Genomic DNA, 576,716 nt, shown 5'->3' on the forward strand with positions numbered 1-576,716 from the left:
GGAGGTTTTTTTAATCTTATATTCTTTTTTAATGTCTACAAAATCAACGCTAAATGTAAGGCTTTAGGCTCACCTATTTGATAGTATCAACAGTGTTTGTAAAGAAATGCCTCTCCGAAAAATAAAAGCCTTTTAATATTCTCTTTTATATTCATACCTCATTAAAGTTAATAAGCAATAAAGAAATACAAGTTTAAAGCCATTTGAATGAAATGCAATACAAAAGAGAGGAAAAACGTGTATAGTTAAATACTCTATTTTCAGATGAAATCATGAGATGTCAGTTCACAGAAGACACATATTGTACCAGCCCAATTGAAAATGGCGCAGCCAAACAACTGCTATTGTGCCTACCCTAGAAAAATTAAAACCTCGTAATAACATAGGCATGGAAGTTGCCTATAATTTCACATTTAGGCCTTTGTTTAGAAATTACTTGGGCTCTACTTAAGAGCAAAGTTCATGTAACTGGCAAGGCAAGATTGCATTATCATCCAACTACGACAAATCCTGTGCACAAAAACGGGATTCATCCCAAAGGGTTATTTGGCATGGCCAAGGCAGCTCCAGAGCACCAGGCCTCTCTGGCAAGTCCCTGCATAAATAGAAGAAAACAAGGAGGCTTCATGAACAGAAGACTTTGTTTCAGAAGAAGAGGCGAGGTCAATTCTTTTAGGCTACTCATTTTTTCTGACTTTCCTGTCCGGCATTCACAAGGCAAATGCTTCAGCTTTGCTGAAGTCAGACTTTACTGACACTGAAGCTTCAACTTCTCTGATAGCCCCAAGAGGTTCATCTCACTTTAGCATGGACAGACCCATCCTCCCCATTATTTCCCCGACTGGGGTTACGAAGAGACCCCACACGCTCTGGGGTGACTGAGGAAGGGCTTTCCAGCCTGCAGCTGAAGTGCATCGGTGGCGTTGATGGCCCACCTGCTGGGGTGAGAAGAAGAGGTCCTCCTCAACAATTTGTATTTTTTTCTAGTCTACATCTGGGACAAGAATGAATGGGATGGGATGGCATGGCGTGGCACGGGTTGAGACACTGGCCTTGTGTACCTCACTCTGGTTGTGTACTGTGGTTTCAGCATGAGGATTTGCTGAATACGTTGCATTCCCCACCTCCAGATGACCAGCTGCTGTGCTGTAGAACTCATCCCTTATGCCTCAGGATGAAAAGAGTATGCCTGAGCTACAGTGCCTGCTGGGCCCAGGGGTACCACTGCCACCAGTCATGTGGCAATGTTTCTTTGAGGGTGAAGTGATCATAGGTAACTTGTCCCTTCTATCAGCTGCAAAGGTTTTTTCTTCTGCACATCTGTCACATGATTCTCCTCTAGCCATCAGTATGTCTGTCTTTAGCAAAACCTTCCAAGCAGCAAAAAAGCAGGTCTGCTTTAGGTGTCTGTCTGGTGCTCAAGGGGAAACACATACAGAGAAAACACTGTGTGCTTGCATGGATGAGTAGGAAATAAACACACTTGGTGGAAAGATCTCACTTTAGAAAGTCCACTTTATAGTCTTTATTAGCGTAAGAAAGTCAAAAGTACTTCAGCTTGTCCTGTTTTCAGATGTTACATGCACTACCACGATGAATAAATAGTACTTGCAACCTGGTGCTCCATTGCTCTCTTATTTGCAGCGGATTGTGTAGAAAGGCAGGCAGTTTCCTTATTTTTTGTCATAGAAAGGTGTTGAAATCTGGGGACAAGACATGCATCAGGATTCTCCACATGGTGACAGTGACAAGAGTGTTTTTCTACATTCTTCCGTGAAAGCCTTTTCCCAGACCTAAGGAGCTCAAACAAAGCTCCTAATAAGCAATAGCTTGGTGTTACTTAATAGTTCCCCAGCCTACCATGACCCTTGCAAAATGATCTGCTGTGGCCACGTTAATAAAGCAGCCACTTGCCTGTTAATGTGCTATTCAACTCCGCTTTTGGGGTGCGAGATCTCTCCCTGAATGAAGTGAGCAGCTCCACTGCCTGAATAATCACTTCCATAAATTAATATGGACTGCAGCCACGTCCATCTGTGCTGTGATTCCCCCCACTGCCCATGCTTGGAAGGGGCCTCTACCTTCTAAGTAATTATTTACATTCCACCTATTGCATTCTCCATTGCAGACAACAGTCTTCACTCATTTCTCATCTTGATTCACTCCCTGTTGTCTTCTGTGTTAAAAAAATACTGCACGAGGGGTGAAAGCCAGTGGAAACCTCTGTCCTGCAGCTTTAGGTGCTTTCTGCCTTTAGCAGAGTAGAGTCATAACTTACATGAAGAATCTTGGATCAGAGGAGTGTGAAAATAGAGATTATTATGATTTGTACAAGCCTTTTATTTTTAGTACAGGCAGGTTCATCTTAGTCACTTTTCTTAAATTAACCGTTTTATTGTTATTAATAATAATAATACTTTAGCCTTGCTGTCAATGGGAGAAGGATGAATGAGGAATTCTGGCCGAAGACATTGCATAAACCTCTCATCTTCAAAACCCATGTACTGTATGTACCCACAGCGGCGAGGGGACATGGAGCCAAGGCAAGCTGGTGGGGACAGCCTGGTGGGAGGCTTCCCCCTTGCCCGGCCACGCTGGAGCCTGCCTGAAGGCAGGGGCAGGGGGTGAGAGGGGCGTGCTGGTGCTCCTGGTCATAACAAAATCTTTCAGACCAGGTGAGGTTTGGGGTGAGTTATGGGTATATCATGCTCATATGAGTGAGATCACACCGGAGCTGGATCCAGGAAGAATTTTTCCTTTAGACAAAGACCAGCAGGGTCTGGAAGCTTCTTTTTCTTCCTTCCTTCTGATGCACGGGGTTTGGTCACAGCCTTGGCTCCTTGCAAACATGCTCAGCAAATATCTCCTTGCTATTGTAGGGACACGTAAAATTGCGGGGTTTGTGTTTTTTTGCAATACCCTGGGTCCCCCTGTTTTGCTGATCGGAGCATCACTCTTCTATGCAAAGATGAGCCTGAAATTGTCCAGGAGAGTTTTGGAGTGCTCATTTAGACCTAGATGGGTTGGGTCAGAGAAGGAAGGTAACTTGTCTGGACTAAAGGTCTATTACACTATTTCTGGTGAGTGCAGGAAAACAGGGTTTGAGGTCCCAAATGGTCCCTTTGAGTCCTGTGTCTTTGAGTATCAGCAGTCTGGGGCCTCTGCTGGATTCCTCACCAACAGGACCTGGACAAGATGGAAGGCCATGACGTGGGACTTCCCCGTCTTGCCCTATGAAGAACAGGTTAGAGGTCTTGTGAAACTGGAAGAAACAAAGGAGAAAGGGGAAAGGGAGAGAGAGGCATAAAGAAATGGAGGAAGGAGGTGACTAAGGAGAGGCACAAGGCTTCCAAGTGGAGCCATTACCATTTTCACCTTCTTTTACTGAATGTCCCCTCGTTGGTAGGTGACACACACAGATCATAGAAGAAAGAGGTGGGCTGGCTGCACTAACAGTCCTGGCTGCTCTGGGTACTAAGCAGCCGGAAAGAAAGAAAATTGCCTAAAATTCATCAGCATGGGTCTTATCCAGATCTCAGTGACTTCAGGGAGCACTAGTCCAGGCCCCAAAATCTGCTGGCAGATTAGCTACCCCCACGCTCCCAAGCTTATTTAGGGATTTATCTCGGAGAAAAAAAAAAAAAAGAAAAAGAAAAAAAAAAAAAGAAAAAGCATTACTGGCAACTGATGTGGCGGCACCCCAGCAGAGGCAGCCAGCATCCCCTCCTCCTGCAGCAGTGGGAGCCCATCACCCCCTTCCCCTGCCTCTTAATTTTACAAAATAAGAGAGTTGGCTACAGCTGGCAGCCCTCCGAAACCAGTTGGCTAACTTTCCACAGATGCTGGGCAGAGGGGGTGTGAGCTGAGGTGCACTTGCTCAGCCGAAGCCCCTCTGGCACGGCCTGGCCTCGCTGGCGAGCTCTCCGTGCAGGGAAGCGGGAGCGCACAAGGGAGGACATGCCCTGTTGGCAGCGGTTTTGCCAGCGAGCCCACATAGCCTTTTGCCTGTGTGAGGTTTTGGCATGAGGAAATTATATTATCAGTCCGTCACTTTTACAAGCATTGAAATTTCTGGAGGAGGCACAGATGTTAAAAAAACCCCAAACCCAAACAAATACCCCAAGCTGAAAAATAAATAACCCAGCTAAAGAGGAAGCCTTGGAGCCAGACTGACTCCTCCACAGCCGCTGCAGAGCTCAGTTTCCAGGGCAGTGGCCAGGGATGTCCGCCAGCCGGAGCGGCGGTGGGATCTGTCCCATTCCCTACGCTGTGCACCACCAGTCCCTTTCGTCTTTACAGCAGGATCATGTCGCGGTGTGTTTCTCCACCCAAGCCGACGAGGGACATGGCTTTGCTCCATCCTTAGTGAGGCACAACCCAGTGAGATGGGAAACTGCAGCAAAGTTTTGCTGGTGGCACTGGGCTCGGTGCAGAGCCAGCGGAGAAGGCAGGTGGGGCAGATGGTGAGGATGTCCCCGGGGTCACCATGCGCGGGCTCTCTGTCAGCTGGGTGGGAGGTGGGCCAGCGGAGCAGCCTGCATGGACGTAGGGCAGCTGCATGGTGCCGTCCATGTGGCTCGCGCCTCCGCGGAGGGAACCTTTCCCTTTGGCACTGAAACCAATCCAGGAGGGAGCCCCTGGACAATGCCAGTTTTGCACTTCAAAAATGCTGGCAGGTAGGCTCTCCTTTCCGATTACATCATGTCACTATCGCTCACCCGGGCTGTCTCTGGGCATTGGTCGGGATCCAGCAGCAGTGTGGTGGATGCTTTAGACCCTGGTAGATTTGCTCCTGTCTCGTGATGCTGTGGTCCCTCTGCCAGCCTTGCTTTGTTAAAAATGTATGGTTTTATGAATTATTCTACCTGCCAATGTTTTGTGTTCAGTTGCTCATTCCCGTTGTGGTCCCTGCTGGGTTTGCTCCTTTTCTGGAGATGAAGGGCCTGGGCACACACTCTTAGGGGGCTGAAGCCCCATCCCAGGGACCTGCCTTCCCCAGAGATTCAAGCAGTGACCTTGCTGAGCCGCAGGGCCCGCCTCTGGGGTGTGTGTGCAGGGGTATCGTTTTGAAGATGGTGATGGAGAAGGTTTAAGTAAAAAATGTCACTTTTCCCCAGAAGCGGGGGCGGGAACAGCAGAGGCAGGGCTGGGGCCGGGGCAGGGACAGGGGCTAACAGACAGGGGCTGGGGCAGGTGCACAGGGGCTGGGACAGAGGGACGAGGACAGATGGACAGGGCGAAAGGACAGGGGCTGGAGCAGAGGGACAGAGGGATGGGGCAAAAGGATGGGTAGAGGGACAGAAGCAGAGGGACAAGGGTAGGGGCCGAGGGACAGGGACATGGGAACAAGGAGGCAGCAGGGGTTCAGGTGTCGGGGCAGGGGCAGGAGCTGGGACGTGGGGCAGGGGCAGGGACCCGGAGGCAGACAAAGGGCGGGCAGCAGAGCCCCGCTCGCAGCCCGCGTCCCCGCAGCGGCAGCACCGCACACCGGCGCGCAGAGCGAGGAGCAGGAGGAGCGGGCGGCGGCGGCGGAGGAGGCGGAGGAGGCGGAGGAGGGGAGGGACCTTCCCCTCCCTCCCACCCCGACACCGGGGGAAATAAATTATTCCCAGCCCTCGCACTCCCAGCTCCGTGCCCCGCACCCCGGCAGCGGCAGGCGGGGACGGCGCAGCCTTCGGCGGGCGCGGAGGGGCCGCCCCTGCCCGCGCCGCGCTCCGCTCCGCTCCGCGCCCGCCTCCCCGCAACTCCCGCGGGCCGCGGCGGGGGGCAGCGCCCGCCCCGTCCCGGCCCGCCCCGTCCCGGCCCGCGCCCAGCGCAGCGGAGCGGCGCGGCGGCCCCGCCGTGCCCTGGATGCCCCAGCGGCGCCGGCGGCAGCAGCATGGAGCGGCGGCGGGGCGTCCCCGGGGGCTGGCCCTGCCTGCTGGCCGCCCTGGGTGCCCTGCTGGCGGCGGGCCGGGCGGCCGCCCCCCGCGCCCGCTTCTCGCCCTTCTTCTTCCTCTGCACCCACCACGGTGAGCTGGAGGGCGACGGCGAGCAGGGCGAGGTGCTCATCGCCCTGCACATCGCGGGCAGCCCCGCCGCCTACGTGCCCGGCCAGGAGTACCACGGTAGGTGCAGGCGCCCGGCGCTGCGCGGCCCCCGGCGGGCGGCCCCGGGGGTCCCGCACGGCGGAGCGGCCCCGCGGCCGCGCAGGGCGGGAGGGCGGGTGCCCTGGGACGGGGGAGGGCGCAGCCGTGTGCCCGGCCTCCGGGCATCCCCGGCGGGGCGCTCCGCGGGGGTCCCCGGCCGTGCGGGACCGCCTTCACCTGCCCCGGGCGCAGCCCTGCCCCGGCGCGGCTGCTGCGAGGCCGGAGCGGGGGGCGATCCCCAGAGCCCCCTCCTCAGCCCGCCCGTGGCCGGGGCCAGAGCCCGCCGAGCCGCTCGCAGCCCGCCCCTTCCCCACCTCGGTGGCTGCCGGAGCCAGCGTCACCCTTCCCCCGGCGGCCGTGCGGTGCGACGTGCCCGGCCGGGGCCGCAGCCTGTTGCTGCCCGTGCAGGGGGTGCAGCAGCCACGGGCGGGAGCGGCGGGTCAGGCGCTCACAGGTGGCTCTGGAGATGGAAGGTCGTGCCGGGAGTTAAGGAATAAACCTGCTTTTAGCGAACGCCCGGGCCGAGGGGAATGAACTAGGGCGGGCAGAGCCGGTCACCAAGGGGGTCGCTGCCTGGGCGGTGTGCGGGGTGGGGGGCGCAGCCCGGGGCTGCCGCCGGCCCCGCAGGCAGGTGACGCTGCCGCAGAGTGGCCCTGCGAGCCCGCAGCTGCTCCCGGCAGCAGCCTCGGCACCGGCTCCCTGTACAGAAAACTTCGAAGGGTGAAACGTTGCCCAATTCCTAACCGCGGCAAACCGCTTACGGGGGCACCCACTGAGCCCCCTCCTCTCTGGTGCCTGCTCGAGGTTGCGCAGCGCTGCGTGAGAACGGCGAGTTCCGCAGTAAACCATCAACAGTCAGAAAAAGTAGCAATAGATATTTATTTCAAACATCTTGCTCAGAAACAGACACTGTGTAAGGTCCTCGGCTAAAGGCGGAGTTAAACTCCTGACTTTGGTGTGTTCCAGCTCCGTTTTTTTTAGGTAAATCATTGAATCGTTATGTGAAAGATTCTGACTGATTTTTATTTTTTACTGTGAAGACAGCAAACCCCAAACACATCAAATATTCATTTTTCACACGATCTAAGGGGTCCTGAAGTTTTTGTCTCTGTATAACCTTTAGCAATATAGTTTTACCTAATTCACAGGAAACTTTTGTTTTTAAAATATCGGTGTCCTTTTTAACAAACCACGTATGTAAATGATACGACTTCATGTTTTTCCCTTAGAGCCCCGTATCTCCCAGCCCGCGACCCACACTCAGATCAGGCGGATCGCGGCCAACGTGCCGAGCCACAGATGTGCAGAGGGGAAAAAAAGCTGGAATTTCCACCTTGCACAATTTAAAACGCCGGCTTTTAAAAATACGGTTCAGACACGTAAATAACAAAATCTTTTCTCGCTGCTGCCGTGTTTTGCGGTGTGCAGCCAAAAAGCTGGAAGCTTTAAGCCCCCTGGCTGGGCTGCGGGCAGGACTGTGGGCAGGGCTGCCCGGCTGCCTCCTCCCCGCAAGGGTGAGGAGCAGGGACGGGTGTGTGCTTCTCCGGGGATGCTCTGCTGCCTCTCGCCTTTTTGAAAGGGTTTTCGAATTTTTAAAGTACCGACTCGCGGAGAAACGCCCCATCTGCGCGCCAGATCTTTCAGGTAGCCAAGGGTGGATTTTCCGTCGCCTTTTTCCATCTGACAGAGCCAAACGCGGAGGCTTTGAATATACCTCTGCTTCGTTCTTTTTACCTACCCGCTCCCGCGGGGCCCCGGGGATTTCGCGGAGCCGCCGCTGCGCACCGGCTGCGCGCCTCTCGCCGGCCCCTGCGCCCCCGCGCAGCCGCTGCGCGCTGCCCCCGCCGCCAGCCCCGCTCCGGGTGCGCGGCGGCGGCTGCCGGCCCCTACGCCTCCCCCCGTGGCCCCGTTCATCCCGCCGCCCCTCCGGGACCGGGCTGGAGTCTGCGGGGGTGCCCTGGGCCAGCATCTGCCCCGGGGGCTGCCGCCCAGCTGGGAAAGCCACCGGGTGAAGAAAGGCTGAGCAAACCGGGTGCGTTCAAAGGATGCGCACCGAGGAAAGTCCTCAGGCTCGAACTGCCAAACTGCTTTGTTTACCCAGTGCGGGGTGTGTAGGTACACTCGGGTGTAAGCCAGCCTTGTACCTTATTTCTCACTCGCAATGGCAATTGTTTTCAGTTCCGTGCATTGCTGAAACGCTTACCTGGGCCAGTGCAAGGCAGGCAGCGCTATGCACAGCACAGCAGGCTTATCCATGAGCTCAGCACACTTACTCGGCTAGATATTTTGAAATAGCTCATTTGAATATTTTTAAATATAACAATTATCAATGTTAAATATAGCACAAGGAAGAAAAAAACCCACCCGAATTATACAATCTGAAGAAATCATTTGAGCAATCTGGGCTTTTATATAGCGTAGTTTAATGTTACTGAAAAATGCCAGTCCGCACTGGTTGAGCATTTATCATTTAAAAATCAAACTTTAGAGGCAGTTTTGTGGGGACACGGAGGCGCAGTTTTGAGATGCAGTACAGAAGCACAAAACAAAGGGAGATTTTACATGTGTACAATGTAAATTCACCTGCTCAGCGTATTAAAATACACTCCCCCGACTCCTCACAAGTTGCAGTGAGGCCCCGTTGTACACATACTACCCCTTCATTCAACGGGGAGAGGTGATAGTAGCATCCAAGAGCTGAGAGAAATTCCACGAGAAAAAAAAAATCCAATTAAAAAAAAATCAGCCAACAACTTTTTGTTAATTTGTTTAGACATTTCTTTGGGCTTTCAGAGCAGGAGTCAAACCGCGGTGCAGCCGAGGGAGCTGTGACACTGGCTCTCGTCCATTTGCCCAACTGTCCCTTGCGCTGCCCTGCACCTTGGGAGTGGAACGGTGTCTGGACGCAAAAGACACTTGTGGGGGAACCAGGCGAGCACAGGAGATTCTGCAAGGGGCTTCTCTGACACATTGGATCTGGCACTTTATTTCCCTATGCCCCTGAATTTCATAAGTAAAATGAAGGCAATAATATTCCCTGCTTTGCATAGTTGAATTAGATACTTTGGGATTTAGCACTTCTCCCCTAACCCTTAAAAATACTCCAGATTTGGACCCATTCCTGCAATCAGTAAATATTTTAAAACGCATTCACTGATTGAATAGGACCAGACCTACACTGCATATAAATATGCTCTTTTATATACGGGACTGACTTGATAAATCGGTAAACAATTTTATTACCTTTGGCAGACTTTTATTCCTTGAATTAGGTTATTTCAAATTTAATTAAGTCCTTGAGCTGGCAAAGCACTTAAGCACTTGCTCAAATGCAAACTGACAAAGTGTGCGCTGGTTTAATGTAGGCACCTGCTCAGCTGCCTTCCAGCCAAGCGGTGGTTGCGTGTTTGGAGAGCTGCGTCAGGGCCCACTTGGCTTGCTCATAGCTTTGCTGGTAGGTAGCAATGATCCTGTTTTGGTTTTCTCTTGGGCTTTCCACTGCAATCTGCAGAGCAGAATATAATTTCTTCAGGAAAAAAACCCCACAAACCAAACAAAAGCAGTAGAAACTGAAAATTTTTGTGCAAGTTCTTTTGGGTTTGTTGCCAATCTGCAGTCAATTTTGATTATCCGTGTCAATGTGCCTTCAGTGCTGCGAGCGTGTACCATGATTTACAGGCAGATAAGGACATTGGAAACGCATAAAGAAAAAAGGATAAACTCAACTGAACATCGACTCTTCACTGCCCTTAATCACAGAAACCTAAAAATGAATAGTCAGATTTATAGTGCTTAAAAAATACAAATGGATTACCTTTATACCGTGTTTTTTCTCACCCCTTAAAAAACCTTTGCTCGCACTGTGAACAGTGCTTTTTCCCAAGGTTTTAAATTTAGATCTTTTACGAACAACTTCAAACTGTTTTCCCATGATTGATGTTAAAACTCATCGTTCTGCCCTTAAAATAGTTTTCTTTAATGAGACTTGAGTTTCTATTTCACTCTCCATTGTTCCTTTTTTTTTTTTTTTCCAGAACAGATTAACCTTCAGTCCCCAAATGTTATCAGTTTCCATCAATGACTGTTACTATTCTTAGATATACTGTATATTGTCTGGAACCATTGCTTTGATAGGTTGTAAAAATAAGTTTTCAACTATTTGAAGGGGTAGTTATGCACTCTTTCAGCACTGATAAAAAGTCGTGTAAAGTCTGCCCAATTCCACCTTTGTTATAATCCCAGATTGGGATTTAGTATCTGTTTTCGTTAGGGTTACTTACAGTTCTGGTACCCGCTTGATCTGGTGGGTATTTCCATTGTAAATTCTTATTGTTCAGATTATTAAAAAACAGAAAGGTGTTGGAGATCAAAGTGAGGGAGGAAAAGAGAGAAAATAACTAGAGAGTAAGTAGTGCTGCTACTTGAGGTGTAAACAGGATTATAACCGAGTTGTAGAAACTCAGTTGTGGGCACTTTCTCTGCCAGTTACACTGAAGTGTAGAAGTGCAGAAAGCTTTCTGTGAGCCAAGCAGAAGCAAAGTGCACAGGAGGTGATGTTAGCGATGGTGCATTGGTAACAGAAAAGCAGATTTTGGTCCATGTTTTCCAGTATCAGCCTGAGAAGCAGGACGGCTTCTTGAGTCTTTTGCAGGGTGTTCCCTCAAAAACATTCATCTCGTCCACTTACGCACTCTCCTGATCTCTGCAAGAATGGAGACTTGCATCATTTTTTGTTTTAAAGAGGTGTGTAGAAAGTTTTGCTCATGTGACTCCAGTTAGCTTCAGGGATTGTCCTATAACTCTTAACGGACACTTAAATTAAAAATGGGAGGCTGGCAATAGGTAGCAATGGAGAGGAAGTTACTAAGAATGGGGAAGATCCTTTGTCTCTTCTTTCCTCCGAGGTCTCTTCTTTCCTCCGAGGTCCCTAGCAATATCTTGCAGCTGCAGAAGGGTTTTGTAGCACACAAAAATTTCATCTGGGGTCAGCATCTACTAAAAACGTCCTCATCCGCCAAAGCCCCCAGAGTGCACCCTGACTGTGCTCTGCTACGTTTAGGATTTTTTTGCATAAACTGAAGTTTGCAAAAGCAAGGCTGATTTCTGGATGCTGCAACCTGTTCTTTAGATGGTCTGTTTGAATTTTTCAGACCTGAGCCTTACTTAGTCTGTTTTTGAGTGAATGTACCTTTCTAGGTCTTAATGTTGGCTGATGGATTGTCTATATTTCTGAAGCTCTTATCTAGCCCCAGAGTTCATGTAGTGTGCCTTTGCAAATTTTAAAAAGTTGTGCTTTTAAGATCTCTTGACCAGAAACTGATGAAGCATTCCAACCCTAAAAGAAAAAGGTAGGCAAGTTCACGGCTGACAGCCTCTTATGAACCACGTTTTGCTAGGGAAGATGTTAAATTTTAATGGGTTCAGCTGTTGTCACTCTAATTTGTGGGCCAAATAAGCAGCCAGCAGATGGTGATGGCTCAGCCAAAGATGTGGTCAGGCACGGGACTGATGAAAGGAAGTTGAAGGTCCACAAAGGCCTCAATGAGCCTTCCTTGCAAATTTGCAGAAGAGATGTAATCTCTGGTTAAATCCTTTCTCGGCCCCCCATCTGAGAGCTGCTCCCCCCCTGCAAAGGAGACTTGATTGCCCCAAATAACAGAAATCAAAGTCAGCACGGCATGCTGGCGTGACCCACATTTGTCAGGTGACATCTGACTGTAGGACAGAAACGGTATTGTTGGCGTTATGGGTCTGTGTAGGACAGATTATGCTGGGCTTGTCTGTATACATTAAAAAAATGATCTCTGCCTCAGTGAGTTCACCGTCCAAGCCCCAGAGCTTGGCGTGGGGGCTGGCGTGCGCGCATGGACCTTTCCCATGGCATATCACCCAGCATTGAAGTCAAGGAAGAAAAGAAGCCTATAAACGGTGAAAGGGTGCAAAAATATCTTTTCAGTGGGGATATCGCGCATATTTTCTGCTTTCTGAGTTTGAAGGAGGTATTTTAAAAGACATATAACCTATCTGTAGAATTCATTGCTAAAATATTCCCATACTAACTGCTTTTTAGTAGAAATAAAAAAAAATCTTTTTCTTCCAAATAATTAATAATTGTAATTAGATATAAACAAACAAACAAATAAATAAATAGATATAAACCAAGATATAAACCTTGTAATTCAAGACCGAAGGTGACCAGTAAACAATTCATAACTAGGTTACTGTGCTGTGGTGGTATGCCATACGTTTCGTCAATGTTTCCTGCATTGATTATTCCACCAAACCCGTGTTGGTTCATTAGGTAGAACAGGGTGAGACTGTCAGATTGGTGGCATTTCTCATTTTCCTTATTGTTCCCTTGATCTGGATTCTTGAAGGCCGCTGCTTTTGAAATACTGTAACATTTTATTATGGTACGATGCCTCAGTATTTGCATATTGACTGGCTGAAGTATGATTTTCAATCTGATAATAGCCGTGATGATACAGCCGAGATGGATTCAGATGCAAGCTTTATTTGCTTTGTGTGTCTCGTGCCCTACAGCTGTGGTTTAGATTTGTCATGACTGTTTGCGGCATGGCAAGGGAAGGAAACGGCACTGTCTTACCTCTGAGAATAAGCAACCTTTCATAGCGCCCCTTGTTATGAGAATTTCAATAGTCTCCGATGAAAGGTTCAGTCTTTTTAACATGCTTCCTTTCTTTGTGTTAACGTTTCCTGCCTTTTCATCGGGCATGAAAGGTGCACAGAGTGCAAATGTGTGTCTGGAATATTTGTGTAATTCCCACTTTCCCCCCCCCTCCCAAGCTGTGGCTAGTCTCTGGGATAAACATAGGACAAACTCTGACAGTGCAACTTTTAACATCTGTCAAAGCCTAAGCTTGTGCAAGAGACCTTCCCAGTTTGTCAGGCGATGCCTTCTCGTTAGGCAGGCAGTCTTCCACCATTCCCCCTTCCCTCAGGTCAGTCCTGGAAAATGGAAGTCACAGCGTGTGTCACACAGTTTGCGTGGTTCAGGCTGGGTTGTGCCAGTGAACACTGGCGTCACGGAGGCAGAGATCCCCCTGGTCCATTCCCATGGGACTCTTTCCCAGGTCCCCCCACGTCCTCAGATGCCTCCCACAGGCAACACATTTTTTACTCTTTTCCTAAAGGGAAGAGCAGGGTCATGGAGGTGGATTGGGTTTTTTTAGGACTTTGTTTTGTTTCAATATATCTCTCACTAAGCATTTGCCTTAAATAGGGCAATGTCAGAGGTACACGTCCTGCTTGGAGCGGGAGAACCAGAGTTTGCGAGGGGCATTAGGGCTTGTACCTGTTTATTCCACAGTACAGGAACAGGACCTGGCATTAGTCTGTCCTTCTGCAGCTGGAGACATTCTGTCTGAGTCTGGAGATGGCACCCAGCAGCCGGGCACGGGGCCACGGGCTCCCTGCCATCGTCTCCCACAACTATCTGGAGCAGCTGCTGCCTCCCAGGCACCACAGCATTTCCTGGGCAGCTGGGCTCACTTAGCTTCAGGCAGAGGCACCTGAGGGCTCGTTCTTTGTCTCACCAGCCACAGCATCACCTGTGTCACTCCAGACTCCCTTCGGTGTAGTTACTGGCTATGCACCCTCATCTTGCTGCTGCCAGCACGGATTTCTGTTTGGGGAGGCTGGCTGGTGCATGTGGGTTTTGCATACCAGGTGCGATCTCCGCAAGGCTTCTCTCCCTCCACCCCAGTGGGATTCTTGGTCTTCCCAGGGTATCAGGACATCCCTGACTGCTGCCTTTTAGTGTTTCCTAGCGGCCTGTTGTAGGCAATGCCCTTTATGTGAACATGTCGGTCTAGAAAGCAAGAGGTGTCTGGTGGGACTGGACACACGTGGCCTGTGAAAGTTGCAGGGCAGTGGGTGAGCAGTTCAGATGCTTTCCCAAAGGCTTTCGTTGCGAAGCAGAGGCTGGTTTTCACAGTCTTCGCAAGGTCCCTCTTGCCATATTTTTTCATCCTGGGAGCAAAACAGAGGTGGCTGTTCCCTGCTCCTCTCCAGGCACTTTGACATTAATATTGGTTGTGAGCGTTTCACAGGTGTCCCCTTGGGGGGTTGAAATCTGTGGTGCTTTTCCAGCCTGTGTCTGGTGAAGTCCAGCCTGCAAGCTGCAGGTTTCTCTTCAAACTGTGCAAGTGCTTCAGTGCCGTGTCCAAGTGCTGCCCCAGTTTCCCGTCATGGGGTGCCAGATGCCATGGGGTGTATCCAGCCCTGCAGCAGGGCTGCTGCTCCCCACAGACCCTCCTGGGGGGGGATGCCTTGCTCCCTGAGAGGGTGATGGCATGCCCACTCCAGGGGACAGCCTGTCCCCACCTCCTTGCTGAAGGGCCAGGTGCCAATAGAGGAGGACATCAGGTGGATGGTGGCCCCCCTGCCCCGTGCCTCCAGACCCATCCCCTCCTCCTCTCTGCCTACTCAGAGGAGGGAACAGCTCCAGGGGACGGTTCAGAGTATTTGATTGAGGTGCCTGGAGTAAAATTTGGTTTAGGTTTGTTGGATGGGAAGTCTTAAGTCCAGCCTTCTGGGTGTAGCGGTTCACTAGGTATTGAAAATATTTGTGAAGCTGCGTGTAGAGCTATGGCTGTGTCTCCTCCCGAGGCAGAAGCCCTCGGGCATTGCAGACAGTGCAGGGTGGTCTCTGGTTTCCCTCTTTGATTTTGCAAGATACAGCATAGGGGAAACCGGCAGTGTCCTTGCTTTTCTTCAGCAGGTGAGCAGATGAATCATCGGAGATGGGGCTGAAGATCTGTGTCTGTTTCCCTGAACGGTGTCTGCTCACACCTACACGTGTCCGTCGCTGCTTGTTTCCCATGGGAGGCAGGGTCATACACACTGGGCTGAGGGCATTGAGTTATAAACCAGATGGAGACAAAATGCTGAGAGCTCTTGTACCACACTTAGCAAAATTATGATTGCCTCAGATTAGCCAGAGTTATTTATTCTTCCCCCTGTCTGCTTGAAGGACAGTTTTGTAAATAAACGGGTTGTGACCTGACAGAGCTGAAAGACAAGAAGAGGGTCTGCTCGCCAGCCCCAGCTCTGGCTGTGGCTGTGTCTCCTACTGTCCAGCTCAAAGGTCGTTGCTGCCATGGGTGGCTGGATGCTGGCACCCCATCCTTTGTCCCCTTCCAGTGCCTGGCTGTCATGTGGCTGTACACAGAGCAGCCCAGCTGGTGAAAAACACACAGTGGAAGGGGCCTCGCCGTTTCGTTCTCTCCATCCCCACCACGTCATTTCTGAGAGGGCAGTTAGATGATCAGAAGTGGGCAAGGAAGAAAAACCCCAGTTCGTACAGGGAAATTCATCAAGCAAGCCCCTTCCATGCACAGGTGTGCACCTGGGAGCAAATTCTGTTTTCCTCTCCTCGTCCTGCTGCACTGTATCTGCAGGCGGTTCCTGCCTTCCCCCAGCTTGAGTTTGCAAGGATTTGTGTGTTGAGTGTCCATGGGTAGCATATGTAGGGTGCTCCCTGGGAACACAGCGGGAGACCGTGAAAGCTGACAGTCTGTCCATGTGCTGCGCACATCACAGTGGAGAGGAGGGAAGGAAAAGGGAAGCACACAAACCTTGCTGGCCAGAAGACTTAGAGAAATCTGGGAATATTCTTCTGTCTGTTGCTGAGAGGTACACGGTGGTCACAGCATTCGACACATCTGGTAGAATATTCATAAAAAAATTAGCAAGGACATGGAAAATCAGATTTCTTGTGTAGGTTGCTCGTGCTTTTGCAGAGGAATACTTCGTGGCAGAGCTGGGTCTGCCCGTGCAGGTCCTGCATGGGGGAGCAATTCCTGCACTAAAAATGAAAGCAATGAGTAGGTGATTGGCCTCTTTAACATCTGAAAACAGCAGCACAACCCTCTGTGGCCTCTCTTGGTGTCAGGCCCTGGGATGTGAGAAGTCATTTATCACGTCACAGGGCTTGGCAAGGTCTTTGCCGTTTGCCTTCCACTTTTCCCTCTGCTCCCCAGGACAATACAATAGATAGGAAAGAACAAGAAATATAGATAATATTTATCTTTCTGGCTAAACAAGCCATGGTTTCCAGGCCACAATAACCTTTCAGTGCTCCTGTCTCACAGGGGAAATGCGCTGTTAGAAAAAAAACAACCCTCCTTCCAGAATTAGACACATTCATCTGGACACGGGATGAAATGATTACCAAGAACTGCAGAGAGAAACAAAACAGCACAACTGGCCAAGGCAAAGATCCTGGTTTAACAAAGTGCTGCCCAGACTTGCAGTGGCAGCAGTTTGTGGGGATGCCAGGTAGCAAAAGTAAAGAGTCAGTACTATAAAGTCCTGTAAAAAAAAGTTCCTAGTATGTTTGGAAAAAAGGATCTCTAGCTAAACTCCAGCCTTAAACATTTTTGTAGAGCAATTCTGCCTCTGGGCCAAAAAGACTGTATCCTTCAGAACCTCATTCTAGTTAGTACAAAGATTGAAAACCTCTGGCAAATATTTTTATGCTTTCTAATTATTCTAGTTGATTTTCTGATGACTGATATCCAGTCAGATAGGTTGTCGAGTTGATAGTATTCTTGCATGAGACTCAAGACTTTAGATTTGATTCAAAGGGAATCGCCGTGTTCATAGTGAATTCATTTACAATCTGGTTTTGTGAAGCGTAAAACCTGATAATGTATTAGAGTAGAATTTGGTAAATATCTTAATGGAAAATGGGGGGAAGTGAAGCATTTGAAATACATTGCTGATATTTTAAAAATATAATTTTGATTTTTGTTTTGGAAAAGTGGCTTGATTGTGAAACTGACTGTGAAAAAAAAGCTGCATAATCAAAAAATGAAATGAGACTCTTCTGCTTGAACAAAACTCTATCTAATTTTTTGGGGTTCATTGAAGATTTTCATATTGACCTAACTGATATTTTAATTTATTTTTTTGTGTTAAACTCCTCAGTACTTCTCCTTTTATGTTAGCCCAAGCTGATCTCTTTTTCTTTCTTTTTCTTTTCATTTTGGTCACTGAACCAAAAATTGAACAGTTCTACTTCTGACAAGTTGACCATTTAATTTCCGGCCACTGAACAGATCTGATTCAGACAAGTAACCCTCACCACTCTCTTTGCATTTGTTCCCAAAATAAATTACAGAATAATCACTCACTCTTTATAGCACTGAAGTGCAGTTGGTAGCGATGCTGACATTTCCAAGGTAACAAACTCATGTTTTTAATAATGATACTTACGGTTGCTGTGTGGCTTCTGATGTATATGTTGACCACATTTCCCTTTACATCTAGTCACTGTTCAGTTTTCTTTTTCAGCAGAAATCTTTTCCTTGGTTCCGTGTTCAGTAAAAAAAGCTTAGAGGAGATCTGTCACTTGGCTCCTTCTGGATGTCTACAGTTAAAGGATTTTCCTGCTTCCAAACTTGAAAACCTGTTGCAGCGTATCTATAGAATTGACATTCATTGAACTAGACAAAGAGGCCTTCATGTCTCTAAAAATATCTTTTTTTTCCAAGGAACAATGTTTACAGGGCTGTCCACCTCAAACAGAAATGAACTGTTCAGAGCAGACGTGGACATAAGCTTTGAGAGATGCAGGTTTATTTTGTTCAGAGAAATGATCCGCTATGTTCTTCGTTGCCCTGCTTTTCCTTCAGCCTATAGTTAATGCAGTTCTGGAGTACAATGGAGTTACAGCCGAGCTGTGACATTTGCAGGATTTGCTTCAAGCAGCAGAGATGAAAAGGTGCGGGTTGGGCTGGGGCTGGCAGCACCAGTCCCTCCCCAGCCTCAGGCAGCCCGGATTACTCCAGTGAGCATCTGTGGACCTTTTCACTCAAAGAGATGTAAGTTTTGTTTCATCAAGTGGTAGCAGATGTTAGGGAGCTTTCATGCCATTCATCACTGAGGGAAAGCCAATGTGATGGCATCTGGCTGTTTTCTGAGTACAAATTGTTGTTTTAAACTCTAAACTGTCTTTGAGCTGTGGTGGTGGTGTATTACACACTGGCTACTCTTCTTCTGGGACCTTGCCCAAAACCCCTATGTCCAACTTGCCCCAAGCGCCTTTTGCCCAATTAGTGAGATTACAGTAGAGAGCAAATTCTCCTGCTATTTGCAACATTTTCCGTTTGAGAAACCACATTGTACAATTAATTACAGTAAATATTTCTTCCAATTGCACATTGCTAACTGCTAAGAAACACTACTGAGTGACTTGCACTGTAACTGTTAACCTTTCATTCCAGATTTACAAAGCCTGCACTTGTTGCATTTATCAAGTATTCTTCTGCCTGCAAACAGTCAGAAACAGGGAACCTTTTTTTCCCAATTGACTTATTTTGTCTTAAGCATGTAGGTATTTTATGAGGTGCAGAACTCATACAGATGCTGGTAAGCATAGTACCTCAAAACTCTGACAAACAAAAATTGCATGTCCTGTCTGACACCTTGGAGCTCTCCAGCTTTCAGTGCTCCAGGGAGGAGGAGGACTGTGGTCCCTCCCCATGGAAGAGGATCAGTGCCAGCAAAGCCCACAGCTCCTTCATGCATTGTGTGATGTGAGTGATGAGACAAGAGCTTTGGACAGCAGGACAAACATTAACTCTGCTCTCTTCTTGAAAATGTCATGGATTGACTCTTCAAGCCAAACATCTGGGTGGCAGTTTCCACCCCTCTCGGGGCAGTGCTGCGTCAGGACAAGCCTGACCCCAGCATCCAGGTGCAGAAGCTGAGGCAGGAGAGGTGACCACGCGTGAGGGAGCAGTCATATCCAGCTTACCCAGTTATTCCCCTCTTTCCTCCTCTGTTGAGGACCTGGGCTCATTGCTCAGAGAATGTGGCTGGGTCAACAGCTTCCATCTAGTAACTTCCCCCCAAAATTCTAGGCAGATGCATCAGTAGAGAACAAATACCCTGGTCAAACAATCTGGATGACGTTCCAGCTGTGTGCCAGTTCAGTTATCTCTTCTGCTGAATTTAACATGTGTTTATTATGTTTAGCATGCAGAGTGGTTGTAATGAATTTGAATTAGAGGGGAATCATATTCTTTGTGCTTTTTTTTAGCCTCAGAAACACTGTGCTGTGGTATAAAGAGAGATGGATGCCTTTGTAATTAGCTAGACCAGAATCAGATGACCTTTTTAGTCTTGGGTTTTACTTTCTGGTGCCTTGTGCGGGTATTTACTGTTGAGGCAAACCAGGAATGAATAATAGCACATCACATTTCCTCCACTCCTCTTGAATAATTTGGAAATGTTTAGGTATAATAAAAGTATAATAATGTATTTTCTTATACACTTAAGAGCATATTCCATTATATACTTTGTTACATACCTCGCTGTTTTGTTGCTTCTTGAGCTTTTCTGTTGCAGGCAATCAGATCGCTGCTGGGATAAATAGTCATACATGTTGGGTGGCTAATCATTTAATGTGCTCTTCAGAATCAGAAGAGCTGCCACAAGGAAATATATGCAAGTGGGGTGGCAGAGATCTTAATATATCTTTCAGGCTCCTGGGTATTTAGTAGCTATTTATTATGCTTAGTGCCTGTGTCATGGCAGGCCTAACGTAATTCCTATCATATGCCAAAAGATAGCCCAACTGTCTGGTGTCTTGAAAATCCCTCTTTAATATCTCCCAGGAAGACCACATTTCTGTGGCTTACATCTGGCCTAGGTTTTGGTATTGGCAGGGACACCTTTTATGTGGTACAAAGCTGGTAATATATTGGGCAGGAATTAAGAATTACTGGGAGATATCCCAGTTCTGCTTAAAGGAGGGGGGGGGGGGGGGGAAAGTCCTGTGATGTGCTTAACTATAAACTTACTTAAATGTACCCAAGGGTTCAGAGTCATTTTTACTTTCTAAGAACACAAAGCTGTGGAAGGATGCAAACACAATTCAAGTTTTTGTGACTCGTTCACTGTAGGAATACCTTTTGTTGAATTTGTAGCCTGTAAAATCCTGTGTTATTTCAAAAGCTATAAACTGGAACATTTCCCTGTGAGAAATGAAGGAAGAAAGAAACGTTTCTCAAACTTAAAGCAGGATTTTTGCATATTAACTATAAATATCTTGAAACCATATGATTTGCTTTTAAATAAAATAAAGCCGCTTGCTGTCTCTGCAGAAATGAATTGGGGAAAGGGATTTATCCAGGGTAATTCAGTCAGATGAATGGAGAGATATGTCCATCACCACTAACATGACGGTTATTCCTTCTAAATATAAACTGATAATATTATATATTAGAGGCTGATTATACCATTAAGAAGATTAGTACATTTAAACAGAAAATAAAGGCTTATGTGCCCTAAATGTGAAACTAAAAGGAGAGGGGTTTATATATGGCAGTATCACAACATTCAGTTCTTTTGAACAAGGTATTTTCCCCATGAAAATACCTGTAAGGGATAATGACTGCATGCCTCTGGGAATAGGTGGGATGCCTTAAATCTAGTGTCTTTCAAAGTGGCAATTTAAACATATTAAGGTATTAATCTTGCCATATTTGGGTGTGTTTATTGGAGTAGGCATAGTGATTGCATGCAATCATGTCCACAAGGGTAGTGTTCTGGCTCATCTGTTTTCTGTAAATGTTTAGATTTACAAATGTTTAGAAACTGGGTGCATTACAAAAAAATGTGACAGAAGGGAAAAAATGGTTGATGATGCCTCTGTGATATTTCTGTGAATCAGATCTGTGAATTTTAAATATTTAACACATATTAAAGATTTCAGCATCTTTTAATATTGTGCTTGACTTACACAGTACCATCTCTAAGGACATACTAGCTGAATCTTTTGATGGTATTGAATTTATGACATTGAATTTAAGACTTTTGTGCTCATGTCACGAAGCTTGTTAGGTAGTGTTTAACATGTCTCCTTTTTCTTTTTTTTTTTTTTCTTTCTTTTTTTTTTAATTTCTTGTTCTTTATAACCCAGTAGTTCTTCTCAGTGGAAGATTTATAGTAAGGATAGGGGAAGACTTGATCCTTTTACAGTTATCTTCCTGATAGATAGCACTCCTTGATTTCCTTTTATGCACCTCTCAAATTAGATATTCTGCACTTTAATCACAACACCATCTTACTTTATCTTTTAAGAGTAAAAGCATTATGATTATAAATTAACTTAGAAATACTCTAAGTTCTTCTACCTCGGGGCTTGTGTTTGTTTCTGCCTCAAGCAGTGCTCCCGGGTCACATTCTGTCCAGAGGAAAAAGCCCCTTAACTGAATCCATCTGGGCTGCAGTTTGGAGCGGCTGGTCTGTCCCAAGGTAAGGCTGGAGCTGGTGTTGACCCACAGCCCTGCTCCGCCGTGGGCTGGACACGGCCCCGTGACTGCCTGTGGCCATGACAGGGGTGCTGTGCAGGTCAGAATTAAATGCACTTTGGAGGGCAAATCGAGGAGATGTGCCACACCTAGGTGTGTTGAGTGCTGGTTTCTCTACCCTTTGGTTTCTCAGGGCACCATGTGGAGGGGTGCCAGCCCCCCGAGCCCGTCTGACTGCAGGTAGCATGCCTGCCTGCCCTGCACTGACAGCTTACTCTGGAAGGGGAGCTCGGGTCTGGCCTGGGCATAGATGCTCTGCATTTGTTGCCCTACTCCAGTGAGCCACAGGGAAGGGCTGTCCGGTGCCTCCTGTCCTGGGGACAGGCTGTGGACACAGCCTCCCTTGTCCCCTCTTCACAGCTGGAAGCTCAATGTCCAACCTGGCCCTTCCTGGGGCTGTATGTGCTTTTTGCAGAACCCATTTAAACTCTTCAAGCCCGTGTTCTCTGAAATATTAAAAAAAAAATGAACTCTGCTAGCTTATACATACCTACAAAAGCTGGCATCCTTTAGGCAGCTAAACTTTCCTTTACTCATCTTATTAGGACCACTGCAGAGTAACATACATAATATTGAAGTGTCCCTGTATGTATTTATTGCTTCTATTGCTTTGGTGCTATTTTCATTGGCATAGCAAGACGTTGTAGACCAATACACTAAATAATTTTTCTTCACACTGCTGTGGTGTGGTTGCCTTTTCTGAATGTTTATGCTTGCAAATAAACGTATTAGCCCCTGAAGCAAACTTACGTGAACGGGCTCTTTTCTAAGGCGCTCTCAGTACGCCGTCTGTCCTCCTCCCCTTTGAATGTGTTTGTTAACTTCAATCAAAGGTAAAATAGGGATAAAGGTTTCAAAAATGCTAGATACCTGAAAGCTTGATGGAAATCGGTAGCCAGCAGAGGGAAAAGATCCAAGGTAATGCCTTCACTGAAACTGAAGACAGTGAGGTGAGCTCAGGTATTTATTAACCCCAGGAGAACTCATGCAGAGAGGGGCCCTCCACATGCCCCAGGCACAGAAATGCCTTGGTAAAACTCTGCTATACCCTACAGATGCTGGGGGATTTAGCAAGAAGGCATTGATCTCCGCTGAAAACAGTTTTTATGAACTATTTCACTGCAGCACCTTCCAGCCACGGGGTGTTGGCCATCAGGGCCTGGCTGTCCTGGGGGCTGGCTCATGTTCAAGGTGATCTGCTGAGCCATGTGGCCTTGTCCCAGCCAAGCAGAAGTTGGCAGTGATGTGTAGAGAGGCCCCCTCCATTGGGATGGGCAGGGATGATGGGCAGGGATGAGGGACAGTGAGGGGACTGGGGTCCCCCAGCACGGGGCAGCCTCTGCTCCCACCCTTGCAGCAGAGCCCTTAGGAGCAGCAGTGGGTTTTAGGTCTCTAGTCATATCTGGGAGATAATTTGTTGTCCTGGACACATAACAAGTTCTGGTGACCACTAGAAATTGGTGTCTTTGAAGCCAAAGGTTTATCTAGTCCCTGATTTTTTTCTTCAGCACTTGATTAAAGGGGAGCTGTCTGTAAAGGGCACCCTCTGTGGCTGTGAAGAATGGGCATAGTGATCCCTGTGGGAACACAATCTCAGAAGAAACAGGGTGAAGGCAATAACACAGACCGTCCCAAGACCTACAGGGCCAAACTGCAGCAGTATGAGACGGGTGGAAGGTGACTGAAGGCACTTATTTGTTCCCTTGCCTGAAGCCAGCCCTGGGGCAAAGCCCTTGCTGGGCACCAGCCCAGCGGAGATGAGCCCAGGGCCAGGTACAGTGAGACGTGGGAGAATCTCAGCCATAAACAGGTTATTTCTTTGCCTTCAAAGAGATTTTTATTGGAATTAGGAAAATTCTTCCTATTAGGTCCTAACTTAATTTAAATATTAGGTGATTTATTTCTGTGTTTTCATTTGTCCTCCATGGGAATGACAAGGATTTTAATGTAGTATAGAAAATCCTTTGAGCTCTTCAAATTAGAAAAGCTCTACTGAAGTAGAGAGTCTTTTTTTTTCCTTAAACATAAAATGATTTGTTTGTGACTATAATTGATGATAGGCTTATGAATCCCTTGAATAAAGTGAATCAGGTAAACAAAGTACTTTGTCATGCTTATATGCATTCTTGCGAAGACATATATGTAAAGTAATTCATTTGAATTAATTTTACCAAAAAGAAACACTCTTAGAGGAATGGTAATACTTAGATTTTGTGTATCATCCTGGGATCGCTTTAAATTTAATTTAATTTTTGTATGAAATTTGTATTTGGGTCAACTGCTGGTTGAAATGGGATCATGACCCCAATGGATGAAACGTTATCAAAGTGTTCCTGGTGAGTGGAGAATCTGGCATTGAATTGAGTTGTTATGACATCAAGCAATGTCTAATGCAATTACAACACAGTATTTTTGGGCAAAAGCAGTGATACCATAGAAGCACGCTGGCTTAGGTAGTATTTAATACTAGAGATCCAACGCTGATCAAGACACTGCTTTCCAATTTCTCTTCCTGCAATCTGCCTGCCCTCTGCCAACCACTGGTGTGTGATTAATTGACTGACACGAAGTCTGTTATTTACATTGCAGATATATTGTAAGTAGACTCCAGGTGAAGCTCACAGCATGCTGCATATTTACCACCATATGTTCAGGAGGTTGTGAACAGAAAAAAGTAAGTCTAAAGCCAGAGGAGGTATTAGAGGACACAATAGAAAAGCTAATTATAAAAGCCTTCAAGAGCAGTCCCTGCTTCACTGTTTGATGTCCCAATATGTAATTACAGAGAACTAGGAAATAAGGGAAGATAATAAAAGGAAGGTAATAAAGGGAAGATATAAAAAACAGAGCATGCTAGTTTGTGAGAGAAGAGGAAAACAGAGCTCCCAACCCATTTCTCCTTTAGCGGTTGGAAATGAGGGAGGGCTGTGAAAGGGGGATGGAGGAGGCAGGTGTTCTGGACAGTATAGGCAGGGGAGGTGTGAGCTCGGGGAGAATGGGCAAACTTTGTCAGTGCTTTTTTTTCTGGTGCAAACTGGCATTTCACCCTCCTGAGGGGGCTTTGCACCAGGTGGGATGGCTAGAAAAGGGAGCACCGAAGCTGGCAGCTGTATTGTCCCTATTGGCAAGCAATAATTTTTCCCTTTAAGTAAGGACAGCATGGGATGAAATCACCCCACAGGATGCCACCCTTATTTTAAAGCCCATTATGGACTGCCTGTGCAAGTAGAAAATTTTGCTCTGCATCCATTACTCTAGCTGATACTAATGTATATATTTTCCTTGCTATTTATATCACTTCTGAGTTAGGCTTCTTTTATGAGGATCACAGTGTGTCTCCTGTTGTTTTGTAGAGTGGCTGGTAAGAGTAGTTTAATGAGGGTTATCATTTTTGATAAAATAGAAGAAAAATATGTATCTAAATCTTAGCTTCGAATCTACATGTATACTAAATCAATATTTCTTAGAAAAATAAAGGTGCCCTGTGATTCTGTTTGCTATACATGCAGTAGAGAGTAGGGGATCAGGATACGCTTGGCCAAATGAAGCAGCTTCTGGCTAGCTGTCGCAGGAAGGTGCAGGCAGCGTGGGGGGCTAGAAATGATAGCTTCAGTTTTGCTCTGGGGCTGAAGGGAGAATGTCTTCACTCGTGCCTCAAAGGGCCTTCCCCAACACACAGCTCAATTATTTGGACGGTAAGCTGATTAGAGGATTTGAAAGCAATCATCCAAAAATGGTTGATGCCAGCCTCCGACTGACACCTCAACTTATTCTCAATGAGTGCAAAGACGAGATACATTTCAAATTACAATTTTGTAGAAATGTTTAAAATATTTAAAAATGCCATCAGAAGGTGTTTAATAGTGAACAGGGTGAGCAGTCAGCAAATGGCTCTTTAATATAGCTTTGTGTCCGTTCTAGCTGACGCTGGAGGCTCACATGGTGCCAAGTGGTGCTTGTGTGCTGCACCTGCCCATGCTGTGTCCTGGTGTGCAGCTGGGCTCAAGGGGCTCAGGGCTCCCCCACGCTCCCTCTTCTTGGGAGGCAAGAAGGATGTTCACTCAGGAAGAGAAAGCAGGAGAAAAGAATTACGTTGGCTCAACAAGAGGACAAGTTGGAAAAGGTGCCAAGATCAGACACTGAGAGTATCTACTTGTCTACTCCTTGCTTTCCTTTAAAGAAAACCCCAAAATTTCCAGGTAAATGCTCCCCCCAAATTCGTTGTTCAAAATTTGATTCTTCGCAAAATTTCAGTTTCTTAGCAGACTTCCAGCCTGACTTTGCAACAATGCTTTACACAAGTAACCCTGTGCATTTTACTGAAGCAACCGGAGTCAATAACGTTTACATGTGAATAGAAATCCACCAAACCTAAAAAATAAAAATTCTGGAAATTCTTTTTTTACAGTATTTTGCTATAAATTGTTACTGGACAATAATGCATGTATTTGTCCATGGTATGCAGATGGTTTGATGTTTAAGACACAAAAGTACATTTCCTTACATATAATTACATTCTGAATGGCAAATTTGCATTGATAAGTCTTGCTTTAAATGTATCCACTCTTGCTGAAGTTAGTAGACACATGAGTATCTTTATTGCCTGTTAAACTTCAAAGGCATTTTTCAATTGTTAACAAAAATATGTTAGAGAAAGCACATAAAATGGCAAAGGTGACAAAGAGACTAACCATGAGCAGAAGGGCTCAAGCCGGCAGCCCTGCACCGCTCAGCCCAGCTGTGGAGGTGGTTGGTTTGCAGACAGCTCCTTTGCTTAGTGCTTGAGTAGTGCAGGACACCTACATATGCAGTTACCCGCTTCTGCTTTAACCTTGCATGAAGCTGAGATTCAGGTTCATTCTCTGTTCTTGCAGGAACTGCTCTCAGTTTCCAAGATGCCAGTCTTGGAAGTACATGGTGAAGTGCACTGCCTCAGATTTTAAATGCCCATTGCATGTGCTGATGTTATATTCAAAGGTTTCCAGCACACAAAGTGCAGATGAAGTTAATGGGAATCCTAGTGCTCAAAAATTTTTGCAGAATTCAGATTTTAGATATTTCTAGATGGACGCTCAAAAACTTAGGGCCCTGAATTTAGCAGTTTACAAAATGTGGTCCCTGATTTCTCCTGCCTTTGCATACAGTATGCACTGAGAAGGTGTTTGTAACAGACCTCTGCTTTTGTATAAAAAGCACTTTCAACCGCCATTGTATTTTGGTCTGACAAGGATTATTGACTGCATCCTTAACTCAGCTTCCATAGGACATAGTGTTTTCTGTAAAAACAATAATTCTCCATTCATCTCAATGAGATTTTCCAATGTCTCATTCGTTTCATATCATTACAAGTCTGTGGAGTCTATTTTGTGCTGTCAAGTTTAGCACAGAAAAAGGTAGGGCATGCATGTTTACATTCAGGTGCCTTAGAAACATTACAAAGTCAAATGGAAGAACAGCTTAAGTCTGTAGAAACTTTGTTACAAATACAAAATGAGCATGGTGCATGATATACCACCATTTAAAGGTTGAAGAAACTAAGCCAAAAGCCATGGACACTGAGACAGACCCAACATATAGCAAGACATGCTCGCTCCTGCACCTGTACCTTCTGAAGCAGAACGTGAATTTAAAGAGTAATTAAAGTATATTCATAATAACTTTATCTCATGATGTAGGTCTCCATGCTTTTCTTCCAATTACAATCTGTGAGGCATCTCCTAACGTGCCTGGGTAGGATGGATGTTTTATATGGATTTGATGTGACCTAGCACCTAGTGAATAAGGAAACAACAAAGAATCTCAAGATGCAAAAAAAGGGGCCATAAGTCTCCTGCTGTCGTGCTGGGGACTTCCTCTTCTTCCTTGGATCGTGCATTGAGGAAAAGAGATTTAATTCATACAGAAGACTTCTAGGGGATCCTGGCACCCTGCTGGTGGGTGAAGTACCAGCAATATCTGATGCAGCACGAGCTGTAAATTTGGGAGTCCCCCAGGAGATTTGTTTTCTTTCCACATACGGTCAGGAACCTTCTATTTACAAGAAAAAAAACACCTCGTTTTCTGAGTTATCTTCTCAGAAGTCTCCCTTGCTGCTCGCACTTTTCCTCTCATCTAAGGGAGGAGAAAAGCAGATTAATACTATGTGAATTTCTCATAGAATTTCCTTAAATTCTACTGTCCTACAATGGGACAAAAGTCAGAAGATTACTTACTTTTACATTAGAATAAAACCTCTGGTCTAGAGAAGCCTGAATGTACAGCTGAGACTTGCGTGGGCCTAACCTACTCCAGGAGCCCTTTTGCAGTCTTCTTGATGATGGAGTGTTTTATTACATAACAGCACCTTCATAATTGGATATTTTATCCTTTTGGGGAGGGCAAATTATCTGCAAGACACAGCATAAATTAGTGATTTCCCCCCAGAAATCAGAATACAATTTTATTTGTGAAAAACAACAAAAAAAGAGTTTTATGTGTTCTAATCACAGTATTATTACTTTTAAAGGATAGTCCATTTTTGCCTGGATACTTTCACATATGATCGTTCATAACCGCATAGGATAGTGAGTTCTTATGTGCTTATGTTTTATAAGCTCTAAGCTGTGCTTATAAGCTCTTAAGTGCTTATGTCAAGAAGCTACTGATTAAAGCAGAGTTGTCCATTACCAACAGAAAGAAAAATTGGTAACAACTGCACAAGCAGCTCCCTTCTCCCAGTAGCTCACTGAGGGGAACTTAAGAGCTTGGTTTCCCGTGGCATTGTGTCTTGAGTTGGGATTAGTCCTCCTCCGATGAGGCACAAGCTTGGAACGGGGCTTTCCTGCAGCTGGAGCACACATGATGTCGTGCGCCCCGTGGCTTCCCTGGCATTCACTAACGTGGCTGCGGCTGCCTTCGCCTCCGTGGGGAACGAAGGGGACCGTGCACCTTTCTGCGGCGGTGTCCGTGCCCCCCAGGCGGGCAGGGGAGCCACCCCCAGCCAGGCCCGCGGGGGTCCGGGCAGGGAGATCGCTCTGGGGGCCGGGGCCGGGGCTGCGGCCGGTCCCTCCCCCGCCGCCTCCGCCGCCCCGGCCCCCTCCGGGGGAGGCTCCTCACACGCCGCCCGGCTCCAGCCCGGGCCCTCCCGCGGGAGACGCTCCTCCAGGCCCTTCTCCAGCGGGAGCCCTTCCCGCGGGGGGGCTGCAGCTCTGCCCGGGCCGCTCCTGCGCGGGGCCCTCCCGCGGGGCGCAGCCCCTCAGGCACAGGCTGCTCCAGCCCGGGCCCCCCGCCCCCGGGGGCACCGGCCCTGCCCGCAGCCCGGCCCCGGCCGGGGCTCCGCTCCCCGCTGCCGGGAGCTGCTCCGGCGCGGCGCGGCGCGGCGCGGGCTGCCCGCCCCCGGGGGCACGGCCCCCTCCGGGCACCCCCTGCCCCGGCCCGGGGTCCCCCCCGCTGCGATCTGTCCCCCCGGGGGCGCCGCCGCCGTGGCTGAGGGCTCGGCCTTGCCCAGCGGCGGGGCCGCCTTGGAGCCGGCTGGCACGGGCTGGCGGGCAGGGGGGGCTGCGGGCACCTGCGCACAGCGGCCGCCCCGCCGCCGCCGCACACGCCTGGCGCACCAACCTGATAGACTTTCTCACATCACTGATTTTTCAGAGGATTTACAGAAGCATAATATTTTCAGCTGTTTACCTTTTTGTTTTGTTTAGTTGAAATCAGCTAGTGGAATGAACAGAAGTGTTGGGGGAACGCGCCTGCAGTTCTGCTGTGCTGTTTTCTTTATGGAAATGAGACTTACCCAAGCTGAAATGTTCCTTGCTTGACTGACTTCTCTTAAATGAAAGGAAGCAGGAGTGGAAGAAACTCGTGTTTAGATTTAAAAGGAAGCTGCAAGGGTAGATAAACAGCAGATTTCAAATGTGACTGTGTTCTGGGGGGACATACAGAAGGGTAGGGTGGGACAAGGAAAGGGGAAGAAAAACGTGTGATCTACAAATTAACTTGAAGCCAATAATATATAAAGAGAGACTTTCAGGACCTTAATGAGACTCTGTGCCCCAAAGTGCCTTTTATACGATTTTTACTTGTGCATTTCATAGGAGGACACTGACGTGATTTGCCTATATTGCTAAACATTTTTTTGCCTGGCAAGATTAAGCAAAAGAGAAAGGTCACTATCAAAATAGCCATGAAAATTTGATGGCGCAGATAGAAAATCTGCTGTCCTCATCCTTTACCATGATGTTAATGAAAAAAACAACAGTATTTTACTCAGTTGTCAAATGGCTCTGGGCAAGGGGCTGAGCAGTTTTACAGGCCCAGGTGAAGAATACTGAAGAGGAATGTCTTTTTCATATATGAAGCAAGACTATGATCATCATGAGGCATGGGGGTGCAGAAGAAAGACAGAGATCTGGGGAAGAAAGAGAGGATGAGAACTTGGCCATACAGAATGGCTGTATGTTCTAAACATGTTCTCTAAGGTGCCTGTGGTGTGACTGGTATCTTTAGTTATAAAAATGTGGCTACAATAATAGTCCTTCATAGTATACTGACTGAGCTACCTACTATTTAAAAATTTATTGAGGCCATTTTTAGGACACTTTTTCACATTTTGGAAAACACTTTCTAAGCACTTGCACTGAAGTGAAAATAATTCCATTTGAAACATCATTTCAGTATGAAACCTTTAAAGTGCATTTTAGTTTTAGCATTAACTTGCCTGATTTTTAAAGACATTTAATTCTTAGAAGTAGCTAGACTGATAAACCAGTTAACTGCAGGTGGTTACATTTGCTAATCAGATGGATAGTGATTATACATTGGTAAAAGAAAGACAGCTGCAATTGCCATAGAAGATTGTCAGGAGTTTTTTAGCATAACAATGAACTGCAGCACCTGCCTTTCCAATATGATTTACAATTATGCTACTGGCATTATTTCCTTGACCCCCCATAGCACAGAAGGATCTACACAGTGCTCTAACTGTAGCTAGAAGACAGTTTCATTGCATATGCCTCTTTCGAGTTTGCTTATAACTTTCCAACAACCTTACTTTTTGATCAGTGTTTATTGAAAGTTTGCTCTCATTAAAACGGTGCACAGATGTTTGGCAGGCTTATGTGTGGCTACTTTATAATTACTAGTTGATTCGAAAAAAATTTCACTTACTGAAAGAAAATCAGGTTTCAAATCAGTATTTTAAACTCGTGCAGTGTTCAATGCAGTTCTGCATGTGTGTAGCTCATAGACTGCCTGTTGGGACCTGCAGTTTTCCTCCCTTTTATGATTCAAACTGTGTTTGAAGTTTGAAGGACTTTTGTTTGCAAGTAAGACGCTTAGTTATGTAGAAATCACTAGAATGACATAGGTATCTCTTTGTTGTGATATGTACGTGGAATTTATTTCCGTATTTGACATATATGTGCACATCAGTCACTTGCCATTCTCTCAATTTAATTTCTGCCAATCCTTGCCTTAGGATATTCTCTAGATACAGCAATCTGGCCAAGAAAGGCTGGTTGTGTCACCCTTAACACATGGCAGGTGTAAAGCAACATTCCTCAATGCAAATTGGTGAGGATTTGTGAAAGCTGGGCTTTCCTTGCTGGTTGGATTTACTGCCACTGGCTGCTTACCATTCTTCAGGTCAATTTGGGGAAAGCACGCTGAAGCTGCTGTAATGCCCAGGGTGTCTACCCATGCTTAAATGGTAAGAAGCCTTTCAAATATCTTCTTTTAGCAATCTGTGATTCACAGAAAGCTGATTCTCCATAATTCTCTACGGCTTACTAGTACAGTGTGATCTGTTGCAATATAACTTCTTATTTATGGTTGTTGGTTTGGAGAGCGAATCCTGATGCTCACAAAGAACTATTTGCTGCTCTTTGCTTAAATGTAAAAGCACTGGGCTGGGACAAGTGCATGAGAGGGTCTGAGGCCCTCATTTGTCCTTACAGCTTTCCCACACTAGCATTTCCTACATCTGCTGTTTTACCTTTACAACACAGTTCCCATCTTTATTATCTGTAGCTTTTCAGTAACAGTTTGCAAATGGATAGGCTGTTGTCTTAAATGAACTGAAATTTTAGCAGCTAAAATTCCCCTGAGATCCTGGGTTCCTGAAGAGGGTTTAGCTGCTCTTTGCCCTTTCTTGCTGCCTTTGTGTTTCTGCCTGGGGAGGCACGAAACCACTGCTTGCAACAGCCAGTTGCTGAGGAATCTTGAGCTACATCTTGGTGCACTTTGTTTTTAATACATTTGCCTTTTGTTGTCTTGTAAGAGTTTGGTGGGTTTTTTTGTCATCCTTAAGTCTGAACAGGGTATTAGATTGTGTGTTTTCTTAATTGTCTGAATTTTTTTCTCAAATTCCTACCAATTCCAGTCAAATCCTATTTTCCCACATTTCAAGGGGATAAATTATCTCCCCACCATTGTCAGCAACATACACAGCTAATTAGGGGTTCACTTTCTAGTTTTTTTCCTGTGTCTATTGAAACAATAGCGATGTCCAAGCCAGTATCCACTCTTCTTTCGTTTGTAGTTGGTATTACGTACTGGAAAACTTCCTTTCTCTGATAGCAGTCTGCAAGTCCAAGTTCACCTGCGTAGCTACAAGTGTTTTCCATAATAATTTGGGTTTTGACTATGTATTTGTGCTCCGATACACCGGGATCAGAAGTTTCTTCAGGCCCTCTGTAATGCAGAGTCACTCACTTGTTTTCCTCTGCTCCTACTGCTGGATTGTGTCTGACCAACTCAGTCTTGTGGCCTTCTCCACTACTTGTGTGTGGGCTTTGTACCACATACAGATGTGTGTCATTGTCCAGAGAAAGATTCACCTAAGAAACACAATGAAATTCATATCCAGGGTTCTTTTCCTTAACACAACTACTTTGGGGGGGTCTGGAAAATTTGTTTAACTTCTCACACATGTTAGGGTATGATTTTGTACTGATCCATGTTGGTCTGAGCTCACGGGGTTGCCTCTAAAGATTGTCCCAACATTTATATGGGATACCAAGAACTTTCCATTCTGGGACAGCTAGATGTGCAGTCAGGGGAGAAAGATGTGGTGGATGTTTGCTGTTAGAAAAATCTTTTGGTTGATCCAGCTCAGCATCCAGGTGGCTGGTGTCTTTATGGTTTGTAATCCTTTAATCTTTTTCTCAAAGTTATTGCTCATCTCTTCAGATCTGTGTTAGAGTTCCTCTTTCCTAGCATATTCCAAGTTAGTCCAAGTTCTTGTACTGTCTGGTTTTTGGGAAAAACTTGTTCTGTGCAGTCTGGTCAGGCTGCTAATTGGTTAATTAATTCACCATTCTGACCTGAAAATGAGTTTCCTCTGGTCTGCCATGGCTGTTTCAATAAGAATCCTAAACTATCTGCAAGGCATTCCCTGACTTTTCTGGAAAAAAATTCAGAAGTTTCTAGAAATTAATTTATGACAGCTTTGGCTCATTGGTTTGGTTTGGTTTTAAACTCTGAACTCTTGGTCGAAGGTCACTTTGATGTCATGTATCCCTCTGTGAGCATTGACTCATCTATTACTTGCACCTGTTTCATGCAATTATTGTTAACACCTGTCTGTTGATAGTAGATCCCACTTAGATTACCTCTTTTCAGAATCATATGAATCACCTGCAGCAGAAAAAGGAAGTGGTAACTCCCATTTTTTCTCTAATAAACTCCTTATTCTCATGAAGTCTTCTTTCTTTGAGTGCATAGAGACATGAGACGATCTCTGAACGAATTCCCTTGAGCAACATGAGGTAGTCTCTTTGGTCATTGTGCGGCCTTTCCATTAGCCAGGTAAGCGTGTTGGTCTCGTGGCTGTACTCAGCACAGTTATTCCGACTGTGTCTTTGCATTTTATTTCATGCCTTTTCTCTTCTCCATACTTTTCTCTCTTGTCTTTCCAGAAATACAGCCCACCACAAAGCAACTGCTAGCAATATTTGTCTATTTTTGGACAACGATGTTTAGCACCGGGATTGAAGGACCTGCTTTTGTTTTAACTGGTTCTGTAAAGGATCCTGGCTGCTGCTTACAAGCATGTCATTAGAGGACAGAATTATCACTGATTTCTTTTAGTTCATTTTATCAGTGACATTGTGAAATCAGCAAAGGGCGATCCCTGGGGATGGTGGTTTTGTGTGTGGAAGCTTTGGTTGTCTGAGTGTGGGTTGGGAGGAGCACAGAGTGATGAGGGGACTGAAGTGGAGCTTCTCTTTAATCTGCCATGTGTTTGTGGCAGATTTGGTTACTAAAAGGGAAAGACATTAAAGGATGATGCTTATTTTTCCTCAAAAATAAATGAAGAATAAAGGTTTGAAATCTCTTCCTGATTCTGGCTTTTTTTGTTGTTGTTTTTGAGGGAGGTGTTACTGAGTTTGTTGTTTTTCAGAATAGCTGATATGGGGGGCAGACTGTGCCTTGGCTAATGACTTTACATATACTGATTTTTATTTGCTATAGCTTCAGTGATAGGGTATTTCTGGTAGCTGTGGCTCTCTTTGAACCTACCAATAGCATTTGGTTTATAGTATGGTAATTTCAGCTTTGTTGTCTGTTACAAAAGCACGGGCAAAACCATGTAGAATGATAGCTATATACTGAATTTATGCTGACAGACAAGGGGCAAAGAGATGGGCAGGAGTTCAGGTGTTGCAGAATCTCTACTGTCGTTTTCAAGCAATTTGAAAATGAGCATGTGTTCATAGTGTTGGTTTTACACTGTTTGCTATCCTCTTACAATTTCTTAGAATTGTATAGGTTTCAGGTAGTTGCAATGAGGTCTCCCTGAGCTTCCTTTTCTCCAGACTAAACAACCCAGTTCCCTCAGCTGCTCCTCACCAGACTTGTGCTCCAGACCCTTCACCAGTTTCATTGCCCCTCTCTGGACACGCTCCAGCACCCCAATGTCTGTCTTGTAGTGAGGGGCCCAAAGCTGAACCCGGTGTTCGAGGTGTGGCCTCACCAGTGCCCAGTGCAGGGGGGCAAATTTCCACCAGACTTCAGCAGTTTTGTAGTGTTGTGTTTCTGTAGTCTTATATGGAGGAATTTTCCAAGGAATTTTTACTTTATTCAGGAGTAATAAAGCATGTAATCTCAGAAATATGTTTATAATCAAAGTGAGCATTTTAATAGCTGAATTGGCATCATATATGACTCAGTCCCTTCTAAATAAGGTCTTCATATCTTCATTTTCAACTTTAATATGTTTTCAAACAGTATGTTTTAAACCTACTTATAAATGACTGTAACAGTTCTTATGTTTAAAATTACCATTATTGGCAGCAGTGATAACAAATTTCAGGGCATTTGCTTTTTACAGTGAGAGAATTTGGACAGATAAATATCTATATCTATTTTTGCTTACCACAGCTGGTGTTTTGGAGAAGATTTACTATACTAACACACTAACACTAATACGCTACAATATTTAAAATGCCTTTAGCATGCCATTTACACTCATCTGAGATATTTCATGGAAGTATGATATTAGTAAGCCTTCATGAGTAATCCATCATGCCTAGGAGACTTAATCAGATTGCACGTGTACTTACCTCTGGCTTAGTGATAATGAAAATAACAATTGTCCTTATTCCTGTTTCATCTGTGGTGAAAATGTTGAGAATTTTAGTTGTAGTTCAGTACATCATAATCGTGGTTCTCCACAAAACACAGCCCAGCAGAAAACCTACAGCCACAATTCAGATGTTCTGTGTAGTAAAATCTCTTGCTATTCCTTCTAAAGGACTGTACAAAAGTTTAATATTTCTGCAGGACTGTTGAAGTAGCAGCATTAAATATTAAAACTTCTAAATGTGCAGAACTGATTAATTCAGAATATCAGAGCTGCTCATAAATGTTTAATATCTGTATTTTGCCTGATTGGATATAATTTAAGCTATGTGCTTCTTTCTGCAGTGTAAGACCAGGTACTCATCTTTTATTTCTAGGAATGTTTTAAACATCATTCCTTTTATTACAGGTTAATATTAATGTCTGGACCTTTTGCTGTTATTGTTCATTCTTTCATAAAGCCTACTTCAGAATTAATCGCCTAAAGTCTAACTGAGAGCAACTGTTGACATTCTTTTTAAGTGTGCCTTTCACAAAAATATGGTGCAAATTTTAACTGAACAAACTCAGTAGGCTGAAAGCTGAAATTTTGTCTTTGCAACACTTAATGCATTTCCTTAGAAATGCAGAAATATTTGGGGGGAGGGTTGGACTGAGTGAGTCCTGAACTTAGGCTGAGGTTAAACTTGGATCAGCTTATAGCTGTGTTATTTCACAATGAACAAATTACAATAGAAAGCTGAACAATGAGCCTTAGTGTCTCCAGAGAAGGTGGGATAGATCTGGCAGATATGTGGCTGCTGAACCCCAAGTGGATTAAAAAAAACCCCACAGGGATGTAATGGTGAGCAAGGCGAATGAACGATGATGGAGAAAGAGCTTCTTTAAGATTTTGGAGAAGTTAAAAACTTGGTAAAAAGATGGTCTTTAAGTCTGGTTGTGCCTACGGGTTTTGGCAGATGAGAAAAGCTCCCCTTCTGCATTCCACAAAATTTGCATGAGACCCTAAGTAAAAAGCTTTACCACATTCAGAGACCTGGGAAATGCACCCTAAGTGCAACACTGCCAGCTGGTAGGCCTGAAAGTGGCATCAGTTCGGTTGGGTTTAGCTTTGTAAAGCTGTAAATTGTTTACTGTTGAAGCTTACATTGAAGTGTCCGCCTTGCTGGTTTGATCTTTGGCGAATGAACCGCAGCAGGGGAATGTGGAGAAGATACTCCCCCTCATTGGTCCTGGGCTTGGGGATCCTTGTCCTTCCTGGTCCAAAAGGGTCCGGAGTTGCTGACTGCTTCAGAGTGCTTTGTCCCGCGTTGGCAGCGCCCTGCGCTGTCCACCTACACATGCCTCTCTTGAGACCTCTCTTCTGTAGCGCAGCAGCTCAGACAGCCTCATGTGTTTGTGTGGTGTATGGGAGGTAAAGACCTATATGGAAGGCTATAGATCTTTTTGAAACTTGGATCCAAGTCTGGTCTGACCCCCAAATGCCTATATAATTTATCTTGCATTCTATTACATCAGTGCTGTTAAAACTCATAGCAAACAAATCGGCAAATCCTATACAGGCAAACCCTTGACCATGTGTTTTCCTTCCCCCAAAAGCTGTTTTCTGCAACAATGCTCTGCCTGGGAATGTTTCCTTCACTGAGACTGGTATGAGGAAGGAGGGATGGACCTCATCTCCTAGCTGTCCATTCTGCTGTAGCATTGCAAGGTCCCTACTGGGCTGGAAGAAAACCAAAACCCCGTAGGAGCATCTGTCTTAAGGCATATATGGTCTTCCAGCACTCAACAGGAACATGCTTAGCATACAGCATTAGCAATGCTCTATACCATCTCATTTTCTTCTTCAACATGCTTTAAATTATCTCCATTGCATTTAGTGCTTCATCCTGATCTCTCTGAAGTTAATGGCTAAAGCTCTGTTGCCTGTAATGAGGTCCAGCTGCCTGAGAATGCCTCAAGTATAATAACAGGCAACCAAGCAATTTGCTGTGGTCCAAGGTAGAAATCTTGCTTTGATGGCAGTGTTTTTCCCTTTTGAAGAGTGCTTATCTACAGCATGGTGTATAATTCTTGTTGCTGCAAAAAGCAAACTTGAAGATTAACAGAAAAGAGAATGAGCACAATGCTTTGAGTTAATACCCTGGTGTGTGTCCATAAATAGTAGGTCCAGGACTGTTTGCTCGAATTAAATCTGTCTCAGTTTTTTTTGCTGTCTAACTTTCCCAGGTAGTTAGATGTAATCTGTCTCTGTAGCATATATTTCTCCTTGCCCTTGGAGAACTGTGGGAATGTGAAGGAAAGGAGGTTGCACAGTCTCCATTTCATTACAAGGATGAGGGACATGGTTCAAGCCCTTGGAAATTGTCCTTGGGTGAGAAAATGGAAGTCTAAAACCAGTGTAAATAATCTAAGATGTCCTTTTGCAGGGGTTTTGGAGGGAGATTGTGTCTTAAACTCTGAGACAAGTCCTCCAGCTTTATACTAGTCTGCTCAGTGACATTGCCTAATGACAGCTTGGTTTCATTCTGACTTTGTTCTTTGGGACTTGACAAAGTGCCAAGTTCTCTCTGTTTTCAACAGGATAATATAAACAGCAAAGTGAATACATTGCCCAAGCTACTTTTGTATGTGAACCTACAGGAAAACTGTGTTTAATAATGTTTATTTCAGTGTTGGCAATAAGGAAAAATGTCAGATATAAAAAAGAACCAAAAAAATCATAAGGAGGTGTTACAATACATTCAGTAGAGGCAAAGTGTACATTTGCCCTCTGGGAAATGGAATAAAATCAGTTCCAACAGGAATGATTTATGATAGAAAATGCAGTTTTTGCAGAGTGAGAATGTTTCTTGAAAAAAATCCTCTATTTTTCTTGAAACTTCTTTTTTTAATTTGGAAAACAAAATTTTTGAAAGGGGGAGTTTGACTCAAAATATTTTTGGGTTTTTTTTTTTTTTTTTTTCCCAATTCATTTAGTACATTTTTTTTTCTTTGTCACCTCAAGATTAAATTGCATTTTCTTGTTTTGGTATGTAGTGTCACAAAGTCTGTGGTTAGGATGTTGCTGACTTTGTCAGTAGGTTGGATGTATTAACTGGACTGTAAAACTTGCAGGACAGTGAAGTGTCCCTCCTTGGTGAAGGGAGCATCCAGCATGAAGTGTTTGGATAGGACATTTAAATGTTAATGTAAATAAAAATTAAACTTTTTTATTTCCGTTCAACAAAATGAACTTAAATATTCAGTTCATTAAAAAAGACATAGTAAGAACGTTTTATCACTTAGGAATTTTTAAGCATTTCAATCTTCTAAAATTCCATCGTTATTCCACCTTTTCGTATTTGAGATAATGAAAAATGTTCAAGTTATATTGGCACTGCACTAATTATCGCTAATATTTATGGAAGTCTTATTTATCGAAAGTGCAAAGTCCGAGTTTCTTAAGATTTTGCGTAGGAGAATCTGCATTTACCTCTGAGCAAATGTGGTGGAAGACGCACAGAACTGGATTTCTAGACCACCTTTTGTATTGCTTTGCTTTTAATGTATTTCAGTGCACTCTTCTTGACTTCTGTCTAGTACATATCTTGCAAGTATAGTGTACAGCGCATCCCAACTGATGCATAGGCTCACTTGTTGGTACAGAAAGTTATCTGATTCTACTTATTCATTGTTCCATGTGCAACTCTGAGAGGATTAGACAGATGTCAGAGTCATCTTCTGAATCAACTGCAGAATTTCAAAGACAGAAGTGGAAGAAAGTATTGAATATATAGTTTCCCGGATGCATGCTACTTATATTTATTGATACCCGGTTCCTTTACAGATAGATCTTTATGATGTATGAAGTGGCATGATTACATTTAATGGTGTCTGGCCATTCCTTTGTGCTTTAATTATAGAATTAGAGGGAGACACTGAAGATGAACAAGGCACTTTTGCCATTTTTTCTTGAAACATGTGACTTCTCAAAGAGTCCAACTATAAACATCTGTAGTAAAACCAAAGTAGAGCCTTCACCCAAGTAGATTTCTGTGATTTTACTCAAGATAGTACAGATTCACAGTGACTTTGCTTGGTGAGTCAGGACTGGGCAGAATGGTAGATGTTCCTCTTCCACATTCAGGCACATGTTTCTTCTCATCAGTTGCTCAGAATTTGCTTCCAAGTATGGATATCTGCTGGTGATAACACAGTGGAGTATCTTCTCCTCCTAATTGTTCTGTGGGAAGGGATGTTGGGGTTTAGACCCATCACAACCTATTGGTGTCACTTCTACCTTGACCTTGGTAATCCTGGAGGAGAAGCTGGTTGAAGTGCCTTTATTTTTGCACTGTAACAGGGGGTTAGAACTTCAACATTTAGGTTAGATGTGGACCGGCTAGTACACTTGCACTAATGGGCTATTTGATTGTAGGTGGCTAGTGTCCCTGGGAGCTTATTTGATAACCTGATTTATTCAGTGGTGTAAAGACATATGGTACAGAACAGGAGACAGAATGACCAATTAGGGTCTATGGATTTAACTGCATTCCAAATGTTACATTGCCTTTGTCCAGTCGGTGATGTTTGCAGCACATACACTTGACTAACTATGCCACTTTTTTTGGGGGGTGGGGTGAGGTGAGGAGGTCTTGCTTTCTTGGTTTCACTCTTAAATTTTTCATTGACAAACTGAAGAAAAGCTAGGAAGGTAAAAACCTCTTCATGTTTTTTCTGGCACAGATGTGCCGGTTATCATGACTTTTGGGTAGCTTGGCTTCTTGTTGAGGATACCAGTACAAATTATTCTGGCAATTAATGTAGTTTTTCACGTTCCTAACCACCTCTTCTCTAGCAGCGTGACTGTGGTCGTCCTACATCTCAGTTTGCCAGGTAGCTGACTTTCCCATGGTGTAACTGTGCTTTTTGAGCCTTTTGAAATTGTTGTGAAAGAATGGAAACTTTTAATTTCAAGGAAACATTTGTCAACATAGTAACAGAGGATGCCACATGATATCCCACCCATTTGCCACATGTGTTTTAGTTGTCTTCAAATCCTCTACTGCCAAAAATTAGGAGTTTCATGCTCCCAAAAGCAAAGCCCTTAAATATGAGGTGTGCTGTAGCTGTGTTCCACCCAGCTGACACGTCTCTGTCTAAAGCATGTCTATTCTGAGCACTATTGCAGTGACATGAAGTTGCTTTGCTGTTTCCTTGCGTAAAAACTGTCAGGGTGGCATTGAAACGTTAGGGTTGGTACATTTACCATTTTAGTTCTTGCCACTCTCCTATAATAAGGTGCAGAACATCACTTATTCTGGAGGTACTTCTTAGTAATTGTCTCCTGTGGGATGCGAAGACCTCTGTGACACAACAGCACACAACCTGGGGAGCTGTAGGCTTGCAGCAAACGAAGGCAGGTGGCTGTGGTGCTTTTTCCAGAGAGCTGAGTGCCTGTTTCTCTTCTAACAAGATATGAGTCACAGCAGGGACATGGCTGTGAATACTTATCTCTTTCACTGGGATGTGCAGAACAGAAAGAATTTCAGCATGGGAAGAGAACATGAACTGATTTGTTAAAAATCTGTTATTTGCTTGGGGAGTTTGTACTAGTAATATCTGGGACAGTTGTGCACACCAGGGACAAGAACTATCTTGTTCCCTGCTTTTTGTTTTGTTTTAAGAACAGAAAGTGACCATTTAGGAATTAGCTGTGTATATAAAGTATTTAACAAGCAACAATAACAGCAGGTTAGTCCAAGAAAAGTCATTGTGCTGTAGTTACTTTTCCACTGTGTGCATGGCTTGGCTGGTTGCTTTATCAGAATGTTGGACTTGGATTTTTTTGTGTTCAAAAGTGGCAGAGCATCTGGCAGAAAGTGTCTAGAAACAGGAGTCTGGAAGGGACCTTTTTTATCTTCAGATCCAAACCTTTACCCAAGCAAAAGAGAAAAGGCACTTTGTGGAATTTCTCCCAGAGCTGTGCCAAATGTTTCCTAATCACAACCTGCCACGATCTTGCTGTTCCAGCCCTTCCTTCATCTTTCTTGCTCAGTAGTTGACCGTTGTAACAAACCTAACACAAAGAACAAACCACTCACCATAAAATGATATACCTACAGTCATGCCCTTAGTGAGGTAGCCATCAATTACTTGGCATGCTTAGCCTTTACAAACCACACTGTGAAGAATTACACTGTAAAGGATAAGCATATGTGAATACATGTTTCTGTGACCATCTCTGTCTCTGACCCACTTAGCCACACATCCATAAAGATAAGACAAACAGATGCCACTGAGCTTTAATATTGCTGTTATTTAGGAATTTTATTTCATAAGCATGTTATTTTCATTGCTTTGACTCAATTTTCATAAGGTGTATTTTTAAATGTCGAGGGAATAGTAAATGTTTGTTCTTATTTTTTTCAGATTCTTATCTATGTTCTGATTTGAACCTTTGGAAATAAGTACTTTTCATTAATTAGACCTTGCAATAGTAATAGACCATGTGTGGTCAAAGGATTGTATTAACATTTGTTACAGTCCAGTCATCATTCATATGCCAGAATTCAGTATATATACTACTTTATATTTAGTATAAAACCTACTGTATTTTTCCTGTATGAAATCTCATTTGGTTCATCCTGTTTGCTTTAACTTAAAATGTCAGTCTCTAGGCTATTTTGTAGTCTTGTTCCAGTTTCTACGTGGGGGTTGTCTAGCTATTTTTTTATATAGCATTCTGCACCAACTAAATGAGGGACAGTGCTTAAGCAGAATTATTTTGTTGCATGAATCATACATACAAAACTAAGTCACATGTTTAAACTCTCGTGCCCTGTTCCTGTAATACCCAGCGTCGTGTATTTTGGCCCCCCTCCTTCTGCTCATGGTTCTTGGCAACTCTCAGTGGGTTTCAGTCTTTACTTTTCTGTACTCATTTTCTTTACTTTTGCCTTTCTAATCATGACTCTTACCCACTTACACCCCCTTGCTCCCCAGGGGGCTATAGGCAACTCTTCCAGAACCTGACTTTGTATCTACTTTGTGGCTGGACAGGCTGCAACAGAGACACTGCTGACTTTGCCAGGTAGATTTGTTGCATAGAAAGGACTCTGAGATGAGCAGTTTGGGTGAGGAGGATGACGTTCTGCACACTCATGTGCAGGCAGATGAATCCCCAGTCTGGTATTAAAAAAAAAAACCAAACCTGCATGTCCAATGTGCAGCTGCTATATTGGATGCCCAACATATTTAGACTGCAAAGCACCGGGTTATTTAAGGTCTCTTATTACTGCAGTCCGTTAAGCAATCTTGTTAAACTCTGATTTAAGGAAGATAAGCATAAATATATTAAAGATAACTGGAGTCAGAAACTTCATTGCTGACTCTGGTTTGTGATCTAAACCATAAGAGTATGCCAGCTTTCACCTGAATTATCATGTAAGGATTTCTCTGTGAGGAAGGAGGACTTAGGCTGATGAGGAAGAAGTGTCATTGTCATGGCTTGATGCCTGAAGTTAAGAGTGATTGAAGTGATCATGGGGGCTTAATAGTAAGGTAACAGCATTATGTATCATGCTGCTCAAGATAGTAAAATTTAAGGCTAACTGCATTACTGTTAAAATGAAAGGGGAGAACACAGGGAAAAATAATGAGGATACTGGGATTGAATCTCAAAATATGACCTCGGTGCTAAGCATGAATAAAAAAAAATATTGAACCTTAGGAATTATGAGGAAAGGAACAAAGAGTAAAATGGCCAGTATTATTTTGCCACTGGGTGTGCATTACAATGATGTACCCAGATTTTGGTGTTATGGGCAGATCTGGTTGCCTCTGCCTGGAAAAATCGTAGTAAAACTAGATGATGAGAGAGAGGGAACATATTTCTCTGTAATGGGTGGGAAGCTAAAGTAAGTTTCCTCAATTTAGGAAAAGGAATGGTTGAGGGTGATGTGAAAGATGCCTATAAGTATTGAATTGAATGTTGTTGATAAAGCAAAAATGTTATGCTGTTGCTGAAAATGCAAGAATTTAGAGAAAGGAGAACTTAATGTGTGAAAATGCTTTCCCTATATTTTTATGTAATTAAATCATGGAGCTCCTTGCCACCTGAAGCTGTAAAAATACAAATACAGTTATTTAAATGGACCCTTTAAAGGTTCATTGATGGCTATGTGTCACAACCCAGCGTACCTAGAGATGGAAGTTGTATGTGGAGGGAATGTGGGGCTGTTTCTCTGCACGCCCTGTTTCTTGTACTCAAAGCATCTGCAGGTGGCTAGGGTTGGGACAACTAGGCTGGCAGGGACCTTTGGCCAACTCAGTGGGACAATTCTGTTGCCTGAATCCATGTGTAGTGCTATTTATCACAACGTACAGCATCCCTGCCCTCTGCCTGCCAGTCCACGAGGGCAGGAGATTGCTGCTTGGCCTGTGCTGTACTTGTTGCCTTCTGTGTTCTCCTTAGAGTGCCTCAGAAGGCAGCAGTCTTTAAGCTGCTGAAGTGAATTTTAGCATCCCTTATCTTGTTACTTCACACCAGCTAAGTATGCTCTGCAATTCAGAACTTGTGCTCTCTAGGAGGTTTTAAAGCAATCCAATGCTGAAAGTATTTGAAACTAGTCAACAGAGCTTGTGTGCATCATTCTGATCACTGTCACATTTGCACTGGTACTAGAAAATATATATTACATTTTATAATGCACCAATATAATTTTGTGGTACTTTAGGACTTGAATCAACATTATTTAACGACTTTGAGAGTAAGAAGCAGGCCTTCAGTGGGCTGTATTTAAGGTTTCAGTATGTTTCTAGGGCAAATTAAAGAAGTTCTAAAGCAAGGAAGAAGCTGACTAGTTTTATTTTTTTTTAATCTATTAAAAAAATAATTGGAGGGTACAAGCTGTAGGGAATTTCTTTCAGGATGTTTAGGAAAAGATAGACCTATTGTCTTATGTTTATCCAGGGCTATATTTTATATTGCAAGATGAGTAGTTACAGAAGAACACTGCATATGTGTATTTTGATTTGAAGATACTTCCTTATTCTCCAGTATCACTCAAACTCATGCATTCATGATATTTGCTCATCATAATTCATGTGTCTGTAAGAGGATTTGTATTCTTTTAGCCCGAGGTAAACATGCTCAACCGCCTGGTTTTAGTTGGCATGCTTCTTTAGCTAAAATTAAGACAAAAGTTCTTGCAAATGCCTAGATATTACTGAGTTATAATAAATTCCCAGTAGATAATCATACTTGCTGTCTTCCAAGCCAGCCTTCATTTTGTTTTTTAATGCTATTGTAAGTTGTGTATTGAGTAGTTGTTTTCTTTTGAGGACAGCAGAATAAAAGGATTTACCAAACTCTCTGAAAATCTGAACACTGCGGTGATATTCAGACCCTCTAAATAATTTATTGAGAGCACAGCCAACAATATGAAATTTTCATGTATGGGTATCAAACAGGCAACCTCACATAAACTTGAAAAGGCATGAAAAATAAGATTAGGCTCCAAAACGGAGGTCAATATTCTCAGGCTTAGAGTAATAAAAAGGTAACAGTAACGTTTAATCTCTTTTTAAGAAAAACCTTATGCTGGCACATTTCATAGAAGCATGACAAAATCTGAATTTGAAACTTAATAAGGAAATTGATGGTTGCTGAATAAGGATACATTTCCAACATAGACCAGTGACCAGGCTTGCTTCATTGGTTTTGTAGCTGATGAGGTCTAGGAATGGCCATCATCTCTTCCTATCTGCTCCTGGGACTTCGGATAAGAGAAATAATACAGTATGGCTGGCAAAATAGGTTTCACAATTATTCATGTACATGCTGTCAAAGTATATGTTTCCAGCTGTTTTGTTATGCTACTAGCTCATATTGACAGTATTTTGTTGTGCAAGAGGTGCATTTTAACAAAGAATATGATTGGGTTTGTGTATCTTAAACTATAAATGGCCATTTTCATTAATCTTTATAGAAAATGTTATTTAGATGATCATTCTTGTTTTGGCTATAATACACAATATAATTCTGTGGTTGAATGTGGACTGTTGGTGGCTTCTGCTAGACAGCATTTTTAGAAACATAGCTGTTATACATTTTTGTGAAACAGACTTTGTTTCATATCCAGATTATTGGTTTGACTGATTAAACTTCATTAATGCTGTTCAGGGCTCGCTCTGTAAATTATCGAATGTAGTAACAGACATTTTCTGATACCCTTTGGAGCTTCTTGGTACTGCAGCAGTGCTTGCTAAGTTGCTAAGCGTTAACTATATGTTTGGCATAACGCAAGAAAGAAGATACAGTCAGTCATTATCTCTAATGTTCTCGGGTGAGCTCCGGGTACACTAGGATGTTTAATTCCTGCTCAGCTCCCTCTGATGCAGGCAATAGTTGGGCATCTAAACAGAAGTTGGGTAATTCGGTTACTCTGTGTGAGTGGCTTTTGGTGGGATTCATTGCAGTTTAGCCATCTTCAGCGTTGACAGCTACAGCTGAGCTTTACTGTCTAGGCTCCCTTTATTGCCAGTGGGGAGAATCGGGCATTTCTCCAGTGTGATTCATCTGGCCTGTTTTAGACATCAACATTAGGGTGAGATTTACAGGCTCAATGGTGTGACATAAATAGATATGATGTTCTCGGGAGCTTTATATAGCAGTAGCACATACTCATTGGGCCACTGACTGAAACCTCCATCTCCTCCTTCCAAGGAGGCTGCCCCAACCGTGGGAATAGAGAACAAGCCTCTCTGGGCCAGCTTTTCCGATACAAAATGCAATGCCTGCAGCTGAGGGACAGTGGCCAGGCCACACAGACAGTGGGGTTTAAAATATTTTAGGATATTTGCTGGGGAAATTCAGGTTTGAATCCTCTTACCTAGGTTGACAGCCTTAATTACCCATCTGTTGGTTAGGAAGCAGGCTGCTATGGCAGTAGCCAGCCTTATCCCTCTTCTGCCAGGTCTCTGGCCTGTGCCAACGTGTTTGGTGATGCCAGGTGGAACAAAGTACCTTGCTGTTCAATGTGGCCAAGTTTCTGGTGGCTTTAGGTATGGTCAGAAACATTTTTAAGTTGGGGATTTTGATGCATGAGAAGTCAGGCTCTTGGGTCCAATATTAGGACCATGCACTTGTTTTAGGTGCCGGTGTGTGTTCACAGGTCTAACCATTGGACTCCACTTCTAGTGAGGTGCAGGCTCTGAAGCATCTCGGACCCTATTAAAAATGTGACCAATCTTTTGTAGTTTAGGAATATAAGAATAAACACTACTTTATATTACTGCTGATGTCACTGTCACTATTTTGTTATGAACTTTCAAGAAGATATTATAAGTAGTGTCTCTGCAAATAGTTCTTTCCTGAGGCTGATAGGCTACTCTTTGCATCAATGACAAATGATGTCTCTGTATCGTGTTACTGACATCTTGCCACACATCTGCAATCTATTTTCAGTTCTCTGTTGCTCATTACCAATTTAGGAAAGGAATTGAAAAGCTATGGAGACAAAGAGATTTGATGGAGCATGGGGCAGAACCACTGAAACTAGTACTGTAATGCAAAGCGATACCAGATCTGAGTTTAAGCTGTCTCAAGCAAGATTCAAAACCTGTGTGTTTTTACTTCCCTCATCCCAAGAGCTGTAGGTAACTGGAGTTATTGGTGAAGGCCTCGCAGGTTGGTGAAGATGCTGTTCAACACTCCATCACTCCACTTTCCAGAAAAGCTCACTGGTGTGCTCTTGTGGATTTAGTACTTTGACATGCACTTTAGAAAACCATTACTTAAGTGAGAATGCTTTCAGAGTGCTGTCCCTCGCCCTTGTCTGTTTATTTGTGTGCTGAAATGCCTTTCTGTCTTGTTTTCTCCCACCTACCTGGGGAAAATCAAAACCAGTATGACTAAGAATCCCATAGGTTTTCTGCTTTTTTTTTTTTTTTTTTTTTTTTTTTTTCTTCCCTGGATGAGGTGTAGACCTGTGAGTCACACTGTTCTCTGGTATCTGTCTGGCATTCATATTTGAAATTTTTGTGTAATTATGAATTTCTGGATTTTGGTTTCTTTTGAAAGCAAAGTATTTCTGCAAGCAGTAAAAGTTAGTTTGATGCCAATATATGTCAGTAGTAGTTTGGTTGTTTTTTTTTTAATTCCTCCTTTTTTAACTAATAAGGTTTTTAGTGCAATTAAGTGTATACAGTTTCTGAATTCTTGTTGCAATGCATACTCCACCACTAATTTACAAGGACTTCTATCAGCACACTACTTTGAATTTATATGTCTAAAATTCTACCTGAGTATTTATAGATAGCTTATCACTGTGGTGCCTAAACAGCGTACCTTTAAATAAGGCATCGAAGCTTATTATGTCCTTACTAGCAATTTAATCTGTAGCTGACATTTCAAGGGTGGTCTGGTATTTTAAGGATTTGGGCTTAGTATTGTCTGTGCCCTGTAAGACAGCACTACATGCTGGGATGGGTTTACACTTGTGCTGCTTGTGTTTGGCATTGCATGATGGTAGCATAAAGGCACCATTGCCTAAAAGAGAGGACCAGCTTGGGAAGGGACAAAGAACATCTTCCCTGTGTTTAATTATGTCTTGCACAAAACCCTTCCCAACTTGCCGGGAATGCAGGTAATGAGCCCAGAAATCCACTCTGGGGGCACCACCTTGTTTCTACTTTTAAAGCCATTGCGAGCAAAGCCACAGAGGGAGAATTTGAACAAGGAACAGCCCAGTGTGGGCTTTTGATCAGGTCATGTTGGCTAAGAGATGCTGAGATGCAGATGGCCGTGGCACATGCTGCTGCTGGAGTGCCTCACACTTACAGGGCTGCTGTTCATTCCTCCGTCTCTGAACCAGCAAGGCTGGTGCCAGGGGCAGCATTACTGTGGGGAAACTTCTCACCAGTCCTGGTGGTGTGGTGGGAATGTGCTAATGGCAGAGCTGTCTCTGCTCTGCCTGGTGCAATGAGCTGGTCCCTCTCTCAGCTGCGGGGAGAACGTGCACCACCACATGACAATTCTGCATGAGGTGGTAGCACACTATATACCGGGTGGTTTTAAACAAGTGACAGTAGTTGTCAGATGCTGGTCAGAGAGATGATGTTTAGGAGCGGTGACTGGAGAGGGTGCATTAGCTTTGATGTGCCTGTTGTTATCCTCCTGACATGTTGTCTGCCAAGCGCCTACAGGATCAGCATGGGTATGGTTTAAACAAACCCAGTACTAGCTGATGAGGCAGCAGAAGATGAGATTCAGAGGATGGAGTGTCTCTGTGCTGGTCTCCTGGGTGAATCCTCCAGTTTGTTCAGGAGTCAGTTCTTCCTGATCTTTTGAACTGTGTAAGGGAAGTCATGGTTTGCATGCAAGCATGTGAGCTTGGGTGGTCCCAAAGACACTGCCTTCAGATTGCATTTCTGCTGTGGACTGTTTTAGGAAGTGTTGAGGTCTGCTTGGCTCTGAATGTAGCGTAATGATTACAGTCTTTGCTGTATTTGATGTTATCCTCCATTTCTTTCTGTAGTCTCCTGTGAAAGCCACGATGCTGTGAAACAGAGGTCTGTCTGAACAGTGCCATTTACACACCTGACTTGCATTACCTAGGGCCTGATACATTTTTTTGAGGAGTCAAGCAGGAAAAAAAATAATACTTTAGTATAAACAATTTATTTCCTAAGAGAAAGGTTTCCAGCCATGGCTCAGGTGTGCAATGATGCAGTATTACAGTATTATAAGGAACTGGCTTTGATCTTGAGAAAAACCTGGAAAAGTGCCTGTCCTTGCTTTGATGCAGGAAAGTCTCATTTGAGGAAGTCTGCTTTCTGTGGTGATCCCATTTCACATATCAAAAATACTTTTTCTTCATGGTATATGGTATACAAAAGCACAGTTTTACACTGCAACTGTGTGTCTTGACTCACATAAACAGTATACAGGGCTTCAAAGATTTTTGCCTTTATTAGTTTTTTCTTGAACTCTGTTATATCTCTGCTCATGCTGTTTCATGTGTCATATCTATATGTGTATGTCTAGTCCTTTTCCTTGCCTTAAAGTTTTTTAACTCTGTGACTGTCATCAACAGCAGCTGCAGATTTTGTGGAATTTCTGTATGTATCAGTCCTCTTAGTGACATTTAGCTAAAGTTGAAGAGCAGATGCATTTGGGTAAGACCTGCTACTGACAGGTATCTCCTGAGATGATTCTCTTCCTCCACCTAGCAGACTTTTTGCATTTACAGTTTAGAGGCATTGACTGTACTTTGAATATTTTGAGTATCAGTCAAAATCCAGCTGTTTCTTCAGAGAGTAAATCAGTCCCTCAAGAGAATGTAAGGCAAATTTTATGCAATTGCTTACATAGATGAATAGATTTCCCTAATACTGCACAGTATATAACACTGGAAACAGGGAAAATCATGTTCTTAAGAATAGTATGAATTTCTTAGAAATATCTGAATAGAACTGCAGTTCAAAACCCAGTTTGTCTTTCCTCTTATGCTGCTGCGTCCACCTGTGGTATGATTTCAGCAGCATCTTTGCCAGCCGCCTCCTTCCTGACCTGCTTCCTCCTTGAGGCATGTCAGCTCCTGGCATTACCAGAGGCACTGCTGTTCCTTTCCCCATGGGAGGCACCAACTTTCAGAAATCTGTTCATGGGAAGTGCAAGGCATCTCCGGTGAGAGGCTGCCACATGCTCTCTGTTAAGGAAATAACACCCCAAAGCTCCCCAGAGGTGCATGGCATTGGCAGGATGAGGCCAGCCTGTGTGCTCACTTGGCTGGTCCCTGTAGCAACTCCAGGCAAAGCAGCATGTGTGTGCTAAGTGTGCAGGGAGTTTGTCAGCCACCTTCCATGATTTTTTGCTGGAAAATTGAACAGGGGGGGTGGCATCATGATTCTCAGAAATACAGCTGTTTGTGACCACAACCACTGTACAGAAAGAAGAGTAGGGCAAAGTGGCACTAGAGGTTACTTCTGTGGTATTTCCTAGCCCTGATCAGTTTATTTTGTAAAATCATCCCATGAAAAAAAAAATTAAGTTACCCACCTATGTATTCTGATCTATGTGACTGGTGGACAAGAAGGTTTCATATCACTCATGCAAACACTGCTTGATTCAGGAGGTGGAGTAAGAGCTGTGTAGCAGGTTGCCATTGTGGCTGTTGACCAGCATGTGAGGCTGACCCACAACCTCACTGTTGGGTTTTACAGGTGCTCTTGCATCTGGTCTCTCCCCCTCAGTGTCTGAGTCCCTTGTACTGAACATTTCCAGTTTTCAGGCCACAGCTACAGATCCTGCCTCTGCATTTTCATCACCTCTCTGCTGCTTTGCCCAGCAATAGCCCCTCTCCCCCATCGCTCTCTTTTTTAATTTTTTTTTCTCCAAAAGGTGTCTCTTCCCCTATTTTCTGTACTGGTTCCAGTGTTACCACCTTCCCTGCCCTGGTAGACTCACTGTCCTCTTGCCCTCAGGCCTGCTTTTGTGTCTCCTAAGTTTAAGCTGCTGGGAATGGTGCTGACCAAACTTTAGGAGCAACTTCATTTTTGTGATATTTTGTACATTTCCCAGCTTTTTGAGAAGAGGGATTCTGCTGAATTGATGTTTTCTCATGAGGCTTCTTAGTTTTTTTTTATAAAGATCCTTCTCTTTTCCCCGTTCTTTCCAACCAACAGACATGACTTTCTGATTTAAAACACTGAGAAGCTTCTCAGATCAAAACATCTTTGGAAATGGTATCTTCACAAAGCACTTCTATCAAAGCAGTATAGCTGGACTCAAATGTATTGCATGGGATTTTTTTCAGTGAGCTCTATTAGTCAGCAAGTGTTCTAAGACTGCTAAATGAGGACAGAATCTCCAGAAATATTTAGATGCTAAAAATGAAAATGTCTCTGAGCCTGTGTAAGCTCTGGGTGTTTGTGTGTTTGTGTATATATGTATTATATATATGTAAAATATAATTTGTCCAGACTTGGAGAACAGCACTTTCATTTCAGAGTGGAAGAACTGCTGAAAGCAGAGGACACTGGAATTTTTTCAGTCAGGGCAACACAACGTTTTCCTCTAACCTCATCTCAGAAATGAATGAAGTGTTTTGACTGAAATTTCTTCCCCTATAAATAATTAAATCAGACTGAGGCATACGCTTCCATTAAAAAAAAAAAAAAAAAAAAAAAAAGACCCAAAAAGCCCAAGAGGGTAAAAACTGGCAAAGATATCAGGAACTGAAAGTGGAAGGAAACGTTGGGCATCTTTAAAGTAGCTGTTATCACCTTTGCCTCTAATATTTGCAGTATGCTGCTATTGCTTGGTCAGTAGGTTGTTCCCAGTGCAGCCCTGCTGTATTTCTTGGGAAGACATTCTCAGTCCCTCTCTCTGGGCTATTTCAAGGCAACAGAGGGCTTCCTGCCTACCTCCGTGCCACGGGCTGCCTGCTCCCATGGGCTCTCTTACAAGCTCCTTTCTTCTCCCTGGGGTGAGGGGCTCCCTGCTTGCCCTGGTGCAGCAGCCAGGAGGGCTGGCATGGGGTGCCGCTCTGGGGGGTGGCGAGGTCTGGCACCCTCCATGCCTGGCTGAGCAGTCCCCAGTGATAGGAAGGGCTCCTCGCTTCTTCACTCACCCACATTTTCCTCCTAAGAAAGGGAGTTGGGGAGGATGGAGCAGAGCTTGATTGGACTTGTCGATGAGACCCACTGCTCTGTTGCCCACTGGGTGCTATGGGGCAGGCAGTGGGGCTGTGCCAGAGCCCTCCTTGCCTGCCCAGCCCTGGGTGCTCCATGTCTCTGTGCCCCTCCAGGTGTTTTCCAAGGTCCAGGTGGGTCTTGGTGCTGGTCCTTGCTCCTGAAGCATCAGATACTTGGCATTGACTACATATGGCATGAACCAGTGTAAAGGCAGAAACAAAACCTGGTGGAGGGGACCTCGCAGAAATCTTGTTGCTCTTGGAAGAAGCTGAGAACCCTCAGTAACAAGCCCTAGTCCCTACGTAAAATCACAGCCCTGTTACTGGGCTGTACATTAGCACAGCTTTCCTGTTCTTGGTCATTAACACTTGGCATGGTGTGTGTTTTCTTTCATTTTATGGGAATTTGATGTATTTCACCACTGGGTAGAGGAAAAAAATAATCACTGAGAATGTCATGATTAATTTTTTTCCTCTTGAAGAACTATGAAATTATTCTGAAATGTATGACACGTGTATAATAAAAGCCTAGTGCTCTGTTTTTTAAAAATGTGCTAGAGGTGTTCTGCAGTTTCCCAGAGGCTTAATGAGGGAGCCATACTGTGTTGGAAATTTTTCAACAATAAAAATTGACCTATTACATGCTCATGTAAAATGAGGGTTGACAATCGCACAAATATGTCCAAAATCAAATACAGGCATTGTAAAATATCACTTCTTTCCCACAGAGAAACCGGTCACCTGTTCACAGTAGGATTTTGCATTATATCCTATTCGGTAAAGAATAAGATGCTTCCCCACAGGGAAACAAAATGGCAGCAAAGTACTGGCCCAGTGCCCTTCTATCAATGCTTTTCACTGGCTGTTTTGCCAAGTCTTCAAAAATAACACATAGGTGTATTTTTTCAACACATGTTTAGCCTCTTTGTCGGTTTAAAGGCACAAAAGGAAGAAAAGGTTCTGCATTATTCACCACTTCATCATGAAACACAGGAAAAATTAATTGTTTCCTTGTTTGATTTTCTTTTTCTCTCTGTAATACTGCTTTTATTTCTTAAAAATTCTGGTCTCTTTGGCTGTTCTTTTAACATATATATCAGAGGTGGCCTCTTAAAAATTGAGCATATGGCTCTGAACCTGCACCTGCGTTCAGGGAAACGTCTATTGCAAAACACTGAAATTAAGAACAGAAAAGTTGGATTCAGGAATTATTCAGCATACTGCTGAATAATCAAAGAAAGAAAGATAATTAAATATAAAGAGTTGAAGAATAAATTAAACATGGTAAATATTGCTCCTCTGTCCAGAACAAATTAAGCCACTGTCAACATTTGTATATTCTTTAGATATTTAACAGTAAGTTTAAGCCAATGGGTACCCCAGAGGAATCACTAAATTGTTTGGGATTTAAAAAGCCCAGCTGTTTCACTGCTGAATGTCTACCGCCAGTGAGTGTACTAGCAATCCCCTCACAGTACCTTACTTCATTTCCCCAGCCAGTCGCTGGCTCATGATGTTCCCAGCAAGACGGAGCAATGTGTGGAGGTGGAATGTGATGTAGCGAGAGATCAGAGTTTATCAGCAATCCCTGTCAAGCACCGAACTCAATGCATTAAGCAGGGGGGAAAGGATTAAAGTATGAAAGCAGAACCAGCGTGATAACTAAGGCCTTGATCCATCTTCAGTATACGAGGCTACAGGTCATGAGACTCTTCTTCAGCAGGGAGATATTTTTTTTTGTGTGGATCTCTTTGCAGGTTCTTTGCCCTTCATAATGGAGTCTAAAGGGAATCTTATATGGTAGGCCATAGATTTGCAATACAGTTTATCCGCATTTAAATAAATATCAGTAAAGATTGTAGAAAAACATGATGTTAGTGTAGAAAAGGATATTAGGCATTAGATGTAGAAAAGGGTGATATTATACAGGCAAAGGTGAGGAGAGAAAGAGAATCAAATTTACTTCATTGATAAGCTCATCATTTTTTCATAGTTTCCTAGTTCTGATTTTCAGTTCAGAGGTGTGCAACCTAATGTTAGAATATTAAATTTAAAAAAATGGACAGGAGATTATTATGAAGCAAAGAAAGTTGTGTGCTGCTGTAGGATTAGAGAGGTTTTTCTGGCCATAGAAGATAGTGCATTTATATAATAGAAAAACCTAAACCTGTTAGTTAATTTAAGTCTTTCCAAGACAGAACGATTGAAGCTGATATTAAGAATACAATGATATGATCCAAAAGGTACCAAAGTAAAAATGTGAGAATGAGTGCGTGCAAGTAAATAAATATTGGAAGATTTGTCAATTCTAACAAAGAATCTATAGATTTCAGCCATACTTTAGATGTTATTTGGATGATTACTGCTAATATCTAAGAATCTCTTAAGAATACATTCAGGAATTATTGAAATACACATAATCTGTAGTGATTCAGATGCTCATATAATTTAAGTGTATAATACTGTAATATGCATGATGACCATAATATAGCACTCTATTTAGGTCCAGAAAGAACAATACCATAATACTGGTTATTTCATTGCTTTTACTATATTCTAACGTCATGACAATTACTTACAAGCCACATATTCCAATGCTATGTTTTACTAACTCATTGTGCATTTAGTGTTAGTACAGCAAAGGCAACTACCCAAGCAGTGATGGCCATGGCCATCCTTTTGATGTTCATTTCGGATTCTGTTGTAATGCTCAGTTTGTGTCTGGTTCCTGCTGCAGATGATTATTGGTACAAGACTTCTGATTCATTTAGGAATAAAGCTGAGTCAAACACCAATAAATGCCAGTCATTTACTTCTAAAACAATACATTTTCTTCAGGTAAACCCTGAGGAAGTACAGGAGCATACTGAAAGTCAGCAGACACAACCTGAACACTGAACAAGTTGTTTGGGCAAATTACGTGGGCAAGCCAATTTACAGTCACTGTAGCATCATAAGTATTGGGGGTGTTCAGTGGAATTTGCTGTACTGAATGATGGGATTTCATTCAAGGGCAAGAGTCTGCTCACAGAATTTGCATAGGTTCTTAAGTACTGCTTATAGATAATGACACATATTTTATTTCTCTCATTTCAGTGACTATTTCAACAAGTACCTTCTTTGATGGCTTACTGGTAACTGGGCTTTACACCTCTACCAGCGTTCAGGCTTCCCAGAGTGTTGGTGGTTCCAGTGCTTTTGGATTTGGTAAGTCCAGTGTAATTTACATTCTGCAACCCAGGGTGATGAACACTTAGTTGTACAGAGGACATCAATAACGACACAATTACTGAAACGGGTTATTTTAGACTGAGTAATCTACAATACATGGAAGCCGATGGGAGTTAATGAGATAAGGCAGTGGTGGGTTTTAGGCAGTTTTATTTCTGCCTCCATTTTCATCGTCTTTGGTTAACCTTGGTACTGGTGTACTGAACTCTACAAATTTTGAGAGAAAAGCCTCAGCAACTAAACTGGTTAAAATAGGCATTTCTAAATGGTGCGACATTTTGTATAAACTAAAGCATTTAGCCCAAAGCATCTAACTATTCTTGGGCTGAAAAACTGATTCCTTTGAGCTTATGTCAACCTACTTTTTCCATTCACTTAACAATAGCATCTTCCTTAAAATCAGAATCTTGGTCAAGGTATTTTATATAACCAATTATTTTCCATGTACGAGAAACAGAACTGTAGTAAAAGGGGTAGGACAGGTTTTGCACAATTATTATATACTTCAAGTTCTGCTGTAGCATTCAGCAGTAGCAGTCAGGCCAGCTATGTTAAGGACAAGAGATTTTTTTTTCAAAAGCACTTCTAAATTTGTGCAAGTGATTTACAGCTGTGCTTTCTGCAGTTTATTATTTGGTAACATTTTTTATATCCTTACAAATAATTGTAACAATTGTGTTCCTCCAGTTGGAGGAACTCGGTGACCCCTAACAAGCAATCTGGGATGTAGGTACAAAAAAAGTTGCCAGTTGTAGGGGACACCAACTGCACTGCACTTGCAGTAGCATGTTTAAATGTTCATTTGTCTGTTAGGGTTAAACTTCAGTACATTCTTCTGATAATCTTTCATGGTAATTATCTGTAATGCATGTAAAACACAAACAGCCTGGGCATGTGAGTGTCATACAGTAGACATAACATTGGCTTGTAAATGAAAGAATGCAAAGTAAATAGCACATTATTTAAAACTGTATTGAGAAATAATTTGAGCAGGTCCTTGCCTCTGCAAATAATACCACTGATCGACCTCAAACCTTTTGTTCAGCCTTTCAAAGGGAACAGCACAGCTGCCACAGGTATTTCATGTGTTACACAAAATGCACTGAAAGATCCACTTTTCTGGAAGAAGCAGTACTATTGTTTCTCCTTTCCCACCACACTCTTTACAACCTGAGCAGGATCTGATGGAGTAAGCAAAATGGAAAGCACTTATCAATGTGAAATTTATGGGATGGTCAAGTTACTGGCAAGCTGTTATCTTGCCATAAAATAGGTCTTTCTTTGTGTTATGTCATTGGGGAGATCATGTCCCTGTATGACAGACTCGCTGGGCACAGTATACAGGTCATGTTTAATCACATCTAAATATTTAAGAATGAAAATCAAGTAAAATTTTAAGAACCTTAATAGCTTTGTGCATTTACAAAGTACGTCTGTATTTTTTCCTGAATTTGTATCTTCATCTGTAGAACAGGGCTCTTACAGTGGGTGTCTCACTAAGACAGATGTTAAAAGTAACATATGATTTGTGACAGGAAAAAAGACATGGCCTTTTTTTTTTTAACTTGCCAAAGGTCATTTTCTTACTCTTGATGTATTACTTTGACCATTCAGTCACTGGTAAGATAACCAGTGACTAAATTGGTGACACATGTGTTCTGCAGACCAAAAGAAGATCCAGTCCTACAGGCTAGGAAAATGCAAAAGCCAAAGAGATGTAAAAAGTCACATGTGGTTGGAGCTACCTCATTTTGCTTATCAATACATCTTGCCCAGGGGAGGTCTGCTGCCCTGTCTTGAGTGTGCCTTCATCAATGTCAGAGAAAAACTGCTGCCATCTCTGACCTTTCTTTTGAACTTTCTTCAGGCAAACTGTAGGGTTAGTTGTTACAGTTGTTAGTTATGCAGCATTTTAAATACCCCCCCTCATTTTGTTGTTTTTCTTTGCTAACTTGTAAGCTTCCATATATTGAAAGAAAACCAGTCTGAATGTTTCAAAAGGTCTGATGCTCTTGTACAGTGTATTTGCAGTCACAGTAAAAAGTCAAAAGTGAAGGAAAAATGGCAATGGCTTTTAAACTTAATGTCATACAAATGTTTGCTCCTTGATGTGTGGATGGCTCCCAGGACTGAAAACTACATAAGCTTTTCCTTTCTCTATGGTAAGAGATGTGAAGGCTGGCCTCTTCCAAAAAGCATTTAGCATGCAAATGATAGCTTTTTAAAATGATTTGGTATCTTTAAAGAATAACAGTATTTTAAAATCTAACATCTATAGTAGAAAAAGAGAGTGGTCTCTACAATATTTAGTAGCTTATTAAATAAAATAATAGGTGGGCATGGCATTGTTTCATCTTCCAAAGAAAACGTAAGCGCTTTCTGCAGAAACTCTGGATCCATCTGTTGTGTCTTTATTTCTAATTAGCAAAGAAGTTGCTCCTCCTTTCTAGTAAGTGATCGTGATGTTAATTTTAGATTTAGCTTCTGGAAATATTTTTTTTTTTTTAAATGTTGAGGACTATGTCAGATTTAGAGACCTCAAATCAAAGATTTAGGTGGTTTATCATGGATTAGATGGGAGGGCCAAAGCTGGCCCTTTAAAACCTGAAGATAGCAGTATTCTGCAATTGGGTTGATAATGGTTGCTTACAGAGCAGGGAAGAATATTTTTTCTCACTTGAATATTACCATTGAAATGCTCTTGTCTGTGTTACACAGGAGGTCACGCTAGATTATTATAATCTTCCAGCCTGCCCTGACAATATGAAGTCTTCCCAACATACATATATCTGTCTCTTGTGCCATAAGTTACTGTGGTGTGGCTACAATTATCTTTTAATTACCCAATTTATGAAGTGACTTGATGCAGACACAATCATTATCAGTTATCACAGTTAGTTAGCAGTGTGAAGAATCTTGAAGAAAAAAAGATAAAAAACATTAGTGCTAACAGAGTTAATTCTAAGGCTTATGTTTTCTTTCTTTTTCAGTATATATTGTATAGCCAGAGAAATAGTTCCTGGTTTCCTCTGTGGGATTACACTGACATGAAACTTGCTAAAATTTTTATTTTGGAAGCCTTCTAACAACTCTTTTTAGGGAGAAATGTGTGAGCTTTTGGGGATAAAACTTAACAGTGGTCATAAATATTACACTTGTCCTAAGCTGAACCATTGTCTGGGGTCAGGTTAAGGTAAAACTAAAACTGTAAAGCTGAAAACAGAACTGGGATAAAACATAAATTTGTAGTTGAAACTTCACTAACCAAGCTGTGAGGATCCTTTAGCAAAGAGATGATCCTTAAATCTAGCTTTTAAGAATAGTGTTTCTTTCTTCATTAGATCCCTTGATACAACAGATACCCTAAGCTACATCTCTCCAGTAAAATTTCCATTCTCCTCATCAATGTGGTGCATACCCCACAGTGTGGGTTCGTTTCCACATCCTTCAGCATTGCCTGCTGAATGCTGAAGAGCAGTCCCATTTTTCATCCCCCCCGCTTTCTCAAGCCATACTGATACCCCTCAGTGTCATTCACAGCCTGTCTCTCTCTGGAGACGCGTTTTGGACTCCTGTGGCATCTCTCCATCACTTAGTGTTCTTCCCTTCTGCTTTTGACTGTGACGGTCCTTGCTGGTGTTCGGCCTTTTTTTGACATCTTAGATCATCTACTGGCTATGGTTTGAGTTTTATCAGCCCACCAGGGCTAACCTCCCATATAGTCAGGATGCCCATACAGTCATTTAGGGGCTCTAACTGCTTGATTTATTCCAAATATGTAAGAGGAAAGTGGGAAACTAGAGTACTGAAATACATGTTAGAAAGCTGCACGTGCAGTGGTGGGTTTGATGGGAATGATTGCTAGCAAATGAGATTAAGGATAAATGGGTTTGGTGGGTGGTAGGGTTACCAGTCTGTAACTTGGGATAAGTGAGAAAACACAGCTCAGCTTCTCCAAAGCCATGTGCGCTGCAAAGCAAGGAACGCAGTAGCAGTTCTACAATTAAAGGAGAAGATTACAGCATAATCCCTCAGCAGTGATAAGGAGTGCTGTGTGCTGAGGACCTGAATCTGTCTCATTAGGCAGGATGGTCCCAGCTGACAGGCTGGTTGAGCAGACAGACGTACTGGGCTGCGCACATCAAAGCTTGCCTTTCACCTGCCAGTCACACTGCATCTCTGCGTATTTGGGTTCTTCCCAAAGCTTTCCAGCTCCCCAGTATATTTTCACGTCATGCATACATGACAAATTATTTAAAATTTCAGTTTGTTGTAATGAGTCTCTTATAAACTAGTGGAAAATGTAAGCTTTTAGAGTTAAGCCCCCCCCAACATAATTTTATGCAAAATCATGATTACTACACTACACTGATGTTTACCACTTAATAAATGTGGAATATACAAATATTATCATGAAATTACTTGTTTACGCAGTAACCTTTCAGCCTAAACTGAAAAGGTTCTTTTGAAAGTCCATGGGTTCTATTATGGTAGAGACAGTGGAGTCAAAGCTTTCATTACACTGGAAAGTCACCACAGGCCCAGTTGGCTAACAGAAGATTTTTGGTTTATTTTCTGTGTGTGTTTATAAAACTTGTAATTTGTTATCTTTTGAAACAGATGTCTCTTTTCTATTGCAAGGTCATTAACTGCTGGTGAATTCTAGGTTTTGTTTAACTCTGTGGGCTATATTGTAAGAGGTTATGAGAGCAATGTTACCTGGAAACATTTTACTGCCTGAACAGGGGAATTGCATCTGCTAGAAAGTAAACAAATAGAATATGAAAGGTCATCTTGCAATCTTTCCATCTTTCCTCTTTTGCAAATCTTTGTTTCTATACTGTGAAGGTGATCATACCTACTGTAAGTAATACATTGAGTCTCTGGGATTTAAAAAAACCCTGAATAGTTACAAATATTCCTTAAAATATGATGAATAATAAATTTCCTTGAGGAAATCCTGGATAGAGCAATCACCAGAAATAATTTACTTGGCATTACATTTGATCTTATACTCTTTTCTTTTTAAATTATCCTATTGCCTTTTGACAGGATTAAGGCAGCCTTTACATAATCCTCTGCTTGGTATTTTGGTTACATGCATGTTTGCATAGCAAACCGAACTGGAAACCCCTTTCCAGTTTATAGATGAAGGATCATTTTGATCCTGCTGTGTATAAGTTAGGAACTCGAGAAAAGGATAAAAATAGCTTCCTGGTCCTGTGTTCCCCTTTGGCTCACAGGTCATGAGCAGTCTTAGGGCAGGATGACTGCAGGCAGATGTCATGTGGTGATGCTGCTGGTTTCACCTCCAGAAGAAGGGTAAAGAGGCTGCCTGGGTGGCTGAAGGGCACCCACAGTGTCATCTCCAAGATGGTAACGCAGAAAATGCTTTGATTGTGCACCTAAGCTCTGCCGGTGCATTGATCTGGCCCCTGTGTTGGAGGCATCCGAGGCTCCCGCTGCTCCTGGATGGGGTGTGTCGTTTTGAGCCTTCAAAGACTTGGTTTTGGCATCAGTTTATGCTCAAACACTGATGGTTCTGGGGCAATGTTTTGCTTTCAGATTTTGACAGATAAAGGAAAACATCCCCAACTAACGCTGTGAGATGGAAAAAGGCCAACTGTTGGATTTTTCTTGTTAGGTGAGCCTATAAAATTGATCCACCCTGCTCAGTCTGCCTCTCTGGGCATGTTCGCAGCTTTAAAAAGTAAGGAATAATCAGTAAATGCCAACTCTTAAAAAAAAGTTTTCAGCTACATACATGCTTTTGAAGTGTGGTTTTGTAACTTACTGAAATTGCTGTAGATCCCTGGTTTACTTTGTGACAAGCCAAATGGGCTCCAGGACCCTCCCTTCACACCGGAGATACTTGCCAGAAACCAAACAGATGGTAAACTAGGAAGAAATGACCCTCGGCATTCTCATTAGAACAGTTGGGGAAATTTTAATAGGCCCCCATTTGTCTTGTGCTGTATCTAGTACCCTTTGAACTGCCACTTTTTTTTTTTTTTTGTTACAAGTCAACTACTGCCATGTATATTTTAATAGGGATTATCAAATACAATTTGCCCAGAAGATGTACCAGCCCTCTGCTGCTAATTAGCAAAGTTTAAATAATCACTGAGTTCTGGAATAATTGGAAAGATACACTGTTTTTCCTGCCAATGCATAATTACCAATTAACAGGAAGATAAAATATCTGTATAGCAGTCATATCTTAGAGAATTTTTAACAGTCAATTAAATAATGAGTTGGTGCCAAACTGACATTGGTCAAGAAAGTGTACGTTTGAGTTTAGTTTAAAGATACTCCCCCCCGCAAATGGTATGTAACAAAACCATAATGATGATAAAACTTTCAAAGTTTGTGTGATACTTACATTTCTTTATGGCCAGAAATTGCCTTTTCTGTAAGTGGTTGACTAACATATGTGCCTTATGGAAAGGGTTTCAGCTTTATTAATGCAACATATATTCATTATCGTGGCATAGGCAGTAATTGTCCATGCTTACATGGCAAGGAACTGTGTCCCCAAGTATTTTAACCATGGAGGGGGAAAATTCCCCACATGTAACTGGGTAAGGCAGGCAGCAGCGCTGCAGGGTTGGAGGAACAAGACAGCCAGAGAGGGAGCCTACATAGAAAATACTTAAACTGGCCTACTTTGAGCCTAGTTTGACCCAGTCCCATTCCCCCAAACACTTTCACCGATTTCTGCAAGTACCCTTGTGCTTGTCGGGTTTACCCTACCCCCCTGCCATGGCAGCAGCAGCTCTTGGACATCAAAATCCAATTTTGCCTAATCTGCTGAGAAGCCCTGAGTTACTCCGCAATTTAGCATTCATAAAAGTGAGTGATGGCGTCTGTTCCATAATTTATTTCAAATGTCTTTGGAGCATTATAAAGATGACAGTAACATAACTCAAACTTTTAGCCTTTCAAATCTACCTGTAGCTCCTGCTGTCTGTGGTGTCTGTGTACCTGTTTGGTCAAGGTCGAAAAGGAGAATGAACCTCTGCAGAAGTGTGGCACGTGTAATGCTGTTTGCATTTGTTAGCTTTACATTTCTATAACGTGTTCTTGTATTTGTTAGCTTTGAATAGCGGGTGCAGGTGAGTGTTAAGGCTAGAGGCAACACTTAATGCTTTGTAGATGAGATGAGATGTGGTAACTGCATAGGAGACTTAGAGGAATGTTTTGCAGTAGGGTAGTGCTTGTAGAGGGGCCCCTGGAGTTTTTAAATAAGAAAATGCGTTTAGAGACAGTTTTACATAGGCAAAACCAAAGTGATAATTGAAGTGTTGGGGCCAATTTTGGTCCAATTTAGCAAGTATGTTTATTCAGTAGTGATTTTTTTTCAGGTCCTATATACATCTGTTTTTCTCTGCTGGGTGGACAGAAAATGGTATGGGGAAAAGTTAGAGCATCACTGTATTAGAATGCAATTTAAAAAAAAGATCACATTAACATTTTTAATAAAATACATATAGTGAAAAACTGATCTAAAAGTTTGTGAAGTGATCAGATCAGGCTTTTTTGTCACCTCATACCTCTGAAAAGATCCTGATCCCAATCAGGTATAGATTTCATTAAAAATACATTAGGATATTAATTGTGACAGGTTGGTTATTTTTATCTATGCTAATACTTATTGGAAGTAAATAGTAGCACTTTTTGAAGTTTACAAATCATAGGTCCTTTTAATAATGGAAAATAATTTTTATGTGAACAGGTACACACAACCTTATACATATACTTATATGGTTTTGTTCCTCTCTCCTTTTTTCATCGTAATTTCAAATACCATGTTCAACTGGTGCACTTTGAACGCTGCTAACCAGCATATTCCAAAATTTTTATTTTTGTAAAAAAACCGTACGCAGTGGGGCTTGTGGCATTATCTCCATTTTACCAACAGTAAATTAAAAATGATGATGAAGATCAGAAGTATCCTGCAGGTTTGTTATCCACTTGAAGATGGTTATGAGCTGACTTTCAGAGATGCTGAGCACTGCATAGGTGTTTGTATGTTGAAAAGCTCCTATTCCAGTGTGGGCTGAGCATGCTCAGCCCTTCCACATATCAGCCCCTACATGTCCAACCTGGCACCTGGAAAATGAGGTGGACTTCAGTAGTGACCACGTAGGAAAATTTGGTGCAAGTGAACAGTTTTTAGAGCTTCTGAGCATGGGTCAAGGGTACAGCCCAGCTGCCCTGTGCACCTCCTGGTAGCCTGGGGCTTCCTGAGGCATTGCATCAACCTGCCTCCTCCCCATGGTTCCTCCCATCCTTGCACTGTGGCACAGCTCCATGCAGAGTACAGTACCCAGCTCGTTCATTAAGCACCCTGCACAGTTTTCCCAACACCTAAATCGCACCTAAAGCCCAGTGAAGATACACTTAAACCTCTGAATCTTGGAGATCAAATCAGCTTGCCTACTCTCAAGAGTAACACACAGATCTCTGGGCTAGGTTATAAGCTAGTAGGTGACCTGTTGTGGAGATCCTTGACATCTTCTACCTCAATTCTGCTGTGATCAAGAGACAGGTGAGGACCCCAGCATAACTGCTGGATTCACTCAAATTCTCTTCTAAGGCACTGAATTCAGTAAAAATCAAATAAAAGACAGTTGGAAGAGAAGGACTTGCAACCAGATACATGGAGTCGATCTGCCCATTTTCTTGCATCATGGATTAGCAGTTAAATTGCCTGTGGAGTCTGAGGCCTTGAGCTGCCCCCTCTTCTACCCCAGGAGGCCCTGAAGGGAGTAGCCGGGACGTGAGCCATGTACCTCTTCCACTGATTTTCCAGTGTCCTCTGTGCATGGGGAAATGTCTGGAAGTTTGTTGAGCTGCTTGTTCTTGCTGAAATCTTGCCTTAAAATCCATCTTCTCTGGTTTTTATGGGTAGATCACTCCTGTTTGGCATCAATTAGAGAAATGTCAATGGATGACTCAAATCTCTATTATTACTATTTTATTTTCTTAATAATGTTTGCCTTATTTGTTCACCAGTTAAAGCATGATCTCTAAAGCAAGGACTTTCTTCTTTATTATTCTGTACAGACATGCTGGCACAATAAAACCCGATCTCTAATTGTTCATGACTGTTACTATAATACAGATAATAGTGCATAAAAGTCAAGGGAAAATGAATTAAGACTTCATTGATTGTGGCAACAATAACAAAATACTTTCCCCTCTAAAAGACATTGTCATTATGCTTTGAGAGCTACATTCAGCTGGATTGACAGGCTGAAGTTGCATGGTAATTTGTAGTAATAGAGAGGTATCTTGATTAAAGTGGGAAAAAAAGCCATCGTTAGAAATTTAGAGCCATCTTAAAATTGCATTCTGTGTATGTATTCCTCAAGAATATATTAAGCAAATGTTCCCATGGCTGCATGAACTTCACGCTACCAATGTGCCTGCCTACATCACTTGTCCCGAGCCTGTTGTGCTATGACAGTCGGAACCCTTTCTCCCCAACTTTCCCCGTTGTGCCAGGCCTATTATTGTTTCTGCATTTTGTGTTTATCAGGATGTGATCGCATATTCAAGCTGAAATTACTGGGCTCTTGGACTTCATCAATTAAGATGCATTGAAGCCTCTTGCAAATGTGGAATGATATTGGGCAACGGTTATTATTGTAATTTCGAAGACAAGTTTGTAAACTAATTTCTGGCATATTATGACAAACAAATGTTGTGATCAGACTGCTTCCCCCATATCTGCCAATTTGTTATATTTCAAAGTGGAGTTGATTATATGTGGTGAAAAACCAGGCTTACAGAAAAATGCTCAAGAGCCCTCTGTTAAGATCCTGATCATCACCTGTCCTACCAGCTGATTTCACTGTTTGCTTGTCTGTTGTCAGTGTTGTGACTGATAATCATTTGCATGTTTTCAGAGATGGTTTACAAGAAAAATCTGTTCCAGGTCTTCTAAAAGGAATAATTCAATTTCCAAGAATATACCAATGAAAGTGAATTGCTGTTTGTAGGGAATGATTGATGTGGTTACATCTTTATCAGATGCTAAAATACATGAACTAGAGAAGAAGGCTACTAAGCCCATGCTGCTGTGTGGTGTGGTGGCAGCAGGGCTGACTTGCTGCTTTCTTGGTGCACGGTGGGAAGGGCAGAGACCTTCCGCACTGTTCCTGCTCAGCTGTTGCCGGCAGTGTTGGTAGGTGGAGAGAAGGGATTATGCCTTTGCATGGGCGCAGGGTCATGCTCACAGCTTGTGGCATGGCAAAAAGAGGTCTTTACCAATTACGGTACGTTGCTGAGATTAGAAAATTTGAGGTTAGATTGAAGTGAAAATTGTGAAGTTACTAAAAGGCATTTGTTCATTTGTGAGCATCACCTTGTGAGAGCCCAAGTCAGTCTTAAAGTGATTTAAGTCCAGCTGCCCTTGCTACAAAATCCCCAGGAAGAAAAAGTACAGTCCTTCACATGAAGTCCTTACTCCTTGAGGTAGGGTTGTTCCTCAGTAATGCACCATTGGATTTTATTACTGAATGAAATCCATTATTCTGGGATGATTATATCAGTCCAGGCAGAACTTATTTTGTAGAGTTATTGAAAGAGAAGGAGAAAGAATGATGATTTCTAATTTCTTTAACAAAATATGCGTTCATATTTTATCAGTTTATCTACTGCTTGAGTTTAATTATTTTTTGTGACCTACTGTCATATGAACACTGACTTTTGCTTCTAAAAAGAAAGAAGATATGCCTTTTAGTTCAAAACTATAACTTCAAGACATTAAAAACCTTAAACTAGGATTTTTTTTTTACATATATCAAATAAATCAATATACTGTAATTCTTGCCTCATTTTAACCCTTAGGAAAAATAATGCAATTACTAAAATTAGTGCAGCTTGTAACCAAAGCAATTGGCTTTTCATAAGGCTTAACTTGAGCTGGTTGAATGCTTGAAGAAAACAAACCTTCAGGGGAAATCCATGAGATACATGAGTACAATATCCAACCTCATTGCAGGAAAGTAAAGATGCTTTACAGCTGTGTGAGAGAGTTGTGTTTTTTTTTTTAATAACATCAAATTTTGTAGCTGGATATTGAAAGACCTTGTGGTGTTTTGGAAAGATTTGGCATTGGTCAAAGCACCCTCATGGAGTTCTAGTTTATTTAAATACAACTATTTAATTAATTACTTGACAATGCTTATTTTGGCAGTTATTACAGAAAATTATGAAACATTTTACATAGCAGATTATTAATAAAGTCAGTATTTTGCTCCTCTAACACTCTGACATTTGCTATATGTCTGCTTCTGGATAAACAACTGACACAAATATTCTGTGACGCTAGAGTCATGCTCCAGTCATATGGCATCACAGTCACCTTGACGTTCTCTGACATGCCGGAAAGATGATGTAATTATTAGAAGGCTGAATCAATAAATGCTGACAGCATTAGCTGTTAGGATGAAGAATATTAGCATTAATGAAGTCTACATTAAAAAACATATCTTTAAGAGCTGTTTTATCCTGCAAGTCTTAATTTTTAGGAAGATTAAGTTTAAATTTTTAATTTTGATGTGAATTTGTTGAAATATTCCATCTGCTTGCTCAGCACGTGTATATATTGAGCTGATTATTTTTTCCTTGTAAATGAAACTGTGATTTTTAGATTCCATAATAAAGGTCATGGTAGATATTTCTCCTTGTTAACTACCTACTTAAATTTATCACTGAATATGTAATAAGTAATATCTCGGGGACTAGTGACCACCCAGTAGTCATAATTCACCTAAAGAGGCAGCTTTGTGATAAACTTTACTTAAGGAGGGCAGAGATGTAAGAAACTCTTTAAAAAAATCTTCAGTCATAATCTGCCAAGAGTTCAACTAAACAAACCAAATGAATGTGCTTTTTAGCTGCAGTTTTCCCTGAGACTATCAAGGAGGTGTATGTGAGCTTCCAGCTGAAGTTTGGCTAAAGATTTAGCATGAATATGGAATTCAGATTTGCTCTTCAGAATTTATCAAATGTGATAATCTGAAGGACTTTTTGCTTAGCATGGAACAAATAAACGTTTATTTGTTCTTCACTGAAATATGCTGACTGGGATATGTAAAATTCAAAAACATTTTCTATCCTGAGAAATAATCCTGAGGAATTGAGTTACTGAATTTTTAACATTTTTTTTTTTTTTTTTTTTTTAAACCAGGAACATTTAGGGGTGGGTTCTGTGTTTTACTCCTAGATGGATCTCCTCAGTCTATTTCTGAGGATTCTTTCATTAGATACATCATTTTTACTGTGCATGATGTGGGCAACTTAGCTGGCTGGCTGAGGTATTCACACACAGATGGGCCTTCAGGTGCCCCATTTCCCAAGGACCGACACTGAAATGCAAAGTACTTCTGGAGATGTAATTTTCCGACACTAGCTGCTGTTCATCCAGAGGAATTTTAAAAGATGTCTGTCATATTCCGTGATGGCAGGGGGTTGTGGCTAGCAGCTGAGCTGGTGCCCCTGGGCTTCCTTCCTGCTCTGGGGAAAGACACGGGTCATCTTCCCCTGCAGTAGCCATCTGCACTAGTCTGATTACTTGTCTCTAAAACTACCCATTTCTTTATGCTGATTTTAGAAGGACCCAAGGTGAGTAGCTCAGCTCTGGACTCAACAAAAAAAGTTACAGATCACATTTTCTTCTTTATTTAATGGAACAATGTAAGACTGTAAAACATATGGAGCATTGGGAATGCAAATGCTGCAAGGACAACGATACACTATTACAATATGGTATCGGTCATGCCGTTAATTGTTAGACTGGCTGGGAGAGGGGGAATTTTGTGGGGAAAAAGTGAATGTGAAGGGCACTGTAGCTGCACCTTGTAGGGAGATGATGTGCAAGATACATACTGTTCTTCAGGGCAAACAGCGCAGTGTGTTGGTGAGCTGATTAACCACTGAAGCAATAGGATTAAACTGGACTGTTCCGAAGCTTTGTAAGTTTGCGGTTACATAAATATGCCCAAGGAATAAGTTGTATTCACTTCATATGAAAAAAGCTAGATTCAGTGAACTCATAGGGATGGGACAGTTTAGCTTATAGAGACTGAGGGACTTTGTAAAGTAGAACACCTTGTTTCATAGGTTTTGGACTTAATAGCATATGAAGCATTTTGAATTTGATTGGGATGTTCCTTAGAAAACTAGCTTTTAAAATCTTAACCGTTATCGTAAGAAATATATAAAGTTTATTAGAAGTGTGCAATAGTCCACGGAAAAAAAAGCTGTCTACTTCAAGTAGGTTATGAGAATATTAAGTTTAAAACAGAGAAGTCAGTGGCATAGTATCTCTGGCCCATAGCAGAGGACTTCAGTCTGGTAAGTTTAATTGCTATCCAAAGAACAAATTTACAAAGACAATGTAAGGTCAGCTTACAACTGGTTAATTTTCTTTGGCTTTTCTGTGACTGAGCTTTACAACATTGACGTAAGTAAAATATGGAGGTTTAAATTGTGTATTTATAAAGAATTACTCAGGAAGTTTTGGTATAGCTCCAACTTAGATTTGAGTGTAAAGCAATCATTGAAATACAGATTTTTACACTTAAGAAGGAAATAAAACTTTTTCTTCTGAAATAAGCTTTTTTTAAAAGCAAATGTTGGGGCTTGTATGAATTCCTGATCTCTTCCTTTCCATCCTTATCTTTAGGAAGGTGGATACTGCCTAATTACGGTCCCAAGTAAAAATCTCACTGTAAAGAGGTTTTAAAATGTTATCTGGTCCAGGGTGTACATTCATGCATCTCAGAATAGGGATATTCACTACAGCCCCGTTATACTGAGTCTAGGGTCAGATTCAACGATCCATACTCGGGTATCTGCAGAAAGTCGAGGGTTTCTATGCCATCACGCAGCCTCCAGCACCTGCCAGAGGAGAACATGGAACCCCCTCAGGTCTTGTATCTTCTGGATGCCTCAAGCATGTCAGGTGTTGTTAGACATCACTGTGCACTTGATACAGCTGATGACATGTAGGAAATTAGTGTCCTAAGGCGGACACGTGTCCCACACCCTGAGCTGATCAGACCTCACCATCTGTGAGAAGCCAAGACCTCTTGCTCACATGCAGGCACGTCTACATTGTCTCTGTCTGGAGCCAAGTCCCACCCTGGCTTTTCTCCTTCAGAGACTCAGGTTATTGTCTGGTTTTGGTAACAAACCACTTCATACTTCAGCCTTGGGAATAGCTGAAGTGCAGCTATGGCTTCCTTTAAGCATAGCTTAAAAATTACAGGAAGCATTTTTTTTTTATTTAATAAGTACGTTTATTTAAGGGAAATTCTATTTCATGCCACCTTGCTGGCACAGGGTAAAAAAAAAAAGGAAAGGTTACTGTTAAAAGAATCTGGTTTTACACTGGCTGTGGAATTTGTGCTATTGCAAACCCTCTGAAGTGCTTTCTCAAAAGCTGGTGTAGAAGAGTCTCGCCAGGACAAGTGGCTTTTCATATGTTGTTTTATTGACTCACATTTGATTGTTTCCCATGTGTATTTAAAGGCTGAATTCCAGTCTGTAGTGAATGACTCAGAAAGTGATTTTGAACTGAATTCATTTGCAGTTTCTAACAGAGGCATCTGCCGACCAGTTCTGAAAAGGTCCAGGTTCTTGAGTCCTACCTGTTGTAATCTTGTGGTATGCTTTAATTTGAGCCTTCTGTGCTTATCCAAGATATTTCCATATAAATGAATGAAATGAAATATAAATAGCTTTAAAAACCAATGCCAGTTATTTAAAAAAACCCACCCTTCTATGGTACCACGTTAAAACCTCACTGAACTAGTGCTTACTTTCGTGGATCATAGTCTAACACAAAGAACAAAAGATCCTGCTTTGTCTTCATTTTTATTGTCTGTCTTAATTGACAAAAATTTTCCTCCTTGTTTTACTAGTAAAAGAAAATATACAGTATTGCCTCTACTTTGTCATAAATCAAGACAGCTTGAAGGCAAGTAGTTGCACCAGTGAAAAAACATGAACTCTGGAACTGATGAAAATGGATACAGTCAAGTGGATATTTTCAGGGGAAATAATCATAGGTATGGTATTATGAGTTCCACAAGCCATATGAATAAAATACCCTGTTTCATGAAAATTTAGTAATAATTCTAAACACAGAGGAACTTGCACTTTAATATTAAATCTTCATCCATTTTATTTGCAGTTTTTTTCCTTGAGAATTTTTTTTTAAATATACTTCTACAGTTTTCAGAATAACAGTGAGAAACTATCAATCCAATTAGAGCAGCCATGGCACTCAAGAAAGTAAAAACTGATAGCATGGTAGGAAGCTATAAGTAGTTTAAAAATTATTCTAATCAAGGGAAAATAGCTTAGAGTCTTCATAAGCAGATTTTGTATTTTTTGTGCCCTGAGGACAAATAATAAATCTGTAGTGTTTCAGGAAGCCAGCATAATGAAATGACCTTTTTTAAAAAACTGGGATTTTGGGGAGGGAAATATATGATCATATTGCAGCTAGATTGCTATTAAAGTAATATACTGCTTCATATGCAACGAGAAAGGTACCTGCAGCAACACTTATTTGAGTCAGACAGCATTGAATCGAACTACTGTTAAATGCTAACCTGTCTTTTTCTGCTTGAGGCAGTGCTTTCTGCTCATGTGATGTAAGAGAGAAACGGTGAATATTCATTTGATATCCAGGTAATTCTTATTTTTGGCAGCTTGATCTAAGTACTGCCTGTTTGTATATGAACCTTGCTTGGTATGAGTCCATTTAACTGTGGCATTTTCAGAGTAATTTGAGCTTTGCTTTGAAAAAAAATAATGAATGATTAGTGCAAGTTTCTAAAAGTGAATTTCTGATATTGAGAGCCTGGAAACTATGCTGCTTCTAAGAAGATGTAATTTTATTTGAGAAAAGATAAGTTAGTAAAATATTAACATCAGGGCTTGATCACAATTTAAACTCGATGCTTATTCCAGCAGCCCCCACAGTTCGGGGGCGATTGGCCCGTTGCGGTGCCGGTGAATTGTTCCCAGGACCAGGCAGGGGTTCAGTCTGGCTCTGATCCCTGTGCTGCAGGAGCCATGGCAATGATGCAGCTTGAATGTCTGTGGATTTAAGCTCTGTCTTAAAGCTGGTTATAGTCGTTTATCTCCCAAATTCCTGTTGCAAAATTGTTTCAATGCTTCATTTGCCTAGTGATTAAAAGAAGGTCTAAATTACAGTAAATTTATTCAAGTCTAGTTTCCACCCTTTGTTCATATACCATGATTGTCCTTTGGCTTAAACAGCTCCTTTAAAACCCCGTGATAGTTAGCGATAGCAGTCAGCCTCTCTCTAAACAAGACAAGCTTTTTCTCTCTCCTTTTATGACATATTTTACATTCTTCTCATCATCCTAGTAGTCCTTCTCTGCAGCTGCTCCAGCCTAAGTTAATCTTTTTTGAACACAAGCGTTCATAATTACGCACAATAATTGAAGTGATGTCTTAGCAATGCTTTACCAGTACTGTACTAATACTCCCCCCATCGTTACTACAAATAATTGAGCTGATGTATTTTAGGGCAGTTTGCCTTTTTTCACATCGGTAGCTCATTGTCAGACTGCGATTAACTGATGTGGATTGAGCTTTCTCCTCCTCAGTCATTTCTAGTTTATAGCTGGAAGTATTCTTGTTATTGTCTAAAGTGTATGACCTTACACTTTCTACAAGAGGCAATGAATCCACTTGTACTTTTTTCCAGTTGTTAATTGTACTCTGTTTAAAAAGGTGCCTAACTTCTAATTTTAATATGCCTTGTTTCAGCTTCCAGGAGCTGGTTCTTGCTATGTCTTTTATGATGTATCAGAGTCCTTTATTAGGGGATATTTTCTTTATGTTAGGATACTTGTCTACTGAAATCAAATTAACTTCTCAGTTTCAAGAAATAAATTATAACCTATTGAACACTAAGTTTTTAGTGTAAGGAATCTTTTTTATATCTAAGCAGAAGGTATAAGGCAGATTGCTACAGTGTGAAGAAAAGCTAATTTTCAGCTTCCTTCCAAAAGTGTGAACCCCAGCATCATGACAGATACTCTTGTCACCTCAATTCATAGAATCGAGGAATGGTTTGGGTTGGAAGGGACCTTAAAGATCATCTAGTTCCAGCCCCCCTGCCATGGGCAGGGACACCTTCCACCAGACCAGGTTGCTCACAGCCCCATCCAGCCTAGCCTTGAGCACTGCCAGGGATGGGGCACCCACAGCTGCTCTGGGCAATTCAGTGCCTCCTGCCCTCACAGTAAAGAATTTTTTCCTAATCTCTAACATAAATTTATCTTCTTTCAGTTTAAAGCCATTCTTCCTTGTCCTATCACCACATGCCCTTGTAAAAAGTCCCTCTCCAGCTTTCTTGTAGGCCCCTTTAGGTACTGAAGGCTGCTCTAAGGTCTCCCAGAGCCTTCTCTTCTCCAGGCTGAACAACCCCAACTCTCTCAGGCTGTCTTCATAGGAGAGGTGCTCCAGCCCTCTGATGATTTTTTGTGGCCCTCCTCTGGACTTGGTCCAACAGGTCCATGTCCTTCTTACGTTGGGGGTCCCAGAGCTGAATGCAGTACTCTAGGAGGGCTCTCACGAGGGTGGAGTAGAGGGGTGGAATCGCCTCCCTCGACCTGCTGGCCATGCTTCTTTTGATGCAGCTCAGGACACGGTTGACTTTCTGGGCTGCAAGCACACATTGTCAGTTCATGTTGAGCTTCCAATCAACCAATGCCCCAAGTCCTTCTTCTCAGGGCTGCTCTCAACCCATTTTCTGCCCAGCCTGTATTTGTGCTTGGGATTGCCCCAACCCAGGTGCAGGACTTTGCATTTGGCCTCATTGAACTTCACGAGGTTTGCATGGGCCCACCTCTGGAGCCTGTCAGTGTCCCTCTGGATGGTGTCCCTTCCCTTCAGTGTGTTGACTGCCAGTCAGCTTGGCGTCATCAGCAAACTTGCTGAGGGTGCCCTTGATCCCAGTGTTCATGTCACTGACAAAGGTGTTAAACAGTGCTGATCCCAATACTGACACCTGAGGAACACTGCTTGTCAGTGGTTTCCGCTTGGACATTGAGCTGTTGACCACAACTCTTCAAGTGTGACTATCCAGCCAGTTCCTTATCCACTGAGTGATCCATCTGTCAAATCCATGTCTCTCTAATTTTGAGGCAAGGATGTCATGCAGGACACTGTCAGATGCTTTGCACAAGTCCAGGTAGATAATGTTAGTTGCTCCTCCTTTATCCACCAGTGCTGTAACCCTGTCGTAGAAGGCCATCAAATTTGTCAGGCACAATTTGTGCCTAGTGAAGCCATGTTGGCTGTCACCAATCATCTTGTTTTCCTCCTTTCTTGGACCTCTTCCCTCCAGGGCTTTATCCTGTGGTACTCTACCAAGCAGATCCCTGAAGAGGTCAGAGCCTGCTCTCCTGAAGTCCAGTGTAGCAAGCTTGCTGTGAGCCCTTCTTGGGGTTCTCAGGATCTTGATCTCCCTCATCTCATGGTCACTGCAGCCGAGGCTGCCCTTGAGCTTCATGTTCCTCCTCATTGGTGAGAACAAGGGCCAGCATAGCACCTCTCCTTGTTGGCTTCTCTGTTGCTTGGAGAAGGAGGTTATTGTCAGCACACTCCAGGAACCTCCTGGATTGCTTATGTCCTGCTGTATTGTCCCTTCAACAGGTATCAGGGTGGTTGAAGTCCACCATGAGGACCAGGGCTTGTGTACGTGAGGCTGTTCCTATCTTTCTCTAAAGGGCCTCATCCACTTGGTCTTGCTGGTCGGGTGGCCTGTAGCAGACTCCCATTATAATGTTACCTGTCCCTGTCCTCCCTTTAATGCTGACCCATCAGCTCCTCATCCATCCCGATAGAGGGGGGCACATAAGAGGGTGAAACCCCCTCCTCGTCTGCCCTTCTTATGGAGCCTGTTTATAGAAAAATATCTGTTTCAGTGCTCCAGTCACAGAAGCCATCCCACCATGTCTCTGTGACACCAATAGGTTCATAGCCCTAGAGGCCTGCACACATCTTTTAACTCCTCTCGTTTATTTCCCTGTGCTGTGTATTTGCATAGAGGCATTTAAGCTGAGCCCCTGGTGAAGCTGACATGCTGGCTGGAGCAGCTGAAAGTCCTTTGTACTGCTCTTCAGGTGCTCTCCTGCTGACTCACAATCCCTTTCCAGGCTCTGGGCATCCCTTTCTGACACTGGCATCAAACTGGTAGGAGCGGGATGGATTGAGGTTCCCTTCCCCTGGCAGCTTTAGGCTAAAGCCCGCTTCACTTTGCTCTGTTGTTCACTTTGATGCTCTTCCCCCTCTCTGACAGATGGACTCTGTCAGCCCCCAGTAAACCAGGTTTCTCAAAGTGAGTCCCATGGTCTAAGTAGCTGAACCCTTGGCTGCAGCACCAGTCCTGTAACCGTTTGTTGATTTGCCAGCTTTGGCTGGCCCTTTCAAACCCCTTCCATTTGACTGGGAGGATTGAAGAAAAAACTACCTGTGCTCCTGAGTCCCTTACTGCCGCTCCCAGGGCTCTGTAGTCATCCTTGACACTCCTCAGACTGCTCCTGGCTGTATCACTGGTGCCCGTGTGAGACAAAAGCAGCAGATAACGGCCAGTGGACTGTATGAGGCTTGGTAGTCTCTCAGTGACATGCCTGGTACGAGGCCCCGGTAAGCCTCATACCTTTCTAGAGTGCACATCGTGTCAGAAAGTGGGTACTCCAATTCCTCTCTGGAGAGAGTTGCCTACTACTGTCACCAGCTGCCTTTTCTGAGTTGCAGTGGTGGTTATACAGGGAGCAGGCTGGACTGCCTTACTCAGCTCCAGTGTCTGTCCTGATGTGATGGGTCTTTACTCTTCAGTCTGCAGAGCAGCTCTGCAAGAGCACCCCAGGCTCCGAGGAGAAGTCTCTTCCTCCTGCAGGTCCTTGCAGTTGCAAGCTTCCATGTCCCTACAGGTCTGTGTGGGTTCTGGTTGGTTTTGCTTTGTTCTTAAGGTGGACTCTGTTGACCAAATACTCTCTTTACCATATTCCATCTGTCTAACCTGATTCGGGATTTGTTCCCACTTGGCCAATGTTTTATCATTCAGAAAACGTCGCAGTTGGTGATTTCAGATCTGCTTCCACGATACTGATGAAAATGCTAACTAACAGCAGTACTCACAAAAGTGCCATTTAACGGTGATTTATAAGGGACAGCTGGCCGAAGTGACTCTTGTGCTTAATGCCATAAATGTATGGTTTGATATTGTTTGGGACTATTTTTGAATATAGAGATATTACATTTTTAAGTTAAGTACCTCAGAAAAGGCTAAAAATGGTACTCTCAAACTAAGTGAATTGGAGTTGATAAAAAAATTCAGAATATTCTGGATACAAATATATTATTTCAGTGAAAGCAGATTCTATCATTTTCCTGCTCTGCTAATTAACAATGGAGAAGAGTAGTTATTATGTGAAATTCAAGCCGTTCAACAATTCACTTGATTAAAACATGCAGAATAATACATGTTAGTCAAATACTGTTTTCCTCTGAGATCCCATTAAAAATTTGATCAAAGTTTAATTACAGCATAGGCCAGTTACGTTTAGATGACACTGAAAACATCAAGGCCTTTCAAATAATGGGAATGAAACAAAGGGAGTCGACAATTGTCATGAACCAAACTGGAAGTCTGCAGATTTCCTTTTCAACCAAATGGCTGCACAATACAGAGAATAGTGCTCTTTCGGTGATGGCACATCACAATGAAAAGATATTTTTCATTCTTTGAGGGTCACTTTAGTTCCAGAAGTCACTTGAGGGCTTGATAGGTATGTACAGGAGCTCTGGGATTTTGTGAGCATACCGTTCTGAGGAGATAGCTGACACAGAAACCAATATACGCTGGTTTCATGAACCCTGGTGGTTTGCTTTGGGATTAGCTGTTTGATATTTTCTTGAGTCCATTTCTTTTTAAGAAGGAAGGTGAAGATAGCTCTGTTTGACAGTTCTCTAGTGAAGATTGTAATTTGGGAGCTACTTGAGGAAACAGGTTGAGGAAATGGGTTGTAGTGCAAATCCAAACAGGGAAATCTGAAGTCTACAAAAAGCATGGAAGCTGGTAGAGTAGGAAGAACGGGATAGCGGAGAGGTTAAGGGGAAAGAGGTTTGCTGAAACAATGAAAGTGAGGGAGGCGTAGGCATGAGAACAGAGGAACTAACAGAGATGAAGCTGTTCAAATCAAAGTGTATCTGCTTCTTCCTTGTGAAAATTAATCCAAGAACTCAGATGTTGGGTTCAAGAGAATTAGGACTAACGGTTTGTACAAGATGCATGGAAGTTTGTAAATCAGCCTTCAATGCAGGGTCAACATTCCTGGGATGTGCTGCGATATGTAGCATAACTGCATTTTTAAATTTAATGTAGCACAGTCCATTGGTGGTCCTTCAGGAAGCAGTGAAGAACAGGATGTTCTTTCTTTGAGCAGTTATAGGGAAGAACCGCATGACCACATCATAGCTCTGTAAAGCTCCATGGGGAAAACACAAGCCTCAAAGCAGAAGTACTGCTATGCCTGCTTAGATCATCCCACCAAAGACAGACTTTCCTTCAGGAAATCTCATCTGGACAGAAGTCTCAGAGACTCTAAAATAAGTTTTCTATGATATGCTGGATTTTAAGACATACTACATGCACAAAAAATGTGTACTGATGTAACAAGAGGAGTTCCTAGGAAGGAAGCTGTGATCAAATGTATATTCTCTAGCAGAGATCCATTTCTAACAGGATAAAGAGATCCTATACTCTCCTAGCTTACTCATTTTCCCTGTAAGAAGACCTATAATGATATGAAGCACTTACATCTCTACACGTATAGTTGTAGATATAGTTATTTAACTATTACTTTCTTGTCCAGATGCTCTGAGGCGTTTCAGACTCAGCTTTAAATATAGCCATGCATTCATTTTTATGAGTAATACATCACATTAAAATTATCCGCTTCAGCAGCAAAGACTTGTTTGTTTCAAAGGTTCTTGAAGACTGTTTTCAACTTTGCTGCACTAGTATAGCATCTTTTCTTACCTTCATGATTTTAAAGCACCCCAGAGAGATCACCAAAACCAACCTGCCTCACCCCCCACTACTCAGAGATTTTAACCTCTCTTCACTTCAGCCTTTTTTTGCTCTCCTTAATGACGTTCTTTAAACAATCTTGAATTAACTCTTATTTTTTTCCTACTTCAAAAGTAAATTAAATTTACTGAGGTAGCCATCCCTAATGGCATAATTCTCCTAAAACAATCCACCCACATTACGTGTCCCTGAAGACTGCTATTTGCACTGAGTAGAATTAGTTATACAAAGATTTAAAATCTCTGAATGCCACATCTGTAGTGAATACTGGGAACTTGTTTTGGTTCATAGAACATGATAGTCAGTGTAAAAAAAAAAGTGCCTGCTAGCAAGAAAAAGATTTTTCCTTCATTTTCTTGGAAATAGCTGTATTGTAGGGCTAGCTAAGGGCAATCACAGTCTCTTTTTGTTGCATATATTGATTTTTTTGCTCTGTAATCCTTATTATCAAGCAATGCCTGAAACTTTTGTGCAACTGAATGGGACATAAGTTATAGGTAGCCTTCTGCAGAACCCATCACAGGCACCTGTCTCTCCATGTTGTTTATAAATGGAGTGTAATCATTTACTGTGTGAGGAATGGCTCATTAAGCATCTAAATTATAGGTTTAAGTGGTCTGGACTATACCCGTGGAAGTTATCAGAGGCTAACCACTGAAGTGTTTACTCAGTTTTTATAGAAGTTTTAAAACTTTATGTGTTCTTATCAATAACAGACTTAAGCAGCTGAAAGCTAATTTGGAGGTGACCACATGGGTCTAATTATTCAGGGAAGTGATTTCAGCATAGCCAAACTTAATGATAAGATAGTTCAAGTGGTATAAGTTGCTGATATGCATTGGACAGATCTGGGCTTAGGTCACACTGTGAGGGTCTGTGTATTTGCATGCGATAAAATGCTTAATATCCTTGATTTTCTATTTTAAAAATATCTCTTAAATACATAATCTAAGAAGGAACAAGGAAAAAAGAAACATTCAAAAGCTGGAAGAGAATATTGCACGTTTTGCATGGTTTTAGTCTTTCCATTATTATTATTTCCCTATGGCTTTCAAAGTAAGGCTATCTATTTTAAGCTTAGATGTAATTTCCAAAGAGCTGTATGTACTCTGTACTACACTGCATAGAGTTGTGTAAGTAATAACAACCTGCATGTATCTCCAGAAAAAAATATTCCCGTATACACCTATATGCAGAGTATCGGCAACCCTTGAGCTTTGACATATTGCAGGGACAACCTGCACTGCTGGATATTTCATAATTTTAAAATGAAAAATAGATGGAAAAAGAATTGTGGAAATTATTTCAAATTGAAATGTGGCAATTCGAGATAAACTGCAAAATAAAGACTAGGCAGTGTTCTTGAGCACGGAGTGTATAAAATTAATTACAGCCACAATTAGTGATCACAAATGCTCTTATCATGAATATTTTTTTTGTAGAAGTGGGACACGGGCATTCCCCACTGCATCATGTCTTTGCTTGCTTGCAGACATGCAGTAGCTTCCTCAGGAGGCCACAGTGACGCTGTCCTCAGTCTCACTCCAGAATGGCTCTGTCACCTTTTGGATTCACTCGTGTGAAAGTAGGCATCAGCTACCCAAGAAGCATATTTTAACCAATAGTCCCCTTCGTCAGTGATGATTTGGCCATGGCACTCCATAATAACTCCTGTCAGCCAGCTTTAAGCTCCCATGTTTTTCCAGATCAAACTATCTGGCATATTTGGTTCTATTTGTAGATCTACTCAGTTTTGGTAAGCATGTTATTTACCGGAAATATCCTTTTATATACTAGTTCCTCTATCAATGGGGAACAAGATCCAGAAGCACTAAGTCCATTCATAGATTAATAGATGCCTTCCCAGAAAAGCATCAGTATCAGAATAGAGAACACAGACATGTGGAGAAGGGTTGATATTTGTGAGAGCTGATGTTACAGCGTGAGACAGCAAAGTCACAACTGCAAAGTAGCTGAAAGTCCTAGCAGGAAACCATCTCAATTAGCATACGTGGCTGGGCTGAGATTAATGTAAATCAGGAAATCTGCTCATTTTCTGAATTGCTAATCTGTTTTGAACAAGCAGAAATGTAGGTAAGACCTAGAGATGGAAAGTCAAATTTCTCCTTTTCTGACACACACACTTTCCTATTGATTTCATCATATTGCAAAGCAATAATGAAGGGGGGAACTTTGCTGTAGGGCTGCAGCTCTTTGAGATATTTTTCTTGTTAAGTGCACATTAGCAGGTCAAAAGGGAGAGCCATGTTTTAATCTTCGTATTTTTAGCCTTCTCTTCACATGTTAATGGGACTACTGCTCTGTAGTTCAAGTCTCTTGGGCGTTACTTTGACTTATTGTATTTTTTAAAACTTTTTAAAAAAACTGCAGTAGAATCTTGGAACATACATCCCACTACAGTTGCAATGGGGGTTATTTACTCAGAGACAGGTTTTCAGCTAAGTGTTCATTCGTGGAACTGAATCAAGCAAGTTTTAAGATTAAATTCAAGCATCTAGTTGAAAGACCCACAGTAGGAGCACTGGAGGTGCTCTGCTCCCACTCACCCCCAGCATGTCACGGCCTGGAGCCCAAATATTTTTTTCTCACTTCCGTCCCAGATCTTGAAATGCAACTCAGACCACTTCCAGGTGATAGTTTGCTTGGTTTTCTCCTCATATTGCGATAGTTCTAGATGAAGCTTTCTTCCTTCCAGCAATGCCGTGGTTCATAGAGGTCACGTAGTGAAGGTCCCCTGCACCCTATTTCTGTAACATACTTGATTTTCACACACATTGTGGTATTAGCTGCTGTCACATGAACATTGACTAGGCTTCAGATGTGTGTATTGTTTATGTTTTAATTTTTTTCCCCCTATAAGTGGATAGGACACCAACCATAGAGGGGGCTGCATCTCACCCATGTCTGTGGAGCTGTGTGTGCTGGGCAGGGGGATACAGCTCAGCCCTGTCATTGGGCTGACCCAACAGCAACTGCATTACAGCACTCCCAGGGCAGCATTTTAAGATCCCATACTGGACATGAAAAGATGGCAGATGATCAGCCTTTCGTCATAAAGTGCTCTTTTGAGCATAAACACTTCAATAACAGCAGTCTTTTCCCCCAAAATTACTGTTTACATTGACTGATATTTTACAAGAGGGTTACTGGTTGGTTTGTTTTTTTTTCTTTGGGGTAGTTCGCTTTTATTTGCCTTTCTTGTATCTGATCTGGAAGTGCTCTTGCATATTTGGAATTGGTAATGTTTTGTCTAGAACAAGTAAGTTTCAGGCGATGGAATGAAATGCAGAATTACTTTCTCCTCTGATTTCTTGCAACTCTCAACTAAGAATATGTGTTGTCAGATAGAAATAAAAGGGCAGCGTTATGATTTTCTGGCTGTCCTATGTGTCTTAATATATACCATATGGCTGGGGGAAATTGCACCAGATTTTTTCTCATTACTTTTTTTTTTTCTCACTAGAGTTAAAAGTAGTAATATGGAAAGGAATGAGTAAAATAATTTGTTCTCCCTCTGGACTTGTTGGCTGTGATTATTCTGTCTTATTTTAAGTGTAAAGTTTTGTATTTAGGTTTTGTTTCCTGAAAGTTTTGCAGCTGTTCATTTTTGTCAGCTTGTAACGTTTTCTGAGGAGCTTTTTTTTTTCCACGGGTACCATTCTACTTTCGGGGGCAGAAATTCAGACTGCTGGGCATGCTGCTGTGCTCTTTAGTAACTTCTTAGTGAAATACTCTTAACAGTATAGTCCATTGCTGATTAGTGTGGGAGATGCAGCATGAAGTTGCAAAGAGTGGGATCATTGCAGTATTTAAGGTAGAACAAAAGCCAAGTAAACTGTTGCCCATTTCATAAGGGAAAGGGAACAACTGCCAGACTCTGCAGTGATCAAGTTCCAGTTTTCTGTTTTGTCCTGCAATAATCACAAAAAAAGAGGCATAAAGAATTAAAGCAACTGTTTTGAGTGTTTGTAGAAAAGGCATTTTTCTCTTTTGCCAAACATACTATGGAAGTCTGCAAATCATAGTTGATACTTCTACTTTGGTGATGAAAGTGTGAGAAGCATGTAACAGGGAAATACTTTGATTTTCAAACTGCAGCTTTACAGAGTACCTGAATACCAATGCTTCTGCCTCTGTTGCCCCTGCGCACCTCCCTGGTGACAGCAAGGTGACGCTGCATGGCCAGGGTATCACCCTGGTGGGGTCAGTTGGGCGTTGGTGGCTGGCGCTGCTTTCAGCCTGCTGGCACCTCCAAGCTCCCCCGCTCTTGCAGTCGGTACACAGCACCTGTCTGAGCACACACTCACCCACCGGGGATGATTTAGCTCAGGCTTAAAGCCTTGTCACCACTGCCAGCCAGAGCATCCTCAGTTTGGGTCTTCTGTGCTATAAAAGCTGTAAATGTGATAGCTTTATGGTTACAGAGGAGGTAAATCCAGCAGGTTTTCTCTTGATATGTCAGAACATCTGTGGAGCATACAGGTGGTGTACAGGGCTGTGCTTCCTTCCACCACTTGTGTTCTGGAAAGAGATACTGGTGGGTTTCAGCCAGCGGTGTTGAATCTCAGCATAGTTTCAAAAAACGAACAACTGGAGATTGACAATTTTAATTGAAATGTCTCCATTCAACCCACAAAACCATTTTTCCTTCCCTGTTTCTCCTTTACCTCTCCCACTAACTTGTTTGGTGGTTTCTCAGCTCCTTTCAATCCCTTTTTAGAGGCTGAGAATGACCATGGTGCCCATTAAGCAGCTTTACTTACAGTTCTAGTTTTTATATTTATGAATCCTGAGGAATTTGTAACTCTTTCCTCAACTCCCAAAGAGGCAAACCAGTGCTTCTGTGTCGCTAGTGTCAACTGCTGAAAAAAATGCAAATGTCTTCACTCCTGAACACAGTGTTAACAGACGCTGTAACTAGTGTTCATGAATTGCACGTTGTAGTGCTTGGCCATGTTTAAATGTATGAAGATAAAACCATATTCTGTGATTGCCACAGCCAGCTTTTCCCTCGCAGATGTGTAGCTCCTGCACACAACCTTTCCTGAGCAGATAGGAAAGGCTTTTACAGGATACCCCTGCCCCAAAAATCTCCCAGAGGCTCTGGGACTGGACGTACCCAGGTCACTTCAGTGTTCCAGCAAGGGACTGTGGGGCTGTAGAAGGCCTTACACAGCTCACCTGAATGTGGGCATTGCCGAGATGTGGGGAGGGGGTCAGGAGACCTGGAACATCTCCAGGAGTGCTCCTCTGGATAGAAACTACCTCCTGTCTCCAGTTTTGTGGAGTTGTTGCAGCCGGTGCTGACGAGGGACACACTGTGGCTTCTGTATGCAATACATGGTTTCAAGTTGACTTTCAGATTGTCTGAGATACGGAATTGGGGAATAGGACAGAATAACTTGCATAACAACATCACTCCAAAACAGGAAGAGATGCCTGTAAATGACAAATACTCCGACTGTAAAAAGATTTCCGTGGAAGTCCCTCTGGTTTCATTATATAGTTATCCTTATTGATTGGTTTGACTGATGTAATTTGCTTTGGAGGAAACTATTAATTTTTAAAACATCAGAGTTCACCAATGATGTTGATAACAGAGATGTAATTAGGGAGGGTGCAAGTGCAAAGAAGATACCAGACGCTGAATGTGTCCTTCAGGGACTGAGGCAGTGATGGCAGTGCTGGCAAATGCAAAATATGTCTGTGGGCGAAGGATCAAAATAGAGGAAACGCGTTACAAGCCAGACTGCTGCCAGAAACCATTAAGTTCATTTAAAACAAATTAGAGAGACTTATCCGTTTTGTAGGTAAAGCCTTGAAGCCATTATCCCATAGTCATACCAGACTATAGAGGAGCAAACAGGATATTGGGATGTGTCACCAGCACCAGTATAGCCAGAGAAGGGGTGTGGTGAGCTGCAAATGGCTCAGCCCAGTACAGCTAAAGTCTGGGGTGAAGATTAGTTAATTAATTTTTTTTTTTGGAAGCTAATGCTTAATAAAGGTTGCTTTATAGATCCAGCCAGGATGTATGTGTTACAGATGAGGGCTGGAACTTTTTACTGGGCCGTGTGGTTGTTTTCTAGTTGTGGCACAGCAATGTTTCATTTGATGTTACTTGCACTGGTAAGCAGGGAGGTTTGGTTGGTTCATGGCTCTAAGTGAGCAGGTCAGTATGGTTTTGTCAGTTAAGACTTCTGGTTTGTAGTTTCACCTCTACCAAAGCAAATTCAGGGCAATTCCAGGGGCTCTGGTGCTGCCTTGGTGAATTGTCACTGCTATAAGGAAAAAGATGTAGTTACTGCTGGCCCTGAGAATGAGTCTGGTGGGAGCAGATGCCTGGTGCGTTAACAAGGTGGTCCTTTGTCACATTTGTCACTGGTACAAAACCTATCGAGCAGTATGTCTGTTTGGCTCCTGGGACACATATAGGTTTGTGAAGTGGAAAGATTCAGAACAACCTGATACTTTAGGGAAGTTGTACAAGAGTTGCTCCTATGGATGGGGTACTCATCAGCCAAATATGGTCACAATGAAAAAACCAGACACAAAAGGTAAGTGAATGCAAACCAGGGACAGCTGCTTTTCTGCAAGAAAGTAAACTGGAATACGTTGCTAAAATAGACCTATGTAAAGCTGATACCTTCATTCCATATCAGCCTCACAGGTTTCTGTAAAGAAAAATATAGAAGTTGCTACTACAAAACATGCTGGGGATGTTAGGAAAACATTTAAAATAGATTTTGGCTCAAGCCTTTGAAAAGAGTTGTTTTTTCTTCTATATTTCAGCAACACAGTAGCTTATTAGCATTTTCTATTTATATTACTGCCGGTCCCTGTTTACTGTTACTAAATCTACTTGCCTTGGAGCACTTAGTACTGTGTTGCTCTCTATGGAGCACTTAGACTTTAGCTGTAAATTGTCCTCTCTTCTTCCTGACAACAGCTACCCTAAAACCACCAACACGCTGCAGAGCAGGGTCTCACCACCCCCGCCCCCTGACTCACGCTGCCATATTGCAAATTACACAAGGGGCTCATTCAGTGTCTTGGGGAATTATGCAAATTAAAGGAGATATTCTCCTCCCTGTGCACCACAATTTCCATATGTGTAACTCCTGTTAGGTTTAATGAGACCAGCACTCATAAATCCCTGAGATGAAATTATACCCCTAAGTGGGTTCTAACAAAAGGCTGCTCAAAAGTTTTGATTAACAATCCCTTAAAAGTAGAACATTAAAAGAGAGATTAAGCAAAAAAAAAATATTCTCTCTTTCAGAGAAAGTTTTCATAAATCTGTTCATTCTTGCAGACCTGCATTTCTAGTGAAGTGCTTGCTTCAGTATTCAAAAAACGTGAACATAAAACACTGCTCTTGTTAGCACCTAAATGCCCTTACTGAATCTGCTTCGTACCTAGATCACAAATTGTGAATGTAATTCAAATGTGAACTTCCAATAAATTGTTGTTTTCAGAACTATATAAAAAAACACGTAAATTTTGTATATGTATCAAAAGGTTATAAACCCCATACTTGTCCCAAGTCTGAGTCACTACAGCACAGCAGTACCCCCCCAGGAATCAGATTGCTATATTCAGGCTCAAGTTGGCTCCTGACCATAAAAGGAGTTATGGATTTTAGTGACAGACTTTAAGTTGTTATAAACTTACCCATTTTTTTCTACTGTTCTTAGCCTGTGGAGGGTATTTTGCCCAACATTGCACATGCTGAAAGGATTTGTTATTTAATAATGAAGTGGTGATAATCATAGTGAAACAAACACATGACTTCAAGAAAGATAAAGGTAATATATTGCTGGGTGGAAGAATGTATCTGATGGTTGCTGGTCTTTTGTTTCTTCATACTGTTTAATCATTTATCAAACCATCCTGACCCTTAATTGATCACAAGGGCCACCAAGTGCTTTAGCAGTCTGTTACATTCTATCAAACGAGATGTGTTTTTCCTGTGAAGCAGAATGAAATCATCCCCCAAAAATCAATCAACAAGAGCATATTTTAGCTAGGTGGGTGCAGTCCACTTAAGGCCAGATTCTGCAGCTTTGTTTACTTTGAAAGGAAGTTGCATGGCTAATTCAGTTGCCTTTAGCTGGCTGCTTGCTTGAGTAGAAACTGTATGAGCGCATAATTGTACTGTTCTGTTCACGTTTTAGAAATTATAGTTACCAGCTCCAGATATTTATTTACTCCAGCAGTCCTTTTTAACAGAGACTACTGATATTTTTCTTAAACATATATTTGTTTAGATTTTTTTATTAAAAAAAAAAACCCAACCAACCAACAACAACAACAACAAAAAAAACCACAAACAGAAAGAAACTTGTTTTCTTCCTACCACAAGTTCTCCACAGGATTTTAGGACTTACATTTCAGAGTACCTGTAAGGGGTTCATAATAGCTTAAGGATGGTGCTCAAGTATTCTTCCAGTAACTAAAAATAAACCATTATTTCACTATATCATTCAGGGAAATCACGTATTTCATTTTCACATGTATTTACAGGTAAGGATCAAAACAGGCCTTTAAACATCCAAAGTGACCTAGGACAAAGGGAGGTGCTAGCTCTGAAAATGTGGCCTGAGAGCTGCAGCTTCAGCAGCTGTAAAATGCACTTGGTGTCTATATACGTTCAGTGAATAGATTTTAGCCTGAAGATTTCCTTAGGGCCTGCACTTGGATTTCTGTGAATTTGCATCTTGCCAGCTATGTGCCCAACTGTGCCTCAGCCTCTGTGGCTCCTCAAACAATGTAGAGAGGCATGTGGCTTTCCCTTAACTTGCAGAAGAACCCTGGTTCTGTGGTGGTCCTGGAGACCTGTCCCACAGGGACTTTACTAAAAAGCCAGGCTCCTTGTCAGTAGCCACTAAGCTATGTCACTTATCCCAACACTCTTGCATCTGAGTAGTGTGGTCTTATATGCAACAGGAGAATGAGGGGACCTCTGGATACAATTGATCTTCAACTTCATAGAAAGGATGTGCTTCTGGGAAGAAGAGACTATGGGCATAAGCTTTCTGCCAAAGGGGTTGCTTTAAATGATAGTTTATTATAAAAAATATGGCTACAAGCATCTCTCCGTTGCGAAAAAAATGAATTGTCCTGCATCCCTTCTCAGAACAAGTCCCTGGTGCTGCATGGGAGAAGCAAGCTGCAGACTATAGTCTGGCCACTTTAGCGTGGGGTTCAGCATGGGAGGTGTATTCTGGCACATTCCCATTTGCATCACTCCCTGCTTCGTAGCACCAGGCAGAACCATGCTTATCTTGTGGGTTTATGGATTGCCCTTTGAGATGCTAGAGCCTGGGTGGAGAATGTAGGTCCCCAGCTCTATTTTCTAAGGGAAAAGACTGTTCCTAGGACTAGGTAATTCATTTTTACATAACAAAAAATCTAATTTGAAGGTGTTTATTTCTGACTGAAATTTATTATTTACTATCAGGAATTATTACTTTCCCAAAGATCCCAGAGGGATTTGGTTACTTACAGCTTTATTTTCTTGGTATTTCATCAATATTTTATGTTTGGCATTTTGCTGTCACTCATGCATAACTTTGAAAATGGAAGTATGTAGCAGAGAATCAGTTTAGAGGCAGCAAAAAACAAAACAAAACAACACAAGCAGTCATTTGTTTTACACCTGTATTTAACATTTAACATTAACTCTCTCCTTTAATATCATACTCAATTAATATAATAAGTAGGAAACAGTAGACTACTTACCATCTGGTTGAGTGCTGGAAAGTCTGTTGAGACTTAGCCTTGATGAAGGATTTACCAAGGACCTTGATGTGCAGATGAACTCCTTGCATAAAGTTTTGGTTTAGGAAACTGTTTTCTAATGAGGATGCAGAAGAAGGATACGTCGTGTTGTAATAAGGAACATTACATAGTTGCCATATGTAAGTCAGGACTATTACAAATCCACATTTCTTAGACCTAGAAAGCAGACAATGATGAAAATCTAGTGCATGTATCTGAACCGCTAGATGCTTCCCAAGCTCTGCCAGTAGAAAAAAACCCCATCTTTTGGCTTCTGGGGGGCCCAGCTGGGAGAAGAGTTCCTATCCTCTAGCTCTCCCTTTTGGAGAAGCTACACAAGATGAAAGTAATAAGAAGTTCAGGAACTGCATTTGTGCTTGGCTATTTATGGACCACCTAAAACAGCATCTTCACCTCTTGCTCACCTTCCTCTGGCCTTATAAAAGGGGCAAAACATTCCCCTGCTTTAGTTGCTACACTTCTACTAGTCATTCTGATTCTAAATAAAGTAATTTTCCATATATAAAGTTTGAAACTATGCATTTGTCATCTGACTTCACCTAAGATTTTTCCATTCAATAATTTTTCTCTATCCCTGGATGTCTTTTATTTAATCTATCTCTTGAAATCTACTTCTTTACATAGAAGTTGATTCACTGACTATAGATAGCGCATTGAATAGGGCTAACCACGTTTTTAAAAGTTTACACAATAAAAACAGCTGCTGAGTTAAATCTTAGAGGAACTGAACACATCTAGTTCTTCTAGCAGTGCTGTTGCCAGTTACAAAGCATGTCTGGGATTTGTAGTATTATGCTGAGACTTCTAAAGCCTCAGAAATTTTAGAGGCTGGAGAATCTAGAAGGTTCAGTTGTCTGAAACGTGTCAGTATGATGAGTGCACGCTGTAAAAACAAAGGGAGCAGAGAGCAGGAGTTCAAAGTGATGCTAACAGCATCTTTGCATGTAGGTTGTTTTAGAGCTGTGGATGTGTAGCTGTTGCAAACCTTTGAACGTTTCAGCGTCCAGTAAGTCACATGGAAACACTTGGTTATTTGTAAAAGTATTTATAGAGTTGTAAACAGGTGGATCTTAAAATTTTACCTTAAGATTTTTACTTTTTTAAACACTAGACTTGAATGTATATAGTTGTATTGGTCAACAGGACATGAGGGGGGATGCCTGTAGAACAATGTTGACCTGAGCCAAATGCCTTAAACAAGTGTCTTTGAAGCCATCTGAGGTACATATGGGATACAGTTTTGTTTCAAGAGCTGATAAATAATCAGGCTTGTCCTATATTAATTTCCTTTTTTTGTAGCAGCAGAATGCTGTTTCACATTTGTCCTCCGATTTGTTATGGGGCAAATGTTGAGTTTGGGAAGCAGCTTGTCAAATTGGAGAGGGGATGGAGGAGAAGGGAGGAGCTGTCTTCCATAGCAGGGGATTGCAAAAGGACTGGAAGCAAGGAGGAGAAATATTATTCTTTATCCTTAACTTAGTAAGTTCTTAGTATCCATTGCGTTACTCCATTCCTGGCATTTTGGTGATTTTTATGTTCACCTTTTCAGTAGGAAACTTTGGGGTTTAAACATGAAAAAGTTTTTTTTGATACCACTCTGTGGCTCACGGAAGTTTCACTATTTAGTTACTGTGAAATATTGTGAAGCCGCTGAACTCCAAAATGGAGTCGATGTACCCAGTAAAGGTTCAGCAGATGAGGTGTAATTTTTATTGTAAAAACTATCACAATAAATTATTAATAAAATATAAAGGTAAAATGGTGACACAATGATAAAATTTGAATATTCCCTGTGCAATTCATTGACTATTTTCCAGAAAAACATGAATGAGTTGTTGTTTTTCATTGGTTAGAATTTATTCTAGTCACTGTAAAGTTGTTCTTTTTTTAAACTGTAAATCAAAGGAAAAAGAAATTCTCCACAGATGTTGTATGTGTTTGATGTATTAGACACATTTTTGCAGTCTACTGTCTGAAACCTAGGGAATTCATTAACTCACAAGTCGCTGCCAAGGAGGGAAGCGGTCACATTCCCCAAGCTGGCCAAGCTGGCGTGCCTGTCCCCTGGGTGGGGAGTGGGGTAAGGGCAGGCTTTGTCCTCCCTTGTATTTGGCTGGCTCTGGAGAAAGGGGGATTCCTTCAAATTGAAGGGCTGTTCCTCTTTCTCCCCTGACAGCATCTGGTTTTCAATTAACCTGATAAAGTCTGTAGTTGTGTTTCCCATTGTGCAGCCAGAAATGATGATAGATGAGAGCTGGTGCACTGTGTCAGTCCCAGAGTGCCATCACTGAAGTCACTGGCTTTAGCACAAACTTCAAAGAGAGAGGGACTAGACTCACGACTTTGGGAAGGAAACAGAGTTACCACCTTTCACCCTCAGCAAAGCAAAGCAGTTGCCTAGATAGCACTCGCTCTGTGAGGGACCTCTCTGGGCATATTTTTTGACACGCCTGTCTCAGCAGGGCACCACTGGATATAGACTTCATTAGTGAGGCTGAAGACAGGACAGTGGGTCCCACCGGTCAAGTGGGTTTCTTTGAGGATGTTAATGCCACCCCTCCCAGTTAGCCAAGGCAGGCAAACAAAGATTTAAAACAGTGAGGCAAGAGATGGCCAAACCTCATCTCTATCTAGTGTCCTGCAATAAGCAACAGTTAGTGAAATAACATCTCCCTGTGTTTCCCTTCTACTGCTCTACAGAAAATAGGTTCATCCAGGGGAGCCTGAGCCTTCCCTGTGGCCATCGTGCCCCAACGGGCTTTAGCATTGCTTGAGGATTTGAGCTGAAAGGTGTAGCTGTGTGAATGATGGAAAACTTCATGTGTATTGCTTCAGTGGGGAACTAACAGAGAGACCCTGAGTGAGAAGACTCTGGTCCTTTGTGAAAGATACAGGCATCACTGCCATCACCCACTGTCTCCTGTCATTCCTGGGACACACTACTTAAACTCACTATGGCTTCATTTCTCCCCCCTCCCCAAGAAATTGAAGCTGGTTTAGAATTTGATAGCCCTTAGGATAAATGACATATGTAAAGCTGAGCTATAGTCTACAGTCCTCACGAGTACCTGAATGGGATTTCAGATGTTATTTTTGATTTATAAAATGCTAAACGGTTTGCTTGTGAGACAGTCGTCCTCCGTGCAACATGCTGCTGGCTGGGCAGTCCCTGCCGAGGCACCAGGTGGAGCAGACTGTTTGCATTAGGAAGGATTCGTCCCCCTCCTTCGTGGCAATTTCTCGCTCTGGAATTCCTTCCACCTCCGGATCTGTGAAGGGTGAAGAGAGATTGCTGGGTTCACATGACAGAAGAATTGTCATCAAGAACAGTTGTAGAGGATTCTCGGGAGCAGAGATGGGTTTTATTTCTCTGTTGTTTGAATTGCAGCAAGTAAATATAAGAAATACCAGCCACCATAAACTTTCTGAGATACAGTCACCCAACAGCTAACAGTGACCTGGTTGAACACAGAGGTACCTGCTATCATTTGCTTTTCCTTTTGATCCTACTAGCCATCTTTCAGCCCATGTCACTATTTTCTGGACTGAAGGTTCAGTATTTAAAGTGACTTGGAACAAGGCATTTCCTTCTGATAAGTGCATTCAAAAGAATAGTTTCAACATTTACTGTTTAATGTACTAGGATTAAAGGCATAGTACTCCACTCAAGTAAGACTGACATACTTTAAGCCAAAGGGTGTTAAACAAACAACCCAGTTTGCACTAACTTGTAGGAAACTACAGAAGGGCTCTGAGGGGGAGAAGGTTGCTGTCTGATACTGTTTTGTTGTTAAAAAATACAGTTCTTTTGTCTAACGATGAACTGCAGCGAATTCCAGAGGGAGTGATTAATAGATGACATTTACATTCATCCATGTATTAGAGGCTGATAAAAAATTTTTCAAAGGAATGTGTACTGGTAAACCTGCTGAAGGTTGCTGCTTTTATTTCAGATCAGAAGAGTTCGTGAATCCAAAGTTCATCTGCTTTTTTCCAAATAGATGTGCCTGTCTACTAAAAGATAACACCTTTCTCTTAACAGCTTCATTTTGATTATTAAAAGATAGCATTTTTTTCCTTCAGGTTTATATTTTCTTTTAGATCTGTAATGGGTGTAAATCAGGTAATAGAATAATACTGATTTACGGTAACTGTGATCCATATTTTCCTTTAAAAATGCAAATAATTCCTCTGGTATTGGTCTCATGAAGAATAACAGTAGTAAATACATGGAGCCTTGCAGTAAATACAGTTAGCCTTGGCTCAAGCAAAGGCCAGCTCCAATGTTTTCATTGGCACGAATTCTAATTACTCAGTGGCATAGTCTTGTTTTTTTCCCTGTGTTGTCATGATGAAACACATGGCAGATGTATTTCTCAGTTTGTTAGCACCTTGCAATGAGCCATTAACATGTGTTACTGTTTATCTCCCCTGTGTCTTTCTTGTAGGAATAATGTCTGACCACCAGTTTGGAAACCAGTTTATGTGCAGCGTGGTTGCATCACACGTGAGCCATCTCCCGACTACAAACCTCAGTTTTGTTTGGATTGCTCCACCTGCGGGGACAGGCTGCGTCAACTTCATGTAGGTATATGAATCACAATGCCTATGAGAAGATAATTACTTGGGAGATAATGAAGAGATCTAACCTGCTTGTACTAGAACCTTAAGTCTGGATCAAGGAGTCGGTCCTGAAAACTGTAGACTTTAGTGAAAAGTAAGAATATTGAGTTCTTCCTGGCTGAAGGGTTTCTGTGCATATTTAGACTTTATATTTCAAAGCTTCTAGGAAGGACATAGTTTTTGTCATGTAGCATGCTGTCAGTGAAATGATGTACAAGTGCATCAAGCCTAGCATTTCAATAGAAATTGATTCCTCTCAGTTATTAATCATATCATCGATCCTTTAAGTATACAGTACATTTGCATTGACCTAATTTTTTGCAGACCTAAATCTCTTGCATTTAATGAGAGCTAGAACTCCACACAGGTGCATTATTCAGATTGTAAGCTTCAACATAAAATACAAGTATTTGAAAGTATTCATACTTAGGTATTTACTGTTCCGAATAACAAAGACTTTTAACTTCTGCTTAGTCCAGCTAGTTTACAACCTGGAGAAAACCAAGAGGTTATTTTTACACGCTTTTTGGTAATTAGTTTTAAAGACTTAAGGTGTCATTTGATGATTTAGTACTATATAAAGTTCCAACAAAACACACAGACATGAATTATTAGAATATCTTTTGCTGTATTTTACATTAAAGTAATTTCTAACTATTTGTCCCAGAATTTTGGTGGATCAGATTTAAGAGAAATCTTATTTAAGAAAATACAACTGAAGTGGATTTGGGAGTAGGAAATATTTCAAGTTTGACCCGTTCATAGAAAAAACTCAGATTGCTTCCTAATTAGATAAGTGAACAGTTGCAACATTTCAGTGTTCCTGTGGCTGTCCTGTTTGTCAAAACAAATCTTCTGACTATTATTCCCTTTCTGCCTATACCAGGAAGCTGCAGGTAAGTGCCCCACATAAGCTGTTTAACATGTTATGAAAAGTAGAAAGTGAGTGAGTGACTTCTCTGAGAACATAAGTTGCTGATGGTGAACATGGTACCTGTTGACTGATTGATCTGTATCTTTGATAGTTCCCTTTTCCCACATAATGCTTTTTTTTTTTTTTTTTTTTTTTTGCCTATGCTGTTACAGTACATTATTTATGAGCTGCAATGACAATGTCAAGAGAATTTTATTTCTAGTTTTCTTTTTCTTCTGAACTTCTAAACGTAAATTGGGAAAAATATTAGTTTTGATGAGCGGTAACTCACTTCTGAGAATATATTTGTTTCTTAGTAATTTCTACAGTGTACCAGAGAAGCTGTAGCTGTTTACAGTAGTTAAGATTCCCATTCACTATTTGACAAAAGTCAAATTTGATGAAATATGGGAGGAAATACTGTCACTGTTTTACTTAAATTCTGTATTATAAAAGTTAGCCTCCTTGAGGAAATCTGTCAACTATGTTTTTTCTGTGGAAAATCTGTGAATTTTATACTTCCTTTAATTCTTCTCTAAAACTAGTTTCCTTTGTTGATCAAGTTGTAGCAGCTAAATTTTGTTCTTTGAGCTGCCTGAGAAAAGTGAGGTATGAGATGTGCATCTTCTCTGCATATTCTTGCTTACTCCCTTTCTTTCTCAGATTTTTGTTTTTCCTGGTATTCAAGAAATAACTGTTGGTCCTAGCTTGCACAGTGACTGAGAATGTATTTATTTCTGAGAGATGTGACCCTGCATTGCACATTTTGAGGTCAGTTTATAAACAGCTCTTTGTTTTCCTGTGACTGATTCCCCACCCTGCCCACCCCCATAGTTTTGTACTGAGTTTTTTTGTTCATGTTCAGCATTGTTGAAGAAGAGGTGACAAGTAGCTCTCTAGAAATAAAAATACTACTGTGATTGCTCATTCCCATTTAAGTGAAATTAAAGGGCTGTTCTCTAAGGCAATGGGTCCTTACCTTAGAGTCTTTAAATCAATGGAAGGTTCATCACTGGCTTCAGTGGAAACGGTTAGGTCAGCATCAAACAGTTTTGGAAATCCAACCTGTAATTCACAGTGTGTATAAGCCATAATGCACCTCTTCACCATTAGCACCTCTTCAGAAATGGTGGTGTTTGTACTATCTTAGCAAAGCCCTTAGCCATGCCGCAGTGTGCAGAGCATACATAGCAGAAATCTGAATTTATTCTCGACTATGCAATTTACAGCATGGATGTATACCTATGTGTGTCAGCAGCCTGGCGCAGACACCAAAACTGTCTTTCCTTGCTATCCGTGAAACCGTCGGGGCTGAGAGGTCTGATCCTGCCCAGCAGCACAGCTGCTCCCAGCGTCCTGACCCAGGTGTCTGTCAGTCTCAGTGGCTTTACAGACTGCCTCACCCCATGGTATAAGGATGCTCCACGGGTGATACTTGTTTGACTTTGAGGATGAGCAAACCAATGCAGTTAGATCAGTTTGATGTCCTGTAGGACAAATTCAGACAAGAGTGGAAAGGCTCAGCTGCTCTGAAGTCAGTGTTTACTCCAGGATCACATTTGGCTGCAGGACTTCTGGGTAAATGTGATCATCAGTTGAAGAAAATGAATAGAGGAGGGATATGTTTTACCTCCAGTCCTCCTCATTTTTTCTTCAGCTGCCCACACTTTCTTGCTTCAGCTGTTGTTTCCCCTGCCTACTAAATCACAAGTTACAGTAAACAAAGCTATTTTTTTGGTGTGGTGTTAGTCTGCCTGCCTTACCCGCTTCTCTGACTTCAGGATTTCCAGAGATTTGGCTCTACCTTGTTCATCTCCATTTGCTCCTCTATAGTAAACAACTAACGTAAACAAGATTTTTTTAACACTTGAGACTAACTACCAGTCTAGTTCAAATTTAATATAAATTAATTTTAATTAATTTAACTTAAGTTTCATTTAATATAAATTTTAAATATTTACAGAAGGTATGTGAATTTATAGACTGACAACAGTGCAACATAGGTAAAAGCTTCCTACACTCTTTGTTGCCAATATGTCTGTGAATTCACATTAACTCATTGGTCTTTGACCTCTTTGGGGATGGATAATAAGATTATTAATTATCACTAGCTTTGCTGTGCCATTTTTGCAGCGTTGATACCTCTCCCTGGACAATTTGCACAAAGGTCACCAGGCAAATCTCTAAACAGGCCAGTGCACGGCTAGCTTTTATTAACTGCACATACTATTGACCTGGTCTGTCTTCCACTGGGAGCATGAACATGACACAGGGAAGTCATGACCCTGCAGATGCCATGGGTAAAATTCCCTTTCGCTTCATCCATGCTTCTTCTAGAGCTCAGTCCTGAAAAAGACTGAATGCCTACGAAACAGGATTTGTGTGGTGATGCTGTCAGTCTGTCTTCCCCTTTAGCTCTTATACCCGTTGATAACAAAACAAATGTGACAAAGGGGTTTGAGATATCAAGGTGCTAAGTTTCATAAAAATCAGCAACCAGGTAGAGCATTATTTATACCAGTAAATTCGGACATTCCTAGCAACAGTCCTGCCTGCTACAACATGATTGTGTATGAGCTGCCAAAATTTTCCTGGCATTAATTTGGCAGTTTCCAGCTACCAGCCCATGCGTTTCCCAGGCATGGCTAAGAAGCATGGCTTCTGACCACATTTAGTTTACTAAAACAGCCAGTGATGGACACCCAAAGTATTGCTGCTGTTGCAGGAAAGAAGGGCTAGCAAAGCTTTCATCCTTTGGGATAAGGGGAACTGGGAATGCTGTGGGGAGAGGTGTGGGGTTCAGTGCCATAGGGAGCTCCTACAAGGAAGATGGGCTTGTTCTTGGGGGTGGGAGACGCAGGGATGCAGCAAGCTGGGATTCACACCTTGTACAGCAACTAGCAAACACAGCACTCTGTTTCTTTCCTTCCCTGCTGAAAGATTCCTCATGTCTACAATTTGATGTAGCCCAGTTATTTCCATTGCACACAGTGCTGAGCCACTGCCAGATGTTGCCTGACCTGATGGAGCCACATATCTTTCTTTGGCTCGCACTTCACTCAGCAAGCCTCCTCCCCGGTTTCACCAGGGCAAGGGACGGTGCAGAACCTTACGCTCTATGGGGCAAGGTGGCAGGAGCCAACCTGCTTCTATGCAAAATCAGGTAATAGCCTTTTTTTTTTTTTTTTCCCCCACTGATCATGTGCAAATTGTTGCTTATTCTCTATTCCCCCCCCCCCCCCCAAGTACATTATTATGGCAAATAAATATTTAGAAGTACATTTTTATAAAGCACACTTCTAAGAGAAACACAGGAAGCTGCTAGTGTCCCTGTAGTCCACCTCAGTGTAACCTTTTAGTATTTTTTCACCATAGATACTTTCAAATGAGCTACTGAACTGAAGGATAAAATGCATCATTTATTACAAAACAAAGTAGATTAGGACCATTTTAAACAGGTGTTGAGCACCAGGGGCTTCTGAGGAAATTGCCAGGATCTGTAAATGCTCTTTACCACCAAAAAATAGTAGATCGTCCTTTACACTACCACGTAATTTCTCTGATGGTGTGCAAATTTGTAAAACATTATCTTCCTAATCCTTCTGCTAGGTTTCACTGTTTGTAATTTCTGCTCTAAGCTCACGCTAACCTAGTTAAAGCTCAGCCTGTCATGGAGGGATAATGGTGGCTGTTAAGCAGGTTACATCTTCGGTTGTTAAGCCTGTTGTTTTATAGATGGCTTAACCTACTAGTTTGTAAAAGTGATAAAGCTGACCTAAATTTCAAAAGCATATTGTGTTTTGACCATCAGCATGGTTTATTTTAGAAGTTCCAGTTACTGTATTAAATAGAATAGGTTGCTATAGAAAGTACTTTGGAAAATAAGTATTTTTCTTACATAGCCATTTTTGCTAGTCATTGAACAAGTGTCTTATGATTGTGTCTATATATATATATATATTCACTATAACCTCTACCAATTGTTGACTGGACTTCTGTAATGCTGTCTGCCTGAGTCTGTAGGCAGTGCCTAATAACCCATGCAAGAAATGTGACCCATCACAAGTGATCTTAAAATTCTGTACATTGAGAAGTCTTTGAAAGTACTGAAAGGCCCAGTTGTACATTATTTGACGCCTAATTCATACAGCTTATGGCACAAATGGCTAAAAGGGAACAGGAATAGTTGTGGTGGTGTCCCCCGATGAAGACAGAGGTAAGAGAGCTGTGGTTGCTGAGGCAGGGCACTGGCACATTGCTTCTAAGGCAGGAGCAACTGGTTCTCAGCCCAGCTCCTGGAAAAAGTTTTAACTGAATGCTGAGGCAGAACTATTAAAAGAAACTTGGAAGGAACTTTCAAGAAAGGAGATGTGTTTTTCACTGAGAGTATGCCATTTCCCATAATCACCTAACGATACAACTCCATTCTGGGAAATCTGGAATGCCCTGTTCTAGAACTGGTCTTCTCATGCCCTTGTATTTAAGCCTGTTTCTAGGAACTGGCAATGGTGTTAATGTATGAACTGGAAATACCATGCTGTACAAACACTACAGAACATAAAGACTGTGATTGAGAGGCTTGGTTACCTATTTAAAGCATTTATAGAAAACCTATGATAATAATTATGCAAGTATTGAATAAACATCCAAGAAGATTACATGGTTTGCTATATTAGTCCTCTAGCCAGGATGGGAAAGGGCTATGTTGTCTGAAAGCACCACATTCCCCTGGTAAACCACTTAGCTAAGCTGTCATTTAAGACAGTGTTTACTGGTTTTTTCATTTGTTTGAAAGAAATACAGAGGATTATCTTCAAGATTAAGTACACAATTATGTTTACTCTATACACAATGATAATACACACAAATATTAAAACTGGAAAGTAAACAGGAAATAGCAAATATCAGAACTAAGGTTCCTTAAGTCCCTTGTATTTATATATAATCATTCAACTCTTAATTATATGGTCATGTAAGTTTTTATCTCTAATGTTCCTATGATGAAACAGAATTGTACAATTAAGTATATTGTTGTGCATAGCATCCTAGCTGTTGCTATGATTTACAATCATTGCAGCCCGTTGAAAAGTGTGTCTTAACGCACATGGAAACCTTAGTGTAGAGACAGCCTTGGCTTTGGGGTTCTGTGGAGCACCAGCACCCTGCTTCAGTTAAGTGCTGCCGTTCTCTTCCTACTCTTTATTGCAAGGTAAGGGTGAAAAAAAATAAATCATCAGTAATTGTTCCTTGTTGGTGTGCCAGCTTGGTGGAACTATGAAGAAAAATTACTCCTTTGCTTGGTTTTCCACTTCCCTGGGTAGAGGCATTGTTGTACTGTCAATCAATGTTATGTGTAACATTCTGAAAATCACAAGCCAATATTTGATTCAGATCTTGGCTCCACTCTCATATCCCGTTTTGATGTGGTGCCCAGAATACCACCTCCATCCTCTGTGTTTGTTAATTTTCCAGTGAAATGCAAACACCGTGCATGGAATCATTGTGGCTTCTCTAAGTATGACCCAAGCAGCACAGACTCAGCTGACTGTGCACAGTTAGATTTAGCTTGTCTATTAGTTTTGTCTGAGCTTTGTCTATTTTGTGTGGTGGTAAAGTAAACAGAGATGGCTAATGAGGAATTCTGGGTGTTTTCAGGAATTTTAGTCGTGGAAGGTGGTAACACAAAGTGTACCGTGATGGTAAGTATTCAAAAGCGTTCAGAGCAAAGCAAGAAAACCATAAGGGAGGGTGGAAGCTGGTTGCACCTCATTTTCCACTCCTTAAAGGGATTTTAAAGTTTTTTCAACTGGAGGTAGTATGTGCAGGTATCTCCAGGTAGGCAGTTATCTGTGAGCTGTGTGTCTAACTCCGTTGAGAGTTAATGGGAGTGCAGTCTGGTTCCATAAACGTCTAGGGCCTGACATTAAGTTCCACATTTAAAGAGAGGTACCTGTAGGTCTAGAACATCTCTGTAGCTATACTAGTTTCCTTAGGACATTTCAAATTGTTTTAGATGTATTTAGGCAGCTGAATCAAGCCCTAGGTCTCCACTGACCAAAATGGATCACTAGCTACCTAGCTCCAATGTAGACGTTTATATAGGTACCTCTTTTAAGCTTTTTTAAACGTGGATCTGAATCCCACCCAGACTCACTCAGCTGCCTAAACATAAACACTTTGTGCCAAATCATGAAGATGAATTTTTCATCCCCACCACCCTCATCAGTCAGTAGCTTTGTCAGTGTCAAGAATTTCCAATGAGCAGGCTGCTCAACAGTTGAAATCTGCTAAAGGGTATGAATAAAAAAGGCAACTTTGTAAAGTTCATAAAATCTTGCAATTTTTTTCCTTTTTCCTAAAGTCTGTTGTCTAATATTCTCTTCCATGCCTGATACTCCTACTAAACCCCCACTTTTATGAGAGGAATGTTCAGTTTTTAATGTTTTCTCCAAGTTTGCAAACAAATGGTCATTTGCTATTTTAGGCTTCTCATGCTGTGTAGGTGCAAGAAAAGCAGAACCAACAGAGCCTGAAAGAATGGCGATGTGAACCTTTATTAAAAATAAAAGCACATGAAAATTCTATTGATAAGTTAGTAGAATGTAATTCAAAAGATGACCAAAAAGCGTAAAATGCTACTTTCATCAACATTGTGTAATGCCAGAATAGAAACTGCAAGAAGATACAGTATTAGGATGGTTTCTGTTCTTCATATGATACAAATTTAGTATTCCACGTACTTGTAATGTCTGATAGCAGAAGGCAGCTCAATATAGCCTTTCGCTACTCTGTTACGATTTTGGCGTGGTTCCATATAGGATTCTGGCACCTCCTGCATGAAATAAAATGAAATTCAGTAATTTTTTACTGGTATTATTTAAATAATAAAACAATCATGGTGAGAATTGTTGCCTTCTTACAAATGTTCATTTGGCAATTCTAGAAGCAAAGATTAGATTTTACTTTCTTCCCTTTCCGAGCAACGTACCCATTATTTTTGTGCATGAGACCATCAATTCACAATACATAGTTCAATTATCAGTAGTTGTGTTTAAAATTCTCTCCTGAACTTTGCTTTTCTCTCTCTGAAATTTAACCTCAGGGTTATTTTTCAGAGATATTCTAGTTCATCAACAACATAAATCTTTGTTTTGTTCAAAGCAGTGCTTTGTCTTCCCCTTTCTCAAGATGGCTTAATTTTGAAAACATGACTAGACTATAAATGTATTACGCACACTCCGACAGTTCGCTTCCACCTAGAGATTTTCCTGTGTAATAGAGGAGTTGAATGAAATATCTTATGACTGCTAATAACTGATTGGTAACAAACTGTTCAAAATGACATCCTAGAAGAAATATGCTTAATGAAATAAATAGACATGCAACAGTTTTTGCAAATTCTTTTGGAAATGTTGGTTATATAAAGAGTGAGCAATAAAGATCCATGGAACCATGATGTAGCAGTAAACATATAGTGTGTAAAAACACAAGTACAGGCAAAGGCAGAGGACAATTGTAAGAGATGTTTTAAGCTAAATTTCAGTGCTGCGGACAAGCCCAAACAACTGGACACTGTGGCTGCATGGAAGCCCTTTATAGCTCTGGAATGTCCCCCTGGCTGACAGAGAGTCTGATCATTTCAATGACATCTCTCAAGTGGATAATACAACAAGTGTCCAGTGCGTGACTGAGCTTGAGATAAGTGTATTGTCTGTATACTTTGTAAAGTACTTGACTTCTTGCAAGGGATTATTACTAAATAACTTCATGAAGAGCTCTGTACTGCAGGATACTAAGCACTGGCCTTGGTCCAGCAGAGCAACCATACGTGTCTGTGCTGTCATCAAAGGCACAGGCAACACTTTTTGTATTTTTTAAAATTCATGCCTTCAAATTACTTGTTTGAAATTTGTCTCTGTTTGTGTATCCAGCCAAGGACATATAAGGATGCTCTGTCCATATTCTCAGTTCACACAAGTTAACATATTTTTCTGACCTTGGTTGTTTGGATGAACTTTAATAGAGTGATCGAAAAAGTATTTTGTAGGCATGGAGTAACATTCCACGAGACTTCATATATGTGTATAAAATGTGAAAATTTAGATATGATGAATGTGAAAATCCAGTAATACAAAAAACGCCACAACCTCCCTTTTTCTATACTATGATGGTTTCCTCACATCTAGTTCTAGCTAAAGTCTAAAAACCACAAAAGAAACCTTATACTTGAAGCTATAAAAAAATTAGATCAGCTTTTTCTGCCTGCTTTTAGGAAAATTTGGATTTGAGTATTCAGAATGACCGTGACCTCAAACTAGCTGACAGAGTGAACTCTGAAACACCTCTTGTAATAATTGTTTAAACTGCAGTTAACAATTGGGTGTATCCCTCCCTTCTCAGTTTGAGAAACTCAAATCTGTTTATTAATATTTAGATAATACTTATTTGTGGTTATAGAATAAAATATGGTTTGATCTGTTTATAAATCATAAAATACTATAATATTGTTGCATATAAAACATTTCAGAATATATAATAAAATATTCTAATCCTTCTATAACCTCAGTATATACATTATACAAATGTCATCAGAATAGAATTGTTAGGAATATATTTGATAGTATCTGTCTCTTTTTACAGTATCTGATTTTTTTTCAGTATTCACAAATGATGTTAATTCTTTTGATGTCATTCAGAATACAAACATTGCTGATATGCACTGGCCTGTATGTGATCATATTGTGGTCTATATATCTTTATGAACTCTGTCTTTCATAGCCAAAGACCCCTGTGGTCAAGATAGCTCCAAAGCTTGCAGAGGTTTCTAACACAGTTGTTATTTGGTAGGTAAAAGAGAAAATACATAGAGGTAAATAGAATCATTAACAATAATTCTTTTGCTTTGTTTTTCTTCTAGTCTGGTCATTAGGCAGGTTTAAACCAGAATCTTTTATTAGCTCTCTCCTTTCTTCTCCACTGTCTTTCACTGCTTGTTCTCTGGAAAAAAGGAAGTTAATTCCTGAATGACTCCTGAATGGGAGACTCGTTGCTGAATCCAGTGAGGCATGTCTTCTTGTCTCCTTTTCTCTTACTGCCTGGAATACACCCTTTTTGAAAATACCCTTGATAAGCAGCACCATCATCAGCATCATCCGATGCACACAACTACCCCAGGGTGAGTGCCGTCCCCCCTCTGCCATGGCACTGTGGCCCTTTCAGGCAGTAGCCCACAGCGGGTCCATCTGTGTGACGAGAGAGCCACCAGATTTTAACAGGTACCTAGTGCTAGCTGGTACAGCAGTGTATTGGAAACCTCTGTGGAGTGTGGAAGTAAAAAAAAAGGTAATCTGAAAAAGAGATGTACAGCATTAACTTTCAGAATTAATAAACAGTGTATCCATTTCCCAAGTCATCACATCTGCCTTAACAGCCCTGTTAGAAGGCCAGGGTAGCTGTACCGAAGTGTTACATTACTTGCATCTTGCCAAGTGTGATTACTTAGGCTGTGGCCGTGACATATTGGTGGGTCTGTGAGCTGTGTGGGGCAGAGACAACACATCAGCAGGACATTTTGGTCTAGCCAACTTTTGTGTATTGGCTGCTCAGCAGTTCCTGGTGGGCAGCGGCTCAGTCATGGGAGCAGAAGTCTCAGACAGGTATCAGGATGGCACCTGCTCTGATAATGATGGCATAGTGATGTTTTAACGGTGGTTGCCCTAAAGGCATCATAATGACAAGGTCATCATCGTAGCAGCTGTCAGTGAGAGTTCTGTTCCGTTCTGTGATACAGAAGAGTTACCACCTAAAGGAAGGCTTGGAGATCTTACACTAACTCAAATAATAATAAATTTTATTTTAAGTGCAAATTATTGAAGGATTTTTCCTGCCATTTTCTGGCTCTTGTTGCTGATTAATGGCTATTCTCACAACATATTTCATAGATGCAGTACCACTGTAACATTACAAAATCGGGTTTTCCTTACATGGCATTGTTTTCCTTATTGCTCTCAAGTGGCTTGGATCTTTTAGTTCTTACTAGAAATTTAACAAATATGCCATTTTCTTTTACAGCCTTCTAAATATCCCTCTTAGCTCAACATAAGCTGTTTAGCCCTAGTAGTAATGTACATTTACTTGAGACGTTTGCCATGGAAAATGCATTTTTGAAGTCTTAAAGTGTAAACAGCTCTCCAGCAATCTCTGTGATTTCCCACACAAGTAGGGAAGAGTTTAAAATAGCAACCTTGAAGAAATTGATAATGGAAGAAAGTCAATCTCTTTGCCTTTTTTTCAGTACTTTGCCAGCTTGAGGCCAGATTTTGCCCACATACAACACATCAGCTGCAGTCAGGAACCAAACACATGTTCCGTAAGCTCACCCAGCTCCTGTCAGCATTAGTGTTTATGCAAAGGATTATAACTGATATGAACAAATTACTTTGCAGAACCTATTTACACATTCAAAGAGCAATGTCCTAAAACAAAATACAAAAGCTAAACAGTAGTGCACTTCCAATCAGTATCACCGACTGTTTTGCAAAGCAGTGAAGATGTTAGGGACATAATTTGAACGATGGTTTTAACAAGCAAATAGAGAGAATATATATGGTGAGTTAAGCTGCAATAAAGCCTTTCTTCTAAATCCAGATGTAGGCATTAACTCGCATATTTGAGATGGCATGCTTATTTGCTAAGTGCAAAGATGGTTAGAAAAAGGCTTTCCTGACTGACGATAAAAGCTGGAGTACTCTTTAATTTTGGTTACTGCCAAGCTTATTTCAACAACCACAATAGTTATTTGGCTCCATACCAAAAAGTGGCAATACAGTACTTACATGTCTATGGATCAAAATTAGATGAAAAATTGCTGTTTCTCATCTCCAAAGCCATTTGCTACACATTTTATAGGCCTCAAGATGCCTTTTGTAATATGTGATAACAGAGCCAACTGAAGCATCTGCCTGGGAAGAGATTACTTTAATTATGGACTCAATGTCCTATTTTCTGCAAGTGCTCCCTAGAGAATTTCTTACTGCTGGATGAGAGGTGTTATGATACACATTAAAACCTACAAGTCAAACAAAAGAGGTTGTAAAAGTGAGACAAGGACACCCATAAAGTCTCCAGCCTTGTATTCAGTGGCTAAAAAAATAACCCTGAATTCTGTGGTGATAACTTTTTAATTAATCTGACACCTGTTAAAATAAATCTCCATTAATGTAGAGAAAAAAAAATATGTTGAAAAACTTATCCTATTTTCCTAATCCTATTATGTTTTCTAAAATAGATTGATCTATAAAAGTCTTTAAAATTCTCATGTTTTCCTTTTTAGTTTTTTCAACATAGTAGTTACTAATGATGTAATGTGAAAAATGCGGTAGAGATTTCTTCTTAGCTTCTATTTTTGTAACATGCAAAGTTTCTTGTCGTTAAGAATTCATTTGCCTTCTGCTATAGTATCATTGATCACAATTAACTCACTTGATATTAAAGTGAATGTGCTGTAGCTCCTATAGAAATTCTGTGTAAATCACCATTGATTTAGCACAGTTTAATGGCTACTTAAAATATTTGTCATTCTCTCTTTATCAATTAGAAGAAAGCCTAAAGATCTTCATTAGCAGCTGGTGCAGTGATGAACTAAAAGTTTTTCTTTACACAAAATATGATGGAAGAGCTGTAAAGATGGCTTGAAGATGCTGTGACAGCATGTGAGGTACTGGGAAACTTCCCTAGAATTTGTAAAATTGCCCAAATTAAAAGGGAAATATTATCTCCAGAAGATACTGAAGTTAAAAAACAAAACAAAAAACAAAAAACAACACAAAAAACCAAACCAAAACCCCAACAGCTATTTGAAGTGCATTTAAATCAGAGGGCCACATCTGATAACATTTGGGAGTACTGTCTCTTTGATCCTGTACAATTATTAGAAAGGTTTATTCTCTTGAAACAGTAGAGTGAAAGCAATGCTCATCCTCTGTAAATAACATCGGCTACCATTAGGGTTTTTTCAGTTTCCTAATTTTATAGTAACTGTCTTTACTGAAGCAAAACCAAGTCTGAGAAGGATGTTACATAGTCGGTACTTCCCTGCCTTAATGAAGGTAGTACAGAGATTTCACAGCTTAGCAAAATGGCAGAATTTAGCCAGCCATGCAGCTTCCAGCCCCAGGAGGAGCTTCTCTCCTGGGGAACTGAGAACATCACGTTGGGGTCATATGTGTCTCTTCTTCATGGTCTCCAACACCATTTCAGGTGCCTGGGGAATACCCACCCTCGGCTTGGTCTGCGCTGTCCCATCGCCTAAGCTTGTTAACCTGGTCACAGCACGATGTGCTGGTGGCTGTGGCTCAGAGATACCTGATCGGCATCTGCAGGATCGAATTTGGGTTTGGAGGTGATAGCACCTGTTCTGGCTGGGCTGTGGGTATGCTCCTTAACTCACATCACGTAACCTTTAGGTAGTAGATGAAGAAAGCTGAAATACCGAAGGTGGTTTTTCATGGGGCCATCCTGGGTAGAAGGAGCTGGAGCTCACCTTCTTGCTGCACATGACATGACATGGCATGACATCCTGCAGTCCACAGACACATGTGGACTCCAGCCTCATGGAAGAATTAAGGAGAAAAACTCGGATCCCTTGTCTATCTGTTGGGCTTTTCTTTGCTGATTTTTTTCTGACTCCTTCCTCTGTCTGTAAGAAGCTGTGCAGCGCCAGGGTTTAATGGAAGGTTTTCGTTTATAAGTGAGTCAGAAAAGCCCTGCTCTCCGAAGGCAGATCTTAGGACCAAGGTGGGAACTGAGTCAATATTGACTATTTCCAGGCTTGCTACTTTGCCTTTTTGTCTGTCACTGAAAAGATGGAGGAAACTAACTTCTGTGGTTTACGGAAGTGACTGAGGCCACTTTGCTTGGAGCTGGATTCAGGACGTTGTTGAGAGGTAGATGTGCAGGAGGATGGCTGGTCAGACACCAGTGTCCCTTCTGGGAGTTTGGGAGACCCTCTGCCTTCATCAGGCTGTGGAAATGACACGTGTCTGAGTCCATATGCCTAGAAAACTTTCGGTGAGGCACCCTGGTGCATCTGTAGCTGGGCTCTCTGGGCTGCTCTCCCAGGCTCATGTGCCCTACATACCACCAGATCCCCTTGCGGCACTCAAATCATGCTGAAAGTCATGCAAAATTTCAACAGTGATGTCTGCAAGGGCAAACATTTCAGCTGTGACACTTTACCTCGCCAGCAGCTATGAAATCTGTTCGAGTATTTTCCTGCTTGACAAAGAGAGTTGACCTTTGCTTTGGGTGAAGTGCCCAGCTTTGGAGCTACTGTCCAGAGCTGGCACTGTTTCATGTGTACCAATGTTCTTAGCCAGAGATTTATGTTTTAAATAGTATGGGAAATTAGTTCATTGTTCCAATTATCTATGTACAAATTATTGCCTTTTTTCTTTTAAGGAGTCTATTTTGAAGTGACCTCCATGCAAAAAAGGTTCCAAGAGGCTGGACCTCTGTTGTTACTTAACATGATGAAAACATAATTGCTTCACAGGATGGTGGTGTGTCTCCCACTAGCTTTGAGCAATGGGTTTCTTATTCTGTGGAGCCTTGAACTTGTTAGGGAACTTTTTTTTTTTTTTTTTTTTCCATTTTTCTGGTAGTTCTTCGCAAACAGGAGTCCCAGAGTCAAGTGAGTAAAGAGATGGAAAAAACAGCTCTGCTTCTGAGATGCTCTTTGCACTATCAGCTAATGTTGGTGGTAGATCACATCCCTCTCCTGCTAGCTTAGCCTGGCTGCGACAGTCACGACTGGGAGGTCTCTGCCCACCTGGACAGGAGGCAACAACTGCGCTGTGGTGGCTCCTGCCTCCTCCACCAGCAGACATCTGCAGCTTGGATTGCCAGGGGAAGGGATCCCGCCCTCCTCCCTCACAAAGCCATGTGAAGTGCTCTTGAGTGAGAACCACTAGTTTAATGCTGTAAGCAGTTGCCCATGCTGACAGATGAGGACCGTCAGCTTTATTTCCTATTTGGGGAGGGCAAATAGATCTGAAGTCAGTAATGACACTATCTGTGTTCTGAAGTACAATGAGGATACGTTTCATTTTTTCTAGCCCATGCAAGGATTTCAGGACCTTTTACTATGGAAACTAAAGTACGGTCTCACAGATATTTCTCTTTGTATGGTATTTTCTTTAACGTATCATTTCCTCTTTTTTTTTTTTTTTTTTAAAAACCACCCACTGCCCCCGCACCATGTTACACAGAACATCCATGTCAGCCTTTTCTCCTTCTTACAAGGCTCATTTGTAGCTCTCCTGTGGCAGCAACGTACCTGGCAGTAGTGAAAAATTTCACAATCCTGGCAGAGTACTGTGGTCCCTGCGAGTAAGTCATGCCTCTGAAAAGTGCTTATTGTTTAATCTTAAATTTGTGAAAAAGAATACATTGCTCATGTATCTATTAGCACATTTATTTCTGCCTTTAAAGAGATGACCGTTGTGATATTGAAGCCAAATTTAAATCTAAATTTGCAGTGCCATATGGCACAACCTGTAGACACTAAGACTCTGGGCGTTCACGTATTAGATTGCCAGACTAATATGGTGGATTAGTACATTGTCATAAAAGTCATTAGTTTCAGCGCATATAGATTGCACTTGGCCTTTTTTTTTTTTGTTAAGCTTTTAAGGGTTGATCTTTTAATGTGTTGTTGTGATGCAAAACTAAAGCATGTCAGGAGGACACTAAGGTTACAGATTGTTAGTATGTGTTAGCTGAATGAAATAAAAATAAGAACAAAGATCTCGCTCTTGCTAGTATTTAGGTTATGTCAGGAATGTTTACTTATATTTTTCAGTATATTTCCATGGTTGATTTGTAACCCACCAGGGATCTAACTAGTAGCTAGGTTTACTGTTTGTGACTATGTTCAGAGCTCTGGAATACTTTTGGCCACAAGCCCCCGTGGACTAGGAGAAGAAATAAAAAATAATAAAAAGATCAGAAACAAGTATTTCTGAATTGACATATGTTCTGTAGCAGGATATCGATGACTATTGGATGACTGTTACATTTATCAATAAAGGTAGTTTAGTTTGGTAAGGTATAGTTTAGCTTGGTAAATGTAGTGTATTTGCATCAGCAGCTCATAGCTCTTGATCTGTATCTGTCTCATAGTATGGTAGTTAAGCTGGATTTCAACTCTGGGATTTTGACCTGGTTTTGGCAGCAGGGCTTTTCTGGGGCAGACTGTGACTTGGCATGTGAATTCCTAGCTGGAGCTATCAGGGAGTGCCAAAGCCAGGAAAGAGTAGTTAACCTGTCCCAAGGATGCTCCCTTTTACCTGGGAGCCAGTCCTGGAGCTACGCATGCTCCAGAGCCCCAAGGGTTGTGTGCATGTGTCTTGGGGCTCTCTGCTCTATGGAGGTTTTGGGGTGTAGCTGGTAGACTGAGGAGCACTGAACACCCGGTGACATCCAGGGAAAGGGAGGGGTACAGACCGCCGCCGAAACATTAACATTAGGCCAAGTAGATGAAGTTTTCGTGAGTTTCAGTACATTTCCAGATAGTAACAAAATCACAGGGTAAGCTCAGTGTTTGCCAGTGCTGGAGTTTTGCATTGCTCTCTTTAACAGTGCTTTAATAATATATTTAAACTTTCAGATTATATTTTAAAAAATATTAAGTAGAATTTTAATAAACCTTGTTTCTTTTTTCGCTTTAAATTGGCAAAATAATGACAATAATATTATTAGGACTTATTCTTTGCATGAAAGTGTGAGCACAGGATATGTTTCATGGTTGATTTATGAGCCCCTTGAAAATAAGGTTTATAATGAAATCCTGACAGACCCTTAACAAAATTAGCATAACAAATAGCAATGTAATAATACTTTTCATGCCTGTGCATTCCTGTAGATTTACTTACTAAGCACTTGCCAAAGGCCCACAGCACTTCCAGCCGGGGCTGGGCAGCACAGCATGGCCCGTGCACCCACAGAAAGCTGACTGCCTGCTGCACGTGGTGCCAAGTTATGCATTCGGAGTCTGTACGGGCAAAGTTAAATCAGCAGGAGTGTTACCAAAATAGCGTCAGACTAAGAATAGCTGTCTTCAGCTACACTGATTGCTGGTCATCTAAGGCAAAACATGAAAAGTGTAACTTACGCTGCTGTCAATACTTAATTTCAGGGTTTTGTTAGAATTAGGAAATACAGCTGAGGCGGTAGCTAGAAAACCAGTCATGACTTGGGCTGTCATTGTTCATATAAGAAGTCTATATTTGTCTTTATATTTTAAAGCTCTATTTTGATGAATTTTACAGTTGAGTCTGGTCTCTAAAGGCTGAATTCCGGATGCTTAGCCTGTATCTAACGATTGCAATGTAGGAGTTCAGTTTCTGCTGCTGTGTCTCTTTGGGAACATTTGGGTTCTGTATCAAATAACCTGTGCCAAAGCTGGATAACTGGATCAGACTCAGAATTTTTTATGTGGAAAAGTCTGGGCTGTGGCCATCTCAGATTTAATAGACGTAACACCAGCAGTTTGCCACTAGGAATTTTGAGGGCATTATACTGACCTCAATCTGCTCACGCAACCACTGAAACAAATTAAAGAGCAAAAGTACTATGCAGCTGTTGGCTTGTAAAGGGCTGCTGGAGGTTGTTGAAATAAAAAGCAAGGGGAAGACCTATAGTGAGTAGCATAATCTTTGGTCTCCCAGCAACAGTTATGGATAGATGGAGTTAAATTTTAGCATTGAAGTTCGTATGTGTAGAGTATAATTACATTTTTATTCTGAAAACATAGTTAAAGCAATGTTAGACTCAGTGGTTTATTTTCAAAGGAAAAGTTAAAATGGGAGATATAATTCCAGATGGGATAGTTAGAAAGAACTGTTTACTGTCTTTCCCATTGGCAAATCGTTAGGATTATTCTGGGAAATACAGAAATGGGTGGGAACAGAAAAAAATGTCTGGGAAATAAAAAAAAGAGGAGTGAGCTTGTAGCTTGTGGTGAGACAGCGAAGCTCGTTGGATGTGCAGGTAAAGGGCAGGGCTGGGACAAGTCTGTGCGGAAAGTGAGTACCCTGCTTACAGAAATTTTGGGAAAATTAGAAACCATTGAGTGACGACTTTGTTATTTTTCCAGAGCTGTTTTGTTTAGTTTTGCTGGCGTGTCTATGCCTGTGGCAAGCCTCAAATCTCCACTATCAAAATGTCAGAGTAGGAGGTAACTCAGTACTGGAGATCACTGGTTTACTGGGGAGAGGAGCAGAGGTGGAAGGAACCAAGAGTTTGGGGGAAGGCTAAACCAAGGCTCGACACAGATTGTCTGTTGTAATAATTCAAGCAATTTTATTTCCTTTTTTTAAGCACTTTTTTTTTTTAAGATAAAAAGTGATCATGAAAAGGTTTTATCATAAAGTGTACGAAATGGGGACAGTGTTGTTCTCCTGCACTCAGCCCTCAGCTTTTTCACTGTGATTTTTAAGACCAGAATTTTTCCTTTGTGTTAATAGACTTACGAAGGAATGAAAAAGCCATCCTGAGTGCAACAGCATACAAATTGTCAGACTGCTATTTTTCCCTTTTTTGTTTGACTAGCCAGGCCAAGTACCCTGAAAGAGCGATATTTGGCCTTCAGCCAGCATGGCCGGGTGCATAGTCCATTAGCCAGATTTCTTAGGCTTACAGTCTTGCTCTTTTGAGCACAATTACTTTTCTCTGATCGTGTCCTCTGTAGCCACTAGCAGATCCAGCAAGGAGGGAGAGATGTTTGTGCACAACTTTATGTGAGGGGCTTCCCTGTTGGGATCATATGTCAGGACTGCTGCCGTTTCTGGGGAAGCAAACTTCTTTTACGGTTGTAACATCCATGACATCACTCATGACCTACACAACAGGGTCGTAATCCAGTTTTACGGTTGCTACCTCACAAATTGTACAGCATCTGAAATCTGATCTCTAAAGGGGTCAAAAACTTATAGCCAATAAGTATAATTGGCCATGGTTTTACTATTTCTCAGACAGAGAAAAAGATACATAACTCATGCTGAGTAATTGCAGAAAAACCAACACTTGAAATGAAATTCCCCAAAGTACTAGAAAGCAGGCCATAAGAAACAAATTAGCTGTTTTTCCTGCAAAAGGCTCTCAACCTTAACAACTCCTAACTATTTTTAGTGTCAGATGATTTGTAAATTTATCATTCATTGCTCTCTAATTTTAATTTTCTTAAGGAAAATGTTTCCTAATCTCTGTTGGACCAGATTCTGCTATTTTACATCACATTGCACAGGACAGTATAGTACGAGCAGTGAGCCTTACTAAGCATAGTGTGAGTATTGGTGTACACACACGGCATGAGATCTTCTCATGAGATAAGGTGCTGATAACTCGGAGTGAACTTTCAGGACATGGGTCTTCATATTTAATTGAAGAGCTGCAGCGGCACTGCTAGTTGTTGGGATAGTTGCCTATGTGGTCAAGTCAGTAACTCGTAGCAGCAGATGAATAATTCAGAAATACAGGTACTGGAAATGGTTTGGCACGCTGGGTTGTTGGACTATGTATAATGTTGAGGATGACACAGATGCAATATTTTCTTTGCAATTTGCTTCTTGTTTTAAAGAAAGAAGGTCTAATCCAAACCCAGTTAATCTGAAGTCTGGCATATATAATGTTATTTGATAAAATTTCTTGTTCAGAACTTTCACATTTTTACAAGAAATGGCAGGTATTTATAATTTGCTGCACAAGTAGTTTAAGTATTTTAGCATAATTTAGAGTGAATTAATGGCTTGTTATTTATTGCCTAATGCTCTATAGCAGTGATTTATAAAGCCACGCTCTGCACTGCTTGTTACTTTGTATTCTCTGTGTTAGATATATCATCAATATCATTAAATGAATTCGCAGTGACATTGCTCTGGAACTATGGGTTTTGATACAAGAGTAACAGAACATAAATCAAGAATTATGTTTAATTCATAAGAGGCACCAATCTCTCATTTAGGTGTAGGCTGGGCTACAAGGTGTCAAAAATATGCTTTACAATACCTCTTCTGATTGCATTTCAGACCTTCTCTATATGCCCTTATGTTCTGTATGAGAATAATATATAGCAATACAGTGCAGTTTGTCAAGTGAATAACATTTGTGTTTTTATTTATTTGGGTGCAAATGGTATCGTTATTTTTACCACAAGCCAAGAAGGAATATATTTACATGAATATACCTAAAATGATTCTTAAGGGAATCTATAAATTTAAAGACAAGTCTTACCTATTCTGTGCAATAAATACTATTGTTGATTATTTAAATTACATTTTAAAAACCTAACCCTTTCTACTATTTCTTATGATTATTTTTACTTTTATCCCTGCTGAAATATAAATAAACTTTCATTTTAGTCTTTACTTACATCTTTAAATCCCTCCTGAATTAGTGCATTGAAATCCAGAGCATCAAAAAGCCTATAACAAGATTTATCTTTTATCTATTTACTTTGTCTTAATTTTATGTACATATTTAGTTTATATACAAAAATTATTCTTACAAAGCCTAAATTTAGAATCAGCACTGACTTGAAAGTGTACTTTTACTTCAATATTATTCCAAGTGCATATGAACTCTTCACAGTATCATTCACTTACAATGGTAATTTTGAAGCAAGAAGATTTAACTCTTCATGCTGCTAATGCAATTTATTAGAGGTGTTAGTTATGCAAGATCTGTGGATGACTCCAGGGCTGCCATTTGATAGAAGTTTGTTCATTGCCTTGCTGCAAGAAGTGGAACACGTTCTGTTTGACATTTCTTGGAGTTACTAAAATAGTCATCACGTATTTTAAGTGTATGACTGAAAGGAGTTACATTCATGGGAGAATACTAATGTTTACGCCTAAATCAAAACTAGAAAAAACCGCTATCTTATGAAAAGGATGGAAGAATTTTTGTTCACTATTTTAAACTCTTCTTCTCACTTGAAACAAAGTACTGTAAAACCAATAGCATATCACTGGACAGGGAGAGAAATCAGACTTCAGGCTCCTTGTGTCACAGCTTTCATGCCCTGTCCTGTGTGAATATAAATCTGGAATAAGCACAGATCAATGCGGAAAAGAATTGTATTCCCCTTATTCCTCACTGCAGCTTGCTGCCACAGCTGCCTGTCCCTGGTCTGGAGCAGTGGAGGCAGGACATCCCATGGTCTCTCTGCTTCACTGATGCTGGGGCTGTGTTACCCACACAGTGGGGACCACAGTTCTCTTCCCTGCAGCCCTGTGGCAAATGGCAAGCAGAAGTGTGCTGGCAGGAGGAAGTCTGGGAAGATAGTTACAATTTTCCTTCTTAAATGACTTTTAAAAATGATCACAAAGTATATCCTACATTGTAATTAAATATGTGAAAAATTAAAGAAGATCTTTTTATCTGCTCTAAGTTATGCTTTTATTGTTTCATTTGATGAAAATTTCAGAATGTCTGGATTTCTTTCTGAGATGCTAGGGAAGCACGTTGCACAGTGCCGACATGCCTCCCAAAATGGAATTTCTGTTCTCTTTGCAGGCCTGACTAAAAGGCTAAGGTTACAAAGAATCAAAAGCTAAAAGCTTTATTAACAGACAATATTTTACTTTTCACTAAGATTAGAAGAACCTTTGTATTAGAATGAGGAAAAAATCGATTTAAACATGATAAAATTTTGTACACAAAGCTAGAAGATTTTTTTTTCTTTCATTTTCACTTAAAAATATGTTGGAAGGGAAGTTTTCGGCTTAATATTGCCTTTTTACCTTTTGCAGTTCAGAGTTCTGTCCTATTTCTAAACAAGACTTAGACGCTCTTCTAGAACAAAAAGCATCTGTATGTGAAAATCAGAATTTGCCATTAGTATTTTATTCGTCCCAATCTTCCAAAAATGCTTTATCCTCAGTGCTTCATTGGCTCCTCTTCCCCCCTGCAATGATGCCTTTCCTCCCGCTGTTGTGCTGGGTGATGTTAAGGGTGTGACCAGTGAGTTTAGGGATGGTGTGTGGACCCTGAGTGATCCCTTGGTCTCGTAGGAGGTTGTGGCCCACAGATTTCCAAGTCTTCCTTACAGGACCCCGGGCATCCCTCCCACCTCAGCAGGCAGCCAGCACCCAAACTGCAACATACTAGACACCTTCTTCTCAGTTTTGCAAAGAAAATGGATATCTTGTTAGTTTTGGCATCCTTAGGCAGGGCATAAGGGTGCTCAGTAAAGAGCTATCATGTACCTACTTAATGACATTAACGTGCCTAAGACCCCAGAGCTCCTTTAGGATCAGAGGTTAAGACTGCAATAAGTAACTGCAAGCTCATTTCATCTTCTAGTACTTCTGAAACAACAGTGACTAGGGTAATTTTTCTTCGTTATCTCATGTGTCCTTTGATTAGGAAGGTTATGTTTTAAAATGGGTAGCTGCTGTGCATGGTGACATAGTACAGATCCTTTTCCTGGGCAGCTGTCCAGTTTTCAGACAGTCATTAAGTAATGCTAAAATTTTCTGTCACCAGCATTAAGAGGTACCTGTGCCAGTTAAAAACAGGGAGAGAAAATATGCAGGGAAATCCAATTTAATTTAGTGTAAGATATATTTCTGCAATGGTAACGGTGTCTGTCATTCTCCCTAAACTAATTATTTTTGAACTTGTAGGTCCATTCCAATGAAAGCTGGCAGCAGTTTAAGTGTCTTAATATATTATCTTGGGTGTTTGAAGGACTGTGCTGAAGGAAACGCTGGGAGGGATTGTCATATCCAAGAGGATCACAGGGACAAAACTTTGGGGCAGCTCATGCTTGGCAAGGAGCTCTGGCTGGGCACATGTTTAACCAAATTTCTCCTCAGCCAGGAGGGGTTTGAGGTGGCTTGAGAGACTAAGAGAAAGATGATACCAACGTGGCTGCAAGCGATGAGCTTTCTGTGGCTTAGAAATCACTGCTCCTCACTTCAGGTGCAGAATGACTGTGTACACGCTCCCACTGTGTGGAGGTGCACAGGAAAATACATTAAGTTAAACTGGTACCTAATAAACTCATCTTAAAATCACAAAGCAGCATGGTTCAGCATACCTGGCATCAGGAATGCAGCCATGGGTTTCTGACTTCAGAAATGCAAGGCTTTAAACAGGATCTTTTTTTTTAAAGTGCATTTCCAAAAATTAAAATGGGATATTCTTATTTATTTTGATACAAATTTCAGAACTGTTAATTCATATAAACATTTTTTCAAAGCATTAATAGTTTTTAAAATAGACTATTAAGGAATATAAGTGCAGTTCCTATAAATACAATTCAGCAGGACCAATATTTATACTCTAGGGAATAAACCTTAGCATTTAAAAAACAAATACTTTCTGAAATGTAATGTCTTTTGTTCTGCATAATGAAGCATATGAAGTAGCCTGGGAAAAAAAGAGCAATTTCAATCATACTTTCTCAAACAAACAGATTAAAATTCTTTACAATGTTCTTACTAGTAAACTCTTCAGAAGGCCAAGTAGCAGCGTGGAAAATATTGAAAACACTTTTCCACCATGGCACTAACAGCTGCGAAAAAGTAAGCAAGACAGCTAGAAAATTTTTGTAGCAAGCGTAGTTTAAAGTATTTGTGAATGGAAACTTGGACAAGATTCATGTTCTAGTTGACTAAATGTATCTAAAAATATTTAGGATGTTTTCTATTTCTCTTAGTTTAAGAATTCTGATAATTTTTTATATAATTTTATACAGAATCAATAATAAAGCCACAGCAATGTTTAGGTGCAATATATACTGAGAAATAGAAATAGATAACGTCTTTGAAATTCTGAAGCTAAAAGGTACATGTGAATATGTGTCCACTGAGTATTATAAATATATAAACCCGGGTCTTCAATTTAAATGCAAGGGAGTGGCTTCAGGTCAATAAAATAAAAAAAGGAGATGGGCAGTAATGTCATGCAAGGAATCCAAACTTATGAGCTGTTTGGTTGACGGATTCTCAGAAATCGATGTATCTGGAAGCTAAAAGGCATAGATCACCAACTGTATTTTATTTGTTTGCAATATATTGTTTTTCACAGCCTTCCTAGTAGAATAACATAGCGGGGTTAATCTTTGCCAATGGATGAAGTCTGCCCGTGTCCTTAGCCTGTGCCAAACAAGTGATACTGCATAGATAGGGCTGCTACTTTTACAGCGTTGTTTTTAGATGCTGTTCTCGGGTATGTCTTGATTTCTTCTAAACTGATAATTGTATCTCTGTCATCCACACGCCTTTACCAGTCCACAGTTCACTGCTATTTCTTCCATCTGTCTGATGGGTCTTACTTCAAGTCCTGTGACTCACAGCCACATCCATCCCACCCAGAGGGACAAGGTACTTTCTAGCCTATGATATGTCGGGGTTTTTTGTTGTAGTTTTTCAAGATTTCAGCCATTCTCTGTGTAGACATGGGATTTTTTTGCAGAGATCAACAGGTGTTTGGTGACCATTCAAAATAGGAAATCGCCTTTCAAAATAGGAAATATTTGTGGTACCTTTATGTGATCAAATCTAGTATCTGTTGGGAATCCATCTGTAATGGCAATGCTCAGAAGTCTGGTTGGTTTTACTTAGACTACATGGGAAGATTTATCTCAAGGATGTGATGCAACTGCTTCCCATTGCCAAGGGACTCTGGCTGGAACCAATATTTCAGATGTTTTTGCCAAAGGGAGTGCTCAGATTAGCCAGGGTTTTAGAAAACCTGATTTACTCTGACACACTCCTGAATTTATCCTGAGCAGCTTATGAGAAGTGTCTCTTCCCTAATGGTACAGGGGTTTGTATTAAATGCGGTGGTGGACCTACTACCCAAAATTCCTTAGTTGAAGAGGAGAGATTTGCAAGAACAAACCCACAGTTTTTGCTGTTGTTTATTTAATGCAGTCTTTTAAAAAAATCTTAAAACCTGTGACACTCCGAAAACCCCATTAGAATATCAGTTTTGAGAAGTCCCCTTTTATCATTGTGTTACCTCAAGTTTGCTGCTTTATTAATCAACCATATATTTCATAGCTATACAAATTACAGATGAATTTTACTCATTTCCAGCACCACTCTGCTGTGTACAGCACCAGATGTGCAAGTCTCTGATGAGTGCCTTCATCTGGAATACTTGGTATTTGGGATTCCAGACATGGGAATTTGAGCTCCCAAGCAATATTTCATGTAACAGAGCAGTAATTATTTGTGTGTATTTGAAAAGTTCACCTTCCTAACAACATTACTGAACTGAATTCCCAATGTATTCCTTTTGATTGGAAACTGTCATTAGCAAATAAATGAAGAGTCGAAGTCTGGTTGCATTTCACCCAATATTGCCATTTTTTGTTCCTTTGGGATATAGGGAATCCAGTATTGGGAATGTGCTAAAGAGTCTCAGAACATCAACAGGATATTTTCCTACAAAGATTCATTCTAGTGTTGTGCTTATTCTGCCAAAGCTTTCTGAAAAAAATCTGTGCTCCGAGGAAAAATGAGTCATTAACAAAGAAGCGAGACCAACCATCTATCCTGGCAGTACTTATGTTATTGCTTAGATTCTCTGTTACTTTGATTTCTTTCAAGGCTGTAGTTATAAATCTCTTCATTAATACTTTAAGAGAAAGGTTTTTAGAGTTTGATGTCTTTTTTAATTATAGGCTTAAAGAATTATTATCAACTAGTATCAAAAAGAGATACTATGGCAATGTAGCTTAGTGGGTAATGTATTTCCAAGTAAGATAAATCACGGTTTGTTTCCTAATGAGAAACATGAATTCAAACTCATTATTGTTGGAACAGTATATTATATGGGAGGCTGCTGTCCAAATGAGTTGTAAATTGAGATTATTTATGCCTGTGTCAAGTGGCTGACCAGTTCAAGCTGAAGTTCACACAGCAGTTTCTGTTTAACATAATCTTGATAAACCTGGCAGTATTTTATTATGCAAAAACATTTGCAAATACCAGAACCACAACCCTGGACGTGCTGTTGGGCAATGTGGCAAAAGGCATAGCAGGGCTGTACGTGTTTGGATAGTGCAGCTGATCCTGCTTGGAGCAGGAGGTTGGTCTGGAGACCTCCTGAGGTCCCTCCCAACCTGGATTTTCTTATGATCCTGTGATCCTCTCTTGGAGGTGAAGATGAGTCTGTGTGGACAGGCCAAGGTCTCCTGGGTGGAGGAAGAAAAAATTCTGCCATGGCTCAGAAGCAGCTGAACTCACCCATTTTGGAGCTGGCAGCAGGTGGGGAAGTTGGGTCCTGACCACAGCTGCCAGCTCACAGGGACAGAGCTCCCATCCACAGCAGAAGTGGAGGCCAGCACCAAGGAATGCTGAGCCATTGCTAACACCCTGCAAGGGGAGCACAAGAGCTTTGCTCAGCTCAAACAGCTGCTGAAAGTTGCTGATTTCTAAAGCAGAGCTGGAGGACAGGACCTATTGTGGAGGGGCACAGAGAACAGATTGTTCTCTTTTACATCTGGGGTTTTTTTGATCTCTCTGGCTGAGGTGGTAGAGATTGGATATGGTTTAGATAGTTTGGGTCTCTGTCTTTTAATCCAAACCTTAAGATATTACTCAAATGGGCATTTCTGAAACAAACATCTTTGTTGAAGAAATGCCTAACTATGCCGTGAGCAGCAGGATCCATGAAGCCCTTTTTCCTACATCTATAGGCAATAAGGCCCTATAGCACCCACACTGGAATACTCCCAGGTGCCCTCAACACCACATCTCAGCCTCACCTGCAATACCCCCAGGGTCCCTGAATAGCCTCCTAACCTTCCCCAGAACCTCCAGCTCCTGATATCGATGGCAGGCCTCCTCACCATAGTCTCTCCAGTTTATGCTGTGTACCTGTTGCTATTCCCCCTGCTTATTTTGGCTGGAGTTCTGTGGTACTTAACAAATTTGACATTTTTTCAGTGGCTGATGGTATTGATTATTCTCCTAAGGTAGTATTTCACCTGCCTATTTCTATTTGTAAGCTGGTATGGTCTTCAGGGATATGTTTTCTTCCAATACATAAATCTGGCTGAAAATTAAAAACCATGCAGGAGAAGTAACTGTCCATTGTATGATTAGTGACCCTGCATTTTTTTCGAGACGCTCACTACATTCCCACCAAGCTGGAGGTGAGTGAGAACAAGGAGACATTAACAGTTTTTCAATAACAACTATAGCAGATTCTTCCTTAGTTTGATTTTTATCAGTCTGTGAAAGGTTAGCGTACTTCATTTGTTTTTCAGTCCTCTGAAAACATTTAGGACAGTGGGAAGAGTGCAAAGAAACGTTAGAGGAGTGTAATATTTCAGCGTTGGGTGAAGCCTTAGGAAGGGCAACCTGCCTGACCCGTGTGCTCTGCAGTGCAGCCTGTGGATAGTTTGATTTTTGATGAACACTTTCTAGCTTTCAACTAAAGAGGCAGGTTTTATCCTTCCCTTGTAAGCTGATTTTGACATTATGGATGCACCAGTTGCATCTCTGTAATTAATATTGAAATGAGTGGGTTTTAAGAAATGAGGTTAATTTGGCTATTTGGAGATTTCTCTGTGTGGGTTGTAAAGCATACAGGGGATGAGGTTTCAGATTCTTCTATGGTCCAGCTCATCCACAGATGCTGGCATCATCCTTCGGGAGAGTGGGCAGCTAAAGCAAGTTATGGCAGTCTGCTAAAACCTTAACTGGGAAATGAATAGCGATCCAGATGGCATGAAAGCAGTGAACTGAAAAGGTGGCCTTAAAATCATCCTTTTCCTGTTATTTAGGAGCTTTTAAAAGCAACATTGTTTTCATCATAGGATCTTATATGCTGTTTTAGATTTTAGTCTTTTAGGTTTTACATGTTTTTAAATTTTCACTGTATTAGCTGAACATGTTATTTCTTATCAGCTTTCATGTGAAAATGTATCACACCAGAAAACCTAGAGCATCACTACCTGCAAACTCTTCATTTTCTGGAATCATACAAAACCCTTGGCACTTCTGGTGGATATTCTGAGATACATAGCCATAAACTCACAGATAGGGAGAATCAATATCACAGGTATTTACACAAAGTGTTGGACATAATGAACTTATTAGTTCTTTTGTGCTATGAAAAGCAGTTCTCAAAATACATGTTGATTAATCTGATTAGATGCAAACCTTGCTTTCATTTCTTTGCTTTTACCTGACATGCACAACTTCAGAATCATGGGTCTGTGGGATAATGCAGACTGGAAGAGACCTCAGGAGGTCCCCAGTCTAAAATTCTGCTCAAAGCAGGGTCAGACCATGTTGCTTAGGGCTTTAATCCAGTTGGGTCTTACAATACAGCAGTGATGGAGGGGAACTGCACAACCTCCCTTGGCTAGCTGCTCTCAGGTCCCACTAGAGTCATCTCTTCTCCAGGCTGAATGAGCCCTGGTCCCTCAGCCCCTCCTTGCAGGGCAGGTGCTCCAGCCCTGACCATCTTGGTGGCCTCTGCTGAACTTATCCCAGTTGATCAACACTGTCAAACTTAATTAGTACATGTTGATAAGAAAAGGATCATACTCATTGTAGAAGCATATAGGAAATAAGTACGTGCTGCAAGTCCATTTACTTAATATCTCTATGTTCCTTTGGAGATGTCAGGTACTTTAAAATCCGCACTAACTGTAACATTTATTCTTGTGATACAGGAAAAGACAAAGACCATTTTGTTCTTGAAAGATAATTTAGGTGTTTGAATGCTATCTTGATTAAATATAGTCTTTAGAAGACTACACAAGCAAAAAATTGGGAAACACAGTATTTATTATACCAGAAAGATGTAACACATTCATTAGCTTAGGGTTAAATATAGATTTCAAATAGTTATAAATACTCAATGTGTTAAAAAGCTGAAATCCATACAATCGATATTTCACTAGATAATAAAGCATGATAGATTGCAAAACCTAAGAGAAGGACAGCATCCTCTCCCAAACACTGAAAGAGGTAGAAAACAGTTGTTGGCACTGTGTCAGTAGAGAGACAGTGGATGCTTGTACTATTATTTATATGAGCTGCCTACTTGGCAGATGCCTCTGCAATAACCCTTTATTTAAAATGTAGAAAAAATAGAATTTGCTTTCTTTTATAATCACACAATGAAAAATACTAATGAAAATGTTGGATTTCCTGTAGCTGAGAAGAAAATGTTGTCCTAATCTGCTTTCAGTCAGCAAGAAACTCTAATCATTCCCATCACATGAAACTAGATAGAAGCAAAACCCCCCATCTTTTTATTCTCTGAGATACAAGGGAAAGGAGAATGAAAATGTTTATATACAGCTTAAAACAGTAATTCTTGCTTTTTTCCTCTTTCATATACAAGGGAAAGGAGAATGAAAATGTTTATATACAGCTTAAAACAGTAATTCTTACTTTTTCCTTCTTTCATAATGCATATATACTGTGTTGTTGTATCCTTCTGTTGTACTTGTACCTTGCAACCAAAAAAAAGTTTTGTGTTTTTTAGGACTATAGAAGAAATTTCTTAGAAATTGTAAAGTGTAGTGGCCAGAGCTGCCTGTACACCCTTCTGCTTCCAGTGCTGTAACTTTAGATCCATTCTCTGTAATACAGGCTATGATTATATGCTCATCTCCTTTATTTTTCTACTTGAGAACATTCGTTTTATTCAAATCTTGGTTAAAGAAAACCCTTAAATTTGTACTTAATTCCTAATTAGACTAGCACAGCCTAAGTGTACACAGGCTAGCACAGGTCTCCACGTCAAACCACAAAAAAAGTAAATCCATTTCATTTTGGTTTGGTGTTACCATTTAACTGCTGTATTCCTGCTCTTATATGTAGTCCAAAACATCATGTTGCCTCTCAAGTATATAACTTTTTCTTTCTTTTTTTTTTTTAAATACCAGAGAGTAACAACAAAACCCACTTTATAACTGTCTTATAAGTGTGCACTGGACCATGTATACAGTTGGAAATGTACACATCAGGTGAACACACAGGAGTGTGCATGGACCACTGCACGCTTTATAAAGGCTGAAGTGTGATTGAAGATGTAGGTTTTAAAAATGCATGTTTTGCATGGGGTGCACTGAATGAGATAAAAGTTCTGCAAGACCAGCTGAATGCAGGTTGGGTCTAGCAACACTCAAGGAGTTATAATTAGCTTTTTGGAGTGCATAGATAGTGTGTGAGAGGGAGAAATAGCCTGTCTTTGCTCATAGTGTGTTTTATCCCAACTCAGTGATAGCTTCTGCCAGCCATATCAATGTTATGATGCACGTTTTATTAATGACAGTGTGGTATCAGGTAAAGGTAGTTGACACGGGTACACATGCACTTGCTTCTATAGGCAGACATGCATGTATGTGGTTTTAAATGTTGGTTTAATACCAAAAGCATTTGCAAAAGGAGACTGATTCCTTGTTGCTTATTGGTTCTGGCTGAGAAGGCTTTTGACATTCATTCTACATTTTCTGTCTCTTAGATTTTATTATTTTCAAATTTTTTTAAAACAAAATTGTAATTTTAAGAAAGATACTCGGCACACCCTTAGGTTGACTTTTCAGTTGCTTTCCTTACATGTGCAGTCCCCAGAAAGAAATTCAGAGACAAGGGAGAAGGTGAGGTGGCTCTTGTTTCTCTTGCATTTACTCTATGTGAAGGCAAAGGAGTCTTAACTCATCCATGAGGTCAATCACGAGCATAATTTATGAATGTGAATCACAGACTTCAGCTCAGGGCAGCTGCCCCAAATGAAGTGATTGCTCTTTGCCCTCTGACACATACCTTAGTTTTTGCTGGCCGTTTTAATCCTTTCCCTCTGAAGACATTTCGCTTCTGATCAAGGCTTTTAGAGCAAGTGTGCTAATTCCAGTTTCCTGAAGAAATGTCTACACCAGAGTAATTACATCTTACCTGCCAAATTTCTGTGGCAGTTTCAGTTGAATATGGTCAGGAAAGATGACTTTTTAAATAGCATCTCTGGGAAGATGCCACTGGGGACAGGGAAGAAAAGGCAGAGTCAAAAATGTGCCTTCCAGAGCACACAAATCTAATTCCTGCTACTTTAATTAGACTGTGCTTGCATGTGAAATGGAAACTGAAAAAAACAACTTAGAGGCATTTAAGCAGTAGCTGAAAGCTGCCCACCCAAGCATCTCCTGGATTAGCAGCCAGAAGTGCTCTGGGCATTTTACCTGTTGGCTCCAACACCAGCACCATCTTCCCTCTAGGTTTAATATGTTGGTCTTGGCTGCTCTTGAAGAAATGTCGCTGAAGGCTTCAGCCATGGTATAGGAGACATGGGCTAAAACACCTGTCAGCTTGGCCTCACCTCCTGCCGTACACAGTAAATGGTCATTAAATCACCTTTGCAAGGCCCTGCAAAAAAGTGTTTACACTCCCACCAAAAAAGGCTGGACACAACTACCCTATGTACTTAAGATACAGAAGACCTATTCTCTATCTAGTTTTTGTAGTTATTTTATTTTGGAATCTCCTAATAAGGTGACATTTGGGGAGCATTTTTTATTTTAAGAGACAAGAGCTAAAACAAGACAACCCAACAAGCAGAGATGGTCATCCAAATTTAACAATGCATTAAAAATCAACCGGTTTATTTGCATGAAAAGGGCATATATCTACCCTGGCTTCTGGGCAGTGCTTCCGTGCATCTTTTCCACACATGCACTTGGCAGAGCCAGGCAGCGCAAGCAGTGTCCATGCATGGCTCAGTCCCACATACTCTCCTGTTTGTGCTCTCCTGAGCTGAAACACTCTCTTTAAAATGCACCCTTGCTAACAAAAGCATGTTAGCAATGCATGTGAATCCAGTGTGAAATATGAGCTACTTCAATATAAAAATCATGACAGCAATTACTGGGTATGCATTGCTATTTTCCACACCAGCCCAGGCTCATCAGACGCTCAGCACCGACCACAGCAGCAGGGAGGGAGCACAGTCTGTGCTGTAAGCAGATCAGGTCTGACACGGGGGGAACAGCACTGTAAGGTTTGGGAATACCGATCTCAGCTTTGTGTAATCAATCACTGATTTCCCTGGAGCTGGCATTAGGGATGTCACTCTGAGGAAGCAGTCATGAACCACTGTGTACAGATACACAATGCAGCTGATAGCAGTGGGCACAGGGGGTGAAAAAATAATCTCATTCTCCTTGGTCCTGTTGAAAACCTTTTTTGGGGTCTCATGAGATGAGGTATTTTACTGTAGGAAATCTGAGTCTTTTCCCAGCTTCCTCACAAATGAATTTGTCCCATTGCCTTCCCTCGCCAGGGGAAGACATAGATGCCAAGCACCCCGTAAGGGCAGAGTGAGCTACAGGTGTGCAAACCCCAGAGCACGACCAAATGGTGACAGCTTCAGGGGAAGGCCTGGGACAGGTGCTTTGCTCCTGGATGCACAGCTCAGCATGCTGCATCTAGTCAACAGGAAGCTGGAGGGACGTCTCTCTATCTATAGGTTCATGAATGTATGCAAGTGTCTCCAGCTTGCTTTCTCCCAAATCACCTGGAATGATTTGTGTCATTGCACAGGGGCCAAACTGATATTACTTAGGCTATGTTCAGAGGAGCTGGCACTCAAATAAAGTGTTTTTAAGCTTGTTGGCACTAGAGCAGGGTGGTGCTTCAAGTGCTATTTCACAGGTGATGTGGGCTATATATAGTTCAAGTAGACAATCAGCAAGTCATATTTCTTTTTTTGCTTTTCAGTGACAGACAATCTAAAAATTCTTATTGGCACCTGATTTCATCTTGAATAGTTGCAGTTTAGGAAGGAAAATTCTTTACAGAACTGCTGTAATTGAAGCGTAGGGTTAGTGGTGCCTTGAAGTGACAGTGAGCCTTGACACCTGATACAGTCATCTTGTGTTCAGACCTCTTTCTTCCTCTGTCAGCAGTTTAACTCCTCTTGCTACTTTTAAAAACACATTTTCCTCTCCTCCATAGCCCCAGGCAAACAAATACATCTAGGCTAATGGAAGTGTGAAGTTAATATAAAGAGGAACCTTATTACCTCTAAGTTGTTTTTCTTTTGAAGCTCTCACTTACCATGTCATGATGTTCCTGTTCCCTCCCATTTTTCTTTAATTTCTCATCCCTTTGGAAAGATTCGTTCCTAGTGAGGAATTGCCTCTGGGGACATGCAGAGCATGCATCTTGCCTTTTGGCTGATTGACGGGTTAGATTTGATTAGTCACTTGCCCTTTAGCTGGAAGTAAGTAGCATACAATGACAGAGTGGGACTATAGACTGGAGTAGAGTAACACCAATTAATAGTAAGTACCCTTCATCTAAACAATATTTCACTACATTAAAGACAGTATAGAAACTTTTGAAAAACAGCACAAAAATCATTGAGTGGATATGTATGTCGAGGAAACAAACCCCCATAATTAATAGTTGAATAGTTTGCTTTCTCTGGTAGAGTCTTTTTCAGGTGTTGCCAGTATTATTTTTAATTAATAGAAATATTATGTAGGTTTTAGACTTGACTGTGAATATAGGTATGGATATGGTGTTGCAAATGTTACATAATTTTAAAGGTGCAAAATCCAACTTTGTGATCCTGGTCCATTAATCTCACCTGTCAGGTAGGAATATCACCAGCAAAGAAAGTTCAATACCAAAAGGGTATGTTTTGCACTTTTTCCTAGAAATAGCTTAGTTCATGCATAATTGCACTGCATTGTTGTCATTTGCTCCATGAATAAAGCATGAATATAGAGAAAAACAAGCAGATAATACTGGTAAACTGACAGTAACAATAACCTTAATAATTCTCTGAAGTTGCACCGGTGGTGCACAGCTCATGCATATGCCCATCGCAAAACTAATGCTAATGTGAGCATATGTGGTAGGAAGCGGTGCCCTTACTGCACGGCACTGTTGTCCCCAGGGTGCAGATTGCTCCTGCTATGGAGCAGCAATAATTGGCTCCTAGTCTGCATTATCAAACAAGGGATGATAGACACAAAAAGATGCAGATCATTCAACTGGCTGCTGGCGCTCTCCCCAAATCCCTTTTTTCTCACACGCATGCAGAGATCCAGTAAACAGTACAGAGTTTGGTATTATCGGTATTATTTGGTATTTGTTTGCATTCAGACACATACTTGAGCTCCCCTCTGCATGTGGTCCGTGTTTTGAGAGTTTGCTCCTATCTGCCTCATAAAGGAATTTTGTGGTTGCCATCATTGTTGCATACACCCTGAATTGTATCCTGGGCTATTGCATAAACAGCATCTCTGAAGCCCCAGTCCGATGCTAATGTAAGTTTTCTTTCTCACTGTCTGCAAAGAGTGCTCTCTTGTACCCTGCCAGCCCGGCGGAGGGGTAGAAATTGCAAAATAACTGCTGTGTCTTAGGTGTGGCGGTTTCTTGTATGTGCCCAGGAGCAGGGTGAGCCCGGGTTTTTGCTCAAAACATGGAATTCCCACAACAAAATGTATTTGCAAAACAAGCCTGTTGGTGCTGTGTTGGACCCGAAGCTGGCTGTGGGATCCCTGCCATCCCAGCTGCCAGAGGACGTCACCATATCTCATCCTTGTAAAGAAGCCTGGGCAAGTGTTTGATTTTGGAGGTTGGTTGGTCCCATTCTGACTTGTGAGTCTGCATACGCCTGTGAGGAAATTTGCAGAGATGTATGTAGTGATCATGGTTTCTTGCATATTCATCACAACAGAGCTTTAAGAAGTACTTTAGTTCATTCTTTTAAATGAGATAGAATGTCTCAGCTCTCGTACTTTTCTTTTTGCACTGGGGCAATGTATTTGTTCATACTTTACCCTGGTCACTAGTCATGACAGCAGATGAAGAAATGCTAATGAAGATGGCATGGTGTTTTGCTATATGTTACAGAAGTGATGAAAATCCTAAAATAGTTTCCTTGGTGCACATGGTAGGGACTACAACCAAAGCCTCACACGGGTAGCGTGTTCCCAGGACTGTGGCCAAAACACTATTGCCACCAGGTAAGGCAAGGTTCCAGCTTTACCTGTGCCCATGAAAATCCAAGCAAATGGAAAAAGTAACACAGCTTTTCCGCAAGCAGAGAAAGGGAGTACCCTAAACACCCTAGGATCATCAGGTGACCATAGTTTTGCATTTCTGGACACATGCATTGGCATAAACAGAGCTTTTCTAAATGAGCAGGAAGCAAATTAGATCCCAGCAAAGTTTCTTTTACTCCTGTTTGTACTCTGACAGTTTGTAGATCGGCTTTACCTTGAGGATCCACCATATATGAAAAATTTAATACTACATGTGTTACTTTTGTTGTTCTTCCTTGTCAGTGCAACTGGCCTAGTAGCCAAGAAAAAAAATAAATTATGTTTTGGCTTTCCTCTCAGGCTATTCCTTTATGGTTCTTCCTGACATTTTTATAAGCAAGTAAGGTGCGATTCATTAGAGAGGGCACACAGCTGGCTGATAAAACATAAAGTAGCCTTCAATGTCATACTGTTGAACCGAGAGGCTATCTCAAGGAGTTCATATGGATCTATCTTGAGCTTATTAATGTTAATTATTTTCATTACCGACTTGGAGAAAGGATAAAGAACATGTATGAAGAGTGTGTATAAGTCTAGACATATTGGAAGAAGTTTGGCTGCAAGAAATCAAAGGCAGCCAAATCAAACACTGGCAAATACTGGAAAGTTTTGAAATCTCTGAGATAAAACTGAAGTTGTGAAGTACTTCACTTAGAGAACAGGGATGAAATGAGCAATTGGAAATAAAGAATAACTAGCACTGTCAGCATTACAGCTCTGTAAGAGAAACACAAATAAAATTGCATCGTATTTCTGGCTGATTATGAGAAAATAAAATGACAAATCTTTCTCCATGGTACATTAGCCGGTCTGTTAACTGTGGGTCATTAGTGGGAAGTAATTATTCTTTAGACAAAACTGGTGAGATCTCAAGTATAGGAACTCTACATGCAGCTATAGGCGTATTGCTTTCTCAAAGATGGGGACAGACTGAGACCAGAGGAGACCAAGACAACAGTATGTTGTTCAGAAAGTGAATAGTTAGAGGACAGGCAGTGTGAAGGTACTGGGCTTCTCTCTTTGAGGGGGAAAAAAAAAAGAGAAAGAATGATGATGATTTAAAGAGGGAAAAAAAAAGGGGGGGGGGGGGGGGGGGAAGAAAGTAATCCACTTTAGCTTGCCTGGACAATGAAGGAAATAAAAAGAAAGAACAACTTAATTGGCAGCAAAATCCAAGGCAGCATACCAAAAAAAATATTGCAGGGTCTCCTTTTTTTTTGGAGTTGTTAGGCAGAAGCCTGGGGCCTAGAGCTTACTCGTCTCTCCCTTTGTTTCCAGAGAGGCTTTCTGGACATCCATTCACGCTCTACCTTTCTGTCAGTAGCATTTAACAGTACTGTCATTGCTATTGCCTGTTGGATCATATGACTATTAATTTCACAGGACAGCAGCTCTGCAACCATTTCTTCTGTTCTGCACTGAGACAGGTATGCTTTCTCAGGCATAGTGATGTGTTAGCTTTGCCATATGCTTGCTTTTACTCATGTCCTTCATTGAATTCCTGGGCCAGTGTTTTTTATTATCAACCTAGCCGTTTTGGTTTAGAAACTTTTGTTTTGCAATGCACAGAAACAATCCCTACAAATTATTCTATGAGTATGAAAGAATGCAGAAAGAAGAACACAGGAAGAAAGCAGAATGGGACTTCTGATTTGCTTAGTCATGCATATAGATATACATATGCATATATAAATAAGGATACTACATTATTTATTGTTGTCTTTTTTATGTTCACAGGGCTACAGCTACTCATAGGGGCCAAGTTATATTCAAGGATGCCTTAGCACAACAGTTGTGTGAACAGGGAGGTAAGAGCCATCATATTAAAAATATCTGGCAAATGTGGTTTTCCATTGTACTTGCCTGTCAGTGTTACTTATCGTGAAAGCTATTTTGTAGGAAACTTAGTATCGGGATCTGATTTATGTTCTTAAAACTGATACTTTCTTTGGCTTCATACTTCCCATTAGTTAATTTGGAACCACCTCTGTCCTCTCTCCTAAATGCTGGAGAATATACAAAAGTTAAAGTAACTCCTATTGCGTTATACACTTCCCTGAAATCAGCCTGCAACGACCAACATTTGTTTTTTGTCAAAACCACAAGCTATTTTAACCTTCACTGTATTAACTATAAGCAAAAAATGCAATATGCCTGCAGCAAAAGCTTTGTTTACCATCCAGCTCACACGTATCTTTGGAAGAACCTGCCTTCCCATTTTGTGAAAGTAGGCCATCTAATTTTTGGCCATCACCTACAACATCTGATCATTTTTATAGCTAAACAAAAATGTTTTACTTACATAAACTTTAAAAATCTAATTGTTTGCACAGCTTATCATATACATCCTTTTGATGAGTAACTTAAAAATAAATGTCCTATTGTCAGCTGTTGTCTACAAACAGTACACTGCTTTGAACCTGCTTCATTAAAAGTGGGAAGTAGAGAAGGTATCTGCCATTTTTGGTACAGGAGAGAAAGAAATTTCTGTGCTCATCCAGTTTTCTCCACAAAATTCCAACGATATTTCCATGTGAAAAGACACAGTGAAATACAGGCCATGTTTCTGAAACCGCTCTGACATAAACGCTTCAAAATTAGAGATGTGTTCTCATATTAACAGACAGAGAAAATCCCCCCAAATACATCTTTTGGGTGCATTAGAGCTATAGGTGTTTGTTTTATTCCTATGAATCTGGGAATATCTATGCAATGGCTTTTGCAATAACAACGTTGTGTTGGGAGCATATACTGAGTTATTCATACAAGGGACGAATAGTACCTCTGTGATACTGAAGGAAAATTATTTCAGTTTTCAATTTCAGTATTTGAGGTTTTAATATTTTAATATTTCAATGTGGAGTAGGAAGGGGGATTCAGAGACATGACTGAAGATGTTAGCTAACAAGCTCGGAAGTTGCTTGTGTTTTGAACGAATTAGAAAAAAACAACACAGGTGCTGGCAATCAGAAGGGGTTTATAATGAGCTGGATGGAAGGTGATTGTGCTAGGCATGTATTGGTATTTTTACTGTGTGGAAGGAAAAAACAGCTGGAGAAATTACCAAAATGGATTTGGTATTCAAAACAGGAGATAAATTGTAACCCCATCATGTGGGTGTGGAAGAGTAGTGTTTCAGTGACTAGTATAAGGGGATTTGGGAACAGAATTGTTGGCAGGACCACCATTTCAGATATGCTAAGGAGGATGGTTAGAATATCTCACACAGACTACTCGCTGGATGGACACAAGTCAAGAGCAGAAAAATTACTATTGCAGAGTCATCAACATAAAATGATGAAAAGCCTTAGAAGCAGATGAATTTCTCCAAAGCAGGGCTGTGAAGTGAGTGCATCACAGCCAGAGGCAGTCTGTGGTAGCCAGAGCAGGTAAGGGAAGGAGAAGGAAGTAAAAGACAGATTGGTGGCAGAGAGCCAGAGAGCTGGCAGTGACCAGCATGATGAAAGCTATGTGCAAGCAAGTTGAAAGGGAATATATGGCTGTCAGTGTCAGAACTGGCAGCATGGTCAAGGAGAATATGTGCAAAGCAACAAGATTTCTCCCTGCTACAGGAAAACACCTTGATAAGCAGAGACTGCTGAGTAGAAATCCATCCATGCAGGCTCTGACAGTCCTTTCTTCAGACATACTGTACCAGGAGATTTTAGTAGGAGAGCTGACAGCAGAAACTGTAATTCTTTCACCCTTCTATGCTTTTTACATTTCTCCAATTTTGGAGCACAACCTAACCTCAAATGAACATTTCAGCAATACTTCTGTTGGTTAGAACAATAAGTTGTGGTACTGTGTGCTGTCCCTGGGTTTGCAGGGACTCTGCAGAACAAAGAGAAAATGGGATTCCTGTATTGGTTGTGTGTGGAGAGTAAAAGATGCTGAGATGTGCCATCCCTGGGCCTTCCCTGGCTGCTCAGCTATGACAGTCCCTTTGCCACCTCCTCCCACCCAGCCACTGATAGCCACGTCCTGCATCGCTTCCCTGAAAGGGCCTTCAGCTTCCCCACTTGGTCGTAGTCTCCCACAGCCTCATGACTTTTGTATTTCCTGTGATTTTCCCAGCAATTATCTTTGCTTTATACACAGTCGCTTCAGAGACTTTCTGGATTTGTCTTCTCCAAAATATATATCACTGTGGTAACTGTAAACATCAGCTTTGACTTCATCAAGGGTCACCCAGAGGTACTGCTCTATGAGCAGCTGACAGTGTACGACAGCCATGAAACCAGTCTTCAGGTTTCCCTGCAACACTGATGTGCAAGCTTCTCAGAGGTTCTCTTGGTCTTTCTCCTGCATTTTTATCCTCACCAAGGCTTCTGTCCCCTTGGTTTTCTAGCTCGGCCACAGTTTTCTTGACTCAGATAGTCACCACCCTGTTGCCCATTGCCCTTCCTCCCATCCATTCCAGCACCAGGCTCTCCTCTGACCTTTTGTTCTTGTTCCTTTAGCAGACAATGCGCATTGCATTAGTCCCCCTAACTTGTGCATACTGTTACAACTCTTATACTATTAGGATTAATTTTCCTATTCAAATAAAAGAGAGTTTCTTTGAAGCAAACCTCAATACTATTAATGAAAACAAAGGATTATTTCAGAAATAATTAGTGAATTTATTTAGATGCAAATATCGTATTTTTTGCATCTAAAATCTTGCAAAAGAGCGAGGTAGGTTGACATTAATTAGGTTTTATGGTCTGTTTCTGGCCCTAAACATTACTATACTGAAATGCTGTGGTGAATGATGTGACATATTAAGTAAAGAAAATAAAACCACAGGGCAGCTTCATAGATTAAAGGATATCTTTTTAATAAGTGTGTTCACTGGAGATTACACCAGGCTTCATAATAACTAGTACAAAGGCTATGCGTGGTGATGTGAAAGTAGCAAGGAATCTCAGCAATCATGTTCACTCTGGCTGTCCACACATGGATGTGTATTAGAAAATCCTAATAGAGTTAATGGGATTTGTGCAGTGAAAGAAAACTGTAGTTCTTATTTTGAAGAGAGTTAGAGGATGATAAAGGGTAGTGTTAAGGGATGACAATGCCGAACAAGCAGTCCTATGTATAATATAAACAGAATAAGGAATGATGCCATAGGGAAAGACACCAAAGTAAGTAAAATAATTGCTTGAAAAGCTATGTGTTCAGCATATAATAAATATTTTTGGAAGCTAGGGAGATCTTTGAAAAGTGATGTAAGCTTTAAAGTTTAGAAGAATTGTATTGGATATTGAAGAGAAGAGACAAAAATTGTCAGACAAAAGAGTCAATCCAGCAGAAATTGGCCAGAAAACAAAAACTGTATAAACAAAGACAGAAAAGATAGATGTCCTATAAATACTTTTAAGGACAAATAAGATGTTAATGAGTAATGATACTCACACCATTAATATCTTTAATTAACTGTATCTCTAACTTGTTGACCTAATAGCAAAATAAATGGAAAATAAGTTAAACTTATCATTGTACAGATCAATTCATATTTATTCCTGACTTGAGGAGAACAAAAACAATACATTAATAAAAGTAGCATAATTAAAATGGGGTTGGCAAAACAGCAGACCTGGCTGCATTGTGCTGTGGTACTCAAAAGAGTTTAGGTTTGTATGAATACAGCGATGCTGCTGGAAATACCAGCTTGTGGTACAGGGATGGAGGCAGCCGGGACTCGCTTCACACAACCCCACCAGCCTTCACCCCACACCAAGTGGGGTGCTAAAGGGTTAAGGATGCCATTTCCACAGTATGCTAAGTAACTTTGGATCAGTAGTACCATTCTTTGAAATAAGGACCATACTGAGAGATCTGTGAGCGTGTAATTTAGTTCTGACTGACTAGGGGAGACTCTCAAAAAAATAAAACCTAAGAGATGGAAAAGATGAAGGATGTTCCCTCCTAGTGCAAAATCATTCCTTTCAGCATAGTTCCCAGAATTTTACACAATCTCATACTCAATGCCACAAATTATAGGATTGGGATTCCTTTCTTAAGAAACCACTCTACAGTTTGACAGATGTCTCCATATGAAAGTAAATCCTGAGAATTGGCCCAGACTCTCTTTTATTTGATAAATTTTGCCTGAGTGTTTGTAGAAGACCTTCTAGGTGAGTTTTGTACCTTGTAAAGTGGAAGAACACTCTGAAAAAAAACCACAAAATGAATTGCAGGCTCTCAGGCTTGACCAGAGCAGTATGTTACAGAGGAGCAGACTGGAGTTCAGAGCTGACGTATTTTTCCTTGGCTTAAGTGTCAGCGAGAATAATGCAGCCCTCAGGCAACACATTGACTCTGTCTCCGGGGATGTTCAGTCTGTATCATTCAATAGCAACTTTGTTTACCAGTAGAGACAAAGTATTGGCAGAAGTCTAAGTAAAAGCATTAATTTCCTTCAAGGAGGTTAGACTTTTCCATAATCTGCAAAACAGAATATATCTCTCTCCATATCTTGTTTGTGATGAGTTGATGAGCAACAGCTAATGGATGCTGGTTGTTGAACTCTAAGCACGGTGTTTCTCTGAGAGCATTTGTGTTTCCGTAATTCACTTTTCCTTTATATTTAAAATAAATGTTCCGGGTTCTCAGAAAAAAGGGAAAAAAAGTCAATTTTCCAGAGAGTTTTAAGAATATTCTCTTATCCTGTATTCCCCACCTATCCCTGTACACAGGCTTGACCCCACAGATCTATAGAATATGGGTGTCAATAGTACAAACTGACATTGCTGGAACGTGTGTTTAATTTGCATTACGGTAGCTCATTTTATCTGAATGGAGACTAGTTTTGCTTAACTGTTAACCATTGCCACCTTTAATGATTTTGGTACTTATTTTTCCACTGCCATTAGGACCATCACCCAGTCTTTTTTCCCTTCATATATTCCAGCTCCTCTATCTGAAGATGACATTCCTTTCCCACTTCTCTCATATTTCCCTCCCTTCCAGTTTAACCAAAACAGGGCATATTTTTCTATTGGCTTAACCTTTCAGTAGCCTTACTTCATCCACAGAAAATGTTAACCTTTTACTCTAAAAGATGCCTCATTCTCCCTCATCCCATTGACACAGAGCCCCACAATGACCCCATTGACTTTTGAATTCCCTATTGCTTTCCTCAAGATTCTCACGCTTCCAGTTTCACTGTGGCCTTTTTCTCCCTGAATCACTTTGTATTGTACACTTTCTTCTGTGCTTCTCCTTACCAAAGGGATTGCCTTGTCTTACAAGGCAATCATCCTACATTTCCTTACATTTTCTCATATTGTATTTGTTCATGCCTCTTAGATTGTGAACTCCGTTGAGCTCTGTTTCCATTCTTTGCTTAGTACAATTCGTCTCTTGTAAAGCTCTATATATACTCAGGGTGCTAGTTAAAAATCAAATAACAAATTCTTTTACTTTTTTTTAAAAGGTACGACATTCTCATTTAAGCTAAGAGGCATTTTGGAGCCACACAAATACTGATTGTAAATTTACAACCACCCAACCATGTGCCTAAGGAGCATCTAAGAAAGCAAATTGTGGTTTAAAATATAGACTAAGACAGCCTTTCCCCCCCCCTCACTCTGAAGTATTGTAGAATTCTTTTTAAATTGTAAACATTTTATATCTTTGCACTGTATAGCTACTCCGTATATTTAATTTTTTTTAGCTTTGTCAGTTATGTGCGGAAACTCCATTTGACTTCAGCCACATTGTATGGTCTACTGTACAATACTGTCTTAAAATAAGTAGTTCTAGAAGTTGATGAAAAAGGCAGATCTGCAAATATTTTAAAACTACAACAACTGGTTTTGTGTGATATTCTGAATTAATATTATTTTGTGGACCTCAACTATAACACTTTGAGATCAACACAGTGCTGTTATGAAGTATAATATGTAATACAGAAATTATTCATAGGGAGATTAAAGTCTAGGTTTAGCTCTCATTAAACGTACCTTCACAGTCTTTTGTCATATTCAGCTCTGGAATTCGAATTACAAATCGGATGAAGGAATACCTAGGGCAAAAATTCTTGGGCTTCTCAGATCCTGTAAAGAGTTGGGAAAGAACCCCTCCTCAACATAAAGTCTTTGTTTGTAAGAGCAACCTTTTGTCCAGCATTCTTTGCTTAATTCCACCTCTAGTTTTTGAAGTGAATGTACTAGTATGCATCTGCACAGTTTCCTTCATTTCAGTCTATTGAAAAGCAGTTTTGTTTTGCAATATTCTATGCGTATAATCAAAGAGCTATTTTAGGAAAAATTCTCAGGTTTCAATTTATTTCAATTTTGTATTCTTTAATCACATGGACAGCCAGTTATACTTTAAAAAATGCTGAAGTCAAAGGAGTTTGCAATTTTAAAGATTTCAGGTTTGTGCTATATGTGTACCTTTTGGCTAAATGCTGAAATTTCACATAAAATATTCAGAAAGTATAGCTAGTGACTGTGTGTATCCTATACTGGACCATCTTCCACAGAAAGTCTCTTCCAAAGAGCAATGCCAAGCGACCTGAGACGAATGATTATCTAGTCTTTCATTTTTATTTTGAGGTCTGAACCACTGTCATCGGAGAGGAAGGTATCTGTCAATTAAGTTACTCTCAAAGGCCAATGAAATTTGCTTGGGCAACTAATGAGTCTGCCCATGATGTGGCCTGATGTGACCATCCTCCTCATAGATGAGCACTAGCAGAGTGGCCCTCAGCCACACCTGTGTTCACAATGCATCATCTCTTAGTAAAGATCTGGAACTAATGAAAAGCAGCCATACAGAGCATCAGAGACAGGGGTCTTATTTTAAGCTTAATCTCTTACAACGTCAGGAGTATTTAAAATTCCATGCCATAATGTGCTGCTTTTCCTACAGGCAGAATCCAGAATGGTATACATTGCTCAATCTGGGAAGTAATTCAGTTAATCCAGTTTAATCTATTTCTTCTGTGCAAACATTTTTAAATGGTTTTCTAGAGAAATTTTTACATGCCTCCATGGAGAAAAACAGTGCCTGGGACTGCAGGGGACAAATGCAGTCTTTTCCTGTGTAGTATCCACCAGTGCAGCCCAGCGTTAACCTGGAGGCAGTGCCAAGTGTAATGTGCAAATAGAGTTGTAGTGCTCCAGATTTTTTTCTGTCAAGGTATGAGGTCTTGGCCATTGCAAATCCAGACTGCTTGCCATTCTTTTCTGGTCTGCAGATAACTCAGTTGTTTTTTTCTCAGTCTTCATAATCACCAACTTCCCCATGAAACGTTGCAATTTCATTACAGAATGTCACGCCTCCATGCAAACCCAGTGTTTAAGAAGAAAGCAGGAAGAGAAAAACAAAATTCTTGAGATTTGTGTTGGACTTTCTATTCAAATGACTATCTGTGAGGGCTCTACACAGATTGCTGCATTCATCTTTATGCTTATTTTTAATCTATCTTTCATTTGTCAGATGTTATGACAGAAATTGCAGTACTTCAGTAAATTTTGCAAATATGCTAAAGAAATCAGGAGTACTGATACAATTTAGGTCAGTGCCCAACAAGAAATACAGAATCATCAAAAAAATCCTGGTTTCAAAAATTCTTTTTTTTTTTGGTGTTCTATTTACCGAAGTACAAAATACATCTAGAAATACAACTTCATGGGCGAGGTGCTGAGAAGCGAAAGATGTGGCAGTTCCCCAGGAGCTTGCTTATATGTACCCTCTGTGCCTCGGCAAAAGAGGTGTAACTTACTTTGGATTTAAGATTGGACAAGGCTATGCATGTAGTAGCTATCACGGAGTATCTAGCAGGCTGTGTAGCCAGGTCCTAGACTTCCCCATCTTTTTTATGTAGCTATGCCCTTTCAGATACATTCTGTGTTCGGTTGTGTAATGTTACACCCAGTCTCCTGTTGCAAAGTGTTAGGAGAATAAGGAAGTTTTGTCATTTTACACACATGCCAACCATGCAGGGTGTCATCATGATATTCTGCTGTTTCTTGGAAGACAAAGACCTACTGGGGCATTGATTTAGCAATGCATGTGAAAATGTGCTTTAAAATAAGGGTTTGATTCTGTGATTTGCAGAGTTACTGTTACTTGTTACAGTTGTAATCTGTTACTTGTTGCACTAGGAATACCAGGATTTTTTCTCCCAACAATATAACCAGTAAAATGTTGTCCGGTGTAGTATAAATGGTCAGTTGTGGCATTTTTGCCTTGTCTGGGCTATTTCTTTTGTTCAGCCTAATTCCCACTCTCTTCATCAATCACTGAATTACTGAATCTTAATCCAAATTATTTCTAATATAGGTCATAATCCTAGACTGGAAGTGATCTTTCTTACCTTGCTGTACAACTATTTCTGTCTTTCATTTATTACTGATGATTAATTAATTAGAGAATATTTTTTCCTATTATATTTTTATAACTTTTGGTGTGTATCACATTTTTCATAATTAAATTGTCAGGATAGTTGACTTAGGAGAACATGTACAGTACAATTTGTTTTATGTTGAATTGATTTTTAATGCTGCAATTAAGCCCTGATCATAGAAGATATTCATGCATTGTGTGTCTTTGTTCTCTGCAGCCCCGACAGAAGCTCCCTTACATCCTCACCTAGGTAGGTGATTTGTCATTCTTATTACTAAAACTCAGAATCCCTAACTTTATTATAATAAACAATCTGTAAGGTCATATGAAACTAGCTCTGGGGAATTCAAATAAAAATGAGACTCATATAAAATCAGTTGAATTATGTCTAATTCTGATTAGTTGGTTTTTCATTGTGATTTTTATTGCTGTTTATGTATTGCCCTTGAGCCCTTGCAGTGCGAGTATACCATGCTGCAGAGCTTTTCTTCCTAGCTGTGTATTGCAGCATTTGTTTGGCTGAGGACCAGGGCTGCTGAAGCACCTCTGCTATGGAGACAGGCTGAGAGAGTTGGGGTTGTTCAGCCTGGAGGAGAGAAGGCTCTGGGAGACCTTAGAGCAGCCTCCAGTACCTAAAGGGGCCAACAGCAGAGCTGGAGAGGGACTTTTTACAAGGGCATGCGGTGATAGGACAAGGGAAAATGGCTTTAAACTGAAAGAAAGTAAATTTATGTTAGATAGGAGGAAGAAGTTATTTTCCTGTGAGGGTGGTGAGACACTGGCACAGGTTGCCCAGAGAAGCTGTGGCTGCCCCATCCCTGGCAGTGTTCCAGGCCAGGCTGGATGGGGCTTTGAACAACCTGGTCTAGTGGCAGGTGTCCCTGCCCATGGCTGCGGGGTTGGAACTAGATGATCTTTAAGGTCCCTTCCAACCCAAACCATTCCATGATGCTTTGTCCCATAACCCCCAGTGTGAGACAGCACTGTCACACCTGTGCTGAGTCACTGGGAGGATGGTTTTGTCCTAGTGCACGTCCAAGGTGCACCCAGGAGCAGGGCACTGCTTCTCCTGCTCTCCAAGCAGGACATGGAGCACACATCAGACCTGTGTTGCAATTTGATTAGTCCGGGACAGAATCTGGCATTCTTGCTCAGTCTGAATAGCAGATGACAGCTACTTCATTTATTTGAGTATTTGTAGAAAAGTGTCTGTCCAATACAAATACATGTGCCAAAGTTTTGGGATTTTTTTTTATCATCGTATGTAAATGATACAGGAAATCTAGGGGGAAAATCAGGGCCTCAAACTTGCAGACTGATGGTTAGAAACATTTGTGTAACATAGCCCAGTTTATATTCCTTAAATCAGCTGACCTTTACTGCCAGCTCCACTGATAGCAGCAAAGAAATTCCAGTGAGCTCATAGATTTTTGCTTATGAGTTATCAGAATTAACCCCCTGCCCATTAGAAGTGTAGTACACTCACTAGGACATCTCCCTGCTTGTGCCAGTGTTTCAAAAATCTGGATTCAGAATATTTTTTTTCTGACCATTCAGAACAACAAACAATTTGGAACAAAAGTTCTTAAAACATTTGGTATGTACTTGATGTCTGCATCTTTTCATAGTCATTGCACTTTGGTGATAGATTGGGACATGTCTTACTTTTATGTGGTACTATTATGATCCAGAGTAAGCAAAAACCCCTTGTAACTGGGAATACCCTGCTTTTGTAACTAGTGTACTTTAAAAAGCTGATTTTTTTCATTTTACAATGCATTGCTTTAGTCCTAAGTAGAAAACACTGGGTGATTACACTGCATTATTTTCATACAGTGTTTTCATTTCTTTGTAGCTGAAATTCACAGTGACAGCATTATCCTACGAGATGACTTTGACTCTTACCATCAGCAAGAACTGAATCCTGCTATGTGGTAAGTTTCAGACTTCTTTCTTTTGTACACATTTGAGCAAATTAAAACATTTTGGTTATTATAGTGAAGTATTTGTATTATATTAATTACTAGATACCTCAGCTCACATTGGTGTAAGCCTTTGTGTGTCTTTGCTCCATTGGGGTCTAAATATAGTAGTTTATTAATTAATTGACTAATGAGTGACTGAGAAATTGAGTGAAAAATTCTCATTGACTTCAAAATTTGAATTAATCCAAAACCAGAAAGGAGTAGAGCTGAGCTTAGCTAATGTTTTTGTATGAAGATTTTGATTTCTTGAAATCATAGCTTTTCATGAAAAATGTGATGAATTTCAATAATGAAACTTTGTTTTTTCAATATATTTTTTTTCATGTTCATGTCATACATATTTCTGGTGAAGCTAATAGGAAAAACTCCTTCTAAACTGAAATCAAATGTTTCCAAACAATTCAAAAGAAAAAATTAACTGGAATTGAATGTCTCCACCTAATTTTCAGCTGCTAAAAATCCCAGAATCACAGAATGGTTGGGGTTGGAAGGGACCTGTGGAGATCATCTAGTCCCGCCCCTGCTAAAGCAGCTTCTCCTACAGCAGGTTGTGCAGAGTCAGTCCAGGCAGGTTTTGAGTATATTCAGAGAAGAAGACCCACAGCCTCTCTGGGCAGCCTGTGCCAGTGCTCTGTCACCCTCAGGGTAAAGAAGTTTTTCCTTCTATTCAGGTGGAACTCGCTGTGTTGCACTTGGTGCCCATTGCCCCTTGTCCTGCCGCTGGGTACCACTGAAGAACCTGGCCCCGTCCTCTTGACACCCACCCTTAAGATGTTTGTATGCATGGATAAGATCCCCTCCAGGTCTTCTTTTCCCCAGGTGAAACAGTCCCAGCTCCCTCAGCCTTTCCTCATAAGGGAGATGCTCCAGTTCCCTATTCAACTCTGCAGCCCTGCGCTGGCCCCTCCCCAGTAGCTCCTTGTCTCTCTGTAACTGGGGAGCCCAGCACCGGACACAGCACTCCAGGTGCAGCCTCACCAGGGCAGAGCAGAGGGGCAGGATCCCCTCGCTCGCCCTGCTGGCCACGCTCCTCCTGATGCCCCCCAGGACCCATTGGCCTCCTTGGCCACCAGGGCACCCTGCTGGCTCATGGGCAATTTGTAAGGTTGATTTTTTTCTTTTTTAGTGGAAAGCAAACTTTTTCAAAACTTTTGTATTGTGTAGGAAAGCAAAGCCTTCCCTTCCCAGCTCTATACAGCAGCTCCCAATTGCTAGGTTTTTTTCATTCAATAGGATTCCTGAGTAGGGTCATTCATATTATCACAGTGTACATCTGAAACAGCAAGCACAGGTAGTTGTCATTCTTTAACCAGTAGATGATGTTGAAAAACCTCAGGAATCCATGTGCATAATAAGGCAAGTATAATTTAGGACAGGTCAGGCAGAAGCTTTATTAACTATGACCATAGTTGAGAGAGCACTTGGACACCATCTCCCCCTCTGCTCCCATCTTCTGTGATTGCAGAGACCCAACCCAAACACTGTTTCAGAAAACAAGGAAAGATACAAGGAAAAAGCAATCATTTCAGTGTTAATAAAGTCAAGTATCTGTCTTTGGGAGGGATGGACTCCTTAAGTCACTGTCACAGTTCTAAGGACTCCAACAGTAAATAACAGGACAATATGGAGAGATGGCTGTTGGTGGAGCCTATAGGAGTAGCACACCCAGTGTCACCTTGGCTCAGAAGTAGGGAGTTGGAAACAATCACTGGTAGCTTTTAGTCAAAAGCAATGTTCTTTTAGCTAAGATCATGCTTAGCCAAACTTCTCAATCTTAAATATTAATAATTTTACCACCACAAATACCACAGTGATAGGGTACCATTTCATATGATATAGGTACATGCATCATCACCAAAGAAGAAGATACAGGTCTCTTATAGTATAAAACCGATGCTGTTCTGTATAGTGAGTATATCTACTGGTCATACTATACCCAGATAAACACATCAATTGTCCTTAACATGAAGTCTTGAAGGTTGGAGTCTCCTTTTTTATATGAGATTCTTACTGAGTTTCCTACTCCTTCCAATCCTATTTCATAAACATAACTAATTTTATTGATTTAATTCATGTAAGACACAGAAATATTTTCCTGGGTTAGTTAATCTTGTTCAAATAAATTCGTGACGGGCATTTTAGCCGTTACCTGCATTTGTTAGTTAGGAATGCATATGTTCTGTGAAATCTGAATTCATTTTCCTTTTTATTAAGGTCTGTCACAATTTTCCATCTGTGCAGGTCTTTCACAGTTCCATCATTCTATTTTAAAAAATTGTGTTTTATGGAATTTTATGGATATTTTTCTTTTGCACATATTAACTGTAATACTTTTTGATATGTGCCTACTATTTTTCCTCTTTTTGTTCCTTTTGTATCATCCCTTTAAATGTTTTTCTGGATAGATGCATTAAGGACCTGCAATACTATAATATAAAAAAAACCCCACCTCTTTTCTTTATGGGAATGAATAGATCAAGGACTCTTAATGGGTTACAGAATAGCTGCCAAGGTAGATAGCGTTAGCAGCAGTGTGTTAAATGGACTTGAGTGGAAAGAAATGAGAGGAGGCATTATTTCCCTGCAGATGTCTCATAACTCGCAGAGGGCCTGTCTGTTGGGAACCTCCATAATTTATTTATCCATTGCTCTCTCATCTTTAAATTCATCCTTGCTTTATAGAAGTCTCAACAGAGAAATTTTAGACTAAAATTGCCCCCGGTCTCCTGCTCCTTTTGTCTCCAAGATACGGATTTGCTCCCCCTGGAATAACCTTGACCCACCTTGGTTGGTGGGCCAGTGCAGAGGTGTGTGCTGGGCAGGAGAGTCCCAAACCTCGCCACAATCCTGGGACAGTTTTTCCTGTAGTATCACCAGAAAGGCAACATCTTCTGCAATGCTAAATACAAGTGGAGCACAAAAATGAAAGAAAACTATATTGAGGTGTCATGAGCTTTTCTGCATAAAGGATTTCTACAGTAACTCTGCCTACAGTGGAGACCTGCTTAGTGGCAGAAAGCTCATTCTCATCTGATTGTCTAGTGGGAGTTAAATCAGGGATTATTAATAGTTTACACCATCCACCCTAAAATTGCATTTTATTCCCCTGGCACCTGCTAAAATCGCATCTTTAGCACAAACAATTGCAGTAACTGCTGGAGCAGTATTTCCAGCCTTGCTTGGTCCCTGGTCTGCTGTGCTCGGAGTGTGTGGTAGCAGCTGCCTTGTGTGTACCAATACTCCAGCAGTGCCGTGTCACCAGGGGCCAGTTAGACTAAGCCACTCTAATAATTTCTGAAACCATTATTTGTGTAAAGATGAAAAGAGAAGTGTTTGTATTTTCCTATGATCTTTTCTTCCCATATCATACATAACAGTGGCTTGGATACGATTAGTATTGTCCCACTCCTGATCCGCTTTCTGGCATGTGCAGCTCTGGCAGAGATGTACAGTCTAAGTCTCAGTGCACAAGCAAAGCATTTTATAGCTTCTGTGTGTCTAATTTTATGAATGCCAGCAGAGCCTGTGTCACCCCATCACTAGGACAGGCCTCACATCAAAGAACAAGGGCACTGTATGATTTTGAGCGGGACTGCCTGTTTGTTTATGGATTTCTGGTCTTTCAAATGCATTCAAAGACACATTCTGCCCAGCAACCATCTGTTTCTTCAGAGGCTCAGGGGCAGGGGAGGGATGGCTACAAGTGTTTCTTGGAGCTGCAAGGGGAGGAGAAAGGGAAGGATGGGATGGGGCTTTTCGTAGACAGAAAAATCAAAGCATCTGGGAGTGAGCTCCTGACCTAAACCACAGTTTGGTGATTGAAAGAAAGCAGGATGAACTGGTAAGGTGAGAAAGGACAAGGAGAGGAGGAGGCAGCAGGAGAGGGAGGACACATAAGGAGAAGGAAGCAGGGAGAATTTCTGTGTTGGAAATAGAGGAATGGGAGCATGTCTCATCTCATTTTATTGGGACTCAACCACAATGAAGATTTTCTTTTATGGTGTGTCCAACTAATTTTTATATTCTTCCACTGTGCAGTCGTGTAAGAACATAATTATTTCTGAAGTCCTCAACCAATAGGCAGAAGCCTGCTTACTTAAGCAAAGATTTCATCATTTCTTGGGTCTCATTTGCCACTAACTTTACAAAGATCTCTTTGGCTTGTGAGAAAAAGCATGCTTCATACATTCGTCAATGTCCAGTGTATTTTATATCTAACATGTATTAGCTGTGGAAGATAAGGTAAGGCAAGTGACTCCCACTCCACAGTAAACATAGCACGAATAGCCATGCTAAGCGGTTCACAGCTGACTTGCAGAACTAATTAAGACAGTAATGTTGACTGCACTTTACAATGAAAAGTCTAATAGTACAGGTGACTGGTGGTCCATGGGACTTGCTGAAAACTGGCAGGAGTGTGTTCAGAAATCTCGGGAACCATGGCAGTAATTTACTTCCTCTGTAAGGAAAGGGAATCTGCACAATGTACTGCTTGCCAGGAAAGGGCCAGGAGATAGATGGATGAGAAGAGGTCCAAGATGGGTGGTATCTAGAAGACTGTCTAGGTCGTCGAGCACCCATTTCTGTGACCATCTTTCCTCTATGTAACCTCATAAAATTGCAGAGGAAAGTTTTAAAAAGGTACTATGTAAGAACTACAATAGGCCTAACAAGAACAAATCTAGAAAAAATATTCTGTATAATCCTATGATAAATGATTTAATGTTCAGACAGAAAAGGGGGGGGGGAGGGAAGGAGCTGCATAAATTAGTAAAGAAGAGATGCTGGCATTATGTATGTTTCTATACAAAACAGTTTTAACAGTAGGTCTGTAGACAACAGGGGATTCAGTACATTTAAAAAAGAAAGACTGTACAGAAGCTTGTTGCCGGCTAAACTCTCCTCCCCAGCTTGATGCCATGTTTCATCTCAAAGCCTATCAGCACTCCAAACAGCAATCACTTACAGAAGACATACTCTTCAGAGATGACATGAAGAAAAGCAGAGCATGCCAAATCAATCAATAAGAAACAGGTTCCATCACTTCTTCATGGCATATGAGAAATGAAGAGGTACAGTAATATTTCCAGTGGCAAAGAGGTAGAGGAAAGCTTTGTGACAGGAGAGAAAAGCCCTAAAGTGGTTTCCAAATTGTACTAAAACTGAGGGATTAAACTTCAGAAAGATTTATGTTCAAAAATCTCTTGGCAGCTTGAGATGTTTATCTTCTTTATAGTCAAGACATCACAAAAGACATCAGTCAATATAATGTTCACAAACTCAGGTATTGTAGAGGGAGATGAGATGACAGATAGGGATGAGGAAACAGCAGATGTTTCCCCTTCAGCAACGTGAAGAACAATAGCAGAGAGAGGTGGGACTTTAAGCCAGAGATGAGAGTGATGGCAGGTCTGCAGAGAAGACATCTAGATGAATATGACACACATCAACAGTGGCAGTGAGTACCAGAGGTGAAGAGAAGGCTGAAGTGGTTTTAACATGCTAAGATTTTAGACCAGGGAGGTGAGAAAGAGAATGTAAAAAGCTGCACCCAGCCAGGGCAATTAATACTGTCTCCTGTTTGTATAAATGGAAAAGAAATTAACCTTCCTGTCTGCACCAGGAGAGGAGCAATTTGGATCGTTTCTAGACATGTAATACTATGATGATGATCTGAAGAACAGCAGATCAATTATCTTGCTCTTCATGCATTTCTGTCAAGCTAGTCAGCGATTTATTGTCAGAGGTAATATGTTTCAAAGAAAGCACAAGGATTTGAATCAGGATTACCAACAGCCATCCAATTTCTTAGGAGAGTCATCCTAGAAAAGGTGAGTGATGATGTATTAGAAAGACAGTATTTCTGGATTTCCAGACAGTGTTTTGTAGACCACATTACAGAAGTAGAATAGATGAACAGCAGAATCATCTTGTATTCATTGAAATATGAATATTACAAAATTAAAATACCCCTTGGATTATGTAGCCTGACCTTTCATGAGGGACTTAGTGTTCGCAGGCAAAGTTTTCCTGCTGTATCTGTCTCTCCCTGCATACATCAGGGGTTCAGGTAGATGCTTGCTAGAAAACTTAAAAATGTAGGAGCAGATGATGAAAATAATGGTCAGAAACAGCCAGAATCCTACAGAATTCCAGGTATTGTAATTCCTGTCTCTCTGTTCTTCAGTTGTCAGAGTTTAGGGATCAAGTGAAGTTTAGATGGCAACAAAACATGTCCTCTGTGAACACTTTTTCTGTACTTTCTCTTAAAGTACCATTTTGTTCAATCACACACTCTCTCCTTGCCTTGTATTGAGAAACAAAATTATGTTCTATAAGTAAATATTAACTCATTGAAGTCAATAAGAACTATATTACTTTATTAGAGGATTTAAATTTGCTGCTTAAATTCAAAATCCCAAATGCTATCAGTGTGAATTGCTGAGTAACTTTATTGACATGCTTATACAGGAAAAAAAAGGAATTTTTACATCTGACTTTGTTTCGGGAAGTGGAACTGAAAGTGACCTTTAATAAAATCTCAGAGTAAGGGAGAGATTTGGAAAGTGGGAGCAAGGCATTCATCTTTGACCTCTATAATGGACTTGGACATAAGAAAGCCAGTCCTGTGCTGAATTCACCCAGGACCCACTGAAGAGACCCAAAATAGCAAGTGCAATCAATTATTCACCACATCCATGCATCTGAAAACCTAACAACTATTGCTCAGCAGAGCTTAGCACTCACAGACCTGCAGGGTGTTGTACACCGCCCAGGGTTAACCCATTCTGCCAAAAGCTCCCCACAGCATGCTGCCCTGGGAAGCCAGGGGAGTGGTGAGGAGCCCCAGTCTACTGCAGGAGCACACCAGGAGGTAGCTCCATGTAGTTCAACACATACTTTAAAAACTGATTTAAACATTCTTTCAAATCACTACCTGGGTTCGCACCAGCCCATTCTCCCTTCCTCAGACCTTTTGGGTGAATGGCCCATGCAGGGAAAAGCTGTGCCAGCCCCATGGGGTAGCTGATAACGTTACCAGCCTCTTCCTTGCAATGCAGCTGGAGATTTCATTTGCCCTGGCCAGGACCTGGTGGGCAGATGATTTTCAGATACTCAGAAACAGAAAGATCCTGCTCCAAGGAGTTTACAGAAAGACTCTGAGAGGTTTAACACCACACTTTGCAATGAAAAGACAAGCAACATACATTAGGAAAAGAAGTAAAAGAAACCCAAGCAACTTTGTATAGGCATCAACTATACGTTGATAGTATGTATGGATTAGCTATGATCAGCTACAATCATTGAAAACCCTATCATATATGTTGACAGCAAGTCCCTGTCTCCTTGGGATTTCTTCCTTTCTGTCTGATTTCCTGTAAGATCTGCCATCCAGAAATTAGCCAGAGAATGAAAAGACAGAAGAAAACCAAACCTTTGCATGCTACTAAACTACCTCTGGGCTGTGTATATGGGAATGTGTATTTTGGTGACATTATATGTCAGAAAGGGTAGCCAAGCCTGAGGCACTCTGTGTGAGAGAAGCCAAAGAAAAAACTGCCTGAACACCCTTTACGTAAGTCCATTGCAGTTGAAACTCTAAAAACACCAGTTACCAAAATGCAGACAAAAATCAGCAAGAAATAAGAAGGTTTGGGGTGAGTTCACCTTTGCTTACAATGGAGTTACTCTGGGAGCAAATATTTGCCTATAGGTTTGATGTTAAAGCTGAAGACAATGTTCATCAGCCCCATGGGAGGCAGTTTGTCAGGGGCTGGGAGCATCTCCAAAATTTTTTGAAAATCTGTTGCTCATGCCAAGAGCTGATAAGCTGATTCTGGAAGGTGAGGGAGAGGGCCCTCTCCCTTTGCTCCACAGTCAGGCTGCCCACATAGTCCTCTATATTAAATTCAGAAATATCAGGAGAGGTGCAATTAGTTGGCTCAGCAGCGCTTACCAGCCTCTCTTGAGATTTTCTTCATACTTTTTCCCCTAAAAGGTGAACAGAGTGGCAGCTCTTTGGTACTAGGAGTATGGGATATGACAAATACAAACACAAAGCAGCAGCAAGACCTGTGTTAGAGCAGCTGGGCTGTAGGAGCCTCTTGGTGCCCAGTTTTGGGTAGGGTCTGCAGCCTGGAGTCTGCTGTTTGGGTAAATAACTCTGCGGGCTGCAGTGGGGCTGATCCCAGCACCTTCTCCTGAGCTGTTCTGTATGGTAAATCTGTGATGGTGGGTTTACATATGGTATATCAGACATGTAGTAAGCATTTTGGAAGAAGAGTAACTTCAGGGTAAATCGCTATGTGTAAGAGTTCAATTTGGTTTCCCATGTTGTGATGTTTTGCAGTCGACAAGCAGGGAAATACCTTTTTGGAGGGAATTTCCAGTTTGCAGAGAGCGAGAACTTATTCACAGGGACCTTTCTTGAGAGGTGACTCCAGTACATCATACATACAGCTCCTCAGCCTTTATGTTCAGCACCATGATAACAAAACAGTCTAATTTTTCTGAGCACCAAGATATAATGGTCTTATTTTACAGTTTACAAGCCTGATGCGAGCTCAAATGTATGGTTTCTGATTTCCATTCTGAACATAGTGTGTTCTTCCTGCAGGTCTGAATGCAGTAACTGCGAGGTTGGAGAGCAGTGCGGTGTGATAATGCACAGTAACGCTGTCACTTTCTGTGAGCCATATGGTCCTCGAGAACTGGTGAGTGAAGGCTGGCTCATCTGCCGGGGCTGGGACTGCGGGCTGTGAATCGAGGCTACGTCAGCTGCGGAAAGTTGGTGTGATTTGAAAGTTTGGTGTTCAGTGGAGAGAGGGTCTTAAGCAAGGCAATAGGGCCCTCAAAGAGCACCCCAGGAACATCACAGTGTTTTAAACTATAGATGCTAACCAAAGGGTATCGCAATAGTTTGCAAGGGAAACTTGATCTGGCATGCATCCAAGTTGAAGTATCTACAAAATACTGGAAAGGCAGGGACATAGAGTTGTGTTGTCAAACTGGCATCATTCTCTTTTTATTTCTGACAATGAAATAGAGACAAGGTTAATTTTACTTATTTTATTAGCTGTGTCCCGTTTTTTCTTGTTGCTCTTGACAAATGTTAACTTGGTTGTAAAACACCGCTTTGTTTTAACTCATTTCTAGTTATACTATTGAACATAGGTAATGCTTCTTGAAAAGCAATCTATTTATGACATTTAGCAAACCCAGGGTCCCAGCTCTGAGGGTTTTGAAATGTCATTAATTAGCTGTCTTCTCCCTGCTGATAAGTAATTCAGGCTATCCTTAGTAATCATAAATTGGCTTCAAAATCCAGTGCTGGACTGTATTTGTTGTATTAGCATGTAGTAAAATAGCACTGCCGTGGCATCAGGAACTTTTAAAAATTTATTGTGATGCCAAAGTGGTGTGATTAAATAATCATCTGAAAAAATCATCACGCTTAGAAACAGCTAGCAGCCTAATAATGGAAGTGTTTATAAATATGATGGCTGTGTTGCAGAGAAGTCAAATCCTTCTGAAGGAACATGCTAACGGCTTAAGATTTTGGATGAGCACAGGATGGTGTTCATGCCAGAGGTCTGACATACTTTAATTTTTTAATATGAACATAGCTTTAAATCCCGCTTTTCTTAGAATCAACTTGTTTCTGATTTGTAGTCATGTTTCAGTGATTTCACAACATATCTCTTCCTGTCACAAATTTTAAAACCTGTTTCTTCTCTCCAATCGTTATGCATTTTTATTCAACCACCTTTACTATTTAAATCCTATTCTGTATCTGCTTGAAATGGCTCTTGAAATCACTGTTTGTGGCTCCTAGTGCCACATTATTGCCTTAAAATACTCAAGAAGAGTTGAATTCCCAAAATGTGTTATATCAACAGCTGTGACAGCTGCTGGTTCGCTTCCTTGACCTCCCTCTCTTCTCCTGACTCCCAGCAGCTGCCTGTTATTGCAGGCAGAGGGATTTTTTAATGCCAACTGTCTATGTCTGCTCATGAGAATTCACCACTGGCAAAATCCTGGAAAGGCGTGCAGCATCAGAGATGTTGCAAGCAAAGGAAAATAGCTACTAAAGTCTCCCTCCTGTCTTCTCTGCAGCATCTGAAATTAGTAGTCCTTTGCAGAACTTTGCAAAAAGATTTTAGTAAGTCTAATGCTTTTTTTCTAAAGCATTACTGAAATGATTCACAAAATAGTGAATGCCTCTTCTGTGATAACTGATACATTTAATTTCTCAGTGATATGAGCTACTGAACATTGATAAAGGGCTTCGTTTTCAAACTAGAACTGCACAACATAATTAATTGAATGTAAACTAACATAATAGGTACTCATAAATCAAGTTGGAAAGCGCTTTATTATTTGGCATGGTAAGTGTGATACCTAATACTGAATCGATCCTGACAGAATGGACTTAAATGGGGATGTGACTGCATTTTTAAAGGAGTTATGTAAATGATGCTTCCCTGTTTTTCTTTAAAGGCCAAAATTTCCTGTTAGGAATATTAAAAAGAGAGGAAAACTGTATTTTAAGTAAACATGATATACAGATAGTGCCACATTTTCAGATAGTTTTGAAAGCTGCTGTTTGAGATTATTGTGAAGCCTTGGGAATCTGTCCCACTGAATCTGTCTTAGTTCACATATTAATAGCTATGATCAATTTCCCAAATTTCCATGCACCTTCCTAAAGAACATGTAGTCCTGTTACCAGCTAATCCTCAGTGCATTTCAGTAAAGATGCCATTCTTTAATACATACAAAAAGTTCCACTCCATATGTAATATGTATGTAGAAAAGAAACAAAACACACCAAAACCTCATGCCAACCCATGCAGGTCTCCATCCATTATTTTCAAAGGCATAATTTATGAATACCTCAACTAGGTGTATGCCAGCACCGGAAGAAGTCCAGCCCCCTTTGCTCTTCTGCATCACTGACTGTCCCCTCCCACCACAGGGAGAGATGGTATTTGCATGAGCGTTAGTGGGCTGCATGGCAAACCACACCAGTAAATTAATCCAGGTTAAAACTGACTTGCAATGGAAAAAGACTATTAGTTTAACAGAAGGCAGCTATTCGAGCTGATTTAACTTGTAGCTACCCAGAAGCTGGTACATGGAAGGGAATGGAAGGGGCTATCACCTAGAATTTGTTGGTCATATAGATTCTGAATATACATTTGCAAAGGTATGGAAGTTCTTTTGAAAATCTCCAAAGACAGAAAAGCCAATACAAGTGACTGAGAGATAACATTTATTCTGTGTCAATGAAGTCCTAAATAACAGTCAAAAAACATCTGCATTTAGAACTAGCTTTTGTTCAGTGTTGTGCAGCAATGCACAGGGTAATAAGGGACTTCAGATGTGAGGGAGATTTCTCTCAGCAGTTTTCATGTTTATCTGCATAGTAGATAATAAAAGAGTGCAGGAATACCTGATAATGGAAGAATTTCTGCTTTCACCATGTGACTCAGGGAAATTATGAAGAAATTGCACTGTTCATCATTATAAAATGCTGATAAAATTGCCATAGTTAATGGGTGCTTGAAAGAATGTAGCATCTTCCAAGTCTTTGAGTCTAATCTTTACTTGGGTGCTGGCTTTTTTTAGAAAATGATAGTTTAGTGTCCATGAGCTCAAATGTTTATCTATATTCTGCAGATTACCAGGTTTTTTCATTCTTATCTACTATTCATTTTCCTCTACATCACTCATACGAGCAAAGCTGGAGGATCATTCAAGTTGTCCTGGTGCTCCGCTTGGAGCTGCCTCCATGCAGATTCCCAGTTGAGCTCTGGTAGTCAAAGCCTGCTAGCCCCAGGACCTTACTTCTGGGGCTGAATTTGCTCAGAAGTTTGAATTCTCTGTGGCATATCCATGATAAGATGCGGTGCATGGATGCAGATCACAAGGAGCATATCTGATGGAAGAGTCTCTCGCTGCTTTCATGGGAAATTACATGAATTATTGGTGTGTAGGTTCTGACATGGTTGGACAGCTCCAAGGTCTTGAAATCTGTTATGCAGGCATCATTAGCAACAACATCAGATGATTTTAAGGTGTTTGCTGTCCCTGTTCTTCCAATTTGATGACTTCTTTTATGATTGTGTAAACTTACAGTCTGACCAGGTCACACCTTTTTTTCCTTTTCTCTTTTGATCTGATGTTGCCATTGTCTTTCAGCTTGTACTTTTTTACTTCTTCAATGTAGCCTCTAAAATCTGCTTATAATAATAAATTATACCTTCATTGTGTCTTTTGCTGAAGTGAATGAACAAAACTTTGAGTATCCTCTTTTTGGGGTGACCCTCCATTTGATCTTTCTGCTTGCTAAATGGTTGCAATGATTTTTCAGCTCTTTGACAAAATAACTGGATCAGGCAGTGGTTCTAGGTAGTGGTCTTAGACAGTGCTTCTGCCTTGCTTGTTATTTAGCCATACCATTAAGTCCAACTTTCAACATGAATTGAAAATAAGAAGGTGTCCTTTGCAACCCTCTAATGCTTTTTATTTTCAGGAAAACAATCCTAATTTGAGCTACTGACATATGGGGGCATTGAAGAGGGGAGGTGGTGTGCTGAATACAGAGTGAGCTGCTCGGTGTTTTCTGCCTGTTTTTAGGGCTTGGTTGGATGTCAGTAGAGTCTAGATGCTACTACAAATTTTCGTTGTATATATTATGCATTATCACCAAGGTTTTGTTTGCTTTTCTGTTGAAGGCTTAGGTTCTGTTATTGCCTCTTAATATTTTATTTTGTTATTTTAGATTTACTTATTTTTTTATTTATTTATGATCATTTTTGGTTGTTCTTCTGTGCTAGGAGAAGTGAAAACCGTTCTGTATATACAGATTTATACTAGGCTGATGATAAACCACAAGGTTCATTTCTTCAGTTTTCTAAACATGGGTCAGGTGCCAGTGTTTTAGATAAATGTGCTTGCTTTGTAAACTTTAATACGATCAAAGACTAAAATTTTCAGCTTTGACATATGATGAGATATCAATAATCAAAATGACATAACAGAAATGTCCATGATCACTCAACCTGAAAGGGTTGGCAATTAGTTTTATGCACTGGAGATCTAGGTATCCAGAGAGTTTCCATGCTTTCAAAGAAAAACAAGTGATGAATGTATTGTTTTGCTGGTTTAACACAACCTCTCTGCTGTTTGTTTTTCTTCCTATAGACCACCATTGGCCTTAACACAACTACTGCATCCGTCCTTCAATTTTCCCTTGGTAAGTTTAGCTTAATCTTTCACCTGAGAAAGTGTACAAAGCCATTTCTGCAAAGGAAAATGGCCCTCAAGTTCAGGTTTACCTTTCTGGTCGATGTTCTACTTGACAAGAGGAAATAAAAAAATCTTTTAAAAACTGGAAAACATTTATTCATCTCCTAATCCTAACCTAAACTTTGGAAAGGAGGAACTCCAGTGGGTACTCTGATGATGGGAGGCATAGTCAGATTTGAGGTTTGGTGTTTTTTTTATCATTTACTTTATAACCTAACAGTTAACAGTATAGTCTCTTGGTCTTTCTCTGAAGTGTGATTACTGTTTCTAAAAAATCATTTTTTTTTAACATCTAAACCCCTTAATATATTCCAAGTTATGGCTGGTAGTGCTGTTTTTAACACATCTGTATAAACAGAATAGGTAGGTCAGACCAAAACTAAATGCTACTTGGTTCATATTATCAACAGTGTGTTTGTATGATGTATTACTTACAATACCTGCTGTAAGTTATTGCACATTTTCACTGTGTAGTTGTGGCTATAAATTATGGCAGATGTGGCTTGGGCTGAGGGCAAATTGGGAACACAGTTTTTTAATTCATATCTCAGTGTTCAAAATATGAAGGAAAAATGTTCTTATGATATAAATGGTTCAATAAAAAAGCAAGCAGGAAATGTAGCCTGCTTCCTCTGCGGACCCCTGGGTATGTGTTTCCAAATCATACTCCTATTTTTAAAAAAGTAATTCTCCAAAAATATCTCAGCAGATGTGTGATTAAACTCTGGAAATCTTAGCTGGAAATAAGAGCTATCAGGTAGCAAGCAGCTTGGGTTTTTTTTTTTAATGGATTGGTGATCAAAATCCTAGAAGGCTCAGAAATATGTCACTTAAATATTTTTTTTACATTAAGTTGCTTATTTGACTGTTTGAGGTCATCATTACCTATCACCCTGCAGCTGACTGCAATGTTCTAAGGATTGCTATATATCCTTTTAGTTTGAATTACTGTTTTTAAAAAGACAGAAAAATGTATCCATTCCTAAACTGAATTATTGCATAAATATTGGGCACTTCCAATGAAACCCAGCCTGGAACTACCCTGCAGTTTCATTGAGCTGGTGAAAGGGGAGCAACTCACTTGATCTGCTAGGACATGTTGCTCACCTGCAGCAGGCATCCCACCTTTGGCTGGGCTCAAGGATAAGTGACTTCTATAATGCTGCAAGTTTGCAGTGATGGAGGAATTTTGCTTTTCAGGAAGATCTACAAAAACCTTCTATGGATTTTCCTTACAGTGACCCAGAGGGGTTAACAGCAGTGCAGGCTGCATGGGTTGGTAGGTAAATGTTTGCTGTTACAGCTTGGTGGCTGATGTCTGCTGCAGGTGAACTACAGAAGGGTGCAGTCTTGAAGTTTCATAATTAGACTTAAGATTTCACTAGTAGCCTTTGTTGCTGTCAGCTGGAGAAGGTCAAATAAAAAGAGGATAAGGACAGGCTGAGTAGGAAATACCCTATATGACAGGACTGTCATGTATATATATGGTAAGAATAGCTTAACCTGGACCAGTAGAAACCAGTAACACCCCCGGTATGGTGGAGCAGGAGAGGGGTGGACGCATGTCTGAGGAAATCATATTTCAGCCTGAAGTTCAAAATGTATCACATTTCCCCATGCGCCTGTGTTGAGCTTGAAATACAGTGCAGATTGGTTTTATAACTGATAAAAACCAGCGTGAGCTGGGGGACTGCTGCTGAGCTCAGCAGTACTTGGCTTTACAATCATAAATCTAAACTAGGCATTTGCCAGTTTCCAGCTTATTCCCAAATGTCCGATTTAATCATAACCCTATTCAGGGATTCATCTAAGGGAATTGCCTTTTTTAAAAAGAATGTTTAACACTTTCTATCGACCACGGAATAACTTAAGCTGTAATCTTTTGGGGGTATCTTTACATTACATTTGTCACATAGCTTTGGCCACATTAAAGTGCATACCCTTTGATTTCTCTCACCACTAATTATCAGATGGAATTTTGTATTTGCAGGTATATAGGCAGATGAGGACTGGGAAATGAAGCAAAAAAATGGTCCTGATTTGACCATAAATCCCAGATCTTTTTAAAGTGTGTGCTCAGGTAGGGTAACACCCTAGTGAATTTTTCATTAGTTGATATTCTGTGTAGTTTCCTTCATGTACCATCTATTTGGTGGTCTTGCCCTTTAAAGGGCAATGGGGTTGAAAAGGTGCACTTAAGATGAAGGTTTATTAAGAAGAAAAGGTAATTAGTAAGGCCTATTCAGCACACAGGACAACATTAATGTGCAGTACCGTTCCCAAAAGGGCAACTTGTCTGCCACACAACATTCACTTGGAGCTGGTGGCACTGCTTTTTGGTGCGGGGCTGGGGTGATGTTTACATTCATGCACTTTCTGCCCAAATGTGCATAAAATTTCCATTTTTTCAGATGTCTTAGTCATCCATGACCATTCTCGCAGACCAAACGCTGCCATGTGAAAGACAAAGTCTAGCAGTTTCCTTAATGTTCAGTGGGACGGTTAATTGAGATATTTAAAGTAATGCCTTTGGGCTCTCAGGCCAGAACATCTAGTTCAACAGCTTGGGATTGCAGGATATTGCACAAAAGCCTCCGGGCTCAGCTGCCACGCAATGTTAGTCTGATTCATTAGCTGAAATACTCTCTTTCTCACTGCAAATCTCAGGCTTTTCCCCTTAGCTACATCCCTGGACCTCTCCTGCGTTCAACATGATCTGTCATTTGTGTAGGCCACTGTGATGGAAGGTGACTCATAGTACTGAGAGATTAGCAAATGAGCTAAACACAAGAAGGAAGAGACCCATGAAATCCCATAAGAAGAGGAAAGGCTTTAAGGGAGCTATGCCAAGGCGTGAGGAGTGCAAACTGTTCTGCTTTTGGTGCGTGTTCTTTGGGTGTCCTCTTCAAGCATATGCTCCCATGGTTGTGGTGTATGTGGGCTGTGCATGCTCTGCGTGGGCAGTTCAGCATTGGCAGGCTCTTCCCATCCCTCCTTCTTCTGCAGTGCATTTGAGTCAAACACCAAGCTGAAGCTGAAGGCACTGTGATGAGTACCAACACAGCCTGGCCTCCGGGGCAGGTGCTCCTCGGAGCGGTGTGTGCCACTATGTGAAAATTGTTCACGGAAAATATTACATTACCTTGAAAAGCTTTGTTCCGTAGCGCTCTCCTTACATCTTTGTATTGCTAGATCATTTCTGCCTGTTAAACAATATTTGGAAAAGGGAATAACTTGATAATGAAAGCTCCCACTCTTCAGCTTTGTTATAAAAACTCAACACTCCTCTGAGAATGGGATGACTTTGACAGTGTCGTGTGCCAGATAAATACATAATGTTTGTAAGGCAGGATCCTACTTTTAAATTGTTTCCTTGTTGCCTTCACGGGCACGCTGTGACCTGGTTCAGGAATGGCACGGCGGCCGACCCCTGGCCGCACGGTCCATTAGCTCACAGACACCAATGTGGTGGATGGCAAATGGCGTTTATTGCTGAACGACGTGACACTGTATAGCCTAGGTTTACAATGTCACTTCCGTCTGCTTACATCATAAACTAAAGCTGCTGGCTACCTGGAGGGGGGCCCTGTGTTTCCATACAGCGCGAGATCTTCCGGCCGCCAGGCCCTACCTAGCAACATTTCCCCCTCAACTTTTGTGCTGTTATCACAAGGAACTTCTGTCATTACTAGAGCAAATTAGCAATTCCTCCCCCTGCCCATTTTCTAAGAAAATCTAACCCCACTACTATTTTATATTAAACCAAAACTGATTCAGGGTGGAAAAACTTTTTTTTATCTTCTGAGAGGGAATACATCTTCAAACATTTCAAACATTTGGCATTATAGCTCCATTTTTTAGAGATCAAGCCATTAGTCTTGCAAACAAAGAACTAGCCAAAGATTCAAAAGGGTGTTTTGCTTTATTTCAAGGAAAAGTTTGGGCTTGGACTCTCCCTTCCAAAAAATCATCATGAAGAAATTTTGTGAAAGTTGGGTTCTCAAATCTAACAGATTTTAGTTTGGGTCAATCATTAATCCTCACTTTCAGCCACCCCCAAACCTACCTTCTGTGGTAAATATTTGACCTGCAATATCTTCAGTTTGTTTCTAATTATAAGCCATATTTCCCTAACTGATTTTGGCTGAGTTATGGTCATTTCATATGTGTAGCATTGGCTTAGGTTTAGTGCAAAAGGGAATTTGACATTAATTGCAAAAGGTGCCACGTAATATGGCGCTAGATCAAAAAAAATAATTTGCATGAATTCCTAAGAATGAAACTTGTCTGCAGCTCACTGTTACCTGTTCTGTGCACTGCTGTCTGATATACAGAAACAGCACATTTTGACAGAGATTATTTGCTTCCTTATACATTGGGATATTGTGGTGGAGTTACTGCTTTTATACAAGCATCATTTAATTATCCTACAAAGGACTGCAGTGAACTTGAGAAAGCTAATGTACAAAGGAAATTGTAAAAGTACATAAATATTATTTAGAAGTCAAGAAATGCGAGGTAAAGCTTGGAATCTATCTATGCCCATACCATATTAAGAAAAGTTAACTGTAATCTTTCATTTTATGCTTCATGCAGTCTTCTGAAACATCTTTCTGTTAGCTTGGTAGTGATCATGCCAGAATTCCTGGCATCCAGAAAAGGACATCCAGAAAATCTGTGACAGCTACACGTTTGCCCATGACTTGCCATAGTTTTTATACTTCAGATTTAAAGTGGTGAGACCACAGCATACTTGAAAAGGTTGGAGTATATGTTCACTGTGACAAATGAAACGTCTTACAAGAAACTCCATATGATGCAGAAGAACTCTTCCTGCAATAAATGAAATAATAAACCCCTGTCCCTAAAGTTCTGGTGAGCACTGAGAGTACTACTGGGCTGGCAAAGAAGTTGCCACTCTCTGAGAGCATTATTCAGTGTTAACATAAGAGACTTGAAGATGCAGGATGCATGAGCAAAGGTGATCTTCAACACCTGGACAACCACAGGCTTGACACTGGAAATTACTTAGGTATCTTTGCTTCATGGATCCTATGCTTATCCCTGCTATTGCTAGAGAAAAGACTTGATGCAAAGAAAAACATGTATCTGGCACATCAGTCTTGATTAAAAATACAGTTGTCAGTGTGGGGTTTTAGTAGTAGGCTTTAATCTGGGAGAGTGCTTTGTGATTTGGCCAGATGGACTCTGTCCTCTCAGGAAAATCCCAGTAGATATTATTCAAAAAATGGGTTAAATGACCTGTGTGTTATGATCTGCACACTGGTCTGGAACCAGGAGCATTTGGACCTTACTCATGGAGTAAGAACGGCCCTTTTCTCCTGCTGCTCCTGGGTGAGGAGGGAAGGGAAGGGAATACTTCAGTTGGAAGGGACCTACAATAATCATCTAGTTCAACTGCCTGACCACTTCAGGGCTGACAAAAAGTTAAAGCGTGTTGTTAGCTTCTTTCTCATTATCTAGTCATTTCTCTGCCATCTGTTGCCATTGTCCCTTCCATTGTTCCAATTTATTTTGTCTAAACATCCATCAGACAACCAAGTTTATTGTTGATTACAATCAGATAAAACTTACAGGATTTAACCTTATGGATAAAACAAATGTATTACAATCACTAGCTATACCTACCTGCAGCTTATCAATCTTTCTAATGGAAACCTATAGCAAGGATGAATGTGTGTATCTATTGTTTTAAATATGGTAAAAATATTATTGAAGGAAGGTTATTATTGGTGTCCAACTATTCAGGACTTTGGTCCCTAATTTCTGTCCTCCCCAAAAGGAAATAAAACGCTAAACTTTCTGCTTTTACATGCATAAATATTTCATTGACAATCTTCTCATATAATCACTAAAACCAGTAACAAACCCAATAATTTCTCCAATCTTGGTGAAGACACTTTACACTCTTGCAACTTTATTTTCTGGTTGAGTGATCACCCCTGTCTTCACTTCCAGTTTCTAGAGTTTTTTAAATCTATCAGACCATTAGCTGCACTTAACTGAAGAGTAACTGTATTACCTGTGATGATGTCATATTTATACTGTCAGGTTTTTAAAGAGGTAAGGTGCATGTGTAATACATATACCAAGAACTTCCATGTGGCTTCATTTATTTAGTTTATTTTTAATGCTGGCTGATTTCATATTCCTCTGTAAGTGGAACGGAGAAAACTATTTAAAATATGTTATTGATTGCTTTTGATGAATACAGGTCATAGATTTGGGTGCAGATCTTTGACATAATGGTTCCAAAAGGGTTTTCATGTCGTGTCCTGCCTTGCCCTAAGACATCATATTAGTGACTCATTAACCAAGCAGCCTCTTCCTTAACCACCAAAGTTGCTAGGATCTATATGAGAGCTGTTTTACTCAGCAAATCTGTGAACTAATGGTCTCAGCAATGTTTGTTGAAGGCAAAGCACAGAGAGTGTTTATCAGATTTAGTTAAAAAAAATGTAATTTTTTTCAGGCTTAGGTATTTTCCTTCAATTTTTGCAGTGGCAATTTGCTTTTGTTACCAGTGTGAGTCTTGCAGAATTACATTCTAAAATGTAATTGATTGCATAGGTAGTGGAAATACTTCTTTTTTGCCCTGATGCATTTCCAAACTACAGACTATTATTATTTAATCATCATCATCAGAATAAGAATAATCAGAATAATCAGAATTGTTGGATGTGCCTTTTCGATTTATCCTTACCTGGCAAGCTTCTATGCTTCAGAAAACATATTTACTTCCCTATTAACCTCAGCAAACAGAAGACCACAATGGACAAAAAATAATCTTACAAAAATTATCTAATTACATAAATAGTGCAGCTGATTCACTGGCCTCTGTGTATTTCTGTGGAGGAAACAGCTGTCTCTCCAGGCTGTCCCCTAGAGGAGTATCTGGAGGACTCTGCAGAGCATCTGCATGGGACGGCAATTCCTTCCCCTTCCTGCCAGAAACATCCCGACTCCACTTTGGCTCAGCCACGTGAACAACAGTGACTGCATTTGGCCCCATGTAACAGTTTGAAGACACTTATTTATATTTTTATCATGTTTTGGTTCAGTTCTGGTTGCAGCCGTTGTATTGACAGTACTGCTTTGATGTCATCTATTTATCCTCTGTTTGGATTTAAACCACTCGGTAGAGATTCACACATCTAAACAAGTTTTGTCAAGTATGCCTTAGCTTTGGCTGAGAGGAACCATTGCTCATCATTTTCTCTTAATCTCTGGTTCTGTTTAGTCAGTTTTACAATTAGCAGAAGCTATCAGATGACTGACAAATGCTGTAATAGCCGTTTTATGAGGTAGCGCTGGGCTTGCCCCCAGCAGAACTGAACAGAGATGAGCAATTTGCTTCAGAATTACTATGAAAATTCACTCACATTTCTCTAGAGAAATACCAAAATGAAAAATAAGCTCCTTCTGAATTCGACATGGAAGAGTGTTTTATTTTTTAAATCTCTCACCATCTTGCTAGCTGAACACATAAAAAAACTCACGGAAGAAACTGTGGTGCCAAAGGTTTGGGGCATGTTGAGCTATCTCCTTTGCTTTAGTCACCTGCATAGACGATTTCCTTCAGTCACCCACATTTGTCCTGCTCCAGTGCCTTCCAGGAAGCACCAGGTTTGCTGGCGGGCATGGTACAGTCCTGCTGATAGCAGTACCAGCAGGGAAGAGGCTGGCCAGTTCTGGTGGCCACAGGACAGATTGCCTAATTCAAGATAGTCTATCTGGAGCACTTTTGGTCTGGCATGAGGTTCTAAGGGATTTCATTGCCAGGAAACTGGCTAATAAAACTGTGTTAGAATTCTGTCTGACCTGAGCTTAAATAATGCATACAACCACTTTTTACATTAGGTCATTTAAAGCACTAATGTCCATAAGAAATGAAGATAATTAAATGAAGCTTGATTGTTGCTATATTCAAATCTAGTCCCTCCTAAGCAACGAGAACAGAGCACTGAATGTATGTGTTTTGTCCTAGTTTCTTCCCTATACATTTGGGAAAAGCTTGAGAATTTGATATAATTCAGTGCCAAAACTGGTGTCATTCACCGTTCTGCAGTTTTTCTGCTTGCTTCATTTCCCATTTTCCTCCCGATCAAACAATATTCAGGTTTTTGACTCACCACCCAAATTGCCATTTGCTATTGTCTGACATTAGACCTCCTAGTTTCACCTTCCTGGCAGAGAAGTCCTTTGTGTAGATGCATAGGTTATAAATTACATCTAATGTGAAAGAATAAGACCAGTAAGTAACATCATCTAGCACACTTCACATGTGGAAATGTTAGGTGGTGGTTATTGATTTTGCTGAGTTATACAAGAGGGGCTGCTTGGATAATACCTAGATTGAAACCAGGGTTTAAAGTTAACGCCGTATTTGAAAGACATTTTAATGGCCTTGGGGTAAAATGATTTGTGTTGTTTTGGCTAGCCCAAGGTTACAGTGAAATACTGGCTTTATAACCTCCGTCCTGGGGTTTCTCTGCCACTGTTGGGAATTAAAATGTGAGTTACAGATTTACTACATGGAGAAAAGCAGAAAAGATAAAGAGAGCCTCAGGATTCAGAGCCAGGGCAGGTGGCCAAGCCACTGCCTCGCAGTCAAACACAGGCCATTATGGAATTGGTTGCTGCAAATAATAAATGCTGGATTACAGACTGACTTTCATCTTAATCCTGCTCATATCATTGTATAGGATAACACTTTTGTATGATTAAAATTGTCCATTTTTGAATTAACTCAAACAACAAAGCATCTGTAGTTCACAGGGGGGCGGAACAGAGAAGTCCCCAGCTCAGCAAAACGTTCCTGGGTCTTTCTCCAGTGGGCGAGGGAGGGGGTTTCCAGGAAAGCAAAAGCAGATAAAAATAGAAAAGCCCACCAGGAATTGAAAAAAAAAAAAGAAGCTTTTGCCAAACTAATTGTTATCTACCCACATATAAAGCTAAAGGCAGGCAATCATTTTTATAGCATTTCAGAAAAGAGAGATACCTCAGCTCAGGACTTGGCTTGAGAAAAAGTGTTTCCCAGATTTTCTTGGTGCCAGGGAATTTTACTGAAGCCGGCAAGGGAACGACCTTCAAATCTTTATGTTCAGGATGCCTCCTTTTACACAGCAGTTCTTGGGTGTTTTCTGCTGCCTTTCTAGAATGGATTGGCTGTAGGTATGTAACTAAAACATCATTTACCATCCTGCAGTATTTTCATACCCTTATCAGCACCTTATTGTGCTCATTTTCTTGATTATTGACCTTTGCAGCTGACCCAGGCTGCTAAACAGAGTTAAAATGTCTCTTTCTACTTACCAATACATATTAGCGTACTACTGAATTACTTTAAGTTTAAGATGGTGTAATTTAAATTTGTCCGCCTTCATTGAAAGGTCACCCTCTCAGCGAATGGCCACAAAATCTGACATTAAAGATTTAATGGCAATAATGCTGAAGCATAGAGTACAGGTACACCAGTAGAAAATGCTTACTCAGCACAGGATTTACAACTTGGTCAGACATTCAAGAACTACTGTAAGAGTATTTCTGGGGTGTTAATGATATTATTTCAGTAGCTGTAATTCCTGGGTGTCCATTACGTCCAGATCTTAACAAGTTAGCTCACTTTGCCTTCAGCAAGGTGCTCTATGCCATGTGAGTGCGCTGAAGTACGTGGTTAAATTTACAAGCATCATGTAATCATTTATTTGGCAACAGACACTTTACCCAAGCACATACCTGCTGGCTGTATCTCAGAAACAGATGCTATAAATAGCTGAGCATCTTTACATCAGAATAAATTGGGAACTGGCATAAGGGAAATACAGCTTTCAGCCTGGCTTGTTTTTCTCTCCTTAATGTTCTCAGCAAAGAAAGCAATATGAGTTGTGATCTGATCATGTTCATTAGAAGAGAAGAACATACTTGTGTGAGCGCAGGAAGCACATCATATCTCTGAATATAAATAGACTAAGAGGAAGTTGAGTCAGATAAGTATTTCCTCAGACTTTACTTCTCATCTAAAGGAAATTAGCTGCATTAATTCATAAAATATGTTTGCTGTTACGGGTAATCCTGGAAGGAGGTGGGTGGGAAGCGACCATGGGAGGTCACCTGCTCCAGTGCTCCCCCCATGCTCCAGGCAGAACCACCCTCTTGGCAAGGACAGCTCGCTCGGGGTCTGACCTCGGATTAATTTTTAGGACTTTGTTTCTGAAGTCCTTGTGATTAACTTTTATTAAATGTATTTACTAAGTCTTTTTTGCATCTTTTAGTTTTACAGTGGAGGCTTTTAGCATGCTTTTCAACGCTTTTATTTTGATTTAGATGTAAATACCAAGCATTTCCAAAATGGAACAACAGCCTAAAGCTGCCGGTGGAACAAAAGTTAGCTGCTCTCTGAAACCTGCAGAAAATAAATAGTTGCATTTGACTTTGCATTTCAAAATGCATCATTCTCACCAATGCTACGGTAGATCTGATTTTACCAAAGGCAAACACCACGGACATTTTTGTTTACTAGTGTCAGATACTATTCAGATTGTTTATCAAAACACATACAGAGATGAAGATAGTCAAAATCCTCTTCTCACAAGGGAGAAAAAGCAGCCAGCAGTAAAAATATTTCATTCTTTCCATGAAAAAGGTAGACTATGATTAAAAAATAGAATACAGTTCTTACAGTTTTTAATTTGAAGATTTTTTTACACTTAAAGTATTTGTTTATACTGTGAAATTGTTCTATAAACAAAATTTCTTTAAAAATAGTCAAAAATCAAAGATGCGTCATAATTAAAAATCACACTTGTAGTTAAAGTTGTGGCTTCAAAGAAAAACTAAAATGCTCTTGCAGCCTTCTCTTGAGGAAGTTTTCAGATGCAGAATGGGATGAACAGTGAGTTGCATGCTTTGGTACCAGTGCTTTTGTTACATCCAGCACAAAATATTCCATCTTTTAACATGGTTAAAATCATCTATTTCGTGATCAGAAACCCATATAAACATGCACCTACAAAAAAATGAGGATCCATGGAGAATTCATTGTACCAAACTGTACGGTTCATTAATTTGGAAAAAACTGTTAGCAAGCCAGCCAAATCTGACCACTAGTAATTTATACTAATCAGTTTGTCCTAATTCAAGTGGCATCAGAAAATCATAATTCTTAGCAAACACTAATCATTATTCAACACATCAACAAAATGAGCAAAAGTAATCTTCTAGCATTAGGTAAACATGATTCTTTTCAGCTGCCTTTTGTTTTTCAGGCTGCAGACAGGACACAATTCAAACCATTCTACAAATTTTTGTGTGAATTTTTCTTGTCATGTTCCACATTAGACTCATTCTCCTTAAAGCCAGCATTAGATATCTCATCTGCTTATCCACAGAAGCACTCACAGGAGCTATCAAGAGGTTGTCAAGAGGCAGAGGACGTCACAGTCTATAAGAAGCAAAATATTGCTTCCCTTGCAGATGGCACCCAGTTTATCTCAGCAAAACACCAGCTTCTAATCAATGTTGTTAAGAAATCTTAGGGACCAACAGCCATGTGACTCGGGTTTCTGTAAATCTGACACAGTTGGAGGCAAAGCCATACTGAGAATTAAATTTGCCTGCCATTGTGTTAGCCTCGATACAAATAACTGAGTACCTGGATACAAATACCTGTTATGAAGTGCCTTCATAACATCTCTCCTGAAATACTGTGCTCTTAGTATGTCTACCTACATGATACTTTAAAAAATAAGGTATGTAAAATATTCACTAGTACTTTAGACGACACTGAAGGAATCCAAAATCAGCTTAACAAGACTCAGGAAAAAAAAGTCAGAAAACTCATGATGATCTCAACTAGACATACTGCAGGTGGTCAGTGCTAGTCAGGTCCTGGCTGTGGGTTACCTATCCTCTGAAACCAGCAGCAAAGCTATTGAGAAGCCTACTTCTGTTTCCCTTTTCTATTCTTTCCTGGTTAGCTTAGGTAGAATCAACGAAGTGACGGTCAGGAGCTGTTTAGCATTTCCATGTTCTCCCAGTCAAAACCTTGCCCTTTTAGCACTGGTGTCTGGATTCAACTTCAAGCAAATTTTATTTTATTGAAATGTGGCTTGGGGCAAAATCCAAGTATGTAAAGCACAAGGCAAATAAATGTTTCAGAATATTCAGTATATGAAAATAGCTGGGGTTTATAACAGAAAGTGCTCACCATTTTTGATAACAGAAAAAATTGTTGTCTGAGCTTCAAATGTATCATTTAAAATTAAATCCATGAAGGTTGTCTCTGCTTTAGCTTTTTTCCAGAAGTTTTAGAAGTCTGTGAATTTCAGCTAGAAGCCTGTCAAAAATAGTAAAGTAACTCCAAAGGAGAAAAATACTTTGTTCCTGAAACCCAAGGACAAGCTTGCCTATACATACATAAAGAAAAACTCCAGCTAATATTGGTTGGGGGGTGGTTTGGTCATGTGCCAGATAATTACACATGCAAGCTCTTAATATTGAAGGTATAATCCTAACTCTTAGATTTTGCTAGCAATAACCTCACCAAGGCATCAGGTTTGCTGTGACATACTCAGCTTAAGAAAGAAACTGCTTTTTTCTCTAACGCAGTAACTTCATAATGTAGCCTTCTTTATGGTAATCATTGTGAGTGTTTTATTACCTGCATTTCACGGCTAATTCAAAACCTGGGCATTCCTGATTTAAAACAAGCCTATTCTAATCTTATTCAAAAGGTTTTATATACAACTTTTTCTTTGGAGGACGGAAGGGTATGAAGATTTACAGTGTGACACCCTGCCCCTGCTTCTCTGCTTGGAGCTGACAAATTGTTTATTGCCATCTCTGGACGCGGTGTGAAGGACACCTCCCTTCCCCGGCTGAATTTGCCCTCAGCTCCTGCTGTGTTACTACTTGAATTTTGATCTTCTATTTGTTCACAAAGTCAGAGTATAGCTCTGCTGGTCTAGGTAGTAGCAAACATCCAAACTGCAGATTTCTTTTTTAAATAATCCTAGTTTAGGATTACTGAAATAATAGTAATATGGAGTAATAGTATTAAGTAATAATGTTGAAAATTATATTGAAAGCCAGTGGCTTGCAAGACTGTCTCAGTAAAACCTGTCCTGGAGTGCAGTTGTATGTTCGTCTTCCACCCTTCTCTTGGGAAGAAATTCTTAGTGTAAACTGGGACGAATATTGGTTATATATATTATATATATTGGCAATATTGGCAATATCTGGCAATATATATATTGGCAAGATATATATATATCAGCAATAACTGGCAAGCACCAGATACATACATTTCTTATATATTTTAAAAAATGGTTCAAATGTCAAAGAATAATGCCTGAACCTTGGTGATGATTTTTTCAAATGTATTAATTTCATTCTTTTTTTTTTTCATTGTCAGCTTGAGTTTTGCAGAATTAGATACTTACATGAAAAACAATCTTGCTATTTTATGATTTTGAGTCAAGAACATAAATTGTTTAAACACTGATAAAAACACATTTGTCACCACAGCCAGTAACTGCTACTTACATTGACCTTGAGGACTTTCCCAAAGTAATTTTAATCTTAATACAACCTGCCCTGCTTATTAAAATAATAAGAATAAGCAACACTTGTCTCCCCTCTTTTCATGGTCTCCATTGCTCTCTTTCCAGTGGCACAAGTGAAATACCACACTTGCCTTGCAAAGCCCTTTTTCAGTGGCCCCATTTCTTTTAAGCAGTAACTTTGATCTTCATTGCATGGTTTGAGAGTGTTCAGATTTAACAGACAACATTTTTCGTATGGATTGTACTGACAGGGAACACTCATTTGATATCGTCTTTGCAGTATGGGCAGCAAATATGGCCTTCTCCCCTTTTTTAGCAGCTGATTTGGACTTGGCTTTGTTTAAGAGTGCTGTACCAAAAGTTGACTGTAACACTAACTGAAGCAGCATGTGTTATAAAGTGTATATTGCTGGTTATTTTTACTGTTTATGTTCCTTTAATTTTTGTCTAACAGAAAACTCAGTGTGTTGCTGGTTTGCCTCCCAGCCTCTGGCCAGCCAAAGTGGTTAAACTGGCCGAAGTTCACTGGTTTTTGAATTGAATTCCCCTGAAACAAAATGAACGAGCGTGATTAAGGGTTGGAACTCCTAAATGCCACAGAAGTAGGAGCCGGCAGCAGATGTCACTCAGTAAAGTAGACCATCTCAGCAGATGGGCAAATATGAAACGCAAAGGCTTTTCCTGACATCGTTGGGTTTTAATATGATAGAAATAAAATGCCTTGTCAGTAAAATATGAGACGGTTGCTTTGTAGTCATTCTGGGTACATGGTTGGTAATTCAAAGTCCTGCTGCCTTTGCAATATTAATTATTCTGTGCCTCGTTAAAGCAAGAATACGTTTCAGACCAGCTGAACGTACCACATGCAGCTGTGGTGGGTCTGAAGTGTCTGTTCCTCTGTTTACAATTTAACATTAGTAAAAGGTACAAGAAAGCAACTTTGTGGGTCATTTCCAGGATGCTAGTTGATGTATCAGGCAAAGTTATAGAGATGGGATTTCGTCCCATGTTTTGGGGCAGTTTTCCTCCTGCAGAGGTATGTGATGTGCATCTCGGAGCGGAAAAGCAGTTCTGTAGAGCTGAGAGCTGCAAATGAGAACTGCCTCGGGGGAGCTGGGGCTGCAAGCAGTGTACTTAATGACATATGTTCCCATTAAAATGTGTAAGCTGTTCTCTTGTACAAGTGGTTAACACCTTTTTAATCAGGCCATTTATTTCATTACAAAAATAAGTACCTCGAGTTGGAAAATTATAGTATTTGAGGGTCAGCAGTTTCCACATCTGGGTGTATACATGTACATTTATACATATATAAAAAGGTGTATATGCACAGCTTTCAGTGTGACTGAACATATGTGAAGCACACATAAACATAACATATGACTCGTAGCGCACGTGAGATGTACTCCTACTGCGAGCAAAGCTGATGCCATCAGAGGTGCTGTCTAATTGAGTGCTGCTTCTCTTAAATGTGGGAGATAGCTCGTGTCTGCTGCTTTCAATCTTACATTTCAGCATGCTTATGAAGTAGAAATTTTGACCTTTGGAGCACGGGTTAGGATTTGTCTGTTTCACTGGGTGTTGAATTTTCTGAGATGGATGAATTACCTGCTGTCTGAAGAAAAATAGTATTTTTAGTGTATTTAATTACCACTGAGGTTGTTTATCATGTCTTCTAGGTTGAATTTTTCATCCCTGTTTTTGTTGTTTTGACTGTCCCCTGTATCAATTGTTAAGCTCATCTTTTCTGACAACACCCAGAAGGCGCCCTTTTATAACTCAAAAGTAAATATATTACCCTACCTTGCAGGGGTGCCATAAGGCTTAATTAGTTCATTTTTGTAAAGTGTTCCGAGATTCCCAGATCAGCATCAAATGTTTATTATTAATTATAGGCTCTAGTGAGTATATTGGATGATTTCTTAATTTAATTCTCTTCAGGCATCCTTAAAATAACCGATTCTGTAACTTTAATTCCTAAAGTGCATTTGCTTGTGGCTCAAGTAATTCTGTATACATTTTCATATCACTATATTCATACTTCTGGAATTATTTTTTTTTCTATATAGTAATACAAAAACCAGTTTTTTTACTATGAGTTCTGCTATGTGGATTATTCTCTAATAAGAAGGTTTTGTTTAAACATTATATGGTGTTTTTTTTCCTGCAGTGAGGGGTGTTAAGTAATTTACTTTGCTTCCCCTGGGAAATTTGCGGAGATTACATGGCACTGGTGTGATTTATCATTTCTACTTTATTTCTGACTCATAAAGCATGCATTATTTTGTGTTTACCTTCAGCAACAGATCACAGGAAATTTCGTCATCTATCAAAGTGCTTTAAAATTGGGAAAAGTGATGTGACAAAGGCATGGTCAGCAACTGTATCATTTATTGCTTCGTTGTGCCATAATGCTTCTCGTTTTATTGGGGTTTTTTTCCAGGATCGGGTTCATGTCGCTTTAGTTACTCAGATCCCAGCATCACCGTGTCCTACAGTAAGAACAGTTCTGCAGATTGGACTCAGCTGGAGAAAATTAGGTTTGTTACAGCTTTTTAATCATGTTCATGCATTCTGGCTGAGCAGGTGGTGTCTAAACCTGGCTGGTTTAAAACCTTTTTAATTGTTAACCTTTCAGTTCTTACTTGTTCATACATGTTAAAAGATAAGAGATGAAATTATGGTCACTAAAGCTAACTGCAGAACTGCCACTGGGTTTGGTAAATCACAGTTTCATTCATTGATTATGTGGGGAGGTAAGGAAGATAATGACTTCAGAGTTAAAATGCAATTCTTAATAACGAGCAGGTTCAGGTACCTGAAAAAGCAAAACTCTTGATGACTTGCACCTAAGCACTGCTTTTAATGTCAGCAAGAGCCATAATTTATAGTGCTACAAGTTTCTACTTTGGAAGGATAAGACTTTCAATAAAAATAGTTTATAGTTTTATATGAACACTTGGCTCCTAACACTCTCATAATAACAAGGTTATGGTGAATTATGCCTTGTTCTTAAACAAACTGGTTTACATGAAAGCACAAAGGATTACAAATGGGGATTTTTGAAGTATTTTTATAGAATCATAGAATCATTAAGTTGGAATTAAGTTTAAGTCCAACCGTTAACCCAGGACTGCCAAGTCCACCACTAAACCACATCCCTAAGCATGGCATCTATGCATTTTTTAAGCACTTCAAGGGATAGTGACACAACCACGTCCCTGGGCAGCCTGTTCCAGTGCTTGACCACCCTTTCAGTGAAGAAATTTTTCCTAATAACAAATATAAGACTGAGGCAAAGAAAGCATTAAGTACCTCAGCCTTTTCCTCATCCTTTGTGGTAGTGTTCTCCCCTGCATCCAATAAAGCCCTCCTTTTGTTTCTAATGTATTTGTAAAAACATTTTCTGTTGTCTTTTACAGCAGCAGCCAGCCTGAGTTCTAGGTGGGCTTTCACCTCTCTAATCTTTGCCCTGCATAAACCTCGTGACATCCTTATAGTCCTTCACAGTTGATACTGCAATATGCAATAAGCACAGTGTCAGAGTTGGATTTTTCTAAGAGAGCAGAACCAATATTTTATGAAAATGCTGTTCTGGTATAAATTCCTTGTAGCGTCTCAGTCCACCTTCCTGCATTACCTTAGTGTCTGTGCCACACAGGCAATTTGATTGAGCCTGTTTTCAGCCCTCCGAGACAATTTCCAGAGCAAAAGGCTACTTAAATTCTAATGAGTAAGCAAAACTATAGCTGCAAGGCTGTGGGTTTCAGTATCTCATCCACCTGGGGATACATCCTTGGGGGAGTGGGATTACAATTTCATCGACAAAAGCACAAATTATGAAAAATGTTAGTAAATCTAATGATGCTAATTCTGATCTCAGAAAAATATAAAGCAAGAGTAACTTTACTGCAGCCCCTGGGGTTGCCCCAGAGTAACCACGCAATACCTTTTCCCACATTGATGCAAAATTATGGACCTCGTCCATAACATCAATTTAGTCACCCTCATAGCTCTGCAAGCCAGGAAACTCAAAAGTTCTGATAGTGCAAACACAAGCCCTTGAAACCCAATTTTTTTAAAAATTAATGGGTATGCAGCTTGATCTCTGTTGCTTTAACTTTGACTGCTGGATCTAGCAGTAGAAAATAGGTCAATAGAGCAATGTCGTGCAAAGTGGAGAAGATGAATTATGAAAGGATGCTCGTTTCTCCTGTGGTCCGTATGAATGGCAGCATTTATTTGAATGTGCTTCAGTGGCTTTCACTGTACTACGTGTAGTTCCAAGCTGTAGGGAACAGTAGGAGAACTGGGGAGAAGTGGGGCAGTAGGGCAGCTGTGAAGGGAAGGTGTTGTGTTGTGTTGTGTTGTGTTTTGCTTGTGTTGTGTTGTGTTGTGTTGTGTTGTGTTGGTGGGATTTTGGCTGTGGACTCCCGGGAGAGAAGGGAATGATGTCTCAGGAAGGCGGGCACTGCGTGGGCTCAGGGAGAAGTGAGGACAGTGTCTCAGAGCAGTGTTGCGGTGGAGGGTGACAGACATAACAATTAGCAAGTGCAGGGTGATTTCTGGGGGCAGATTCTGGGTGTGAATACGGGACAAATACGATTGCTTTTCGATATTTCACTACACTCTAATGTTTTGCTTTACGAAGAGAAGTTCATCTATTCTCTGCTACATAAGCAAGCTATCGGTGCCTTTTTTCACTGAACGCTCTGGATTGTCTCTGACAAAATGTTCACCCACCAAAGCATCGCTACCCAGGCAGAGGCAAGGCTGAGTAACTGACATCTTGCAAACCCCAGTTTTGTAACTCCCTGCAGCCTGAGGTCTGTCTGTAGCTAATTCCTTGCTGGGTAATTAATAAAACAAAAATGATAATTCTCAGCATCCCTTCCTTGCACACCAACTTCAATCCTTTCATTGCCATTAGCAATGTGAAGACATTCACTTGTGGTGAACCTCAGTCCTTTCACAGCTCAGAGGACAGCTCTGCAAAACAGAGCTCAAGGTCCTGACCCTTGCCTTATATTAATACTCCAGGTCTGCCTCTCCTCCCCACATTTCCCATTTTCAGCAGCAAGAGAGAGGACAAAGGGGTTGTTTCCTCTGTATTGCTCTTCAAGCAGAACACGGAAGGAAAGGCAACCTGGCCCTCCCCGTCCACCGAATTATCCTGACAGCAGGGGTGTGGGATTGGAAAGACACACTTGTCAGAGAAAATTCCCAGGTTTTCCCTCCAGGCACTCTGCTCCATCCAAATCTATGAGGGACTGAGGGACCAGAAGTTAGGAGTTTTGTTTGGTGAAAGCTCATGCAAAAATCCCATTTTGGGACACCTGGTTTTGCAAAGTGCTTCCTTAAATTTCTGCAAAATCCCTGATAATGCCCAGTCACCTAGGAACTGGGACCAGCATCGAGTTTGCCCCACTCTTTCCTCCTGCTCTCCAAACATCTGCACCAATCTGTTATTTAGTGCCTTAGCTTGCACTTTCTTCAAAGCAAGGCTGGCTGTTCAGGCTGTACGTGCACCGCCTGGCACGATGGAACTCTGCCTTGGGACAGGTATTTTCTTCCCCATAGAAGATTTATCAGTATACAAGGGACATCAGCACAACTGCGTCACACCTAGTAAATGCGTCAAATGGGGGAAAAGTGTTGCTGGCTATGGGTTAAACTTGCTCTAATTCCATATCATTGTTTTTCAGTGCCCCTTCCAATGTCAGCACAATCATCCACATCTTGTACCTTCCTGAAGATGCTAAGGGGGAGAACATCCATTTTCAGTGGAAACAGGATTATGTTCATGCTGGTGATGTGTATGAAGCCTGTTGGGCATTGGACAACATCCTGATCATTAATGCTGCTCACAGAAAAGTTGTGTTAGAAGATAATCTTGATCCTGTGGATACTGGCAACTGGCTTTTCTTTCCTGGGGCCACAGTTAAGGTTAGTCTGATTTCCTATGGCTTAATGTTTTTATTACTCTTGTATGTAGAAGAAGACAGTAGCATCTAACCAAACTGTGAACACACAAAGGCATTTAGGCCACTCCATCTGCTTCTAGAATTGGTCTCTTTTTTTACTTTGTTTTTACCTTTTCTGTGTCCCATCTGGGCTTTATAGAACAATACAACTTCTCTGCCGTGACCAAAGCCAAATGAAGTTTATACTGTCATGTCAAAGATCATGTAACAGAAATTGGGAAACAGCTTCCTTTTAGCAAAACAGTGCAATATTTTTGAAACAAATTCAAGTCTCTCCGCTGGGTATTTTGAAATCTACATGCTTATTTATTTTGGTGGTGTTTGACTACCACTACGCTTCATCACAAACCATCACAAAAAATATGGTTTCCTACTTTTTCTGACTGTAAATACCACATCTCTGTTGCAGCATGCATTCAAGTAGTGGCTGTTTCTTAAAAGTCTCTTTTTCAGTAAGATCTTGTTTTGATACATGAGATCAAACTGTACAACCTTGTGAAAAACTCTAAGGACCCCTACGAGATTTCTGTGCACAGTTCCTTCAAATGCAGCATTGTTCAACGCCTGGAAATCAGTTGGATTCTTGCTTTCTATGTTTCCAAGCAGCCAGAAGTTGAAGAGCAGATGACTTTCTGTTTTCATCTTATTTTTCATTCACAAAAAAAGGCAGTTTTGATGTTGGGGTTCATTTATGATGCTGGTAGTGGTTTTGGCAGGTGCATAGGAAACAGATGTCGAATACTGAGGGCAGTAGAGGTTGGCTATGGCCTCATCCTTTTCCCACAGAACCTGATATGAATGGCCTCAGATTAATCTTTTTAGAAATAAATACTTCCACTAAGCTACTGACAGTACCTGCATATTAACTTTTTTTTTTTACTTCAGTAAGACCATTTAAACTACAATGATAACATTTTAAATTGAGATTTTAGAATCAAACAATATCCTGTATACTTAATGAAGTAACTTTCTGTGATCAGTTTGCTTTTGTTTTCTTGTCAGTCTTATCTCTAGATTTTAAAATCCAGCCCAGGCATGTGAAGGTGTGAAAGCAACGCAAGGATTAAGGTGCCATAGGCACAGTTACTTCTCAGCCAGCCAAGCCTAAACACTGCTTGCTCCTTCTGAAACATGTATAAACAACATTTAAACTTTAGCAAGTAAACCTCTGTTGTTGTTGATTTCTTGGGGTTTTGTTTAGTTAAACTCAGCCAGTTTGTGTCAGTACACAACTATGGTTACATGAAAGACGAGGGACCTAAACTCAGAGATCACTTAGTGCTTCTAGACAGAAATCCTGTTCAAGATCAAAACTTACATGAGACATAAGTAAGGATTCACCAACCTTCCATTCCTCCAAGGTCATCTTCTGTTTTAGGGACAAACGAAATTTGCAAGTGTCTGTTCCCAGCTACACATTTGACTATGTGTAGCCACTTACACCAGGTTAAGGCAATGTGTAAGACTGTGGTACAGCCACACTGGATTAAGGCTGTGTGTGTGTGATGCAGGGCTTTTATTCTTCATGGGACTCTGTAGTTATTTCAAACATTTTTAGTGTATCTAGATTGCAACCAGAGCACTCCTGTAGTCAAATTTCATTTTTAAGGTTTTTGCTCCAGTTTTCCTCAGATTTTCAGGAACAATCTTGCCAAACATAATTTGAACAGATTTTGCAATGTGAACATGTCATGTTAAAACTATAAATTGGGTCAAGATTTACATCAGATTCAGCATAGACTCCGTTGTAGCATTATAACACCAAGCACATATTTTTTTTTGACAATTTTTCTGCTTTTCAGGTTTGGAATGTTATATAAAACTTTACAAAAACTTTTAATATTTTCTTTAAAACATTTAACATAGCTCTAATCTCGGTTCATCACACACTATTCTGTATAAATAGAAAGGTAAGAGTCTTTGTACAATGTGCTAATGACATTCCATCACATTTTAAATGGAACTACACCAGTCACCTCTGTTTCAAGCAGCATTTCACAGCAGACAGGTAACTTGTCCAGCATAATGGCAGAACGATGGCAGCAACGACTGGTACATATTCACAGGATTCCCAATATTGTTATTGCCAGTATTGTTAATGCTCTCAGGCTGAAAGGGTTCAGAGAGACTGGGGGAAGCTTTTAGGAGATTTCTCTACCATAGCCAAAGGCACCAGCCTACAGAATAGTGTTGGAGAAACCCTGACATTGCTACAGGGATAGCTAATTCTAGTTCTCTTTTTCCTACAAGTCCTTTTGCTTCCCAGACATCTTAAAACTTGCTAAATAGTCCTGATGTTCAGAAAGCCTGCATATCCATTCTAAATTTTATTCTAAATTTTTACTTATATTTTTACTAAAGGATCAGCAAATGTCATTGTTATACTGTGCTATCTTTTGTAACTCTTACCTGTGTGCTTTTAAAGAAGTTCCCATACTCACAGTCTTATCACTATGCGAAACTCCATTTCAAGCTGATGAGACCTTATCTCTGCCATCCAAGCCTGTTTGTGCCATACAAGTTTCAAATCATATCCTCCTGTCCTCTGCCAATTAGTATTTTAGATCAACTGGCCTTAAAAATCTTTCTCAAAGTTTATGTTAACTTCTTCACTGGCTTCCTTCAATGCATTTCCTTATGAATTTCCTTGACCATGCCAACAAACAGTCACATTTCTGGATGTTACTTGATGTCGAACTCAGTTTTGATTAGTATTTACAAAATCGTAGGTCAACTCTTTTCCTAAATTGTGCCATAAAGATAAGTTGGACTGAGGGAATGAAACATTAAGAAAAGTAAAAACAAACAAGAAGAATGATCTTTTGAAATTTCTTCCACTTACTGGGGTTATTTTCTGTATTCATCCTTTGTTGCTCACCACCTTTCACCCCTTAAAATGGTTGATATTGCATATTTCTCAGATGGAAGTTTGGTGCCAGTCTGAGATAGCTCATCCAGCTGGTAGGCAGAACAGAAAGAAGAGGAAAAATACATACTTATTTCTGGTAGAAAAAAAGAGTAGAGACAGTCTTTCTCTAAGTGTTTACTTTTTGTCTAAGTGTTTACTTCTGGACTGCCCCAGCAGGCATTGCTCAGATGGTGGAACCTTCTCCTTGGAGGCTCTGTGAATAAGTAGTGAGTGAAGCAAACCAGGGTGTGAACATGAGCCCGTGGTCTTACCTTAGTTGTTATGACACCCCCCTGATTGGCTTTGGCTTGTGCAATCTCCTAGACATTATCTTCAAGGGATGTACCCTCATGGATGGGCCACGGAGTGTTTCCAGTAGGCAGCAAGGATGACGCCACTCTTCTAGGAGGAGAGAGTTTGCCTAGGTGGATGCAAACTCTGCTGTGTTATTTGCTGTCAAGGCCATAGGATGGTTCCTGGCTTAATCCTAGCATGTTAAAACAGCCCACCCCACCCATCCTTTCAGCCACCCCAAACCTTTTAAGATAATTTTCATTAAAAACAATTTGTTGTCCTAGGAGGTTACTCTGTTAGTAAAGATAGGCATTAAGATATGGTTTGCTGGTAATTCAGAATGAATGTTGCTGTCATTCACATAGATGTGGTTTGGCAAGTTCTTTTCCAGTAGTTGCTCAGGAGGTGGGGTTTAGAATTGCTTGTTATACCTGGTACGTGCTCTTGTTGGATGATTATCAAGTTGCAAAGTATATTCTTTTCTGTAGAAAGTTTACTTTGGTAGTACGTGAGATCTACTAAAATAAATAGCAAACATTACAAATCCGGGAGTTTTGCTAGTAAAGCTGCTCAGATTAATAGCTACTTAGATTAGTAATTTAAAAAGGCAGCTGAAATTAAGAAAAATCCTACCATGAAAACTACTGCTGCGTCCTGGGTTCGATGCTGTGATGGATTCAGTCACTGGAGTGGACAGTGCAAGCCTTAATGGTAATTACGCACGGATGCATTCATTCCAGTTTGGTGGATTTGGACAGTGTATTCTCAATAAGCACTTGTGCAAACTTGCCTGTGCCCAGCTTGGGAAGCGGTTTCTCCTCCTCTCCCAGTTTGCTTGAGCTTGGACCAGGAATTTCATTGCGTTCAGGAGCGGTTGCTGCTCATTTGAGAGCACATGGCTGGTTGCAGATGCAGCTGGAACTGGCTGCTGAGATAGGAAGCAAGCTGAGAGATAAGCCACTGAATTTGTGTATTTCGGTTCCAAAGACGACAGCAAAAGGCAAGAAAGATGCTGTTAGCAAGGCCAAGCAACCCTTAGGAGATTAATTGGATCCACTGGAACATATTTATCTGTGTTGGACTGTGTGGAAGGGTGTTGAACAGGATAAATTCCTGACTGCATTTCAGCATTTCCAGTGACAGCTCTGAGCATGGGCACGGCCCAGTAACTAACTGGACATGGTTAGGGTATTGCACTGGTGGTTGAGGCTGCTGAAAAGCATGAAGCAGTGTTGTGCTCTGAGAGCTATTAAAGGTCTCTGAACCTCAAGACTTCATACTAATTGGGGGAAAAGTAATGCTTCTGGGATCTCTGCTCCTATAGAACACAAAAGTGATTTCATCTTTCAGGGGACACTTCATGTATCTTGTAGATTTGACCAGGAATTATGGTGGCTTGGGGTACAACATGTGCCAGATTTTTAGTTTTCTCTGATTGCCCCTGTCCAAGATTGGATGTGCAAGCTTAAAACTGAGATTGAGAAGGGAGATGACCTCAGCAGTCTTATAGTTCATGTCTCTGCAGTATTTTGATTATGTAAAAATATCATTGAGGTCAAACCACCTGTCTCTGGAATTTTTCTACATCTGGGAAAAAGCAGTATAGATCGTTAGAGACACTAGAGCGGTGATGTATTTGGTCATGATGTGTTAACCCAGTGACATGTCTCACCTCTGAGAAGAACCAAGTTACAGAACTGCTGTCTCACAGTAGTTGCAGCCACTCTTCCCTTGGTGGCTGAAGGTTGCAGCCCACCTGGTCAGCTTTAGTGTGTTTGGTCTGCAGGGCTTGGCGACTACACCTGGGGTTGTGTGTGATGCTGATCACAAGCATGCAGCCTGGCACCGCATGGAATAGGGCAAGGGGGGAAGGTCTGTGCCATCCTCACTGAGCAAGCTGGGTTTAGGACCAGGGAACAGTACCTGATGCATGTTATTCACTACCATGGACATGACCAATAAATCCTGACAGTGTCCCAGCCCCAATATCCTGGTGCAGTAAGCCCCTTAAGTAACAGGTCATCAGCACTCAGCTCATTTTAATTTCCCAGAAATGCATGCCAGCTTAGCAGAAAGCTACATAAGAGGACAGTGGGAGATCTGAACATTCACACTCAGAAAAATATGCTGAAAATGTGTCTGTAAAACTGGGTGACCTTTCACCACACACTGAGGGAGCAGGGCTACGCACATCCTAGATCTGCAAGTCCTTCCTGAACCTGTGTTGTTGTGTGTCACTGAGCAGAGGAGACATGCACGCAGGCCTAGGAGTTTGGCAAAAAGAAAGGCTGATTAAGCTATTCTGCCACCCCCAGTTCCAGAGCAGATTTCCAAATCTCTGAATACTCTGTTAATTAATAGGAATGGCACTGGGTAGTCTTCTTTCAAAACAAACAGCCTGATATTCCATATATATCTTTGTTGGGTTTAATTGTTTGTGCTGAGATGAACAAATTGTGTGGTTTTTTCCATTTTTTTTGTTTTTGTTTTAAATTCTTGTTCAAAAAGGGGTTGAGGTACCTGTTGTCTGAATCAGGTCAAATATATTTGTTTGCAGGAGGAAAGGTAGTGCTCTGTTTACCAGTGTGAAAATGGCAGAAAATTGCTATGACTTTATGTTGGACAAAATTACACAGAGATGCTTTTGACAAGACTCTTTTATTTTTTGAATAAGATTTAGCAAGGCAGTATTTGGTCTGTGGGCCAAACCCAACCTCCTAGCCAGCTGCTTTGCCTCACAGGAGCCCTTATCCACCACATCTTCCTGGGAAGAGGTGAGCAGGCCTCCTGCTGTACCTCATCTGAGAGCCATTCCTGCTTCTCTGTGGGTGGAAAAGGGAGTGTGAGAGGGGAGGAGAGGTGGAGAAAGCAGAGCAGGGTGCACAAAAACCTGTCGACCGGCTCCCTTTTGTGAGTGTGGGCACTCTGAGCTGTGCCCATGAGGAGGCATCTGTATATCCATAGGGCTGGATCTAGCCCGTGTGTGGAATTGTTCTTGGGGGGTGGGGGTGCTGTTAATAATCACACTTTTAATTAAAATAATAACACTTAAATACAATGCCTAGGGGTTCATTGGAACTGATAGGTTGTTGACTGTGGTGTTGTGAGTTGTTCGGGCAGCGGAGAATCGCTGTTGGACAGCAATGCTGAACCTGCACCTTTCTCCATGCCAGTTCCCCATGGCTTGGAAGTGGGGGTGGGGGTGGCAGGGAGCCAGCATTAGCTCTGAGCTGGCATCAAAACACCAGGGGTCTTTCCTGCCTCCTAGAAGGAAAGAATTTGGTCTTTGCAGGTCACTGTGAGATGCACATTAATGAAAACAACATGAATTGACCCATTAGATGCCAAAGAGTAGAAATTACTTCGGTGGACTCTTTCTCACTTTTAATTTCACAGTGGTGTAAATACATATCATTACTTTCAGAAGAACAGATGAGGTTTCATCATGCTTACTGCAGAGTACTAGAAACATCAATAGTTCCCAATAACATAGAGGAATAGTTCAGTTCGTGCCAGTTAAATGACTCATTAAGGAAATTGGTCATTGTCAGAATGACCAGTGTTGTACAAATATCATGAGATGTCCTAGAAGATTAAGAACCATACAAATCTGAATCACTCATAAACAAGCAAAGTGTTTAGAACACTAGCCTTTGAATAACAGTCTGTAGTCGGAAATGATGAGTGAAAACACACTTTATAAACAGTATGTTACTGTGTCATAGAACAAGTTTCATCCCATTGTTTTGGAAAGGGAAGGTGCACTGTAGCCCTCCGTGCACCTGGCCTGCCTGTGCAGCCAAGGTTTTCATTCTGTAACTTGTATTAAATGATGTAAAAATGTAGCATGTGGGAAAGATTAAAGCCCTGGTTATTCATGGGAAAGTATTCTAATCACATTGTATTTTTTCATTTGGTTAAAGAAGGGACTTCAGGCCAGAAGTGTCAACAACCAAATCCACAGAATTTAGAATTTAGAATCTTCCCTAAATCCTGTTGTTGTATCTTTCCTGGCTAAGACATTGCATATGGAGTATGATTTTGTCAAGACTGAATCTATCCCTGTACCTGCTATCATGTCACAATCTTAAAATCTTTAAAACCTGTGTGACTCGTTCCCAGAAAGACATGATATCTAATTTATGGCTCCATTGACAATGCTGCTTTAATTAATTTTCTTCATCTTTTTTTCTTGTTCCTCTGCTTCCCATATCTCATCTGTTTGCATTGCCTAGATTTTAATTAAAAAAACCTCTCCTCTCTAAGGAGCAATCTGAAGTGGCAAAAATAATCACTTAAAATATTACAGTCATTAAAAAATTGGCTGCGGTCAAAGCCATGCATTTTCAATTTGCCGACAAACGATATTTTTGTTTCCTTTTAAAGTGCATTTTGTATTTGAATAGCATACGCCAGCCAGCCTGGCTATCAGAGATGCTCCTCCAGCTGGGTGGGCTGCATGACAACTTCTTAATGGGGGAAATTGATGGCCCTCTGCTCATGTAGAGGTGAAGGCATACTGGGCAGATTTCTTTCCATCTGCCATCAGCCCTTTGCAAGCTGGCACTGCCCAAATGCCCAACACATTCATTCCAATGCAAGAAATGTCGCCAAAAAATAAATTGTGAGGCCACAGCTGCCTGAAAGAATCATCGGGGCCATTAGGCCCTGGAGAGATAATGTGAAGAGGAGCATCAGTGTTTGTCTCTGATAAAAACCTAGCTAAACGATGGTAAAGATGACTGTGGATACTTTAAAGGCACAGAGATGAACAACATTTTCGTGGGAGTGTGGGGGAGAACCTCGGGAAGATGATATGCAGCACCTCAGCCAAAAATCTGTTACACTGAGGAATTTCACACTAGTGTTTCCTGTTGATGGTTCTCCAAACAGCACAGTTGTATCATTTAGTTGCCCTCTCTTCTGCTCTCCAAGTAAAGAAATCCCATACTGTAAAGCCAAGAGGTATTTATTGATTCACAAGTTTGACTTGAACAACTGGGACAGAAGCTGGTTTGGATGGACTTCAGTGTTTCTGTTTACATTCCCAATCCTTATCTTTTGAGCTTCTAAAAATCTTTCGGGCTGTGTCCTTAATTGCAACTATGGCATAGGCAGATCTCATTGATGCTTGTGCTACTTCGTATGGCAGGATGAACGGGAGACCTCCAGAGGTCCCTCCCAGCCAAGAGGTCACACTGAGGGTAGCAGATGTCTCCTTGCATGGTGCTCTCATACAAGTCTTTAAAAATAGGGAGATTGTTCATGCATGCTACATGATGTAGGTTCCAAGACCTTACTTGGGGCCCTTAAGTCATTTAGACATTGTGGAAAGCTGGTCAGCATTTATGAAAACATAAATCAGTAAAGTACCTTCTTTGCCAAATCTGATTTCCCTGCCTTTGTTGACCAATGGTTTTGAGCAGTCCTAACAGAAACCCTTCTACATCTCAGACGATCAAGAGGCTTTCCTAAAAGCATCTACCAAAAAAAGGTGAAAGCTGTAGGTAGATGTAAAATGTAAGGAGTATGGAGTAGGATAAAGAGAGTGACAGACTCTTGACAAAAGTTTGATTTTGAAACCATGCAGTACCCTCTCACATAGTCTGAATCTTCAAATTATTAGCTAATGCCCTCATGTACAACAGAAATCTCACCTAAATTAATAAGACTTGCTGGCTCTCATAGCTAACTTGGCTAACAATGGTACTTATACACTAGAAATATTCATAAATAACAGCAAATTTGGCATGAAGATTTATTTTTTTTAGTAGTGGTACCACTGTAGCATCAAAGAGCCCTGAGCAAGGAATCTGCCACTGCTGCCTCCTCCGGCACAGATCAAAAAAATAGCCTGTGTCCCAGGAAATTGCCCTCTGTTTATAAAACAGGAGATAAGCTGGAGCTGGGGAAACCTGGGAGTAAAAAGAAGTATTGCAAGACGAGAGAGTGCTCGTCCTGCTGAACGGTGCCTTCTTCAGTGTAATTGATGACAAGGTTTGTTGTTGAGGGAAGCACTAAGGAAATGTCTGAAGGACATCATCTTGTGGGGAATTTGCCAAGCATGGTGGGAAGAATGGACAAGGTCATGTAAGTTTGGTCGTCTCGCCAGCAGACATGGTGGCAAGCATTGGCAGTCAAGGAAAAGTGAGCCATGAGGTGATTGCATGTGGGAGATGGTGGAGGCAGGTAAGGATGAGCCATGCAGGGCCTTGAAAGTAGGATAAAAGCAGCGATACCATAACTATCCAGTAGACAAACTTTAGAAACAGAAAACTCAGCGTGAAGATTAGATTGAAAGCAAATCCAAGCATGCTGAGATATGGGAATGCATCCAGCCAAATTTCATTTTGCCCTATTCATGTAAAGCAATAGCTTAACAATTGCAGCTAGTGAATAATAGTATTAGTAGTGCCAGATTAAATTAAACTGGGGTTTTTTTCCCCCTTGGGATGACCACAGTTCCTGAACAGAACTTGGCTTCTTTCCGTTTGGCAACAGGCAAGGGTTGTTTATTTAGGAGTACAACAGTTTACTTATGGCAGGCTGATAGTCCCACTCCAGTTGCAAACAATGGGAAACAGCTACTGTGGTGAAGTGGCTCCATTCAAGTGCCTGCAAGTGTCTTATGTTTTATTATGTAGGTGACTGGGGAGAAAGCTTTGTTTAATGAAGGTTATCAGATTTGTCAAAGGATTTATTCTCTAAATTAATTTTTCCTCTCAAATTAGTTAACTTTTCAGTGTTGTAATTTGAGTAAGGACACAGTAAATGTTCCACATGCTTTTAATCCCCTTTAAATAAAATTAGACTGTGCTTTAGTTCTGGACCTACAGCTGATGCTTCCATGGTAACAAGGAGAAATAACCTACAAGTTGCTGCCACTGGCCTTTTTAGTTACAAAATTTGCACAGCAAGCTAATTTGTTCTTATCATAGAAATCATTTCATTATAAAGAAAAATAAAACAGAGAACAAATTCAATCTGGACTTTGTAAAAGAAAACTCTACATCTATATAGAGATGTCTGCAGTATCTCCAGTTTAGAGAGAACTTATTCCAGTTAAATTCAAAACACAGTATATGTTCATTCCACATTTTTTATCACTTCAGAATGACACAAAAAAACCCCACTGTAAAATTCAATCCTTAAATACTGGAAGTATATAGACTACCACTGCAAGTGTAAAGCCTTTAATTTGGGAAAGAGGCGACAGTATGTAAATTGTACTTCAGTTCTTCATTTCTAAAGGCTTGGATTCAAATTCTGGGTTGAAACCAAGAGAAAAAGAGTCTGATGGTTTCAATTCAGTCTCTAATCTGTTCAAGCCCTATTAGAAACCTGCAAAATAATCCAACACAGTCAGCAGCCTCCTGGATGTTGAACAAGACTGACAGGGAAGTTGGGAGCAATGCCGGTGAGGGACCATCTCCTGTGGAGCTTCTTTTGCTCCTGAAAAATTTGGCTGAGGGCCCTTTGACGTTATTCACCCCTTAGCAGCCCATCGAGTGAAAAAAAAAAAAAGTAGTACAAGTAGCAACAGATAGTGACTGCCTGGAAAATCAGAAGAAAAACGTGGAAGCTAAGTGTAAACTGGGAGTGATGCTTATACAAGTGAGGGAAATGTGGCAGGTGGGAGAAGGCAAGAGCATGAGCAGAGGAACCCTGGCCCTTGTGGGGCGGCATGGCTCATGCAGATGGGGCTCATCCTCCTCTGCTTCTCCTACAGGCATGTGTCTGGGGTCCCAAAGGTGCCACTGGGGCAAAAAATGTACCAGAAAATGATGGCCCTCCCTCAGAACTTCTTTAAAAGCTATACCTCTGGTTTGAACATCTTTCTTACTCTCTTTAAATGTAATCAGCTTCTGTGGCTGGTTTTGTAGGTATGTAGAATAACAGGAGTTAAACCCCAGTTTGAACTTCTCTTCTGCGTAGCTGTTTCATGTGAGATTCAAAGATAACGTGAGCAGAGAGTGATTTAAGCCATACGTTGTGTGGTTCATTAACATATAAAATATGCATAAAATACATATTCACAGATAATATGTAGCTGTGTATAAAAGCATAAAGATAGTTTTATAGAATTAGTGAAATAAACGATGCTTTTGAGCTTTCATAAAGGGTTGGTCATATACTACTGTATCAATAATTACTTATTCACCCCTTTGCCAAACTGCCCATTTATTTAACTTGACAACCTAAATGGAAACTCCATCAGGTGTACTTCAGTAAATATTCTGTTAAACAGCGGAAGAGCACAGAAATGTTAAGTGATAATAGGTTTGCATCTGGTTTGTGTTTATTTTAATAGGTTGCTTTCATCTGGCAAGAGATTACTAATTACATACTCCACTATCAAGTATATACTTATATGTAACTTAGCACCTGAGAAATAAGTAAGGCTTAGAAAGGATTTTCCAAAGCTTGTGTGCAATTGTAATAACTAGCTCAGTAGGATCTATGTGTCTGTTTGTTTCCTAAGAGATGAAGGGTTACATGGATTTGAATTAAGTTTTAGCCTGAATATTTATTTTTAGTGTATTTACTTGACTGCCTGCAGATAATAGGAGTTTTGTGGCAGATTGATTGACAGATAAAGGATACTTCATTTCTGTTCAGCAAATTAAGAGAATTCAGAAAAGCAAGAAGCAGAAAAACAAATTATTCTTAAAATCCTGATGTTAGCAATACCTGTGAACATGAAGGATAAAATCAGTGAACAAAAGCCATTTCTCAGTCAGTTACAAATAACTGTATGGTACAAGCAGTGTTTTTCAAGGAGAAGTAAAATATAAAACTGTTTCATGAAATTCTGCTAGTTATAAAATATTTTATGTGTAAATTATTCTGCCTTCTCAGTGGCAGCAGCTGCATATATGGTGCGCTGTGTATATGATGCATTAAACAGATTAGGGAGATTTATGACAAAATCTATTGAATTTCTGCAATAAGTTTTATCAACATTTGAGAATCTATTGCTTTGACCTTTCTTTGGAAGAAAAACATTCAATGTGTTTATTTTAGCAGTTGAAACAGTCTGTACATTCTTATAGTGTGTTTATTTCTTTAAGTGATATTTAGTCAGTGTTTAATAAACATAGAGCTGTTGTCATTCAACTATAGACCAGAAAGCGTCTATATAAAAATCCGACTTCAGGTCTTGATTTTTTTCTAACAATGTGTAGACACCTTTAGAAACATAGTCATAAATTATATTCCTAAATATAAATTAATTGCTATGTTATTGTCAATCATACTTGAAAATCATCAACAAAAGAATTTCAGTTATGTCTCTTTTTTGCATTAGTAAATGAAGGAATGTGACAAAATGTATTACTTTGTACTTTGCTTATAGAATCCCATGCAGGTGTACTGGGCAGTTATAATTTCTTGCCACATCGTTGTCTTTGTTAAAAATATAATTATTCACTTATGGGGCACTGCCATGACCTTTTTAAAAACAGAAGAGGTCATTGTCATACTTTCCCTCGGCACGTTATGAAGAGGTCCAGAGACAGGAGGGTACTGCACAGGCGGTACTGAAAAGGTCAATGCAATTTGGCATTATTTTATCTCTTTTTCAGATGTTGAACTCTGTTAAGAATGCAGAATTATTCTAATTAATTATTTATTATGTCAGCTTTCATTTTTAATACAACAAAGATTTTTTTTTAAAGTGTTTTAGCTAATTATTATTTTTATCAGTATTGCTGTAGTGTGAGCAATTTGATAGAATGCCAAGTTCTCAGTTTGCATTAAGGCCAGGTAGATCTTCTTTAGAAGCTTCCAGTATCTTGTTTGCCACACAGATTTGGAAGACTTTTACCATTTTATCAGACACACAAGAAGGCAAAAGTAAGATGGGAGAAAGAAGTAAATCTGAACTGTAACCCCCATGTGCTCCTCACAGGCACCTTCTTCCAGGTCGACACTCCTGGAGAGCTGTGGTAGGCAGGGCACACTTTCGATGCTGTTGAGGAGGTGCAATAGGAAAAGCAGATGTGTTGGGTTTGGAGGCAGCCTTGGGACCTCTGAGACTGCTGTATCACAAGACCTAGTCTCCTATAGAGCTATTAGTTATGCTATTCAAATGAAATAAGGCAAATATTTGCCTTTTCACTCATGCACTTCAGGCCCCAAGTTTACTGTATGGCAACGCATAGCAATTTTACACACAAACACCTCTTCTGGCAAAAATTCAGGCATGGAGACCTGATGTGTTTCACAGCACAAAACTTTTATGCTGACAAGATACCCATAGCAATGTTTGATGCACTACTAAAGTTATTTGTACACACAGTTGTGTATGTGCCAGATATAAAGGCAATACTTCAAAATAGAAATAAACACCTGAAGAGACGGTACATGACTTTTCTATGCAAACACAGTTTTACAATAATCTGTGGTGTGTTTGTAAGGAAGGTATGAGATTAGGGCGCAATCATCATTGGGAGTGGGGCAAGAAAGATAAAATATGACTGTCCATTTTTTATTTTATGTTGTTTCAGGTGTCGGTAAGTCATTAGGTAACATATAGCTCTCTCTGAGTTCTGACAGTGCATGAGCAGGACACTTTACAAACCTGATGTAGCGTCACCTCCCCTGTGCTCCTTTTGTCCACAGCATAGCTGCCAGTCGGATGGGAACTCCATCTACTTCCACGGGACAGAAGGCAGTGAGTTCAATTTTGCCACAACTCGGGACGTGGACCTCTCCACAGAGGATGCCCAGGAGCAGTGGGCAGAAGAATTTGAGAGCCAGCCTAAAGGGTGAGTGCCCCTCACCTGTGCAGGGCCTTAAGCAGATGTGCAGCATCACTCCAGGGGTGTGGAAACTGGATAAACAGAGAATTCCATTTTGTCTTTGCTGTGTAGTCAGGGAAGATCGTGACTAGGATAAATAGCAGTACAGTAGATAACAGGTGATTGTGGATTTTAGGAAGGAACAAGTCCGGAAAGCCCCAAAGGAGCAGTCAGTCTCCAGACCATCCTGTCACCTATGTTTTTAATGAAAAAAGTCATGTTTGTGAATTTTGCAGTCATTCTGAAGAAACACATGATGTTGATCTGTTTTTTCATTCACACCTGAGTGCTGTTAACAAACTCATATCCATACAAAATCCAATTCCTTGAGAAATTCATCCCCCTCTAGACTGCCGCTGTGAGCCACACTTTGCCATGAGAGATCTCCTGCCTGTGCAGAAGCCTGCAGGTGTGGAGCAGGTGGAGGCAAGACAGCTGAAGCAGCAGCCTGCTCTCACCTTCCAGAACCGAGTACATGGCCATGCCTGCCATGCAAGAGCTGAGGATCTGGCTGATAATTTACTGGTTTTTACTTTAAATATATACATTGGGATTCAAAGAGTATCTGTAAAGCCAGATCCAGCAGGGACTGCTGCAAACGCACGGAAAATAAAGAAGCCATCTAGGACAGCAAAATTGCTACTCTTAGCAAAACATGAGTGAGCTTAAAAGAAAAAAAAAAAAGTGTCCTGGTAAAGAAGTATTATTTTATATACCTTAGTGTATAAATTCTGACAAAAAGAAAATGGCCAACAATGTGGTCTTGATTCTTTTTTTTTTTTTTTTTTTTAAAAAAAAGACTTTAACTAGTTACTGTAACCCCAGGGCAATGAGAAACATACACTGCTAATTTATGGGTCTCTACCGAATATTGATTTTAACCTACAAAGTACTTCAGATCATTAGCAGCTGATTCAAATGCTGCCTATGCTGTGCTGAAGGTAAAGAGCACCTTTATAAGAAGTACATGCTAATGTCTCCTGTGGACACATAGTTTATGTGAGGCTTACAGAAAAGTATTCACTGTGAACTCTGTCCCAGTTTGAATAATTAACCCATGGCACAGCAGGTGCTGTTTTAGACAAAGGAAAGAAGATGAGTGTGTGGTGTGTTGTGTGACTGTGTGGGATACGTTTGATATGTTCTCTTAGTCTCTTTTCCATCTTGAAAAAACAGGATGGCAGTGTTACATCTGTGCTGTCTGCAGGTCCTGTCTCTACTGAACCAGGTATTTAGTTAAGCTAAGCTGGGCCAGTTGCAACCCTTGTTAACAAATACACAATTTCTTCCAAATTAGGAAGATTACATTTTTGCTGTCACATAGTGCGTAGCTCAAATCGCAGATGCCACCACTCCCAGCTAGGAGCAAGGCAGGGTGCAGCCAGAAGATGCATTTTGCTCTCTCATCCTGCTTGCAGTCCCAGGAACCAGATCCTGATCTGCCCTCCTGCATGTAAAACCTTTATGGTGTGGCAGCCTGCCCTAGCAGGTGGCAGTTTTGTTTTCTGAGGCACTAAGCAGCCAGCCCAAGGCCTCAAACCTTTTTCCCTTGGGTTTTGGTGTTTGTTTTTTTTTTTAAATTTCAAATTTTATTCTATATTAGAAACTTCCTCCTTACAATTGTTGCTCTAAGAATGGAAGATTAAATTGCATGCAGCCATGAAAACACACTGAACTCAGGTGATGTTACAGATTACATCCCCATCATATAAAATTGTAACTACCACTGTCCCTATCTGCAACATTTCTGTGGGACTTTGCTTTGGGAATTGTATGTGACTGCAAATATATGTGCCTCCTTAATTCCTAGAGAAATATTTTTGAATGCTGTTTGAACTATATTTAAAGTACCGCTTTACTGTATTCAAATAGTCACAGAAACACTTTCTTTATACCTGAGACAGAGCTTGCAGGAAGTTCTCAGGCTCCCCTTTGTAACATCAGCTCTCAAAGGAAAGGCAAAAGCATCCCTCATAAGGGAGAGAGCAAAAGGAAGCTCAATGTAGGGCTCACCACCAGCTTCTTCTGCACCAAGCGCTCTCAGAGGTGAGACCTGTGAAAGAGCTCAACAGTGAGGGCAGAGGAGCTTATCATTGTTTTTAATAAGCAGCTGACTGGTATTTTTTGCATGTCCCACCTAAAGCAGTAAGCTACATGGATAGGGGTTGTGGTTGTTAGTACCACGCATCTTCCCACTGTCATTCGGCTGTTTAACTGTGTAAATTAGGACCTGATCCTAAAAGTGGGCAGATCCTCACACCAGGCTGCCTCTGCCTCTAGCAGACACATTAATGCTTTGGACCTCCGTGTCCTTTTGCTCTAGTTTAGGTCCTAGTGATATTATTTAGAATAGTGATATTATTCTATCACCGGGTTTATAAAGAAGAATTTCAAGAGTCATGCAAGTGATAAATTAATTCAAATGTAATGTCCGCATCTCTGTCATGCCATCACCCAGGTTCCTTCTCCATTTGTCCTTATGGACAGTGTGTTGATATATTTCTATTAAAGTGCCAGGTTTTATCATGCAGTAGAACTTCCTGGGTTTCATTTCTAATGCTGCCTAAAATGAGAGGATCCATGGAAGCATCCATGATCTGCATCATTCATGACCCTGAGTTGTTTTGTGGGTCACTACTGAGAGTGTTTTAATTGAGCTAAATAGAGCATACGAAAGATCAATGGAGCATTGTGAGATTTTCTCATGTAAGTTAAAGAAGGCACAACTGTTTAATTCTGTACTTGCCTTCAGCCCAAGAGACCCATTTTTTAAATTGTATTTTGATTATATTGCACATTACCTTTACAAATTCTGCATGACAGACTTAGGGTTAGGTTAAACTGTGCTTTGGTTAAAATATTTATATAATAAAGCTTTTCAGTGATGTTAAACTCACTAATTCCTGTGTAAATGACTGACAGTTTCAAAGCAGGATTTCCAAACAGACACGCTGCTGGTCTGTCACAGCTTAGGTCAATAAGGAAACTGGCAGCTTTTTAGAAGATCCTAAAAATAAATTTTGAAATAGTTGGAATGGTTAAACTGATAACTAGACTGTTGAGTTCTTGAAATGACAGGTTTTGAAATTGTCTTATGGCATATAGCTGCTCGAGATTATTTCTGCTGGAGGGAGAGAGGAAAAGGCTCTGCCTTCCCACAAAGGTTTCTGAACTGCAATTTTTTCTCATTCATCCTGAATCTTGCTGGCTAGTTAAATGATTGGATTATCAGGATTTAGTGATTCTGAATAATTTCTTTGTTTTATCATCTTTATAATTTTAAAATACTGTATTATGAATTAATTAAGACTTCAACATGAATAATAATGGATCAGACCAAAGTAACGTACAAGTTTTCAACAGTTTCTAATCTTTCAAAATATTGTAATTGAGTTTTGAAGAAACCAGTGCTTTCATGATGAAAACATATTTTCAATTAAAAATATTTAATTGAAAAATTCTGCAACAGCTATTTTAATTATCACTGAATAAAAATAAGATAAAATGCTGTACAGAAAAACTGAGAAAGATCGTATCATCACATATTAGAAACACAGCAGTCTTTTTTCGTACTCTGTTCATGTGTTAGTTAAAAACTGTTACCCTAAATGCTGAAAAAGATGAAAAGAGAGCATTTTCAGCTATTACCTACATATTTAATGACTGTATGGCAGGTATGGTGGGCATGTGCCTTTTCAAACTTCATTGAACTATAAACCTTATATTATGCAGAACAAAACAGAATGCAATTTATTTTAAACATTTTATTGTCAGAAAAATAATGAAGATGATAGAACAATACAACACTAAATATTTGGTAATAGCATTCATTAAAAGCCTCATTTTTTTAGTAATTCATGCTTTTATGGCAATTTATTTAAAATACTTGCATTAACTTTGCTTTAAGTCAACTGGGTTTAAAAGCTAGTATTGAATATGTAAGTAATGTCATAGGAGTCATGTTTCAAAGACTCCATTTTGTTGGCCTCTCTAAGAGTAGAAGCAGATGCCTTTTTTTGTATGTATAAATGAACTCCTAGAACATCTTTTGTATGAGTTTATCAGTAACGTGCCACTGCATGTTCTCTGCCCCTTGTTGATCTCTTCAGGTGGGACATATTTGGAGCCGTCATTGGTACCGAATGTGGGACACTGGAATCTGGCTCAGCTGTGGTATTTCTCAGAGACGGAGAAAGAAAAATATGCACTCCTTACATGGATGCTACAGGTTATGGGAACTTAAGATTTTATTTCAGTATGGGTGAGTATATATTCCTAATGTAATACAACATATGAAGCACGTGAGATTTAAATTGCTCAGTGTGCATAGGAATTTTTAAATACTGCTCACAAGAGGATAGCTCTGATTTGTGACTGTGATGCCCATGAGGATGTAAGACTGACCACTGCTGGTCAGATGAGAGTCCACCCTTCTGGATGCCCACACAGGTGTACAAACACGGTAGGCACGCAAATAGACCTCCCAGAAATATTCTCCCAGATGAGACTGACTTGCAGATGAAAATTTCTGCTTTCTGAACCAAACAGGGCACTCTGGGTTTAGTAGCCCTTGGTGTGCTTTTCTTCCATGGATTTATCCAGCCTTTTTTTTTTTTTTTTTTGGCTGATACAAACATTGAGCATCAGGTTAAAACAGTTCAATATAGAAGTTATATGAAGGTGTGTCCATGTCAGATCAGTGTCTAAACTTCCTTTATAGTTAGAGGAGATATGGTCAGTGTCATTGCTGGAACAAAACGTTCAGCTCATTGTGAGATAGCTGTGCTAGACCAGCCGAGCAGCTCCCTGGACCCCACTGACTGCACGGGTTGGATCCCCACTGATATAAAGGAAGCTTAAGCACCTGGTGCACACATAGATGTGGGTTCACACTTGTTGAGTCCTCAAGCGGGATTTGTTGCACAAGCACAGGACGTTGTTGCCACTTGAGGTGTCCAGGTGTTTCTGAGACATCAGCACAAGGCTGGCAGATATAACCTGGGGCTTGGTGGAAATCACAGCCTGCTGGAGTAGCAGGTAGGTGAGGCAGCCTCTCCACAGTGTCTAAAGTGATCCTTGGTGCTAGTGTTTAATCAACTGAACCTGCCTGTTGTGCCCACAGCTCCATAGGTTAACAATTATTCATGTGAAGTAACATCTTCTGTGTCTCAGATCTTCTAATGTCCCTTAGTCACCAATGTCCCTTATTATGTCATTAGAAGCAATAGTCATACCTTTGTCATCCTTACCACACTGCAAAGGATGATTTATAGGTACCTGTCATATCTGCCTGCAGTCGTATCCATGTAGACCCTGGTGTTCATCCATCAGAGTCAACAGGGTTGCACCCGAGGGTGAGACAGGAGTAGCACAGAGGTAGAGCAGCCTTACCTAGTTGAACCCATAGAATAGTTTCTGCTCTTACTATATTCATAAACATTTTCCTCTGCTAATGTGTTGGCCCAGGGCGAGAGTCACACAGAGTGTGCTATAGTGTGCTATGGTCTTGGAGAAGTTATGGCCTATACGTGGTACCCCTCATGAAAAGCACGATGCGGTGTTAGCATTATCTGTAGACGTTCCCTGCCGGGACAAAGTGCAACCTCAGTCATTTACCAGGGCTAAGAAAGCAGCTAAGAACAAATCCATGCTGTCACTTCCCCTCTCCACTGTTGTCAGCGCAACTGCACTAATTGGCTGTTGCAACACACCAAAATCCCTATGAACATGGTGGTTATCATTCATTCCCTCACAGTGTTTTTCCAGAACTTTTATTTTGCACATAGAGGAAATTGTATGAAGTTATTCTCTCAACACCATGTTTAAAGGAGGTGGGTATTTTTGCTTAAAAGTAGAGAATAATAGAATAATAAAGGGGGAAGCAGAGACTAAACTTGTGACCTCCACAAGCAACCTTCTGAATCAACAAGAATGAACACACTTTATTTAATGAGTGGAAGACCTCGTGTTGTTGTCCCAAGTTACCGCACATCTCGTCTGTGTTACATGAATTACCAATAAAGCACAGGAAAAAGAGGATGCCTTTTCTCAGTTCTTCCAAGCATTACAACACCTGCAACAGAAACAGGAAATAAATTTGCTCAACCTTCTGAACTTGGGGGAGAAGCTGTCAGCACATGCAGGGACAGAGGATAGTGGGATATCACTTGAAAAATGTATTCTGTATGTACTTGTAAATTAAATAAATAGTAGTTTAAACATTCGGGCAGAGGATTTGAAAGGACACAGGGATGCTCCTTATTATGGTATAATACACATCAAAGATGCACATCTTAACTAGTTCTGTGGACTGCTTTGCCTAGTCCATTCCAAGAACTGGCCATCTGTAATGAAATGAGAAAGTCTTTCGTATATGGAACTTTTCTACTTTAGAGACTTTTCAGAGAAGCTTCCTCATCCTGTTTTTTTCTCTTGTGTTTTTTTAAATACCTGTGGTACCCGTGGTGTACAGGGAAATGGTGTTTCCTGTTTCAAATACAGTACTTTGTTTTAAAATCTTTTCTCCAGAACACCAAACTAGTGTGATGATGCCCATCTCATAACTATAATGCAGAACTTAACACTCGTATTTGCCAATACACCTGCTCTTTTGGAGAAGGTAAAGAAGTATTTTAGGTTCTACCAATATGAAGATATTTTAAATGCTGTCCCATTCCAGTGAGGTGACCATGTCACATGTTTTGTGTGATGTAATAGACTCCATCCATCCCTTTGAGGATATGGTGTAGACAGTAGAAGTAGCAGCACAACAAATAAGGTACACAGCAGTATTCCTTGTTTCCTACTAAGAACAAGTTCTCAGCTGTGAAACTATCAGCTGAGAAGTATTTAAGAGATCCTCACAGATGATGTGTGTGGCTGCATGGAGTGTGAGTACTAAACAACAGTTTACTGACAAGGACTCAAAAGCAGAGCAGTTCTATGTAAATACAATTTAAAGCATACAGACAGGGGTATTGCTTTGGGCACAGCATTTACTATTAAAATTGTTTTGATAAGATGATTGAGAGAGGTACTGGAGGTTTTCATAATTGTCAACCCCCTTGATCTCTGGCATGGTGTGTCTGATCAAATAGTTCTTACACACTGTGACCTTAGGGCTGATGATCTTTTGTTTCATATCCTAAGTTAAATAGCATCTGGTTGTAATTATTTTCGTAATTATGGCTGCATGATATGATTCCACTTTCCAATAACAAGGACTTCAATTAATTTTGTTCTCCCTCAATTGTGTGCTGTACAGGGGGAACCTGCGATTCTGGAGAATCCCATGGAAATGATGTCATACTTTATGCCAAGATTGAAGGCAGGAGGGAACACATACCTCTTGATACCCTGACCTATGCTGCTTACAAGGTAAGCCATCTTAAACAAAGTAGGTGGCTGGGGTGGAGAGATCAATCTGTTTTCAAGCCACCACAACAATGTTGTATGTTGAATTCCACAGGGAGGGTCAGACATGACCTTCCCAAGCACATCAATCATGTGCAGGTCTCACAGTGATGGGGTGCCTTTGCAGCACAGCTCTGCAGTCATTGCTGATTGCTCCACCCCCAAGCAGGACTGTGGCGTTGGCCAGTACTAGGGTAACAGGCAAATGGGCAACAGGGTTCAGTGATAACGTCTTCTCACAAATAATTACTTTGTCTGCACTCAAGCTCCTGCTAGCCACAGTTTGATATTCAAGAGCCATGTCCTGAGAAGGTCGGTCACGGTGGGATCAGTGGCTGGGAGGAGAGTGACTCAGAAATGCCTGGATGTCTTTCCCATGCCTACTGCAGGAATTTTCACATTTTACACTTTTTCTTTCCCTTTTAAATACAGTTGTGTGCCCTCTTAGAGGGTCCGCAGTGATGTGGGCATGAACTCGGCCATAGGAGGCGGTTGCTGGCAGCGTGCACAGGCAGTGTCTCCTCTGCTAATAGTGGAGCCTCCTTCCAGCCACCGCCACCACCCTCAGGCAGGACACTAAGGACCTGGAGCTTGCTGCCACGATCCTTCCTGTCTAGGGCAAGGAAGCACTTAGACCACGGGTACTCTGGATAACCCAGCCATGAGGTGTCCTTATTCTGCTGCTGTAAAAAAGGCAGCAAAAATTGATATGTAATACATACAGACATGGATGAGAGAAGAGATTGAAATCCAGTATGCTTATACAGTGTGTGGGAAATTTGGTGGTAAAGATGCAGCTGATTTCAAGCAGAGGTCTGTATGACCATTTATCCTGATATTTTGATGAGGATTAAGTTCCTTTATATTTTTGTATGCAGACAGCAAATGTTTACAGTCGGGCTCGGCCTGAGTTTGGTTGAGTCACTTGCATTGTTTCATTGTGCGTGGCTTCCCTCCTCTCCTGCTTCTGTGTGAAAGACAGGGTAGAACCTTTTTAAAACTAAGGAAGCCGTAATTGTAAAATAATAAAAAATTAATTGGGTAACTCGGGGAGAGATAGGATCTGTAATTACACTGAATTCATTGTGGAGTTTTTTTTAAAACAAGCAGTTTTAAAGCTGACATCCTCTTTTGACATAATAAAGTTCTAATTATGTTGCTTTAGGACAAAGGCTAAGCTTTGTAAAGGCAGTGCTTTATTTCACAACGTAACGTCCTCCCTGCATACGCCTGTGAACTCACGCAGTTACTCCATTCTCACATATTCAGACTAGACATGCCATTACCCTCCATTTGCTTCTGTGAGCTGAAAGGCTCCAGGACAAAGATCATCTTCCATTACTAGCTGAGCACTGGCAAAACAAACTGGTATTTTTCAGAATGCAGGAGGTACAGTCTTTTCTGCAGTGCCTTTACAACCAACCAATCTGATCCCACTAAGATGAAAAGCGACACCGGTATCCAGAGTGTTAATCGGCTGTGCATATAATATAAAATACTTTTATTTGGGATCTTCTGTGGAAAAAAATGGCTAAAATAGTTAACAGAAATGAAGCAAGTAGAGAGAAAAGCATGTTTGGTTCAGCAAATTTGAAGTTGCTTTTCTATTTTAAATAGTACCTTGTGACCCTTTTAAAATAGTATTTGTTTTATTTAAGCCTGGTTTAATTTCTTTTAAAGGTTCCATCTTTGGTTTCTGTTGTCATTAGTCCGGAGCTGCAGACTCCTGCAACCAAATTTTGCCTGAAGCAAAAGAGTCACCAAGGCCACAACAGGAATACCTGGGCTGTGGATTACTTCCATGTCCTTCCAGTGCTCCCTTCCACGGTGACTCACATGATCCAGTTTTCCATCAATTTAGGTTGTGGAACTTACCAGCCTGGTAACAGGTACAACTAGTGAGATCTCTCTTTTGATTATCAGCTTTCTAGTACATTTTGCTTTGTAATATCTATATGAGTATTGGGAATTTTTTTCTCAGAAAGAATGGAGCCAATTAATAATGACAAATATAAGCTGCTCAAAAGTTAATGTTTCTCCTGATCTCCACAGACCCAGATTTATGTATCTCACATGCAATAAGGAGTCTATTAAATAGCTTTACAGGTCAAAACTTGCTTTTCTTAGTCCATTATTCTGAAATATGCTTATGATTTCAGAGCAACTTTTGCTTCGGTTTCTAATGGATATGAGATTTACCTCTTAATACTGTGTAAGGGGGAGAGTATTAAAAGCAGCAGCAGCAACCTGCCCTGCTGACCTCTCAGAGATTACTGATGCCACAAGCATATCTAATTCTTCTAAGACTGGTGATAAGTGGTCCTCATGTTACTGACTGTCAGTGTGAGGACCTCACTGTCTGTAGACTGGCCACAGAATTCTTCTGGCTTCACTTCATCGGGCGATTCAATATGATTTTTTTTCCATGGAGTTATGGGAGAGGGAAAGGGAAATAAGGGAGTCATTTGCTGCTCCATATTTTGTAGAATCGTAGAGTAGAACTGCCAGTACTGAGGAGTTTGGCTCTGCCTCCCTTGCGAGTGCCCTCTGCACCATCCCAGGCTGCTGTAGCTCACCCTTCCTCACCAGGCTGAGCAAGCCGCTCCTCAGCCCCTCCTAGCTTGGTGCTTGAGGCCACAGACGTCTTGGTCATCCTTTGCTCCACCTCTCCAGTTTCCTAACATCCTTCTTCAAACAGGGGACCCACAACCAAACTGTCCGCTGTCCCTCTTCCCTTATGTGCGTGTGAGACCATCTATCCTGATATTTTGATGGGGATTAAGTTCCTTTATGTTTTTCCAGAGTCAAGAGTTTAAAGTAAGATACTCTAAGTGCTTTCACATCCATGTCCTGTGGCACCTGCTTCTGAGTGGAGAAGGCTGCGTTAGCACTGACAGTCCAGGCAGCCAGGCAGGGCAGCAGAATTCAAGGGGCAGCAAAAATCAAGGCATTGCACTTATCTCTGCTAGGAAGGGAAGGCAGCAACGTTTTTCTACAAAAGTGAAAACTTTTCCTGTAAACACTCTTGACCTGTAAACGTGTTACATAAAGTCTCTGTCTCAGTCTGTTATCTTATGGGGGCTGGTATATATTTGGAAAGATTAATATTCTTCCTTTGTGTAAACTATTTCTGAAGCAGAAGTGAGCTTCTTCATAACAAAAGCACTGGATCCCCATTATGCCTATTTGTATTTCCCAAATAACGCAGCATGTCCCATCTCTTGGTGTACAGCATTATTCAGAATGCTTTCATTACTTGCAAATGTGAGACTCGCACTGAATATATGCAGCAAATACAGCCCTCCAAGGTATCAGTACAGTTAAATCTGAAATTAGTCAAAACTTCCATGAACCGTTTTAATACACACCTACAATATCACAGTGATGGTACCTTTAAATGAAGTAATATTCTCAGCAAATTATAATGAAAAGTTATAATCCAATAATTTAGTATTGAGGTGATGAATTATGACTTTTCTAATGTTCCACTGACATTACATAAAATCAAACAGAATATTAGAAGCTAATTATATGGAGGAAATTACAAGAGTATTTCAGTAAAATACTAAATCCATAATAAATCAAGCACTTTTTGTATTACTGTTTCAAGGTCTTCAGAATGTAAGACATCTAAGGATTTCCTTACACTCTTAAATTGTAAACAATGGGCTTTATGAAATATGCAGTGAAATAGGGAAGGAAAATATTTTTTTTCTGAAAATTGAACTAGTCAATTAACTTTTGGGGGAATGGGTTTAATAGCTCGTTGCCATAGACTCAGTGAATGGTCTCATAGTTTCCAGTTCTCTAATGTCACTGCCTGCACATGGATGGTTTGGTTTACTACTAGTCTATGAAACTAGAGAACTGCAGCCTTTTCCCAAGCAAATCTGGAGTTTTCACATGTGCTTATGTCACAAAATTCACCAAAATTCGCCACTGAGCACTCCAGGCTCTGTGAGGTGGAAGAAAGCCTCAAAAGATCACTGTAGCTGAGCAGTGCAGAGGCTCCCATGGCCCCCGGGGGCTGTGTGCCATGGGGGCTCTCTGAAGGATGGGTGCCCTTCCCCCAGTCCCCTCCACCCTCTGTGGTCCTCACCAGGGGCTGCCTGCTTTCACTGTTCCACAGTGCCTTTCTGATCCCTGTTTAGGCACGATGGTTGGAGGAGGCAGGTGACTGGGGAGTCCAATGAAGTCAATACTTGTCAGCAATGAAAGGGAAGAGCCAGCCAGTGCATGGATAACTAATGGTCTTTTACCACCTTCTGAAGACGTAATGGTTAGCCGCTGGCAGTTGTGAGTGTCCTGTGCTCACATGATGCTGTCTAGCTCTGATTAACGCAAGTTTTCTCCTCATTATTTTTGAAACCATTTCTAGCTGAAATATACAAGTAACATCAGCTCATTTAACAGCAGCGGCCTAAAAAAAGTGGCTAGACTGTGGTAAAACAAGGACTAGCTGTTTAGACAGTCCTCAATCTATAAGCTACCCTTTTGGTTTTTAAACACAGATTTGTTTCACATTTGTATTTTCAGGAATTTTTGTATTCAAAGTCTGCTTAAAATTATTTCACATTTCATCGTCAGTTATTAGGAATAGCAGATTTGGTGGTTTCTCAGAGTTGATACTGCTACATTCGTGTCTATGCCAGGTGGGCTCACGGTGTCTTTCTACTTTCTTTCCTTCACTGTGTTATCAGTGTCAGCTTGGAGTTTTCAACCAACCATGGTCGTTCCTGGTCCCTGCTTCACACCGAGTGTTTGCCTGAGATATGTGCTGGGTCTCACCTCCCCCACAGCACCGTCTATGCCTCTGAAAATTACAGCGGGTGAGAGTGTTCTCTGCAAAGCTGAGATGCAAGATTAGAGAAGTGAATTATAGGTGACAGAAGAAAGCAGCAAAGCGCACCACCCTGTGTCATCTTTCATTTTTGACTGGCTGAGGATAGCAAGGAAGGGGTGTTGTGGTCTCCCTGGCTGCCCAGTAATGGAATTTGAAATACATGGGGCTGCTTCTGTGGTATAATATTATTTTTCTGATGCTGAAGATAAATAACAAAAAAACCCCAACTTGTGGACAGCATGCTGGTAATTAGAAGAAAAGTTATACCTTGTCAAAGCCACAGAAGTTTTCTTCTTAGTCAAAGGAACCATCAGTCAAAACCATATTTACATCCTCAGGCACCTTTACTCACTTGGAATCCCAATGCTGGGTTATAATAAAGCACATCTGTACTTCTGCAGATGGAAATGGATATTAGTGTCACTTTGTTATACCAACCCTTCTCTTTATTAAGTCTCTTCGGTTCTGTTCTGACCATAAAATGAACTGTGACACCTTGTTGCGCGGTGCAAATCCCATGTCTGTGTATCCTTCGTATCCCAGCTTCCACAGACACTTCACAGCCGTGGCAATGACTATGGGAAGAAAGTGTATTTGAAGCACTGCTGTGATCTGGTGACCCCACTCCCCATTCCTCTACCATTTTCATAGGAACCATGACCCACAGTGTGTGTAGGAAGTGTAGCCCCCATGGATGATACGAGAATGATGGCCCAGACCGCAGCAGGCTAAATTTTCTCAACCCCAAGGTTTTCCACCAAACAGAGCTCAGTTGTACCAAAAAGTTTAATTCCGTATGCAATTTAGGACATACTCATTGTGACAGAAGCTGCTACAGCAAAGCAGGTTAAGGTCTTTGCTGACTTCATGCATTCATACCGGGGGGGCGGGGGGATGGCTGGGTTTGATAATATAATAATTAACATTCATGTAGTGTATGAAAATATCATGGGTTATATTCTTTTTCATTTGTGTTTTCTAAAGCTGCAGTAACTTCACTCTTTCATTTGAGCAGATTCTAGAACTAAAAATTCTCACAAAACTTCTAGTATAAGTAAACAAATCTGCAAAACATACTGTTGCTTAATGACTATCAGTGTAAAATGCTAGCATTTGTTTTATATGTATTTCAGGTGGAACCGAATAACTATTCCCCTTCCTAATGCTGCATTAACAAGTGACACCAGGATTCGATGGAGGCAAACTGGACCAATCCTTGGAAATATGTGGGCAATTGATAATAGTTAGTATTCTTATCCATAATCATGATACATCAGAAGAGTAAACTTCTGTATGCTGTTCCAAGTAAACATATTGTCTACAATCACAAGTCAAAGGATTTTCAGTTTGTTACATTCCTTTTCTTCTTATCTGCAATTGGTAACAGGTGCATTTTGAAGAGAGAGGGGAATTCTGCCATTTGAAAAGACAATAGCCCAGTAGATTGCCTTTTTTTTTTTTTTTTTTTTTTTTTTTTTTTAATAATGGAATGCTTCCCAGGAAAAGATATTGGTGGCAAGAGCTTAATATAACATTTCCTCTGACTGCTTAGTCCTAGTTACTTTGGTATTTATGTACTACACTGCACTATTAAGGACACATACTGCGCCAGCCTAAGCAGCAGTTGCAGCATCTGGGACATATTTTTCCTTCTGGACATAGAAGACCTTCACAAAGCAGTGCTGCTACCAAAAGACTGACAAAACTTTTACATTGTTCACAGTATCTTTAGGGGGGGAAGTACCATCTGTTTCAGGGAACTGTTCTTCCTTTTGGAAATTATTTTTCATTTACCTGTTCTTTAAACAGATGTGAAGAACTGGGAGAAGCCTATACTGACTCATATAATTATAAAACTTAGTGCAGAGGATAACCAGGGCCAGTCTTGAAAGGAAATACTTTAACGCACAGAAAAAGTATTTGGCAACACAGGATAAAATAGATACAATGTATGGAATGCAGAAATAAGCATGATTGAAAAAGCTAACTATGAGAAGATGCAAGTTTTTTTAGCATGCGCATTAGCCCTGAATGATATGGAACTAACTACATCCAAAATTTGTTTCGTTAGATGTGTGAGGTATGCAATTTAAACATTTATGGTGATGTACAATAGCCCGTGAAATTTTGTAATGATTCCTGGTAAGGTTTGATAGGGAGCCTGGGAATGGCACACAGTTACATTTTGCAAAATTCTTAAAATAGATTAATGCCTACTTTTGAAAAGAAAATCCTTGAAGCTGATAAGGCAGTGCCACAAATGAAAGTTTTTCATGGAAAGTAATGAAAATTATTCTCTTAATCATATGACTGGGAATTAGCATCATCTTAACATTCTGGATAGCCTATTAATGCTTGTCTTTAGAGATAATGATATGCATCAAAAAGAAAATAAAATGAAGGGAAAACTGAGGTATGTAAACTAGATGTCTGTGAGTATCTGCAAAAATTAGTTCCAAATTCTTTACAACAGGACAAAACAACAAGATTCTGAAAATCAATTGGCAATTCATCTGTCTGCGCCACCCTTACTTGCAGAACAAAATACAATTCCATCAAAGGATGCTGCATGCTCCAGTGTGTGCCATCCCAAAAGAAGTTTTACCAACTATCTGCCTAAAAAGTGCCCATTCCAAAATGCATTTGAGGTGTAGAACCATGATACGGGAATAAGGTCTTAAAGATGAACATGTTTCTGAGGTTCTGCATGCCTCTTTGTTAGATACTAGTGCAACTGAAGCTTTACACCTTATTGTAGGAAAAGCCTTATAAATATTGTCAAGCCACTCAAATTCTTGAAGAGAGGAAGATTTTCAAGGATTCAGCACTCTGACTTTTAGCTTCACAACTGTTTCTTATGTGAATTAAGTTTTAAATGAAATCTGGAAGCTGGCCATCTTTTAGAAACACTGGAAAACTGCCAATTTCCATAAAGCTTTTTTCATTTTGAACGACAACATTACGTCTTTAACCCTTCTACTTTTACCACCCCCTCAAAAAGACCTCAAAAGACACAAATAAATCAAACAGAACAGAATTTTTGCACCCTGAAAAGTGAGAAAATCTAGAAATCACATGAAATCTGATGGGGAGTTAGTTACAGGGAGTAACTAACAGGGATTTAAAGTGCATCTGCCAGGGGGTACTGACACACTGCTATGATGGGCAGCATCATAAATCTAGGAGAGGGAATAAGTGCAGCTTGTTATAAATGATTTCAAATTGGTGGCTATTTGGCTGACATTCCAAAAGTCACAGTGTGAGTGGATAACTCCAAGTAATAGGCATTCTTCAACAGAAAAGATGACGCTATTCATGGTTAAGGCCTGTTTATCATATTGTATTGAAAAAACATTGCCTGTAAGTTACCACTTTGGGCTACACGCAGCTTAATGCATTTGGTCTATAGCCAGATCAATGCTTTTCTTTATAGTAGTGCAGAGATACAGATTGTACTGAGATTTACTCATCTTTCCATTCTTCATATTTATCACAAAGTATCAACACTGTCGATTCGGAGTCATTGGAGGAAGGTGAAGTAAAAGAATAAAACAAGCCTGGAGTATTTTTGAGCACATATTATATGGAGGTTTATTCCATTTGAAAGAGTCAGTGAAAGTGTATGATATTGCATAGTTACTTAAGATATATCAGGGCAGGTTTTAATTCCAGTAAGTCCTGTGAATAACTATGTGGATTTCAGTGAAACAAGCAGTGGCACATTTTTAAAATCTGCAAGACTGCTATTGGAATGTACTAATATAGGTATTGGATTACATCTCCAAAATAAGATGAAGAAAAGGGAAGGCAAGAAAATGGTCAATGCATAGCAAATCATCTGATCTCATTCACAGTCTTAGAAAAATCAGGTAAATTAATTAAAACATCACTCAGGCCACACATAGACATTACCCATTAAATAATAAATTATCCATGGCTATCCTTGATACAGTCAAACACATTTTATCCTTTTGTAGACCTCTTGCAGCTAGTGGGATTAAGATAAATATAGTAACTGTATGAGCAGGTCTGTATACTTTCTTGTATTCATTATATTCTGTTTATCACATAACACACGTTCGTTTAACTGGTTTCTTTTCTCTGCAGTTTATATTGGTCCATCTTGCCTCAAATTCTGCTCAGGGCGAGGACAGTGTACGAGAAATGGCTGCAAGTAAGAGTTATAATTCAGTACTTGTATTCAATTTCTGTCACATAGTTCACTTGATGATCTGAAAGTTGAAGTGATTTTCATTTCAGCCCTTGCTTTTTTGAGATGACTAAATATAAAACTAGCATAGCCTCCAGAATGCGTAAAGCTCACTGGAGAGCTAAAGATCAATCTTCCTAAACAGCAGCATATTTAACTATTTTTTTATAATTTTCTTTTGGGAGAGAGTCTAACTTTCAGTTCAACTTAAAATGTGCTACAGACCACACCGAAATGTCAGCGATGCATGCTTTATACTGGTTTTAGAGGTGATTTGGGACTGGATCACTTTCATATTAAATTTTGGGAAAGAATCACAATTTTCATAGTTCTAATATCCCATAGCCTAACAGATCTCAAGGACAGAAGGTCAGCACTCCACTTTTTTTCTGAAAACTTGGCTTGTTAAAAGGGTTTCAGCCTAAAAAATAAAGCTATTTACTCAAAACCTGTAAGCCCATTCAAAACGTTGCTGTACTATTTTTAGTTATTAACAGCAGCGTGACCCACAGCGTGTTCTGTTCTGTTACTCAGTTTCTTGTAATCACATCTGACACACTACAGATAAAATCAAATTAATCATGTTATATATGAACAACTGTAAATTATGTCGGCAGTATTTTTGTTCCAAAAATGAATAAAAATATTTCTGTATTGAGTGTTATCTGTAGATTGGTGGAGTGTTCATAACTATGATTTTTCAAAATTGGAAAAGTAAGCACTAGCTAAAAGGACACCACTGGCTATGCAATACCTAAATAGAGTTTAAAGAGGTTCTTGGTCCTTAGATTTCAGAGGGACTTGGTAGGCATCTTCACTTCATGGACAAGTGCAGACACTGTTGGTTTGCCAACCAGCCACAGGAGAAGACAAGTCATTAATTGTGCTGTTCAACCTTCCTCACCTGCAGGTGCGACCCTGGCTTTTCAGGGCCGGCGTGTGAGATGGCATCGCAAACCTTTCCCGTCTTCGTCTCGGAGAGCTTCACCAGCTCCCGCCTTTCCTCCTACCACAGTTTTTACTCCATCCGGGGGGCTGAGGTCAGCTTCGGCTGCGGTGTCCTGGCCAGCGGCAAGGCCCTGGTCTTCAACAAGGATGGGAGGCGCCAGCTCATCACCGCCTTCCTTGACAGCTCCCAGTCCAGGTGAGAGGGAAGGAGCAGTAATATGAGGCAAAGAATTTGGGGTACCCCTCCCCTTCCAGCTACAACCTTGTGTATTATTAAGCCCATTGTTTTAGCAGGAAGAAAAGTTTTTAAAAACCATCTAGTTCCATATTTTCATGGTGATTTCATAGCCTTGCCTTTTTTCCTCCTGCTTTGTAAACAACAGAGCCCAAAACAGACTGGAGGGAAGTTATTGTACAGCTCGGATGGAAAATATGAAATGTTAATATCAAACCTGAGTGTCAAAGCCAAGTGCTAATTAATTATTTATAAGGTTGTGTTTATTTGACACCTTGTGGCAGCTGATTAGATCCATTCACTATGTCTCCCTCCCCTTCAGTGCCTAATAAATAATTAAATGCTGTAATGATTGGCATTTTTTAACTATATGTGCCACATTGCATTACTTGACAGTAAAAACAAATCATGTGTACAAAACCCCATAACTGATATTTATCAAAATTTGTCTGGATTGAGAAGATCTGAAAACAACCCGGTTAGGAAAAAAAAGCCAAAAACCAAACCACTATGCAAACGGTACCCTATAAATACTTGTGTAATTCTGATTCAGGTTCCTGCAGTTCACACTGCGCCTGGGCAGCAAGTCAGTGCTGAGTACCTGCAAGGCACCCGACCAGCCCGGGGAAGGAGTGCTGCTGCACTACTCCTACGACAATGGGATTACTTGGAAACTATTGGAACACTATTCTTACCTCAACTACCATGAGCCAAGGTATGTACATAAACATTACAAAGAGTGTTATCTACATGCAGGTAATGCTGGTAGTGGCAGTCTATGTCAATGTGGAGAGTAAGTACATCTGCCCATACACCCCAGTGTGGGGGTGAGTGCAGTGAAAAACTTTTACTGCACCCTGAAAGTTACTGCTTTGCCTTAAAATTTTGCAGCTGTTTTGGGCACTTCCCATTTTTGCCTGCTTCTGTAAAAATGAATGTATGGATTTAATGGCATTTAAGTCTTGGGTGATGTGACAGAAGAAGCTGAGGCAGTGCGGGATGAGGGATAGAAATGTACTTGTGGGAAACAGAGGCGTGCCTCTTCCCATGGAAGCAGCCAATTGTAAAGAAAAATTAACATAAATTATTTGTAGCTTTGAAGCCGTAGACACCTTCACTACACCATCCTCTGGGATTAGGAGTTTGCAGTCAGTGCAGGAAAGCTGGGATCTCATTGTGAGGGTCTCTCCAGGTCAGCAGGCAAGTTGTGCCTGCTCCCACTGTGGCTGTGCCCATGCCTGTGGGTCGGACTCGGTGCCCTGAGAGAACCTGCTGGTGACTGTGCCTGGGAATTGTACAAGTCACAAAGAAACTGAACAAAAAGCTCATCTCATCTAGCAGCGCTTATGTTTGGTGACAGATTTGAGAGGAAAGTATCTGATGTATTTGGAAAGATGGTGTTGTTTACAGCTACATTTGTGAGACCATCCGCCAATTTTAATAAAGCATTACAAAATCAGGACTCTTCATGAGCACACCTGTACTGCAAGCCCAGGACAATCTGGGCTGGGTCTCTGCAAACCCACTCAAACCTAGAAGCATCCATCTTCATGGGGTACTGCAGCAGAACCAATAAATCCCAATGAAAGGAAATGCTCTTCAAGGGAGCACACGAGAGGCAGAGCCAGCGATGGCATTGCAGGTCCCATCCCAGCAGGTCCATTCCTGCCACAGGGCAGCTTTGCACTGTGCATTGCCCTGTGTCCTCTTCTCTACCCCTCCACCCAGTTCCAGGATAATGCCTGAGCCAGCCTTAGGGTGGGACTGTAGGTAGGCTGCAAGTCACTTTAACTACGTACAACTTTCATTATTTATATTTATCCAGATCAGATCAATGTACTGAAAAAAATATTAGATTTCCTCACCTTGTTAATAACTCAGTACAAAATTACAATATACAAAATGTGATTAAGAATATTTAAATGGAATAAAAAAATTGTAACGTTAAATATATTTCCTGGGAGCTATAAGAAATACTCAAAAATCTGAAAGGAATGACTGTATTTGGTAGAAGTATATCACAGTAGACTTTAATTTCTGAAGTTTTAAATGTTTCCAAAGGAAAGATCCTATGTACTGGAACACTCATAAGCCTTCTTCAGAATTCCCTTTCCCATCCTTTATTATAGTCACATATATATTTTATATGCCCCTGTTTCTAATTCTTACATTCAAGATTACAGCTCTAGGAATTATATTTCCCTAAAGGTTTTTAATATATAGCACTATGAAATTTTTATAACAAAAAGGAAAATACACATTCTGGTGACTGATTTTAATGAAGTTTAAGATATAAATGTAGTAAATTCTATTGATGTCAGAGACTTCTTTTGCTTTTGAGATTAAGTATGAAACACAATTTCTGTTGTTCTGACAGAGCAAAGAGCTAAGCACAACATACACAAGTTAGAAAGGTTTTGCCGTGGGATATCTGTAGTCCATTCTGGGTAGATGTAAAAATGACAGACATACAAACCTGAAGATAATGCTGGCAATAATTATGATGAAGAACATGAAGAAAGCTTTACCTTTTCATATTATGTTGTCTGAAGATATCAGCATTTTTGGTAACATAGATGGACTGCTGCAAAGTTTGGCAATCAATCTGTATCCAGAAATTTAATTAATCTTCAGTCATACAAAAAATAATTACACATTTAATGTTCTGCTGAAAAGGTGCATTTAATCTGCTAACATTTGACAGCTGCATTTTTCTTCTGAGCAGAACAGCGGTGGCTTTTCAACATTAGGTATGCGCATAGCTTGAAAGAATGAGATCAGAGCAAAGGTCTCCCAGCTGGTTTTTAAGAAATCTAATGGTAGCTGGTAATGTTAGTAGGAACACTTTTCTTCTCTGCAGCAGAAAAGTCATTAGCAAGAATCCCCCTCCCTCTCCATCTATCTCAAACAAATCAAAGCCAGACAGGAGAAGCTGTTATAACTGGAGATGTAGTCAGGTTCTGCATACTAACATATGTGCCATATATGGTGGTTTCTGCCAATGTTTTTAAATTGTGTTTGCTTAATCCCCTGGGATAAGAAATTTATTTTAGCATGTGTTAAATATTTTAACATCGAATAGGTGTACCAGTGGTGTATGTCATGATTTAGGATTTTCTGTAAATTACTGTCAGTAAGAATTAGAGTCCACGTGGGCAAGCTTATGAGAGTTAAGAGTGAAAAGGAATATTCAGGCATTAAAAACAGCCACCAGCAGAGAAATATTCCCAGGATTATAACAGAGCATTAGCTCACACAAGTGCCAAGTGCTTCACAGCGTATGCTGCAGACAACGCTCCTTCTAGCCAGGGTACTGGCTTTCCTCAGGTTCACCCTGCTGAACCGTGGAAGACAAAATTATCAGTTCCTTTAGCATCAGATTTAGAGTCATTTGTGCTTTTAAAAATTATCTCAAGAAGTTGTAGGGTTGCTGCTTATTAGGGAGCCCTTGGAAGAAAGAAAGTCCTTGTTGCTTATTCACATACCAGAGAGTAATGGCGCTTGGTCTTTCTCCTAGAAGGGTATGATGTTTGAGCATGTTTATTTGAGCAGCAAAAGAAATGTATACACCATACATATAGTGTGTGCACTGCTGGTCCCTTGCCATGGGGACGCAGCAGCCATCACCTCTGGCTGTCCCTTGTCCCTGCCTTCTCCAGCCTACAAGTGGCCGAAGGCAGCTCCCAGGAATGCTAGCCAGGACTTTTTGAGTGCTCTCCACCTCTTCAGCTGAGCTGTTTGATTTTTTCTTGCTAATGGGTTAATGTATTCTTCTTTAAAATCAGTGTGACACTAGGCAATGCTATTGTAAGTTTACTCTTTGCAAGGACAGTTTAGCAAGTCATTTTTAAGAGTATGCTTTTGCACTGAGTGCCACAGACACAAGACTGTTTCACATGTGCAGAACAAAATATTACAACAGACAGCTTGGAAAGCCTTAAATCTGGAAAAAAACTTGGTGGTAAAGTACAAAATTATGTTTCCAGTTTCTCTGATTTGTCATTTTATCCACATTTCCTCTAAGAGAGAAAGAAAAATAATCAGCTATATGATGAGCTTGCCAAAACCTCTTTTGACAGCAAGTAATTGTACACTGCCGGAGACGAATGTCCCTGTTGCCAGTCTGTTTCCCAGCTCACGTGCGTTGTGTGGGGCACCGTGGTCCTAGTGATTTATGGAGCTTTCAAGAAAGTGTCGTTGCTGTGGCAATTAATGCATGCTCCCTGCTGCTGAGTACCATAATTGCTCCTGGAAATTAGATATTACTCTTAATTTTCTTTGCAGTTTGTCAATTATACTTTTGTTGACATAGCTGCCATGACAAATCAGGTGACCTTGCATACCAGGAGAAGCACCTAGGACTCACCTCCAGTTGTATCTCCATGTAACTACAGAAGAAAAGAGTCTGCCATACAAGACTACACATAATCACATTGTCTGACAAGACGAACCTTTTCCACTTGAACATGGCAATTTACAGGGGTGGGTTCTTCTAGGACAGGAGCAGCACAGGCATGACATCAGTGCTGTGCAGAAACAAGCACAGACATTATTAGGAAGGTGCGTGTCTTCATATCAGAATAAAATCTACTGAGTCTCAGAAAATGGAGCTGGAATTCACAAGTTCTTGTCAACTGATCATCCCTTTGCCAGTCTAAGCAATTGAACTTCAAATGGAGGGCATTCAGTTTTCTTCTGGCAAGGAAGAGCACCTTCACATTTACAGAGCACCCCACACTAGCAGCAAAATTTACAAAATTGGTGGAAACTATTTGTGGCTTTTGCACATGAATGTCTTTCAATTTCATTGACAACCAAGAGAACTAACAATTCCTCTGTCCCTGGTAGAAGCTATACCAGTAGATGCTAAGGTAATTCAGCTGAGGCTGAATTTAACCCACGATTTTTAGGGTCAGTGAGAAAAAATAACTATAAAATACATCCCCATAGAATTCTGACAAACAGCAAGAATTTCAATAATAATTTTCCTGTGTTTTCCAGAATAATTTCAGTGGAGCTGCCTGAAGATGCAAGACAGATTGGCATTCAGTTCAGATGGTGGCAACCGTATCACTCTTCTCAAGGTGAAGATGTGTGGGCGATCGATGAAATTATCATGACCTCTGTGCTTTTCAATAGCATCAGCCTGGACTTCACCAACCTAGTTGAAGTCACACAGTCTCTGGGATTCTACCTGGGAAATGTTCAGCCCTACTGTGGACATGACTGGACTCTTTGGTGAGAAAAATTTGTTCCTTTCTATTCTACTTTTGTATTCTTTGTCTATTCATCCGGCTAAGAATCAAGTGATTCCTGCAGATGAATCCTTCTGTCAGTTATTCAGAAAAATTGTGTCTCATCCTCACATTATGGACAAAAATACAGTTGCTAATCTAATTGCAATTAGCAGTAAGTTTTTATATGCCATTGCACAGAAATTTTTGTTAGATGGGAATGTTGAATGTAGCATTCTTTCCCCACAAAATACTTGAATAATATCCTAATGGAAACAATTTAGAAAATTTTCATAGTCTTCACTTAAAATGCAGTCAGGCTAATACGAGTATACAGGTTATGAAATAATCTGTTATGTACAGACTCTGAATATTTTGTAAGTAATGTTCAGATCTGTGTACATAGCCGTTAGCTTACACTCCAAAAGTAAAGGCAGCAGAATGCTGGTAGAATGACAATAGTTATTTGTAGCAATTTTGTCTGGTATTATCCATTTTGTCATTTATACTGTGATCAGCATTATGACAAATTGCAATTATGCCTAAAATGTGCAGTGTATTTAGAAACGAAAGCAAGAAAATATCACCTGCCCCGCCCCCTCCCCCCCAAAAAAAAGGCAAGAAATTAAAAAGAAGTGAAAACCAAAGTAAAATAAAACTGTTAGGATTGTGTAAAAATAAGTAAATTAGTAAATTAGTAGAATTAGTAAAACATTAACCTAATTCACAAAAATTAAATTCTGGAGTATGTAAGTGTAACATTTAGAATTAATACAAGGGAAGCTCAATTTAATCTCTATGTTTTGATTAAAACCAAATAACAGTTTCATGCTAGTCTGATCAACATATAAACCCAGTATGGCTTTAATTGGCATAGATATATTTATTTGGAGAAAGTACAATCACAGTAATTATAGAAAGCCTCAAGAAAATACAAATAATTTTAGCATCCCCATGGACACTCAGAGAAACACTGTTGGAATTTTATTAGCAAGTATCCCTGAACAATCTGATTTGACTTTCTGATCATCTGTCAAACTAAAAGGAGTTGGCTTAGCAGTAGGAACAACACTGGATGTGTTCTAGCGGTGATAATGAGGCAGTAGAAGCACCATTAACCACTTTAATAAGGACAAGGAAGATACTCGCTGCTCATTAAAATGAAACAACATGTTAGGGCTCAAACTGTTTGCATCTTCTTCATCAAAGAGCTGGAATGAAAGCCCTTTAATGACATTGTTTTCCCTCTGTTCTTGTAAGACCAGCTTATCATGGGGAAGGGGGTAGGTTATTTAAGATAGCAGAGGTTCCTCTGCTTTCCTCCTATGACTCTAAATCAGAATCAATATAATAAACACTAAGCTAAATTCTCCATCACATATATTGGCTAGGATTTGTAGTGCTCAGTCATAGTGGAAATGCTGAACTTCCCATGCATCAACTAAAGAATCAAATCCTTTGCAGTATTTCCTTACTATTTATGTATAAGTATTTTTCATTATCACTGGAAGACATGAACTCTATCCTTCATTGACCTTGTTTCTCTCAAGGGAAATTTTTAAACTTACACAAAGTCTGTACAAATGGCTGCTACTTAAATTAATTATTGTTGGCTTTTCCCAGCTGTGAGTCCATTTGGTTCTCGTTTTCTAACTCATGTCTTGCTATGAGCAGAATTTGCAGTAGCACTGACACCACCCTCTTGAGAAAAGTCTGACAACTGCTTTTTCATTAGTAGAACTATGGGAAATGTGCTATAAATCATTTTACAGGGTGTCATCCCCAGGCCCATTTTCAGTGAATTGCCTTTAATTGTCTGTTAGGCCTCTGCTTTTGCTTCAGAATCAGTAAATCTGAAATACATATCCTTTAAAATTTGGGAGAACTGAGGGTGTTTTATTTTTGTTGAAGAGGGAAGTTGTTCTTTTCAATAGCTGGCTTCATTTAGAAAGGAAGGGTTTATTGATATACGTATGTTTTGAGCAAACATGATTATTGAGTGTTTTATAATGTTCCATATCTGGAACAGTCACTTTATTCAATTGTAATCATCAACATTTGGTTTCAGATTGGTCTTTAGACTATTACAGCAAAGTATTTATTAAAGAAAGGATTCCAGAACACTTTGGAAATTAAATGTTTGATGATGTCTGTTAATTCATCACTTCTATAAGATGCTCATACACAGGCAAGGTTTTGACCCAAATGCCTATGAAGTGTTGCATTTAAGTATTGGTAAGGATGCTAATAACACTTCTTCTGTGGTTTTTTTTTTTTTTTAATATTCATCTGGACACAAATAAAATAGCTTTATATAAATAAACTGTCTCAGTCAGATGACAACATTATGATTTAACTCAATGTAATGAACAATAGAGTGTCCCACTGTCCCTGGAGCAGCCTGAGGGAAGACCGTAAATCTGGCTCATAACGAACTATCATTATGGAGCAATGTAATATAGCTGCCCTACATCAGCTTGATATTTTACCTGTTTTATAACATGTTTTGTCTTTTAGATTAATTAGTACTCTGTAACATGCAGGAAGTTTATTTCGGGTAATTGACTTAATTAAAATATATGAATATGTTTAGGAATTATTTAGCCAAGTAGATGTGATGTGATGTGAAAAGACATAAACATCTCCTGCTTTTGATGGAAGCAAAGTTGGGGCTGCTGTGAGCATTTGACCATCACGTCAATATTCTCGGTCAATACAGCTTTACAAAACTAGCTGCATCCAATGTGGCTTTTCAGTATTCCTGAAAGTAGCGGCCTTGAAACATGGTAACTCTGGGGATCCCAGAGCAGTTTGGAACAGCACAGACTGGCTGACATTGGCTGTGATATCATTCCCAGAAGTACCAATTAGTTGGCAGTGCTTGGAGGGAGAGCAATTGTTCTGAGGGCACCTATGGGTATTGTGTTCCTGCGCCTCCACAGGTCTAATTATGTACACACCAGAAACCAACTCACAGCTACATACTTATACAAAAATGTAGCCTCTGCATTCTCATTTCTGAAGATTTTTTAGTTAATTATTGTTACGCCAGGGACGTTACTCTGCTTTTTACAAAATCTGGAAACGTAATGCAGCTGCGTGACTCCCAGAACAAAGGAAATATTTGGTATTCCAGCAGAAGAGCATGCCCCTAACCACAGACACGGGAGAGCTGGAGAGTGAGGAAGTGGCAAGTAAGGTGGAGCCCCCACCTTTAATGTTACCCTTGTTCAGCTGGAGGCAATTTATGGATGATAAAGGACTTTGTGAACCCGTAATGTGATTTCCTCCCCTTAAAAGAGTTTCTTATGGAGTATCACAGATTGTCTTCATCTCATCACTACCTTCCTTTTACACATTTCTTTAATATCCATTTTAAAGAGCTGTTTTGCCTTTAAAACAGTGCTTATTTAATGTATTGTATAATTTCCAGTGGCTAAGTTATTAAATAATATCCAGTGGGTAAGTTATTAAATGAAAATTAATACTAAACTTAAATTGTTTTACTCATCACCTGAATGCCACCTGTAAAAAAGATGACAGTTTAAGGTTTTTTTCCCTAGTTTTACACCTGTGATATTGAATAGAGGGAATTTTTGGGGAGGCAAAGAGAAAAAAGGAAATATTTACTTCTTTGCGCCTATACGGAATATCGGTCCTTCACTTGTCTTCCATCACTTTGGGGAAGACAGCTTCTGGGCAGATAATTCATCAAACTGTTTAGTTTCAATTCCTTTATTCTGTTCAGATGAGCTTTAGGTAACTGTGATGTGTTGTGAGCAGGTTTATGTGTGCAATGCCAGATCATTTTCCAAAGCATTGCTGCCTATAACTTTCAGCTGATTACACTGCACATAGGTGACTGATACCTGGAGAGCCTGGTTGTAATGGCACAGATTTCCCAAGAGAGTTTTGGTAAAACTTTGTTTTCCCACATCAGCCATGAAATTTCAAACTGCATTGTAGAAATTAAAATTTTGTCAGTCCAAGTCAGCTTTAACTTCTAAATTTGCAGGTTTTTGTCATTTTGAAAAGTATAAAATAAATTTTGAAAGAAAAATAAGTTCAGGGATTATCCAAACAAATTCTTCTGAGGTGCATTCAGGTCTACCAATGAAGCCACAAACCATGAGTTGCCAGCTGGACCGCGGATGAATGGACATTATACCCTCTGCTCAACATCAAATTATCCTTCCCATTGAGAACAAAAACACTGACAACATTCACTGAAAGAGCAAACAGTTGTGATACAGTTTTCCAAGGTGACTTACTGCCTTCTGGTCCAATTGTCCATGACAGTGCCCCAGCAGTGCAGGGAATGTCCATCCACAGTTGGTTTGTGGTGCTGATTGACGTAGACTGGTTAGTTTCATATGATGCCATGAACTGGATCATCGTTTAGGAAATAAAGTTGCAGAGAGCAAGGTTAGCGAGCAAAAAGGAGCCCAGACCTTAACTGCCAAGTAAGAGCACTTTGATAATGGTAAAACTAATGCCAGCTTTCAGTAATTTCTTCTAGAACTTTAAGGTAACATGTTGACATTTATGGCTTAGCTTAACTGCACCCTCTGGAAGGGACACTATAGAAAAGAGTGTGGGTCAGTGAATTAATTTAAAAGAGTGCTAAGTAACGCTGACTTGTATTCCTAGTCTTTATGCTGACTTCGTCATGACCTTGAACTTTACAGGGGTAGAAGCTAATATATTTTATTGTATGGTATTGAAAGATCAGGGTTTCTTATTTAAGATGATAAACTGTAACTTACTCGACCATAAGGGCAACCTTGAACTAGATTATTCCCGTCATCAGTGTACTGAATGTACCTTTTTATTTTTGCATGATAATTTGCAGTTGTTTTCTGTAAAAAGATGCAATCCCTATCCTAAATTGTTCACATTTAAAAACAGTTTTAGAAAATGTTTTAGCTGAAAGGACTACAATACTTCTGAAGACACTAACTAAACATCTCAAACTAAGAAGGAGGCGATTTTTATTCTGTGTGAAATTTCTTAAAAACGTTCTGATTTGAAGGCTAGTGTGCAGGATTCAAAACGTAGTTGTTCTTACTTCCTTCTTATACCTCTCTTGCATTTGTTGGTTTGGGGTTGGTTTTTTTTCCTTTTCAAGAGTGCATAGAAGAAAAAACTGCATTTAAATTGAAATAACCCTATAATTTAAAACTATATGTTGTGTTACCATGTATGTGATAACTGGGTACCTTGTACCGTATGCAAGGCTTGGTTTGTTCCAAACATTACTACTGACAAAATTATCTTCTCCAGTCTACTGGATAATATAACTCTTGTATCAGTGTATCTTGCAGAAAAGAAGCTGAATATAGGCAATATTAATCCCAAAACATAGTCAAGTCAATGAATGCATTGCATATAGAATCACTTGAAAATCAGTGGAATGAAAAGCCAATCAAATACGAATATTTTAAACTAAATGCAGCGTATCTTTACTGTCCAGTGTTTGAATGAAACTACAGCTGTTACTGTGACACGACCTTAGGCAACGGACACTCCTGGGGAATTAACTTTATGTTGTTTTTTCTGTACATTATCCATTGCTTGATCCTAATGTGATCCTTAATACAAAGAGCATATAGTAAGAACTAACAGAATAATTCAGTGTTTCACACTCTGGGATACATCAAGGCCTCTCTGGTAATTTGCAGAAGGTACCAACAGAAAGATGCTTCTGTGCATGGTCTCGTCCCATGTGCCAATCTACAGAACAAAGAAAGAAGCAGCACTGCGTTTAACCCAGAACCATTCTTAATGTTCCCTTCTGAAATATTTTGGAGATGGATCCTGATTCTCTCCTTACATCTCTCAGTTTTACAGGAGATTCAAAGTTAGCTTCTAGCATGCGCTACGTGGAGACCCAGTCTATGCAGATCGGAGCTTCATATATGATACAGTTCAACTTGGTGATGGGCTGCGGTCAGGCATTTACTCCTCATATGGACAACCAGGTGAAACTGGACTACTCCACCAACCATGGCCTCACGTGGCACCTTGTTCAGGAGGTGAGGCTGGCAGCGAGGACCTTTGTCTTCCATAAACTCTGCTTATACAAAGATCATCAGAGATACACGTGTGGCATTGAACAAAGGGAGATGTTTCCCTCATTCCCCTTTCTATAAAGAAATTCTCAGTTGAAGTCAGTCAAAATTACCAATAGAAGTATTTAAACTGTTCTGTTCTTCATGATATTTGGAAGAAAGGTATCTGAGAACCTTAAACACAAAACTGACAGAAATGAACCAAGCCTGAGAAAAGAACTGGGGCACACTTAGACAGAGCTACAGAGTAATGGCTGAGATCTTTCCTGTGCTACTGTTTTGGGTTGGGTTTTTTTTTCAAAGCAAAATGCATCTACTGTTTCCTGGAATTTAAATGGATAGAAATTCTTTCTACCCTTGTGTGCAGCCATTTCATAAATGGAAAGCACATTCCTTCGGGGGATTGTAATATAGAGCCTTTCATCTCCCCTCCCTGGTTCAAACACAGTCCAGGGCCGTAATGACCAGCTCTTTCCCCGTCTCTGCTAGAAGTGCAAATAGCAGTGTTAGCTGCTATTCCCCCGTGTGGCTCAGCTCTGCCTCAGCACAAATGTGAATAGCACATTTGGCCATAACTTGTGCTTTTGTTTTCCCTCTTAGATGTCAAGCTAGACTTTCCGTGGCCTCAGGGTGAACTAACCAAGGTCCTTGGGCTGCCTCCGAGCAGATTCAGAGGGTGTCAGGGAATCTGTCCTAGTGCCTTTTCACTGTATGCTCTGTAGGTTCAGAGAGGGATTTGAATGTCCAGTCCCAAATCTTCTATGAGCAATGAAAGCATTGTCCTGTTACCGTTTGCCACGTTGTGTTTCACCACGTTTACTTTGGTGGGCAGAGCAGGGAACTTTTAAATTTTGCAAATCGAAGTAATGCTTTCTTACCTTAAACAGAATTCAGAGGAAAGCTATAAATACTGTATTTCAAACATTGTTCATGTCCTTTATACCTAGCAGGCATCATCATGGTGTCCAAGAATAGTTCCTAGTGGTGGGTGTTTGGGGTTTGTCCTTGCCATCAATGGAAGATTAGTTGCCTTCAGATTTTAGTGCTCCTTTTCTCTCTCAGTGGAGCTGAGTTCAGAGAGAAGAACTTGCAGCCAAATAATTTTTCTCACACCACCCGTGTCGCTGTGATAAAAGAGTAATGGAGAAGGCTATTTGTAGTATATTTCAAGGACGTAATCTGGCAAATACACAAAACACTAATTAATTAAAATGTTTGAAAGTTTTGTTTGCTTCACAAGCACTGATCAGATCCTGTTTTGTAAGATCTTCTAGGGGAGATGAATCAACAAAAAATGTTTGAAAAATGCTGGAAAGGAAACTAAGCCTTTAGAAAATCTACTGAAAAAAAAACCCCAACAAAACAGAATAAGCTATCAGGTCTTCATAATACTCTAAGATATTTGGGCAATAAATTTCTCTGTTAAATACATTCTGCCCTTCTTCATATGTAATATATAACTATTACTATATATTTTTATATTTATATATATAAATTAGATATAATTTAACTATTAAAATATTCTTAATTGCTCTAACTACTTTAGAGAATTATTGTTTTATTATTAGTTTCAGAGCAGTCAAAGTAGGCTGCTTGCACATGCAGGTGTCTGTCCCAAAGCTCTCCCTCTTGCCTGATGTTGCTGGCATGAGTCCAGCAGTGAACAATGAAAGGTTTTCAGAGAGGTGGGGATGGTCAGGAGGAGCTGTGCTGTGACAGTAGTGGCAGAAGGGACTCTGAAGGGGTAGCTAGAAAAGGAGCACACAGGTTAGTAGTAACATTCAAGCACTTCATTAATACCTCATCAAAATCTCAGCATAAAAATTTTGGTTGCTGTTCTGGAAATACATAAATAAATGAATGGAATATTATGGAAAAATGGAGTAACATGGGAAAGGCAGGTCTAGAAAACAGTAAGAGGCCAGGATAATGGACTTTATTTATATTTTGTATAAAAAGGACATGATAATGATCAGATTTTCTGAAAAGAAGAAAGAAAATTTGGGGAACAGATCTCTCTAGGAATCTAGGAGTTAAATGCAGAAAGAATCATAGAAGCAGTCAAGGGGAATTTACACCACTTGCTGTAGGCATCAAAGGTAAATGCATCTGCAGAGCATGGGCCTCTGGTGGCACCTTCAGTAGACCGTGGTTGGGTGCTCTTGTGTAGCGATGTCTGTTGCTACTGCTGCTTCCCACTGCAGATGGAGGGAGCGAAGGGAACCCAGAGTCCAGAGGCAAGGGCTCACAAGTAGGTCTCTAAAATGACTGATATAAAAGTTTGGAGGTCAGTTCTATAGACTTACTCCATAGTGGACTTGCAGACTTACTTCATAGTCTGCGCTAGATGTTAGGGCAAGAATTGTGAAAAAAATGAGCTAGATATCTCATGGAGGGAAACAGAGCATTGCTAGTCATTAATGCTAAACTCTTTAAATGAGTCATATGGCTTTCTCCTATCCTCAATTGTACTACTGTTAGCTTTCTGAGAAATTTCTCTGCATCATGCCAGCATTTTTCTGCCTCTGGGTCTTTCACACCAACATCTGGGCCCAGACAAGCTCCTGATTCAGTGAATGTTTAACCCTTTCTTCTGTCCCCAGTTCTTCCTCAATGTTAAATCTGGTTTTCAAATGTTTTACTTCAAGGAATGTCTTCCCAGTATGCCGAGCTGTCAGGAGTTTACATCAGCAAGTATCTACCACTCCAGCGAATTTACTCAGTGGAGGAGAATCACCGTCCTTTTACCACAGAAGACTTGGTGAGCATTTCTTTCTTTTTTTTTTATTTTTTTGAGAGTGCAGATAATTCATCTAGTTTTAAATTGCTGTGACAAAGATCAAGTCCTCTGTAGATCATACTTATGCTTGTGGGTGGAGCGCCAGGGTATCTGAGCTGAACCTGTTGCAGATATTTAACATAAAATGCCTTCCTTACATAACAGAAGAGTGAAATGATGGTGAAGTCACCAGAAGCTATTGTTTAGGATTGTTTTTAATACATACTGTGACTCTTCTAATAAGGTTCAGACCCTTTCAGAAATAGTGGTGCTTGTCTGTAAATGCCCTACTGGAGGAAGGCTTTATTTGGATTGTTAATTTTTATTTTGCACATTCCTTATTGTTTACATCTTCAGACCAAAGCCTTGTATAAACAATAACTAATGATTCATTTCTGGGAATTTTTTACCTCTTGTTTCTTTTTATAGCATTTCTTCAAAAATAACATCCTCTTCTGCAAAAAACAGCAACAAAAATTATCAGAAAGCACTACCCTATTCATATTATTTTAATCAAACTTGTTTTGTGTGCCCTAACATTTTTATTTAACTAGGTCATTTCTTCCATTATTTATTTAAAAGCTTCATTATAACGTACAAATGAAAAGTTGTCATATATCTCAATAATCTTCAGGGCTTCCTTCATTTGAGAATTAAGTAATTCCAATTAGATTTACACTTTGCTTATGTTTGACCTGAATCCATCACAGCAATTGCAATGAGAGCTTGCTCAGATTAAGTTATCATTGTATTTCCCTGTCCTTCATCATTTTTCTGTGCTCTCCACGGCCTCAACACAACCTACTTCTACCAGCCACCCCACGATGATACCTTCATTCAACACACTGGCCATTTTTACTGTACAGCCAATACTCAGAATTTCCTATTTCCAGGCAAAACATCAGGGGCAAGTATTGAATCCTTAAAGTATATCAGGTTAGATAATACCAAATGGCACAAGTAAGCCTATAAATAACTGCTTTGCAGTTAGACTATAATGTACTAAATCTTACATGCTGTTATGTGCCACCAGCTGTAAAATCTATGGTTTATTTAGGCACTTAGGAGTTTAAAAACTGTCTACAATTTTGCAGGTTATACTCTAAGAGTAGGCTGTTATCTTAAAATTTATTTATGAGATATATACTGTACTTAAAATTATTATTATACACTGTATAGTTGATGATAATACCAATGTTGTGGGCCTTTTTTTCTTTAGGATCTAGTAATTTTCCTCAGCATATGAGGTGACAGAAGCAAATAATTCCATTTTAATTTAGGATACTGTGGGGAGAAATTATGATGAAATAATAGCTGGGTTCCTGTTTTATGCTGCACACAAATCATAACTATTTCACACTCTATCTTGTATCTGAAGGGATTCCTGTTTGTTAGCAGGGTTTTGTTTGTAATTAAGGTACGAATTACCACTGAACATTACTTTGCTCTTCATAAAGCACATGTTCAGTATGACTGTGTTGTGCTGTGGTGTAATCAGGGTGAAGAGGAAGGATGGCTGCATGTTCCCCACCAAAAGCAATCTGGCACACCAGACACATCTCAGCCGCTTTCCCTCTTTTTTCCCCTCCTTTTCACTGGCAACAAGCAGACCAAGGGCACAGTTGCTCCTTTGGGTTGAGATTGGGAGGGGATTTTTTTTGTATTTGTAAAGCGCCCTTACTAACTGAGGGCAAGTTTCTGCCTTTACAAACCTGGAGGTTACTGGTGAACATTTGACGTGGAGAGCTGCTCTGCCAGTCTGGCGACACAGAGGGCATAATCCCGGGGGCCTGGTAGCAAATATTCACCACAGGGCTCTTCTTCAGGGTGTCCTCCCCCCTTCTCCTCTCCCTTCCCCACCCATGCCCCCCTGCAACAACCATCCATGGGCAAAAATTTGGTGATGGCTGGGAAGAACAGTGCAGAGGGGGAGAGCCAGGTCATCTGCCTTCCCAAAAATGAGGGGAGGGAAAGGGGACTCTGAGGACCTTCCTTCTGGTTCAGCCTCACAAGACAAGGGCTGCCAAATACACAGCCTGCGCTGTGCTTACTGCTCAGGGGAATAAACCACCTAAATAAGGATTCAGGACTGAGGACTGAGGTCTCATTAGCCTTGCTCTGGCCCTTGGTAGCCTCGACATGCCTTCACACCCCTGTGCAGCCCTGCTATGATTGCCAGGGCTTTTATTCCAGCACGCACACGTCTTTGCTGAGGGTCTGCACCCTGGGTGCACAGGTAGTCTCCTTCTGCAGTGCTGTGCTCATGCAGCCAGGATGTTGTTAAAAACAGCACCTATTTCTCCTGTAAAACTTTCTGGGCATGCTGGTATTTCTGCACATCTGTAGATGTTCTGCATCTGGCAAGCATGGGTTTACAAGGTCCCCGTGTTATCTGAGATTTGAGGTGTTAGGAGGTCTGCTGCAACAGTGAGACTTGTACTGGAGAAATGAAATATATGCACCTGCTCACTGAAATTGTATTGTACTTGAACTGAACATTTCTAACACTGATGAAAATTAATTTCAGTTTTATGGGATGCATTTACATATGAACAGGCCTTAATGAGATACAAGCAGCTGTCAGTTGCTGACTTCATAAACAAATCAACACCTAATGACTGAATGAGAGTTTCAGGATAATTGGGTAAATGTAATTACGGTAACTCAGAAGGTAGCAAATACAATTTTATCAGCTACAAATTTGCATTAGATCATTAGGGGTTTTAATATCAGGAGAGAAGACAATGATTTTATTTTAACCCACATATCAGAAAAAGTCTATAACAGAAAGAACATTATTTCACTCACAATACATCTGGGACATGATTTTCTTGTGCTTATGTAAAATGTCACACAACAACAGTGACTTTTATTTGACATCAGCCTAACTTAGATATTTCATCAGAAAGCCAGATTGCCTTCCAGTAGCATAAAAAAAAGAAAAAAAACCCCAACAACCAATAAAAATAAACCCAAACCCCAACGAACAAACCTGGGAAGACATATGAGGAACTAGGGTAGTTTATTTTGGTTGTAATAAAATGCTTTCATAACTCCTCAATACTGTACTTCTCGTTTGAATAGGTGTCCAAATGGTGACTGTCCAAAAACCTGATATTTTATCACTGAGAATGCAGCTGACACTCATCTCCTTATTCTCTTTTCTCAGTTAACATGGCTTTTTTAAAATGCTGATTACCATTTTTAACAGCATAATCCTGTTAAGCCATTGTTACCTCAAGGTGCAAGAGCAGCCTTGGAAAGCTTTCAAAACCAGTGAGCAGGACCAGCCTTTCGGCCACGTTGCTTTTGCAGTTGCGAATTCAGCTTAACACACACTATCCCATGCCCAGAAAGGGATCTGAGTCTGTGAGAGCTGTTGTGGCCCACAGCCGTGTGACAGCGGCCCTGCGTTCCGCGGGTTGCCCATGACCGCCTGGCTGGGTGGGAAGGTGAGGGCAGCCCCTCATCCCGCAGCATCTCGGGGGCCATGGGATTGCCGCAGCCACAAAGCTGTCCTGGAGCAGAGCTTTCTCTGTCTGAAGCTAAAAATAACCCCCATCCGCTAAGATGTTGCTCCCCAGGGACAGTCCCCAGCTGCCCAGCCAATGCACACACCTCCTTTTCAGCTGCATGTTCATCTCCAGGCGGCAACGCAACTCCTCCCTTAAATGAGGGAAACAAGTCTCCTGCCATCACCGCATTCATCTGGGGGAGCCTCTAAGAAACAAGGGGAGCTGAGCTCACCCTTAGCTTGACGTGCAGCCAACATCTGAGACCCGAGGAGGAAGGCAGAACCGCTCCAGCGGCACGTGACCCTGTGCTCTGTGCCTGGTGGGGTGGCCAGCCCGGCAGCGGGAGCGGGACACTGAACCTGCCCAGGGAAACATTTTGCTGAGGCGAAACCCAGGCGAGCCCCAGCACAGGCTGTCAGCTACTATACCTGCCAGCCTCCATGCCTGCTGCCTCCATGCTGCCGGCCTCTGTGCTGCCAGTCTCTGTGCCTGCTGGCCTCTGTGTTGCCAGCCTCCATGCTGCCGGCCTCTGTTGTCCTCTGTGCCTGCCGGCCTCCGTGCTGCCGGCCTCTGTGCTGCCAGCCTTTGCCAGCCTCCATGCCTGCCAGTGCAGGCCCAGCCCAGGGAACAGCCCCGCAGCAGTGCTGCACAGGGGTCTTCTCCGTGGGGTTTCAGCTGTGGTGCTGCCCTGGGCACAGAGGTGTGCATCGTTATTACCTGTGGGTGGGCTCTCCCCGCTGTTTGCGTAGGGTGGGTGTGAGGGGTGCCCCAAACCCCGCCACAATGAACCCCCACAGCCACCCTGCAGGGATGTTTGCGCCTGGCAGAGGCCAGCGAGCGGCTGAGGAAATGCCACCAACGCCACACCAAGCAGCATGGGGAACTGCATCCAGGCAGCACCGCCACTTGTTGGGCACCACAAGACTTCCATGGGATGGCAAAATTACCCCTCTGTCACTGTGAATCCCCCCCTCCCACTCCCCAATTTGTGTAGATACCCCTGGGCTGCAGTCACACACCCCACCTCTACCCACATGCCTTCCCTACCAAAAACTGGAGAAGCCTGGCCACAAGGCATGCCCTCCTGTCACCTGGGCAGACGCGACTTTATTGTGCTGGGAGGTCATGGCTGGGGGCGCGTTGCCTGCTCTAAAACCTTTCTTTGGTTTCAGTATTGTTATTTTGCTCAGCCCACATGAGAGTTAACACCAGGTGTTAGCACTCCCTCCGGAGCACACAGCCTCTCTGGGCTCTCTGCGGTGCTGTTGATGTTCTGTAGCGAACATGAACGCCACCACCAACCTGACAAGCTGACTTCAGAGCACTTCAAAAATAAACAGTAAATAATCGTGGTGAATATGGACTGTCCGTTGTGCCTATGCAAGCTTAGGAAGTCCTTCATGTGCAGATTACTGGCATTGTGCACTTTTAATGGATAATTGATAGCTCTTTTAATGTAACCCATCAATACGTTGTATCCTGAGGGAGTATTTAATCAGCAGATCTACCCCCACAGATTAGCTCTGCGTGCTGTAAAAATGATTACAGTATTTGCAATATCAAGCAGATATTTAAAACAAACAGGGGTCATTCCAATTAAAAATAAGCCTTTGGACAGCTTCACTTGTTTGCTAAAGAAATTCAAAATTGGTGTTTTAAAAATTTCTCCAAACGTGTACTAAACTAATCTTTGTGTCCTTATAACATGACCTGCTCAGCTGTACTGTTCATTGTGGCTGCACAGCCCTCCTTTATCCACTTCTCTATTTCCATACATGTGAGCAGGTGGCTCAGGCACCTTTATAATATTCACTTTAATAGGTCTTATTCTACATAAATTTTTGGGGGTAGGAGGAAGGGCTCTTTGTCTTGAATTGTAGTAACAGCATTACATCCTGTGCCATCATAACATAGCCGTACAGCTCAGAAACGGGCTAGGAAAGAAACTCCTACTTCTTGTAGGAACCTCCTGCTTCTCATCCACAGCCTGTCTAGTCAGCCCTTGGCCAGGCATAGGCCTGTCCCATTTTAAAGTCTGGTTTTTAATTCTCCACAGTCAAACTTGCCTTCCCTGTCCATCCCCTACATAGCTTTGCAACCCAGCCTCAGCACCCACGTTGCCCCCACCCACCCCTTTTTTCCCAGATGCATCACGCAGCCAGCACAGCCTCTTTTGCTGCATGAAAATGAATGATTTCCCGTCTTTGTTTCACTTCACATGCAACATATTTATCTTAATCTCATTCTGGCACAAGCATAGATTGGAGGATCCCTGCGCCTACCAGCTGGGAGCTGCCTCTAGCCAGTGCCTGTAACCTGTTGGATGTGCGCAGGTTGGCAGGGCAGGTTGGAAAGGCTCAGCAGTGACAAAAAATTCGTCTTCTCATAATTCAATCTCTTCTCCAGCCTTGATTTTTGAGGGTGGTGGATGTGAGGCTGGGGTTGGCTAGCAGGAGTCATTCAGCATGGAAAATGACAGTGTTGCACTGGACAATCTCTAGAGGACCAACACCAAGCACTTTTTAATACATATGTTACCTGACCCCACTATAATAAAGAAAATAAAGCTGTTGAAGAGAAAAATTTTAACTAGAAAGGAGAAACTAGAGCAAGGTATTCTGCTTGAAGAATATTAGAAATACCCAGAGCTTAGTTTTATATATATATAAAAATATAAATATATTACATATAATGTATGAATTATTTTTTAATATGAATGTATTCAAAATACATGTATGAATGTATGAATTAAACATTGGGTATTATAGATTTTGTTCCAGTAGTTGGCCAAGAGTGAGCTATTAACCATGGGGAAAAAAAACAGGTGCTATGAAACAGGATCTTTGTTAAAAACTTGTGATTGCAATGTCACCAGTAGTATGTGAGTAAAATCTAGTTTAGAATCATCCTGACAAAAAAAAATTCTACAGCCAATAAAAAACAGTTAATTAGTGTTGAAGGAAATAGCCAGTATTCAAAGAGGAGAAATGCTTACACTCAAGAACTTTGATTTAATAGTTGTTTTTAATTATAAATATCAGAAGAAACCTTTTTACACAACTTATATCCTGTTAATTGTGAGCAAAAATGTGATTAAACTAATGCCCTAGATCCACCTTTCTGGTTTTGCAACCTGTGACCCTTGCAGAGTGGCACTCAATAAAAATCTGATAATATTCATTGATAGGTTTATCTTAAAATAATGCACAAAACGCCCTGTAACACATCTGCAGCCTTCCTCAGAAATGTCATTAATGATGGAAAGGCCATTATATAGCCCTGTCCATCATCTAAAAAGGTCAATTCCAAAATCTGCCTTTGGTTGTGCCAGTCTTTGGAGACTGAGCTGTGATTGTGATAACACCTTACTTTATTTTTTTATAGTTGCATCTTTTTTCCTACAGTTCTGTAAAGAATTGCAAATAAAAGTGTTGTTATTGGTTTTAAGGTCCAGCGCCACACGTTTCCGCTGGAGTCAGTGCTACTACACAGCCCAAGATGAATGGGCCTTAGACAACATCTACATCGGACAGCAGTGCCCAAACATGTGCAGCGGACATGGCTGGTGTGACCACGGCGTTTGCAGGTATAAAGCATTTGCCAGTTCCACTTAACAATGGTCTCCTGCTACTTCAGGTATCCTATTATTTTGCTTCCCCACCCCGCACCCTGCTCCGTTGTTCTTATTTTTAGATTAAGCATTAAAAAATAAAAGCCATGGGGGGGGTTAGACTACTCAAGCAACATTAACAACCAGTTGCTCCACACCTCTCTGTCCAAGAACCCATACCCTTGGTAGATCCAGGCATCAGAATAGCTTTCAGTGGCACAGGGCTGTCCTGCCGCAGGTGTCCTTGTGGCCCCTCTAGCCCTTCCCACAAGGACCGCAAAGATCAGCTCAGTGCTGGAGCTGTTTTGCTGGGGATCAGAAGGATGCCAGGGACCAGCTCAGCACTGCCTGACAGCCTTTGTCAGACTGGGTGCAATACCAAGGGTACAGACTATAGATTTAAACTTTCTGGACACCACAGGGTTTTTTTAGAAACTTCTTTAAGCTTTTTAATTTTTTATTTTTTTTATATTTTTATTGTGTATTAATTATTAATTTTATTTTATTTAATTTTTTAAATATAACTTATTATAAGATGAATAAATATAATACATTGTATTCATTTTATAAAACATAAATTATAAAACTAAATTTATATAAATTACTACGTTAAAGTAATTATATTATTTATTATTTAGCTTTTTAGAGGTTTTTAGCTTTTTTCCGTTATACAGTTACTCAAGTTTGTTGCCAGGATCCAAAATTCCAATCCTAGAATGTTTTTTTATTTCACATCTCATTTTTAAAGGACAGTGCACCACCTTAAGTAATTACCAGTGCCAAATAAAGTCTTTAAAAGCTTGTTACATTTACACTTCCTTGCAGGTGTGACTTGGGGTTTCGGGGTACTGAATGTCAGCCTGAAAATCCCCTTCCTTCGACTGTCATGTCTGATTTCGAGAACACAGACAGCCTGAAGACAGAGTGGCAGGAAATTATTGGGGGAGAGATCGTCAAGCCTGAAGAAGGCTGTGGGGTCATCTCCTCTGGCTCCTCACTGTACTTCAACAAGGTACTAACGAGGGATGGGAGGCTGAGAAAGGCACATACTGTAGGTTTGAATGGAGCGTGATGCGGTTGTGTGGCAAAGAAAAGGAAGGTGGCAGAAAGCTGCATGCAGTATGAGAAGTGCCTTAAACAGCACAGCTGTGCTCTGCAGGTGAAGAACAAAGCAATCAAAAGAAGTAGGGAAAGACACGCATAATGTATTCAAGAAATATCAGCTGTAGTGGAAGGAAGTAAATTGTCAGTGCGCTGGGAAGTGTATACATTCATACTGTCTTAATTGTGCATTTTCTGCTTTAAGACTTAAGACTGCTTTAAGACTTTCTCAGCTTCCAGCAGCTCCCATTTGTTTTTTCTGTACTGTTGTGGGAAAGGGATGGAGAAAGGTTTGCTTTCCAGGGGACAGGCAGCTTAATCGGAGGTCACAGGACCAACAACTTCTGAAAAAGCAATGCCGCCAGACTTTAAGGAAGTGGTTAGCCTGTAGGAGCATACTCTTTTGTATAACTTGGATGCTTTGCAGACAAAAATAATAGAGCAGGAAAGAGAGATAGGGAATTCTGCTAACTAATAACAATTATAACTAAAATAAAAAGAGATCTTTATGACCAGATGTAAGATTACGGGTTGTAATCACAGAATTATTTTTTATTGTTGCTTCTTGAGTCTAGTACTGGATTTTGTTCTTAATTGAAAGGAAGAGTATAAACGCAGCTATGTGCTTCTCTTCTAAAGGTTTGATCAAACTGCCACCGCTGTCATGAAAGCCAGATTAGTCCCAGAAGGATAACCCAATATGCAATGCTGTATAATTGTGTGTTGTTCACCTCATTACAAAAATCTAACCCATCAAATAATTTTCGGCACTCCTACATAGTCTCACATCCAGCTCCCCTGGAAATGCAGCTCTGTGCTGAAAATTTCATAATAAACCAATCAGTATAACTAGCTAATTGTGATAATTGGATTTTTTATATAATTGTCTTCTCTGTTAGATGTTTTTCCTTCTGGCTCAGTTCCTTATGCCAAGTTTCTCATAAGTAGTTTGCTAAATTAGAATTAACCTGCTATGATCTTTCTTCTGATTTTTGCTAAGGAGGAGTGAAAAACTCATTTAGAAATTCCTAGCTTCTTTCTATTGATCTCTAAGGGTTAGGTTATCATTCATTTCTTGAGTAGTAGCAGTCTGTGTGGCATCAACAGAAGGTGGTTTATTTCACTTCTTTTTAGATCTTTTTCAAGTCGTATAGTGGCCATGCTGGTAGGTAATAAAAAATTATTTTTATAGTTGCCCAACAGTTGTGTATTGTTTTGGGAGCTCATATTCACAGGCTCAATTTCTTTTCATTTGCTCAAATAGCCACTTTTTATTTGAATGTCTAATATTTACTGCCATAATCAATTACTGCTACCGGAATTAATGTTGGCTTTATTCTGCCAACCCTCTATCTTTTGTTTTACAACTCATTTGAATCAATTGTAGGTGTGTTCAGAATACAGAGCTCTTCCAGTTAGCCCCTGCAATTCCTGAGAGGTTTTATGTCACTTGTGCCCTTTCTCAATTAACCTGGTTCTGTGGTTAACCCTTTGGCAGGCAGAGCTGCTGTGGGGTGTAGATACGGAAAACCCACCTGGAATAGTTTTACAGCCAGAGTTTGATCCACGGCAGGTCAATACTTTGGGTACCCACAGCCAGCTGGGATACACCTACCCGTGGGGCAGCAAGGGTGTTTGCATCTTTATTATCAATGGTTTGATTTGATGATGATAATTTCAAATTCTTACGGATCTCCAAATGAAGCTGTGAAAGCAAACTACCAAAAGATTATCAGTGTCACTTTGGCCAGTATTAGCCACATGGGGCTGCACCAGGAAGATTGGGGCTGCACCCAAAACTCAGCCCATCTCACTCTCACAGCACCACCCAGGAAAGCTGTGCTCCTAGGGGTAAACCACCAAATAAACCAAAACAGCAGGCATAATTCAAGATCAAATCAATATGACTGTATCCTAAATGAGTTTTCCAAGGGTCAAAGGATTCTTCATGGGTTTTAGTTTTCATCAGTGGTGCAAGCTAACCAAGTTTCAAAAGCACAAGCATTCAGCTTCCAGAAATTAGTCTAGGAGTGCGACGTGGCCTGTTTGGTGGGGACTGCAAATGAGCTATGAACTCAGCCTGCAACATCAGCAAAGTAAAATGTTCTGAGAAAGCAAGCAAGTAGTATTTATCTGTTTACCCTGAACTAGGTAGAAAGGGGAAAGAGGTGGTGAGTGGAACAGGATTAAAATTCATATATCATCTTATTAAAACCCACAGATATTTTAAATCTCAGCCCATAAATCTTGTTACTTATGTCCAGCAAGATCACGTCACTTGCTTATCTCAGATTTGTCTGGAAATTTTTCAGAAGGGTCATGAATGTACAAGTGAGCCAGAGAAAACCATAAATATTACTTAAAACATAGGCATCATTTTATAACTTAGCCATGTTTTCCTTTTAGGTACCTTTTTGTGCTCGGAGATGGACAGGAACCCATGATTTTTAGGGAATTAGGAATACTAGGCGTGTTGCCAGTTCTGATCCATTTTGGGGAGCAGTGCCAGGTTGCAGCTACTTTTAATGAATGCAAAGTATGATCCCTGCAGCCTCCCTCCAGCTGCACATATTTGGCTTTGCCCTACCTATAAAAGCTTGCGGTGGCACAGCGCTGTGTCGCTGCAGGGCTGTGCCAGGCGTGGGGCATGGGGGTCACCTCTGTGGGAACCTCTGTCCTGCCTCAGCATGGGCAGCTTCATATCACATAGGCTGCTGATATGCAAACCCACAAGCTCAGCCTCAAGCACCAGGGCACAGGGGAAGAGGGGAACAGGCTAATTCCAGTTACAATAAAAGGCTTTTAAAACTTAAAGCTTTTTTTTAGCTGAATATACTCTGCCTTCCTTTGCCAACATGCAGAGAGTGACCATGTTGACCACAGCATAGACATCCAAGAGCTGTTTCCTGCTAGAATTCAAAAACGTCCTTGGAAAAGCTGTTCGCTAAAATTTATGAGGCTCTTTTTTCTCTCACTTAATGCTTAGGTAAACCTGAAACCAAATCCAGAGGTTGTAGTTGAAAGACTCCTGATTTACAACACTTGCTAGGAAAAAGCCTTAGTTTTGCATAGGAACAAGTCCTACTCAGGCAAGGCATGAAAAGAAAATGCCACTCCCTTGTTCTGCTGTAGGAGACGGGCTTCAAGCAACAGGTATTATAGGGGCTATAATTTCAGATGACTGGGTAACCCTACACAGTGCAAGTTTCGACTGGGGAAATGAGACTGCAGAAATGTCCTTTTACTGCTTTATGATTAAAAAGCTGAATACTTAAAAATTTACCCCTGGTTGACTCAGGATACCCAGCATCTGCTTTTTGTCTTCTGAAGGTACCTGGGGCCTTGAAAGAATGAGATGAAACAGCTGTGTGGAAATTGTGCTGTGAAGTTGCATTGTGTGTTGAAATATAATAATAAAAATTCTTGTGGCATCACAACGTGGTCATTAAGACATAAAGAATGGCCAAGCAGAATCATTGTGTGAAAGGCAAAAACATTCCATGTTAACACAGAATTCAGTGTCCTCCGTGTTGTGCAGTTTTCTGTGCAATATTCATCTGTTGGACTTTAAATAACGTCTATTCATAGTGAAAGTGATATATATAATATTATTATTGTCTCTCTGTTCTTTATATTGTAGGCTGGAAAAAGACAGTTGGTAAGCTGGGATTTGGATACAACCTGGGTGGATTTTGTCCAGTTTTACATCCAGATAGGAGGAGACAGTTCTTCATGCAATAAACCGGACAGCAGAGAAGAAGGTGTGCTGCTGCAGTACAGCAATAACGGCGGTATCAACTGGCAGCTGCTAGCAGAAATGTATTTCTCTGACTTCAGCAAACCCAGGTATAATTTTGCTCTAAATTAAATCTGTACTGCATCAGCTTTTAAAAAAACACCTATTTCTCAATTTATGAAAACATGAGTAATAATTTCAAGTTATAACGTTTAAAAGCTGTCATTATATGGAAACTTTTCCAGGCTGCCAAAGTAAACTACTGCTGTCACTAGGATGGAAAAATCTAATGAAAGTGGGCCTTAAAAATAATGAAGTAAAATAGAAAGTTTCCAGTCACTCACCTCCCATGTGAAACATGACTGAAATGCTAATATCTGCAAAACATTAGTAAGCAAGTACAGAACTTACCCAAAAGAGGTATAGAAATCTGCTATTTCCTCTGTCTCTTGTCTCAGATCTAATGAACATCTATAAATGTCACATACAACAAAAACTCCTTTAAAGAAGTATTGAAGGAGACTATATTATGTTCAGCATTTCAAATTTGCTGTAAGAGAGCCTGTCAGTGAAAATTTAAATTGAGTTTGTCTACATAAGTATTAACATGATTTCTATTATCTATAGTTCACATCTTTCTAGATGTAAATAATTTTATCTTCCCATCTTGTCATTTTGCATTGCAATGAGCAATGTTTTCAGAAGGACTTCCGTAACTCAGCAAACTGTCCTTTTCTAAAGGTGATGTAGACACTTGGAAATACAAAATCATTTCACTTTGTTTAGGATAGGGTAGAACAGAACAGAATAGAACAGAATATTTCAGTTGGAGGCGACCTACAGCAATCATCTAGTCCAGCTGCCTGACCAGTTCAGGGCTGACCAAAAGATAAAGCATGTTACTATGGACATTGTCCAAATGCCTCTTCAACACTGACAGGCTTGGGGCATCAACCACCTCCCCAGGAACCCTATCCCAGGGTTTGGCCACCCTCTCAGTAAAGAAATGCTTCCTATTGTCCAACCTAAACTTCACCTGATGCAGCTTTGAACCATTCCCGTGGATCCCAGGGAGAAGCACTCAGCACCTCCTGCTCCACTTCCCCTCCTCAGGAAGCTGTAGAGAGCAACGAGGTCACCTCTCAACCTCCTTTTCTCCAAACTAGACAAGCCCAAAGTCCTTAGCTGCTCCTCACTGGACATGCTTTCCAGCCCTTTCACCAGGTTTGTTGCTCTCCTCTAATGTATTCCAGGATCTTCTGAAATTGTGGGGCCCAGAAATGCACACAGTACTCAAGGCGAGGCCGCACCAATGCTGAATGCAGTGGGATAATCACCACTTTTGACCAGCTGGTTATGCTGTGTTTGATGCACCCCAGGATGTGGTTTGTCCTCTTGGCTGCCAGGGCACACTGCACTGCTGAATTGTACTGAGCCTGCTGTTGACCAGCACCCCCACATCCCTTTCTGTAGAGCTGCTCTTCCAACCACTCCTCTCCCAATTTATTCTTGTGCCTGGCATTACTCCATCCTAAGTGCAGAATCCAACATCTGGACTTGTTAAATTCCATCCCATCAATCGCAGGCCAATGTTCCAAACTGTCTAGATCCCTCTGTAAGGACTCTTGTCCCTCAAAAGAGTCAACAGCACCTCCTAGTTTGGTATCGTCAGCAAATTTGCTAACGGTGCATTCAACTGCTGCATCCAGGTCATTGATAAATATATTGAACAGGACTGCCCCTAGAAATGAACCCTGAGGAACATCACTGGTGACCAGTCACCAGCCAGATGTAGCCCCATTCACCACAACACTTTGAGCTTTGCCTTTCAGCCAGTTCTTCACCCAGCACACCATGAACCCACTCATCCCACAGCTGGACAATTTGTCCATAAGGATGTTAAAATCCAGAAAAAACACCTTCCCTTCATCCACAGGGCAGGTGGTTTAACCTCTACTTCGTCAAAATTACAGGACACATGGAACGAAGAAGCTACATACTGAAACCTTCATCACTGGACTATCCAATACATTGTTTTTAGACAAAACATTTGCCCTTCTGAGTAACCAAGAGTGATGGTCCTTACTGAATATTGATTTGCATAGTTATTTTTCTGGTGCTTCAAAAGTGGTCCAGATCTTACTTTCCAAATCCTTATTTTCCAACATGTACATCTAGGAATCCTCTGGAAAAGAAGGTTCCTTGTAGCTCTAAACAATTTCTTCACATCTCTCTGTCTTAACCAGCAAGCGAAGCAGGGTCCGTGGTACAAAATAACGTGATATAGAGAAAGAGTGCTGGAAGGAATAGATGTATAAATGCATAGATGTGAGATGTCTGAAACAGGACTGAACAAGTAACTGATTATTGTACCTTTTAATGTAGGTGTGATTTAGGTATGAAACTTCAGCTTTTACTTAATGTCATTTTCGTAAAGTGTTTCCTAAGCTGAGCATAAAGCAAACTGAGAAGACCTTAAGTTCTTTTATGAAGATCCATATAGGAAGGCTGAAATATTTTTATCCACAACAGAAAACTCTGCTACATAATCTGTTGCACTGTAAGAGAAGGACGTTTTTGTCTACAAATAGGACCACCCAGCAGAAGACAATGAGAAATTATTTTTGCCAGCATATTTCACTGTTACTTGCTGGCACCAGAAGAATGTTAAGACTTGCTGAACATGAATCAGCTGAACAGTTTAATTGAAAGCTGAAGAGTTCAAATCAGTTCCTTATTGTGGTAGTCAATATAGTAATAAAGAGTAAAAAATAGCCATTGTCTTAAAGAGCTTACATTCTCCACAGACAAGAAGGACAAAGAAAGCTTCTTGGTATGCAGTGTTATAAATAGGTATCCAGATACATAGAAGATTTCTGAGGACTTCTACATGTAAGATAGATACGGGCTTTCCAGCCTCTTTACCCTGTTCAGTGGTATTTCTCCCATCTCTCTACAAACTGTGTTCACTGAAGTTCTGCTGAATTTCTGTTTTTCAGGTTTGTCTATCTTGAGCTGCCAGCTGCAGCCAAGACACCTTGCACCAGGTTTCGCTGGTGGCAGCCCGTGTTTTCAGGAGAAGGATATGATCAGTGGGCCATCGATGACATCATCATTTTGTCAGAGAAGCAGAAGCACATCATTCCCGTTGTTAATCCCACTTTACCCCAGGTAATAAGCAAGAGTAGGCTGTGGGCATCCGCATGAAACAGGAACCATCCTCTCTGTTAGTAGACTTTTCTTTGATATAACTGTCTTTGAAAACATTTGGTGTATTTAAAGAAACAGCTCTAGTGTTCGCAGCTGTGTCTGTCTGTGTGAGAATAACCTGGGCCTTATCACAGAACCATCAGGCTCCTAATCTTTGTGACAGAGGATGTAATCATGTACCTCCTCAAAAAGTCAAGAAAGACATTTTAGAAATCACAATTTTTTGAAAATGACAGAAAATACAGATTGCAAAATATGAAAGCTGATCATTTTGGGAATTATTCTGGAGTCACACTTCAAGGTGATAGTATTTGTTGCTTTCCTTTTCATTTCTAACAGAACTTTTATGAAAAGCCAGCATTTGATTACCCTATGAACCAGCTGAGCGTATGGTTAATGTTGGCCAATGAAGGGATGACCAAAAATGAAAGTTTCTGCTCTGCCACCCCCTCTGCCATGCTCTTTGGTAAATCAGATGGAGACCGGTTTGCAGTGACTCGAGATTTAACTCTGAAGCCTGGATACGTTCTGCAGTTCAAGGTATTCCTTAAACAAAAATCCCTGCAGAATATCAGTAAAACTGCCTTTAGACAATACTTGCAAGATGTCAGTGGGGCCACAGTTCAAAAAAAGGTGATAAATTATACCACTGTGTAAAAAGATGTGAAGAGCACAAGTATGAATGCGTACAGCATAAAATATCATGCTGCTTTCTAGAAGGACAGCCAAAACCTTGGTGCAGGAGAGCTTTTACCCCTCTGGAGAAGTTTTAAAGCTTGTTCTTCAACACATTTCAGAAGTGGGCTGAAGTGACTGTCACTATATTTGAATCAGTACTAGGAAATGGTACTGCACTGTCAAGGGAAAAAAGGATTTATCCCATCTGGGGCTCTGTGACTACAAAAGCTGCCATGTAGTTTGTGTATATTTTTTTTATTTAAAACTATTTAAGGACTTACAAGCTGCTCTGTGCTCCAGTGTCGATTTTTCATATAATTTACTTTTATTGTGTCAACAAATATGGGCTCCAATTATCATTTTCTTTTTTAAACGGCTTACAAAAATTTCGGTGGTCTGACAGTACATCAGAATATGGGCTCCAAAGAGAGTATATTTGCTTTGACAAGCACTTGTTTCTGAACCCTAATCAAAATTTTATTGAGTTTATAATGAAATCCCATTGGTGAATTCTGGAGGTTGGTTGCAATGCAATTTTAATGAGCTCACCACAAATACATGGTCCTTACATAATTGGTGGATACAGACACTGAATAATTTACAAGTGGAATTATTAAAGAGATCAGATGTTTACAGGCAGCTTTTCAAATATAATTCCCACAGTTCTATAAATAGGAAAGTTAGTTAGAAATAATGGGATTTGTAAAATAATCTCATTTCATCTGAAAGTTATGCTAATGAAATGCTATACAAACTGAGGGATTGCAGTACAGTTTCTGAGTCAGTATTGCTTGTAGTTTAAACTGTCTAAAATCCAAAAATACTTCAATATATAAGTACCATTTAGCCTGGAAAAGATGCTATTTGCCTTTTTACCACTTGCCTCTACTTCAGTGACTAAGTCTCCATTTTGCAGGTTTGATGATCAACAGCATTTCAAAAATTGTTTAATCTAAAAAAGCAATACTTAAAAATATTTCATACACCTTTCATCACTGAAACACTTGGCAATGTAAATATACAAAATATATATTATATTTTAATTTATATTTATGTAACTTTATATATGTTTACAATATATATAAAATAAATATACAAAGCATAAACAACGTATCAGAGAACAGTGAGTTCTTCTTCATAAAGTCTATTATTGAAGGCCTGAATTTATACTCCTCTCTTTTTTGGAAAGCTTTTAAACTGGCCTGCACATAAATGTGTCAGTCCTATTTGCATGCTTTAATTTTAAACATATGGTTAAATGGTTTCCTAAGTTTGTCAAATTTCCATTTTAAATAGCTGCCTGGAATCATTTTGCATTGATAAACTCAAAGGCAGTAATTGCCAAAATTATTTCATTTTACATGAATGATTTTTGGTTTACATTTTACATTCTAAATGTAAATTAGGATTTCTCCAGTAGAATTTCTGCAATAAAATAATGAAAACTAATATTTTTCTGATAGCTTGAAAAATGAAACTGAAAACTTCAGCAGTTGATTTTTGTCTTGGTTACATTCTCATTTCACATTTTAGTATGCTTTTTTCTACTTCATGCAATTTTTTCATATTCTGGGGACCCAAACTGTAGCATCAACTCCCAGTCATCATTCCTGCGAGGCCAGTGACTAGGCTGTGGTCAGGGCTTGCAGCCCAAGGCAGGGGGGACCTGTGAGTCAAGCTGATCCTCTGGGCACATTGGGTGGACTGCAGATGGGACGGGTGTCCAAGGATACAGCTCTTCCCACTCCTGGGCATGTAGGTGCCTGCACAGAGTTTGCTGTTTGTGGCCTGCTATGCGCCAGGACATTTGAAAAGTTCTTTGCACATTTTGGTGTGCTGAACCCAGCAATTTTAATGAAGGGAATAATGGGAATTTTTACTGAGAAATGTCATATATGTGTAGGAAACAGACTCCAGGCATCACTGCCAGCACGGTTCAAAGCAAGTATTCAGAGCACTAAGCCTCCCAAACTGAAAAGTCAAAGGTGGTTTGCAGCCAATAAACCAATAACAGCACAGGTTTCTTCAGTTTTTATCTCATGTTCTGCTTTTTTGCAGCTGAACATTGGGTGCACCAACCAATACAGCAGCTCTGCTCCTGTTCTGCTTCAGTACTCACACGATGCTGGGCTGTTCTGGTCACTGGTGAAGGAAGGCTGCTACCCTGCATCTCCAGGCACAAAAGGATGCGAGGGAAGCTCCCGGGAGCTGAGCGAGCCAACTGTGTATCACACAGGAGACTTTGAGGACTGGACAAGAATTACTATTGTTATCCCCAGGTCACTTGCAGCCAGGTACTGTAAACCAGTGATGCCAGTGGTACCTGTGAATTACCTGCCTCTTTTTTGATGCTATGTTAGGAAAAAGTTGCAAGCTCTGAGTAAAAGTGGTGTTAAAAATCCAAAACAGGGAGAAGCCTTCTATTTTAAAGGTGTCAGAATGGTCTATAAAATTAAATTGCAAAGCAAGGAACCCAGAACATTTTAATTTGACATCAGTCTCTTCATTGTGGCGCTGTCTGTCTTTACACGTATCGGTTAGGTCAGAGGCACCATCAAGAGAGTGGTAAGTCATTTGAATCAAATAAGCCATTTGAACAGGATTAATTTTACAGTTACCACGGGGCAAAGAAACCCTAGAAGTGTATTTGAGCTACTGTGTAATGTGCTGTGTCATTGAAGGTGGCCATGACAGCCAAAGTCAAAGGAGGGAGGAATGACAGGTGTGCTCATCTGCGAGCACCATGTCAGCATCAGGTTAATACAGATGAGAAAACAGCAGACAGTGGGAGACGCAAATAAGCCTTGAAATCAGGAGACTTTTCTCAATCTTATTTGGATTTGGCTGAAGTTCCTCACTCCCCTTGTTTGCTGTCTTACGCCATCAGTAAACCACCCTGGTCTGATTTGCTGCCTGCACAGAGCACTGCCAGGGCAGCTGGCAGCCGGTCCCTGAGCCCCTGGCCATCACCCTGTTGCCTCCTGCCTCTCTCCCCTGGGCAGCTGCTCTAGTGCTGCCCCTGGGCTTCAGCCCCATCCTCCTGCTGCAGGCTTCTCATCCTCAAGCACAAATGTTGAGTATGCGGCACAGAGTGTGTGGCATACTGTGTAGCAGGGGAGCCAGTGCCTTTGCCGCAAGGAGTTGAAATAGCAGCATGTACCGTAACAAGTTTGTCTTTTCTTCAGTAATTAGCCAATAAAAGCAGGTGCCAAATTGCACAGATCTGACACCAGCTGATTTGATTTACCCAAAACAAGCAGTGCAGAATCAATAGCAGCAATCTGTTTGGCATTATGTTCAGTAATGTGATCAGGAATAAGAGGCTTATGCTAATACATTAAAAATGTAAGTATTGCAAGTACGATGAGGGTCTCGGCATGTTGGAAACTAAATTCATTGTGGGTCACTTTGGAAATCATGGTTCCTGGGTTATCCGGAGAGCATCCCATTTCGTCAGTTGGTACAGAGCACTAGCACAATGACCACCTACCTACCAAAACCCAGTGCACAGCAGAAAAAAAGCAAAAGGTTGATTATATTTTAGGCTGAGTAGCAAGGAGGATCGTAGTTAATCCATTGGATTGGCTATGAGATTTTAAATCTGTTCCCCTCTCTGGAGCTCCCATAGAATCATTCAGCTAAAAGTTAAAGACTGACAATTAATAATAAAAAAAATTTTTTTTCAACAAATTTCCTATGCAGCGGGTCACCTGGAGTAACTTAGTGTAGGCTCACCAAAGCCTCTGGAGCAGTTTCAGTTATACAAGTTAAGGATTAGATCACTCTTTTCCAGGAATTTCATGTTGTCATCCAAGAACAAAAACTTAGTATTTCTGTCCACATGTAGGACATCGGGGAAGTTTAGATTGGATATTAGGAAAAATTTCTTCACAGAAAGGGTGGTCAAGCATTGGAACAGTCTGCCCAGGGAGGTGGTGGAATCACCATCCCTGGAGGTATTTAAAAAACACATAGATGCAGTACTTAGGGACATGGTTTAGTGATGGACTTGACAATCCTGGGTTAACGCTTGGACTTGGTGATCTTAAAGGTCTTTTCCAACCTGAATGATGATATGATTCTATGTTATTTGCCATTATTTTCAGAAAGAGGATTATTTTTCTCATATCCAAATTATTTGAAAGTTTTTTACTCAAAATTACACAGTCCCATAACAAACTCTGCATCACTGCCATTACTGAGTTCCTTTCCTAAGTACTGTAAGAAATGGAATTCTGAGATTTTAATATGTAATTAGCAGTTCAAGTTGAACTGAGTAGTGAAAGGCATATTCGGACTCGCATGTAATCTTTCACTGCTGTTGATAAAACCATGTATCCATTCTTTGCATCACAATGGTGGATTGGGCCAGAGAAATAGAGGAAGTTAAAATACATTAAAAAAATCTGGAAAAAATATCATTAAGTAAAACTGCACAAAATGTAGGTTGTCAGAAATCTTTTCCAGGCATCCATTCACATCTTATTTGCAAATGGTTAATTTAGGAAAAGGTCCTTTTAATCTTAAACATGTAGCAGTAGATAGTGAAGCAGGCAATAGTAACACTGTGTCCTTCGCTGTTGTTTCTCTGCAGTAAGACTCGATTCCGCTGGATCCAGGAGAGCAGCTCCCACAAGAGTGTGCCTCCTTTTGGCTTAGACGGCGTTTACATTTCTGAGCCTTGCCCCAACTACTGCAATGGTCACGGGGACTGTGTCTCAGGGGTCTGCTTCTGTGACCTGGGCTACACAGGTAAGACAGCCCTTTTCAGGTGGGATTCCAGTAAGCATTGGCTGAGCTAAAGCTGTAAATTTAGCATCTTGTTTTTCCACTCCAGTATTCCATAAAAATATACAATGACATAAATTTCATGGGCTGCCAGCAAGAATCTTTTCATTTTGTTAAATAAAATTCAGCACAGGCAAAACAGAGCAGCTGAAGGCAGTGGACACTGGTGATATTTCTGGCAACCACAATCTTTGAACATCACCATCTGTATGAATGGGAAGGGACTAGCGATAAAAGAGAAAACAAAATAAAATGCTATAAACTAAAAAGTCTGCTTAAAAGCCTTTGGATCATCTTCAAAAGAATTGCTGCTGTTTTTGAGTCCCCTGGCCATCAGATGGCATGGTACCAGGAGGGAACATATGTTCTGACAGGCCCTTCTGCGGAAAATTCTGCTCACTTGTGGTTTCAGGGGCTTTTATGCTGAAATACAGAAAAAAAAAAACCTCAACAAAACCCAAAAAATACAGTTAAAAAAAACAGTGATTGACGCAACCAGTTGCACACTGTACTCTTTTTCAACCCTCTATACCAACAAAGCAACAAACTAACATCTTTTCTTCAATTTGTTTTAAAATGGAATAAAAGGTATTTTTCTGTTTATATAAAATGCCTTATCAACATAAAGTGTGGCTGCTTTTCACCTAGTGAAGTAAATGATCTTAGAGTTTAGAGGAAGAGGGCTTATTCTGCTTACAAAAATTTGTGAAGTGGGTTTAAAAAGGTACAATCCTATTGTCAGGGCATTTTCTTAGAAAAGCCTGGTACTTTCTCATATCTGGATGCAACAGAACCATCTGCCAACATACTGCATCTGACCTTTACTCTCTTCAGCACAGTTTCACCAAAGCGTCTCCCGTATTTTCTTTTTTTTCTTGAAGCATCGCACGGAACCTGTGTGTCTAACGTGCCTAATCACAGTGAGATGTTCGACAGGTTTGAGAGGAAGCTAAGCCCTCTCTGGTACAAGATAACAGGAGGTCAGGTTGGGACAGGCTGTGGAGTGCTCAGCGATGGAAGAGCTCTGTACTTCAATGGACCTGGCAAAAGGGAGGCAAGAACTGTTCCGCTGGACACCACAAATATCAGGTGAATCCTCAGTGCTGCTCCCAACAATTCTCTGTGTATTCATGTTGTCTCCTCTTCACTATTACAAGTGTAGATGTGAGAAGGTGGGAAATGTTTTTATGGTTTGCAACCTGTACAAGAAATCTTAAAGACAGAGAAATTACTTTTTTGTTCATTCTGGTGTACTATTACCTTTTCTTGAGAGAGAATACTTAGGTTAGAAACAGCTTAGGCTGGAATAGCGGCATAAAAAAAAATGAACTCTTTATCATCTGAGAAGATGGTTTGCATTGTATTCTAGATGGATGGGCAGAAGGCACAGTCTTAAGACTGCATAAGACATATGACTGCCCATAGCTGGACAGAAAAACTCCCTGACTGTGTTGGATTGCAGGCATGGCAATGGCATAGCAGTGAGCTGTTGTTTACTTGCCAGATGTGAATTAGTCCAATTATCAGAAGTAACAAAAAGGAATGTGAATTGTTTCTGTGTAGCCAAGAGGTTAACAAGCCTTCACCTCTCTCCCTGCTACCACAGAATCCCGCTCCACTGGTAGCAATTACCCTTTTTCTCTCAAATTGTCTAATTGATTCATGTAATCAAGATAACCAAAGGGCTGTTAATTATAACCATTATTTAGCCTGCAGTTTGCTACTGCTTTGTCCAGTCTCATGAGGGATCATGCACCTGAAACCTTGCCCACCCTACAATTATATCAGTTAGCTTAATAAAAGATATTTCTCCTGACAGAGGCTGCTCCAAGAGTAATGCCATGATTTGCTGCATTATTTAATTTGTGGGATCACTCAGCAAAGATTGGCCAGAAGTTACTGCTACCCTTCTCCAGCTCTGGCAAGTGGTGCTCCTCAGGGCAGTGTGGGTGCTGTGGGTTTGGGGACATCCTCAGCTGCTCTCCATCACTGAGCGGCACAGCACCAGCTGCCTTTCCTCTGCCCCCTGCATGTCTGATAAATATGTTGATTAATTATATAATCATGTAAACTACTTAATAATTAAATTCATTGTTTGACAAATACACTTTGGACACGTACATGTGTGCACTGGAACTCTGGGAAGATCTGAGCACTTCTGTTCCACCATCTTTTAAAATCTTGTGTTATTAATCCTGTGAGGCATAATATGGGAAGTAACCACATGATCTAGAAGTCTATATTCAAAGAGTATTTTTGACCTATTCCTTCTTTCCTGGAGAAATCTTTTTATAAAAGAAAAGGATTTTCTTTAGCTTTAAGATTACCTTGAAACCACTTTTAATGCCAGATATTCATATTTATAGCTTTCTATTTTTATAGTGTTTGAGCCATTCTAAAAGGCAGGAAAAGTTTTAAAATACTGAGCAATGCTCTTTCTTGACTTTTTAAATCTATCACTGCTGCTGTTTTGCACAAGAACATGGTCATCTGGTGTCTTATAACTGCCCCAAGAATGTAAATGGCCAAAGGGACACCTGGCAAGAGCAACCAAGACCCCTCTCCCAAGCAAGTGCTTACTGTGCGAACTGCTCTCCTGCTGTGACTGATCATTTTGTCAAAACAAATCAGCATTAAAATATTTTTATAAGCAGCACAGTGAGCAGTTTAAATTCCTTGAACAATTCAAGCTTGAAGCCACATCCCTGGGCTGTTTCCTAGAGAGAGCAAACACACTGGTCATCTCCACAAATAGGACTAACATAGATTTTTTGGTTTCTTGAGCCACATGTGTGCTCAAGGTGTAGTACCCACCCCATGCCACTTGACCAGAACCTGGACACCTTAGACTACAGCAATTACCCCAGGCTGTTATTATGTTCAAAAGAGAAAATAACTGCTTCAAAAGGGCAATGCAACTAACTCATCCTAAAATAGGGTCTAGCAAAGGCCAGTGCTTTGTCTTCTGGAAGTATGTATTTTTTTCATTAATTATAAGACAATCTGAGTTGGCCATGTAAAATGTAAATATTCAGCTTTGGCCACCTTGTTTAGAACAGGTGCACCCCACTTCAGTGTTTGAGACCATCTGTAACATTAACTGAGTCTTTTTTTGCTAGAAGCAAAGGCAGACTAAGTTTATGAGAGTACGAGGGGTTAACTGAAAGACCCATACCCTAAATTGAAAATAATTCCTCAGCATAGAAGTATTTTTTTGTTACTGGAGCTAAAATTGATGTCACTTGAAAGAGGAGATTAGACAGAAGCACTTTCCCATTTTGGTATTACTTTTTGCATTCACTAATGCCTTGCATAGAATTTGGTTATCTTATTAGGGGTCATCTTAGCCCCTGCAGAGTTATCTTTTATTTTGGGGGGCGGAACGGTGGGGGATTTTGGTGACTGAGTAAACAGCAGGAAAATATGCCTTAAAAGACATACCATTAGATATGTGGATTGAGGGTTGTGAATAGGGAGGCTGAAACTCCTGCAGTAGATTTTTAAGCTTCTTATTTTTCAGGTTAATAGTGTTTTCCCAGACCATTTTAGATCTTGTTTCATTAAATCAGGCATGAAAGAGCAAAAAATTGAAAAATATTGCAAGACATTACAGTTTTATTTTCATTCTGAATTCTTGCAGATCTACCTATGCATATTCCCTATCACCTTGTTTCAGCTACAGATTTTGAATATAAAGTGTAAATTTTATGTGAGGAATATAAAGAATTTTTGGGGTTTTTTGTAAGAAGTACAAAGACACTTTTCCCCTTCACCCATCTCTTCCCAGGGTCCATGGGGGCTCGGTGCTCCCAGTTCACTATGCTCCAAAGAGGTTGAGATTTGCCAGCCTGAGGTGCGTGGTGCCGCTCAGGGAAGCAGCCCAACAGGGCACCGGCAAACTCGGGTGTCATGCCAAGAGCATTTAAGACTAAAGCTTGCTGTCTGAAGCCAATGTTCGTAAACAAGGACTTGATGATTAGTGTATACATTAAGTGCTACCATAATCTTAGATTTGTTTGTCCTATGGTGTCCTTACTCATTTATATGGTTGACTACGTTTTTTTCACAGACATTAGGAGCATGTCCCATAGCACTAAGAGAACTGTAAGTGTCAAAATTCACTTCACCCAGACCATTTTTTGCCCTGCACTTCAGAGCCCCCCTGGAGTCTCTCCATCCCTTCCCTTTTGCATGGCCCGATGTGCCAAAGGCACCATTTCACCAGCAGTATTTCCATTCTTCTGACTGACAATAAGATACCTGGATGCATTTTGGTTACTGATGAGCTACTGCCTCCCGTTTTGATGGCCTGTCCCTTATGACACTCTTTACTATCTGTTCAGTGAGACCATTTGCACACAGTGCCTACCTGGCAGCTAGATAAAAACCAGGGAATATATGTATTTTTTTCCAAGTAATGACATCTGGCTTGTTAGCTGACTTGGCTCCCATCTGTGTTACAGACTCCCTTGCTAATGACTGTGCAACCATCCCAGAGAGGTGTTCTGGGTCAAACACAGATCAGATGGGCTGATTCACCCTTCTGCAGAAAGGGGATTTTTTTGTCTTTTGGTTTTGTTTTTTACTGGTCTTTACATTTGGCAAACATAAAACAGAATTTCATTGTAGGACTGTAAATCTTTCCACCTCTGAGACCGCTGTCTGGTGGTTTATTGCCTGAACTCAGAGCTGCAGCAGTCCTATTGTTATAGGACCTACCTGGCTAAATAGTGTGATACTGTGAGCCTGTCTGCTCTTGAGCTATCCATGGGGTTATATTATAAATGAGACTCATGAGTATATTCTGGCTTGTCCTAATCCCTACAGATATACGAAACATCTCAGACAGGAGATACCAATTTTGGTAACAGAACTGAAGTGTGACTGGATTTAGAATCCGAAGAGGATCATGACATTATGTATGTAGCAGTGGGTGAAGGAAACTGGAGTCCTGTCTGCATCATACTGGCTCTGACTGTAGTTCTGTGGCTAGTCTGTGATTTTATTGTCACTACAAATTAGGGCCAAATCCCTTAAAAGGAAAAGAGTTATCCTTGTGGGGAGTTATTGGAGTGACAAATCAAGCTTTGATTCTTCACACAGACACAAATTCACCTCAAAATCAGTATTTAAAATAAAGAGGTTATCTACAAGAAATAGAATGAATGAAGCCTAGTTTCCTGTAGTTTTGTGTTCTTTTTTTTGCCCACAACACCTGTTTGGCAATAACCCCACCTCACCCTGTGTGGTCCCTGAGGACACTGCCAGCACAAGGGACAAGCAAGTTGCTTCCCAAAAACATCACATCAGCAAGTACTCCAATAGTCGTAAGACAACAGGCAGGCATCATCCTAAGTCAAAAACTGGCTAGGAAACAAGAATGGCCTCACCAGCTTCCAGCATGTAAAAGCCCATCGTGGGGAGGAGTCCAGGTTCCCTGTCTGTTCAGGCACTGGTTTTGGTGTGCAATGCCAACAACCTGTGAAGAAGGCGTAGATCAGGGCACAATGGCATTCTCCACCATCTCAATGCTCGTTACATTAGTTATGACCTGATAAGACTCAGATGAATGTCGGAGACGTGCAATGAAATTTGGTGAGTGAGCAGCAGGACATGAATTGAAATTAGTTGCTGTTTCACATAACGCAGTAGTGCGCATCTAAGAGGAAGTGTAAGCTATTCTTAGTTTGACACCGCAGACACAGAGTCACAATTAAAAATATCTGTTCAGCAAGGATACCAGGGCATCGCTGCAGATTGGGGGAAAAATGTTTTGGAGCACAAGGATGAGTTAATTACTAATTCAAATATAGCTAAATAGGGATTTTCCAGGGTAATCCAAAGTCAATAAAATCAGCAACACTGTCTCAAAGGGATGTTGTGGCTTTAGAAGGGTTGCAAAAAATGGTTTTGGGAAAAATTGAGGACATGGGAAAACTTTCATGCAGAGAGACAGATGGAAATGTTGCTATGGCATACAGTAGAAAAGAAGAGAAAGTAGGAAAGTGGTAAAAGCGCTGGCTACAGGGAATGTTGCAAGAAAGGCACATAAGGAATATTTTTTCCCCTGTCTTGTGACACAAGAACAAGAGGATATTCAAAGAGATCAAAATATATAAGTTAAAAATCAAAGGCTTTACTTCACAAAGTGTCCCATGAATGCTTTTCACCGAAAATTGTTTGCATCAAGAATTTAAGGACCAAAAAGGGATTGGTCGTTTATTGAGGATATAATAATTTTGTTAAAACTCCAATACAGTATTTTAAAGCTTAAACAAATTTCTAGTTACAAGAGGCCAAGGTAAGATCTGATGTAAGGAACAGAGTTGCCTGCTTTGGAGATTTTGCACCATTGTGTGAAAGAAGGAACTGTGAAATTCTGCTGCTTGGTCCAACAATACATTTATTAGGCAAAGGATCAATAAACCACATCATCTTCTTCTGTCTTGGGTCCTCCACAGTTTACTATGGCCATGCTTGATTTCACTGGGAACATTACCTGGTCAATAAGCCTGGAATAATGACCTAACTGAAAATGCCACATTAGTTAAGAGAGGAGAGTTATCCTGACTGATCTTGTGCTATCAGAAGATAATTACACTTCTCTTCTGTCCTGATTTTTTTAACAGGCTAGTTCAATTTTATGTACAAATTGGAAGCAAGGCTGTTGGTAATTCCTGCAACAGACCAAGAGCCAGGAATGAAGGTAAAGCCCCTTTTCTTTATAATAAGTTTTTTGTATTTTGGGTCTTCTACAGTGTTTTTACCTTTTACTGCCTTTACAAAATCCAAAAAAAATCTTCTATTTTTAATGTAAATCAATTACATCTTCACTTTTCACAAGTGGTGCAGGAAACTATTTACTTTTGTTCCCCATTTTCATTTATACTTATTTCCACCAAATGTAATGGTGGTCTATCAGTAAGAGTAACTGCTGGAGATGTGAGGGTTTAAGAAAGACAACATTTACAAGATGAGGTGCAGTAGCTTTTATTATACTACTTGATAGTATTGGAAAGCAGCTAAATTTACAAGTACACAGGACTTTCTTCAGGTTTGAAATAAGAGGAATAAAATTCAAGTTCAGAATAAATTGGGCAACCTCCGTATCTGACCTGAAGAAGGGGTTTGTGCCTGAAAACTTGTTCAGCTTCTCAACTACACCAGTGGGTCTAATAAAAGATTGCCTTCCAACCCAAGTTCATGCATGGTTTACCTGAAATGCAAAATTATAAAGCTGCAGCTGCAAATGTATTTAGTCTAAAGACATTAATCTCTTGCAGCTGTCTCCTTTCTTATTTTACACACATGCTTCGAGTTATTGGGGGGCAAGGCGGGGGGGGGGCTTATATTTGTGTTTGGGAAGGTTCAGCAGAGTTTTGGGAGCAGATTCCCCATGTAAAGTGATCTAGTTGCATGAAGACAGACCATTGGCATCTGGTAGATGAGAAGACGACGTTTTCCTCTCACTATGAATCATTTAACATCACTGGACTGTTTCCTGATGTATAGCATTTACATTGATAGTGACTCACAACTGTCATCTTTCAGCACAGATTATACTGAAGGTTTGATTCTCCTTTCATTTGCACCAGTATAAAGATACAAGAAAATCCATTATCTTTTAATATAGTCCAGTGTAAATGAGTTTTTAAGAGAAGAAATATATATAAGTAATTCTTTCTTATATTATCCCCTTTGATGAGCTCATAAGAGGCTACACAAATCTGCTGTGTCCTAGTATTTGCCATACTGTGTGTTAGATACAAAGTCTATCTCAAGTTATCTAAAATTTTTAAGGATGCTGTGAGCTTGCATAGGTAGCATGAGCATTGTGAACTACCTATACTGTGAGCCCAGCTATCAGAATTACAACTTAGTGTCCCACACAAACTGCAAGGATACCCGACAATACTGACTACATGAAGAAAGTCACATTATTCCTGTTGTTTCTGTGGTACAATCATTAGTTTTACGGAAGTTGTAAAAGATATGATCCTTTGAGTTTGCTGAAGACAGGCAAGATAACATGTGGCAGCTGGTGAGCCCACGTCACCTTTGCAGTAGGACTTTGTCCACAAAATGCTCCCGTACCATGAGATGCCAAAAGGGCAGGGGAGATGCCAAAAGTGCCACATGCACTGGATGGGGGCTGGCAGCTCCTGAGTACAGGCTAAAGAGTTGCCCCCTTTTGCTCTGTACAGTCTGACTAACTGTTTTTCTTAATTTTAAATGTAGGTCTTGTTGTTCAATACACAAATGACAACGGGATCACCTGGCATTTGCTGCGAGAGCTGGACTTCATGTCATACCTGGAACCCCAGGTTGTTTCGATAGACTTACCTCGGGAGGCCAAAACCCCCGCCACCGCTTTCCGCTGGTGGCAGCCACAGCACGGTAAGCAACTCCATCCTAAAAAATTCACCAAGCAGCTTTACACAGCCCACATTCCAATGCTTCTCAGTATGGACATGCTCTGCAGAAACCTCAGCTTACCAAAAGTACAGTACGGTGAACAGCTGGGTGCTGTAAGAGCGTATTTAGGCTCTCCTCAGTCACTGCAGATGTGATTTGCTTTTATAGCACCGAGTGGAATAGTGGGCTTAAGAGTAGAATTGTTTAAGAGCCAAGTTTAAACCAAAGATGCTGAGAGGGGAGGAGAAAAGAATATTACACAGTAAAGCCTAAATAAGATTAGAGGATTTACCTGAGTATAGAGTGACCTGGGATGTCAAATGGCTTACACATTCTATCTCATTTTTTCTCTGTTTTGGAAGAGGAGGCATAACTTGGCCTTGAATCTGCCTACCTGGTGGCTTCCATCTCACTATTTTGATATCTCCACACTCCAAAACAGGACCCCCATCCCCTGCCATTTCTGATGTCCCAGTGTCCTGCTCCCCTGCCTTCTGCTGCACCTGCAAAGCCCCTTCAGCCACTTCCCACTTCCTCAGCTGAAAGTAAAACCCTGACGCTGACTGATACCTAAAGCCGCTGTGAGAGCTCCCACCTTGCATGGGGGCACGTTACCACTATTAAAAATGTCCTGATTAAGTGTCTTGCCTTTGTGCAAGGCAGCAGCTCCTGGATTCCTGCATGAAATATAAGGTGATATAGCAAATATAGCAAAGTACATTTTAACAGCAATTCCCTGGGTAGAAAAGCACACAGCTTACATTCAGGTAATTACGGTATGCAGCATCTTTGATACCATTTATCATTTTGATGGCTGTTTCTTATTCGTACACTTTCTTACAATGTATATGCTGGAGTTAATTGTCCTCACTAAGCAAAAGAGTAGACAAAGCAAGAAGGATGTGATTTAGCTAAGATGCCAGCTCATTTGGGAAAACTGATGAGCAGCAGCTGCTGCACCACAGACCATCATTCTGCCACAATCATCTGCACTGGTGACTGGTGCAATACCAGACTGGTTGCTCCCTACCTGTGTCCTGCCCCATGGCAGCTTGCTCTTGGGGCACCTGGATGACCTCTGTCCCTGCTGAGAGTGTTCACTCTAAGGCTACCCAATGGCAGTCCTGTGGCTCCCGGTAAGAGGGAGAGTTTATAACTGGAGGTTGAAATACCACTTTCCATACCAGCACCCGTAGGTGACAGCCACTCCTCATTACGGATATTAGCTCCTTCATAGATTGTTTTCATCTACCATAACTCAATGCAGAGCGGCCCTATCAGCCATGACCCACATTCCTCATAGTAGCAAGACAAAAGCCCTGGCACATCACTATGAGCTCACAATTTATTGTCAAGACTTTACCTCTCCTGTGAGGGCAGTGACTACAGTATGATGGCATTTTCAACATGCCAGTAGAAAGCTGAATTGAAATGAAGGAGAAATGTCTGAAGATGATATTGAACTGAGATGCCTGTAGGCTGGAAAGCAATACAAGAGAGTTTTACAGGAAGGAGAAGGTGAAGAGCACTTCTGTGATTATCATTATATCAACAGCCTTCAGCATTTCCCTTTGTCTACTATCCTCTTCCATACAAAAGGTACTTTGGGAACTAGAGAGATGTTTTTCTGATTTAGCTATGGGAAATGGCAGGAAGGTTGTAACCCATGAAATGAAAATCCCCAAAGAGGGACTCGGGGAGTATCTCATTCAAATACAGGGAGAGCATACTATGATGAAGGCACTGAAGCTTGAGAAACGAAAAAAATACCTGTGTTTATCTAAAGCAGAAACACACTCTAGAGTCCAGGTTCATCCTTGAGCAATGTTTTAGTCTTGTTCAACAGTGCTCATCTACATGACCGAGCACTGCTCACTGGGTGAACGCAGCGTACGGACATAAAAAATAACGTACAAGGATTCCACTAAACTGTCCGTTCTGCTTTTTATAGGGAAGCATTCGGCTCAGTGGGCTTTGGACGATGTCCTAATAGGTATGAATGACAGCTCTCAGACTGGTTTCCAGGATAAATTTGATGGAACTGTGGATTTACAAGCAAGCTGGTACAGAATACAAGGAGGTCAAGTAGACATCGACTGCCTGTCTATGGATACAGCTCTGATGTTCAATGAAAACATTGGTATGTGTCACCAAACATTACTACATTTGTATGAGTCTATTTTATAAATCAGTTATGGGTCAAGTTTTTACAAGATGGGAGGTATAGATAAATTCAGGTATATAGTAATATGCAGGGAAAAGAAGAAGGAAAATAGTTAAAATACAGATAATTAATTTGAATGACAGTACTGAAAGCATAAGTGTAAGTTATACCTTTTTTAATTGATTTTCTCTCTTTCCTTAGGAAAACCTCGTTATGCTGAGACTTGGGACTTCCATGTATCAGCCTCTTCTTTCTTGCAGTTTGAGCTGAGCATGGGTTGCAGCAAGCCATACAGCAATTCCCATAGCATTCACTTGCAGTATTCTTTAAACAATGGGAGAGACTGGCACCTGGTGACAGAGGAGTGTGTCCCTCCAACCATCGGCTGTCAGCACTACACTGAGAGCTCCATCTACACTTCAGAAAGATTCCAAAACTGGAAGAGAATTACGGTCTATCTCCCACCCCCAACCAAGTGAGCACTGCTTTTCTGGCTGTTTAGCATGATAAAGATTTTGCTGATCTAATTTGAGCAAACATCTCTCAGCTTGGGAATTTTCTGCATGTCTTTTAAATTATTAAATGTGTGTTGTCACGCCATCAGAATTTTAAATTTCACTTCAAAACACTTCATCAGATATAATGTGAACTGCAGGAACTTAAGGAAGTAACAACTTTGAATGAGTGAATTCTTAAGCCTTGCCTATAATCTATGATGGCAAGAACAGGAACGCTAAACCAAGCTTTTCTAACATTTACCCAGTAAGAAGCAAAAATTAATGCCCTGACCCATCCTTTCATATAAAATTATTTTCTATGATTGCATCTAACTTGTCACCCAACATTTAGGCATGTTAGTCATGGCATTCAGCAAGTCAAAACACATGTTACTAGATGTGTCACCTCCACCCTTTTGACCAGGAGGAGAGTTCTGCCTGCCTCATAGTGTTATCACATGGTTGTAAATGGATGTGGCAGATGTGCTGGCATCTGTTTCTGAATAAAACCATGCTCTAGTTTAGAAATAACAGATTATGATATTGCTTACCATTATTCTGGATAGTTCTGTAATTCTTCAAAGCGCCCTACACATTACCTCTGTAAATTTCACCAGTCAGAAAATATGGTGGTAAAAATGGACACACAGTAGATGAACTGGGACAGGGGTTCACATCTTGGTTTCTAATTCCATAGTATCCTCCAAAGGACCATACATCTTCTTCCAAAGAATCTTCCTCACAAATACAATGATATCCTGATCCTATCAAAGTCTGAGGGCAATCCTCTGTGTGCTGTCCACAACACATTTCCTGCCTGAACAAATGGAAGATGATCTAACCCACAGCATTGTGATAGATTATTTTTTTCCAGAATACTTTCCTCATCTGAGGATTACAAGGCAGTCAGCAAACACAGCAGTGTGTATGCATGTGCATGTTTGTACATATATATTCATACATTGTTATGTGTGTATATGTGTAATCATTGTTTTTTCTTTACACAACACTTAGTATAAATTAACTTTCCTTCTTACTTTATTGAAGCAATTATATTCTTTTAGCTCTTAGCAACACATGGAGCTGTCAAATGCTAATGTAGCCAATAGTTTCTGCTCAACCACTTTGTTGACTGGCAAGAGTTGCAGCAATGTTCATTCTTGGTTTTCACGTACGGCACCTTCCTTTAGAGTCTGCTGGAATTTTGCCTAAAAACTAACCTGAGAAATTGAAACTTCCAGTTTCAACTGGAATCTTTTCCAAATACTGGGAGTCATGCTTATTAATATGCTTTTCCTCTCCTGAAGTCTATGAGATTTTCTTTACTATTTAGCACTTTGTGGAGCAGACATTCTGGATCCTGAAATACATGCGCTCTTTTTTTTCTAGCTCCCCCAGAACACGGTTCAGATGGATTCAGTACAACTATGCTTCTGGTGTTGATTCTTGGGCTATTGATAATGTGGTCCTGGCTACAGGGTGCCCTTGGATGTGCTCAGGCCATGGCATCTGTGATGCAGGTCACTGTGTGTAAGTAGCAACCTGCTTAACCTGCTTCATAGAAAGTATGTTATGTTTTATTTAGGCCAGATGGATAACACCTTTTCCTTCCAATTTGTTGCTAGGTGTGACAGAGGCTTTGGTGGTCCGTACTGTGTCCCTGTCATTCCTCTGCCGTCTGTACTGAAGGATGATTTCAATGGTAACTTGCATCCAGACCTTTGGCCTGAGGTCTATGGTGCTGAGAGGGGAAACCTGAATGGTGACACCATCAAGTCTGGAACAGCTCTCATTTTTAAAGGGGTCAGACATTATTTACATTGACAAAATGAATAAAACCCAGTAGAGTTAAGAACAGAAAGTAATTTTTTTGTTGTTTCCCCACATATGTTCATATCAGTCTTTAGGCTAGAATTTGAAATTTTAATTTTTCTTGTCTTTTCCTGCCCTGCTTATGCACCATGTTTGTCACAGTTGTTTTCTTATGAAAACATGGGTTTCATCTGTTTGTTGGCTATTGCTTTCATTTGTGGTATAAATTCCTCCTTAACCACCAAAGGAAAAGAAAGAAATTTTGTTGCTGAAATTCTTGAGGCCAGGTGAGTGATTTGGAAATATGATACACATTACAATCAGTTGGGTTTACATCTTGAAATCCCCTATCTTTTGAGTATTTTGAATAATGCAAATTAGTCAGCACTGTCGTCTATGTAATCAATGTTTATGTAGTTAGCCTGTGTTTTACTTAAATCTATCATTTTTGAAGTTTTCTAGCTCTTTAAGGATTTTTTTTGTTAATTACAGGTTTTAAAAGGCCAGGAAATATCCTATTTTCTGAACTTCTCAGTTCTTCAACAAAACACATAATAGAAATACTATTGTTCACATAAGCACACAAATTTTAAGCTCACACAGGAGTCTTCACTTGACACTGTGAATGCAGGTACCCCAAAAAAGCAAAGTTTAATAACGTTTGGTGTAGAAATTAATTCTTTGAATTCTTTAGAAATATTTCCTTGCAAAACCTTGACTCCAGTTCAACCTCTTTAAATCATTTAAATCACAAATTACAGGATGTGAATTGTCTGAAACTTGGATTGGTTGTTCCTGCATGTTGTTCCCCTAGGGGGAATGGGTCTGAGAAAGAGGGAAGCTCTGAGAGATGGTTTGCCAGATCTCTGTAGAATGGGTACTGGCTCTGGCCCCCGGATCCACACAGCATTGATGTCCGAAGATGGACAGGACCTTAGGGGTCACTATGGAGTTTGCTCTCTGCTCCCTTTCCTTACTGCTTTAAGTCAAGAGGTTGCCCCAGAAGACTATTTTTGTATGAAATATTTTTTGAGGCACAGAAAAAAGCTCCTAGAGAGGAATCTTCCTGCCTGGAAATTAGGGTGCTTGGCTACTATACATTTTGCTAAAAAAATTAGTATACTAGCTTGGACTCAATGTCTGAGTAAGTCAGTGCTTGCAGATCAGATCGTATCTCTATGGTTCACAGCATGAACTGAATGAGCTGTATCTGTGGCTGTAACTGATCATGCAGCTGTGCCTGTGGCAGTGACACAAACCCATATCTAGCCCTTTCTATTGTCATGGCTCACTTTGCCAAGGCTATTGCTGTCCCCATTTTCTACATGGAAGAAGCTGTGGGACAGAGAACTACCTCTCTCACTGCCGCTAGCAGTCAGTAACAGACAACATCCAGACAATACAAGCTGCAGAGCATCTTCAGTGGTGGGAACTGAGACTCACACTATCTATTCTGTATTTGCAGGAAGGACTGAGAATGCTTGTTTCGAGAGATCTAGATTGCACTAATACTGTGTACATCCAGTTTTCATTTAAATTCATTGCAAAAGGTAAGATCACTGTTGATTTCCTATTACTTCTCTAGCTTTATTCATACATAGTAGCATCATGGAGAAGAATATGGGTTTACATTTTCAGCTTCAGCGTACATGATCACTGGTTTATGGTAGATAATCCAGGAACTTGTTTGAGATTGTACATCATCCCTACCTTGCTACCAGCCTACGTGGCCGTCTGTGCCGTTCCTGAGAAAAACATAAACCGGTAATATAAAAACCAGCACAGCTAGTAAAGTCTTTGAGCAGAAAAGAAAAAAAATAACTCAACATTTTTTGAGAGATTTTGCAGTATGTTGGGGGAAAATTGATTTATCAGTTTTTTAAGTCATAAAATTTTGTCTATAGTAGATCACTTAGGGAACTGATAAGAAACTACCAGGTTTTTCATTTTCAAGCTTCAGTCCACTGCATTAAAAGGTCTTACCATCTGACTTCCTTGTAGGTATCTTAGAGATGACTAAAACTTCGTAATTCTGTTCAATTGTATATGAAGAATAGTCAGACCTGCCAAGCCAAGTTTATACATTGGTGTAATAAGCTTGAGACAGTTTTTTCTAATACAAGTATTAGAAATGCCAATGATTCGGTCCTACCCTACTCCAAGCCCCTGCCATCCCTGGCTTTGCAAAATAATTTTTTCCAAGTCAGGAGTAACATGGTGGAGAACAACTACCCTGGCTGAGGGCTTTCAGTTGTTTTTCCCAGTATTGCCTGTAGAACTGGCACTTCCAAGCTGAACTCTCAACATGCAAAAACTCCTCTCCCTTTGATGGAAGATGGAAGATGTTCATAGCTTCTGGGACTGGACCCTAACTGACTCACCATTTGCCAAAGGACAGCATGAAAAGAGTTTTGAACTGCCTCTTTCTTTCTAAGTAAATTTCTTAGCCAAATCACTGTATGGGCAAGTAAAAATGTAGCTCTTTCTGAATTAAGTTTGATTCACTTGAATAGACATTTAATCATATATATTTGGCTATTTATTACTATTAAGTACTTTATCGAAAAGAGATAAACCAGTAACAGCCAAAACCATAACATAACATGCCCCAAAATAACGATGTGCCAAATACTTCAGTTTTAAAAGCAAAATCTTTCTGAAAACTTCTTTTACAAGACTCTGACTTGGAAATATTTCTACATATGATCCTTGCCAAAATATTTAAAAATACAATGAGTAAAAATATCATCCTGAAAGGGAGGAATAGCCGAAGGCTCAAGGCTGGATTTTGACACTTGACCCACAAGAGGTAAAGCAATGAAACTCCATGAGAAATCTTTTCTCATTAAATCCATATGGCTTGCTAGGCTTAGGCCTGGATCCAGGACTTAGTCCCAACAAACTCCCTAATGTTGAATGCAAATTAATATAGCTGGGCATATCTCTCAACTGTAAGAGTTAACAGCATGTGTTGTTTAGTGTTGATCACCACAGGTAAGGCAAAATCAGCTCCTGTCTCCTTCCTGCTCTGTTCTACACATGGCCATTGAAGAGAGACTTTGCACTGAAGCAGAGTAGAGCAGGAGTGTGCACATCAGTCATTTTGGCTTCAGCAAATTTGGTTAATTTAAGAACAGAACATGGGAGAAACTTGCACAGTAATGCAGTGAGGCAGGGATGAAAAACCTGTTCCTTAGTCCTTTTCTGCTGCTAGTTCCTGTCCTTGGACTGAGTTTTTGGGGATGTGCCATCACTATGCCACACTATGAAGGGAGTGGATAGTGTAAATTTGTCCAAGTGAGAACTCAGCTTGGAGATACTGTCGCTCAGATGTTGATGTTCTTGGTCAGCAAGTCAGGCATGGGCCAAATAGACACTGAGGACTGAGCTTGTGCAGGATAACCACACCAAGTGCAAGTGCTGGGCTTTAATCAGCATATGTTAATAGCAAGGGCTGTAAAGAGTCTTTATTGACTCTAGAAAGCTTTAAGTAAAAAAGGAAGAACTGGTAGTCAGAAAATGCAAATTTTACTCTCACTTCCACCACTGATTTTTAGGCCTGCTTAAAGCACAGAATATTGCTGCTGTTGTTGTTAAAACATGCTAATAAAGATCCTCAGTGCTTTCCATCAATTATATGATTTCTGGGCATGAATATGCCCATATCAGTGCCTGCAGTCAGAGCCGTGGACTATAAATTGTGAGGATAAGGGCTGTGTCTTTATCTGTGGGTGCTACAGATGGTGATAATGTCTGGTACCTGGGAAAAACAAGCAAATAAATATTGAACTACTGAAAAATGTCTGTGGTAGAAGGAGATGGTTTGTTCTAATCTAGAATATTATAATAGTGAGATAGCTTCTAATCTAAGTAATTAACTGTGACCATACATATAATGAACAGCAATGTAAATTTAGCCCCTAATTCATTAGCATTTTGCAGACAGGCAAGCAAGGGAAAGTGCAGGAAGACGTATGTGTACAATCCACCTATAACATCTCAATAGCTTAAGTTGTTGATAAAGGAAGCCCATGATCTGTAATAGATGTCACAATAACCTAACTGCATTTACACTTGAAGAAGTATTTTTGAGCTAGTGCTTTTAAAAACTGGATTATAATGAACATAAATGCATGTCCTCTGCTCCAGGCACGCCCGAGAGGTCTCATTCCATCCTGCTGCAATATTCTGTCAACAGTGGCATCACTTGGCACCTGATAGATGAGTTTTACTTCACACAGACTACAGACGTCCTCTTTATTAACGTTCCTCTGCCCTATGCAGCCCAAAGCAATGCAACACGGTTCAGGCTTTGGCAACCTTACAACAACGGTAAGGAAGAGACACCCACAGGACTCCAGGTCCACACTTGCACAGCTCAGCATCGGTAGGAGGGTAGATTTTTAAACTCAACAATAATAGAGACTCTTAAATCATGTTTTCTTATAATTTAACTCCTTCAATTAAAATTATCACAGAATCATGTTTACTGTTCTTATAAAGCTGCTGTATGCTTTAAAGTGAAAGTACCTTAACCTGATACTCCTTGACTGTGTGCAGAAGACTATTTGGTCCTGGGGGGATGGGGAGGTCAAGCAACACAGATAAAGTTAACTTCACTCAGGTTCTTATTATTTTTAATGGACCTGATTCGCATTTACACTGAGGGCCCATTAGAATGCTCCAATTATACAAAAACATCCCAAGTGCAAATGGGAGCTGGGCCTACCTTGCTCGGAATTAACTAGGCATTAAAAACCCATTTAGACAGAGTATGTAGTGAGCAGTTAATCTTTTGATTAAATTGTAAAGGACTGTAGAAAACCACAAGAGGAATGCAGCTCATTCTTCCTGATTGTAGGAGATGTGCCAGCTGAAGAAAGCTCTCCTCTGCTATCAGTTACTCTGAGCACATCTCTTAGCAGAAGCTGACATTAAGGGCTCTAAAGAATTCCAGCAATCGTTTAGACACAGTAATACAGCAACAATTTATTCCATGCAGGCAAATGCCTAGCACATCTCTAACAAAAAAAGCAAACTTAAATCTGGTCCTAAGAATCCAGTCCCACTTCATTCTTCTGGTGGGTTCTGCCTAAAACTAAGCTTTTCTTGCACACATTATCCTTAAGTACAAATCTTATTTAAAAGAAGCCTTTTAACTTTCTCTGATCAACACAAAGGCTTTTAGATAGATTTAAAAAAAAAAACAAACAACAAAACAAAACAAAAAAAAAACCAGTTGCACAAAAGATCTGGCAATCTAATCCTTCCTGTCCAGTTTGAAAGCACTAATTTTACAACATATTTGAATTTATAATCCATTGGAGAGAAGTCAATCAGAATTTCCTTCTCTGTCAAAGAGCCCTTGCCAGGCAAACACAAGCTGCTGAGTCCAAGGAAAAAGGTGCAGAATGAAATCAGCCTTTCAGGCTGCTTGGGCTCTACAGCAACCACTCACTCATTTAGATGATTCTTAATCAAAACGAAGATACTGACGCTAGTGTAGTATAATAGTGGTATTAGGTCTTAACAGGAATGTTCCCCTTTTCTTTGTAGGCAAAAAAGAAGAAATCTGGATTATTGATGACTTAATTATAGATGGAAATAACTTAAAGAATCCCATGATCCTTTTGGATACATTTGACTTCGGTCCCAAAGAGGACAACTGGTTTTTCTACCCTGGTGGAAACATAGGGCTTTATTGCCCATATTCATCTAAAGGAGCTCCGTAAGCACCTCTCAGCAATAAATTAGAAAGAACTGTGGAATAAACTGAGTCTAAAGTGTTCCTTTCCTTTTTTTACAGGGAAGAAGATTCAGCTATGGTATTTGTTTCAAATGAAGTTGGAGAGCACTCCATTACAACAAGGGACCTGAGTGTAAATGAAAACACTATAATCCAGTTTGAGGTACTTGTCCTCAGAAAGTTATTTTGCCTTTTGCTTAGAGAGTTCTCTTCTTCCAGGTTCTGCTCTTTGGTGTATTTGCCCAGCTGTTATGATTGCCAAGTGCAGAAGCCTGTCTAATTTCTCCTGTAATTGCTTTGATATTACTTTCCCTCATGTGTGTATATCATGACACTTTTAACACAGATAAGGGAAATTTCTGCCTCAAACTCTTCTAATTTTATGCCGAAGTTACTACTTTGTCCATGCCTGTATACTTGCACTGATAGCATTAAAGTCCATGACCTGGGAGTTGGAGAGTCATCACTGGCAGAGAAGATGATGAGCAAAATATAATGAGGGTCCAGATTGCCACTTCACAGCCTGCTCAGGATAAGTGTGCAGCACTTCCATAAGGTGACCCGGTGGAGAGCTACGACTTCATCCGTGACACTAGAAATTAATTTTTCCTACCTGCTGGCTTAACTGCACTGCTGTACTTTCTCAGAGAGCCAAGGCTCTGCTTTCCTTTTGCTTCTGCCCATGCTTTCATAGACACTCTAGAAGAAGCTGTTTTTTGGCCATGATGGCCTGAATTCATCCCATCTTAGTGAGTTATCCAAAGCTCATGAATAAAGAGCATGCTTTTTTGGTTTTCATATAGTCAATGGAAATGGGTACCGCAATGACAACACGTAGTCTAAACTAAACTGTGTTTCTGGTTTATCCTAAAATCTAAATAGTGCACTGGCTAGGGCAGATACTGATGGGAGTAACCATTTAACCTAGTATGTATTAGTTTAGAGGGGTTATTATATTGTCATTAAGAAATCATAAAATAATCTTTCATGTAAATTGCCATGTTACATTTACCAGGCTACTTTTAAGAAAGATGTAGTGTTAAACAGCAAATTATACTAGTTTATAAACAGTTAATAAAATGATACTAAAGGTTTTCCAAGAAAAGTAGGTTTAGCTGTGTACTCATGCATGCTTCAGTTTGTCATGCAACTAATTCATAAATTATTGAATGCAAACCATTTCCTGTTTTAAAATATAGATTATAGCCTGTAGAACAAAAATGTTTGAGGTCACTTTAAGGTATTCATAAGTCTTCAGAGCGTTAACCTCATAAAATCTACATGCTTACTTCCATATGTGGTAAGAACATTGTTTTCAGCTCACGTTTTTGAGGATATTAGTATAAATGAAGAAGTTATGCATAATGCAGTAGAGTTTCTCCCAAGAGTTATAACCGATATTGGGTCAAGCACCTCTCTAAGATTCCAGATGAGTAGATAACCCTTCTAGTCGTATGTAGGTTGATGGGACTCATGTGCACTGAAGAGTGATGAAGGAAATTCAATGTCAGATACATTTTCAACATTCCTGCACAGTTCTAAGTATTATTGGGTTTTAGAAATAAAGAGATTTTCATTACAGAGCAGCATGTTATAAAGAAACTTACTTTCTGCTACAAAGATATGTAAAAACCTCAAAATGTTCCATAGTTTTAGTACAGGCTTTGTATTTCATTGGCAATGGGTTTTTATTTTTTATATGGTAAGTATAATACATCTTATTTTATATGACAGAGTCATCCTGTAAGGGAACTAATTCTTCTTTTATTTATATTATTTCTTTTATTATGAGCAATTTGAAACTAAAAGAACATCTTAATATCAGTGTGAAAGAAAAGCAGACTACTTTGCACTAGGGGCATGCAGAAGATATGTCTTAAGATGTCTTATATTCTGTACAAAGCATCATTTTATATTTTTTTTCCAATAGTAGAACTGTGTTCGTGTAAGTTTTCTGCCTTTTCTACTGTTCTCTAAATCAAGAATCTTGTAAGAATACCCAGAGAAGTTTGATGCTACCAAAATATATTTTGGTGTGATATTGAATCTAAATCCAGTCCAGCTATGATACTTTTAACACTGTCTCCTAGGGCTTTGCTCCTATATATAAACAAAAGGGTAGTGAGTATGAAAGCTGAAGAACACATGGAGTGATATAGCATACCCCCTGTGGCACAAGCTTTTTCATTTTTTTGGAAGTGTAACACAAGAAGGACCATAGTGCAGCTCAGCAATTTAACAAAAGGTTTATATTTGCACATTTTGTTTTAATATTTCTGGGTTTGAAAATGCACATTTTTTTGGTGCTGTCATTACTTAAGTACCTGCCAGAGGACTGCAAAAGCTGATGCATTTGCTCCAGCAACGTTAGCAGCTCTCCTTTGGGATTTTGTCTAATTATCTTTACAGTTTTCTCTTAATAGAAGTAGTTGGGGATTTCATATTACATTAATTTTATGATAAGCTAGAGTGCAATATGCCTATGGATAGGTAGGGCAATGTGCAAGAGTTCATGTTCACATGCATGTCTTGAGTGCATCATCCCAGTTGTTAAATGAGTTCCCAGATCCCTGTTTTCCTGGGCTAAATATATACCTTACCAAAGGGAGAGGCAAAGAGACAAAAGAGTGATCAGGAGTTCCACAACTTGCCCTATGTTATCTTCTGTATTTCCTGTCTTGGCCTCCAGATCAATATCGGCTGCACCACTGATAGTTCCTCTGCTGACCCAGTAAAGCTGGAGTTCTCACGAGATCTGGGGGCGACCTGGCACCTGCTGCTCCCCTTGTGCTACAGCAGCAGCAGCCACCTCAGCTCCCTCTGCTCCACCGAGCATCACCCAAGCAGCACTTACTACGCAGGCACCACCCAGGGCTGGAGAAGGGAGGTCATTCACTTTGGAAAACTGCACCTCTGTGGGTAAGTGTCCAGCTCCTATTCCTGCCAAGCTGCTTGTTGTTTGTTTTCATTTGTATTTTCCATCCAAAACGTTCTCCCAGAGGTGTGTAAGAATTGTGGCACTAGAGCAGATCAGATGATCAGTTTTTCTCCAGTTTTTGTCCTGAATGTTAGTTAGTGTTCAGAAAATTCCCAAAAATACATTATGCCTAATGCTAATGTAGAATAACAACAGATGATTTCCTATTTATCCAGATATCTAATTGGTGACATCTTTATGGAAGCGGGTTGCGTGGTAAAATTAATGCAAAACTGACTGTCCTTATAGTGTTTTGAATGTTCTTTACTGCAGTGAATTAGCCATGTGAATTTATCAAAGATATTATTGCATAAAATTTGAAATTCATTAGAAAATGCAGTAAAATGTGAGCTAGCATAAACTTGATTTTACTTCATTGTAAGGAAATGGACTGATGTAAATACTTGAGATCTCTTGTAGCTATAAAATTCTGTCATTCTATGAAATTAACTGCTGCAGTCACTCAGAAACTTAAAGTTTGTGGAACAAGCCAGGTTGGGTGATAACAGATACATAGCATAGAAAAACAACATATGCTAGCAGGCATAACATTACGTAACTTTTCAAAGTATAAAACAGTGCTGGTTACTGTTTTCAGAGAAATCTGTCTTCTAGCATCAACTCAGTTTATGTAAAAGATCACATCATTAAGGATTAAACTGTAGCATGTATGAATGAAAACGAGCTATGCAACTGTGAGACTTTATGAGTCTATGCAACCATGAGACTAAGTATTTATGAAACTACTGAATGCAGTGGGTCTTCCACTAAATAAATGGCCCTGTATGTGCCTTTGAAAGTATGAATAAACCTATGTAAGAGATGAGAACCAAATTTGGAAAACATGGATGTTTAATTTAAGAAAACATTTAAATTTTAAATTTGCATTTTGTGGTTTATGACAGTTACCTTTTCAAGTGTGGAATAGGTAACTACCTCTTGCAGCAGCTCATTTGTCCTTCTGCTTTTGCCCAAAAGAATTATTTGACTCTTTACCCAACTACCAATGCATTCCTCCAAATGAAAATTTTGACTGTGCAGACTCCTAACTCATTTAAACCTTCCAGGTATTTTGATTTAGTTCTCTGTTCCTGAGTGTTTCTAGCACATTTGCCTGCCTGCCTTCCTGTTCCTTCCCCATCGCAAAGGCCAGAAGCCAGTTGCTGACAGCCAGCCAAACCCAACAGCACAGAGCAGCTTCCATGGAGCGTTCGGTGCCACGAAATTCTAGGGCCAGAGGGCTGAAGGGCGATTTTCTTCACTAGAACCCCCTGGAATAACAAGAAAGAAACTCCAAACCTGACTCCTTGTGTAATTCATACACAAAGTGTCAAGTGATTATATTTAAATGAAGATAAAGACATTTTCAGTTATTTCCACTGTGTATGTTAGTTTGGAAATTAATATACGTTCTCAGCAGACAGCTGTAACTAAGAATTAGTATTCTAATTGTGTCCTGAAGGAAAAGTCTGTGGCCTGTTGAGCCAGTGAAGAAACCCAACCCCCTTCAGGAAGATCGGTATTTCGCTACGAGTCATGGTTCACCCCCACCAGGAGGGAGTCTGAGAGAAGGAGCTGACATGCCTCAGGGGTGGCACAATTCCAGCTTGTGGGGCAGAGTTCTCTGAAGAGGAGCTTACGACACCTCCAGCCTCACACTTGTGTCCTTTACCTCAGGGTGCATTAAAATCAATGTTTTTGACTTCCAGCAGGACTCTGGCTCTCGGGTATCTTTCTGGAAACTCTCAGTAGTGTCCCCACCCATCAGCTATCCTTTGTCACCTGAATCCCCTCATAAAAACTCTTTTTTAGCAAATCAAGACAAAAAAACTCATCAGCTACCCGTGCTATTGATTCTCCTGCTGCATTTAGTTATCTCTAACAAGACACATTAAACATGCAAGGCAATTAAGTGCTTTTCCCTTCTCACTCTTCTGATTTCCTTCCTCCTTTAAAACATTTTCTCAATTGGGAATAAAATTAGTCTCTCAAGTGTTTTTCCCTCTCTCAATTTGTTTTCTCTTCTTCCCCAGTCAGTTGCTCTTTATATGCAGCATTGATGCAAGTAGCACTTAGGAGGTGAATTAAAAATGACAGGACGGCACCCAAAGGAGAATATAGTTTAAATTAACAACTTGCAATATCAGTCTGGTTTAAGATTAAGCCACCGAAAGCAAGCCAGTGACATGGCAGGTCATGTTTTCTTTCCATGTAACCGAGGATGAGATCCTAGCACCCCAGCTTCACAGGTGGACTCCCTGGGGGAAGAGTGGCAGCATGAAGTAGGGTTTCACTCTCCGGGAAGGGGTGAAAGTGGCCTGGTCTGACCCAGACACTGTAAGCCAAAGCAGAAGGAAATCCATCAGACCACAGCCATTCATCCTCCCCATGACGATGGAGAGAAGAGCGGTTAGCTTTCAAATCCCATTTTCAAGTCCGTCATTCAGTTTTGGTATTATAAGTAATGAATAATGTTATTTTTATTTCTGTCAGTACTTGGGTTGAATGTCAACATAAAGATGCATGAGAGACTGAAGGAATTAGATATAGCAGTCGGTTTCTAGAATTATGCTATTTATCAAGCCAGTTCCAACAGAAAGAATACTGTATATATTGCATAGTATTTTGTATATCTACAGAATACAAAAAAGATGGAATTATTATTTCAATTAAATACATTTTATGCCTTTTTCAGGTTGGCAAGGTTTAGATGGTACCAAGGATTTTACCCTGCTGGATCCCAGCCAGTGACTTGGGCCATTGACAATGTGTACATTGGCCCACAGTGCGAGGAGATGTGCAACGGGCACGGCAGCTGTATCAACGGCACAAAGTGCATCTGTGACCCTGGGTACTCTGGGCCAACCTGCAAAATAAGTACCAAGAACTCTGACTTCCTTAAGGATGATTTTGAAGGTATCTCTTTTTTTTTTGCAGGGGTCCGAGTTCTGCCTGTCTGTCTTAGTGAAACCCTGGGCTCAAGGGATAAAACAGCAAAGTCTTCCTTACCTCTGCATGCTTCTGAATGTAATTTATGCTGGAGGGGGATTCCCGTGAACCAAGTAATTTAGATGTCATTCTCAGGCATGGTTTGTGAATGTTCAATGGCTATCAGTTGTCTAGTTTGGAGTGTCTGATTATTTGTGAAGATGTTAATGCTGGAATACAAAATCTTCACCGAAATAGAATTTCCTGAAACTTTATATGTAGAAAATAATTTTAGAAGAAAATGATGGTTTGATGGCGGTTTGACTTTAACACAGACAGAATGCGTGCAAGTGAGGCAAACAACAGCGGGCTTTAATGTTGTGCCGTTTCTCACTACAAGGGAAGCCTAAGTGGCCTTAATACAGCAAACATGGTTTCAGGGCAGACCCTGTGTCTCAGCGGTGAGGGCCACCACTCGGCAGGCACAGCTTGGGGTCTCCAAGCGAGCAACGGCAGGAGGGAACTCAAAGCCTCATGCAGGCCCGGGCACACACAGCAGTCACCTACACAACTCTAAAACCACCTTGAGGTTTCCCCCAGTAGCAAGCATGGCAAGAAGAGCCCGTTTTGAGTAAAGCAGCACCTGTGAACCAAACTCATTCCTTCATACGTGCTGCTGTTCACTTTGAATTTTGCAAGCCTTTGCTTGCCCGCTACCACATGATACCCAAAGATTCTTTATAGCCCTGAGTACTTTCTCATTATTTTAAGAAAAATGTAGAAAAGTGGCAAATCTTGTGAATAACTAGAGAGTAAGATCGCAGATTTCATACTTCTGAGGGTTTTTTGTTTATTTTGTCTTGATTCACGGCAGTTTTCTAGAATGCATTGCATTGGAAACATCAAATATTTCTTCACTCTGCATGTGATGTTTAATTTAGCTCTCTTCCCCTGGAAACAGTACTCTTGCAGTAGGAGCACTTTGGACTAAATCATAAATATGTGTTCACTGTGTATTCAGGTCAGCTGGAGTCAGACAGATTCCTGCTTGTGAGTGGTGGAAAGCCATCAAGGAAATGTGGCATCATGTCTGGAGGAAACAACCTTTTCTTTAATGAAGAAGGCTTACGTATGTTGATGACTCGAGACCTAGATTTGTCACAAGCCAGGTAACACAATTTCAAAGTTCTTTCAGGATTTCACTATAGAAATAACATACTGAAAAATAATATATATGCAACACTTCTGTGGTAAAGGCAAGCTGATATATTCTGTGGTCCTTACGGTAGTGAATATTCCATTTTAACCATTGTTACCATTTTAAATTAAATTTAATTTGAACTTTAATGGATCATTTAAATTTTTGTGGGTTTTTTTTACCTTGAATAAGAACTCCAGGATCTGGTGCCACACCTTCAGTAGTTTATGCAAGTTTTTATTTTTTAAATGCATAACATGAGAAATCGATTGCGTGTCACACGCTCTGCTTGTCTTACAGTTTGGTGTATTATGAGCCATTGCTGAAACAGGAGTATCTGCTGCCAAGGAGTAACTTTTACATTCATCATCTCATAATTCTTTCATTTTTGAAGCTTACTTTCTTCGTATTGTGCACATAATTCACTGAGAATTTCCCATCAAGCTGTCACCAGCTACAGTGAGCACAGCAACTGAAAAACAAATATTTTTAAGTGTATTTAGAGATTATGTTGTGTCATTACAGCCCACAGAGGAGGTATTTGATAAGTGAGACATGCTAAGCAAGCCACATTAAAAAAACGTACACTAAAATTTAAACCACATCCTAATAGTGTGCATGCTAACAAATAGGCATTGTTTTCTAATTATTTCCGTATTTTAGCTTATATCCTTACCTTACTACTTCGGAAAGGTGGCATTTTGTCTGAGACTTTTTTCTACTGATCTCTTGTAACCACCCTACTTCTCTCTAATGTTCTTTGGGGAACACTCTAACAGGCGCTTTATTTCTTTTTGACTTGTCTTCATTAGCATTGAAGCTTTAAATAATCATTTAATTGCAGAACCTCATGGTCAATAAAGATGCCTAATTTCTAACCATTATATTTTTTAGATCAGCAGTTAGCTAACCCTCAGTGAGGTGCAATATTAAAGATCCCTGTATTGAATCTGTAAGATTCCTTACAGCAAACTTTTTTCAGAACTTGGTAAATACAAACATAAATACTCTGCACTGATTTTATTTCCTAGACCATTCTGAAATTAAAAGATTGTTTAACAAAAGAAACAAAAGATCTTGTAAGTTGCTCCATTACACTAAATGACATGTTTTCCTTATTACTCGTGTTCAAAGAGCCGTCATTTATCTCCTCTTCGTGACAGTCTGTAGCTGGATTTGCATATATTGACCTCAAGGTGTTACATGGAGATAAATGACTTCTGTCTTAGTAAAAGGAAAACAAAACAGCACGTTTAATTTCTTGTATATGCTGATGAAAAATAACAGTTATCAACAAATAACTGTATGTTGTCTTCTGAACAGCAAGGCAGACTGCAGCGGCATTGCTGGGGGCTGCTCTTTAGCAACCTGAAGTAATTGCAGTGGGGTTTTCTTAATTTTCAGGCTGACTCTATCAGCCACCTGCAAAGCACAACAGATCTGGCTGTGACACAGATGTGCCAAATTCTGCACAGGACGTGGGAAGAGGTTTCAGTTTATGCCAGGAATGAGGAGAAGCAGCACTTCTAATAAATATCTTTAAGGGTACTTAGACTCAGTAGTCACATCAAAACTTCCCCTTTTCTTACGAGGAGATGCCTTGAAGTACGCAGGTGAGCAGTGGTGTCTATCAGTGCTGCAGGCCACGCTCAGCACCTGGGGATTGAAATGAAGCGGACTTTGCAATCCATTATCCATTGCCATCACATTTATATTTTAAAGAATGTAACACAGGGGACAGTATGTCACCATCATGGTGATACCTATAGCTGAAACTGTACAGCATGAAATATCAGTGGGGACAGAATATTTGAGGTGTCATAGCTAACCAAATCCCTTTCAATTCTGAATTACTAGAATATCCACACATTTTAGTGTTACTAGACCTACAAGAAAACTTTGCTTTTCCATTTCAAAATAGGCAGAGCCTTTGCAAAATATCTGTGAGATGAGAAGAGAGATATTTAAAATTACTTTTTTATCTGCTAGACATTGTTACCTATTTTTGAGTGGGTTATTATGATATTAGTAAAAATTCAGATAAAAGAATAGCAATCCACAGAGACCAGATTCAACAGAGACAAGGTCACCTGGGTTTATTTCCTTTGAATTATGTGGTGAATGTCAGAGTAAATCTGAGGAGGCACAAAGACTTGCCAGTAGTGAATCCAATCCATTACAGTTGATACGTTGATCCATGAGGGTCCCCAGTGCTCCTTTACAGCACAAGCAATAAGTTATGTCTGGGACATGGAGGTGGATATAATCTATAGCGAAAGAAGTTATATATATAGTAGCAAGAGAAACCGTGAGTCACAGAGAGGACTAGAATTAATTGACTTGCAGGTCTGGTGTTTTATTGAAGCTTTGTCTGCCCAGCACCTCTGCAGCCTCCGCTCCCAGTGGATCTACCTGCATATCAAACCAGAGCAAGACTTTTGAATCAGAACTTCTTCTGCACCATTTCATTTAACCGTGATCCAGGCAGCACTAATGCAATAATAATTAGAACAGATACAACACTCTAAAGCTGTGTGAAAGCTGTGCAAACATGAATTAATACTTGTAATATCGCAGCAAGTCTGATAGGTAAATAACATTACAGCAGCGGTTCCCTCTACTCCAAGCGCATAGTAGAGCTATTTATGAGCATCGGCTAACCAGAAGAATTTCACAGTTTGATACAAGTCTATTGTGCTGCTTTGGAGAAGCCAATTAAATAGGGGATGAAAGTGCTGGTTTCCCTGGGTGGCTTGGGCTGGCTTCAGGGAAACCAGCACATTTAAGCGGTGTGATTTAGACAAATTTCCCAGGCTGACTAAATGGACCAAATGATCCCTGAAAGTGAAACGTGCTTTGTTCTCCTGTCCGGATTTTCTCTAGTTTATGCCAACGGGAAACCAAGATGCTTATTTTGAATTCAAGGATTTCAGCAAATTCATAGCAAATTATGATCTACTTAGGGTACCATTGCTTTTCTGTCACTAATATCTGTACTCATGGGCTACAGGGATAAAAAATTTCACCCAGGATTATGTTTCTGATATTAGCAACACCATCTGCTATGCAGACAAAAGCTCAAAACATAAATGACTGGCTTTGTTCAGCCTCTTCTGCCTGGCAAACGACCACACAGGCAAAATGAATTTTTGTCACCCCACCTGTCTGTCTACTTATATTATGGAGGCTTTGAAAAGGAAATCATAAGACCTCCCTAAAGCTGACTCTTACAGCAAGAAACCACAGGGCTAGTCAATAGACAAACTTGAAGTCTTTCTAGTTGGTTGTGTAGGATTTTGCAGAAAAGAAATCTTCCCAGTAATTGCTCCCCCTGTTAGATTTGTGCAGTTCTTCATGAGACTGGGATGCGGCAAGGGGGTGCCAGACCCCAGGAGCCAGCCTGTGCTGCTGCAGTACTCGCTCAATGGGGGCCTCACATGGAACCTTCTCCAGGAGTTCCTCTTCAGTAACTCCAGCAATGTGGGACGATACATTGCCCTGGAAATTCCCTTGAAGGCTCGCTCCAGCTCCACTCAGCTTCGCTGGTGGCAACCATCCGAGAATGGACATTTCTACAGTCCCTGGGTAATCGACCAGGTAAGGAATCCTGTGCACTGTTTGTTGATAATACAGCTGTAGACTGTTTTCAGTCTTAATGTTTCCCTTTTGTTGGCATACGTCATTTCAGCAGGTCAAGCAAAAATGCTTTGTATAAAGATATTCCAGAATTATAATAATTAGCAAAATAATAGATTTTATCTTAAAAATATTTTAAATTTAAAAATTAAAATAAAAATAAACAATTACTCTTTGCTAAGCTTGTGTTTTTAACACACAGTTTCCATGCAGGGTACTGAACGCCCATTTTGGAGCTAGGAAAGTCCTTCGTACATGAGTAGAGCCTCAGGTTCACACTGCAGAAGCCCTTACCATGCAACATGCAAGTCTGAGTTTTAAACTTTAAAATCCTTCATTTAAACTCTGTCCAAATATGTAACTGGCTTGGTAGAATGTAATAGAAAAAAAATGCTGAAAAATGCCAGTCTATATCAGTCTTCTAATTTTGAAAACAAAGTTGTTTCCTATTTGAGAATTGCTTCTATAAAGATTATTATGTTTCTTTTTATTACTTGGTATAAACCTCAAGAAACCCCACTAAAGTGATTGCTCTCTAAGTAGTGTTATTGGGCTGTCCAAGTTAAACTTGCTTAAACATATGAATGATTTTTTAAAGGAGTTAGTTCAGGTCCTTAGGAGGAATCCAGAAACTGAACTCCTAGCCACATTTAATGATGTGGTTACAAAATTTTACTTCCCATCCCTCCATTTAAAAATGAAAAAGTCCTCATTCTTTCATTCCTATAACTTCATTGAATATGGTTAATTTTAGTTCAGAACAATCAAAACCCGAATTCAGATAGCAAATGAAAATTAATTCTACCTTGCTTGCTGTTGAGTGGTAAAATGCTGACATCTTACAGTCAATGGCAAAAGAGACTTTTTGCCCAATTCTATCAGCCCATGCAATCTCGTAGGAGTGCACCAGATTACAGCAGAGCTGAGCAGTCAGTAGGAAAAACGACAGTGTAATAACTTTGCTCATACCAACATTTATTTTTGTGAGCAGTTTTAATTCACCCAGGATGGAGTTCACTTCCCTGAACTTCAGCTTTGTATAGCTGAACGGATCTCTTTAGGACTCCTTTGTAGGAAAAAGATATTCCCCTTCCTCATAACCTAAACTCTTTACAAAGTAAATTTGTGTATTTTGGGCCAGCAGACTATATATGCGTCAATCAGTAAATCTCTTCCTCCTCCAGGATGCTATGTCACATGTATGTTTGTGAAGACTTCTAGACATTTTTTCTTTTCAATAAAAATTTCCTTTCCTAATGTTTCAGATTCTTATTGGAGGAAACATCTCTGGCAATACAGTATTAGAAGATGATTTCACCACACTGGATAGCAGAAAGTGGCTGCTCCATCCTGGTGGAACAAAGATGCCAGTCTGTGGCTCTACTGGGGATGCTCTAGTGTTCATTGAGAAAGCCAGCACCCGCTACGTTGTCACCACTGACATCGTTGTCAATGAAGACTCTTTCTTGCAAATAGATTTTGCGGCATCCTGCTCTGTCACAGACTCCTGTTATGGTAATGACCTCTTAGTAATTCCTGCCCTTCCTCTTCCTCTCCTGTACAGCACACTACACTTGTTTTCTGGTTCTATTTTTCATCGTAACGAGAACTGAGAAACAAAAGATAGTTGCATGTTTCTGTTAGGAATTGTAGTATCAGCTTTTTTATTCTAGGTGTCTGAAGCATAAGGTAAACTAAAGTATATTATTCCCTCCGAGCACTTAAGTTAACTGTTCAATTCATTTGAGAAAAAACCTAACAGCTTCTTACTCAAATCCATTTAGCAGTTTATGGTATCCACAGCTTGGGGTTATCTTATGCTTCTAATAATAAGCAGCTGGGTGTTCCCAGCATATATTTCTTGCTTTGTGGTCTTGCATTTTCAGTGAAGTCTCAGTTCAGATCTCACTTGCACGGGTATAATTAAGAGATGATTTATATCAGCATACATCTGACACCAGCTAAGTCAGCATCAACTGCAAAAATGTGTATTGTCCACATGAAATAATAAACATGTGTATATATATGTGTGTATGTAGGAATGTATGCATAGATACATGCATATATATGTGTATATATACACAATGATGCAATTTTTAATTACCTAACTTCTTTTTTTCCATATGATGTGTATTCAGTGCAGAGCATGCTTTTGTATGTGTGTATGTATACGTACACACATACACATATAAATAAAAACATGCTCTACACTCAATACACATCACATGGAAATTAAGAATTGGTGCATTATGTGAATTCTAAGATGTACAAGAAACAAGTCTTCCTAGCTTTTGAATGCTTGATTGTACATCTTAAATTACATTATTTTAGCATAGGGTTTTGGGGTATAGATTTTTTTTATGAGTAGAATATAATATGTTGCAGCATGTAGCATGAGTTAATTCACCGGGTTGTGACTATTCCTCTAGAATTCTGCACAAAAACTGGAAAAAGACTTTACATGAAGTCCCAGGGGTGGCTTCTCTGATTTTGCTGTTCTAAAGTCAATGGAAGTAACATATTTTACTCAAATGCTTAACAAATTTTAAATTTTTTATTTTATTTTATTAAAAAAACTGTGGCATCCTAAGATCACCTCTGCTAAGTTTAAAAGTGTTTTGGCAGTTTATACTGGCAAAGAAGCAGTTCCTTCTTTTTTTGTTTCTTTGTCCACTACACGTACCATTATCTTAACTTAGTATTAAATTAGGCAGGACACTACCTAATCATGCTTCCAGTCATGATGAGCAAAGCATTTCATTTTGGTGATGGAGATTTAACACTAAAAACTCACTTACCCTTGTTTGTATCCACTTGCCCTTGTATTTCTATGGCACTGTCTTCTGTGCTTAGACATCGAGTAGGACTGGTTGGGTGATTAAGGGTCATTCTCTGTGCATGAGGATAGAAGAAATGGGTCTGTAGTAATTAAAAAAGATCACAGATTATCACTCCTGTCACTGCAAACATGTTCCATGTTTTACACAGCCAGAATGCCTGGCAGCTGGAACATATACTTCGAGTTACAATTCTGTGCCTGTTATTATTTACTTTTTAATGGCTGCATAAAAGTTTAACTTGAAGTATTTAGTAAGCTTGACTAACCTTTACTTTTCATAATAAAAGTTTATAAGCCATAAGCATCAAAACAATGAAATTGCTGATTTTTTGCCTAGAAATGAATACATTACTTCAATGTGGCTAGACTGTGTTTGAATGAAAACAAGCTCAATGACTAACAAACTCAATTTAAAATTGTTTATGATGGATAAATACATGTGCTGGCCTGGAGGGGTTGGAAGGGTGACTTAATCATCCTGTGACAGAGCCAAAAGTTTGAATGTAAGTGTTGCTCTGGCTAACACAGTGATCTGAATCTCATCCTTCAGCCTGAAAAACAAAAACAGGTGCTGGTCATGATGCTGCCACATCACTTTCTTGCACACTGCAACCACAGGCCTGACTTAATCCTGGAGACTTAAAGACTTTATCTTTGCAATTGTGGTCCCTTGAGTAAGGTGATGGATGCAGAGGTGTATTGCAATCTTCTCCTGAGCTATATGTGCCCAGCAACATGTAAAGGTTGGGTAGCTTTGTGCTTCTGTCACAAGAGTTTGAAAAGTTTTGAGTGGTTATTTTGTCAGCATAAACTTGTGACTAACGCTCTCTGGGGTTACCAGTTTATTGCAGGCCTATGGATGTAAGGCTCTAAATTAAGTAACTAACCATCTTTCCACCATTAGCTATTGAACTGGAATATTCAGTGGACCTTGGTCTGACCTGGCACCCCATTTTGAGAGACTGTCTTCCCACTAACGTGGAATGCAACAAGTACCATCTCCAGAGGATTCTCATTTCGGACACTTTCAACAAGTGGACCCGGGTTACTCTGCCTCTGCCTCCGTATACTAGGTATCTCCCTCTGGTTTTCTGTAGAATAAATCTAAATGTGTAACTGTGTCTTAAGGCATCATACATTATAGCGTTAAAATAATTGTACCTTGCCATTTTTGTTTGGTCCATGTATATAGCAACAAATAAATATCAGTAAATGAAGCCCCATTCTGCTTTGCATAAAAAATTCCAAAGCTCCTATGTGCATTTACTTTTCTTAGCTATTTAAAGATAGGAAATTCTTGTTCTGTCTTGTCCTGGGGAGGGACAGAGGGAACTTTTTCAAGAATCTCATGTTATCCTCAGTCTCACTGAATTCTGGTTGTTTCAGTGTCTAATTGGACTGGCTGAATCCCTGCTGCACCCTGTGCTTGCTGTTGTTATGAGCTGTCGATTTAAATGTAGCACTTTTCAGGCTTCTTGTTTTTCTGTGCATTCTTTGTGTCTTTTGTGTCTCTCTCACCTTTGATGTTCTCATCATTGTTTTTACTCATGCCCCATTTTCACCTCTTCTTCCTTTTCCTATGTTCTTTTGTCTTTGAGGGAAGAAAAATTGTGGGATTGGTTGGGAGGGTGCAGTGAAAGGAGCTGTTGGGACTGACAGGGCTATTGGGAGTGCTGCCATACTGTTCCCTACGATGCTCTGAAAACTCCTGGATTTTTATTTTGTTTGTCAAAAAGATCCATCTAGGGACAACTGGGTAGTTCAGCCTTCCAGTTTGCATCCTTCTTGATGTGCTTGTTTTGCAGGAATAGCTGTGACTGTTCCCCGCGCAGTCATACCTGATGAAGCTGGCGTAGAGCTAGCCCAAAGTAAAGCCCTGCAAACACAGGTAGCATGGACATCAGGCTCTCTGCACAACCTGGCTCCACAGCTTTGCTCCTGTTGCTGAACCCAACCTCCTCACATACGCATAGGCTGAACTAACTGCGGGCACAGAAGTACCACAGCACCAGCAGAGCCTATGCCTGTTTAAGAAAGGTTGTTGTGAAAGATGCCAGCTAATGCCCATACGAGTTTGGAAACCGAGACCTTTATCTTTTAGCAATTGTACTGAGAGCGCTTATACACTTGCCACACATTTGGAAACTAGTAGTGGAAAAGTCCATGTTCTGTTACCGATCATGTAAGGCACCTAGATTCTTCCCTATCTTCAGTGCAGTGCTTCACATCAAGTAACAGTATTTTTTTAGGACTTGTTCCCAGCATCGTTCTCCTCTTCTTCCTCTTTTGTACTGCTTCACTACACACTGTCTGCAAATTCCATTACCCCAACAGTTCTTGTATAAAGTCTGTGAACCTGTGTTCAGGGGGGGCTTTCTGAGGCTAAATAGGATAAATCAGGACTGGAGCTGATGTTTCAGACCAATTGAATTTGGACCTGAAAGGAACCTACCACCCAAAATAAATTTAGGTTTATAAATAACTTTGATTTTAAGACTGAAAAGTTTTTTGAGCAGTATACGACAAAAGAAGTCTGATGTCCTACAGAGGCAAAGTTCGCTTTTGTGTCCAATCCAATAACTATATTTGTTGGCTCAGGTAATAAGATTTCCCAAAGCTATTAAGATAGGAATTGCATGAGAGAGGTGCAGCTAATAGGCCTTTTAGTCTAGATGCAATATAATTTTTATGCTGCTTTATTTTCAAGCTGTGTAACAGCAGGTGTGTGTCTCTAATTGTTTGTGCCTGTGTGTTTTGGGGATATGCAGGCTACATAGTCAATAGCTTGGCCTATTGCACAGCACCCATCCTTACGTAGCCTTTTAGGGCTTGTGTAGCCCAGGGTGCTATCTAACCTCTGGCCTGTGGAAGGCAACGAACACTCAGTTTTGATCAGACTCAGAGCTGATTTTAAAATGCAAATGCAAATGCAAAGCTTCTCTGGGGAGCATCAGCTCCATAAATTGTTAGTGAAGCACTAAACCTAAAGCAAGCAGTGTAAGATATAGGGCTTGTCTTTATTCCTAAAGGACCTCCTCACAATTTATGCATTTCTTTTAAAAATGCTATTTGGTGAGCAGCTAGACAGCACAGTAGTAGATTTCTCTTTGGATAAACTTGTTATTCATTCACCTCACACAACATGTTTATAAAGAAATAATTCATAGGATAACACTGACCTTACCGTAAAAGGTCTATATTTACACTGAATAAATTTGGGGGATTTTGCTGTTTATTTGTTTTGGTGTTTACAATAATTGTAATTTCGCTTTGAGTTTCAAAAGAAAACAGACTGCACAAAGTTCAATGCTGCCATCTAGTGCTGTACAGCAAAACATGGAGTAGCTTGAATTTAAAATGGTATTTTTGATAAGTTACAGAAATTCATCTACTCACAGCTATTGGAATATAGGTGTCCACTGCTGCGTGACCTGAATAGCTATTAGGTATCCCCTGACTGTTTCATCTAGGTTTTTGTCCTCTATCTTGGGAGCTGAGACACTTAATTCACATATAACTACATCAAAGCAAGGTGTTAGAACAGGGAGCTAAGCCCTCTTTAATGAAAAAAACGAAAATGATTTACTGGAAGGAGCCAGGATCATGCCAAAGACTATTTTTTAACATTTCCAGCCTAGCCCTGGATGGAGGGGAGGGAGGAAACTGCAAAACCAGGGTCATGCTGCACATACACATGCTCTCATCTGTCCCCTGTAGGTTTATAAATGGCAGCAGCCAACTCACTCCTTAGAGTTGCTCTTACTTAAGTGTAGTTGGGAGAATTCATAGAGAAAAGGTTGGGTTAGTTTGTTGACTTGGACAGAAGCAATAGCACTCAGGCTCAGGGTGAAACTTGGAGGATTTGGGTGATTCTGGTTTGATCCAGCTCCCAGCTGTCCCTCAAGTTCGGATTTGTGCTTGTACGTGGTTATGACTGGTCTGAGCTTCCCTTTGGGCATATCACCTTCTTCCTACCCTCTTCTCCACTGCACCAACCACAGCCCACTGCCTTTGCTCTCACTGGTGAGCGCTTTCCCACCTCCCACGCTCTCAGCATGCTACCAAGCACCCATGCTTTGTCCTGCTCTCCAAATGTGGGCACCCTGCTCTTGGCTTTTCAGAGACCTTGTCGTTATGAAGAATCAGCCCTGGGTTGTGCTGGTATCAAATGAATCTTCCAGGAGCAGTCTAGCCTTAAGACTGGCATTTCTTTTCAGTCAAAATAAAGATTAGCTTAGCTAGAATTATTACCTTTCTGTTTTTCTTTCTCTCCCAAAGGTCTCAAGCCACTCGTTTCCGCTGGCACCAGCCTGCTCCTTTCGATAAGCAGCAAACATGGGCAATTGATAACGTCTACATTGGGGATGGCTGCATAGACATGTGCAGCGGCCATGGGAAGTGCACACAAGACAACTGTGTGTAAGTGCCATTTGTGCCCTGTCCTGCCCGATGCTGTAGCGTTTTGCTCCTCCTCTGTCATTTCAATGAACTTGCAGGAAAGGCTTTGATACAATTTTTAAAAGGAAGGTGGATCTTGCTGTTAAAGCAGGGCACTGGGACTACTTGGGAACAGAAATAACAAGAGGAAGGGGTAAGTGTGGGGGTTAGCTCTGCCAGACCTCTGCCTGTTTGTACGTCAAATGTGTGGGCCGTGCTGCCAGTCCTTTCCTCAGCGGCAGCGTATCACCTCTGCTGCTGCCTATGCTGTATCTTGGCTCCCCTCCCACTAGGTAGTGAGCAAGGACCCCTTGAGTTTGCATACCCTTTTAGGAACGCACAGGCCTGGAGCTTCCCAGAAGATGTCACCCTTATTCCCAAGGGGTTTCACGCCATGTCTCCCTGCCCTAATCCTGGCCCTGGGTGCAGAAGACCTGGGCTGGAGGTAAGACACGTCCACTAAGCAGAATACACACCAGTTCTTCACAAGGCCAGATTTTGCCTTGGGGCTGGTGTTGGCTTGATGGCCTAACGCAGTGCCTCTGCTCCATGGTAGGGTTTGCCAGTGGAGCAAACCGGCTTGATCCTCAGACTGTTTAACAGCCCACACAGAGCCCTGCAAAGCTAACAAACAACAACCAGATCCCCCCAGATTTATCTGTCTGGCAACAGAGAAATACCTTCCAGATGGATGTATTGCTTTTTTCCAGCCACAAATGGCAACAGAAATGGGAGAATTGTTGTACAATTGTGCTGTGACTGTGTTTGCTAGAAATACATTCCGCTGCAGAATAGACATATTATTGTGTTGTCCTCTCTCCTGACAGCACTGAAGTACCAAGGCTTAATCTCCCTGGTGAAATCTGCATAGTAGCAAAACACATTTCCATGCTGTTATCCAATCTTTGACACATTATAAGAAGGTTTTTCAGAGAAAAAAAAAGGGGGACTATATAATGAAATAACAGGAAAGTACCCATCCACTAACAGTTTAAAGAAACTTAAAATCTAACATGAGCAGGACATTCTCAGGCTTTGCACATTCTCTTAGGTTTATCTCTCCAAGTACAATGTATTTGACTGATTTTCCTCTGTGCCGGAGTGTAGTCTGTATTAGCAGCTAGAATGAGACATAATACTAGCCTTCCTAAAGGCATTTTTTTCATGTTAACTACAAAAAGTGGCAGATGTTTGAAACCCCCATACACCAGTTGTGTGCTAGCAAATGATGCAGACAGCCTCTACGCGGAGTAAGATGGCACCTTAATGTGGAATAACACGGCACTGATTAAACCTCTGTGCAGAGCTTTTGCCAGCTGAATTTTGCATTTGCTTTCCTCTGCAGCTGCGATGAGCACTGGGGTGGGCTGTACTGTGACGAGCCAGAGACCCCCCTTCCGACACAACTGAAAGATAACTTCAACCGCTCGCCATCTAACCAGAACTGGCTGACAGTGAATGGGGGCAAACTGAGCACGGTCTGCGGCGCTGTAGCCTCTGGGATGGCTCTTCACTTCAGCGGGGTGTGTGTTCAGCACAGGGGCCAGCTGGCTCCATTCGACAGTATAAATGGGACTGATTTAAAAAGTTAAATAAATAGGAAGGTGTTAAAAAATATCAGCATAACATATTAAACACATAACATACAAAAAACCCCTTATATTCTTTTCCCAGCTTAAGGTCAAAGTCAGACAGGTCCTACAGACTAGGGCCAGCCAGAAACACTCCAGGAAAGCAGATACCATGTTCCTGCTGCAGCCAGGAAAATGAGATATAGCATGTGTGCCGCCTCAAAAGAGCTGTGGAGGGGCCTTTGGAGGTGGAGCTGATAGACTAAAGCACAGTCCAAATATGTAGACACTCAATTCCACTCACTCATAATAGGCTCCTGATAGCATTTAGAACTTCCAGAGACAAGACTTTGGTGCAGCTTCTAATCAGACCACAGAGGTAAATTAATAACTAAGTATTTGCATGTGTATAACTTGCATTGGTCATTGAAAATACATCCCTGTGTAGCCTCATTCTTCAGATACTTCATTGTTGGGGTTTTTTTCCCAGAAAAGTAAGCTGAGTAAGCTCAGAGTAAAATTTCCTGGTTTAGCTGCATACATAGGTATTTAACCCAGACTGCTGCTGAACTACAGTTTGCTTACAGATAACCTTGTGATTATAAAAATGACAGAATAGTATTTTATAAACATGCAAAACATATCCTTGTAGATCAGCTCCATGCAAATATATTACTAGGTTCAAACTGATGCAAGTTTTCAAAATAAACTGACAGAAGTATTACATTTCCACTTCCTTCCAGTAGGACTAAGTAGGTACCACTAACTAATAGACTAAGCAACATGAAATATGTAAGGGATTATGGAAAAACAAATTATTAAAACTGCTGTGCCATTTGATGCTTTGCATAAATTGAGTCATTAGCACATAATCAGTGATTCATTAATTCTGCCTGGAAAACCTTATATTTTACACCAGGGGCATGGATTTTTATAACTCTTGTATTCAGAAGAAAGGTGAATACCATTCTTGATACTGAATGTTGTAAAGCTGTAGGTACAAGTAGCAACATGTATGAATACACAACAGGAATTTTTAAATTGCAACGCAACTGAAATTATGTCCTCAGGGAAGAACATTTATTGTTCTGTTGTAGCTTTACCTTTTTTATAATTAGTATAATTTTGTACAATTTTGAAAGTTCTACAATGTGAAGTTAAATTAACAGTGACTGCATAGTCTAATACTTTGTTGTGTTTGTAAGTTTTGCCAGCCAACGTATTTTTTCATCACTTTTAAGGGCTGCAGCCGTATGTTAGTTACAGTGGATTTGAACCTCACCAGTGCAGAATTCATCCAGTTTTATTTCATGTATGGATGTCTGATAACTCCTAATAACCGCAACCAAGGAGTGCTGCTGGAGTATTCTGTGAATGGTGGAATCACCTGGAGCCTCTTAATGGAAATTTTCTATGATCAATTCAGCAAGCCTGGGTTTGTAGATACCTTCTTCTGGCTATAACATTTCCTGTACTAAAGTAAGGTGGTCTTAAATGTTTCTTAAGAACCTGTGGGACATATTACTGCTGTCGTTTGGATGTCATATCTTTTAAGAGTTTAGCCTGCCCAGTCCTGCAAGCGTTTATGAATGGCCTTAGCACATGTGCTTGAGCATCATCAGCATTTGTGCAGCTGCTAGGCCAGAAATACAAGGGTAGTAAGGAGTCTGTAGCAGTCTAGTAGATTCGTAAAGGGTTGCAGGAAGACAAATTAATAGCTACTGTAATAATACCCATGCTGTTCTTTAAGATACTTTCATTTACAATCTAGTTTCTTACTGACAAGAGCAGAAATTCATTGCTTGAACTAGTTAGAAAATGGTGTGGAGAGGAGAAAATTAATTCCTGCAGATATCCATCAAAAGGACGGATACACTGAAGATCTATTTTCAGATATTCATGAGATTCAGATCATGCATACGTATGGTGGACCTTTTCCTCACTGTCTAATCTAATAGACTCATAGAAAATGGGGCTGGGAGGGACCCCTTATTTGTTATTTCATTTGGACACACCAATAAATCACTAGCACTTTAACTGGACAAGAGATTTAAGTGTACTACCATCTACCGTTGGAATGGAAATAAGAAAACGGTACTCAAACAGCAGATAGCTGAATGGCTCCAGGTTGAAAATAGCAATCTTAATTTTACTTCAGCATTCTCCTTCTTAACATTTCCCTTAAGATCTTATGGTCATACCCCACTTGCTAATCTAGACCATTGCATTGGGTCCCATAAGCAGAGTTGGAGCACACAACGTTGCTCAAACCATGTCACAGTGGCTGCTGACCCTTCCCACCTCACTCTGAGACCCTGTCCCAGGGATGACATTGGGAGTAATAGGGAAGGTTTTTGTTTCAGCCGTTTCCTGTAGGGGAACATAGGCTAGATCACCCAGTCTTTTCCTTCTTTCCCAGCTTCCACATAGTCTAGGAAACAATGGGAGTGGACCTGGTCAAAGCACCCAGCACAGAGCACTGGGAAGTGTCTTCCTCCTGTGGCTTTCTTACAACTAAATTCCACTTTTTATTTCAGCTTTGTGAACATCCTCCTTCCCTACGATGCCAAAACCATTGGGACACGCTTCCGCTGGTGGCAGCCTAAACACGATGGCCTGGACCAGAACGACTGGGCTATTGACAATGTGTTGATCTCCGGCTCAGCTGACCAGAGGACGGTGATGCTTGACACCTTCAGCAGTGCTCCCCTGCCACAGCATGAGCGCTCCCCTGCCGATGCAGGGCCCACTGGGAGGATCGCCTTCGACATCTTCATGGAAGACAAAACCACAGGTAAAGATTTTACATGGATCTGAATTAAAAAGCAAGAAGTCAGTCCAGCGATTTCCAAATCTTGCTGAGCCTCTGAATCTTTGTCTTACTGACACAGATACCACAGACAATTCCACCGCTTATAGGCATCTCGTAATTTGTTTCTAGTTCACAAAATGCAAAATTAAAAGATGTAATTAACTCTTCTTTTTTTACTGCATGGATTTATTTAGAAATTAATTTATTTTCAAAAAAAGAAAAAAGGATTTTAAGGTGCCAGGTTATGCTAAGCAAGTTCCTTAACCTGAATATCTGTTTTCTGTTTCCTAACTTTTTAAACATTCTTTGGGGAAGTTACATTTTAAAACTAAATTTTGTAGAGCATGTATTTCTGGATGTTTACAAGGCTTAACAGCTAACAGTGGTGGGGTACCATTTGTGCAGACATATAGGCAACACCCATTAAGAAGTTCTCCCATGATGTCCAATGTAACAGAAGTTTATGTTTTGAGTAAGTCTTAGATCCTTGCTTCTTGAACTTTAAAAAATAATGCTATAATTCTTATGTAAGAGAGTAGTAAGAGGTGCTTTGAGTAATAAATGTGATAAATGTAATAAATATGCACATGGGAAAGATGGAGTACCGACATTCTCAGGAGTAATATTAAATAATTTTCATGTAGGCTGAAAAATAAAGCTATGAATCACCGTTAGTGGTTAACACTACTTTCTGTTCTCTTTAATTTATATCGTCATTGTATATTACTGACACTGCCATTTATTTTCAAGTGAATGAACACTGGTTATTCCATGATGATTGCTCAATTGAGAGATTTTGCGATTCTCCTGATGGTGTCATGATCTGTGGGAGCCACGATGGCAGAGAGGTCTATGCAGTCACCCATGACCTGACACCTACAGAAGGCTGGATTATGCAGTTCAAGGTAAAAGCTCTGTCTGCAATATCATTGTTCAAAAATACTTTTTGCTCCAGGTCTAAGAAGATTTTGCAGGCTGTAGGATGATGCATAAGCCTATGCACGAGCCATTCTCTGCAGGGAAATTGTTAGGCCATCCTCATTTTTCTCACCTGCTCTGCGTTGGTCAGCTTTAATACCACAGGCTGTCCTCAGAGGTGACGCACACAGCAGTTGTGTGGAAATCATGTAATAAGAATATTACATGTATACAAGGTGCCTGTTTTGTAACAGCTGCTTGGTAAAGGAAAAGCAGCTCCAATGTAGCCCACACCGCTCCTATGCTGTCATGCATTCACATCAAACCTGCACCCAAACTGCCCTTCATACACTGCTTTACCTACATTAAAGTAATGACCCAGCAATATATGGAAGATCCCTTTCCACATCTCTCCCATAAAGACAATCCCCCTAACATAACCAAGCTGACTGGCCTCCTGTGGAATACTCAAATCTTACGTTGCGTGGGAAGGGAGATTAACTTTATTAGTTAAGGGTACTGGGGTATAAGCCACAAGTGTCAAAACCTGGAAATCCAGAAATGTGAGCTAACTAGGAGAAAATGAAACTCAGAATATGGTGCCTATTCTCAGTCTTGGGAATATTGATGAGATCTGCAGATGACTGGTACCATATCAGCACTGCTACTGCCATCACTTCAGGCAAAATTCTGCACTCAGTTTTCAGGTCCAGATATCTTTCTAAACTCTAGCCACCACCACAATTAATTCTATTTTGCTTACACTGTCTTTTTTATTAGGTTTCTGTTGGATGTAAAACCTCAGAAAAACTTGCACAAAATCAGGTCCATGTGCAGTATTCCACTGACTTTGGTGTTAGCTGGAGTTACTTGGTACCTCAGTGTTTACCAGCTGACCCAAAATGTTCTGGGAGCGTTTCACAGCCATCTGTCTTCTTTCCCACAAAAGGATGGAAAAGAGTAACGTACGCACTGCCTGAAAACCTTGTCGGGAAGTAAGTATGAATTCGCTACCCATTTTGTCTTAGTTTCAGTACCTTCTGAAAAACACAACGGGATACATCTGCCTATTCATTCTCTTGCAAGGAAGGTGCAGACTAGTGGCATTCACGCTCATTATGTATGCTGCATAATTTTATTTCCTATCAATCAGGATTGACCACGACTCTTGGTCTGAGCAACCGGCAAAGTTATCCTTGCTTCTCTGTAGCTTGCTCTGGTACAGCCTGTTATGTTTCGTTCAGGCAGCTGCAGTCAATTAGAGAGCAGATCTATGACCTTACTGAGTAGAAAAGTTAGTAGTAGCTAGTAGTTAGTAGTTAGCAGTTAGCAGTAGCCCACACACATGCAAACCATTTGTCTTTTTCTGCAAAATTAAAATCTCTTATATTCTTTAAATAATCTGTTCAGGAAGTGTAACCAAAATTGAAATTCTCTGGCAAGAAACCAGAATAGCTTTTTCCAGCTTCAGCAGTGTCTGGAATCCATCCATGTAGCATAGGTAGTACATGTGTGAAGAAAAATATATGGATGTATAAAATCAGTTTCAACAGACACTGCCAGATATTACTTGTGGAACTTTGGAGGATAGTACAGTCATAAGTATATTGTGTTTCATCCACCTTTTTTTCAATTGAGCCGAGTTGTTTTATACACATGTCTGTTCTTCTTCATTCCTTTATATCCAGTCCTGTGAGGTTTCGGTTCTACCAGAAATACTCAGATATGCAGTGGGCCATCGATAATTTCTATCTGGGCCCTGGTTGTCTGGAAAACTGCAGAGGTCATGGGGACTGCCTGAATGAGCAATGCATCTGCGACCCTGGGTATTCAGGTCCAAACTGCTATCTGACCCAAACATTGAAGGTAATTTTACCACGTATTTTAAAGAGTGAATTTTGCCGTGTGTTTGGCTGAGAGAGAGAAGAGAGATGTCAAACCCACTGGAAACTGAGCTTTGATTCCTGTCAGCCTGAAGATACTGAAATCCATTTTCAATGCTTTTATTGTTTTTTAACAAAACTTATCACTGCAGTATCTAAGAATGGGTTTGTTCCTTTGCAAATAACACTGCCCAAAAAAAGCTGTGATTAAGTTCACTGTTCATCCTTAGATCATCATTATACGATCTAAATCACCCTTGCATATATGATTATATTTAATCAAGACCTGTAGAAGGATTTTCTTTATCATGAAAGAGCTTACTGAAGTAGAGGATACGAGAAAATAGCATGAAATTACATAAAATTAATTCACCTACCTGTTAGTGTTACCCTGAAACAAGTGAGTGAAATTTAGTTAGATGTTGCTAATTTAAAAGTTAACATATTTTTAAAATTTAACATATTTAGAAAACAATATGAAGGAACCGCAAGTAAGTTTAAAATGCAATGTTTACCATCTCATTTTTTCTACATCAGGTAAGAACAGCACAGGTACGTGCTCCACAGAAACAACAGGTTAAGCAGCATTCTGTCTAAAGAGAATATAACTGTTTAACTTTTCAGTTATGTCATTTGAATTGTTGTGACCTTCTGTTTTTCATTTGAGATACTAATCACATGAACAAATATCATCATCTGTTCGCAACTTTTAATTAGTAATGTATTCTTCGCATTAAGGACATTTGGGATAAAATCCTAGCAAATTTAGGGGCATTTTACTACTGTCTCCTTAAGGCCAGGATTTCACTCATGGCATTGCTTTTACTGCACACCTGGAGGTAAGTGGAAATCACAGATATATCCTACATAGCTTTCACTGCAAATATTTGTGCAGACAGTTGCGTAAATGCATATTCGCTACAATAACCCTAAAATTTCATTGTGGTACTGGTTTTGCTGGGGAAAAATATAGAACAGCAATTTCTCCCATACATACTAGATATATACTGGAGTGGTGTTACTTAGTCTGAAATAACTATGGTTACGAATTAGACCCATTGTGGTGGGTTGGACCTGTCTGGGTGCCCAGTGCCCACCACAGCTGCTGTCACTGCCCTCCCTAGCCGGGCTACCAAAACCTTGCCGTGCAAACCCAATACGCCCATTCATTTGCACATGCAAATTTTAGTGTGCTGGATTACCTCCCAAGTATGTTAAAATCTTGCCCTAACATATTCTCACATTCAGCCAATTCAGTTCAAGTGGCTAAATGTTCAGCCAAAAGGGATTATGTTCAGTCACCTGTAAAAAAATTTTTACAGCGTTAAAACACGCTTAAGTTCAAACATGTTTAAGTCAGTTCCAGTTGTGGTCGCCACAAAGGGTTAAGATCATAATTTCCTGTGCTTTACTTACAGACTTTCCTGAAAGAGCGCTTTGACAATGAAGAAATCAAGCCAGATTTATGGATGTCCTTAGAGGGAGGAAATACCTGTACCGAGTGTGGGATTCTCGCAGAAGACACAACCCTGTATTTTGGAGGTGCAACTGTGAGGCAGGCTGTCACTCAAGATCTAGACCTGCGGGGGGCAAAGTAGGTCTCATTTCCCTGTCATTTTGATGTAGAACTCTGTTAAACGCTGACAAAGCAGCAGATGACATAGCTTGTGGCTCAGGGAATTCCTAGGCCACCACGAGCATAGCACTACCTCAGACAGGCGCTAATGAGATTGTGATTCTCGAGGCACTAACACTTTCAGCTGAGTCACGGAGAGCGCAGATCACCCTCGCACAGTGGAAAGAGTCTGTCATGTCCAGGTGAAGCAGCAGGTCCCCTTCCCCAGGAATATCCTTGAGTCAGCAACGCCTGTCTTGCAAAGAGGCGAGATAGCACAGTTCCCTGAGCATTACTGCCTCTACCCCGGGAGGCACCAGCCGTGTCTCCCGTTTTGTTCAAAACATAACCTCTGCTGGTTTTCTTCTCTTGGGTGCCCGTACAAGACCCACTCCATTCACCTGCTGTGGAAAAGGATGGCTTAACTGAAGAGCAATGGAATTATGTCAGTTTAGATAAGCTAAGGACGTGGCATAGAAGACAAATTCAGCATCATTTCCCTTGACTGTATGGCTTCAATGAGGACACATACTCTCACTTCCATGATTCAGCAAGAATTCAGAGTCACACAACCTTTCAGGAAGGAAGGGGCCTCAGGGAGTCCCTAGACCAGCCTCATGTTCAAAGCCAGGTCAACACTGAATTTGGAACAGGTTGCTCAGGGCTTTGTCCTGTTTGGCCTTGAGAAACCTCCAAGGACAGAGATCCCACAGTCTCTCTGGACAGCTTGTTCCAGTGTTGAGTTACCTCACAGTGATTTATTTATTTTTCCCCCTGTTATATCCAGTCAAAACCTCCCCTTTTTTGATATATGACCACTGCCTCCCAGTCCCCGCCATCTTCTCCAGGCTGAACCAGCCATGGTCCCTCAGCCTCTTCTAACAGGGCACTTGCTCCAGCCCCAACTATTTCAGTGGCCTCCACTGACCTTGCCTTAATTTATCAGCTTCTTTTCTGTCCTTCACTGATACAAGGGCACCTTGTTAACTCATGCTGAGCTCCCTTTCCACTTGGAGTCCCAGGGAACTGTTAGCCAGGTGGCTCCCAGCCAGTCAGTCCCCAGCCTGCTGCAAGGGGTTAGTCCCTCCCAGGGGCAGGACTTTGCTGAATTTCATGAGGTTCCCATGAGAATTACTAGGCAATTCTTTTGAAAACCTCTGTTCTCTTTGTACGTCGATGTTACTTGCTTAAAAATGCTGGCGTTTTGATCGTTTTCAGCACATCTGCTAAAAGAAAGCAAACTTCTCAATTTGTGCAGATCTCACAAATGTAAATTTACACATTTACTCTTAGGTTTCTACAGTACTGGGGGAGAATTGGGAGTGAAAACAACATGACAACATGTCACAGACCAACTTGCAGAAAGGAGGGAGTGCTGCTAGACTATTCCATTGATGGAGGCAAGTACATCCTGCAGTTTCAGCTAAGCTACAGCCTTGTTCTTTTCAGCTAACCTGCAGCACCATGAGTATCTGAGAAGTTGTCCGAGAGATCCAAAATACTAAGATAATTTTTCATTGTCAAGTTATTTTGTCCTTGTAAAGTTTTTTCCCCCATCTACAATTTCCATCTATTGTTCAGGAGTTTTCCATGAAAACCTATTGCCTGATTTCAGTCATTAGTGGCTCCAGCCAGTTTGATTCCTTTATACGATTACAAGATTTCTCTTGCAATGGATAACAGTGGCCAAATACCCTTGGAAGTTAAGACTTGTCTATTAGAAGACTATCGCTATCACTTTTTACTTCCTATTATCTTCCTTTAATCTTATAGAAGAGTCTACCCCGCACTTGTTTTTATTACTAAACCTGCATCTTTCATTCTAGGAATATCCTGGACTTTGCTTCACGAGATGGATTACCAAAAATACATCTCAGTCAGGCATGACTACATCCTCCTCCCTGAACATGCCTTGACCAATACAACTCGCTTGCGCTGGTGGCAGCCTTTTACCATCAGCAATGGGATCGTGGTTTCAGGCCCTGACCGGGCACAGTGGGCGCTGGATAACATCCTGATCGGAGGAGCAGAGATCAACCCTAGCCAGCTGGTAGATACATTCGATGACGGTAAGACAGGCTGTGACAGCTAATCTGTTGTCTGGCATGATCTTATCTGAAATTAGCCCTGTGAGCTTGCAAGCAGACTTTTTAACTCTGCAAATTTTTTATTTTGTAGACTAATGCTGTTTATATGCTATTCTTCATGCTAGTAATACAGGTGTATAAATACATATATACATGTATACTCAGATATGTACGTGTGTAAATATATATATATGTATATACCTATAAGAAAGGCAAAATTTTTTATTCCAACCCATTTCATTTAAATTCCTAACGGTAAACTTTTATTTAATCTTATTTTTTTAAAGTGCCATTATTTAAACATTTTAATTACCTTACTGTGTGTCACGACAGATAGCATACATTTAGTGTTTATATCACTGAAGTACTCTTTCTAGTGATTTTTTTGGTTCATTACTAAGCCTTGGTGTTTACCGAGACAATGCAGTAATTGTATTTAATTCATCTTAACAGAAGGCAGCTCGCATGAAGAAAACTGGAGTTTTTACCCTAACGCAGTCAGGACTGCAGGGTTCTGTGGAAACCCATCATTTCATCTCTACTGGCCAAATAAGAAAAAGGACAAAACACACAACATCCTGTCCTCCAGGGAGCTCATTATACAGCCAGGATACATGATGCAGTTTAAAGTAAGAAATGTTCTCTCTCTCTCCAAAGTGAAGTAGGCAATGAAAAATCATCTAATGTGTCTCCAGAAATCATTCTTCTTCCAATAGGATGCCAAATTGGATGAATAATTAATAATGACTTTTTACTAGAATTTAAAGGAACTTCTGAAGTGTAGGTAATGGGAACCAGAAAGGTTGCATGTATGTTAAATGTCAAATTATTCTGAATGTCTGTATGCTTTGGGGGTTACTGAAAGCAATTGGAAGTCTAATCCCTTTTTCCTGGAATTACTGTATCATCAGATACAGTAGGAACTATTTTCTAAGGTGAGAACACACAGCATGCAGAATACGCCATTTTCCCCTCACCCGTGAATAACCAGAAAAGGTGAGGTAGACACAGGCTGGAGAAGAGCGGTATATGGAAAATGCAAAAGTGCTGGAGTAGAAGCACCCCTTCTACTTATTTGTGTCATGGCAAATGACCTAAATAATCAGAGAAAAATTTCTGAATATTTTGTTTTAAGGTAAAAATCTGCACAGGGCCAAAGGCAACACATGGTTGTTGTCCAGAAATGTTCTAGGCCCTTCCCCAAACACCATGTTTTAAATAAATGAGCAACTAATATGAAAAAAGGGTTATCAAAATAGTCATCCATTTTCTTGTTATGTTTTTTTTTTCTTCTTGCTTTTCTGTTTGACAAGACAGTTCCAGAATTTTCCGTCTTCCACTAATCAATATTTTCACCTTTTCTCAACATCATTGCCTGTTTTATATTGACTGTCCAGTCCCACTAAGGCACTGCTTCCCCCACTCACACAGCATGCCTGCTTCAAAGAAATTATATAAAAGAGGAGCCTGACATGCTTTCTACTACTAAATGCCAAGACCCCCTGAGGGTGCTTGTTTTACCCAGCCTATCATCTTTTTCCTGTTTTAAGACCAAAATTATGTTAACCCATCAGCACTTAATAGTTCATACTACTAAACCCTTGTTGCAAAGTTTTCATCTCCTTACTCTCTCCTCTTTTTCCTCACCAGTCACAGCAAAGATTTTCTTTCTAAACTAAGAACTCAGCTCTAGTGCATGGCTGACATTTGGTTTTGAAGCTCTAAAAATTTAGCTTTTTGTTATCCATTCAGTACTATACATTGGGTATTGGAATCTTTCCACCCTAATATGACACAAATATGTTTATTGTTTTAAATATTCAGAGTAATTCTGTTCTTAAACTGGATTGACTTGAAGTTTATATCCACATGTTTAGCATAAGGAATTATAAATCTCTCAGGTAATTCATGTTTATCATAGTGAATTATAAATCTCACAGGTAATTAATACATAGTTAGATATTTCACTTTCTGAAATGCCAAGGAGCTACCATATCTTTGTGGTTCCGACACAATGTTTGTTTAGATATTTAATTTGAACTTTAGGAACATAGTGTTAGGATTCTGCAGCGATGAAGCAAAATTAAATCAGTAAAAGCAGTATCTGAAGTACTGTGTCTTTTGTTTTCCATCCACTTTTGATGGATTGTGTCTAAGATCTAAGTTGGCAATCTTTTTTCTACACCCCATAAAGAAAAAAAAGGAGAACAAGACTTCATTATATATCACATGAAATGTCTACCAGACTTGTTATAGCAGCCAATTTCATTTGTGCTATAGATCGTGGTTGGCTGTGAGGCAACTTCTTGTGGGGACCTCCACTCTGTGATGCTGGAGTATACGAAGGATGCCAGGTAAATGACAGCAGAACACATAGATGTAAAAAAAAATAATAAAAAAATCGTATGATATTAAAACCCTAGAGAGCTTTTCTTTATTAAAGCAATTACTTTGCTGTTCATCTGGTAACAGGATCTGGAAAAAGCTTGTGTGTAAGCACTGGGATTTGTCTACATAACTCCCATAAATTCTCTTTATTATTTATCCCACATGTTGACAGATTCATGACATCAAGCTTGCAGTTACAGTTGTGAGCGTGCTCCAATTAAAAATGTGCTTGCAGAAAACCACATTCACAGGAAACTGTTGTTTTAGTATGATACAGGACTATATATTTAGGACCAAGCTGTAATGAAGGGGGAGTTACTTAACTCCAAATCAGTCTTTAACTAGCAAACAATTAATAACACTGTCTCCTATGCTGTAGTATATTAGTGCATTATAATTTGTAAAAGCAACAGTATATTCTGTGCTCAAGTGACTGTGGGTGAACATGGAGCAAAATCTGTCAGGACTCTTCTGAACACTTAAGAGACAGACTAAGGAGCAAACTCCTAAATAAATTATTCTGTCATGCCTGCCCAGAGGAGCTCTGGGTTAGACTCTGCTGTATGTACCACCCCCAAGGGTTTCACAGCACCCAAACGTGGTCCTGGAAAGTCCACCCTGGCTGCACCAGTGCTTCAGCCTCTCACCTCTTGTCTATTTGTGGCTACATAGCATGGAAACTATTGGCGACAATCTCTTGGGCTAGTTTAGTAACACAGGCAGTGCCATGATCCTCAGAAATCACCTGTTTCCCTTTCATTTTCCTTTCAGTTGTTCTAAAACATTTTTTTCTGTTTCTTACAGGACAGACTCATGGCAGCTTGTCCAGACACACTGTCTTCCTTCCTCATCTAACAGCATTGGCTGCTCCCCATTTCAATTCCATGAAGCTACCATCTATAACTCTGTCAACAGCTCCGCGTGGAGAAGAATAACGATCCAGCTGCCTGATCATGTCTCATCCAGGTAGGTTTCTGAAAGGTCAGTTCACTGTGGACCTATAAAATGTCAGCTTTCTTGCTGGCACTGTTCACTTCGAACAACTGGTGAATTAAAAATGCTCCTTTATTGCTGGTTTTAGAGCTGATACATAATGAATGTTTTTCAGGAGTCTTCTTATTAATACAAATGGCTACTGCCAGTGATGAATCAGCCATTCAGAGTGGGTCTTTGCAGTTACTGAAAACATAGCCCCTTCATACGACATTTTTCATTACATCTGCTGCTGGCGTATTTGAACATCACTGTACAGATGTGTTTAATTGCTAGGTATCATAATACGACGTTCGGATTTTTATATTTGCAGTGCAACACAGTTCAGGTGGATTCAGAAGGGAGAAGAACTAGAGAAACAAAGCTGGGCAATTGACCATGTGTACATTGGAGAAGCGTGCCCTAAGCTCTGCAGTGGCCACGGATATTGCACAACTGGAGCCATTTGCATTTGTGATGAAGGATACCAAGGTTTAATTTCTTCGATTTATTTCTTATACATCTGCTACAGTCTAATCTAGCTCAAAATTAAAGAGAGAGTGATGTATCATGTCTAAATTCATCACTGGGATGCTTGAGTAACAAATTCTAAATTAATAATTTGACAGAGCTGCAAATAAATGGCTTCCACCCTTCCAAGGGTGGAAATGGCACTCCTTCCAAGGGTGCACCCGCTCTCAGGGGATGTGTACATGGGATCCAGGTGCTGGTGACTGCCACCTGTAAGGGACCCTGTTGTGTGCCCACCAGGACAGAGTGTTCTGCTGTAATCCTTCAACGCAGCTAAGCACATGCCTAATGGTACCTGAGTGCCCTTGATAAATTGTAAGTGCTAAGTGGGAGTGAAGCCAGTGTTTAATGTCTTCCAGGGGAGAGTCTCACAACTTTGTAAGATTGGATCCCTGCCCTGTTTTAGATGCATTTCCCTTCAACTGGCAGTTTGAGGTTTCTCATATTACCATCAGTGTAAAACCAGAGAAAGTGTATTGCAGTTCTTGAAGTTATACAGCTGTAAAAAATAAGACTCACAGCCTCCATTTTCTAAAATGAAGCTGCGCAGCAATGTGCACAATATTAATGGATCTGCTAAAATATATTCAGCCCGTAGTCACACTGTATATTGGGACACAAACTTGAATGGAATTACAATGAACTGTAACTCAATTTTCTCAATTCTTTCAATTTTTGTGTGTTTTATAACATCCCTGTGTCGTTTCTAGGTGACGACTGCTCTGTTTTTAGCCATGATCTCCCCAGTTACATTAAAGATAATTTTGAATCTGAAAGAGTCACTGAAATAAACTGGGAAACCATTCAGGGGGGAGTGATAGGGAATGGATGTGGACAGCTGGCACCCTATGCCCACGGAGATTCGCTCTATTTTAATGGATGTCAAATACGACAAGCTGTGACGAAGCCTCTGGATCTCACCCGAGCAAGGTAATACTTTGAGCCTAAAATGCTCTTTTAGCAGCTCATGAGAAAGGAAACTGTTCATATGTATGCGCAGCCATGTGGACCAGTACTGGTGAGGATGGACTGACCTGGCTGTACCATGCAGTCAGATGTGGCTGGCAGATAGACGTTAGGGTTGGCAAAACACTTTGTGACTTCCATTTGGGAGATGGAGAGTGAGGAGGATGCCCAACAGAACACCGTCTAGTAAGCCAGCACTGACAATGAAGCCGCTGGCAAAGACTGGACACCGAACTGTCTGGAACGGTGCCTCATCTGATGAGACAAATCCCATGTTTGTACGTGCCTCCGCGACCGTTATGACTAAAGATGCTATTAGCAATTACGGATTCATTTTCCTGTTTCAGTCGTCAAACAGAATTATATTCACCTGGCAATGAACAGGAGTATCTTTTTCATCTGTTGAGGCTCTTTGTCCATGGATAAACAAATGCAGCTAGGCTGTGCTGGCTCTTAACAGAGTAACAGCTTTCTGGACTGGTTTGTATTTTAGTTGTCTAAAGCGAGATTAGAAACAGGAGGAACTGGCAAATGGGTGAGATATAAATTAGGCTCTTCCTTTCTTATTTGAACACCTAGGTAGAGTATGATAAATCTTTTAAGCACTTTATAACATTCAACCTTTATTTGCCCTTTTTTAGCTTTTCATACACTCATTTGCATGTTTATATTGTTTATGTATCTCATTTCTGTGCAGATACATAGTAAAATTGAATCTATTGCCTCCAACTATACAGCAATATGTTATACATAGTAAACTATTACTTTGAAAGGGGAGTTGTGTTTTAGAGATGTGAGAACAGTTTATTTTGCATTTTAAAAGTAATGATTCTTGAGGATGCTCGAAGTTTTAATAAGGTAACTGCAATAAAGCTGGAAATGCTGTTGTTCCTCTTTGAATATTTTTTGCATATTGAAAATACCTTTTCTCTCTGTTTTACAGCAAAATCATGTTTGTTTTGCAAATTGGAAGTATTTCACAAACAGACAGTTGCAATACCAATCTGAGTGATCCTAACACTGTAGACAAGGCAGTGCTCCTCCAGTACAGTGTAAATAATGGAATTACATGGCAAGTAATTGCACAGCATCAGCCAAAGGACTTTATACAAGCCCAAAGAGTGTCTTATAATGTTCCCCTGTGAGTACTCAGTCACATTTCATTACCTCTAAGTGCATGAGATATATTTCTGCTAAGAAAGACTCTATCTTTGCATCCCTGTGCAAGAAAAAAGGTTGATGAGAGGATAAACAAAGAAGAAAACTTAAGGGAAGGCCTATTAAGAAATTCCAGTCTAGTGTTTATTAATATACTTGAAAGAAAAACCAAATACTTCTTCTAAAGATAAGGGGGGTGGGGGGTGGAATTCTTCCTTACCTTGTGCTTTTTTCACCATTAAATGTTTTGCACTTAGGATGTCTTGATGTTCAGGGATGTAGAAATAACATTTTGACTTTGCTCTCCGTTCCCGTTGGGAGGGTAGATAAGGGATGTGCAAAACACCAGTAGTCTGGAGCTCTCACAGGGTGTTCCTTTTCTGATGACAGGGAGGCACGCATGAAAGGAGTCTTACTGCGCTGGTGGCAGCCCCGTCACAATGGAACAGGTCATGATCAGTGGGCTTTGGACCACGTAGAAGTCGTCCTGTGAGTATCAGCTTCACCTCATCCCACCCCATCTCAGAAAGCACTGAAATTCCTCCAGCATGGCACGAATGTTAAGCTCAGTAAGAACCATTGTGGCACAGGAAAGCCTTTGAGAACCAGTCTTTGCTAATGTTCTGCGCTGACTACAACTGTCAGCGGTTAAGACTGCCACGAAATAAATGGCACAGCAGGGGTATGTGTTGTGCATCGTGGAAAAACACAGGAGGGAGAGAGTGGGGCTTTATTACCACCAAGTATTGGTGTAGTCCTGTAATGCAGCAATGGCCATGAAAAAAATATTGTGCTGGGACACAAAATAGGACATTCTTGTTCAGTGCTGTGCTGCCATGTAAGGCTGATTTATATCCTTTCAAAGATACAAAAAAGTCTGCTGTATTGCTCTTTGCACAAAGTGATGTTGTTGTGCCTCTGAAAAATTTGTGTTAGCAACTAATGCCTTATTCATTTCCTTTTTTTAGTAAGAAGGATACTGTTCAGAAACAGGGTTCACTATATCAGGTTCCTATGGTCCGAGCTCTATATTCATCCCCTTGTCAAGATCTTATCAAGTACAGTGTCTGCACCCTCCTGATTCTCCCATTCTTGAGATGGGTTTCACTGACAGCTAACCCGTTTTTCCTGTGTTACATCATGAAGAGATGACCTGCTTTTTCTCTAACAATTTAGTTCCAGTAGAAGTGAAATGCTAGTGGCTTCCCGGGCGGGAACTCATCGCTGGCAGTGGTTGGCAGAGAGAGGCGTGCCTGCTCCATAGATAGGTTCAAACATTCCTTTTATTGAACAATTTAAAAAACCAGCAATAAAGAAATTAGGCTTGGATAACCTCCAGATTGTGTAATTGTAACCATGAGGTTTTTGAATTAGCAGAGACACTGCAAGTAATGTTTTGTAACAGTAGCAAAGTGAATTATCTGATTGCTAGTTAGCCCTGTTCTTCTTTCCACCGAGAAGCACCAGCTTGCATGGCACTCATACCAACCTCAAACCAAACTGGTCCCAACACTGAGTAACTGTACACGCTCTGCTGCTTTTACACACCTTGCTGAGCTCTGCTTCCATAACATTCAGCTTAAAACTTGAAGGAACAAAGGGACGGATGCGATTCCTGGCTCAGTTAATCAACAGCTGTACAATGCTGCATCAGGAAAGATATGGAAGAGTATGAACCTGCAGGAGGTCCACAGTGTTTAGGAAACCATGGAAAAGGGAACTGGTAGCTCTGAAACATTCCCAGGTCTTTCTACCTTGCAATTAATAAAAACAAACCAACAAACAAACCAAAAAAAAAGGAAAACAAAAAAAAAAGAGAAAAAAATCTGGTCAGAAAAAAAAGTTGAGCATAGTATTACCCATCAATCCAAGCACTGAATTAGGGAGTATAAGTAGGAACTGGACTGATCTTCAAAAAGTGATTCTTAGGCGGGAATATGGAGAATTTCCTTGACAGTGAGATTTGCCAGGTTGTAGACTAGACATACAAGCTGAGTGGTGACAAGTCAGTCGTATGAGATATGTTATACTAGTATGGAGACAGCAATAGAAATGCCGTAGCAAGTAACCACACCTTGCCTAGAGAAGGAACCAAATGGGCAGACGGTGCCTCCTCCCTTCTCTTCGTTTTTCTCCTGTTAAAGAGCATTTCTGAATATTGGCCAAAATATCAGGCTAGAGGGAGTTTCCACCCTGTTCAAGGGACACCTGATACAACCACAGAAGAAGCCAGATCAAACCAGACAGAGTTCTCCCTTACAAGTACTGTGAAATGCAGTGCCATGACAGCGTATTTCCCAAAGACCAGATATGGAGTCCCAGTCCCGGCAAACTACAACACGTGAGATGTGTTGCTCTCGGGAAGGGCAGGACTACATGCTGTGGTGCATCTGGTTTACATACTGATACGTGCTCAGACCTGACAGGCGGCTTCGACCCCTCTCTTGTGCTTAAGTTCTATCTGCACCTTCGAATTCACCAAAATACTCTGTAGGCCTCTTAAATTTTATTTGCAAGTAACCCGCCAAGGGTTTTCTAAAGTCTTTGGAAGGCTTTCTGAAAGGAGGTGCACTGTTCTTGTCAGTACTCTCACCTGTGTTTACCTTTAGCTCTGCTGTTTCATTCCACCACCTCACGCTGGTCACTTTACCCCCAGCGCTTCAGTTTTTTCTATGATTCTATAATTCTTCACCTGTAAAATGATGAGGACACTCGGTCACCTCCATGGAGCACTACCAGGCATACAGAAGGGAGCCTGGATCGATGTCCGTCAGCACTAACCCTAGATGTTCTTGCACACACTAGGGCTATCGGCATTCACAGCGTGAATACTAAGGATAGGACTTAGCTTTAATTCTTAATATTCCTTCAGTTTCCAGTGAAGGGCACAGTAATCCTGCCTGCCCCTGGGGAGGGCAAGCCCCCTACCCTCTCCAGCGAGAGGCAAGGGGGCAGTGTCCGAGTGCTCTGCCCTCCCACTGAGATTGCCAGAGGAGAGCTCTGCGGGCGATGGCCACCCCAGGGCTCTCTGACACGGAAGCATGGCCTGAACTCAAACCATTCACCAGGGTGCAGTAATTACCTCTTCCCATTAATTCTATAGTGAGCCATTGGAAAGTCAGTAGGCTTCTGCCTGGCTTGTTCATCCCAAAGCTGGGATACCTTAGGAAACATCCGTGCCTCCGAAATCGGGAGTAATTCCTGTTGGCACTCTGACCTTGTCTCAGAAAGCTGTGAACGTCCCTGGCTACAGGACCTGTTGATGGTCTGCGTCTAACACAGTCTGTGCTCGGTCCTCTTATAACACTGCACTCCATCACCCACCTGAACGAGACTCCACGCACCTCTCTGGGCACCATCAGAGTTAGTCTCATGGCCCTGGTTCAAGTCCTAGATTTTCATGTTTGTTTGTGATCTGTGTAGCCATGTTGATGGCAGCAGGCAGATCTCTAGCCTGTGAGGTGTTACAGCGAGAAGCCGACCTGTACTAGGAGGTGTGGTCTGGGACATACAGAACTTCCTGGCTTTCCACACATCTCGTCTCGTGTGTCCTCCACTCCCCTGTGGGCTGACAAAGAGGTCTGATTTTCCCAAGCGCGCTAGGGTGCTGGCTTGGCCGCCTGCACCCCCAGATGCACACCTAGGTGCTGTGCCAGCTTTTCCTCAGCCCACTGGCAAGTGAGCTGTGCTCTCCTTGGGCGGGCTAAGGGCTGGAGTAAGAGGGCAAGCAGGGAAAGCACCTGCCAGCAGGGAGAGCTGGTCTGTAGGGATGTACCATTACCAAGGATTTTCTTGAACCTTATTTCCCATCCAACATGGGCGATGTCCCTGCTCCCTCTCACAGTGCTCACCCCAGGAACAAATCTATGAATACCTGCTTTCATGGCTCAACTCTTCTCAGCAATCCAGAGATTTGAAATTAATTCTGCCACAGGCCCAGCTGCCAAGTCATAGTGCAGATACTACTTGGGGCTGATGCACAGCCAGGGTCATGGCACTCTGTTCAGTCCAACTGAGTCAAGGGCCATTATCCTCTCACCAGCAAACACGTTTTCAGGGTACGACTTCTTTGTTTCCTTTTTTGCTCCGAAGTTAGTTTGGTGGTGGGAAAAAAATTAATGCAGATTATACATGCATGCAAAATACCTAGCAGTGATAAGAAAGGCCAAAGCTGGATGCTTTTGTATGTTGCTTAAAATCACTCCACTTTTGGATGTATTATTTGAATCACTCATTAAAAGGCGGTGTCATTAAGATGGTGATGCAGCTGCAAATTGTGCTCAAACTGACCACCTCTTTCAAACAGGTGAAACACAATACCTGTTATATATTAAATTGATCTTGCCATCTGACCGCTCACCAACTTACTTTAACAACAGTTGACGTCCATCCTGTGGTGGGGAGAGGATACTAGTTGTCAAGTTGTCCAGTCCCTTTTAAAGCTAGTGCTGACTATTCATTGTTAGTGCAGCATTTTTTCTCTCCATTTGTAAAGAAAATTTTGGGCACAACTCTCACATGTTCCATGTGGCTCTTCTTAGGATAAAAAGGTATTTTACTGTAGACTTAAGAAGGAGTGTTTTTCTGTGCCCCTGTACTTCTGCCCTAAGAAGAGCCCAATATTCAACACTGCATTTCATTTGCATATTGTTTTTCTCTGGAAGCACAGCTCTCAGCCTGTCTGCTGCACAGACACCACACACTTTTTTGCATGTGCATTTGGAACTGCCATTTCTTTGTGTACAGGGCAGGCCCTTACCAACATCTCACAAACTCAATGCTGGTCAAAGGTATTGAGAACTAAAGGGTAATGATAAGCTGAATGCTAAGGGTCTGATGTTGCTTTCTTTGCACCCCAAAACTCGTTATATGATCCAAAGGAATTTGACTTGTGCAAGGAATGCAAGAAATATTATTCCCACCTACTATTTTATGGTTACCTGTTGGATAACAGAATGAATCCCTCCATAGCCATCACTCCATGCTCTTCATTGTCAAGATGTTCTCACATTTTTGGCACAAATGATTTAGCGAGAACTTCCATTGCATTTGGTGCAAAGAATGTTTATCTTTATTTTACAACATTAAAATACAAATGATATATCCTAGCTCTAACAACGAGTGCTCATGTGGAAAAGCATTTTCATCTGCTTAATTTTTTTAGTAAAAAGCAATTATTTGAAAAATGCATTTAAATTAAAGTATCAACATATTTATTATAGAACTGAATTATTATTGAACTGAAATAGTTCAAACATTAGGTAATTATCTGAATATTCACAACATTTATGCCAAATTTAATATGATGCGGTTTGTGCTTTTATGACATTTTTACTATGTTTCTAAAAAGTGCATGCTGATTTTTATAGAAAATAGAAGTATAAACATTGATTTGAAATATCAGGAAATAATTTGTTCAATTTTTATTTTCAAAAGAGATGAAAAGTCCTATATTGCCTCTAAACCTCATCAGGGTTTTATGACTAATCACAGTGCTGCATGCATTGAAAGGCATTTTCTAACTTGTGTTGTATTTCATTGTTTGCTGTCATTGGTTTTACACTAGAATAAGGTAAGTACCTTCCCTGAATCAGTATCAAATGTACGTTTCCGTTATAGCTACAGCTCTTTCACAAAGTTTTGTCAGTGATGGGTTGGTGGAAAATCATTTGTACTCTGAGATGTGCCACATAGCTCTTGAGGGTCCTGATCATCCAGCTCTTCCCCAGGGAGCATTGGGGGAAGTTAAACCTAGCAGAAAGTGTTCAGCAGCTCACCCTGTACACAGCAGGAATTTCAGAGGCTGCGGTGAGAAGCCTCACTGCAGTGCAATGAGACCCACCAACAGCAGTCACCCAGTGTGTTGCATGGGCAACCTCTCAGCTCCAAGGGGGAATTCCCACTTTTCTCCATAATTAATGACCACAGAACTGAAGCTACAGCCAGGTAGTGTGCGTCAGTGAATCTGCATGGTGGCATAGCCACGCATGCCCTTAGACACACAGCAGGTGCCTCCTAGGTTGTGCTTTTGTTTTGTGTCTCTCTGCTGCTTGTTTCTTCTACCAGCTGTGTCACTGCAGTTAATAGATACCACAAACCAACATGGTTACTTAGCTCTGGGTTCAAATCTTTACCTCACTGGAGCCAAAAAACATTTGTCATTGATATGAGCCATCGGGACTTCAGTCTAAGCACATCACTTTTCTCATGATAGTACAAAGCATTTGTAATTCAGCCTCAAAATTTACCCCAAGCCTAGTCCTGAGAGGCATGTGTTTGCTGTTTTTGGAGGTTTTGTTTATGTTTCGTTTTGTTATCCAAATTTTTTTGTTTCTATTTGGTTCCTATTGTGCCCTGTCAACTAAAAATAAAACCACAGAAATAATGAATGATGTTAGTATATACTGGCTTTTTCACCACATATTTTTCATTCCATTTGACAATGTTCTATTTTCAAAAATTTTAAATTGCAGACTTGTAGTTCAATCTGTGCTTTAGGAAACATGCAATAGCCAGAATGCTCTATTAGTGACTAAAGACCCATCGTGACTTCTCGCAAATTGCTTTACTGTAGGTAGTTATTGAATATGCCCTAGACAGAATTTTGTTCTATGTTGGCTGCATATTGTTTTCACCTAACCAGTATAATTCCAGTGATTTCACTGGAATGTTATTTAGGGTTTCCTACATACATTGGAGCAGTATTATCTTCTATTTATTTTTTAATAATGCACTCAAAACTGTCAAACAGATTATGCAGTAGTTGCTCCTATTAATTGCTCTTCCGCTGTTTGCTCCATCAGCAATGCACAGATAACTGTTTTGGATCTGTACTTCTCCAATTCCCTGGTGGTTCGGTGAATGCACAGAAAAGGCAGAAGGCTCAGCAGATGCTGACCTGTCCGTTACACACTCGCAAAGCAGCCTTCAGGTTGCCACTGGTATTCAACAAAAAGCTCCCTCCACACCCTCCATTATGGCAGGTGGGATCTATTCCTAATACAGCTTTATGCTGCCTGGCACATACTGGGTGCTCCGAACAAGAAAACAACAGGAAAAGTATGGTAAAGCCTTTTATCAGTCTGTGAAAATACTAATTACATTTGTTATTAATAGTACTGAAAACATTCTTAAATCCACCAAATGCAAGAAATGCGTAAGTACTCCTGCAATCTATATTATATAATTCTTACCATGATCTTATAAAGCACTATCAATCTCTCTTATACAGTGCTTGCCTCCTACCAATATATAAAATGAATTCAGAAAAATAAATATAGACCTACTCTCATTTTGTGGATACCAGACTATACACACTATACAACATAACATGATACTAGAATACATAGGGTATATATATTTACCTATAGCAAGAGTGAAAATCATGCCATTTTCTATAGCAGGCATGAAGTCTTTATGTGGCATCCAACCAGTAGTTGGAAAACCTGTCTCAGATCTTAGTGAGGACAAGTCTGAGCCATGTCAGTGTAAGGAAAAAAAGTATTTCATTCTTGAGAATTTAGATTTCTTTTATTTTTCACACACTGCACTGCTCTGGTGTTCAGTGTAAGACATAAATGTCTGCTTCTTTGTAACTTCTTGATCATCTTATAACAAGACAGAACGATACACATAGAAGATAAGTAAATATCTTTTAAGTTATTATGTAACTCTTTCTTTGCTCCTTTTTTCAATTCTTTCTTTTCCTTTCTTGTTGCTTTTTTTTGTTTTGTTTTTTGTTTGTTCATTGTTTTAAACACCTTCATCACAACTTTAAGGCCAGATACAAAATGGTATCATTTGAAGTGAAATAGAGACTAGGTGCACCTAGCAGTGTCCAGAATGAGTCCTGAAAATCTCTGCTGAGCTGATGCTGAATGTGAGCAGACCAAAGGCAGGAGGGAGATGGGGGAACGCAAAGGCCCCTGGGCCAAGGACTATATGTTCCCTGGCTGTCCAAGTCTTGCCCAAGCTGAGGCTCTCGCAGCCAAGCTTAATCCTAAATTTAACCAGGTCCAGAAATGGCAATTTTGTCAGCAAAACACATTGACAGGCTCTGTTTGGTCCCATGTACCTAAAGTAAGGCCACTCATAGTTGGGCTGTGCTTTCTCCCAGGCTCCTGTATTTTGGCTGCAGAGCAGCCTTCTCCCAACAGATAGGTGCTCCATCCTCACTTCATGGTTCTAATGCTCTCCTCAGAGGTGAGATGTCACCTTGAGGGCCCAGTGTCTAAGGAACCACCCACTTCCCAGGCAATGGGAATGAAAGGGAAGGCAAGATTAAGACCTCCTCCAAGCCACTTTCCAGAGTGGGTTCAGGGTTATGATTTCCCTCCTGCCTTCCTCAGTGAGGCATTTGGCATTGCAGTGAGGGTAATGTTCTGCTGAGATGACTACAGGATCAGAATAAAGACTGATCTTCAAGGCTTCTTCGCACTTGAGCTACCAAGTGGCATTAAAACTATACAAAGTCACTGCAGTCCCTCTCTTACACAAAACTCTTGCAATTCAGCACAGACCTTTCCATTTCAGATGAAGAAGTCAGGTGAAAGTCAGGACTAGTCAACCTCAAACATTAACCCCTCTCTTAACTGCCAGTTGCTCTAGAGCTCTGCCTTACTGTGAGGGTGCCAAAAGTTGTGCCGAGTGTAGATCTGTTTGCTTTCATTGTCACCAGGAGCTGGACTGAATTTCATTCTTGTATGTACATTCTAGTGGGGAAAAAAATATAACAATTTGCAAAGCCTTGGAAAACTAGTTCATAAGTGACTTGGACTTGCTTAGGGGTTTATAACCTAGATTTTGACACAACTGCTTTTATTCAGTTTAGTCAATCGTGTTCTAGATTAGCTGTTGAAAAGGGTGTAATTTTATTATACAGCGCTTTTTTTGATGAAATTAGCATACTACAGCAAAAGCTATCTTTGCCTCTGAAGGATGATAAGTATTTTGTAAAGTAGGTAATTATTCCTTTTTCCTAAGGGCCATATTCACTAAAGTAAGCTTATGCACTACAGAGGAGCGTATGTCTGATTACAGTATAAGTATTTACTTCTTACAAAGAAAGCTCGCAAGTGAAAACCTGCCTTGCACCCACAAATGGGAGACTTGTTGACTGTAATGTCTACTGCAGGCCTTTACTTCACAGATCACCTTTAAAATCTGATGGGCTTCTTGGTTTGAAGGGTCCTAGTAACACCCAGTCCCTTGCAGCAGAGATGCTTAGGCCAGGCATCCTTCTCCCACTGCAAGACAAAGCTAGAAAGCACAAGGTCCTAAGCAGGCAGGGAGGATTAGGAGGGGGAGTCAGAAGTTATCCTGAGACTGCACAGATTCACTACACCTTCGTAGCTCCTTTCCTCTGGAAACCGAAAGAAAACTGGGCCATGCAGTCATCAGCAGTTCTCCTTGGTGAAGCTCCTTCCACCTGTTGGAGTTGTCCTTGGGGCCTGCATGGTTAACACAGTGCTCCAATCTCTTAAGGAAACTGCCTCCTCTGACTGCATCTATGGGAGCATCTTGCATGCCATTTTTCCATGTGGAGAAAGGGGGTCAGGTAGCTCTAAAACCTAGAGTCTGGCAGCAGTATGTGACACTTTTAGTTTTTTTAAAGTAGTCCTCTGATCGAAAGGTCTTTCCCATACCCTGGCACTCTACAGTGCAGAGCTCAAGTCACAGTCTCTCTTACAGCAATGTCTCACCTGCTTTGTATGTCAAGTGCATTGCAAGTGGTAGGTCTGAGAGGAGACGTCCTTTATCAGAACTTAAGAATACACAAACCTTTTCATTCTCATGTAATTCTGAATGCAGTTTGGCTGTAGATCTATGTAGGCCCGTATTTGTGTGCATGCACTGGGGGTTTGGGCATGTATGTAAACACACCAAGAAAAGGCACAGCCTGACGAAACTCTGTGGCTGTTCTGCCGTCCCCTGCCACAGCAGAGGCAGTAGGGTCTGTGGTGCTGTATGTGCAGTTCTGTCCAAGGTGTAGGCAAGCCTGTATAGGCCATAAGTAGGCTCATACGGATGCACCATAGATTTTAAGGGCTCCATTTACAAAGCTGCTAAAATTTGGAAACTGAAGCTGGGTTCCAGCCCTTAGGAGTCAGATGGGTTTCAGGTGCCAGAGTCCCAGACAGCTGTCTTGTCCACTGCTGCCTTCTCATGGTTCTTTCTGCCCTCAGTGGAAGAGGTAGAAACCTACATTAAGTTGGGGTGGGTCTTGTCCTCAAGGTACCTCTTCCAAACAAGTGAAGTGCCGCTTCTTCAAGTACGCTGCAGTCAGGCTGCCTCTTGCCTGGTCTCCTGCCAGACGTGATGATGCTTATTTCTCAGATCTTCCTTTAATTTTGGATGGAGGTGTACAGGGGAGGGAAAATTTAAGTCTGGATAGAAGTGTTGTGCTCTACTTCCTTTATGGTAAAAGTGGAACATAATGAAGTTGAGTAAAGCTTTTCTTCTGTTCTCAAGATAAAGCAGTTAATTGTAAAAGACAGAAGGACACCTGGAGTATAAAACGACTGTAAAGAGATGCCCTGTATTGAAAGGATATGAAGTGCATACAGCTTTAGTGAATCTGGCCCTAGGCAGCACAAGTTTTCATTAGCTGAAAGCTCTTAACATTTCCCTAAGATAATGAGTTAAAAATAAAAGCGAAGTGGGACAGATTCTCAATTGCCTTGTACCTTGCTGTTGTACAAAGGGCGCACTTCACACCACTTTACACAGGCTTGAAAGGTCATGCAAGGACAAAGAAGAATCTGTCCCACTAGCTCACTGCTTCGAAAGAATTTAAAGTACATATAAAAGAAACTGACACTCTTCTCTTCCTCCGTCCTTTGATTTTAACAGCACTCGCAAACAAAATTACATGATGAATTTTTCACGGCAACATGGGCTCAGGCATTTCTACAACAGAAGACGAAGGTCACTTAGACGATATCCATGAAGAAATGAGAAATTTATTTTTTTCCTCCCAACATGTGATGTGTTGCTTTCCATTCTTTAAATCTAGCACTGCGTCTGGTATCAGGACTTTTTTGCAACTGGCTTGATGAATAACTGAAAGCCTTTCTCAAGACAGAGTGTACACCACTTTTTCGCACTGTGAACTAATGAGAAGTGACTTATTTTCTCATAGGTAAATGTTTTAATGTTGATGTGTCTGTGAAAATTGTGATCTGTTGTAATATCAGTTACAGTGGCAGTATTGGAAGTAAGCAATTAATTCTGTTTAACAGGAAAAAAAATTTAAGCACAAAGACTTTTCAGATTTTATGTTTAAAAAAACCTACATACTAAGTACAGAATTTAACATTCTTTGTCACGTAGGTATTTAAGTGCACTGTATTTCAGCTCTGTGTCATTTTATATGATTAAGTTATCATTGTTTGTCTTCTTTGTATTCTCTACTACAACATGACACACTGGCACTGTATTTACTTGTTTTGTTGTTGTAATATTTTTGCTGCTGATTTTTCAGCTATTTACCTTTTGACAAAATGTATTAAAAAAAAAAAAAAGAAAGTACCTAATCAAGAAGATAATTGCAAAAGTAGTTGTAAAGGCGTTGATATCCTTCAGTCTTATTCTTTGATATGTCTGTTGGTTAGCATTGTTTTGTGGATAAAAAAAGAATGCTTGACATTAAACTTTTTCTACTAAGGAGTTGTGGGTGAAGCCCCAGACAGAAGTTCCCAATTCCCTGTCTAAATGTAGTCAGTTCTTTGCAACTGATTTACTTACAGTAACTGCCATTTGGTGTCTGTAGTAATGACGTGATTTGTAAACAGTGAACATTTCATCGTGTTCTCTTTGGTGTTTGTTTCTATTGCGGGTCATGTTTGTATCTTCTGATGAAGTTGTATCTACACCAGCAACGTTATAATGCCCCTATAGCCCTAAACTGTCTATTATCATAAATAAAATGCTTCACTTTATGGTGAAACAAGCTAAAGATCCATGCTTCAATAAAAATAATGTCAACAAAGAATTCTGACGTTAGACTTTTCAAACCATGCAGCTTTACATGAAATCACAAACCAACTTCTTTTACTAAAAACCTAGATTCTAATGCAGACATCAATGGCATGTTTTAATATTTAGTACATCGCACTTAACAGCACTTTGCAAATAACACAAACCAAGAATTTTTCCCAGTCCCACCTGTGGGCATAACATGTTCGTTGGAGCAGGTCCTGGCGCAAGGAATAAAACGGGACCACAGACCAGTACACACTCTCTCTTGTCTTTATCTGCGAACCCAATATGTGATGTGCAAAATGGTGTTTCCAGGCTCTGAGAACTACAGTGCAGCACATAAGCAACCTGGTTCAAAACAGGCAAAGCTGCTAATTTTTAGAATTACTTAGGCTGGAAAAGACCTTTAAGATCATCAAGTCAATCATAAACCTACCGCTAAGTCCACCTCTAAGCCATGTCCCTAAACACCACATCTACAACTCTTTTAAGCACCTCCAGGGATGGTGACTGCACCACATCCCTGGGCAGCCTCTTCCAAGGCCTCACCACTCTTTCAGAGAAGAATTTTTCTTAATATCCAATCTAAACCTCCCCTGGCACAACCTGAGGCCATTTCTTCTTGTCCTATCACTTGTTATCTGGGAGAAGAGACCAACACACACACACACACACACACACACACCCTGCCGCCTACAGCCTCCTGTCAGGGAGCTGCAGAGAGCAGTAAGGTCCCTCCTGAGCCTCCTCCTCTCCAGGCTCAACAGCCCCAGTTCCCTCAGCCGCTCCTCATTAGAGAGGAGGACCATATACACCTGCTGTGCTCTTACGTCACGTGCACCTGCTTTGGGGACCATATGGGTCTGAACCAGAATGATGTTTGTTACACACCCATGCTCAGCCACTTAAAATGTGTTTAATTCTAAGAGGTTTTTGATCAAAGGTATGTTAGTAGTGCAGGAAACAAGGAGGTCATTCAGTGACCAACTAGTCAATACCTTGGCTTGGTCAAAATTATGCAACAGACCTTTGACAGACCTGGAAATGTACTGCAACAGCCCAGCCGCCCGCAGCTGCAAACCCGCTGTACTGTACTGAAGAACCATCTGGGTGCTTTCAATCCTTGAAACAAGATAAAGGATCTATTCAGAGAAAGAGCAGGAATGAAAGAAAAAAAAAGAGGTTATTAATATAATAGCTTAATGTTTGGGCAAGAGATTTTAAAATATTGTAATAAAGGTTTCGCCCATTGAACAAACAAAAATGCAGGACATATGCTCCTATTTTTTAAGATAATTTTATTTGCCCTTATATGTCAATAGAAGGGTGATATTTCAATCTAAAATGCATGTGCAGCTAGGGTGTTGCTAGGGAATTAATTTATTTTAAAGACTTTAGATACAATGAGGCACTTAATCTGATTTCTTTTTCCAGGTAAGAGAGCAGCATAATCAGAGAAGCTGCTTTTCACAGTTGTATTTATTTCTTTTGAATAATATATGTAATCATGACTACTGAGAGAGACATTTCACTAGAACTCACTACAAACTGCGCACAGGCTTTTCTCAAGAAAATCATCCCTGATGGTCAGCTCCCAAGTGATACTGTCATTTGCCCTTTCCAGATTCCAGGAAATTCTTCCTTACATTTTTTTTCCATTCCTAGAGCACACGAGGTCCCACGCACATATGGCATGCTCAGTGTATGTGCTGGTTTATTTTTCCTCCCATCTGACTGAAAGCCATGAGTCACCTGATATTAAATAGTTGTTAAAATAACTAGAGTGACATAGCACATCAACAATGGCAATAAAAGCGATACTGCTGTAAAATGCGCTAACAAATAAGCTTATCTACTGGTATAAAACCTGCAGGCGTAACTATGAAAATTGATATTTTTAGTATGCCTTATAGTCTTCCTCCTTTCTCCCATCAGCTTCCTAACCCATGTTCAAGTACAGTAGGGAGAACCTACGAGAAATGAAATAAAAATACAGGAAGGTGAAGTGCTGACCTGCTGAACTTCCTGGGACAACCAAAACCTGAAGTCATATTTTTGCCTAAATGTTCTTCTCTTGAGCTTGCTTCATCCAAAGGTGGTAGTATTACCTTAATGGGAGGAAATACGTGGAGCACAAGTACTTTGAAGGATCAAATTAGGCTTTGTATGAACTTGACAATTTAGAGAAACGGGTAGAAATGAAATAGCACAGCAAATGCACTCAAGGACAAGACACTATCAAAGAGCAAGGCACCAGCATGCAAAATGGGAAGATATCTAGCTAGGCAGCAGAACTACAGGAAGAGAATCAACAGCATAGAGCAGTTTAAAAACAAGTCATTTTGCATTGTATCAATAGAAGTGTTTATGGTAAAACACATTAAATATATATAGACAGCAGTTGTCAGCTGTTGAGCCCTTCACTTAAATACAGATGTAAACAAGTGGAGAGATTGCAGAGTACAGCAACAGAAACAAGAGCCTTGAAACCACGAGCTTCCAATTAGAAAGAGTTGGTTTGTTTAGTCTAGAAAGGAAAACGCTTGGAAAGAGACATGACAACAGCCATAAACATGGATCTATGTTTTATTTACTTCCTAATCCTTCCGGGCAAATATCACTGGGTGGAAATGCTGTCACAGCATCACCTCATCATTTATCCATCAGTGGGGAATGGGGTTTGGTTACTATCCAAGCAGGAAGCCGCAAGGCTCTGTAAGCCCCGTGGAGGGATGCAGAAAGGTCCATGCGCAAGCAGCAAAGCACAGCAGATGAACCCCGCTCAGCTCAGCTCTGTAGCGAGGCTTAACTAAACGCGGCCCAACACTGGCATAGCAGGAACAAGCTACCTGCAGAGGGGAGCTACCTTAATCCTGAGCTGGTAAGGGAGCCTCACGCCAACTGCAGAACACCAAAAGGGCTTGCCTACCTTAAGCAGGGCCCTGAAGAGCTCTTCAAGGGTTACTAGCAACCTGGAGCAGCTGAGACCACACACCCGCTTGCAGCACATCTCCTGTGAAGGAGCAGACAAAGCCCCCACAGATGCTGGATCTGCTGCCAAAAGAAACCACCATAAGGTATGAGGCTGCACAAGTCATAGGGGTCGCATGTGGACGAGCTGCCTAGTGTTCTCCTGCGTTACTGATATTTTATGACTGTTGCTTTTTTTTCCCCCCCGTGCTCTTCTTGGCTCAGCTGAAGGGACCAACCTGGCAGCAAGCCTAAGGACTTAGGCCTGGGCACGGCTAATTACCACAGAGCCTGATGGGGAGAGTCTGAGCCAGCACCCAGCAAGGAGGGGCCCAGTAACAATGGTATTGCAGGGATGGAGGAATACTGTACTGACAAATGCCGAGTTTGTAGTTTGAATCTGTATTTCTTTTGAATGAAAACAAGATTGTTCAGCTGCTTTGGGAGGGGACAGGGTGGAAGAGGATGTGGTTGTGCTTTTGAGCTGTGTCACTACAGATCTGTGAAAAAGTCGGTGGCAAAGAAGCTATTTCAGAGGGCTCGGCTGCTTCCCTGATGGCCTCTGGGCCAAAGGCGGGACTCTGGGAGGTTCTGGGCAGTCACAGGTTTCAGGGCCACGGCCGCACTGGGATGCTTTTGCTGATACCACAGGAGCTCCTTCCCTGCACACTGACTGTCCATACGCTCGCCAGCCTTCTGCTGAGACCATATTGCTCCAAGTGGCTTAGAAAGGGCACACACAAAGCCATTCAGCTGGTTTATATTCATGACTGGACACCCAGCATAGCTCATTTAAAAACACGCCCTTCTCAAGGGACATTTAAAAGCATTTGAGTTCAGCCACTTTCAAGGAACTTCAGGTGGTAAAAAGCAAAATGTCCTAATGTTTGGACCTCTGCTAGAATAATTGTCTTATTATGGACAATATCAAAGCTTGACATGACTAATCTGTATAGGATGTAGGTAGTAACTAATTAACAGGAGCATTTCGAGAACCAAGCCACTGATATCAGTGGGAAAATCCCTGTAAATCTAAATGTGTTCCACTTCAATCTGGAAATGTCCACCTCAACTTCACCAATTCAGCTGGTTTGACCTGTCCTAGGACTTACGACAGACTCCATGGTCAAATATTACTGGGGGGCTTTCACCTTAGAAAGCTGTCAAGTTATTAGAAGAACTCTGAGTGTAGTTAGGGACTGGCTGGGAGTGACCCCATCAATGGATCCCGTCTAATACCATTTGCTAACCTCAGATGTCCACGCCAATGAGACACGCAGAAGTGTCAGAAGTCTCCACACTCCCCAGCCCCTCAGCTAGCCCCTGTGCCCATGCTCACTATCCGTGGTTGTTTGAGGAAACTGAGAACTAAACAGCCCAACAACTGAAGCTCTAAGCAGCTGTAAGCACCGGATCTGGCCTTTGCCAGTGCCTCGCAGCTTTCCTTAGGCTGCTGGAGAGCAGCGGCTCGCGCTGCTCCATCCCCTGTGAGCCAGATGAGCCCTCAAAGCTCACACTGCGTGCTCTGTCATCACACAGCTTCAGTGGCGTGTGTCCCATTAACTAATTTCCCCCAATTATGCTCCACAGGGGATTTTTTAGTCTCTTCAACTGTCCCTATTGTTTATTCTACACTGACTTCCCCTCCCTTTTCTTGTTTTGACCAAAAATACTCTTTTCATCTCGTCCCTACTGAGTTTAGCACTATATTAATCCCTGCCCTTCTCTCAGAGCTGAAGAACGGAAGCATCTTTTACCATTTTAGACAATGCTGGAAAGAAGCAATAAAAAGAACCATTAACCTTCCCAGTGCTTCATGCCAAAATGTGCACAAGAAATTAAAACCAGCCTGTATTTAAAGGCAACCATTGACACAATTAGTGTAACATAATCCACAGTGTGGACTACTGTAACTGTCAAAATGATTTATACTTTTGTGGGTTTTTCTAGCAGGACATCTGCTACTCCCATGTTTGTTTCAGGCTTTCTCCCCTCCCTCCTCTTTGTGTGGGGTGTGTAAGTACAGGTCTGTCTGTGGTATGTTACTGCAATATATGATTTACCGGTAATAAAGCATTTCACAATTGCAGTACATTAGTGGTGACGCCACACCTTTATAAGGTAATTACACCTGCATTCTAACCTGCCCAAGTTCAGGAAAAAGTAGCTTTCTGGATAAATAAATATGAATCAAACAGATGTCTTTCCCAAAGTATCTCCATTTACCCAGCTCTGTATAACCATGGCATCCAGCACCATTCCACATAATGTCCGATGTATGTGGTGTATCGTATATATCACTCTGTTCATCAAAATGCCTTTTTGTTACAGCCTATTTTTGGATAAAACTGGTTTAACAAACTTCTTATTTAAAATGCAACTTCTGAAATGTTTTGACCTTGAAATTTCTGTTTGACAATACTGAAATTTAAAGTACCGTATTTCAGCTTGAATTACTTTAAATTTTATTGATGTTACTCTTAAACTCTTAACAAGGGCTAACACATCAAGGAATAGTTTTAAGGTTTTCAAAATTATACATTCCTGTAGACACCAGTTTTACAATTTTTGCCATGGTCTCAGTGCGTAAAAAAATTTAAAATGTTTTTTTCCTACCAGTTCTATAAACAAAACCAAATCTCTAGGAAACTGAGCAGCAGGTAAACATTTTCACCTGGGTGGGACAGCAAGCAAGCCATCATTACATTGGAAAACATTTATAAATTGGAGACTGAAAGATGAGATCTGTAAAGATATTTCACAACTAATTCCTGTGTATTCACAAAGAAATTGATAACTATATATCCTTTGTACCCCTAAAGAAATAAAAAGCCACACCAGTCACTTAGGAGGCTGGCCACCCCGAGGCCCAGGCTGAGTGTGTTTTTCACCCAGCGGAGCTAGCAAAAAGTAGCTCCTCATTAAAAAAGAAGAGAAATAATCATCAAGTCTCCTGAAGCGTTCAGTCAACATGAAGTCCTTTAGCACGTTCTACTTTGACGATCATTTACACGACTAGCATGCGTCCCTGTTGGATGCCTGGGGCATACCCTACATTTCTTATTAGTCAGAGCATTGCTGTCTACGTTTCCAAATCAGACAATGAATCCCGAGGCAGCTTCTCTGGACTTTGGGGACAACCCAACAGGTGTATTCCAGGACCACCACAGCGCGCCTCAGCACCACCCACCACAACCCTCCTCCGCGCAACAGCAGCCCCCAGGCCGCACCTGGGCGGGGTGTCACCGCTACCAGCGCCCACCCCGCGCTCCCCGGTCACGGTTTGGTATTTCAATCTGAAATATACTTTACTATATTTAGCAAATGTAGCAGGGAAGAAGGGCCGTCGGCCGCAGCCGGGCACCGCGGCGCGAAGGGCGCTGCCGGGCGGGCGCGCGCAGCCCCCTCAGACGCGCGGCGCGCGGGCGGCCCCGAGGCATCCTGGGACTTGTAGGCGGCGGCGGGCGCGCGCCCGGCGGGGGCTGAGGGGGGACTACGAGTCCCAGCCGCGCCCGCGCTGCTGGCGACCGGCAAGGGGAGGAGGCGGGGGCTGGCGGCCCGGCGCCGCCCGCCCCGCACCCCCGGCGCTCACCTTGGGCGCGGAGGGGAGCGGGTGAGCGGCCGCCGTCGCGGGTGACTCACCGGCGGGCTGGACGGAGGCAGCGCCTGGAGGTGAGCGGAGCGCGGCCGCGCCGTGCGTGGGCCGGCGGTGGAGGGGCTCCCTCCCGAGGGGCGCGCCTCGCCCTGAGGAGCGCCCGGGTCGGGGTCGCGCTCCCCCTGTACCCGCGGCTCCGGCTTAGTCATCCCGGGCGGGGGGCTGGCCTGGGAGGCGGAGGGGTCTCGCACGGTGCTGCCGCCTACTCGCCGTGCCGTCCCCCGCTGCCTTGGCCCGCGCCCCGCGCCCGCCGGCGGGGCTGCCGAGGCTACGTGGGCGCCGGGAGCGGTGCGAAAGGCACTTAACCGGGAGCGCGGCCGGGCCGGGCGGGCCGCCTGCCCAGCGCCGGCACCAACGCGCGGCGCGGCGAGCGGCGCCCACGCTGCGCCTAACGGCGTGGGACACGCGAAACACCCGGGCTAGCTCGCAAAAAGAAGAAAGAAAGAAGAGGGGGAAACTACAGAGATCAGTCATTTCCTCTTCTGGTAACTGCAGCCCGTTGACTTTAAGCTGCGGGTTGTCGGTTTAGGTCAGAGTGGCAGTCTGCTGTCCACGAGGACTTGTAATAACAAGAAATAACGTGCTTTGCTACTAGCTTCCACCCAAAAATCTTCAAAACCCTGATTGAGCTGTCCCTCCACCCTCACCTCCCCCAGTTCTCTGGCAAAGAGTAAGGTTGTGAGTTTCCCTGTGTCGGTGTTTTTCAACTTCTGGTCTGCAAGCTGTGGGAACGTTTTGAACCCCTTAGAAGGGACAGGTGAAAGCGACCAGGAAAAGCCAGCTAGAAAAGTAAGTCGGCTTAAATTTGCTGTGCTGTTATTGCAAAACTTTTAATTGTCTGAACATTGAAATATGATTGAAAGCTGTTTCCAGGATGCTTCAACATTTCAGATAACCCAGATGGCTGTTGCAGCAGGCATTTAGAGATAGCCCAGTAGTAAGAAAAATAACTTTAAAATTTCTGCCATTATTTCTGCTGATGATTCAGCAGAATGTACATGCATAATTTTTTTGCCCAAAGATTTCATAGAGATTAAAATTTTCACGTAGACTTTTAAAATGTCTTCTACTAGATGTGCAGTAGAATGTATTCTGTGTTAACAGGTGTCTTGATTTATATTACAGAATTTTCATAAGTAACAAGCTACTTTACTAGCTGCTGTAGAAATGGAAAAACTGAGGTAATTAACTGTGCAGTTTCGGAAGCAAGCACGTGTAGATGACTTGCACTGAATTAACTCTGTGGGGATCAACTCTCACACTGGCCTTTCTCACGTGGTAGTAATTAAATTCTGAAATACTTGATTTATGGCAATTCTAAGCCTTCTCACAAAACACGATAGGTGTTCCGGTTCTGCATTTAGCAGTATTCCTGAAGTGTTTTACACTGTCTTGCAACGTACTGTGAAATGTCTCTGAAATGGGATGGGGAAAGAGTATAGGTAGAGAATGGAGTGTCACCTATGCAAAGCTCCTGTTGGTAGATGATAAAGCATATTTATTTGCAATACCATTTACCCCCTTCTGTAGATTTGAGGGCCTTAAACTCAGCAGCACTGAGCTAAAAGCTTAAAATGCTTAAAGGTATATTGGGTTATAACCAGAATCAAGTTTCAGTAAAGGAAAACTCTTAAGTCCAGTAAGAAAAAAAACCCAACCTGCTGCTACTTCCAAGCTTAGGTTCTGATTACTGAACCATATTTCCTCTGCCAAAGTGATCTGTCCAGAGCTGATGTGGTTTTTTGACGGTACTGTATGAACTCTCTGTAGGGCAACAGTTTGCTTAAAGGCTGTCACACAATTAAAAAAAGTTAAGATGGCTAAGCATGATCCTGGGGGAAAGGGCCTAGGAAGTGGCAAAGTCTTTAGCCTCTGCCACAAACTGAGCCCAGTTTTCTGAGCTGAGTTCTTACTGAAGTGCTCTTTGGGTTCAGCCATCGGATCTTAAGACTTGGGGCACTAAACAGCCATAATGTTTGGAGTCTCTGATCCATTACTGTGGTTCAAATCATATGTTTAGCACACAGTTCTTCATAGGTATTGTAGTCTGTGCCCAAGGATGCAATGTTTTTAGAACTTAAATACTCCAAAACCACATGGGAAGTTGGCTATTATTTACCACAACACTAAAATCATGCAATACTGAGGCACAGATCTAGCACATGGCTGCCACACTGTTGTTCTTTTGCTAATAACTCAAGAAAGAGTAACTGAATATGGATTCATCTGCTTTGACTATTATTATAGTATAGACAGACCACTGTTGTCTTAAACTGTTATTTGGACTGTAGCTGTAGCCTCTGTGAATGTGACCAAGACCTCTGTGGAGCACATGAGTTGCCTAGGGAAGCACAGAGACCTTCAAGCTCTTCTGCCTCTCTTGATTTGGCGGATTGTCTGCTAAAGTCAACCCTGCTGGAGAGCTACAAAGGAATCTGTAACTCTGGAGCCTGCTGCTTTTTTTGTGTTTTGAGGAAGTTTTCCCCTGGAGAAGACAAGCCTCTGCTCTATGATTTGGTGGTGGTGATGGGGGGTGTTCCATGTTTTCTTGGCATAAGACCCGCCCTGTGCAGACTGTCCTATCCATGCTGGCTTGCTCAGCTTTAACTGGTTATGCCAGTTGTTACCAAGCTAGAGGTCAGTGTGGTAGCAGGTACAAGTAATGTAAGCTTGACAGGATTGGGCTGGAACCAGAAATAATTAGGCCCAAACCATGTCTGACTTAATAGGCAGCGAGCAAGTCTTAATATATCATTGTCCTCTAGTTCCCAGTTTGAATGCACAGTGACTGAAGCATTTACATTATGGTCACTTTCCTAGCAACTTCCTAAAGGTATCCAGACCGTTTCTCAAGTCATTGTCCTACGTGGTAGCATCAGGCCTTTAACTGATTAATGGAAGGACAGTGGATCCCAAAGAATAATGGAATTACAATGGTACTGTATCTGTGCATGTACATTAGATTTCAATTTGATGATTAAATCAGAATATGCAAAAATTCTTAAGAAGGGATTTTGTTACTTCAGCCGTCCATTCTTCCCATGCTAACATTGGCACATGGGGAGAAAGCCAGAAAGCCTTTTATTCTTGTCTATTAATTATGCCAGCTTCTCTCCAACATTAAAAAGGTTGCTTTAATTCACAACTCAAGATTCAATAGCTTTCATGGGTTCCCTCATTTCTTCATACCAGTCACTTTTCTTCTGAATGGCTTTACATGAGAGTCTTCTGGCATCTCTCATGCATTTCCCCATGATCCAGCATTTACTTCCTTCTGAATCTGAAGAAGATGAACTACTGACTGCTGTTTTTTCTTTTATTTCATTGCTGGTATAATTTTTCTGTAAGAACTGGTTTTCTAAAGCTTGTGTTTTTCTGTCGGATCATTTGTTAGATCTGTAACTTTCAGCACAAGAAGATCATGCTGAAGCTAAAATTCTCAAGCTCAAATTAGCCTATTCCCAGTTAAGTTTAAGGAATTAAATACCTTCCTTATCCTGATGTGTTTCCCTCCCTAAATCTGTTAGCCAGCACACTGTTGTCCCGCTAGATAGTATTTCTTGATAGTGTTTGTTAATATGGCTACAAGACCTGCCATTGCTATTATTTTGTAGCTTGTTATCTATAGCTTTTTGCTCTTCAAAATTATAAGCAGCAGTGGAATCCAGGTCTTGTACTTATTTTCTACATGCCTAGGTAATGAGGAAGCTATAGACAAACAGTGTCAAGTATTTCCATGTGTATGAAGATACGGCTGTAAGTTTGTGCAGGCAGTTGAATGGGTTTGCAAGTCAGTTGCGTTGATAAGATGTAGATTTTATTAATGATCAAAGTGTGGGGAATTTGGACTATTTTTCTCCAAGACTAGCGTTAACTGTGTGTCTTTTGTTTTGTGCACTAGCAAGCTGGGAAGACCTATGTAACAAGCACTGGTGTGATTGCCTTCTTGGGAGCTTTTTGACAATGAAGCTGTATTTTGCTGCCTGGGTGGTGCCTCTCTTTCTCCAGGCTTCACTGAAGAATTCTTACCACTCTTGCACAGGCAGTGGATCAAGTTTTACTGCTGTGCGTTCACTGTTGCCTACTACCATTTTATACATTCCATTTTATTTGCATTCTTGTATTGCTGTGGGTTGTTTGGGGTTGTGGTTTTTTTTTTTAGCTAATTAATATCTTTTAATCTATTAGTTGAAACCCTGATACTCTGGCATCTACACTGGGCTAGAGCTAAGGTCAATTTGTTCATTTTCATTTATTTTATGGAAATTGCGTTCTGGGGAAGGGCTAGGACTTTTGAAAACTCCTCAGAAAACCTCTCATAATTAAAGCATGGACAGAATTTTCCAACCTAAATTGATGATTGCAGTGTCTGTCATTTGAAACATCCTTGTTAAGAGTTCTGTGTCGTAGGGCCAGATCAAATTAAGGATTGAGCTAATGAGGTGTTGCAAAATTTCAATTTTGGGCACCTGGTTTTCATGGAGCAGAATTCAAAACTCTGTATACCATCCAGGAGACACCTTGGATTGTTACTCAGAGGTATCCACAGGAAACTGCCTGTTCCTGTTCTTGGGGAGCCTTGCTAAGCTCAAGTATGTCTGAAGAGTCATGTAAGGAACAAAAGTACAGATCTGTTGTAGATACAGACATCTGTAATATCCTTTCTAAATACTGAAGTTTTGCTTCTGCTATCATAACTTCATGGCATAACATGGTTAAAGTCCTTTCCCAGAGGAAGCTAGACCTGAGTTCAGTTACCACTTCAGCGTATTGGGATTTAACCCTGCATCTCGTGTTTTACTAGGATAGTGCCATAGCTATGCAGCTTTGACATAATACTGGTTTTGAAGCTGTCCCAGTTTCTTTATCTTCTGTCTCTGGACCATTTCATTATTCAGTTTGGAATTTTGCCCTATACTTCATGTTTCCTTGTTTTCAGTTCTGTATCATGTGTTTCTGGTTTTATTTCTTTGCCAGTTTCATGTTTAAAAGTCAATGCTTATGATATTTTTTTTCATTATGGCATTGCAATGCTATAGATGGTGCTGTATTTGCATCCATATAGTTGAACAGATGACCTGAGTCTTTAACTTACTACAGATGTAGTGAGTCTGGTTTTCTTTTCCCTACTTTCTGGTGACATTTTTCTTTTGCATATGTGTTTCTGAGGAAGGAAGGTTCTTGCAAGAAATCACCAGAAAATTACTCAATGAAGCTTTCTTCATTCCATTTGATGATCCTCATCCAGACACCCTTGTTGCTCTTCCGGTTCCTTCATTCTGGCACCCTGTTTTAGTGTTAGCTGTTGCAGGAATTCATTCATAGTGGGTTGTTCTGCCAAACATGCTTGAAAATCAGTTGGAGAACTCTTGGCCCCTAGAGACCTGTTTGAACTAAACTCTGGGACTGACATCTTAACAAAACTGATACAGAGGGTGTTTTGGTAGGTAGATTCTTAGCTTTACTGCATGCTTGGATAATGAACACCGCTACTGTCTTAGAGCTCTTCACAGGATACAGTATCTTCAGTTCTACCTAATAAATGCCACTGATTCATGAAGACCTCACAGACATATCTGAAAGTCCTGTGCTTCAATAGCCTAGTAAAAGTAAAGTATAACTGAACAGATAGGAGTGTGGTAGGTTGTTTTATCATTCCTATACTCTGTAGCATAGAACCTTTGACGTATGAACATGTTCAGCGCCAACTAGTAACTAGCATTGGTCCAAAGCAATTTCTGTATATTGTCCATCTTATTTGATTGCTCTGTTTGAGATTGTGGAGTCATTTCTTTAGCTGTATGAAGGTTAGTCTTTTTACTTGTGTAGTTAAGAACAGACACAAGGCTGTCTGACATTTAAAATGTGGGATCTGTCATCAGCCAGAGGAGAAATGCAAAGGTGAGTCTGCAAATAAATAAAGCAGGGGGTTGCTGTGAAATACTTATCAGAGCAACTTATCTATATGTTCATTTTGCTTACTATGAACTTTAAATATTTCAGGGGAAAGCAGTATTGGCCTGTGTTTGCTGTGCATTCATGGCCTTAATGTGTAAGCTCAGCATCAAGATGTTGAGGAAGGTCATTCCCACTGACTGGTAATTGCCTTTAGAACATGAAGCAACACCCTTAAGTACATAGGAGATAGGAAAACAGTTGGATAATACAATCTTAAACAAACAGCAGTTGTATATTTGGGGACAGGATCTGTCACAAGTCATGTCCTACTCACTGCTCCTGTAGGATTTGGTTTGATACCTAGTGCACAAAAGATACATGCAGAAAATGTGTATTGTAAAGTAGCTGCCAAGAATGAAATGTTTCTTCCAAATGCAGATCCTGATATGGATAGGGAAGTTGAACTTCTCTTGTAGCTTCGATAAATAGTTACTGCTACTACTTTCCCAGATAGTGTCTGCGCTATGCTGAAGTTCTTTTTGACTTTGTCAGAAGCAACAGTTCTTCAGGATTTTCTTCAGGTACTGTTCTACAGGGGGGCAAATCCTTTCAGAAACTGTTAGGAAGATAGCCTTGTAGTGGATCCTTGGAGACATTTCAGACCATCGTATTAGTTAAGTAAGGTAGGTACTTCATGCCTTGTTTTCAGCAGTGAAACTGGAATGTAAATTTATAGTCCCATCCTAAATGCCCTCTTCTCCCCTCCCCCACCTCAGTCATTTCTTCCTGTGATGACACTGTGTTTTACTATCCTTCAGCTTCCCCTGTGACTTGAGAGGTTTGCACTGTAAACATGATGACTGAAATGATTCTGGTCATAAATAATAACCTTCTGTCTCTTTTGTGTGTGTTTTTTTTTGTTTGTTTATTTTTAGCTTGATGGAGTACTTGACAGGCTAGTGATGTATGTAAACAGGGTTGATGAAGCAGATACAGAGGGGGAGTATTCTTTTGGTGGTTTCTCTGCTGAAGGAACTGTATCATGTAACTTCTTCCTTCTGCACAGACATTTGTTTGATGTCTGCTACTTGTTCCACTTTGCCAGAAAAGATCAGCCAGCTGCTGGAGGTCATTGGTGCACTGAGGTCACACGAACTATAGAAATTATTCTGGGTTAGCTTGCTGTATATGCATGATCTTGATTTTATGCTCTCTCCTGTGATTATCAGCTGGAGCTTTACAATGAAGACTGCTCCAGCAAAGTTTTTGGCAGTGGATTGCCTCTGGAAAAATGAAGATAGCTAATGATTACCTGTCTCTGAGGGGGTGTATGTCCTTATCAGTTGGCTTAAGCATGACAAGGGGGTCATCAGCCGTGGTGCCGTTCTGATTCACTTACCTGATTCCACTATCACTGGCTACTGCTTTTGGATTTCAGAAGGGGAGGATGCCAGATTCAGACCCAAGGTCACTGAAGCTACAAAAAGCAGGAATAGGTATGATCATATTTGCAGGGTTCTCATGGTTGTCAACAAGTTTGCACTGGAAACAGAAGCTATCTCTTATCTATATCTGAGAGGGAAGGAGACCAGTATTCTGCTGCTCAAAGTGCTCCATGTGTTTGTCTTATGTGGAATTAATTAAACAGTTCAATCATCATAATAGGTTCCCAAAACATCCTCTTGTTGAAAACAAACATGAGATTGCTGGTTGATAAGAGATACCAATAAGATACTAATAAATTCATTCATCCATGAAGCAAATCTTTGCAGGCTAAAGTATTTTTTGGCATGGAACATGAGATATAAAATACTCTTATCAGTTACATAATCTTTTTTTATATATACATAGGTGTAATTTGTACACATAGGTGTAATTTGTTACTGTTTTCTGAGACAAGGATCTCTGTGTCTCACATGCTGTTTTCTGCTCTTTTCAGTGGACAGGATCAGTTTATTAGAGGAAAATATGTCATACTGAGTCCAACAGCCTGAGGAAGGTGAGGCTGCTGCTGTTCCATACCCCCGGGTCCAACCACTATCAAGGCTGAAGATGCATTCCCGGCAGGCACAAGCACACAGAACACATATACACAACATATTTACGTATATATATGGCAAGTTGCACAGATTAGACGGGCAACACCAACAGCTTCATCCTCCTTCCCTCTCTGGCTAAGCAGGATGGAGGTCCAGTAGTGAGAATATGTACACATATATAGAGATACATGCACACACATGTATGTACAAGGTGGGTCCCTCCAGCAACTGCACTCAGACACTCAGTCTGCCCAGTAGCTACCTCTTGCACCCCAGTCTCCCCAGTTGCTGGTAGCTGGGCATATGAGCCCTCAAGTTCATAGCCCCAGTCCATTTGCTGGTACAGATCATCACATGCACGCATGTGTGGCTGGACTTCACTTCCCAGGTCCCAGTAGCGGCCTCCCCACCCCTTGTGCTCTTACTGTGGGATACACAGACGCTTTCACACCCAGACTGGCAGGGACCCCCATGGTCCTATAGCTGACCCTCCTGTGCTGCTCTGGACCAGTGGAGGTGAGCCTTTGGTGGTCTGGTGGACCTGGGAGTAGCCCAGCAGGGTATTACCCAGGCTGTTTGTCCTGCCATTGTCCCTCTGAGTAACTCTGTGGACATGTAGAGGAGCTTTTTATCACACAACCCAGCACAGGTTATGTAGCCATCTCACCTTTCTATGTGCAACAGAGTGGAAATTTTGCCTGTCTAAAAGCTATATAGGAATTCAAGGTCCTGATTTTTTATTATCATTCCCCCCACGCCAAAGGTTCACTCCTAGAGTGCATTTATTATCTTAGGACTTACACAAGGAAAATTTTATTTGCTTCACAAGTTATTTCTGAATTTGTGAAACTTTACATGAAGGCTACGGGTCTAAAGAATCTTTTCATTGGTGGATTTAGTGAGAGTGGTGGAGGAGGAATGAGGATGATAAGCACAGGCCAAGGAAACTAGGAGAGCACATTCCTTGTGACCCCACCCAGTCATTTTACACCTTTGTGCTTGTTTTAAAAAAAATACTTCTATTTCAGCTTGGTCTAATTTTACACACATCACTGAAGGTGATAGGATAAGTGGAAGGGCATAGGGCACTGGGGAATGAGGCCAGAGAGGAAAGAAATAAATGAGAAAACATGTGGTTCCTGAAATTGTCTCAGGTTTTTGGGCTAGCCTCTTAAGACAGTGGAACAGACCTTGCAGTAATGCTGCTTTTCAGTGTACGTTTTGGAGAACATGTTTTGCATAGAGTGGTAGCATTTCCACTAGCCCTTTGGCTGATGATGATCACCTGTACTTTTAAGCTTAAAGACAAAATACTTCATAGACTTTGCAGTTTGTGAGCAAACTTGGAATTCCCCAACAGATGCATTTTTCTACTATAACCCTGTACTAGTGCTTTTCCACTATTTAAAGCAGCTCTGTGCTTAGCTACCAGAAGAAAGGTTTTCTGCACTTTTAAAACAGGCAAGTCAATGGATCTGCTGCTGACTCCCCCCTGTTGCATTAGGTAGTTCATATACATTTAAGTTAGATACACAAGGTTAGGAGCCCCATTTTGTAATTATAAGCCTATTAAAGCTGCAGTAGTCACACAGTACACTATTCTTAATGTCTCTTTTTTTTTTTTCCCTCCTCTCCATAGTCATATTTTGAATCTAAGGAACAGCAGCCATATCATGGTCCTTATCAATTTTCTGGCTGCAGTCTAATTCATGTGGACTGGATCAAAAATTATTGTCCTCTGTAAGAATCAGTGTAGGTGGCTTGACAGCCCTGCTTTATTGTCCAAGATTGGGAAAAGAAAGTACTTTGTTATTAGTAATAGTGTTATAAATTAATGTTTGCTTCACTTTTTTAACACCTTCAATTTGATAACAGCAGTAAAGACATAGGACAGGCCTTTATCAAGTCAGATAAAGAATCACCAACTCTTAAGTCTTTTGCATACAGCTTTTAACTACTTCAGCTCAACTCTTATCTGGCTGATAAGATTAATGGCAGTGTTTCTTATAGCTCTTTAGTTTTATTCTTGCCACGAAGTTCAAAGGTTGTCTGAGAGCAGTATTCCACTACTAATTAAGACTCAAATGCCCAGACATAGCCTTTCTCTTCCTTTCGATAAAGCTCTGGGAGTTTTCAAAAATCATAGCAGTAAACTTTGTTTTAATGAAAATGGCAGTACCTGCTTTTGCTGTTCCTCGAGCATGCTAGGAGTGAAGAGCAAGGCTGAACTTCCAAGCCTTGGATATCTCTGCTGGCAGATTGTCATACTGCTATTCAGCAAACACGTGGAGAGACGCTTCAACCAGTCACAAAATGCTGCGATTTTGCTTCTCTATGGACAACGCATATCATCTGTTGTAAAGACAAGCATCTCAATCCTTGCTCTGTGTGGGCTTTTGCAAAAGAGATGGGTGGTATTAAAGACTTTCATCTTCTACAGCTTAGTATTCAAAATGATCATCAGAGAACATGGTTATATAGGGCTGTTAGGATGAAGTTGGTGACATGACATGGAATACCGAAAATTATGCATCCAGCTATAGTTCTGGGGTAGTTTAGGACCTGTTTTAATGGCATGTGATTTCTTCTCTATGTTCTGGTATCCACTGTGAACCATAGCTAAACACAAGATCCTATCATATCCTCCCTCACGTTTCCTTTGTGTTAGATGGGTCTCATGATTCAGTACAGTATAACTTCCTTGTTCAAACAATCAGAAATGCTCAATCTGCGGTTTAAAAACCTTCAGACCGAGTGATGGTGAAACTTGGGTTGTGACCTCTGGTAGTATTTCAGACAAACACTCGCCATCATCTGGATAACTGATTTGGAGTTGAACCCTGTTCAGTTAGTCAAATACATCTGTATCATTTATTTTACCATGACAAACACAGGCAGGACTGAACTTCTGTTGTTCTGTATATCCTTGTAGTACCTGGAAGAGTCTGGGCACATGTACAGAAACGAGAAAGGAACTGGAGATGGAGATCTTAATACCTCTCCAGATCTAGATTTACATTACAAACTTGCGTGGCTCTTCCAAATATTAACCAATCTATCTGAAGCTTAACAAACTTGAATGTGGAAAGTACATATCCCAATCAGAACCTGAATTGTTTTGGGGTTAGAAGGGGGCTGTTTTGTTGCTACATCTTTCCCATACTTCAGCAGCTTGTCTTTGAGAATGCGCTGGGAGACACAGCCTTACAAAGCCTTGAAAAATACAAGATAAAGAATATCACTGATGTTCCCTTTTCTACCAAACCAGTCATCTTAGCATAAAAGGCTATCAAGTCAATGAGTCAGGTTCCATGGACTTGTGTATGTCCAACTTGTTTAAATATTCCCTTACCTGATCCTTTTCCATTTATTTAAGTTTTCCTAGCTCCAGGCTTTCCCACTGGTCTCAGGGGCTGCTGAAAGCTGATCTTACCAGTAGACTGAGGCAAAGCTCGTCTTTCACCATGTCCTTTATCACCTTTTCAGTAGAAGGCCCACATTTTTTGTAGTCTTCCTCTTGCCGATACACCTTCTTGTTGCCTTTCATGTCCTTCTCCAGATTGAGCTCCTGGTAGACTTTGGCGTTCCTAACCCTGTCCCTGCATGCTCAAAGTGTAGCTCTGTATTCCTCCTGTGTCATCTGTCCTTGCTGCCACCCCTCACATGCTTTTTTTTCATGTATGAGTTTTGTCAGGAACTCCTTGTTAATCTATGTGAACCTCCTACCACTCTTGCTTGAATTCCTGTTACTCAGGATGGACCATTCTTGAGTCTGGAGAAGGTAATCCTGGAAAATCAGCCAGCTCTCCTGGACACTTCTCTTCAGACCACATTCCATGGGATTCTTCTGAGCAGGTCCCTGAACAGGCCAAAGCCTGCTCTCCTGAAGTCTGGGGTTGTAAGCCTACTATATGTCTTGTTTCTCTCAGGATGCTGAGCTCCACTATCTCATGGTCCCTGCAGCCAAGGCTGCCCCCAGGCTTCATATTCCTGACCAGTTCTTCCTTGTTTATAAGTATCAGGTCTGGCAGAGCGTGTCCCCTTGTCAGCTCCTCCATCACCTGTGCCATCACTGCACCTCAAAAGGCTCCTGGATTGCTTGTGCCCTGCTGCGTTGCCCTTCCAGCAGATACTAGGGTGATTAAAGTTTCAGTTTCACTGGGCAGAAGTTCATACGCTAGGATTCCTGGGTAGCTCACTGTTTGTGATGGGGCAAGGTGTGAAGTAGAAAGTGGCATTTGTGGATAGGTCGATACTGACATGGAAAAAAAAGCACTACAGATGTCGGTGGCCAAACATACATCTTAGTATGGATGGCATTGCTGTAAATATGAAGTAAGATACATGTGATAATATGGAGGTGAGAAAAAAGCCAGAGGGCTGCTCAGATGGGAATTGCTGGTAGAACAATCCTATTCTAATGTCGACTGGATCAAAATCTGGAGGTAGGGGGGAAAAATTATTCATCTGTGGAGAGTTACAATTTTCTAAACAATAACACAAGGAAACACTTCACAAAATGTCATTCAGGCTCCCCAGTGAATGGAAACTATAGGAAGATGTAAAAGAAACTTCAGATGTGTTTCAGGGGTGCAAAGGTAACAAGTTCTGACAGTACCTTTGATATGACACTGATCTTACCAACAAGGTTTAAGTATCTTATTTCACATGATAAAGATGAAGTAAATTTTGAATATGGTTTAAATTTAAAAAAATATAATTTTGGTAAAAATATCCTTTTGTGACTATGTAGGGAAAATATTGCTTATGAAATAATGAGAACTGAAGACATGCTAGGCTATGTCTGCTCTGTGGGATAGAGAACAGCAAACCCCACATGGAAAATTCCAGCACCTTTATCAAACTGAAGGCTTAGGTAGCGATATTGGTATTTTGCTGCCAGGCAGACTGTATTTGCTGAATCAGAATGTTGGACCAATCCTGATTATCTTTGAGTGTTTAGGTAGCAATTTGTTTAATTTCTGCGTGGCAACCCTTTTCTAGGAAAGTATTGATGTACAGCTAAAAATTAAACACCTCTGGGTTAGCTGCCTTGGTTGAAGGCAAACACATGCTTAAGTGACTTGCTGGACTCGAGCCCAAGGGCCTTGTTCGCAATTATGGCTCTGTTTCCCATTGCACTCACGTTCTGTCATCAAATGTAGCATTAGCCAGCATCTCTGCTTAACGATATAGCAGTCCTGTCATTTTGCTCATAATTTGGAGTTGTTTCTTGCTCCAGATTTCTAGAAGCAGGCAACACGGGGCAAAGGAATTAACAGAGTATCTCCTAAACATGTTAAGATGTTTATGACGCTGAATCAGACAGATGAATAGATGTTTACAAACCTTCTGGCTAGTTTTAAAATTGTGTGCATCTCCTGACTCCTGTTTTAGTGGGTGCAGGACTGAGAATAACAGAAATGACACAACCATTGAAAGAATAACTTTTTGAAAGTAGTCAGTTGTGCATCCTTGAGATGCTGTCTGGAAGAAGAAGCCTCTGAAAAGTAGGAGAAGGCAGGCAGATAAATGGACTGGCTATCTGGAAGAAAGAAGTGGCTTTCTCAGTGTTAAAACTGGAGTTCTGTCTTTTGGAGGTGGACGTGACAGTTTGTGAGTAAGCAGGAAGTAACTCAGCAATAAAGTAATCTCCCTTCGACACTGACTTTTTCTTTAAAAACTTGGAGGGGGGAAGTCCAGATAAGCATGAATATAACCTTTCAATTTTGTTTGTGCAATTATTTACAAAGTAATTAATGAAAAAGCTTTCTTTGCCTAAGAGAAGCATAAATTAATGGCTTCCATTATAGTAAAGACATGAGTGTGGTTTTTTTACTTACTGCTGTTAGAGACAGTCTAATTAGTGCTTTTAAACTGCATTCACAGTTCTTGTCTCTAGCTTGTCAAAATACATTCTTTGAAAGGAAATTCCCAATCTGAGGTTAAAAATGTAACCAAAATTCTTTTTGGTGCAACAGGTTTTTCAGTGTAGGCTGTGGAACTGTTCTTCCTTGGCTCCTGCTCCATGACATCAACTATGGAACATGCTCAAGAAAAGGAAGCATGTCTTGAGCAAACCCAGAGGTATTGTGTGGAGAGACCAATATATAACCAAAAGCTCTTGCAAGGACAGCTACACAGACGAGAAAGAATACCTCAGACTTTAAGGCAGAAGATTGCACATTCTTGTCGGTAGGGTTTTTGTCTTATCTTTATTTTATTGGTTAGAAGTATTCTAATTCTTAATTGATTCATGCACACAGCTGGTAATCTCTTCAAAGAAACCTAAAAGATAAAAGCACTAGTTCTACTTTGATTATTCAGAAAGACTGTGATGAAATTGTATATGTGGTTTTATATGTTAATATATAACTGTATTACAAAATGTTGGATAAATTAGTTTAACTGCCTTCATCAAAATGCAAAGGAAAAATACTCAGTGTAGGAATGTGAAGTATTAGTCAAATCATGTGATGTGAATTCATAAGACCCAGAAAAATATCTGTCCTTTTTACATGGAAATACTTACAGCCAGTTTGTGATTCACATGATCCTTTAATGGAAGAAAAGTGGAGACGTATGACAGCTGCGTAGAAATCTAAATTATTAGTCTAATAAGGACTTAGTAGAGGCATTCTGTGGATTTTAACTAACCGCCTTGGAATCCAAGTATCATCTGGTTAGACAGGAATTGTTTTTAACTGTGCAACTCTTGCTCTGTGGTACCAGAGGATAACGAGGAGAAACTTATTCTAGTTAAGTTCTCATTAGCTTTACATTTATCCATGCTTCATTTGCAGAGCTGATTCTGTTTCTTGCTAGAACCTTGTTCTGCAAGACAACAAATGATTTCTGCCCAATTGCTTGTCTGTAAAATATTCCTGTTCACATGATTTGACATTTGGAAATCCGTTTTGGTTAATGGAATAACTGTTCTAATGGTGATGGCACCTAATTCCACCTCAAAAAACTTACCTGTCCTGAGTAAAAGATGTGGATCTATATCCTCCTGAGCTATGACTACTTGTGATTTAATCTGCTTAAACATGGAGAAATGTGGATAACTAGTTCTGCTCTCACTTGTAGCAGTAAGCTTCTCACCATGCACTTTAGTCCCGTAAGAATTCAGAAATGTTAACGAATCTCTGCAGTTCTCTTGCAGTTCTCCACAGAAAAGCATATCTATGATCTCAGTGTTATATTTTTACCCAAGGTTAAACTTTCTTACCACTGTACAATCCAAGGATGATGCGTGGCAGTACTGGATAGAGATATTTATTTCCTGGCTCTATTCATTTGTCATGAGTCAGGGTTTCAAAAGGTTAATAACTCTGCTAAGAGGCACAAGGATCAGTATTGTTGACTTTGGTGCCTTTCCTTTCAGGGTAAAGAAAGGTTATGTTCTCAAATAGCCTTAACGTTAGCCTATCAGTACAAGTGATAGTAACAAGCATTAGTGAAATAATAGTTTAGAAAGAAAAAGAAAGCGTAAGTATGTAATATGTTATAATAAAAAAGTATGAAGCATGCAAATAGGAAATAAAAATAGGAAAAATCACTGCAAAGTACTTTGATGAGTGAAAACCACTGTCAGAAAGCAAGTTATCCTCAGGGGATTGTTACTAGGAATGATTTCAGCAAAAGGTGTTGTGTGACTGCTCAGTCGTGCATGGTCTTGAACAGTTTCGCTTCCCACTGACCACCAGCCTCACAAGACTGTGATTCTCTCCTCCAGTTATGTAAGATTTGTGAACAGCAACCAACACATGATAAAGGGCTAGTTGTAGCTGCTTGTGTTTAAGCTTTGTCCAGAAATTAGTCTTCAGGGGCCTGAGTCTGCCTTTAATAAAGTGGTTTTCCTGCATAGGGATGAAAGACAATTTTTTTTGACCCTTGACCACTGCTAGTGTCTAACTTTTTCTTTCTGCTTTGTATTTTCAGTTGTTCTTCTAAGAAAGCCAAGTCTCATCTTTACAGTTTCTTACCAATTTTAAAATGGCTTCCCTGTTACCCAGTGAAGGAATACTTATTAGGAGACATTATCTCAGGTATAAGCACTGGGGTTATGCAGCTTCCTCAAGGTGAGTATCTCTCTAGATTTATTTATCCCTTCTTTGCTTTTTCTGTGTGTGCTTTTATGGTAGTGCTTGGCTTCCTGAACAGGTGCTCATGAGAAAAGGATGTGTATTTCAGGGGGTGTGTGGAGATCAGTACGGCATTCTGCTGACCAGCCCATCACGATGATGTCCTTGAAACTGCAAGTCAGTGATATGCAGCAGACTCTGAGAGAAGCATACCTCTTGGATCAATACCAAAAGCTCTCAATAACAGAACCAGCTTCTTATAGTCTAAACCTTTGCTGAATGCACTCTCTTATTTTCTGATCCCATCATCCTGAAAGTTGTAGCAAATTTCCTACAGAGGGTAGCAATATCTAATAAACATATAGACATGTTTCAGGTTGACAGCTGTTGCAAAGTAACCAAACTAAATTCAACCAGAGAAGAACATGCAAGAAACCAGAGACTGATCCCTCTTTCTGTTAAGGCTAGAAGTCACAGGTTTAAGCTGGAATGATAGTAGTGGGAAGTGATTTACATAGTGGAAATAAATCAAAAGTATATTCTATAACAAGACTGAAAATCTGTGGAATGTCTATTAAATTACTTGGAAGTTTCACCCCAAGCGGAGCCTGGCCCTGAAGTAGGAGCAGGCTCTGTGGAAGATGAAGAGAAAGCTGGTGTTCACTTTTCTGGTCAGCTCTTGGTGACTGAACCAGTGGAATCTTTTGTTCAGCCTGACACCTTACTATCAGCAGTTTCAGAACTGCAGTGGAGTTAGTGACAGGGTTTTTATAGCAGTATCATGATGGGGTGTCACCATTGCTCTGGGAATGGCAGCTTCATGACAGCTGCCACAGTCCCAGTAGATTTCCTCAGGAGGTCTCGGAGTGGAGAGAATTTTTGAATTTGTGCAGAGCCCAGTCCAGAGGAGTCCTCATGCTAAGGGTAATGTAATTAAGCATTTCATATTTCATATCTCTACCTCACTTGTTCCACTTAAGGCTGAGGCAGGTATGAAGAATTAATCTGTAAATCCGAGAAGCCTAGATTTTAATAGGTGGTAATCCATTAAAGCAGTGGAATATCCTAATTTAGTCTGTGCAGTTGACTTGTTTATTTCTGTAGCTTCCTGGGTCTGTGCATTTTTTTTATAATTAAGGATATTTTTTCTTAGACAAATATAAACGTCAGCTTATGTTAAATTGCTAAGTATGTGGTTAACTGTCAGCAAATCTGCCATACAGTAGACCCAAACATTACCAGTTGTATACTGAAACACAGTTTATGTGATGATCAGATAAGGACACTAAAATTTAAGTGGTCAGCTATGAACTTTATAATTAAGTTGTGACTTCGTTTTAAACTAAATATTATTCTTTTCTTCGGTGACTGCAGACATGCCCTTAAGCTGCTCCTAATCTTTCTAAAAAGGCAAAAGTTGAACTTTTATTTTTCTGGAATGCATGTAATTCTATCAAGCATGAGTTCAAAGAAGCCTGGGGATCATTCCAGGCAGAACTGAAATGACCAGGGTGTTTAAGCTGTGAACTCCTGTCATGTCAATATCTCTTTATTTCCTTGGCACTGACAGCCTCTAAAAATGCCAGTACAAATGAAAAGGAAAAGGAATAAAAGGGTATTCAGATAGGAACTTCACATAGACCCACCCTTCTGGTTTTGAAACCACTAGTTTTCAGTTCTGGTCACTTGTACTGTTAAGTTCATCACCATATTAAAAGCCAGGCTGTTATAGTACAGGGTGTTCTGCTGATTCTCTTGGCATGAGAGGTAGCCCCTGGGGCAGAGAATATATGTGGGATGTGTTTCAGCAGTACTTAATGAAGAGCTCACTGCTGCAAGAGAATAAACAATACTTAATGAAGAGCTCATTGCTGCAAGAGGATAAACGATATCATCATTCCAGTTCAGATAGGAACTTGAACTCTTGGTTAGGACTTGGCCATTGCTTAGGGCATGAGCAAGACTGTGAGCTATTATACTGTGCAAGAGTGCTTGGATGACACAGAAGATCCTTTCCTGTTCTTATTCTTTCGTTGTAACCTGATGCTTTGTCTCTCAGTTTGAAAATACATTAATAGGAAGAGGTGTTTTCAAGTATCACTAGCTCTCCATGGTGGGTGAACCATTGCTTCCTTTCATAATTTGCACTGGACTGTTGAGCTTTTTGGTCCTAACTTGGACCAGTCTGCCCAAGTGCGGCAAGAACACACAGCTTCCTCAGGTGTCGTGAGTCTGCTCTTGTGAAGGTGAAATGGAGAACAAAGCCAAGCCAGGATACAGCGTTTTCTTCTCAAGGCCCATTTGTTCAGTTCTGGTGTCTAATTTGCATTAATGCAAGCCGTGTAGAACTATGTATTTTGCTGGAACTTGGGACCATAATGTGCCATATCACGTGGTGCACACAATTTGCTTGTGAGCCTGGTCCTATGGTAAGCACATGCTCGGTCACGCAGAGGGGGAGCACTGTGGGAGGTGTCCCTCCCTGGTGGCCCTTAGAGCAGTTTCCCCACAGCTCCATTGCCATGCTTGCCAGCCCCCCTTACAAACAGAAATGGTGTGGGTTGCACTTCCACTGCCTGGAACTTGGACAGGGCTTGATAACAAAAAGGACTTATTTTTTGGGGAAGAATATCAGGCTATAAGCTCTCTATGACCTTACAGATTATAAGCAATGATTCTCTGCTCATTTTATATTTTGGAGCATGTTTTGCAGAAACATAGACTGTTATGTCATCCCACTTGTTCTGCGGTGAAGATGGAGGGAGGTGTTTAAACAGTCATAGATTACCATGAAGGTCATGTCTGATGAGAAAAGCAGAAGAAAAATTAAATGTGTCCCACTGTTTATGGGGTTTGGGGTGTTTCAAATTACATTCTTTGACAGACAAAAGGCAACAAAAAGTGCTTGTTGGCTATTAAAAAGTACTTCCAGCCCCAAAGTTGAAACAGTGAGAGCGCAGGTGCACAGATGTATGCACAAACATGCATGCACACACCTGCAGTGCCCATAATTAGATACTTCTGGTTTCCTGACTCAAACCATTAGGTTTCTAGGCACTGCCCTACAGTATTATACATGTTAAAGAGTATTTGCTGCAAGACTTCTTGTTTTTTAAACCTGTGATATGTCACAAGATTTCCTATTAAGTGAGTTCAGTTTTAGTAAGCTTAAATCCTTTTGCTTCAGATGGTTTCTTTCTGTCGTTTGCTTAACATATGTATTTGTGTCTTGTTTTCTAGGTTTAGCCTATGCTTTGCTGGCAGCTGTTCCCCCAGTATTTGGCCTATATTCTTCATTTTATCCTGTCTTTCTGTATACTTTTTTTGGAACCTCCAAGCATATATCAATAGGTATATCTGTATGGATAACTGAAAGTCTGTGTGTGCATGTGTTTAATAAAGTTGTAAAAAATAAAATTGGGGAAGTAGGAAGTGTAGTTGTTTTCCATCAATTTGAATTTAAATGAATAGGAGAAATACAGATGTGTCAAACAGTAGTAGTATTTTTTATTGTTAATTTATCCATCCCACTTAGAAAGGAATAGAAGAGCATTTTTTGTCATATTAGATCTAGAAGTGTGTGCTGTGAACTCCTGAACTGTAATTTCATCACTGCAGTCATCCTGTGTGGCCAGGACGAATCTCTAATTTGCATAATAGAAACGGAGATAGAAAAAAATTATGGTGTTTACTTACTGTAGATGTATATGTTCACCATCTAACTAGCTTTAATGGTGCTGAGTACTAGAGCAGATTTGGGGACTGAAAAAATAAAATATTTAGGTAGAAAATTATATTATATTTTAATTGCACACATCTCAATAAGAACCACTCTTAAAAAAACCCACAAACCTCCAGGATTTTAACAAATTATTTTCCTTTCCCTCTTACTTCAGGCACCTTTGCTGTGATTAGTATGATGGTTGGTGGCGTTGCTGTGAGAGAAGTGCCTGATGAAATGATATCTATAGGCTATAATTCTACTAATGATACAGATTTCCTTGAATATTACAATGCCAGGGATACCAAGAGGGTACAGGTGGCTGTGACTCTCGCTTTTCTTTCAGGAATTATCCAGGTATGTGCTTGCAGTTAACTGTAAGGGCAAGTTCAGATGCTGCTGCTAGACTTGCAGGGTGTGCTGGGTCACGGTGGATCCCCTGTCAATAGACTTGTGCTTCAGCACTGCACTGTGTAGACTCCAGACTGCTTTGTGGCAGCCCATAACAGAAGTGGGGAGGGGTGGGAAAAATGGGACCTTCCCCCTTTCATTTTTTCCTATTGCATCAGAAAAACTCAACCTGATGTTCTCTAATCTGTCTATGAATGCATACAAACGCATATGTTTATCCATATTGCACACTGCACCGGCCAGTGACATGGAAGATTTGGTGCATTGATGGCTGCTTACTGAACTGTGGCTTTAGAAAGGCCAAATTCAGGTTTGCCTTATCCGGCTGGGGCATTGAAGTAAAGAGAGGTGGCCTGTGGCCTGTGTGCTATACAGTGCTGATGTTCAGGCTACAGTGGGAGTCACGTGGTTAATAATTCTCTTCTTTGTTAGTTGTGTTTAGGTTTCCTTCGATTTGGATTTGTAGCCATCTATCTAACAGAGCCTCTGGTGCGAGGATTTACTACTGCTGCAGCAGTTCATGTCTTTACTTCTCAATTGAAGTATCTCCTTGGCGTTAAGACTAACCGGTACAGTGGACCCCTCTCAGTTGTATATGTGAGTAACTACATTTACTAAACATGCAAATTCTGCATTATCTGGATCTAGTACTTAGGATTTTTCCTTTTGTTTGTTTGTTTTTTTAATTATTATTTTGGCATTAAGTGGAATGACGCTTTAGTATTCAAAACTGGGTATGAGGTCTCTAAGTGCCATAGCAATATATGGACATCTTAAAGTGCAGCATAGGCGCAGCTTGGTAGTTCAACACAGTCTGAGATGGGCAGGTTTTAGGATTCTGCTAAGTGTAGTTTTGCAATATGAACACCATAATGTTCATTGAAGCAAGGAAAACATGCTGCTAAAATGCTTCATGTCTTGCAAAGCTAGGAAATTTTATTCTCAGAACCTTGCCCAGTCTGTATTTCTTTAATTTCACACACAATTCCTGATGGAAATATTCTTCATTTCCTGTTTGTAAAGCTGTTTTATAGCATGGTTGGACACAAAGTGCTGTGTGATCATAAATGTACCTGTTCATTAGAGCAGTGGGAAAAACTCATGTCAAATAAGAACACTCAGTGTAAAAAACTGCCATTTATCAAAGACCCTGAGCATTAAAACTGATTGTTCAGAGCATGTAGGTATCAGGTATTTGATGTAGCTCATAGTCTGATCTTCCACTCACCTTCTGTCTAACACATTGTGATGCAAGTGGACAGAAGAAAAACCATGCAGTGTAAAGTTATGATTTGGCTACTATGACTTAAGTAAAACCAAAACCTCTTCTTCACTCAAATTTAAAATTTACAATTGTGCTCTGAAAAAAATGTAATGGATCCTATGCAGCAAATTATTTGTTTAAAGGGACATTTCTAATCAAAATTACATCCAAAGCTTTTAGGTTTACATGAGCGTTACTTTTCTTACTGTTATGAACAAGCAGAGTTGAAATGCATCTGAACCTGATTTGCCTGCCAGTCTAGGAAGCCCCAAGTTGTTATCACAAAATCAATGCTCTGATTTTACAGACAAGAACTCCTGAGTGGAAGAATAGGGAAGATCTCAGGTATCTGTGAAAACCCAAGCTTTTGAGCAGATTGATGGCTCAGCTGTAACGAAGCTTCAGGATTTCGACTACGTGAAGGCTATAGAAAATACTTTGTGGGAGTCTTTCTTGTGTATTTATGCAAATATAACAAAACTTTTGGAAACAAGGCTATACTAATGATTAATTCCTAAATTTGCTGTTTGGTTCACTAATCCAGAAACCAGATGGACTAACTGCCAAACAAATAGGAGGGAAGGTATATATTCAAGTTGTACTACCAGGACATCTTGAATGTATAATATCCTGATAGTTGCTGTAATTTTCCTTCTGTCTACAGAAGGGTATGTACATTTTCTTTCAAAGATCTCTCCAGAGGTCATTTGTTTATTTTTATTTTCTTAAATGCAGTGGAAGGAGAAGTAATTGTTAGGGGAATCATTTACCCTCTAGCACTTCTGTGTCCCAGCAAGCTTTCTTTCCTAACACCCTTTTGATAGTGTTTTCAACTAAAAGATATTTGGAATAATGGCCAGTGCAGCAGTGTTGCAAGATCATGGTTATTTAATCATATTGCTATGGTAACCTCAATGGTTGTATCAGCAGCCTTATCGTTTTACAATAGTTTGTGCAGTTTTAAGTAGATGTGACTTGCCAAAGAATATTTGAAGGTATTAGAAGGGGTTTGCATTTATTACTTTCAGGTAGCTGCCAGTATGAAATATGTGTGAAAATGTTGAAGATAACAGAAGTGGTTTAGTTTAGACTTTTTCCCCCATGATAGTTTTTTCTCCAAATTTTTGCCCCATTTGAGAAAGACTGATATCGTAAATGATTGCAAATGCATCTCCCTCACAGACATACTCTGAATTTCTGTGTTTTGTGGGAACAATGGGAATTTTGGTGAGGCACTGATTCACTGTGGTTATAAATGCAGAATAAAAACACAGCTGAACAGCAGTGTATAATTTGTTCGTTTGTGGCAAATCTCCATAATTATATTTTCTCAGGAATAATTATGATACTTTTATTGCGTTACAGAGCATAGCTGCGGTGCTTTCAAAAATAATGACGACCAATATTGCTGCATTGGTCGTTGGATTAACGTGCATTGTTCTATTGTTGATTGGCAAGGAAATCAATCTCCGGTTTAAGAAGAAGCTCCCAGTTCCTATTCCTATGGAGATCATTGTGGTAAGCCAGTTGTGAAATTCTATGGCTCAATTATATAAGTATTCTAAAGCAGTAGAAACTGTCTCATTTTCTATCAAGTCTTATTGAGCTTTAGAGTAACTTCTGTTGAACATAATTCATTTGACACTTCATCCTTTTGAAGTTTTGAATACTCATAAGGTTAGGCACTGATGTGCCCAAGTTTTAGGCATAAAGTCCCAAAGAAGAATTAAAAACCCATAGTCCCCTATGGTAACGAGTAGGTAGAGATTTGTTGTAAAACGCACTTTATCCTGGAGTTTCAGCACCTGAATGATTCTCTGTGAGACATGCACCTGAGCAGCATTTCCCACATGGAGTCCAGGAGCTCAGAACCCCCTCCTGAAGGAAGGTGTTTACGGGTGCCTGTTTCAGAGGTTCTGCAGGGCTTGCGTGCTTTTTAGAATGCGGTGGTAGAAAGAAGCGCAGGAACCAGCAGGACTTACTAATTGGCCTTCCTTTCTCTGTTTCTGAGACTGATAACTGACTGCAGCATTGATTCTGTTTTGAATGATTACTCTAAACTGCATGGATAAAGCAGACTATCTTAACGTACACAAAGCCCACATCTTAGATAAACTTTCACCTTTAAAAGCGGCTGGATTTAAAAATGAGTTCTTGGATAACTAGAGCTCTCAAACAGCCTAGTTTGAGATCAGAGCCAAGAAAGGGAATAACAGGGTATGAGTACAATCTAGACAGAAGGAACAAAGAAAGGGACGGTATTGAGAGATGATGGAAGTGGTGTAATAGGTATTTGACAGTAAGGCAACAGCAAAGTGATCTTACACCTGTTCCTTTCACTGCTGCTGCACCAATTCTGGTTACAGATAGCATGCAGGTTGTGCACGTGAAAATATGGCAGTGCAGACGTCTTTGGCTTGTCCTTGCATTTAATTTCCTGATACACTATTCTGCCTGAGCTTGGCTGAGGTAAAGGGCATTCAAGTGATTCAGATCGTACCATGGCATGTTCCACTTCACTGTTCCCAAGAAAATTTTATAAAATCTGGGGGGGTGAACATGATGGAGGGAAAATCGTGATACTTCCTCCTTTTTATCTGCTTCTTTATTCTCTAACTCTTAGAAAACTGATTGACAAATAAATGTAATCGTAATCAGCTAACTGTTATTAGTTCTTCGAGTGGCTTTATCTCTTTCTAGCTGACGTTTACAAATGTGTTTGTGGATTTTTAGGTAATTATTGGCACAGGAGTTTCAGCTGGAATGAATCTGAGTGAGTCATACAGAGTGGATGTTGTTGGGAATATTCCTCAAGGGTAGGGATGATATATTCTTATTAAAACTATACCTTTTCCATATGGCATGTAGCTTTTATTACAGTAATTTGTAAATATTTGTTTCACCTTCAAGGTTACGTGCACCGGCGGTTCCTGAGATTCAGCTCATCCCAGCAATATTTGTGGATGCAGTAGCAATAGCAATAGTTGGATTTTCAATGGCTGTTTCAATGGCCAAGATCTTTGCCCTTAAACATGGTTACACCATTGATGGGAATCAGGTAAAAGCACTGGGGTTGCTTTGTTGAAAATTCTCAGTAGCACCTTTATTACATCATTAAAGTAGAATGGGATATTGGACAAAAATGAGTTTTTCTTTCGTAGTGGAGTCAGGTCAGGTTTTTGATAGCCTACACATGTAAATGCCAGGAGTTATTTTAAGTTCTTCTGTTTCCAGTTTCCCTTTTAGCTTCATTTTGGGAAGCTTGCTTCTGTTAGACTTGGACATATGCGTGAATATTAATTGTTGGGCCAGACTGTCCTGATGGGCAGCTACTTTCTCACTGCTTTCTGTAACAGAGCAAAGCATAATAGGGTTGTCATGCGGTAAATACAATGCCTTATGTGTCAAAAGAACTATTATCTGAAGTTTAGACATTCCAGTTATGTGTTACAGTTTCTTTTTATTCCAACCTATTGCAAATACGCAGCTTGTTATTTTCTGGGACAGCAATTGGTCCTGCCTATAGTTAACATTCTGATCATGATATGAGTGATCAAGGCTGTGGTAAGGACTCTCGAAAACTAAAACAGTGTGTCATCCTCACCTACTCTTGTCTTCCCTGTGCATTTTAGAATCAGTATTGCAGTTGGATTATTGGCAGATGTCATTGTGGTGTTAAGGGAGACAGAGTTCACATGCAATAAGGCATTTCTTAGAGCAAGCATCTGACAGCACCAGTCAGCAGTTCCCCCTTCTGGAAATGGCTGTCTTCCTCTGAGAGTAAATGGAGTTTGAATGACTTTTACCTACGGATTTTTATACCTGGTCAGATGAATCTCAGCCTTGATGTCATTGTTCTGTTACCCAAAGAGAGAAAAGAACAAATCTGTAGCTGCACAAATGGAATCAGCTCTATTTCCATTAGTTAAAGTGATCATCACTTCATTGACCCGAGTTACGCATCTAGATCTTTTCCTCAGGTGGTGTCAGCTGCTACTTTACCTGGATGTTAAACTACCGAACTCCTTATCACAGGATTCAGTATATGCGAAGTGTTTAAATGAATCAGAAAAAGGATTGTAGAAACGCAAAGAGAAAAAAATCCATCCAGAACTTCTGTACAGCCTGCTATAGGAGAGCCTGCTTTAGCAGGGGTTGGACTAGACGATCTCCAGAGGTCCCTTCCAACCCCAACCATTCTGTGACAACGTATAACTTAAAGCACCTCATTTACAACTAGCAGGATGCAGAGTAATCTGTGGAGGCCTCATAACAAGCAAATTCTTAAGCATCAGAAACACAGTACTGAGGTAGATGGAGCTCTGATCTCACTCATGGTAACAGTTTTCCCGTAGGATCTTTCTGATGTAGCAGTGAGCACACATTGTTTTTTTCATGTACAGCAATGGATTACCAGCCATGGAAACACAGCCAAGGCTGCTCTTGGTTCTAATAAGTACTAAACAGATAGTTAGGGTGAGAAGCAAAGAACAGTGTTTGTATAAGAAACTATTTTCCACATATATTCAAAGTTATAATTCAAGTTATACCCAAGTTGAAATCCTTAAAACAAACAATGCTGTCATTCATTTTAGTTTTCGGTCTGACTGATTACTGTAACATTTAAGGATGGGAAATATATCCAGCACTTCTTCACATACTTTAACAGATGATTTAACATGCATCAACTTGCACATTTATGAGAACCACAAGTATAACCTACAATAAGGTTTCTTATTCTCTACAATAAGATTGCTAGTAATTACTGTAAATAAGATGTGGTTATTAATATGTGTGGATAGCTCCAGTTTTGTATAGTTGCTAGATGTAACTGCCTTCTGTTTTGATCTATTGTTTAACATAGGAACTTATCGCCTTGGGAATATGCAACTCTGTGGGGTCATTTTTCCAAAGCTTTTCAGTCACTTGCTCCATGTCTCGGAGTCTTGTTCAGGAAAGCACTGGTGGGAAAACTCAGGTATGTAAACCCAAACTTTGAGCTAAACAAAGTTTGCTTTTTTGGGCTCCAAAGCTAAAGTCCAAAGCTTCACAAGATTGCCAGATTTCTATGTCTAGACCAGAAGGAATAACTAGTTTCCCCTGTTTCAAATCCGCATTGGGCCAGAATAGAAAGCTGCACAAGCCAAAATGGGTGAACTGAGTGGGAAGGATCAAAATCACTTGAACAACCAGCCCTGTAGGAAGCACAAGAGGGGTTAGCTAAGCAATAATATTGCTCTTTGGGAGCATTTATAAATGATTTCTGCCTTCTTTTGCTCAGATTGCAGGTGCTCTCTCTTCAGTTATGGTTCTGTTGGTAATTGTGGCTATTGGATACCTCTTTGAACCGCTTCCACAGGTAAGGGAGTTTTGCGTGTGAGGCAGTGCATTGTCAGTGAGCAGAGGCAATGAGTATTGCTTAAAATAGTGATTGTGGGATGACTAGTAAACAACACAGTTAGGCCTTGATCCAGAAACCTTTATATTTTGTATGCATTTTTGCTGTTAGACCAGCAATTAACTATATTTTGAAGGATCCAGCATGCTTTTTGTTGTTGTTGTTTTTTAATATTGGATGTTCTGGACTCTGTCTTTAGAACATAAAAATGATACCTTCAAACAATTCCCCTTTGGAGTCATGTAGGTTGGAAAAGACCTTTAAGATCATTGAGCCGACCTGTAAACCTAAAACTGCCAAGTGTCTTGGTTTGACCCTAGCCAGGAACTAAGCACCACACAGCTGCTCACTCACTCTCCGCCCACCTCACACCCCGCACAGGGATGAGAAGGAGAACCAGCAAGGAATGTAAAACCCAAGGATTGAGATAAGAGCAATTTAATAATTTAAATAAAATAAAATAGGAGTGAAAAAAAACATAATAGTAATAATAATATTAATAGAAGAAAAAACAAAACAACAATAATTAATATAATAATAGTAACAACAACAAAACAATAATAATAACAATAATAATGAAAAGGCAGGAGAAGGGGAGAGGAATAAAATCCGAAGGGAAGGGCAAAGAAGCCCAAGCAATGTGCAATACAATTGCTCATAAATAATATTCTGACTTTAAAAAAAAAGTTTGTTTCTGGTGACACACATAGGATGATATGCAATTCCTGTTTCTTTTCATAGGAGTTGTACCTTGGATTACACCTATATGATTTACAGGAATTGTTGCAGTATGTTGTAGAGACATTTGAATTTGAGATTATAGTCTGGTTGCTTCAGGCGCTATAATTGAAGAAACACGTTGCTCAGGAATACGTGATTTCTTTTGCCAGGAAAGAGTAAATCAAACCGTACTGACTCTGGCTTGCCATTTCTGCAGCCACAGTAAAGGTATAGCTCCACTGCTTGAAAAGTTGCTGGTTCTAAGTAGAACATCTGTTCAGCAGACTTGTATCAGTTGTACAAAGCACGGAAACACAGTTATTTGTGATGCATTGAAGTTCTTATTTGGGATGGGTTTATTTTGCTTCTGAAAATTGCATTTGTGTAATATTCTTAGACAGTACTGGCTGCAATTGTCATGGTTAACCTGAAAGGAATGTTTAAACAGTTTGGAGATGTTGCGCACTTCTGGAGAACCAGTAAGATTGAGCTGGTGAGTAATGCACAGTTCGGTGCGTGTAAGTTACTGTATTAAATTTGTTGCTCCTCTTCTTCCTAACCTCCAAAACAGAGTAGAAACTTATCAAGGAGTTACAAATTGATGTTGGGATACAGATGAACATAAGACATGGAGCCATAAGTAGACCTAGAAGAGTGATCTGTTGCACACATAAGAATGTTTTTGTCATTGTTCAACAAGATTTAACTCAGGTTCGAAGTAGTTCAGTTGCAGTAAAAGCAAAGCTCTTGCAGTGTTGCTATAGGAACTGCACTGAAGGCTGTGGGAATGTCCGAAGAGAATTTGAAAAACAGAGTAACAAACAAAACTACTTGAAGGTCTTTGCCATCTTTTAAGACAAACCAAAAACCGGGCTGGAGTGGGCCAGAACTAAGAGTATACTGGAGGGAACATTTTGGTGTCATTTTTCTCCTGGATTAACTGGCTGATAGAAGTAAGTGAGAGCTATTTGCAGGCCTTGGAAATTTTTTTTTTTAATCCTAAGGTATTTGGAGTCTGATGGTAACATAGAATTCCTTGGAGAACAGGACTTAAGGCATTAATTAATATGTGACAGTTTGTCAGATGTTATGTTAGTGTGCCTTGAGCTTTTATGCCCTTCTGAAAGGTTAAAGCAATTACAGTCTGCTATCATGATGGATTACATTATATATAGCCTGTTCCTGAACAGAAGTGATACATAGGTTTTGAGGTTGAATTACGCTATTGTTTTTGCTGTTAACAGGAAAGAACGCATAATAATTCAGACGTTTTCTTTGTTTTAGGCCATCTGGGTGGTAGCTTTTCTGGCTTCTCTGTTCCTGGGACTAGACTATGGTTTGCTTACTGCAGTAGCATTTGCAATGATAACCGTTATTTACAGAACACAAAGGTCAGATTTCTTCTTTATCAAAATTAGTGTTTGCTGATATTCTGTGTGGTTTTGTTTGTTTAAGGGGTGCAGATAAGCAAGAGACTTTTCCACCTTCTTCAGCTGCATACAGTAGAGAATCTGCCTCATAACAGAGAACACAGAACCCTGTGGCTCTGATCCAGGGTTTGCGTTTTATTTTTCTGAGAACAAAATTCCCAGAGGGCATGAACTTGCAATTTCAAGTTTACAAAAACCCAGGAGATTTTCACATTCTTACATTGGTTAATCTTCGTGTTTACTTTTTTTAATGCCTAGAGTTTAGAACTTCAAATCTGCTTGATGTCAATTTTGGTAAATTATTACATTTTATGGGCGCTGTCACAGTCAGTCAGAAGTTGTGTCAAGTTATCACTGGATAAATGTTTAGGGATTTTATAAGTTCTAATTCATGAAATATTGTGCTTGCCCTTAAATTTTCTCACTTCTCCTCTATTCCCATTCAAAGTGACAAAGCTTTTACTGTAAAGCTTTCCAGGTCTAGAGCAAAAAGATTTCTTGCAAGTGTGGATAGGACTGTCTTGTGAGGCTTCTAGGCTGAAGGTCTGGGACGTTTAGGTCTATAAAAGTCTTGGTTTCTGTCTGCATTGGAATGAAACCAAATTTCTGAGATTTCCGCTCTACGTAAATGAGAGTAGTTTTCTGCCATGTCCATATGGTTCTGTTCTTGCAAACAGAACAGTAATGTACTTTGTTGTTACACTGCTTGTGAGTTGGGAATATTCATCTGCTCAGGCGTTGTCCTGGGAGCAGAGTGGCTCTTTGAAATTACAGCTTGTTTTCTGCCAGTACGAGTTTCCATACTTGCAGGACAGTCAACAGAGTTACACCAGTTCATGCCAAAAGAATTTGCCCTGTACCTTTGTATGCTGTGGCCCATGCTTTTCAGAAAATGACATTACTGTGCTAAGTTTATAAATTGTTTTTGCACTGACAGAAGCAAACTTGTCTAGTCACCAGATGGCCCCTTTATTGTGTTCCTGCCCTAAACTGCCCACTGCATTTGACCATGTTTAGATAAGATTGTACCAGACAGGCACTGCGGAATGACCATTTAAAATAAGTTTCAATCTGTATTGAACACTCACTTTATAAGTGATGATAGTAAAACATTTGTTTCTGTTTCTCTCTAGGCCTCAATACAGAATCCTTGGTCAGATTCCTGACACTGACATCTACTGTGATGTGGAAGAGTATGAAGAGGTAGGAGTCTATTCTTCTGTATTGAAGAGTTTTATGTAGCGGGGCAAAGACGACTGGCAATTTGCTGCTTAGCCCTATCATTCTGCACATACAGTGCTGCCTACCTAGCATTCACTAGTGTTGAAGGGAAAGAAAACAAATTTGATGTTAGTATTAAAAGGTATTTTATTCAAAATGCTAGCTTTTTGTACTGCATGTATGTTTGACCAGGAGGTGACCAAAAGTGACCTTTATACTAGCTCCATTTTACTAGCTTGTACAAAATAGTAAGTTTTATAGGAATACCACTGCTAAAGACTGCTATGTACATTAGTGCATAGCGGGCCACCTTCTTTACTTGTGTGGCGGTATGGCATGAAATCCGTGGAACCCAGGATCCAGATATGTTCTTCCAAATTGCACAAACTCTTTCAAACAGCATCTCCCTGCCTCCACCCATCCCTTACCCGTTAAATATACACAACTAATGGCACAGTTGCTTGCCGTGCACTTAGCTTCTTATAAATGCCGTTTTGTTCAACCAAAAGAAAGCAGTACATTTTGTCAATATAATGGACATAAGCACGCTATATTTATTCAAAAAGAGCAGCTACAATTTTCTGCACTCTCTGTCATGTTCTCAGAGGTGCTGCTGTGAAGGCTACATCCCCCTTTACTGAAGAACCATTCTGTAAAAAACTATGTGAAAAGATGATGGTGTAATCTGAAAACTTTCTCTCACCAGTTCTGGTTTGAATATGACACAAAGCAGAAGTGTATGGGTGTGTTTCTAGCTGTATGCAAAGAAGAGGAGACTCCGTTTTTGTTATACTGAATGTAGTTAGCATTTCCTCCTCCTGCATAAAGAAGGGGTTGACAGCGTATGGCAGGCTGGATCTCTGCTGCCAGCCAGGTTATTAGCATGTAAAATGTCAGAGTGCGACCCATTTAGAGATTACTTCATTTAAAATAGAGGAAAGAAACAGTACTGTGACCTATCTGAGGGCCTGTTTAAAACCAAAGATTTGAAAGGCTCTTTTTTTTGTGCCTGAGGAGACAAGAAAGAAAAAAGAGAAAGAGAGAAATGAGTCATTAATGCTGTAGAAAGGGAGGCGAAAAGGGAGGCTAGATCTGCTTGATTTCCTCGTGGTAATACCAACTGCAGATAACAGCATCAGAGAACTACAAATATTTAATTCCTTTTTATGGCTGTACATTTTGTTGTTACAAAGAAGGAAAAATGTTACATGGCATTGATTGTGTGCAGTATTACAGTGGGAAAGGGGGAGGTTCTGATCTTCTGATTGCCTTTGCTCACGACAGTGCCAGCCTCCCTTTATTTGACACATGCCGGCAGCCATGCAGGGCTGGCTGTTGGGCTGCTGCACGTTCATGTGTCTTGTAATCACAGAGGTGCTTTTCTTCTAGTGCAGGCAATACTTAACTGTGCACATCCAATATTCTTTTTCTTAGGTTAAAGAACATCCTGGAATAAAAATATTTCAAGCTAATGCATCACTTTATTTTGCCAATAGTGAGTCATATACAAGTGCGCTGAAGAAAAAGGTAAGTAAAGCAAATTCTTTGATGTCTGTGTCTTGAAAATTCAAGCTGGCTTCTGAAACATGCTCATCTTTCAGCTCCTTTAGTGCCGCCCCTAGCACAATGTTTCTCGGCCTGTGGCCCCTGGAGAACAGTAAAACGTGAGGTATCTCCAGCAAACTGCAGATCATCTTAGGAAGCAACAATGTGGTGGGAGGGAATACGCTTTGTTGATTTATCTTAATAGTAACTCCTTGTGAATGGAAGGTCTGGTGGTTGCAGAGCGCAAACTGGTGAAACGCTTTTTTTTTTTGTTTTGTTTTAAATCAAAAGGAAATTAGTTGCCGAACTGAAAACAAAATGTCTGGGAGTAAAAGCACCCTTCTTGGGTGACAAACTTTAGTGGAGTGTAGGACCGTGAAATACTGTGGCCATTTATGCCTCTCAGGAGCAACAAATGACCCGCATACAAGAGTATGCGTCACCTCCTGTCTAACCAGTGGGTGACTGGGTGGGAATGGCAATAACAGAACCAGCTAACAGCAGAACTGCCTGACCCGGTAGCAGTTGCACCCTTACTAACTTCTGGAAAATTTTTCTGTAGCTCCCATGATGAGCCTTGTACAAAACAGGTGGGTGGTACCGATCTTCACAGAGCAAGAGGTATTAGCGATTTATGTCCCAGTGCACTTCTCTCCCCCTTGCTCTTTGCACTCGAATCAGCGTTCGGTTGGAACATGGCACACTCTGATCTCGAGAAAACAATGTGGTGCATCTCTTCCTCATCTTGTCAACACAGTGCTTGCCAAGATTATTCCTTCTTACTTTATACTGTTCTCTCCCCCACCGAGGGAAACTGAACAGTGCAGGCTTGCGTTTTAAATTTATGACAGTGATTAATGCAGTGCTAATTGATACTGCAATGTCATCCTAACAAGCTGAATCTCCTCTGATCGTGCTTTCTTTTGATGACAGACTGGAGTGGACCCTTGTGCCATATTAGCAGCAAGGAGAAAAGCCCAGAAGAGGCATGCCAGGGAAATAAAGGCGGCAAATGAACTCAGAAAGCAAGCTGTATTGAAACTAGTGAATTCTTCGGTAAATATTTACCTCTGCTTTATCAGCTAACATGCTGCTTTCTGGTGTTACCGTTCTTGTTTATACAAGGTGCAGGGTGCCACTCAGGTAGGAAGGCTTAGGGAGCAAGCGCTGTGCAGTGTGGACAGGCTACTGAGGGAACAGCAAAAGGATCAGGGGCTCAAGGCTGGGTTGGATAATTGTGTTGAACCTTGATTACATTCAGGTAGCAAAAAGCAGAGCAGAGCCTTTCCACAGTGTCATAGTGACTCAGCAGTGGTGTTGGCAGAAACTGGAGGGACCCTTCCTCTGCCCCTCCCCACACACTTGAAATAATCATGCAGAAATAGAATAGAATAAAATTAATGCAGAGCAGCAGTGCCTGTAATAAAAGGGTCCCATCCGCACTGCTGACCCTGGCGTGGCTGAGGCAGAAGGGCTGTCTGAAACATGCTTGTGCCTTTGTGCGTGTTTAAATTTGGCCCCGTGGTGGGGGGCTGGTGTGTGCTTTTTACCATGGGAAACCACACAACTGCCTAACTTAAGAGCCCAGTTGCTGTTGCTTCTTTTGAGTATACGGGCCTTGACAGGATCAGCAGGGACAAGGGAAGGAAGGAACAGGTGTCAGTGTTTGAAGGAATGGGTAAATCGCTCCTAAGGTAACAGCTTTACGCTGCTTGCCTGTAGCCATAGAAAGGCTGGGCATAAGAGAATAAACCTTGATATACGTAAGATATGGAAGTATGCATGCATGTAAAGCCAGCTTCTGTAATGGTTAGGAGCTGTACGCCTTTTAAAGGTTGAAAGAACAGATGAGTACGGGGAGAAGGGGGGTCAACACTGAAAAAGCATTGGCTGTCATTTATCTTCTGTCCCAGACCAACGACATGGAAGCAAGTATAAAACATGAGATAGCAAATGATGAGTTACCTGTAAATGGAAAATTTGCATCTCCAGATGCTAGCATACAAGACACGTCTCCTGATGAGCATGAACATTTTGTGGCGCCCAAAACAAATATCCACTCTTTAATCCTGGATTTCACACCAGTGAACTTTGTGGATTCAGTTGGAGCAAAAACATTGAAGTCGGTAAGTAGGGTTTTTTTCCCCCAGAAAAGCCCGTAGAATACTTGTGAGATACCTAGTAGGCAACCTGTCGGCATGAGACATACATGCCCCCTAATCACGGTTTCAGTTTTGTAGCTCTGTAAGTTTTAGCTGAGTACTGGGGAATGCGGACGGTGCAGCTTTCCCAGTAATTGGCTTACATCTTCCAGAACTGCGGTGTGTACAACAGTGTACCTGCGTTTCACTTCAGTTTAACTCTCTTGCAGGTTATAAAAGAATACAAAGAAGTTGGTGTCTGTGTCTGTATTGCCAGCTGTAGTGGTGAGTTAGTTTGTTGGGTTTTTTTGGTGAGCTTTATGGGAGAGACTGTTTTATCTCTTTCCCTCTGGCCCCATATTTTCTGCTGCTGGGTGCGTCGGTAGTATCAGCACTTCACATAAAATTGGATTTGAGAAAAAACAAGCCCATATGCATTAGAGCCTTCGCTTCGGTGAAAGCAGAGCACTGACGTAATGATGTCTGTGAGGACTAGGTCCAGCTCCCATTTATTCCAGCTGGCCAATTGTCAATGCCACCCTAAACGTTGCATTTTGAAATTGCTGTAATGTAATAAGGAGAAAAGCCTGCAATGATTCAAGTTTGTAATATTTGGAATGTAGCATCTTCTGCCAAGAACAGGCCTCTGTGTGCGTCTGGATAAGACAATTACCTGTTTGGAATAGAGGTAGTGTGTGATGCACCTGGCTATTTTAAATGCAAGTTGTTGTCATCTTCTTGAAATACTGTTGTCTTCCATCATTGTACTTTAGTTTACGTGCTTGTTTGGTTTTTATTTTGTAGGCCCTGTAATGAATGAGCTGACAAGACTGACTTTTTTTGATAACACTGTAACCAGAGAGTTGTTGTTTCACAGTATTCATGATGCTGTCCTTGCCTGCCAAGTGAAAGACAGGTCGGCCTCACAGACCGACTCTGACCTCTGAAGACTGGCATCGAGCAGAACGGAAGGCAGATTTGTGCTGATGGAGACTCTTTCTGAATATTTAATTTGCACAGTTTAAAGAGAGCCTAAGGCTATTTGTATCTACGGGTAACAGGGTGGTGCTTATTTTCTGTAGGAAGAGTGGATAAGAAGTTGGAAGCCTTCATGCTCTTGAATGTTTTCTTTCAATCGGGGTGTAGCCTTCCAACAACATAAATGCACAAAATCAGGCAAGACAAGAAAATTCAGTGTATTCTGCTACAATCACAATCTGGTAAGACAAGGTGACATTCCTATTCCTGTTCAGAAAATGGGCACTTTAACTCACTATGAGGTGAGATATTGCAGGAAATAACTGTTCTGCAATTGCAATGCACTGTACCAGTGTCTTTAAAGAACTTTCTTAAATGAATTTTAAAGCATGATGTCAACATCTGCATATGATGAATTCATACAAATTGTAATTATCTGCCAGCTGGATTACTGAATTCACACTGGTAGCATTTAGCTGATACTCTTTTTAAACCTGGACGGTACAGTTATTTTTTTTTTTAATATCTAACCTGTCTCAGCTATACTCAACTCTTCGTTGCTTGAACATTTTCAGTCTGAGTGAACTTCAAATTAGAGGCTCATTGTCTATAATTATTATATTACCAATACGGTACTTTAACTGCCAAAACCTAGTTATGCTTTCTAGAAAAGAATACAGTTGATTTTAAGCTAAAATTAATTTAGCTTCAAAGTTTGAAGACAAAACTGGTTTAAGGCAAGAGTGAAGCCCATTAAAGTTGAGAACTGATGCCCTATATGTAGTCTCTTAAGCTGGAATGAAAATGTAGACAAATGCTGAAGTCTCAGTGGTCCAAATCAAAAAAAGAAGTACTACTATTCTGTTGCCTGAGATTCCTTCCTACCAGCAGTGCTGCTTCTGACTCAGCTTTTAAGTTCTTTGAGAAAATCAGTTCATAGAACTCAAAAAGGTTACATGATTGGGGTTTTTAAAAGAAAGAGTAGCATGGGGGGGGGGGGGTCCCTATAGTCTTCACAACCTGGTTCCTGGGGTACTGCTCACAACTCCAGGTCTGAGATGAAAAACATGGAAATGTAATTCAAGCAAACAAAAGAAATCTTCAATCCCTGTATTTCCCTAACAAGAGTCACTATGAACCTGAGCAGAGGCAGGAATTTCGGAATGTTTCTTCTGCAGGTTATTTTGACAGCACAGAGGAACAGAACATCAGAGACATTTCATTTTGCACCCTCAAATCAAAGGCCCTGCGCATAAAGGACTTCCTCTCTTCTGAATGCAGAACTTAATACTTTCATTTTGCTCCAGGCTCTGTTGTGAGTAGGGCTTGCTTCAGGTAAACCAAGTTTCCCAAGAACCGGGGGCAGTCAGCAAAGATTTTTATTCTTCAGACTCCCCTGCCAGTAGGGATAGGAAGCTTTCTGCATCAGAAATTACTGCTTAGCTGGAGTTCAAAGGATGAACTGAATGCACGTTAACACATTGTGCGTGTTGATTTGAACAACTATTGGTACACTTGCAATGTTAACCAGCTTAACAAGCCTTTGTATCTACATACAGTGTATTTTTCTACTTTTAGCTTGTTGCAGCTTCAGTTTTTAACTATGTAGGGCAAAACCCTGTCGACTTCTAAAATAAAGTGATGATCATGACTCGTCAAAATTTTCCACTTTGCCTTGGTGAGACTCTATGTGGGACAAGCCGAGGTCCCTGGCCCCAAGGTGCCTGTTGCTAAAGGGTAGGCGGGGAAGGGTCACCGCCTCCACGCAGGCCTTGCTGCTGCTCAGGTTCCTGCTCCTGATCCTACGCAGCCCTCTCCACACAGGCCTCACAGCGATATGCTTAAACGCTGCGTTTCCCACCGTGGTAGCAACAGCCGTGCTTTCTGGGGAGCTGTGGAAATGCTGGTGGGCTGAAAAACCTTCGCCCAAGAAAGGCTGAGATTGCAGCCTGCGTGGCACTAGGAGCACTTGGCACCACACTCCTGGGTACTACCGGCAGCGCTGGTAACTCATCCAGTAAAATAAAATCGGGCAGCTTCTGGCTCGTCTCTTCCTGTGCTCTGCTGCCACCAGCTGAAGCACTGCTTCCTGCTCACCAGCCTACCTCAGCCACAAACAGTAATCCGACTTCCTCTCTCCTATACAGATTAACAGACTGCTGTCTACAAATTTAAATCCTTAGGCTTGTCAGCGCTACATTAAACAAAGCCACAGCCTTTAAACTCTTTCCCCTCTCCAGTTTGTCTGCACTGACAGGGCAGCGCCCCACCGCGCCACACGTCGCTGGATAGCCGAGTCCGGTTCCAGACCTCAATAGTCAGAACAATATTCCTCTCCCCCTCCTTTCTCGCAGGAGCACTGACAGTACAGCAGGATACCTGGGAAGAGCCAAACTCCTGTCACACACTGAAGTAAAAAGTACGCTGATTTCCAAGTGCTGCTCTTGGTATATCAAGACACTCTCAATGGTGCTTTTGGAACCACTTCCCCTTCAGGCTCAAAATGAAAAAAATTCTGTCCCACCAATAAACTTGCATCCCTCCCCAACATCTCTTACCAAAATAACAGATAACAGTTTTCCACAACTGCTCGTTTGCTTATCAACATACTGACACCAGCCAAAATGCTAACAAAGTCTATGTGCTGCACACACTCTTTCCCTGTTGTACACACCTCCTCTTCAAAAAAAAAAAAAAAAAAAAAAAAAAAAAAAGTGGCTTCACAATCTAAGCTTGGATAAATTGACATCAGTTGTATCAAAATAAAACCTGATAAAACTCTCACTTCCAAGACAAAGCAGTTCCCAAAAGCATTTTTCCCCCCAGGTAGTTCTTCAAGCTCTCCTGGTCTTTTCTTACTCCCCACAAAACTTCCCACACTTGAAAAAAAAGAGAATTAAAGGCTTGCTTTTCATTTACCAAACCAGCCAGCTCTACAGAATCATGCCAGATGAATGAAGATCAACCTCTTAACACTGCCTGCTGCCAGCAACTATGAGCTACTGCCCAGCTACCGGAGCAGCAGGACCCTGTCGGGGTCGTGCTCCGTGTGTAGCAGCATCTTAGACAAGTAACAATGTGATGTGACAAAGTGCGCAGTAGTGGATGTCAAACTTTTAATCTTTTTCAGAGCAGGAACAGGAAAAAGAAATCTTCCTTCCCTTAGCGCTAAGAAATCCTCATTCTTGACCTACTTACTATTTGGTAAGAAACAAAGAATCTCAGCAAAAAGGATGAAGAAAACCACTGAAGGAAAAAAAAAAAAAATCAAGTTACGATGATACCAGAGCGCTCACACAAGGGAAGGAAAAAAACCCCTTCGCATCGTCCCTGAGGTGGGCAATGACTCACAGCACCAAGCACCTGAGCAGAGCTACATACACCTTCTCCTCAGCCCTTTTCCCACAGCAGCTCCCCAGAGCTTTCTCAGGACACACCTACACCTTGGTGCCGAGTGTCATATGCAAGCGTTTCAGAGCACACCTGGAAACACTGCAGTCCCTTAGGGATCTTTCAGCACCTCTGCAACTGAGATGGTAGGTTTGGGGTGCAAATGGTGACCAGGGATCTAAACTTTGGATTTCTAACATGGCCCAGGTATCCGATTTAAAAATATCTCACTGGTTTAGGCTGCATTATTAGAATCTCACTGAGTTTATTCTTCCACAGCAGCAATACTCCACTAGTGTAGAACACACTCACAATGAACTCGCACCTACTGTTTGGAATATTCCGTTTATTTCTAGCTTCCAGGAGCAAGACATTAATTACTACACTTCGATTTTTGTTTCACAGAAAGTTTTAACAATAGGAACAGGGAAAACTTTCCAAGAGATCAGTTGTAGGTCATGTAGCGCGGGGTAGCACTGAATTTCGCATACGATTTAATGACTTTGTTCACTGCTTCTAAGAAGTCTTTCTCTGTTGCAATTTTTCTACGTGCTCGGATAGCAAACATGCCTGCCTCCGTGCAGACACTGCGAATCTCAGCGCCTTTGAAACAAAGGGATAAACAAATTCAGCTCTAACCACCAGCGGAGGTGAAGCATACACCAAATTGTTAAAAAAAACCACAACAACGCAGCTTACCTGTACTATTAGGACACAGCCGAGCCAACAGCTCAAATCTTATGTCTCTTTCAACACTCATCGAACGAGCGTGTATCTTGAATATGTGAGTTCGCCCCTGAAAAAAGAGCGGAGGACAGAAGCGTTCACGGTATGAAAGAGGCGATGACTCTAGCGTGCAGCTGTCCACATCCACAGCAAGGGCTAATGGAAAATCTTTTACTTGCTGCCCAGCTACAGCTTCCCATGTCTGGACTAGCATGTTTAAGTGTTCACGATACCAAATTAAGAAAATAACTTTTAATAGAGCTCTAACGGTACAAGTACCTCAAGAAATCCCTCTCAAAAGGGCCAAACAAAACACATGCCAACGTAAAAACTACATCATGGATCTGGTTAAAGGATTCTTTATCTGTTGGGACAGGAATATGCAGTGATTACAGCTATCTACCATGGCTTCTTGCCCAGGGATGGAATCTGTTCGGTGTGGGAAAACCTTTTTGGCACATCTTTAATCCCTCCAATCTCCATGTAGTTTCATGTAAGTTAAGAATGCTGCTGTTGTCAATATTCGTCAGCTGCTTCCAGACAGTAACGCCCTAACTGAAGAAACACACTGCTCTCAAAATATACTTGGCTGTGAAAGAAAGCATGCTCACCTCAAGATCAGGCAAGCTAAACTCTATCTTCCTATCCAGCCTGCCAGGCCTCATCAGTGCTGGATCCAGAGTATCAGGTCTGTTTGTGGCCATCAGCACTTTGATGTTGCCTCGTGGGTCAAAACCATCCAACTGATTGATCAGCTCCAGCATAGTACGTTGCACTTCATTGTCACCCCCAGCCCCGTCATCAAAACGAGCACCTGGAGAGAGGAGACACATGTTTCACAAAATAAGAGAGGGACCTTCAGAACATGGAGATGTCACAGCTTCTACAAAGAAGACTGCCGGAAAAATAATTCTAAATTACACACAAATATTTGTGAAGAGTTTAAAAAAGGTGTGAAGGGGTTATTTGAAAGCGACACACTTCAAAGAAAGAGCAATGTTGCCTGTCAGTTACAATAAGCACTGTATCTTCATCCTTAGTATGAAAGGGCCCATCTCCCTGCCTAATAACTGGCCAAACTGCTGAAATTTCTAGGTGTAGTTTGTTTTGCCTTCCCTCCACCAAAATCCTCCTCCCTTGCCTGCATAAAACCTGTTCTACTTTCAAAGGACCCAAGTACATACTTTGAGGAAAAAAAAAATACATTCATTTTCAGGCAGTAATAAAGATTTTATATGTAGCCCCCTTCAGCTTGTGGACTAAAGTCAGCAGTACTTTTTGCAAACACAACACATGAGATCCTTCACTAAAGTTTAAATAATCTGGGTGTTCCAAATGTGCAAAAATTACTTCTCATCTGGGCTGTATAAACCACTTCTTGACAGCCTCACAAACATGGGACATGCTGGTAGTAGTTCTGCTAGGTAGGTATTTAGAAGCACCTTTCTTGAAATACAGCAATCCAGGTAAAGAACTATACCAGGAAAAGAACGCCTGAAAGTTCCCCTATGAGATTAGAGCTGCAGATACTGCAAACATACCTCCAATGGCATCAATTTCATCAAAGAATATAAGACAAGCTTTTTTAGTTCTGGCCATTTCAAAGAGTTCACGAACCATTCGAGCTCCCTGAAAGCAATATCCAACATTTTGTTAAAGATTCATGGCACATTAAAGGAAAACTATCAAAATTAAACTTTTCATACCTCCACACACTTCTAAGTTTCCAATGACAAAACTCTTCTTATTTGTACACACATGTATAACAGAACATTCATAAATCTTAAGGCAACTTATAAGGGAGGGACAAATTACTACTCTTAAATTCAGAAGCACAAAAGAAGTCATTTACCTGAGGGCCAAGTGAAAAATAAGCGGCAGAGCTGGGAACAGAATCCTAATCCTAGAGTCCTCCTGAACTGCAGACTAAACTCTGCACTGCAAAATCCAGTTCCTCAAGGAGACATACTTAGGTCTTACAACTGTCTGCCTGATCAGTAGCCATTAGTTTGACAGCTCCTCCCCACCAGTACCTCCAGCATGCCAGTACATTCATCTGTCAAACCCACTAGGGTGCCGGGTCCCCACAACTGGAAATCCGCAAATCACTCCACACTCCGTCAAGCATTTGCTCTCACCTCTCCCACGTATTTCTGCACCAATTCAGATCCAATTACTCTGATGAAGCAGGCATCGGTCCTGTTAGCAACAGCACGGGCACAAAGTGTTTTGCCCGTACCAGGTGGCCCGAACAAAAGTACTCCTTTGGGAGGCTCAATTCCAAGGTTAACAAATCGTTCAGGCTGTAATGGTGGGAAAACAGAAGGCAAGGTTATGTGCAAATTAAAGATTATGTGCATCAAAGAGTATATGCAAATTAAGAAAATCATCAATCAGGGGCAATATAAACAGACTAGGCTGGATTTCACTTGTTAAAACCAGCCTTCCTTTCACTTAGGTGTTTCTATTCAGCTGTATTATCTCTTCTTGTTTTTTCAAATGCTAACAGATGACCAGAATACTTTCAAAATAATAAAAGTTTCAATCTGGAGGTTACTTACGTGAAGCAGAGGGGTTTCAACCACCTCTCTCAGCTTTTCAATCTGCTCTTTACAACCACCAACATCACTGTAAGTGACATCTGGTTTTTCTTCTACCTGCACAACAAAAGGGTGAGCGAGCAGTTAGCAGCCTGAGGCTGCATATGTCCCTGGGCCTTCAACAGCCCACAACAAAATCCAGTCAAAGTAATCAACGTTACAAGACAAAGCAATGTCACAGTAAGTACTGGCAGTTCTCACTTGCATCATGGTGACTGTGGGATCAATCTTTGGAGGCAAGGGGATATGGATTTGATACTTGTTTCTGTCCACCCTGGTGAGAAAGCATAAAGACTATTATTTTACCGCCAGTTAATTAAGCTGCCATGTAGAAACAACTCGGTAAATTAGCAGCTGAATTCTTAAACTGTTCTTTTCTCTGGCATCAAGACAGCCCAGCCCTGAAAGCTAAGAGCCAGATGGGCTAGAGAATGGAACTCCTCCTGCAGAAAAGTTTAAGGTTTCCAAAAATACTAATTCCGAAGTATTTTGAAAACTGAAATTCAAAATATCCCACAGACCAAATTCTACAACAGGCTTCACCTCCTCATCGAACACTTCCCGTAGCCACCCTGGGTGTAACTGTGCAGGCTGCCAAAGAGGCAGCAGGTTACACAGGCTCCCTGAAAGCTAGCACTGTTGGGGCCCAAACTGAAAGGTGTGAGTCCACGATGCACAATTTTCACCAGAATGGTATCAAAATCAAGATTCCAGCACAGCGTGCAGGTGAGTTACTGGCTTCCAACAGAAAGACATTGGCATTATAATTTCAACCACTGCAAAAACATGAAATGACAGCTGCTGACATGTCAAACTAATCGATCAGATAAAAAAGCTTCATTCCCCAGGAAAACTCATAAGAACACAAGGATTTTGCTTACCCAACTCTCATCCCTTCTTCTATGTCAGTAGGTGCCACCTGGTCACTGAGATCCACCACAAATTTGGCAAACTGCTTGACATTAATAATGTACTTGGGATCCTCGGAGTCTGCATTAATTATCTTTGTACACCTAACAGAGAACATACAATTAACACCACCAAGCAGACAAACTAACTGGCTTGCTATTTGTATCGGCATCAAGGTGACAGAGTCGTATTTTCCAAATACACCAAAATAGCTATTGTACTTGTGACTCTATTATTACAGCATCATACAATAATGACAGGAATAAGTACAAGTATGAAGTAGGTAACGCGTCACCAAGCATAACACAGCCCAGTTTTGATGCAATGGTAAAAACCACTGTTAATATGCACAACAGGTGAACCTTGTTTTTACAAAAAGTCCACACATCAGTTGTAAATCACTACAGCTCCACTGCAAGGAGGAAGAGTGCACCCACCTTGCAACTTGTAATGGTTGCTCGCTTTGGAGAGTTTGCTTGTCTGCAGCCAGATCCCAAAGGGCAGGAGGAGCCAAGCCCGTGTCGGATTCCTTGATTCCTACGTACAACACAGACGAGCTGAGGAAGCAGCTAACTGGCATGTCAGCAATCCTTCCCATACCAAGAACCTCAGATATAAGCCTGTAGGAAGCTTTCTGAGAGATCTCCAAAACACACGCACACATATCTTTGAAGGACTTCCTAAAAAACAAGTTTCCTCAAGAAATGAGGCCTACGTGACTGTGCCAGCTAAGCATGCAAATAGCAGTCTAGCCATCCTCTAACACAACTCTACAGCCCGCAGACAATTACAACCAAGCCTGACTGAGATAGCAGAGATAAGCGCGGTTCTCAAAGTTTCAGAAAAGGAGTGAAACTCTGCAAGTGCTTTCACTGATGGAAGGCTTTAGTGCAAGATATCAGAAGCTAACGGATTCACACAAATGAATTTTTTTTTCATATATATATATTTATATACACACACACACACAAAGATTACAAATCTTCCAAAATATGGATATGTTTTGAACAAATAAAGGATTTTACTGGAAGAGACACTGCAGCCTTCCCGGCTAGAGGCATAGCAACAGGGCCACAAACATACATCAGTGAATCAAAGGTAAATAAGGGAACAAAATAATTTTTATTGTCACTGCCACAACTGACCAGCTGATTTTAAACCAGCTGATACTAAATGCTAACTGCCTTGATACACATTTCTTCCTTATATAAGGACTGGTACCCCTACTTAATAATACACTGGGGTTTTGCAGTCTATGGAAGTTCACTCGCTATTCAAATACAGCTTGACACAAATCCCAACAAATCATCTAGCGGCAGAAAGGGGCATTTGTTTCATGCCAGTGTAATATATAAAAATTACAGTTTTGAATAAAAATGTGTTAAAGCACAAAATTACACAACCATATGTACAGATTAGCTCTGCTCAATCAAAAAGACCATCACCTACACAGCAAGTGTCTCATGTGACCAAAAAAATAAATGTATTCTTTCGAGAAAAATAACAATAATAAAGCAATGCAGAAGTTGTTTAAAATCTGCTTCTTAGAACACTTGTTTTGGTGTAGGCAGCTCTTCTATTGAAAGTTATCTTAAGAAAGAAAGATACCAGTGAGCTCATTGATTTTCTTAAGTAGTTGTTGAATATCATCTTCTACTTGCTTGATCTGCCTTGAATATGTGCTCTGGCCCTGGAAAAGAAAGAAATACCATGTAGATTTCAAATTATTTTATGTTTAGGAAAAAATACCAAGAGCTGTTGAGCATCAAGATGTGTCTTGGTGTAACAGCCAACGATTGATTACAGCCAAAAAAGACAGTATTAAGTTTCAGTAACAATGTTTCTGTTCACAAAAAGAGAATGCAGCTACACACAATTGGCCAACCGCGCGAATGGAAATTTTTCACATTTGTAAACTTCAAGGATCCTTTTTTCTTTTAACACAGTTCAGTCATATTTTTTTAAACTAAGGCTTAGTAAAAATTATATACAGACAGAAATCTGTACATATTATCTGAAAATCATGTGTAGGTGTGCTGTAACTACCTTAGCCAACCCTTCTATCACCCACAGAAGAGAACAGACAGACCATGGGGCAAATCAGAAGCTGGATTCTTGCTTGTGATGCCCCTGCATAATGCAGGCAGATCTGGATCTGCATTTCCTCTACAAGATCTCCTTCATATCAACTTGCCAACAAAAGAGAAGCCGCAGTGGGCACAAGACATATTTCAAAGCTTCATAAATGAGTCTCAGTGTCAAAATTCAGGCTTCTAGCAAACATATGCAAATCCAGACATACACTAAGCTGCAAGTTTCATTTTTCAAGAGTTTTTTCACAGATCCACCATACTTTCCAGTAGAGACATGGAGATTTACATTTTAAGCCTTACTGTCTGCAGAAAACACCCCCCGAGACTATTCTTTTTCACAAGGCCTGTGTACCCCTTGCTAACAGTATTATAACATGATGGCTAAAAGCAAGTAAATCTGATGGGAGAAGGAGTCTTGAAGTTAACTGTTCGTTATAAAGCAAGAAAATTGGTTAGTGAAAAAGCCCTAGCTGTTAGACCCCTATGACAATCAGCTACAAGATACAAAACAAAAATAGAAAAAAAAAAAAAAACATTGTTACTTTCAAGCTAACAGACCTAATGGACTATTTTTAGGGTTGTGGGTTGGGTATGGGGCTTTCTGGTTGGAAGGTAGAAAGGGAGAAAAGATTTTGGCAGGAGAGAAAAGCATTAGGAGAAGCAGATCTACTAACTACTACTGAGTACACATCCCTCCACTCCTGCATTCAGTTCCTAAGAGGACTTACTTTTTTTTCTTTAACACCCTTGTATACATATGCTACTTACGTATGTTTTCAGCAAGGCAATATCTCCTTCATCCAGAGCTGAAACAAGACAGGAAAGACTTAGCTTCCAATTTTAATAACAAAACCTTATTGTTAAAAAAAAAAAAAAAATGATACAGCAGTATCAATTCCGCTTCTAAAAGATGGAATCATGTATTTTAAGGGATTCTTTTCAATTTCTACTTTTCACTAAACCAAAGTGGAACAAAAAAGTATCAGACATTCAAGAAAATCAAAACAGGGTCCCCAGCTACTCTCTTCAGTCCAAAACTGTTCCACACAGAGCTGCAGCAAGCAAGCTACTTAAACTTTGCCTCGCTTGGAGTAGTTTACTGACCTATGACTGTACAGAGATGGAATTGAAGATATCAGAACTTCATCTTATTAACTTTTTGTTTCTTAATGTTTAAAAAAACTACAATGAAAACCTGTCACCACTTTCCACCAGTGATGTCTCTCTTCCAAAATGCCCAGTGAGAGCAGGGAACAGCAACCGAATCTAAGCTGGTCTCCGTAACAAAAAACTACCGCAAGCTACCAGAGCAGCCTGGAATCAATAACTAATACAATGCTGAGTTTGAATATTGCAAAACAAAAAACATGGGAATAGTTGTACTAGACAAGATGAACCGTCTGGCCCAGTATCCCTTCTCCAACAGGAAGGTCTACAAACGCGGCAGACGCATAGTGAGCTCACACTCCTGGGTCACACGTTGTTATTAACAGCCCTTAAAAAATTTTCCTTCCATGAATATTTCTATCAGTTTTTTGAATACCTGTAAACTTTCAGCAACGTGCAGCAGAACACATGGGAAGGAATCCCCCCATTTAAATCAGCATTATGCTTCCTTTTACTTGACTTAAACTTGAAATCTAAAAATTGTACTTAAGCCTCAGAATTCCCACATCAGAACAAGCAGCGTCAGCTGTTAATCGCTTCAGTTTTTGCAGAGTGCTGCAGGATTCCTCCAGTGAACTCTCTCCATTAACTAAGAAAAATGTAACTCTCTACTACTGTCACCCTCTATTTACTTTCATATCGCTTGCCATTTAACAGACCTTTTACATTCCCTCTCCCTTCTCCTAAAAGCTCTCTCTTTTCCTGACCAAATGATAGCCTTCATGTCAAACATTCCTGGCCCACAGTTCTCCCTCTTTTCCAATTCAACTGTATCTTTTCTTATGATAAAGGGAGCACCAGCCACACAGTATTGAAGATCTGGGTGCAGTGTGTATCACACAGCATTTTGAGAGGATTTTTTTTTTCAATCCTTATTTCTTTCCTGATTCTTTGTATTACCCCATTAATTATTTTTTTTTTTATATCTACTGAACACTATGTTGCTATAATTTAAAAACCTTCCTTGAGTGGCAACAGTTCAAAGTCCATCACTGGTTACATGCAGTATCGCCTTGGCTTCCAGATGCATTACTTAATATTTAGTAACATGAATCATAAAGGCAAATGAAATTCAAACATGAGGAGCAACTGGCAATTTCACCACCAGAAAAATCAGCCACGTGGTGCTCTCCTGCCTCCATGGCATTGCCGGTGACGGGGCCACCGGCGGGGTGACAGCCAGCTCTGGGCGCTCTGCCGACCAACAACAAGAAATTACCAGGTTTTATCAGGCCGACCCTTCAGCTGACCCTCAGGCCGCACAAGGCCTTTCGCCGTACGGAAACCAGGCCGGGCCCAAGACGAGAGGCCGAGAGGCCGGGCTGTGACCTGGGGACCCCCGGTGATACCCCGCCGCCCCCCCGACTCCTCCCGACGGGCCGCCGGCCCCCAGCCCCGCCGCTCCTCCCTCAGAAACTCCAAACCCAGGCGGACGGTCACCTTTAACCGCCCCTTGGGGCCGCAGGCACAGCGCCAGCCCAGCCGGGCCCCACGCCGGGGCGGCCCCGAGGGGACGGCGACCGCCGCGCCACGTAGCGCATCTGGGGGGTTTAAAATCTTTTTTTTTTTTTTTTTTTCTCTTTTTCCCTCCCCACCCGCGCTCCCTCAGCCCCGCCGCCCCCGGCACCAATATGGTCGCGGGCAGCGCCGCCCCCGCCCCGCTGCCCCGCCGAAGCGTCGCTCGGGGAGCTTCCCCGCCGCGCACACAGGGCACCCGGCCGGTCCCGCCGCCTCTCACCGCGGATGGGCTTATCCTCCTTCTCCTCCTCCTTCGTCTTCCTCTGGTCGGCGCCCAGGTAGTCCGGCATCGCGACGGCACCGGCCCGCCCTGCCCTGCCCCGGATGCGTTACGCAGCACGGCCGGAGCTTCCGGTCGGGCCGGGCCGGGCCGCGCCGGGGGGACACCAAAGGAGGGTGCACCGGCCCGGGCGCGCCGCGGGCCCCGCGCACCGGCATTCCCTTCCCCCCGGCACCGCTGCCGCCGCCGAAGAGTTCCGCCCGCCACAGCCGCCGGCGGGGTGGCGCGCGCCGATCCGCGGGCCCGGGCCCGGGCCGCCGCCGAGCCCGGCTGGGCCTCGCCGCAGATGCCGGCCCCGTTGCGGAGAGGCGGCGCGCAGGAGGCGGGGGGGCGAGGGGGTCGGCGGGGGGGCCGGGCCCCGCCGGGCCACTTATCTCGCCGCACGCCGCCGCCGCCCCGGAAGCGCTCGGCGGGCGCCTGCATGCGCCGGCTCCTGGCAACCGGCGAGGCGAGGCGAGTGGGGCCCGGCGCCCAGGCCCGAGGCTCGCTGCGGGCCGCCGGCCGCCGCCACCACCATGCTGCGGGGCGCGCAGGAGGGGCAGGTTACGGCTGTCACCAGGGCGCTGTCGGCCGGTAGGTGCCGCCGGGGCGGGGGGCGGGAGCGGCCCGGCCGCAGCTGGTGCGGGGCCACGGCCGGCGGGGCGGGGGGCGGCCCGGGCCGGGGGGGTGCAGGGTAGCCCTCAGCCGCCGGCGGGCCCGGGGCTTCCCCCGCTCCCAGCCACCGCGTGTGCGGCGGCAGTAGCCGCTCCGCTGCGGCGCTGGGGCTGAGCAGCCTTGCGCTGCTGCGGAACTTTCCCGTGCGTTGTGCGTTAACTCCGCGCCCCCCGCCTGTGGCGCCCGCCCCGCCGCTCGTTTGCGGCCGCTGTGCGGGCGGGGGGACCGAGGGGCGGCGGGGGGACCGGCCCGCACCCAGCGTTTGTGCCGCAGTTACCGCCTCTGCCGCCGCAGCGAGGAGGGTGTCGGGTGGCGTTTGGCGAGTGCGTTCCCCGCACTTGGAAGCGCCTTCCCGGACTGGAGAGCACGGCGAAGCTTGGGAGCTACCGCCCGACAGGCGCCTGTTCCGCTTCTTGCAGCCTTTAAAGCAGCCCGGTGTCTTTAGGGCGAGCTGGAAGGCTCGGCAGGCTGCAGCCTTGTGTGATGCGGGGCTTCTCTGGGCTTTTGATGGGGTTTAATTTAAGAAAGAAAAACCAAAACTGCAGAAGGTGAAGTTGCTTTTATGTTTTTGCTTATAGCGTCAGTACTCTGTCAAGTGGAACCTGTGGGAAGATGGTTTGAAGCATTTATTAAGAGGAGAAACGTAAATGTTTCTGCCTCTTTCCAGGAGCTGGAAGATGAGAAGGAACTTTCTGAAGAATCAGGGGACGAAGAATTACAACTTGAAGAATTTCCTATGCTAAAAACCCTTGATCCAAAGGACTGGAAGGTATTGAGTTGATACAGGCTTGCACTAATTTTTATTTTTGTTTTCTGGAAATCGCCCATCAAAGTTACCTGCCATTCCCAGCCGCTAAAGACCCCCTGCCTCCTCTCCTCCCACCCCCGTCTGAACTGGTTTGTGTCCCTTAGCATTATAATTGGGTTTCTATTTTCCACGCATAATCGGTTGATGAGGGCAAACTCACATGTACGTTGGGATAAGCTCTTGGTCTTGAATTGTTGCTTTTCATTTTACTGCTTGTAAGCTGTAAACGCGTCTCTTCTCCCTGTTACTACCTCCCTTATTCTGGAGTTATATTAGCACTCTTTAATACTAAAAGAGAGCAAATCAGTTTTCCAATAATTGAACTTTCTAGAATTCAGTGCTTTAATCCAATCTAGATTAAGCTACTTCAGTTGCTGTAAGAGTGGCTTAATTCATTGATATTTGGTTATTCAATAATTATGGCATTTACGACAATTGTTCCTGTAACCTTTTCCTAATATTTATGGAGAAGGAAGAATTCTGCCTCTTGCTTTTAAAAGATGGGGAGGAGAACTGGTTTCCTGCACGTGTTGTGGCTTTTTAGGTCATATTTATCAGTGTTTATTAGGGTGGTTTTTTCCTTCCTCAGAATCAAGACCATTATGCAGTCCTCGGGCTAGGAAATATACGATACAGGGCTACTCAAAAACAAATCAAAGCAGCTCGTAAGTACCTTCATTTCATAAGCATACTTGTTTTTTTTTTCCCCAGATGTACACAACTGTTTTCCGCGTGAAAATATATACATGTCATGGACAAGCTTTTTACTGTTTCACAGGTCTAAAAATGTCTGGTCTTTGATTTGTGTTGCTTACCAGCCTTCTAAATTCACATCACAGCTCTGAAATCCTCAGGCCTAAATCTAGGGAGCTGAAAAATCTCGCTGAGCTCACGTCTTTCTTGCCTGTGTGTTTTGTCAGTAGTCTTGAGACTATAACTGTACATTTCTGCGCTGCTGTTACCGTACTGATTAGATCAAGTGTTGCATGGGAATGGAGCAGTAGCTCTTGATTTTCAGGGTATTCGAGTAACTAAAAGTTACTTGGGCTACTGAGAAGCTTAGTTTTGCTCTTCTTGTTCATTTCACCACATGAAAAATGTGGAGTTCCTGTGGCTGGATCTCTGGGGTGTTACCAAGCTGTTAAACGCGTAGTCTTGTGAGGTTGTTTCCTTGACGCTTTGGGTAAGTAAACGATAGAACTTGGAAGTGCTGGTGTGCTGCTTAGTGATATCATGGGCCTGTGTCTTAACCATGACATGATTCAGAACGGCTGCAGGTGATTGGGGCTATTCTGTGGTACTTGCGTGTGAAGGAACAACATGTTGGGTTTTGGAACTTATTTTTCTAGAAAGCGCTGTGACCAGGAGTTGCCTTTGCCAGAAGAATGCAAGTATTTAGTAGAGGAAGATTTTAAAGTACTCTGAAGATTGTTCAATAGCCTTTATGAAATAAGCTGAGGGTTTTGTGAGTTGATTTTGCAAAGGATTGCCTGTATAACTGTACTGGTGTGAGCAGAATCACTGTCCCCAGTGAACGCACTGATACTCCCAAATGAAAATAGGTGGAAATTACCAAATTATGAGCTTGCTCAGGAAATTGTTGCCTCAGGTATGTGTTGCTTAGCAGCACCACTGTGGAGCATATGCTCACACAGCATAGAGTAGCACCTATGCTGATGATGAGTAGTAGTCTCACTAATCTTGTTGAGCAAGAACGAGGGTATGTCTCTTTTTAGGATCCCAACAGCACTCAATTGTTACATGGTGGTATAGAGATGTGAGTCTTTCTCACCAGTATATACTGTGCTTTCTTATTTTTAAGAAGGGTTCTGATTTGTTTCTCAAAAGGCAGGTTGCCACAACTATTTGCGTGATGTCATCTCTCTGGTATTTATAGCAAGCCAAGAAGGTACGTTTTATATTGTATGACAAGATGGCTAGACTTTTTGGCAAAGAAGTCAGTTTAAAATCTGGTTTTGCTGTTTAAATACCAAGACAACCTGGTAGCAACTTTAGTAGATACTCTGTATGTGCTAGTTCTATCTTTGCATTTATGGCCTAAGTAGAGAGAACTTGACCACAAACCCTTGTGTGTGTGCTTGATGTTATCCACAGGTAAGTACAGCAGTCTTCACAAGCTCATGGCTGTAGGTTCCTTGCTAAATTTCTTCTCAGGTTGTGTTCAGAACTTGACAAGGCATAGAATACAATTTTTATTTGATCTGAACTACTTTGCTTTTCATTAGAAACAATAGCTCAAATGACGTTAATTATTTTTCTTTATTTTTCCAGTATGATTGCACAGGGAATTGTATAATCTTGCACAATTAAGGTCCTGAAACTGCATTATACTTTTTGAAGCTAACTATGCTTACAGTTACTGAAGCACTTTGCTATGCATAATGTTAGAATAAGTCCCAGAGAATCAGTACTACTTCAGCTGATGAAGGTGGAATAGAGTTTCTGAGTTGTGGTTATTTTATGTTCCAGCAAAGATGAGATAATTTTAATTCTGACAATGGTGTTAAGTTGTAGGAGTGTTGGGGCCCAGGCAGCTAAGCCCAGCAACATCCTGGCTTGTATCCAAAACAGTGTGGCCAGCAGGGCCAGGGCGGTGACCGTCCCCCCGCACTGGGCACTGGTGAGGCCGCACCTCGAACACGGGGTTCAGCTTTGGGCCCCTCACTTCAGGAGGGACGTTGAGGGGCTGGAGCGTGTCCCGAGAGGGGCAACGCAGCTGGTGAAGGGTCTGGGGCACAAATCTGGTGAGGAGCAGCTGGGGGACCTGGGGCTGTTCAGCCTGGAGAGGAGGAGGCTCAGGGGGGACCTTACTGCTCTCTGCAGCTCCCTGACAGGTAGGGGTTGGTCTCTTCTCCCAGATAACAAGTGACAGGACAAGAGGAAGTGGCCTCAATCTGCACCAGGAGAGATTTAGATTGGATGTTAGGAAACATTTCTTCCCTGAAACTGGGGTGAAGTATTGGAACAGGCTGCCCAGGGAGGTGGTGGAATCACCATCCCTGGACGTGTTCAAAAAACCCGTGGCTATGGTGCTTAGGGACATGGTTTAGTGGTGGACTTGGCAGTGCTGGGGTGGTGGTTGGACTTGATGATCTTAAAGGTCTTTTCCAATCTAAATGGTTCTATGAAATCAAAGAAAATTCATTAAATCCTATCTGTTTTCTTCCTGATGTTTTTTTAAACTGTTGATGGTGAAGTGTTTCTAAATGTGATGCATCTATTTGCTAGATAAATCCATGGTTTTGAAACATCATCCAGACAAGCGAAAAGCTGCAGGGGAACAGATTGGAGAAGGTGATAATGATTATTTTACATGCATAACTAAAGGTAAGCAACTGATTTCTTTTGTTAGATACATTCTCAATCTACTTGATAATCTGAAATGTATTTGCAGCACTTCATTAGCCTTTTAAAGAATTATCAATTACTAAAAAGCCAGAGAAGTTCTTTTTCCATTTCAATGCCTCAATTAATAGAAATCACATTGATGTAACTTTCCTCTGGGTAGAAGCAGCATGGAGATGCAGGTGATAGATGGTGGTCTGCCGGGCCACTTGGAGACAAAACACAAACACTTAGAGCAATGCATGCAAAGCTGAACCACTAGAGGTAGCCATATACCCGGGATAAACTGGTGTGCTATAAAGTAGTTCCTCTAAGAGATGAACAGCAATTGGAAGATCTGAATTCTAATGCACTTATTCTGCCAGCAGAGCATCTGTTGATTTGATGTAGGATATCAGTTTCTTCAGTTGCTCTTTTTTGCCCACAGATGACAGAGTGAACTCAATTGAATAATATTCCCCTTCTTGCCTGTAGTGAAGTAGAACACCACTGCTGGCCAATTTCAAAACCATAGGGAGTGTTCTAGGTGTATGATTTACATCTCTAGAAATGCTTTGACTTTGGCTTTTTTGGTTTACTTAAATTAATTTTTTTGACTCAGTAAGGTTGAGGCAGGAGGAAACCTCTGAATTTGTGTGTTCTTGTGTTCTAAAATTTCTTCTTCTGAGTGTCTTCTTACAATACTAGTTAAAATGTTAGAAGTTGACATGTTAGATGAGCTGATGATGTTTTCAGCCTTCTTTAGAGTTGTCAAAAGGAAAAAAGTTGCCAAAGGAAATTTTTTTTTCCATAGTTACCGTCCTGCCAGAAACTGGCAGGTATTTATGATAAGAATAACCTGCAGCTGAATTCAGGAATATGCTCTTTGTTCTACATTCAAGGAGCCAAATATGTTTCTGCTTAACTGCTTAAGAATAAACAGGAAAGAAGGCACAAAGTGGCATGGAAGAGGAGTAATGCTTCCAGGCTGCACCTTGCAGGAAGGAAATGCAGTAGTAGGGAAGGGGGAGCCAGAGTAGGAGCAAGTGGTAACGGAACAGAGACAAGAAACTGCCAAAGGCAGGAGTAGGTAGGTGGGATTCAGAGCTGGGTCTGACAAAGGAATGAGTGGGAGATACAGTGCCAGGGGAATCGAGTATCTGGGAGTAGAACTGGGGATCTGTATGGACATGACCTCTCTGAAGTGGAAGAGGAACCAACAGATGTGCACAGAATTTCTTGCATCAGGAAACCGGTGTGAGGGTTATTGAAGCTCCTAGCTTGCAGTGTAGGGGAGAACAGGGGTCGTTAAGAGTATTGGCCGAGGGGAAGGGAAGACTGGCAGGCAGCAGCTTCCTTCCTCTCTCCATTAACATGTGCAGTGAGATAGACTTGCAGAACCACAGAGCACCAAGGTCTCCTCCAGCTTATCACCTTCTAGGTGACACCTTCAGGGTCAGTGTCCTCTGTCCGGGGGTGCAGTCAGAGAAGCCCATGAATGATCACAGTGCAAAGTTGCTTTGACTTTCCACTCTTGCTGAAAAATAGTGGGCATTGTAGAGCTAACAGCCAAATTAACTCTACACTTCCTTGAGGAAAAAAGAAGAGTTTGCTTAAGCTACAGTGTGTGTGATTTCCAGGATATAAGATGCAGTAATGTGATGCTCCCCAACTGCAAGAACAGGGAAACTGAGAGCGCATGCGTGTCTTGGCTAGTACCTTTGTGGTACTTTATACTCTTTCTAAGTCTCAGTACAATTTCACTGTGAGCTGCAAAAATTCTAATGAATGGCTCCTGTTCTTGCCAATTCTGACATGGTATTAACTTGGGGACTGCTTCCACTCTGTGCCTCTCTTAGTAGACCGTTACGTAATCTGTCTGCAAGGATCTGGTGTAGGATAAAAGCCTGGAGATGTCACACCCAAACTCCCAGTGCCTGAACCAAATTTACTGCTTTAATATTACTTTAAATATAATATAGTTTATTACATCTTCATAGTTAAATGTGTTATTTTTCATTGTCGTGGTTTAACCCCAGTCGGCAGCTAAGTACCGTGCAGCCACTCACTCAGTCCCCACAGCCCCGCGGTGGGATGGGAAGGAGAATTGTGAGGAAAAAAGGTAAAACTTGAGGGTTGAGATAAGAACAATTTAATAATTGAAATAAAATAAAATTTATGATGATGATAATAATGAAAAGGAGAGGGAAGGAAAGAGGAATAAAATCCAAAGGGAAGGGCAGAAAACTTAAGTGATGCCTAATACAGCTGCTCATCACCTGCTGACGGACGCCCAGCCAGATCCTGAGCAGTGACTCCCAGGGCCCGGCCAACACACACACATGCTGCCCACCCCCAGTTTATATACTGAGCATGACAAATATCCCTTTGACTAGTTTGGGTCAGCTGTCCTGCCTGTGTCCCCTCCCAATTTCTTGTGCCCCTCCAGCCTTCTCGCTGGCAGGGCCTGAGAAACTGAAAAGTCCTTGACTTAATATAATAATTACCCAGCAACAACTAAAAACATCCCTGTGTTATCAACATTGTTTTCACACCACATCCAAAACACAGCCCTGCACTGGATACTGAGAAAGAAAATTAACTCTATCCCAGCCAAAACCAGGAGGACATTCATAAAAATTTTTCCTCCTACTTAGTCTAACAGGAATTGAAAGCAGTGCTATTTGGTGTCATTAAAATAATGAAGTATCAAGCTGTACAGAATGGTAGGTCAAATGCAGATCTGAAAGCATCTTTTGAATCAGTTGGAACCTTTTTTGAAACATTCCCAACATGTGGGGAAGACTCTCTTCAGTGTCATGTTGTATTTCTGGTAACTTTTTTTCAGCTTATGAAATATTGTCTGATCCTGTGAAACGGCGAGCATTTAACAGCATAGATCCTACTTTTGATAACTCCGTACCTTCCAAAAGTGAAGCAAAGGAAAACTTCTTTGAAGTTTTTTCCCCAGTTTTTGAAAGAAATGCCAGGTAAGCTACATCAGACTGTCTCTGCTGTTGCTGGAGGATCAGCATTTGCAAATTCTGCTGGCATTGTCTTTGTAAACAGGTGTGGTTTCAAGGGATGCTGGGAGATGCATTGATTTGCTAGAAATGTAATACAAATAAAATAGTGCATTCTCTATGATTTCATTTTAAAATAATCTGAACTGTCACACTGGTCGTATAGAGTTTGACCCATGAGGTTAAAAAAAAAAAAAAGTCTGTTCTCAGTTCCGTATTACTTACTGTCCTTTTTGTACAACACGTTGTTTCATCTTAAAATTATTCGCTATACCAAGTGTGTGTATGCTACTGACTAAAAATTCCTTTCTTTATGATTTTCTTATGAGGGTGAGACATTAACAGAAGACAATAGTTATGTTCACAATTTAGCTGGTTAAAAGAGAAGATAAATGTAACTATCAGTATTTGGTGGTTCTCTCTTAAGGTGTGTGACTTTTTTTCTGCATTTGATTCATGCTTGCCAATTAACTTTGTATTAAGGCTGTCACAATAGAAGTCTATTTCACCTTTTTACCTGTATGAGACGAGGTGTTTTATTGTGCGAGGCACTTTACAACACATTCTGAACAATCTGTTATTTAAAGTAGGTCCATTGAATATTTTATCAAATATTCCAGAGATTCAGACCTGGATCTGTGGTTGTCAGATGGGTTCCTTTCTCTGTTTGGAAATGGATGCTATGTCATGAAATAACAAATGCCTATGGAAGATTTCACCCTTTGTAGGGGAAAAAAACAGGATGGAGGCAGAGCATGCTTGATTTCCTCATACTGCATTAGAATGTGTGGGAAACTTCCTGTAGCCTGCCACAGAGCCGAGTTATTCACAGAGCACCTTTTGTCCACTTTCTGTAAGCTTCTCTACCGGGAAAATGTGCGTGGAGAATTGAATACCTACAAAGACAGTTTGTGCTCCATCAGATCTGCTTGTAGGCACACCGAGCTTGGGCAAGAGGAGTTTGTTTTTCTGGGGGAGCTCCTCAAAAAAGGCAGTCTGGAGGAGGATGTTCAGAAGAAACTCTCCTGTTCTCTTTCCTGATGCCCCTGTCTTGGGGGGGGGGGGGGGGGGGTGTGTGCCCTCTAATTTGGTATTTTGAATCTGTACTTAACACATACCATGTTATGAAATAAGATTATATATATAATTTCTTGAATATATCCATTTATTTTCAGGTGGTCAAATAAGAAAAATGTTCCTAAACTTGGGGACATGAACTCCTCGTTTGAAGAGGTAGATGCATTCTATTCGTTTTGGTAAGTTAGCCGATACCTCAGTTTCTAGTCACCGTATTCAAGCCGTGCACTATAAAGGACCTGCAGACTGTTTTGTATGTAGCTTTTTGGCTGTGGTCTGTTCTGACCTAGTAATGTCATGAAATTACCCCAAAGCTGTCTGGTGCCTTCCATAAAGCTGAGCTGGCTTTCTCCTAGCTAACACCTCTGCATCATAAACTCGGTTACAGTGGGAGCTTCTGGCAGTTCCTGACCACAGTGGCTGTGAACCAAGTTGACCCACAGACTAGAAGCGGGGTTCATCTCGCCTAACTTGTGATTTTTGTGGGTGTCTACTAGATATTTAAGCTCCCCTAGTTAAGTGAAGTCTGTCTAGTTCAATAAAGTCAGTAGGTTATGGCTTGACTTACCTGCTAAATACAGATACTTATATAAAGATCACATTAATTTCTCTCTGGACTCTACAGGCTGCACTGTATCTCCAGTGCCTATAACGGGAGCTTAGACAGCTGCACTGTAGGCATTTAGAGTTGGTGAGACTGATCCCATCCTAAAACTTATTCTGTCCTACAGTACAGAGAGATGTAAATCATTACTTTCAATAGCGTCTTATGTTTTGACCTAACAGACTGGAATTACTATAGGTACAGTAAAATTGTAAATTATGTATTATAAATTGTAAATACCAGTATAATTGCCTACAAAAACCTAACAGTAGAAAAGATAGATTATTTGTAATTCTCTTGCTGTTTGGGGTTTTTTATTCACGCTTTTTTTATTATTTATTTAATTTAGGTATAATTTTGATTCCTGGAGAGAGTTTTCTTATTTAGATGAAGAGGAAAAAGAAAAAGCAGAATGGTATGTAAGTAAAAAGAAATGTAACAGGGGACTGGGAGATTGATATAGCAAGATTTTCCAACTTTCTATTAGACTGTAATTCACATGAAGAAAGGTAGCCAAACTAAGACTGAATTCCACGCTCCCAGCTTAGCAGTCAGTCGTGGACGTGACCTGGACTGCCTGTGGGCTTCTCTTGTCTTATTTGTGTAGTTGAAGTAGCTCTGGCTTGCATCACAGAGGCATTTCTGAGGTGCTTTGAAATGTGTGTTCATTTAAGTCCAGACTTGCAGTTCCAGCAAGTCCCAAACACAGGTTGAACCTGGAGCCAGAACAGAGCAGATAAGTAAGCAGGTATTTCTCCCTCTGATTCTTTATTAAACTGCACTGAGACAAGTGATACTTCCTAGAATTTATAAAGATTAGTTCTGATGGCTTGCTGTTAATAAAAATCATGTATTTATTGATGTAGTGATAGTTGAGTAACTCGGACCATGTTGCCATTGGAAAATACATACTGTTTTTATCCTTCCTACAGTTATAAACACAGAATGTTCAAGTTGGAGCACTAAATCATTTAGTCTAACACGTATTTCACAGGATGCAACCTTTCCTTTAGTTGGCCTTGTATAAACATAACTTGCATTGTATTAACCTCTTCTTCCAAGTCTGAATAGAAATCAGTTTTGTAGTTAGATTCAGTAGTTACTTTGCTTTGTGGCTACAAACTGCCATATTCAGGCTGTAGCTAGGCATTCGTTCCTCTTCTCTTACGCCTTTTCCTGCTATTAAATTTTTTGAGCCTCTCTGGACCCAGCGTTCTCTCCTGTGAAGATTCTGTGAAGGCACTGCAATCAGTTCCATATCACTTGTATTTTTTATAAATTGTACAGATTAATCTCTAGGCTTTTCATTGGATGGCCCTTGAATTATTTGCATAGCTATTTTTTTATGCTTATTCCTGTCATTGGTGTCCTTTTTAAAGAAATGTTTAGACAAATGGTACATAGTATGCTCTACTTGAGAGAGAAATATGTTTCATCTTCTGTTCAGATGGTTGTGATTCTTGTTATCCCTTCTTGCCAAAGGTGATGTTGCTCATGTCTTAAACCTTCAACCTACTCTAGCAGTCTCCTTACTGTGTTATGGGGATTGCCCTTTGTTCTGAGGTATATTGTCATGCATTTGGTTGTGTGGGTGAGGATACAGACCCCCACTAAAAATCTGCCTCTTTGACAGCACTGACAAATACTTCCAGATTATTTAGTCAGCCAATGTGTAATCAGTTTAACCCTGAGCTGTATTTTACGGGAGTGAACCCAACGTGATTTTACCAGACTGTCACAGTACTTCATAGAAAGTGTTTTTTCTGTGCAGATGGTTTACTTGACGTGACCTGTAATCTGTAAAATTGAGATAATGGGCATTGATTATATTGCTGCTCTTTAATTAAACTGTATACCAGCATTTCAGTTGTTTTGCTTGGGTTTAATGTTAGGTCAACAAGTAGATTGCGTTTTGGAAATAAAGTCCATGATCTCATTCCCTGCAATGAGAGATAAGCAGCTTGTTGTGTCAGGTTTATGTAGTTGTGTAAACACCTAGCATTTTTGACATGAGCTTGGGGCCTGGAACTTCATTTTTTGAAGTCTGTTTTTGAAGGATTCAGAGAAGAGCATCTGTGTGGGGAAACTTTTTTTTTAAAAAAAGTTTGTTGATGGATTTCTAACAGAATGACACTGTAGGGTATTCGCACTGAACTATGCTTTCCCTTTTTTAGTCGAGATGAAAGGAGGTGGATTGAAAAGCAGAACAGAGCTGCCAGAGCCTTGAGAAAAAAAGAAGAAATGAACAGAATTAGGACACTTGTTGGTGAGCATAAAAATTGCTGGTGTTTCTAAGAGATATTTACCAACTAACAGTGGAAATCTGGTTTTCTTTTGTACACGATGCATCCTTTCTTCTGCCAGACAATGCATACAGCTGTGATCCCAGGATAAAGAAATTTAAGGAGGAAGAAAAGGCAAAGAAAGAAGCAGAGAAGAAAGCAAAGGTAGAAGCAAAACGAAAAGAGCAGGAGGCAAAAGAAAAAGTAAGTTAACTACTTTATTTGGGTTGAAACCCCCTGGTTCATTCACACCTGATCCACTGCTTCAGCTTCTACATGTGTCAGAAAGCTACTGTTAGAATTATATTGGGGTTTATAGATGTGTTGTCTTTGATCCCTGTACAACAGGCAGTGCAAGAGTGACAGCCTTTTGAGAGTGAGATGAAAACAAGACGCACAGCTCTGAAACAAAAAATCCTTCTAACATTGAGTTCAGCTGTTGCATACGCTTCCTCTGGTTTCGAGGCAGTCATTAAGTTCTGTGGCCTACTTTCCTTTTTCATAAAATGGATACAGCTGCTTGCCTTGTGTGTATGGTCTGTGAAAGGTTAATTGGTATGAAATACTTTAAGGTGACATAACATATTTGATTAATATTAACAGTTTGGAAAAGATGGCTCTGAAAACAGCACCAGGAATGAAAGGGAACTGCAAGGTGCTAAAAAGTGACTTAAAAGACAATACTGGAGCACTGCAAGATAGTATGCTAATAATGATGCAGAGCATTCTTCCAAGCTTATACTCTTGGGGCAGGCATAAGAAATTTCGTACAGTTTTAAGTCTTCATTGTAAAGGAAATCAAGATTTATCAACTAGGAGTCCTCGCAGTGAGTATGTCAATTAGTGTCAGCTAGTACATGTTTGATCACCTCCCTCAAAATTCTTGGAAAACCAATCATTAAAGTATTGATGCATTTAAAAAAAAATAACACAAACCAAGCAAAAAAAAAGCCCTAGAAGCAGGAACAGCACATTTTAATATTGAATTTCCCAATAACAGTGTGACTTCAAGGGTTTTTGTGGTGTTTTTTTTCCCTTTTGATTGCAGCAAAGACAAGCAGAATTAGAAGCAGCACGGTTAGCAAAAGAAAAGGAGGAAGAAGAAGTTAGGCAACAAGCATTAGTAGCCAAAAAGGAAAAAGAGATACAGAAAAAAGCAATCAAGAAGGAAAGGCAAAAACTGAGAACGACGTGCAAGGTATTTAAATATTATTATAGTGAAATACAGGTTACACCAGTGAAATTACTCTATTTGCTTAGATCAGACCCTTTCACATGCTTGCTTGTTCTTACGGCTGGAGGTGGGTACGGAAAGTGGGTTTATTAAAGAGCAAAATACTAAAACACTTCTCTACAGTTCTGAGTTATGAGTAAAGCTGACCAAATGGGTCCAAACCACAGCAGTGGCTGAAGAATGCTGTGTGTTAAGCCTTTGTCTGAAGGAACAGCACAATAAAGTTCAAGAACTTTGTAGAACATGTATTTCTGCTTCCAGAACTGGAATTACTTTTCTGATAATGAGGCAGATTGTGTAAAAATGATGGAGGAGGTGGAAAAGCTTTGTGATCGTCTTGAGCTAACAAGGTAAGTCTTCCTTCTGCTGACTTCTGCTCGTTTTGATACCCATCTTTCTACTAGCTATCTGTTGTAACTTAATAATTTATTTTTAGTCTGCAATGCTTGAATGAAGCACTTACATCCACAACAAGGGAAGGAGGAAAGGCGGCTGTAGTAAAACAGGTAATTATGCTGAGTGTCAAATCAAAGTAACAAAATAATTTGATTTGTGAAATCTACGTGAAAGTAAGATGCTTCTTACTTATAGCTGCTGTGGAATCCTGCCCATTGAACACAAAGACCTGAATTTCAGATTCCCCAGGCAGACTTGATCTCTGCTCCATTTTACATAGTGCAGTTTACAGCTGATGAAATAACCAGGGCCAGCTGAGGAAAAAAAATAAGCATTTTTAATTAGTAAAGGACACAAAGCCTACCATTTGTGCCGTATACAGAAATAGTAGAGGACTTTAATTTTGCCCAACAATGGGTAGCAGTTACCTAGAGGGGAAGGAGGGCAGTCTTAACCTATTCTGTTACACAAGAAAAATCCTAGTCTGGTGTTTGTGATCTGGGGCTGGATCCACAAAAGGGCTTAAGTGCTGCAGGCTGTGGGCACTGGAAGGGCCAGTGGGTTGGATACCAAAGTATGGGAAAAGCAAGACACATGCAATCAAGATTTACAAAACTCAGCAAGGATCTGCCTAAATTTGCCAGTAGGAAAAAGCTATTTGGACTAATAAGACTGAACCTACGTGGTGCAGAAAGGATGAGGTACTTCCTCTCATCTGCTTTGGATTCACAGCTGTGAACTTTCTTTCCTGGCGGGAAAGATGATCTGTCCCCATCCCAGGGTCAGGTTTACTCATCAGACTAAGACTCAAATCCCTCTTGTTCTACAGGGGACCGAATCCAATCTCCCAGCCTCCAGGAGGGTGTTCTGAACATGGGACAGTCACCTTTCTGTCTCTGTTAAAACTATTCCACTTTTGCATTAATAAAAATTCTCTACCAGATAACTTCCCTTTTGCCAGCGAGATTTTATTATGAGAGAGACAGTCAGAAACCTGTTATGAGCATCCTGCTAACAGGTGCAAGTGCATAGCTTTTTTAATATTACCAAGACTGGGCTGGGCATACCCAGAAGCAGACACGTTAAACATGTGTCACACCACAGTCTCAAGACGTGATTACAGTTCACAAAGATGTGTGATGGATAACACAAGTTCTGCTGAACTGCTTGCTAACAAACTAAACATAACCATCTAGCCCTGAGTAAGCACTTAGAAACTAAAATCTGGGCTGCTGCAGTTAATGCTAACTTAGTACAACCATAGTAATTGAGAATTTCTGGTGTAAGCAGGCTTAAGTAGCAGTTAGGTTGGAAGATTTGGCAATCAAGTGCGTTCAAGGTGGATGTTTAACTGCCCTCGCTGGTCACTTTAGGTTCTTAATACTTTTGTGGATCTGTCCCTGTAAGTCAGGGGTTAGCCTGGATGTTCACCCTAAATTCAGAAGTTTTACCTTAATCCTGGGAGTGTTCATTTAATTTCCTAGGGAACTTGTGATGGATCCCTGCTGTAGCTTCTAACCTTGGATGGCCAAATTTGCACATGGGATGGAGGGAAATAATACTGGAGCAGACAAGCACCTCCATTTCCTTATGTGTAACGTACAGAACAGAAACTAAACAAAATTCAAGGCTGAAAGCAATTCCAGAGAGAGGGGGTTGTGTCACTGTAAAATTTTTAAATAAATAATACTTATTTACAATCCTCCAGATAGAAGAAATAAATGAACAGATAAGGCGAGAGAAAGAAGAGGCAGAAGCTCGTATGCGCCAAGCAACGAAGAGTTCAGAAAAGTCAACCACTGGTGGTGGAGGGGGAAGCAAAAATTGGCCAGAAGATGATTTACAGTTGTTAATTAAAGCTGTGAACCTCTTCCCAGCAGGGACTAACTCCAGGTACTTCTCTGGTTTGGTGTTAAAATCCCTACTAACAATTTTTAATTAAATAACAAGCATAACACGACTTACTTTCAGACTGTCCTAAGTATGATGTCAGTGTAAGGACTCCCTAAACTTCTTCCTTTTCCCTGACTGTTGAGCAGTCTGTGGTTTCTTTTCCCTTAGACACCAGCTCTTCATGTCACTGGAGTTAGCTCTGGCCCTGTATCTTGTTTTCCCCCAAACCTGGGCCTCAGTCCATCAGCGAGATCATGCTGAGGTGTATGCTTCCACAGGGCTTACTACAGGACAGGCTCCAGTCATTAAAGCGGAGAACAAAACTGGAGCAGTGACTGTGATGCAGCTGGGTAGGAATACAAGTGTGTAAGCTACTTCCAATAGCTCCACAGGGAACGTGAGGCTGGTTTCTCCTTTACACAGAAGGAAGAAAATATTCAGAGATGCCCCCCTGTACCAGGCACTGGTGAGGCTGCACCTGGAACACGGGGTTCAGCTTTGGGCCTCTCACTACAAGACAGGCACAGAGATGCTGGAGCGTGTCCAAGGAAGGGCAGCGAAGCTGATGACTGGTCTGGAGCACAAGTCTTGTGAGGAGCAGCTGAGGGAACCAGGGCTGTTTAGCCTGGAGAGGAGGAGGCTGTAGGCAGGTGGGGGTCGGTCTCTTCTACCAGACGTCAAGTGACAGGGTAAGAGGAAGTGGTCTCAAGCTGCACCAGGGGAGGTTTAGATTGGATGTTAGGAAAAACTTCTGCATGGAAAGGGTGCTGAAGCATTGGAACAGGCTGCTCAGAGAGGTGGTGGAATCACCATCCCTGGAGGAGTTTAAAAAGCTGGAGATGCAGTGCTTAGGGACATGGTTTAGTGGTGGACTTGGCAGTGCTGGGTTAATGGCTGGACTTGATCTCAAAGGTCTTTTCCAACCTAAATGATCCTGATACGGGCTCAGTGTGCCAGTTCTCTTCAGAGGAGAGCCAGGGGAAAAGCGAAAGGCTTGGGATTCAGAGAAAGTGGCACTGGCAGTCAGTTTCCTAATAAGCATGAAGAATAGGCACATGCCTTAAATCCTGTTCTTTCCCAGGAATGTAAATGCCTTCTTCCACTTAGGATTCACAGATTTGAAGCCTCCATTGCAAGATCTGGATGCTTTTGAAAACCAAAAGCTGTCATACTCTGTTATGATGATACCAGTATCTGTTTCTGCACTGCAGGTCAGCAGTCAAGTACTTACTGAGAACACAGGCCTAGATACGATCCTCCTGTCTGATCAGGTGCAAATATTCTCTTCCATTTTTCTAGGAATAATTCTGGGGCTAGGGCTGTTCCAGCTCTCTCCTGTTGAAGCCCCTTTATCTGATGTTTAGGTGTTCTGGGGGGCAGTGGACACGGGGCTGGCAACATATCAGCCCTTTCAGTGCAGCCTGCAGTGTTTAATGTCAGAGGTGTTCAGGGAATTCAGGAAAGCAACAGCCAAGCAGTTTTGAGGATTAGAGATTTGCACTTACCTACATTCTACCCCATCCTTTTTCTGCAGCAGAAGCCAAGTTCATCCAAGCTGACTGAATTCTTAAGGGAAACTTCCATTATATGTATTTAAGTATGATTAAACTTACTAAGGAGTTGATATAAATGTGTAGAGAAGCTTGACCATAGCTTGTGTGAAGATAAACTATTGTGTTATGTGCTGGTTTACCCTTTCTATTCTTGCTGTAGGTGGGAAGTTATTGCCAATTACATGAACTTGCACTCTACTACTGGAATAAAACGAACAGCAAAAGATGTCATCAATAAAGCAAAGAGCCTCCAAAAGCTTGGTATCTATATCACATTATTGTTGTAATAAGATGGTCTGCATGCTTCTGTACAGCTTGATATTTCTTTGAACAGCATTGTGTTGCTATTATGAGAAAATACTTTATATATCCCCAAAAGGTATGTAGACCAGATGGAAGATTTAGAGGACTTATGTTATTCAGTATTTTCGGCCTTATGGCTATTGTGTAAGTCACTCATGAGTGACACTCGGGAATTCTCTTAATCTAGCTTGATGCACAGATGTCTAGGCCACGTGCATTGCCTAAGCTCCTCTAACTGAGCGAGAGACAAATGGGCCTCCAAGAGGGATCTCTGCAGATGCAGGCATCTAGAATAAATGGAACTGATGAAGCTACAGCTACTTAAAAGATGCTGGGATTCAGCACCGAAGACACCTAAATTAATGTGGCCCATCTCCGCTTGTGGTAAATGGAGCCTAGAGAGCTCTGGAATAAGTTCTCAGGGGAAATAAAAACATTCCACTAAATAAGGAAAAAACCCAAAGTTCCCAAGAAGTTTTTCCATTCCAAACCACATACTTGACAGGGAGGACTCAGACTTTCCCAGTGTTCCTGCTCCTCTGCCATGCTTGTACCCTGGGTAATTTGTGAGTTTTGTGCCACAGCCCAGTAATCCCTTTTGATATCAATGAATTTGCAGATTCAGGTTTAAACCTATACAGAGAAAGTATTCACCGAAGGAATACAAGGAGGATAGGGGTTGGAGAGCCTGACACTTGACGCAAAGTTTACTGGATCCTGAAAGATTGTTTGTGTTTTGTTGTTTTTTTTTTTAATTTACCAACCTCTTTAAAATGATGGTAAAGGAAGTCAGAATTAGGGGGTTTTTATTATGTGATTATTGTAAGCTAATAATCTGCAACACAATGTTTTTATTACTACATCTGGCTTTAATTTTGTTGCAATAATTATTCTATGCAATGTCTGTTGCTTATAGACCCTCATCAAAAAGATGATATAAACAAGAAAGCGTTTGACAAATTTAAAAAAGAACATGGTGTGGTGCCTCAGATGGACAGTGCTGCTCCCTCAGAACGATTTGAAGGTAAAGGTGAAAAGGGAGCCCTTCTTGCAGAGTTGTCTGCTTTGCCTCTTAAAAAGAAAGTAACCCAGAACTTAAGACATGCTTACAAACAAACTTACAAATTTATGCAGCAAGGAAGTGATCCAGGCCCTGTTACTGGATTTGAGGGTTTCTGGTACACACAGTACAAGCCCTAGTTAACTAAATAGCAACAGTTTGAAAAGCTTCCTGGTGAGGTAATAGGTTAAGTCTGATGCTGAAATCATCTGTTCCTCAGAGGGTGCTACATTTTCAAGTAAGAGCAGGGTATGCACTTGAGATACAGGAGCATCCTACAGCTAAGATTTGGTCTCCTGTTAATCCCCAAATGCCTCTCATCAAATTTTCCGGACACTTGCAGAAAGCTGTGCTTCCTTACCAAGTGATCCTTACCGAAACAGAAAAGGCAAAGCTGCATTGCTACCCTAATGCTGTGGCCGTCTAATACCCAGCTGACAGTGAAAGATGTTACCTTCTAATTTACTCCTCTGTGCTTTATTTAAACATCCCAAAGGCCGCTTGTCCAGTCAGTTTCAGAGTTGCTTTTTTTTTTTACCTCTGCTGGGTAGCTCTTACGTCAGACTAGTTGTATCACAAAACTGCAAGGGTTTTAAATCAATTGTAGTAGATTTCACAGTATTTTCTTAGGCATATCTCATAGATTCTTTATTAATATTTTTTTTCTTACTGTCACTTTTGCATTTAAAAACAGGATCACCCTTAGATTCATCCCCTTGGACTACAGAAGAACAAAAGCTTCTAGAACAAGCATTGAAGACTTATCCAGTAAATACTCCTGAGAGATGGGAGAAAATAGCAGCAGCTGTTCCAGGCCGGTCAAAAAAAGACTGCATGAAGCGATATAAGGTATGGTACCTTAACTCCTTCTATGATTGTGATTAGCCCAGGTCTTGTAGAATCCTTTGCTTTTACTGTTGTTCTCCCCACCTGACAACTAACTAACTAAACTAACACAAGGTGGAGTGGGAAGGGAATTCTGTCTCATGAAATCTGTCTTAACATTTGACAGCAAGCTCGTGCAGATGGTGAAGTCCTATCCCTAGCCTCTTGTAGGTGAAGTTCCTGATACAAGGGAAGTAGATGAACATTGACCTTCCATTAATTTATTTGTTTCTAAGAGAAATTGGTTTAAGATACTAAACTGCCTAGATGCCTCAGAGTGTTTCAGGCTGAATGTACGTAGCGTTCAAAACTACAGCATTGCTAGAAGTTCTGCATTTAGGTAAGTATCTTATTTCTTTTTTTTTTTCCAACTGTCCAGGAACTTGTTGAAATGGTCAAGGCGAAGAAAGCTGCTCAAGAACAAGTGATGAATGCTACTAAAGTCAAGAAATGACTCTTACTGACAATCTTTGTTTTATAATAAAAATGCAAATACTGTACGTGTTTTCATTCCTTCCTTAATTATACAGACATACAGGCCTGGCTGGTTCTTGAGTTCTAATCTTCTCAAATGTATTTTTCTCCAACGCAAAAGCTTTAAACAGGAGTGTAAGGCTTGCTTGTTTGTTTTTAAAGCTCAAACACTGTGGAAGTTCTTGTTACTCACTACTCACGAAGCTAATACATGCCACTGCAGATTTTGTTATACTCTGGAAGTTGTTCAATTGGACCTGGAAGTTAAAGAAAGTTGGCCGTGACACATGCTAAACTGATTTGTGTGGAGGGGTTACAGGAGGGTAGGGAAACTTGGACAACATACCCACGCCAGCAATTGCAGGGTGCTTATCACAGATGTACTTTGTACAAACTTCTCTAATAGTCTGGGCATCGATAGCCTGAAAGGAGTAAAGAGACATCTTCGTTACCCCTCTCATCTAAAAGAGTTTGTGATCCTAACTTTTTCCTAATTTTTTCTAATCCAGGAGAACAGGCACCAAAACAGTTGGAAACAGTCTAACTTCTGGATTGTTACTTCCTGTAGCAATTAAATTTCTCAGTGGGCTAATTTAAAAGTTGCAACATGAGTGCTACTTACTTCAATTCTTGCCTCAAGTTCTGGAATTGGGATTCGCCGCTTGTAACACAGCATTTGTCTTCCAATGTCTTCACAGATTGGTGTGGAGCCTAAAATAGGGGAAAATATGCTTCAGTTATCAGCGTACAACTCCACTAAGAATAAAAAGCTCTCATAAGTCTCACCATCAAGTTGTAACAGCATATTTGTCTTCAGAAGATTTTTTGCTCGAGCTACTTCATTTTCTGTAACACTTGTGCAAAGTCTTATCCTGAAAAATCATTTAAATCCAAAGGCATTAAGTAATGGTAAGCTGTAAGCACTCAAGATTGCCTGTGATAAAAAGGTACATATACATTAGTACACCTACCAGGCACTTCTTTTCTATAGACAGAGCTGGTAAGGGAGTTTGGTAAGGAAACCAGCCATAGGATGCAAAGTAGCAGCATAAGAGTAGGGTTTTTTGGAAGCATACCAGTACACCCAAGAGCGAGTTTTTCCCCTTAAAAAAGCTGTATTTCATTTTATTATTTTGAGCCAGGTGTGGTCCATGCATGCTATCTTTAGAACAGTTATTGCTAAGATAGTAGGAACCAAACAATTAGAGGTAATTAGCCTAGAAGGCAATCCACTACTTCCTGACTCTTGGTGAGGTGATTCACTGCACTGCCTAAGGAACGTTCCACCAGGACAGAGGGATGCATTAGATATCTTAACAAATTCTTCTTCTGCTCTGGTTCAGATTTTCTCTGATGCTAAGCTGCAGCAAACTGACAGCTAAAACAATACTATTTTTCTCCATGAGTTGTTACAAAGATCTAGTATAATGGCATATGAGATCTATGCAATTCAAGAAACCCCTCATTTACAAGTTTTCTTTTTGCTTTTGTTTCAACTTCACCCACTTCAGATTAGAACCCTTAAATAATGAGCCTGTTTCTAATCACATCTGCAATTGAAGCATTACAGTTGCACCTATGGACATCTTTACAGATTTAAACCTTGGATTAATTAACATCATCTAGAATCCTAGGTTTCAAAATTCTATACATAACAGCTCACCTACCTTACATGACTTCATTTCTCCAGGTACTCACTAGAGCTCTATGTAACACCACCACCTGGTAGGTCATGTGAGATAGCAACTGCAGAATGGGTAACTACTAATGGTAGTTGTAGGTAATTGCACATTCACTATTCTCATTCATGACCATTACTCTTTCAGATGTCAAACATGCAGTTCACAGGCAGTGTATAATGACTTAGTATTCTAAAAGATTTGACAGTTTTATAAGTCCTGTCACTTGCAATTAAAAAAAAAAAACAAACCCACTGGTCTATTTTCTTGTACAAGGAACACTATTACATTAACTACAGTTAAGATTTATTCTTCCAAGGCAGAAAAAGAAAATCAAACCTAAACCTTAAGCTATTCACTCCAAGTAAGGATGCCAGAAACTGGCTGTTGGGACTCAGAATTTGGTGCATTTGTTTTTCTAGGCAAGCCTACGCAGAGGAACAAAAATACTCTCTTTAAATGATTGCTATTCTCTAAATTGTATTCCTCCACTGAAAACAATCTTTTTAGAGAAACAGTTGTTAGCTTACCATTCTCTGGTAACAAAGTGCACCATGTCCTCTATAGTGGATGGTTCACAGACCATATAGAGTCCCCACAGCCCTGTATCAGTATAGCAGGTGTTGAAAGACTGGAAACTGTGACACAGGTTACCATGGCAGGCAATCTGACCAAGTTTACTGGATAAATTCTGCTGAGACAAAAGAAAAATATATTATTTTATGCAGTTTTCTGAAAGCCTACCAGGCACCTCCACGGCCTCCTGTTTTCATTTCAATGATGACAGAGCATGCAGTAGTAACACAGGCTCCAGCAGATGCTATGAGGTTATCAGCTCTTCATCTCAACAGTTTCCTTCCCTGCACATAATCTCACATTTCCAAGTAACAGCCCGGATTGAAGCCACAATCACAAAGCTACTTGGGTTCAAGAAAAGGACAGTTACTGATACAGGTATGTCTGATGACATACAGGTATGAAACATCCTACTTTCCACGAGGGCTGGCAGACCTCGAGTGACCTCTATTTTGGCGGTTTAGAACCACTTCCTAATATTTTCCTAAATCTTGGGCAACAAATTCTCTCAGACTCAGAACTGGATCCCCTTCTCCCACTCCAAAAAAGGACATTCAGAAACAGCCATAAAGTACTAGTAATGCCATCAGACAGGCTTGAACGGTTCTGTACTGGCAGTACCCATCAGAGAGATCTCACCAGCCTCATTAAGAGCAGGAAGGTGCTTGCATGTTCACTCACCACGCCTCCTCCAAAGGAGCGATCCCAATTACCTATCAGAGTATTTGCTACCATAAGTGGGATTGTATCTGGATGCGACCAGCCAGCAGCTTCAACAGCTATCGCGATGTGTGCCAAGGGCATCTTATCATCTCTTATGCGGATCTGTGGGAACATATGAAAGTAGCTGTAGTACAATCTGTGCAGGGGAATGTATACAGGAAGTTAAAAATCACGAGACAGACATTTCCATTACATCTGGATTATAAAGCGCACACACACAGAACCAAAAATTAAAGCATATGAAGCTTTATTTAACATCGGCCTTAACTAGTCTTCCCTGTGGCAATTTCAGAGCACTTCGCCACCAGCAAGCCTAACGCCACGTACATAGGGAGGGCATTACAAGTAATTTTGTGACTCACAGCAGCAAGGAAAGCTGATTACTTTTCAAAACCTGAACAGAGCCAGGAATAGAACACAGATGCCTCAGTTCTCTGCCATATCCTTTAAATCAGTGAATCTCAACAAGTGGAAACGGTCCAACACCGTAGGCAAGGGGATAAAAGGGAAGTAGCAGCAGGGATGAGGAAGGTATTCCTCCAGAAACTGATGAAGCAGAAGAAGTGGTGGCAGTGAGGCTTGTCCTAGAAAAGTTGGTAAGTACTGCTTTGGAAAGCAGCTACTCCATTGCCATCACTGGGAGCAAGAAACCTTTGAATCTGCTGAACCTTTTAATTTGTGGCTGAACAGCTTGCTCTCGACAGCAAAGACCACGTCAGTTGTCCTGATAGGGATACAAGGGCCAGCTCAAAAAGCCATCTAACACCTTACCTCACTACCTGTGAAGCTACAAGGTGGCAAGGGTGGCAGTCCTCCTTCTGGAGCAGATGGCAAGTTACCAAAATGGCATTTTGCTAGGTCAAGTAGCTCATCATGACAGACCCCTGAACAAAGATATTTCACATACTTTGTAATGTTACTTTGTAAACAGTTAATTTAAATTGTTGTGCAGTTTAAAGACTCAACCAGTTATTTATTGTTCCCCTGCTTTAATGCCCTACTTTCAGAATCCTTACACCTGTTACACACAGTAAGGTCATCATGATCAACCTCCTTAATTCTCCTCAATAGCCTTCTATTAGTATTACACCAAAATAAGCAGCTTCCTTTTAGCCTCGATGTTATTCCTCTTTCTCTCTGCTTTCCTTGTCCTGCCCTTTTCACACTGAACCCCTTCTAGGCCACTCTTTTCCTGCCCACATGAAAGAATGACCTTGGCCTCCAATCCACTTCCAGTCACTGGTTTAAGAAAGTTTCTGGAATATTACTGAGAGGAAAAGGAACAAAAGTTCAAAGAGTAAGGGACAAAACACACAGGGTTAACAATGAACTTCCAGGGCCTACTGAACAACGGGTAATTCATCATGTTGTTCCCAGAAACTTAAAAACCATTATTTTAAGTATAGTTTCACATGACTCAGGGCAAATCTCTCATACTAACCTCCAGCAGCAGCCAGGACCATTCTGGGTCCTTTGTAATGTGTTGTTATGTACTCCACCAAGTCATTACGGTTTATGGATCTAGAAACAGTCAAGGAAACATCACTACTGCGTTAGTAAAGTTTATTACAGTAAAAAGAGACAAGTGTACAGAAAAATAGAATATCTTTGCACAGAGCTGCACAGAGGCAGAAAGCTAAAATAAGGGTAACTTCCTAAAAAGGAAATGGAAACTTGACACATTTTGCCTTTCAAAGATCTTCTAACTTCCTGAGAAGGAGTGAGAATCACAACTCGGGTGGAAACTGGATCCACTAATGATCTCATGCCAATTTGAAAACAGCACATTTAGCAGTCTCCTGGTCTGTACTGGTATAAACAAATGCTGAAAGAGGAGTGCAAACGCAGTTGTATTTATGATAAACCAACAGGAAAAAAGAGCATTTCTAATTTTGTTTCAGATGCATCTTTAACAAACAGGAAAAATATGGCAAATGATGAAGACATGCAGTAGACATCTGAAGTTTACACACCCTTTGATGCCTGCATACAGGGGAATTAAGGCAACAGGGGAATCCTTACAGTTACAACCAGTGCAACTTCAGCTACCTTCCAGGTAAAACTGAAAAGTAACGCTGCTCCCTACATTTTCAGATGTGTCTTTTCAACATATAAAAGTTCAATTAAATAAAATTAAACATAACTAAAGACAGCCACAAATTTGGACATACTTGATGTTTTCAGTGGGTCCTAAAATTGTCCGTCCTAGGGCTGTCTTCTGATAGGCCGTAGCATGAAGGTAATCAAAGACAACTTCTTGTAAATTGGTTTCAACCTCTTGCATCTCTCGAAGTATAACTCCTCGCTCACGCTCAATCTCTGCTTCTCCCAGAGTACTGTTCTGAATTATGTCAGCAAGAATTTCCACAGCTAATTGAAAATAGAGATGGGAAAGGAAAGCATATTTTCAGACTACCAGAAAAATCTGGTTCCAAAAGTAAAACCCAGGCCAAAGACCAAGCAGCCTGAGATTTGCTAATAATATTTGTAAGGGGACAAAAGACTTGCTCTGCAGGAAGGGAGAAGTCCAAAAGGTATTTTCTTTCAGGAATCTAAAGACAAAAATGTTTCAAGTATCAACTTCCCTGCTGGCATTCTCCTTTCCAAACCTGCATTCTCACATTCCTGTGATGTTCAAGAAAGGACTTTTAACCTGGGACGGAAGGGACTGTTACACTGCAAAAGCATCATTCTGTGTTGTCTCATCACAAGCTGGATAAGCATCTCATTCTTTGCTGCTTTTTTGATGAATGAAAGCAGTTACCTCTTGGTAAGTCTTTTGAAAAAGCCTTTGCATAATACACAGTTTGTTCCCTGGATGTATACGCATTCAGATGAGCTCCCATATTCTCAATCTCTAGTTCAAGGTCTAACTGAGATCTCTTTTTTGTTCCCTGAAATAGAACAATAAGAAAATCAAACTAGACTCCTTAATTTACTTACTCCTTATTACTACTTCTTGTCTGGAAAAGTTAAGATCAAGTGAAACAAAAAGTATTCTGGAAAGAAAACTGGCATACTAATCTCCCCAAGCTTGGAAGTCAGATATAAATCCTACTATGCTCCCAAATGAAAATTAAAAGCTGGCAAAAGGGGGATGTGTATCTTCTAAGATTATGACAACAAGTTAGAAATTAGTTAAAATTAGATCTGTGTTACTAACCTATAGCTGTGTATCAGCTACACAGAACTAGGACTTTAGCTTCATTTTCTAATGGAAACCAAAGTCTAAGTTGTCTGCTTATTTTTTCCTCTCCTCAATTTGGAAAATGTAATTATACAATTCTGACAAAGTTCTTATCACTGATCTTTAAAGATAAATAACTTAGAAATCCACTGGAAACTTCTACGTCAATACTCATACTCACCTTGAAAGCCATATGCTCAAGGAAGTGAGCAGTTCCATTGTTCTTCTCATTTTCATACCTGCTTCCAGCATCAATCCAAAGTCCGACCTCATTGGGGAAAAAAAAACAGAAGTCATTTTACCAGCTAACAATGCAGCTTTGCTTGTTTTGTGTATGAGCTACACTTACATTTTCAAGACCTATTTTTAAATGGCTTTTTCATTAAATGAAACAGGTTTTCAAGAAAAAGATGTTGACCTTCACAATAAAACCTAATCACAAAATATTTACAAAAGCCTTAAGACTTCTATTTCCTAGCTTAAGTTTTAAGAACCATTGTTAATAAACATTGAAAGAATGCAATTTAGTTCCACAAGGAAATGAACACACATGAACGGTTATGAAAAAATCTGCCCTTTACAAGTTACATACCGTGCATGTTGAGAGTCCAGAGTCTTCAGAGGCTACTTGTAAGCCATTTTCCAGAGGACTCACCCTAGTTTCAGGAACATTTAAGACTACTTCTGTTGCTGCTTTGGAAGCTCTGAGCCTGCATGTTCCAACATGCACACACTGTAAGGAAAAATCACCAGTCACGCTCAGATTGTTAAGTTATATCCTAGGATGCTCTTCTGAAATATGTATTCTTGAGCTTAAACACTAAGTTTGTGGATCTTTTTTTAAGTATGCACTTAAAAAGAAAAAAATTCAGCACCGATTTATTTGCCAGTACTTCACATCATACTAACCAGACTCAGAAGCAAAACATGAAGATAATTAAAATTAAGCGGACTGCATCTGCCTCTCTCCAATCAAATGATCTGACAGAAAAGCATGGTGCTATCATCAGCCAGCCACCCTAAGAGCCACACTTGTTTCCCCATTCTGCCAGCAAGAGTCGGCAGGGCTTGGATATATCCTTTAGCATCTGGAATTCTTTTGGGTACCCACTTCCTAAAGCGAAGTGAGAATACTTCAAGGGCCTATGCCCAGGACTGCAAATCACAGCCACCTGCTGTTCAGAACAGGGAGATATTGAAATTGCCACCTTTTACACAATCATCTAGAAGTTAAAGCACATAAAATCAGAAGGGGGTAGAAAAGAAGGGAAGGTGGAAGTTAAAAATGTTTATTACACTTTTTCCAACATCAAGAAATTTAGATATGTATCCCAAATGTGCACTTCAAGCAATAAGCTATTTCAAAAATTATTATTTTAAATTTATCAAATAAACAAAGATTTCTCTCAACACGTGACTGCCCTAAACATGAAAGTACAAAATCTAGCTCCCACCCACTCTCCTCCTCATGTATTTTAGGATCATAGCACAATTCATTCTTGAACAGACCTCAGGAGGTCTCTAGTCCAACCTCCTCCTCCAAGTAGGATCAGCTACAGAGTCAGACCAGTTTGCTTGGGGCTTCTTGCAGCTGGGTATTGAAAATCTCCCAGGGTGGTGAGAAACCGCACAGTCTCCTGGGCAGCCTGCTCCACTGCTTGACTGCCAGTGGATTTGACTGCCATATATCCAGTTTTCACTCTCATTTCAACTTACACCCATTGCCTCTCATACTGCCACCATGCCCCACTGTGAAAAGCCCAGGTTTGTCCTCCTGACAACCTTCTCACAGGTACTGGCAGGCTACTGTTAGATCCAACCAAACCTGTGTCTTCTCTAGGCTGAACAAGCCCCAGCTCCCCAGCCTCTCCTCACAAGGCACACGCTCCAGCCCACAACTTTCTCTGCTGAACACACTCCAGTTCACTAATTGTCCTCCTTACAGTGAGGAGCCCCAAACCAGCTGCCATATACTAACCTCCTGAGAAGAGCAAACTAATCACTTTCTTTGATCTGCTGGCTGCGTTCCTGTTTGTTCAGCCCAGGCTGCTGCCAGCCTGCTCTTCTGCCAGACACATGGCTCGCCTGGGCTGCTGCAAGTGATTATTTTCACTACTAGTCTGCGTTACAGAAGGAGAAACCTGTGCTTGAAAACAAAATCCCCCTCTCCTGTTTTCAGAAGGAAAAGCTTAGGTCTCAAACTGAGAGAATGAGGAAAATGGCAGAAGGGGAGAGCTCTGGGATCAGGGCCCCCGGGCAGCCTCCACCTAAACGTGGGAGAGAACTGAAACCTCCTCTGGGCTCCCCCTGGGGTGAGCACGGCAGACCCTGCGCCGGGTGGCGGCTGCTGCCGCCCCTTTCCAAGGCATCTCACCGACGCCCCAGCACGGCACCGCTCCGACTCCCAGTGCCGAGCGAGCCCCGACACCTCGGCACCGCGGGGTTCGATATGGGGTAGCAACGGCTCCAGGGAGCAGGCAGCACACCGGGCTCGTCCACCGGAGAACCGTGTCCCGCCAAAGGGCGGGCGGCCGCCACCTTCACCACAGCCGGGCGGAGACTACAGTTCCCGCCATGCACCGCGGCAGGGCGCCCACACAGCGCCACTGCCTTCCCGCCGCCGCGACTACAAGTCCCAGTGTGCACCGCGCCTCCCGGCCGCCAGTCCCCCCGCCCCCATCGCGGCAGCCCGAGCACCACCGTAAGGAGCCACTGGGGCGCTTGGGCTCTCCGCAGCTCCCTCCCGTTCCCCGCTCCGCCGCCTACCCGCTCCCTCGAGCCGGACGCTCGCACAAGGCGAGTAGACCAAGGCAAGAAAAGCCGCCGAGCCGCTAAGCGCGCAGTAGACGCAGCCATCTTGGTGGGCGGGGCGGGGCGCACTTCCTGCGGGTGCTGCGCAGGCGCAAGGGCGGCTCCGCCCCCCCGCCGCCGCCAGCCCTCCCGCGGGCAGGGCCTTCGTGTCGGCTCCGTCGTGGCTCGGCAGCTCCCGGTGGCTTCGGGGCCCGTCCCAGCCTTCGCGTCACCACCCGCCCGCGGCTAGCACTGGCTCCTCGCCTTCTGCCGCCCTTTCCCTAGCCCCCCCTCCCCCCCGCTCGGCAGAGCCCAGAGCCCCTTCTGGCGCTGCCTGAGACCCCGGGAGGGGGCCGGCACCTTCATGAGGGAGGATCAGTGCCAGGGCCTCCCCCGAGCCCCCGCAGTGCAGGCCCGGCCACGGGAGCGAGGCCCAGTGCTCGATCCGACCTATGGGGAGTTTGCATTCCTCACAAAGGTGCCACTTCCCCCTGTAATTCATTTTTTCAGTGGGATGCTCCCAAACTACTCCCGAGCTGGCTAATTATAAACTGTGTGTAATGGGCCAAGATTTTAATCACCCTCCTCTCTCCTAACTTGGCTCCACAGAACACTGCAATTCAGGAAAGCCAGTTTTCCTCTCAAAAAACGTTATTGCTAGTTTCAGTGACCGCAAAGGCCTGCGTTCCTTCAGCTAGCATGCGAGCTGCCACGGGTGGAGCTGATGGCCTGCCGAGGCTCCTTCGGCTGCGGAACGTAGGCCATTCCAGCACAGCTGGTTGAGGGTGCTGCATTTCCTGTGGGACAGACCCACCCTAACCCGGGAAATCCCCGGTGAAACAAGATAACTACACTTCTTAAAACAAGAGTTTAGATTAACGTATCTATAAGACTGGTCTGTTTGGGATAGGAAGGCTTCATCTACACCAGTAAATCCAGGGCTGTGCTAAGGCCAGCTGGATGGGAACTGCCTGTGCCAAGACTGGTGCCAGGAACAGCCCCTCCCAGCTGCCAGGGCTGGCCAAGCTCAGGGGAATGGTGCTTGACAAGAACCAAATTTGGGCTGGGAAAAGTTCTGGTCAGGTACCAGTAAAGGCAGCTTCATTTCAGTGCCAAAGGTCACTTCTGAGCATGTTTGGGGTGTATGGCTGTAGATAAATAGCTATAGACGGCCAGAAAGCAGTGCGCTCAGTTTTTATTTCCTGTTTAAATTTTTTACATTTTTCCTGGTGTTAGGAGCTTTTCATTTGGTTCATCAAGCATTATCTCAAAAATGAAGGAAAAACAGAGGTGAAATTCTATTTGTCCAAGTCCCACAGTGTGTTAAGTGTGACACAATACAAAGAAACAAAATACTACTTAAAAAAAATAATAAACTGTATTACCTATGCTGGGGGGGAAGGCACTGTCTTTTGGTAATGTTTTCCTAACTCAGGAACACCCCTCTGCTGCAGACTGTAGCACAGGACTTCTGATACCCTCTGCCTCAGTACAGATGCTACAAGACCTTCCCTACTGCTGCCTTGCTCTGCTCCAGTAAGAGAGGGAAAGCTGGGCCCTCAGCAGATGATTGGAAGAAAAGGTGATCTTGGGCCCCAGATGTAGTATCAGCTTTTCCCCAGGTCCTTCAGCACCTGCCTTCTGTGCCCTTGTGCTTTCCTTTTTAATAGATAAAGCCAGTTTCTGAAGAAGGAGCTCAGTGCTGAGTTGATGAGTGCCCTTGGTCGCTCCATCTCTTGCCCAGGGCTCTACTTCCATGCTGGATCTCAAAAATGGTGGGAACCCAGGACCCTTCTGCTCAGTGTGAGCTGTCTCCTACAACTGCTAAGGTCCTGTTACACAGAGCTGACTCACAAGAGCAGTTAGAAGTGGTACTCCCTTCTCCCCCAAATGTTATCAGTCACATGCAGATTTTAGGTGACAAAACTACTGTGACTCACAAAGGATGGTTAGAAGCTCCTGAACTATCTCAGATGCTAAAGCTTAGGAAGGCTATTCACCCTGATTTACCTTCTCAGACTCCAAAACATGGAGCAATTTCAGAAAAAGCCAACGTATTTTAAATACATAGCTTTTCTGCAATATTTTGTGTGTGCAGGCAAGTTCTTACTCCCTTGGCAGTTCAGAATGGAATTGTACTGACTGCCCTAAAAAGTTTGCACTGCCACTTCATATGCTGTGTGCTTAAACAGCAGCTTTAATGCTGCAGCTGGTCTTGCCCAGTTTCTGTCACAAGGACTGTAATTGCATGAAAATAGTAAAACACAAAAGCACGATGTACTACATACGTTTAAAAATAAAAGATGAAACTCTTGTTAACACATTAGTTAAAATACAACCCTAAATGCCAAAAAGCCAGATGCTACCTAATTTGACAATGACCCCTTGATCGCTTATATAACTGTAGATCTCTGTGACTGAAATTATTATTGTTACTGCTATTTTGCTGCCTGTACTATTCTAGTACCCACATAACCTATGTAAGAGGATCTTATAGCTGCAAAGTAGTCACATCCTTTCATCAGAGAATTTACATGGGAGGCAAATTAGTTTCTGTGGAATAGAAAATCTAACCTCACATGAAACTAGCTACTTCTCCTTTTCTTTTTTTAAAGTTTAGTTTCTCACTTTTAGTTTATGCATATTCAGAAGATCCATCCAGTTCTGGCATTTTTTTAATTTCAGATATATCTCTGTCAAGTTGTAAAATAAAAAGCAAAGCACCAAACTGTGCATTTGAAAATTAAAATTAAGCTTCTCTTCCATTTTACAGTTAGATCTAACTGATCTCATTATGCTGGGATTTATCTCAAAGATGTTTTACCAGACTTCACTAAGCCATTAGCCATCCTCCATCCTAGAAATTTGAATCCTTGCTAGACATAGAATTACAGCTTAAGATAAACTGATTATCCGTATAATATGTCTCCTACTTAACAAAATAGCAGTGTCTCATATGTAAATGCAATCTAAAATTTAGCATCCAGAAATGGTCATTAGAGAGATGAAACTTTAAATCAAGAAATATTATTATCCAGCTAAAAAAGCAATAAAACAAAACAAATACTGGTGTTCTAGCAGTAGGAGCTGAATATATAAACATTCACCACTAAATTCCTACAAAACATTACTTTTAAAATGGTTTTAACAACTTCTTTTTACAATGAGATTATTTAGAAATGGACTATTATAACAATGAATGCTCACAATATCCCTCGGGTTTAGGTAAACAGTATTACCTGCAGCTTCTAGATGGAGAAAATGAGACATTTCTTCATAGTTCTTACGTGTCCAGTCTCAAGCAACAACAAAGTGGAAGGGCCACTCCCAGAAGGGAGTTCTATCTAAATGATGTCTTTGTCATTTATCCTGCAGTCATCAGTATTGTAAATAAATAGCTGCCTGCCAAGTTCAGGATGCCACAAAGTCTTATGAAATGGGTAGATGATATAGGTGAGGTTCTTAGGATGATAATCTGGTTCCTTCAAATCCAGGCTCCAGATTTCACCCTAAGTATGAAGACCTTTATATTTTACACTAAGAAGCTATTTTACATTAGCATCCCTCATAAACAGGTTTCTGCAAAAGGACCAAATGGCACTTTTGGTTTTTAAGCAAGCTTTACCTTTCAAACTCACTGGGAACTCCACCAAAACCAATAGTAATACACACTCTGAATGACACAGTTCCAACTGGTTTTCTGAGGAAATGCGGTTTCCGTGCTTATTACTGTATAATATCAACTGAATGACAGAGATCTCGAAGATAAGGCCATTCCTACATCTCATGAAAATGAGCAGCCAGGAGCTGCCAGTTGAGGAGAAGGCTGCTGTATCAGCTCACACACACAGAGGGAGAGACTCTGCAATACCCAATATGAAAAAAGATTCAGCTGGTTCCAGCACTCATGATCTAGCTGGCTGCTTCTAGAGAAATACTTTATACTTTACAAATACTTTCTAAAACAATTCCATGTAGTAGCAGTGAAAGTAATACATATCAGAAATCTGCATATACATACCTGATGCATATGTAACCATGTGTCCTCACAAGAGACAAACACAATACTTAGAAATCAGCACTGCTGTAGCTCTAAGCTAGGATGACAATTTTGTTATGAGCAAAGAAAGCATGATCACATTGAAAGGTTTTTCTTTCAATTGTATAGAGAAAATGTTCCCTCTGACATAAAGTTCCTATCAGCAAGACACAGTATCACAATCAGGTTACTATAGAAGTAGTTGGGAAGAGCTATCCTGAATTACAGGTTGATTCAACCCCAGAGAAGAGGCCATCAGAACAGCACCACTCTTTAGAAAAAAGACCTTCAAAACTGCTGAAGCCAGCACACAGTAAAAGCATTAACAACTGAAATTGCCTTCAGCTAAACTGCTGTTTAGTGCTGTGTTGGCTTTTTGTAGTCATCGTGTTCACTGTTTATTTACAATCCACTATGTTTTTAAAGCAATGATACAGTATTGCACTTAATGAATATGCTGAAATCCTGCTGCCAGGAATTGGCTTTAGCTTAGCCAAGCAAGCAGAATTCAAATGAAACTAAAAACATGGGCTCAAGAAATGACACTTTTTTTGCAGAGGAGTGGGTTTTTTGTGAATAAAGCTGTTTTGAGAATACAAATCAAACTTCACGGACACTATGTTGTCCAATTTTCATGCCAGCTGCTCACTGGCACCTAGATGATTATTTTTATCAGTATAACTATAGGTTATCCTCCAGCTAATTAAATTGCAAATACCTTTTTTTCCCTCATGGTTAATCACTGGGCAGCGACTGCAAAGGCCTACAGGCCACTGACACTGGTCTTTTGTCCTCCTAAGCTGTAAGGAAGACAGTCTAAATTAAACATAAAGGCTGTTGGCTGAATTTATAACATTTCAGTTGCTCATTAACAGAGCACTCTTTTGAAGCTTCTGATAAAAAATTTTTTTCAGGGAATATCATAGTATTCCATCTGCATGCAGTTCTTTTTCTCGTAGATATTTATGCTCTGAAATAAGAAAGAAGGACCTGTTGCTAAGTACCAAACAATTTACCACCTGACTTCTGAAGGCTTTTATCAGAAAGATAAATGGAAGGAGTTTGGATAGTTCATAACAATACTTTTTCAAGAAGAAGATGCCAAATAAAAGATTCAGCCTGATGCAGTAACTCAATAGGAAATTCCTGTGGGTAAGTTCATTTGATTTAGCAAAACAGATAGGTTTCTCCTTGCCTTTTAACAGGCTCACTACAGAACAAGGATCTTACAAATTAGTCCTTTTTTATTGCTTTTGTTGTCATTCTATACAACTGTAATTTCTGTTGATTTGACTATAATCACATACAGGTGCATTCTTTTATATCATTATTCTGATTTAATGGTGGGTGAGTTCCCAAAACTCCAACATTTATTTCAACCTTTTGCTGATTTTAAGAAAAGGTCACTTCAGCAAATATTTTCTCTAGAAAATACTTAAAAGGTGACCCATGTCTCTAGTACAATTAGATAAAAATTAACACCGTTAATGAAAACTGAAATTAATGCAATTACTGATCAGGCAGCCCTAAGACAGCCACCATTCTGTGATTCATTCTTCCTCTGTTCAGACATCATTCAGGTTACAATGCTGTGAGCAGCTTTTCTTGGCAATCTATGGAATAAGATTAGCTTTTCTGCCACATAAAAATGCTGTTAATGGTACTCGTCACAGCTTATAATATAGTAAATGTACAGTTACATGCTATTCTAATATCCAGATAACTGAGTTTTCTCTCTTATCTCCTCTCTTAAACCCGATTTTCTCAATCTCTAATCCCTATAATCTCAGTAATGCTTAAGTAAGCATTAGCAAATACAAACTACAGACCATGTAGTTTTATACAGATATTAATAAAGTGTGGGTATAGACTTACCCAAAATAGTAATTGATCCAGGGCAGTTTTTGTTTAGCTACCATGGCTTCCTGTTGCACTTTAACTGTGGAAGCAACATGCGATAAGCATTTGGCTTTATCCAAAGCTCTGTCCAGTTTCTTAGCTGCTTTTATAGCCTGGACTGACTGCCGTGATGTTTATAGACTCTTCAAGGTCCATGATGCTATTGCAGGCTGGCCAATTTCAAGTCCTGACTCATCTCTGTGTGCTGTAGGCCTGCCTTGTGCTCAAGTACTAAGGTGGTATCACTCATCACACCTAACTTCAGCTGTATAAAACCAGTTCTCTATGCCTTCTCAATAGCCAGTGGAAGGAAACAGGCATCTCCAAAATGTGGGTTATCCGTTGTACTCTGGACACCCCTCTTAGGATGATTACTAAGAAATGTCTCATGGTACTTCTTTCAGCCAATGTAGAGGAATGAATGACTAGTTCCACATACTAAAGATATCCAACTTCTAGGCAGCTACCTTCAGGCAAAACAAATCTTATCCTGAGCTTCAGGCTAGTAGCTCATCCCAGGCTTCTCTTATCTAAAGATCAGATCCATATATTTTATTAAATTATTGGAAGATATTATACAGATTATAAATGCATTTACTCAAGGGCATAACAAGTTGAATTTATATTCTGCAAGGGCCTCCAGCATTTTAATGCAACGGGCTGGAAATTCTGCAACATCTTTACTTAAACCTGAATACCGAGTTCCTGTCATCAATTAAATACAAATAAAGCAATTACTTGAGTATTCCTTGTGTTATTTATCTTTATATTACAATAAGTTTATTTTTTGATGCTTGCACATATTCAGGGCTCAAGACATAGCAACTGTATTTTGTGCTGATTTTTGTGCAACGAATAACCGCATTGTAGAAGTTATCAAGGAAAAAGCTAGGAGTGTTGACAGATGGCTGGCAAAGAGAAAGTTGGGGATCTTAGAACCTGAGAAGCCAGCAGAAGGCATCTGGGAATTTGGATAACACTGGTTGAGTATTTCTGCTCACATAAGCAGCTAACTTGCTGAAGTTGTTATTTAACCTTTTAAATTTCAATTTAACAATCCGCACTGAGTTTAGTGGTTCATGCACTAAAGATCTTTTTCAGACTGATTTCAGACTCACTGGTCTTTTTTTATTGTCCTCTGAAGGAAACAGTTTCTGGAGCTTCTCAAACCCACTGTGTGCTATGTCCCAGATTGATGCCTTGCTCAAATCCTGTTATACCCCATAGTGCCAGACCTACCATTTCTTTGTGGGAGACAGCTGCTTTTGTTGGTCATTTTCTTCCCTACCAATTTTCTACATTTTTCTACTAACTTCCAGATGTTTGGCAGCTAGTGTAGAACAGTAACTCCAAGCAGGCTGCCAAACATCTACTAATCCCAGACATTGTGCAGGCACAGGTTTTCTTTGTACTTGATGTGCACTGTGATGCTTCTCCTTCACAAAAGCCATGCAACCCAAGCCACATATACTCAGAAAATAAACAGGTTTACAATGCATAGGAATTTCAGTGCATGCATGCTAATGAGTTGGCCTGTAGACAAGCAGTAGGTTTGAAATGTCCAGAAGACATTCAAATTGACATACATGCATGAAGAACCAGTATGCCTTAAACACAATTGCTTCTACATTTGCCTTTGGAACTTCAGATACTGACTGGGGACATGAAAGTACCTGTGTACATCTGGAATATATATTTTTTTAATTTGAAAATCCCATTTAACTAAGTATATAAGGAAGAACTGCGTTAATATGAGAGGCTTAAGAGATCTGCCTAAGAGGCATTTCAAACACGACATGGTCTTTACAGCAGATGATCTGCAGTATATCAAATCTAAGAAGGTTTGGAATAGGAATCCAAGTCACTACTACTAAGTGGAATCAACAGAGTTAGGGGATGGGCAGTTACTCTGTAGCTGGTTGCAGTTATTGCATTGATGGTATTGCATAGGGGTTGAACTACATTAAGCGTTAGCCATAATCTCATGTGTTTCTGACTATGGCTATCAGTCATCCTGCTAGTCTATTAATGCTGGCAGATCTACTTTTTGTATTATGTAATGTATTTATTTTACTCTGAAACAGTTTTCCCAAATCGGGTATAAAAAATAAAACCAGAATGCTTTAGAACTTACTGCCAGCTGCACAGTACACAAATCTCACAGCTTTTCTTTTAACTTTCCCACTTTTCTTCTTTTTTTTTTTCTTTCTTTTTTTTTTTTTTTTTTCTGTGATAACCTCTATTTTCTTGGCTTTCTACCAGTGAAATTACTTCTGTCTCAATCTTTTCTTTTTGAATTACAGGTTAAGCACTAGGAGTAATTTTTAGTATAATTATACATATAAGTTTATCACAAGGGATTCATTGAGAAACTCTAAACTCCCCAGAGGTTTTTGAAACTACTATTTTTTATTATTTTCAAAATTTTCAGCAGCCTCTAGATAAATAAAAGAAAGAATATTGGCATTTACATGCACTTTATTTCACTTATGTAAGGTCCTTGTACATTTCTCAGAAATGTATGCATTGACTTTTTCTGCCTATTTAAAATCTACCCCAAATCACATACATTTGAATAAAGAAGACCCATCCACACAGTTTGCAATAAAGCATCAGGAACTATGTGCATAGTTAAGATTTGCTATTCAGTCTTTACAGGCAAAGACTCTAAAGGCCTGAATCAAAGTTCATCACAGTCAATGAGATGCTCCAATTTAATTCAAAGTACCTGCCTTTAAACAGATAACTAGACTTTCATGAAATGGTGGCTGACACTCACAAGCAGAACATGGAATGGAATGGAATACTTCAGTTGAAAGGGACTTACAGCGATCATCTACTCCAACTGCCTGGCCAGTTTAGGGCTGACCAAAAGTTAAAAGCATGTTATTAAGGGCATTGTCCAAATGCCTCTTAAACACTGACAGGCTTGGGGCATCAACTGCCTCTCTAGGAAGCCTGTTCCAGTATTTGACCACCCTCTCAGTAAAGAAATGCTTCCTAATGTTTCTCTTTCTGCCTCCTTGCTTTGACTTCTGCAAATCCGTGTGTATGATGCCTTGCTAAGTTAGAGAAGGGAATAAGACTTCCAGACAGAAAAGGGAAAGAGCAGATAAAGACAACTCAGATAAACTAAATGTACTGAATTGTGTTAGCCTGATGTAATTCCCGTTACCATTCTCTAATAGTTGTGAGAAGTAACTGCTTCATAACCTCTCTAAATAAGTAATGTATAAGTTAAATAAGAAAGAAAATAGTCAAGTGTACAAATGGGAAAAGGGGAGAATCCAAAACTCAGGAATTCAGGAAAGGCAGTTATTTGCCTTTTAGTTCCTTTTGTCAAATAATAGAAAAAACCCCCCGTATTTCTAAACATTTATACAACAGCAAAGAGGAGATTATCAAGAAGATGCAGCCAGGCTCTTCGAAGTGCTGTATGGTGGAAGGATGACAGACAATGGGCATAAGTTGAAATAAGAGAGGTTCAAACTGAATTTAAGGGAAAACATTTTCACCATGAGGCAATCAAGCTGTGGAACTGGTTGCCCAGAGAGCTTGGGAAGTCTACACTCGCATGTTTTCAAAATCAGACAGGATAAAGTCTGATCTGAACTCATAGCTGACCCTGCTTTGAGCAGGGAGTTGGACTAGACACCTCCTGAAGTAGTCCCTTTCAATCTAAATTATGCTGTAATCCTATGGTGGTAAGTAACAGGTAATGTGGTTTTACCAGAAAACCTGTTAAAGTCAGCATTCCAGAATGGGGACATAGGCCTTGTATATTAAGAAGAAGCAATAGATGCTTCATATCTTGACTATAACAGGCTCTTAATCTGGTCTTGCAGGAAGCACTCACAGTTAGCTAATGAAATATTCTGGACGTATCTAGGGGCTAGATTCAATTTTCCTTGAAAATTCTCCCATCTCATGCCCTTTTGTCTCCCTCTGAAGGCCACATGGAATTGGGCAGGGAGCGGTCATGGAATGCATGAATTGTGGTAGTTCTGCCCCATGACACCTTCCTTCGTGAGGGTTGCATGGCCTTTCCTCCGGAGACAGGAAAGTGAATCTGTCAGGCAGTCTTAATGCAGTGAACTAAGTGGTATATGTGCATATCTACATCATGTCACAGGGTAAACATCAGAGTAAAAAATGGTAACAAACCAGAGAAATGGCCTGAAAAAAAACAGGATGCCTTTGAGGATGGAAGGATGTAAGGTATTATTTTTAAGACTAATCAGCTGCATACAGGAAGATGATGGAGAGTTACTGGTAAGCAGCACATCCCTCAGAAAAGCATCTAGGGGTAGTATCGCATCATAAACTGAACAAGCCAGTGCTGTCATGTTGTAAAATAAGCAGGCTTCACACTGGGGTGTATCAACAGCACTATAAAAGACACATGAAACAAGGTTCTGTTCAAATCAGCACTGATAAGACCTCAGCTGGAGTACAAACATCAATTTTTGGGTACCTTACTTAAAGAAAGACCATTGAAGAAGCCACAGTAGAGCCATGTAATTTTCAGAGGTATAGAAAACGTGACCCATGAGGTAAGATTGAAAGAATTCATTGGTTTAGTCTAGCAATGAGAAGATTGAGGGAAGATATATCTGTTCTCAAACACATAAAAAGTATTGCAGAGATACAAACTGTTCTTCATGTCTACTGGTATGGCAAGAAGTAATAGCCTTAGATTACAGGTTGAAGACTTAAGTCATATTTTACAAAAAACTTTTGAATTGTAAGGAATTTTATGCAATAGCTCACTGTGGAGAAATCTGAAGAATCAGCATGACTGCAAATTTTCAAGGTCAGGTTGAACAAATATCTGTCAGGAGCTGATTAGATGGAGTGGATTCTGCTCTGAAGCAAGAGGATGAACTGGAAAACCCTTTCACATCTCTTTGTTTAATCATGTCTAGAGAAGCAACTCCGTTGTCCTCATTACTAAATTGGCATAAAACAGGAGGAAAAAATGTACCACTGTCACCTCTCCAAATTTTCTTAAATTATGCCAAGTATTTTTTTTTCCTTACTTGTTAAAACTCAGTCTTGTTTTATCTAGAATTAAGTAGAACAGTACAGCATACAGAAAACTGGAAAATTATTTTTATTAAAGTTGTTATATTTTGTGTTTTGTTAATACTTTTTTCAACTTAAATCATGTGAGCAGCTGGGATAAAAGAACCCTTTGATGTGTAACTGCTCGTTTTGTTTAAAAGACAGGAATAGCAGGGATAAGAGAAGACTCCTTTGTTTAGCTTTATCTGTGCTGGAGAACATCTCTTGCAATTGCTCTGTAAACCACGGCTTTGTCTAGGTCTTTTTATACTGACTTTTCTAAACTCCCTAAAGTTGTCCTTGTGTCCTAGTTTAGCCCCAGCCAGCAACTACACTCCACGCAGCTGCTCGCTCATTCCCCGCCCGAGGAATGATGGAGATAATTGGAAGAGTAGAAGAAGTGAGAAAACTCATGGGCTGAGATAGAGACAGCTTAAAAAGTAAAGCAAAAGCTGCGCTTGCAAGCAAAGCAAAGCAAGGAATTCATTCACCACTTCCCATGGGCAGGCAGGTTCAGCCATCTCCAGGGAAGCAGGGCTCCGTCATACCTAACAGTTACTTGCGAAGACAAACACCACCATTCCAAACATCCCCGCTTCCTTTTTCTTCCCCCAGCTTTCATATACTGAGCATCACATCACATAGTATGGAATATCCCTTTAGTCAGTTGGGGTCAGCTGTCCCTGCTCTGTCCCTTCCCCACCTCTTATCCACCCCCAGCCCACTCGCTGGTGGGGTGGTATGAGGAACACAAAAGGCCTTGACTGTGCAAACACTGCTGGGCAGTAACTAAAAACATCCCTGTATTATCAACACTGTTTCCAGCACAAATCCAAAACACAGCCTTATACTAGCTACTATGAAGAAAATTAACTTTATCCCAGCTGAAACCAGTACACCTACTGACACAGGTACAGAGACACCAAGACATGGTGTCCTTCAGCTAGGCTTGAAATCATGCTCGTGACCCAACATCTTCATTTTAACTCTAAAGAAACTTACTCTTACCTTTGTAGAGGTCCTGGTGAAATTAGGGGAAATCCCACTTGAAATTTCCAGCACTTCTATGATTAAACATAAATAGTGAGTTAAACATCAGTAAGAGAATCAGTCCCTCACTTAATTTACTACAAAGCAGCCAGTCACTTGTTCTTTATCTACCCAGAAATCCTTAAAAGTTGTGATTTCTAAAAGCTTCCATCCCAGGAAGCAGGATGCATAAAAATAATTTTTTTTTTCTTCTCCATTTTAGAGGTGGTTTTATCCTCTGTGTATGCTGTTTAAATACTCTTAATAGCAGTTATCTTTTATTAATTAACACCATTATTTTGTTACCTGACTCCAAAAGCATTTTCTATGGAAGAAGCTTACCACTGTGCAGCATTGTGCTGTATGCTTGAGTCATTTATCATTATTTTTTTGAAGAAAGATCTACACCAGATACTTAAAGAAGCAACAGTCATTTCCCACGTTACAAATAACATACATAATAATCACACTACCTTTAAAAAAGACAATGTCACTTTTGTAGCTTTGTTACCTTCACAGTTTACATTGTCAATAAACCACCATCAACAATTATTTATGCCTTTTAAGTCAGAGTTGTGCAGTTCTGTTCTAGTTTCACCAAAACTAAAAGACTCTGTTCAGATGCATCTGTTTTCCAGTGATATCTATGCTTGCTTTCTTCCATTTATGCAGTGAACCAGCTGTGTTGACTGATGTCTGAGAAATCAAGTTCACTCCCAGAATAACTCCATTGTAATCAATTTAGTTGCAGCGAGGACCAATTTGACCCATGGAGCTCAGTATATTGTAGAAGGTCATGCAGCCTGTCAGTAGCTCAGACAGGATTTAAATAGAGGATCCTCCTGAATCCCAATTCAAATGAGCCTCTTTTGACATCATCATCATGTCTACACATTCAGAGTGACATTTTGTCAAATGCCACTCGGAGCACTGCTCATCTACTGGCATACTAAAAAGTGACCTTTATGGCTTTAGTCACATGCCCTCATTCTTTATTTCCATTTATTTATAACTCTCTCCTCTATTCAGTGCCAGCTGCTAAAACCAAAGCGGATTTCCTTTCCCTCTCCCTCCCAGGAGCTGTGGATGAAGATCAGGTTTCAGGCTCATTTCAGGAGGGCAGTAGCAGGGTACTGAGGTCAGCCTCAGAGCCCAGCAGTTTTCATTAATGCCAGAGCAGCAGTTCAGCAGCTGAAAGCAGCTTCATGTAGCACATAGCATGCCTGCATGGGGTGCTGACAGTTACAATAATACTCCAATTAAGAAAGATCCTCACTGAATGTAGTGGTTTGGACCATGGGATTTCTTGAAGCCCCTTCTAGCCCTGTATTTCTATGATGCTTGCATAATAAAGCTACAAAAAAAGTTTGTGCAGGCAAGGAAAAGGGTGGTCAGTGATCCTGAGTATCTACAAGCAACCACAAGGAAGCTCTGAAGCCCTGACTTAACTGTTATACACCTTCTTTCTAATTCACTACTATTTCCCTATAGTAACTTTACATTTTTTTAAAAGTCATTATTTTTTCTTCTTTTCCATTTCACAATGTATTTTTCATTGTAATCTAAAAACTAACTTATTTAAAATTATGCAGAAATTCTTGGTTACAATACCACCGGTATTCAATTTTAACCAGGTTTCCTGTGAAACAATGTTCTTTGCCTTTCTGTCTGACTAATCAGCCAATTTCAACGATATTTGAAAGAAGGAAAGAAATTTCAAGGGCTTTCTGTGGATTAGAAAATCTTAGAGCACTCCCTGGTTTCTTAGTAAATGCGGACAACTCAGCTACATCCCAGTTCACCCTGTGAAGAAACCTGGGTATGCATCTCTGTACTTCTCCCTGCAGGCTGGTTTTCATAGGAAGCAAATATTAAAAATAAAAAAAATTGAAAATTTGTGTTTGATGGGTTCTAAATGGTGGTCCAGTCAAGGGATCAAGGCCTTGGTCAGTCAAGGGATCAAGGCCTCAGATCATGTAACGATATATTCCCAAAGCAAGCCTAATACAGCCCAAAGTAATCAAGTTCCCATAATTTTCTTTAACACCAGTATCTGGATGTAGGAAGGAGACTCAAATTAGTTCCCCGAGTATGGGAAAGTAGGTAGAACACAGCAGCACGTATTATCTTAGCATGAGCCAGATGGCAGTGGACACTTGCTGTCCAGTCTGCCTGCACATACAACTAACTGGATTAACCACAGCACACACTGTCCGTTCCCTAAACAGGTGTCATGGAGGCCATGAGGGCAGGTGGGTTCAGATTATTGCGCAGGGAGGGCGAAACTACAGATCAGTGAACAAAAATGAACAGGACACCAAGTTTGCTTAGTTTCATTCTTTCTGAAAAAGCCTGTTTATATATGATTTTATATTTCTATGTGGCTTTGTCTCCCTACGTGCTCTGCGAGTAAACAGTGGGCCCAGTTCTTCCATGGTCATCACTGGTTTTATTCTGCATTGTTGTCAAAGGTATTACACCAACACTAAACTCAAAAATGAGACAGACAGTGAATTCAAACAGGTTCTTCTGATCGTAATATCTCTGAAAGGGTATGTCACTGTTTAGCAGGAAATAAACATGTACGAACCTCCAACATTGTCTGTCTGTAAGAATTCAAAGATGTTATCTTCAAACATGAGAAGGATGAGAGTTTTAACACTCTGCAACTTTATAGACAGCTCCTGTAAAACATGTAAAATGAATGATTCAACTGGCCTGTCACACTCTCATGACCCATCACTGTATTGCTGCACCCCCAAAATCAAAAACATCCTGAGAGCAACCTATTTCAGACACTGCTGGTGAAAATTCAGGCCTATCGGAATCCTCTTCAGGCAGTCCAGATACTCCTTCTGCAGATGTATGCACCCCCAGACAGCCTATTTCCACCACGAGGTCTGTAAGAGTATGTTCCTCCATATTCTTATACCATGCCTCCTTCCCTTCCTACATGCTTGCTGCTTGTCCCTCTCTGAGCCCTTTGTAGTGCTGCCAGTGCATTAGCCCTCTCATTTTGCAGGCTGACCGTATGCCAAACAAGGAAGTGGTGTCTCAGTAGGGTGAATTTTCCTCCCACATTCCAGAGGACTCACAACAGGCACTCCCGGCCAAAGGGCTACATTCAGAGCCACGAACACAGCCAGACCATCTTAAAGACCCAGTGAGACCCAGCATCGGGGTTGTCAGATAAGGCCTATTTGCCTCACAGTAACCCACTTGCTCTGTGGTGAATAAAAGCACACAGCTAGAGCCAAATACTTAAAGCCACAAAAAATGAAACCACAAAGAAACAAACAGCATCCACAGACAGCAATCTGGTCATATCAGAAATCAAACTAGAAGGTATAGTTAAGATCTTAGCAATTGCCAACTTTTACATTCAAGCCATGGCACTATGCATAAGAAATGCTGCCTTAAATAGAGTCACAAACTCAATCCATTTTAGTATCCGTCTAAAATGATTGTTAGAGGACACTTTTCAGCAATGCATTTAGACACCGAGAAACAGTTTGTGATCATCTTGCCTGCAACAGAAGCAGCACAATGTTCTACGATTTCTAATTCACATTTAAAAGTCAAGACACCCCTAAGAACCTAACCGTGCTAAGAGCTACCCTACATATTCTTATTTTTTTATCCTTTTTACATTTAGAAGGTCTTTTTTGCTGTTTATTAAACCTGTTACTCTACCTTCTGCCCAATTACAAATTCGATTGCAAAAGGGCAAGGATTTCTCTTTCTGCACAGTGCCACTCACAAGGGAATCTGGATCTGATCAGGCCTTTTAGACACTGTAATTGAATTTCCTAAATAAATTTTAATGACAGTAATTTTGCAAAATGTTACGGAATATTACGATACATTACCAGGTACTGATGATAACAGCATCATCTCATGGTAGTGCTTGTTCACAATGACACTGCCAAGCTTCACCGATTTTGGAAACAAATGTAACAACTTTAATTTCCCCCGAGATACACAGTTAAATCTCAAAATCAGGTGGTGTCTAAGGCTAGATGAGTTCCAGTAAACTACAGCTTGGGTCTGGATGTTGCCACGCTTTAATAACCATTAAATTGCTAGCAAAGATGCTACCTGAGTTTTGGCACATGCCAGCTAGCATTCTCCCAGACAGTGCCCAAGCATGCTTCAGGGATTAATGTGGCCCAGGGAAGACTTCCAACAGCAATTTTCACCCAGGCACCTACTTTTCAGGGCTAGGAAGGTTTATCTGTGTGAAAATACATGCATTATTGAACTTGGTGTCAGAGCTGAGAATGCTCCTGGCCCGTTACTAGCATGGCCTGACACAGCCTAAATGTCTCTGTTATAATTCCAGTTTATTGTCTCCCCCGGCTCTGGCCCCTAAGTAGAAGTTAAAGAGGTATCAGCTAGGCATCAGAGAGTATTTCACACAATATTTAGAAGCGCATTTTGGTTTGTTTTAACTGTAGTTCATAACTTCCTTCTCTATAGTCCCAAAGATTGTCAAATCTTTGTAAGAGGTTTGGATTTGTAATGGTAAACAACATTTTCAGTCATTTTATTAGTATTGTATATTGATTACATATACGTTTTGTAACTAAGGCAATTTAATATCTTGATTAAACATTACTGCGAAGAATTTTGTGCCTATATGTGTCTATATCTATATCTCTCTATATATAAATCTATTAGCTGATTGTGTAACCCTCTTTAACAGGGTAACTTAAAATCCAACATGATTTGAAACTCTGCTTGCCTCTGCCTGCAACAGGTGTCAAATAACTTTTCTCCCTTACCTTCTCTCCAGAACAACGTGGATACGGTAAGGGTGGTTTCCTGTCCATACTCCAAGTAGAAGGGCTAGGTTAGGCTTTTTGAGTATGTCCCTATATGGGCCAGTTTTGCCAGAAAGGCTTTTACCAGCTTAGTATAATTTCTTTTGGTGCAAAATGTCTATGCTAATAAAAACGTCAGTATATTAGAGTGGTAAAAAATTTCTTTGCTAGAATAGTTCACTTGGAGATCCAGCACAAACTGTTCCAGCAAGTGTGCTTTTTTGCTGTGATAAACTGCATCTGCACTATAACAGTAAATATTGCCTAGTATATAGCAAGGCTAAGCCTAAAGGGATTTAGGACAATAAACTGATATTCTAAGATGGAGTGAGAGATGGTATAACATTTTTTATTTTGTTATCTAGGAGGACTTTCAATCAAGTTTAAACAGTTCACTTATAAAGCTATAAAAATTTTAACCAGAAGAATTTCTGCTTTTTCCTACTTTAGACTGTGCTTCACTTACTGCCCAAGATGAGTATCTTACTCTGACACAGCTTATGTCAACTGACTAAATTGAACTTTGTGAGAGATTAATTCTACACTTTAGAGATCTAAACAAAATACTGACAAACTTCAGTTGCATAGAAAGTTAAACCCTTCATCAAGAGACGTTTTACAGTCTAGTTAGTTGAGCTGTCCTGCCCATGATTAATGCATACACTATCTCCAAGGAAAAGACACCACTGCGGATACAATTAATGAAATACTAACTGTGCAATTCTGTTTTAGATATAGGTTGTTGCATTAAGCAGATTAACCTATGTTAAGGAACCTGTCCTTCCAAGTGGTTAATAAAATGGTACACCCCAAAAACTTTTTCAATAAAAAATATTCTGTTAAATTTTACTGTGAGAAAAAAAAATGCACCCCAAAATAACCCCACTTCGCTATCCCTCAGTATCTGTGCCCCTCTGCAGTACAAAGAAGCTCCCAAATATTTTTTATTTCCATATATACTGGACAATATATAAGGCCGGTCCAAGTAGTAAAAATGCCAGGAGAAGAAGATAATAAAGAAGAAAACAAAATCATTAAAACTCTGTTTCTTAAGACTAGGTGCCAAGCAAGAAAACCTCTTACCTCATGCATTGGTGTTCCAAGGCTGGAACCTTCCCATCTGTTAGTAACTTCGGGCCTCCAACTCCTGCAGGATCCTAAAGTCACTCCTCTAAGCATATTAGCATGTATAAAGTCAGAGAGATCTCTGTTCTGGGTTTACATGACTGTTTGAGCACAGATGTCCCACTGGGACTTTTCCTCAGTTTAAACACATTTGTGTGCATAAGACATTGACAGATGAAAACCTACCAAAGCAGCAGGCCTACACTAAGCTCTTAGCTGGCTCCTGGGAATACTGAAACAAGAAACAAGTTTAAAATTCTGGTTCTGTTGAAGAGAACCTCTGAAGGTGAATTTTCTCATGTAATGCACGCTGGCACGGCAGAGTAGGCAACAGGTACTGATATACCCTTCTAGCCATGTCAGAAATTACTTGAACAACCATATAATTCTTCACCAGTTGTTATACCAGAAAAGAGATGTTTCCCTTTCAAATTGAAAACTGCATGGTGCGCAGACACCAGTTGTCTTTACTTACAGCCTCCAAATGTAGTACAGACAAAAATGCATCTACCAAAGCAGAGCCTCCTGAACTGTGGCTTTTGCATCACTGATGGCATAAAAACTATTTCCAAATGACATGTGGAGGTAGGACTGCCTACCAGGAGATACTCAGCAGAAGTGTAGCATGAGCATCCCAAATCTGCTATTGTAGGCAATCAGTTTACTACCAGCCTGTAGGTACTCACCTGGAGGCTTACAGAAGTTTCTGTACATAGGTGCTATCACCAACAGTTAATGGACATTGATCAGAGCTATGGAGAGCAGCTTTATCATCTAACTCATTTAGTAGGTCTCAGATTCCATAAAGTAAGAGTAGAAATAACTTCAATAAATGTAGTTTTGTGTTTAATAAAGTATGAGCAAAAGTCATTGCTACTACAAGGCCAGCTTAGCATCAGATATACTGACAGGAGAGGAAATGATCAGGAAATGTCAGGTGAGAAGAGGCAGAAGAGGTAAAGTAGAATTTTCCACTGGCAAAGGTCAGCAAATCTGCCTGGCCATAAGCAACCAATACATACCTGTGTTCCTTGTACAGAACAAGACAACTTGATAGTATTCTTCTGCCTTACAGAGACTGGAAGAATGATAGATTACCGATAAGAAGAGTAAGGGTCATGTTTCTAGCCTCCCAAGACTACCTTGAGAACTCGGCCTCTAAACATAGGTAGGATTTCTTCACTAATAAACTGGACATCAGTTTGTGAGACCCAAGATAAAACGTACATAAACCTGTTAGCAGAGCTCCAGAGAGTCTTAGATTTCATATTGCTGCAACATATTACTTTTTATATATATATCTCACAGCTGCATAGCTTTGTCCTTTACCTTCCATTGCATTACGTGCTTAAGGAGATAAGGAAAGATCTAAAAAAAAGCATACTTATTTCTGAGAACCAAATTTATCTGGATTGGGTGCCTCAAAATCCCTTACTTCCCAGCCCAGGGGCTGGAGTCGCATATGAACTGCTCACGGGTGTAAACAGGGCGTGAGGTGATGGCTGAAGAAAGTTGGCCATGAGACTGAGCTTCCTGAGGTAGGGGAACGGCCAGGGGAGGGATGGCGGGCCCCGCCAGCCGGGCTGCTCGGCAGGAGGCCGGCTCGGCCCCCGCACCTCCCGGGAGCCCGTGCCCCGCGGTGATGGCGGCACCGCCTCAGGCTCTTGAGAGCTGAGCCCTGGAAACTTTTCGCTGCAACACCAGGTGGTCCGAGCACGCTCGTACTCCCAGATGGGACCGCAGGCAGCCTTTACCAGCTATCGGAGCCGGCCAGGAGCAGGACCCTTTTCCCGGTGCCCGACGAGCAGCCCGGACTGCAGCGGCAGGGACATGCCGGCAGCCCCGCCGCGGCTCCGGGCCCCTGGGCGTCCGGCCGCCACGGCTCTCTCAGTGCCAGCCCCTCCCGCCGCCATCTTGGTAACGCGCCGCCAGGCGGCCCGCCGCTGCCGTGAGCCCGCACACCCCCGCGGGCGGCGGGGCCCCGCTGAGCGCGGGAACGCCGCCGCGCCATGGTGAGGAGCAGGGCGCTGTGGAGCTGCTGCCTGCAGCTCGCCGCGCTGCCCTCGGCGGCGGGCTGGTCAGGTGGGAAGCCGCAGCCGTTCTACGGCTCCTGCTGGAGAGCCGCGGAGCCGCCGCGGAGGGGGTGGAGCGGCACCATGGAGGAGGAGGAGGAGGAGGAGGAGGACGAGACTCCTCACGGGCAGCGGCAGCCCGGGAGGTGAGCGGCTTTCCGGCGGCAGGCAGCGCTCCGGGGGCGGGGGTCGCTGCCCCCGCGCCTTCCTGTGGGCAGGGAGGAACTGAGCCGAGCGGTGCGGCGGCTCCCGCCCCGTGCCCGCCCGGAGGAGCGGCACCTGCCCGACCTGCCGCCCTCGAAGCCCGGCTGGCGGCCGGGGGAAGGGGAATCGGAGCGACGCGGCGCTGCGCACCTGCTCCGAGCGCGACAGCGGGGCTCGCTGGGCGTACGGTACCGGGGTCCCGCCGGGGGAGCGGGCTGAGGCGCGGCGGGGGGCGGTGGGGAGCCCCGCCGGCGGCAGCGGGCAGAGCGAGGGCGGCCGTCCGTCCGCTCGGAAAAGTTGGGTGGCGGGCGGCGAGCCCTGGCTGCCGCCCGGAGAGGAGCCGTGTAACCCCGCGGCCTCCCGCGGCGTGCCGGCCCCTGAGGCGGGGGCGGGCGGTGTGCGCCGCCGGTGCTGGCGCGGCGCGGGAGCCGGGCCATACCCCTGCCCGGCAGCCGGCGGGTGGCGGCCCCCGGACGGTGCCGCGGGGGCCGGTGACAGATACCGAGCAGCGCCAGCAGCAGCTGGGACGGGGAGACCCTGACACACCGATGAGGGAAAGCCTGGAGGAAAAGGTGCTACCTGCCCTCCCGGCGGCACTGCGTGCCTTTCCTGTAAACTGACGGTAAAGTACGCTGCGGTATCGCTGCGAGAGAAACAAGTTATATAATCGCCTATAAAAAAACCACCCCAAAACCAGACAAAACCCGCGCTTCGGAGTATTGACGGCTTAGCCAGTGTTTTCCTTTGAAGAGAAGACGCGAACAGATGTCGGTCGTTGGCATTTTCCTTTCGTTGTATAGAGTGAAGTGGAACGTATTAATAAAGTCATTTAATGTAATTAGTTCCTTCCATCTCAATGATCGGCAATTATCTCTAGCAAGGATTTAGGGAAAGTATTTGTTGGATGGCTTGACGGCATGCAGTTAAGTTTATACCAAACTTCTGCAGAAACGGTTTTTCTAGCGGTGATGATTTCTTACTCTTCTATTTGCTAAACGGCCATTACAAAGCAAGTTTTCAATTTTAAAGGAGAGGACTGTTTGTACTTAGTTTTTTATTTTTCAAACTACATCGACCTTTTTAAAGTGACATAAAAAATTAAAGACAGTGACAGGAATGTCACTTTTGTTTTCTGGCAAAAGACCCTTGAAAATACTCATGCATTTTTTAATTCATAGTACTGGCTTTATCGGTTAATAAAGTAGGAAGCCTGATTCATTTTATAGGTAAGAATTCCAGGAAGACGAGAAGAAATAAGACTTCTTTGTGATATTAATGTGAGAAATATTGCAACAATTGCTTTAGAAATGCCCAAAATTATCTGAAATTGAAATACCTATTTTAAAAAGGTAATGGGAGTTTTCAATACCTGGAGACTGGAAAACCCTTTCTGATTGACTCACTGTGATGGAGGCGACGTTCAGGAGAGGAGGAATTAAGGGATGACAGTGAAACTGTTCAAATATAAATAACAGTTAATTTGGCTTCAGCTTGGTCCAAATCACAAGAGATCTGCAGCCTTTTTAAAAGGAAGCAACTCATTATTATTTTCTTTACTTGTATTAACTAAGCAGAAATCTGCTATTTCCTCAGCCTTTTCAAGCTCAAGATTGAACCAAAAGTGCTAATTCTTCATTCAGAAATAGCTTTAAAGTTCTTTTCTGCAAATGGGAAGGCAGTTGTTTTGTCTAGGTTGAGAAAAATGGAAATGCTGACGTTAATTAGTGCCTTTATATGTAACACCTGCTGCAAAATTATTTTTTCCTTTCATCTATGAATCCTTTTGTGATCTCACGTCAATATTTTTTTTCGGTCAGTTGCTGTAAGTATGTAGTCTGCAGTATGCTGGCTAGCACTGTGATCAGAATCCTACTTCTAATACACCCAGAGCCAGAATCATGGTAAATGACTTAGTCATCTTGTGTCTAAATCCAGCTTTGAGTAAAAACAATTTTTTTCCAAACAGATGTTGCACTTGGTTTCAATATTCTTAGAAAATCTAGGAAAGAAGTTGTTACATACTGTTTGCATGTAATATCTTAGTATTTAGCAGCTGTATAAAGGGATGATTTGGGTTTGAATAGCATACAACTGTGCCCAAGGAGATAAACCTTACAAAGCTGTTGAGCAAAGAGAATTGGGCATTACCAAGTGACACTGTGAAAACACTTAGCTGCTGTTGTGTCCCTACTGTGAAAAACAAGGTTTGATCAGTTGTTGTATGAGTGAAAAGTCAAGTGGTCAGGAATGTATATCAAGATGTATATCAAAGAGATTTTTCTTGTGTAAGACCTGTTACCATGGTTAGAGCTGGTAGTGCTACTGTCTGCTGAGTAAGGCTTATGATAAGATTTCAGTTTTTGTTGCTTATATTGGGAAATAATTTCAGTTGTTTAGGCAGAAATCTCCCATGCTGTGGACTGGTTTTTGAGGGAGGGTTTCAGTGAGCTTCAGCTGTTTCTGATAATGAGATTGTGGCAATAGCAAGTTGTTTATGTGTGTCTATTTAGGTGAGTGATAAAACATTTTGTCTCCTTAAAACACTCACATATATAGGATGGTGCCTTGAAAATTAGTAGATGGCTCACATTTGGGTTGGAAATGTGCCTTGACTCTTCCATAAGAAAAAAACCCTCCAAAACCAACAAACCAAACAGCTTTTAACACTTTTGTTGTTCACTAACAACCAAAGCACTTTGCATTTCATTTTGAGTACACGAAGAGACATCATAATCTGGAGTCACGGGGATAGAGTAGAAGCCTGGTTATATATAGGAAAAGAGGTTGTCATGAAAAATGTTAACGTGTTGTGATGTTTCTAGTTTCCTTGGGTATTTGTGTTTTGCTGTCTGGTGTTCTACCACTTGGAATTTCTTTTAGTGGCTGTGTTTCAGCTAAAGAACCATAAGGGTCCTGTATCGCTTTCTAGCTTTCCAACGTGAAGTTTTGGAGATTCAGAACTTTTCTATTTGGAAAGGCTGATGACCTTCTGGCTTAACTCATGTGAAAGATGTTTTTGAACAGTTGCATTCAAGAAAAGCATATTTTTCAACAAAGAAAACCTTCTAACTTCCTTATCTTAACTGACTTTGAAATGATTTGTTTGGATTTCAGTACATTTTAAGTTATAAATATGTTACAGAACGATGTTATAAATACTTCTGTAAAATCCATATATCTGGGGGTGTATGTGTGTGTACTTACATATACAGACAGAGGAAGAGAGAGAATGTTGTTGGGACAAGCAAAAATTTAGCTTATATTGAAATTTTAGTAGATTTAGAATAAATTCAGGGGAATGATTTTATATTGTAGAGAGATGGCATTGGGACCTGCATGCTTGGACTTTGAAGAGAGGGAATCAAATAGACAAGCATTTAAATATATGTATAAACAAAATTGTATGACTGTATTAACTTAATAAAAACTAGTTCAGTGCTTGGGCATTGCTGCACTTCCTGGACAACTGAGGTTTTACAGGGTTTTAAAGGATTATTCTTAGTGTAGTCTAGAGAAAGTTTGCATAGGAGTTTGTTCCTTTCTGGCAGGGAGAGAAAAGGAAAAAGAAAATTAAAAGGCTTGGTAAATGAGGTGGAGATAGCAATTGCATAGTTGCAGACATGAAAATGCTGGAGTTGGTTATAAATGAACTGCTTCAGATCCTGCTTTGCCACGTGTATCCTATGGATCAAGGTTTTAGACATGATTTCTATGCACTTTTGTGGAAACAGTTCTTACCTTGTCTCTATGGCCATGCTTTACAAAGGAAATCAGATTTCTACCCTAGTGTGTTCAAGTGGAGCCTTAGTTTCATTATGTGTAGTAGTATTTATTTTAGTCATGTCTAATTCACATTGAGATGTTAGATGGGAAACCTTTACCTTCAGATGGATTGTGAGCTTGTAATATTTTAAAACTTCATTTTATTTAAGAAAAACCTGTGCTGACAGCTTCAACATTACATAGTGACTTAAAATGTTAAACCCAAGATGTATAGGCTATTAACACATGGGTGTGGCTAAAGTACGTTTATAAATGCTGAACTTTAAAGTTTGGTTGCTTTTTCTAATAGTAAACCCCATTTTGGAAAGGTTTGCCTCTGTTACTAGCTAAAGTCATAGCAGCAGACCAACTGAAACTCATGAACTACTTGCACAAATACTTACAGGAGTGGACCCGAGGCTGGAACGCTGAAGTTGGGGTCCAGATCCTGTAGCTGGATTGGTACGAGTTTCATGTTTGCTTTTTTGGAAAAGCTGTGTTGAAATTCTGTGCAAGTGGCAGGGCCATCCATGGAGATTATTGTTGCTGTTGGAATCCAGGGTTTATCTGCCCAGCTGTGCGCATGTGCTATCTTCTCTTATCTTTTTGTGGATTTAAAAAATTGTCTGCATTTGATTTGTGATCCAGTTACTATCTTGCGTACCCTAACACAGCTGTAAAGCACAAACCTTGCTTCTGTATGTTGTTAGCCTGAGTCCTGCAGAGCAGGTAAGAAAACTTTCATTCCAAGTCTTGTGTTTTCAACATTCTTCTCTATACATTTAGTTACATGAAATCAGTTGTTTAGGGAAAGCAAAGGAAAGCACTTTCTGGTGTAGGGAAATTTGACTGCTGCTTTCCTTTGGTGACTGCTTCAGCAATAGCACAGAATTATACTGCTCTTGTGTTTAATCATAATAGTAGTCTATGCTGCTTTTTTGGCATGTGTGATGGCCACATGCCAGCTTCTGGATACATTTATTCAAGACTGCAGTAAAAGATGATAGTAGAGAGGGAAATAACTTATTTTAATAGGCCTGTATAGCTAAAGAAATTGGCTACTGGGTCTGTCATCTCTGTTAATATGCATGGCCCCTATGGGCAACTACTGTCATGTCAGGGATCATAACCTAAACAAAATATGCATGTAACAGCAAACTTCTGTAATATTAAATACAGCTCATAAACATGTTTGGGGACTACAAAGTGCTCGTATTAGACAGGAACAGTCAGCTGGGACACCTGGAAACAAGAGTAAAATAGTTATGTATTGTCTTGGTTCCAGGAAGAGGCATCTTTATGCAGCTGAGACAATGCCCATAGCTGATCAAATTTAACCCAGGGCTGAGAAATAGCTGGCTGCAGGTACTACTGATGGACCTGACTCCAGAGCTTGTTTGCATTTATATCCAGAGGCATGTAAGGGTGTAGCTGATAGGCACTCCTAATGACTATGAATAACTTTCTGTTGGTTTAGTTCCCCTAATGAATGCAAGGAAAATAGAGGTTGGAATGTGTAGTAACGGAGTGGGCTGCCTTTTGGGTGGTAGGTAGCTGCTGAATGTGCTTGGTTATAATAAGAAACATCGCTCTGGGAGGAGGCAGCCAGAGAGTTTAAGCAGTATCAGGACTAAATGCGAATGAAACCTTGGGTAGGGTTTGATTGAAAATGAAATATATTAAGGGTAGGGGGAATCATTGAACCTAACTTGGCGGTGTATATAACTGAGCTACGCTGAGTGAATTCTAAATGGAGGGTATGTAATGAATTACTTCTTTTGTTTGGTTTTGTTTTTTTTTTTTTTTTAATAGCAGCACTGGCATAAGTAGTTTTTGTTTATAACAGCATATTCCTGTTCTCACCCTTCCCTGTCATAGCTGGTTTGTTGGTATAAACACTTGCATGGTTACACAGTGATGCAGGTGAAAATTAAGTGCTTCTCTATGAGATGGGAAGGTAGGAAGTGACTATCAGCTACATCAGTTTCTTGATCTAATTCACCATGTGGATGCAAATGTTTGTTTTGGCAAGCCTGGAGGAATAATGAGGGCAGAAATGGGTTGGTTCAGGATGGTGGCTGCTTAAGTAATACAGCTGTTGTAAGAATGTGCCTAACAACAGACAACCATGGGTAGATGCTTCACATTTGCTTTATTTGTAAGTATTTTTTCTCTCTGTTATGTCTAAATAAAACTTTGTTTTACTGTTGATCCTCAAAATTAGATAAGAATGATAAAGGTTTCATCCTAATTCTATGAGATTGGCTATGGAGACAGCCATTTCTCTTCCTTCTGTCAACTCAGTTACTAATTTTGAACAGTACACAAGATCACTGTAGAGTCAGGATACTTACAGATCTGTTGAGAACAGAGAACTGGGCTGGCAGCTTATAGCTGTGCTATGAAATGGGTACATTGAAGAATGGAAGAAGGCTGTACTAGCATGAATTTTTTGCTTTGTGGATGTTTGGAAAATAGGGAAATAGGACATCACATGGAATCCCAAGCTGGCTGTTAAAATGTCAGATAATTTGAATGAAAATTTCTGCAGTTCTTGTTGTTGCTTGCAGCTTTTAATGGGAAATCTCAAATAATAAAAGTATTTATAGATCAGCTAGTTGCAAGCTTGAGAGATCTCCTTTGTGCAAAATCATAAGACCAAGAGCATCTTGAATAATTGCTGTTCCAATTGCTGTTGCAGTCAAAAAAATGTGTAGTGAAAGAAAACTTCAAAGTTGCATAGAAGTATAAGGTTTGCAGACAGCTCAGGTTCTTGCTTTGATAAGTCTACAGTGGTATGATGAACAGCCTGAAGTACTGCACAATAGAAGTTTAAATGCATTCAGAATTTTCCAGTCTCAAACTGTTCATTAATTAAAGCAGACAATTTCAGACCTGAAGGAAAAATAAAAGCACAGCCAAAACTTAGCTGGCAGTCATTTTATAGTTGAGTGTGTGGGAGCCTTTTTTCAACAAATGACTTACATGCGCCTAAGTGTTTGCAAATACTTTAATTTGTAGCTGAAATATTTTTTTCCTTTTTATTTCTCTTTTTTGTTTGTTTGTTTCAAGCCAAAAAGTGTTCTTTTTGCAGTCATGAAAAATATGTACGTTGAAAGAAAACTTCCAGGTTGTGTAGCAGTATATGGCTTGCAGAAAGCTCAGATTCATGCTTTGGTAAGGCTACAGTGGTATGAGTTTGCTAGGAATTGTGTGCTGTCCCTTTTAGGTGATGCGTAGTGCGGCCCAGTTCTGGATGTAGTCCATACAGAGGGACAGTGATTAGAAATGAACCAAACTGGTTGTTTCAAAAATAAAGAAAATCTAGGATATTTGGAAAGCTGCGGAATGTTTGCAAGGCAAGTGTAGAGTTGTGTAGGTGTTGTTGAGTTTCAGTAAGCCATAGATTCAAAGTAACTCTTATACTTTCTGGCTTAAGGATTTGTTAAATGAGGACCACGTTTCTGTGTAGGAAAGAAAGATAAATCTGTTCTGGCAGACTTCATGGTTAGTAGTGGTGTCTGTGCATGGCTGTATACTTAGTAGGGGGAACTACATCCATTTCAGTTATGGGGTAGTGGATGTTAGAGGCGATTGGGTGGAAAAGGTGGAAACTCGCACAGTAGATTTTATGCCAATGCATTTCTTCTTCAAATAAGGTTAAAATAATTATGCTTGAAGCTCTGCTGTGTTTAAAAGACTATTTTAAAGGAAAAAAATTAATGTCAGAGTTCTTCTTGTAATGTTAATGTATCCTGCTTCCAACCTTCTTTTGGAACAGAAAATATTAAAATAATCAAAAGTTTAACTATGCATTTTCCTAAATAAACAAAAGACTCAAAGCCGAAGTATTTGTATCCAATTTTCGGTTATATAAGCAATGCTAAAATAAATAATTGACCCCAAACCTGTTCTCTTAAGAGCTATATCCTGTTTACAGGTGTAAGCCTGTTTGCTGGGACATAAGACATGGGTTTTCCATGCCATATCCTGCCTGATCTACAACTTCTCTCTCTTGCTTTGTGGATTACTAGGGCCCCCTTAGTATTTGGTGCTGGAAAACCAGTTATGTGAGCTCTGCATTTTGATTCATGTTAGGCTTCATCCTATTCATCAGACGTGGTTTTCTTCCCCTCTGTCTGGAGTACCTTCTGGCCTCATGGATTTGGCATGACTAATGGTCTCCTTCAGTAGTTTGTATGTCTTGGTCCATTTCCTTTTCTGAATTCATTTGGAACAGTAAAGAATCTCTGAGTGCAGAGAGGGTGGCTGCCTTGTGTCTTGCCTGAGCCTCTCTTACAAATGGTGGCAACCTACTTGCCTTTGTCTGGGGGTAAGTCCCCTCATCCTGAAGGATGGGTTCCATTTATTAAGAGAGCAGTTTAATGCTTTTAAGTAGAATAGTGGTTTTTATCTTTGTTTGAAAGTGTGGAATATATGAGATACCTTCTGGAACTTTACAATAACAAATGTTCACCAAGGACATCACTCTTTCCCCATCCTCCCAAGTGAACACAGTTCCGCTCCAGTTTGATTTTGGTGTCTTTTATCGCTCATAATTTAGTTGGCAATCCAGTGCTTGCATTTATTTCTCAAGTGCCAAGCTATTATTTTTGGGGGGGAAGAATTCAAGAAAGTTGGATGAAAAATCATCTCATTTCTGATAGGGTATTTTCTATTATTTAAAATATACCTGCCAAATCTTGTTTGAGAGACTTTCATTTTAAACTAATGATTGCTGGCTTTCAAGAAACTATCATCTACTTTTTCTTTTAATATGAAAAATTAGATTGCTTTTACTGTATTCCATTATTATTCTAGGATATATTGTACCAGTTTAAATGAAACAGAAAGGAACTGGCAAGATTGATACTTCAAAGGAATGTACAGTTCATCAGGAATACTTTTGTCAGTTAATTGTTTGTAAATGTGTCCCTTTCTTAGGCATGTAAAAGGGCTTAAAGTATTCTGTGAGCACTGAGGTCTTTTATCCCTTCAGTTGCTTATGGAATACTAATGAAAGTAATGTATGTGCATCATGTGGAAAATATGTTGGCAGACAGATACCTGCAGTGCCTTAAATGCTTTGGCATTGTCTTTGTTTAATCAGCATAGTTGATCCCTACTTCCCCTAGAGGTTTATACTTTCAGAATAGATCAAAGGTTTATATGAAAATTTAAGCAAAAGTAGAATTCGCCTATTTTAGAGATGAATGAATAGATAAACAGAAGCTTAAAAATAAAACCTTAGGCACTCCGGTCTCTAATTTAAAATGTCTTGTAGGAACAATAATTATGGTAGTTATATATATTGAAAAATCAGACATCTGAGATGTAACAGACGAATTTCCTGGAATTAAGTACCTATCTGATTAAACTTTCGTGATTTGTTTTCATGATGCTTTCTAGAAGAGTGGATGTTTTATGCTGTGTCTGCGTGCTTTGCTAAATTAATAAGCTGACTTGGCATTGAAAATGCTCTTTGAGGAGTGCCAAAAAACAAAAACAAACCCTCTTAAGTTAAAGTAACAGTTAAAATATCCATTGCTATTTTTGGGGTAGTCTGCCTTTTTGTGGCACTGATTCTTTTTGTTACCATTTCTGTCTGCTTAAAAGGGTATAGAGCAAGTTGCGTGGCTGTTCTATTGAAGGCTGATTCCAGTTAATAGTGGAATAGAGAAAAAAGCCTAGGAGTATCAACAGTTAAATTAAAATTATGATGCAGATGTGATATCTTATTGCTAAATAGAAAATAGGTAAACAGGGTGGCTTCAGTAAAACTATGGGGAAACTATAGACTAGAAAGCAATTACATTAAAATATGATTATGACCAAGGGTGATATTTATAAAAAAATTCTATGAGCAATGTTTTCTGAACATTGTTCATGCCTTATCAGAAGTGAATTGTGATATGTCAGTATTTTATCTCTACTGTATGGCATAATAATGATTATTTTGTTACGAAAATTTCACAACATCTCTTTGCAACAGACACTGTACTTTCTGTGTAGTAGTTGCAGGGATGGGCTCTGTATTTGAAGTTGGAGCATCACTAGTAAATGCATTTGGGTTCAACTTGATAACACTTCTTATATGTGTGTAAAATCTTAGCGGTAATGTTGCAGTGACACTATATTTCTTTTCCCCTGTAATTATGAACTTACGAGGGGCACAGTGCGTTACACAATTTCTAAGAAAACTGTGGGCTTTAATTCTGTTCTCTGAAACTGTTGAGTGGCCTGGCGCTGGTTCATCAGCCCAGTGCTGCTCATATGATCACACAACTGAAGTTTGAGTGTGAGTTAATGAACTAGTAGACAGGCTAAAACATGTGGTGGAGGGTTTTCCACAGACAAACTTCAGTTTCTTATCCAGAATTATTCCTGCACCTAAGCAGTAGATCATGTTATCTGTTCGTTACTGGTCACCTAGTTTTATCTAGGTAGTTTCTAAGTACCAGAAAGTTGTATGCTCTTTACAATAGCAATCTATTAAAAAAAAAAAAAACAAAAACAAAACTGTCAGAACAACTGAAATGTTGAAAGTAAGTATGGAGGCTGAAGTATTTAGCTTCAACTGAATTGCTTTAGCAACTTTTAAAATAAAATAGAGATATTTGTTTTTTCTACCTTGGATATAATGAGGACTCTATATTCTTAAACTCTGCAACACTTAATGTGCAGTTAGGAATAAGAGACTGACTACTGAGTTCACGGTTTTCTAAGAAATGTGCCAGAATTATGACTTTATAGAAATAAGCTTTTCTCAGTTATTTTCTCACTTTTTTTAGTATTTTACAATGGAATTAAGACCAGACATTGCAGCCATGATTTATTTGATATTTTCCAATTTTCTGTGGCCTTTCACTAGTCAGTTCAGTTAAATGTGTGTGACAATCGTATTTGAAACAGTTACTTTTACTGTTTATTACAATAAGCTTTTCCTTGATTTTGGGCAAAATAGGAAATAGGACCAAATATTTGTCTTTTGTGTTCTGACTTTTCTGTATGTACATGAATCTTGTCAGTAGAAGTAATGTGTTATTAATGCTACAAGAGGCTGCTGCTCTTACTACAAAACAAAAGTCGGTATATAGGCAAATCCTAAAGTACTGTATAGTTGCAGTGTCTCTTGGACAGTTTTGCAGGATCGTATTACATCAGGTACAAAATGTCATTAGCTTCAGGAGGAATTTACTATTCTTCCAAAATGTAAATTAAGGAACCCTTCCCCCTCACTCTTGCAGTTGGTAGATAATAGTGTTAGTATCTGAAGCTGTGCATACTGGGAAGTAAAATTCTGCCTGAACTGCAAAGAGATCTCATGGTTACTTGCCGCAGCATGTTTTTGCAGTCTTTTGTGTAACAGCAACTGTTTTAAAAGCGTATTTTGTTGAGGAAAAAATACAGTAGATCATAAAATGAGAAAGGCAGGCTTGTTTCTGATGTGTGTGAGGGCATTCAATCTTATGAATATTGATGTTAGTCCAAGAAAAGATTGATTAATTTAAAATTTATTTTAGTTCTCCTCAAAAAGATATGGATAAGAAAACGGATGAAGAGCAGCCTTTGACTGCGTGTAGCCAGTATCCTAAAGAAGCGGTGAGGAAACGTCAGAATTCGAGTCGAGGTTCCAGGGGTAGTGATTCTTCCAGGACTTCCAGGAAAAGCTTCAGGCTGGACTACAGATTGGAAGAGGATGTAACTAAATCAAAGAGAGGCAAAGATGGGAAGTTTGTCAACCCATGGCCAACATGGAAATCACCAACCTTGCCAAATATTTTGAAATGGTCCCTCATGGAAAAAAATAACAGCAATGTGCCATGCTCAAAGCAGGTAAATACTTGTATGTTTTCTGTTCCTTATTTAGACTGCTTTTAGCTCTGCTCTAATCAATAAAATAGGACTGTTTCTAACTAATACTTATTAGGCACCTTTTGGAGACTTCTTCTAAATATTGTTATTCTGAATTTATTATCACTTTATTCTTTTCAAAAGGTGGGTTAATACTTTTTCCCTCCTTCCCAATTTATCCGGCTCAGTTTGTTTCCAAAAACAATCCCCCAAAATGGGCCCCCGAACTCAGTCATAAATTACAGTTACAGTTTCCTTTTTAATAGGTGCTACTTTATGAAGCATACCATTAAAATCATTCATATTGCATGAAATAGCTGTGGTATATCTCATTTGAAAAATTTTGCCTTTTTTTTTGCTCAGACTGCCATTTACTACATACATTACGTCTTTCATAAAAATGTAATAAAAACTTGCTGTCATTTACTTAGGAAAGTGTTTGCAAATCTGTTTCTCTGTTTCCATACACGGGAGAAAAAAATTGCATATGCTAAAACTAACCTGAGCAAGTATTTGTACTGAAATACTAGAAGTTCACTGCCAGTTTACTGGGAAACACCATTACTTGGTTTTGGTGTATTGCTTCTGGCAGATACTGTATATAAAGGAGGTAGGGGAAGCAACCTCTGATAGAAGCTTCTTTTTCATGAAGAGTAATAGATACTGGGAAGTCACAGGCTATCTTTGTGGCCACAAGAAGTGTTACGATGGCTACAGTTTTGACAGTTAGGATTACTACTTGGTGTATTTTCTGATGTGTTGACTGTACTTTGGAAAAGCTGTGCTGAAGGGTGCATGACCAGCAAAAGTAGTTTTGAACAAATAAGTGTTACTAATGATTTTAAGCATCCAAGAAGGTATGCTTAAGTTATAAATCTCACAGTCAGTATTTAGCAAAGACCTTACACTTTCCATTTTTATCTTACGTGATTTACTGTGAAGGAAGGAATTTGATCAGCTTTACAGACAGGAAAGCCATGTTGCTTATTAGCACATGATGGTCAGAGGTTTGGGGATTTCTTTAAAGGTATGTGGCATGGAACATGTTTAAGGGAGAAATTATCTTTGTTGTAATAGTTCTGTAATAATTTTACTTCAGAAAGAAGCATGTCAAGCCTATATTGGTCTTCGGATCCCTTCTGACAATTTACTGTTTTAAATTTGGTGTCCTGCTTCTAGACATTACCTGCACCTTGTAGTAGTAACAGCAGTTGTACCTCAGTGTGTATAGTTCTCTAGGAAGTGTGCTGCATTATGCTATTTTGGCCACGTTTGTGTAAAATTCACGCCTCGGCTTTTTCAATTGCCTTTGACTGCTGCCCTATTCTGTATGTGTTCAATAGGCTTTGTATCTTGCCAGCACCAGTCAGAAACCTGGTTAGTGACTAAAGTACCTGGAAGGCAGTGCTGAGGTGTACTACCGAGCGCAGAGTATACTGTGCTCTGATGGCAGTGGGGAACTGCAGCACTCCCCTTTAATTTGCAAATTAACCCTTCAATAAAGGATGGCTACAAAGAAATGCACACTGTACCAGTTGCAAAGCTGTCTCTCTGACCCAGTTGGGATTCATTCTGGACTGATTTTATTGCTTTGCATATAAAATTTTTTTAATTAAATGCTTGCAGTTATTCAGGAGCTCAGTAAAGTAAATTATAAACAGAAAAACTTAGATAGGGAGATAGGGATCAATGAAATGCACTTCTTGAGTCCTCAGCCATTTCAGTGCTTGTTCCAGCTATGTTTGTTCCACACCTAAATCAACCTTTAAAGCATTTCTGAACTTGTTAAAAATCCAAAGGGCTCCATACTGTATTTAGTGCTGCTGGATAGCATGTCCTTTGAGCCGGCTCCTACTTCAGTTACCACATTGAGAGCGCCTAGTGATATACCCTGCTGTGCTGGGCAGGTTCAGTTTATCTGTAGCAAGTACTTTGCATATGTTATAAAAAAGAAGTATATTATCCAGGATATGTACTTCACTGTGTAAAAGCTCTATGTATTATAATCATGCCTTCATAACAAGCCTATATCATTATCCTGAATGCATAGACTTCTTGTATTTTCATTACAGGCTTTATTAATAATTTTCTTTCAGTGCTGTTGGAGTATCTTTGATTTTTAGTTGTTGGATCAACAACTTAGATTGTTCTTATTTCTGTAAAATCCAGTGGTATTCCAGTATGCACTAAGCGCCAAAAATCCTAAGCTAATTAGCTAGTCTTACCAAAGCGTGTCATGTGTTTCTTCTTGCTTTGCATTAGAAGGAAAGAAGAACATGGGGGGGTGGGGGGTGGGCAGGGGCACAGCAGGAAGAATTCTTGTACCACTCCAGTGATGAAGATAAGACAGTATTAGGCACATTTTGCTTCTGTTGGTAGCTGATTTGACATTAATGCCATATTTCAAAGATCTGTTGCAATTCTTATAGTATTAATGTTTCTGGTTAGTCTGACAGAGAACAAAATGTACTCTAGCAGGATAAAAGTTCCATAAGATTATGTATTTTGTTCATTATGTTGTTTTATCCTGTGGTATGAATTTAAAGAATTTTGTATGAAGTATACTGCCAATAGAACTTTGTCTGAAATCTTATGAGTAATGAGTCCTTATTATTTTAAAAGGTAATTCTAGGGATTTTAGCATGCTTTTGTAAAATACTTCCACAAACCCAAACAACACCAAATGCAAACCCCATGCACTGAGAAGTAATTTCTTTAGCTATTTCCCTGTGTGATTTACTATAATGGCTCAACAAAATGCCTTATTTCTAATTTCATCCTATGAGGAATCACTGATTTGAATCAAAGAGGCCTGTGTATCACAAACCTGTAGATCTCATACAGAGTCTGCACTTTCCAAATTACACTGCCTTTGTGCTCTTGGTTTGCCTTGAATTTTTGTTCACAGAATTTCATTTAAATAGGTCAGGATACCAGTTGTTCGACCTGTGCTACTCTTTATTTATCAGTCTTCCTGTCTGTGTGTCCTTTACAAATGCCTTTTGTAGGGATTAGGTCTACCTTTAAATCAACTCTTCAAAATATTTCATAATGTTGACCCTAGTGACATCCCTGTAAAACCTTTAATAGTGCAGATGTGTTGTGGTTTTACCGTGGTAGGCAGCTAAGCCCCACATAGCCCCTCGCTACCCCCCCGGTGGAACTGGAAGGGCAAAAGTGCGAAAACTTCTGGGTTGAGATGAAGATAGTTCAATGAGTAAAAGCAAAAGCTGCATGCACAAGCAAAGCAAAGTAAGAAATTCATTCACTCCTTCCCATGGGCAGGCAGGTGCTCAGCCATCTCCAGGGAAGCAGGGCTCCGTTACACGTAACAGTTACTTGGGAAGACAAACACCATAATGCCAAATGTCCCCGCTTCCTCCTCCTTCCCTCAGCTTTTATTGCGGAGCATTATGTCATATGGTCTGGAATATCCCCCTGGTGAGTTGGGGTCAGCTGTTCCAGCTGGGTCCCCTTCCCAGCTTCTCACGCATCCCCAACCTACTGGCTTTGATGCTGTGTAAGCTAAAACATCCTCTGTTATCAACACTGTTTTCAGCACAAATCCAAAACATAGCACCATAGGAGCTACTAGGAAGAAAATTAACTCTATCCCAGCCAAAACTAGTACGATATGTTTGAGTCCCCATTAAGAACTCATTCTTCACATCTGCCAGTTAGCCAGTTCTTTATCTGTTTAGTATTGTTTATAAATATTGCAGAATGCTAATTTTAACAACTAGTTTTTCTCAAATGTCAGCAAAAATAAAGTGGCTTCATTTAGAGTTCTCAGAATAATTTCTAGTCTACCTCTAAACTAGCTACTTAAAAAGAACACTTTCCATTTAAAAAAGTACTTACTAGTGACCTAAATTGCATTATGACGATTAATTATTAACTTCTGTATGATTTTAATTTCTTCGATATAATCTGATTTGTTGACTTAACCACATGTAATTTGGTGGGTTTTCCTAATTTCTTTTTTTGAGTATTATGTTAGTTTTCTGGATCTTCCACTTCTTTTTTTTTTAATTGAAATGTCACAATATAATACTGTCTGTGGTTCAGATTTCTGCTGCCAGTGTCATTCCTGTGTACTTAGAAGAAAATAGAGGTAAGGAAGTGATGCTTCTTGCTTGAAGAAGCAGCAGTTTGTCTCAACCTAATACTCATACTTCGTTTATTCTTGTATGAATTAAGTGATTGTATTGTACTAACCTTATATTCAGCTTTATAGAAGGTTATCTCTTTCTCATTCCTGGAGATGGTAATGAAACTTTCTCAGTAGACATGTCTTGTCCTTAGCTCTCAGAAAAAGCAATTCCGTGAATATTTTATTACTTACAGTAGAATTGCAGGGGGTGGAGGTATGTGTGTTTTGACATATGCCCTCCAAATCAATAAAATATTGTGGAGGAAGTAACTCCCCTGAAGCTGTCAGGACTGTTTTAGCAAGGTAGACTCCTAAAGTCACAGCATCAGCTGGACTTCCAAGGGAGCAGGAGCTCAGCTCTGTATAAGCTTGCTGATTGTGCTAATTACTATCCTAGACCTAGAGAATGAAAGCAGCAGCCATTGCAGGGAGAACTTGACTAGGAATCAGAAGTGCTGGGACAGCTGTGATTTACCAGGGAGAGAGAAGAGTGTCAGGACTCTGCAGAAGCTGCCTAACACAGGAAAATTCTTCTAAAGTGACATGAGGAGTTCAGACCAGAATTGTCTGGGAGGAGAGCCTTAGCCATGCTGTGGCAGAGCTGGAAATGATCAGGCACTCAGAGAAGACCTTTTGTTTGGTTGGGTTTTTAATAGGAAAACACTTAGTTATTACAAATTAAACTTCTGCATAAGCTTCTCAACCAAACTGCAGTGAAGAATGTAACTCGAGTTCAAAATGAGAGAATGAGTGGTGGTTGTACGACGAGTTTCGGTAGATAATGTACAGCCATGGCCTCCTTTGTGCCAACTTGGGGCTACACATAGAGTCAAATTTGGAAGCCGACTAAGCTGAAAGCTGTGTTTTCTGCCTCTGGATTAATTTTGAGCTGAATCAGTTCTGTGATCCGTTAGACTTCAGTGGGTACTCTGTAAGTATTCATGTTGGAACGAGAGGGGAGATGGAGGAAGGTTTCCGTAACTTTGTTATGCAGGAGTATGGATTTAGGTTGATTTGAAGTCATTCACGGGACTACATCTTAAACATACAGGGAGAGTAATAATTAAATTTTAATTGCCTTAAGGCTTCAATAAAACATCACAAGAAGCATAGCTAAGGGCCTGAAGGTCCATGTTAAAAATGAGTTTGTGTTTCACAAACGTTCATTGAATTATTGGCAGGATGGGAAGAGAGAATTGTAAAAGCTAACATTAGCCAAGTGAGGTTAACCTCCCTAGGCTGCTTCTACACACAATGGGAAGAGAGAGAAGGTCTGCTAAAGGCTGATAGAACAGAGCTTTTGTGGAGTGCTGATGGGAACGTGGCATTCTCTTTCATGGGTGGGTTTGTGACTTATTTGTGCTAGGATTTAGGGATGCATCGTTTAGTTGCACGAGTTTAAACTCAAGCATTTGTTACAGTAACACTGTGTATAGATATTTTGCAGGTCGCGGAAGGCCGACTGATTACAAAGCCCTTCTCAGGATGCTGTTAGTGCTTTCACTGCAGTGCTTTCAGACTATTAGTAGGTCTCCTGGCCTGATGGCATACTCCCCAGCTCTCCTATCTCTCTCTTGACAGAGAAGTGAAAAAGTTACAGAAACTGAAGATGAAATTAGGAGGAAGTACCTAGGAAAATGGTCATCAAAAAGGCATCTGTTTTGTGTTGCAGTGCTCTGATTGCCTGAAAATATAAACAAAGCATAAGTCTTGACTGTAATGATTTATGCCTTGTATGCAGTTTTTGTTCTGCGGCCAAGTACATTCTGAAGTCTCTCATGCATATTGTGTTCTTTTTCGCTAGGAACTCGATAAAGAGCTTCCAGTGTTAAAACCTTACTTTGTCCAAAAGCCGGAACTTGCTGGGAAGACGGGAACTGGTATGCGAGTCACGTGGTTGGGACATGCCTCGGTTATGGTGGAAATGGATGAACTTATATTTCTTACTGACCCAATCTTCAGCCAGCGAGCTTCCCCTACTCAGCTGGTGGGCCCCAAGCGTTTCCGAGGACCTCCGTGCACAGTAGACCAGCTCCCTAAAATAGATGCAGTCATGATCAGCCATACCCATTATGATCACTTGGACTACAACACTGTAACGAGTCTAAATGAACGCTTCGGGAGTGAGCTACGCTGGTTTGTGCCTCTGGGGCTCTTGGACTGGATGCAGAGATGTGGTTGTGAGAACGTGATTGAACTGGACTGGTGGGAAGAGAACTGCGTCCCTGGCCACGATGCAGTAACTTTTGTTTTCACTCCTTCTCAACATTGGTGCAAAAGGACTGCGACAGATGACAACAAGGTTCTTTGGGGCAGCTGGTCTGTCTTGGGACCTTGGAATAGGTTTTTCTTTTCAGGAGATACTGGATATTGTGTTGCTTTTGAACAGATAGGTAAAAGGTTTGGACCTTTTGATCTCGCAGCCATCCCGATTGGAGCTTATGAGCCAAGGTATGAAAATAAAAGTTTGATCAAAATACATAAATGAAATCATACACATATATCAAAAATACACCCAGAAGTGAAAACTGTAGGTGTTAAAAATATACAATAGAATATAGAGGCAAAAGATGGAAATTGCTGAATGACAAAAAAAAAGCAAAAAAAAAAAAAAAAAAAAGCAGGCAGTAGGCAGTCAGAAGATGGAGTTGAAATGTTTAGGATGCTTGCCTGTGTATGTGTGGTGTTCTTGGAGAGTTTTTTCTTCACTCTTCAGCACAGCAAGGATGTATCAGCTGACTTTCTTCCACAAAAAATGTTGAGTAAAAATCTGGGATTACTTTGTGGCTTTTTTCCTGAAATAGCATCACTTAATCCAGGGCATTCAGATGCCTGCAATTTGCTGTGTTTTTCTCATGCTTCAGTCTTTATATTGGTTTTGCAACTTATCTGGAGATAAAGATGACTTCTTTATAGGGGGACATCTGTTTAAGCATCTGTATCCTACTTACAATGAGGTATCTAAACTTTTAGATGATAACATTCATAATGCTGGAAGGAAAACATGTATAGGCTGTGAAAGAAAGATAGGAATCTCAATAGCGTGGCAAAATCTGGTATCTTTCAAGAATTGCCAGGTACTCTCTTCCGCTTTACCACCATTTCCTTAGACTATCTTCTCAAGCACACACTTTGGCATGCACTGCTAGCATGAAATTTTTTCAGGTGTGGATTTAAATCCGTGGCCTTAATGCCTGAAGGCACCAGTAATATGTCTTATACTAATAAAAATACCGGTAAGAAAAAAATGAATCTGAAAAGGAGAGTGAAATATATGATCTGCTGTTCTGTGGGTGTGTTGGTATATTCCAGCTTGTTGATTTTGAGTTTTCTGTATGTTGTTCAGACATAACATGCTCCATAATTTTTTGGTTAGGTGAGTGGGGTTTTTTGGGGTGGGTTTTTTTGTATTAAGATTCTTTGCAACTTACCCAATGAAAGCAAAGAAATCTTGCACTGAATTAGGTGACACAAAAGATTTACTTTTGTGTTTTGGTAGGTGGTTTATGAAATACCAGCATGTGGATCCTGAAGAAGCAGTAAGAATCCATATCGATGTTCAAGCAAAGAAGTCTGTGGCAATTCATTGGGGGACCTTTGCTTTAGCAAATGAGGTAAATTTCAACACTCTACATGAGTTCACGTTTTTTGAGTGCACAGTCATTAATGAGGCTTTGCTCATGCAGTTTAACCTATGTGTCTCTAGATGTATACTTAAAATGTAAACTTCGTATGAATGAAAAGTTGTTACTATTTGTACTGCTGTCCAAAACAATGCTTAGCTTTTCATAGCCGTGGAAATATTTTATGTAATTAAGATTAATTTGAAAGTACAGAGTTATTGAAAGAAAGTAGAGAATTTCTGATATCTGAAAGCTGAGGAACGTGAAAGGTGGCGACATTTATGCAATAATAAAAGTAAACTCAGCAGTGCATCACTTGGAGACAATAATTGCATGCCCGTAGGTCAATAATCTTTTAATCATGGCTAGTCTAGTAAATAAATAGAATAATGTTTTTAATTGTTGATTCATAGTTAAGTACCAGCAAGAATATGAAAAACTGAATTATTCTGAGTTGTTTTTGTTTATTTTGTTCTCCCCCCTCCCCAGCTCTAAAAGAAGGTTACCTAGGTACCTTCAAAGTGACTAAAAATGCAGTGAAAGGGAAGTAACTACGTCTACTTTGGCACACTTTGTCTAGTAGCTGTTATTCAGCTTTGTCTTTCCATCAGTTGCACGACTTCATCACGTAATTCAGTCGTGATGCTACCTAGGTTTACCTGATAAATCACGTTTTCTTTAACTTGGATATAACTTTCTATCCATGATGCTTCCAATAAGCTGTGTCACTAGTGCCCACGGTACAAATGCTACTATGTATTTAGAAGCACCAAAAAAAAAAAAAAGTATAATTTCTCCCTGCCGATGCCTTTTTCTGAAACGTTAACAAAATACTGAGGCAGCTGCGGGGGGGCTCCGCCGAAACCAGGCGCGGTTTCCACACGGCGAGGCGGGCAGCGCTGTGTTACTGAACGAGGGACAGCGCCCCCTGCTGGCCGGGAGCGCCACTCCAACCGCCTCGCTGCTCCGCGGGCATCTAGCCCAATAGGCGGCAGATGCCCGAATTTTGGATGGCAGGTTGTGCCTTGCTGGTTACTCTAAAACTGTAAATTGCCATTCTTATCGTTTAAAAACGAAACCAAACATTACATTTGACAAATATCCTCCTCGCCACGCCCCGACCCCCCGTTTTAGATCATGTTTAAAATTTAAACCATTTCTTGTTTAGAGCAGTGATACGCTTTTTTTCCCTCAAATGCTGCAATGGTATCTTTTCCCTCATGTTATTCTTATTTTTCCAGTATTACTTGGATCCTCCAGTTAAACTGAACGAAGCTCTTGAAAGATACGGCTTGAAAAAAGATGACTTCTTTGTCTTAAACCACGGAGAATCACGGGACTTGAGTACAAACGATGGGTTTGAGTAATGAAACGGTAGCATTTCCTTATAAGCCCCGTTTGATTTGAACTAGCAATTAATGTTACAAATATTAATATGATCAACTTACAAAGTAGTTTTTTTGGAGTGAATTAGCTTTTTAGATGCCAGGTTTGTCAGTTTCAGAACTAAAACTTGCATACCAATTTCACGATAAATTTTGCTAGTTATATTGTTTATAAATTTTGAGGTGATCTAAAAACTGGTTAATATATAAGGTATTGTCTGGGAATAACTTGCAGTTTCAGCTCTATGTACACTGATAAATTACTGGGGGTTTTAAAAACTTTTCATCTTACCTGCAGCAGCAATAATAACCTCAGCACAGGACATATTCTTAGAATTAATGGCTGACTTGAATTAGTCATTGTTAGAATGTCATCTCCCAGTTGTTAGTCGTTAGTCTTCAGGTTCTGCCCTGCACTTCGATAGCTTCACTGTGTGTTTTCTGGGGTGGAGTCTTCCAGTACAGCTGCGTTGTTAAAGCACAAGCACGGTAAATTAATTACTTTACTGAGTGCTTCTACATTTTCATATATTGATGAACCACAAAAGCTGAATTTTACAATGATCTAAAGAACTGTGCCTTTTAAAGAGAGATAATTTAATATTGCATCATTGATGTGTAAAACTTACTGCTGGCCAGAGTATCTGCACACTTTCGTTGGTTTGCCAATGTTTTTAAGTTAGGCCTGAATGTGTCTAAAATAACTTTGTCAAATGCAGTCCATGACATGGAAGAATCCCTTAATGGCACTTCTCTTTGCATTGACTTAGCCTATTACTAAGTAATTTTATTTTTTTTTTTTATTGTTTAGTGAAAAGTCTTAAGCAAGGGCTGTTGTATTTTTTCTTGTAGCTTCCCTCCAATTTTAAAGTTGAATGAGAGATTAAACCTTGTTAAGTATTGTAAAACTTGGCTAAATGTATCTGTATCAAATTGCCATGCTAATTTACAGAATTAAAGCCTATTGTTGCCAATAAAAAGGGTTGTTATTCTCCTTCATAGTTAATTGAAAATATTTTTTGGTTAATTACTTGTTTTGATCTATGGGGTATGTGTATTTTTTTCGCTCTTGCTGTGCATTACGTTTTATGATCATACTCCATGAAGATAAATAAAAAGACACATTATTTGCCTGCAGTTTAAAGACATGAATTTCTGGCAGCTCATTAAAACCAGTTAATGAGATTTCATGCTAGGAGCAAACTGAAGTAATCTTTTAGCTGTTGACATCTCTTAAAAATGTATATTGGGAAGTCCTAGAAGTCTTGTAGATCTCAGTGCCAACAAAGCCAAGATCAGTTAGTCCAACTTTGTGCTGAAGAAGGGTTCTGGAACAGAGGATTACACTTAAATATAAGAAAAAGTAGCTTATATTACTTTGGTGGGATTCATGTAGAATTATTTAGGCTGGAAAAGACCTTTGAGATCATCAAGTTCCAGCCATTAATCCAGCACTGTCATGTCCACCACTAAACCATGCCCCTAACCACTGTATCTACACGCTTTTTAAATGCCTCCAGGAATGGCGATTCCACCACCTCCCTGGGCAGCCTGTTCCAATGATTGGCAGCCCTTTCAGGGAAGAAATTTTTCCTAATATCTAACCTCAACCTACTCTGGCGCAACTTGAGGCCATTTCCTCTTGTCCTGTCTCTTGTTACCTGGGAGAAGAGACCGACCCCCACCTGCCTACAGCCTCCTGTCAGGGAGCTGCAGAGAGCAGTAAGGTCCCCGCTGAGCCCCCTCCTCTCCAGGCTGAACAGCCCCAGGTCCCCCAGCTGCTCCTCACCAGACTTGTGCCCCGGACCCTTCACCAGCTGCGTTGCCCCTCTCTGGACACGCTCCAGCCCCTCAACGTCCCTCCTGAAGTGAGGGGCCCAAAGCTGAACCCCGTGTTCGAGGTGCGGCCTCACCAGTGCCCAGTGCGGGGGGACGGTCACTGCCCTGGCCCTGCTGGCCACACTGTTTCAGATACCAGCCAGGACACTGCTGGCCTTCTGCCCCCCCCGGGCACACGGCTGGCTCCTGCCCAGGGCTGTCACCCAGCCCCCCCAGGCCCTTCCCCCCAGGCAGTTCCCAGCCCCCTGCCCCAGCCCGTCGCTGCGCGGGGCTGGTGTGACCCAGGGGCAGGACCCGGCACTGAGCCCTGTTGAACCTCCTACAAGTGGCCTCGGCCCATCGGCCCGGCCTGCCCAGCCCCCTCTGCAGAGCCCCCTGCCCTCCCGCAGGTCAGCACTGCCCCCAGCTCGGTGTCACCTGCAAACCGACCGAGGGTGCACTCCGTCCCCTCGTCCAGATCGTTGATGAAGACATTAAACAGGGCTGGCCCCAGCACGGAGCCCTGAGCAGCACCTGTGACCAGCCGCCAGCAGCATGTAACCCCGTTCCCCACCACTCGTTGGGTATTTGACAAACATCAAGATTTCTTTATTTGAAAAGGTAATTCTAGTATGGTCTAAGTGTGTTCACCATAATTTGTACAAAAATGGTTTAAAACTACTCTCAGTTGTTCAATGTTGATTTTTGGGAGGGCCTTTCAGGTGAAGCCTCTATTGGGCCTTGTATTTACAGAACAGCTTCAATAACAATTGGGATAAAACAACGCATATACATGTTCATAATATTTTGGAGGACACCAAGCTGCAGGATGTTTTGAGTACTTTACTTTGAAGGATGTGATTAAAACTGAATATTTTTTGGGTTTTTTTTAGTTTTCAAAATCATCAATAGACTATTCAGTAAAATTCTGTACTTTAGAAAGAAAGAATGGAACTAAAATACAGAATACCTAGATAAGCAGCCATACAGCAGAGAAATATTGAAGAGGATCAGAGACTAAACGTCAGTAATGGCATAAGTTTTGTTGTGGATCTATTAATTCACACCATTTGTATGCAGAATGGTGACTGTTACACTTTGCTTGGTGCTGGAAAGATTCAGTCTAGGGTGGGGTGGGGTAAAATAATTCGACACATTTGCATGAAGACTCTTTGGAGAGTTTTGCATCATTTGAAAATATCTCAACAGCAGTGTTCTATGAAGAAAGCATTTAAATATAGGTCTTTCTAGACCAGTAAAAGACGACTGAGACAACAATGTAAAAAGCTTTCATGTGCTTTTAGAAAAGGGGAGAACGGTCACTTGTTTCTGTCAGATATCAAAGGATAAGGGATCAACTTTAATTATCAAAAAGATATCTGAATAACTTATTTTTAGGTTGGAGAACATGGAGAAGGACATCTAGAATCTCTGTTGCTGAGCTTAAGAAAACACCTATCTATCAGATACACCTGGAACAGACCAGATGAAGTTCTTGTCACAAGAGAATAAAGGCAGAAAAAAATTAAACTAAAGAAGTGGCAAAACATTAAGTGATTGTAATCTAACTTGCTTATTACAAAATTAACTTGGTTTTAGAGCAGTGGGAAGGAGAAAGGGAAGTTACTGTCGATGCAGCAATTGTCAGGGGTCTGACTGGGAATCATGCCAGCTTCTGCCTTAATTGTATTCCTGATGAGTTAAAACTACCTATGCAGATAAACTAGATACATGTAGCCTTGCCCCTGTATTGATCAGGACATAGATATGTGTATTTTCAAGGTCACATTTTTCTTGCACTTCTAGCTAATTGCAAAGGCACCTGCTGAGAATAAATATCTATTGAATTACAGAAAGAGAAGACAGTACTATTCAGAGCAGAGTGAGTATATTAACTTAGAAAGATGAAGCATCTGGTAACAGTTCAAGTAATACAGCTCTCTTAAAAATGGTACAAAGTGAAAAACTTATTTTCTAGCCTTTACAGCTGACACTTTTTCACTCTCTCCGATGCGGTGTTCAGGAAGTTTCAGTAGTCTCATTTTAAATATGAAGTGTTTGCTAGTACGTTTCATGTTCATCAGTGAAACATCCTTCAGGTTCTTTCACAATGACATTTATATGTGCTCCACTTCATTTCTGAATTAACACTGGATTGATGACACAAGCTCTACGGGGACTAACTCAACAGGAGCACTTGTTTTGGTGATGTTCCAGTTGCAGAGAAAAGAGTAGCGCTCTCCAAGGAAAGCAGCCTCAAGGACTACCCAGAGAACAGGAAGCTTTTGTAAAAACATGTATGATACTGCTCTTGTAGACTTTTTAACAAAGATGAGAATGTTGAATTGCAGTTGCAGATAATCTTTGACTTAAAATACTTAGAAAAATATGCATGCTTTCCTTAAAGTGACAATGTTAAAAAAAGATAAAATTCTTGCAATTATTTTTCAAGTGTAGAAACCTTGCACAGTTGTGGTTAACTGCACTGCAGTTTGGCTAAATGCAATGGATATACTAAGCACATGAGAATGTCATTTCAGAATATATTTCATGCAGGTAAGGTGAACAAAACAGGGTGGGTAACCTTAATATGCAGTTTTCGTTGAAAATACTAATTTTGTAGGAATCCAATGATAGTTTGGTATTATTTTTATTTAATATTTTCTAGGATTTGCCAGCACCCATTTAGTAGTTATCAGATTAAAAAAAGTAAATGCCTAATCTCTAATTGCTAAATCTTTAATGCTCCATTCTGTAGAGATATTTATTCAACAGCTGTAAATATTTAAGGCAACAAAAATTCTTTGACATCGAGAAGAATATTTTGATTCACTTCACTCACCCATTTGAAATGGTCAGTGCATGTATGAAAGTCTTCATGTTTTAAACTATTCCTCCCCCTCTGGTACAGGTACCAGCTGTACAGTGGTATTTCAGTACTGATTAAGCTACTGCTTTTGTCTTGCTCATAAAAAAATGTTACGCTTTCTATATTAAATACATTGCATTCTCTTTTGTAGTAACTGGTTTGTGCCTAATAATATGGTGCTATCCAGTATTTTTTTGGTTGTTTTATTGTTTGCTTGTTGGGTTTTTTTTTTTTAATCACAGCATTCTTAAGATCAGGTATTTTCATTAGGTCAGTCTCTTTTTAAAAAAAAACACTACTGTGTTAATAATCTCACAACTTGCTCTTTCACTTCTGTATCAGGGTGATGCAACAAAGATGCCAGTTTCTGAGTGAATGGGGCAGAGTCCCTGCAGAGTATGAAGAAAATTGAATCTTCACTGTACTGGTCCTGAATCATGGTGCCATCTTCATTGTTCACGTTCTTTTTCAAGTTTGCTGCAAATGCCAGGGCTCTAAGCAGAATATCTCTGTGTGTACAATTGCCAAAAAGTAACAGCAATGATGGCACCTAGGGCATTCAAGAAATAATCCACACTTAAGCACCAGCAGTAAGTACACATAACTAAATCTAACTAAAAAGTAATATATTAAAATCCACACCTCCACCATATAAAAGAGAAACCCTATAAAATACCAGAACTCCATATGCTGTGAAAGCATGCCAGAAACTTGCACAGCATGCATGTTTCCTCTGTAGAAAAGACTGGCGTGTGCCTTACAGGATAATAAATGCTTTGTACTTTCAATCTCCAAAATGTGGTTGTCTGGAAAATTCCTATTTGGAAGAGAGGGTCTGCTTTCTTTCTCAGTAACATTGCTTTTGCCCTTTGCAGTGATCTGAATGTTTTTATGTTAGCATATCTCATTTAACAGAGAAGTGAGTATTTAGCTACACTAATTTTGTTTCAATAATGAAAAGTCAGCAGTGGCAAACAGCTCAAAAATAAAAGCCACTGCATGTTTTAAGAAACTTACTCTGGGGAGGAGGATGTAGCACTATTCCAGTCCCTGACTCTGTTTTGGCGTGAGGAAAGGACACAACTGAAATAAACCTGTGTGCCAAGGCCAGCAATAACAAATGTCAGATAAAGTTCTCCACAAAGACACAAGTAAATGCACCGGGAAAGTTCACTTACAGTGCTTAGAGACAACAGTTTTATAGCTGCATTTGAGTAAAGGGGTGGGGATTTCAGTGGAATTTGGTTGTCCTGGGTACAATATGTCAGCTATAGAAACAGCTGTTGAGAAGGATCTTTTACAATACTGGCTGTATTTGATGTCTGTACCTGGTCTTCGATCGATCTGTATACTGACTGCATGTCTGGAAATGAGGTTTTGGGTACCTTAGATACAAAACTTCATGGTACTACCCCTTTGGTAGAAAGGAAAGGTGAGAACAGGCTTCTGCAAGCTGTCACTGATTATCTGGAATGGTACACAGGAAGTACGACCGACTGTCTTCAAGTGCATAGTCTCTGTGACGCTCCCTCTGCAAATTAGAGTACCTGTATCACACCACACTCCGCAAGAAAGCTAGCCTTTCAAAGAAACACACTTCTGGCTACTGATTTTAACCAGCTACTGCCAAAACTTTTACTCTGGAGTTGCATATGTGCTTCTAATACATTACAATTCTTCTAATGCATGCACAGATCTACACACATACACACGTATAAATGCTAAAAATACAATGAAACAGTAAGAATCTTACTTGAGCTCTGAGAAGATGTCTTGTCATGGCTGGGTTTGCAGATAAGTTCACAAGTACTTTCAAAACTTGAATCTGAAATAAGGAACATACAAATTCATTGCAAGCTCCAAAACCAGTAAATACAGCAGTAATGGGCATAAATAATGTTGGTGTTGACTTGGAGAGGGAAAGGTAGAATGGGTCAACTAACATCTTGAGTTGTGCTCTTCAGTCTTTGGTACAGATATAGGAAAAACCAGAGCTGACGGAGTCACTAGCATGTATGTGCTAAGTATAGGCATTTTAGAAGTGAATTCAGTTTGACTTAAGCATCAAAACAAGGCAAGATCTATCAACAACTAACAGCAGGCAAAACACTGAATATTTTTAAAATATACAAAGGCTGGTTAAGTACTGTATTTAAAATGCAATCAGAAGCGTACGCAAATACACCTTTGTACTTTCCTGGACCTTGTGACACTAATCTTTTAGCTAAACACTGGGAAAAGGCCAACGGCTACTGACTGTGCTTAAGTAGGCCTGCTAAGTTTTGTGGAAATTCGTGTTTTGGAAAACTGCTTTTGATCTGATAGAGCAACTGAGTACATTGATTGTGATGGTACTGTGACACCTTGAATAAACACTGAATTTGGTCCCTATCTGAAGCTTTTATCTTCTTTCGATATTACAATAATTCACAAATAAGCACAATTTCCCACTGCAGTCACTAAGGTTCCAAGAGATGTAATGAGGGTACATACAAGCATAAGGGTACAGAAATCCCTAGCTTAGGTTATCACTGCTTGGCATGTTTCCCTAGAGATCATGCATCAGTGAAGCCTTTCACATGCAGATTCTTCTTGCCCTGTGATGCAGTAGCAATGTTTAGTGGGCAGAAGAGAATTCTGGAGTTGCTATAGCAAAGGCATAGGACAATAGCAGTGCATACAGCACTGCTCTGGTAGAGCTCTAGCCCAATAGTTCTGCTATCAGCATTCCCTTCCTCCCCTTCTTCCGAATTTACATTGAGAAAATAATATAGAACTGTATTTTTGGATATTATGTGCTATCTGCTATGATTAATGAATATTTGGTTTTCTAAGCACAATCTAAATGGTTTTACAAAAACAGTAAAAGGGAGGCAAGTAAAGCAGCTCATAAATGGCTCATTAACAATATACTCCCCAGTACCTGTGTCCTTTCAGTTCCTTCTGAAAGCAAATGAAGAAAGCATGGAATTGAGTTTATCATCTTATGATGGTAGTCACTGGTAACAGACATATTTGTCAACAATCTGAGTCCAGCTAGCTGCAGTTCAGAGTTCAGGGGAGCTGACTCAATGCTCCTACAAACTTGTGTTATGTATACCTGGGGAAAAAGGAAGGGGATAAAAAGAGAAGACATCTTTTGATACAAGCATATTTTCTATTCACAAATAGTATCAGTTGCCTAGCTACAGTAGCATAAATACCTCTTGCTGGCCAAATACATAACCTGGAAACAAGTCCTTTTTTGTTTTGTTCTGAATATATCCAAACATTCTATCAGCATGATAGAAGCAGACGTTACAGTTACGCTCACTAAACTTCCTGAATAATAAATTGCTCTGAAAACCCAAACTGCTTGGACCCCATCTTGGAAGTGCCACAGTTGCTTTAAGGAGTTATTTAAACAATCACTTACAGCAACTAATATCTTCTCAAATGCTGATAACAAGCTAAGGACAAGTCTTCTTCCAACCATGTGGTCCATTCACTGGAGTGCTCCTCAGCAACAGTGATGACAATTTACATTAACAACTATTATTTACCTAATTTTCTTCTGGATGATAGTATACAACAAGTCTTGGAGTTCTAACTAAGAAAAAAAATTACTTTGCCTTCACTACAGGAGTTTTCTACCTTCTTGCTGTTGGCAAGCACTACTTTAAAAAAAGTTGCTCAGTACTAAAGATGCTGCAAACCACCATGTACAGTCAAACTGTGTTTTTATCAAGCTAAGGAAAAACTACTGAAAAACTAGTAAAAAACTTCAAATCTTTATCAGCTTGCTGCTTGGACACTTCTTCATCTATTGATTAATCTGACAACGTCAGAAGTGGATGCTTTTTTGATGGTTGGTCATTTCACATCCATAGTATCTACTGAACAGCAGGACTTGTTACTATTTTTACACACTATTCTTTTAAGATGGAACTATCACCCTGCAAACTTGGTCTCATACAAATCCAGGGGATCAGCTACTGTTTTCTTCTCTCTTGCCTAAGGAGTCATGCTAAGTTCAGTCTGCAATCCATCCTATTAAACAACCACTGCTGATGTTCTAGATACATTTGGAAATCATCTTGCCTCACCTAATTTTACTATAAACTTAGCAGCACAATCTCTGTTTAATAGCATGTGGTGAAAGCTAAACACAAACTGCCTAGTTTCCCAGTAGTCTTAAAAAAAAAAGCCAGTGCCAGTGATGCAATGCATTGTTAAGTTACCCTTTTGGCCTTGGGACACACAGATAATCCAGATCTGCTGACTTGTATGTCTAACTTCAAAACATCTTGGCATCCTGGCTTGTATTTAACAAATATGCTGAAAACCCTGTACTGTCCTCTGTGTCTCAATTACTTTGATTTTTCCCTTTAAGAAACTTACCTGTATCTCTTCCTGATTTTTAATATTCATACTCAAATTATTAAGTGCATTTAATGCTTTTTCTTTAACTTTGGGAACACAATCTGAAAGCATCCTTCCAATAATAGAAAGGCCATCCAAATTTCGGATTATATCCTGAAATACAGAACAGATACTAGTAAGACTTTTAAAAATTTAAATGCTAAAGGCTTTCCTCAAAGTTTCCATCTTAGTGCAAACCAAATGTGCAAATGAAGACTTCCCTAATGGACTACTCTGTTTAAAGACAGAGCGTTAGCAGACATTGCTTTATTGCTCCCACTGAAATTAAGAATAATCCTGCTTAGGGCCGAAGAATTATTTGACAATAGCACAACACCTTTGCTTTTCAAATCTGGCCTGCAAAGCATGCTTAAAACATTTTAGATTATAAAGAATCAAAGGTAATTATTGCATAAAGATTTTACAGAACAGCTGAGCCAGGTCAGAGTACTTAAAGGTCCTGACTGAACAGAACAGAATTTCAAGATGCATCTTTATATTATTACGTTAGAAGTTCTAAAACTTTATCTTTCTGTTCCATTACACCTGATTTTATTTTTTTTAAATCTTTCCCACAGATTCTAACCATCACTGAAAAAGCACATGTACTGTTTTCTAGAAAATGAAAAATGGGCCAACAGGCCTTGGGATTCAGTTATATTCTGCTCTGATTTATACTAAGAAAACAGTTTTGAGAAGCGAGAATACACAACTGTCATAAGTACCATACAAAAGAAAAAAAAAAAAAAGAAAAAAAAAGGTGGAACCCTGGATGCTGAACATTTACAAAGGCATGAAAATCTGCATCCAGGTCAAAGTTTTTCTGCATCATATTTCCAACTGATTTGAAAAGACCTGGATAGTTGGAAAGTTGCTAAGACGTACACAGCATACAACTTTGTAAAGATAACATATTTTAAATTATCTCAGTAAATTTCTGATCCTGAAAGTTTTGACCCTTCCCCAATTCAACCCTTTCATTAGCATACAAAACTGTAAGCAACAAAAGATAGGCTTACAGCACTTTTAAAATATAGAACTCTGTACAGACTTTTAAGTTGTACAAACATTAAGCTTAGATAAATTATATGAAGCTGGTAAATTATACAATTTGGGCTAGCAGAAATTAAGGCATAGACATAAAGAAGATTTTAGAGCACAAGCTATCCTAGCTCTCAGTCCTGCGTCACTCTTCGGCAAAACAGCAACTCTCATCTTCCATACTGACCAGTATCTAAACACTGTTGTTTTCTACAGAACAATACTTACTTGATTTACAGAGAAGGCAGCACTGTTGCTGAGAGTAATTAAAGCTTGCTCTTGAATTAATGGATCATCTGTGGCCTGGAGCAAATGAATAAGTTTCTGTAAAGCATCCGCATCCATGGTATGGGTTGATGCTAGAGGACTGTTGTCTGTCAGTGTTTGAGAATGAAATACTTGATACAAGTTTGAGACATTTCACTTAGTTATCACTTAACATTTTTTACAAAGCTGAGGTTTAGCTCTCAGTTGTAGGATGCATTGTTCCAAGTTTGATTGTATCCAACCATTGTATCAGAAGACTGTGTTTTACAACAGCAAGCCTTCCATCCTTTTCCCTGAGTCCTCTGACTACCTCTTTTCAAAATAGAAAATAAAAGGAATACATAACAGCTTGAGGTACATTACTCTTTGGCTAACCAACAGCAAATCGCCCCTTCAAAGTCATTAGGAATATTCACCAAATACGTTAACATCTTTCATTGCGTTCCCTGAAATGAAATGTGGAAATCTGATTGGACACTGTAGGAAAACAAGACTTCTGACTTGCAGACTACCACTTCAGAAATTACGATAATGACATTTTGCTAGTACCCTGAGGTCCTTTGACAAAATAACAGCCACAGTGTTAAGAACACTGCCAATCATGGCATGACTCAAGTAACTGAAGCAGGCTGTTTGAGTCAGGATGATGTTATGGAGTACCTGGCTTTTATAACGGGGTGACACAAATACCATCAAAGACCATTTTCCACCAGGTTAGAGGCAGAACTATTTAACTAGCTGCAAAGCCTGAAAACCCAACCTATGACTATTGAACTAGTCATAGATGATGAGAGATTACTTTTGAGAAGCTAACCAGTCCTTTATAATTCCACATATTTGCTGCCACCATCTCACCAGGCAAACACCATAGTATTCTTGGGGAAAGGGGAAGAAAAAGAAAGAAGAGGTCAACATTATTTATGATATTGAAAGAGCCAGCTAGAAAAACAAAATCTTATTTTTTATCCTTATCTTCATCTAAACACTTTTTGTAGCTGTAAATTATGGGGGGGGGGGGGGGCACAAACAACTTTAATAACAGAAAATCGGCCCATTAAGGAAATATACTGAATGGACGTATGCTTTTGGGAGTTGAAAACAATAAACCAGGCCTCTCTAAATACCAAACGTGCTCTGGAGTCCTCTGGGAAGGCCGCACGGCCACCCGAGGGCCGCCAAGCCGTGCTGTTGCTCCCCCTCCCGCCGGGCGCAGGCCTGCTCCGAGCCCGCCGGCCGGCAGCGGCCCGGGCCGCGCTCCAGAGCCGGGCCTGGGGACGGCCGGAGCCGGGGCCGCCTCCCGCCTCCCCGGCGCATCGGAGAGGCCGAGCCCCGAAACGCCGTCCCCGCCCGGCCGTCCCCTCACCTGACGGCGGGCCCCGGGCGGCCCCGGCCGCAGCCCGCTGTCCCCGCCGGCCGCCCGCCACCAGCCGCCAGAGGCAGTAGCAGGCGCCCGCCCCCAGCACGGCGGCCGCCACCCTCAGGGCCGCCCGCTCGCCCATTTCCCGCCGCCGCCGCCGCCCGCCCGCGGAAGCTGCCGCCCCATCCGGCCCGGCCGCGCCGGCCCCCTCCCCTGCCGCACCGGGCCGAGGCCCTGCGGCTCTGCCCTGAGTCCGAGTCTGGGAGGCCCCCAGCCTGCGACCCGCAAACGACGCCATGCGGGTTTTCTTCTAGGGGGAAAAGCAGCAAAGCGCGGCCTCAGGGCAGCCTGGCCACCTGCACCGCGTACCGACACAGGCTGCACCTTTGGGAAGGCTGCTGCAGCCGGGTACCACAGAGGAAAATAAAACCGCACTTTAGAGCTACTAAGCTGTTTATAAAGACGTTAATTAGACCCCACACAACCCACCACCACCCCACCCCACCCCCAAATCTATTTAAAGTTTAAAAATAATACAGCAATATATTAAGAATACATATGCTGAAAACATTTGCCCCAAGTGGTATACATACCTGCTGGCCAGATCTGCTAGTGCTATCGGTGCTCGGTGGCTTTAAATACTAACTCAAGGCCATGGTTTCTCAGCTGCCACCTTAGAATCACAGGGGCCCTCCAAGAGACGGCTGGTCGTCAGCCTGGACCCCAATAGAACCACAGACTCCCACGGTAGCACCTGTGGGGGGGAAGGCACCCGCCACCCCGTGACGGGTCCCCCTTACCCCTCAGTAGTGCTCTGGTAACTCCTCTGGGGCATGTTTTTGTTCCGCTCCTTTTGTTGATAGCTTGTTTCAGACAGTTTATGAAAACTTATAAAAACCGAAATAAGGTGGAATGAGGCAATTCTGCTTCTTAATCCATATTTAAACTCAAATGATGACTGAAATGAAGGCAAATGCAGGGAACTACGTTGGCACCTTGGCTAGATCTGCTTAAGTTCCTCAGTTTTAATTACAGAAGTACCTGTAGATTTCAGCTGGGTACATCCCTCCTTTTTGAGTGCTGCAGTTGCAATCTGTAGTATTTAATGGCCCATCGAAGGTAAAGGTAGCAGTTGTAATAAGTAACTAAGGGTAATTTGCTGATCAATCAAGTTAAGCAAGAGGAACGAACCCATTGTGGTGGTCTTGAGAACTTCCTGTTTAACAAGAAGAGACATGTCCACAACGTTATGTTGCTACACCAAACATGGGAACGTCCTGTTTGACAAGAAACCACGATAACAGAAGAAGCAGAGGGGCGTACTGAAGATGTCAGAAACGACCTCGGTGAAGATAAAAAGAGCTGCTCAGCTTGCTTGAATTTGCGAGCCTTAGGTGGAGCTGCGATGCCCTGGCCACCCAGCGCGCTGTTTTTGCTTTCCTGCCTTAATAAATATTTAGTGAATTTATTTGGACTCAAATTTATTTCAATTTAACCATAACAAATTTGGTGCCGTGACTCAGATCCAGGCAGCCGACTTCGAATTCAACTCTGGGAGGGCGCCCCACCTTCGGATGGTCCCGGAGGAGATTCCGACTTAGCTCACCTGGATTTTCCGAACTGAGATAGGAAAGCAAAGAGAAAGGAGATACTGCAGTTCCCTGTAATTTTTGTGCACGAAGAACCGGACGAAGACTCGGGAGGGAGGGAGTATATTGTGGTTCCGTTCGGTCGGGGGTTGGGTACCCGGAGTGCGAGTGACTGAGACGTCCACTGGACTTAGTAGTCCACCGGGCGAAGTGAGTGTGGACCTCCTTGTAGTGCGGTCCCCATTGTCCGCGAGGGCGTGGGCCACGAACGGAGGGAAGTGAGTGAATTTTGAGTGAAAGAAGGCACTCTCGGAAGATGGGACAGAAGAAGAGTAAGGCTTCTGGTTCCATGCAGGAGATAACGGGGGGGAGTGGGGGGGTGGGGGGTGGGCTCCCCGATATACCCCAAGATAGCCTGTTAGGCCCAATGATTCGATATTGGGATAGTTCCCCTTCTCGGATAGGGAAGTCCAAGGAGAAATGGGTCTATTATTGTATGGAAGTATGGGGAGGAAAACAGATAAGAAAAGGTTTATACTGGCCAATTCATGGATCCTTAGAGGACTGGATTTGTCAACAATTAAATATATATGTTAACCACAAGCGACCATTCAATAAGGAGGAGAGTGAATATGCCTTTTTATGGATCCTGGGCACGGTTCAGACTGCTGATTTGTTTCCATTAAAAGAAAAGAAGAATGATAAAAAGAAAAAGTGGGATGTAGACAAGCCACCTATGTCTCCTCCACCCTGTTTTACCTCCTCCACCACCACAAAACCCTGAGCAAGATACTTCCCCCACAGCTCCCTCAGAACCTGAGGAGGAAGTTCCTCCTATTAATCGGAGAATGACTAGAAGTCAGACTAGAGAAAGAAGGGAGGAAAATTTATTGTATCCACTGAGGGAGACTGCTATGGGACGACCACAACCCGGGGTTGGATTTGTATCTGTACCCCTCAACTCTGGGGATGTGCGGGAATTTAAGAAAGAAATGGGACACTTGTTAAAGGACCCATTAGGGGTGGCAGAACGTTTTGATCAGTTTCTCGGGTCTAACATTTATACTTGGGATGAAATGGGATCTATTTTAAAGATCTTGTTCACAAGTGAAGAATGAGGAATGATCAGAATGGCAGGCATGAGACATTGGGATCAGAGACATCAGCATGGTCCTGCCAGAAATGTAAAATGGCCCTTACAGCAGCCCAACTGGGACAATCAAGACCCCGCACATAGAAAGAACATGGTTGATCTCTGGGATATGATAATTCAGGGAATCAGGGATTCTGTACCCAGAGGGCAAAATATTAATAAGGCCTTTAATGAACAACAGAAAAAGAATGAAACCCCTACCAAATGGCTGGAAAGGTTGAGAAGGAGTTTTCAGCTATATTCTGGATTAGACCTCGACAGTCAAGTGGTTCAAGCCCCGCTGCAAACTCAATTTGTGGCTAAATCTTGGATAGATACAAGGAAAAAGTTAGAGAAAGTAGAAGATTGGCAGGAAAAAGGGTTAGATGAATTACTACGAGAAGCCCAAAAAGTGTATGTGAGAAGGGAAGAAGAGAGTCAGAAGAAACAGGCCAGAATCTTGGTGGCAGCTGTAAGGGAAGGACAAAGTCAGGGCAGGAGAGGAGAAAAACCCTAAAGGAAAGAGACCCTAAAGGAAAGAGATTTGGCTCACAGGACGTAGAGCGTTTTTATTGTCGCAAGAGGGGACACCTGCAGAGAAATTGTCGGAAAAGGATGATGGATGAAAAAATATTTAAGGAGGATTAGGGGGGTCAGGGGTTCTATTTGCTGGGAACCCCTAAGGTTACCGAGTCCTTGATAAAATTGAAGTTGGGTCCTCAGCATGAAGTGTTCGAGTTCCTCATGGATTCAGGCGCTGAAAGATCAACAGTCCAAAAGTTACCAGCTAGATGTGTTGAATCAAAAGATAAACTTCAAGTAATTGCTGCTAAGGGAGAACCTTTCAAAGTGCCCCTGATAAGGAATGTAACAATAGACGCTCCAAATAAATATGGAGTGGGAACATTCTTATTGGTCCCAGAAGCTGAGTATAACCTACTGGGGCGAGACCTGATGGTAGAATTAGGAATTAATTTGGAAGTAGATCAAGCAAAATTAAAAGTAAGATTATGCTTATTAACCACGGAAGATGAAGCCAGGACTAATCCAGAAACTTGGTATAGCCCAGGGTCGACGGGAAAATTAAATATCAAACCGATCACGGTCTCCATAAAAGACCCAGACCAGCCAATTAGGATAAAACAGTATCCCATCTCTAGAGAGGGGAGAGAAGGGGTGCAGCCAGTAATTGAGAGACTTTTAGCCCAAGGGCTTTTGGAACCCTGTATGTCTCCCCACAATACTCCCATATTGCCTGTAAAGAAGCCGGATGGGTCTTATCGCTTAGTAAAAGATCTGAGAGCTGTAAATAAACGAACCGTTACTCGGTTCCCTGTGGTGGCTAACCCTCACACTATACTTAACCAGTTAAGTCCAGATTATAAATGGTATAGTATTATAGATTTAAAAGATGCTTTTTGGGCTTGTACCTTAGAAGAAAAATGTAGGGACTATTTTGCTTTCGAGTGGGAGAACCCCAAGACCCATAGAAAACAACAATTATGGTGGACCATTTTGCCCCAGGGATTCACAGAGTCTCCAAACTTGCTTGGACAAGCTCTGGAACAGTTACTGGAATCTTATGAATTAAGTCAGGGACTAATTCTAATACAATACGTGGATGATTTATTGATCGCTGGAAAAACCCAAGAAGGGGTCAGAAATGAGAGCATCAAATTATTAAACTTTTTAGGCCTCAAGGGATTAAACGTTTCTAAATCCAAATTACAGTTTACTGAGGAAGAGGTAAAATACTTGGGACACTGGCTTACAAAGGGACACAAGAAATTAGATCCCGAGAGAGTAAAAGGAATTTTGTCTCTAACAACGCCCACTAATAAAAGACAGATAAGACAGTTATTGGGATTATTAGGGTATTGCCGACAGTGGATAGAAAATTACAGCAGTAAAGTAAAATTCTTGTATGAAAAATTAACTAAAAACGGGTTGCTAAAATGGTCCCCTGAAGATGAGAATCGTTGGGAACATATAAAGAGAGATCTGGTAGAAGCACCTGTCCTCAGTTTACCCGATATCCATAAACCCTTTCAACTTTTTATCAATGTGGATAATGGCACAGCTTATGGGGTTCAGACCCAAGGATGGGCAGGACAGAGAAAGCCTGTAGGATATTATTCTCAAATACTGGATCCTGTAAGCTGTGGGTGGCCCGCTTGTTTACAAGCAATAGTGGCCACTGCATTATTGGTAGAAGAAGTGGGAAAAGTCACCCTGGGAGGTGAACTAAAAGTATACACCCTTCATAACATTCGAGGAGTGTTACAACAACAAGCTGATAAGTGGCTTACAGACAGTCGATTACTCAAATATGAGGGAATTTTGATTAAGTCCCCTAGGTTGGAAATGGAGACCACCTCTATTCAGAATCCTGCCCAATTTTTATACGGAGAACCTAAAGAAGATTTGACACATGACTGCCTCCAACTAATAAATTTGCAGACTAAAATAAGGGAGGACTTAGAAGAAGATGAATTAGATGAAGGAGAAAAATTATTTGTGGATGGCTCCTCATGAATGGGTGAAGGAAAACGAAAATCAGGATATGCTATTGTGGATGCATATACTTTTAAGGTAAAAGAATCAGGACCATTAAATAAAGCTTGGTCCACACAAGCGTGTGAGTTATATGCTATGTTAAGAGCATTAAAACTCTTAGGAAATAAAATTGGAACTATTTATACAGATTCAAAGTGTGCCATTGGAGTGGTACATACTTTTGAAAAAATTTGGGAGGAGAGAGGCTTAATTAACACCCAAGGAAAAGGATTAGTACATGAAAAATTAATCCTAGAAGTTTTAAAGGCATTAAGAGACCCACTAAAGATAGCCATAGTCCATGTAAAAGGACATCAGAAGGGACTAACCCATACTGTAAGAGGAAACAATCTAGCTGATGCAGAGGCAAAACGGGCTGCATTATTAATGGTTCAGACCTTGAGAGAGGAACCTGAAAGGCTAAGGTTAGATAAGACTTTCACTCTCCAAGAATTAGATAAGCTGAAACAAACTGGAGCGAAAAGAGATGGTGATAAATGGCTGTTACCAGACTGCAGGGAAATTCTTTCAAAGGGACTAGCTAGGGGAATACTAAATAAATTACATCACAAAACCCATTGGGAAACTCAGGCTTTAGTGGATCAGTTTGAAATAAATTATGCCTGTGTCGGAATATACGGTCTAGCTAAAAGGATTTTAGAGCGATGCTTAACCTGTCACAAAGTTAATAAACAACAACTTAGGGAAAAGGTTCAAGGAGGTCGTGAATTGGCTAAAAGGCCCTTTGAGAAAATACAAGTGGATTTTACTGAATTGCCGAAGGTGGGGAGATATCAGTATTTATTAGTCTTGGTTGATCACCTTACACACTTTGTAGAAGCCTTTGCAGTGGTAAGGGCTACTGCAAAGACAGTTATTGAAATTCTCTTAGAAGAAATTATTCCAAGGTATGGAACTATTACGGCAATTGATTCGGACCGAGGCCCACATTTTACATCAAAAATAATTAAAGAAACAACTGAATTGCTCAGTACAAAATGGGAATACCATACTCCCTGGCACCCACAAAGTTCCGGGAAGGTAGAAAGAATGAATGGGGAAATAAAGAAACACCTGACCAAACTTATGGTGGAAACAAAAATGAACTGGGTTAAATGTCTACCGCTGACCTTGCTCTACATGAGGACTCAACCTAGGACAGATACTGATATATCCCCCTTTGAAATGTTGTATGGAATGCCTTATGACTTTGGATTATTAATAGAACACCCGAAGGTCGAGGATAAAATTTTAACAGAATATACTTTGGAACTTACAAAAAGGAGACAGGAATTAAGAAAGAAAGGTTTGGTAGTATAAAGACCTCCCTTGGACATTTCCATACACCGAATTCAGCCTGGAGACCAGGTACTAATCAAAACCTGGCAAGAAACCTCCCTAACACCTGTTGGGAAGGACCCTTTGTTGTTTTACTTACCACAGATACAGCTGTACGGACAGCGGAAAAAGGGTGGACTCACGCCGGTAGAATTAACGGACCTATCTTCCCAGAGATGTGGACTGTGACGTCGGAACCAGGGGACCTCCGAATGAAGATAAGGAAAAACGAGGCCGGTAAATGAACCACTCCAGGAGGGAAGGAGAGAAATAGTTTATATCAATGGTTCCAAATACCACCTGGAATTACCCTACGAAAGGTATATTTTGCACCTTGGAGTGAAGAACGAATACCTGACCAAATGGGGGGGTGCTGGATTTTATAAACTGACAGGAACTCCTCAGGTTTTTCCCTTTTGCTGTGAGACAGAGACAGATATACCCGAATCACCCGGTATAGGAGACATCCGTGGAATACCTTGTTTAAAACACCCTACTTCCGGACGCTTACGCTGGGTTGTTTGTCAATGTTTAAATTGTGATAGAAAGTGGTCTTGTGTTTCAACTAAGAGACAACCTTATTGTATGAAATGTCACAATAATTTGACACCTACCAGGGAACAACGGGCTCGAGCAGAAATTTGTAAATTATTTTGTAGATGGGAACTGTCAGTACCTGAACTTTGGGAAGTATATGAAAGAGACCGGTATAAAGTTTTAGGACAGTGTACTATAAGATTTGCCTGGAAACAGGCACAACAACCAAACAGGTGGAAATATAATTAAGAGACAACTAGCTCCTTAGATCTTGGAAATTATTGACAGGATAACAGCAAAATTCCCCTGAAGACTTCCTGCTGCTGCCGAGAAGATACTGATATCCCGTTGCTCTCTGCAAAAGAGTAGACGAGGAAGGCAGAGAGGTATTGATCAAGTGGGGAAAAATGAAAGCTGATATCCTATTAATGATCTTGATTTTCGTGACCTCAGGAAATAAACATCAACCTTTTAATTGGACACTTTCCCGCTGGGAAGGTCCAGTTGTACTTAAATTCAATATTATAGTAGGACCTCCGAGATTTCTGACATCCCTCTGTGAGCTAGTTCCTATACAACCTTGCCTAAATCAAAAAGGCTATTACCTATGTCCAAATTCTAACCCAGGAAAAACTTATTGCAATTATCCAAATCATTATTATTGTGCGTATTGGGATTGTGAGACGATCACTTCATCATGGACCCCAACTAATCAAGACACATTTTTGAGCTCAAACTGGGGCCCCGAGGGGTGTGGGGAACCACGCAGACATGATTCCTCAGGGGGATCCTTAGGCCACAGTAACTGTCACAATATATATTTAACTGTCCACCAATCCAATGACCCTGGATAGTTATTAGGACGAACCTAATGGGGATTAAGATATTGGGAATCTGGAGTTGATAGAGGAGGACTAATACTCATTCAAAAACGTGAAGTTAAAATGCCACAAACAGTAGGGCCCAATCGAGTCATCACAAAGCAAAAAAGGGAAAAAGAAAAAGCCAAAGGCAGAAAACTCCATAGCCTCAGTCACCCCAGGGACATACCTAACCTCTACAAATAAAGTAGAGGAAACACCTAGAGATGATGAACCCTTATGGGCTGTGATGCAGGCAGCCTATCAAGCTTTAAATGCAACAAATCCAATTTTTACCATTTCCTGTTGGTTATGTTATGACATAAAGCCTCCTTTTTATGAGGGGATAGCTGTACCATCCATCTCCTTTTACTACCTCTTCTGAGGATAGTCCCTCCAGATGTAATTGGAAAGAACGGAAAGCAGGGATTACCCTCCAACAAGTCAGAGGGAGCGGTTGGTGTATAGGAAAGGTGACAAATAGAAGAAAATCTCTATGTACTAACCAGACTCGAAACTTTGCATCTGATGTTAAATGGGTTCTGCCTAGTCCTGGGACATGGTGGATTTGCTCTATAACTGGATTAACACCGTGTTTGCCTACTGCTGTTTTCAAAAGAAATGCTTCAGAACTTTGTGTACAGGTTACTGTGGTACCTAGAATCCTCTTACATAAGGAAGAGACTATGTATTTACATTGGAGCAATTTAGGACATAAAATCAACAAAAGAGAGCCAATATCTGCAATTACTATAACTACTTTACTTGGTTTAGGGGTCGCTGGGACCGCCACTGGCATAACCTCCTTGGTGCAACGGCAGCAGAGTCTAACATCTCTAAGAGCTGCCGTAGACGAAGATTTGGCCCGAGTAGAAAAACCTATTTCTTATTTAGAGAAATCATTGACCTCATTATCGGAAGTAGTTTTACAGAATCGGAGAGGATTTGATCTTTTATTCTTGCAACAAGGAGGATTATGTGCTGCTCTCGGTGAGGAATGTTGCTTCTATGCTGACCATACTGGGGTGGTAAGAGATTTGTTAGCGAAGCTGAGAGAGGGATTAGAGAAAAGAAAAAGAGAACGGGAGGCTCAATCCTCCTGGTATGAATCTTGGTTTAATCAGTCACGCTGGCTGACTACTTTAATTTCTACCTTGGTGGGACCCCTCAGAATGTTGTTATTAGCTCTGACTTTTGGACCCTGTATCATTAATAAATTTGTAACTTTTGTGAAAAGCAGGTTGGAAAAAGTACAGCTAACGGTGATGAAGCAATCGGAACTAGAGATGAAAATCATACCAAATGAAAATCCTGAATTAGATGCAGCTTGTGAGGTATTGTCTGGGTTTGATCAGCAAATTATTTATAAATAAAAGAAGGGGGGAATTGTAATAAGTAACTAAGGGTAATTTGCTGATCAATCAAGTTAAGCAAGAGGAACGAACCCATTGTGGTGGTCTTGAGAACTTCCTGTTTAACAAGAAGAGACATGTCCACAACGTTATGTTGCTACACCAAACATGGGAACGTCCTGTTTGACAAGAAACCACGATAACAGAAGAAGCAGAGGGGCGTACTGAAGATGTCAGAAACGACCTCGGTGAAGATAAAAAGAGCTGCTCAGCTTGCTTGAATTTGCGAGCCTTAGGTGGAGCTGCGACGCCCTGGCCACCCAGCGCGCTGTTTTTGCTTTCCTGCCTTAATAAATATTTAGTGGATTTATTTGGACTGAATTTATTTCAATTTAACCGTAACAGCAGTGAACCACGTTTCAGATGTTTGTGGATTAGATATTTATTGTCCCAGGAGTAAATAAACTTCCGTAAAATGTTAGAGAGTAAAACTGTCACAACATGAGGGACTGTGGGGGAAACAAAGTTGGTGGGTTTGCCTTCAGGATTCTTACGTGATTTTCTGTATTTCTTTAGTTTCCTCCCTGTTTCGTCACATTCACTTCTGCCTGTTTCAAAATATGCAGCAGCTGTTTCTCAGTTTCCTTAAAACAAAGAAAGGCACAATGCACAAATACAAGTTTAAGAGACATCCTGATGCTTTTAAGCTACCAAAAATGGGCATCATTTGCAAGCAGCTATTACAGCCAGGATTTCCATGGAAACATTAATAAAGAAACCTTGAGCCAATTAGAATAATTACAGAGCAGTGCTGCCATGCAGACTGAGCGCCTCTCCTGCAAGAGTTTGTCTCTTGATCATTCTTTGTGTTTTTAAGCACAGGAAAACAAAAGAGATGTATCTGCATGAGCTGTAGTTCTTGATTCCGCACTTCAAAAATAGTTCATATTTGCATTTCCAAGCAAAAGTTATAAATACATTTATAGCAACAGTGGCATTAATTTAATAAACTAAAAATGAAAGAATTAAGGTTAAAGGGAGTTTCTTAAAAGAAAGAATCAGTTAAAAATTAGCCTATGTAAGATTTTTTTTTTAAATAATTTTTTCTTGTTTCATAGAGGGTTGCTGATGTCTAGGCAAGTTTCTTATGTGATTTTATTACCTTTTGGTTTCTCTTTCCATTTTCCATTAATCAAAAATAAGGATATAGAGTTCCAAAATGGCCATTTGGTTACGTCTTTTTATGATTAGATTGTGGTTTGGACACAGTTCAAATGCAGTTGGACTCCAAATAATCATGTCCAAATAATTTGAGATTCCCTGCTGCATCTGAATGTTTCATTCCTGTCAGACTTCTCTTATCCAGATTTACTTTTAAACAGTACCCATAAAAAGGCAGGCAAACTATAATCCTGCAAACACTATGCGTATGACAACTTTCACTGTTGTTAGTAGCTGTATTCTTACAATGTTAAAATCAAATTTGGATGCAGAGCTGGCTTACAATTTTTCTGACCCAAATGAATTTTGTCATGAAGGGTAAATGACTAAAGTGGTAGGAAGAGTAATGGGGTCATGGCTAGAAGAGAGAAGCCTTTGAGAGAACCCAGTCTTTCTACACTGGGTTAATGGAAGGCTGAAGCTTGTGGCCAGTTCAGGCCTCGTTGTGTTTCACACACCCTCCTCTTTTGCTCCTCTTCCTCATGGGAATAACAGCAGCAGCAGCAGACCAGACTTTCTGGGTCTCTGGAAGAGGCAAAGTTGACAACGGTTTTGTCAGTTTTGCATCAGTTCCATTATCCCTGTTAATTTGCTGCTTTGAGCTGCTGCCCACCTTGCTAGAACTTCTCCTGGGGCTGGCAGGCCTTTATTGTCTTTGCAAAATGCATCTGGTTTTAGGGTGTAGTCTCTTATTGAAGGTATACCTGAAATAATAACATTTAATATTTATAACACTGCAGTGACATTTAAGCAAGGTGTTATGGAATAGCTAAAATGTATACATGGTAATGCAGTTTGAATATACAGTGAACAGCACATCTTCAGCACCGGAGGTGTGAGGCTGGGAAATAACATTTGTAGCAACAAATCAAAATAACAAAATTCATATCTTTGTTGGTAAGTTTTTTTTGGTATATGGGTCTTGCATACTACTTCTTGTAGTAGTCATCCTCATCATGCTTTGAAACCTAGGTAAATTACTCAGGATATTATGTTGTGCTAGCTGCTGTACATTTATCAGAAGATGTTCCCTGCCCAGGTGCCTTATGAGCTGATGGTGAACCAGCAAATGGACATGAAAGGAGCATAAACAGGCATGAAAATCACAAAGACACAGGAAGATCATTATTGGTGGTCAGGAAAGGGCAGTAGTCACAAGATGTCAAAACCAACCATGGTCAAGGGTTTTTATCCAAGCTTCACAGAAAAGAGAGTTTTTGTGGAACCTGTTTAGTTAATTTTTTGATATTCAACAGGAAAATGCAGTCTAGTAGTAGATGCTTCTGGAAAAGCAGTGCACTTTATGAGGGTTTGCAAGAAAACAGCAGTTGTTAACAAAACTACATTTGGCATCTACTGGTTCTGGATAGCTTATGGGGTTTGGGAGTATCATTAAGTTTAAAGCTGGATACATCTCTAACAGGTAGATGCTGTGTTGATTTACCCAGTACTAGGAATAATAAAAAATGATGAAAATATACCACTGTTAAGATTTTTTTGTTGGTAAAAATGGGTATGTTGTATTTAGATTACCTGATTTTTGAGGCATAGAATTTAGATCTTGAAACTTTTTGCTTTGGAAAACTTTATAGACAAGACATGGATGTTTCTTCATCCTCATAGGGAATATTTTCTAAAGGCACAGCTAATAGTCATCATCTATGCCACCCAGTCATGTTCTCTTTTTGGTGATGGAAATAAATGGAATTTACTGTTTAGCAAATGTCTGTTAACATCAACAAAACTATTGGTCTATGTACTGAGGTCATTGCAAGGATGCAAGAATGGTACAGCTGAAGAGTTTGTAAAACTTGTTGGATATCAGTATCTAACACTTTATTTTATTCAGATGATGAATATGCTGATTCTTAATAGCTCTCTTTCACATACGAATAAGGAGTAAGAAAATATGTAGGCTAAATGTACAGAGGAAGGGATGCTAAAAATGGTTCTTCCATTAGTGAGCTTTAAACTGAATGCTGCAGAATTTTGGGACTTTTCCTTTGTGAACTTTTAAAGAACAGATGATCTTTTCCGGATTGATAAATAGAAGCAGTTAATATAAAAACCTGACTAAGATATTGAATTCTAGCTTATTAATTTAGGTGCACTGTAGATGTTTTGGGAGTTGGGTTTTTTTTTCTTAGTTGTTTGGGAGTTGGTTAGCTGGGGGTTGTGATGATATGCAACTAGTGATCATTTGAAGTATGAGTATAGTTTTAATGTTTAGTATTATGACTAAATAAAATTTATAGATTGAGAAAATTTGTTGATTGACTCTTTCAGATTGTTGAGAGTCTTGTAGAAGTCTCATAGAAATAGCCAGACTTGTAGAGATTCAGCATAATTGTTTTCAGTTTTACACCTGGCCCAAGCATCACTGGAGAGAACCTTGCAAGACCAGGTTGTTACAATTCTTTCCTTATTTAAGTTTTATAAAGGAATGTTAAACAGAGGCCTTGCGCTCCAGTATATAATTGGATAGTTTGGCTTTACTGTGTTGGAAACCTTACAGAACATCCAAAGGAAAAAAATAATTGTGTTTGTTTGTAAAAGGGAAAAAAGAAAAAGGTAAACAAAACTTGAAGTAACAAAAAATGGCATTCATGTGGCACAGGCATACTGGCTTAATCCAGCAGAGGGAGTAGCCGACCAGTGTTGGGATTGGCTTTGGGAAATCTGTCCATAGGAAAATTTGTGATCAAAGCCATTTAACTGCCTGTATATTGCTTAAAATTATATTATATATCACGAATTACAATGAGAAGTGATGGATTTATAATGTTTTCTTAATGTAGTCAATCATCGAGATTGAAAATTACAACTTTGCAAAATACATTTTTGTTAAGATTGAAGAGATGCTAAGGTTGGAAGCTCTGTGTTGATTAGTGTTTGTAAATATTCAGGGTGGCTAAACTGAGGACAGTTGCCTTTCATTGTGTCTGTGCATAAAGAAGTATTTTTCTTTGCCTTTTCATATTGGTCTTAACTCAGAATCATAGAGTGGCATGGGTTGGAAGGAACCTTCAAAGATCATCTAGTCCAACCCCCCTGCTGGGGGCAGGGACAGCTTTCAGGTTTCTCAAAGTACCATCCAGCCTGACTTTGAACACTTCCAGTGATGGGGCATTCACAACTTCTGTTCAACAGCCTTCAGATAACCTTTCCAATTTATGTTATTGCCTGATTCTGTTTCTACATAGTGTTCTGATTAGCATGCAAAAGGCCTCTCTAGCATGCAAAAGTTCCCGGGCTGCTCCCTCTACCTGCCTGCTCTGCCCACTTCTACCTTTTGTTAACTCTATGTTATGCTTGGCTTTTGCTGTATATCCATATCATGGTTTTGATTTAGAGCTTTCCTCTTTTCCCTTGTACTCCCACCGTGCTTCCTGAAAAGAATTCAAGCACATGCTCCACGTTAGTAATAGCAAGAGGCCATGTCTTGAAAGGAAAGTAGTATTGCATTGAGTTTGTGTATTATTGTGTTGTCTTGTCATCAACATGTAGCAGTTGCTTCAGATATTTCCTGGGTTTAAAAAGTATTTTATGTTGATATAGACTACATTTATATAGTATTACAGTAATAAGCTGGAATCAATATGAATGTTAGAAAATGAGGAAAGCATTTCTACCCACTGAGTGCATAGGTGCCATGGTTTGGGAAAACTAAACACAAGTGGATAGTGACATTGCATAGTCAGAATTTTGGTCATGATCTTCTAGAGGCCACAGCAGACTCTGAATGGCAATATTTAGATGGGTACCATCCAACTGCACCATGGAGAGTGCTGGTAGTGAAAAGTGGGAAGAGGCAAAGAAAACCAGCTCTCTTAAGTGTCAGGGCTGGAAGAAAATCTAAAAACACAGGTGTTGTTTTTGTGATAACTAATGAAAGCAAGTTTCTTTATAACAGACAGAGGGAAATATAAGCAAGAGTGTGTCCCGGGACAGCATCTTTTGCATTAACATAGATTAATGACTAGTTAAAGATACGTAGTCATGTTTTGAAATTTTTACCAGGCACAAAACCATCTAGTTTATAGTTTTCATTAAATATTCACTTAAATAACTGCAATTTGCCTATATACTTTTAAAAATCAATATACTTTGTATGTTTTTGCTGTATGTGAGCTGATGAGTCAAAAATCATATGCAAATTCACAAATGAGAAAAGTGGTTCATCAGTTGTGCATTATTACTAAAAGATAATGCAAAGTATGTGATAACACAATCCTGAAAAGCAAATCTTTTTTCAAACTGCATTTTGTTTTCAGTACTGGTTACAAGATAAATTTCTGTTCATGCTTCCCATTCAACATACTCTATACTACACAGGATTAATCTTGGTTTACATTCTGGTTTTCATTAAGTAAATAAAATTATCCAATCATCTGTATATTCTTTCTTTAATGCACACTAAAAGCAATGAAATTCTTTGTAGTAATTGTTGAAGAAATACCATGTATTTTATCACTAGCCTAAAGCCAGTGCTTTGAGGTCTAGCAATTGAAATATGCTGATATGTGCAATATTACCTTTAAAAACTGAATGAAAAAGGAAGGTAAATGATAAAAATAAATGCCTCTATTTTACAGTATTTTAAAAGACGCTGGTAAGCTTGTGTTTATTTTAATAGTTTCATATCTAGATGCTACTTTGCTGTTAACACAAAGGCATTAATTTGCAGTTTCTTTTTGCAGGTGCTGCTTTGTGGTGTAATTGTTATGCGTCCAGAAGATCCACTTACATTTTTAGAAGAAAAGCTCAAAGAAATAATGGAAAAGGGATTAGATGTTCTCTTATGGTACATACTAAATGATTGTGTCTGTGCTCTGTGGTTTGTAATATTGAACTTTAACTTTTAAAACATGCTAATGGCACAGCATTTACTGTGTAGACTGTAAATTAAATGTTAATATTGCTTTTTTTTTGCAAATATTAATGGCATATGATATTGCAAATACAGTAGGACAATATCTTCTAAAACCACAGAAAATATTTTTCTTCTGATATCTATGGGTGGGGTTTTTTTGTCTACAGAATAAAGAGTATAACCTCTACTTAATGCTCCTCTTCAGTCAATATATTAAACCCTTTTGTGGTAATCAAAACTGAGGTAGTGTTATTTGTTATGACTTCATTGCTGTCCATAGTATATTTACCTATATGAACCAGGATGCGACTTTCAAGCACCTAATCATTAATTGTAGTATTTCTCATTTGTTCTCTGCTCTGTGTGTTCTTTCATCCTTTTAAGTGAAGTAATCACAGCATGAGCTAAAAAAGACTGAGGATTTAGTTCTGTTTACACTGGAATCTCAGAAAATACTGTTTGACTTCAGTGGAAGGAAGCTTTGGTTTCTAAAATACGTACAACTTCTGTAGACTAAATATGCCATCTGAATTTTAAAAAATATGTTTCACAACAAATGCTTTTTCTGACCTGTTAGTGCTTTTTGTCCATTGTTAGGAAAAATGTCATTAATTTATAATTAGTCTGTACCTGACAAAAGAGAAAAAAGGTGTATGTATATTCTTAACTTACTATGCAGAAAACAAGACACAAAGTTTTGCATTAGTTTTGAATATTGTGAGATCATATGTTCTTAACTTTTTTGGAAGCATGTTCATTGCTGTTGATGCAGCTCCTGTGAAAGTTACTTCCCCTCCTGGTTTAACTTGCACACATAATTAATTTCATGGTTCAGCTGGGTTTCAAGAAAAGTTGTGTTTTGTAAATATGACATCTTCGAGGTTTATAGATTCTGGTCCATTGAAAGTTTGGAATATTACGAAAAAAGTTTCAGGTGGTGCAGAGGGAAGAGCAACAGTCTATAATGGTATTTGCATTGACATGAATCATAACAAGATAGAATATCCTCTTTTTTTACTTGCTGGACTTGATCCAAGAATGCAGTTTCATTTGTAGGTGTCACAGCTGTACAATAATCAAGCCTGATGTTTTGGGATATCATCAGGATTAAGCTGCAAGAAAACTTTAAATACTGAGAACTTCTACAAAGGTTGTAGTGTAAACAAAAAAGATAAGAAAAAAGATGAACAAAATTTCATAACAATAAGGATGCCTGGAGACAAAAACTCCACTGCGGAGTGAAAGAGCTTTGTACAGGAAGGAGATGGAAAGTCATAATTCAGTATGAGTTAAATTCAGTGTTCATGTAAAGTCTATAAAATATCATTTTTTAGAGTTTGGTTGTGTAGGCATGCTGCCACTGATACTTTTTAGTAAGGGACTAACATGTTTTGTTGAGATACTGAGTTCTGTAAAAAGCCTTATTGCTGTCAGAAAATAGCGGGGGATTAAAACTGACCCCAAAAGGCACTGCTGATCTATTTAGATGGGAGCTAGAAAAACTTAGAGAATGAGAAGTGGAAAAGAGAGGGAAGGCAATATAGTGGACAAAGTGATGGTTAATGCTAGGAAAATAGGTATCTTTTGCTATGTGAAGAAGCTGTAATTTCAAAGGGCTAGCCAGGGGGTACTTACCTCGCTTTTATGTTCTGTGCAGTTGTCACTTCTGGTTGAAGTTTTCAGTAGGAGGTGGATAATAAAGGTTAATCTTTGGGCCCACTCCAGCAGAGATCTCCGGAGTTGCCTGACCCCCAGCCTCTCTGCATACACTGATAGACTGACTTAAATACGTTGTGGCAGCAGGTAAAATCGTTACAGTGGGTGATGCAGATATGTGCCCTTTTTGTGTCCTTTTCTGGGATTCTCCATGGGATAACACCAGTTCCTCTTATCACAAGGCGCATCAACAACCTGAACCATAATGATGAGGTTTTATTGTTTACTTTACATTATTTATGATGTCTTTCCTAGAAGTTGAAAACTGACTTGGTTTCTCTTTTAATTTTAGATCTCTGGTAAATACTTTTTGTTTCCATATTTTTCATGGAAGTATAATGCAGCATAATCTTTTTTTATTTATTCGACTTTGCAGTGTGTTGTCTTTTTTTTTATTAAATGAAAACAAAAGTTTACCTACCTAGACATGGCATGGCCTATCTTCAACACCAGGAAACATTGCTTCAACTACTGAAAATTTGAAATGGCTCTTCAGTCAATATTAAGATGAAAAACAAAATAGTATCATCTGATAGGAAAGGTCTGAGAGATTACATGGAAGCTCTAATGTACACAGTATTTCAACATAGCTCTTAGAGTAGCAATAAAACATGATAATTTGTTTTCATATTTTGTAAACACGTTAAAAATACGGCTGCTAGGGGTATTTGTAATGAAAGCGATATAGGTCTTAATCTTTAAATGATACTATCATAATGCTGTAACATATAACTAATCTATTAGGTACAGAGAAAAAACGCATTTTCTTTTGGGGATACTAATAGGGTTAATGTAATTTATTTCTCTTTTAAAGGTATATGTGTGCTGATCTGTCTTTCCATCCAAAATTCAAGAGGATTTCAGAAACTTACTTGAACATTGTTTTTGGACTAGATCATGAACAACTGGTAAAAATAACTGAATATTTGCATTAACTCTATGCTGTGAACAAATCTAATAAAATACTTATATTCGGTTTTTAACTTTTCTCATGTTACTCTTCTGTAGCCAGTGCAAGGAATATGATACTTTGCAGTTTTTTCTATCGATACTGATTTGTATCCAAAACCTAATGTCATCAGAGGTAAGCATAGCATCTGTGCGTATGGTAGGGAACAAGTAGTTCTTGTTTCATATTTGGTTATAATTTAAAAGAGTTCCACATAAATATGAATCTAGTTTCAACAGCATGTTTTTTCTGTGCATTATTTAGTTTTGCTTAGGGTGATTCCTTAAAATTACATTTGAACCAATAAATCTTGGAAAGTGCTGTCAATGCTAACAATTAATAGTTACAGTGAAATGCAGTATTATTGCACATAAAACAAGAAGGTAAACATCTTGGTTTTACCAATCAAAAAAAGTCACACTTATTTTAAAACATTCAGAGAAGGAGCAAGTTGCTACATAACCATGCTTGGAAGCAGTCTAAGCAATTTAGGCAGTAAGCTGGCATGCAGTGTGACCAGATTTTTCTCTTCATTACCTCTGTATAACTGTACTCAATTTTGTCTTCTCTTAGTACATCTGTACTGTGAGTTTACTGCAGTTTCACTTCAGCTGTTTCCTCTTTGACCAGCCTCTCAAATATTATATTAATCAGTCTAAAAGTGGAATGGTTGGGGTTTACAGTATATACATAAATATACAAATGTGTCACAGTCAAATCCTCTCATAGATTTTCTTAGGAGTAAGAGCAATAAATGAGATAAAAACAATTTTGAAGCCCGATTCCTATTTGCACATTCAAAGGACCATATTCTCTTTTACAGGGAGTAGTCTTACACAGTTTTGGGTTTGTAGAAGCTCAAACAGGTTTATTAAAATACCAGTGAGTTAGAATCATGTGGTAAGTGGTTTACATTGCAATGGATCACAAAAAGATTTTTGCAAAGAGTAGCTTAAGTATTTGTTTAATAGGCTAAATTGCTAGATGCAGCTGATCAGTAAAAGAGTGGATATGAGGGGTGAAAGCCTGAGTTTCGGTTACTGAGCTTTCCCTCAAGCACACATATTAGTTCTGTTTTGTATGCTAATTTATCTTTTCCTTTAACTCTGCGTGTAAACACAAAAGTGTAATTTAGTAGCAAAGTACTTCCAAGTATACACAGAAAATGATCTTTAAAATAGATATTTTAATTTGTACCAATGAACAGGGAAAATACAAGATTTCATATTTTTGTCCGATTTTTAAATATTCGTACTGCAGCACTGTTTTGTGTACTGATGTCATAAATGGTTTGTTTAGATGACTGAAAAATTATGTGCCAAAGCGTGGGACTTTTACAGAAGAAATGTAATGAAGCGGTGTTTTAGGTAAGTATATGCATTTTACATATGCCTCAGGAACATACTAGGAAAAATCTTTTACCAAAGCATGTAGTTCCTTTGGGGGAGGAGAAAGTTTTCATCATTCAGATTAGAAACTTAGAGTTGGCTTTCTTTTTCTTCAGCAATGTTGTTCTATGTTAAAACTAGTCAGTTCTGAGTTTCTGCATGTTCCAGACCTGAATAAAGTCCTTTGACATTTCTGCACTTTCATCAGCTGTATTTGCCAGGAATATATGTATACCCAGGATTAAAAGCATAATTTGCATCTGTGTCTGAAAGTAAAAGATCTACATTCTCTTGTGCTCTCTTTCGTTTCCTTTATACTTGGGATTAGATAACTCGTATTTTAAATAATCCAGCTTGTCCTTTTAAAAATGGGGATAATACATAGATATGTTTTTAAATATGATAATCCCAATAAACAAACATGTTCACTGGTTCCTTTTTTATAAGCATGTGTATCAAAATGTAATGATCCTCCATTTAGAACAGGTAAGTTCGGGCTATTTTATTTTGAAAAGCATAGAATGCTAATTATATAGGAGGTACAACTCTTAGGAATACTGGTGTAAATCCTTACTCAGTATCACAAAATTGGTAGGGAGGTTAAGATTTTCAAGCTGTATTGTGGTTAGCCTTGGTAAATATTTGTCTTGGCTGTTTATAGTCATCTTAAAAATCACAGGTGTTGGAGACCCGGCAATCGCTCTACACAGTTTATTCCAGTACTTCATAGTCCTTTATAACAGAAATATTTTCCTAATACCTGAGCCTTCCTTGCTATAAGAGAAATCTTTTTTTTTTCTTTTTTGTCTCGTATCCCAGTGAAATGAAAGATTATTCCTTTTTCCTTTACAGCAGCATTTTGAAGATTGTTTGAGCTGACAGTTTTGTTTAATTATCACAGAAGTTGGACTGGAACAGTAGAATGTTCCATTTATAATTGCTCCCAACTACATGAATTTTTTTTATTTTAATTTGAAATGAGAGAGATTTTGGCAAATGAAAGTGGTCATGTAAAGTCTAATTTATTCAGTAGTCTTTCCAGCAAATCAGATATGGAGAAATAGTGTATTTTAATATATCAGTGACATATGATCATTTGAAATACATTTGTTCTGAATCTCATTCTTATTACTTAGGTTAGAAGAGAAATGGGATTTTTACCAAAGGTTAAAATTGTTAAGATATAAATTGAGTTTGTGATCTATTACATTATTATTTGTATTGCCAAGAAAATGTAAATAGCACTTAAGTAAATGCATATATCTAGCACTTCTGAGTTATTTTCTATAAACACTCAAATGTCCTCCCATAAGTACAGATCTCTACATGAAAATATAGCTGACAGCAACTGCAGTACATGATGGTGGAAGCAAGCAAGTTTTTATGGCTTGATACTGTAGAATATTACGAACAAGTAGAAATTTTATTAAAATGAGTGAATGAATTATCACTGAAAAATATTATCAATGCATATTTTAATTACGTTATAAATATCAAACATCAGTTCTGTTCAGAAGTTTGTATTGTTGAGCTTGACTGCTTTGTATTTTACGGCAAATTGCAGTTTTATAGATTTTACTTCATTCAGGTCAGGAGCCATATTAAATTACTCATTCTGTTTTACAATTCAGAGGATGGATAAAATATATTCTGCTGAAAAAGAACAAAAGAAAAAAGGCAGCGCAGAAGATGGGTCTAGCAGTATACTGTTCATTATAATGTCCAAATATTAAGAGTTATTAGATGGGTCTAGCAGTATACTGTTCATTATAATGTCCAAATATTAAGAGTTATTATACAGAAGTAGAGTGTGTGGGTGCAGATTCACAAGGAAAAAATGACATCTAAGTCTATATAGCTGCTTTGCTTAAGACAAAAAATGCATGTTATATAAAAGAAAATGATGCTGAGTAATTTAAATATGCTTGGTCCAACAATTTATCTAGCTATCTTTTTGCAGGATGCCCTTCATTAGTTGACCTGTGGCAACCTGATGCCATTAGTACCATGAGAGGCAGTTCTCTGTATTCTGTGCTAGGACAGATGGTGCTGATACTCTTCTGTGAAGACTGAGCAGTGATACTTATGCAAAGCAGGCTTGAGAGGTGCTAGGGAAATGGAGTGTATGTCAAAAGTAGAGTGGAGTGAGTCAGGATGCTTTTGTGGGAGGTGAAAAGTACAGCAATGGGGATAAAACAGGAGGGATCACAGAGTTTGACTCGGCTTCAGTTAGATGGAATTCATGATGAGAGGTGGGGAAGGCGTGAAGATCAAAATAAAATAAGAAAGTCAGAAGAAAGAAAAAATAAATACTTCATTCTGCTTGAGACTTTGTGTTCCACAGATCCTGCAGCTATGAGGTTTTTAAAATGTCTCCACACAGCAGCAGCTGTGAACATAGACTCTGTTAACCTGAGTCCACCCAGACAGAAGTTTCATAAAATGAAAAAATGGGCCAAAAGCACTATCTGTAGCTTTGAGTTTGAGCTCAGGCAGTTATGTATGACTCAAACATTGCTCTTAAAGAGCCAGAGGCCCAAGCTATTTCCTCGCTCCGCTAGGCAGTTGTGAGAGACTTCATATTCTTTTTTATTACTTTATTTTATATTATCTTCTAAATATTACTTTCAGCCAAGACACCTTTTGTTAATGTTAAATTCACAGAAGCAGAGGAGGAGACATATGATGGGGCATAGTTACACAGTGTATTTCCTTTTATGACAAAGCTGACATATGGAGAAAACACCATTCAGTTATTGCTGTGTGTGTCTATTCATTGACTCTTGACTAGTATCGGTATAACTGTGGGATTGCAGTGTAAATGAGGTTGCTGGAATGATAGAGAATTAAAAAAAAAAAAGGTTGGTCTTTTTTTCTTAAATAAAATTTGAACACATTGAGGATCTGCTCATAGTAGAACTCTAATATATATATATATATGTGTGTGTGTGTGTAGTCTATACGGTATTCATATAATATATGAAGACAACCCATGAAGGAGTGATCTGTGGAAAAATGTCAAGAGTGAACAGTGCGTTGTGAGAAAGAATTAAAGGGGCACGTTAGTAGGCTGTTAGATCCTGATTGATGAAAATCAAAGCAAATTGATTTAGGTGCAGTCTGGACTTCCCTTGCAATCCTGAGAGTTTTTGCCTTCCTCCCTCGAGCAATAAAAATTTTAATATATATTTTTTATATATATATAAATAAAAATAGGCATTTGCTTTGCAAATACTTCCAGTCTCTGTATCTTACTGGTTGTATAGCCTAAAAAGTTATTACAGTTTGTAATTAAATTGCAGAGCATACACTTATTAAAGTAATATCATACAGTATGTTCATTTTGTGTTTGAGTGTGACTCAGGTAACAGAAAACAGCTTTATAATGTCAACGTTTCATCTCTTGCCAGATTCAAGACACACTGATTTTTAATTTTTATTTTTTTTCACTATCAAGAATGGATCTTAAATATACCTTTATAATAATTTATTTCAGTTGAATTTCAGGACACCTTTTTGTTAAAAAGATAGTAGATAAGTGATTCTATATTGTGTATTTACTATATCAAAATTTACATTTTCATCCTTTTGATAGTGAAGACTGCATGCCACACTAATCATGTCCATGAGATAGCATTATAAAGGGCTAAGCTACTTAAACTGTTGTATGTTCTTGAAAGTATCAAGTAAGAAGAGTCAGCTCCCTTTGTAGCTTATGTAAGTTTGTTTGCCAACTTAAATGACAAAAAATCATTTTTAATATCTTAAGGTTTTGCAGAAAGTTGTACTTATTTCCTCTTGTTTTTATTTCAGTGGCTGTGAAAAGCATTTTATTTTGATTGCGTTCATAACACCCTTTACATATAGGAGGACAGTTATAATATTCCCCATGGTTTGTTTTTCTTTTGTGCTGGACTACAGAAAATTCAATTGCTTCCAAACTTTTCTTAAAAGTGTTTTTTTTAATATTTACATTCATTCATAACAAACACGCGATCTTTCATAAGCTGTTTTACTGTTCTTTGTATGTTTAACACTGGTGTAACGCTTAGCACTTCACTGAATTTATTCATAGAATTGTAAAATTATTTATGTTGGAAAAGACCTTTAAGATCATTGAGTCCAACTGTTAACCCAGCACTGCCAAGTCCACTGCTAAACCATGTCCCTGAACACCACATCTACACATATTTAAATACCTCCAGAAATGGTGACTCAACTGCTTCCCTGGGCAGCCGGTTCCAATGCTTGACAACCCTTTTGGTGAAGAAATTTTTCCTAATATCCAGTCTAAACCTCCTGTGGAGCAACTTGAGGCCGTTTCCTCTTGTCATGACTTTTGACTTCTATGCTGTCTGAAACATTATTAAAGTTTTGTTATTGTATTTCATTTCACTGAGGTCTGTATGCATCTTGTACATCCAAGCTCTGTGAAATTATTGGGTAATTTAGTAGATCAAACTGTAGGTCAGTAATGTCTTACACAAAATTCTGATAAATTCAAAATAATGTCATGTTTATGGATTGCCTGCTGACTTGAAATGCTGTTGCAAAGGTCTTAATTATATCTATTGTAAAAAGTTGTTATTTATTTTCTTACAGAAGCTGAATTGAATAGCTATTTTATTGAAATGTAATTTGACAGACATTCATCTATAGCAATTAAATGACATACTTGTTCTTACTTGTGGTCCCCAAATTGGTTATAGTTATGTATATTTTCAGTGGCAGTGGAGAAACTGCAACAGATCTTTAACAAATTATGTTTAAATGCTGTTGTAAAAGCTTGGCATAAAGAGGCCCACAGTTCTTTGAAAATGAAAGCATATTTTGAGGTATGTGGATAATATTTTGAATGCAGTAAGCTCAATGATTAAATATTAACTCTATTCTAACTCTTATGGAAAAACAGATCTATCAATATGAAAAGAAGCATTTTAGTGTACTACTACTACTACTACTATTTAGTGTTGATGATGTTATGGGAAGCAGATCATTACCTCTATATTCTGCAAGTAGAAGTTTGGTCATATCTTAAGCAGCAGAAGGGATTGAGTGTTGTTGTATATGATCAGTGATCTCAGTGGCTTGGATCAGGTGGCTGATTTCTTATGGGCAGTATTACCAGTTGGGATGATAATCAGTAAAGGTGATGCCTCTGGATCCCTGCCACCAGAATCCAAGAGGTGTAGATTCCTGCAGTGAGGAGGAGCCTCAGTAACCTCATCTCCTCCCCAAAGGTGTGGGGTAGCCAAAATTGTGATCACCTGAGAGTAGGCAGCACATGGACAGCTCCACGCCCAGCAGCTCTTACTGGTCTCACTGTGAAAAACAGGATCTTTTAATTTCTGGGAAGATTTCTCCTGCCAAGGAAAAGAATGCTGTAGCTTGGTGGGATGCTCAGCAGATACCATGTGGGGAAGGGGAGAGATGGGAGCTGTAAGACCCAGCTGCTACTAATTGCACGTGGGTTCCAAAACTCACACTCATACAGAAAGGGCTCTCCCACTGTTTGGCTCCTTTTCCTTTCCCTGCTGGAGGATGGTCAGAATGGAAACCAGCTGTGGACAATTTATCAGTTGCTGGCTGCCAGACATCAGTTGTCAAATCCTTCCTGGGGTAAACCTGTCATGAGTCCTGCTTCTTCCCCGTTCTCTCAAATTAGTTGGTGGACTCTCACTTCATTTTTGTTTCTTCTCCCTCCTATATATTTTCTTTCTCCTCTTTTCTTGTTGGTCTTAGAGTACTTAAAATGTTAGTCTGACTAGACAAAAGATGTCCTGTTTCTGGAGCATGTCAGGGCATTCTTAGGGAATAGTATTCTTAAATTCTTTCCACACTTAGTAGCAGTTTTAAGGATTGGTTTGACTTTCATAATTAGATTAGAATGCATATAACAGAAAGCATATAACTGAATCACTTTTTAATTGTGTACTTCTGTATTGTGTACAATTCTGTAGGCAATTTGTGTGCAACTAAGTAACCTAAAAATAGGAAGTTACAAAGCTCATTATTTCCATTTACTCTGCTCTTTCTGGCTTTCCCATCTCACTGTTTTCTTCCTTCCCATTTTCTTTATTCCTAATTTCTCCTTTCCTGCATATTTCCTTTCCTTTTCTGTTCACCATTCTTCCCTGTAGCAATATTCAAATGAAAACCAGTTTTACAACCTCTGAATCTCCTATTTCTAGAGCTAGAATAAAAGGAGATTCAATGTTACCCCCAATTTGAAATGATATAAAAAAACTACTTTGGTATCTTTCATATAGTATACATTAGATACAATGTAACATCAGAGGGATTTTAGTAGTGATACCTTTAGAAGACTTGTCTGAAAAATTGACACGTGCTAGTAGTATGTTTATGTCATATGGTGTGTACAGTATGTTTTAGTTTGGAAATGCAGGTGGTCTCCTATGCTTCTCTATTGTAATGCTGTGATGCAAAATGATGAGATCCACCCTAAAACTATGATTATTCTCAGTAACAGCAGTTATAGATGTTCATAGATGTGTAACTGTATGTGGATTTGAAAATACCTAGTTAAGTTTAGCAAATTTATTTTCATTTTTTAGAATATTTAAATGTATTTGAAAGTTTGAACCTGCAATTAAGGTAAAATTGTACCTTTTTATTCAGGGTTTGGTAACAAAGAAAAGTCAGAAAGGCAGTTTTGAATCAAGTGATTGTACTGTCAGGCATAAACCATCCCATTTACCAGAAAAGCCTTGTTACAGGTTTGTGATAGTTGGTGTTCTTTTTTATATGTATACTTCATAAATGGTAGATATCATGTTTTGTTGAAAAGGATGTGTTTGTGCGATGGAAAGGAAGGTTGCTGCTTACATTTTTCACTTTGAGTCAGGTGGAGTCCTTTAAAGTATGATAATGCTATTCTTTCTTTCTGTGGCACCTGATTGTATTCTGTATGCTCTAACTTGACATCCAGAAGCTTATCTGAGCTGAAACTGAAAGAGAAAAAGGGAGAACAAGAAATCAGGAAATCTGTAGGATTGGTAGAGAGTGAAACTCCTGAGGGAAGGGGTTTGTTTGCAGTGAATAGAAGGTCATAAACCAAGCCCCAAATATGATAGAAAGCAGTTTAATTTTCTTAAAAATACAGAGATGACTATGGATATTGTGCAGCTCCCTAAGACAGAAAAAACTGCTAGAGCTAGAAAGCAAGAGTAGAGGGTAGGAATCTACTGCAAGGGTACTGTGGGTAGGGAGAGATTTCTTTCCAAACATTTTTACTGAATTTATTTAAATGTGTTTGTTTAAAAGGTTGCTTTTCTCAGTATTTTTGTATCCTTGCAAAATCTAACTTTAGAGAGTGAAGTCTTGTTAATATGCTAACTTCTACAAGAGAAGGTAGTTCAACACAGAAACCTAAGACGATTGATTTGTGACAGTATTTTAGAAAAAGAACAGAATTATTAACTACTGGTTGTGGGACCTTCAGTTGTACAGGCCAGTTTAGCTAAATTATAGGTTGGTTACTGAAAATAATTGCCTTTGAGGGATACATTGGAACTACCGCTAAAATGTTTTAATTTTATCTTCTCATTTTTCAGCTTTAATTTGTCCTATCATGTTTTTCCAGTAATTTAACATTGCAAACCCATTAAATTGGTATTTCAGAAAAAAGATGGTATGTTTTCCTTTTAAATATTAAGGACTATAGTGAACTCAAAGTTCAATTTTTATCCAATGAAGTCTAAAACCCAATTGCAGATACTTAATTTTAAGCATGTGCATAATGCCACTGACATCACAGGAAACGTAAATCTGTAAGCTAATTTGTGTACATAGTTTACAGAACTTACCCACCAAAAGTACAGCATGCTTTGATTCTTCTTGATGTTATCTGTATGGATTCCACTGGTGGTGTTTGTGGTCTTCATGGATGTGAGACTGGTTTATTTTGACTTTGGTTCATCAGTGGGGTTTAGTCTGTGCTATTTACTTAGTACTGGCTTGTTCAGTAACCAGAGAACTTCTGCTATCAAATGATTCAAATATGGGCCTCTTGCAGCAGTGGTAGTATCTCTCCTGAAGAATTTGGGAGTCATGTACTCATATCTCTGATTACTAAGACATTGATACAAGTTAAGAAGGAATCTCTAGTATCAACCTCTTCTTCAAAAGCAGTGTACTCAAAAAGGAATGTTCTTCCACTACAAATGTAAACACCACTAAAACAGAGAGATTAATTTACTATATGAGTAGCAGAATGACTAAAATTTGATCTGCAGTGCCACCTCCTAATGTTCTCTTTCCTAGTAAGGTAGTATTATACACTGCAATGGTATTATATATAAAAGATAGTATTATATAAGAGTATGTGTATATATTTATATATATATATATATAAAAGGTAGTATTACAGCTTGCCTGTGTCCATACCTATCCAACTTGTTATACCTTTAAATAAACAGTTATTCGTATTTTCAGGAATTCAGATGGCGGTAGTAGCATCCTTTCTTCATTAAAAACCCAGTAATAGTGTAATCTTTCTGTTAGTTTAACAAACAGTATTGACGGTGTCATTCGGGGTTTTTTTGTAGCTTGGTAGAAATTTGTTTGTTTTATCTTAATCTATGAGCCTTGTTTCTTTTGACATCCAAACTATGAGCTCAAAATATAGTGACATTTTAAGCTATCCTCATAGGTTGCCCTTTTTTGAGGTCATATCATGTTCATGGTTACATGTGCCACTGTCACAGAGTCAAATCTCATGTACATAAAGACTATGCACATGAAAACCAGCATCTGGATACCAACATATCAAAAAGAATGACAGCTGTTCTGAGGTATGTAGCCATGCTCTTTGATTAAGGCTACAGAGCAGCTGTAAAAACAATATAAAATTTTCTCTTCTGTTTATATATAAACTTAATTTTATAGCCTATATAAATCAAATACACTGTCAAGTGCTATTTTAGTGGCTTAGCAGAAAACATTGATGTCTTCCATTTCTAGAAGCAATTCCAACTCTGAGGTCTGGAACTGAAAAGCAAGGTAGTTTGCCAGTTTAGACTTTGGTCCCATCATAGTATGCATTTTAATGTGTGTTTACAAGGAGAATGAAGTAGTAGGTGAGAATTCTACTGATTTGAATAGGAAATAGTAACCTAAAAAATAATAAAAAAGAAAATTCCATAATCCACACACATTTCAAGCCATATTTATGCATATATAAATATGTCATTGTAGGAAGGGGAATTATTCTTGTTTGTCTGTATTTAAATATAATTTGCATATCTAAAATCCAAATGTAAAAGGTGGAGCTCAAGGAAATTGTCATAAAAGAAATCACAACTAATTATGTCACTGCAGTGAAAAAACTCAAGAGGTTATAAAATGAAAACAATAGGGTAAGGTGAATATGTTGGGGAATGTTAGTCAAAACTCTGTTGTGATGACTTTGTTGGGTTTTTCACTACAGAGTGATAAATATCTGTTGGATTTTCAGTAAACAATAAAGAACAAGAAGATTTTCTGAGTATTTTCAAACCTGCTGATTAATTAAAAAGATCTGTAACTGGCAGTATGCCCATTCAGGAATATGTCTTTTTTGCCACAGTTCTTTTCTTGTGACTGAACACACAGGTAGAGAGAAAGACATGTAAAAATCCTGTATCTTAAGCAGGATTTATGTCCTAAAGATAAGATGTCAAACCAGTTTCTGTACACCTTTTCATATATTCCTATATGCAATATCTGCCTGTTCACTGAACTGAACAAAATGTAGTTTTCTATTTTTATTTGTGTGTAGTAAATAATTTTAAAATGTAATTTTTTTTCAGTCCTGTTTTCTTATGGTTGTGTCCTGATATTTCACCCCCTTTAAAGCACAGGAAAATAAAAACCTTTTAATATGTAACATAATATTATTTCTGGGAGGAACCTATGCTCCAGTTCACTAAAGGATTTAAAAAAGCAAAATGAGCTTAGGTAGGAGTGTGTCACCTGGATCTTAAATAGAGATCCTTAAAATTATTGTTCAGTATCATTTAACTGTGCAAAAAAGCTCAAGATTTGGATTTTCAAGTTCCTCAGAACCTGAAGTTTTGTGGAGGATCTTGGACCCACAGTTATAGAGGGAAGCTGTCCCAACCTTCCTGTTATTCCCATTTACCATTTCTTGCCCCAGCACTATTCTTCTCTTTGTGTTCATTACAAAGATGGGTATGAACCACGTCAGAGAACAGATCTGTCTGAAAAACTCCCTTCCAATTTTTTTCTTTTACTTAATCAGTTGACGGTTGGATCAGTTCCTTAATCCAGCTCATTGTGTGGCTGCACGAACAGTTCTTTGGGTACAGAGGAGGAGATGGGGAAGAAGTGGTGGGGAAATGGGTGAAGCAGGAGTGGATCTGTCTGATTTTGCCAGGTGTAGGGTGTTCGCTGAACTGCCGTGGCTCAAGGCTAAGACTGCTGGGATCTGTAATGAAACAGGTCTCTGCCTTTCTAGCCTGAGAGTCCATAGGCAGCTGTTGTTTTTCTTCAAAGTGCAATCAGAGGAGGAAATATTGGTGCCTTCCTTTTAGGCATAATTAAAAAATTGGTCCCTTCGCCATTTGTGGTGAGATGTGAGTTAAAATCTTGCCTTTACCAAAGAGGTTCATACCCCTGTTGCTGCGGTGAGGGCTGCACTGACCTCAGAGCTATAAGCTGTCAAGTTTTCACACAGAGAGTAAAGGGGAGATAGGAGCAGCTCTTCCTTTCATACACTCTGTGAGGAGAAAGAAGCCTCCCAAAATTTTGCCCAGCCTGTCTTCTCCCTTCTTTTCTTGTGTTTCCCCCTTGCCCTCCCCGCTCCCCCCCCCCCCAAAAAAAAAGAAATAACCCAACCCCCACCAACTTCTGTCTTTAACAGAATGAACAGAATAACATTACTTTGAGATGGTGAGGTTTGGGATATAGGTTAAGACAGGAGCCAAGCCAGGAACAGGGTTTTTTTTGTGTTAACTGGCTGGTGTGCTAGACAGGGTTTGCCACCTCCCTCCTCCTGTTTTTGTGTGCAGTGGTGAGGCAAACTGAGCTGTCGTGGGGTATATGCAGTGGTTGCTGCAATGCATGGGGGTGTAGCAGTTCCTCATTTTTTTTAGGGAGCTATTGCAAGAGAAGTTGGGCTACAGGGAATGGGAGCTCTTGGGTTATGCTGGAGTAGGGAGGGTTAAGGACTGGGATCAAAAAAAAGACAACAGCAGCAGTGCAGGGTTTGGGGAGGGGTGCATTGAAGCACCTAGGGCTGGGAGCACCTTCTGGAAGGTCTCCTTCAGGGTGCATGAGAGAGAACAGGCTAAGCCAGCTGTGCTGAAAGTATTTTTGCAAGTATTTTTTGTGTATGTGGGCTAAGTTGTGCAATCTATTACATATGTGGGCTGGAAGCTAGATCTGTGAATCTTTGGGGAAAGCCAGAAAATAATGGCTTTATTTATGTGTAAAGTGCAAAGGGAACAAAAATTATTACAGAAAAGCAGGAAGCCTACTGAAATGCCTTTATTTTGTGTTTAAAAAGAACGCAGCTCCCTTGATCCAGAGAGAAGTGCCAATCTGTGTGGCTGTCACCTGGTTTCTTTTTTTTGAGCTGTCACTACTTTATTCAGTACGGGAAGTGCAGAAAGAGGTCTTCTGTTTACTGGCACAGAGCAGAGCTTTGCTCTAGCTGAGTGCCTAATCATTTGCTGCAGAAAAGCAGAGCATGCTTCCTTCCTCCCTTCCCTTCCCTGCCTTCCTTTCTTCTGTCCTCTCTCTCTTTCTTCCTTTCTCTCTTCCTTTCTTCCCTTTTTCCCTCTCTGAATCCTCATGCTCTCTTTTTGGTGGGTCCAGTATGTAGATATGATCTCTTTCAACAGGAGATTGTTACTGGGAGCAGTCTCCTCCAAATCTGTGTTCGCTCTGAGCATTCACAGACTGGAAAACAAAGCATGCCTGGACTCCTCAAAGTTTTGGAACTTATGATAAGAAGGCTTTATTGTCTCTGGCACTGTAGATGATACTTGGTGGTGGATCATTTCAAAATCCCAAAGTATTTAGTAAATATTATTATTAGTATGCTATCATTTATTGCAGCTTTCTGTTCTGCTCCTGTGCAAAAAAATATCTGTCAGCTTTTATTTACTGCTGGGACAAGATGTGTCCTCTGAACCAGCTGGAAACCATTTGCTGTGTAAATTACAGTTTCCTAAAAAAGTCAGTGGTACCACAGTACCCTAATGTTGTGTTACTGCCAGAAAATGATTGCTGTGTTTTAAAGCTGGCTAGTGTTCTTGACCTAACATGAAATAAATGTTTTAGCAGACCTTTTCAGAACCGAAAATTCAAAAGGTTACTAGCAAGACAGTGACAAATTAAAAACCTTACTTTTGTTCTTCTAATATGAAACTGAACACTATTAATGAATGATAATGCAATCAATCTTTTCTTTCTCATTCTAAAGTCATATAGTTTCATGTATTCAAATACATTTTGTGAACTGTGTATTAGAATTCCTTGGAGTTTTAAATTAGATTGAGTTTTGAAGCTAAGGAAATAATCCACATACCCAAATTAAACAGATTCTTGGTTAAAGAAGCCTGTGATGGATCCAACTATAGTTCTTGAATGCAAGTCTTTGAAGGGATGGGGTGTACAGAAGGAACTTGCTACTGAAAAGGGCCTACACATTTCTGTACTTCAAAAAATCTGTGTAAGTCCCCTACTGCATTCTGAATCACCTAACTATCTTTAAAATGAGTATGGCTATAGCAAGCTCCAAAGATTGAAGTATAAAAACATAAAGCCAGGAAACCTGATTTTAAAAATTGTTTTAAGTAGTTTATATGAAGTGAATACAGACAGCTTGTGGGACAGCGGCATATTTTGAGGAGCAGGCAAATTGCTCGAATATATTGCCTGTGTAGTTAAGTGCTAATTGTAAAGACACATCATCAGTGATTTTCCTACCTGATTTGTCCTTTTCTAGCTAAAGATATTATAGCCTTTGGATAGTTTCTATAGAAAATCTTTTTAAATCTTGGTAGAATACTCCTGATATTTCTGCTTGTTTCTTTTAATTGAACTTAATCTCTGTGGTAAAAATGGGTTCTAGCAGGTATGTTTTTCAGTCCTGTTCATTTCAGTAGAATTGCACAGAATGTAAGTCAGAATAAGAGTTTCTGTTAAGGAAGGAATATTTCTTTTAGTGAAACATTTTTTATTAGAACATTCCTTTTTGATTCTAACATTTTTTTAATTACTCATTTATTATAAAGCATATTTCAGTATAAGCAAGATAACCTGCACTTTGGTAATCCACGCACTCTATACTTACACAGGTAGTCACTTTTTCTTCACTAATCTATGTTGATTCACACCAGAAGTGAAAAAAAAATTGCAATTATTTCCTTACTTTTACAAAGGTTTGTGTGTATTGCTTCTGACTACAACACTCATTTGAGTCTCAAAGCCTCTATTTGATTCAATATTTCTCTTGTGCCTGTACAGTTGTGAACTCTGTACAGAGTATGGATTCTTTTTTCTGGAGCATATTTCAAATCATACTTCATATGCTGCTATAATGAAAACCAGGTTTTATTGTATGCAGTATTGTATGGGAAGTTGTGTAACTAATACAGAAATACTCTTCTATAAAACACACTGGCATTTTTGCTACGTTTTCACTCTGACATCTTACTATTCAGGTGCATATCTTAAGTGGTAAGCTCTTTGAGAATGTATACCAATAAGAAAAATTTCTCTTCAGTGACAGATTATGGGATAAAAATAGAAAGTTCTTTTTGTATTTTTGCTATCGGCCAATTACCATACCAGCTTTAAACTGGTTACCATCGATGTATTCTTGTACAGTTATGAAAGTAATTACATTGCAAGCATAAAGTTTTCCTTATATAAAAGTTACTTTACGAAAAGTGATGTAGGATTTTATTAGCTATGTTCCTTTCAGCTGATTTCTTTTTCATACTTATAACTGCACATTTTGAGTGTCGTGTTTCATATCAGATATTTATATTTCAGCATATGATGTAGTAATTCAGTTTTGCAAATGATTACAGATATGGGAGTTTTTAGTATGTAAATAATCCAGCTGTTTTATATAAAATTCTGCATATGCTCTTTGTCCTTGAGTCTTAAATGCATCTTGTATTTTCAGATGGTTATAATATAACATGTATTGGCTTCTGCAGCAAAACCATTAAATTTTACCGTATTTTCCCTCATTTCATTTTACCAAGTTTCTTCTAAGATGAAACATTAACATTCTGTTGGCAGAAATACAGTTTGAGACTTGGTCTGAAAAAGGGCAGGTGAGAGAAGCTTGCCAAATGTTATCTTCATTCAGTCTCTTACTCCTATGGCCTGAGATTACTGTATCTAAGATTATTTACCAGGGCAAGACCTTTTCGGAATGCTGTAATTTAATTTTTCAAAACGTTGCTTAGTGGTAGCAGTATATTTTAGAATTTTAACTGTATAAAATGAACTGTCAGTATAGCTTTTATATGGTTCTACCATAATACAAGACATTGACTTTAATATTCTGGGATTAAAGATGTGTAGATATATTTACCAAATTATACTTATATAGACCTCTGAGGCAAAAACTACAAAACCTCTTCATAGGTCATATAAAGTTGAATTTACAGGTACTATATTTAATCTACAAAGCATTAGTCCAAACTATATTGTCTCAAATAGATTTAGGAGAGGTGTTTTAACAAGTGTTGTTTTGTATAAGTAAAATGAAACTGCTGATAGTCCATGAAAAAATCTTCAGTTTTGAAACATCCCTGTCATTCTCCATCATAGCTTGAATTTAGCTTTTAAGCAAAGCCATTCTTTCGTACTTTTTAAGGCTGTTAATGAGAGTAATTATGGACATAAATTAATTGACAAAAAATATTGACTGCTATAAAAGGTATGTTTAAACTCCTCAGAAAGAAGTATTTAATTTGAAAATAGCCCTTGTTGTTTAGGGTAGGTGAATATGTATCATTTAATATAGAAGTGCTTCTTATTGAATAGCTTTTAATATTATGTATGTCTGTTTTACTGATGTAGATTTTCCGTTATGTAAATTTAGTTGATCGGGCAAGATGTGCTCAGGTTAGCCAAACATGGATGCTACTAACTCAGAACAGTTCATTATGGAGTGATGCAAGTAAGATAATAACTTTCAACATTTTATTTCAAATTTATTTATTTTTAAAAAGTTAGACAAGGAGGTAGTTTACTTTAAGACTATCTAGGATAAAAGTTTTATCCCAGAATAGGACTTGCTCTATTCAGCTACATGAGTAAAAAAATATGAGCAACTCAAATGAATTCAGCTGTGGTATATCATTATAAAATCAGTGGCACTGAAAGAGAATTGTCCGCTAAGGCTTTGCTATAGTCTACTAGATTTAGACAGTGGTGAGGTGTCTTAGGCTCCCTAGGTAATCTAAACAGGCAGTATATGACTACTGTGGAAGGAGAACGTAAACTCAGTTACAGGCTTGTATTTGCTCTAGAGAGACTCTTGTCATCCCTGGAACAAGTGGTGCAGACCAGTTCACTTCCATACTCATGAACTCTTAGAGTTGTTGAGGTGGTCACTGTGTCCCTAGAGCACATGTCAGTGTCGAAGGTACTGCGTTGTTTCTTCTCCCTTAGCAGCCCAATTCCCTAGCACACACATTTCAGTCAATTTACCTTCTAAAATGGACATTGTGCGACCATGCTAGTATGGTGTGTTTGGGGCCATACCTGAAACAGCTACTCTGCACTTAAAAATACAATCACACTGCTCATTGCTATTGCCTTCAATACTGCTCATGTGACTTCAGGTGTGAAGGACTACCTCATGGCTCCCCAGTCCTTAGGCAGTGGCTTAAGACTAGCCGTGGCACCTCAGTCAGGATCACTGTTGCCTCTGTATCTTTGCTTTACATGTAACCGTTTATCAGCAGTACAAAGAAAGATTTTTAAAAGTATATGGGCACTTAAAACATGATTTAGTCAGATTTTAGGCCCTCATGTCTGAAATTGCAATACAAAATACCCTGTGCACCTTCTGTATAATCCTGGAGATGTCTAATCTGATAGGCATCTCCTTTTTAGACCTAAAATGATGATTCATGATCATTCATGATGATGATGATGGTGATCAAGGACATAGTTTTTCTTTTTTGTCCAAGAACTGCATGACCTGCGGAGCTGGGTGTGAGGAAGCAGAAGGGCTGCTCTGCAAGGGAAGGCAAGGTGGCAGCCAAGGGTGCTAGAAGGGCAGGCAGGGGTAGTGCCCCCCCACTGACAAGGGACACAATCCCACAGAACCTAAGCAAGAAGAGCAGAGTGAGTCTAGTGAGAGTAACCAGGATGAGCCCCCCACCGAGGACTGCCAGCCAGCCCTGTAGTGAAGAGACATCTCCAAGATCAAATCTGGAAGTGATCTGTGAGTGAGAGTCAGTGTCAGCCAGACACATAGTTGGACACAGACATGCCTAAAGTGTGGTTCAAGCAAAGACCAAGGGCAAGGGCATAAGCTTAAGGGCAGCTCCTGAGCTGAGTGGGGAAACCCCTAAGGAGGCTTCTCCAGCTCTGTCGCACAATGAACTGTTTTTGCAACAGCCTTATCCAGGGTTAAACTGCTATACCATATATGAGCTGGTCTCGGACTCTGCTAGATAAACCTCTGAGGAAGGAAAACATTGCAGAGCCTGCTGGTGACCCCAGGGCCCTGACACTAAGCACCGGCCTCCCACTTAAAGAGATCTGTTTGGGATCCAGAAGGTGAGCAGTTGTGCCTTGTGAGGCTGAGTAGAGATCTGAACTTGGGTCTCCCAAATACACTGTTCTGTCCCCTGAGTGAGATGCAGGCTGTAGTTCCCAGGTAGCTGGAGGCCTGTATCTGCCTTCCTGACTGAGGCAAAGAAGTTCTGGAGAGCTCAGCAGAGCTGGTTCTAGGCAGCTGCCTGTTAGGTGTGTGAGTTGCTTTAAATTGACCTTCTGATGTGCTTATGTGTCATGTATATTTTATAGTCTCTGCTCAGATCTTGGTTGTTGAATCTACCCTGGGTACCAACACCTAAAACATGCTGCAGTGCCCAGCTTGCAGGTGCCTGGAGCCTTTATTAGGTCTAGTCTTAAATTACTGTGATGAATTAATGATCTTAATGAAACTAGTATTAAAACTTCTGATAATTTAATGTAAGAAGAACAAAATCCTAATAAGAAAGTGAAAAACTGGAGAAAGTTCTGAACTCCTGAATTCCTGGTACTGTAACCACTTCCAAGCATGCTGCATAGAAATAATGGTGATTGATTTTTCAAAGTGTTTGGGTAATAAACATGTATTATGAAATGTACAACAAATAGCTGCAGTGTAGCTGTAGCAAATTATCCAAAGGGGAAAAAAAAGCTTTTCCTGGCTTTTTTATCAACAAATTTAAAGAAGGCATGAAAAAGTCTTCTCCAAAAATGGAAATCTTTCTTATTAAAGATTTGCATGTTGGCTTTCCAGCTTTTTTTGGACACACTTGGTAGATAGACTGTTAAAACTATTTTCTAGTAATTTTTGTTAAAACTTCTTAAACTTGAACTTTAGACAGAAACTAAGAAAAATAATGGTTTTAGTCAAAGATCTAGAGATTCCCCAGCCTGTAGTTTAGATCACTTAAGGATTCTTATACTAAAACTAACATGGTAGATTGCATATTGTTTATACCTTGATGTATCAGTAGACAATTAATTAGAAAAAGAACTATCTTTGGCAACTTTAGGATTTCATAGATCTTAAATGGAAAAAAATACTCAAGTCTGACAATTTTCTGTATGCATAACGTTCATGTCATATATTTCAGCAGTTCAAGACTTACCTCAGCTTCATAAATACCGTAGACACGTCTCCTCTATATTTAAGTATTTTTAGTCAGCTGTCTAGAATTTTAATATATTTAATACACAGATATTTCTGTATTTTCAGATCATTGATTCAGTGTTTACATAGAACTTCATACATTTACTAGAGATTTGCATAATGATATGTGTTTTTACATACTGCCTATTTTTAGTACTGAATTAAATATGAACTGTTTAATTTTTTAGATCGATTTTTCATCAGTGAAGCATAAAGTTCAGGACCAAATAGTAGTAAATATTTTGCAGAAGTGGTGTGTATTTGTATTACATTTGAATCTTCAAGGTTGCTATTCTCTTCACTGGCCTAGCTTTAGAAGTATCAGTATTACATGTATTTGTTACATTTTAGTTCTGATTTAGTTCACATTTTAGAACTGTGCCTTCACTCTATGCTTTGCTATTGTCCCAATTTAATGCCAATGTTCTTCTCTATATGTCCAGTCATAATGAAGCAATGTGAGTATGAGATCTGTAAAACTACTTCTGAGTGCGGCCCCTCTTCATTAAATTTTCCAGGTGCAGCGATATCCGTATGACTGAACACTGCTAGAATGCCACGGAATGGTTTATATTATGTGTGACAAATAAGATTGGAATGCAAACATGTGCTTAAATATATCAGAATGCCAGAATCCAACTTTACTGACATAATTATCACAGACTCACAGAATGGTTGAGATTGGCAGGGACCTCTGGAGGTCACCTGATTCAACTCTTCTGCTCAAGCAGAGCCACCTAGGGCAAGTTGCACAGGACCATGTCCAGATGGCTTTTGAGTATGTCCCAAGGTTGGAGACTCCACAACCTCCCTGGGCAACCTGTACTCGGTCACCCTGATAGCAAAAGAGTGTTCCCTGACATTTAGGTGGCACCTCCTGTGTTTCAGCTTGTGCCTGTTGCCCTTATCTCCTCTATACTGGGCTCTACTGAAAGAGCCTGGCTCCACCTTCTTTGCACCTGCCCTTTGTGTATTGATATACCTTGGTAAGAGCTCCCTGAGCCTTCTCCACCTGAATGGTTGCAGCTTTCTCTGCCTTTCCTAATGGGAAATATGCTGCAGTCCCTTAATTCTCTTTTTGCCCTCTGTTGGACTCTTACCCAGTATGTCCATGTCTCTCTTGTACTGGGGAGCCCAGAACTGGACATGGTAGTCCAGGTATGGCCTCACTAGTGCCAAGTAGCAGGGAATGATCACCTCCCTCAACCTCCTGGCAGCACTCCTCCTAATGCAGCTCAGGATACCATCCACCTTCTTTGTGGCAAGGGCCCATTGCTGGCTCCCATTCAACCTGTGGTCCACCAGGACCCCCAGGTCCTTTTCTGCCAAGCTGCTTCCCAGCTGGGCTACCCCTAGCATGTACTGGTGCCTGGGGTTGTTCCTCCCCAGGTGCAGGAATTTGCACTTCCCCTTGTTAAACTTCCTGTGGTTCCTGCAAGCCCATCAAGGTTCCTCTGGAAGGCAGAATGACCCTTGGGTATATCAGCCACTGCTCCCAGTTCGGCGTCATCTGCAAACTTGGTGAGATTGCATTCTTATCTCATCGTCCAGGTCGTTAATGAAGACGTTAAACAGGACTGGACCCAGTATTGGCCCCTAGGGTGTACCACTAGTTACTGGCCTCCAACAAGTAGCTTACAGACCAAAAAAAAAAAAAATAATAATCCAATCATGGTCCAAGGTATTAATGTGGCATTCAAGTTTTAGGACAAATAATAGGTACTTGATTCTACTGCCAAAACAGGGTCCTTCTGGTTGTAGAAAAGCATCTTAGTCCTTCCTCATAATATGCGTGAAGTACATGTGACCAGCGATTAATTCCCTTTGTGACAACATTTTGCAATAGCTTCAGGTCAGTAATCTTTTCCTTAATGCAGTTTTATGCTTCACTAAGCAGAGAAGTGGGCAGGAAAAATAAAAGCCCTTATGACCAGTGTTACAGGTTCTGTGAAAGTACACTTTCAATTAGCTGTGAAAGTGTACTCGATTTGTTAGGAATTACCTGCATCCTAAGTCTTACTCAGCCACTTTATCATATAGAGTGTTAAAACATCTTGGTAGTGTTTTCATGAGAAAAAAACCTCTTCTGCTACAACTAGGCAAGATCCCAAGAATCATTTTTGCTTCTTGGCACAGTTTTACTTCAGTGTTTCTCAAGCAGGAGAATGTTATGGACTGACTCTTTTCTAGCCTACACTTTAATTAAATGCAAATGCATAAAAAAGAAAAGGAAATATTTTCATTTTCCAAATAAAAAGTGTATTTTTATGTTTCGAGACTATAATGCATGTATTATTTGATCAGGTAATACACAATTTAAAGTGTTGATGTAGCATATAACAATTTCAGTATATTTTGGTTTTTTTGTTTTTAGAAAGTGACTGTGTAATTGTGGGTGAGAACAATTTGCTCCTAGAGTGGTGACGGAAAAGAACAATTAGCCAGGAATAAAAAGTAGATTTGATCATGGTCTTGGCTTTTAAATCAGGATAAAATAACATTCTCAGTGATATCAGCATGCAAGTTATTTAGTGAAATAGTTGAATTTAATATTGCAATGAACTTTGGCGGCTAATAAAGAAAGCAAGCCAAAGTAAATCATACACAGCCACGTTGCACAAAACTAAAACCAATAGTAATGTTTATTGTGTTTAAAGCTAAAAACATGTAAAGAACAGTTGTGATAGATTTTATATACACACTGCCTTTTCTATCACATTAACTGATTCATATCTAGTTAAAATAATTTAACTTAGAAGTATCAGCATGTTGGTTATATCAGTTGGAATATCAGTTTGTTGATTGCCATCCATTTCCATTTATCTTACATATCAAAGACACTGAATTCAATTTGTGTATCTACAGAGTATGTATTTTCCATTTCTGTTGATAATTTATGTTTTCTGAAGGCTCAAAACCAAAGATTATGTCCGTTTACATCTACTCAGTGCTATTAATCTTCAAGTAATTGTGACAAATTATATATGATGGTCCACTGGGGCTTTTAGAAAAAAATAATTTATAAAGCTGTTTCTTCTAACTTTGAAGACACCCAGTAGTTCTTTTTAAGAATGCAACCCATTTATATCAGTGTACTACTGCTATTTAGATTAATAATTTCTTCTGTTAAAACTCATGTATGTTGATCATACAGCCTATTTGTGCCATTCTTTTGAAGCTCTTGTGGATGGTTTAAAATTTCTGCAAAACTATTTCTCTATCTTTTTTTAACGATTGAAAATCATATTGAAATTTGACATTTGACATTTCGGCTTACAAACTGCGTTGAACTGTCTGTTCAGTTATAGGCTACAGATGTGATGAACCTTTCCATTTGAACTTCCCTGAGCTACAGTTCTGACCTCATCTTTCCAAATGAATCCAAGATTACACAGATTTTGGCAGCATGTTTTTATTGTTAATGGTAAAACAGCAACGATATTAACGGGGGGTTAGGTCTGTTCAGATGGCTAATCTTAATATTTTTTTTGTAAATCAGTTGCAATTTTTAAAAATTGTTTTTATGTACTGCAACTTTGGTGTGTGGTGTTTGCATGAAATAATAGTAATTGTTTAATATTTACATATGAATGCTGTATGATTCCAGCTCAGACTGTCTGTGGCAAATGAACGTGTTACTGTGCCAAAGAAAAATGAGTATATGAGATGCACGGATTACAGCTCAGCTGTTTGTGGGATTACTTCACCCACTCAGTGATCTTAGAGAATCATTTGCCTTCCATGTGTGACTGGGAGCGGCATTTAAAATCTGCCATTGATATTCATAGTGCAGGAGCTAAAATTTCCTTTTGAAGTGTTTTGTTCCCAGTAGTGCTCACAGTATTGACAGACTTATCCGTTCTTCCTGTACCCTGCCATGACAAAATATGGTGCAAAATAATCTTTTCTGTGTTTCATGGGTGCTGGTTAGCGAGAGGGGCACTGCTTCCGTAGAGTACTGTAGTTTATCCCTCAAGACAGCAATCCTAGCACATATACTGCATATCAGGAGGACAACACACTAACATGCAATTATTTCCTGGATGTGGAGGGAGCAAGAAGGGGAATCAAGAGAGAAATTACTGAAAGAAAGGACTTAAAAAGCACATAAAGGAAGAGGAAGGCCCATGATTTTCTTTTAGATGTGGAAGTGCTTCTGGGACTTTTGTGATTAAATAGAACAGAAACAAAGAAATGGCCATGTTGAATTGTGGTTTGTGGCTGCAGTGTTTCATGGAGGGTGTACTTTAGTTTACAGTACATTTCGGTGAAGCTTAGAGAAATAGCAGTTAACCCTGTAATGCTGAAGCTTTTATCAACTGTTAGTTGTTTTCCCCATGTGTATGTTTTTCAAATATATTTTTGCCTCTTTTCTTGGGCTGCCTCCTTCTGTACTGTCTTCGTAGCTCCTTTATGGTTTTCCTGTTCATACAGTATTTTCTCAAAGAATTTACTACTAGGCACTGTCAGGAGGACATACTAGCCCATATTACCCTTGCCCCAGTCTGGTATTTCCATTCTTATATCATTTGCAATTGCAATTACTGGCTGTTCTGCCACATCCTCAATATGAGTGTCTGAAAATGCCAACGTGCAGAAAACCCTAATGGGTTCCATTTTTTCAAGGCTTTTCCAGTTTTCCAAGGAGGGCTTCCCCTCCACCCCCTTTGTTTTAATTAGAGGAAATGAAACTGTCACTTGAATAATCCTTTACCTATTTTATAACAATTTTCTAGTATTCTTGCAAAAACTGAAATATGCAATAACTTTAGACAGTAAGGAATAAAATCATAGTGCATTGTAGTTTAAAGAATAGAACTTCTAGCGACTCTTTGAAGGCTCCAAAGGCCATCTAAGGAAAACAGTAGCAAGGACAATTCCAGCATTCAAGAATTCAGTCTGCTTTCTTGACTGCTAAAAGTCTTTTCACTTGTTGATCCTCAGAGGTTTGGACAGATCCACTCTTAAGTATTGAATTTCATTTTGGTGTTATTGCACAAGTGTTTCTTTCATGGAGCTTCTGAGATGACACTGATTTCACAAGTTCACACTGAAACCTTTATTTGCAGGATAGTTGTTGAATCATGTTCCTCTAGTGTCCTTGTTGATATGTCCCTCACTTACAGATTTCACATTTAATAGCTGTCACCAAACATCTTGTGCTGTTAGATACAGGCAGCATGTTCGGCTCATATCCCCTTGAACCTCCAGCAGATGCAACACTTTCTGGTGCCACTATTTGAGACACCTGAATGATATCACATACACACACATATGCACACACAAACCCCACACCCCTTAACTCTGGATTCTGTTGAACAATTGTCCTATTTATCACTGCGACCCCCAGGTTTTAGCCTTGGTCCTAAGAGGGACATTTTGTGATCTGTTTCAGAATCCCCAGGGCCTTTGATTTTGTTATTTACAACAGTTAGGCCACTGCTTGTGATCATCAGTCCTATTCCACTGCTTTTCCCACTGGCAAGCTTTTGCTGACTGGAGAGATCAGAGACTTCCCACCCAGCTTTTATCCTATATTCCTTTCCTTGATTGCCTTTTCTACCTAGACTTTAGCCTACCTCAAGCTAGTTGGGTTTTTTTGGTTTGGTGGTTGTTTTTTTTTAACACTGACTCTTGGCAGGAATTAACGTAACATGGTTTATAAATTCATTTTTTCCTACTCATCTTTTCTCCATTGTTTGTGCTGCCAATAACAGATGTTCTTCTGTGGTTCCATTGTGTGTCCTGTTCAATCATTCCCAGCAGTTCCATTCTGTACTGAAATAATCCTTCAGAATTTGAGAGGAGGAGTAGTATTTCACTTAATGCTGGCTACTACTTCTGATAGATTTTTTTTTCTTTCAGGACTTTTAAGAGTCTAGAAAATGCCCCATTTACTGAATGTTGCTGGCCAAATGGGATTTTCATCTGTGTTCCCATCTTATCAGGATTAACCTTTAATTATTATGATACTGCTTAAGATATTCCCAGGAGTAGGGATGAGTCAGATACTGTTGTATTTTTTATAAAAGATGTTGCAGAAGAAATGGCTAAATTATTCAGTTCATCCATAAAGCACAATTAAATGTATTCATAATCTGAATAATGGAAGTCATGAAGGAATGCAGTTAATAATAATATGTGTTTGCTTAAGGCTTCTTTGGCATTCCTACCTTCAATAATTTCTGAATTTTTCCTTCTTGTTGTTCTTTTATTTCATGTTAGCATAAAAGTACTGAGTGCTTTGAATTGCACTTCTAAAACACAATGTGTGACCTTTTGGGCTTGTGGCTAAAGCACCAGAGGAATCCACAAACACCGTAACTGTGTGCGGACCTTTAAAGAAGCAAATTTTCTCCCTGGGGTGTTCCAGAACTTCTTCCATGATAGCCAACAGACATTTAAAGTTCTGACCTTGAATCTCTATCCTGCGCTTACATATTTCTTACTGATCTAAAAGCAGGAGATTGGTCTAGGGCTTGAGCTGGGAATACTGAAGTTTTAACCCAGAATCTCTTACTTGTCCACCCTGTGAGCTTGGGGAGTTTCTTAGCCTTTCCATGTGTAAAGAAAGGTTTATAATATCTGTCTTTAAGAGGTACTAGTTCTGCTAGTTCAGTATTAACTAATGCAGAATTTTAAAAAACAGAATGATTATGTAAAAACAGAATAGTCATTTAGTAAAACCAGCTTTTTCTGTAAAAGAACCTTTAACCAGTGTATTATGTAGTGAGGAATTTTATCTTTAGAGATATTGTCTACTTAGCTGGGGCCCTTGTACAGCTCTGTTACCATAGTATTAGAATAATCACAGTTTAAAATGACTGTTTATTCACATAGACAGTTGTGTGATAAGGAGGTGTTAGAATGTGCATTTTACAAATGAGCTGGGGGAAGGACAGACTTTGAGAATGTCTCACACTTCTAGTGAGCACTCAAAAGCATACTTACCTTCAGTTTGGATGGGCACTGGTGTGTTGGATGCAGACCACAGCAGCCTTCACATGGTCCTTTTCACCTAGAAGTGATGTCATGTAATCTGTATCAAACTGACATGACAACCTAAAACATTTCCTAGAAAGACTTCAGCTCTGCCTACTGTAAAAACCAAACAAGGCAAATATGAGCAGGTGGAGCTGGATCTTGGGAACCAGCCATGTCTTGCCTATGTGTGGTTTCAGGCAGCTCAGGTACAGAAGAGGCAGAGGCTGAGTTAATCGTTCAAGATTGAGCAGGAACACTAATAAATCAGCAAGTAGGACCTAGCTTCTGGGTTTGAATCCTAGTCAGTATAACAATTGCCATTCCTGGTTTTCTAGAATTGTATTGAAGGTTAGTCTTCAGTTTGATTTTTCATACACAGTAAAACAACAGGAAGCCGTTACAAAAATCTTAGAAAGGTTTTCTGGGAATATTTCAGGAAACTGATACATACAAAGAACTGGCAATACATTCAAGAAAAATGTGTCTTGGTCACAGTCCTGCAGCAAGTTCTGTGTCAACACATAAGCTGTGTTCATACATAACACAGCTCCTCCCCACCACATTATGTACATTTGTGTCTATCGATTCCTACTGTATAGTTTCAAATATTTGCCAAAATATTTCACAAGAATGTCCAGAACAGCTTGTCAGAAACTATTACTTGATGAAGAATGCTGTATAACTAATGCCATTCTGTAATTATTAACTGCAATAAAAAGAAATCATTGTAGGTAGGTAGTCCTACAAACAATATAATTAACAAAAAATGTAAACAGCATTTTTTTATTCCTCAAAGTATCAAATATTTGAATGTACTAAAAAAAAAAAGGGGGGGGGTGTCCCTTATTAGCCTATCACAGTGACAATTACACCGTGCTTCTTTACTGTTTGAACTGATTGTTCTTTGTGTCGTTCCCATTCCTCATCATCTTTGTCCAGATCAAAAGTTTCTGGATAAATGGGCAGCTTGTCTTTTGGGCACTCCTCGTAATAACTTCGAACATATTTTCCAACAGACCACCCTTTGTATTCCTCAGGCATTTTGCATTCTAGGCCATTGTAGTGAACATTGTAGTGATGCTTCAACCAGTAGAAAAGATAATGAATGTTGTAATCACATCTCCAAGGATTCTCTCTCAGCCACAGTATTTTCAGAAAGTAAAGATCTTCCAGTACTCCATATTCAAAATTCTGCAAGCTGTTGTTTGATAGATCCAGCTCCTCTAAGTTACTGAGGCCTGAGAAAGCAGCTGGTCAATAGACAAATAGTTATCAGTACCTGATAAAGATAAGTTCGAAAAAAAACATGCATATCTGCAACAGGAAAAATATAGTCATAGTTATACATTTATTAAAATTTTTGGCTAAAGGCTGCAAAAAGACTTTTCAAACACTCAACTTTAAAATACATCCTGTGCCTCGGGCAGTGACATATTGGTATAAATATATTGACATTAGGGGAGTTGTACTGCTGTTAAAATAGTAAAACAATTAATGAGCATCTACAAGTATAGAATAGGGAAAGTAAGGTGAATGAATGCATAATTTGCTTGTAGAAGTCTACTGTTATTGCCATGATACAGAAGCAGAAATATAAAAACTGATCATGTATTAGACAACGTGCAGGGCTAGTGTTGCAGCACAATCTAGTAGGCTGCAACAAGGCTTTTGCCAGAGATCAGACCACACTGCTCCTCCTCCCTGCCTGATGACCTCTCCCACACTCCTCAGTGCTCTTTAACCACTTTGTGGGAACGAGCTACAGCTGCACATCATTCATGTCAATCAACCCACTGCCTTCAAGGCAAGGCCACAGCTGCATGCCATCAATGCCAATCAACCTGCTGCCTAATTATGCTGCTGAGTTACGTTTCAGAGAGCAGTTTATACTTTTTGCAAGTATACTTTTTAATTTAATGGCAGAAGTCTTTATTCAAATAAATTGACTATGTATAATGTTAAACCTCCTAAGTACTATTTTACTGATATTACCACTTTTTACTGCCGTTTAAATTCCAAAATGCTACTAGAGAAGGCTCTTTTTGCTTCATACTTCCTCTCGCTCTCTCTCTCCCTCTCCCTGTGTCTGATTTCATTATTAAAGTTTGAATACACAACGGTGATAAGCAATTGCCCATAAGACTACTTCACTTCTAACAATATATAATTTAAGAGCAATTATATGTAGTGATTTTTAACCCAATAGAGTTTAAATCCATTTGGTTTGTCTGTTACTTGTCCTATATTGGACTTAAAAGCAGCCTTATTATATGACAAGTTTTCTTAGATTTCTTAGATTTGGGAAAGATACTTTAAAAAATCCTTCAACTATTTAGCATTTGGGGAAATGATTAGCCTTCGATCTGCAGAATTAAGTTTTTGCACTTCGTTGATTTAGTATTAATAAAGGGCAGCTGAAGTCAGTCTCTCTTCATTGATTTCCATGATGACTATATTTCAGTACAAACCTCTACTCTGTGAATTGAGTGGTACAAAAGGTAAAAGTTGCATCAACTTCTAGATTTTTAAATCCTTTTTTCCCCCCCATTTATATATGATAGAGATATTATCAAAGTTTATAATTAATAAGACACAAATAACTTTTTAATGAATATTTTAAATTATTCTTACCAGGATCAATGTAAGATATTCCATTACTGTTTAGGTTTAATATCTTCAGTTCACTGACATCTTCAAACTCTTTGGCTCGTAGTTGTCTAATTTTGTTGCTGGACAAATCAAGTTTAACTATGTCTGGAGGTATGTTACCTGGAACTTTCTTTAAATCTTAAAAAATGAAAAAGAGATAACTTATATCAGCTTTAGTTTATTCTTACTGCTTAGGTATCACACAGAGTTTTGTCAGACTAGCATTGTTTCTTGTCTTATTTCCCTTTTATCCCCACTACTAGTGTCAACGTGTTTCTTCAACTTCTGAATTTCATTGCTTTGTTCACTTGTATCTTTACGTTTCACGTGAAAACTGCTTTCTTCATTAGTGCTAATAGTAAAGCTTCTTTCTGTCTTTTGTACTTTTATTTTAATAGAGCTATACTATTCATTTGTATAGGGACAGGGTAAGTAGTGAAGATACTACACTAATAAAAAGTATGGGTAAAGGGCTTGGTGATTTTAAGAAAAGAAACCTGGATAACTCTATAAAAAACGTTCATTGGTATATGAACATCTTCCATAATCAAATTATAGTGTTCTATTTTACATTCTTTGTTTTGTGTTGCAAAAAGGTAAAATGTTCTAATTTTATATCAGCAATAAAAATGCTAGTTGATATAGTATGTATAATTATAGTTCTGTAGTTGCAGCTATGTAGTGGTTTAGTAATATTTAAGACTTTGTATTTGTTATGATACTTACAGTTATTACATGTCCAGGCGGCATGGTGGCATTCTATCTATATCTACTTCTCTATCCTACTTGTATCACTGGCATTACCAAAGTAGCCAAGCACCTCTCAGTCATCTCTGTGTGTATCCTTTCAGTGTTCCTTGCAAAAGAGTTACAAAAAGAATAGTTTCTAGTCCAGTGGTAAGGGCACATTCTTGAGAAGTGCAAACTGTGGTTTGAATCCTCTCAGGATAATGATAATAAACCTAATCTCCAGGATTATGTTTACTCAATGAGTGATCTAATCCTGGGCTGTTTTTACAAGAAAATGAGTGATACCTCTTACTTGACTGTCTTTGAATGAAAGCAAGTAGTTTCTGGATCTGTGCTGAAAATTGTGTTGTCAGTGTACTTCTGAAGTTCTGAAGATGCCTAATGCATCAGGTATGCTTGAGACTAAAATAATGTATCAGAGTCTTCCTTATATCTGATTTTGAGCAGAGCTTTGGTATTATAAATACATAAGTATTATAACTACTCCAGCCTGCTCTGGTTGGAGTGCTTCCTGCTCTTGCAGATGTCAAAGTTTCAGTGCCTATTTGTCACCAAATGAATGCAAATAATGCGTGAGTTTAGAGACTTGGAGAGTTTGGCAGTACTAGAAAGCAGGTTTTTTTTCAACTGCTCTTGCAAATACAAATTCTTTTGCAGAAAAGCAAACAGAAGTTATTTCTGCATCCAGCTTTTGTTGTTTGGGTTTTTTTTGTGTGTGTGTGGCTTTTGGGGTTTTTTTTGTGTGTGTGTGTAAAACAGATTCATTCTGAAGTACTGAAAGATCTGGCTTATCACCAGTGTGATGAGATATAAATAAGTTCTTCAAAAAGGAGAACATGCATGTGGTTATATGTGTTTTAAAGATGTTTCTTTCATGAGCTTTCTGACATCAACTGAAAGCTGCTGACCTGTTGTCATAGCTCTTTAGATATACGTAGTACTGTTATACTGCTTGTCACTCCATCCTCTCCATTGTAAAGGAATGATGGATTGCAGCTTTTCTTGTCATCTTACTGGTTTGGCAACTGATGCACTTTTTTCCTACTCTGAAATCTTGTAGATAGTTTTGTGTTTTCCCAGGATTTTGGGTGCATTATACTCCAGTTTCTGATGAAAATTCCAATAAGATTGTGCATCTGCTGCACAATAATCATATGCAAAGGCAGTAAATAAAATGCTTTCATCAAAGATTACCATATGTTCAGAAATCCCAAATGTCCATGGAATATCTGCATCCAGCTGTCAAGCATATGCACAGTAGATCTGATACTTCGTAAAAAATATTGAATGTACTCAGTGTGTCTGTGCTAGACACTCAGGAAGTCCTGGAGTGATATACTTAGTCCTTGATCTGAAGGAGGGAGTCCTTGTACCCTCCAGTATACTCATGTAGAGGATGAAGTCACTTTAGTCCTTCATTATTAGTACTAAAGACAGTAAACCACTTTCTTAAAACACCGTAAAAACCTGTGAAACTCCTGTGATTGTTTCTGTGAACTTAGAGGAAAAAAAGTAACATGTTTGCAGCCAAAAGTTTTTGAGTATATTCATGTATTCAGCTCATCCCTTCGATACCACTAAACGGGGAGAGCTGGAAAGTCAGTCTTTTCTTATATTAAGGTTATAATATGTGCCTGGCTTTTGTTCAGTATCACAGTTTACTGGAGGCATAAGGTAATAATGATATAATCAGAATCCTATGAAGGATAATTCAGGTTGTAATCTGGAATCGAATAATTAAGATCCTATCATACAGGGAAAGGTAAGGTAGGTTAATATTAAGAAATTAATGAATGTTCACCAGTAAAACCCATAAATTGTTAATAAGAAAAGATGTAGTAGCTGCATGGTAAAACAAAGAGAAAAGTGAGCTATAGGAAGAAGAAAATAATTTAACAGGGTGGAAAAAAGTAAAAATGTGGACCGTTTTTTATGACATATGTAGTGGATAAACCATTCAATCAAATACTGAAATCATTCATTCCTTATATTTAGGTATTGTCATATTAAAGTGGCTTCTGAGCTTGTCTCTGGCATTAAGGTCCAAGAATAAAAGGGCACACAGAGTTGTTAAATATATTTAAGTCACTGTTAAAGCAAATAGAAGTTTAGCAAACACATTGCAAGATACAAGTGGGCAAAACATACTGCAGTGATCTGGTACTGCAGGCTATACTTCAAAAAAGTGGGGAAAAAATCCTCCCAATTTTGGCTAAATCTAGTAGTGCTTTTTATTTCAGATTTGTAATGTTGAAGAATGACTTTATTCTTAATTTGTTTTTTTGTTTGCTTTGTTTCATCATGGGATAAAATATGGGAAATATAAAGCACAAATAAACGTGCATTTTGTGTTGATATATGCCCCAGCTGGTTTACCCTTAAGGCTTAACTGTGGCTTTTGGGAGCCTGAGAAGGATTTAGGAATGGAGTGGATCCAAGTATCTGAAAAACATTTCTTGAAGGCCCTTTAACTTTGAACTGTTTGCTGGGTGCTGGCAGGAAGAACACAGAGGAGGTATTTCTTTACGAACAAAAGCATACAATTTCTTCCCTTAGCAGAAGAAATCTTGTACAGAAAATGTGCAAGGCTGTCCTTTGCAATCAGGTTCCTTTACGCATTGTTTCTACAGCTGGCTGTCTCAGTCCTGCTTCACAGCTCGCTTCTGTCAAAGTTGTTGCTATCTTTGTGTTTGTACACTGGAGAGAAGAAAGGACACACTGTGCTTTTCTCTATCAGGACAACAATTTCAGCACAGCTGTAATTTGACTGATTAGTATGTTTATAGTTGTAAAATCAGACTAGTGAGGTGCTGGTCCTTCAGTAACTTCAGTATGTGCTTAATTTTATTCCTGTTGATTTTTGTTGGATATCTTATACTAAAGTACTAAAGAATATCTGTAGAATTGGTTCTGCAGAGTACAGGTAAAATGTGGAACATATTCCTACTTGTTGCTCGTAGTTACGGGAGAACAATTAACAGTATTTGTTAAAGTAAAGCAAGTACTGGTACTATATTAATTTGCTGTAAATAATATGTGAGTAAGTGTATTAAGGGAGCAAGAATATTAAAGTCATTAATTCAGTTAGAAGGACAGATACAAACCTTTTCTTTTGCAGTTCAGAGTTGGCACAGGAAACACATACATGTGGCACAAAGAAGAATCAAATTCTGGTTTACCAGCTTCAGGCTTCTCCCGTTTTATATTTTGGGGGTCCTGCCTGTCCTCTTCACTACATAGCTGTTCAGCTTTTATCTGCTTTAGCTTTTGATTTTTCAGTTCTATTGGGTGCAAACACTTGGCATAATTTCCCAAATTCCTGTTTGTTGGAACCTGTAGCATTGTAATGAGAGTTTCTAGTTCACAGTTGCAATGCCAGGGATTATCATAAAGACGCAGGTAGTTTAGACTGGGTGTATAAATGAAAATCTCCTCAGATAAACTCTTAATTTGGTTATGTTGAAGTAAGAGTGTGGTAAGTTTATTCAAACCAAAAAAAGCCTCACTCTCAATTTTTGATATCTCATTCTGTTGTAAATCCAGACTTTTCAGTACTTTATACTTGGAAAACATATTATTCTTCAATTTACGGATCCTGTTTCTTGCTAGCAGCATGTGTTTTAAATCCTCTGGCCAATCAGGTGCCACAAAAACCAATTTTCTTTCCTGACAATCTAGGTATTTCTCATGAAGATAAGTGTATATATCACATGGTAGGCCTCGGGCATTGCGCTTAGCAGTGCTAGATGCTTTCCTTAGGATGTTTTCCCTTTCATTGTTTCTCAGACTCCTATTCCTTGTCTTCCTACAGTCAGATGCTTTACAAAGAAGAAGTAGTAGTAAAATACTAACTACTTGCATCCTGACATTCAGCTGGCCGCTGTTATTTTCTGTGACAGCTGGAACAGTTGAAATTTTTGGATAGTCTTAGCAGTGTTGTACAGATCTGAGAAGGCTCAACGGGGGTATGTGGGATCCCTGTGTTGGAAGAAAAGTAAAATATTAGAACACATGAAACAGGCATTTTCACGGAGGGTTGTACATAATATGCAGCAATCAGTCAAGTACGCAATCATTACACTACTTGGAGCTTCACAAATACTTTGAAGATTTAATGTCCTATCTTTTTTTGTTGTTGTTTTTACTGTCTGATCTACTGTCGTTTGTTTTGATTGAACATGGGAAATTACATGGACCAATTCCTAACTGATCTTTGTTAGAAGGTTCTCATATATTCAGGAAAATGGCATCAGGCTGAATCTTCTTTGTATTTAAGTTTGTCTTGGAAGATGAGCTTGAAAGAGAAGCTTGAAGCTGATACTTTCCAGCTTTCTGGGTGTTGACCCACTGGAACACATACAGAGCCAGACTGGGGAAAGTCATTCAGTGCCTATCAAACCCTGTTTTATACTGTGCTCAAGTGTGGACACGTTTTCAGGTTTAACCCTGATTTATCATAACTACCCCTGCTACTACCAAGTGTCTCTTGCGGGCTATGTCAGGTACAGAGTTGTCTGGACTGCTTTGAGAAGGACCCGAAAATAATCTTTTGCAAGAGCCTATGAGGCTGTGTGTCATCTGAGCGTAGGCAGAGCGCAAAGAGAACCTGCAGATCCTGGCCATGGCCTGCTTCAAACCGCTTCCAGGAGTGGCCACTTGAGGAGAGTACAGAGGGGTAAACCAGGAACTTTTGCCTTTCCAAGAAAGCCAAAGACAATCATTAGTAATTATTATTAGGGGAAAACAAGGCCTGCTCCCTGAAACATGTCCAAAATTGCCTCAGTATTTGCAGTAATTTTTGGCCTATGTTCCCTCCTGAATTTCCCATACTACTCCTGTGCACTACCCTTTTCCTTCATTTTCAGTGAAGTTTGGCCACAAGGTTGTGTTTCCTTAGAAACGTTTTAACCCCTCAGGTTTTTGTATTTTCTAGCTTTTTTCCATCTCACTGATTTCCTGCTTTTGCTAGTCAATATTATTCCTTGTGAAACTTTTTTAAAATTTTTCAGTTTGGCTTAACTACTTAGTTACTTTTTCTCTCTGACTGTGGACATTTTTGTGTTATGCTCAGTCCTTTTTGACCTTAGCACCTGGGAAGGTATTGAATCCCAATCTTGAGTGCAGATCATTGCACAGACGTCCTGTTTCTAAACCACCATCGTTTTGGACTCAAAGAACTTCCTTTTTATCTGGACGAAAAATGGCACAATAAAATGGCTAGTATCAGGTACAATTGTTTTGAAAGCAGAGAAATTGTTCATTTTTGAACAAATTGGTAGATCAGTTTAAACTGCATCTCCACCATAAGATGTTTCCAGTATTTGTGCAGTTTTCACTCACTAGATGGATGGAGCAGTCCTGTCTATGCATGCTACTGCATTCCTCTAATCCATGTGGCAAGTTGTTAATATTGCCTTTGAAAACTCACTGACTGTTTTTTTCACTTTGTTCCTGTAGTTGCCAGTTGTCCATCTGCATTCAGATTCTCTTAGTTCACAATGTGAACGAGTGTTTGCATTAAGAACTTTATCCCTTACCTGAAGAATGAAATTTTATTTATTACTTTTTGGCAGCTATATGCTAGTCAGCTTAAATTGATCATAGAATTATAGAATCATAGAATCATTTAGGTTGGAAAAGACCTTTGAGATCATCAGGTCCAGCTGTTAACCCAGGACTGCCAGGTCCACCACTAAACCGTGTCCCTAAGCACCACATCTATGTGTTTTTAAAACACCTCCAGGGATGGTGATTCCACCACCTCCCTGGGCAGCCTGTTCCAATGCTTCACCATCTTTTCAGGGAAGAAATTTTTCCTAACATCCAATCTAAACCTCCCTTGGTGCAACCTGAGGCCATTTCCTCTTTTTCTGTGGCTTGTTATCTGGGAAAAGAGATTGACCCCCTCCCCACCCCCACCCACCCCCAGCCCCGGCTACAGCCTCCTGTCAGGGAGCTGTAGAGAGCAATAAGGTCCCTCTGAGTCAGTTCCCTCAGCTGCTCCTCGTTAAAACTTGTTCTCTAGACCCTTCACCAGCTTCATTGTCCTTCTCCAGACACGCTCCAGCACCTCAATGGCTCTCTGGCAGTGAGGGGCCTGAAACTGAACACCGTGTTCGAGGTGCGGCCTCACCAGTGCTCAGTACAAGAGGACAATCACTGCCCTGGTCCTGCTGGCTACACTGTTTTGGACAGAAGCTAGGATGCTGTTGGCCTTCTTGCCCCCCTGGGCACACTGCTGGCTCTTGTTCAGCCGGCTGTCAGCCAGCACCCCCAGATCCTCTTCTGCCAGGCAGCTTTTCAGCCACTCTTCCTCAAGCCTGTAGTTTTAATGGCTTGAATCATAATTGGGATCTTCTGTTTTATTTTGAACTGATAACCGTTCTGATAATGTCATAAGTAATTCTGTCCAGGAGAGCTTGGAAATAGAAAAGGAGGAACTTGGGGAGGAAAGGTAATAAATAATTATTGAAATACTCTTTCTTCTTCCTTGCCATCTCCTGTGCCTGAACTGGAATTTTTTACTAGTATTACATACTGTCTGCTAACCAAATTATACTCACATGTAACACCAAAAAGAGCAGTTGCTTTCAGTAGCATGTACAGCTTCACAGGTAAAATCGTAACTGTGTCTTATTTAGTGCTAAAGCAAAATAACATGTAAGAGGTGTGTAATTTCTGTGGCTTAGCAGCCTTAAGGAAGATTTTAATTGGTTAACTTATTTTGGGTTATGCAGTTCCTCTCAGTATTGTCCTACTCCTCAAAAAGCACTGAGTTAGACAGTGTTAAAGGATATCATTGAGGTCACAGTCCCCGTAGAAAAGAATACACAGATCTATTGTTGCACTAATGCTTGATTGCAATTGAAAACATGTATTTGGCTTACCATATGAAAACATGTTTGTAAAGATTTTAAAAATATATTTCTTCCAAGTCTATAAACCTTTCATACTGCATTTTCCATATTAGCTTTTTTTTTTTTTTTTTTTTTTTTCCATTTCAGGGTAGACAGATCAATAATTCTTGAAAATTAGGTTAAGGTAAAAATATCACTATGTTTAATAGGAGTTTTTGCATCTTTACCTTGGAGAATAGACTCAAAATTTGGCAGAAGAGTGTCTGAAGGGATGTGTAAGTGTTGCGTCTAGTGTCAGACATCTATCTTTAATTATTTTGTTAGAATTGCAACAATCTCTGCCAAATAGGAGTTTCTAAAATTAATAGATCTTATGCACACAGAAGAGACTGTCTTAGGCAGCTAAATTCTCTGGAATTCTATACCTGCAGAACATAAGCAGGGCTTTTCCTACCATTCCTCTGATTGCTGCACCTTTATTTTCAGAGGGAAAAAAGTTATTCATGTATATAATTAGATACTTGTGTCATAATATATGGGTGGGAGGGACAGATAAACCTATGTGGAAAACTTAATTCTGGCATTCCTAACTCCAGATTGCTTAATTAGTTAGCTTTCTGGTTCCTTGGTAATTTAAGACTGAAAACAGCTTGTTTCCTAAGTCAGCCATTAGTTGATGGACTGTAAGGAGAGACATCTCCTCAGGACAGCTTACTCCAACTTTGTATTCTACTTTGGTTTTTTGTGCTTTCTTCTCAGTAATCAGCTGTGGCCATGGTTTCAGGGAGAATATTGGCCTAGATGGACTGAATCTGTAATAGGAATTCTTACATCTGTGTCGTACACTGAGAATGTGAACTTGTTCACCTTTAATATGACTGTTTGTTTGTTTGTTTTTAGGTGAATGTAAGAATTTGCAAGACTCAATTCTCTCTGAATGCCAGGGATTAAATGTAAGTACTACAGATTTTTCCCATGAACTCTAAATTATACCAAGAAGGAAGATTTTTTGAAGTGCTATGTTTTTTTGGGTACAGAAAACTTCCAGATAAAAAGTAGACACTACTGCTCTTAAGTACTCTGAAAATGGAGTTTAGCAGGATTCAGAGATACTCAGTGAAGTTTTCATTCATTTTCTACAGTGCCAGGGCAAAACTGCATATTCAAGCTCAATTAATTTTAATAAATGGGCTTCAAAACTTCACCGGTCTGGGGGAGGGGTTTTTTTGTTATTTTAAGTTTGGAGTTGTCAACAATATGTTTTAATCCTATATTGTTTCCAAGTTTCTTTATTCCTTCATTCAGTAGTACACTTAGGCTCTTTAAATGTCTCTCTAAATTTCTAGATATTTGTGAGAGCCTTCATCTGAAAGGCCTCTTAAGTATGCAATCACCATTATATATTTGGCCATTCTTTTTCCTTTAACATTTTCAGTTTTATCTTGCTTCCATTAATTCTCTTTAATGTTTTTTCGTTGCTCTTTTCTGATGGAAAAACAGTGTTTGACTCTGCTTTAATTAATAATTTCTTAGGAACAACACTGATATGGGCAAATTTTTCTAATAACAAAATCAATCTAAAACTAAAATCAATAGTTTTTGTAGAAATTATGGTTCTTAATAGATTTTTATTATGCATATGCCCATTTATAGGCTATTTATAGTGTTAAGTATATAAACAAGTAATTTGGCGTAGTTTAGTTGTCTTTGGAGTGATGTGTCTGGGTCTAGCCCCGAAACACACCAATATTTACACACAAGGTTTCAAAAATTACCACAGGTAAACTACAGATTATCAACTTCATACAAAAATGGCATATGACGGTCAAGTTAGAGAGGCAAGAGCTGCAGAAGAGCCATGAGTTTCTAATTTGTAATAGTCTGTCATAGTTCTGCTTTACATATATCTTCATATCTCTTTGTGCTGGTGTTAGCTTTATTGTCAAATAACTTGTTCTCACCATTTTCACAGAGTATATAATTTTCTTTGCTGTACTAGCTACAAAGAAGGGATAAAGTTATATTATTAAGTTCTTTGAGTAACACTGTAGAATCATCTTGCTACATAACATAATACGTGCTATATGATAATTACAGCATAATATTTTGAGGCTGTATGCTTCTTAAGGATCATGTTGAGTGTAGGTTCCTGCATGAAGACAATAAGAGGGCCAGGTCTTGCCAAATTGTAAAGACTGAAAACACTGTTTCATAACTGCCTGTTCTGTTTGGTAGTTAGCATGCTTGCTAACACACATTTGGTACATACAGCAAGCACATTCCTAGGTGATGCCAGGGTCTGGTTCATGGGATAGCAGGGACTTGCTGATTACAGTCTTGCCAATACAGCTCAGTATTGGCCACCTTTTTTGGAAGAGAACACTGTGACATACATTTAGATTGTTATTGACCAGGACTCTCAGGTCAGCGTGTCTGACAGCTGTTTTCTGTCCAGTGTCCAGACTGTACTGATGCATGGGGTTATTCCCTCCCATATGCAGGACTTTGCATTTACCTTTGTTTAACTTAATCAGGTTTCTGTCAGCCTATTTTTACAGACTAAATCTCTCTGAATAGCAGTTCTAACCTCTGGTATATTGACACTCCCCCTTGTTTGAAATAGTCTGTGAATTTGCTGAGAATGTATTCTGTACCTATCATCCAAACCATTTATAAAGACATTTAACAGTCCTGGCCTCCATATGGACCCTTTAGGGATGCCAGTTGCCACAAGCCACCGATGGCACTTAGCACCATTGGTGACAGTCTTTTGTCCTGGCAGTCTGGAAATATTTTCACTCACCTTGAAACCCACTAATCCAGCCTTTGTTTTACCAGTTTGGCTATAAAAAGTACTGTGGCCTGTGTGGAAGGCCTTGCTGAAGTCAAGATACATAACGTCTGGTTTTCCCCCCTATCCATAGATTAATAATTTCATCATAGAAAATTATTGCCTTGATGAGGAATGCTTTGCAGTTGGTAAATCCATGCTGGCTGTTCACTATCATTTTTTCATCCTTCGTGTGCTTAGAAGGGCTTTGAGGAGAATTTGATACATAACCTTCCTAGGGACTCAGGTGAGGCTGACTGGCCTGTGGTTTCCTGGATTCTCCTTTTTTCATTTCCTGAAAATGGATGTGACATCTCCTATCTTCCAGTCATCAGGAATATCCTCTGATTGCCATGACCTTTCAGAAATGAGTGAGGCCTTCCAGTGACAGGAGCCAGCTTTCTTAGTACTCTTGGATGCATCCTCTCTTGTTCCATTTCCTCAGGTGCTCCCTGATATTATCTTCTACCATTGTTCACTCCCACAGACTCTGATAGCAGGCTCCTACAGAGCACCTTGAGAAGCCTTAAGACAAGCCTTAGCAGTAAAAACAGGCAAAAAAGTCATTGAGTACCTTGGCCTTGAAGATCAACCAGCTCTCCTGGGTCCTTTTGCCTTCCAGGGCTGTCTACCGTGAGCTCCTGTTAAGCATACCCCCAAACAAGCCAAAATCTGCTCTCAAGATTCTTCAGGCTTTTTCTTCTACAATTTGTCCTGTTTTCTTCTCCCAGGATTTGAAACTCCCCATTTTCATGGTTGCAGTAACCAAAGCCACTCTAGTTCTTCACATCCTTGACCAGTATTTCCTTGTTTGTGAAACAAGTCGAGAAGAACCTGTTCCATAGACCACTCATCAGTCACCTGGATCAATAAATTTTCTTCAACACACTTGAGAAGTCTCCTGGATTGTTTGTGCCCAGCCATGTCACTCTTCCAGCAGACACCAGAGTGGTTAAAGTCTCTCATGAGCAACCAAGATGGGCAATTGTAAGGCTTCCTTCAGCTGCCCAAAGAAGGTTTCATCTACCTTCTTTTCTTGATCAAGCAGCCTGTAGCAGATACCTACCACAATGTAATCTTCATAGGTCTAGCCTCCAATCCTTACAAATAAGCTCTTGACTGACTTGTCGCCCAGTCCAATACAAAGCTCCATGCATTTAGGCAAAACTTTGCATAAAATGCAACCTGTCCTCACCTACCTGGGCTGTCACTCCTGAATATTCTGTAACCATACATTGCAGTCCTCCTGTTGTATGTGCTACCCCTTTGCATCTCTGGAATCCCAATGAAATCATAGCTTTGCACCTGCGTGTGGCCTTTGATCCTTACTGGTTGATTCCCATGCTACAAGTGTTTGTGTTCAGACACTTGAGACGGACCCCTGGTTGTGCTGTTTTCACATGAAAGGTTTCAGAGTTTTCCCCTTCATGCTGTCCTCCCAGTGCTTTCTCACAACTCCCTATACCTTCAGTTCTCTTCAGGTTATGGTTATCTTCCACCAACATACCTATTTTTACTGATACCGCCTCTCTCAAATCCTTTGTTGCAGGAATATATTTCAAAAGCACAAACTTCCCTCTTTAAAGTTGATTGGTATTGAATTTCTAGCTATCTTGGTGTCCTTTTGCCTGATAACTGAAATAATAAAAAGGTGACCACAACTTGGCAAAAGATACACACTCAACTATTACATTTCCATGTGTAAGTGCTGACTTTCTGCCTTTCTATTATTGACATTTATTGTAAAACATTCTTCATACTAGCAAATTCGTTCCCATTGTATTCTAATTGAATGATATATAGAATAATATAGGTAGTATCACTTTTGCAGGTCAATAAAACATGGAAGCCTTATAATTAAATATAATGTTACACCTAGAGGGTAGAACTAAACAGGAAGTATTTTGTAAATGATATTACTGGTTAGAGAAGTGTACCAGAGTTCATGGAGAAAATGCACCAGTGTTTTTAGACACCATTTAGATAGGACTGGCTATAAAGAATCTTGGTTTAGTAAAATGTGTAAATGTACTAACTTGCAACCATATGAAAAGGCCCCTGTGCTCTGTAGGACTGTGTAATGTGTGATGTTTCAACGAATTGGAATGTTAAAATTACCATACTTAAGTGAGTAAAAGTAGCATCACGTGTCTCTCAGTGTTCTACTTTGAGGCTTCCAAAGAAAATGGCGGTGATGTATAAAAAATATTATGATGATTTAAAGGTACTTATTAATGTTTTTTCCCCTTGTTATTCTGCATAAAAATGTAAGATAAATTAATACAAATAAAATTCTATTGTAATTCTGGAATTTTTTTATTGTTATTCAGGATGAATCGATGAGACTCATATCAAAGGTTGCAGAGCTCTTCTCTATTTAAATCTGTCATATACAGACATTAGTAATGGAACACTATGACTATTGTCAAGGTAAAATTAAACAGAAATATGAAAGTGTGATTGTTTTAATCTTGCAGGAAACTTAGAGGCCTATGTAGTAGAAATACTCTTTTTGAGTGATTTACAGAATTCTGTCTGCTATACAAAATGAAAAAATATGCCCCATACAGTTGGCTTAGCGGTTCTTTTCTCTTTTTAGTATAATTAAAAATGTACACTAAATTACCCTATATGGTTCACAGAATTTTACAGAAACTTTTAAAATAACATGGTAGCCAAAAATTTCTTGGGCATGTCCAGTTACTCAGGATGATGCAAGAAGTTTACAAGTTAGATATGTTCTTAAAAACATATTTTTGCAAGAGAGGATTGTGGATAGGTATATTGTGTGAGCCCAGGCCTTGAGTGACAACTGCAAAACAAAGAGTTATTCCAAACTCTTATTTGGAAGATTAGTGAGCTGAAGGCAGAGAATTTACATTCTTACAGAGGTCTGCCATTCCTGGTTTAGATGTAACCCTTCATGTTGTTACATCTGCTTGGTCTGCTTGGTAGGTAGAATTGCTGCAGTAAAATCTACCATAAAGGAAAAGAGGCATACTGGTCCGTGATAGGAGCCATCACAAAGATTTATGTAGATCTGATGATAGCTATACATTGTTGCTGTTTCCTATGAGGAAAATGTCTTCATTTCAACAGCAGCCCCACAAACTCCAGAAACATATTTTCTTTGGCATTCACATAATACATTTTCACTTTTGTTTTTCTTAGTCTATAATGCCATATCCTCATATAACTAACATTTGTTTTAGCAAAGTTTTCTATTTAGTGCCTCCAATCTTACCACTCATCTCTTCATCAGTATTAATCTTGTCATAGTCTGTGTTTTCTGCATGTTGGCTGATATTTTTTCTTTTTAAATTTCCATATATTTATGTTGAAGTTTGGAACAGCTGTTCTATAGGTAATCTCAGCATATGTTATCCTCGTTACCTGAGCATGCTGTTGCCACCAAAAGTCAGAACAATTCATTTCTTAGGTAGTTGAAGCTTTCAATGCAATAAAATGTTTAAAACAAAAAGGAAAATTTTCCACTGAGAAAGTATATTTTGCAGTTAACTTGCACCCCGTTAATAAATTTTCCCAGTCACATATAATGCTTCTGATTTAAAACCATAAGATAACACTGGTTTTATTGTCAATATCTGGACAAAAAGCAAAGCTCATTGTTTCTAGGATTATGGGGATGTACAAAAAGTTGCTGTCCTGTGAAGATTTTGATAGCACACAAATTTCATCAACATTTCACATGCCATCTCAAAAGCATTAGCTCTCACAGGTCCTGTGTAATGAGGTAACTAATACAAAGTTCTTAGAGGTGGCAGTACTGCATTTTATAACACTGCATGTGAAGTTTGCTGTTGTATCAGATGTCTGTTATTGGAGCAAGGAACAAGTGAAGTGTAGATTGAGTATGCTCAAATCTGTTTGGTCATTTTTGATTCTCTCCTACTGTTCCATACAAGCATTTTAACCTCTAACCTCTGTTTTACACAACACAGATCACCAGCTACAATTTTCCCTCTGGAAAGTTCTTCTGCATATGGTAGACATGAATATTCTCTATCAGGAATAAAAGTCAGAAGGTGATTTTTGTCAGATTGCTTTAAAACAATGATGCTGAGATCACTAATGCCAAAATTAATTGAAAAAATCGTATGACAGAATTCCTGCAGAAATTATCTGTAACACAAAACAAGGATTTTTAGTAGTCTGTGTATCAAGCTTCAGTTTTAAGAAAGCTGTCACTTTAAAAATGGCAGAAGGTGGCATGTGTTAAAATTCCCAGATCATAAAAATGAGTCATATGACCTGTAAAGAAAATTTGTCTTCAAAAGTATTGGAAGGTTGTGACCACAGTCTTCAAAATACAGTAGGAAAGGCTTCCCTGTGTCTTAAGTTGTGAAACCTTGTAGCAACATAGACTTTAAAAAGAGTTAAAACTGCTAGTATAAAAACTAGTCTCTTAATACATTAGCTATTTTGTCAGGTAAGTTTGGAAGTGTACTGTTTCTGAGTTTGATTTTTTTCCCCACTCATTTCTGTGGAATATGTCACTAAAATGCAAAATGGCTTATACTTCTACAAGGAAGGATACTTTTATTTCTGTGTTTAATATGAATTAATTGTTTCTACTTAAAAAAACGCACCACCAACACATGCCCTTATATTCTAATATCTGGTTTTGATGTACGTTGTCTGTCTTGTTTTGTTGGTTTCCCTCCGCCCCCCATGAAAAGTGATGTTATATTTAATTTCTTAATATTTTTGTATTTTTTTTTTAGTGGTAACATTCTTTTCCAGCTTCCTATCTCTTTTGTGTGTGTGTGTTCAGTTCATGTTAGCATGTTTCCCTACTCTATATTGAAAGTATAAAGTCAGTTCCAAACATGTATGTCACTCCTTAAGCAGTCAGGTCCTCAGTGGGTGTTCCCATCTTTCTTCAAAATGCCTACATTTGCTGACTTGCAGAACTGCATGACTGTGTCCCTACAACTAAATTTCTACCAGAGCAGTAGGTCCTAATTCTAGGTTTTCATTTTCTATAGGCTTTAATTTGTGGTGCTTGTAGCAATTGTTATTTATTCCAGTTAGAAGTGTAGTTCAGAAAAATGAATAGTTTTTAGTATGTTACAAACCAAAGCTGCAGACGGAAACTTAAGTATATTGAGGGTATAGAGTCTTGCTTTTACAGAGTGCTGTTGATTAACATTTTCCACTTATACAGTTTGTTTTGTAACTAACATTTAAAGAAATGTTTTCCAAAAGAACAGATCAAAACCTAACATTGGATGATTGCCTGTTGGATAATTTCCTTTTGTATCTCTTTCAATTTTTCAGAATCTTTTAATAGTACTCTACTAAATAATTATATGACTTGAGAAGCTCTAACTGTACCTTTGTGTTTTTAATGTCTTATGATACACTTCTGGTTTTCATTTGCAGCAGGCACTGCTTGTAAAATCAATGGCAAAGACAGTCCAGCAAACTTATACTGAAAAGTCTATTAGGTTTCAAAGTATGCACACAAAAATGCCAGTTCATTAAAAAAGTACGCTTTTGCAGTTATTTAAGATAACTTTAAAATTATACTGTTTTCATATGGTGAAATATGTTGTATGATAGTGCTATTCCCCAGTAATTTACAATATAAGGAGCAGAGGAAAAAGCGCAGCAGAAGAAAGGGACATTCCAACTTCAGCAAGGAGATAATTCTGTTTCATATCAAACATCTTCTCTTTACAGTGATTTTCAGAATACTCTAACTATGGTATTTCATGTTTTTTTGATTCTGTAACATACCCTTGTGATAATTTGCTCTCTGTTTTGGATTTTTTTTGCAAAGCAGCTTCCCCAATTTACAGTATCTGAGTTTAGCTCACTGCAGCAAATTCACAAACAAAGGTTTACTGTACCTGGGCTCTGGAAGAGGCTGTCACAAGCTCATCTATTTGGATCTTTCAGGTTGCATTCAGGTTTGTAGTTCACGTCTTTCTTTCATTCTGTGAAGAGGAGAGTCCTTTATATGACTGGCTGCATCCTGCATTCATGGTATACTGAAGTAGAACAAGCACTGCAGCAGGCTTCCAGGGTTTTGAATTACATGACTACAGCTGTTTAAATTTTACTAAGGAATAATAGCACTATAGGTTTGAATCACTTCCAACAAACTGTCAGAACTATAAACAGCTAGTACTTACTGCATAATGAGAACAAGGCTTGCTTTTTGTAGCCATAAATAGACTAATTCTATGTCACGGTTAGTTAGGTTTTTAAACCAGGAGTTTTGAAAATGAAGTTTTTACTAAGATATAAAAAAATTAAAAGCCACTCTGCACTGGAAAAATATGAATTTACACTTGATCTCCTGATAAGGAAATTAATTAAAAAGTGAATTTTTGTTACTATTTTCTATTAGTTGAATATATAAATTGAAGTAGTATTTATAACTGAAGCCTAAAAGTAGTTACTGTTTTGGATTATTTTAGTCTTCTACTAAACTTCTAAAGAAAACCAAGGTTTTAGAATCTGGTACTATTTTAGAAACTTTCAAATATATATTGTATTTTGAAACATACTTCAAAAGCCATATGAAATGCCAAACTGTAAGGCAGTAAAAATTTGCCAATGTTTTACTAAAGACTCCCACATGTATTTCTTTATACACTGAGAAGATTCTCCAAATTACAAAACACATGTGAAATGATAAAGAAATGTAGTCTGAGGGATATAATGGTTTAACTTCCATCTAGCAAAATCTTTGCAGAACCAAGGATGAAGAGAGATAGGGCAACAGTCTTGTTCTTACTGCTCTTTACTGTGAGCATCTGTTTCTTGTTCCTGAGAATCATGCTGAGACTATTGTGTGGTGACAGTGTGAAATTTGAAATGAGGGCTGAGGTTAGAGGAAATTTAAGAACTACCTACCTCTGAGTTACTTTTTCAGAATGCCAGTAATTGGTTATTTTTTTCCAAAAGCAGCATTCCTGCTTGTTCAGAAATGTAATCATGAGCTGTAAGGATCTGCCTCTAGAAAGCATGATCTAATAGTAGTCAGAGAAAAGTAACATCATCGAACTGGGAAAACCACGATCCTCCCCTTTCCAGAGGGAAGTGGGTTTGCTCACCAGTGTATTTGAAAGCTCTGAAAGGGATTCCACAGCTTCCTCCATTTTGGGTTTTCCCACGATTCTGGAGCAGTCCTTAGTGATCATGACTGAGTATTTAAATAAACAGTTAAAACCAAAAAAAGCATCAAATTGCATCGCTGTTGCAGAAAGCATTTTAATAAGATAGAATTCTTTCCCCCCCCCCTCATTGGATGAACTAAACCAAAGGGAACTTCTAATGTTTTGGAATTAGTTAGAAAAATGTAGTGAAGCTATAGTATAAACATTTACAATATGCTAAAAAGTGTTCTATATAACAGAATATATATTCTATAAAATATATTTTTTTCCTGGTTCTTCATGTTTCCTGTTTTTTTCCTTCATTTTAACATTACAATTCTGTTTATATGAGTTCTTATATTACCATTACTACTGTAGGATTTGAACATCTGTTTAGAAAGCCCATCTGTAAAATGGGTGATTATACTGTTTTGTAAGTGGCAACTTGAGGACCAGGGCATTTAAATAGCTTGTTAAAACATATTAGGCAGAAAACTGGGAATTAAGCACACATTTTCTAGTCTGCTGTCATAAAACAAGGCAGTCCGTTCCTTTGACTGTTATATTAATGCATGGTAATAATACTGGGTGAATTGTAGGTATAGGAATTTTACATAAAATCTCAGTCATTCAGGTTGACACAGGTGCTAAATATTTAATTAATGAGTTTCAAGATATTTTCATAAAAATATAGAGATTCTTTTGTGTCCTCCTCAAAAGGTGTCCTGCTGTACCATTTGTATTCTCAAAGAATTACCTAGAAAGCGTAAGATTTCTTTGTTCTGCTTCTGAAGCTGAACAGTATAGGTGGAAAATTTTCTGCTATTAGACACAAAAATGAAAAGGTGGAAGGGTATAAAGCAAAAGCATGTCATTTACCAATGTATTAGATTGAGGTAACAGTTTGGTGAGAGGTATCCTCAGTTAATTAGAAACATGGAGATTTTTGAAGAAATTGACTTTTTATTTTTGGTGCCAACATCTATGACTGATTTTCAGACTGGAACTATTCTGGCCCAGAATGTGTTAGAGCGGTGTATCAGTTGATGTAGTTTACAACAGCTGGATAAGAGATCACAAGCCACTGAGAAAAATAAATTTGACCCTTTAATTTCTTGACGTCCTGCTGTGTTTGTGGGGATTGGCAAATGTGTAGGCATCACCAGTTTTCACTATCTGAGTTCCTTCTGCTCTGGCTTCATTCAGAAAATTCTCATTCTGGCAACTACTGTCAAATTCTGTCTTCTTTAGACATATCAAACAGCAAAACGGGGCCATCACTTAGGGAGAAAATCTGAGTTATGTTCTTTATTTATTGCAGAAGAGGACTGATTGTTTACATTTCCTAAGTACAAAGTCATGTAACTGAAGAAAACTTTAAGTTACACCTGCACTCTTCTATATTTTTAGAAATACGCTAGTTCAGCAGTATGATAATATAAACTTTTTTTTGGACAGTGGAAAATAACATGTGGAGGCAAGCCATCAATGTAATGTGCCAAACATCTGAAAAGGAAAGGATGTCACAATTTGTTTTATCATTCCTGACAAACACAGAATTTAAAAAAAGATAGCCCCTTGTGTACCACTGGAGTCCTTCCTCAGTCTTAAACTGATTTTCAAGTTTCTTCATTCACAGTGCATTGACAATACTAGAATCATTGAATAGTGTTTCTTCAAAATTCCTTCTGCATTGCAGACAGCATTCTGCATTGCAGGGTCGGTTCCACAAATACAATCAGTTCAGGGGGGTAAAGAAGGAATTTTGAAGCAGTACTGTATGTGTAGCAAATGAGCCAAAACCTGAATAAAAATTCCATGTTTCTAGTCTTTGGAATTAAGAAACTATAAAAGGATGAAATTAAATGAATGTTGACATTCTTACAAGCATTTTATCTTTTCACTAAATTTATTTTCTGAATCTATGGGGACAAATCTTTAGCTGTGGTTTGCTCCATGTTTGCTTTGATGTGCCCTCATTTCAGATCACAGTATACTAGCATACAGTTAAGAAAAAAAAAACCAGTCATTTACATATTAGACTGAAAACTGCTTGCAGACAATTATATTTTATGTATAATCATTGCATTGACTTATGATCATGCAAGAAAAATGATACATTTATAAAATTATCTCAGTCATGCAGGAAGAGTCTGTTTTGCAGAATTTTATAGGATCTAAGACTCATAATAACCTTCAAAACATCCTCCCTCAGAACTGGTTTGAAGGAGAAGGTTTAAGAGGGATTTGACTGATCCGGGGCAAAGAATGCGGTATTAAATTCTATATGTATCCTAGCATTGATTCTCAGGTCAAGCTTTTTGCTCTTGAGGCAATCTGTTAAACATTGAAATTCCAAGTGAGTTGAGAAAGCAATTGTATAACTAAAATGTGCACAAAATTTCGTATTTCTACACCTTATCTTCAAGAGTGCCTGGAGTTTCATAGATAATCATAGGGGCTTTAGAAAATAAATTAAAGATTAAGATGTTATTGTTCTAGGAATAAAGGAAAATAAGACAAATACATGTGATATTGTAGCAGCATCTAATTGTTGACAGATCTGGCTCTTATCTGAATGCATGTTTCGTACTGGAACTTTCTCAAACTGATGCCCAAGATCCATTATCCAGCTTTAAGTTAAAAAAAAACAGTTCAAGTTAAAAAATTTTGAAACAATCTGTGCAGGGGTATTATTAGCTGCTTCAGTATAATTGTTTTTGGCTCACATGGAGGAAAACACTAAATTGCTGCTATTTGTGGTATCAAATGGCTATGTTAAGCAAACAGTATTTTTCCAGACAAAGAGATTAAAAGTCCTTTAGACTGCAGTTAACATTATGCAATCATTACTAAACTCCAGAAACAGATACGCAATTTCTGTCCCTTAACATTGTTGAATTTGATCTGATTATCTGCTACCTACTATCTATCCTTTCGAGAATGGGAATTTCACTTAATTTTAGTTGCCTAACCTAAGGTAATGCCTAGAAAACCACCTCTCCCAGAGGTGTTTCAGACTTTTTCAGGTCTGACCTGTCTTGGGATCTTTCTTGCTCTTTTCTATACAGAGATCCTAGGTTTCCTAATTGTCTAACATAGGCATCTGGTACATTCCTGTGGTCAGTGGAGTAAACAAAGGCTTTAGCATTTGCAGTCTGTTTCTTAAATCCTCATCAATATTATTGGCACTTTCTTGACTTAGCATTTTCCCCACCTATTTCCCTAATTTTAAAGTCCACTCAACTGTCATTCCTCTTCTACAACCATCAGAACAACCTGTAAGCCTTGCAAATATTTATCTTTCTGCTCAGTTAAATGGCTAACATTTGCCAAGTCAGGCGCTTAAAACAAACTTCTGAGTCTACATTATAGGTTTTCCCAGTAATATTTTTAAAATCTTGACCAAAGCAACAAGTAATGTAATGTAACTAAGATCCATCATTTAATTGTATTTGCATCTGAATTTTAGGTACCTAGACATGAGGGATCTTGTATTCCTGTTCTCTGTATCTGTGATCACCAGCCTGGGTAGGTACTCTGTGTAACATAGTTCATGGTAAAAAAATAATCCCAAGAACGACTGGCAGCAGCCACATTAGGCCCCACACCTTGCTTTGATTAGCAGTTATAGGAGTAAGTTGTAGTTGGTTACAACTGATGCATGCATTTTAACTGACTCTTAGATCAGTCTGAACAGCAGGCATAGCTGAATATGGCACATTTGGCACTATCTCGGTTTCTGATTGACTGTTCCTTGGGAGCAGAGATATTAATTCTCATTATACCAAATCCGTTCAGCAGTGACAAGGGGAATTCCTACTGTCATAACAGCTAAGGCGTACTCAAACAGCTCAACAAACTGGCTGTTTTTTTAGAAGAATGAAGACCTCAGTCTTCTTTTGAGAAGGCATTATATTCAGATTATAATAGACAGTATTATTACCATATATTACAGCAAACTGTATGATGTAACATACCGATTCTTCTCTTGGGAATGGTTTGCTCTTTATAGTATATGGACCAAGAGAAAGAATCAATTGCCAGAAATTCACACCTCAGACTGAAATTTCTAGGGGCTGATTTGTTTTGCTTTAACATATTAACCTACTTGGTGCATGTTGTAGAAATGTGCTGTCTTCTGTTGTGCTGCTTGAGAGCCAACAATGAGGAGGCCTGTTGCAGGGTTAGATAAACTCTTACTGGAATGAATTGGTCATGCCATGTTAAAGCAATTAGTGCTTCTTGACCAGCAGAGAACAGACACTTCCCAATACCTCCTTTAGGCAGCTGCTTGTGTGATGTTCACAATTTAAGCTAATCTCTTTCATATGCACTGGAGGTTTTGAGCTGAGGACACTGGACATAGGATTACATTGTCCTACATTACATATACCAATATTTGAGTACAAAACCATAGAATATGGACAACTGAATTTCATAATCTGTCCAGAGAACTAGCACCCATCTTTCCATGCTGACATTTTACCTTCTGGTGATGAATGAAAAAAGGATTGTCTTTGCCATAGTAGCCCTCCACTAGTACTGGCTGTTTTGCAGTCATGTGGGGTGGGCACATCCAACATATCCATGCTGATGGGTGAGAACTGCAGTGCTATCTGCAGATCCTCCCTGATGTGTGTTACCCACATCAGCCACATTCCAAAAGCCATAGTGTCCTTTTGTCCAGCAGGCATGTCTCAGTTGGAGGGAGTTTGAGAGCCTGCAGTGCACCAGCAGGCTCTGGATGCTCAGAGTAGCTTGTGGTTAAAAGATGGGTATCTTTCTGCATAACCCTTTTCTGCAGCCCTCCCTCCTGCCCCCCAAGATTTTGCTCTTCTTCATCTCTTACAATATAGCTGTTTTCAGAGGTGCCTGATCCAGGGTTACACAGCTGCACTGTATCAGATCTGACCTTGAACACAGGCAGCTGACAGGCAGAAGTTGATGGTATTCATATCACCACACATTACCTGTGAAATATTTCCTATAGTTATTTTGATCGTAGGGTTTTCACACTCTCCTTTTGCAGGCTATTACAGACCCACGGCAGGAGAAACATTCATGCTGCACTTGCTCTGAGCTTAAAACACATCGAACTATTTGCATCCACAGTGCTAACTGTGCCAGTGTGTGTCACGAAGCACACCATATTCTGTCTGTCTGGATGTAAGACCTGCACAGAACGCTTTAAGCCTAAGAACACATTTGGCAGACATGTAGCCAGTTTCCCCTCTAAGTGCTGACACCCCCCTGCACAAGGGAAAAGTGCAAAGAGTGCCACAATCCTTTACAAAGGAGAGACCAAGCATTTAACATCAAAATATTTAAAATGATTTATAACGAATCTCTTTAAAAGGCCACTACAGCCTGAAAATAAAGAGCGAGCCAACCTGGCCCTAAGTTCAAAGGTGGGGGATTGTGTCAGAAAAGACAAGACAGTCTGCCTTGATTATAACAACATCAGATATTTGGTTCATGAAAAAAAAACAAACCCAACCTCACACGCCAAAAGAACCCAAACGTTAAGTTTGCAAAAAGAAGAGGGAGAAACCCAATCTGTTATCACCTCGCTGAATGCTAGAGTGGAAGGGAAGCAGGCTTGACCTGTGTTTCCACTGATGAGTTGCGGGGGAGCGGTCACATGTACTACAGCTGGTGGAGGCTGCAAGTACAAGAGCTGGAAGCATCTTCTGGTGTACTGCTACTGAGGTGTGATGGGTGCTCAGCTGTTGCTTAACTTCTGGCTTGCTTTTCTGTGACTATCTCGTTTCCGCTAATGGTCTGCAGCACTGTCAGACAAAAGCACATCCTAAGCAAAGCCTGTGTTTTACACTGCCACTCCCCTTGAGCAATGTACCTACGCAAATCAGGCTTCTGCATTAGCTGGAGAGGTGGGGCACAGCAAGAATCCCTCCCAGTGTAATTTATCTTTGAAGTTTCCTTCTTCGGATTCTTGTCTCCCCAGGCCTTATTTGGTACCCAGGAGGGCATGCCAGACTGCTATTTTGTAGATGTTTTGCAAACAAATTCCTGGTGCAGAGCATGGCTGTAGCCTGAGCTGCACAAGATTGTTATAATATACAACTTCAAAACCCTGGGAAATAGTGAGATCTCTACATGCAAATATCAGGGGGGAGAATGGTTCACATCCACGTTGTCTGAGAACATGGAGCTCAAAGGAGACCGTCCTTTACTTTACACAGGATTTGTATGTCAAAGGAACTGCTTTGTATGTCCAAGAATGAGCTGATGTCTATTGAATTTGGGCAGTTGAAGAACTGACTCCCTGGAGTCACTCCCTGAAGTCACACCCTGGAGTGATAAAGAGAATAAACTGAATTGATGGATCCATCTGTCCATTCATACTTGCAGTGACTATTGCTTTGTTAGAGTACGCCAAGTTAGTGATATGGTCCTGCATGAAGGATTCCTTAAATGAGCTACATGTTATTGTGATTGCATAGGATCTTTCTTTGTATCCCGTCTGATTTTTTTTTTTTTTTATTCTATCTTTTTACTATGGGTCTGGAAAAACCAATGAAGATTTTTTACTACATTCAATTAATGTCAATAAATGTGAATATCTGCCATGTGTGAATACCTCATAAGGTTGGGAAAGCGAAGGTAGAAGGATGTGACTGACATTCATTGCTACGTAGAAATTGCTGTGCCTTATTCTTGCTTGCTTAGTAGACGCATTTTTGGAACAGATCCTGAATTTGGATTATGTTGTTAAAATCACAGAATATTATGCATACTTCATGGCTTTGTTTTTCTTTTAGTGGGATCAATGCATATCTTGTTTTAGTGAGCATCTAGGTACCTATGATTTTAAAATATTGAAAAGATCTCAAGCCTTTCCTGTATTGTTTTTGTTAGTTTTCTAAGTTTTCTTAGTTTTCTAAGACAAAAATACTTTATTTCTTACTTAGATTTCAGTTGATGGCTTCAAAAATATTGCCAATGGCTGCAGTGGGATTCAAGATTTGCTAATCAACAAAATGCCAACTCTTACAGATGGATGTATTCAAGTAAGAAATTGAAAATAAATCTGTACTTGGAGAAACTTTCTGAGACTTATCCTCTCAACTGACTTTAAAGAAAGTTACGCAGTTACAATTTAAGAGGAAAATTTCTCCCTGAAAACATTTTAAAAAAACTATTATCTAATTACTTTTGAAAATCTTGCTCACTTGCAGTCACTTTCAGAAAATTTCAGTTGTCTTGTCTTCTTTTACTGCATGGGTGTGGCTGAATTATGGCCTTCCAGTTTGTAAATGAGGGGGTTTCAGTTTTTTCAGTGTTAAAGCAAACAGTATATGGGAACAGTGTTCTGCTACTTGATTTTTGCCATCAGAAAAAGAATTTTCAGGCTTCTGCAAAAGTGATTGTTAACTCAATGACTGTCTCGGGTTTCTGCCATACTTTATGTCTCCACTTACTTCTTTTCCTTGTGTTCCCAAACATAATAAATATATGGAGAATCTCAGTAGTTTATATACCACTTACTTTCTAGAAGTTACAGTAAAAATGTATTGCAACTGTTTGTTTGAAATTGTAACATTCTGTATTATATGCAGAATATTTGCTGATCTTTTGTTACATGACAGCATAGGTATAAAAATATTTTACTCTGTGTTTCCTTTTTCCCTTCGAAGGCTCTGGTTGAAAAATGCCAACAGACAATGTCTGTTGTCTTCCTTGACTCTCCACATCTTTCTGACACAACTTTTAAAGCCCTTGCTGAATGTAAACTTGTCAAGGTCAGCATTGAAGGTTGGTATAATAATTCATAAAATTATTAGGATGATGTATTTTTAAAACTCATCCAGATAATCTGAAATGCATCTTCCAGCTGATTTCAGTGGGTATTTGGATCAGGCCCGTAATGTATGTCAGATGTGTAACTTACATCTTTATATATTTCAACAGGGAATAACCAAATTACTGATTTAAGTTTCAAGTTGATGAGTCAATGCTGCCCATACATCAGGCGCACTCATGTGGCTGATTGCCAGAAGATTACAGATGCTGGTCTAAAGATGATTTCACAGTTGAAGCATGTTCTTGTACTGAATGTAGCAGACTGCACAAGGTACTATATCACACCCAGATTTCTGTAAACCATCGCAAAGGAATTTTAGTAAAGTTAATTATACTCCTGTTAACACATCTTTCCATTTTAAAAATAAATTCTTAGAATATTAATACATGTATTTTAATATTTAAAAAAATTTACAAGTACTTTTTGTTTCTATATCATTTTTTCAAAAATCCGTTTGTTGCTGCTCCAGTTCAAGGAAGAGAGTTAACTGTAGATGTAATATTACTTAACAGCCACGGCATGTTTTGCTGATGAAATGTGGCTACAAAGATGATGAAAATGATAACCAAAGACAATTCCAGTGTCACAACTTTGTCAAAATTAGGATATTGTTTAATTTTGTGAATATTAAAATAATACTTTTTAACTACCTAGTACTAAGATATAAAAAACCCTACAAAATTATTACAGTTACCAAGACAACTTTGTAATTGATGTTGTAAGAGGAAGGATATCTTTTATGCCAAGACTGTTTTCCACTTTGGATGTGTCACGTATTGGTAGAAACAGACATATGAAAGGGCTTCCAAAGCTGCAGGCTTGTTCCCTGTTCTATGGCAGGGTGATGGAGTCAAGGTTGAGAGGGAACGGGAAAGGCAAAACATTTCAAAATCAACAGACCTATAAAATAATACAAAGAAGCTAGAATTGCTGCTTATCTTAATGTTTTGGATGCTATGTGAAGTTTTAGGGGTTCTGCTTTAATGTGTAACTAAAGTATTTTTTGTGCTTGTTGATGCTGTACAAAAATCTGATAACATTGCATGTAGATGTGCTGGGAAGTGCTGGAGCAATACCATGACATCATGTTGGTCATTCAACTGGGCAGATGGCACAGCTGCCTGCATTTTCTGGTTTCACGGTTAGAAGGCTGGATTTTCCAGCCTGTCAGCCAGATCTTGGGCTGCAAGTGCCTTCACACGTGTCTACTGTCTCCTACTGCTAAAGAGCTGTGGAATTACCTTAACAAAAGTTTTTAAGCAGTTGTAAACCTGTTGTAAAACTCTGCACTTATTTTCTTGCTTTTGCAGATACTCGTAAAAGTTTCAGCATTAACAAAGTTAGAGATTGTAACACATCTAAACTTGTGTGGTGGTTTAACCCCGGCTGGTGTCCGTGCCCCCCAGGCGGGCAGGGGAGCCACCCCCAGCCAGGCCCGCGGGGGTCCGGGCAGGGAGATCGCTCTGGGGGCCGGGGCCGGGGCTGCGGCCGGTCCCTCCCCCGCCGCCTCCGCCGCCCCGGCCCCCTCCGGGGGAGGCTCCTCACACGCCGCCCGGCTCCAGCCCGGGCCCTCCCGCGGGAGACGCTCCTCCAGGCCCTTCTCCAGCGGGAGCCCTTCCCGCGGGGGGGCTGCAGCTCTGCCCGGGCCGCTCCTGCGCGGGGCCCTCCCGCGGGGCGCAGCCCCTCAGGCACAGGCTGCTCCAGCCCGGGCCCCCCGCCCCCGGGGGCACCGGCCCTGCCCGCAGCCCGGCCCCGGCCGGGGCTCCGCTCCCCGCTGCCGGGAGCTGCTCCGGCGCGGCGCGGCGCGGCGCGGGCTGCCCGCCCCCGGGGGCACGGCCCCCTCCGGGCACCCCCTGCCCCGGCCCGGGGTCCCCCCCGCTGCGATCTGTCCCCCCGGGGGCGCCGCCGCCGTGGCTGAGGGCTCGGCCTTGCCCAGCGGCGGGGCCGCCTTGGAGCCGGCTGGCACGGGCTGGCGGGCAGGGGGGGCTGCGGGCACCTGCGCACAGCGGCCGCCCCGCCGCCGCCGCACACGCCTGGCGCACCAACGCCGTACAGGCTGGTAGAGTTTCTCTCGAGACAGGAAACTACAAAGGGGGAATTGTTCACCTGTATGTTTCTCTTATTTGAGAATTCCTATAAATTCCTATAAAAATCCACATTGTGACTTAGAAACATTGGGGGATTCCTCACAGAATCAAGGGAAGCGCCATATTAGTGGTAAAATCTTAAGAACAGGTTTTGAAATGCTTAGCCATCTCGGTGCTCTTAATCAGTTTCCTTTTTTCAGTGACCTTTTTTCTTAGTCTAAGAGTCAGTTTTTCTAACAGTCATATGGAGAATTTTTTGAGAAATGAAAAGGACAAAAGGAGCAAATGTACCAATTCAGAATTCTTAAATTACAGGAAGTATTCGACTACATGTGAAAAATGAGGAAAGAAAATTAACTTTTGATGATGATTAGAATTAAGAAGTAATAGAGGTGTGATTAAAATGTTAGCTAAAATTGAAGATAGGCAGTGTGGTGGCCCATACACTTGCCACGTTTTTCCAGTTTGAATATGTTAAATTAATGTATGATAAAGCAGTGTGTGGGCAGTGTTCTTATATAGTTAATCAACTGACTAGAGGAACTTAGCATATGTATTCACAGAACAATTATTAAAACAGTTATAACCTGGCAATTTCAGCCCTCAAGCCCAGTGTGGTTACAGAATATATATATATATATATATAAAAATATTTTTTTTTTAACTTGCTTGGCTGTATTGCCAGTCTCTGCATTCGTTACAGATTTTATGCAAGTTAATTATTCTGAAAGTATATTTCTTAAATTTGTCTATCTTGAATGAAAAACAACTGCACAGTAAAATAACACCAAAACTACCACAGTGGTTGAATTATTGCAGAGTGATTACTTAACACTTCATGAATCATGGCTTCATCTGTAGCTTATGGTCACACAATGAGGTTCTGTTCAGGTTATCGTTTTATTAGCAGTGCTATTCTTACCCATATGTTTCTGGGACTTTGGGATTTGCAGTGATTCTTTGTGCTGCAGCAAACTGTACAAGCCAAAATATTATTCTGTCCTGCAGAATTCTGGGTTTAATTTTTTATTCATTGGGGAATGCAGAAGAAATACTGGGAATGCATTGAAAGGCTAAGTGTACAGTAATGTTAAACATACCACAGATATGAACTGTTTTGAAACACACAAGTTGTAGTCAGCTCTCCAGTCCTCTCAACTTGACTAAAAGATTTTCTATCTATTTAATTTTTATAACCTTTGTGTATGTTATAAGTTAGCCGTGTATGAGATACACAATTAAGTGAAACATTCTGAGGAAGAACTCAGGTTAACTCTTCATGTGTGTGTACAGAATAGCTACTACCTATATATACTACCTATGACTTGTGCGTCTGTGCTAGAAGATTATTTTTCCTTTAAAATATTTCAGTTCCTTAAATTAACAAAAATATTAATTGGAGTGCTATCTTATCTGAGTATTGGAACTAATGGAAGTTCTCATAATCTCCAACAGACTTTTTTTCAGAAAGTTCTGGTTTTCAGTATTTCCAAAGAGCAGCATCTTTTAATTGAGCCATTAATTATGCTGACTCCTTTTTGGGTTTAAAAGGCTACTTAAAAAATATCGTTATTAATTTCTGCTTATCTACAATGTAGATATATTATATATATCTACAAATTATATATTGACTTGTATGGAGTAGGAAAAATGCACATTATAAATATTGCCTACATTTCTCTTTTAGAATCAGTGATGGAGGTGTAAGAACATTTGTACAAGGTTCTTCTGGAGCTAAGCTAAGAGAGCTGAATTTGTCTAATTGTATTCATGTCACTGATGCTTCTGTCACAGAAACAGCACAAAGGTACAGTTGTCCACTACAATATTTTTCTAGTGTGGTTACACTTGCAGTGTATTTCTGATGTTGAAGTTCTTAATGTGTTAATAAATGGGTAAAATTATATAGCCAATTGTATATAGAAAATTGTACTAGATAAATGACCAGTCCCTCTTGGCATTGTGAGTCTCTTAAAAATGATCCATTATATAAAGGTGAATTCATCAATATAAATATGGAAACCTGAGAAGTCTTAATTTTTGGGGGGGAAAGTGCCTAAATGATGGTTGTCAGTGACAAAGCTGCATTAAAAGATTATTATGTAGAAGTCACATTTTGTAAACTCCATAAATATGTCTGCACAAACAGAAAACGCTCAATTGCTAAACCTCTTCAATTAGAGTTCCTCAGCAGGAGTATTGGTATTGGCAATTGAAAGATAATTTTTAAGTCTCCAGAGAAGATTGGAGTCAGTCTTTCCACTCCTTACTAGATCTCTCAGGAGGCCCCTGTTTATGCTTTCGTAGCAGTAGTTGTGAATAATGGTAGCATGCTTGCTGGTAAGCCAGGGAATGCCTTCTCTGTTTTAATGATGGAGTGTTACTCCTAAGGCTCTGAGCCTAAATGCACTGCTTTAGGAGTCACATTTCTTAGGTCTTCTGGTTTGATTATGAGAAGATACAGTTTATGGTGCTTACTTACGCAGTAAAATTCAGTTTCCCTTGTATGGTCAGTGAGTGCTGATGTGCAGAACCTGGCAATGTCTTCATTTGCTGTGTACCATTATTTACATTGCTGTAGCTGGGTGTGGGTACAGCCATGGGGTCCTGAATTCCGTCATTGCAGTGAGCTTTGAAGTTCCTCTGCAAGATATGAGAGATTTGGACATAGGAAAAAGACAAGCACCAAACTAATTAAAAAAATATTTTTATGTAATACATCTCCTTGATTTCCAAATTTTTATTTAATTTGATTGCTGTTCATGATTTGAAATATTTGTGATGCTTATGCATTATGATTAGAATCGTTGGAAGTGCCCATGTAAGCTAGGTTTCAGAAGTCTAGACTGCTTATTTTCATAGGTGCCCTGGAAAACACTTAGGAAGGGTTATTACAAAAATTTATTAGCTATACTACATTTCTGGAACAAAAATGGAAAACTGACAGTTCCGATTTTTTATTTAATTTAGACGTCATGAAATGACCTATCTAAATCTGTGTCACTGTGAAAATGTGACTGATGCTGGAATGGAAGCCTTGGGAAATATGGCGTCATTGATATCCATTGGTATCTCTGGAACCAGCATCTCAGATAAGGTATATATATAATTAAAGCATGAAGAATGTGTTTACTATGTATCTGGGCTTTCTGGAAAAAAAAAAAAAAAAAAAAGGTAATAAAAATCCGTTCATTTAAAAACCTGCATGGATATGAAGCAGTGAAGTTGCAGTATCATTAAAACATATTTTAGAAACTTGAATAGCACAGTATTAGCCCATGTATAGGCAGTAACAAATCAAAGGTAATTCTTAAGCTGGGCAACTTTATGTTTGAAAGAGAGAAACAGAAACTGTCAGAAAGAGGAAGTCTGGCTGCTGTAAATGTGGTCTGAAAATAATGTTTATTAAACAGAATTTTTTTGCTTCAGGATGATTAGACCTGAGGAAAACTGAAAAATTGGTATTTTTAACATTTAAAGTCATAAAAATTGTGTTTTCTGTGCACTAGGTTTTATGGTGAAAACCCCTGCATATTAGCTCTAGCAGAGATGCTGCTCTACACTGTGGTCTAGAAAGTAATTGCTAGTGAAAGAATTACTAACAAGGTATCTTCGATGTGTCAAGTTGCTAAGACTGTAGAAAGCAAAATAGCTGGTGCAGGAGCCAGGTTAAACATCACAGGCCTCCACACTGGATGTTCTTGGCAGGTCCTGCCTTGTGCACAGGGTTCAGAGCCAGTTCTGCTGTTTCTTTTACTTCTGGGGCAAACTTTTCACTGAACTCAGAAATCTAGGAGAAACCTCATGAAGAAAACTTGCCATAGAGACTATTCATTCAGTCACTGTTCAAACAGAATTCTAAGAACTTTATTATTTGTCTCTAACACAGAGTTTGTGCAAAAGTAATTAAAATGTGGAAAAGTAATTAAAATGCCTGCATCTTTTATGGAGGCCTGAAAATAAAAAAAACAAGATTAAGCTAAATAACGAAGGTTGGGAAATCCAAGACAACTTCGTTTAATGTGATCATTTAAAATATCATGAAATTATATTGGAATGAAATTAATGCTGCCTTGAATTACAGTCTCACAATGTTTCAGCATAAATGTTTTCTTTCTCCTTGCCTGCCACAGCTAGTCTTTTAAAATGCTGTGTTGCTTCTTACTCCAGTTTTCACATAGCACAACCCGTGACCTTGGCAATAAGCCAAACTGTTTTGCTTACACTACATTTCTGAGGCTTTCAGTTTTCTCTCTCCCACAAGATGATAAACTAACCCGGAAATCGACCATTTATCATTTTTGTAATTTCTGAACTGATTGCTAGTACTAGCTACAAAACTGTTACGGTTTTTGCTATTTGCTCTGTTTAAGTAGGTTACATACATACATACATAATAAATACATTCTGTCATCTTAGAACTTTGATACAAGAATATCTAGTAGTCTGCTTTGTAACAAGCTGCTATTTGTATGCTTTGACTTTATATTACATGTTTTATTGGCATATAGAGGAATAGTAAGATCTCTTTCAATTCAGACTTTGTAAGTATTTTTTTAAATGTAAAAATGTAACAGAGAATACAGCTTTTTATGTGCAGTAGTCAACACCATTATGCTGTGCTGCTAAAGAAAAATTGTAAGGCTCATATGCTTTCCTGCAGCCTGTGAAATAGATCTCTGTTGCTTTTGCTATCTTGCTATTTAGCGTGAAAAACATAGAATGTGCAACATAGATTTGCACTACACAAGAATTTTCATTTCTGTTTTTTTCAAATGACAGCAGAATCATTCTGCTCATCAGAGCAGAGCAGAATTTACAGCAGTAAGAGTGACATATACATAAGGAAAGGATAGGGGAGAAAAGATACAGTAGAGTCAGATTTTCTTACAGATTTGTGTCTCAGGTATGACTGACTTAATCAAAATGGAAGGTTTTTTCCACTGTTGGTGCCTTCCTCTTACGTAGTTACTCTGATGTCCAAGAAATGAAGGTTCCTGTTGTGTTGTGTCTTTCATTCAGGAATTTGTTGCATTTGGAAGAAATATATCGACTCTTAGAATTGTCCCTGACAAGAGATCTTGTAACAAAGAAATAAATAAAAAATTTACAGTACCCTATGGATTTTCAGTAATTAAAAATGCAGTGCTAATAAGAAATACATGAAAAATCTTTCTCATGTTTGGAGAGGTTTATTATCCTTGCCCTGAGTCGACTCCTAAACAGAAAGTCTGGGGAAAAAAAAAAAAAAAAAGGCTGCATACGTTCATTTTTCGATATTGTGTGGGAAGTTAGGCATTTTACATAGAGAGAAAATGCCTAGGCAAATTTATAAACACAAAGCTAGAATAAGGCAAGTAATTCATTGGAGGCTTAAGTTATATGTGTGCTTAAGTGTCTTGCTAAGTAAGTCAAAGACCATGCATTAATAAAACCAAATGTCATCCAATGACGATGGATGTCAACTTTATGCATATGGGAAACTGGTGGCATACTGAAGAAGTTACAGTCCTTTTCTCATTAGGGCTTTAACTATATTGGGTTTACTCTTATAAATCACATAACTTTAAATACACCCCCCAAGTACATTTTGAATATTAATTTAGTCAGTTATTTTAGCATTCATCCTTTTACATTTCTGAAAATATTTCCTTCTTTATTTTAACTTGATTTTTTAAAAAACAAATAACACACATTTTTAAGTCTCAATAACTTTTAACAATGGGAAGAACATTTGTTCCATTTTTGTCATCCTGAAGTACTAGAAATCGGTTTCTTACAGTTGAAAACAACTTAAAAGACACTTAAAAATGAAAAGATTTGCAACCTGGTGACAGCATTTCTTTTTTAAACAAAAACCTGCAATGACAGAGCAAAGATACTGAGTTCTTTGAAAAAACCCAACCTTTAATTTCTTTGAGAAAACTCCCTTTTTCTTCCAGCTAGCTTCCCATCCCTCATTGTTTTCCCTCACGTTTTGCTCTTCTAAACTCCCTGAAATAGGGACCACAATGTTTTCAATTGTGAGGATGGTAAATACATTCATGAATGCATAGATAATATCACAAGTCATTTTAGATACTATTGTAAAGGTATTTACAATATGTGCAGCTTTTATTATGGAGCTGGAAACATTAGCATTTAGGACTAAAACCTATTACTCTTTCTTATAATAGCAGACTCAGTGGCAATGTTTCCATCAGTTAGGGAAGCAGTTTTAGTTATAAGCTTTGTTCTCATACTCTCCATATTTTTGTTACAATGTCTTGAACTTTTTCTGGTGTCTGTATGATATGGCTTTGGCAGCTTTGCTCCAAGTCTGAGAGTCTGAAAGTGTGCAGCTGCCTGGCTTTCCTCATTCTGACACAAATTGCTGATGCATATGGCCTGGACCACCCATCTTCTTGAGACTTTAATAATCAAATTAAGTATAGAAGTGTCAGGACATTTGAAGAAAGTGTCTTAAGTCAAGCAGGATTTAGACAGAAAAGCATAGCAAAGAATGATAAAAGGAATTCTGAAAGAAATTAGTTGCATCCATCAAAACAGTAGATGCCCTGACGTAGACTCAGGGAAGCTTAATATCAGTGGTGAATTATATGCAGTGTAATAATGAGAGATAAAATAATACCCTGAAACATGAAAAAGAGTAAAATACTTTAAAAATGGGAAGAACCCTGATACACTTCTGAAATCAAAGATTAAAAGGAAATATGAAGTATACAGGGAATTATTCTTCTGCATTTTCTTCTGCAATGACTGTCACGCATGAAATTCTCTCTCACAATGATCTAAGCCTCCATTCTGTCTTCTGACTGAAATGCTTCCTCCAGAATTATCTGTGGCATCAAGTCAGTTCATCAGTCACAGAATTTTTTGTGCACTATGTATAAGTTACTCTTTAAAGTTGAGGATAATTTGGAATCATGGGGACCTCTGGAGTAGTGGTTATATGGATGTATAAACAGTTATCTCAACTTTGTTTTCTTATGTGTCCACACTTAATAATCTTCAGATTCTGGCTGGTCCTGAAAGCCAGGCTGCAACATAAATATTTATTAATATTTTAAAAATAAGTTACCCAAACCAAAGTGGCAATTTAGCTTGCCACAGTTACCTAATTTCTTTGCATTTTTAGTGGGATTCTGAATCTACAGTGACTTGAACCCATAGCCTGGCTCCACATTTTGGTCTGTTAGAAAATCAGGCCAGTAGAACTGGGGAAGAGCCTTGTAAAGGTTAAGCAAAAAATACGATCATGTCTAATAGATATAACCAGCAACAGACTGCAAATGAATTAGTTGCAATGGATTTCCAAAGGAAAGGATGTGACAAATCCTATGCATTCCCAAGGCAGGGAAAAGGAATTGTTAAAATATACTAAAGTGGGCTCTAAATTCGTATATTAGCACTCCAGTTTGCTTGGGAGAATAGAGAAAGAGAGAATTTAACCTGGAGACTTAGAAACTTAATTCTGCATAAAAACAGGAAATACTAACACAGAGTCATTATAATCAATGACAGATGTGCCAACACCATGAGTCCCAATGCAAATCAGGAGGAATTAAAGGTATTTAGCAATGTTGAAAATTTGGCTCAATATTTTTACAGTATATTTCGTTACAATGGAAGCCCTGTTGTCTGGACTTAGTCTTAAGAAACGCAGGCAACTGTATTTCATAAGTTATGATCTGGACTAACTGCAAATGGTCTTAGGTGTAGAAATTAAATTTTATGGCATGCTATGTTCCTGTAAACAGATCTGACGCACCTTTGGTATTGGAAATTGGTATGGGAAACAGTATGGCCACATTTGCTTAAGAAGTTACCCATTTCTCAGAAGGTTTTTGCTATCTGAAACGGAACTTTGTTCTGTCACATACATATTGTTATTAGCAAAAGCATACTGCATGATAGGAATCACATTCTTCTCTTCTAGTGTTTGATCTATTAAACTGGTGCCTGGCTGTGGCTAATCTATGCAGAAATCTGAGCATTTTAGAGGGTAGGTTGAGTCATTTAATATTAAATGGCTCAGAAATGGAAGGTAGGAGATACCTCTTAAGAGCTGTCTTCTAAGATTGGAGTCACTTTGAGGTCAATCTGTTTGGGGTATGAACAGGAAGTAACATCTGTGTATCTCTGGAACATAAAGATCCATTACAGATGCTGACCTTTCAGATTACAAAGAGATATGTGAACAGAAATCTCAGAAGTTGAAAATAGTGTAGCACATGGTTATTGTTAGTGAGAGACAGTACATTCATTGCAGTCTGCAGTTGAAAGGCAGACTTGCAGCTTGTGAATATAAATAATAAAGAGTTGTTCTTTGCTATGCCATAGCCACAAATAACTTTCGTCTTTAGCAAGTGAAGACCCTCACTGACTGGTACAATCAATACTCATTTTCTTAGCTCAAAAACCATAGTGAAATAATAATAAATGATGATCTATAAATGTTTGTAGGCCTCATGTAATAAAGTAAATCAAACAGAACAAAAATTGCTTGAGAAAAGCAGCTGTTGGAGAGGAATAAAGGAGTTTCTTTTAAAGTTGTTTTCTAAATGGAAATGGTAATACATGCTATACAAGAGATGCAGGACAAAGTCTTCCCTTTCTCCATCGCAACAGAAGATTGATCCAAGATATATGGGGTGATTTCTTGATGTTAAAGAGGAAATATGTTTTTGGAGACACATAGAGTGGGTGGGTGATCCTAGTCTGTATGTTGCACAGTATTTGTTTTGCTAGCATCTATTTCCAGGAGTCCCAATGACAATATGATTGCTCTGAGCATATCTTTCAAAAATGTTGGGAGGCTTAGTATAAAAGATGGAAGTCTCTAGAAATAGGTTAGTGTTCTGAATGGGCATCCCTGATGGTATTTATGAGAGAATACTACTGAGTAAATCAGGAAATATAATAAAACTAGTGATAATTGGCTCCTTTGTATGTATGTTAGATACAAAAATAATAGTTAAAAGATTTATACACACAAAACTTTCTGTGTAGAGCTTGTTTGAAGATGTTTATTTTTAGAAACATAAAAGTTTTGTAGTTTTTGTATGTAACAGACAATTCCTAATGGCATTCCTTGTCTTCCATGTCTTCACGCTTTCCCTTCTCAAATCTGGAATTATTAATGAAACATCTAAAAGGAGACCTTAATTTTAAAGGGGGGAAAAAAAAGAAAGTTGTTCTGTGATTCCATGTCATGCTAGTCATATAAAATTATTACAAATTAGAACTTTGAAGTCATAGCAGCATTAGTTGTCATGTAGCAAAAAAATCTTTATAATATTCTTTAATATTTTATTATCAAGTACGTTAAAGTCATGCCACTTTTACATAAAGAAAATGCAAGAAGAAGTTATGTCCGTAAGGTCACACCTATAACTATCAGTGTCTGCTGTAAGGAATTCAAGTTCTGACATAAACACATTTGGGGTTTAAGTACATAACTGTTTTTTTGTCTGGAATGGGAGTGCTCTGCCCAAAAAAAATTGAACTCTGTAGATTTTCATGAAGCTGTTGAAAGTAATGCTCACCACATAACTGCGTCTGCTGAGAAAAATGCAAATATCTTTGTTTTCACAAGTAGCCAGGATTGGAAATCTTTTTGATTGTTCCATTTTTTTTTTTTTATTCAGCCTGTGAGATTTCAGGAATTTGCAAAATTTGAACACCAGCCACACTCTTCCAGCATTATCATTACAGTGTCCACATCTGCATTCCAGACACTATGTTCACGTGCTTATTTTTTCAGGATGATATTTCCTCTTTGTGCAGTGCTGTTTGCTGCCTAATTGTAGATAATTTATTAACCATACAGAATAAAGCAACAACTTTGTTTTTCAGCAGAATTTACTGTCATTATTGATACGAAGCACAGAGATATTCTGCTGTGACTATCAAAATATATTTTACAAAATCGGTATTTAATTCTCCTTCAGGTTAGAGAGTTTAGGATCAGAACATGGTCTGGTTTCCTGGTGTACAAGCAGTAAAAATCACAAAGCATCTTCAGATCCTTTCGCACTCCTAAAACAGGAATTGCCCAAGTTTTCACCTTCCTGTTGTCTTGAATATGGGGGTTGTTCATGCACCTAGGAGAGTGACTACACCATTTCACATATGGTCTTGTACCATAGCTGTAGTCGTAAAGCCCTTACTGGTAAGCAAATTTTAAAGGTGGCAATTTTAAGATATTATTTGATCTTCCAACAACAACAATAACAAAAAAGAATTTTGAAAAGTTCTTTCAAACCCAAATTTTGGAGGAGATTTGTAGATGTATTTTGCTTTATGAGAGTCTTGGTCTGTGTCCTGTGGAAATATTTCACGCCATGCTACTTTTCTTCAGTTTCTTCCTTTCTGAACAGGTAGGAAAATCTAATTTTTTGCTTTCTCAATTGAATTATTTCTGCAAAGAATTCTTAACCCTTGGTCATGCTTCAAGCAAAAAATTGGAGGATAAACTATATGCATTCTGATGAAGAGAATTTCTTAAAAGGTGCTGTAATTCTTAGAAGCTTTAATATAGAGACATTGGTTATTATTGACTCCCTTAACATATTAAAAGTAATTACACATAATTGCATGTACTGATTTTTAAGATTTTTTTTTTTTGGAATATTGTAGGGCTTGAGAGCCCTTGGCCACCATGGAAAAATAAAGGAACTTTCTATATCAGAATGCAAAAACATCAGTGATACTGGGATTCAGGTAAAACTTCATCTCTTTTCTTGGTGTTTCCTGGAAGCCTCTCTATTTCTTCAAATTAACCATGCCCAAAACTGATCTTATTTAACTCTACGTGTCATCATTCATTCTTCATTACACCATTCTACACTCTCACTCTTACAAATTACTCTCCCCTCTTGTTGCTTTCCATTTTTTATTCCCTCCATGATGTGTCTTGAATTCTGCTTGACTCTGAAATTCACTCCATAAAAGCCTTAATTTCTGCTGAATTGTACTGTGCAAATTGCAATCTAAATTGCTGATACTATAATTTCTTTCTTACTCCACAAATCCTTCACCAATTTCTGTCTAAAACATACTGTTCTCATCATTGGTGTGAGCTTTTAGGTCTTGCTGTCTTTAGGTCTCTGCTTCTTTAGTCAGTCATTTGTTGAATGCTGTATTTAGATGACTTGGCATGCCTAGCTCAATGGAATAGTTGAATTTCTTTTAGTCTGTTACACTTGATTCCTCATGTGCTCTTGATATATTGCTACACATCATTATCGCTTAGTGATACAAAAATATGTCTCAGTATACCTCTAAAGGCCTATTTCTTACCAGCATAAATGATATGATTACTATGATTAAAACCAACAAATTATATTTCAATAAGAAATGCATGTGCATCTTCTCCAGATTATAGTCTTAGCTCTTTTATGGGAAAAGCATCTCAAATTGAACTGTGTCATTATTTGAATAAAGCCTTTTAAAATGTCCTAAAAAAACTTCAAAAGCATAATTTCATCATATCTAATGATGAAACTAATCTGCTAGAAAAAGTACTACATGTATTTTAAGCTAGATGTTTGAAATACTGATTTCTTGTTCTAAAGATCTCATCATGCTCACAGCAAGACGTCTAGTGAACCTCGCTAAACTTTATTATTTCCATTGGTTTTCCTTTTTAAAATGATTATTATATATAGTGGTTTTCAAATTTAAATATTATATCTGAGCAATATAAATCTAGATACTGTTCTTAAAATAGAAATATTAGGTTAAAACACATAGTGCTTAGTGTTCTGATCTCATACTTAGCTTATGGACTTAGAAATTTCCCAGGGTCAATAATCTTTATAAAGTAATCAGACAGGAAATTAATTAATTTGTAGAAAGGCAACCTACCAATTAACGTTGCCACAAAGGCAGTTATTTACACTGATGACAAGTTATGAAATTACACCGTGAGAAAATACTTTTTCTTTTGAATAACCAGCAAAGAAATATTAATACTAATACAGTACTTTAATTTCATTTTGCAATGTTTATACTTTCTTTAATATTTCTGATTTACTGACTCTTGCTTTTTAAAAATGAAAGTCAATGAGATTTGCCATCCAGATTCTTACTAGATTTACACTATCATCACAGCAGTAACTACATACTAAATTCTGATTTATTAATACTCATTGTCTTGTTTTGGTAAAGTCAGTTATTTGGTATCAGTGTAATTCTTTTTATGGGTAAAGCACTGAATTGGAAACTGGAAAAGATTCAGAGAGGGTAATAAGGATGATCCATAAAAGGAACAGATAAGTAAGGAAGGAACCTGCAGTCTGGAAAGGGGGTGGCTGGGGGAATACGACTGAGATCTGTTCAATTGCAAGTGGCATGAGAAGGGTGGATAGGGTCAACTTTTGCTTTTTACTTCCATATATAACCTAGTGGGCATGAAATGAACCTAGTTTGAAAATTGAGAAGGAAGGAAAGGAGATGGCTGTTGCCAAAATGTATAGTTAAACTGTGAAATTCTGTATCCTCACAGGTTGCTTGAAGTTTACCTCAATCCATATGGACATTTGACAAATTCAATACAATTGCATAGATTTACTGCTTTGTGCTTCAGAACAATATAAGAAATAAACGCTAGTTGGTAACTTTACAGTGGAAAAAAGAACCATCCATCTTGTTAGGAAGGACAGAGGATTTACATCCAAATAAGAGCACTGTTTTCTGTAACTGCAAATTGTTTCTAACCATATGTAACAGAAATGCTTTAATAGTGGTTTTTTAATTATATCAATTTCATGCCCATAAACAGTTGCAGATCATAAGGCTGCAGGTACAGGCAATGCCATCACATAATCCCAGTCTTCAGCTTCTACATTTTTTCCATTATAAAGCTCCAACATCCATCATTTTATAGCCATATACTGTAAGAATGAGTCAGTTGTTGCTGTACCACAAGGGATGCATCTGGATTGAATCTTGTTACCCAACATACACGTCAGGCCATTAGGATGTGCTTCTTTTAGGAATAATTCTGAGTAGCCACTCATGAATGTTCTGTGTAAAGTTCCATGTTTTTAACTAAAACAATGATCAAGTATGTACATCTTGTGTACCTCATGGAAAGTCATGTAGTGCCAGCGCTGCTGCTTTCGAATATTCACTTCTGCATTGTGCTATGCTTATGGCTAAGAAGCTATTTTAGTTGTCTCACTACACAGAGTAAGTTCAAAAAAAGACTGTGAAAAAAGAAATGTTCATGCTTTCCTTGTTATCCGTATGAATTTGAACTTTTTTGAGGAAGAAAGCATTAGCAGGGAGTACATGTAGGAGTTACAGAAGCCATGTTGTCAAGGTTCCAGGGAGGGCAGAAGAAGAGGTATGAAGTAACTCAGAACAAAATGGCAAATCCTTTTTTGCAAGTTGAAACTGAAGGATATGAGTTTATGGAAAATTTGCAGAGAGTAACCCCATTGTATGCTGCATGACTTGTTATACTTTGATTATATAAAGAATATTTAAATAATGTAAAAAGAAAATGCATATTAAGAGGGCTTTACTAACACTGTTAGGTAAATTGCTGGGAAGTTATACATTAACTAAATAATATAACCAAAAATAATATAAACAGAAATAATGTTGACTGTACAGTGTTCATTCTTTTACTTGTTACCACTTTATTGTTTACAGTAAGTAAATGTTTATGTGATCACCTATTTTGTAAATAGGAACTTTCCTCATTCATAACTCAGATGTTGCTCACTTAATGAGTAGCAATTTAGTATTTCCATTGATGTTTGTGTGTGTTCTCAGGCCTTATTTACACAGAACTAAAATTGTGCACATAGGTTAGAAAATTTTGTTATTTCTTTCATATGCTATTCTATTCTTTATAGTGTCTAAATGTTTTGCAAACATTATTTATCTTTGCATCTTCAAAACCTCTTTTGTAATTTTCTTTTTAGGCATAGAACCAGGGATGCAGAGATGAAGAGAGCAAACAAAGTTCCATTCCCTTTGATTGCAAATATAAATTTAGTGCTACATGCAAAATAATGTAGTAGACTTAAAGTTAAGAGCAAATTCAGAACCTAACTTTGAAGGATATTTTAAATATGTATGTAGACAATCTATGCCAGTAAAACCAAGATAAACATATCTCACAGGCATTGAAATATTGGCTTGAGCTTGTGTTACATACCCTAGATGAGAATGTAGCGGTTAAGTCATCACATCTGAGGCCTAATTCTGAAGAGAATGCAGTTTCTTTTACACGTGGATAAAAAACATTCAGTTACTGGGTTTAGAATGTTTCTGTATTGTAGGTAACAAATAGCCTGTAGAGCTAAGATTGAAATAGGAAAGGTACATAAGCCAAATAATATAAATTCTTATTTGTTGACTCTATCCAGTCCTACTTAAGTTAAAACATTGATTGATATTTTAATATTTTTGTAAAGTAAAACAAGAACCCAAAGCCCAAGAAGCACTGCCTTGTTACAGCTATACAGATAGATAGGAAAAAATAGAAGCTAGAGTGAGGAGACAGACAAAAAGTTTTAAAATTCCAGTCTGTGAAACAAATTTCAGACTTCATGAGTTTCTTTTAATCTGTTTAGGTAAGACTTATGAAAAAAACAGCAATGTGTCAAAGGCAATAGTCTGATTACTACAGATTTTTTTAAAGAATGATAAATACGTAGTATTTGTGCATGATAAATATGTGCACTTGTGTGTCTCTGTGTGCATGCACATGTCTTACTTATCAATGTGGTCCTTAGCCTGTTTACCTCAGGACTAATTCTTTAATGTTTTGAAAAGCTTTGTGCAACCAGTGTTTTTTATGCAATCTACTGTATAAGTATTTCCTTCTTTCCCCTACAGAGGTAGAATTTCCATTCCAGTAAATGACAAATTACATTGGTCTTAGGCCAAGATTAGCAGGCCTGGAAGTTCAGCTCAGTGACAAGTTTAAGGCACCTCACTGTGGTTTTAGGCTAGTCATCACAGAAGAGGAGAGATTCTCACTGAAGCTAAAGCTTTGCTTGCGTGGCAAAATGTGATGTTCACATCATGGCAGCATTAGGTGAAGAAATGCAATTTTAGGTTGTTTTGTTCTTGAGTTAACAAATCTGCAGGCTCTTCAAGAGACTGTTTCCACAAACTCAAATAATGATCTACCTTCTCCTTCTCTTTGTAGGCCTAGAAGTAAATATTTTCAGGTTTGAAAAAAGATTCAGGCCAAAAAGTAAACAAAGTTTCAGAGTGCAAAGGAGAAAAGTATATTTTATGAATGTGTGGCCTTTCATAGGAGTTTCATTGCAAACAATGAATGTGCATAGCACGCCAAAGTTGTAACTACCCATGTTTCATGAAAAGCAGTTTTATGTGGGATTCTTTGATACTGTTTAAAATACACACTTTAATGTGCATTTTGACAAAAATTTTCATTTGTCTTTCAGAGATGCAAGTATCAAATTAAGATGAAAAATACATTAATACATTTTGTTGGTCAGATTGTCCCTTTGTCTTTCAGTTGGCCTTGTAGAAGAGATCATAGAAAAAGTATTAATGTAAAAATTAAAAAACTCATGTAGTAGCTGTAATGTCTTAATAATAGGAGTAATAATAACAGCAATAGTAATGATAGTACTAATAATACTGCTTTACACCTATTTATCACTTGCCATCTGCAGGTCACCAAATGTTTTGTAAACAGCTCTTGCAATTTCATAATGTGTGAAGTTATCTCTGTTCCATTTTTATATTATAAGCTGGGCAAGGTCACTGAACCATTTGATCTGTTATTTTCCAAAATGATCTGTTTTACAGAGCATATAGAAAAGCTAATACTTGAGTTACATATATGCTGGAATTGAAGTCAGTAGGACCCGCAGGTGCTTATTCACCTGCATTCTCCATTCACTCTAAACATGAGGACAGAAATTGTAGTCAGCAGGTATCACAGCAGGAATTAGATGGCACTTCAGCCACAGTTACCTCGCCTGAACTACACAGAGCAAATCAGAAGCCTGAACTCCTGAGTGACAGTCATAGCATTATAGAATCATGGAATGGTTTGGGTTGGAAGGGACCTTAAAGACCATCCAGTTCCAACCCCCCAGCCATGGGCAGGGACACCTGCCACTGGACCAGGTTGCTCAAAGCCCCGTCCAGCCTGGCCTGGAACACTGCCAGGGCTGGGGCAGCCACAGCTTCTCTGGGCAACCTGTGCCAGTGCCTCAGCAGCCCCACAGTGAAGAGTTTCTTCCTTAGATCTAGTCTGATTCTACCCTCTCTTAGATTAAAGCCATTCCCCCTTGCCCTGTCACTACAGGCCCTTGTAAAAAGTCCCTCTCCAGCTCTGCTGTTGGCCCCTTTAGGTACTGAAGGCTGCTACAAGGTCTCCCAGAGCCTTCTCTCCTCCAGGCTGAAAACCCCCAACTCTCTCAGGCTGTCTTCATAGCAGAGGTGCTCCAGCCCTGTGGCCCGCCTCTGGACTTGCTCCAACAGGTCCATGTCTTTCCTGTGCTGAGGACTCCAGAGCTGGATGCAGGTGGGCTCTCACACAAGTGGAGCAGAGGAGCAGAATCACCTCCCTCGACCTGCTGGCCATGCTTCTTTTGATGCAGCTCAGGACATGGTTGGCTTTCTGGGCTGCAAGCACACATTGCTGGGTCACGTTGACCTTATCATCAATCAACACTCCCGAGTCTTTCTCAGGGCTGCTCTCAATCCATTATCCACCCAGCCTATCCTAATGTGCTTGGGATTGCCCTGACCCAGTCCTGAGATTCTTACCCAATTGTTATCAAGAAAATAATGTAATTTATACAAATAGAGTTGTTTGTTCATTTTTTGGGGGGGAAAAAAATAAAAGAGAAAAGTTAATATACACAATAATGGGCATTTCCAGAGAGTAAAATAAATGTATTTGGGGCTGGTCCTTTAAGCACAAATTTTAGGTTCTGGGTTGTGCTCAATTTAGAGAACCCAAATTCAACATATAGAACTGATATGAATGTTGGTCTAATGAACATGTAATATAATATATAAGCAATGGAAAATAGGCTTTTAATGAATCTCTTCTTTTTCTAGTGACATTCACAGCCAATAGCTGAATGACTTTACTCCTAATAAAGGGTACCTAGAAGACTGAAGTACCTGAAGTGGGTCAAAGGATTATGTAATTGTATCATAAACTGAGAAAAATAAGAGTAGGCATGTCACCCAAGACTGATTGGTTTGTTTGTTTCTCTTTCAGGAGTTCTGCAAGGGCACACAGTACCTGGAACAATGCCATGCCTCTTGCTGCCCTCAGCTGACAGATGAAGCTGTGAAAACAATGGCATTTCACTGCCGCAGACTAACATCTGTCAACATAGCGCGTTGCCCAAAGGTTTGTATAGGAAATGGGGCTATAGTTCTGGGACTACTATTGTGAAGAAGTACTTCATACTGAACTCAGAAATTTGACCTGCTGGCATCTGTGTCTTGTCACAAGTCTACAACATACTCGACTAATTCAGAAATCAGAGCTTAAGTTCAGCTGATTTTCCATGAGTTTCAAGTTCCCAGACTTGGCTCTTGAGAGTGTTTGGTGTTCTTCTAGTGGCTGCAGTTAAAACTGAAAGTGCCCGTACTGTATCAGGTAAAAGTTTGTCTCTCCAGGGGTTGATGGCTAGGGAAGGGTGAAGAGAGAAGAGCTTTTAGTGATACTTCCTGCAAATACTTTCTCAGCCTCTGGTGTTTTGGGTGCTTCTAAAGGGTAGTGTTCTTTGTTTTAATAACTCTTGGTATTTTCATGCTTTATTTTTTCCAGTACTCTTTCTGAACCCAGGTAAAGCATAAAATGGGGCATGAGAACCTTATACCTGTGGTCTTACATGGTAGGGCAGTTGCTACTTTGAAAATAGCAGTAATGCTTAAAAGCTGATGCACTCAGAGATGTAAATTAATGCTTAATGATTTTGAAGATTCTAAGCCTAAGAAACTAAGTCCTTTGGAAAATAAAATGTATTAAGTATTTGAATAACTTACCTATGGAAGGGAGTCTTCCTCAGGCTGTTTTTTATAGTCAGTGGAGAGAATTGTTCCTACAAAGCATCAGTCAGGGAACCTTTCCTCAGGTCTTTGAGAAGCCCCATCTCCCTACTGACTACAAGGAGACTCACAATAATAGTCATCCCATGGCTATATGAATATTCCCTTCATATGCAAGTTAATGTAACAGTTTTGCAGTGGTTTCCATTGTCACTGGTGTGCTTTGGTGCATCTGATGTGGTGTTTGTGTTTAGTAGGTATTTATTACCAATAAAACCATGTGCAGTTGCAGCCATATTCAATTAACTAACATCTCTTTGGGAAAGCTGATCAACTAATTTTCATTTAGGTTGTCTAGATATCTGACCCCCCCACCCCCCAACCCCAATTATTTCCATCTATTAACTTCTTTAGATTAAGTTTCCTCTGTAGAGAAACTTAGTTCCTTCTCTACCATGACCTTATACTATAGCATTTTTGCTTCCTGTATTTTCTGTATAATTTCTTTTTGACTGAAGTCTTGCATCTCAGTTATCTTTTTCCTGTATCAGAATGTATTCCTTTTTGAAATCATTGAATTTATGAAGGCCTAAATCTTCCTCCCTGTACTTTCTGAATTAATACCTCTAGCTTTTGTGCATTTAATCATTTCTGTGATTTTAATTATTTTCTTCAATAGCAAAAACAAGTGCTTGCTGCATTTTGGCAATAAGCATTCAAATGCAATTTTAAAAGTGCTGATTTAATTTTTTTTTTTCAATTTCATGAAAAAATGTATTGCAATGTTGCTTCCATCAGTATCAAGGGGGAATAGACCAAGTTTATTACTACTATTACCAAGTTTTTCTTGAACTATCCTTTACAATTTCACCCTATTCATTGGACCAGTTTCCTCCTTTTCTTCTGATGTGCCCATGTCCTGTTTCCTTCCACAGTACGTTTGCAGACATCTCTTGTCCCTGCCTTCCTCCAGCACCCATCTCCATAACCCTTGACTATCCTTTCAGTCCTCCACACAGTCCTTATGTCCTCTTATTCACTGCAGTGGCTGAACACATCCTCCTGGCCAAGTATTTGACATGACTTGGCTGACTAGTTAGTCAGCCTGAAATTATAGATAGTCTGATCGATTTATTTGCATTCCAAAAGTTCATAAGTTTCTCAGCCTCCAGGCCAAAACCCACAGGCTGTGTTTCAGATCTGGCAGGCCATGGAAGTTGCTCTGTGTTTTACAAGAGCCCTTGGTTTGTTATCTTACAGATACCTACTGTACACCATTAATTATTATATGCATGAGTCTCAATCTCCTGTATCCGTTGCTTTTAGATCGATATTAAGCTTTTTTTTTCCGTAATAACAGTGATTATAGAAGTTATGCATGGAGATCTTCCCAGAGCAGTTCAAGTTAGGTAGTGTTGCAATCAGTCTTCTCTGCCACGCTTTCCACTACACCTTGTATGCCAACACAGAAAAACAAAACCAAACCAAACAAACCCCTCTACAAAATGGCAGTAAATACATTTAAGCTGGTAATTGGGAGAGTTTCTGATTATCAGAGCAGGCAGTGTATTGTAAAACAGCAGGGAGACAGAGGCAAAGTATTAAGGAATGTTAGGATGGGTGTTGGTAAGCGAATGAACTGGGTCATATTTTGTAGTTCCTGCAAATTGGAACAAGAAGTAGACTCCATGACCTAGTAATGCCCTTCCAACACTTTGTTCCTAGATGGTATCTTTTCTTTAAACAGTTATAAAGCCAATCTGTTAACTGCTAATACCCTACTATTTTCAGCAAAGAACATTAAGACTTTTCTAAATAAGCCTACATATAAGTTTACAAGTCTTTTTTTGACTTGAATCCAGCTTGCAACTCTATAAAATGAGATGGGTACACCTGTGGATGTTAAAACTAATGGGTCTTTCAAATCCTTTGGCAATCTCTAGTGTAAATTGAGGGCATCCAGCTGCTAAGTAAGGAAATATTTTCCACTCAGAAACTGTTTAAAAATGGTCAGGAGATTAAGAATACATTCCAAAGGATATATGCTAATATGTCTGACAGTCATGTCCTGCAACATCAGCTATATTATATTAAAAAAAAAGAATTAAAAAAAAAATCATAGCAAGAAAACATGGGGAAAAGTCAATATAGAAATATATGACCATTAAGAGTGTTTTGGCAATGTGCTATGCAGGTTACTCTAAAATTAGAAGAGCTGATCACTTTAATCATATCTACTTGGGCAAATTGTCTTTGAACAAACTCCACTGGCTTCAGTGAAATCGCAGTAAGCCTCCCTGTCATATGTCCATATACCAAGGACAAGTACAAGTCATTTTGCAAATGCTGATACTATAAAATATTCAGCAGTGCAGTTCTGAGTCTTATGCAAGGAATGAGCCCAATTCAAGAGTAATTCTTATTTCATAGGAAAAAAATGAAGTTGCTGTAGGAAACATATCCTACACATGAAAAACTACAGCAAAAAATGAAAATAAATCTGTGGTTAAATGAATCAGCTATTTAAATAGCAAAGTTCTGAAGACACAGTTTGATGGGCAATGAATTCTGTAATTTAGTCCTCTAAAGGGAATAGGATTGAGTGTATGATGAATACAGATTTCTCTTAAATGCATCTGATACCGATTACTGACTTCAGAGTCAGCAACTTCTTTTTATTTCAACAGGAATATTGATCTATTTATTAATCTATTAATCTATTAATCTATTGCAGATCTTAATATTCAGCATATAGCTAAATCTGGAATAAGCAAAGCACATGATTATTCCAGAAAGATTGTATCGTGAGATAGTGTGCTAATTTTCTGTTCCATAACCCAAAGTCCCAGCTTCATCTTGCTTCCCTGTCCCATTTAGATTCTCATGAGATTGGCTGTTTAATGCAGATGGAGCCCTCGTCTCTCTTTCCACCATCCCACTCCACTGATTTTTAATTAAGTATCTTTAAAAGGTCTTTAGTATGTCCCCTCTTGATTTTTGATCCTGACTGAACAAGGTAATTCAAGTATGTGCATAATGTATTCTTGACTGTTTCCACTGAGGTCGGTGGTGCAATTAAGTAGCTTGTAGGACTGCTTATGCACCTTCAAGACTACGTCTCATGTTTTTCTCAATTGTGATTTCCAGCATTAATAGCAATGAATATCAGTTTAGAAAAATGGAATTGTGAGGTGAAACTAAGCAGAAAAGAAACAACAATACATCAAAAAGATCTTGGTGTGAGACACTGATTTGTAACAACGAACTGAGATATAGACTGGTATTACTGAACTGTAAGTGCAGCCCCATAGTTTAGGGAGAACAGTGCACAGCAGATAAGGCTAAAGGCTTATATCTGCTACAAGCAAACTCATGAGGCTGGGGAATTTAAACCATTATGATTAGGTAAAAAAAATCCCACTGGAATCACAGTTAACTAATATTTAATATACTCCTGATACTTAAGTGACAGTTCCTGTAGAGCCTCTTGCAGAGTCAGAATTCTGCTGTGCCAGAGACTTTACTTCCACAAAGTATTTTAAAGCATAGTTTTCCCACAAATCAGACACTAAAATTGTGCTCTGTGGTTTTTTCGTTCAACTACTCAGTAATCTAATTTCTGTGTATCTTGTTGCTTCATTGACAGATGACTGATACCTGTATCCAATACTTGGCTGCAGCCTGGCATTATCTCCACTTCTTGGATGTCTCAGGTTGCATTCATCTTACTGACAAAGCACTGAAACATCTTTGGAAATGTTGTAAGCAACTCCAGATTCTCAAGATGCTGTACTGTAGAAATATTACCAAGTAAGAGGATATTTCATAATCTTAATTCAGAGGTGGTTGTAAACCCAAAACCATGAGGTTTTTTTCTTCATTGGCATCATGGTGCCATACTGGGTATCTGGCTTGAGCCATCTTGCTCCTTTTTCTGGGGGGTCTCTACACTGCTGATTTAGGATTCCTGTGGCCTCGTGTGGGTATCTACATATTCTAGTGTCAGCCAGAAGTGAAGAGAAATAGGGACCTCATCTACCTTTATGGCAGACACAATGTCCTCTTAGGGAAGTTTCTGCAGACACAGGATATCATCTCAAGGGCACATGGGAACCTGAGGAAGAAAACCCGACTGGGCCTAAAGCTCTCAGCCATTGTACTTGAGCTCACTCCAAGGGTTTCTGGCAGCCTGTTTCCTAATCACTGAATGTCCGTATATGGCAGAAGTAGATGGGGGTCTGTGCTCAAAATGCAGCATGGTTACAGCAGGTAAGTCGAGGTATCTAAGCCTAGTTTCATCAAGTACAATGAAACATACTTGTTAAGTATCTACAATTGGAAAAAACAGGTCATGTAACACAATGTAACTGGTCCCCTGATTCCCTGTGATATTTAAAAGCCAGTCAGTTCTGGTCAGATTTAGAATCGTAGAACCAGAGAATATCTCAAGTTGGAAGCGACCCATGTGGGTCATCAAATCCGACTCCCTGCTCCTTGCAGCACGATCTAAAACTAAACAATATGACTTCGAGCATTGTCCAGATGCTCCTTGAACTCTGACTTGCTTGGTGCCATGACCGCTTTCCTGGGGAGCCTGTTCCAGTGACCAACCACCCTCTCAGTGAAGAACCTTTTCCTGTTGTCCAAACTGAACTTCCACTGACGCAGCTTCATTCCGTTTCCCTGTGTCCTACCACTGCTCACCAGGGAGAGGACATCAGCACCTCCTCCTCCCCTGCCCGCCTTGAGGAAGGTGCAGACTGCCGTGAGGGCACCCCTCAGCCTTCTCTTCTCCGAGCTGAACAGACCAAGTGACTGACCTCAGTTGCCCCTCCTGAGTCTGGCCCTCGAGACCTTTCACCTGGTCGCCCTCCTCTGGACATGCTCTAATAGTTTGATGTCCTTATACTGACACTGGGTGCCCAAAACTGCACCCAGTACTCGAGGCGGGGCCACACCAGTGCAGCAGAGTGGGACAGTCACCCTTGACCAGCCGGCTGTGCTGTGCTTGATGCCGCCCAGGACACAGCTGGCCCTTTTGGCTGCCAGGGCACGCTGCTGACTCATAGTCAACTTGCCACCCACCCAGACCCCTGCATCGCTTTCTGCAGGGCTGCTTTGCAGCCTCTCGTTCCCCCATTTGTATGTATAGCCAGGATTACCCCAATCCCAGTGGAGAACTAGCCCTTGCTCTTGTTCAGCTTTATACAGCTGGTGATTACCCAGCTCTCTAGTCTATCCAGATCTCTCTGAAGGCCTCTCTACCCTCAAAGGAGTCCTTTGCGTTCCTCCTAGTTTAGTATAATCAGCACACTTACTTGATGTACATTCGATCCCTGTGTCCAGATCATTTACACTAACATTAAAAAGCACTGGCCCTAAAACTAAGCCCTGGGGAACCCCACTGGTGATCGGCCACTGGCCTGATGTAACCCTACTTACTATTACTCTTTCAGCCTAACCTGTCACCCAGTTGCTCACCCAGTGTATTATGGACTTGTCTAGCTGTGTGCTGGACAGTTTATCCAGAAGAATGCTGTTAGAGACAGTATCAAAAGCTTTGCTAAAATCCAAAACCACCACGTCCATGGGCTTGCCTTGGTCAGCTAGATGGGTGACCTTGTCATAAAAGGAAATTAAGTTGGTTAAGCAGGACTTTCCCCTCATGAACCCGTGCTGGCTATGACCAATGACTGCATTGCCTCTCAACCGTTTTTCCATTAAACTCCCAGAATAACCTCCATAATTTTACCAGGCACAAAAGTGAGACTGATAGGGCTGTAATTACCAGCGTCTTCCTTCTTACCATTCTTGAAAACTGGGAGAGCTGAGCGTAGAGCTGAGTTTTCAGCTGTGAGTCTCAAAGATGCAGCTTCAATGTCCATCACCCTTCCATGGGGGTTAAGAGCATCACAGACCAGGTGCCGTACACCTAGCACTGTACAGTGCTCAGACACGCCAAAGGGACGGAAAGTGGAAAAGAACTAAAGTTTAAGCATGGTTGATATAGCCGAGTATAAAACTTGATCAAACATTGTGAGAGTACGAAATATATAATACTATCTTACATAGAGAGTATCCATACTAGGAGCGCTCTAACCCCACTCTAACAGGACTGCTGTAGACAGCGCACTCCCTGCTAAACCATTCCAGGGTTTAATAGTCACTTTAGAGACCACAAGACCAATGCAAATGCTTAATAACTTAAAAGATATTTCCAGCGTGCTTCATGCTTTCCAGACCCTCCTTGGTGTATTTCCTTCTGTCTCACCGCAAACAATTCTGCTGTCATTACTTTTCTTTACTTCTCTCTGACTTAGTTTTCTTAATGTCGTCTCAGAACTTCCTTCTTAACAACTCTACTTCTAATTAAATTACTTGTTAGATACAGCACATGTTCTGAATGGTATGCAAGAGTAGTAACTGAAAAAATCACTGTAAATGAATACACTGTTCATTCTGAAAAAAGATATTTCAAATACATTTAATCTCCTTATAACTTCCTGATTTAGTTTTTCTCCTATTAAGCCTCAAGGGATTTTCTTTTACTCCCAGATTACTGTTGTTGGCTTGCTTTTTCTATGACTTCATATCTTTGTTTAGAGCAATAAACAGTGCGTCATCCCTTTCAGGCTCTGGTTGCTTATACATCTTCCCATAGAGGTGTGGTGTAGCAGGAACATAAATTTGTGCAAGTTCCAATTTATGCTGGGTGAGCCATCATCAAAGAGCTGACATGACTTCTCAGAAAACTGTGTTATTGTAGCCTTTGCAGGATGAGCCACGATTATGCCTCTGCCTCAGTCCCATATTCTGTGGGTTCTCCAAAACGTCTTGATTAATCTTTCCTGACTCAGCCAAGGAATTTCCCAACCAGTTATTTTTACTGTAAGGGAAGCCCTGGAGAGTTATAGAGCTTTGCAAAACAAAAAAGCAACCATGAGACACACATCTCCACCCAGTGTTATCTTCGCCCTTTTTGTGATTTTTAGAACTAGGCAAACTTTGCTGATTTCACATTCTTGAGCCTGATCTTCTGGTGTGTGACAGTGGATGGTTCTTTTCTGTGCCAGCCTCAGTCTCTAACCCTTTGCACAATATGTTCAATGATAGGAAACTCCTACCCCGTGCCATTTGAGCCCGGGACAAAAACTCATCAGGTGGATAGATCACGTAGAATAATTCAGCACTGAAGATTTTTTGCTTGTTCCTTCCAACAGGTCTGAAGAGCCTCCCTAGACCTAGGCAGGCTGCAGAACAGACTGACCACATCATGATCGGAGTGGCTTTTCAATCAGACTCTAAAATTGTCATTAGATGGAATGATATGAAGAAAATAAAAAGGAGGTCACAGCTAGATTCAGATATATTCCACGTCCTGTATGTGTCAGTTTAGAAAAAATCTATTTTTACTGTAGTTCAAGGCCAGTGTTGCAAAGATGATATAAAATTTATCTTCTGCCAATAACTAGATCAAAAGCATGGTAAAATATGGCAGTAATTCTGCAGTCAGTCATCTTGCAGTAGCTTTTCAAGGACATCAGAAGCAATGACAGTACTGTCACTAATATGTCCCAATAGAGTTTTATAAAACTATGTATTTCATTCACAACCTGTAGTAATAAGCAACAGACTGTCAGAAAAATGAATAATAGGGCCTCATTCTCTGTTGTCGGAGTAACTCTTAAAAACTTATTCAAGTTCTTAGATTTTCACAGAACAAAGAGGAAAAGGCTGGTTTCAAGTGTAATTTATGTTCTGCAGGTGTGAAACCTGCATTTCAAAGATATTTCACTCCCTGGTTAAGGAGATAGAAGAGGACAGCTATGTAAAAATCAGATTAATCTGCTAAAGACTAAACATGCTTGTGGCTTAGGTTCTAAATAAGCAACAGAAGAAAGAGGGTTTTCGTTTAAAGTTGCCCTGCAAAATCTGTAAATCACATGTACTTCATTTTGCCAAAGGAATTCCCCATTATTTTTTAAACACTAACCAGTCCTAGCAGACATCTCTTAATAGACTGAGCCTTGCAAATATTGAGGCATATCTCTTGTATTGTGTCACAGTCTTTTTCAAAGTTTTATTTTTGCCGTTTCGTTAGATTAAAATAGAAAACATATGGAGCCACAAAGTTCTTCAAGTTTCAGCCCGATGCAGCTTCATAGGAAACAGTTACGAGCATGAATTGTCCATTCTTTCCAGTATCAGGTAGATTCGAGATTGTATTTACCAGCATGCTAGCCTGGTTCCAGGTTTATTAAATGTTAGAAGAAAAAAGGGTCTGTGGCCTTATATGCTGCTGTACATTCTGTACCCAGAGGCTAATGACCTTTCAGTTAATCTTGTTTCTACACGCCATAAAGAATCATGGATAATCTGCCTGTGGGAGTATATGATGCTGGTACAATTTATTTCTTCTACTAGAGGAAAAGAAAGCTAACTAACTGCTTTTTAAAATGTGGCTTCTGTAGGAAAAGGCTGTGTCAGTTGTGATTCACTTGGGCCTAATCCTACAAGAAATAACACACTGGCATCTTTAGAGAAACACTTCTCTTCCCTGTAAAACACTCTCCTTAAACTTCAAAACACAAATACTATTTAAAGTTGGCTGTGGTGATGAGAAAGGTGTGGTGCTCCATAAACATTTTTGGGTGCAAAATGAGAAAGGAAATCTGCCGTTGCCTTGAGAAGCCAGCCAGCCTTGTGCTTTCACCAAACTGCATCTCGGCTGTAAGGCTGGTTCTTTGAGAGCAAAATTAAATGCTTCCTTCTTTCTTGTCTGCACTAATGTGAAACTAGTTACATTTCTTTTAAATTAGTGACTACTCTGTTACCAAGTGACTCATCGACAATTACAATTCTTGCCTTTGACATGGAAATTACATTGGGTCTGTATAGTTTTAATACATTTGACATTTGGAGGACATTCTGATTTGGTTTTGTTGTTGTGTTTTATGATGGTTGCTGTTGGTTAGAAAGGAGATTGCAAGAACTCCGTTTTCTTCTTAGGTATTATCCAAATATTCAGGTCTCAAGGCAGGAAGGATGTGGGAGTCCAAGACACATGTAATCAGAAATGAAGACAACCTACACATGATTTGGTAAAGGACTAAGAAGAAATACTCTTTTCTCTTGAAGAAGCAACAAAAATACCATAGTACTGCCTTCTCACGAACAGCAAATCGCTCTTCAGAAGTGACACAGAAGCTCCTGGAGTGCCATGTTTCAGCCATCATGTGCACTTGAACTGGATACCATAAAATCAAACAACTACTGTAGCTGCCGCAGACCTCAGAACACTGCAGGTTTCATGTAGTCTTATCACTTTTTGTAACCTGGAGCATGCTTGCAGGATGCTTTCTGCTTTTCACATTAGCTGCCTGCCTCCGCTTGCCTCTTTGCCTTAATTTCTCCTGTGTTTGCACTATAAACAGTTCTCCCCTGTTTAAGTTTTTATTTTCCATTACTTTTTATTCTTGATTGGTTTTTCTAACCTCATCTCAAAAAGTCCTTTTCAAAACCTCTGCTTTTTATTATGATAGATCCAGTCAGACATTTCTGAATTTTGGAATGGCTCAGGATTCAGACTGCGATACAGAACTGCATTTCCTAGCTACCCGCTCTTAGTACAAGGGATTGAAACTTTGGGTAAGGATTCAACTATATATTCCAGTGCTGCTAAAGCCATGTGTTTGGGCCAGTACTTCTGTCTGACTTACACCAAGAGATAGTTGCTTTGCCAAAGATAATTGTAATTATTTGCTGAATTTTTTTTATTCATCAGTGTGCTCCTTTAAGACACTATATGAATAAATATGCAGGCTCTGCCATAGTACAGTATATCTGAAATAAATGATCTGTTTTGCCATGTGTTCATGATTAATGAATGGCTGTTTCTGGCAAACTAATCAACTGTAGCTCCAGGCATGGGACAGCATAAGTTTCCAAAAAAATAGTAACAGCTCCCCTTATACATGCTTCAGACAGCCACCATACATTGGAGTTTCCATGAAAAACAGGAATTGGGACTTGGATGAGTTGACTTTTATTTTACAGCTTAGAGCTTATAGCTCATATAAATTGTGCACACATTCCTCAATGCACAGGCCTCCCTAATATAAAAACAGATACAGCCTTGTGCTCATGTGGTTCATACAAGTGTGTCAGTGTTAGATTTTAAAAATAAGGATCCCGCAGCGGTTGAAAAGAACCCCTCCTTGCTTCAATTTTGTCCCTTTTCCACCCCTCCCTGCTTCGGTGGTGCAGGCATTACAGCTGTGCATGTCTTGCCTCTTTTGTAACCGTCTTCAGCATTTTCACTTTTTTGGGGAAAAAATATCATAGTATTACTGGCAGTTCACAGACCACTTGTGATTTTTTTCTAGTATTGTCCAGACGCCATATAATATATTGGTACAGAGCTTAGGAAACTGGCCAGCAGGGAGAAAGGCTACCTTGCTGCAGCTCCAACACACTAGATCAGGTTGAATCTCCTGCAGAGGACGGGAGATGTAGAGACCTGGCTCTTCCCCAACGAGCACATGAGTACGCTCGGCCCGGGGGGAGCTTTCTGGAGTGCAAGAGCCAGAAATGGGGGGAGGCTGGGGGAGGCGGGTGCTCTACACAGCCGGGAGCGGGCTGCCAGCCAAGTCACAGAAGCGATGGAAATAAAGAAATATTCAGAAGACTGAAAGTGGTGGGTTGAGTTTTTTCGGCTCAGGAAGGCAAAGGTACTGCCTGAAAAGGAGGGAGAGGAGAGAGTTGCTCTTCAAGTTCTTGTTTGGGTGTTTCACTCAGCAGGCCTGATTTTCTCCTATTTCTGCGTCATCTTGCTGCAGTTCTTTGGTTTTGTGTTGAATGCTGCAAAGGGGTAGCACCACAAAATGTTGAGGGAGATCAGAGGGGTCATGGGTGTTTTTGGACATCAAAAGTAATTCTCTTCAGGTTCAGCTGTTGCAGAAGCTGCAAAAGAGCCTCCGGGCGAGCTCAGGGCCAGTGTGGGTAACAGTACGGCTCCGTAACACTGCCCGTTGCATATTCAATTAGGGTTTAGAAACAATACACCTTAAAAAGAGGTGGGTGACAGAAGATAACTACAAGTGGAGAGGTTAGCTGAAAAGAAAGCAGAAGGTCAACCAGGAGAGGGTAAAAATACTTGGAAGCACCACAGAGACTGTTGAAGAAAAATGATAGGGAGCTGCACGGTTACTAGAGCATTCCTATACAGCTGTGAAAAACCATTCTGGAGACTCTGTGATACCTTTTGATATAACTGGTCCTTGTTTGGTGTCATTCTCTTCAAAACACGGCATGATTATTCCAATGGCATCACCCACTTAGTCCCAAAGATCCATGCTTTTGGCTCCCCAGTCCAGACAGACATGGACACGCTAGAGCAAGGGCCGATGAGGGCCACCAAGAACATTAAAGGCCTGGAGCACATGATGTGTAAAGGGAGGCTGAGCAAATTGCTTTGCTCAGTCACAAGGAGAGGCGGCTTGGGCTGGAGACCTTACTGCCATCTAGAACTCTGCCCAGAGGATACGGAAGACACGGCCAGTCTGTTCTCCAGGGTGCACTGACTGGACAAGTGGCGTATGTGGAGTTTGGATTACATTCAAGGAAACTTTTTTTTTTTTTTTTTTTAAATCAGGAGGCTGGTCAAACACTTGAACAGGATCCCAGAGAGGCTGTGCAACTTGCATCCCTAGGAGATACTCAGAACTCAGCTGGCAAAGCCATGACCCGCCTGGTCTAGTTGGATCCATTTAGAGCAAGACCAGCATTAAACAGGCTCCAGAGGCCTCTTCCAATCCAGTCTATTCTGTGACTCTGTGGCCTAACCAATTATCTTATTTTTTAGTTTCCACAACACCTCTTATAATATTAATAGCTTCAGTTAAAAAAAATATGAACTTTTGCTCATTGAACAGCTTTTAGCATTCTTTGTAGAAACAGCCTCTGCAAAATATTTTTACTTTTGTCTTTTTTTTTTAAACTCTTGTTGCAGACAAACTGTCTTGAAATATACAGCCAAACTGGAGAAACAAGAACATAACGATGCTGACCCTCCTTCCTGGCTTGGATATGACCGGGATGGGATGGTAACGTACTCACCTTCACAAAGAAACACCCATCAGAGCCTGAATAAACAAATTCTTCCAAATGAAAAATACATAAATAGTGCACCATCATCTACAGTTCAAGGGTTTTCCACTGGAGCATAAAAAGAACACTATACTGTTTTTCTTAAAAACTAATCATACTTTAATAAAAAGGGAATTTGTTGAATTAGCAAGGAAGCATTGCAAATCTTTCTCGCAGGAGTGTGCGTATGCCTTCAAGCAAGACAGCTGCGCTGAAACAACATTGCTGACTTTCAGATGTTCATTCAAGCTGTCTTCAATTCTCAATAATGAGAAGTTTTTGCAGTCCTGTGCAGAGTAAGCAATAAATAAATGTGTGTGTGTGTGTTCAGGGTTCTTGTTTACCATGAAGATCCTCTCCAGGACTTAAAACACCCTGACTCCCCACAGAACTTTGCACTTGACATGGTCAGTACTCACTCATCCAGTAGTGTGTTCTTGAGCAGTGAAGGACAGTGAATAGGCCCTGACTACCAGTTCCGTAATACATAACTACACACGCACATTTAAGCACAGTTCTCTACTTCTCAACAGTCACTTGCACACCCAGAGCGCAAATTCTCATAAAAGCCTCTCAGGCTGAGTTCACCTCTCTGAGCGAGCTGATGCTTACATTTGCAGATCTGAACTGTGGGCTGGCTGGCAGCTAATGGACTCAGGAAAATCAAATAAAAAGGAGCACAGATGAGAAAAGTGTTAAAGGATAAATCTTCTCCGGTTACAAGAACATGTCTTCTCATCAAATGGACTGGAAAAAAAGCACACATGGGATTTGCCATTCAAATCCTAATTACTGATAACCTAGTAATCTTTCCTTGTCTGGAGAAAAATATAAAGTTTCACCTCATTGTAATAGAACAAGACATTACTCAAATGCTTTTGGAGAAACTCCCAAAGATTTGTCTTTCTTCAGCTCATTCTTGACCTTTATATTGAAGTTCTAGCTGGTCTCAACATTTATTAGCTTGGAAAGAATACAATCAGACTGGCTTTAGTGGTAGCATGATTTTTCTGACAGCTTATTTAAACTTCTTTAAGCTAGAAACTAACAATTCTAATGTTTAATTACACCTAGATTTAAAATATGAATGCCTTAGGTTGCTTGCTTTTGAACACAGAAGAAATAACATGTTTTCTTTCTATGTTCTCCCTTAAATTGCTAATGCAGCAGTCCCCAAAAGCACAACCTTAATCACAGAGGCTGACAGGCTTTGTATGCCAGGTGAATAACGGAACCATTAAACTGACTCGATTTTGTGAACTATCCACTACACTGCTTTTATTTTTCAATGCAGTTTGAATTTAGAAGTGCTTCTTTCACTTCATCTACAGCAGTGCACGGGAATCGTTAGTTTCAAAGTTTTTTCAGGTAATCTAAAACCATTACACATTTATTAATTTTGTATCTTTAAAAAGTATAATAATAATATCAAATAATAACTACTAATATATTGCTTTTAGTAACAATATTAGTAATGTTTTATATATTAGTGTTTACATTAAAAATACATATAGTTTGCCATATACATCAGTGCCCACCTCATCCAAACAAACAGTACACACAATGGCAAACAACGTGGAGTTTTTAACCACCCTGAATTACAATAAAAATGCTGCCCTTGATTATTGAAGTCCATTAGCCAGGGGCAATTACACCTCTTGCAAAATCCTGTAAGGAGAAGTTCATCCCGTAATGTACCAATATGATGTAAAGTACAAACTTACGTATGCACAACTTAAAACCTGAGCTGACGCTGAACTCTTCTTTGCTATGCTCCATCCACTCAGTTGGCAAGAATCCTTACATTTCAATTTTAAAGACAAATTCCAGTACTTCTTTTATAAAGTGCCACCTATACGTATGGAAAGGCTTTTAAACCTCCCTTAACTGTGTGTTTGTATTATGGTAACACAATAATCCTCCACAAAAGCCACGTATACCCTTGTACAGGGCACACGTACTTCCCTCACCGCACTCCTCTGCCTCTCTGCCTCCAAGAGCGTACAGCCCTTACCGTCCTGCCATGCAAGGCTGACAGGAAGGCGCTGGAAATGTAGCAAACAGGTGACAGATCTCGGTTCTTAGGCCAATACTCCCATTCTTTGGCAGCTTTTACCTTAGGGGAATGTTCATGTGGACTCATCTGAAGTTCAGTTGGGAGAGTGTTCCTCCTTGGTATCAGCCAGATCTGCACTTACCAGTATTATTTTAAAAGCTTTTCTTTGCAGACGAACAGTGGTAGACATAGCGAGAGTTCTTCTTCCTATCCACAAACAAGTGGTTCAGGCTGACACAAAGCAAGTTCTGTCATTTCTGTCATGTAAGTACCCACTTCACTTACACATAGAGTACCCGTTGACAGGACAGAAAGTGCTTAGAGGTCAAATGCCAAATGAGAAGACTAAATGAGAACTACAGTTCTGAAAGCGGCTTTATCCTATCCATGATACAAATAATTTGAAGAAAATTTTCTGCATTTTGCATGAACTAGTATAATTCCCACATTGTTAAGAAATTTAATTTTAAAATATAAACCAGCTTGCACAGCGTGCCATCTTGGAAGTAGATTTTTGTGTTTTCAAATATGAGAGGTTGAAAATGCTTTTATTTTAAAATATGACCCCAACTTTTGTTTGAAAGTTACCAGCTTTTAAACCAACATGGTAAGTGTGTCAGGTTATGCATGATGAGTATGTGTATCTGAATATTGTCATTCCTAAAAGGCACTGAAAATAAACCTGGCCTGTTAAACACTGGCCACTGTCACAGGCAAATCTTGGGCCAAAATGCCCTTTTAAAATATTGTTTCTCTCATATTAAGAATATACATTCAACTTTCATAATTTTACAGAAATGTTCCTTTACAATTTCCTTATTTAATCTCTTTGGCCTATTTCACCTTTAACAATTCTTCAGCTTCACAGACTGGATCCAGCTTTGGCTTTTAAGATACACCTTGCCATGTTGTGTGTCAGCCTTTATCCATTTGTCTGTTTCATTCCTTTGATTCATGTGACCTGGAAAAGAGCGTTCCGTTTAGGTTAGACACACAGCAAACATACCATCCTCACATTGCCATTTCTTTCAAGCTCCCTAAAAATAAGTCTTAGAAGCATTTCTAAGACAGCTTCTGACATTTTATTCTCAATACAATTTTTTGAGTTAATCTCATGTCCCATAACACGTTATTACAATAAAGTTGTGGGTTTTGTAATATAGTACCGCAGATTTTATTATGGACTAGGAAATACCCCTCCGGGCACCCCCTGCCCCGGCCCGGGGTCCCCCCCGCTGCGATCTGTCCCCCCGGGGGCGCCGCCGCCGTGGCTGAGGGCTCGGCCTTGCCCAGCGGCGGGGCCGCCTTGGAGCCGGCTGGCACGGGCTGGCGGGCAGGGGGGGCTGCGGGCACCTGCGCACAGCGGCCGCCCCGCCGCCGCCGCACACGCCTGGCGCACCAACACTGTGCATACATTTGCATTAGCCGCTACTCTGGTTAAGTAATTTGAAAAGTTTTCATGTTTACAGTAAACACAGAAGACACGTGGTATGACCTGGTTTTCCAGGTGAGCAGACACGCTGCTATTGCTGCTTTCTTACAATGATGGCCTAAGCAGAAACCCAGAGCAACCAGAACCTGCCCTGCCCGTCTGCTTCCATGTTTCACAGGAACTCTGTATCCAGCATGGCCACACTCTGAAAAGCGCAGTGTGTAACAGACGGGAGAAAGGTCGATCTACCCTCTTTGTACAATTAAGAAAATGAGGCCAAGAGAGAGAAAGTGACCTTCCAAATCTCTACAGATTTATGACCAAAGCGGGAATAAAACTAGGATCTTTTAAGTCCCAAATCAAGTGCCTTTATCGCAAGATCAACCTTCACTTTGGTTTATCTTTACAAAACATCTTTTATTATTATTTAATGTTTGTGTGACTAAGTGAATTCTAAGTTTAGAACTTAATTTGAGCCTGGAATAGCATAAGGGATGGCAGGGAAGCAGATTCTGAAGAAACTTTGCAGCATGCTCTGCTCTGACCTGTAACACAGCTGAGGTTAAATTCTGGCCACATCAAAAACAGTGGCGAAACTCCAACTGACATCACTGCATTGGTTTCCACAACTCAAACCTACGTGCCAGGATGTTTCAGTAGTGTTTCAGTGCCTCGGTACTTTTAAGTGGGATTAATTTAAGGTTACGGGCCAAACCCACATGAACTCACCAGCAGGCTGAGGTACCATATAGAAATACAGGATTTTCAGAGGAGTCCAACAGTGACAGAGTTCTCCCCCTGAATGAAGAGGTATTTCAGTGTCCTTTGCTACCAGACTACAGCTCGCCTTTGAGGATCTCCATGTGGATGTCCGAGTAAAATTTCTTCACTCCCGACTGAGACTGCTGCTGCCTGGAGCGATCACACTCAGTCTTAATATCATTCCTACTGTCAGGCAGAATCCACAGTTCTACTCCCCATCTAATTATGCACTTAAATCTATGATGATCATCACAGAGTTGGACAAATGTGTTGTACGTAGAATCTGTTAAAATCTGAAACTTCAGTTCCTCAGAAAGCTTTCCTGAATCACTGATCTGCAACGGTATTGTACCAGAGAATAAAGAACAGAAATGAAAACAAAGCCTGTCTTTTAAGTAGAGGTAGCCCTTAGAACAACAGATCAGTCTGAATTTTGAATAGGAAATAGCCTCCAGGGGTCAAAAAAATGAACTAACAAGAAGTGTAAAGGAAAATTTCAGTTGATCCCTTAACAGAGTTGTAGAACACTGAAAATACAGCTTTTTTTTTTTTTTTTTTTCCCCTAAAGAGAGAGGACACAATAGGGAAGCGATGTATTTCCAGAAAGTGCATATTGAAGTGCTTGGTCCAAGTTCCCCTCTCATGTTTTTGTCACTATGGCTTGTACTTCTGTACAAGGAACAAACGCTGAAGCACAAAATCAGCCCTGTAAACAAAGTTTCATGCACCGCTTACACCCTGCTGTACTTTTGCTGAAAAGTTACGAGTTCTGAAGAAATGCAGACATCAAGTTAACAAGAGCTGTTTTAAAGCTCAGTTGTTGTCTGAACTCTGTTTCTCATTTTGCATTTGCTATGTGAACTTCGAAAAATGTTTTGTTCCTTATGCCTCTTTTGGAGATTTGCCTGTGAAGAGAATGCAGAAAATATCAAACCGCCTGCAGGAAAGTGAGTGTCAAATTCCCCTCCCTAGGGATGAAGATCTTCCAACTCAAAATTTTAAGGTTATTAAGCCTATCACCAGCAGCAGGTTCAAACCAAGCTTAAGATACTTAAATAGCTTTTTGTGTATGAGGTGCAAATCAAGCAACAAGGTTTAGTTGGAGACCTTCTGATGTACTCACTGCCTGTACTCTGAATACTGTGGGAACATCAGTGGATTTTGAGGATGACTTTGCTAGCATGATTAAATCACAAAAGCTGCCAGCCTGCTGGATTGAGAACGGGGGGTAGGGTGGGTGGAAAAAGGATTTCATTTCAAAACCTACCAGTCAAGATGGCATGAGAGAAGACAGATGCACTGGTATATGCTGCATGGCCACCTTTTCGGTATAACGCCCAGGAAAAAGGTTTGGGTTTTTTTCATGTGTGGTATTCTAAAGGCAGAGCACACCTTTGCAGAACTTCACACAGTCAAGTACTGACTGTTTATTCACCTGCCTTCCTGGAGACTGGAGAGGTTAGAGCTCTATATTTGTATCATAAAACATAAAGTGGCATATTTTAGATGTTGTTCACTGGGTTAGGACATTGGTCTATCTCAAAAAGGTTGTGAACAGCTTGAGTTAAATGCAAGCTGAAATCAATAAAAATCTGTAGGATAGCATCTCATCTAACATGTTTTATAAAAAGTTGGATGAACTTTCTCTTTGACTTGAAGGAATGTAATCTTTTCCAGATACAACCTGGGCCTTTGTTTGCCTTTTTTTTTTTTTTTGTTTAGTTTGGTTTGGGTTTTTGTTAAGATACTGCTTAAGGATCGAGATTTCACAGAGGGACAGTGTTTAGAGGGACACCATAAAACAAAGCTCTTCCCACTCAATTCTAGTGGCAAACAGTCAATAAAAATTGCTTCTAGGAAAGAAGAAGAGTTTTGAAGAAGTGCCTTGAGAACAGAGAAAACCAGGAGGGACGCAGCAGTGGATAGTGTTACTCCTGGGATCAGAACCGTAACTCTGAATGCAACAGACCAAGTCAGCTGCACAGTGGAAGAGGGCTACACTTGCACAGCTGTTAAGTTTCAGCAGACTGACATAATACAAGCTCTTTCAGTTACTTCCCTTTTAAAGGCAAGCTGCTTGCCTCACATTATTCACTGCCCATTCAGCTGTGTTTGTATTTAACCCTGGAACTCCATGCAGCTAAAAACATAGACATTACCTTAATGTAAACAATATAGAATTTCTGATAATGCGAGCAGTTAAACACATCCGTAAAGCTTTGTGTGTGGTATACGAGACTCATGCGGTCAGCTCCTGCCTTGCACCCTGGCTCTGAAGCAATCCTAAAGGGTAAGTCCACAGCACTTCATAGGCCACTCTCCCAGCACTACTGTATGAGGAGCCATTGTGTGAGCAGTGAGAAAGAAGTTATTCCTGAAGGTAGGAAACATCTGTCTAAATCCCCTATGTTCCAGAGTGGAATCCAGATCTAACCTCAGGCAGATGGGAAAGTCTTACTATTTCAGCACAAGCCCGAGTGAATGATCATTGTAAGGAGAAAGGTGCTTCTCACTACAATCTACCTGGAGAACCAGACAGGGTGGAAACACTTTAAGTATTTAGTTATAAAGAAAAATCCAGAAAAATCAGAAATACCGGTGATATCAATGTCCATCTTTTCAAGGGGATCTGATCAGCCAAGCTGACTCTCTCCAGAGGCACATATAGAGGAAGGGCACCTAAGGAGTCCCTAGCGATCAAAAGAATAATTGGGTGCTGGATCAACCCATAAGGTAGAGGCAACATATACCTGGAAACTTTCAGGGGAGGAAAAAGGTTAGAGAAGACAACAGGGGATTCCTCTCCATACCCAGGATAGACACCCGAGGGAAGGCGTAAGTTAACATGGAAGAGAGTGCCCTGTTACCCGTGTGCATACCCAGAAGGCATGGCTCAGAGGAACACCGTTCAGGTGTGGCTCTGCAAAGCTCTGGTGCTGCCGATGGGGTGGGATTAGCACCAAAAGCTAAAAATCCTGTTAACTGCTGCAATTGTTGTCACGCTGGATGACATAAGGAGCCGGTATGTCTCAACTTGGGGGAGAACACTAATTCCCAAAGAGTACGTTCTTCGTAAAAGGGCAGACAAATACAAAGAGGTTGGTTCGCCAACTTGAGAAAGTAAGAGCAGGGAGACACAGTTACCTACAAACCCAAACATCCACAGCCTCTGAGTAGCACCTGTGACACTGTGGGACTTTTACCAAGGAAACTCACACAAGTGCCAAAAAACAGATGGAGTAAGTGACTGCCAAAGTTAAAAGCTCGCTTGGCACCAAGCAGATGGATGGCATCAGGTCAAAGGTTGCTGCCGGAGATGAACTTGGCACTAGAACTGGGGCCAGGGATGGAGAAAGATCTGGAATCAGATGAGTCCCTGGCACCACTCTTGAGATGGAAGATTTACACTGTTTAAGAAAGGGGGTTGTATTCCAGACAATTAAATTTGGAAATTGACACCATCAGCTCCAAGGATCCAAAGAAAGTCTCTGGATGACTGCAAGACTCTTTCCAGCGAGCTTACAGTTGTCAACACGCAAGCTGGCAATGACAGTGGGTAGAAACGTGCCCACTGGCTGCATTCGTTTACTCCCCACATTTATCCACCCACATGCCTCATAACCTGCCGCTGAGTTACTATGGAGTGGGTGGGAGCAGCTGGTCACGTGAGCTTCAGAGAAGAGAAAAGAGGGCTGAAAGCAACCTCCTGAGGATGCACTGCATTTAACCTGACACGCTCACCCAGCCTGTTCTTTGCAACCTGCAGTGCTGACAGTCCTACGGCCTCACCAGACAAGTGCTTACTACCAGAAAGTTTATCTTGCTGTTTAGCTATGTTTTCTTTACTGTAACATCAAATCATAATTTCTAGCCCTATCATCTGTGGACAAAGAACAACGTATTTCTTTCATCTCTGCAACAATTTCTTACATACTGGAAAAAAGTACCTTATCTCAGCCTTCTCTTCTTTAGACAGAAACAACACTATTTTTAGTCTTCCCTCATGAATCATGTTTTTAGGCCTCTGATCATGTGTTCTCCTTTGTCTCTAACAGTTGTCCATATCCTTTTCTGAAGTGCAGTACTCAAAATTGGACACATTCCAGCAAAGTATTACTAATGCCATGTAAAGCCAAGGGATTATTTTGAGTTTTGCAGAACAGTTGTGTTAATACACTATATTTTTTTCAACTGTGTAACATAATTGTTTTCCCATTTACTGATGTTTTTATTGAAATATTCCTCCTCTTGGGACCACACAGGTAGTTATTCCTACCTTCACATTTTGAACTTAAAATAATTTATTGGAAAAATGGCCTAAAAAGCTCGTAAATCAAGATTATATGACAGTCTAAGCTCATTCTCTGCTTAAATATTTGCAACTTCCTTCCTCTTACCATATGTAGTACCAGATACAGTTAATGATCTCTACGGGCTTCTTAGATCAGCTGATTTAAGAATACAGGCAGACCTGGAGACACGGGGAAGGCAGAGACATCGAGCAGCAAGGGCTGCCCTCTGCCAGGGAAAGGAAAAGGATGCCTTGACATGATTACAATCAGAAATCACTGGAGTTATTCAAGCACTCTCAAACTAGAGTCTCTAACAAACACTTTCATAGATGGAAGGTGGACCAGTGGTTAGGACAAACCCCTCTTTTTATAACAGATTTCATTATCCCATACATACTTCTTCTAACAGTGCCTTCTGATGTCAATGGAAACAGATGCTTTATCCTTGCAAATTACTCTGAAGAGTAAACTCCCCAGTACTGCTCTCTAGTTCCATCCCTTTCTCAGCAAGTGTCCCAGGTTTGCAGCAAAGTGCCTACCTTTTAGAAAAGGGCAAAACACCTTGTCACACTCCTCATCACTCTGCCACCACAGCACTTACTCCAGGCTTTCATCATCTTGCTTTGACAAAAAATCCCACTCTATTTGTTGGCTATCTTGCAAAACCCTGGATATGATGGCTTGTGGGATTGTAACGTACTGACTTCCTCACTCAGTGTGGAAATGGGAGCCATGAAGCAGGGTGACAATGTACATCATAACCACTGGAACAGCAGCAGGGAAGGGTTTCCTTGAGCCGATAACAGACAAGGTGCGCGTTTACCCAAGTCACAGAACTCTACTTTGTCTTCCCACTGACAGCCTCCTCTCTAACATCTCACAATATTCCCAGAAGCAAGTAAAGCCCCCTGAAAGCAACTAGTTCCTGTGTTATCCACATGAGAACTGGCCAGTTTCTGAAAAATCTATTTTTATACTAACCTTTGAGCTCTGAACTGCCTTGCTCTTGCGATACAGAGGGTTTTTTCCACTTGGCAAACCCCCTCTTCTCTATTTTATATTTCTTCAGTTGCAGCAGCAGGACAGCTATAGATGCTCATAGTGGATTTAACCCTGCCTGATGGCACGGGCTGGTGGGTAGGGGGGGCTGCGGGCACCTGCTCACAGCAGCCGCCCCCGGCCCCCCATACCCAAACCTGCTGCGCGAACCCAGTACAACACTGTACCCAGAAGTTCAACAGTGGATAATGTTTTCATCATATAGAAAAGAGTATTAAATTATTTTTAATTAGTTCAGAATCTTCTTTTAGAAGATAATTCTTAAATACAGACTTAAGAAGAGACTGTTGAGAACAAGGGGAGCAGTGCTCAGCCTACAGACGGACACCGTCCTCATGGGGTAGGGTAACGTACCTCCCTTGCCATGCCAAACAAATGTTACTGACTCAGCAAAGGAAGGGCAGACACTGTTTTCAAAATGGTAAGGAAAGGAGTAAAACATACTAAAACCAACTGCTTTGATCTCCCTTCAGGTTTGTTGCTTCTTACTGAGCAGTGAAGAAAAGGGAGGAGAGCCCTGCTACACATCACCGGTTACATTGTGCCAGAAAACACTGAAAGCCAAATGCCAGGTATTTGACAGATAAAGATACATCACTCCAGGACAGAGCTAGTTTCTTTGAATTGTATCCTGCAGAAAATCTATTCCAGGGTCTGTTTTTCATTCCCCTGTATTGCGATGAATTTAGATTTATGTTTAATAAATTGTTTGTGCAATGCTGTAACTGATAATCAGTGGCCTAAGGCTGTTGCCACTGCATAATCCTTGCTGATCTCCATGCCTTTGGGATACGTACATGTGAAGGTTAACTAATCAGAGCTGCTTTTGGCCTCAGCTGCCAAGATAATGTCCACACAGAACGGTGGGTTGAAAAATTGCATCCACTTCAGCGATGACTGTCCTACATAAAGATTGACTGATTGACTGGGTCGTGAAACCAGACGAGCCATTCAGCTGCGTGTATTTGAAACTCCACCCTTATCTTTCACATTTCCAAAGCAACAAGATGCTTGACAGGCCAGTGGTGCTCATTCACTGGGAGAAGTGTTGTTTTACTCCACGCCATTCATTCCATACAGCCTTGCCAGATTTGGGGTCCCTCCAGGTCCTTCAGATTTCTAACCATGGTTTTTAAATTGTGTTTAATAACCATTAGTAAGTTTAAATGCTGGTTACTGTGCAAGGCAGGAAGAGATATGCCTATACATTTCAAACCTACTATTTTACACAAGCAGGCTACCTATTAAAGTTACCTACATCTCATATCTCCTGACTACGAGATGATCATCTTACACTGGGGGAGGAAAATAAGTTTTATGCATATTTTCTTAGGTTTAAAACCAAAGAAAAACCCAAAGCCTCACCCACTCTGCTATCGCATCAGGTCATACTGACATAACACATTCAAAAACAAAGCTGGAGCCTTCAGACACATTACGTTAATGTTTCCTCTTGAGTAAACTGAGTCATTGGCAACAGCAACAGCCTTAATTTCTAGATAGACACGTCTGGAGAGGAGAAGAGAAATACACCCCCTGACAATGAACTCTCCAACTGTTCTCTAAAGCAGGGAACAGCAAGACTTGGGATTTCCGAGTTCAGTCTTAAATGCATTAGAAGAATGTTTCCAGTAACTGCAGGCACCTTTGCATGTACTCTCTATTCCTCCGTGTTCTAGCTTCTGCTCTTCTCCTAGCTATCTCCCATCATTTCCCATCCCAGGCTATCCTGCACTGTTTAACATTTACACTGTACATTTATGAATGCGCCATACACTCCTTTTACTTCTCCCTCCCACCCAACAGAGACAGACAGAGAAAACTTTACATTATATTTTTAAGAGACATTCCCTGGCAATTTATTATATGTGACTGTCTAAGACTGCAAAGCAATGGACCAAATTCAGCCCTGGATTACCTCCCACAAATCCACGGGAATAATGCTGAGGATGAATTTGGCTCTAAGAATTTTGTTAGAGAAGCAGTTGTTTGCATTCACAAGTCATTTATGAAACAGTCATCTAGTAACATGGGGAGTACAATGGCACAAGGAAACATTTGAACCTGAAACAGATGAAACAAGAAGCCAAGAGCAATAAACTTATAAGGAAACACAGATGCCTTTGACTAAGGCCAGACAGACATTTATTGGAAGCCAAGATTAGTAAGCCTTACCAGTTATAGTTACGTGATCATCTTTGGAGGCACTCTGTGTTTCTTTTAATTGGATCTCTGAGCTCACATCCACTTTTCTTCCAGATAACTGTAAAAAGGCTTTGAGAGAGGCAGGTACCTTGACTATAATTGAGCCTGGTAGAAATTTAAATGAAAGCTAGTTAGTTAAACATTGAGATCAAAACATGAAACAGGCAATTATTTAGCTAACACAAATCAATTTTTTTTAAGAGCCTTCAGACACAATAACCTCTTTTTTTGCCGCTAAAAGGATAAATGAAAATATTTTCATTTATTGTAACCAGAATACTGTATGTCACGTGCAGAAAATGGTGTCACAGTATTTCCCTGGCGGACATGAAAATGAATGTTGACATATACTGCTAGCAACAGCTCTTAGTAGAGAATCTTATTAATAGAATGATCAAGGGAATTTTTTTTTAGATCTTACAAGTATTATGACTTCAGTTTAATCTTCTAGTTGTGTATTTATACTCCCGAGCAGACAAGGATTGGGTTTGATGATTAATCCAGCCACTGCGTGGCACATTATGAAAGAACTGCTCCTCTGAATCATGAGATGCAGCTTACATACTGTTAACGCTAGCTAGCAATTGTCTTTGCATCTGTTCAAGGATGCGAACAGCTGGCTCTGTGCAGTAAGGCAGTCTCCAAAGTGACTAACCAGTTAAGACCATGTATCACTAAAATGTAAATTACTAGAAAAACTGCAGCTTTGGTGGCCCAAATAATCCTATCCTTGAGATTAGTAACAGAAATTCTGACTTCTTCTTCCTCTAAATATGTGGTTCTTTGCATCAGACTGAAGGCAGATGCTGGGCCCCCAACCTGCCCACATTATGCATATCTGGAATTACTCAGTCACAATGTTTGGAACCCGCACCCTACACATAAAAACAAAAATTCACAATATACTTTCTGTATTCGTGCCCTCTAGTTTTTGCCCAATTCCAATATTCGCTTTAGAAAAATTTAAAAAAGCTTCCTTAAATACATTCCAAAAGATGAAGCAGAACATAAGAAAACTGATGTTATAACAACTAAGTAGCAGTCAGAAAGCCACCCTAGCTATGTAATTTGAATTCAGCAGGATCACTTGCTTGTGACAGTCCTGATGAACAAATAACTGTCAGTATAATTTAGGCCTAAATTTTGCTGAATACACAAAAGCCTTAGGATAAGAAAGGGAAAAGGTCTTCACCTTTGGGTCCTCCTTGGAGAGTTGCTCAGTGACGTGACTCATAAAATCCAACACACATGCAGCTAATTTATCACAAATGGGACATTTTCTACACTGCAGCTGTCAGCAGTTACTCTGAATTTATGGGGTAAATGAAAACAGAACTTCAACTTTGCCTTCACTAAACTGAGCTGCCAGAAGAGATGTCAGGCAATGTTTTGAAAATAACATTGATTAGATTTTATTAAATACATTCCTCTTTGCTACTAACTCAGAGACATTAAACTTGTAATAAGTGATTCAAAAAGGTAACTAAGAAATAAATTTCCTTGCACCAATGGAACCAGAATAGCTGGTACAGAAGAACAGCATGCAAGTGATTACATGCATTTCCTTCATTACTCCCATTCTAAGTAACTGCTAGGTTTTGACAGGGCACAGGCTTACAGAGAAGAGAAGGGTACTCAATTCATTTAAACCACCTGAAGTGCCTGACATTATGTTAAAGTCAAATATAAAAATGCTGTAGCATTTGGTTTTGGTGGTTTGGTTTTTGTTTTGGGTTTGTTTTTTTTTTTTCTTTCCCCCAATACTAGGACTGACAAAATTTATTCAGGGATTTGTCATTTACAGTATCATACCTTCTGAATGGCAAAATTATGAATCTCACTTTAGGACTGAGCTTTTAACTAAGAATTGAAATTTTAGTGAATCATCAGGAGAAAAAAGGAAGAATTGATAGGGCAAAGCCATTTCATCTTTGTTATTCTGCCTTCCAATTTCAATAATGGGAGATGTTACCCAGAAAAGGTAGAAAAAAGAAATTTAAATGTGTGCCAGTTGTTACTCTGCACACACATACATCGGCATCATGGAGTAAACTCTGCGCAAGGCAAGAGGCCACTGTAATCCAAGTCAACTCTGCAGAATTCTGCTGGGTTCATTGCCAGGAAAAAAAGAAAAGTATTGAAAAATACAAAAATTCCGTACTCCATTTTAAGTATCATTGCCCCTTACAGTGTTTACTGTATTGTAAGTATTTATGTACATCTTCTAATAATAAGGTGGAAAAGAATGTAGATAACCAACAATCACAACTATTTTTTTCAGACAGATAAAAATACTCCTTTACCCCTTTTCTTGTATATCATAAGCTGCCACAAAAAAAATATTTATTTTGCTAACCTTTCTGGGATTTCAGATCCACTTTTCTTAATTGACTGACGTAAACATCTATCGTCCCATGATGTGTGGAAGCTTTTAGACTTCCATCTGATGAATCTTAAAAAAAAAAGAAAAAACTTGTGGACCATTCATGCTTTTAAAATAAAATTTGCTAGAAGCTTTACTTATACTTCAAACTGATTTTGTCAATTCTTCTGTGTTTGAGAAGTATCTTATATTCATTTACTGAATGTCAGACTCCTCTCAGAAAAACAGGTTTTGAACAAAACTTCTCTCACCAGCGTTGTGGCATACACTGGTCCCAAGGTCAAAGGCCTCCAGTTTTTATTGGACTTGTAGCATCTATACAGCCTCAACAACACTCCCCTCTTTCTAAAAGGATGAGTTTATCTCTGGGTGAAGATCAAGCACAAAATTTTAACACTAAAATCTATTTTAGTTGCAAAGAGTTTGTTTGCTCAGACTGCATAGGAAAGCTGCCCCATGCAAACAAGCAGTTGTTCACTGTAACAACTCGTCACACAGAAGAATTGTCTATCAGGCCTTTGGAAAGTCTTATTATCTGAATTTTAAACCAATGTTTGAGAGAACCACTGCACTTTAATATACATAAGAAAACATCATTTGTTCTTTGCCCTGGAATAGAGGCCTACATTTGCTTCTATACCTTCTTAGCTGTAATTGAGGATAACAAAACTTTCTGAAGAAATATTTTGACAAATAGAAAGCCTTTAAGAAGCCTTAATTTTATACTTGAAAATATATTTAATTACTTGCAATGTATTCCAGTTTTAAATACATAAATTTACAGAATATTACAGTGAAGTCCTAAAGACTTAACTTTTGAACTACTGAACAGACTTATAGCTGATAAAAATTGCAAAGAAATTAAGCAACTTGAGAAGTTACATACGTACATGCGCAAAAGAGTGAAATATCTTTTTAGATATAATGTTAGAAATGAAAGCATTGACAAGAAAACCTGAGATACCGAGAGAGACTGATTTTCTCAGGTTCTGGATGTTCATAGAAAAAGAAACAGTCAAACTTTCAGAAATAGCTAAAATAACAAAATCAAACCTGAATGAAGCTTCCCGTTTTAAAAAGTAAAAACTTTAATGGGAGAATAAACTTAATTAATCATAACAAGGATGTCTAGCATTAATGCCTTACACTTGCCACACAGTTTTAGCTCTACATAAACTCGTCTGGAGCTATTCTGATCCCAGATCTCAAGCACAGCTGCTGAAGATCAGTGTATTACATAGAACAGTAAAACCATTGAAAGGCACTATCATCCCACAACTAAAACAGATTTCTTTGGAGGGGAAGTAATAATAAAAAAGAAAAGATTATCGAATCCATATTTAGTCAGCTGAGAAACTAATACCATCTTTGGCTAACAAGATCTAGAATTGGATGTGAATGTTCCTGCCATCTCAATAGACTTTATGTTAAAGAAGTTCTGTTCCAAAATGACAAAAATATTAATTGTGAATTGGAATTAATGAACTAGAAAAAAAGGTTTTACTTTGTGACAATGAAACGTTTTATTGATGACTTTTTAAAAGGTTGTTAACATTCATGTTTGAAAGTTAAAGTCATTAAAACAGCAAAGTTTGATATGAATCAACCTTTTTAATGAGCATTTTTGGTAGCAAACGCTTGGCATTTTCATGTAAAGGCTATTTTTGCAGATATTCCTAATCAAATTTAGTAACAGGCAGTCACTGAATCTCCTCATAATCTTGACAGACTGTGCTGGCAACAGATACCAGAAATATCCGGCCTCTGACTCTTCTGCTTTAACAAAAACATGCAATTAGTTGTTTTATCTGCACTATGAAAAAAGAAAATTCCTGTGATAGGACAACAACTTTCTCCAGGGAGAGCAACTGTGAGTGGCCTGTACGGCACCACCAGCTGATGGTGCCTTACGGGGACCAATGTTTAATCAGTGAATCCTTCCCTCTTCCGACTCTTCAAATCCAAAAGCAGCTCTTGCAATTTTCTTGACAGTGGAAAGATGCCTTTTGCAAATCTAGCAGCCTCATTGCAAGACCAGAAAGTGTTCTTTTTAGATTTTCAATTAATATGTATTTTTAAAAAGAAAGTGGAAAAAAAAAAGTTCTCATGTTGTGAGAGACCTGATTCTGTTTGCAGAAGGCATAAACATAAATAAAGGATGCAGGAAGAGGACTGTAGGCATAGGCTCAGCACAGCACAGATCCACCTCTAAAGTAAAAAAAATTAAACCAAACCAAAAAACCAACAAACAGCCTCGAGGGAAATGGGAACACTTTTCTATGGGAAGATGACTTGCCAGATTTTGACTCCCAGGGTATACCACTGAATAGAAAGTTTCACATGGCAGAAGAAACTACAACAAAGTTTCAGAAACACTGGGAACTTTGGTAGCATTAGCCGAACACTGAAGCTGACATTACAATACCTGTTAAGCTTTGATCTACAGAAATAACATGAAATGTATTTTATGGAAACAATTGAAGGATTTATGGAAATAATTTTATGGATATGATATTAAATACAAATTCTTAGATCCAAATAAGAATGTCAAGAGACTTAAAGTTGTTCAGTACTTCTGTGAAGTCTATTAAATATGCTGTTTAAGTTTTATGTCTCTAACTCTGAACTAATGAGAAGGGGAAAAAAACTCAGAAAATGGATTAAAACCAGCAAGAATGAGGTTATATAACAAAAAAGGCCCAAGTCAAATAAATAAATGTTTCAACAAGAAAAATTACCCTACATTAAGTAACACAATCTGGTAAGACAAAACCTGTAACTGAAATAGTAATGAAGACAATGCACATTTTACCATTATGACACAACAAAGCTAAGGCAATTTATTTTTAAATATACACCCAGTGTTAGCTGAGATCAATGTGAATAACTGATGGTAAAAACAAGGGAAGTGCATAGTTTGAACTCAGAGTTTGCTAAGGACTGACAACTCAAGGGGAAATACAAGGATGAACCGTTCTACTGGAAATGGAACAGATGGTCACTCTTGAGCAACTTCAGCTATTTAAGAATCAGTACAGGGGGGAAAAAAACAAAGGGGAAAAAAGGCAGTGAAGCAAGATGTCCTTGACAAAGATTTTGTTAAGCTTTATGAAAAATATGTACAGTTTGAAGAATAAGGCCTAAGTCACATAATTTGAGAAAGACTATCCAGTTAAAGATCACTGAAAGGCCCACAAAGGTGACAAAACTGGAATATTATTTGAAACATTTAGTATCTTTTCTTCCTTCCTTTTGTAAAGCCAAGGACTGAAGAATGGATAAACACAAATGATCTTTCCTTAAATCTAAGTAAAAACACATTTGCTTTTCCTAATAGCACATAATGACTGACGTTGCTCATGTTAAAATCAATGAAAACATTTATTTCAATAGGAAAGCACAAAATACTTACCATGAATTGGTTAAAGATAGGAGAAAGTATAAGACTCCAACATGTCTGAACTGTAAGGAAGATTTAATTCTTACTGAACTGGCTAGCTAGTATAATTTGTTGATTAAGATTAGTCAATTTTCTTGTTTTAGTTCACTGTTCTAAAACTGTCACGTGAAAAATATGAGAAGCCGAAATGTATACATTAAACAGGGTAACCGCACATACTACTAAAAAACTCATTAGCTGTCCTTACCATACTCACCATCCAAACCTGGCAAAACGATGTAACACAGAAAGCAAAGAAACATCTCAACAAAAACAATTTGTTTGCTAAATAAATTGTCCAGATTCTCTTTTTACCTCTAAATGATCTTATCTTCTACCTTGACTTTAAAGTTCTATGAATTGGTTTTAAAGGCCATCGTCTCTTTTGGAGAACTTACTCTCTTCGAAAAAAATCATTAAACGTATTACGATGCAGGGTTGAAGCGACATGCCAAGCCCAACTTCACCTTGATAAGCACCTGACCTACTTTGTATCAAATGGGAACTTCCCCTTTGACAATCTATACGTGCTGCCCAAATCTATGCATCCTCTTCCACACACTGCATCATACTGTGCTAATCCTCTCTGCAAACCAATTAGCTACAGGTCTCTACTAGTTTAAATGTTTAAGACACTAATGGAGTGGAAGTAACTTCTGAAGAGAAATATGCATCTAGCCAGGAACATGACTGTCAATAATATGAAATCCCCAGTAAAAATATAGTCTCCTGTGGAAGTTCCAACATATTATGTAAAAAAGCCTATTTGTGAGCCCAAGTTGGAGGACAGTAACCAGCAGTGAACTCCAGGGTCAGTACTGGGTCCAGTCCTGTTTAACATCTCCATTAATGACCGGAATGATAGAGCAGAGCATACCCTCAGCAATATGCTGATGACACCAAACTGGGAAGAGGGTCTGATATGCCAAAAGGCCATGCTACCATCCAGAGGGAACTGGACAGGCTGGAGAAATGGGCTTGCAGGAATGCCATGGGCCCTGCAACTTGAGAGGGATGTGAAGGTCCTTGAAAGCAACAAAGCTGGCAAAAGGGCTGGAAGGAATGTCCCGTGAGGAGCAGCTAAGGCCTTTGGGCTTGTCTAGTTTGGAGAAGACGGATGAGAGGTGACCTCATTGCTACCCTTCCTGAGGAGGGGCTATGGAAAGGGAGCTGATCTCTTCTCCCCGGTACCTGGTGAGAAGATGTGGAGGAATGGTTCAAAGGTGTGTCAGGAGAGGTTTAAACCGGACAACAGGAAGCTTTTCTTTACCAAGAGGATGGTCAAACACAACAGGCTTCCTGGAGAAGTGGTTGATGCCCCAAGCCTGTCAGTGTTGAAGAGGCATCTGGACAATGTCCATAATAACATGCTTTAACTTTTGGTCAGCCCTGAACTGGTCAGGCAGTTGGATTGGGTGACTGTTGTGGGTCCCTTCCAACTGAAATATTCTATGGTAAGAGTAAAGAAAAAAAAATATTGTTCCAAATACAATATAAACTCAAGTGCTACTGTAATAACATACAAAATCTTCAATGCCACGATATGAGATGCTATAAAACACACCTAATGTAACACCAAAATTATTTATTGCTATAGAACACATACAGAAGTAAAAATGCTATATAATCTACATTCAGAAGGACACAGAGGGAAGGAGAACATGGAAACAAAGACTGATGATAAAACCAAGTATTAACTCAATAGATATTAACTCAGAGCGGACCTTTTTTTTTAACTTTCATTTTCCATAACCTGATACCTAAGGGATAAGAAAAAGCAGCAGATTCCAACCTACCTGGAGAACAGCACTCTCCAGGTATGGTGTGGAAGAAAGCACAGGAACAATGGGAAAAAAATTACAGGTCTGTCCTTGGCAGAACACAGAAGGTCAAGTTCCAAGATACAAGGAAAATGAAGGACACTTGAAATGGGAGCCAAAACATTAACATACTTCAAGCAGATGGCAGAAACTAGATCAGCAGAACTAATTGCTATTAAGAGACAAGTGTGTGCATGGATTTTCTAAAGTACTTTAGGCTCTAGTTTATGAAGCACAGTAGATGTCTTTTAAGGGGATTCAGAAATGAGGGTTTTAATTTTAAAATTCCCTAGATCATGTGTTAAAAATTGACTCCTCAAGACAAAACTCACAGATGAAGCACTGCTTCTAAATACACAGTTGTTTATTGTTTTATTTTTCAGTTATCCAAAACTGTCCTAAATACTGTAACTGTTTTCTATAATTGATTCCCTTCTTAAAATGAAACTTTGGTGTTTTGCCTCAGTACTAGCAAATTGCCTTACAACAACCGTCATCACAATGAATGATCTCTGTCACCTCAGTTTACTTTCATGTCAGGAACATACTCGAATTTATATTTTTGAGAAAGTTGATTTAAGACAGTATCACAGCAAGTCACTAAAGCCTTCAGGTCATCTAGTGTGGGTTACTGAAGAAAGAAATCAGCAGAACAAGGCAAACTGACACCAACATATTTAAGAAAAAAAAAAATAAAATACTATCTCAATATAGTTTTCCTTGCCAGAATAAGTCCCTGCTGCCCCCAACCTGGTTAAGGTTGTTTCCTCCCTTCTGAAATGAAACCACCACCATAAGCTTTATCATTTTCAACTATACCAAACTTTCATGGTTGAAACATAGAAGATTTGTTTCTTTAATGCATAACTGGGTTAAACATAAGTAATCCAGTAAGGAAAAAAACCCATGGTTTTTGGAGCTGGTAGGGGAAAATTTGGCTTGGCAGCAGAGTAGAGAATACATAATCAGACCATACCAATAACATTGAGAAATAAGCAAATTCTAGCAGGACTGAACATGAGCCAGCAGTGTGCCCTGGCAGAAAAAGTAGTCCAGCAGTCTCCTTGGCAGAATTAGCTGAAGCATGGCCAGCATATCAAGGGAAGGGATTATCTACTCTGCACTTATTAGACCACACCTAGAACACAGTGTCCAGGTGTTGGGACTCCCAAGAGACAGGAGACATCAATAAACTGCATTGAATTTAGCAGAGAAGCATCAAGATAGTTGGGGCGTGGAACATCTTCCCCATCAGGAGAGGCTGAGGAATGAAGATTTGCTCATCTTGGAGAACAGACTGCTTCAGAACCTGATGGCAGCTGTCTAGTATCTATGAGGAGGTGATAAGGACAACAAAGTCAGGCTCCTCAGAGTGGTACATGATGACAGCACCCTAGACAATGGTTGGAATAAAACAAAAAAAAAACACCAAAAAAACAAAAAGCAAACACCCACCCAAAAAAAACCAACCAGAAGAGAGTTTCCGTCTGGAGAGAAGGAAAATGTTTTTCACCCTGAGGACAGTTATAGCAGTGGAACAGTTTACCCAGAAAGGCTGTACAGTATGTGTCCTTGGAGGTTTTCAAGACCACAGAATAGAGCCCTGAGCGACCTCACATTTGGCATGGCTTTGAGTAGAAGCCTGGAGATTAGAGACTGCTTGAGCAAGGGTGCTGGACAAGATGACCTCCAGAAGTGCCTTCCAACCTCAGCCACTCCATGATTCTGCAACTTCCCAAGGTCTCTTCCAACCTGAGTTTTCCTATTAATTTTCTGAATAAAAATTCAAAAGATTAAGCTAGTTTTATAAACAAAGTACTCCATTACTTTTTCTAAGATGGCTCAGATTTCTAATGACTATTTTAACTATTAAACTGGAAGTAAAAATAGGTCTGGTTGTTTTAAATTAAGAAGTAATTCAAAACCCATAGAACATTTGTTAGAAGTAGGAAGCTTCTAGCATAGGGTTGGAAAAAAATTTGTCAGTGAACAACAAAGCTTACAGTATAGAAATAAAGAACAAATAATCCCTACTTTCATACTTTAATTATGTCAGTGTGAAACTACCATATGCCAGATACTTAAAAGTCAGACTGAATTTTGGATAGTCTTCAAAGAATAGATTTACACAAACAAGTAGTATCAAAATAAAAAACCAAATAAAATGAAATTATCCTATAAATAATAAAAAGGAAAATTAAAGGGAGTGAGACACAATAGCATTGGTTTTGTTTTAATGCAAAATTATAGACAAATTTTCCCCAAAACGTTTTGAAAAAAATCTAGCACTCTTCACTCGTTTGACTTGTAACTACATCTCTCAAAATCAAAAGACATATCCATAAAATCTAGAGAGGAGTGCATTTTTTCAGTTAACTGATAAAATTCTGCCTCCAGTAAAATAAACAACTACATCCCTATGAAAACCCAGCCAAGGAAGCTGGAAGATCTGAGTTGTTATTCCTATTTCTGTCAGGAAAACCCTGTCAGGTCTCTGGCAATCCAACAAGCTATCTTGTTGTGTAAGGTTCTCATACACAAAAACCTTTCACTGAAAAATTTATATTTTCTTCTCAAGTTTTTAGAATTGAGCCATTGGATCTTGAAGAGTTTGTTGCCTTTGGAAAAATCCATAAAAGTCTTAAGGATGTTTAATGCTCTTTAGGAAAAGATTAAGTCTAATGGTTTCGGACTTGAAATCTGAAAAATAAAGTTTGTTCATCTGTAGTATGAGTCTTAATGTTTAAGCTGAACCTGGTTAATTAAGGAAAATAATCATCATCTGTTCATGGAAAAAGCTATCTCCTGTGTTAAGAAACCTTTATTTAAACACTCTTCATACCCTATGAATTTATTTAACAGAAGGAAAAATCAGACTAGCAAGCCTAATTTAATTCTGTGGTTTAATGACTAATTTATAAGAATGTGTATTGCATTCATTTTCCAGTAATGTTAAGATAGATCATTTAGAAACATAAGAGTTGCAACAGACTGTCCCTGAACAATGCTTAATGAGTGACTATGGTTACTACCATTAGCAGAAGTCTTTGACATTTGGGCCTGTAACCAAGTTTATTTACAGAAGGGAAAATCCTTCTATGTACATTCAAGAGACAATAAACCGTGTCTATGATACTTTATTTCTATGGCAGAAAATTGAAGTAAACAAATTTGAGTTTCTCACTTTTGTGTTGACATACTATAAAATGTGAGTGATATAATGTATACCATAATTGATAACTCCAAGTTATCCTGTTGGATAAAAACTCAAGTTCCTGAAAGAAAATTTATGAGTCATTTTTATTTCTGAAGGGAAAACAATGATTAGCATAATAGTTTGGAAACACTGTTCCAATTATCACAAACCTTTCCTCCCTGCCCCCTCCCAAATATGTAATACATCAATGATGAATGCTTGGCAATAAAAGTCAAACATCACTAATCATTGATATCAACAAATGTAAGACAGAGAACTAGGTTAAAGGCAAAATTACTGCACTTGACATACGCCTGGTGTTCTCTCATGTCCTTTTATCCCATCAATCTAAAAAATGGCACCTAGACTCAGTCTAACTTGTGCAAAGCCCAGCAAATATTGTGGTATCGGAAGTTAGACAGTGTGCCTTGCCCAGCTGCAACAGGCTGACAGTCCGGTTCAGAAAGGATTTCCTTCAGCTACACAGCTATCAGTGCTATTCCTGAAAAGAAAAGAGGGCAGAATATGCGAGAAATCACCTCCTTTTTAGTCTCCCTGTGACTATTTAGCTTTTTAAAAGAAAGGAAGACTGAGAAAAGAGGTGTCTCAGAGCAAAAGCAGAACCTACCTACTGTAATACTCCCTGTTTTGGTCTGAAGGCTGGTGTTACCTGTTAGGAAAAGACAAGGAGAAAAAACCACAACGTTAAAAGCATATTCTTTAACTGGTTTCTGAAGTCATAGCAGTCTAATGCAATCCTATAGAAGGTCATTTTTATATTTTAGTTGTAATAGTATATCCGATTTGCATATGAAAGCAAAATAGCATAAACCAGTTATATTGCTTGAGTATTACTGCTTTACAAACAAAAATCTCAACACATGTGGGTAATGATGAAGTGATTCCAGACAAGAAAAACACTCTGAGTAAAGCTTAAAGACATAGACTCAATGTGAAAGACAGAAAAGCAGAGAGGCATTGTGAGGCTATAGCACAATATTCTCTTATTTTATTTTGGGCCTTTTTTTTTTTTTGGTTTAATAGCTCTGACGCCTGAAACAGCACTATGGATGATTTAAGTAATTTAATAGGATGAGTAACAAAGAGTTTCTATTTTCCTCTTTTATATACACACACACTGCTCCCCTGTACCAGAGAGGATTTTTTACCTTATCCTCAAAGGCTACTTCCTAGGCTCACTGCACAATACCTAGTGCTTCCAAGCTTATTCTCATGTGCATGATGACCCCTTGTCAATGATTTTCATTGACTTCAGTGAGATCTCAGTGTGTTGGACAAACTGAAGAATACCAGGCAGAAATGTGTAAGGTATAAAATGCAGAACGGTCTCCTACTGAACTTGTGTTACTTTTAACAGGCACTAGTGTTTTAGCCTTAATCTCAAAATACTTGCTCTTCTCCTTTACCTATGGCATCAAGAAAATCTGGACAAGGACAGATGCACCTCATAACAGAAAAGTCATCTATACTACTAACATTCTTCCATAGTTCCATGTATGTTACATATGTGTAATTGCCGCACAAAAAAATGCTTTAAATTAAAAAAATAAACCCCAACATGCCATTCTTTCCACTCTCTCATCTTTCCAGGAGGATAACAGATTGAAAAATAGGGTTGATCACAGTAAGAGTCCAATTGAGTAATACACAGTATTCACAATGCTTTTCAGATCTTTCAGAAGAAGCCTTTAAAAACTGCAAATGGATCAAGCTCTACTCCCATCTTCTGTAATTACACAGTAGTAAACAACCATTAGGGTAGAATGCATTCCGCTGTATATGACCTGTAGTGTTTTTCTTAGCGGTCTGTGGGCTGAAAGCTAGAAAAGCAGCCTATCATCGATAGTCTTAAATTCATCCTTTCAAGCACATAATGTACGAAGTACTTAGGGATTCTGAAGATCAGAGTTGAAACAAGACCGTATTTCAATGAACTTGAAAGACGGCTGGCTTTAGTATCTGCTATTTTTAAAAGGCACACTGTAATTATCCAACCCTTTTCCCCATTCTGTCATAACTAGTACTTATTTTTGCACAACCTACAAAATAGCCTAGGGTTTTGTCAGCTAGCAACTCCCATGGAGCTGAAGCTAGATTATACTCTGAACAGAGCCCCTGGGACTTGTGGATTTGCTGGTCTGTTGTTTTTCTGGGTTTTTTTTTATTATTTTTGATAAGCAGGTTCTGAAAAATATTAACCATGTAGAAATCAAACTCTGATTACCCACAAGCTTATATGGCAGATACCACTAACTTTGGGCAACGTAAACATATTAGTGTGATAGGCTCACTTCAAACATTTAGCTAGAACAAAAGTTGCTTTTAAAGCAGATAGAAACATCCTGCTGTGTTGCGACACACACTGCCTACAGACAGTGCACAGAAGTGTAATTTTGGTTACGTAATCTTTCCATAAAGGCCAACATATAACTTACCATTTTTAAACTAGCCAGGTATTTTCTGGCTATGTCAAGGGCAAAGCAAGAAAGACCTGACTAGAGCCAATTACTAGTCCGACCATTACATCCAACTGACTTCAGCCTTGTAGCTCAATATTATGAAGTCCAAAAGGTAAGTTTTAACAGAATATTGATGCCAGTGGCTGAGTGTTTTTTTATTGCTTCTGAAGAAATAGTTATCTTTTCTATCATCTACAAGGTTTGTTTCTCCATAAACACTATAAAACTTCAAAATACAGTATTGCAAGTCAGCATCAGTATAGGACCAGGGGCAAAAGCCATCTTTTGTGATATAAATAAAAGCACCACTTCACACTGTATCATTTCCATTCCTTCAATTTGTTTTGAATGCTCTCAGGGTGGCAGGATTATTCTGATGCATGGAAAAGGCAAATAAAATACAATGCAGTTTTTTACTACTTCGGCTTTGCATTTCAAGTTTGCACTGGGCTAAAGTACAGGCATGCCTAAAAAGGCATAAAATTAATTTCTTCAGTCCCACTTTATATACAGTGAAATCCAGAAATGTAGCTGAAATTTATAGAACAGAATCATTTAGGTTGGAAAAGACCTTTAAGATCACCAAGTCCAACCATAAATCTAACACAGTCAAGTTCACCACTAAACCATGTCCCTAAGTGCCACGTCTTTTAAATACCTCCAGGGATGGTGACTCTGCTTCCCCGAGTCACCTGTTCCAGTGTTTGACAACCCTTTCAAGGAAGAAATTTTTCATAGTATCCAATCTAAACCTCCCCTGATGCAACTTGAGGCCATTGCCTCTTGTCCTCTCGCTTGTTACTTGGGAGAGGAGACCAACACCCACCCGTCTAAACCCCCTTTTCAGGTAGCTAAAGAGAGCAACTTTGGTATATCAAGATTCTTTTTAGAAGGGATTCTAGAATGCTCAAGCATTACACCCTACTACCTTTGAAACACTGCAGATTTTCTACTTTGTCTTATTCAGGTCACTGACAGGATAAAGCAGCTATACGTTCACCTTTTCCTATGTATTAGTGTGTAATTAATAAATTTTAACTTCAATACCCATGTTTTCCAGTATGATTCTCTCACATAATTAAATAGTTACTAGACTATAACAGAATAAAATATCAAAAGCAAATATTAAGTCCTACACATGAGACAAATCAACCCTGTAAAGCAGTAAAAGTTGAGCACTGACTGCAACAAAGCTTTGCAGGCAAGAACCCTGGCATCTTGATGGACACCAGCGTCAGTATGAGTCAGTAAAGAAGGTCAACTGCATGTATGATTAAGAGTATAGCCAGCTGGTAAAGCTCTCTTGTGAAACTGCATTTGGAATACTGTGTCCAATTCTGGGCTTCTCAGTCAAGAAAGACATCAATGTACTAAAATGAGGCCACAGAGGAGTGTTGAGAAGATGAGGCGCCCAGAGCACGCTACAGGTGCTCAGAGAGCTGGGTTTGTTTGGCTTCAAAAAGGAAAAGGCTGAGGAAGAATCTTGTGGTCTTCTACTTACCTAGTGGGAGGGTATCTGAAAAAGAGACAGACTTGGTGATGCAGCAAGAAAGAGGGATAATGGTTACAAGTTCCGATAATGGAAATCATTAAAAAGAAAAAAAAAGAGAAGAACTGGAACAAGTCACCCAGAAAGGTCACGCAATTTCATCTTTGAGACTATTCAAAGCTCAACCAGACAAGGCCATGAGCAAGTTTGCTCTAACTGATCCCACTTTAAGCATTAGTTTGAACTAGATGCCAAATTCCTTTCCAACTTCTGTGGATAAAGTAAATTAATAATTAATTCAACTCAACCCAAGACTTTGGCACAGTTGCAAAGAGGGGTTTCCTTTTCCTCCTATGTGCCCCTCTGTGGAGAAGTTTCACTATGTTATTGCCCCTTGGATAAAGTAGCACATTTCTCAGTCTCAGAGCTGTGGCCCTTTTGTTTTTTTCAAGTGTCAACTCGAAAGCTCAATGGCACCTGACATTTCTAATGCATGTTAGAGAAGCTGATAAAAATGAATCAAACCCAGTTTCTTCAAAATAATACATTATTCATTTTCTGGAGAAATATGAAGCATGCAGAAAAGCAGTTAAGGAAGCCTGGGCACTGACAGCATTGGAACTCTACAGCCTAAGATTCAACCACAAAATGGGTCTCAGGCAGCTCTGTAGAGTTTGTGTTGCCCCGAGTCCAAAATTCTCAGTGCAAAAGCAATGAAGTCCAGCCTAGCTTCGTGCACAGATGTGCTGATTTTATGCCAACTATAATATCAGCATACTATCAACTATAGGGAAATAGTGGACTTAATTGCCCAAGAAACAATATGTCCCAAGTGTTTACAAACAAAAGTACTACTAAAATTGAGCCACCTTATCAGCAAAGACTAGAAGTGACCAGTTTTTATTCTAACATGAAATTATAATAGGAGTTCGTCTTTTCCACTAATATATGTTTGTGTATATATATTATACTTCAAAAGCCTTTAAAAGTATTTGCTCTTACTGTTAAAACATGATTGAGTAGCATGGTATTTCGCAGAGAATATTTTTCTGAAAAAACAGACTAAACATACCAAGCAAAGGTTGATATGCAATTGTTTTTAAAAGAAACAGCTAAAATAATTTTAGGTGTTCCAGACCCATTTAGTAGAGAGCCCATGACAAAAAAAATCCTGAAGTAACATAAGAAACATCTGTATAATCTGGATAATATTCTATTTGTTTTCACAGTGTTTTTCAGCTAAATGACAATGGGGTATTACTAAGGAAATAAGTCACTAACTACAGCAGTTATAATTTAATTTTCATACCAAGAAAAAGATAAACTTTTGGCTGTGCACAGAGGCGTGGACGTGCTCACAAACTGATCATTCCACAGTATTATTATATTGGTTTGAAGTTAGGAAAAAAAACCATAACCAAAACAGCTTATCAGACAGAAGTAACAGTACAGCCTACATGTTAGAAAAACACGGTAACAAGAAGAGAAAAAAACCCAACAAACCAACTTATTTCTGCCTATGCATGCTGAAGTGAACTTTATTTAACAGGTTGAGAAACCATTCCTAAATTTAGTATAAATGGACAAAGGAATTGCTCCTTTAAGGAAGAAACAAGAGTCATTTCTCAAGCAAGATGACAACACAAAATTGCAACAAATTGTTTTAAGGCATATAACTGGAAATCTGGGACTCTGACTGACCCGAGTAATTTTCAGTCTTTGTACATCCTCTAATTTGTTTTACTTAACATTAAGTGACCACAACACATCTGTGGTAAAAAATTATTAAAAATCACTACTTACGAAAAAGCCTGTGTCTTCAATTAGGGATTGCTTAACTTGGATGGTGAGCTCCGGGAGCTCAAAGACAACTTTAATGAGCCAGTGGTGTTTGTCTTGAGCTCCCCAAACAAGCAAGATATGAGCAGGACCATCCAGACAACAAATACTGTGTGCAGCTGTGTCATGACAGTAACTCCACCATGCTTGGGTATCTGGCCAGCATCCCTGGCGTGCGTGAACCTTACAAATAATGAGATAGTGCACGCCTGCACTTAACCTAAACTTAAAAAGTTTGCATACACTAGGTGTGTAAACTATTTTTGTTTTTCACTGAGTATAAAGCAGGCAAGCTCCAGGACTGGGCCAGAAGCCTTACCTATGGGTGTACGCACCACACAGAAATTTTCCCAGTTACTGAGAGACTCCTGGCACTGGCTGCTGCAACGGGGCTCCCAGCCGACATGTGGGCCTGGACGATATTAATTGGTGATGTGTCCTTTCCTTAGCCTCTGTAATGCTTTCCAGCAATGATCTGATGCTTCACTCCTATTGCTCTTTTATCATATTGTGCATAATCACTAGTACTCTTTCCTTTTATCATATTGCACACTATTTTTCCTTTATAGTGTAATATAATAAACTGCATTTATTCTTATATTTGACTTAGAATTCATTTTTGCTTGGTATCCAGTCAATCAGCAAAACATTACAGCATGGCCAGAATTCAGTGGGAATTTTGTTACATTAGAAAACCACACCAAATTCCAACCCTAACTGCTGCTTATATGAAAGACTCAGGTTAGTTAGTTCTATTTCTAGGTGAAGGACGTTGAAGGGTGGATGGATCAGGGATTCCCCCTGCCACCTGCCCCCTGGATCAGAGAAGTGATGTCCTGTCACCATTATTAGTACAGGGTGCTAGCACACACAGACTATATCTGCTAAAAGCTTCTAAATAGGATCAAGTTCTACCATAGTTCTTAGTAGATGCTGTAAGAGTTACTTCTATGAAGATATTAAAGGATGGAGAGAGGAGAAACGTCTTTACCACTTACAGTGTAATTTTCATTGCTGAAGCTTAAAATATTTTGACAACCTTAGTACATGTATGTTTCTTTCCTATAATACACACTTCTTGCTATTTCACAAGTGTGCTTATAAAATTATTCTAAAAAAATAAATACGGTATGCTATAACAGTAGGTTAATTCTCATCAATTCAGTCTAACAAAGACAGAACAGTTTTGTTCATATACCATGCCCAGTTGATTTAGTGATAGCCTATAGCATTAGTTCATTTGTTACTGTAAAGATTGTTAATACCCAAAAACGAAGCTAAATTTGTGACTATTTCCTTCTTACCATGAATACTTCCCAGCAGGATATCACCAGCTACTGAAGACAGAGATGATGATTCTGCATAGAGATATTTAGTTTTCAGCACCCCATCTTCAGTAGATATGTTGATGGATGTCCCCTGCAGCTTCTCTATACTCACACTCTAAGAGAAACAAACATAACAGGAAACTTAAGGAGTTTGAAAATGGAAGTAGGGAAAAGGAAGAGTTTGAAAAGGGAAGTAACACTATTAAGAGGCAAAACAAGTAGAAAGCTGTTGTTGGTGCAGAACAAACAGAATCAAGTTCTTCATTAAAAGCTAGACAAGACTAAACAAAAACCCCATCTTTTCATCTAAAAGCTCTGACCAAAAATTTACTACATAATATAATCCATCAGACAGGTGAAGAATCCAGTCACAAACAGATGAAATAAAAACCTGATTTTTAAAACCCAAAACATTTTACTTTGAAAAGTAAAAAAAGGATTAGCTTTAATAACGAAGACAATGATCATACAGCATTATGACACCTGAAGCATTGGTAATCAGTTTCCTGCCACCACATACAGAAACATCCACTGTCTTTGTTACATACACCTATATATGCAGATTTTTTTTTTTTTAACTAGCTCACTTTAAAGACAGCTTTGGTGAAAGTTGCAAAAAACCACAGCTGTTCTTTTTCTCAGTACAACTGTTCATATTTCCTTGGTTACTCAGGTTATTCTTGAACTTAAGCCTCAAGCTATGCAAAGCCTTGAAAAATGAAGGACAGTCTCAATTTCTACTTCTTTTCAACAGGAAAAAAAAAAGAGAAAGATAAGATTTGAAAAGTTGCACTATGGATAGATTTGGGGAATGAAAGGTGATAAAATGAGATTATCTATATAGAAGTAACCAGTTGTGTGACATAATCTACCTATGCCTATCTGAACAAAACAGGACAAATCACACACTCATGCAACTACCATGTGAATTTAATTCTATTCTTCCTCAGTTAACCTATTTATGATTGAATCATGCTATAGTTCATACATAAGCCCCACTCAATTTGGTTTTGTTTTGCTTACACAGACTTTCAGTTGCACAAAATCCTTATTCAGTACATTAAATGATATATGGACTTTCAAACTGTGCCTTTGTCAAATTATCTTTAAATCCACTTCATCATTTTAGCATTGTCATCTTGTGGAAAAAAAATAATACAAAAAAATAAGTCTACTGACCCTTCCAGTATTATGTTATATAAAGAATAAGCTATGGATGAATTAAGAGGTATTCCAACAAACAGCAAGTAGTGTTAGACAAACTCCATGCTGTATCGTGTCCCAAGAAGCAAGCTAAAGAGGCTGGTTTAGTATGGACCATATGACAGCCAAAGCATACAGTGACCTTACCAATCCATACATACTGAGTTTTACACCATCTTTACACCTGAAGTCATAAGATTACAGAATGGACTACTGTCTTAAGATTTTTTACATGATGCTACAATACAAAGTAGGTCTCCAAGAACGTAACAAGATACATTAATCTTCAAGAAAATCTGGTGATCAAAGTGCTGTGCTAGAATTAGCGATATGTGACAGTCAATATCTACAATGTCTGCAGGGGGTGCTGCTCAGAACTATGCTACAGAATCTAGGCATTGACAGTAAATAAACTCACTGATATTAAGGCATAATTTGTCACTAGTGAAAGTGACAGCAATTCAGCTTTCCAATCTTTCAATGCTTCTAACAAACTAACAAGCAGAGACCTTAAACTTAAGTTACATTGCATCTGTCCCAGGAACATTTCCCACAGAGTACTCCATTACTCCCTCACCCAGGACAACAAAGCATAAGCCTGCTGTGGCATACGGCCAAAGCAACAAGAAAAGCCACTGTCATTTTAGGCTCTAAGATCTAAACTTGTTCTGAAGAGTTAAATGACTTGCAAAGAACCTTTCCAATGTTAGCAGGGTCATCACTGCTATCAGCACAATGAAAATAAAACGAGGCACACTTTTAGAGGGAGAAGGAAAATAAAAACACCTGCATAGTTTGGGTGCAAACTGGCTGCCTTGTGGCACTCCTGAATGGGAAAAAGAACGCCCAAAAAGCTACCTCTGTTACTATGGTATGCAAGTTTTGACTCTATTTAGATATTTATCTTATTTAAATATTATGAAGTGCTTTATTATACACAAGCTCACATATCAACTTATTTACAACCTCAGCTACCTTCCTTAAAAATACACAGTGATGAAGAGCTGTCTCAGCATGAAATAAAAAGTACTGAGTCAACTAGTTACTGTAAGAAAGCAAAACAAAACCTACCAATACAATGAACATTTGCTTCGGAATAATTCAAATCAGAAAGGGGTAGGTGGGGTCTGGGGTGTAAGCCTACTCAAGTAAAACTAAAAAAGTATTCTAGACAGGACAAACATTAAAAAAAGATTGCCTTTTACTGAGACTAAATATGTTTTTAATCCCAAATTCTTTAACTTCTATGAATTTTTGGCAGGACATAGATGTTTGGCTTTGCTAAATAAGTATTATAGAAAGGACCCCATGGCACAGAGTACTGACTCCCTAGTCAAACAAATTTTATTATTTTTGTCCATTGAACCACCAAGTTTTCTGGAAAAAGTCTTTCCCTTGAGACTAGAGTCTTGGGAGCTGCAGTTAGTGCAACTGACCACGTGCTCAAGTTCCATCAGCTTCTCAGCCTTTAAAGAAAAAGTGTCATTCTACATAAATCAGACTGAGGATGGTTTTGTACCTGAACACATTTTCAAGATTAAAACTAACATCTTGCTGTGTTTAAATACAACATAAACAACTGCTTCCCCACATACTCCTCCTCCTGCCCTTTCTTTCTGTGCTATCCTTGCTCAGATATTTTGTTAGTGTCTTCTCCATTCTCCTCCTTAAAAATATTCTGTTTCTCAAGTGCTTAGTGTTTTTTACCACCACATCCTTTCCCTCCCCACCTCCATGAGGGGGCTGGAAATGCTGACAGAGCCATAACTGCATGATGATGACTACAACTGATGGAAGGCACACCTCATACAAACACACACAGGAGACGTAAGGCTGGCTGATTATTAACAGAAACAGCCAGTTGAGAAAA

General features: G+C 40.2%; 10 protein-coding genes and 1 long non-coding RNA gene across 22 annotated transcripts in view; 6 read left to right on the plus strand and 5 right to left on the minus strand.

Moving 5' to 3' along the window:
* Positions 1–5,815: 5,815 nt before the first annotated feature.
* RELN (reelin) lies at positions 5,816–303,685 on the plus strand. Of its 2 annotated transcripts, XM_037387677.1 has the most exons (65): positions 5,816–6,107; positions 54,811–54,921; positions 91,378–91,513; positions 128,293–128,363; positions 137,117–137,149; positions 138,755–138,833; positions 147,502–147,598; positions 152,094–152,145; positions 168,228–168,324; positions 171,490–171,730; positions 185,594–185,739; positions 189,882–190,033; positions 193,037–193,149; positions 194,866–195,074; positions 197,886–198,014; positions 199,162–199,271; positions 202,136–202,202; positions 203,149–203,382; positions 203,975–204,136; positions 208,423–208,659; positions 214,498–214,690; positions 217,375–217,487; positions 224,469–224,606; positions 225,456–225,642; positions 229,372–229,577; positions 232,467–232,638; positions 233,017–233,217; positions 235,414–235,649; positions 237,950–238,107; positions 239,025–239,232; positions 244,773–244,849; positions 246,382–246,540; positions 248,510–248,698; positions 248,924–249,197; positions 250,609–250,749; positions 250,845–251,022; positions 252,497–252,581; positions 255,181–255,363; positions 256,588–256,759; positions 256,838–256,940; positions 259,467–259,696; positions 262,450–262,670; positions 263,704–263,851; positions 267,219–267,477; positions 268,782–269,031; positions 271,260–271,428; positions 274,634–274,774; positions 276,138–276,315; positions 277,605–277,798; positions 278,901–279,157; positions 279,926–280,080; positions 280,874–281,088; positions 281,782–281,959; positions 283,395–283,570; positions 284,885–284,991; positions 285,418–285,660; positions 286,132–286,307; positions 287,959–288,032; positions 288,871–289,032; positions 289,373–289,530; positions 290,280–290,499; positions 291,479–291,676; positions 292,084–292,182; positions 297,260–297,265; positions 302,545–303,685. In XM_037387677.1, exons 1-65 carry the CDS (start codon positions 5,879–5,881, stop codon positions 302,639–302,641), a joined length of 10,389 nt encoding a protein of 3,462 aa, XP_037243574.1. In that variant the 5' UTR covers positions 5,816–5,878; the 3' UTR covers positions 302,642–303,685. The 2 variants fall into 2 exon arrangements, with proteins under 2 accessions (XP_037243574.1, XP_037243575.1); XM_037387678.1 differs by lacking the exon at positions 297,260–297,265 and having other exon boundaries at positions 5,817–6,107.
* Positions 303,686–310,186: 6,501 nt separating this feature from the next.
* On the plus strand, positions 310,187–346,815 carry SLC26A5 (solute carrier family 26 member 5). 3 transcript variants are annotated; one of them, XM_037390374.1, is made up of 20 exons: positions 310,999–311,086; positions 318,135–318,194; positions 324,216–324,429; positions 326,179–326,318; positions 329,562–329,672; positions 330,218–330,399; positions 330,886–331,050; positions 333,083–333,235; positions 334,451–334,533; positions 334,628–334,775; positions 336,582–336,695; positions 336,999–337,076; positions 338,233–338,328; positions 339,120–339,226; positions 340,399–340,468; positions 341,921–342,013; positions 342,965–343,087; positions 343,945–344,157; positions 344,403–344,457; positions 344,977–346,815. In XM_037390374.1, the coding sequence occupies exons 3-20, from the start codon at positions 324,263–324,265 to the stop codon at positions 345,117–345,119; spliced, it is 2,241 nt and encodes a 746-aa protein (XP_037246271.1). In that variant the 5' UTR covers positions 310,999–311,086; positions 318,135–318,194; positions 324,216–324,262; the 3' UTR covers positions 345,120–346,815. The 3 variants fall into 3 exon arrangements, with proteins under 3 accessions (XP_037246270.1, XP_037246271.1, XP_037246269.1); XM_037390373.1 differs by lacking the exons at positions 310,999–311,086; positions 318,135–318,194 and adding an exon at positions 310,187–310,314; XM_037390372.1 differs by lacking the exon at positions 318,135–318,194 and having other exon boundaries at positions 311,005–311,086.
* A 2,051-nt stretch (positions 346,816–348,866) lies between these two features.
* PSMC2 (proteasome 26S subunit, ATPase 2) lies at positions 348,867–357,919 on the minus strand. The gene is made up of 12 exons (XM_037390382.1): positions 357,774–357,919; positions 355,637–355,674; positions 354,384–354,465; positions 353,213–353,312; positions 352,748–352,879; positions 352,068–352,140; positions 351,828–351,923; positions 351,405–351,569; positions 350,808–350,895; positions 349,878–350,080; positions 349,240–349,336; positions 348,867–349,143 (listed from the first exon to the last, which is right to left on the minus strand). Exons 1-12 carry the CDS (start codon positions 357,841–357,843, stop codon positions 348,986–348,988), a joined length of 1,302 nt encoding a protein of 433 aa, XP_037246279.1. The 5' UTR covers positions 357,844–357,919; the 3' UTR covers positions 348,867–348,985.
* A 302-nt stretch (positions 357,920–358,221) lies between these two features.
* Positions 358,222–377,450, plus strand: DNAJC2 (DnaJ heat shock protein family (Hsp40) member C2). 2 transcript variants are annotated; one of them, XM_037390370.1, is made up of 17 exons: positions 358,222–358,406; positions 359,066–359,256; positions 359,885–359,960; positions 362,545–362,643; positions 365,489–365,630; positions 366,839–366,919; positions 367,694–367,759; positions 369,519–369,610; positions 369,709–369,830; positions 370,675–370,824; positions 371,122–371,210; positions 371,297–371,366; positions 372,965–373,149; positions 374,863–374,963; positions 375,922–376,029; positions 376,760–376,914; positions 377,330–377,450. In XM_037390370.1, the coding sequence occupies exons 1-17, from the start codon at positions 358,349–358,351 to the stop codon at positions 377,402–377,404; spliced, it is 1,860 nt and encodes a 619-aa protein (XP_037246267.1). In that variant the 5' UTR covers positions 358,222–358,348; the 3' UTR covers positions 377,405–377,450. The 2 variants fall into 2 exon arrangements, with proteins under 2 accessions (XP_037246267.1, XP_037246268.1); XM_037390371.1 differs by having other exon boundaries at positions 358,302–358,406; positions 359,155–359,256.
* Positions 377,402–386,468, minus strand: PMPCB (peptidase, mitochondrial processing subunit beta). Of its 2 annotated transcripts, none has more exons than XM_037390381.1 (13): positions 386,356–386,468; positions 384,182–384,322; positions 383,771–383,857; positions 383,167–383,296; positions 382,574–382,772; positions 381,844–381,923; positions 381,174–381,286; positions 380,361–380,504; positions 379,634–379,794; positions 378,211–378,296; positions 378,047–378,135; positions 377,771–377,846; positions 377,402–377,681 (listed from the first exon to the last, which is right to left on the minus strand). In XM_037390381.1, exons 1-13 carry the CDS (start codon positions 386,443–386,445, stop codon positions 377,629–377,631), a joined length of 1,449 nt encoding a protein of 482 aa, XP_037246278.1. In that variant the 5' UTR covers positions 386,446–386,468; the 3' UTR covers positions 377,402–377,628. The 2 variants fall into 2 exon arrangements, with proteins under 2 accessions (XP_037246278.1, XP_037246277.1); XM_037390380.1 differs by having other exon boundaries at positions 379,634–379,797.
* A 19,284-nt stretch (positions 386,469–405,752) lies between these two features.
* On the plus strand, positions 405,753–428,426 carry NAPEPLD (N-acyl phosphatidylethanolamine phospholipase D). Of its 4 annotated transcripts, none has more exons than XM_037390377.1 (5): positions 405,753–405,896; positions 417,920–418,232; positions 424,208–424,854; positions 425,903–426,017; positions 427,268–428,426. In XM_037390377.1, exons 1-5 carry the CDS (start codon positions 405,877–405,879, stop codon positions 427,391–427,393), a joined length of 1,221 nt encoding a protein of 406 aa, XP_037246274.1. In that variant the 5' UTR covers positions 405,753–405,876; the 3' UTR covers positions 427,394–428,426. The 4 variants fall into 4 exon arrangements, with proteins under 4 accessions (XP_037246274.1, XP_037246272.1, XP_037246273.1 ...); XM_037390375.1 differs by lacking the exon at positions 405,753–405,896 and adding an exon at positions 405,970–406,370; XM_037390376.1 differs by lacking the exon at positions 405,753–405,896 and adding an exon at positions 406,368–406,576.
* LOC119149285 lies at positions 418,241–423,595 on the plus strand. The gene is made up of 3 exons (XR_005104638.1): positions 418,241–421,502; positions 422,399–422,400; positions 423,585–423,595. It is a non-coding gene; the product is annotated as an uncharacterized LOC119149285 (long non-coding RNA).
* Positions 427,793–439,309, minus strand: ARMC10 (armadillo repeat containing 10). 3 transcript variants are annotated; one of them, XM_037390385.1, is made up of 7 exons: positions 438,932–439,125; positions 437,769–437,914; positions 436,479–436,613; positions 435,022–435,198; positions 433,852–433,923; positions 430,622–430,701; positions 427,793–427,876 (listed from the first exon to the last, which is right to left on the minus strand). In XM_037390385.1, exons 1-6 carry the CDS (start codon positions 439,119–439,121, stop codon positions 430,624–430,626), a joined length of 798 nt encoding a protein of 265 aa, XP_037246282.1. In that variant the 5' UTR covers positions 439,122–439,125; the 3' UTR covers positions 427,793–427,876; positions 430,622–430,623. The 3 variants fall into 3 exon arrangements, with proteins under 3 accessions (XP_037246282.1, XP_037246281.1, XP_037246280.1); XM_037390384.1 differs by lacking the exons at positions 427,793–427,876; positions 430,622–430,701; positions 438,932–439,125 and adding exons at positions 431,863–432,648; positions 439,171–439,309; XM_037390383.1 differs by lacking the exons at positions 427,793–427,876; positions 430,622–430,701 and adding an exon at positions 431,863–432,648.
* A 14,218-nt stretch (positions 439,310–453,527) lies between these two features.
* Positions 453,528–543,960, plus strand: FBXL13 (F-box and leucine rich repeat protein 13). The gene is given in 24 exon segments (XM_037388274.1): positions 453,528–453,560; positions 454,450–454,553; positions 457,153–457,246; positions 458,587–458,654; positions 460,307–460,378; positions 460,437–460,519; positions 463,401–463,510; positions 465,315–465,405; positions 467,211–467,218; positions 473,745–473,840; positions 476,772–476,907; positions 494,724–494,776; positions 498,984–499,002; positions 499,005–499,083; positions 502,460–502,589; positions 510,719–510,817; positions 511,445–511,562; positions 511,719–511,881; positions 515,386–515,505; positions 516,669–516,795; positions 524,340–524,423; positions 530,938–531,072; positions 535,363–535,526; positions 543,727–543,960. Coding segments are annotated over 24 exon segments (2,403 nt in total). The 3' UTR covers positions 543,944–543,960.
* LRRC17 (leucine rich repeat containing 17) lies at positions 483,892–502,692 on the minus strand. Its single transcript, XM_037388844.1, has 4 exons — positions 502,530–502,692; positions 490,071–490,944; positions 486,199–486,354; positions 483,892–484,817 (listed from the first exon to the last, which is right to left on the minus strand). Exons 2-4 carry the CDS (start codon positions 490,825–490,827, stop codon positions 484,414–484,416), a joined length of 1,317 nt encoding a protein of 438 aa, XP_037244741.1. The 5' UTR covers positions 490,828–490,944; positions 502,530–502,692; the 3' UTR covers positions 483,892–484,413.
* The window catches only part of FAM185A (family with sequence similarity 185 member A), a 51,906-nt gene continuing 14,956 nt past the window's right edge, over positions 539,767–576,716 (minus strand). Inside the window, exons 4-9 of one of the 2 annotated variants that reach the window (XM_037388847.1) lie at positions 573,620–573,758; positions 567,136–567,177; positions 558,026–558,121; positions 555,640–555,774; positions 546,763–546,880; positions 539,767–544,150 (exon numbers count right to left, since the gene is read on the minus strand). In XM_037388847.1, the coding sequence (XP_037244744.1) occupies positions 546,765–546,880; positions 555,640–555,774; positions 558,026–558,121; positions 567,136–567,177; positions 573,620–573,758 (528 nt within the window). In that variant the 3' untranslated portion in view covers positions 539,767–544,150; positions 546,763–546,764. Of the gene's footprint in view, positions 544,151–544,236; positions 544,611–546,762; positions 546,881–555,639; positions 555,775–558,025; positions 558,122–567,135; positions 567,178–573,619; positions 573,759–576,716 lie in introns of those variants that run through there. The other variant, XM_037388845.1, reaches the window with a different exon arrangement.

The sequence above is a fragment of the Falco rusticolus genome, chromosome 5 (assembly GCF_015220075.1).
Source record: "Falco rusticolus isolate bFalRus1 chromosome 5, bFalRus1.pri, whole genome shotgun sequence".
Lineage (NCBI taxonomy): Eukaryota > Metazoa > Chordata > Aves > Falconiformes > Falconidae > Falco > Falco rusticolus.

Coding starts and splice junctions, on each gene's coding strand:
- RELN (XM_037387677.1), top strand. CDS start 5,879: ATGGAGCGGCGGCGGGGCGTCCCCGGGGGCTGGCCCTGCCTGCTGGCC. Junction 235,650..237,949: donor CCCAGGTCACTTGCAGCCAG/GTACTGTAAACC, acceptor GTTTCTCTGCAG/TAAGACTCGATTCCGCTGGA. Junction 289,033..289,372: donor CCTGATCATGTCTCATCCAG/GTAGGTTTCTGA, acceptor TTATATTTGCAG/TGCAACACAGTTCAGGTGGA.
- SLC26A5 (XM_037390373.1), top strand. CDS start 324,263: ATGACATCAACTATGGAACATGCTCAAGAAAAGGAAGCATGTCTTGAG. Junction 326,319..329,561: donor GGTTATGCAGCTTCCTCAAG/GTGAGTATCTCT, acceptor CTTGTTTTCTAG/GTTTAGCCTATGCTTTGCTG. Junction 336,696..336,998: donor GCACTGGTGGGAAAACTCAG/GTATGTAAACCC, acceptor TCTTTTGCTCAG/ATTGCAGGTGCTCTCTCTTC.
- PSMC2 (XM_037390382.1), bottom strand. CDS start 357,843: ATGCCGGACTACCTGGGCGCCGACCAGAGGAAGACGAAGGAGGAGGAG. Junction 353,313..354,383: donor GAAAATCAATGAGCTCACTG/GTATCTTTCTTT, acceptor TGTTGTACGTAG/GAATCAAGGAATCCGACACG. Junction 351,570..351,827: donor TTGAAACCCCTCTGCTTCAC/GTAAGTAACCTC, acceptor CCACCATTACAG/CCTGAACGATTTGTTAACCT.
- DNAJC2 (XM_037390370.1), top strand. CDS start 358,349: ATGCTGCGGGGCGCGCAGGAGGGGCAGGTTACGGCTGTCACCAGGGCG. Junction 359,257..359,884: donor TTGATCCAAAGGACTGGAAG/GTATTGAGTTGA, acceptor TTCCTTCCTCAG/AATCAAGACCATTATGCAGT. Junction 374,964..375,921: donor AAAGAGCCTCCAAAAGCTTG/GTATCTATATCA, acceptor TGTTGCTTATAG/ACCCTCATCAAAAAGATGAT.
- PMPCB (XM_037390380.1), bottom strand. CDS start 386,445: ATGGCTGCGTCTACTGCGCGCTTAGCGGCTCGGCGGCTTTTCTTGCCT. Junction 383,297..383,770: donor TTGAGCATATGGCTTTCAAG/GTGAGTATGAGT, acceptor GTTCTATTTCAG/GGAACAAAAAAGAGATCTCA. Junction 382,773..383,166: donor TTCAAAAGACTTACCAAGAG/GTAACTGCTTTC, acceptor ATTTTCAATTAG/CTGTGGAAATTCTTGCTGAC.
- NAPEPLD (XM_037390375.1), top strand. CDS start 406,090: ATGGGACCGCAGGCAGCCTTTACCAGCTATCGGAGCCGGCCAGGAGCA. Junction 418,233..424,207: donor ATGTGCCATGCTCAAAGCAG/GTAAATACTTGT, acceptor CTTTTTCGCTAG/GAACTCGATAAAGAGCTTCC. Junction 426,018..427,267: donor CCTTTGCTTTAGCAAATGAG/GTAAATTTCAAC, acceptor TTATTTTTCCAG/TATTACTTGGATCCTCCAGT.
- ARMC10 (XM_037390383.1), bottom strand. CDS start 439,121: ATGCGCCGGGGAGGCGGGAGGCGGCCCCGGCTCCGGCCGTCCCCAGGC. Junction 437,915..438,931: donor AGGACTCCAGAGCACGTTTG/GTATTTAGAGAG, acceptor AAACACTGACAG/ACAACAGTCCTCTAGCATCA. Junction 432,649..433,851: donor GACATCTTCTCAGAGCTCAA/GTAAGATTCTTA, acceptor TGAATGCCCTAG/GTGCCATCATTGCTGTTACT.
- LRRC17 (XM_037388844.1), bottom strand. CDS start 490,827: ATGCAAGTAGTTAGTATTTTACTACTACTTCTTCTTTGTAAAGCATCT. Junction 486,355..490,070: donor TCTGAACTGCAAAAGAAAAG/GTTTGTATCTGT, acceptor TCATTTTTTAAG/ATTTAAAGAAAGTTCCAGGT. Junction 484,818..486,198: donor AATATCTTACATTGATCCTG/GTAAGAATAATT, acceptor TCTATTGACCAG/CTGCTTTCTCAGGCCTCAGT.